This window comes from Ranitomeya variabilis, chromosome 1 (genome assembly GCF_051348905.1).
Source record: "Ranitomeya variabilis isolate aRanVar5 chromosome 1, aRanVar5.hap1, whole genome shotgun sequence".
Lineage (NCBI taxonomy): Eukaryota > Metazoa > Chordata > Amphibia > Anura > Dendrobatidae > Ranitomeya > Ranitomeya variabilis.
In genome coordinates, this window is record NC_135232.1 from 214660231 (window position 1) to 215236946 (window position 576716).

Sequence of the window (576716 nt, forward strand, 5' to 3'; positions counted from 1 at the left end):
CTTTCTTTCCTCACTGTAATTGGATGACTGAACATGAACACAGGTTTCTGGATACACAAAATTAGAACTGACAATGCAATGGAGGTACAGGAGGAAGTGTAAGAAAAACAGTAGGTGAGGATGATGAGGAGGCTCATGACAACAACAAAGTGTAGACTTGTTACCAGAAAGATGATCACGAGGAAAGGAAATAGGACAGCTTTTGCTCATGTTGCTGGTAGGTTTGGTTTCCCTACATGTGCACGTGATGCTGTTTCATGTACTGACAGAGCGATAGAGTTCCTAACAAGCAATGATGTATCCAGCTTAATTTTGGACATCTAGAAACATGTAATAAAAATTCCACACATGAGATGCTCGCACATACTGTAGGACTTACTTCCACCACAATTACCACCAAAGTTTTTAGGCACTGATGAGCATCCTACATCAGCAACAGTCACAACATAAAGTGTTCTAGAGCTGACTGCAGGACAAGCAGATTTTGACCCTTATTCTGTTTTAGGACTCATACTCATCTGCGTTTAAATCGACCAAGTGCAATACGATAAAAAAAATCGCATTTTACATCTACCAATGTTATTCAATGTGTTAGTGCTGATCTAGGAATTTTTTATCAGCTGGAATCTGTATGAGAAAAAAATTGTAGCATGCTGCTAGTGGCCACATATATCGGACATCAATGGGTGCGAGAAAAAAACAGATGGCACACAGACCATAAATATGTCATCTGATTTTTACAAATACATTACCATTCTGTAGCATAGGACATGGCAAATGGTCCTGTTAAAGATGGTAGAATTGTAGTTGCAGAGAAAAAAAACACCATTGCTTACATATGTCATAGTGATGTTATGTGAGAAAAATCACATTGTACTCGCATGATACTTGTCCTACTTTTCTGGATCAACATTGGAGCGATTTTATTTATGCTGAAGAGTGTGAGCCCTTAAAAGGACTCTGTCAGCAAAGAATGACTGTTCAAACCATGGCATGGCCAAACATTTAAGTGCACCTTCCCACCTGTTTGTTTTCTATCACTGACCTTCTCTGGCTCTACGAAGCCAGACTGTCAATCAAAAAAGAAGGGTTGGAGGTGGAGATAGAGGGAAAACAAGCAGGTGGGAAGGTGCACTTAAATGTTTGGCCAAGCCACGGTGCACCAAATGCCGTGAACAGGTGTCATTGACAGATTGGAAATTCCACTCTGAACAACATTAAGTATTATGGCAGCAGAGGACATGGGTGAGTGGTGTTTATTTTTATTTTTTAATTTGTATGGGAGATATTTTAGGTTTAAAAGTCTCCCACTCTTAACAAAAGATGCTTAACCTTAAAAAAAGAGGTCACTATGTAGGTACATGTGCAGAAAGCAATGTGAAGCAACAACCAGGAGTATTGTTTTGCCACCTACAAATGTTAACTATGGCTAATCAAACAGTTGCAAAAGCTTAACTCTATAAAGATAAAAAAACAATAATTTTGTACTGAAAATGATAGTTTGCAAAGTTCCTACACAAAGGTTAATGTATTCAAAACAAATATGTGGCAACAATGTCCAGTATGGCCTCCTGACGACGGCTCTGCCGAAACGTGTTTTGGGGTGGGTGCATGCCCCTCTTGGATCCTTTTTGCCCCTTAACTACATCAAGTGAAGTAACTATTAGGGATAAGCGAACAGCTTTGGATAAGTCCTTATCCAAATAGCTATAGCGCTTACCGAATAGCTGCATTGGTAACCCAGATACCAGGATTGCTCCCGATAATCAGCTGTTTGGCGCTGCAGCTGTATGTGTTGCAGCTGTGTGACCGTCAAAACACATGCATGGAAAGCCCAATAAACAGGCTCTTCATGCATGTGTTGTGACTGTCACACAGCCGCGACACATGTAGCTGTTGCACCAAACAACTGATTATCTGGAGTGCTCCAGTTATTCGCGTTACAGATGCAGCTATTCGGTAAGTGCAATAGCTATTCGGATAAGTGCTTATCCAAAGCTGTTCGCTTATTCCTAGTAACTATACATGTCATATAATGGGAGAGTTGATTTTTACAATTACTATGCTCATTACATGTCATGCATTTGTGTATAGGCTTTATAGGGTGTTGCAATTACTGTTTAAAATGTATTATTGTCCTAATTGTCACCTAAGGTCTTTCAAGCGCTTGAAATACCTTAGAAGACGTCCGCAGCTTCTAAATGGTCGCGTAGCGGTCGCGTGACCGCTACGCGACCAATCACAAAGCCGTGATGTCACCTAAGGTCTTTCAAGCGCTTGAAAGACCTTAGGTGATGTCACGGCTTTGTGATTGGTCGCGTAGCGGTCACGCGACCGCTATGGACCAATCAGAGCGCCGTGACGTCATCTAAGGCCCTTCAAGCGTGCATTCTTAGGTACAACGGCTCCCGGTTACGGCGGTAAAGTCCAGGGGCCGCCGGAGAGGTGAGTATATCCCTATTTTTTATTTTAATTCTTTCTTTTACACATTGATATTAATCCTGATACCGATTCCCGATACCACAAAAGTATCGGATCTCGGTATCAGAATTCTGATACCGCAAGTATCGTCCGATACCCGATACTTGCGGTATCGGAATGCTCAACACTACTCGACACCTAACATTAGTATCCACAGATTGAGACTATCAATACAATTTTCTATCTGTTTCATCAGCACTAAAGTAGTACACCAGAGTCACATTGAGAGTTGTTTTATGCCTATGCAGTGTGCTTTTGTGGCACCCCAAAGACCGGTTGCCACAATGACATTGCCTCCCTCTGAGGGGTGTCATGCCTGGAATAAGGAAGAGGTCCCCATGCCAGGTAATACACAGCATGCATCACAATTCCAGCTCCAGGCCAGAAGGGGGAGCTCTAGACCCGACTTCAGTGGAGCTGCTCTCTCTGGTCAAGAGGAGTCAGTTTTCAGGCTGTTAGGAAGTTAGTCGTAGGAAAGGAGAGAGAGAGAGAGAGAGAGGAACAGAAACAAGGGCTCTGGGGAATTGCAGCTGCACCAGAGCTGACCCCGGAGCAGAGCGCTGACAAGAAGGACGCCAGAGTCCTTGGCTGTAGGGGTGCTGTACGCCCCGAGATACGAATCTGGAGGGCAGAGCATTGCATGCTCCCTGGCCACACGGAATACCCAGAGGAACCTCAGCAGACTAAGAGCCCGGGGCTGCTAGTGAACAGGCAGTGCCCATGATAGGTTTGTGCTGTCTGCCATACAGGTCAAAACCAACACGCAGGAGAGAGCAACATCTAGCTACAGGCTGCAGAGACCCAAAAATAGAACACAGCAGGAAGGCCTCCAACCCCACCTGGCAAGGTGGACCCCCTGAATGCTTCCAGGCTAGCCAGACTCCTGCTGTCATCTGTAACTGGTACACCGGACTGCATGTTCATCCACCAAGAAGTAAAGATAAAGAAAACTGCAGTTTTCTGTGTCCCTTGCTTATTCTCTGCACCCCAATGTTCACCCTCCACCTGAACCGACTGTTATATCTGCCATGGGGCCCCACTCTTCCCGTGGGGAGCTGTACCATCTTTGCTGCGTCACCATCAGCCCCAGTGGACCTGAACAGCAGCATCGGCCATCCCTTGCCGAACACCACGGGTGGCGTCACGAATCAATCCCATATAACTTTTCCCCTTGCGTTTTTATTGCACGCCCAGGGTCAAAGAGTCGGGTCATGACCCCGTGACTTCCCCAAAGAACTGCCCGACAAGATTCGGAGTACCCCACGGCCCTGGTGGGCGTTGCACTCTGAGCAAAAATTCCTCCATCGTCAGCATAACTATCTTCTATACTGGATATGACCCACTCACCCTCCCACCCATGATTAGCTGGGCTAGACTATTTGATATGATTGCTGCAGGGCATGCTCATTGAATCTTCAGCATTGTGTGAAATAGTGTTTGTTTTTTATGATCCTTGTGAATTGAATTGCAGTTTGTTCGAAGTTGCTTGGAATTGCGAATTTCAGGATATTTGACACAAAGTTGATTCTCTGCAAAACAATTCACTCATCTCTACCACCAACCCATGATGGTATTTTATTGTTTCCCTAAGGCCGGCGTCACACTAGCGAGTTTTATGGACGTATGAGCGCAGAAAATACGTCCAGAAAATACGCATTGCACACGGCCCAATGATTCTCTATGGGGCAGCTCCTATCTGCCGTATATTACGCATCTGTAATATACGATATGTTACGGGCATAGAAAATCGCAGCATGCTGCGTTTGTCAGCGTATTGTGCAAAAAATATGCCAATGAAAGTCTGTGGGGGCGAGAAAATTACGGATTACACATGGACCATGCGTGTGACTTGCGAGAAATACGCACCGATGTTCTATAGAAAAGCCGGCAATTCAGTGCAGTGTACAGTAAAATCACACTGACAGAATAGAATAGGTAGAATAAATGTGTACACATATATATATATATACTACAAGTAGTATTCAACCCCCTGCAGATTTAGCAGGTTTAATAAGATGCAAATAAGTTAGAGCCTTCAAACTTCAAACAAAAGCAGGATTTATTAACAGATGCATAAATCTTACAAACCAAAAAGTTTTCTTGCTCAGTTAAATTTTTATAAATTTTAAACATAAAAGTGTGGGTCAATTATTATTCAACCCCTAGGTTTAATATTTTGTGGAATAACCTTTGTTTGCAATTACAGCTAATAATCGTCTTTTATAAGACCTGATCAGGCGGGCACAGGTCTCTGGAGTTATCTTGGCCCACTCCTCCATGCAGATCTTCTCCAAGTTATCTAGGTTCTTTGGGTGTCTCATGTGGACTTTAATCTTGAGCTCCTTCCACAAGTTTTCAATTGGGTTAAGGTCAGGAGACTGACTAGGCCACTGCAACACCTTGATTTTTTGCCTCTTGAACCAGGCCTTGGTTTTCTTGGCTGTGTGCTTTGGGTCGTTGTCTTGTTGGAAGATGAAATGACGACCCATCTTAAGATCCTTGATGGAGGAGCGGAGGTTCTTGGCCAAAATCTCCAGGTAGGCCGTGCTATCCATCTTCCCATGGATGCGGACCAGATGGCCAGGCCCCTTGGCTGAGAAACAGCCCCACAGCATGATGCTGCCACCACCATGCTTGTCTGTAGGGATGGTATTCTTGGGGTCGTATGCAGTGCCATTCAGTCTCCAAACGTCACGTGTGTGGTTGGCACCAAAGATCTCGATCTTGGTCTCATCAGACCAGAGAACCTTGAACCAGTCAGTCTCAGAGTCCTCCAAGTGATCATGAGCAAACTGTAGATGAGCCTTGACATGACGCTTTGAAAGTAAAGGTAACTTACGGGCTCGTCTGGAACGGAGACCATTGCGGTGGAGTATGTTACTTATGGTATTGACTGAAACCAATGTCCCCACTGCCATGAGATCTTCCCGGAGCTCCTTCCTTGTTGTCCTTGGGTTAGCCTTGACTCTTCGGACAAGCCTGGCCTCGGCACGGGAGGAAACTTTCAAAGGCTGTCCAGGCCGTAGAAGGCTAGCAGTAGTTCCATAAGCCTTCCACTTCCGGATGATGCTCCCAACAGTGGAGACAGGTAGGCCCAACTCCTTGGAAAGGGTTTTGTACCCCTTGCCAGCCTTGTGACCCTCCACGATCTTGTCTCTGATGGCCTTGGAATGCTCCTTTGTCTTTCCCATGTTGACCATGTTTGAGTGCTGTTCACAAGTTTGGGGAGAGTCAGAAAAGGCTGGAAAAAGAGATAATTAATCCAAACATGTGAAGCTCATTGTTCTTTGTGCCTGAACTACTTCTTAATACTTTAGGGGAACCAAACAGAATTCTGGTGGGTGGAGGGGTTGAATAATAAATGACCCTCTGAAAAAACTTTTCCCAATTTAAAAAAAAAATAAACAAAGAAATAACATTCTTTTTTGCTGCAGTGCATTTCACACTTCCAGGCTGATCTACAGTCCAAATGTCACAATGCCAAGTTAATTCCAAATGTGTAAACCTGCTAAATCTGCAGGGGGTTGAATACTACTTGTAGGCACTGTATATCAGTGAGACACACATATATATATATATATATATATATATATATATATATATATATATATTTATATTTAATTCAGCGCTAGATAGCAGAAAAGCCGGTAATTCAATTGCCGGCTTTTCCTATCTCCTTCACAAACCCAACAGGATAGGAGACATGGTTTACATACAGTAAACCATCTCATATCCCTTTTTTTATTACATATTCCTCTTTACTAATGTAAGAAGTGTCTTTGTGTCAAATTTGGGGGCTCTAGCTATTAAATTAAAGTGTTAAATCCCGGAATAAATTGGTGTGGCCTCCCGTGCAATTTTGTCCGCCAGAGTGGGAAAGCCAGTGACTGAGGGCAGATATTAATAGCCTAGAGAGGGACCATGGTTATTGCCCCCCCCCCCTGGCTAAAAACATCTGCCCCCAGAAAAGGTACATCTGTAAGATGCGCCTATTCTGGCACTTAGCCTCTCTCTTCCCACTCCCCTGCTCCCCTGTAGTGGTGGGATATGGGGTAATAAAGTGATAATGTCACCTTGCTATTGTAAGGTGACATTAAGCCAGGTTAATAATGGAGAGGCGTCAATTATAACACCAATCTATTATTAATCCAATAGTATGAAATGGTTAATAAAACACACACACAGTATTAAAAAGTATTTAAATGAAATAAAGACACATGGTGTTTTAATATTTTATTATACTCTTAATCCACCTGAAGACCCTTGTCACCTGAAATAAAGTTAAAAAAACAAAACAACAATATTCCATACCTTCCTTCGTTACAGTCTTGTCCCATGCTGTAAATCCATCTGAAGGGGTTAAATCATTTTACACCCAGGAGCTCTGCTAATGCAGCTGTGCTCCTGACTGTAAAACTTGGTGAATGAATGGAATGCAGGGGAATGTACTGTAGTTACCTCGAGTCGCCATGATGCGCCCTCTGGATGAACTCATATGAACTCGAGCATGGGAACTTTTCAGAATATTTTCCCTTGCTCGAGTTCTTTTTTTTTTTTAGCAAAGTTTGGAATTTTTTTTCACCACTTAGATCAAAAATAACCTAGTCATGTTAGGTGTCTATGAACTCGTACTGACCTGGAGAATCATAATAGCAGGTCAGTTTTAGCATTTAGTGAACCTTGCAAAAAAGCCAAACAAAAAACAAGTGTGAGATTGCACTTTTTTTGCAATTTCACCTCACTTGGAATTTTTTTCTCGTTTTCTAGTACATGACATGGTAAAACCAATGATGTCTTTCAAAAGTACATCTTGTGCCGCAAAAAATAAGCCCTAACATGGCCAAATTGACGGAAAAATAAAAAAGTTATTGCTCTGGGAAAGAGGGGAGCGAAAAAGGAACATGGAAAAATGGAAAATCCCAAGGTCATGAAGGGGTTAAGAAAGTGACCTTAACCCATATAGATGATGCTGTCACAATTGCAGTCACATGATGTACTGTAGGACAGGATCAGAGCAGTAATGGAAACAGCAGAAGACCGCAATGGGTAAGTATTTTAAGGCGCACAGTGTACACACATTACTAATGGTTATCAAAGAGGGTAGGGAAAAACAAAACAGTGATACGGTTATTAACCCCTTAGTGACAGAGCCAATTTGGTACTTAATGACCGAGCCAATTTTTACAATTCTGACCAGTGTCACTTTATGAGGTTATAACTCTGGAACGCTTTATCGGATCCCGCTGATTCTGAGATTGTTTTTTCGTGACATGTTGTACTTCAAGTTAGTGGTAACATTTCTTCGATATTACTTGCGATTATTTATGAAAAAAATGGAAATATGGCGAAAATTTTTAAAATTTTGCAATTTTCAAACTTTGTATTTTTATGCCCTTAAATCAGAGAGATATGTCACAAAAAATAGTTAATAAATAACATTTCTCACATGTCTACTTTACATCAGCACAATTTTGGAAACAATTTTTTTTTTTTGTTAGGGAGTTATAAGGGTTAAAAGTTGACCAGCAATTTCTCATTTTTACAACACCATGTTTTTTTTAGGGACCACATCACCTTTGAAGTGATTTTGAGGGGTCTATATGATAGAAAATAACCAAGTGTGACACCATTCTAAAAACTGCACCCCTCAAGCTGCTCAAAACCACATTCAAGAAGTTTATTAACCCTTTACGTACTTCACAGGAACTAAAACAATGTGGAAGAAAAAAATGAACATTTTACTTTTTTTTGCAAACATTTTACTTCAGAACCATTTTTTTTAATTTTCACAAGTGTAAAAACAGAAATTTAACCACAAATTTTGTTGTGCAATTTTTCCTGAGTACGCCGATACCCCATATGTGGAGGTAAACCACTGTTTGGGCGCACCGCAGAGCTTGGAAGTGAAGGAGCACCGTTTGACTGTTTCAATGCAGAATTGGCTGGAATTGAGATCGGACGCCATGTCGCGTTTGGAGAGCCCCTAATGTGCCTAAACAGTGGAAACCCCCCACACGTGACACCATTTTGGAAACTAGACCCCCCAAGGAACTTATCTAGATGTGTGGTGAGCACTTTGAACCCCCAAGTGCTTCACAGAAGTTTATAACGTAGAGCCGTGAAAATAAAAAATCGCATTTGTTTTCACAAAAATGATTTTTTTCGCCCACAAATTCTTATTTTCACAAGGGTAACAGGAGAAATTAGACCACAAAAGTTGTTGTGCAATTTCTCCTGAGTACGTCGATACCCCATATGTGGAGGTAAACCACTGTTTGGGCGCACCGCAGAGCTTGGAAGTGAAGGAGCACCGTTTGACTTTTTCAATGCAGAATTGGCTGGAATTGAGATCGGATGCCATGTCGCGTTTGGAGAGTCCCTGATGTGCCTAAACAGTGGAAACCCCCCACAAGTGATACCATTTTGGAAACTAGACCCCTTAAGGAACTTATCTAGATGTGTGGTGAGCACTTTGAACCCCCAAGTGCTTCACAGAAGTTTATAACGTAGAGCCGTGAAAATAAAAAAATCTCATTTTTTCTACAAAAATAATCTTTTTGCCCCCAAATTTTTATTTTAACAAGGGTAACAGGAAAAATTAGACCACAAAAGTTGTTGTACAATTTCTCCTGAGTACGTCGATACCCCATATATGGGGGTAAACCACTGTTTGGGCGCACCGCAGAGCTTGGAAGAGAAGGAGTGTCGTTTTACTTTTTCAATGTAGAATTGGCTGGAATTGAGATCGGACGCCATGTCACGTTTGGAGAGCCGCTGATGTGCCTAAACAGTAGAGACCCCCACATATGACACCATTTTGGAAACTAGACCCCTTAAGGAACTTATCTAGATGTGTGGTGAGCACTTTAAACCCCCAGGTGCTTCACAGAAGTTTATAACGTAGAGCCGTGAAAATAAAAAAATCGAATTTTTTCTACAAAAATGATCTTTTTGCCTCCAAATTTTTATTTTACCAAGGGTAACAGGAGAAAATGGACCCCAGAAGCTGTTGTACAATTTGTCTTGAGTACGCTGACACCCCATATGTGGGGGTAAACCACTGTTTGGGCGCATGGCTGAGCTCGGAAGCAAAGGAGCGCCATTTGACTTTTCAATGCAAAATTGACTGGAATTGAGATCGGATGCCATGTCGCGTTTGGAGAGCCCCTGATGTGCCTAAACAGCAGAAACCCCCCAAAAGTGACCCCATTTTGGAAACTAGACCCCCCATGGAACTTATCTAGATGTGTAGTGAGAACTTTGAATGCCCAAGTGCATCACAGAAGTTTATAATGCAGAGTCGTAAAAATAAAAAATATATATTTTTTAACAATAAAGATTTTTAGCCCCCAAGTTTTTATTTTCACAAGGGTAACAAGAGAAATTGGACCCCAAAAGTTGTTGTCCAATTTGTCCTGAGTATGCTGGTACCCCATATGTGGGGGTAAACCACTGTTTGGGCGCACGGCAGAGCTCGGAAGGGAAGGAGTGCCATTTTGGAATGCAGACTTTGATAGAATTGTCTGCGGGCGTTATGTTGCCTTTGCAGACCCCTAATGTACCTAAACAGTAGAAACCCCCAACAAGTGACCCCATTTTGGAAAATAGACCCCCCAAGGAACTTATCTAGATATGTGGTGAGAACTTTGAATGCCCAAGTGCTTCACAGAAGTTTATAATGCAGAGTAGTGAAAATAAAAAATATTTTTTTTCCCACAAAAAAGATTTTTTTAGCCCCCAAATTTTTATTTTCACAAGGGTAACAAGAGAAATTGGACCCCAAAAGTTGTTGTCCAATTTGTCCTGAGTATGCTGGTACCCCATATGTGGGGGTAAACCACTGTTTGGGCGCACGGCAGAGCTCGGAAGGGAAGGAGCGCCATTTTGGAATGCAGACTTTGATAGAATTGTCTGCGGGCGTTATGTTGCGTTTGCAGACCCCTAATGTACCTAAACAGTAGAAACCCCCACAAGTGACCAAATTTTGGAAACTAGACCCCCTAAGGAACTTATCTAGATATGTGGTGAGAACTTTGAAAGCTCAAGTGCTTCACAGAAATTTATAATGCAGAGTAGTGAAAATAAAAAAATATATTTTTTTCCAACAAAAAAGATTTTTAGCCCCCAAGTTTTTATTTTCACAAGGGTAACAGGAGAAATTGGACTCCAAAAGTTGTTGTCCAATTTATTCCGAGTATGCTGATGCCCCATATGTGGGGGTAAACCACTGTTTGGGCGCACGGCAGAGCTCAGAAGGGAGGGAGTACCATTTGACTTTTTTAGCGCAAAATTGGCTGTCGTGTTTGGAGACCCCCTGATGTACCTAAACAGTGGAAACCCCCCAATTCTAACTCCAACCCTAACCCCAACACAGCCCTAACCCTAATCTCAACCCAATCCATAATCCTAATCACAACCCTAACGATAATCACAACCCTAACCCCAAAACAGCCCTAATCTCAACCCTAACCATAACCCTAATCAAAACCCTAAATCCAACACACCCCTAACCCTAATCCCAACCCTAACCCTAATCCCAACCCTAATCCCAAACGTAACACTAATCCCAACCCTAATCCAAACCCTAACCCTAATCCCAACTCTAACCCTAACTTTAGCCCCAACCCTAACTTTAGCCCCAACCCTAACCATAACTTTAGCCCCCTTCGTCACAAAAAAAGTTCAATGTAACCTTTTTTTTGTACGTCGCGTCCGCCATTTCCGCGGATGCATGGCCGTAACTCTGCCCCCTCCTCCCCAGGACATAGACTGGGCAGCGGATGCGTTGAAAAACTGCATCCGCTGCCCACGTTGTGCACAATTTTCACAACGTGCGTCGGTACATCGGGCCGACGCATTGCGACCACCCCGTACCGACGCAAGTGTGAAAGAAGCCTAAGGCTACTTTCACACTAGCGTCGTACTCGGCCCATCGCAGTGTGTCGGGCCGACGTACCGAGGCTAGCGTTGTAAGCGCCGCACAACGGGTGCAGCGGATGCTGTTTTTTCAACGCATCCGCTGCCCCATTGTGAGGTGCGGGGAGGCCGGGGCGGAGTTCCGGCCACGCATGCGCGGTCGGAAATGGCGGACACGTCGCACAAAAAAGTTACATGTAGTTTTTTTTGTGTCGACGGTCCGCCGAAGCACGACGCATCCGTCGCACGATGGATGCGACATGTGGCAATCCGTCGCAATGCGTCGCTAATGCAAGCCAATGGAGAAAAAACGCATCCTGCAAGCACTTTTGCAGGATGCGTTTTTTCTCCAACGACGCATTGCGACGGAAGCCAAAAAACGCTAGTGTGAAAGTAGCCTAACCCTAACCCTAGCCCTAACCCTAACCCTAAATTTAGCCCCAACCCTAACCCTAACTCTAACCCTAACCCTAACTCTAACCCTAACCCTAACCCTAACCCTAACTCTAACCCTAACTCTAACCCTAACCCTAACTCTAACCCTAACCCTAACCCTAACCCTAATTTTAGCCCCAACTTGTCTTCTCCTGCCGGCCGGCAGATGGCAGCAGATGGCGGGCGCACTGCGCATGCGCCCGCCATGATGAAAAAGCCGGCTGGCAGGAGAAGACAGAAGAGGACCCAGGGACCCCGGGTGAGTATGATAGGGTCCCCGAATCCCCCTATTTCTCTGTCCTCTGATGTGCGATCACATCAGAGGACAGAGAAATAACTGATCGCTTTTTTTTTTTTTTTGCGGTCGCCGGTAAACTGTTAATTACCGGCGATCGCAAAGCAGGGGTCGGTGCAAACCGACCCCGATCATGTTCTTTGGGGTCTCAGGCTACCCCCGGCAGCCGAGACCCCAAAGAACATCCGGGTGCCGGGCGGCGGGCGCACTGCGCGTGCGCCCGCCATTTTTTCCCGGAAAAAAGATGGCGGCGCCCATGGGGAGACACGAGGAGCACCGGGGGAGGTAGGTAAGTATTGGGGGGCTATTGGGGGCCATCGGGGACCACATTTCTCTGTCCTCCGATGTGCGATCACATCGGAGGACAGAGAAATTAAACGGCAAATCGCGTTTTTTTTTTTTTGTTGCGACCGCCGGTAAACGGTTAATTACCGGCGATCGCAACTCGGGGGTCGGTAAAAACCCCCCGAATCATGTTCTCTGGGGTCTCGGCTACCCTCGGCAACCGAGACCCCAGAGAAAATCTGACTCTGGGGGGCGCTATTCACTTTTTCCACAGCGCCGTTAATTAACGGCGCTGTGGTTTAAGTACCCTTAGCGGCCGCCGTTAAAAGGCGTATCGGCGGTCGTTAAGGGGTTAAAAGTAACTACTAACATGTAAAAAAACATCTTTTCCATATCAGAGGAGTTCTAAGTCATTCAAACTAAATTCCTGCATCTGATTCTATAACATTTACTGTATGTCTTGATTACATTTTTCTGGAATGTTCAGAAAAATATTCCAGTATCATATACAGTAATATGCATGTGATTCTAGTTCATTTTAATTCACAGCATGCCATTTAATGTTTATTTATTTATAACTGCAGAAGTAGAAAATCAACTCTTATGGCATACATATATATTCTTTTTCTTTAGCCAATATTTCATCAAAATTGCACAGAGAACTGGAGGGCTGTCATAATGAAAATGCAAATAGCTAACTGTTTCTGCATATGGATGCCCTGCCGTTTTCGCTAACATAACAGATGGTCTTTGACGTATTTCAAGCCAAAGGATTCGAGGTGACAGAAACAATAATTTTGAGGCAATCATAAACTATCCATTTAATTAACAACCTAAGCAACTTTAGCCTGGTTGGGACTTTAACTAATGTTTAGAATTTTTATTGATTTTTCGATGTCAAATTATTATGGTCAGGGTTTACTTATATTACATATTTTAAATGTGGATTTAAATTATCTTAATACTACAGAATGAGTGTGTTTTATGTTTTCCCAGGAGCTATAAATAATTGTAAATTAGCATTAGAATTAGTATGAAACATGTAACTAACACAAAATAGTAGGACTGAACTTTGTTTTCTTGCAAACACATTTTTTTGCAGCTGTTTGAGCTCTGCTGTACTTCAACCCTGTTTGCCTGTTAGATGGAAGCTGCAGAAGTGTCAGCTGGGCATGTACCCATATGCCAGAAAAAAAAAGTTCCAATATCTGGACCAAAAAAATGGACGAGTGTCATGCGAGCACATTGCGATTTTCACACCCAGCATCCGATTTACATCTATGTGCATTGCGATTGCAATGCGATTTTAACATGAGCTTTTACATACAGCAATTCTCTATGTCATTTACACATCGTTTTCAAATAAAATATTCATCAAAACACACATATAGATAGATAGATATTGTCATTTGTCATTGTCCCACGGTCCAGAGTTTACCACAGTTCAGGCTGTGAGGGAGCGCAGCTTCAGTGACGTCATCGCTATTCACTGAAGCTCCTCTCTCAGCAGCTCATTTACCAGTGGTTTTCAGCCGGGACAGTCGCATCTTGGCACAGTCCAGGTTGAAAACTGTACATCCACCAGATATGGATTAGTGCGTGGGACACAACAACGGACAGGTATGGTATATTATTGGTTTGTTATTTTACTTTTATTACAGGAGATCGAGTGCTTCGGTGGAATTAGGTGTGATTGTAAGTATTATTTATTTCAATTAAAGGATTTTTGACTGGGTGTCTGTGTTTTCTTAACAATTTTAACAATATGGGGTTAGTAATAGGGGCGTCTTATTGACGCCTCTCCATCACTAACCTCGGTGCTTGATGTCACTTGATGGTGACATCATCCTCACAACTATTAGGGTATGTGCACACGTTGCGGATTTTGCTGCAGATCCGCAGTGGTTTTGACGCTGCGGATCCGCAGCAGTTTTCCATGTGGTGTACAGTACAATGTTACCCTATGGAAAACAAAAACCGCAGTGCACATGCTGCGGAAAATTCCGCTCGGAAATGCTGCAGAAAAAAAGAAGTAGCATGTCACTTCTTTCTGCGGATTCCGCAGCGGTTTTCAACCTGGATCAATAGGAAAGTGCAGTTGAAAACCCGCAGAGGAATCCGCAGAAGAAACCACATGAAAATCCGCAGTGAAAACTGCAGTGGTTTTGCACTGCGGATTTTCCAAATCTGCTGCGGAAAAATCCGCAGCAAAATCCGCAGCGTGAGCACATACCCTTACCCCACTTGACACCACTACAGGGCAAGTGGGAAGAGCGAGGCTAAGTGCTGGAATTGGTGCATCTTAGAGATGCTCCTTTTCTGGGGCGGCTGAGTGCTCATGTTTTTAGCCAGGGGGCAATATCCATGGCCCCTTCCTAGGCTATTAATATCAGCCCGCAGCTGTCTGCATAGCCTTTGCTGGTTATTAATTATGGGGGGACCCCACGTCATTTTTTTGAGGGGCTTCCCTATTTTAATAGCCAGTAAAGGCAAGTATACAGCTGTGAGCTGATATTAATAGCCTGGGATGCTCCATAGGAATTACCCCCTACCCAGGCTATAAACATCTGCCCCCAGTTGTTTGCTTTCCCCTTGCTGGTTGCGAAAGTTGCGAGGAAGCCCCTGCCCTTTTTTTCCATAAAATAATCTTTTATTAATTAAATACATGTCCAGTAATTTGCACACACACTGCACTAATTGCATTTGTCACTGACATCTATATATCTACCTATTCTATTTGTATTTACTGCATGTAATCCATCTCGTCTATCCTGCCAGTGTTATTTTACTGTATGCAGCACATGAATTACCGGCTTTTCAAAGGACATTGGTGCGTAAAAAATGGACAGCACTCGCATAGTGCTTTTTTCTCGCATCCATTGACTTACATTGCTGAGTCTCATTCGAGATACGTTGCAAACTGCAGCATGTTGCGATTTTTTCCTCAGTCTGATTTGAGCTGAGAAAAAATCGCACATGATATGTAGCTCATTGAATAACATTGGTCAGACTGCAATCTGATTTTTTTAGATCAAAAGAGCAGAAAGCGGCCATCACACATCACACTGGCAACTCCCCTTTTATTCAATTTAAACAATGAGCTACAGATGCTCATGAAGATAAACCATTACACTGCTCAAAAAATAAAGAGAACACTTAAACACCACAATGTAAGCCCAAGTAAAACAAAAGTGAATTTACCAGGACTAGAAGGATTTGTTCTAGTGAAAAGGGCTTCTGCACATAGGTAACATGATCAGTAGTAGATTGATGGACAGGGCATACAATAAATCAAATATTAAACGTGCTTTCAATCTTGCAAAAAACACTCCACGTCATTGTTTACTGTACATTCATAATAAATAATAATTCTCCTTTTCGCCTTCTGCCTTCACCTTCTGAACAGCATAAAGTGTGCAGCTCAAAAGGATCAGGAACATCATTCAGAAATACATACCGGTTTTCAATCAGGACAATATGCTATTCTCCATTGAAGGTGAGTGTAAGTTTGTGGCCAAACAAGGTCGGTTACTTGGTGACTTCTTGTCAACATGTTTGGTTCACAGCCCTAATGATAGTATGTGCGCACGTTGCGGATTTGCCTTTGTAAAAACCTGCACAGATCCTGCCTCTCTTGGCAGAAAACACAGTTGAAAAGCTGGGTGGTTTTGATGCAGAATTGATGCAGATTTTCATGAGGTTTTCTCTGTGGTTTTGGAAGCTAAATAAAGATATATTATTTAACAAAAAAAAAGAATTATGATGTAATTTCCTTGTCCAACCTCTTCTTTTACATTCCCCATTGAAGACCATAATATCATTACATGCCATGTTCAAATATAATGTTTACACACACAAAACAAATATAAGTGAAAAAATATTATATATACATACATATATATATATATATATATATATATATATATATATATATATATATATATATATATACACACACACATATATATTTACACAGTGCCTTGCAAAAGTATTCGGCCCCCTGGAACTTTTCAACCTTTTCCCACATATGCTTCAAAGATACCAAATGTAAATTTTTGATGAAGAATCAGCAACAAGTGGAAGACAGTTGTGAAGTTGAACGAAATGTATTGGTTATTTTACATTTTTGTGGAAATTCAAAAACTGAAAAGTGGGACGTGCAATATAATTCGGCCTCTTTACGTTCAGTGCAGCAAACTCGCTCCAGAAGTTCATTGTGGATCTCTGAATGATCCAATGTTGTCCTAAATGCCTAAAGATGATAAATATAAGCCACCTGTGTGTAATCAAGTCTCTGTATAAGTGCACCTGCTCTGTGATAGTCTCAGGGTTCTGTTTGAAGCACAGAGAGCATCATGAAGACCAAGGAACACAACAGGCACGTCCGTGATACTGTTGTGGAGAAGTTTAAAGCCGGATTTGGATACAAAATGATTTCCAAAACTTTAAACATCCCAAGGAGCACTGTGCAAGCAGTCACATTGAAATGGAAGGAGCATCATACCACTGCAAATTTACCAAGACCCGGCCATCCCTCTAAACTTTAATCTCAAACAAGGAGAAGACTGATCAGAGATGCAGCCAAGAGTCCCACGATCACTCTGGATGAACTGCAGGGATCAACAGTTGAGGTGGGACAGTCCGTCCATAGGACAACAATCAGTCGCACACTGCACAAATCTGGCCTTCATGGAAGAGTGAAAAGAAGAAAGCCATTTCTCAAAAATATCCATAAAAAGTGTCATTTAAAGTTTGGAACAAGCCTAGGAGACACAGCAAACATGTGGAAGAAGGTGCTCTGGTCTGATGAAACCAAAATCAAACTGTTTTGGCAACAATCCCAATCGATATGTTTGGCGTAAAGGCAACACAGCTCATCCCCCAGAACACACCATCCCCACTGTCAAACATGGTGGTGGCAGCATCATGGTTTGGGCCTGCTTTTCTTCAGCAGGGACAGGGAAGTTAAAACTGATGGGAAGATGGATGGAGCCAAATACAGGACCATTCTTGAAGAAAACCTGTTGGAGTCTGCAAAAGAACTGGGACTGGGACAGAGATTTGTCTTCCAACAAGACAATGATCCCAAACAAAGCAAAATCTACAATGGAATGGTTCACAAATAAACATATCCAGGTGTTAGAATGGCCAAGTCAAAGTCCAGACCTCAATCCAATTGAGAATCTGTGGAAAGACCTGAAAACTGCTGTTCACAAACGATCTCCATCAAACCTCACTGAGCTCGAGCTGTTTGCCAAGGAAGAATGGGCAAGAATTTCAGTCTCTTGATGTACAAAACTGATAGAGACATACCCCAAGCGACTTGCAGCTGTAATTACAGCAAAAGGTGGTGCAACAAAGTATTAAGTGAAAAGGGCTGAATAATATTGCACGCCCCACTTTTCAGCTTTTGAATTTCCACAAAAATTTTAAATAATCAATAAATTTCATTCAACTTCACAATTGTGTTCCACTTGTTGTTGATTCTTCACTCAAAATTTACATTTGGTATCTTTATGTCTGAAGCATGATATGTGGGAAAAGCTTGAAAAGTTCCAGGGGCCGAAAACTTTCGCAAGGCACTGTATAATATATATATATATATATATATACATACACACAGTATATATACAGTATATATATGTATGTCAGCTGGATACCCTCATTAATAAAATGGTACATAAAGAGAAATAAAAGAAGCACACACGTGAAATTTGTGTGAAACGCAATATGTTTATTCTAAAAAAATTGAAAGAATTTTGTGGGCTTCCGCATAATTTCCATAACCAGCAGAGGGAAAGCCGACAGCTGAGGGCTGATGTTAATATTCTGGGAAGGAGCTATTAGCCATAAAGGTTCCCAGGCTATCAATATCAGCTCACAGATGTTTGCTTAGCCTTTACTGGCTAGTTTACAGGGGAACCCCAGAAATAAACTGACATGGGGTCCCCCTATAAAATCGGTTCAGCAAAGGCTAGGCAGACAGCTGAGGGCCGATATAGCCTGGGGAGGGGACATGTATATGGGCACCCCCAGGCAAAAAACATCAACTCTCAGCTGTCCCAGAAATGGTGCGTCTTATAGATGCACCAATTCTGGCACTTAGCCTTGCTCTTCCCACTTAGCCTTGCTCTTCCCACTTGCCCTGCAGTGGTAGCAAGTGAGGTAATATTTGTAGGGTTGATGTCACCAGGGTGTTGTCCGGTGATATCAAGCCTACGGATTAGTAATGAAGAAGTGTCAATAAGACACCTATCCATTACTAATCCTATAGTTACATGGTAAACACACAGCCAGAATAAAGTCCTATATTTGAATAAATAACACTGATTTCTTTATTAATCTTAATTAACCATACTTACTGCATCACCTAAATTCCTGAATCCCTCATCTCCTGCAACAAAAATAAAATAATAAATCAACACAAATACTCCCTGTCCACCGTAGTCCAATTGCCGAGTGTCCCACTATGATCTCACATGTAGAACAGTCACACTGGGAGATGTGATGTGACTGGTCTCCCTGGCCTCCAATAATGCACTGAGAGTTCACCGAAGTGCGTGCTCTCACTTAAAGCACTACCGCTGTGTGAGAATTTTCTCATGCAGTGGTGTCGCAAGTGACAGCATTAACTCCAGTCACCTCTGATGGCGGCGCAGTGATACACTGTGGGAGGATCACCTCCTGACACTGTACCACCGGAAGTCGGGTTGAGTGGTCACATCTCCCGATGTGACTGGTCTACATGCTAAATCGCTGTGGGACACTAGTTATTAAATGGACTACAGTGGAAAGATAAGCATACGTTGGTTTGTTATTTTATTTTTATTGCAGGAGATCGAGGACATCGGGGAATTAGCTGTTTGGTGAGTATGAATGTGCTTTTTTGTTTTACAATTGAACACAGTCGCCGTATGATGGGACTACTATTGTCCCATCATAGGCTCATGCTGTCACTGTTATATGTGATACCAGACATAGCCGGATAGGAGTAGTAGTGCCATCAGACCATGCCAGGCTACACACAAAGACACCTGCAGACAGACACAGACACCCACGGACAGACACGCACATATTCTCCGCACACACACAGTCTCCACCCACACACTCTTCCTCCTTCCTTTCTGCAGCATTTTTGGCATGCAAAACCGCAGCTAATTCACAAACCTTTTTACACTTTTGGTTTAGCTGTGGATTTGACTTCCTCAATGTAAGTCAATGGGTGCAGAAATACTGCAGATCCCCAAAAAGAATTGACCTGCTGTGGAAAATAAAACACTGAGAATCAGTGCGGACTTTTCCACCGCATGAGCAATTCTGTATTCCCATAACCATTGCATGAGCTACCCTTTGCAGATTTGGTGCAAATGCGCACGGGAAAAAACGCAACGTGTGCACATATCATGTACTCCTTGGATTTCTATCACAGGCTTTTTTAAATGTGCTACCAGCAGATGTAACGTTATCTTGCAGATAACAGAAAACACACCTACTTTTCAACACAAGGCAAATGCTATCAAATAAAATCATTCCTTATTGCTGGTGATTGTGTAATTTATTGTATTCAGTGCAACAAGTATCAATTGTACTAAATAGGCTACACCAGACAAAAAGTTTTTAAAAAAGATAGCTGAGCACACTAGCCATATTATTAATAGTGTTGAGCATTCCGATACCGCAAGTATCGGGTATCGGCCGATATTTGCGGTATCGGAATTCCGATACCGAGTTCCGATATTTTCAGTATATCGGATACCGGAATCGGAAATTCCCACAATTCAAAGTGCCCGAATTCAGCCAATGAGGAATGATTAGAAGTGTGGGCACATCCTGTTCTGCATGGTGGGCATGTAAGTACTGGCATGACTGTGATTGGCTGCTGAAATGATGTCATGATGCACTATAAAAGTCGCTGCCGCCATTTAGGGCTCACTCTGCTGTGAATTCAGTTAGGGACAGGACGCTGTGTTCTGACTGAGGGCCAGTTTAGAGATAGCGATTTGCTTCATTGTGCTTTACTCAGGCTAATTTAGCAACCGCTGTGTGAGATCCTTGCTTTTGCCTTGCAACGCTGTTCACAGCTGTCTGCAAGGTCTCTGTGTGTGTGAGTGCAGCTCACTCTGTAGTCTGTCCGCAGCCACAGCTGGTTGTAGTCAGCTCAGAGTGCGTCACTGCCTCATACTGTTCTATCCATTGTCCTTTTTTGCAATAAGTGCAGCCTGCTGCACATTTTTTCAAATATTTCCTATTAGTGGCTTTCCATCCGTATCCAGCAAAATTGTGGAAAAACACTACATAGGATTACATAGAGGAGTTTTTTTGTGGCCTTGCAGTGCCGTTTACGGCTGTCTGCATGGTCTCTGTGTGAGTGCACATCGCTCTGTAGTCTGTCGGCAGCCACAGCTGGTTGTAGTCAGCTCAGGGTGCGTCAGTGCCTCATACCGTTCCATTGTCTGTTTCTCAATTAGTGCAGCCTGCTGCTCATTTTTTCAAATTTATCCTATTAGTGGCTTTCCCTCCGTATCCTGTTAGATTGTGGAAAAACACTATATAGGATTACATAGAGGAGCTTGTTTTGGCCTTGCAGCGCCGTTCACGGCTGTCTGCACGGTCTGTGTGTGAGTGCAGCTCACTCTGTAGTCAGTTCTGCAAAAAAAAAAAAATTAATAAAGTTCACCAAACACACCACTTTACAGTTGTGTAGGCCACATTAGCTCATATTAAAGTCTAGTCCACACTTTAGCAAATTAGTGTTTCTTATACCTGTTAGGAGCTGTTCAGGAATAAGCACACTAAGCTCTTAGTACTTTTCTGCTTATCTTTACCAGTCAACCAAGATGAAGAAGGCAGGGAGTAAGGCACGTGGGCGTGGGCGCGGAGCAGGGAGGTGACATGGGGATTCTGTGCCTGCTGGTGGCACCAGTGACTCATCATCTCACAGTTTCAGCAGGGAACAGTCCTTCATGTGAAGCTTTGTAAGAGATCGCCGTACACCGCTGCTGCGTGAAGAACAAATTGAAGCCGTTGTCGGATGGATGGCAGCTAACGCATCAACTTCAATTAGTGCCACATCCTCTCAGGCACAGAGCACTGGAGAGCACCCATCTGTCTCTTAACCACCTGCCAAATTGCCCAGGCAGTCAGAGAGCCCAGGACAGGAGCCATCTCTACTTCTGTTCTCTGAATCTCTTGGCTTGGAAATAGGGGGCCAGCCAAGCAGCATTGGAGAAATGGAAGAAGAGGCAGTATGCAGTGATGCCCAACAGCTTTGTCTCTCTGACTCTGAAGAGATGGGTGGGCCAGTGCCTCCGGTCACCACACCGCAGTACGCATTTGATGAGGAGACTCAGGTGCCACTTTCTGGTGCGTACTGTGCTGCCGAGACTACCCAGGAGAAGCAGTTGGTGGCAGAGGGTAGTGTAGATGATGAGGTCCTTGACCGATCGTAGCGTGAGGTACAGGAAGGTGGTGGGAGCAGCTCAGAGGAAGAGATTCCCCAAATGGGCCAAAGAGGGAGAGGGAGGGGGAAGACTGCGGTTCCTGTAGCCTCCACTTCGGCACCCACTAGGAGCATGCCTCTTCCAGAAGCCAAAATGGGTGCTACCAAGACTTGCAGTGCCTGGTCCTTTTTTGACACAGTTGCAGATGACATTTGCTTTGTCAAATGCAAGGTGTGTCATCAGAAAGTCAAAAGAGGGAAAAATGTCAGCAACCTCAATACCACAAATATGTGGAAACATGTGCAGACCAAGCACATGGGGGAGTTACAAAAACACACTGAAGACCTAGGCCAACCAACAGCGGCACCTACCACCTCTTCAGCTCGTGTTGTTGCCTCTTCCTCCAGCTCACACACAGCTGGTTCGGCTTCCTCACAGGATCGCCATAGAAGAACCTCTGGCACTGTTATCCAGAGACCCAGTGTAATTCCACCCACAGCACCACGTTCCCAGTCATCCTCACACTCCCAGCCCAGTCTACAGCCATCGGTAGCACAGGCATGGGAGAAAAGGCCGCCATTCTCGGCAAACCACCCCCGAGCACAGGCTCTGAATGCTGGCATTGCAAAACTACTGTCCCTTGAAATGCTGTCATTCAGGCTAGTGGAGACTGACAGCTTCTGTAACTTGATGGCATTGGCAGTCCCACAATACAATGTGCCCAGTCGCTTTTATTTCATCAGGAAAGCCGTCCCTGCCCTGCACAAGCATGTGGAGGGACACAAAAAACACGCACTACTGAACGCCATCAGTAGCAAGGTCCACCTCACCACCGATGCGTGGACCAGTCACCATGGACAGGGGCGATACCTTTCCCTCACTGCCCATTGGGTTAATGTTGTAGAGCTGGGTACAGATCGTGTGAGTGGCACAGGACGTGTTCCGCCAACTCCAAGGATTGGAGGAATCCAGTCTGTACACATTGACTGCTCCTCATACTCGAGTTCCTCAGAATCAGCGCTGCAGGAGCCGTCACAGTCCACCTACACATGGACCCGTGAACGTTTACCTGTTACGACCAATATGAGCACAGCCGTGGCCAAACATCAACAGGCCATATTGAAATTAATTTCTTTGGGAAATCGAAGCCACACAGCGCAGGAGCTCTGGAATGCCATCAAGCAGGAGAGCGACGTGTGGTTTGTGCCAGCGAATCTCCAGCCAGGCATGGTAGTGTGTGACAATATCCGAAATCTGGTGGCAGCTCTGGGCCTAGGCAACCTCACTCACATCCCATGTCTGGCACAGGTGCTCAACTTGGTCGTGCAGAGTTTTTTGAGGGACTATCCGGATCTTGATGCACTGCTGCACAAGGTCCGCCTAGAGTGTGCTCACTTGCGGCGTTCCAGCATGGCAAGATTGCGCATTGCAGCTCTGCAGCGCCGATTCCGCCTTCCATAACATCGCATCATATGTGACCTACCCACCAGGTGGAATTCCACGTTACATATGTTGGAGCAGTTGTGTGAGCAGCAGCCAGCAGTAATGGAGTACCAGCTGCATCAGGCGCAAAGAAATCGCACTCCGCGCCGTTCAGACTTCACAACCACTGAGTGGGCCACTATGAAGGACATCTGCCAGGTTTTGTGTTCCTTCGATGATTCCACGCGGATGGCGAGTGCAGATGATGCACTAGTCAGCATGACTGTCCCCCTTATCTGCCTGCTTCTACAAACACTGCAAGCGCTAAGGGATGATGTTGTGGAAGAGGTGGAGGATGAGGAGTCACCAATTCCATCAGCTTCTGGACAGTCAGCGTTACGTCGTTCCTCACAAAGGCCTAGGCAGGGGACACTTTGTGAGGAGGATGAGGAGGAGTCAATGGAGGAGGAAGACATCGGTCCAGAGGAGGGAGTTACACAATTCTCCAGTAGTCAGTGTGTAGAGCGAGGGTGGGGTGATGCAGAGCAGGCAGAGATCACACCTCAAGCAGGGGACAGCGTTTCTTGGCCAGTTGGCAGTCTGCAGCACATGGTTGATTACATGCTGCAGTGCCTGAGAAACGACCGCCGCATCGCCCACATTCTCAACACGGCTGATTATTGGGTGTACACCCTCCTAGATCCTCGCTACCAGGACAACTTACAATGCCTCATAACACCTTTGAACTGGGAGCGTAAAATGCGGGAGTACCAAGACACACTGGTGAATTCAATCATCTTCTCCAGTCCAAATGAGAGCAGTGCTACTAGTGCTTTACAAAGCAGCTCAGTGCGTCGAGGCAGTGGAGGAAGCTCTGCACAAAGAGGGAGCAGAAGCAGTGACTCAGAACAAGGCAAGACCAGTATGGCCCAACTGTGGCACAGTTTTGTGTGCCCGCCACACATGTCTACCCCATCACAGACGGCTCCAGTCAGCAGGAGGCAACGTTTCCGTCAGATGGTGACAGACTACATGTCTTGCCCTCTTACTGTACTCCCAGACGGCTCTTCCCCCTTCAAATTTTGGGTCTCTAAGCTGGATACATGGCCAGAGCTAAGCCAGTATGCATTGGAGGTGCTGGCTTGCCCTGCTGCTCGTGTATTATTGGAACGCGTCTTTAGTGCCGCAGATGGTGTACTAAAGGAATGTCGCATGCAACTATCCTCCGATAATGTTGACCGGCTTACTTTTCTGAAAATGAACAAGGCCTGGATCTCGCAGGAATTTGCCACTCCTCTTCCAGATTAAATAATTGGTTGGCTACAGTATCCAGGTCTCCTGTTGCGTTCATGTTTCTACCACCTGAACTGTAATCCCTGGGCTCCAACACCGCCAGTTGATGCTCAGAAGTGCCGTCTGCACAGTCAAAACACATGACCCAGTGTTATTGGGTTTCAGTAATGTCAGCTGATCCCCAGCTGTGTAGCCGGCAATGTGTCCTGCGACCGCCACGCTGACACAACTACTGAAATGTAAGGGAACCTGTCCCCCGTCCCCCCAGGTGTTTGTTACTGAAATAGCCACCTTGTGCAGCAGTAATGCTGCACAAGGAAAAGGTAGCTCTTTTAGTTTAGCTCCTTGCACATGCAGAACTTAACACTTATAAAATGTGTCCCCTCATACCATGAAACCATCCCAGAGGTGGGACTTTCCTTCGTAATGGTAATGGGACACAGCACAGCCATCATTCCTACCCCCTTGGTGCCGTGCGCCAGCCTCCTCAGCGTTGTTAGAATCTGTCCCGTACCCTGCGCTGTTATGTTATCCCTTGGCCATGCGCAGTTAGCGCTGCCCATCTTCTGACATCATTTGTTGTCAGGCTGCCCGCGCTGTCCGAGATCCCGCCTCGCAGTCTCTTCTGATTTAATCACACTTTGGGCCTGGGATCCATGGGCATGCGCAGTGCATATCTTAACCTCAGATTCTCACTCATTTCCCTCTGCCTTCTTCAAACTGTGCACCGTCAGCTGATCCCTAATAGCATGCCACGGCCGTGATGCCACACAGTCTGAAGAAGCCGGAAGGAGGGGAGTGAGAGGCGAAGATATGCACTGCGCATGCCCATGATCCCAGGCCCGCAGTGTGATTACATTAGACGACACTGCGAGGTGGGATCTTAGGCAGCGCGGCCGCACAGACGCAGCCAGCCTGACAACAAATGATGTCAGAAGACGGGCAGCGCTAACTGCGCATGGCCAAGGTTGAACATAACAGCACAGGCTATGGGACAGATTCAAACAACGCAGAGGAGGCGGCGCTCTGTGCCAAGGGGGTAGGAATGACGGCTGTGCTGCGTCCCATTTTGAAGGAAAGTCCCACCTCCGGGACGGTTTCACGGTATCAGGGGACACATTTTATAAATGTTTAGTTCTGCGTTTGCAAGGAGCATAATTAAAAGAGCCACCTTTTCCTTTTGCAGCATTAGTGCTGCACAAGGTGGCTCTTTCAGCTACAAATGCCTGGGGGGTTTAAAGGTTCCCTTTCAACTTGCTCCAATTAGGCCTTGGTCTACACTCTGCTTCTCCTGCATTCCCTGGGCTCCAACACCGCCAGTTACTGTCCGGAAGTGCTGTCTGCACAGACAACAGTTGCTCCTCTGTTATTGGGGTTCAGTAACGCCAGCTGCTCCCCTGCTGTGTGGCGGCAATAACTCTAGCCTGCGCCTCTTGCTGTCCCTGGGCTCCAACACCGCCAGTTGCTGTCTGGAAGTGCTATCTGCACAGTCACCAGTTGCTCCTCTGTTATTGGGGTTCAGTAACACAAGCTGCTCCCCTGCTGTGTTGCGGCAATGTGCCTGCGAACGCCACGCTGACACCACAACTGAAATTTAAGGGAGCCTGCCCCCCCCCAGGCATTTGTTACTGAAAGAGCCACCTTGTGCAGAAGTAATGCTGCACAAGGAAAATGTGCCTCTTTTCGTTGTGCTCCTTGCATACGCTGAACCTAACACTTATAAAATGTGTCCCCTGATACCGTGAGACCGTCCTGGAGGTGGGACTTTCCTTCGTAATGGGACACAGTACAGCCGTCATTCCTACCCCCTTGGTGCCATGCGCCGCCTCCTCAGCGTTGTTTGAATCTGTCCCGTACCCTGCACTGTTATGTTATCCCTTGGCCATGCGCAGTTAGCGCTGCCCATCTTCTGACATCATTTGTTGTCAGGCTGCCTGCGCCTATGTGGCCGCGCTGTCTGAGATCCCGCCTCACAGTCTCTTCTGATTTAATCACACTGCGGGCCTGGGATCCATGGGCATGCGCAGTGCATATCTTCACCTCAGGCTCTCACTCATCTCCCTCCGCCTTCTTCAGACTGTGCACCGTCAGCTGATCCCTAATAGCATGCCACGGCCGTGACGCCGCACAGTCTGAAGAAGCCGGAAGGAGGGGAGTGAGAGGCGAAGATATGCACTGCACATGCCCATGGATCCCAGGCCCGCAGTGTGATTACATTAGATGACACTGCGAGGTGGGATCTCGGGCAGCACGGCCGCAAAGGCGCAGACAGCCTGACATCAAATGATGTCAGAAGACAGGCAGTGCTAACTGCGCATGGCCAAGGTTGAACATAACAGCACAGGCTATGGGACAGATTCAAACAACGCAGAGGAGGCGGCGCATGGCGCCAAGGGGGTAGGAATGACGGCTGTGCTGCGTCCCATTACGAAGGAAAGTCCCACCTCCGGGACGGTTTCACGGTATCAGGGGACACATTTTATAAGTGTCTAGTTATGCGTTTGCAAGGAGCATAATTAAAAGAGCCACCTTTTCCTTTTGCAGCATTAGTGCTGCACAAGGTGGCTCTTTCAGCTACAAACACCTGGGGGGGGTTAAAGGTTCCCTTTCAACTTGCTCCAATTAGGCCTCGGCCTACACTCTGCTCCTCCTGCTGTCCCTGGGCTCTAACACCACCAGTTGGTGCTCAGAAGTGCTGGCTGCACAGAGAAAAACACTCGCCACTGTGTCAGTGGGGTTCAGTAACACCAGCTGTTCTCCTGCTGTGTAGCCGGCAACATGTCCTGCAAACGCCACGCAGACACAACAGACAATAAGCTGCCTCCAGTGCAGGCTTCGGCCTACATTCTGCTCCTCCTGCTGTCCCTGGGCTCCAACACTGCTAGTTGGGGCTCTAGGAAGACAATCTTGAATAAGTCGCCCTGGTTCCAGTACCATCAGCTGGTTCTGGGCAGAGCCTTTGGCTTAGGTGCCTCCTTCTGGGTTTCCGAGTTCCACCAACGTCAGGTGGTCCTTGGTAGTGCTTTCTGGCATGGGTACCTCCTGCTTAGTAACCGGGTTCCAGTAATGTCAGCTGGTCCTCAGTAGTTCCATTGGCTCTTGGACCTTCGGCTACCCATCCAGGTTCCAGTACCGTCAGCTGGTTCTCGGCAGTGTCTTTTGCTCTTGTACCTTCTGCTCCCCATCCTGGTTCCAGTACCGTCAGCTGGTTCCGGGCAGAGCCTTTGGCTTAGGTGCCTCCTTCTGGGTATCCGAGTTCCACCAACGTCAGGTGGTCCTTGGTAGTGCTTTCTGGCACGGGTACCTCCTGCTTAGTAACCGAGTTCCAGTAACGTCAGCTGGTCCTCGGTAGTTCCATTGGCTTTTGGACCTTCGGCTACCCATCCGGGTTTCAGTACCGTCAGCTGGTTCTCGGCAGTGTCTTTTGCTCTTGTACCCTCTGCTCCCCATCCTGGTTCCAGTACTATCAGCTGGTTCCGGGCACAACCTTTGGCTTAGGTGCATCCTTCTGGGTATCCAAGTTCCACCAACGTCAGGTGGTCCTTGGTAGTGCTTTCTGGCACGGGTACCTCCTGCTTAGTAACCGGGTTCCAGTAACGTCAGCTGGTCCTCGGTAGTTCCATTGGCTCTTGGACCTTCGGGTAGCCATCCGGGTTCCAGTTCCATCAGCTGGTTCTCGGCATTTTCTCAGCCTTCTTGTACCTTCTGCTACATTTCCAAGGTGAAGACCCTAAAGACAACGACCCTGAAGACCACCCCTAAGATGACGACGACACCAGGGACGACGACCCCGGAGACGACGACCCTGGAGACGACGACCCAGAAGACCGAGAAGCAGAAGAACAAGAAGCTGCAGAACAAAGAGCAGAAGAATATTAAGCATAAGACTAAACATCAGAGCAAAATATATTATCTAAATTATAAGCAGAAGAAGACTAAGAAGTGTATGGGGGTGAGTCCGATCCTCCTCGTGGTGCCCCTGGATAAAGCCTGCTGCTGCAGGCCAAACTGAACGCGGACAAATCCTGTTGTAACTCTTTTGTGACAGGCAGAATGGAAGGTGTAATCTTCAAACTTTTATAGATAACAACTACAGGAATGCCTGTCACAAATAAGCATATGATGAAGTAGAATATGAAGAAGAAGAATAGTTTAATAAAAAGAATATGAAGAATGTAACAAAAAAAATAATAGGAAGAAGGTGAAGAAGAAGTTGATGTCAAAGATGCTGCGGCTGAGGATGATGAAGAAGAAAGTGTCGGAGAAGTAAAAAAGAAGGTGAAGGGCATGAAAGTAGTGCAACATCAATATCTGATAAAATAAAAAAAATCTTAACATAGTCAATATCTTTGTAACTCCGAACGTCTTAAAATAAAATTAAAATTTCTGCTATTCTATTTGATTGGGCTAAACCTCTATGCCTTTAATGTCTCCGCCACCTCCCCAATACATCCTACATTATTCTTAGTTGTTTTCCTTCATGTAGAATGAACCTACAAGGAAAGAAAGGGTTTATTTTAATTCCGATATTTTGGTCTCATTGACTTGCATTGGTATCGGATATCGGTATCGGCAATATCCGATATTTTTTGAATATTAGCCGATCCAATCCGATACCGATACTTTTCGATATCGGAAGGTATCGCTCAACACTAATTATTAACAATAATTCTGGCTATTCTGGTGTGACAAAACATTTCACCACTGTGCATAAAGGTGATGTTTCTTGTTTTTAATTTTTTGGTATCGAAAAGGTAGATCGTCCTGTCCGCGGGGGTGATTGTCAGAAACAGATGACTTTACAAGAAGCCTTCTGAATCCTGCAACTAGACATCAAATACCCCCACAGTATGAATTACAGAAACGACCTCTTCTTTATTTATTAGGATTTCCCTTGTATGTAATATGTTTACTATCTACTAAATTATTTATTTACTGTTTTATATGCATTAGTCTATGGTAGGGTTGAGCGACTTTTCATTTTTTGAGATCGAGTCGGGTTTCACGAAACCCGACTTTCTCAAAAGTTGGATAGAGTGAAATCGGCCGATCTTATTGAAAAGTCGGGGTCGGGGATCGGCCAAAACACGAAACCCAATGCAAGTCAATGGGGAAGCATACTTTTTTTATATTTGCTTCAGCGCGATAATGTTGAAAAGCCGGTAATTCAATTGCCGGCTTTTCATTTCTCCTGCCTAAACTCGACATGATATGAGACATGGTTTACATACAGTAAACCATGTCATATCCCCCTTTTTTTTCCAATTCCACACTACTAATGTTAGTAGTGTGTATGTGCAAAATTTCGGCGCTGTAGCTATTAAATTTAAGGGTTAAATCGCGGAAAAAATTGGCGTGGGCGCCCGCGCAATTTTCTCCGCCAGAGTGGTAAAGCCAGTGACTGAAGGCAGATATTAATAGCCAGGAGAGGATCCATGGTTATTGGCCCCCCCTGGCTAAAAACATCTGCCCCCAGCCACCCCAGAAAAGGCACATCTGGAAGATGCGCCTATTCTGGCACTTGGCCACTCTCTTCCCACTCCCGTGTAGCGGTGGGATATGGGGTAATGAAGGGTTAAGGCCACCTTGCTATTGTAAGGTGACATTAAGCCAGATTAATAATGGAGAGGCGTCAATTATGACACCTATCCATTATTAATCCAATTGTATGAAAGGGTTAAAAAAACACACATTATTAAAAAGTATTTTAATGAAATAAACACACAGGTTGTTGTAATATTTTATTGCTATCTCAATCCACCTGAAGACCCTCACTTGGAAAAATAATAAACCAACAATATACATACCATCCGAGGATCTGTCAGGTCCCATGATGTAAATCCTTCTGAAGGGGTTAAAATATTTTACAGGCAGGAGCTGTGCTAATGCACTCTCTGCTGCCTGTAAACCCCGGCGAATGAATGAAGGTAATGTAGGTCAATGACCTATAGTTACCTTCATTCGCGGTGATGCGCCCTCTGCTGGTTGTCCTCAAATGACCTCGAGCGTGGGAACTTTCCTAGAAAACTCCCAGGCTGCAGTTCATGAGGGTGGTAGGAGGGCTTGAAATCCACAAGTGGGGGTTGCGCTTACAGCCCAACACCGTTCAGGGTGATTTGCATTTGCCAGAGAACACCAAGATTAGTAGATTCAATATTGGTGCCCTGTTCTCTTCACGGATGAGAGCAGGTTCACATTGACCACATGTGACAGATGTTTTGGCAGTGAGTCAGTAATGGTGTGGGGAGGCACTTCTTTAGAGGGCCTCACAGGCCTCCATATGCTATCCAGAGGTACACCAACTGCCATTAGGCAAGAGGATGAGATCCTCAGACCCACTAAAGACCATATGCAGGTGTAGTGGGCCCTGGGTTCCTTCTGATGCATGGCAATGCTAGACCTCATGTTGCTAAAGTGTGTCAGCAGTTCCTGAATGATAAAGGAATTGATGCTATGGTCTGTTCTGCCCATTCCCCAGACTTGAATCCAATCAAGCACATCTGGGACATTGCGTCTTGTTCCATTCATCAACACCACGTCGCACCACAGATTATCCAGAAGATGACTGATGCTTTAATCCAGGCCTGGGAAGAGATCCCTCAGGAGAACATCCACTGCTTTATCAAGGGCATACCCAGACATTGTAGGGAGGACATACAGACACATGAAGCCCCCACACACTACTGAGCATCATTTCTTTGTCTTGAGGCATTTCCACTGAAGTTGGATTAGCCTGTAATTTGATTTTCCACTTTGATTTTGAGTATCATTCCAGATCCAGACCTCCATGGAATATTAATTTTGATTTACAGTGACCATTTTTATGTTTTACTGTTCTCAGCGCATTCCACTATGTAGGGAATAAAGATTTACAACTGGAATATTTAATTCAGTGATATAAAGTATGATATAAAGTATGTGGTATTTTAGTGTTCCCTTTATTTCTTGAGCAGCGTCTGCATTGAATACTTGCAGTAACATGACCGTCCCCTCCCAGCACCAGAGAATCCTGACAGTGCGTGATGTGCATGATGTGAGAATTCAAAAGTCTGCAGTCACAGAGTTACTCTAGACTTTCGTGCAAAACCTGGACAAACTCTTGGAGGATATGTAAATGAAAATTGGAAACAAGATTTTCAATACATATTCATTTATTCAGTTTTGGGTATGAGCTTGATAGGAGTTAAGTCAAGGGAAACTGCAGGTCATGACAACACATTTGGGCTACGGTCACACTTTCAGTGTTTGGTCAGTATTTCACATCAGTATTTGTAAGCCAAAACCAGGAGTAGGTGAAAAATGCAGAAGTGGTGTATGTTTGTATTATACTTTTACATTGATTGTTTCACTCCCGTTGTTGGCTTACAAATATTAAGGTAAAATACTGACCAATACTGCCGTGTGAGCATGGCCTTAGACCATGTTGGTCAAGCTACTGTGAGAGGTCTACAATTGGCCTGGCATTGGCACATTGAAAATCTGCTTTAGGGACACTTTGGGGAAATGATAGTACCACTGATTTAACCATAAATCCATTCTGTACTGCAAGTGAAACTGGACATCAAAAACAAAAGCCTACGATGTCAAAGTGTGATTAGGATTGCTACTTTCAATAGGTGGCACTAGAGTTCTAGTCCTCGTCCTCTCTGAATAGACAATTTGCAAACAGTGTCATGAAATATCAGAAGCTATTTGCATGTATTTGAGCTATGAGTGTTGTCCAGCTACAGATGTTCCATTGACCTCAAGCCATCGCTCTCAAAAGATATCATGGTGCAGATCAAGACGGCATTAGAGACTTTGACAGCACAGACTCTGCAGCATGCACACATGATACACTAAGACGTGATCACAGAGTGGGAGCTACAGGACAGCAGTGCTCTAATTCTGATCTACTATATATTATCACTGGTACCCAAAGATACTGCATGATTTAGAGCAAAGCAAAGAGAACTTGAATTTTTCTACTCACAGCTAAATGAGATCTCAAAGACAGAAAGGACTTGGTATAGAATGTATATTAGAACTTTCTTTACCTCCTGATATGGCTTGCAACTTTCAGCATTTTGTACACAATGGCAGCAGTAGCCAGGGAAATACATGTAGGAGCTAGTGATGAGTGAGTATACTCATTGCTCTGGTTTTCCCCGAGCATGCTCGGGTGATCTTCGAGTATTTGTTAGTGCTCGGAGATTTAGTTTTTGTCAAAGCAGCTCCATGATTTACAGCTGCTAGCCAGGCTGAGTACATGTGGGGGTTGCCTGGTTGCTATGGATTCCCCACATGTATCCATGTCTAGTAGCCGTAAATCATGCAGCTGCATCAACAAAAACTAATTCTCCAAGCAGTTACAAATACTTGGAGACCACCCGAGTGTGCTCTGGAAAACCCGAGCAACGAGTACACTCGCTCATCACTAGTAGGAGCTGAAGAGCCACGTTAGTAATGAGGTGTTTGTGAACACTGCATTGCAATATATTGTTCAGTTTAGAAAAATGGATGTTTCAGTGGCGATTTAATTTGAAAGTTAAAATACATGTGTGATCAATACAAAGGAATTATATGACTTATTCCATCCAAAGACCTTACAAAGGACCAGGGGACATTCAAGATATGTGGAGGAAAGGCAATTTTGGCTGGTAAATAGGAAAGGGTTCTTTATAGTTAGAGTGACCAGACTGTGGCGTACTGATTGCAAGAACTAGTAATGGCAGACACTATCAGAATTTAGAAAAGGGCTAGATATTTTTTCTTAAAATAAAATTCCGTTGTGTTCTATAAATAATTTAGCGATACAAAATATATAGTTGGTGGATAAAGGTTGAACTTGATGAATCTTTGTCTTTTTTCAACCTATGTAACTATATAAATAAACAAATTCAACACATTTACTTGAGTTTTTCTTTATTGGACACATCACATAAGGAAATCAGTGTTATATCTGCATGCAAAGGAAGACAGGTTCTTTTCTAAATTCTTGGTAACATAAGTTAGGTCACTTTTGTGGTAAATTCACATCATGCTCTTTGAAATGCAAACATCAGCATATAAGTGTCTGCGCCATTTCAGTCCATATGTGCATGCGTTATTTACAAAGAAAAAATTATTTCTGCTCAGCTGATGTGTCTGAAAATGGCGCATCCAATCCAGTGACAAAATATACAGGTGAATATGGAGAAATTATCCTAATCTCAGTAAATCAGAAAACACAAATATTAATCAGTAATTGACTGTTTTTCAGACAATTAACACGGCAAACACAAAGTGAAAAGAAACATTAAACCAGGTTATGCTATAAGAAATCCATTTTTCTTCTGGTAATAGTAGTAGTATAATAAATATAAAGGATCATGTCTTACAATCACAATGTATATACCATATAATTATCAGATTATCAGCACGTCTTATCTTCTGCTGTCATAACTTGATATCCGCAAATTGATTCAAAATAAATTGAATTCACTTTGAATTTCGCAAAAAAAAATTCAGATTTACCTGGTCATGTTTCTGAAACTAAAAAGCTTTTTATTTTCTTAGACTGTACAATCCTTTTAAAAAATAATGACTAATAAGAGTTGGTTGTAACATTATAAAAAACATCACAACCGATAGGATTCTGTTACTTCTGTAAAAAATAGATTTAATTGATTGCTATTAGCGTGGCCAGAAATATCTTGTACATTAGGCCTCTTTATGAAAAAGAGCCTTGCTGGCCATAACAGCCAATCAGAGCTCAGCATTCATTTTTAAGACTACTCTGGATAAATAAAAGTTGCTCTGTGATTGGTTAAATTATGATAAATAAGATCTTTTTGCTTTTGATATATAATGTTACATTACTCGTATTTCACTATGTACACATATTACTTTTTACTTATTTTATAGTAATATTGTTTTTACACAAACTGAACCACATCAATAATCTGTCTAGAATGTTATAGGCTGTATTGCTTTATTGCACTGGCTTTAAAACAAATTCCATTATTTTTTGTATAGATTTTATAAAAAATATTACAAATCCAGACAAACAACTTCTTCAGGAGTGATGATTCAGCTGGATGGATCACAAGATACGTTGGTAAGAATATACACTATTGGGCCTCATTTATAAAGTTTCAAAAGCAACTCGAAACTCCTTCCAGCAACCACAAAAAGCTCAACTCTCTTAAATTTCTATATAAAAAAAGAAATTTAAATAAGCTTAGTGGTTGGTTGTTGTGCAACAAGGCCCATTTTTCTGCTACAGAGATTTAGTGCATATAGCCGAATAAGTTATTAAAGCTTTGGTGTGGGAAATACAAAACCTTTATCTAGATAATGTTCTTTGTTCTTATTTCATTGCAATGAATTAAAAAAAAAAATAGAAAAACTCCCAGAGTAACTAGAGTCAAGACAGACAGACATGAGCTTTTTTTCATACTACCACCAATAAGCACCGCAACTATACAGAGGTGTCACTTTACAGGTTAGATTATCAAGTATACTAAGTATACTAGTAAACTTATCCTGTTAGCTAAACAAGAAACATGATATCCTATGGGAAAAAATTCTACAATACATCTACATTGATAAGCATTTGAACCCATGCAAATGGCACCAATGCTCTAGCACTGAAGTTCTTGTGAGAATTAAGATTCTTTAACAACCGCTAAGCAAAAAGTTACCAGGTGTAAGAAGAAAGCAGGGAATAATTACTTGGGTTTTGTGTTGAGACAGTCCTAGAAAATTCAAGACTTTGAGGATTTCATGCAGAGTTGAAAATGGGAACTAGATTGTGGATACCTACTCAAGATTTCTTATTCAGTTCGACTATAAAGAAAAAACATAACTAATCTTCATATAAAAGAAGTTGCCTAAAGGCTGAAAATGGCATACATTTTTATTAAAAACAATTATTTTTATTAAACTTAAATCTCTCACCGTAAAAACCGTTGTCACTGCTGGTTTCGAACAGTTTTGCAGAAGAAACGCCCTATCCATTGTTCATGTGAACACTGCAGCCAGTCACTGATGACAGCAGTGATATTTACATGTACAACATGTGACCTTTTAGCCCAATAATAGGCCACAGTGGTCATATGGTAGACATGACTCATCACTGCAAAACTAGAGAGGACAACCGGCAGTACTGGGGCGGCAAGGGATTTACCCTGTAAGTGAAAACTACTTTAAATTTTTTATCTCTATTATTTTTCTACCCTTAGGCAACTTTTTCAAAATCCCGTGCACTCCCATAAATATTGAAAATTCTCCTAGTGGATTAAGTATAAAGTTAGGTACTTATTAGAGTGTTCAGACCAAGTATCTTACTTATGCGAGCGGAGCAGTATACTGAACCTGAAATTCCATAAAAATAATCTTTCTGTCATTGAGTTCTTAAAGGTGATAAGAGTCAAGGTGACTACATTGAATATCAGTCTAGTAACCGGTTATCAGACAAGGACTAACTGACTTGTCCATTTCCAAAACTAAAAGTCCAAATGGAGTAAAGAAAAGCAAGAAGGTAAAAGTGAATCCGACAATTTCATAGTCACAAATATGAGATCCTCAGTTAATCCACTTTGAATCCAGCTGTCCTTTTCTCAAGCATCATAGATCATTGTAGCACTAAATAAGGCATCTATAGAGTCACCTTGATCAAATCTAAAGTTTAAACAAGTACAATATAGTTCATACTAAATGTCTTGTAGGGACACCCCTGAGCAAAACCGTCAAAATTTTAGTAAAAAGGGTCATATGGCAATAGAAAAAAGAATTGCCATAGAAAAGAGGTGATTTTTTTCATATAGATTTTACTTTGTTCAAGAACATCAGACTCTAAAAAGAAGTGTCTGCCTACCACTGTGTATTCCTATTAATATGTTGTGTGAAAAGGTTAATGAGGGGTTAATATCTTACGGTCTAATGAAAGAAAAAGTTTACTTTCCCTAAATAAATCAGAGGAAACTTCCTATCACTTTATCCAAATTCTATAAATATTTGACAAACTTAATATTTCATATAATTAATTACCAATATTTACTATGTTTTTATTTATTACGTGACTAATATTTTATTGCATTCTTTACTACTGTATGACAAATTATGTGAACCATACCCATGTTTATTGATGCATGAGTTATTGCTAATATGAATTGGCTCGAATATTAAAGGGGATGTCTGGCCTTAGGATACAAATCCGCAGTCACTGACTGCAAACTTGTGAATCTGCACTGCGTGCTGTGATTATTTTCTAGTGCCGGAGGAGGGAGTGGGCTGTCATGTGACCTCAAGTTTGCTATTTGCATACTTCCGTCCACATTCCAACTAGACATGTCCGGCCTTGCTCAATACATTTGCATTGGGTCGCACACATCTAGTCGGCTCGTGATTGAATTTATGCAAATTGCACACTTGCTGTCACCTGACTGCCGCTCACGGCACTGGAGAATCCTCACAGCGTGTAATGTCTATGCGGAGGATTCACAAGTCTGCAATCACATAGAGTGACTGTGGACTTGTATGCTAAAGCCGGACAAACCCTTTTTTTGTGCAAAATATTTAAAGAAGTGTGTTTTTTATTGGGATTATTTGTACAAAGTGTGAAGAAATTAAAAATGCAAAAATATAGGATTACATTATGGGATGAAAACAAAGTATCAAACGGCAGTATGGAAACCACTTGAAATATTATCTTCGTCACCTACATTTAACTTAATGCTCCATAATGAGATGGAATTACATGGCTTGACTGCTTTTCAGCAGAGATGGACGTGTTACTATAGGTATTTTGAACCCTTAGATGGTAGTGCATGTTTTAGTAATAGTCTGAGTATGAGAGAACGCAGGCTTAGTAGTATCGAATTCACCAGTCCTAAAAAAAAATAAAAAATAATAATCTCCTGATCAACTGCCTGGAGATGCTTAGACCTTTTAAATCAAGTTATTGCCAATTAAACCTAAAGTGTAACTGGGCAAAAGGTTTCCCAAAAAGCTTTACTTATTGGAACGTTATAAAGAAGGTTAAGGAGATGCCCCATTGTTCTCTATTCCATTATATGCACCCTATGCCGACTGAGACGACATGACTACAAAGCAGCATTGGCTATAACCTATCAGGTGGCACTGGAAATCCAACTATCAACCACAGCAAGTGACCTCTGTAACCACAGTATTTAGGTAAGGACATTTTTCCTTATTACTAAATTTCACTACAGCCATATTTAACAATAGAAATTAATGTAATATAGAAAACTGCACTTTACATTGGAATATTTAATTTCTATGGTATTCTTCGAGAATAGCACTGTTAGATGAATTTCACTTTTGATTAAAACAGAGGAGCAGGGCATGGATTCCCCTCTTGAAGACCAGAAGTAGAGATTATAAGTCATATCTTTTCTTTTACAATGTTCTAGTTAAATTCATATGGAAAGTAGATGACTTATTGGCAAGTTCAAATACAACTTTAGAGAATACATTTCAAGAAAAGACTTGAAAATTCCTGCATAATAGCATAATTCCATAGAGTTTAGTTTGATTTACTTTGTAATGAACATATCATAAGACATTGAGAGCAGAAAGCATGTGCCCCATATGGAAAATGCTTCTGGGTTATCAATTATTTTCAATAGCATTTATCTTTTTTAGCACCTCCACCAAAAACTTTAATAGCTCTAAGGGCCCTTTCTTCTGTCACTGATTTTTCTTGAATGCAAAAAAACAGTCTGAGTTTCAGAAGTATTTTTCATCAAAGTATTATCAAAGTTTTGGCACAGATTTATCACTTTTCCTTTGATAAAAAATATAATAATGGAGGTTTCTCAACATTCTCATATCAACCAGATGGCATCCCATTACTGTTCGATGTTTTTTCTGGGGGGGGGGGGAGATCACCCAGTCAACAAAAATACATAGATGTGTGAACAGATCCATTGGGCATTATAGGTACAAGTTCTATCTGTGAAAAACGCAGATCTCGCTAGAGAGACTGACATCTGAATGAGCCCTAATGCCGAGGACTTTGGTCCCCAAAGAGCACATGGTCAGTCCACCCCACCATGTCATTGTACATGTACTACAGAATCACCTGGAAAAAAAGAATTATTCATCTTGTGCCACTTATATAAAAAGAGGTTGGTACTGAACTTTTGCAACTATTACAGTTAGGGTTTATGACTACTAGTTCTAGTGAAAAAACAGCAATTCCAAGTGCTGCGGGAGTTCAACCTAAACTAGATAAATGGTTTTTACACAAATTTTTTTGGTACAAACATTTCGTCAGAAGAATACATTATATCATCAATGGAAAATTGTAGAACTTGTATCCGAATATATAGTTGTTTTGTGCTCTGAAATATCATCTTGTCATTATATTACATAATGGGGCACAGGAGACCCCGTCAGGTAAGCAATCACTATTCCTACTACAAGACAAAATGTGCACGGTTAGATATGTAAGATTTGTTTGTACAAAGACATTGTGCCTTATTAAAGATTTGAATAAAAATAAAGTTCCATTTTATACAGTATATGTTTCTTTAGAATTTAACAGCAATGGACTTAAAGGTTTGCCATGTAAGGAGGTAATGTAGCACTGGGCAGAACAACAAACACGGGTATCGTTTCTGTCAGCATTTGCCCCAAGGACATACACAAATGCGGCTTTTTTAAAATTGAATAAAGAATATACTAATAGCAACTATCTTATTTCTATCTCTAAAAGCTATAAGTGTGAATGCTTTGGAAGACAAGACAGAAAAAGTTTACAGTGACTTGGTATTGAGCATAAATGCTTGTGAAATACTGCATCTGTCTCTTAATCGCTTGCTACGTGATTTTCATTCTGTAGAACATGCCAACGTTCAATCTTCTTATCTTTGTTCTTCAGGCACTCATACCAGTGTTTCAAGCGTTCCCCTTTGGCATTGATGCCCAGCTGACAACCACCTGCAGGGAGACATTAAAGAACAGACCTTTCTTTAAAATAGGAATAATATCTTCTCAAATATTTTAGAATGCCAATTCTTACAGCACACATGGAGGTCAGAGTCAGAGACTGTGACCCATTTTTTATTTTTACATTTTTACATTTTATTTTCGATTCTTAAACCTACGATTGCTTAACTACTTATACAGTACACTGCCATACTTGTAATTCATATTTCGGTTTACAGTGCACACCTACCATACACTAACTTGTCAAAAAATATTTTGTAATTAAAACAAACTTTAGTTATTATTTGTATCGGTAATGATAATTTGCAATATAGGTGATAATTTCCATAAACATGATCTTTTTTTATGTACTTATTGTAGTTACTTTTTAAAGTAATTATTCACTTATATATCAATTTTGAAAAGTACTTATACCTACTACATAGTAATTAAGTATTTATTAGGCATTCTTTAAAAGTGAACAGTATCTGCCACACAATCATGATGCATTCATGCTTGGGCAACCAATAATTAACTTGTCTCATCATAGATACTGTATCTAAGCTCCACATCAAATTCAAGTAAGTTGGAGGATTCATTCATTACATTTGATTGGTAATTAAGTTTATATGGCTTACTGCCAGAGCAGTTGTCACTTTTTTTTATCTCCCTAACCCATCCTCACATTAGACAATAAGTAGTTGTTAAAGTTAAAAACTTTAGAATAGTCAACATTCATGAGTCTCCTTGCTCTGGCTGATGGGAAAGATGAAAAGACCTAATTAATTTCACTACAACATAATTGAAACTTTCTTTAGTAGTTTTGGGTCAGCGGTGGACATGGCATTGGTGCACATGGGCCCATTACCATCTCAACAGCAGATGAAATTGTACATTAAAATGAGATATTGGACTGCAAATACCCATGGATTGTTCTTGCCCAGGGGTCTTTTCCTTCTGTGTCGGCCAGTGTTGTGGGTTATCCACCAATAAGTTAGTAGGCATTTTCTTACAGAGCTCAAAGTTTTTTCATACTTCTAGGAAAGGACATATTATCCCATTAATTAAGTCAGCAGTTAGATAGATAAAATGATCAGATTAATCCATGGAAGTGTTCTGCACCAAATTTTCAGCAACCTTGGACACTGCTCACTATTTGGTGTTGTACTAAAATAGGAGGCTCACTAGAAATGTGAACTTACTGAGTTACTAATGGATTAAATTGGGGATAAATTAGGAAGAATTGTTCTAAGAGATATCTAGGAGAGGATTGTGAGAAGCCTGAGAAAACGGACGTGAAAACTATCGCAAGAGTCAAAAATAAGAAGAACAACCTGTCAACATCGTCAGTTTATGCAAGAGTTAGAGAAGGGAGATAAATATAAATGTGTGGTATCTTGCAATTGGCTACTGTATATAATTGTAGACAGCCATTTAGATCCATTGTTGTGCATCATGTTCGATGAAGTATGATTCCATCTAGACTGCACAAACAGACACTTCATGATCTAAAAATTACAGTTTAATGAGCAGTTATTCGAATTGTGCATGTGATGAAAATGTGAGCACAGCCATGTACAAAGTACCCACTTGATAACTTTTGTATGGTATTCTGATTGTCATATAGTCAATGCTACCTGGGTAACATGCAAGTAACTGATTATTATTCAGCATACTTGACCATCTTACCTATGTAATCATTCGATTTTCCGATATCATAGTCCCAGACTGATATATCAAGCTGTTTCTTTGCCAGATCATTGTGTTTTACATCAAAGAAGAATTCCTATTAAGAAGAAATAGAAAAAAAATATGAGAAAAGGTCAGTTTAGCCATCAGTTAGTTACTTTTAATAAATGGTTTAGTGTTCTGCTTTAGACTAAAATAAAATCTATTGCAATTTTTAGCCAGTTTTTTTAAATCCAAATATAGAATGTAGCAACACAAAATTTGAATATAAATTTATAATAAATTAAACAATCATAAAATCAACTAATATATGCTACCCTGATGTATTATACCAATAGAGGAAGCTTACTGAGTACAGACTCTCTTGTGCTGTGTTCACATGTCAGTCTATAATTAGAGGCACATGTTGGTATAAGTGCAATGTGTAGCTGCATGTTCGCACTGTGGACATTTAAAACAAACATGTCAGCAGTATTTTGCTCAACAAACTGCAGACACTGTCAGGTTGGTGCTGTTATGCTGATTAAAATGATACCTTGTTTGATGAAATCCGTCTTGTGGTTGTTGTTCCATCTTTATTTTTAGTTTTCAGTTAATGATATTCTTGTGCTCCGGGGCGGCCTGTGGGGGGGCTTTGTGTAGGGGTCTGCTTACATATTCATCTATATTGTCGTATGACAGGTCACTGATCCACAGGCATCCACAGACCACCCCAAAGCACTAGAACCTCATTAACTGAAAACTACAAATACAGATTAAACAACAACCACAAGACGGATTTCATCAACCCAGGTATCATTTTAATCAGTATAGCAGCACCAACCTGACAGCAGGATGCTTATAAAACTGCAGACACTGACAGGTTCACTTTAACAGATGGAATTTAAGATAAATGTAAAATGAACAAATACCCTGCAATAAGTAAATAAATTAATAGTGCATGTAAATAATGTAGAGTACTTATTTGTCACTATTTTGATAAAAAGAGCATAAAAGCCACCCCACCGCGACGTGTACTCAATCAGGATGGACCCTAACTCTTGTAGGTCACCTCGCTGTGTGTTAGTAGACTTCAAAATAGACGGGGACAGAACAGGACTCAGGCCAGACTGTTTTACACCTGTCCCTAGCAAATTCACAGCTCAAAAAAGGGGGAGCCACACCTCAGTATGTATAAAGTACAAAAAACTAAAGCAAAGCCAAAGAAATGAGCCAAAACACCTTGGTATAAGTGCAATGCGTAGGAGCCACTGGGTGATCATATGGTCACATTGTTTCTGCATAATCAGTGGTAGAATCACTGTACTTCTGCTGCAATGGCTAGTTTATTGGACCCCAGAATAACTTCTTTGCTGCAAAAAATATTGCTTGCCCCATTTAAGATTTGAGAAGAAATGGATGTGGTTTGTTTTACCACCGGAATGATTGTTTGAATCTGACAGCCCAAGTCTGTCTAATAGTATTTCCTGTTAAGGGATACTTTAGCAGTCTACGGTCTTATGGTCACTTCCGATTAGAGATCTTAAACTAATGTTTGTCTATTCAAAAGCGATTGTATCAAACTTCCAAGAACTAAGCACATTTGAAAATGACTGCCTTCAAAACCATATTGTTTGACTTTTCGCTCTCTCTTTATTTAGGGCCATATAGCAAAAGTCAGAAAGGTTCCCTCATAATGAAAAAGGTTTAGGCTATGTGCCCACGTTATGCGAGAGTGTGGAAACCACAAATACGACCAACACAGTCGCGTATATATGAATGACGACTAGTTGACAAAGTCTATAATGGATAGCGGATAATCATAGTGATTGAAACAATGCTGTTTTGTACCATTTTCCTTCTGTATGTGCCCACGTTGCAGAAATGCTGCGGAAATGTCGGCAGCATTTCCGCAACTCCCTGCCTCAGGTAAAATGTGTGTGGAATTCACATGCTCTTTCCCGCAAAACACAAGTGTTTTGCAAGCATTTTTAGCTTGCAGAATGCTTGCGCTTTTACAAGCGATTTGAAGCATCACTTGGAAAACTGATTGACAGGTTGGTCACACTTGTCAAGCATAGTGCTTGACAAGTGGGACCAACTTTTTACTATTGATGCTGCCTATGCAGCATCAATAGTAAAAGATAGAATGTTAAATATTATAAAAAATATGGTTATTCTCACCTTCCGACGGCCCCCGATCTCCTCAGCGGCGCTCCCTGTACATTCCATTCCCAAGGATGCTTTGCGCAAAGGACCTTTGTGATGTCACGGTTGCGTGACCGCTGCGTCATCTCAGGTGATTTGCGCAATGCATCCCTGGGAATGGAAGCTGCCGCGTGCATCGCTGAGAGGCGGGAGGAATCCGGGGCCATCAGAAGGTAAGTATATCCCTATTTTTTTATTTTAGTTCTTTTTTTTTACAGGTATATGGTTCCCAGGGCCTGGAGGAGAGTCTCCTCTCCTCCAGACCCTCGGTACCATCTGCACATGAAGCTCTCACTTTACACATGGTGGGCATAAAGTAAAGTGAGCATTTCAATGCAATCCTATGGCGTCAGAATCGCCGTGATTCGGCAGAAATAATGAATATGCTGCGGATTTTACTGCTATGCAATTCCGAAGCGGGAAAATCCGCAGCATGGGTACAGCAACTGCAGAATCCCATAGTATTGCATGGGAATGCATTTAAGTGTTTTTCAAGCGTTTCCATTGTGGCAAAAACGCGGTGTAAATTCTTAAAAAACGCAACGTGGGCACATAGCCTTACCCTTTCCCATAGTGTTTGTACACACTTCATTGTTTGTAAATACATCAATTTCTAAATGTCATGTCACCTCATTGAATTCTGGATTAAGAGTCTTTTTTTTAATTTGAGTCTTTTGCTTGGACTTCTTGCCTCCGTCAGGTTTTAGCCAACTGTAATAAAAAAAAAAGTTAAAATATTTTTACATGCACTATAATACATTGGAACATGCAGGCCTACATGCAGCATGTGAATGTAATATACAAAAACAAATTTATTTTTTAGTACAAAGACAAAGCTATATAATTTTGTACAAGACTGGCATAAAATTTCTACCCGCACCTTGAAGACAAGTATTTAATGTATCGGTGACAGAGGCCAACATTAAGGAACTTATGATATGGTACATAGTGTTCTAGGGCACATACATTCTTTCCCTACGTGTACCAAAATTCTGTCACTGCAAAACCAAGGGCTCCACTTATCTCACTTAGTGAAATTATCCCAAAGTAAAAAGATTATGGATTCATGTTTTTTTTTTTCTTTTATTTAATCACCTCCACCAATGTGAACAAAAACCTCCTGTAGCTTCAAACCTCCTTAAATGAACACATTCCACAAATACCATCTCATACCTATTCCCATATCTCCTTAATTGGTACTGGTACTTAATTGTACTGACCTAGAAAATCATATTCCAGGTATTTTTTACCGCACAATTGATACTATTGTGGGGTTTCACTCCCTCAGGTAGGCATTAGGTAGAGTTTACACAGGCAATAGGGTTTGGTCCAAATATGTGCAGTTTTATTGCTTTCATAAAATTCAAAACCAAAACAGTGTCTTCTGGGCACAAAGGTTTAACAGCAAATAAACAGTTCATTCAGCAGGTACATATGGTATATGTCAATGCGGGCTCACCTGAACAGATTACAATCCTTTTTCTGTGTATACACAGAAAAGGTACGGTCCAACCAATCTCAGTATCACCTTCAGCCAGAGCTCCAGCAGCTTCCAGCACCAGACAGAAGTGTTCAATTCCACGCACAGTTCACACTGAACAGGCTGCAGCTACCACATGTTTCTCTGCAGCTCCAACACACACAGACTGCTCAGCTTTCCTAGCTGATCCATGGAGACTCTGTTCAGAGAGGAATCGTGGCTCTCCTAGTTACAGCTCACAATTTGGTTGGTTACTCAGAAGCTTCAACACTTGCTTCTGCTCAACATCAAGTAGATTGAAACAAGGTGAAGCCATTTCCTGGTTCTTTGTGAAAGCTAGTCAGGTGCATCTAATCAAGACCGCAGTGCTAGTATTTAACACAGTCCTACCCGACTTTGCTACACTATTAAATGGAAGCCTAAAAAACAATGGTGGTATTTTTTTACCCCATTAGGTCATCTCGCTTACGATTTTTCTTTTAACATTTTTCAGTACATTTTATGGTGAAATGAATGGTGTCTGTGCCAAAATGGGCATAACTGGGGTGGATGGGACGAAGTAATGCCTGCCTGACAGATTCATCAAAAAGTATTGGCATACATGACACCAGAAAGGTTTTTCCAGTCCCTGACTGGAGTCATTTCTGGTGAAGTGTTCAGAGGTATATGCCACTGATCAGATGCACCAAATTAATTTAGTGGTTGGTGTCTCTAAGTGAATTCAGCACATCTTCATTTGTCATAAGACTGGCATAAGAGATGTTATTTCTAATGAATCGGGGCCAAAATATTTTTGAAGCTCTTACACTTGGTTGCCACAGAGTGTGTGCACATGACGAATGACACTACTTCTGGCCATATATGACTTTTATAATCTATTTTCACCAGTATTCAGCTCTGCGAGCTCTCTAATTTTCAATTAATTCCAAGCTTACAGCAAGAGACTAGCTACTACGGAGGTCTCCAATATTTGGCACACAGAAACAGAGTGATTCCTGCACTTTATTCCTTAATTCACACAAAAACAGAAGTAGCAGAGGCATGGATGAAATTATACAGCTTTACGAAGTAGGGTAGATGTGAATCAGCTCAGAGGTGAGTCAAAAGACTTGTTAGACGTCTCAGAATGAGCTTTCTATAACCTTCTACTTGCTTTCTCACTCTATTCCTCACTCCTCATTCCTCCTATATCCAAAATGTATAATATGAGGTGTAACCTTACATCTTACTGTGCTGGCAGTCAGTCATGTCTTGATAAGACAGAGTTGAGCTGGGGTTTTTTTCAGGATAGATTACAAGTTCAGAAGATGAGGGCGGGCATAGAAGTGACTCAAAAGTGGAGAAAGAAGCTGAAATCTCTGATGACATTTATTACAAATTTTCTCATATAGTCCCATCATATTGATTTATGCAGTTTGTTGAGAGTACAGTTACCATTCAACTGCAGATTTTACTCTATTACTGTAGCATTATTGACATATGTTATGTGATTTTCAGCTATAATGCTTTTGATTTGACACAGTAAACAACAGGTTATTGGAAAATATATTTTCAATAAGTTAAATGACACAGTCAGTTACTTACAGTTTAACAAACGGATCAGAGTAGCCATTAGCATCCATTGCTGCCAAGTGAACACAGCGTACAACCCCAATAATCAGCCCTCCTTGTTGAGTGTTGTACATGAGAGAAAGCAGAATCTTTCCCCTGTCTTCTACATCGCCTCCACGATCTGTCTGCAAAATTAGAAGTTGATGAGACGTCTTGCACATACATGCCAAAGTTACATGAAAAAAGGGGACCGTTGGACATTATATTATATAAAAAAAAAACAAAAAAAAAAAACAACTCAATACAATATGACGAACCAAATTAGTTAGATCAGTGTTTCTCAATATCAGCAAAACAAGTTCTGTACTTTCTACTACATTTCTCTGTTAGATCACATACAGTGTAACAAATTTTCAATCAAAATAGTTTTTAAAAATATATTCCTATGGCTAGATATCGCTGTTACGTACTGGTTGTAGTGTGAGCTGTGTTTTTTTTTAATTTATAAACTCTTACTCGGAACATCCATTATTGTAATGTTTCCAATGCTGGAGGTGAAAAATGCACAACATATCTGGCGAACCTCCTGTAGACAGGTAGATGAGCGATTTCCATTATTTTGCAGACAGGACAATAAAAAGGCAAGCAAAGAAGCAACTGTTTCTTACTATTCATTTTGACAGTGACTCAAAAGAACAGCAGAGAGCAGTATAACAGGCATCTAACAAGAGAGGAGACATGGGAGGATTTTACTTATTTGTAAATTAAGCCATTTGAAACTTGTGCTGGATGTAATCTAACAAAGAAAATGTAAATTAAAAGGGGACCTTTGAGTAAATTCATGCTGCACGATTGCAGCCAGGTATGTTTTTCTTTGAAAAGTTTTGGCATTTCAGAGAAGACAAATTTAAAGATCCGGCCTGGAACCCTAGGCAGAGACGAGACTAGTCCAACACTGCCCCAGCCAGCCTCTCTCTACACCACTCTAGTAGTTTAACAAGTTGTTTCCCCATGTGTGCCGTCATCCTGCTAGAAATCTGATAACCAGCTAGTATAGCTCACGTGTAAATTAATTAGAATAGGACGTGTGCATGGTGTGTGACCGTGGTCTCAGCAGCTGTCCCACCTGGGATACAGCAGCATGTTTCTAAGCCTCATGCATCATAGTAACACATTAGCTGGAAAATATAGAAAAGTCAAATACAATTTTATCTGCAATTGTTAAAAACCGAACCGGTCAGGTTATTTATGCTGCCCAAACCACCATGATTGTTGCCAAGATTAATACACTCCGAAACACTCCAGCGTTACTATGAACATCCGACCAGGAGCAGAGGAAGACTAGTCTCTGCGTATGGTCCCCAGCTGGCTCTTCCCAGCATTAAGTGACAGTAATCTCTCACGAGTGTATGTAGGGAGAGTCCTGTCAATCACTTCTAGCAGCACTAGGAAAAGCTGTCTGGGGGCAGAGCCAGACTAGTCTAGACTCTCGCTATGCAGTCTGGCAAGATCTTCAAAGTATACCTTCTCTCTAGTGTTATAGAGAATAATATACTTGGCTGCAAACTTGCAGCAGCCTCTGAATCATGCTGCCCATGGTTTGGGCAGCATATACTGTATCACTAAGCAGATTCCTTTCAACTACAATCAAGTGTCGCTAGGTAGGGGCAATTTTGTATGGATGATTTATCGATAATTATCTATGTTATTGACCAGGTCTGAAAACTAAATTTATTATACTGTAGGGTCATAGTCTGGGGTCTGTTCATTTTTTTTAGTGATGAAAGAATGTGCACTTGCATTTGTGAACTTGTATACAGCTCTGGCAAAAATTAAGAGACCGCCACATCAAAATCCTGTCATGGGCAGCCCAGTCTCCAGACCTGAACCCCATTGAAAACCTCTTGAATGTAATCAAGAGGATGATGGATAGTCACAAGCCATCAACAAAGAAGAACTGCTTAAATTTTTGTGCCAGGAGCAGTGTGAAAGACTGGTGGAAAGCATGCCTAGATGCATGAAAGCTGTTATTACAAATCATGGTTATTCCACAAAATATTGATTTCTGAACTCTTCCTGAGTTAAAAAATTAGTATTGTTGTTTCTAAATGATTATGACCTGAGCTTGTTTTCTTTGCATTATTTGAGGTCTGAAAGCACTGTTTGTTTTTGTCTTTTGTTGTTGTTTTTTTAATTTTGAACATTTTTCTTTGTCAGAAAAAAAATGCTAAATATATCACTTGGAAATTCGGAGACATGTTAGAAGTTTATAGACTAAAAGAACAATTTACATTTTACTCAAAAATATACCTATGAAGAGAAAATTCAGACAAACTGAACATTTTTCAGTGGTCTCTTAATTTTTGCCAGAGCTGTATATTCATCATAATCAATGAATATATGATCAGAAAAAAAATTCCTTACCGAATCTCCCTGACATCAGTAGTCAAAAGTAAGCAAGTAGGGTGTGTGTGTGTGTGTGTGTGTGTGTGTGTGTGTGTGTGTGTGTGTGTGTGTGTGTGTGTGAGAGCGTGTGTGACTGTTACACTTAGTTCTTGCCTGGACCAGCCATTGTGGCACTGACCATGCTGGAGCACAAGGAGGAGGATGAGTTGATCAGTGGAAAATATTCTAGAAAAGTTTTCTTTTCAGTAACCCATTTATTAGCAAACATCCAAATTTATGTGAATTTATTCTATGGTGTGACGAATGGAGAGCACAATTTACCTGATCTGCCAAAGGCACCAAGATGCCTTGTCCTATCCCTGACTAGGAATCTATAAATCTTAAATCTGACCTGACAGGAAGAGATGAATTATAAATTGCTGTTGGCAAGATTTTCCCATGTTGTTCTTGGAGTGTTAAAAATGGCATAGAAAGTGGATGCTAAAATCCTGAATTTTTCTTAGTAGAAAGCAGTGAAGGATCATTATACTATAGCACATTATGCCATTATTTTAACAGATAATTCACTGTGGTGTGCACAATGATTATGTGGATATTCTTATTTTCCTATGTAAACCAAACAGGAAAAAGCAAAGTGATTCCGGAGCGTTGCCACAGAGCAAAGACAAGGGTGTATGTGCTGCTTACAAGCCAAAGGACAGCTGCCAGAATACTCACTGCTCCCCACGCCGGGACAATGCGCGTGGACGGCAATGAGTATACATTGCTCTTTAGTAGCGTGCACAGTGTCAGTCGCAAGCTTCCTTGTTGTGAATTTGGATTCTGGGCTCCCCCGGTGGCCGCTTGTGGAATTGGACTTGTCATCCTCTTTCCTGTTTCACCTGATTCCATCAGTAGTGGGTGTCGCTATTTAAGCTCATTTCTCTGGTGGTTTCTTGCCGGTCAACAATGTTATCTGATGCCTCTCAGTGCTTGTTCCTGCTTCTAGACAACTACTGATAAGTTGGACTTTTGTCCATGTTTTGTTTTGCCTATTTGTTCCAGTTCACAGCTGAAGTTTTGTTACTGTGTCTGGAAAGCTCTCGTTGATCAGGGATTGCTACTCTGGCGTTATGAGTTAATGCCAGAGTTTAAGGTAATCTCTGGATGGTGTTTTGTTAGTGTTTTGCTGCTGACCATGAAAGTATACTATCTGTCTTCTGCTATCTAGTAAGCGGACCTCAAATTTGCTAAGACTATTTTCCTGCTGCGTTTGTTGTTTCATCTGAACTCACCGTCATTATATGTGGGGGGCTACTGTCTTCTTTGGAATATTTCTCTAGAGGTGAGCCAGGTCTTATATTTCCCTCTGCTAGCTATTTAGGTCTTAGGCCAGAGCTGGGCATCTAGCGATAAATAGGAAATGCTACCTGGCTATTTCTAGTTGCGCGGCAGGCTTAGTTCATGGTCAGTATAGTTCCATCTTCCGAGAGCTTGTCCCTCTATAGGCTTGCTATGATCTCTGCCTGCAGAGATCATGACAGTTTGACCGGCCCATAAAGTGTTAAAGACCCAGGTTGAGAAAGGAGAGTTATAAGAAGTCTGCTGGAATTTTTTTTTTTTTTTTTTTTTTTTTTCCTCCAGTCTGCCTTGCTGCAGTCTTTTTTCTCTCTCTCCTCCTAATCTCTGTATGCTCTGTGTGCACCTGACAATAATGGATCTCCAGAGTGTAACTGCGGGTTTGAATAATCTCATCACGAAAGTACAAAATTTACAAGATTTTGTGGTACATGCTCCGGTATCTGAGCCGAGAATTCCTTTGCCGGAGTTCTTCACAGGGAATAGAGCTAGCTTCCAGAATTTCCGAAATAATTGTAAGCTTTATTTGTCCCTGAAGTCTCGTTCAGCTGGAGACCCTGCTCAGCAGGTTAGGATTGTGATTTCCTTGCTCAGGGGTGACCCTCAAGATTGGGCCTTCTCATTGCCAGCAGGGGATCCTGCGTTACGCGATGTGGATGCGTTTTTTCTGGCCTTGGGCTTGCTTTATGAGGAACCTCATTTGGAACTTCAGGCAGAAAAAACTTTGATGGCACTATCTCAGGGGCAAGACGAAGCTGAAGTTTTCTGCCAAAAATTCCGTAAATGGTCTGTGCTTACTCAGTGGAATGAGTGCGCCTTGGCGGCAACTTTCAGAGAAGGTCTCTCTGATGCCGTTAAGGATGTTATGGTGGGGTTCCCTTTGCCTGCAGGTCTGAATGAGTCCATGACAATGGCTATTCAGATTGATAGGCGTCTGCGGGAGCGCAAACCGGTGCACCATCTGGCGGTGTCTATGGAAAAGACGCCAGAGAGTATGCAGTGTGATAGAATTCTGTCCAGGAGCGAGCGACAGAATTTTAGACGGAAGAATGGATTGTGTTTCTTTTGTGGGGATTCTACTCATGTTATATCGGCATGCTCTAGGCGTACAAAGAAGCTTGATAAGTCTGTTTCCATTGGCACCATTCAGTCTAAGTTTATTTTGTCTGTAACCCTGATTTGCTCTTTGTCATCCATTGCCACGGACGCCTATGTTGACTCTGGCGCCGCTCTGAGTCTTATGGATTGGTCCTTTGCCAATCGTTGTGGTTTTGATTTAGAGCCTTTGGAGACTCTTATTCCTCTGAAAGGGATTGACTCCACCCCATTGGCCAATAATAAACCACAATACTGGACACAAGTAACCATGCGTATCAATCCGGATCACCAGGAGATTATTCGTTTCCTGGTGCTGTATAATTTACATGACGATTTGGTACTGGGATTGCCATGGTTGCAGTCTCACAACCCAGTCTTGGACTGGAGAGCAATGTCTGTGTTGAGCTGGGGATGTAAGGGTATTCATGGGGACGTACCTTTGGTTTCTATTTCGTCGTCCATTCCCTCTGAAGTCCCTGAGTTCCTCTCTGATTATCAAGACGTCTTTGACGAACCCAAGCTTGGGTCGTTACCTCCGCACCGTGAGTGCGATTGTGCCATAGATTTGATACCGGGTTGTAAATATCCAAAGGGTCGTTTGTTTAATTTGTCTGTGCCGGAACATGCTGCTATGCGGGAATATATAAAGGAGTCTTTGGAAAAGGGACATATTCGTCCATCTTCTTCTCCCTTGGGAGCTGGGTTTTTCTTTGTCTCAAAAAAAGACGGCTCTTTGAGACCATGTATTGATTATCGGCTTCTGAATAAGATCACTGTTAAGTATCAATACCCATTGCCATTGCTTACTGATTTGTTTGCTCGTATAGAGGGTGCTAAGTGGTTCTCTAAAATTGATCTTCGTGGGGCGTATAATTTGGTGCGGATCAGGCAGGGGGATGAGTGGAAGACCGCATTTAATACGCCCGAGGGCCACTTTGAGTATTTGGTCATGCCTTTTGGTCTTTCTAATGCCCCTTCAGTTTTCCAGTCTTTTATGCATGATATTTTCCGCGATTTTCTGGATAAATTTATGATAATATATCTGGATGATATTCTGATTTTTTCTGATGACTGGGACTCTCATGTCCAGCAGGTCAGGAGAGTTTTTCAGGTTCTGCGGTCTAATTCTTTATGTGTGAAGGGGTCTAAGTGCGTTTTTGGGGTCCAGAAAATTTCCTTTTTGGGGTATATTTTTTCTCCCTCTTCCATTGAGATGGATCCCGTCAAGGTGCAAGCTATTTGTGACTGGACTCAGCCCTCCTCTCTTAAGGGTCTTCAGAGATTTTTGGGCTTTGCCAACTTTTACCGCCGATTTATTGCTGGTTTTTCGGATGTCGTTAAACCACTGACTGATTTGACCAGACAAGGCGCTGATGTTGCTAATTGGTCCCCTCATGCTGTAGAGGCCTTTCAGGAGCTTAAGCGCCGTTTTGCCTCTGCCCCTGTGTTGCGTCAGCCTGATGTGAATCTGCCTTTTCAGGTTGAGGTTGACGCTTCGGAGATCGGAGCTGGGGCAGTGTTGTCGCAGAAAGGTTCCGACTGCTCCGTCATTAGGCCTTGTGCCTTCTTTTCTCGCAAATTTTCGCCCGCAGAGCGGAATTATGATGTTGGGAATCGGGAGCTTTTGGCCATGAAGTGGGCGTTTGAGGAGTGGCGCCATTGGCTCGAGGGGGCTAGGCATCAGGTGGTGGTATTGACTGACCACAAAAATTTGATTTATCTTGAGACTGCCAGACGCCTGAATCCTAGACAGGCGCGCTGGTCTTTATTTTTTTCTCGCTTTAATTTTGTGGTGTCATACCTACCGGGTTCTAAGAATGTTAAGGCAGATGCCCTTTCTAGGAGTTTTGACCCGGACTCTCCTGGTAATTCTGAACCCACAGGTATCCTTAGGGAGGGAGTAATTTTGTCGGCCGTTTCTCCTGATCTGCGGCGGTCCTTGCAAGAGTTTCAGGCGGATAGACCGGATCGTTGTCCGCCTGATAGACTGTTTGTTCCGGATGATTGGACCAGCAGAGTCATCTCTGAGGTACATTCTTCTGCATTGGCAGGTCATCCCGGAATTTTTGGTACCAGGGATTTGGTGGCAAGATCCTTCTGGTGGCCTTCTCTGTCACGAGATGTGCGAGTCTTTGTGCAGTCATGTGACGTTTGTGCTCGGGCCAAGTCTTGTAGTTCTCGGGCTAGCGGACTGCTGTTGCCCTTGCCTATTCCTAAGAGGCCTTGGACACACATCTCGATGGATTTTATTTCAGATCTGCCTGTTTCCCAGAAGATGTCTGTCATCTGGGTGGTCTGTGACCGTTTCTCTAAAATGGTCCATTTGGTTCCTCTGCCCAAGTTGCCTTCTTCTTCTGAGTTGGTTCCTCTGTTTTTTCAGAATGTTGTCCGATTGCACGGTATTCCTGAGAATATTGTTTCTGACAGAGGTACCCAATTTGTGTCTAGATTTTGGCGGGCATTCTGTGCTAGGATGGGCATAGATTTGTCTTTTTCATCTGCTTTTCACCCTCAGACTAATGGCCAGACCGAGCGGACTAATCAGACCCTTGAGACATATCTGAGGTGTTTTGTCTCTGCTGACCAGGATGATTGGGTTGCTTTTTTGCCATTGGCAGAGTTCGCCCTCAATAATCGGGCCAGTTCTTCCACCTTGGTGTCCCCGTTTTTCTGTAATTCGGGGTTTCACCCTCGATTTTCCTCCGGTCAGGTGGAATCCTCGGATTGTCCTGGAGTGGATGCGGTGGTGGAGAGATTGCATCACATCTGGGGACAGGTTATGGACAATTTGAAGTTGTCCCAGGAGAAGACTCAGCGTTTTGCCAACCGTCATCGTCGTGTTGGTTCTCGGCTTTGTGTTGGAGATTTAGTGTGGTTGTCTTCTCGTTTTGTCCCTATGAGGGTCTCTTCTCCTAAGTTTAAACCTCGGTTCATCGGCCCTTATAGAATATTGGAGATTCTTAATCCTGTTTCTTTCCGTTTGGACCTCCCTGCGTCCTTTTCCATTCATAACGTTTTTCATCGGTCGTTATTGCGCAGGTATGAGGTACCTGTTGTACCTTCAGTTGAGCCTCCTGCTCCGGTGTTGGTTGAGGGTGAGTTGGAGTACGTTGTGGAGAAAATTTTGGACTCTCGTGTTTCCAGACGGAAACTCCAGTATCTGGTCAACTGGAAGGGTTACGGCCAGGAGGATAATTCTTGGGTCAATGCATCTGATGTTCATGCTTCTGATCTTGTTCGTGCCTTCCATAGGGCTCATCCTGGTCGCCCTGGTGGATCTGGTGAGGGTTCGGTGCCCCCTCCTTGAGGGGGGGGTACTGTTGTGAATTTGGATTCTGGGCTCCCCCGGTGGCCGCTTGTGGAATTGGACTTGTCATCCTCTTTCCTGTTTCACCTGATTCCATCAGTAGTGGGTGTCGCTATTTAAGCTCATTTCTCTGGTGGTTTCTTGCCGGTCAACAATGTTATCTGATGCCTCTCAGTGCTTGTTCCTGCTTCTAGACAACTACTGATAAGTTGGACTTTTGTCCATGTTTTGTTTTGCCTATTTGTTCCAGTTCACAGCTGAAGTTTTGTTACTGTGTCTGGAAAGCTCTCGTTGATCAGGGATTGCTACTCTGGCGTTATGAGTTAATGCCAGAGTTTAAGGTAATCTCTGGATGGTGTTTTGTTAGTGTTTTGCTGCTGACCATGAAAGTATACTATCTGTCTTCTGCTATCTAGTAAGCGGACCTCAAATTTGCTAAGACTATTTTCCTGCTGCGTTTGTTGTTTCATCTGAACTCACCGTCATTATATGTGGGGGGCTACTGTCTTCTTTGGAATATTTCTCTAGAGGTGAGCCAGGTCTTATATTTCCCTCTGCTAGCTATTTAGGTCTTAGGCCAGAGCTGGGCATCTAGCGATAAATAGGAAATGCTACCTGGCTATTTCTAGTTGCGCGGCAGGCTTAGTTCATGGTCAGTATAGTTCCATCTTCCGAGAGCTTGTCCCTCTATAGGCTTGCTATGATCTCTGCCTGCAGAGATCATGACACTTCCTGCAGCTGCTGGGCTATTACATGTGTCGCTACTAAAGGGAATAATTATTCACTGCATTCCACGCCTATGGGAGTGGAGAGCATTGAATATTCATTCCATTTAGTAGCCGGCAGCTGACACTGTGCACACTACTAAAGAGCAATTAATACTCACTGCCCTCCACACACATAGTCCCGGCGTGGGGAGCTGTGAGTATTCTGAGTATTCCGGCAGACGTCCCTGCCATGCGATGCTCACAAGCATAAAGTAGCTGCTGGCACTGGAACAAGATGCTGTGAGAGAGCGGAGGAAGGTAAGTGTAATGGTTTGGGGTTTTTTTGCTGGGGCCCTGCATACCAGGATAAGGATGGGGCTATGCATACCAGGACGGGGATGGGGACCAATCATACCAGGATAAGGATGGGGCAATGCATACCAGGATGCTATTACACAGAAATGAATATTCACAGCCCTTCATGCCAATGGCCGTGGAATGCAGTGAATATTCTTTTCTCTTTAGCAGTGGGTATGGGAGTAAGCAACAGCCGCTGTCTCCTACCTCCTGTGACCCACTGCTTCACCACTGCCACTCCCCTACCTTCCCACCACAGCAGGTACATGCAGACTATAAGACGCACACCCCATTTTCATTCACATTTTTGGAGGAAAAAAGAGCATCTTATAGTCCGAAAAATACAGTAGTCAGATATGTGTTCTAATATAATAAGTCTTAGATTTATTGTCTTTTGTGTTCTCGTAAAAAATGTCTATACTTACCCCTGAGAAAGACACTCGTGCAGTGTCGATACGCACTCCTTCCCCCAGGCTGCACATAGCACTTTAGTGCCACATGGTGACCTTCAGCTGCCATGGACTCACTTATTGAATACATTGGCGGGTTCTCCATCTGGTAATATCCACATGACTTTTCATTAAGGTTTTTTTTTTTTTCGTGCTGAGGGCCATTCTATATGTTGTTTACCCTTCAATATTTTATTGTGATACTAGGGCTGGCAGCATATCAATTTTTTTTTAAGAGTTCACCTATTGTGGTATAGCATAGACTTAAATGTAATTTGCCTATATTTGATTTATAATCTTAATGCATAATGTTTTGGTTTTGTCAAATGCATTTATTATCTTTGTCATCTTATGATTGTGCTATGTGAGCCTTGTCCAGGGAGTGACCATTATTGGTCCTAAAAGTCCTTTCTTCTGTGCGCATTGGCATTTTTAATAGTTTTTACTCTGTTTGTTCCTTTTTTGGTATCCCATTTAATAAAATATTGTTGTTCAGGTGATCCCTGTCATTATGCATTTTTTTTGTTCTTTTGGTTTTGCATGTACACTCTGTATGCATAGGGGTGACTCCTGATTGATAAAATTCTCTTGACCTGTGGTGCCCGCAAGCCTTTTTTGTTTTCCTTGTTAAAAATGTCTAGCTAAACGATGATTCAAGGCCCCATTTTTTATATTATATCTATGTTTATTCTGCAATTAAGAGGTTGTGTAGTCCTACCCACATACTCTTTATTACAATCACATTCAAGCAGATAAGTCACAAAGGATATTCCAAAATTAAAAACTGAGTAATAATATAAGTCTCTCTGGTTGTCATTTATGTAAATGTTGATCACCCACATCAGCTACATGATGTTTAAGGGTCATATTCCTCTTCAAAATGATCCTTGGATTTAGGGATAGAGCCTTTGACCGGAAGGGGTAATTGAATAATGGACCAATGTTTGGACAATGCAGTTCTGATTGATTTGAAGGACTGGTTGAAGGTTCCTATAAAGATATATTTTAATTTGATATTATCAGGTTAAGATTTGATCTTCTTATCATTTCCCACTGTAATGATGTTGTTTTTGATTGGATTTTTAATTTTGATGTTTTTTAGTAAGGATTTTTTGTGTGATTTAAAGTATTTAAAGAATATTTTAGGGTATCGTTTTTCAAGGAATCTTCTTTTCAATATCCTTGATTCACTTAAAAAAAAATCTGTATGTAGATTACAGTTCTTCCTATTCCTCCAATATTGTCCATATGGAATATCTTTCATCCATTTGGGAAGACAGTGGTCGCTTGAAAATTCAAGATACCTGTTGACATTGACATTTTTGAAGTGTGTCGATGTTACAATATTCCCCTTAATGTCTTGATATTTTGAAGGTTTAAAAATATTTTACTGTGAACATATTGTGAACACAATTTGCAGGAATTCAGAAAGTTTTGGACAGCATTGCCCTAAAAAGGTGATCTCATGTGTAAAAGCCCTGACAAGGCTAAACTTGATAACTATAGCTAATTACCAAGTAAAGAAAAGCTGGACCAGATGGGACTTCACTTTACAATTATAATCAGGGTCAGCTTTTGAGATGTAACAAGGGCAATAGGAAATGGGGCCATGACCGAGCTGCAAAAAAAGATGATCTCAAACATATATTTTAGCATTTTAGAGAAATGACTTTGTTCCATGCTGGAGTCTAAATTAACTCCATTTATTATCTATGCAAAGGTGGCTTGATTGACACCACAATGTGCAATCACAGACATAGGAAATTATGCAGATGGCACTTAAAGCAGATGCTACCATCTGCTGTAGAATGGTAATGGTGTTACAATATCATCCTAGTATAGGCAATGATTTTTGTAACCACAGTGTATGCTATGTTGACAAAAATAATGGCAAAATAACACTACAAAAAATGGCACATGAATATACATCATAACTAGTGTTGAGCGATACCGTCCGATACTTGAAAGTATCGGTATCGGAAAGTATCGGCCGATACCGGCAAAGTATCGGATCCAATCCGATACCGATACCCGATACCAATACAAGTCAATGGGACTCAAGTATCGGACGGTATTCCTGATGGTTCCCAGGGTCTGAAGGAGAGGAAACTCTCCTTCAGGCCCTGGGATCCATATAAATGTGTAAAAGAAAGAATTAAAATAAAAAATATCGCTATACTCACCTGTCCGACGCAGCCTGGACCTCAGCGAGGGAACCGGCAGCGTTGTTTGTTTAAAATTCGCGCTTTTACTTGGTTACGTGAAGTCCCGGCTTGTGATTGGTCAGGGCGGCCATGTTGCCGGGACGCGGACCAATCACAGCAAGCCGTGACGAAATTACGTCACGGCTTGCTGTGATTGGTCCGCATCCCGGCAACATGGCCGCCATTAACCAATCACAAGCCGTGACGTCACGGGAGGCTGGACACGCGCGCTTTTTAAAAAGCGCGCGTGTCCAGCCTCCAGTGACGTCCCGGCTTATGATTGGTCACGGCGCCATGTTGCCGGGACGCGGACCAATCACAGCAAGCCGTGACAAAATTACGTCACGGCTTGCTGTGATTGGTCCGCGTCCCGGCAACATGGCCGCCATTAACCAATCACAAGCCGTGACGTCACGGGAGGCTGGACACGCGCGCTTTTTAAAATGGGCGCGTGTCCAGCCTCCCGTGACGTCCCGGCTTGTGATTGGTTGCGCCGCGGTCAACCAATCACAAGCCGGGAGGCTTGTATAATACATCAGCTGAGAGGTGATACATGGGAATGTGAGACACATCCTGCAAATTCGACCAAACTTATTATGCAATAATTGATGTTTTGACAACATTGGCAGTTTCCCCTTGTTTGGTTTAGTTCATCCTCACTCATTTTGTGCGCCGCGGTCAACCAATCACAAGCCGGGAGGCTGGACACGCGCGCATTTTAAAATTTTAAAATGGGCGCGTGTCCAGCCTCCCGTGACGTCCCGGCTTGTGATTGGTTGCGCCGCGGTCAACCAATCACAAGCCGGGAGGCTGGACACGCGCGCATTTTAAAATTTTAAAATGCACGCGTGTCCAGCCTCCCGGCTTGTGATTGGTTGATTGCGGCGCAACCAATCACAAGCCGGGACGTCACGGGAGGCTGGACACGCGCCCATTTTAAAATGCGCGCGTGTCCAGCCTCCCGTGACGTCACGGCTTGTGATTGGTTGCGTCTCCCATGTGACTGCGACGCAACCAATCACAAAGCCGGGACGTAATTTTAAAATCCTTAAGGACCTGAAATTACGTCACGGCTTGCTGTGATTGGTTGCGTCGCCCATGTGACTGCGACGCAACCAATCACAACGCCGGAACGTAATTTTAAAATCCTGAAGGACCTGAAATTACGTCACGGCTTGCTGTGATTGGTTGCGTCCCGGTCACATGGGCGGCACGCAACCAATCACAAGCCGGGACTCACGTAAAGGAAAGAAAAGCGCGAATTTTAAACAAAGAACGCTGCCGCTTCCCTCGGTAAGGTGCAGGCTGCGTCGGAGAGGTGAGTATAGCAATATTTTTTATTTTAATTCTCTCTTTTACACATTTTTACATTAATGTTGTTTCGATACCGATACCCGATATCACAAAAATATCGGATCTCGGTATCGGAATTCCGATACAGCAAGTATCGGCCGATACCCGATACTTGCAGTATCGGAATGCTCAACACTAATCATAACTGAACTGAAGATTGTCCAAAAAATGTATGTTACATTTAACAAATTGTTAAGAATTCTTCTATTTAATAAATACTGAATAGAAATCTTTATATAAATTAAGAGTAGTGATGATGAGCGAATATACTCGTTACTTGAGATTTCCCGAGTATTTTTTAGTGCTCGGAGATTTAGTTTTTCTTGCTGCAGCTGAATGATTTACACCTGTTAGCCAGCATAAGTACATGTGGGGATTCCCTAGCAACCAGGCAACCCTGGTCCTGGAGGAAGACACATGTGGTGTCGAAACATGTCGTCCATAAGGGATTGAATGTATGCAAAATCTGGAACTTTTTAATGGATAAATAAAAGGTATATTTTACTCTACCATTGGACTGATTGCTGGAGAAAAAAAAAGTTTTTTCTTTACATGTGTGGATTTGTCCCAATCCGTTTTCCGTGCGAACTGTAACCACAGGTTGGATGTATTCCGGTTTCTTGAAATCAGTGTAAGAATGGTTTTCTGACTCCCGATGTTTTTCCTTAACTCATTTGCCACTTTCTTGGGACAAATTTACTCATCTATCACCCTGGTATATTTTTTAAGGTTTTGTCTTTTTTTCTCAGTTGAAGACTAACCTGGAAATTTTTACAGTATTATGTGACTTATCTCTAAGCCTATATTCACATCATGAGCTTTTGGTGAGCTTTTGAAGCTGCAGAATTTCTGCACCTATTATTGAAATTAAGTCACCTGCGATTTTTCATTGCATTTTTGTGTGTGGAATTTTAACATGTGTTTTATCGCACTTTTGACACTACGTTTATTTGTCTCTTGTTGGTGTGTCATGCTTTAAATAAAGCTGCTTTGTTTTTGATACTTCCTGGTATTTGGCTTTGATAAAACTTCATTGATATACTTAGGTGCGGATTATAACTTTTTGTATGTATTTCTGCCACGGAAACGCACTAAAAGTGTATGTGCATTTTTTACCTGCGGATTTTTCACATCTAATGCAAGTTTATGCAGAAAATCCGCACAGAAAAACTCTCACATGCTGTAAGAGAAAAAAAAAAGCACAGTGGGCACCAGATTTCTATAAATCCATCCACATTGCTGGAATTGTAAGATGCAGGGAAAATGTGCAGCATCAAAAATGCTCGAAAAGCTCATAGTGATAATGTAGCCTAAATGGTAGCAACACGAGTAAAAGAGCTATAATTATTATTGAATTCATCCAAAATTCATTAAATATTGTGTTGAATTTTGCCCTGAGGGAGAAAAAAAAAAAAAAAGATATGACAAAGGCTCCGATCTATTATGTTTTTTTTTCCTAAGTGTTTAAAAAATCTATATTGAACTAATTCTTCTTACGGCACAGTTATGGGTACAATAGTTTCAAGACCAAGCAACACATTTCCAGGTAAATACATTTCTCTTAGGCTGGTTTCACATTTGCATCTGTGTGCGCAGTGATTCATCCACACAGATCCGCATGTTTCATGCCTACATATATTTAACCCCTTAGTGACAGAGCTAATTTGGTATTTAATGACCGAGCCAATTTTTACAATTCTGACCACTGTCACTTTATGAGATTATAACTCTGGAATGCTTTAACGGATCCCACTGATTCTGAGATTGTTTTTTCACGACATATTGTAATTGATGATAGTGGTAACATTTCTTTGATATTACTTGCAATTATTTATGAAAAAAATGGAAATATGGAGAACATTTTTAAGATTTAGCAATTTTCAAACTTTGCATTTTTATGCCCTTAAATCAGAGAGATATGTCACATAAAATTGTTAAAAAATAATATTTCCCACGTCTACTTTACATCAGTACAATTTTGGAAACAATTTTTTTTTTTGTTAGGAAGTTATAAGGGTTAAAAGATGACCAGCGATTTCTCATTTTTACAACAAAATTTACAAAACCATTTTTTTTTTTAGGGACCATCTCACATTTAAAGTCACTTTGAGGGGTGCACATGTCAGAAAATACCCAAAATTGACACCATTCTAAAATCTACACGCATCAAGGTGCTCAAAACCACATTCAAGAAGTGTATTAATCCTTTACATGCTTCACAGGAACTGAAACAATGTGGAAGGAAAAAATGAACATTTAACTTTTTTTGCAAACATTTTACTTCAGAACCAAATTTTTTTATTTTCACAAGTGTAAAAAGAGAAAATGAACAACAAAATTTGTTGTGCAATTTCTCCTGAATACGCCGATACCCCATATGTGGGGGTAAACCACTGATTGGGTGCACGGCATGGCTTGGAAGAGAAGGAGCACCGTTTGATTTTTTCAATGCAGAATTGGCTGGAATTGAGATCGGACAACATGTCGCGTTTGGGGAACCCCTGATGTGTCTAAACAGTGGAAACCCCTCACAAATGACACCATTTTGGAAACTAGACCCCTTATGGAACTTATCTAGATGTGTGGTGAGCACTTTGAACCCCCAATGTTTCACAGAAGTTTAACGTAGAGCCGTGAAAATTAAAAAAAATGCTTTTTTTAACTCAAAAATGATCTTTTCGCCCACAAATTCTTATTTTCACAAGGGTAACAGGAGAAATTAGCCCACGAAAGTTGTTGTGCAATTTCTCCTGAGTACATAGATACCCCATATATGGGGTAAACTGCTGTTTGGGCGCACGGCAAAGCTTGGAAGAGAAGGAGTTCCGTTTGACTTTTTCAATGCAGAATTGTCTGGAATTGAGATCGGACACCATGTCGTGTTTGGAGAGCTCTTGATGTGCCTAAACGGTGGAAACCACCCACAATTGATCCCATTTTGGAAACTAGACCCCCCAAGGAACTTATCTAGATGTGTGGTGAGAACTTTGAATGCCCAAGTGCTTCACAGAAGTTTATAATGCAGAGTTGTGAAAATAAAAAAAATATTTTTTTTCCACAAAAATGATTATTTAGCCCCCAATTTTTTATTTTTCCAAGGGTAACAGGAGAAATTGGACCCCAAAATTTGTTGTCCAATTTGTCCTGAGTACGTTGATACCCCATGTGTGGGGGGGACCACTGTTTGGGCACACATCGGGGCTCGTAAGGGAAGTAGTGACGTTTTAAAATGCAGACTGATGGAATGGTCTGCGGGTGTCATGTTGCATTATCAGAGCCCCTGATGTACCTAAATAGTATAAACCCCCATAAGTGACCCCATTTTGGAAACTAGACCCCCCAAGGAACTTATCTAGATATGTGGTGAGCATTTTGAACCCCCAAGTGCTTCACAGAAGTTTGACGCAGAGCCGTGAAAATAAAAAATCATTTTTTTCCACAAAAATGATTTTTTAGCCCCTAATTTTTTTCTATTTTTGCAAGGGTAACAGGAAAAACTGGACCCCAAAAGTTGTTGTCCAATTAGTACTTAGTACACTGATGCCCAATATGTGAGGGTAAATCACTGTTTGGGCGCACGGCAGAGCTCAGAAGGGAGGGAGCACCATTTGACTTTTTGAGCGCAAAATTGGCTGTCACGTTTGGAGACCCCCTGATGTACCTAAACAGTGGAAATCCCCCCAATTTTAACTCCAACACTAACCCCAACACATCCTCAACCCTAATCCCAACCCGATCCATAATCCTAATCACAACCCTAACCCAAAACACCCAAACCCTAATCCCAACCATAACCCTAATCAAAACCCTAAGCCCAACAGACCCCTAATCAAAATCTCAACCCCAACCTCAAACCTAACCCTAATCCCAATACACCCCTAACCCTAATCACAAATGTAACCCTAATGCCAACCCTAACCCTGATGCCAACCCTAACCGTAATCCAAACCCTAATCCCAACTCTAACCCTAAATTTAGCCCCAACCCTAGCCCTAACCCTAACTTTAGCCCCAACCCTAACTTTAGCCCCAACCCTAACCCTAACTTTAGCCCCAACCCTAACTTTAGCCCCAACCCTAACCCTAGCCCTAACCGCAACCCTAACCCCAACCCCAACCCTAATTCAAAAATGGAAATACATACATTTTTATTATTTTATTATTTTTTCCTAACTAAGGATGTGATAAAGGGGTGGTTATTTACTATTTTTTTTATTCTGATCACTGTGATAGGATCTATCATAGTGACCAAAATGAAATGAGAAAGAATCTTCCTCTGCTGTCCGGCAGATCATGGCCGGCGCATTGCGCATGTGCCCACCATTTTCTTACCGGAGGAAGAAGCCGGCGGCCTGGAGAGGAATCGGGAGGACCCAGGGACACCGGTAAGTATGACAGGGTCCCCGATCCCCCTATTTCTCTGTCTTCCGATGTGCGATCACATCAGGGGACAGAGAATGACACGCTGCATTTTTTTTGCGGTCGCTGGTAAACAGTTAATTACCGGTGATGGCAAAACAGGGGTCATGTAAAAACCGACCGCGAACATGTTCTTTGGGGTCTCGGCTACCCCCGGCAGCCGAGACCCCAAAGATCTGCCCTGTGGCGCACTTCGCTTGCACCCGCCATTTTTTTTTCCTGGAAGAAGATGGCGGCGCCCATGGGGAACCACGAGGAGCACCCGGGGAGACGGGTGAGTATCGGGGGGCGATCGGGGACCCCATTTCTCTGTCCTCTGATGTGCGATGACATTGGATTACAGAGAAATTAAATTGCGGCCACCGGTAAATGGTTAATTACCGGCGATTGCAACCTGGGGGTCGGTAAAACTGACCCGAATCATGTTCTCTGGGGTCTCAGCTACCCCCGGCAACCAAGACCCCAGAGAAAATCCAACTCTGGGGGGCGCTATACACTTTTTCCACAGCGCCGTTAATTAACGGCGCTGTGGTTTAAGTACCCTTAACTACCGCTGTTAAAAGGCGTATCAGCAGTCGTTAAGGGGTTAACATGGTGTATGCAAGGACATGCGTTTGCATGCGCTCGCATGCTTTTGCATACACATGCGTTATTTCGTGGTGTGTGGTGGGGTGTGGTGAATGCAACATGTTGCATTTTTGGAGGCGTCAAATATTGCGCAATCATTTGCATGCAGACGATTGTGTCAATAAACACATTACTGTCTATGTGAACGCATTGCTACGCAAGGACATGCGTACGCATGCGTTCAAAATGCAATGTGTACTTGACACTAATCATGTCCAGGAAGCTATGTTACCACCTGCAAATCACTGATGTATAAAAGGGGGTGTGCAGACAGGTAGTCCATTAAGCACAAGACTCTGGGCGGAAGCACAAGACTCTGGGTGGAAGCACAAGACTGGTTGTCTCCTGGTGCTGCCATCTCTCCTGGTGCTGGCGTCTCATGGTGCTGCTGTCCTGGTGAGGAAAACACTGGCTATGTAAGTATAGACTGGTTGTCTCCTGGTGCTGCCATTTCCCCTGGTGCTGCCATCTGTCCTGGTGCCGCTGTATCTGGTGCTGGCATCTGTCCTGTATTGTCATCTGTCCCTGTCTTGTGCTAACTGCTGTACTGTCGGACTACTGCCTGTAATGTAAGTATTGGTGTCCTTTTGGGGGGGCTACATTGTGTTTGGCTCTTATCAAGTTTAATTTTTTTTTTCTGTATTGTTTCACTTGACTGCTGCCTGCTCTTCAACCATGTCCTCAAGTGAAGAAGTGACTGCTTCCCAGGGTGGACATGACCGATTATGTTATCACATTTGCTATACTGATTGGTATGTATTGACTGGCAATAATATACCTGTGTTAAAATCATGCAATTTCTTTACAGGCACCTTCAACTGAGGAAGAGCAGGAGCAGTCGTGTGGAAATGAATCTTCCCAGGGTCATTGGGCTCATGTGTCTCAGGAGGAAAGATGTGGCGTAAGTATTCTTTTCATCAGAGTTTTAATTGATTTTTGTTTCATTTTTACTTAAAATTATTTAGTTTTATTGGATCTATAGGTCCCACAAAGGGAAGATTTCCAACAGGAAATTGAAAACGAGTAACTAATTCACCTTGTGCAAGAGCGAGTACCGTTATGGCACACCCGTGATCTTCAGCACTCCAGCATTGGTGTCATTCGACGACTCTGGGAAGAAGTGGCCAGATCGCTGCTGCATAATTGGGGTCGTGCCATGCCATGTACCAGAAATTATTTTGGTAAGTATTGCAATGTGGTGTGACGCACCAATGAAACTGTAAATGTAAGTGCATTGTTTTACAATTAATTTTTTCCTTTTTTTTTCCTTTTTTTTCCCCTTCACAGTGACGAGAATAAGAGTGCGTTGGCATTTGATGAAGGATCACTTTAACAAGGACATGAGACAGGAGAACCAGGTTAAAAGTGGTGCTGCTCAAAGGATACTCAGAAAATACAAATACCACCGGAACCTTGCATTTCTGAGGCCTGAACTTGCTACGCGAACGTGAGTATCTTTTGTGTTGTCTTACTATTATTTAACCTTTTTTGTGTGTTTTACTAATGTTTTTCTTTCATTTTCACCACAGAACCTGGTGCAGCACCACACAACCTGGATCGTCCTCTGTTGGAGTGGACCTCATCGAGCAGCCAATGAACAGACGCAGTCCCAATCATCCACCAGCGAAGGAACAACCTGACAGGCCTCACAGGTTGAGGAACAGGCAGCCTCCGGTCCATCTGGTTTTCGCCTCTCCCAGCCCTCTGCCGCGGCTTGTGTTGGGTCTTCTCGTCAGCGACAGAGGGCCTGGGAGAGGTCACTCATGCCAGAGTTTATACACTTAAGCTCGGTCTTCCAGGATGGGAATGAGGTGCTTGGTGATAGACTGAAGAGTGGTTTCACCCATGTGAACACACTTCTACAGGATGTCAACATATGCCTTGACCGCCTGGAAGCCGACCTTGAGAGACCGGCGCAACATTTTTCTTCTTCAATAGAGCAGGAAGTGTCGGAAAACCTTAAGCCTCAATTCCAGATCAACGTCATGCAGGCCAGCCAGGCTTCTTACAGCCACGCATTGCAGCAGCAGTCTCAAAGCTACAATCCACAGGCAGGAGGATATTACCAGCAGCTGAACATCTGCTTTCAAACTCCCACAGCACCGAACTATCTACCACCACCACCACCTCAAGTTCACAGATCCACCACACTGCCGACTTCATCATCCCTGCAGCATCCACGAAGCTCCCAAGTTCAGCACCCCTGCAGCCAGCAGCATCCACCACTACTTTCCCAAGTTCAGCACCCCTGCAGCCAGCAGCATCCACCACGCTGCCCAGTCCAGCACCATGCCAGAAGACAGCTACAGAGGCCACCACTCCCACTCGGGCAAGAAAGCAAAGGTCCAAAACTAAAAACATTCCCACCAGGACGAAGACCCGGAGTCAAAAAACCCTGCTAAAATTGGACCCACCACCTCCACCCTCACCTACCAATATGTCTGTGTTGTCAAATGTGTCACTACCTTCCCCTGTGTCCGTCCCTTCCAGTTTGTCTATCCATTCCCATGATTCCACTGTGTTGTCTACTCCCAATGTGCCCAGTCCCATCCATGATCCAATCCTTCAACTTGTTGCCCCTTCCCTTGTAACCCCTTCATCAACTACCACCCAATCCTCACAGCTCCACACCCCCCAAGGTCCACCACATCTCACCCTCAGATAGACCCCGATCCTAAACCCAGTTATTTTTTTTGTTAAATAAACATTTATATTGTTTGCACAATATCTGAGTTTTCTTTGTCTCTTTAAGCGCCATTAGAAAAAGACCACCATTAGACAAACATTGTCACCTATTCCATCACGTGAAGTATTACACAGGTCTCCTGTATGGACTCCCATTGCGACTCAAGCCAAGTGCATAAACTTTTATTCTTGGGAATAAAAGTGAAAAACAGTCTACAATATTAATATATCGTCAGTTTATACCAAATATTTCATGCTTTATACAGCTCTGGTAAAAATTCAGAGACCACCACATCAAAACCCTGTCATGGGCAGCCCAATCTCCATACCTAAACCCCATTGAAAACCTCTGGAATGTAATCAAGAGGATGATGGATAGTCACAAGCCATCAAACAAAGAAGAACTGCTTTAATTTTTGCACCAGAAGCAGTGTGAAAGACTGATGGAAAGCATGCCAAGAAGCATGAAAGCTGTGAGTAAAAATCATGGTGATACCACAAAATATTGATTTCTGAACTCTTCCTGAGTTAAAACATTAGTATTGTTGTTTCAATTTCAATTGTTGTCGACCATTTCTCCTTTTCAGAAAAAAAAATATAAAATTTATTGCTTGGAAACTCGGAGACATGTTGTCAGAAGTTTATAAACTAAAAGAACAATATATATTTTACTCAAAAATATACCTATAAAGAGAAAAATCAGACAAACTGGACATTTTGCAGTGGTTTCTTAATTTTCGTCAGAGCTGTATGTAGCATTTTATTAAATTTGGGGCAATTTAAGTCATTTTCACACCATGTGAAAAGATGCATCTTTAAAAAAAGCATTGATAAGTCCCCCTCGTTGCTTTTTAATGCTGGTCAAAAAAATCTCCGACTAGATATAATTTTTGGACACCATTTGATCATCATTCCGTAAAAACATTAATTTGCTTTTATAAACTTACACTAACAGATGTTTATGAAGTAAGTGATTAGACTGCAATATTGATATACTACAGCAGGGAGAGCTAGTCAACATGGGATGATATTTTTAAGCAACTATATAAAAGGTCCTAAGAAACCAGTTTCCTAGCTTTAGATTTAAGGCACCTACAGGCAGAGTTATAAGAGGTCAAACTAACACGGCCATTCAGTCTGAGTCATATGATGTGACTGTGACCTTCTTCTAACTTATTTGGTACACAGACTTCTAATGATTAATTAAACTGGTACATAATCCAATTTAGTATATTTTAAGCAATAAGAAATGATGGCCCTGCTGACTTTAGCTCCAGGGCTTTTTGTGCTTCTCCTCATTACAGTGTTCACCATTGCTCTTCTCAGTGACTGGAACCAAGCATGATGAGCAATCATTCCTCTGGGTAGGATATAATGTATAACACTGGCTATATTTTTATTCTATCATTATTAATTCATAATGATAACAATAAGATGGTTTATGTTTAAACCAGTACAATATGTTAATACAAAATAAATACATGTACACAACTTACAGAAAGAAACAAAATTGAAAAAAAAAATTACTTTTAAAAAAACAACAATAAAGAAAAGTTTGGAAAGTATGCGTTCATACAGGCTACCAGCAGTTGACTCTAGTGGGGTTTACTGCAGCGGTGCAAAGATCACGGTCAAAGAGGGTGCGACCATCACCAGGCCCATGGAAGAAGGGGGCACAATCAGTAGGTGGGTGGGGTTATTGTGGGCTCATGAATATGGAGGAATACATGGCAGCAAATTTACTAGTTCTTTAGTGATAATCTCCTGCTGATTTAATCATTTTTTATCAAAAATGGCAGCATCATGCTATGGGGGTGTTTTTCAGCTGCAGGGACAGCACGACTGTGCACTGTGTGACTGTGTCATTGAAAGAAGCATGAATTCGGCCAAGTACAGAGATATCCTGGATGAAAACCTCTTCCAGATGGCTCTGGACCTCAGACATGGCCGAAGGTTCACCTTCCAACAAGACAATGACCCTAAAATCACAGCTAAAACAACAAAGCAGTGGCTTCAGAACAACTCTGTGACCATTCTTCTGTGACCATTCTTGACTGGCCCAGCCAGAGCTCTGACCTAAACCCAATTGAGCATCTCTGGAGAGACCTGAAAATGGCTGTCCACCAACGTTCACCATCCAACCTGACGGAACTGGAGAGGATCTGCAAGGAAGAATGGCAGAGGATCCCCAAATCCAGGTATAAAAAACTTGTTGCATAATTCCCAAGAAGACTCATGATTGTACAAGCTCAAAAGGGTCCTTCTGCTCAATACTGAGCAAAGCGTCTGACCGTGTGGTATTTCAGTTTTTCTTTTTTTAATAAATTTGCAAAAATTACTACATTTCTGTTTTTTTTCAGGAGTTTGGACACCTCATTTAAAGATTTTTCTGTATTTTCATGACTATGAAAATTGTACATTCACACTGAAGGCATCAAAACTATGAATTAACACATGTGGAATTATATGCTTAGCAAAAAAGTGTGAAACAACTGAAATTATGTCTTACATTCTAGGTTCTTCAAAGTAGCCACCTTTTGCTTTGATGACTGCTTTGCACACTCTTGAAGCTCATCAAGAGAATGCCAAGAGGTAGTCACCAGGAATGGTCTTCCAACAATCTTGAAGGATTTCCCAGAGATACTTAGCACTTGTTGGCCGTTTTGCCTTCACTCTGTGGTCCAGCTCACCCCAAACCATCTCGATCGGGTTCAGGTCTGGTGACTTTGGAGGCAAGGTCATCTGACATAGCACCCCATCACTCTCCTTCTTGGTCAAATAGCTCTTACACAGCCTGGAGGTGTGTTTTGGGTCATTGTCCTGTTGAAAAAAAAATTATGGTCCAACTAAACGCAAACTGAATGGAATAGCATGCCGCTGCAAGATGCTGTGGTAGCCATGCTGTTTCAGTATGCCTTCAAATTTTGAATAAATCCCCAATAGTGTCACCAGCAAAGCACCCCCACCATCACACCTCCTCCTCCATGCTTCACAGTGGGAACCAGGCTTGTAGAGTCCATCCGTTCACCTTTTCTGCGTCGCACAAACACACGGTGGTTGGAATCAAAGATCTCAAATTAGGACTCATCAGACCAAAGCACAGATTTTCACTGGTCCAATGTCCATTCCTTGTGTTCTTTAGCCCAAACAAGTCTCTTCTGCTTGTTGCCTGTCCTTAGCAGTGGTTTCCCAGCAGCTATTTTACCATGAAGGCCTGCTGCACAAAGTCTCCTCTTAACAGTTGTTGTAGAGATGTGTCTGCTGCTTGAACTCTGTGTGGCATTGACCTGGTCTCTAATCTGAGCTGCTGTTAACCTGCGATTTCTGAGGCTGGTGACTTGGATAAACTTATCTTCAGAAGCAGAGGTGACTCTTGGTCTTCCTTTCCTGGGGCGGTCCTCATGTGAGCCAGTTTCTTTGTAGCGCTTGATGCTTTTTGCCACTGCACTTGGGGACACTTTCAAAGTTTTCCAAATTTTTCGGACTGACTGACCTTCATTTCTTAAATTAATGATGGCCACTAGGGTTGAGCGAAACGGGTCGGCCATTTTCAGAAGTCGCCGACTTTTGGCAAAGTCGGGTTTCATGAAACCCGACCCGACCCCTGTGTGGGGTCGGCCATGAGGTCGGCGATCTTCTGAATCTGGTATCGGAATTCCGATACCGAGTTCCGATATGTTTGCGATATCGGAAATCGGTATCGGAATCCACATTTAAGTGTAAAATAAAGAATTAAAATAAAAAATATTAATATACTCACCTCTCCGGAGGCCCCTGGACATCGCTGCTGGTAACCGGCAGCCTTCTTTGCTTAAAATGAGTGTGTTTACGGCCTTCCATGACGTCAAGGCTTCTGATTGGTCGCGTGCCGCTCATGTGACCGCCACGCAACCAATCACAAGCCGTGACGTAATTCTCAGGTCCTAAATTCCTCATTCTAGGAATTTAGGACCCGAGAATTACGTCACAGCTTGTGATTGGTCGCGTGAGCGGTCACATGGGCGGCCGCGACCAATCACAAGCCGTGACGTCATCTAAGGCCCTTCACGTGCTCATTCTTAAGAAGGAAGGCTGCCGGAAAGAAGCAGGGCGCGTCCGAGGGTGAGTATATACCTAATAGGAATATACTCACCCTCGGCTTCTTTCCGGCAGCCTTCCTTCCTAAGAATGAGCGTGTTCAGGGCCTTAGATGACGTCACGGCTTGTGATTGGTTGCGGCCGCCCATGTGACCACCACGTGACCAATCACAAGCCGTGACGTAATTCTCAGGTCCTAAATTCCTAGAATGAGGAATTTAGGACCTGAGAATTACGTCATGGCTTGTGATTGGTTGTGTGGCGGTCACATGAGCGGCACGCGACCAATCAGAAGCCGTGACGTCATGGAAGGCCCTGAACGTGCTCATTTTAAGCAAAGAAGGCTGCCGGTTACCAGCGGTGATGTCCAGGGGCCTCCGGACGGGTGAGTATATCAATATTTTTTATTTTAATTCTTTATTTTACACATTAATATGGATCCCAGGGCCTGAAGGAGAGTTTCCTCTCCTTCAGACCCTGGGAACCATAGTATCCCATTGCACTGCATTGAGTTTCGTGTTTTGGCCGACCCCGACTTTTTTATAGGATTGGCCGATTTCGCTCGACCCGACTTTTGATAAAGTCGGGTTTCGTGAAACCCGACCCGATCCTATAAAAATAAAAGTCGCTCAACCCTAATGGCCACTCGTTTTTCTTTACTTAGCTGCTTTTTTCTTGCCATAATACAAATTCTAACAGTCTATTCAGTAGGACTATCAGCTGTGTATCCACCAGACACAACTGATGTTCCCAACCCCATTTATAAGGCAAGAAATCCCACTTATTAAACCTGACAGGGCACACCTGTGAAGTGAAAACCATTCCCTGTGACTAACTCTTGAAGCTCATCAAGAGAATGCCAAGAGTGTGCAAAGCAGTCATCAAAGCAAAAGGTTGCTACTTTGAAGAACCTAGAATATAAGACATAATTTCAGTTGTTTTACACTTTTTTGTTAAGTATATAATTGCACGTGTGTTAATTCATAGTTTTGATGCCTTCAGTGTGAATGTACATGGAGCGCCCCCACGTAAGGGCAATGGGGTACTCGGCACTGGGTCCTTCAGTTCAGGGGATGTCATCGTGGCCCTTTGAGGGACGTCCAATAAAGAAAAGAGTTTTTATGGTTTTGGGAAAGGTCTTTAAAGGGGTAGCTAGTGACGCCACCTGTGGTATTCAGTGAGGGTGACCGACGCTGCTTAGGGGTCCGCTGGGGTGATGATATGGCAGCAAGATGGTATACCTTCCCACAGGTGAAGTGTATCCCCAGGGCTTCCCAGAAGTGTAGGTGGTGATGGTGGATGATGTAAGGCGCAGTGAAGAGCTTGGACACAAGTTTGCAGTCTCTTTACCTTTACTGAAGACTTCGGCATCCACAGTCCAGGGCACAAGATAATAAGGTAGGCAGAGTCTGGCCGGTCTGAAGGCAAATCCAGAGTCCCCTTATCCAGGTGGAAATCAGTAGCCTTCCTCTAGCGTCTATGTGTTGTAGTACCTCCCTGCTGAGCTTCTCGGTAAGGTCCTCACGACTGTTGTAGATGTTCTAGATGTTATGTCTTCCTCTCTGTCCCGAAGATGGTATGGATAGGACAAACCCGTATGACTGATGGCCTGAGGCTTTTTACAGGGACCCTAGAGATGCCCCAGCCCCCACAAGTTGCCACCGTGCCTCCTGGGTATATGGTCAGGCAGCCAACGTGGAATTAACTGTCCTGCCAGTCTCTGAAATAAAGCGTAGAGACTATTACTCCCTTGGTATCCTGGCTACCGGCTTCTGGGCCTCAGAAGGAGGCAGCCTTTGAAAGGGCAGAACTCCTTCTGGTTTTCTCTCCTTGTGCTATGACTTCGTTTCTCACCCGCTACAATTCAATTCTCTTCGTCTCCTTCCTTAGGACGCTGCCGCACGTGGGGCAGGTGCAGCTCCGTGGCCTTCTATCTAGGCCTCTGACAGGATCCCACCCTTGTCAGGGACCTCTCTGTCCGCAGCTCTGATGTTCCTCCTTTCCCCCTGTCTGCCTGACAGGAACTGCCTGGGAGAAGCCCAGTCAGCATCTGACTAACTTTCTATCCAGCCCACCAGTTTTACCTAACTGTGAGGAGTGCCCTAGTAGATAGGAGCAAGGCTCCCCCTGGTAGTATGGAGTGTGAAGTGTGGTGTATGGTTTGTGATACCTGGTAGGAAGATCTCCTTTATTGCCATCAGACATAATATCACTCCCCCTGGTGGAAGAATGACATTGCTGCAACGACCAGGACTCTGGGACGCTGCACACAATTTTCATAGTCATGCAAATAGAGAAAAATCTTTATATGAGAATATATATCTTTTTTTTTCCGAGGTAGACCTGTAAAAACTTAATGTGGACATCCGAAACTCACTTAAAAATAAAAAAAAAATTGATAGCGAGAGTAGCGTGATCACCCTTTTGAGGAGGACGAGACAAAAAAAAGACGATCCTGAAGCATATACCCATGTTTGGGTGGGAAGGGGTACATGCAAACAGACCAGAAAAAAAAACAAAACACAGTATTTGAATTTATGTTCTTCTGCGGTGGTGTACAGAAGCCTGGACCAATCCAGCCTGCCATGTACCCACTTCTCAGCACGCGACTTGGGGTTGCGCCTGCAAGGGTTAATCCCCTCTCAGTCCAGCATTCAACCTCTGTCCTATGCTGTAATGGGAGCATAAATCACACCCTGACACAGGCCACACACCCGCTCATACACGCTGCCACCACTCACCAAACACACAGGCGATGAGTCCCGGAAATATTACTACTACTGTCTGCCAATCATAAGGCTCACACACTTTAAGGAAATGGATTGTTTAGAACATGCAGGGTTCAACTTATTAAAGTTTTATGCTTTAATAGAAAAGGTACAGTGCTTACAATAAAAACGATATAAAAGTATGGTAATAAAAAGTGACATACAAAGAGGCAAAACAGTTATAAAAATAAATGGGAGAAAACTTACAGAAATATCTAACTTTGTAGTCTGCTTTCTGCTTCCTGAGGGGGGGGGGCAAATATGGACTGGAATACATCCGCTTGGCTGCCCCTCAATCTGTGAACCACGATTCTTTGTGTACAGGCCTAATTTATAGAGTCACCCTGGAGGTCGGATTTCTAGACCAGCCTCTCAGGTTGATATTATAATTGCTTGTTTTTTCACTGGTCCATGGCCACTCCACCAATGAATATATTTTCTCTGAAATTCTTGGTGCAAGTTCTCACAGATAGATAGTAAATAGAAATTGTCAGGCTGTACTAGGTCCAATTTGGCTTCTGCCTTTGAGGCCTCAGGAGGTGTTAAATGTTTCCAATTCTGTCTTTCAAGGAAGGCCCCCCTGTGGTCTGAGAACAGGAAAACTGCATTTTCTCAGGATAACACATTATCACCTTGGTGAGACCTGCAGCCTTCAGGACAGATGTTAAATTACTGCTAGTTACACATATATACCTATACCTATACATATTTCACTACACAGCCCTTGTTCATTTTGATCAGAGTCAGCGTGTCAGCATTTTCAGTTGACAGGCGGATGCACCTATTAGTTATAATATCACCGGAAGCATTAAAAACCCACACTGACAAAACAGGCAGAGCAGGCCATGACCTCCAAGGCATGGAGAGACCGTTCATGCTACATGTCTAGCTTGGATACCCAATAGTTGTAAGGCACAGAGGAATAACAGGACACTGGTACTGTCAGCAAGGTACTCCAACATTTTCCAAAACTTTTCCCTCCTTGCCAATGTACCTCACACATCGATGCCTGGGAGCTGGGAGAGTCTGAGAAAATGGTCCCAGACCTTTGAGAGTGTTTCCTTGCCTCTGCTGTATCTGGTGTATCTGGTGTGTGTCTCACTAGTCTCCACTCCTTGGTTGCCCAAGGAACTGTGACCTCTGTCGCCAGTGTTGTCAGATGGGAATTTTTTTAAATAATTCTTCAACTAGGGCTTTCTGGTACTGCAACATTTTAATAGACCGTTCCACCATGGGAAGGAAAGATGCAAAGTACTCCTTGTAGTGCAGCCAATTGTTGTGAATTTGCTTTTTGCTCCCTCTAGTGGTTACTAGTTTTTTGACTCTGGTTTTTCTGTCATTCCTTTTATCCGCACCTGGGTCGTTAGTTAGGGGTGTTGCTATATTAGCTCCCTGGACCTTCAGTTCAATGCCTGGCAACGTAGTTATCAGAGCTAGTCTGCTGTGCTCTTGTCTACTGATCCTGGTTCCAGTTATTTCAGCTAAGTCTGCCTTTTGCTTTTTGCTATTTGTTTTGGTTTTGTATTTTTGTCCAGCTTGTTCCTAATCTATATCCTGACCTTTGCTGGAAGCTCTAGGGGGCTGGTGTTCTCCCCCCGGACCGTTAGACGGTTCGGGGGTTCTTGAATTTCCAGTGTGGATTTTGATAGGGTTTTTGTTGACCATATAAGTTACCTTTCTTTATTCTGCTATCAGTAAGCGGGCCTCTCTGTGCTAAACCTGGTTCATTTCTGTGTTTGTCATTTCCTCTTACCTCACCGTCATTATTTGTGGGGTGCTTCTATCCAGCTTTGGGGTCCCCTTCTCTGGAGGCAAGAAAGGTCTTTGTTTTCCTCTACTAGGGGTAGCTAGATTCTCCGGCTGGCGCGTATCATCTAGAATCAACGTAGGAATGATCCCCGGCTACTTCTAGTGTTGGCGTTAGGAGTAGATATATGGTCAACCCAGTTACCACTGCCCTATGAGCTGGATTTTTGTATTCTGCAGACTTCCAAGTTCCTCTGAGACCCTCGCCATTGGGGTCATAACAGTTTGCCAGGCCAGTATTAAATGTTTAATGCATTGCAGAAGAGGGATTATAAGAAAGAAGATTCAGAGTTTTTTTTTTTTTTTCTTTCTTTTTCCCCTTTACCTCAGAGTGGCTATGCTTGCTGCAGACATGAATGTCCAGACCTTGATTACAAGTGTGGACCAGCTGGCTACTCGTGTGCAGGGCATACAAGACTATGTTATCAGGAATCCTAGGTCAGAACCTAAAATACCGATTCCTGAACTGTTTTCCGGAGACAGGTTTAAGTTTAGGAATTTCGTGAATAATTGTAAATTGTTTTTGTCCCTGAGACCCTGTTCATCTGGAGATTCTGCTCAGCAAGTAAAAATTGTTATTTCGTTCTTACGGGGCGACCCTCAGGATTGGGCTTTTTCGCTGGCGCCAGGAGATCCGGCATTGGCTGATCTTGATGCGTTTTTTCTGGCGCTCGGTTTACTTTATGAGGAACCCAATCTTGAGATTCAGGCAGAAAAGGCCTTGCTGGCTATGTCTCAGGGGCAGGACGAGGCTGAAGTGTATTGCCAAAAATTTCGGAAATGGTCCGTGCTGACACATTGGAACGAGTGTGCTCTGGCCGCTAATTTTAGAAATGGCCTTTCTGAAGCCATTAAGAATGTTATGGTGGGTTTTCCCATTCCCACAGGTCTGAATGATACTATGGCACTGGCTATTCAAATTGACCGGCGGTTGCGGGAGCGCAAAACCGCAAATTCCCTCATGGTGTTGTCTGAACAGACACCTAATTCGGTGCGATGTGATAGAAAGACCGCAAATTCCCTCATGGTGTTGTCTGAACAGACACCTGATTTAATGCAATGTGATAGAATCCTGACTAGAAATGAGCGGAAAATTCATAGACGCCGGAATGGCTTGTGCTACTACTGTGGTGATTCTACACATGTTATCTCAGCATGCTCTAAACGTATAGCTAAGGTTGTTAGTCCTGTCACCGTTGGTAATTTGCAACCTAAATTTATTCTGTCTGTAACTTTGATTTGCTCACTGTCATCTTATCCTGTCATGGCGTTTGTAGATTCAGGTGCTGCCCTGAGTCTCATGGATCTCTCATTTGCTAAGCGCTGTGGTTTTACTCTTGAACCATTAGAAAATCCTATTCCTCTTAGGGGTATTGATGCTACACCATTGGCAGCAAATAAACCGCAGTATTGGACACAGGTTACCATGTGCATGACTCCTGAACACCGCGAGGTGATACGTTTCCTGGTTTTACATAAAATGCATGATTTGGTTGTTTTAGGGCTGCCATGGTTACAGACCCATAATCCAGTCCTGGACTGGAAGGCTATGTCAGTCTCAAGTTGGGGCTGTCGTGGTATTCATGGGGATTCCTTGCCTGTGTCTATTGCTTCTTCTACGCCTTCGGAAGTTCCGAAATATTTGTCTGATTATCAGGATGTCTTCAGTGAGTCTGAGTCCAGTGCATTGCCTCCTCATAGGGACTGTGACTGTGCTATAGATTTGATCCCAGGCAGTAAATTTCCTAAGGGAAGACTGTTTAATCTGTCGGTACCTGAACATACCGCTATGCGTTCATATATCAAGGAGTCTCTGGAGAAAGGACATATTCGTCCGTCTTCTTCCCCTCTTGGTGCGGGATTCTTTTTTGTGGCAAAAAAGGACGGATCTTTGAGACCTTGTATTGATTATCGGCTTTTAAATAAGATCACTGTCAAATTTCAGTATCCTTTACCGCTGTTGTCTGACTTGTTTGCCCGGATTAAGGGTGCCAAGTGGTTCACCAAGATAGATCTTCGTGGTGCGTACAACCTTGTGCGCATTAAGCAAGGTGATGAATGGAAAACCGCATTCAATACGCCCGAAGGTCATTTTGAGTACTTGGTGATGCCTTTTGGGCTCTCCAATGCGCCTTCAGTTTTTCAGTCCTTTATGCATGACATTTTCCGGAAGTATCTGGATAAATTTTTGATTGTTTATCTGGATGATATTTTGGTTTTTTCTGATGATTGGGATTCGCATGTGGAGCAGGTCAGGTTGGTCTTTAAAATTTTGCGTGAAAATTCTTTGTTTGTCAAGGGCTCAAAGTGTCTCTTTGGTGTACAGAAGGTTCCCTTTTTGGGGTTCATTTTTTCCCCTTCTGCTGTGGAGATGGACCCAGTCAAGGTCCGAGCTATTCTTGATTGGACTCAGCCCTCGTCAGTTAAGAGTCTTCAGAAGTTCTTGGGCTTCGCTAACTTCTACCGTCGTTTTATCGCTAATTTTTCTAGCATTGTGAAACCTTTGACGGATATGACCAAGAAGGGCTCCGATGTAGCTAACTGGGCTCCTGCTGCCGTGGAGGCTTTCCAGGAGTTGAAACGCCGGTTTACTTCGGCGCCTGTTTTGTGCCAGCCTGACGTCTCACTTCCCTTTCAGGTTGAGGTGGATGCTTCGGAGATTGGGGCAGGGGCCGTTTTGTCGCAGAGAGGCCCTGGTTGCTCTGTTATGAAACCTTGTGCCTTTTTCTCTAGGAAGTTTTCGCCTGCCGAGCGAAATTATGATGTGGGCAATCGGGAGTTGTTGGCCATGAAATGGGCATTTGAGGAGTGGCGTCATTGGCTCGAGGGTGCTAAGCATCGTGTGGTGGTCTTGACTGATCACAAAAATCTGATGTATCTCGAGTCTGCTAAACGCCTTAATCCGAGACAGGCCCGCTGGTCATTGTTTTTCTCCCGCTTTGATTTTGTTGTCTCGTATTTACCAGGTTCAAAGAATGTGAAGGCCGATGCTCTTTCTAGGAGCTTTGTGCCTGATGCTCCTGGAGTCGCTGATCCTGTTGGTATTCTTAAAGATGGAGTTATCTTGTCAGCTATTTCTCCAGATCTGCGACGTGTGTTGCAGAGATTTCAGGCTGATAGGCCTGAGTCTTGTCCACCTGACAGACTGTTTGTCCCGGATAAGTGGACCAGCAGAGTCATTTCCGAGGTTCATTCCTCGGTGTTGGCAGGTCACCCGGGAATTTTTGGCACCAGAGATCTGGTGGCCAGGTCCTTTTGGTGGCCTTCCTTGTCAAGGGATGTGCGGTCATTTGTGCAGTCCTGTGGGACTTGTGCTCGAGCTAAGCCTTGCTGTTCTCGTGCCAGCGGTTTGCTCTTGCCCTTGCCTGTCCCGAAGAGACCTTGGACACATATCTCCATGGATTTCATTTCTGATCTTCCGCTATCTCAGGGCATGTCCGTTATCTGGGTGATATGTGATCGCTTCTCCAAGATGGTCCATTTGGTTCCTTTGCCTAAGCTGCCTTCCTCTTCCGATCTGGTTCCTGTGTTTTTCCAGAACGTGGTTCGTTTGCACGGCATCCCTGAGAATATTGTGTCAGACAGAGGATCCCAGTTCGTTTCCAGGTTCTGGCGATCCTTTTGTAGTAGGATGGGCATTGATTTGTCGTTTTCGTCTGCTTTCCATCCTCAGACTAATGGACAGACGGAGCGAACCAATCAGACTTTGGAGGCTTATTTGAGATGTTTTGTCTCTGCTGATCAGGACGATTGGGTGACATTCTTGCCGTTGGCTGAGTTTGCCCTTAATAATCGGGCTAGTTCCGCCACCTTGGTTTCGCCTTTTTTCTGCAACTCTGGTTTCCATCCTCGCTTTTCTTCGGGTCATGTGGAGCCTTCTGACTGTCCTGGGGTGGATTCTGTGGTGGATAGGTTGCAGCAGATCTGGAATCTTGTGGTGGACAACTTGAAGTTGTCACAGGAGAAGGCTCAGCGCTTTGCCAACCGCCGCCGCGGTGTGGGTCCCCGACTACGCGTTGGGGATTTGGTATGGCTTTCTTCCCGCTTTGTTCCTATGAAGGTCTCCTCTCCCAAATTTAAACCTCGTTTTATTGGGCCTTACAAGATATTGGAAATCCTTAATCCTGTATCTTTTCGTCTGGATCTTCCTGTGTCGTTTGCTATTCACAATGTATTTCATAGGTCCTTGTTGCGGCGGTACATTGTGCCTGTAGTTCCTTCTGCTGAGCCTCCTGCTCCGGTGTTGGTTGAGGGCGAGTTGGAGTACGTGGTAGAGAAGATCTTGGATTCTCGCCTCTCCAGGCGGAGGCTTCAGTACCTGGTCAAGTGGAAGGGCTATGGTCAGGAGGATAATTCCTGGGTGGTCGCCTCTGATGTTCATGCGGCCGATTTAGTTCGTGCCTTTCATGCCGCTCATCCTGATCGCCCTGGTGGTCGTGGTGAGGGTTCGGTGACCCCTCACTAAGGGGGGGTACTGTTGTGAATTTGCTTTTTGCTCCCTCTAGTGGTTACTAGTTTTTTGACTCTGGTTTTTCTGTCATTCCTTTTATCCGCACCTGGGTCGTTAGTTAGGGGTGTTGCTATATTAGCTCCCTGGACCTTCAGTTCAATGCCTGGCAACGTAGTTATCAGAGCTAGTCTGCTGTGCTCTTGTCTACTGATCCTGGTTCCAGTTATTTCAGCTAAGTCTGCCTTTTGCTTTTTGCTATTTGTTTTGGTTTTGTATTTTTGTCCAGCTTGTTCCTAATCTATATCCTGACCTTTGCTGGAAGCTCTAGGGGGCTGGTGTTCTCCCCCCGGACCGTTAGACGGTTCGGGGGTTCTTGAATTTCCAGTGTGGATTTTGATAGGGTTTTTGTTGACCATATAAGTTACCTTTCTTTATTCTGCTATCAGTAAGCGGGCCTCTCTGTGCTAAACCTGGTTCATTTCTGTGTTTGTCATTTCCTCTTACCTCACCGTCATTATTTGTGGGGGGCTTCTATCCAGCTTTGGGGTCCCCTTCTCTGGAGGCAAGAAAGGTCTTTGTTTTCCTCTACTAGGGGTAGCTAGATTCTCCGGCTGGCGCGTGTCATCTAGAATCAACGTAGGAATGATCCCCGGCTACTTCTAGTGTTGGCGTTAGGAGTAGATATATGGTCAACCCAGTTACCACTGCCCTATGAGCTGGATTTTTGTATTCTGCAGACTTCCACGTTCCTCTGAGACCCTCGCCATTGGGGTCATAACAGCCAATAGTGCTTAGTGAGCCAAAAATAGCAACAAAAGGTGTCACCAACAGGAGGGCAAGATATTAACAAAAATAAATAAATAAACACATAGCAAGACCACAATGGGATGAATAGGAAAAAAGGGATCGTACACAAAGGGTTAGTATAAAATAGTTACCAGAGATAAATATAAATAAGTATAAATATATACCCCAGTGTTAGGAACCAAAAAATCCTAAATATGTAAACAATGATGGAAATGGATTCTGGACCATGGGTAAGAATAAAGGTGCATAGTGTAAAGACTTAGGGGGAAAAAAAAAAAAAATAATAATAAACCACAAGCCAAGTCCTAGCTACCCAGGTACATAAAACCCAAATGTACAACTAAATCAATCAATGTGGTCAGCATAAATAAGTATGAATGAATCTTACCAGCACATGTGTGGAGACGCCGCAACCCCTATGCGGCGCAACCAAGTATCGAAGGACAGCCGCAATCATGAGGTTGCGGAAAGGTTCTGTCTCCATAAGCCTAAATGGCAATATTTCCAGGGCATGCAGTCTAGAAATGTGGCTATTTAGCATTGTAGCTTGTGGCCACCTGGCTGCATATTTATAGTTGTGTTCCAAGGACTGGGGAAGGGACAACTGAACGCTGCACTGGGACAAGGTCGTGGACATGGTTTTTGACGGTGGTCACAAATGTGCAATGACAGGTTCAGGGAAGGGAGGCATCTTTGCATATGTCTTGGACACGGGATTGGCGTGACGGTAGAACAGTGGAAGAGGCAGTGGTGTCACCCACAGACACTGTTTCTGGACCATGGCGTTCATCCCAATTAGTAGGGTGCATTGCTTGCATGTGCCTGAGCATGCTGGTGGTGGTCAGGATGGTACCAGTGCTGCCCCTGCTAATGCTAGCATGGCAGGTATAGCAAATTGCCATTTTTGGGTTAACTGGACTGTCTTTAAATAGTGCCAGACTCGTGAACACCTAAAACTTGGTTTGGCAACTTCACCCATGTTGGTGCTCTGAGGATCAGTTCCTCACCTTGTGCCTCTGTCTACCACACTGCTTCTTCCTGTCTGCTGTTGTGCTGTGGATCCCTCCTCCTGTGTGCTGCTGTCCTCGCTCTGCATGTCACCTTCCCAGGTTGGGTCAGTGACTTTATCATCCACCACCTCATTTTCCACTTCCGCACCTTGGTCCTCCTGACTGGCTGACATAACACCATTTGTTAACAAATGTGTCTCATCATCATCCAGCTCTTGTGACAGTAATTGCATTTTTCCACTGTCACCTTCTTGTGAGCGTGGCTGCTCAAATATTTTAGCATTGCTACATGCGATCTCCTCAAGTCCCGGTTGGAACACGCAGGGCGAGAGTCCAGAATCTATAAAAGGAAATGTGATCAGTTTTTCCAAGTGTTAAAGTTTGGGATCACTTGTCTCCGGTACTCAGCATGGTGCAAGGAAGGAGGATCAGGGAGAGCATCATGTGGTCCAGATTGAATCACAGATACTAAGACTGGACCGGGTGGCAGATAGAGTGATGCTGGCAAAGTGACTGGAAGCATTATATGCTATCCATCCAACAACTATATGCTATCCATCCAACAACCTTTTCACACTGGTCTGGCTTCAAGAGTGGTGTTCCGCACACCCCTACACAGTGGGACAGGAAGTAAGATAGACATGATGTGCATGTTTGTTGTTCTCCCGCAGCAGGCACAGTTTCACCTTGCCCACATCCTCAGCCTCTTCATTCACCATCAACATCACATTTACATCCCTGTTCCTTACCATGCGCCTTGCCCATTTTAAATTACATAAGATATATCCCTGTTTAGAAAATGTTGCAGACAGTATTACAATGCCAGCAAAATTTGCTCACTATAGGTGGACGTATAAGACTGTAGTATCAATAAGCAATGCTATTTTGAACCAATTTTTTTTTGTGTGTGTTTTGAGACTCAACTGTTTTAGAATAAATGCTGTATAAAATGTCACTGCTGAAAAAAATTGTGTAACACCCCAGGTTCCTGATTGTTACAGCGGCATTGCTTTTCTCACAGGGAGAGTAATGTCACGCTTGGAAGCAAGGAAGGATCCTTTTATGGGGTTATCAGCACATACAACACTGTTCTGACTCCAGGCCAGTAGGGGGAGCTCTGAACCCAGTTTCAGGGGAGCTTCCCTAGATATGGATATATTCTGGTCTGGAGGAGGAGTTAGGCAGTCTGTCAGAGGGAGAGACAGAGAGAGGAGTTCATGAGAGGAGAGAGAGGAGTGAGGAAGGAGTTCTGGGGCCGTGCAGCCAAGTGAGGTGCTGCAGCTCCTGGGAAGAGCAAAGAGGAAAGCAGAGCAGTCTATAAAGAGAATGAGAGGGGAAGTGGAGCAAAGGAGAGTGAAGAACTGGAGAGAGAAGCTGTGACTGAACTTCCAGCTACAGGTATCTGCGCTCAGCGTGGAGGAAGACCGAGGTTGTGGGGGTAACTCTATGCCCCACAGCAGAAACCGGTGGATGGCTGGACTTCAAGCCACCTGTCCACCATTAACACCCGAGGACACAGTAGCAGATAGAGCCTGGGTTGTGATAGAGATCCTGTAAAAACGCTTGAGTTACCTGTCATACGGGTAGTGTCCTACCAACAAGGGGGACAGAGAGAAAACGTGAGGACCTTGTGTGAGGCCTAAGGCAGCAAGGGACTACAACGCAGCGCTAGAAGGAAGGCTTCCAACCCCACCTGGTAAAAGGGATTCCAGATTCGCTTCCAAGCTGGCCGGCCTTACCTGTACCTGTGATCCAGAACCCTGGACTGTGGCTGCCTGAATTCATCAGTAAAGAGGTAAAGAGACTGCAACCCTGTGTCCTCCATTTCTTTCTACACCACCAACCTCCTGACCCCAACTACATCGGGAGCCCTGGGGATCCAGCTTCACCTGTGGGAAGCCATACCATCTCAGCTGCCATAACATCACCCCAGTGGACCCCTTTTAAGCAGCGTTGGTCACCCCTGACCAAATACCACAGGTGTCGTCACAAACTTGTATTACTTTACAAACCCCTTTAAAAACCTTTCCTTTAACATGGACAGCCAGGGCCATGGACCAGGCCGCCACTGCAGTGACATCCCTTTAAGTACCGGATCCGATACAGAGTACCCCACAGCCATGACGGGCGTTCCAATTGCAGTATTTCAATGCTAGCATAAAGTGCCGACTTCAAATGGATGTATACGACTGCAGTATCAATACAGCAATGTGATTTTTTTAGCAAAGGTTTTTTTGGGGGGTGGGGCTTTTGAGGCCCTAATTAGCACGATAAATGCAGTATAAAATGTCACAGCTAAATAAAAAAGGGCAGTATTACAATGCCAGGCAAATTTGCACCCCCAATTTCTTTTTGGTGGGTTTTGTAGCACAAATGTAGCACGCTAAATGCCATGCAAAATTTCACTGCTCAAAAAACTTGCAGTATTACTATTGCAGGCAAATTTGTACAATTGAGATGAGATGTATTAGACTGCAGTGTCAATATAGCAATGCCATTGAGCTCTAAACAAGTCCGGCTGTATGCTTTTGACACACACAACTGCCGCAGAAAAAATAGTATAATATTTCCCTGCTCGGAACAGTTTGCAGGATTAAGAACAGAAAGAATATTATTAGCCCTGAAAAGAGGTTTTGGTATCAGTTGCAGGCTGCAGAATAAAGGACTTGCAATTCACCTAATCCTGTCCTACATGATCAATTCAGCACAATCTCTCCATACGTGCTGCTAACAGAAATATTTATATGTATTATAATTAGCCTTCACTGTTGTACTTCACAGAAATATAAATATGTTTGAATTTCTAGCTAATACGCATCTACAATTCTGTCCCTCTCTCATCAGCACCGCTCCCTACGCTGCCTGTGCTAGGGGTATAGTGTGCAGAAAATGGAGTCACGGGTCTTATATAGACCTGATGACACTAGGTGGCCAGCCAATCGCAGTAATGCCACAAGCAAGATGGCTACGGCATTACAGTGACTGTCAGGCAATCCCCACATGTTCATTGACTGTATAAAAAGAGCCAAACATGTCAGGCAGAGACTCGAGCATTAAAAAAATATTCGCTGAGTAGTGAGTATCCTGAGCGAGTAACCAGTAGCACGCTAGCTCATCACTAATTGGCATCTCTTTTTTCCTGCTATGGCTGATTGGACCTAGGAATCTGTCTCCTGATAAAACCTGATCACTACTTAGGGGGAAATGCAATGTTTTGTATTTTTGTGCCATATATCATCTATATATTTTGTAGGGATATACTTAGGAATATTTGAAGGTCAGTCCTCGTTGAGTGAGAGCGCAATATTGATACCTATTAGGGTGCCAAACCCTATGTTAAGGAAGATTCTGTAGGGATTTTTAGAGTGTAGACCAGTGTTTCCCAAACCTTGTCCTTACGGACCCCAACACAACATGTTGCACAGGTGATGGAATTATAATTATAGCATCAGAAACAGGTTCTCATCTGTGCAACACTAAGAAAATCCTGAAAACATGTTGTTATGTTGGGGGAAGTGAGGATGAGGTTTTGGAAACACGGTTCTAGACAAATTGTTTGACACCTGTACCCTTTTTCCCTATGCTGAGCACATAGCATGTTTCATAGGTATTTATCATGTGTCCCTTTAAAGCTGAAGTGGAGAATTCTTAAGATTAGGGATGAGCGGACCCGTGGAAATTCGGGTTCGTCCGAACTTTGGTCCAAGTTTGGGTACAGATCTGATACCTGAATCAAACCTTGAGCCTGCATCCGAACCCCATTTAAATCAATTGGAACTCTGGAGCTGGAAAATCTCTCTCTCTCTCCTCTCCAAACAACTGAACTGTAAGGGTATGTGCACACGTTGCGGATTTTGCTGCGGACCCGCAGCGTTTCTGCAGCTGTTGGTCCGCTGCAGTTTCCCATGAGTTTACAGTTCAATGTAAACCTATGGGAAACCGAAAACGCTGTGCATATGCTGCGGTTTACAATCCGCAGCATGTCACTTCTTTGTGCGGAATCGCGGCGATTCTGCACACATAGAAATGCATTGATCTGCTTACTTTCCGCATGTGGCTATGCCCACCATGCGGGAAGTAAGCGGATCATGTGCGGATGGTACCCGGAGTGGAGGAGAGGAGACTCTCTTCCAGGCCCTGGGAACCATATTTGTGTAAAAAAAAAAGAATTAGAATAAAAAATAATGATATACTCACCTTCTGATGGCCCCTGAAGTTCTCCAGCCTCTCAGCGCTGCACGCGGCCGTCCGGTCGCAGGGTTGCTATGCGAGCAAGACCTGCGATGATGTCACGGTCACATGACCGTGACGTCACAAAGGTCCTTCTCGCATAGCATCTTTAGAACCGGACCGCCGCGTGCAGCGCCGAGGAGATAGGGATGTCGGAGGGTGAGTATAACCATTTTTTAATTATTTTTAACATTAGATCTTTTTTACTATTGATGCTGCATATGCAGCATTAATAGTAAAACAATTGCAGGAGTAAACCCGCAGCGGAAACCCAAGACAAACCGCGATAAATCTGCAGGGATAACCGCAGCGGTTTTGCCCTGCAGATTTATCAAATCTGCTACGGGAGAACCCGCAGAGGACCCTTACTACGTGTGCACATAGCCTAAAATGGACTTCCAGGATAAGTCAATATTCGTAGTTCAGTACCGGACACTAGGTGTTTGGCATGAACCATGAACTTTACAGTTTGCGCTCACGCATCCCTACCTAAGATATCAATTTATCAATATTAATAAAAGACTACATTCCTTTTGCCATCCTCATCTTAGAGAAGAGTACATGCCACGTGGGCTTTGATTTTCTCAATGTATTTGAATGTGGTCTGGAGCACAGAGAAAGTATATACAGTATACACTAAATGTGAATGCAAGTTTTGTAAGGAATCCAACAAAATGTCACTTACTTCATCTTCATAAAGAGCCATGCCTCTAACTGATCCTGTAGTTCCAGCACGTTTCATCTGAAATAAAAGCAAAAAAACACATAGTGAGAAATCATAACCGTAAATGTAGAACTTTCAAAAGAGCAGGTCAGAAAACAAGCTAGCAGAAAGAATACCAGAATAGGCCTCCAGGCAATTGGTTCTATGAAATGAGAGCATATTGCATGGAGCAATGTCCATCTGGCCAGAAGTAGAACTACTGACAGCAAGATGTATAGAATACCAGTCTAGTATAATACAGCGTGGGCCATTTATATGGATACACCTAAATAAAATGGGAATGGTGGGTGATATCAACTTCCTGTTTGTGGCACATTAGTATATGAGAGGGGTGAAAACTTTTCAAGATGGGTGATGACCATGGCGGCCATTTTGAAGTCGGTCATTTTGGATCCAACTTTATTTTTTTCCAATGGGAAGAGGGTCATGTGACACAATTTTATGACCACTTATTGTCAATGCAAACTTCTTCTCCCACTCTTGACACACTGATAGCAACACCGCAGAAGAAATGCTAGCACAGGCTTCCAGTATCCGTTGATTCAGATGCTGCACATCTCATATCTTCACAGCATAGACTGTATGCCTATATATAGAATTGCCTTCAGATGACCCCAGCATCTGAAACAACAGATACTGGAAGCATGTGCTAGCATTTCTTCTGCGGTGTTGCTATCAGTGTGTCAAGAGTGGGAGAAGAGGGTTGCATTGACAATCCAACACAATGGGCAGCACTTTGAACACATTTAATAAGTGGTCATAAACTTATAAGTAACTCATGAAACAATAAAGTTACGTTAAAACCAAGCACACCATTGTTTTTCTTGTGAAATTCTCAATAAGTTTGATGTCACATGATCCTCTTCCCATTGGAAAAAAAGTTGGATCCAAAATGGCCAACTTCAAAATGGCCGCCATGGTCACCGCCCATCTTGAAAAGTTTTCCCCCTCCCATATACATACTAATGTGCCACAAATAAGAAGTTGATATCACCAAACATTCCCATTTTATTTAGGTGTAGCCATATACAGGTCCTTCTCAAAAAATTAGCATATATTGTTAAATTTCATTATTTACCATAATGTAATGATTACAATTAAACTTTCATATATTATAGATTCATTATCCACCAACTGAAATTTGTCAGGTCTTTTATTGTTTTAATACTGATGATTTTGGCCTACAACTCCTGATAACCCAAAAAACCTGTCTCAATAAATTAGCATATCAAGAAAAGGTTCTCAAAACGACCTATTACCCTAATCTTCTGAATCAACTAATTAACTCTAAACACATGCAAGATACCTGAGGCTTTTAAAAACTCCCTGCCTGGTTCATTACTCAAAACCCCCATCATGGGTAAGACTAGCGACCTGACAGATGTCAAGAAGGCCATCATTGACACCCTCAAGCAAGAGGGTAAGACCCAGAAAGAAATTTCTCAACAAATAGGCTGTTCCCAGAGTGCTGTATCAAGGCACCTCAATGGTAAGTCTGTTGGAAGGAAACAATGTGGCAGAAAACGCTGTACAACGAGAAGAGGTGACCGGACCCTGAGGAAGAAGTGGACTGAGTCTGGTGTGGAAACATCCAGAGCCACCGTGCACAGGCGTGTGCAGGAAATGGGCTACAGGTGCCGCATTCCCCAGGTAAAGCCACTTTTGAACCATAAACAGCGGCAGAAGCGCCTGACCTGGGCTACAGAGAAGCAGCACTGGACTGTTGCTAAGTGGTCCCAAGTACTTTTTTCTGATGAAAGCAAATTTTGCATGTCATTCGGAAATCAAGGTGCCAGAGTCTGGAGGAAGACTGGGGAGAAGGAAATGCCAAAATGCCTGAAGTGCAGTGTCAAGTACCCACAGTCAGTGATGGTGTGGGGTGCCATGTCAGCTGCTGGTGTTGGTCCACTGTGTTTCATCAAGGGCAGGGTCAATGCAGCTAGCTATCAGGAGATTTTGGAGCACTTCATGCTTCCATCGGCTGAAATGCTTTATGGAGATGAAGATTTCATTTTTCAGCACGACCTGGCACCTGCTCACAGTGCCAAAACCACTGGTAAATGGTTTACGGACCATGGTATTACTGTGCTCAATTGGCCTGCCAACTCTCCTGACCTGAACCCCATAGAGAATCTGTGGGATATTGTGAAGAGAAAGTTGAGAGACGCAAGACCCAACACTCTGGATGAGCTTAAGGCCGCTATTGAAGCATCCTGGGCCTCCATAACATCTCAGCAGTGTCACAGGCTGATTGCCTCCATGCCACGCCGCATTGAAGCAGTCATTTCTGCAAAAGGATTCCCGACCAAGTATTGAGTGCATAACTGAACATTATTATTTGATGGTTTTTTTGTTTGTTATTAAAAAACACTTTTATTTGACTGGCCGGGTGAAATATGCTAATTTATTGAGACAGGTTTTTTGGGTTATCAGGAGTTGTAGGCCAAAATCATCAGTATTAAAACAATAAAAGACCTGACAAATTTCAGTTGGTGGATAATGAATCTATAATATATGAAAGTTTAATTGTAATCATTACATTATGGTAAATAATGAAATTTAACACTATATGCTAATTTTTTGAGAAGGACCTGTAAATGGCCCATCCTGTAGATTAAAATCGAATTGCATCCATTATACATATTTCTCCAATTGTTTTTCTAGCTTATCTTGATTTCTTGTACAGCTACGTTAATCAAACTGTCCTGAGAGCACTTATACTCACAGACTATATTGTTATAAGAGCAGTTTATTGGATTTTGTTGCATGTTTTGATTTACAGTATATGTTTGGCAGAGAGTTTCTCACAATTTCACTGAAATCCACAAAAGATAAGTCATGTGATAAATTTTAAGAATACCTGCACTATTCCTAAAATCCAATCAAGACTTATTATGCTTTATTTATTAGAGAGAAAAATTATCTTTTGAATTTGTCTACTCATCTTCCCATATAGCAACCTCCAAATGCAACTCTGGGGTGACATCTGGTCAAGTTTGGTAAGTATTTTGCATTACTATTTGTATCTAAAAACAAAACTGTAGTGGGTCCAGAACAAGAAAGATAAAATATATTCATAATACTTTTTTCTGCTTATGTTGCACTCATGATTGTGGTTTACAAATATCTCTACAAAAAGGTGATTGAAATACTGATATAAAATACATTAGCATGAAATGGTTCTTCAGCATAATGCATAAAACATCAAAACTAACAGTAAAAATAGCAACAACAACAACAAAACACACCGGAATTACACGTTCCAGGCAAACATTGAAATTCTTTTTCAGATTTGGTTTTAGCTTCTTCAGAGAAAATCTTGTCTCGCCAATAAATTCATTGTGACCAAATTTGTCCTCATCACAAACGGAAATTCTGAAAGTAAAGTGGCAAAATTTGCAAAATATATAGAATTATAGAAGAATGCATAGAGATCAATATTCTAGCATTTAACATGGCAAAATTATCTGCGGTTTAAATCTCAACACTATCTGAGCAATAGCATTTCATGTTGGAAAGGGTATACCTTATCTATCTATATAGTTATACTTGTATATAGATAAATAGAACTATAGATCGATAGATGGATCGATAGAAGGATCGATAGATAGAGGGCCTACACAAGGCCTCATTCACATGTCAGTGTTGCACATACGTGTTCTATCCATTTTCTTTTCATGGAACATGTACCCAATATAGTCTCTGGTGCTATTCATGGCTCATGTGTCTGTGCAAAACTCATGAAAAAATTACCGTTTTTCTCTGGTCTCACGGAAGAAAAGTGTCAATACAAGTCTATGGGTCTATGAAAAACACATACACCACTGGGATTGCATGCATGTGCCATCCATGTGATGTCTGTGTTTAACATTGTAAAGGATAGGGGAAGTTTTGCAATTTATGCATCCATGAAAAAAACTGATGACACACTGATGGTAAAAACAGACACATGTACCAAACACTGATACCCAGCGATCCAAAAATCGGATGACACAGGTACCATTTTTACACGTTCATGTTTAAACACGGATGTGTGAATGAGGCCTTAGTGTGATTTTGGAGTGCAGTACATATATTCCTGTATTCCTCTTAAGTACAACCTATGCTTAGCAGAATCAAAATGGTTAAATTGGAGAAAGCAGGAGACTTATTGAAATGACTTTTCATCAGGCTCTTCATAAATCTCTAATTATTTACTAAGCATACTAATTTGAATGGATTGCTGCCCTCGTTACCAATATAATCAATATCTTTGAAGACCTTGTATCTTGGGGAGCATTAGGGCCAAGCTTAGTAATGTTTCACTGTATTTGTTATAATCAACCATTCGAGAAACCTTACCTAAGTGTCTTCCTCTGTAGTTCTTCATCTGTGATGCCATGATACACCAGAGTCTCATTCCATGCTGGGTTACGAGTATTTCTGAGAGTTTTAGTGCGCAGTTTGTTTGCCTGGAATTAGAAAGGATATATAACTTTTCATTAAACGGTTTTACTTAGATATCAAGTGTTGAACATTGATAACATTTTATGTTATAAACCTAACCAGATGAGCGTTGACTATAGGACTCTCCACTGATATAATGAAATGCGCTATCTCACATATCTATGAACAGCAGATAGTGGACCATATAAGGACTTCCTACAAAAATTACTGAATGATACAAAATAGGGTGCTTCTACACTGGCCAAATATCATGAATCAGCATAGGAATTAGATGGTATAAAGAAGTTGCCAATCACCTGATGAACAAGCAAAACCTTTGCTGAATACAGTTATTTTTAAGCTTGCGTAAAAATCATTCTCAACAGGACATTGTCCTGTATAACCAGAACCTGTACTGCTGAATAGTGATGGGCAGACTCAAGGATGTTCAGGTCCGTCGGGTTTCAGCCGAACATTAGAAAAAAAAAAGGCTTGGTTCGGGTACCAGAACAATACCCGAACTCGAACCCGAACCCCATTCAAATGAATGGGGGGGCTGAACATCCAGCATTTCCTTCCCGTCATCTTTATGACAGTGGCTCTAATCAATAGTAACATTCCACGTTACCGCCAGTCACAGCGCTGTGATTCCCACACTGTCGCACAGATGGCAGCTTGTGAGCCAGCAGCTGTGGTGGCGGTGAAAAGGTTACAGCTGGTCACAGGCACCAGCTGATGTGAGTACTACTCTCATTATCATACGCCTGGTCTTGCTGATAGCAGCAACAGCGGGCATACAATGATCAGTGTATTCACCAGCTGGCACCTGTCCATTTAGGTAATAAATAAATTAAAATAATGACGTGGGTTCCCCTTAATTTTCATAACCATCTTAGGGAAAGTCGATGTCTGGGGGCTGATGTTAAGATTCTGGTAAGGGGCCAATAGCTATAAAGGTTCCCAGGCTATTAATATCAACTCACAGCAGTTTATTTAGCTGGTTATTATATGGGAGACCCTCAAAAATATGATGATGGGTCCCCCTTATAATTAATAACCAGCAAAGGCTAAACAAGAAAGCTGAAGGCTGATTTATTATTAACCTAGTTATGAGCCATGGATATTTGCCCCCTCCCAGACTAAGAACATAATCCCTCAGCTGCCCCAGAAATACCATATCCATTAGATGCGTAATTTCTGGTGCTTAGCCTTGCTTTTCCCACTTGTCCTGGTGTAGTGGCAAGTGGGGTAATAGTACTGGGGTTGATGTAAGCTTTGTAATGTAAGCTGACAGCAAGCCCAGGGGTTAGTAATGGAGAGGCATCTATAAGACACCCCCATTAACCCCATAGTCAAATGTATTAAAGACCGAGTCAAGTGCTTTAATTGAAATAAACCCACAAAGTTGTTTATTTTAAATAAAAACATCCCAACCCTCTTTTACCCATTTATTCAACAAAAATAAAAAAGCAAATTTATACTCACCCTTCTGCTAATAATCCATTAATGGCCTTGAACCACGATGATATGGATTGTTTGGTGAGCAGTCACATCGGTGATGCAGAGCGTGAGAACTGTGACCGGCGGTGATGTCATTAAGGTTACCACCGGTAACTTCAGACACATTCTCATGCTCAGCGTCTACCAGCTGGCATGGTGAAAGGTTGCATCACGGATCGTCATGGGACATGGGCTTAATGGATTATCCGTGGAAAGGTGAGTAACTTTGCTTTTTTACTTTTGTTGAATAAATGGGTAAAAGAGGGGAAGGGAGTTTTTATTTCAATTAAAAGACTTTACTTTGTGTGTGTCTTTATTAAATTTGACTATGGGGTTAGTAATAGAAGTGTGTTATAGTTTCTTCTCCATTACTATCCCCTGGGCTGGATGTCAGCGGCCATAAAACAGCTGACATCAACTCCACAACTATTTTCAAGTGGTAAGAGCGGAGCCTAAGCACCATAGTGGGCGCATCTAATAGATTAATAGATGCTCTTTCTCTGGGGCAGCTGCGGGCTGCTATTTTTAGGCTGTCCCTTTCCCAGTCGGAGAATACCAGCCCCCAGCTGTTTGTTTTATCTTGGCTGCTTATGAAAAATTAGAGGTACCCAATGCCATTCTTTCTTTTCAATTATTAATTTAAAGAATAAAAAGAACAGCATGGGACCCACAGCTGCCTCGTTTGTCTGTGCTTGTTATCAAAATCAGACAATACCCCACTTTTTTTTTTTTTTTACACAGTTTGTGCTAACCAACTACAGTCATGCCAATATTTGACATGGATGTACTTGAGCTGAAAGTGCCCACATAGTAAAGTCTGTTGATTGACAGCCTTTCAACAAGCTTTGTGCTGCCAAACCCAAACAGTAACACAGACTTCCGGGAAAGTCCATGTTCAGGGTTCATGCACAGACACTAAGTGCCCAGTACAGACCACATACTTAACCATTCGGGTTTGCCAATCTCTACTGCTGACAGTGATTCTCTATGCCCACAGAACAATCTATTACTGATCATTCTGTGCATATAGGAAGTGCCATCACTCTGTTTAAACAGGATATCAAATGACTGTAGAGCAGCAAACATTTAGCCAATCAAGGCATGAGTCATTAAGTAAAAACACCCTCTTAAATTTACTGACTGATCTCAAGTTTATAGCACGTCAATGCCATAAGGGTTAATCAATGTAAAATGTACTTAAAGTTCCATATTAATCTAATCTAGTGACGGGCAAACCCGTGAAATTTTCAGTTTCGGACAAACTTCTAAAAAACAGTTTGGTTCAGGTACCAGAATGGTACCCGAATCCGGACCAATTCATATGAATGAGGGGTGCGAACATCTATTTGTACACACTGTCATCTGCTTGACAGTGCAGAAAACACGGGCTCTGGTCAGAGGTAAGATCATTACCTCCGGTCACAGAGCTGCGGTTCCCACGCTATCAGACGACAGAGTGAGCCAGCAGCTGTGACCAGTGGTAAAAAGGTTACTGCCAGTCACAGGCATCAGCTGATGAGAGAGTACTGCTCTCATCAGCCTATGCCTGCTGTTGCTGACAAAAGTGAGAGCAGGTGCTGCTGAGGGGAGTATTGACTAGCTGGTGCCTGTGCTATAATTACATACCATAAATAAATTTAAAAAAATGAAGTGGGGTCTATTTTTGAATTTCTATTTGCCAAATCCGAACAGTTACAAGCACTTCCTTCAGAAGTTTGTGTTCGGAGTTCATGCACGAACACTAGGTATTTGGTACGGACCTAAAACTTAACTGTTCGGGTTTGCGCATCTCTACATGCAACTTTAATATGTTCACCCCTATAACTTCAACAGACATTTTTAAAAGAATGAAGTTTACTAATAGTATTTTTTTGTCCTCCTACATATGCACAATTCTCTCAATCTCATAAAAAAACATGAATACCAGACATTTTTCAGAGTGTGTTTTTTAAAGTGTTGTTCATGTTGATTTTGTAAAAAAAAAACAATCCCCTGAATGCTGTATATGTAAACAAATTAAAAAAAAAAAAAAACTTTCACTAAAATCACTAAAGAATACTGCAAGAAAAATTGATGCAAAAAGCAGTGTGTTCAGTTTGCATACTTTAGATAACATTTTCTAAAATATTAAGATAGTATATTTACCAACTTTTGGTCTCAATTCTCAACATTTGTAGACTACGATACAGGCAATCCTCTGGTAGCAAAATATACAGAATTAGCAGCACAAAAAAAAAGCTTTCTTCTTTTCGTAAAATTGTCCATTTTTAGCCTTTATGTGTGCATATTTCGCATGAACTAAAGAATTTTGAATATACTTAAAAACCAATTTGCCATTCTTACACGGCACAAGGGAAGACCTCCAGTAAAGTGTTGCACTTAGCAGTGGCTATCTATTGGATAATTAAGACATGTTTTGCTACATACACGTGACCTAATAAAATCAAACAAAAAGAATACAGTATCAATGATTTTGTATATTAACATTTTTTCACCTTAAACGTTATGCATGTATACAAATAATGTCTAAGGTAAAAAACTACTGCTATTATCCAAAATATCTTGATTTGTTATCAATGGTCAAATGGAGTCAACTTTCATTTTTGTTCAGTGACATTCGTCCTTTTACCTTGCTGGCCCCCGGCAGAAGATGCAGCTTCACATATGGGTCAGCTAAACCATTTGAGTCCATTGGTTTTAGTCCCTTAAATAAAACACATTAAAACAGTATTAAAAACTTGCACACATGTCCATCCCTTTTTCATGCCATCAGAAGTATTCTATGATAAGAGCTCCCCTTCTGGATGCAACTAACTAGTAACGAGAACACAGGAGGTTTTGTTTATTTTTCACCACAAATCGAAATCTTTCTATCTACAATATCATGTGAGAGCAATTTTTGGGGGTGCGTAATCATACGATTTATTTGCAGATGAGTGGTATGGAAAAAGATCCAACAATTGCACAACTTATTTTTGCATTTTATTTTTATGCATTCTTAGTGAAGTGTCTGCCAATATAATAAAAGCATATTCTGTGAGTCGTCATATTCTGAGACACAACTTTTTAATTTTTCCTTTCTTATCGCTGGAGCTGTCTGATGACTTGTTCCTTACTGGATGAGTTGTAATATTCTGTGGTTGCAATTGTGCAGATAGAACATATTGATTAGCTTTTATTCTTTTGTATAAGAAAAGTGATGACGTAAAGAAAAATGGTTTTTACAATGTTCACCATGTAGCACTAATGGATCTTATACCAAATAATCGCAACGATAAAAAAGCCAGGCCGTCAACAGAATCCAACTATTATTTGGAAAACAACTATTGTGTGAGAAACAGTTTTAAAGGTAGCAATGCTGTCCTCAGTGGGCTAATCTCTCACTACATGGATAGTATCAGTGAATATATGTAATTTCATGACCATTCCACTATTAAGCTTGTTAATTCATATCAGTCCTCCAGATACAGGGGCAGCAATATCAGTTCTCCAGTAAAGGCACTCATGGAAGGACCATATAATGGTAATGAAGCTTGTGCCTACTTGGATATTCCAATTATAAAAACACTGGTGAATGGCTAAACTATAAATATGTCTAATATACTTTCCTTTAAATTAAGTGCCTTTCTGGTCAACAGTTATTGAAATCACACTGGTGACGTTGCATAGAACAGTGTGGGAATCTGGTGACTCAGTAGTCAGCAACTTATTTTAAAGGGAATGTATCACAACATTTTGGTTGGTGCAACAAAACCATTTTCTGTTGGGAAAGATGCAGGCTCAGTTTCTCGACTTGCATCAAAGACATGTATGAAAACACTCGGAATGCCACTCCACTCTTGATACATTTACTGACACTGAGTGGAACCCTTGCTCGGGCACCCGTTTTACATTTTTTGAGTGCCTTATATGTACTATTATTGCATCAAAGACAGGGACCCGACATATGACGTAATATTACATCATATCTCTGGATCGGGTACAGTGCATTTTTAAAGGGAACCAGACAACTCATACAAACTGCTCAGCCCACGGACAGCAAGTATCAGATCCCGGCTACATGACTTCAGCCATATATGTTTAATTCTGAAATGCTGAGGTGTTTCAGAGAAGTATATATCTTAATATCAGCTGGGAACTGAGCAGCATAAGAAACTCGGACAGGTGGGTTTTCTCAGTGGCCTTTCCCTGCCCTCTGCCCCTGGAGTGACAGGTCACACTCTATACACTCATGAGTGGAAGGAGAAGCAGCCGGGCCCATATTTGTCTAATAAGCTTCCCATTGTGTCTCAAGTGGCTATTAATATATATAATCATATATATGTATATATATATATATATATATATATATATATATATATATATATATATATGTATGTATATATATATATATATATATATATATATATATATATATATATAATTTTTAATTTTTTTTAAGAAAGATAGAGATATAAAAAAAAAATATAAAATTTGTTAAAAGCACACGTAACATGAAAACCTAATTTAGACAATAGGTAATTTCCTGATGACAGAGTCCCTTTAACTGAAAGTTGGGCTATTTTATTTACCTGGACAAACCTTTTAGGCCACATTGACAAGTTCAATATTTGGGGAGTTTATTACCTCAGTATCTGTAAGCCAAAACCAGGAGTGGAACGATCAGAGGAAGAGTATAATAGAAACACGTCACCACTTCTGTTTTTATCACCCACTCCTGGTTTTGGCTTACAGATACTGATGTTAAATACTGATCAAATACTAAACGTGTGAGCATGATCTTGAAGTGATTACAAAATCTCTTGAAGCAAACCCAACATGATTTTGTAATGTTACTCCATTTTTGTGATTGCTGTACTCCAATGTGAATGGGAAGTGCACCAAGGCTTTAAAGCGGTAGTAGTTGTGCTGCCTGGGCAACAGAAAACACTACAAATAACTAAACTAAACTAAAAAGTTGAGAAATTAAGGGAATACAATGTTAAAACCTGTTCAATTTTCTAAGTATCTTTAAAGCTTCACTTAAACACTAGCATCTCAGCCAACACCCATATCTCAGTAGTACCACACTGCAAAGTATTCAGGGGAAAATCAATGCAGTTAGCTTTTCCTATTTGTTTTATTTTGCTTCCTAACTGTACATTCCGTTTAAGATTCCACCTTCAAGTATTAAATAAATGCAAGTTAATGTGTTAAATTTGGAGAACAGAATTAATTTTGTAGGTAATACTTGCAGACATTCTTAGCATACATCACAGTATAACATTGTGTCAATGATGGGTGTTCTGAATACCCAGAGTCAGTTGTGTGAAATTGATACTATGCCAAATTAAGGTCTCTAATTTAATCTTAACAGCATACTAAAAATATAATGTGAGAAGTAGAAACATTTTAATTACTTTAGTGTGATTACAAGACAGATTGTTATATTCTAACAGTACACTGTGAAATAGTGTTACAAATAGATACAGAATAAACATATTATAATTAAGTGCACTGAGAAAAATTTTGCAAGAAAAAGTTGTAGCGCCCCCACTGCCGCAGGGCCGAGGGGTACCCGGTACCGGGCCTCTGAGTCTCTGCTCTGGGGTTGTCACGGTGGCTAGACCCGGTCCGTGACCCTGCTGAGGGGCGTACAGTAATAGATGTGGATGGTGGTGGTGGTGCGATGCAGTAAATAACGAGGACACCAGGTTGCAGTCTCTTTACCTCTTTACTGAAGGCTTCTGGGTCCTCAGTCCGGAATATGGTTAGCCGGGCTGCGCAAGTCCGGCCGGTCCGATGGCACCTCCAGAGTTCCCTTTGCAGGTGGAAATCTGTGCCTTCCTTCTAGCGCTGTGTGTTGTGGTCCTCCCCTGCTGAGCTTACGGGACAGTCCCCACAACTGTTGTGTCTGTTTCTCGTGTTCCCTCACAACTCGATTAGATGATCTTCTGCTAATCTTCCGTCCCTCCCAGGTGTTATGGTTGGTACGCACCCATATGACGGGTAGGCTCGGAACTCTTCCGGGACCCTAGAGTCGCCCCTTTCCACAGGTCGCCCCCTATGTCTGCGTAGGTGATTTAAGTGAGACAGCCCGCCTGTGACTGACTGTCCTGCCGTTGGTTCGAAGTATGGCTTAGAGCCCTGTACCTCCTCGGCGTTCCGGCCGCCGGTTGTTTACGCCTCAGTAGGATGTTGCCTCGATCTTACAGCACGACTCCTACTGGTATTCTTCTTCTTGCTTTGATCTCGTTTCTCACTCAGCACAATAAATCTCGCTTCTTGTCCTTTCTTAGGGCACCGCCGCTATGAAGTGCAGGCGCGGTCCCGTAGCTTTCTCTCTGTTTGCCAGGCCTCTGTCAGGATCCCACCCCTGACAGGGACCCTACCGATTCTTTCCCCTGCAACACCCTCTGCCACAAGGTGTTGCCTGGTTCCAACCCAGTCAGCGTTCTCTCTAACTTCCTGCCTGACCCCCAGTGTTACCAGTATGTGAGGAGTGGCCTAATGAATAGTACCCTTAGCTCCCCCTGGAGGCCCGACTGTGAAATGTATTGGTGTATGTGATACCTGGTCAGATGAACTCCTTCAGTGCCATCAGACGTACCATAGCCCCCCTTAGCGGCGGAGCCACAGTACTGCAACGACCAGGACTCTGGGGCGCTGCACTGAACATACTAAAGATGATGGTATAGTGTAATAATAATATTAGCCTTTTTAAGTCAATGGCCACATGTAAAGTTTTGTATTATAAGCAATTAGAATATTTTACTTACAGTATGTCTGAATTCAAGCAGATTATGGGCCGCTCAAATCAAATGAACCATTAGGGCTTTGCTTTACTTTTCTACAGCAGAAGCTGCTTAACCTATTTACCACCGAGGGTGGATTGCATGTTAATGACTGGGCCAATATTTACAATTCTGACCACTGTCCCTTTATGAGGTAAGAACGTTGGAATGCTTCAATGGATCTCGACGATTCTGAGACAGTTTTCTCGTGACATATTGTACTTCATAATAGTGGTAAAATTTTGTTGATATGACTTGGGCTTATTTGTGAAAAAAAAACGGAAATTTGGAGAAAATTTTTAAATTTTTAAATTTTCCAACTTTGAATTTTCATGCCCTTAAATCACAGAGATACAGTGGGTACGGAAAGTATTCATACCCCTTCACATTTTTCACTCTTTGTTTCATTGCAGCCATTTGGTAAATTCAAAAAAGTTCATTTTTTTCTCATTAATGTACACTCTGCACCCCATCTTTACCGAGAAAAACAGAAATGTAGTAATTTTTGCAAACTTTTTAAAAAAGAAAAACTGAAATATCACATGGTCATAAGTAGTCATACCCTTTGCTCAGGATTGAGTAGAGGAACCCTTTTGAGCTAGTACAGCCATGAGTCTTCTTGGAAATGATGCAACAAGTTTTTCACACCTAGATTTGGGGATCCTCTGCCATTCTTCCTTGCAGATCCTCTCCAGTTCCATCAGGTTGGATGATGAACGTTGGTGGACAGCCATTTTCAGGTCTCTCCAGAGATGCTCAATTGGGTTTAGGTCAAGGCTTTTGCTGGGCCAGTCAAGAATGGTTACAGAGTTGTTCTGAAGCCACTCCTTTGTAATTTTAGCTTTGTTTTTAGGGTCATTGTCTTGTTGGAAGGTGAACCTTCACCAAGTCTGAGGTCCAGAGCACTCTGGAAAAGGTTTTCATTCAGGATCTCTCTGTACTAGACCGCATTCATGTTTCCTTCAATGACAACCAGTCGTCTTGTCCCTGCAGCTGAAAAACACCCCCATACCATGATGCTGCCACTGTAAGGAGGAAGACCAGGCCACGGGTGGGTAACTGTACTGAGCGGGTCTGGAACTGTTGGGGCTGCCTCCCTTGTTGCCTGGGGGAAAGAATGAGGAGCTGGACCGACCTCATGACCCGGGTAGGAGGTGCAGCTTAAAAAGCAAAGCGCGTGCAGCCGGGGGCAGTTTGGTGAGAATCAGCAGCAACGCACAGCTGGGTGAGCAGCGTGCTGCATCCTCTGAGCACTGATGCTGCATCGGGCTGTGTTGTTTGGTTCCCGCCGCCTCCAGTGGGACTGCTGCAGAGAGAAGTGCGGTGCGCTCAGTAGCTGCCAGAGACAGAAATGCCATGCGCTCAGTGACTGAGTACCGCATACGTGCAGAGGAGGAAAGGCCAAGTATCGGACAGACTTTTGCAGCCTAACCTGCCACTCGCTTCCCGCCCGTTTACGAATGATGATGAGAGTGCCGCGGCCTTGTTTGTTTCAGACGCATTTGCTTATGGACTAGGGACTCAGCAGAAGGTACTGGAGACCGACTGCTGACACGAGAAGACGGATCATCACTTAAAGGAGTCCATCTGAGGACATCACCCGGCCACTGCCGGTTCTACAACTCCCCTGCGGGATCATCTGCTGCAGAGGACAATACAGGACATGTTTTTTCATTGGACTGCTATTGTTTTACAGTTGCTACCCCTATTATCCTTCCTTTAACCATTAACCTCCCTGCGAGGAGTGTATACTTTGTTTTATTAAATTGTTACAACTTGTTAACCCTTGCTCTGCCTCCTGTTTGTCACTGTATCCCACAACTTGCTTACACCACCACTATGTTTTACTGTTGGGATTATATTGGGCAGGTGATAAACAGTGCCTGGTTTTCTCCACACATACCGCTTAGAATTATCACCAAAAAGGTCTATCTTCATATCTCATCAGACCAGAGAATCTTATTTCTCACAGTCTGGGAGTCCTTCATGTCTTTTTAGCAAATTCTATGCGGGCTTTCATATGTCTTGCACCGAGGAGAGGCTTCCATCTGGCCACTCTGCCATAAAGGCCCGACTAGTGGAGGGCTGCAGTGGTAGTAGACTTTGTAGAACTTTCTCCCATCTCCCTACTGCATCTCTGGAGCTCAGCCACAGTAATCTTTGGAGTTCTTCTTTACTTCTCTCACCAGGCTCTTCTCCCATGATTGTTCAGTTTGGCTGGACGGCCAGGTCTAGGAAGACTTCTGGTGATCCAAATTTCTTCCATTTAAGGATTATGGAGGCCACTGTGCTCTTAGGAACCTTGAGTACTGCAGAAATTCTGTTGTAACCTTGGCCAGATCTGTGCCTTGCCACAATTCTGTATCTGAGCTCTTTGACCAGTTCCTTTGCCTTTCCAAATCAAGTCCTATCAGTTTACTTAAACACAGCTGGACACCAATGAAGGAGCAGAACCATCTCAAGGAGGATCACAAGGTAATGGACAGCATGTGACTTAAAAATGAGTGTCTGAGCAAAGAGCCTGAATACTTATGACCATATGATATTTCAGTTTTTCTTTTTTATTAAAGATCAGAAGGGAAGGAACACCGTTTGACTTTTTCAACGCAAAATTGTCTGGAATTGAGATCGGACACCATGTCGCATTTGGAGAACCCCTGATGTGCCTAAAAAGTGGAAACACCACACAAGTGACACCATTTTGGAAATCAGACCCGCCAAGGAATATATCTAGATGTGTGATGAGCACTTTGAACGCTGATACCCCATATGTAGGGGGATACTACTTTTGAGGCACAGTGCAAAGCTCAGAAGGGAAGAGCTGCCATATTGACGTTCAGATTTTGCTGGAATGGTTTGAGGGTGCTATGTCACATTTGCAAAGCCCCTGAGGTGTCAGAAAAATAGAGACCCCTTATATGTGAACTAATTTTACAAACTATACTCCCCAATGAATTCATCCAGGGGTGCAGTGATCATATTGACACCACATGTGCCTCAGAGAATTTTATACCAATGAGCGGTGAAGAAAGATTTTTTTTTTTTACAAGTTTTTAATTTTTCTAAGGGCTAAGAGGAACATGTTTTCCTGCATGCGCCAATACCCTACATGTAATCAAGAAATATTTTTTAGCACAGTGCAAAGCTCAGAAGGCAAGGAGCACCAGATTTTACTGTTATGGTTTGCAGGTGCCATGACCCACTAGGAGAGCCCACGAGGTGCCAGAACAGCAGAACCCCCCATAAGTGACCCCATTTTATGAACTACACCTCTCAATTAATTCATCTAGGGGTGCAGTGATCATATTGATACCATGGGTGTGTCAAAGAATTTTATACCATTGGGCAGTGAAGACAAAATAACTACACTTTTACCACCAAAATTTTGTATTAGACAAAGATTTTACATTTTCACACAAGAAGTGCGTAAAAATGGCACCTAAATTTGTCCAACAATTTCTACTGAAAGTGGCAATACCCTATATGTGGCTGTACAGTACTACTTAGCCATATGCAGAGACTATGAAGGAATGGAGCGCTATTTGCCTATTCAGGTGAATGGGTCTGTGCATATGTCAGTGTGTTTCCACGGACCGTGTGTCCATGGACAAAACAAGCTGAAATGTCCGTTTTTAATTTCAGCATGGGCCACAAAACGTCCCGCATATGTGCACATGCATAACACACATGGAGGTCATCCGTGTGTTACGCATCGGCACTGGGTTAGAAGCATTACAGTAAGCGCTGTTCACCGGCGCCAGGTGCTGAACACGGCTCTCATCATTCTCTCATGCTATGCTGGCAATTGGCAAAAGCAGAGGAGAATGATGAGACTTACATTTAAGTGAAAAAAGACCGCAGGCGGCGGCTGATGGGACTATTACTCCCATCAGCCTACCCCTGCTAATAACAGTGACAGCAGGAGCAGGGTCTCAGATCCAAAGGCAGAGGGGCTGTCAATCCTCTGCTGGCTTCCGGAATGCTGCGATAGTGTTCGTTCACAGCATTCCCAGGGGTTAAAGTGCAGGGAGCAGTCTGTGATCGCTCCTGACACCTAGTTCTGGGTGTCAGCTGTCAGAATCAGCTGACACCCGGCAGCGATCGCCCACACATCCCCCGTGTGCGCGGGCGATCATGATGACGTAATGATTCATCCCTGGTCAAATAGGCCAAGGTCACATAGACAGATCATTATGTCCATTGTCAGAAAAGCATTACAGCTAATCTGTAAATAGGATTTCAGAAGCCCCCAACACCCTCCCCCACAAGAAAGAACAAAAAAAAGAAAAACATACACACATTTTATATTTACTCATACAGCTCTTTCTAGGACAAGTTCAGCAATACCATTACATAGCAAGTCCGTTCCAGAGTTGCTGAGAAATCAGCATTTGCATTTAGATGCAAATGAGGCTGAAAAGCTACAGTAGATCTGTCACTCCAGCTCTATTCTTTGCTCAACTTTGACTCCTACTGCTGCTTCATTGACAATCTCTTTGCTCTATGACTTCAGGAAGAAGAGTCGTCAATCAAGCAAGTGGAGGCAGCTCTGGGCAGGGAATAGAACTGAAATGACAGAGGCTTCAAATCTACAGTACAATGGTGGCTGAAAGGGTTGGCAACCTCAACAAAATATTTCGCTGCACACCTTTTGGAACAAACAACTGAAATCAATCCTTTTCTATAACCATTAACAAGCTTCTTACAATTCTCAACTAAAATTTTGGCCAAATCTTGTTTTGCAAACTGCTCCAGGTCTCTCATATTTGAAGGGCATCTTCTCCCACCAGCAGTTTTCAGATCTCTCCACAAGTATTTAATGGTATTTAGATCCAGACTCGTTGCTGGCCACTTCAGAACTCTACAGCACTTTGTTTGCATCCAATTCTGGGTGCTTCTAGAAATATGTTTGGGATCATTGTCCTGCTGGAAGACCCATGACCTAGGACGCAAACTCACCTTTCTCACACTGGGCACTACATTGCTACCCAAAAACTGTTGGTAATTTTCAGATTTTATGATGTCTTGCCAGTTAAGAAACCCAATGGCAGAGGTAGCAAAACCACACCAAAACATTTTTGAATCTCCATCATTTTTGACTGTAGGTACTGTACTCTATCACATTTTCAGAATTACGTTCTTTACCAAAAATCTCTATCTTGGTCTCATCTGTTCACAAGATGCTTTCCCAAAAGGATTTTGGCTGATTCATGTACATTTTGGTAAACTGCAGTCTAGCTTTTTTAGGTCTCTGTGTCAGCATTGAGGTCCTCCTGGGTCTTCGGCCATAGTGTTTCATTTTATTCAAATGTCAACTGATAGTTCATGCTGACACTGATGCACCTTGAGCCTGTATGCGAGCTTGAATTTCTTTGAAACTTGATTGGGGCTGCTTATCCACCATCTGAACTATCCTGCGCTGCAACCTTTCATCAATTTTTCTCTGCCTTCCACATTCAGGGGGATTAGCTACAGTGCCAGGGGTTGTAAACATCATGATTATGTTGCGCACCGTGGATCAACATCACTGGAGATGGACTTCTAACCTTTGAGATTGTTGATACTTTTCACCAATTTTGGTTCTCAAGTCCTCAAACAGTTTTCCTCTTTTTTTTCTGTTCTCCATGCTTAGCGTGGTACACCCAGGCACACAGTGCAAAGTGAGTCAGCTTCTCCCCTTTTTTATCTTGTTTCAGGTGTGATTTTCATATTGCCCAACCTGTTACTTGCCACAGGCGAGCCTCAATGAGGATCACATACTTGAAACAAAGTTGTTTATCCACAATTTTGGAAAGGTGCCAACAATTTTGTCTGACCTATTTTTGGGGTTTAGTGTGAAATTATGTCCAATTTCCCTTTTTTCAGTTTTTTTGTGTTGATCCAATATATGAAAAGGATATTAACATGTGTATAGCAAATCATGTGTAATTGCAATAATTTTCTGGAAGAAATACTTAATTTTCTGGAACAATTTCAAGGGTGCCAATACTTTCAGCCAGGACTAGTGTTGAGCGATACCTTCCGATACTCAAAGGTATCGGTATCGGATGGAATCGGCCAATATACAAAAAATATCGGATATCGCCGATACCGATACCCGATACCAATGCAAGTCAATGGGACACAAGTATCGGAAGCTATCCTGGATGGTTCCCAGGGTCTGAAGGAGAGGAAATTCTCCTTCAGGCCCTGGGATCCATATTCATGTAAAAAATAAAGAAGTAAAATAAAAAATATGGATACACTCACCCCTCCGGCGGCCCCTGGACCTTAGCGATGTAACCGGCAGCCTCCGTTCCTAAGAATGAGGAGTGAAGGACCTTCGATGACGTCGCGGCTTGTGATTGGTCACGTGACCGCTTATGTGACCGCTCACGCGACCAATCACAAGCCGCGACGTCATCGCAGGTCCTAAACTCACTGCATTCTTAGGAACGGAGGCTGCCGGTTACATCGCTAAGGTCCAGGGGCCGCCGGAGGGGTGAGTATATCCATATTTTTTATTTTAATTCTTTATTTTTTACATGAATATGGATCCCAGGGCCTGATGGAGAATCTCCTCTCCTCCAGACCCTGGGAACCATACACTGGGAACTTCCAATTCCGATTTCCGATATCACAAAAATATCGGAACTCGGTATCAGAATTCCGATACAGCAAATATTGGCCGATACCCAGTACTTGCGGTATAGAAATGCTCAACACGAGCCAGGACTAAAGCTCTTCAGCTTTATTTCCATATCAATTCAAATGCTGATTTCTCACTAATAGATGGATGGACTGGTATGTAAAAGTATTGCTGGACTTGTCAGTGAAATCTCTAACTGTGAATAGTTTGGGAGGTGAAATCCAGCTGATTCCCTTTAATATGGCAATTCATCTGTATGATTCATATATGAGTTTTCAGTTTGAACATAAGATGTTTGACTCCTTAAGTCAATTTAAAGCAATGCAAAAAAAACAGACCCCATGTTATTAAATATATATTACTATTAATAATGAAATGGCATAAACTGAAAACAGCAAACAGGAATAAAACTTAACTGTGTCCAAAAAAGAAATACCAATCTGGAACTATTGGCCACACTAATGTTCTTTTATAATATCAGTTTGTACATACCAACACAAAGTCGATTATATGATTGCACACTATGCTATGAATATCATTATATACATGACTTCACAATTTAATATAATGGTATAAAAAGGGTTTATAACAATGTAGGTGATAAAGCAGATACAGGTAATGTAATCGGAATACATATTGGTCAATGCCTTAAAATGGACCGATCAACTCCTTTGATTTCTCTTTGTGCCATTCCTCTTTTATTCCTCCTAAAATTTGTTGGTGCAACTTGTTGTATATTTTCATTTTTATGTTAAACCCTATAATTATATATCATGGGCATGGCCAAAGCAAAGGAGCTGGTCCCAATCCATCAGCAGCAGGTATCAGCTTTATTTTTCCACTCAGATTATAGCGACTCAATGGAGCCATAGCATATAGTTTATATTAATGCTGCCTCTACGGTTGAAAAGATTTCTTCTAACTATAGCTGGCGCTGCCTTTAGGGAAACATTTCCCTAGTGGCTACACACCCAATGCTGTATTAGTTACACCTAAATGGCTTTCCTGCATTGATTTATGTATCTTGCTGCGGAATTATAGCAGAGACATTCTGTAATGCCATCTACAAAGATCAAGGCTTCCTATATTCAGATTTGTTAACTTAGATAATAGAATTGATATATATATTTATTAGATGGTGGCCCGATTCTAACGCATCAGGTATTCTAGAATATGCATGTCCACGTAGTATATTGGCCAGCCATGTAGTATATTGCCCAGCCACGTAGTATATTGCCCAGCCACGTAGTATATAGCACAGCCCACGTAGTATATAGGACAGCCCACGTAGTATATAGCACAGCCCACGTAGTATATAGCACAGCCACGTAGTATATTGGCCAACCACGTAGTATATTGCCCAGTCACGTAGTATATTGCCCAGCCACATACTATATTGCCCAGCCACGTACTATATTGCCCAGCCACGTACTATATTGCCCAGCCATGTAGTATATTGCCCAGCCACGTAGTATATTGCCCAGCCACGTAGTATATTGCACAGAGCCACATAGTATACAGACTTAAAATAAAAAATAAACATATACTCACCTTCCGAAGGCCCGTTGAAGTCCTGGCCCTGTGTGCGGTGCACGCGGCAGCTTCCGGTCCCAGGGTTGGTATGAGCGCAGGACCTGTGATGACGTCTTGGTCACATGACCCTGACATCATGGCAGGTCTGTTATGACCCCAGTGGACAGGGTCTCAGAGGAACGTGTCAGTCTGCGAGATTCAAAAATCCAGCTCATAGGGCTGTGGTAACTGGGTTGACCAAATAGCTACTCCTAACGCCAACACTAGAAGTAGCCGGGGATCATGCCTACGGTGATCGCTAGATGACTCGAGCCAGCCGGAGAATCTAACTACCCCTAGGAGAAGAAAACAAAGACCTCTCTTGCCTCCAGAGAAAGGGACCCCAAAGCAAGATACAAGCCCCCCACAAATAATAACGGTGAGGTAAGAGGAAATGACAAACACAGAAATGAACCAGGTTCAGCAAAGAGAGGCCAGCTTACTAATAGCAGAATATAGCAAGATAACTTATCTGGTCAACAAAAAACCCTATAAAAATCCACGCTGGAGATTCAAGAACCCCCGAACCGTCTAACGGTCCGGGGGGAGAACACCAGCCCCCTAGAGCTTCCAGCAAAGGTCAGGATACAGATTGGAACAAGCTGGACAAAAATACCAAACAAAACAAAAGCAAAAAGCAAGGAAGCAGACTTAGCTTGAAATACAGGATCCAGGATCATAGGACAAGAGCACAACAGATTAGCTCTGATTTCAACGATGCCAGGCATTGAACTGAAGGTCCAGGGAGCTTATATAGCAACGCCCCTGAACTAACGGCCCAGGTGAGGATATAGGAAAAGACAGAAGCTCCAGAGTCAAATCACTAATGACCACTAGAGGGAGCAAAAAGCAAAATCACAACACAGGTCCTTCTCGCATACCATCCTTGGCACCGGAACCTGCCGCTTGCATGGAGCAGTCACCGGAGCGTCGCGAGGAGCTGGAAAGGTGGCGGAAGGTGAGTATATAATGATTTTTTATTTTTTTATTACTTTTAACATTAGATCTTTTTGCTAGTGATGCTGCATAGGCAGCATCAATAGTAAAAATTTGGTCACAAAGGGTTAATAGCAGCGTTAATGGAGTGTGTTACACCACGGCATAACGCGGTCCATTAGCGCTGCCATTAACCCTGTGTGAGCGCTGACTGGAGGGGATTATGGAGCGGGCACTGACTGCGGGGAGGAAGGAGCGGCCATTTTGGCGCCGGACTGTGCCCAACGCTGATTTGTCATGGCTGTTTTGCCGCAACCAATCAGCGAGTTGGATTTCCATGACAGATAGAGGCCGCGACCAATAAATATCCGTGACAGACAGACAGACAGAAGGACAGACAGACTGAAGTACCCCTTAGACAATTATATAGTAGACTAGATGGTAGCCCGATTCTAACGCATCGGGTATTCTAGAATATGTATGTAGTTTATTTATGAAGATTTTAGAATAATACATTGAATACACAGGATTCGGCCGGCTGCGTCCAATTAGCGAAGCGTGGTTCAAATCCCGCACCAATTCGCAGCCGGACTGCGCCTGTCGCTGATTGTTCGTGGCCGGCCATGTAGTATATAACAGCCCACATAGTAAATAGCACAGCCACGTAGTATATTGCACAGCCACATAGTATATAGCACAGCCACATAGTATATAGCACAGCCACATAGTATATAGCACAGCCACATAGTATATAGCACAGCCACATCGTATATAGCACAGCCACATCGTATATAGCACAGCCCACGGAGTATATAGCACAGCCCACGGAGTATATAGCACAGCCCACGGAGTGTATAACAGCCCACATAGTGTATAACAGCCCACATAGTGTATAACAGCCCACGTAGCATATAACACAGCTCACGTAGTATATAACAGCCCACGCACGCAGTATATAACACAGCCCACGTAGTGTATAACACAGCCCACATAATGTATAACACAGGCCATGTAGTGTATAACACAGGCCATGTAGTATATTGCAAAGGCCACATAGTATATTGCACAGCCCACATAGCACATTGCACAGTCCATGTAGTACATTGCACAGCCCATGTAGTATATTGCACAGCCCACGTAGTATATTGCACAGCCCACGTAGTACACTGCACAGGCCACGTAGTATATTGCACAGACCACGTAGTATGTTGCACAGCCCACATAGTATATTGCATAGCCCACGTAGTTCATTGCACAGCCCATGTAGAATATTGCCCAGCCCATGTAGTATATTGCACAGCCCTCGTAGCATATTGCACAGCCCACGCAGTATATTGCACAGCCCTCGTAGTATATTGCACAGCCCACGCAGTATATTGCACAGCCCACATAGTACATTGCACAGGCCACGTAGTATATTGCCCAGCCCACGTAGTATATTGCACAGCCCATGTAGTATATTGCACAGCCCTCATAGTATATTGCACAGCCCACGTAGTATATTGCACAGCCCACGTAGTATATTGCACAGCCCACGTAGTATATTGCACAGCCCACGTAGTACACTGCACAGGCCATGTAGTATATTGCAAAGCCCACGTAGTATGTTGCACAGCCCAAGTAGTATATTGCACAGCCCACGTATTATATTGCACAGCCCGGGCAGTATATTGCACAGCCCACGTAGTACATTGCCCAGCCCATGTAGTATATTGCACAGCCCATGTAGTATATTGCACAGCCCACGCAGTATATAGCACAGCCCATGCAGTACATAGCACAGCCCACATAGTATATTGCACAGCCATGTAGTATATTGCATAGCCCACATAGTATATTGCACAGCCACGTAATATATTGCCCAGCCCACGTAGTATATTGCACAGCCATGCAGTATATAGCACAGCCCACATAGTATATTGCACAGCTCGCTCAGTATATAGCAATGTGGGCATCATATCCCTGTTAAAAAAAAAAATAAAATAAAAAATAGTTATATACTCACCTTCCGTTGGCCTCCGGATGCAGGTGAAGCCGTTACCGACGCTCCTGGCGTGCTCCGGTCCCAAGAGTGCATTGCAATCTCGCGAGATGATGATGTAGCAGTCTCGCGAGACCGCTACGTCATCATCTCGCAAGATCGCAATGCATGGAGCGGTCACCGGAGCATCGCGAGGAGCGGGAAAGGCCTGTTCCTGATCCGAGGGGCCGACGGACAGTGAGTATATAACGATTTTTTATTTTTTTAATTATTTTTAACATTAGATCTTTTTACTATTGATGCCGCATAGGCAGCATCAATAGTAAAAAGTTGGTCACACAGGGTTAATAGCAGCAGTAACGGAGTGCGTTACACTGCGGCATAGCGCTGTCCGTTACTGCTGGCATTAACCTTGTGTGAGCGCTGAGTGGAGGGGAGTATGGAGCGGGCACTGACTGCGGGGAGTAAGGAGCGGCCATTTTGCCACCGGACTGTGCCCGTCGCTGATTGGTCATGGCTGTTTTGCCGCGACCAATCAGCGACTTGGGATTTCCGTGACAGAAGGACAGACAGGAACACGGAAGTGACCCTTAGACAATTATATAGTAGATATCTTGATTTATTTAATCATGGATTTATAGGGCAAATTAGTCCCTTTATGGACTAAGTCAACCTGGATTCAGGTGACACAATCGGTTAATTGTTTCCTAAGAAGGTAGATAAAAGTTATAATAATGTCAGGAGAGTTTTCAGATTTTAACATATTTAATATCTAAAATGAATTAGTGAATGCAGCATAGTTGGTTTATACGCTAATATGTTATCCACAGGTTACACTGGCCAAATATACCATCTGGCATGTCCAAAAAATGTGAACTTTTTTTTATTTTTAAGAACAAAAAATAGAAACTTTCTAGTGACTCTACTCCACATAATTCACAACACCAATAACCATAAATATGATTTTTTTTGGCCTAGTATAGAGGGTTCAACATCATTAGTGTCCATATACTTACAGGGTTAGTCCGGTGCTACTTCATTTCGCATTGGGATGTGACTGATATCAGTACAAATTTGGCAAGAATCATGCACCTTTCCTGAATAGACACCGGCCAATTGATACTGCTGACTTGAAAGGTGAATAGTAAAAGTGACATAACGTCTATAGATACATAGATAGTTATCTAACACTTATGCTATTCATTAAAATTGGATAGGTGCGTGATACCTGCCAATTGGCAAGGATCTCCTTAAGTGCAGCATGTGTTGATATCAATGATGTCGCTTAACTCATGACATTGAAGTGAGCAGCACAAAAATAACCCCTTAACTTTCGTTCTCTAAGTACTTACCTTAGCTTTTATGATGGTACACTGAAGAGAGTTATTGGCTTGGTCATATAAAAGACTGAACTCCAAAGCTCCCAATGTAGCTATACAAATGACAAGGAAAATGACTTGTTATTTTGTGCATTTTAAATCACACATGTAATATATATATTATATATACACCCACACACTTCCAGGCCTAGACCAAATGGAAGACTTACAAGACTACTTATCTCCCTCGATCTGGGGCTCCATGCAAGATCTCACCCCATGGGGTCAAAATGATCATAAGAACGGTGAGCAAAAACAGGGAGACCTGTTGAATGACCTGCATAGAGCTGGGGCCACAGTAGCAAAGCCTACCATCAGTAACACACTACGCCACCAGGGACTCAGATCCTGCAGTGCTAGACGTGTCCCCCTGCTTAAGCCAGTACATGTCTGGGCCCATCTGAAGTTTGCTAGAGAGCATTTGGATTTTCCAGAAGAGTAATGGAAGAATGTTATATGGCCTGATGAAACCAAAGTAGAACTGTTTGGTAGAAACAAAACTGAGTTGCATCCAACAATGTGTGCCAACCTTGTGAAGACTTACAGGAAATGTTTGACCTCGGTCATTGCCAACAAAGTATATATATATATAACAAAATATTGAGATGAACTTTTGTTAATGACCAAATACTTATTTTCCACCAAAATTTGCAAAATAAATCTTGCCAAATCAGACAAGGTGATTTTCTGGATTTGTTTTACTCATTTTAACTCTCATAGTTGTGATCTACCTATGATGTCAATTACATGCCTCTCTCATCTTTTTAAGTGGGAGAACTTGCAATAGCTTGCACAACTGGTGGCTGACTAAATACTTTTTTCCACACTGCATATATATACACACACACACACACACACACACACAGTGGGGAAAATAAGTATTTGATACACTGCCGATCTTGCAAGTTTTCCCACCTACAAAGAATGGAGAGTTCTTTAATTTTTATCGTAGGTACACTTCAACTGTGAGAGACAAAATCTAAAAAAAAACCAAACAAATCCACAACGTATGATTTTTAAATAATGAAATTGAAATTTATTGCATGCAATAAGTATATGATAAACTACCAACTAGCAAGAATTCTGGCTCTCACAGACCTGTTAGTTTTTCTTCAAAAGCTTTCCTACTCTGCACTTGAGTCGCACATCTGGGCAGTGTGGTACTCGGTACCGGGTCTTTAAAGGGAAATTGGTAATAATGTCTATTTGTGACGCCACCTGTGGTTCTCGGTCAGTGGGAAAGACGCTGCTTAAAGGGGTCCTCTGGGGTGATTTTGTTGCAGCAAGATGGTTATGCTTGCCACAGGTGAAGCCAGGTCCCCAGGGCTCCCTAAGTATATGGCAAGGAGGGGGTATGCCGGCAAATAAGTGGAGAACACAGTTGTTAAGTCTTTACCTGGTTTACTGGTAGGAGCAGTCCACAGTCCAGGATACCAGGCACGGGTACAGAAGGAGTCCAGGCAGCCTGGAAACAAGTAGTAATCTCCCTTGGCAGGTCAGGTTGGGAGCCTTCCTCTATGCTTTGGGTTTCTGGTACCTTGCTACCTGTGGTTTTCTGGCAAAGTACTCCTTTAGGAGCTGTTCTCTTGGGGTCTTTTACTCTGTGACTCCAGGCTCTAACTGCTGCTTTATCTCAGGTATGGTATGGGCAATTTACATATAGTCCTATTCCCTCCGGCTCTGCTGTGGACCTTACAGATATCCACAACCTTGGGCTTCTGGTGCCCAGTTTCTGTGCTCTGGCTCACAGGAGGCTCAATTGCAGCCACCCCCTGAGCTCTTAATCACTCCTCTCCCTTCACTATCTGCTACAGACTGAACTAACTCCTGCTCCAGACGAGGATGGAAATCAGGGAGGTTCCAATAAAACAGGGTTCTGAGCTCCCCCTTCTGGCCTTGAGTTAGAATATGTTGTGTTTAGGATTTACCTGCCAAAGGGATCCCACTTGTCTCCAGGCATGGCGCTACCCTCCCTGAGAGGAAGGCAGCATCACTCTGGTACCCGAACTCCTGGGGTGCCACACACTCATTACCTGTATTAATTGCACCTGTTTTAACTCATTACCTCTATAAAAGATACCTGTCCACACACAATCAATCACACTCCAGTCTCTTCATCATGGCTAAGACCAAAGAGCTGTCTAAGGATACCAAGGACAAAATTGTAGACCTGCACAAAGCTGGCATGTGCTACAGGACAATAGACAAGCAGCTTGGTTAGAAGGCAACTGTTGCCACAATTATTAGAGAATGGAAGGAACACAAGATGACCATCAATCTTCCTCGCTCTGGGGCTCCATGCAAAATCTCGCCTCATGGAGTAAGGATTATTCTGAGAAAGGTCAGAAATCAGCAAAGAACTACACAGGAGAACCTGGTCAATATCCTGAAGAGAGCTGGAACCATGGTCTCAAACATTACCGTTCGTAACACACTATGTCATTATGTATTACAATCCTGCATAGCACTAAGGTCCTGCCAGCACATGTCCAAGCCCGTTTGAAGTTCACTAATGACCATCTGGATGATCTAGAGGAGGCATTGGAGAAGGTCATGTGGTCAGATGAGACCAAAATAGAACTTTTTGGTACCAACTCCACTCGCCGTATACAACCCCAAGAAAAGCCCCAACCGTGAAGGAAGAATGGTCGAAGAAACATCCTACTTTTGGGGTGTTTTTCTGCAAAGGTGACAGGACAATTGCACAATATTAAAGAGAAGATGAATGGGGTCATGTATCTCGAGATTTTGGCCAACAACCTCCTTCTCTCCAAACTCCAAAGAGCATTGAAGATGCTCTGCTTTTCTATTGTATCAATTACTTATTTCATGAAATAAAATGTAAATAAAATTATGTAAAAATCAAAATTTTGTCTCTCACAGTTGAAATATATATATATATATATATATATATATATATATATATATATATATATATATATATATATATATATATATATATATATATATATATACATACATATATACAGTTAGGTCCATATATATTTGGACAGAGACAACATTTTTCCAGTTTTGGTTATAGACATTACCACAATGAATTTTAGACAAAACAATTCAGATGCAGTTGAAGTTCAGACTTTTAGCTTTCATTTGAGGGTACCCACATTAAAATTGGATGAAGGGTTTAGGAGTTTCAGCTCCTTAACATGTGCCACCCTGTTTTTAAAGGGACCAAAAGTTATTGGACAGATTCAATAATTTTACATAAAATGCTCATTTTTAGTACTTGGTTGAAAACCCTTTGTTGGCAATGACTGCCTGAAGTCTTGAACTCATGGACATCACCAGACGCTGTGTCTCCTCCTTTATGATGCTCTGCCAGGCCTTCACTGTGGTGGTTTTCAGTTGCTGTTTGTTTGTGGGCCTTTCTGTCTGAAGTTTAGTCTTTAACAAGTGAAATGCATGCTCAATTGGGTTGAGATCAGGTGACTGATTTGGCCATTCCAGAATATTCCACTTCTTTGCTTTAATAAACTCCTGGGCTGCTTTGGCTTTATGTTGGGTCATTGTCCATCTGTAGTATGAAACGACGACCAATCAGTTTGGCTGCATTTGGCTGGATCTGAGCACACAGTATGTCTCTGAATACCTCAGAATTCATTCGGCTGCTTCTGTCCTGTATCACATCATCAATAAACACTAGTGACCCAGTGCCACTGGCAGCCATGCATGCCCAAGCCATCATACTGCCTCCGACGTGTTTTACAGATGATGTGGTGTGCTTTGGATCTTGAGCTGCACCACGCCTTCGCCATACTTTTCTCTTTCCATCATTCTGGTAGAGGTTGATCTTGGTTTCATCTGTCCAAAGAATGTTCTTCCAGAACTGTGCTGGCTTTTTTAGATGTTTTTTAGCAAAGTCCTGTCTAGTTTTTTTTATTCTTGATGCTTATGAGTGGCTTGCACCCTGCAGTGAACCCTCTGTATTTACTTTCATGCAGTCTTCTCTTTATGGTAGATTTGGATATTGATACACCTACCTCCTGGAGAGAGTTGTTAACTTGCTTGGCTGTTGTGAAGGGGTTTCTCTTCACCATGGAGATTATTCTGCGATCATCCACCACTGTTGTCTTCTGTGGGCGCCCAGGTCTTTTTGCATTGATGAGTTCACCATCTTTCTCAGGATGTACCAAACTGTAGATTTTGCCACTCCTAATATTGTAGCAATTTCTCGGATGGGTTTTTTCTGTTTTCGCAGCTTAAGGATGGCTTGTTTCACCTGCATGGAGAGCTCCTTTGACCGCATGTTTACTTCATAACAAAACCTTCCAAATGCAAGCACCACACCTCAAATCAACTCCAGGCCTTTAATCTGCTTAATTTAGAATGGCATAACGAAGGGATTGCCCACACCTGTCCATGAAATAGCCTTGGAGTCAATTGTCCAATTACTTATGGTCCCTTTAAAAACAGGGTGGCACATGTTAAGGAGCTGGAATTCCTAAACCCTTCATCCAATTTTAATGTGGATACCCTCAAATGAAAGCTGAAAGTCTGAGCTTCAACTACATCTGAATTGTTTTGTTTAAAATTCATTGTGGTAATGTCTATAACCAAAACTAGAAAAATTTTGTCTCTGTCCAAATATATATGGACCTAACTGTATATATATATATATATATATATATATATATATATATATATATATATATATATATATATATATATATATCTCAGAGAGAGAGGCAGATGGGATTTGGGATTTGCATAAGTTTACACATATGGAAACGGCTTTCAGAAATCTGCTTTTCTTTTATTTCTCAAATGCTACAGAGCTCTTTGTGAATGGAATGAGTGGAAAATGAGCCAAATTCTTTCTGGCCCATTAACAAACAGTTTGTCATCTTCAGCACCTGTTCTCAGGAAGAAGAAGAAAATCAGTGAAACATCTGATTCTTAAAGTAACTCTAGAAAACACTAAGCATGGTATTTCCCTACAAAACACGGATTATGCTGCTCCAGCTATTGTAAAATGTTTGTTTAGCATATGGATTTTCTGCTTTGCTTTTATTACATGGAATGGAAACAGCAGATCATTAGAACTCATTGTTCATCTCTCCAGCAATTTGTTGATCTTTCCATAATGACACTAATTAAATGGAAATAGCACCCCCCAAAAAATGTGAAGAAATTCTAACAATATTGTACATTTATACTGTATATTTCTACAATTATATGTCAAGGAAAAAAAATACTAAAAAAAATAGAACAGAATTTAGTTTAAGATTTCGGTGTCATAACAAACTGGGCCACATAAATAAATTTTTTTTTGCCAGGGCACAGGGTATGAAGTAATACGTGTGGCTTGACAAAAGAGCAGTACTCCATGGAATATATACTGTACTTTATAATATTATGATCATTTTTTTCTAAACATAACACATTGATTATCGGTAATGCCCGTCTTCTCTATAGAACCTCAGAGTGGTTAAACTTTTTAGCTGTTATTAATATGAATCTCTTTGATTAGTATGGTCCATATGTATTTACTTTCATTGTTATTCTTGATCTTCAATATCTCAAACCCTTCCTCAGAACTCACTTGCTTCATCAGAATCATAGCTGTTAGCTTCCTCCTCTTCTTCATCCTGTGGTTGTGTCTGCCGGACAGGAGCCGCTGTGACTGCTGACGGCACAGCAGCAGAATATGATAAAGTTTGACGAAGGGGTCTGTCCTCTCTAACACCTTGTGCTGTGAATCCACTGGGTTTATCTTCCCTAGATGTTGCAGATGGATATGATTGTTCAGGCGGTTGAGAGGCAGTAGGACCACCTATGGAGAGAGTAAAGTGCAGTATATTCATAATCATTATTGTTACCTAGTTGTAAGTCATATGAAAAACTTTAAAAGCACCACTCCAGTGTTTTTTGTATCTTAGCGCTGGAGTGGTGCAACTAATCCAAGTTCCCTGACTCTAGTATTATACTTACCAGCCACCGTCTTCAGTTGTTTCCACCACTCTGGTCCCCTGGTGTCATCTTGTGACCACAACTTTTGCGGTAATGGCCACAAGCTCTCTGGTAAATCTATGAGAGGCTCATTCTGGCTCTCACAGACTTACATTAAGTAGTGACTTCCAGATCACCAAGCAACCCACTTGAGCAATCCGGCAGGTCACAAACCACTGGAAACCGTCACGAGTAGTGATGGGCGAACTCTCCGATGCTCGGGATCGGCGGGTTCACCAGACTTCTTTTGTAAAGTTTGAGTTCGGGGCCAGATATGACACGAACTTGCGTCCAAACCCCGAACTCGGACTTTACATATATGGGATGGGGACGGGGAGCTGTAAAAAAAAAAAAAAGTAGAAAATTAATAATAAATATTATAATTATACTTACCTGTCCAGTGACTCGTCCTCCCATCCCGCTGTCTCCCAACCACATCTGCTTCAAGGGCCACTAATTAACTGCTGGTAGTATTCACTGTACTCGGCAGTCTTTGGCTTTTTCAGGCAGTGTTCTTGTGGTGACGTCACCGCACGAACACTGCCAGAAAAGGCCGAACACTGCCGAGTGCAGATGCTGCCGGGAGATGGCCATGAGCAGTGCCAAAAACAGGTAAATACGGAAGCGGGTAAGTATAAGACTGGAGGCAGGGCACTTAGATTAGTAGCACCACTCCAGCGCTGAAATAAAAAAAATTCTGGAGTACTGCTTTAAGCAATCGAGAGGCTTCTGTAACATCCACCACGTGCTAGCAATAGAATACATTGAAATTAATTATAGAAAAACTCTATTTGAGCGTATTAATGTATTGCGCATTTAAAGAGGAACTTTATTAAAACCGGACACGATGAACTGGACACACCATGTTATAACGGCAACAGAATGGAATAAAATTTTTGGTTTTTTGGAGGGGGGAGTGGTTTTACCTTTGAATTGCAGAGAAATTTGCAATCAAAGTAGTGGCACTTATTGAGTTAACTTTAGTTATGTCCAAGTAGGTGTTAATAGGTACATTTCACTGGGGGTGTACTCCTTCTCTGCATGAGTTGCTATCGGATAACACCCACTTGGCTTAAGAAAAGTTAACTCATTATTATGGCAAATACTTTGATTATTAATGGAGAGGCAAAATTAAAAAAAATATATTTTATTCCGCTCTGCCGCCATTATTGCACCTTGTTTCCAGTTCAACATGTAAAATTTGTTGAAAAATCGTCTTAAAGAGTAACTGTATTTTAAATTTATATTTCAAAATTGAATAATACAAATGAAAATAAGCAACTTTGTAATAGATCTCATCAGAAAAGTCTGCTTCTTTCGCTGCCAGAATTCATCATTCATTAACGAAAGTCTCAATTCTGAGGTAAAATCTGTATTCAGTGAAGACATTACTGAAATAGGAGATAACGGTTGCTATGGATACAATTGCATGTAAATGGAGGAGGGAGGAGCTAGAGACAGCTCCTCCCACTTCCCATCTACATAGAATCTTATGAGCACCAACTGCGCTCTCTCAGTAATGGGAAAGGGTCTTCATTGAATACAGATTTTACCTCAGAATTGAGAATTTCATAATAAATTATGAATTTTGGCAGAAAAAAAAGCAGATTTTTCTGATGAGATCTATTAAAAAGTTGCTTATTTTTAGGTGTTCTAAAATGACGGTTACAGTTTAAGTTTATTGTATATTACATATTTAGCCAATAAATATGGTAACTTTCAGTGCCCTTATTATAATTATACAAAAAGCTAGTTAACATTTCCTATGATGACTGAATGTGCAGAAATAATGAATCAATACCTTGCCCGTCAGGAAATCTGGTGGCTGGAGCTGGCCTTGGTGCTGATCTGCCACTTGCTGGAGGAGCTGTTAATCAAAATATGTAAGCAATTTTAAAGTATGCTTTTTGCCATGTAATCTGAGAGCATATAATGTAGGGACAGAGACCCTGATTCCAGAGAGGTGTCACTTACTGGGCTGCTCGATGCAGTTTTCGTAGAAATTCGGTTCTGCTGTAGATCTAGCAGTGGTCTGAATGCTGAGCTCTCTGTACACTGTACAATGTCAGCAAGCTGCCAATCAGTGGTGGGAGCAGAGTTACAAAGATTAGCTGGACTGGCTTGCACAAGACCTAGTCAACCAGGGATAATCTTCTGCAGATAAAACACTTATTGTATTGAAACTACACCACACAGCCTAATAAGTGACAACCCTGGAATCAGGGTCTCAGGCCCTATATTATGCTTCTTTCAAATTAAATAGCAAAAGTCTGCTGACAAATTCCCTTTAAGATTTGAACTGATGATATTTACATTGCAATTAGCAAGCAAGGATACACATGGAGGAAATATAGTAAAGATATCAAGCAAACCCTTTGCAAATAATCTTTTAGAGCAGGGTCACACATGTTTTGGTTCGAGAGTCATATTTGTCATACTGAAACAATCCCAAGGGCCACACCAAAACTTAAATTTTTACTTTCTGTGACATTTATGATACATCAAAAAGTTATCTATTTATAGAATTGCCTTGTAATGTTTTCATTTCCTGTCCTGTCCAGATGTCACCATATCCCAGAATTCCAAGCGGAGGAAGTAAACCAACCGCCATATTGAGACACCCAAGTGATGGGTGTCTCAATATGGAAACTGCTGCTGGTACCAACCTATTGCACGGTACCACCAGCGGAACACTGTCGCAGCACACACACACACTCTATATGCCGTACACACCTCACACTCTCACACTCCCACAGCCTCTTGCGCGGTACCACCAGTGGAACACAGTCATGACCATGCCGTCGGGATCAGCCGAATGATTCACTGACCGCCGCCATCTTTGTAGAGGAGGAGTGCATAAGCAGTTTTAATGTGACCATTGCTATCTGTCTACACAGAGATGGCGGCGGTCTGATTTACTGCGCCTGTGCAAATTAAGTTCAGGTGCAGAATCATTCGGCTGATCCCGGCGGCAGATTCATGACGTGTCTACAGGCAGAGGAAGCCGGTCACATTAAAGGGGTTTTCCCACAAAAGAAAGATCATTTTAAAAATTGTCTGTGTCTGACAGTGTGCGGAACATACCACATCTCCTGGGCAGGGGAGGAAGCAAAAGACATTACAGCAGGGGATCACAGTGGATTCATTTTGTGAGGTAAAATAATTCACTGACTGTTTTAAAAAAAATATTTTACCTCACAAAATGTATCCACTGCGATCTCCTGCTGTAATGTCAGTATTGTCTTTTGCTCCCCCCCCCCCTGCCCAGGAGCTGTGGTATGCTCTGTACACGGTCAGACACAGACAATTTTTAAAATTAACTTTTGTTCATGGGAAAACCCCTTTAAAAAGCAAATATCAATGCCAACATGGCTCCCCCTAAAAAGTACGCCAATGGCAATGAAAGGAAAGCAGCAAAGGCACAACGTCGAAGACAACAAAGGGCAAATGAGACTCTTGAAGAGCAACAGCATCGCTGGGACAAAAACAATGCATATAAGCGTAGGCGTAAAGCACATGAGTCCCCTGATGCAAAAGTCATTAGATTATCACAGGATGCCATTAGTCAACAACAGTGCTGCATGCCTACCCCCATCATGACATTACCGCCCTCCCGATGCGATAGCATCAGGCCTCCATCTAGTATTACCATAAATGTCTGATAAGCGTAAATTCTACTTACCAACAACTGTAATAGTATGAGTTTTTTGGGGTTTTTTTTAGAAAGGATTTAGAAATAGATTTTGCTCCTAAATCCACATCTAAAACCGCATAAAATACTTCGAATTAGGTGTCCGATCGATTAAAATGGTAAAAAACTCCTATAGAGCACACATTCCTTTTTTTTATTCCATGGCAGCCGCTATTCAGCTGAATCTGCGTGGAAAAAAATTACAAAAAATCTTGGCAATTTTTGTTGTACTATTCGAATAGAGTTTATTCCACCCTCGGATCCTTCAGACGGAACCTGAAAACCCATCTCTTCAGGAAAGTCTACAGCCTGCAATAACCGAGCAGCCGCCTCACCACCGCCAGAGCCGCCGCCGCCTCACCCCTACCTTCTGTCTCTTCCCCACTATCCCATAGAATGTAAGTCCGCAAGGACAGGGTCCTCTCCCCTCTGTACCAGTGTGTCACTGTAAACCTGTTTACTGTAAATGATTTCTATAACTCTGTATGTAACCCCTTTCTCATGTACAGCACCATGGAATTAATGGTGCTATATAAATAAATAATAATAATAATAATAATTCTCACCTGAGTATAATCACACATCTTTACTACTCACATATAATTATCCTGTCGGATAAGCATTTTTGGGGTCTTTATTTTTGGGGTCCATACAGGATGACATTGCAGGCCACATGGGCCCCCCGGTTGTGCGTTCCAATTTTAGAGTGCTTTAACTGATATACTGTAAGTAATCACTCATTAACGCTTCAATATGGGCTATAACTAGAGGGATATTCCAGTTGGAAGCATTGTCCATGCCCAGTAAATATGGTCTTCAGCTCTATGCACTTGACCAGATGAAGCTCATTCATTGACAGACACGTTTTTGTATGATTTCAGTCTGTTATGTGAAGGCAATATATCTGGAGAGTATATACCTTGCTGAGCAGACTGTACACTCTGACTTGCAGGCTGAGCAGGTCTAGCATTTGGGCCCATGTTGGCTCGTCTGGCACCTACGAAAACAAACAGAAAAGTTTTATTGTGGCAGACAAGCACAATTAAACATACCATACATTTCTTGAGCTGTAGTACGCACAAAGCAAATAATATCTTAAGTCAACCACTGATAGATAAAAGCTATTCCTACATGACAGTGCTAATCAAAGGCACAATAAAATAGGGCAGCATTGAATTAATAGTGTATCACCCACAAACGAAAACTTCCATGTGCAAATAAATTTGTTTTTGTTTTGCTTTTGGAACTTAATTTCTTGCTACCAAAATGCTGGTTGCATTGATGGGTGTTATGGTCAACCCTTTAACGTCTTATTTTGACATATACTCAAAATATATCCAAGCTCTCTTTCCATCTTTTTTTTTTCCTGTTCACGTATGGTGTTTGTGGCTCCATATTATGGAGCACCAGGCTTTTGATGTATGAACAGTGACTTACTGTATTACAGAGCACTGCCTTTAAGAAGAACAAATCTATAATAAGTTATGTAACGGAATATACATTTTTTTCATATTTAAAAGGAAAACAAGAAATTTGTTGGTTGACTTTAGTTGAAATCAGAGGTCAGCAGTTACAACAGGGCCCCAAACACTTATATGGATGTAAAGAGTTTGTGAGTCGCCCTGCCAGGGCCGTGGGGTACTCGGTACAGGGTCCTGCGTTTCACAGGGGGATGTCACAGTGGCGACCCGGTCTGTGGCCCTGGGCGCCCATGTAAAAGGGGAAAGGTCTTTAACAGGGAATAAAGTTTATGTTCATGATGCCACCTGTGGTATTCGGTCAGTGGGGACCGACGCTGCTTTAAGGGGTCCACTGGGGTGATGTTATGGCAGCTAGATGGTATAACTTCCCACAGCAGCTACACAGCTCCGTAAACCCTCTTCTGCCTCAGACTGATCCAGTCTGTTTCCTGGCAAGAACTGCTCTGACCTTTCCCTCCTAAACTAGTAATCCTAGTAAATAGGATCAAAAGCTCCCCCTGGTGGCCTGGAGTGTGAATGTGTTGCATGCTTGTGTTACCTGGTTACAGTTATCCCTTCTTGCCTCCAAATGTAACATCACTCTCCCCATGAGGAAAGCAATGCTACTGTGATGACCAGGACCCTAGGGCACCACATTTGTACAGAATCATAATAGCATAGCATGCATGGAGTCTCATTTACATAATCATGACCCAATGTCTTGTATTTCTATTTGGAAGTAATGGCATACCACTAGGAACCTCATAAATCCTTAGTATTTAGGCATCACTCTGCTAATTTAGTGTTTTCTTGTAAGTTTTCTATGACAGAGCAAGGAAATGCAGCATGACCCTATATATTGCTTTTCTGAAGCAGATGTGAACATAGCCTAAGTCAACACATCAAATTACCTGTAAACTTAACTTTAAAGTAAACATACTGAATTTGATCTTAAGAGAGCAAACATTACTGAACACTGGAGCAGTTTCCAGGAACTGTCAAAATGTTGGATTGTCCTTAAATAAAAAATATATCCATTTACATTCATCTGCCTTTAGAATCAGAGTAGATTGCCTAAAGACCCATCACTGTCTGAAGTTGTGGCAAAGTAATGCAGAAAAGAAGAAACATGAATACATTCTTTGTAGGAATGAGCAGATCTTTTGAAAATTGAGTTTAATGGCTCCATCCAATTTTGAAAACATTTTTTATCTTAAAAAAATTAACTAAATAAATAAATAAAAATCAGCATATACTGCAAACAGATAATCACAATGGCCTGGCAATACTGTACTTTTCCTTGCAATAGATACTTTAATGGAATTAAGGACTCAATTTACTGTATCTAGTGTCACGTTAATGAGTAAATCTGATAACAGAAATTACATTTTTAGGTTTTAGGGGGTTTTTTTTACCCACTCCTTGTCCTGTGTGGTAGTGCTGTAGACGAATAATGATCATTGTAATGTTTGTGAGATGTCAGAAGCAATAATCAAACAATTTGATTTTCAGAAGATTATTCTGTGAGCTCCAGGCAGGTTATTAAATAAGACTCCTGTAATCAAGAATGTTATTTCTTCAGATAATCTTCGTTTGTTTTATCTCTCAGCAAGCATTACATTACAGAATTACTTAATTGTATGTGATAGGGATGTATATAGTATGGCATACATAAAATGCAGAGTTTGGTTAGATTTAGTTTACATAGGTGACAAAAAAACCCCACAAAAATTCATACATTTTATTTTAACCTCTGATAACTTAGCTTCTCTTCATCAAGGTCATCTGGTCAATATGTTACACAGGAGTAGACTGACAAATGGCTTGTCTTTAGATCAATCTTATCTATAGCGTTACTAAATATTACACAAGATTTCACAAGATTTCTAGCCCACTAATTAAATAATTTTCTAGCATTTTTTAGTGGTGGACAGGGGTAAGCATGGGCCTTCTGACCAGATTGCAGCTATACAGCGCCATAAGTAGCAAGCTTTGATGCACGGTGTTTTCTGACACATTTCTATCAAAGCTAATATTAAAGAGAATCTGTCATCACAGAATGACTGTTCAAACCAAGTATTGGCACTTGGAACACCCTTGGCAAGCCAAACAGTTCAGTACATCTTCCAAACTACTCGTTTTCCATTTTTCTCTATCCATCTGTGTCTTCATAAAACCAGAGCTGTGAATCAAAATCAAGGGGGTGAAGATAGAGGGAAAACAAGTACGTGGGAAATTGCATTGAATTGTTTGACCCCACCAAGGTTGCACCAAGCACCTGTACTTGTTGTCTCAGACTGACTGTCCAAACCAAGTACAGGCTCTCTGTTAGAGATGGGCGAACCCGAACAGCAAAGTTTGGTATCCATATCGAACACCAACTGTTTGGGCATGGACAACGAACACGGACTTCATCAGGAAGTCAGTGTTACTGTTCGGGTTCAGCTGCTCAAATACCAGGTGTTTGTCATACTGAAAAGAAAAACTCTCACGATGCTAGAGGGGATCTCACCGACATTATGGCACTTCAGCCTGGCTGGGATTGCAGCCTCTGTGACCGGAGGTAACCTCAACGATGTCACCGCCGGTCACTGAGGCTGCACTTGCAGCCGTTCAGTCACCAGTGGTTCTCAGCCTGGATTGTTGCATTTTGGCACCGTCAAGGTTGAAAATTGTTTTTCGCCCAGACACGGATTACGACGTGAAACAGAACGACTGACAGGTGAGGAATATTATTGTTTTTTAGTTTTGTTTAATTACAGGAGAATGAGGGCTTTGGTGGAATAGGCGTTTGGTGAGTATAACTGTGTTTGTTATTTTTAAATAAAAAAGGAAAAGTGTAGTTTGTTTTATTTCTAATAAAGGACTTTATTTTTGCTGTGTCTTTATTTACCATATAACTATAGGATTAGTAATGGATAGGTGACTTATAGACGCCTCTCCATTACTAAGTTTTGTTTTCCATCTATCTTTGCTCTAGCAAGCCACAGCCATCAATCAAAGAAGGGGAGGGGTGGAGATAGAGAAATAAGCAAGTGGGAAGATGCAGTTAATTGTTGGCCATGTCATGATGTACCAAGCGCCTTTACTTGATTTGAAAAGTCATACTGTGTTGACAGAGTATATTTAACTTTTAAGTAGTCTATGTTACAGTTAACTTTCTGTGAGATTGGGCCAGATTAACTAAACTGGTTACATCCAGCTACTGGGTCTCCTAACCGGAGCCAATTGCTTCTTAGGTGGACAGGCCATGTCTTCTGATCAGAGCATTTTCTGCTTTTCAGGGATGTGTGAAACCAGTCTAGCCTTCATCTCCAGTACAGATCAATGAGTCTTGAGTACCCATGATCTTGTATCCAGTTTATTTTTTACTGTTGCTCAACTCACTTTTAGTAGATACTAACTGCATATTGGGTATAGCCCACTAGATGTTTTAGGAATAATCTGAATAATCTGAACCAATTGTCTAGCCATAATAGTATAGCCCTCTTCTGTCACCCAGATTCTTATGCTTGCCAATGTTTTCTTGGGTCCTAATAAATCTTACCGCTTTACGGGTGCCATTGTTATGAGATACTAAATGATATTCACTTGACTTCTCAGTGGTTTAAAGGGAATATGTCAGCAGGTTTTTACTATGTAATCTGAGAGCAGCATAATGAATGAAAAGAGAGCGTGATTACAGGGATGTATCATTTACTGGACTGCTTGGTATAGTTTTGACAGACTCCCTATTCTATCTGCAGTACAGTGGGTACGGAAAGTATTCAGACCCCTTTACATTTTTCACTCTCATTACGGCCATTTGGTAAATTCAAAAAAGTTACATTTTTTTTCTCATTAATATACACTCTGCACCCCATCTTAAAAATGAAATTTAGTAATTTTTGCTAATTTATTATTATTATTACCAAATGGCCTCAATGAAATAGAGTGAAAAATTTAAAGGGATATGAATACTTTCAATACCCACTGTAGATGTAGCAGTGATCAAAATGGTGAGGGTTGTGTGAGCATTTGTATTAGCCCACCCACACCCCTGATTAGCAGCTTCTTGTGTACATTGTCAGCAAGCTGCTAATCAGTGGTGGGGGTGGTGTTGCCGTGTTGCCCAGATTAGATGGACTGCTGTGCAAGTGACACCTAGTCAGGAAGTGTTAATATCTTACTGATAACACACTGATTGAATTGAAACTACAACACAGTCTAATAAGGTATGGTAAGTATTCATACCCCTTTAAATTTTTAACTCTTTCATTGCAGCCATTTGGTAAATTCAAAAAAGTTCTTTTTTTCACATTAATGTACACTCTGCACCCCACTTTGACTGAAAAAAAAAACAAAACAGAAATGTAGAAATTTTTGCAAATTTAATAAAAAGGAAAAACTGAAGTATCACATGGTCATAAGCACTCAGACTAGTGATGAGCAAGTATACACGTTGCTCGGGTTTTCAAGAGCATGCTCGGGTGGTCTCCGAGTATTTATTAGTGTTCGGAGATTTAGTTTTCATCGCCACAGCTGAATGATTTACAGCTACTAGCCAGGCTGAGTGGATATGGGGGTTGCTAGGGAATCCCCACATGTAATCAGGCTGGGTAGTAGCTGTAAATTATTCAGCTGCCGCAATGAAAACCAAATCTCCGAACACAAACAAATACTCGGAGACTATCCAAGCATGCTCGGGAAAACCCAAGCAATGAGTACACTCGCTCATCACTAATTCAGACCCTTTGCTCAAACACTCATTTAAGTCACATGCTGTCCATTTCCTTGTGATCCTCCATGAGATAGTTCTACTCCTTCATTGGAGTCCAGCTGTGTTTAATTAAACTGATAGGACTTTATTTGTAAAGGCACACACCTGTCTATATAAGACCTCACAGCTCACCGTGCATGTCAGAACAAATGAGAATGAGGAGGTCAGACAAACTGGCCAAGGAGCTCAGAAACAGAATTCTGGCAAGGTACAGATCTGGCCATGGTTGCAACAGAATTTGTGCAGTACTCAAGGCTCCTAAGAGCACAGTGGCCTCCATAATCCTTAAATGGAAGAAGTTTGGGACCACCAGAAGTCTTCCTAGACCTGGCCGTCCAGCCAAACTGAGCAATCGTGGGAGAAGAGCTTTGGTGAGAGAGGTAAAGAAGAACCCCAAGATCACTGTGGCTGAGCTACAGAGATGCAGTAAGGAGATGGGAGAAAGTTGCACAAAGTCAACTATCACTGCAGCCCCCCACCAGTCAGGCCTTTATGGCAGAGTGGCCAGATGGAAGCCTCTCCTCAGTGCAAGACATATGAAAGCCCGCATAGAGTTTGCTAAAAAAAAAAAAACATGAAGGACTCCCAGACTATGAGAAATAAGATTCTCTGGTCTGATGAGACGAAGATATACCTTTTTGGTGATAATTCTAAGCGGTATGTGTGGAGAAAACCAGGCACTGCTCATCACCTACCCAATACAATCCCAATAGTGAAACATGGTGGTGGCAGCATCATGCTATGGAGGTGTTTTTAAGTTGCAGGGACAGGATGACTGGTTGTCATTGAAGAAAATGTGAATGCGGCCAAGTAATAATAATAATAATAATAATAATTTTTATTTATATAGCGCCAACATATTCCGCAGCACTTTACAATTAAGCGGGGAAATGTACAACCAATAAATTCAGTACGAGTTAAGACAATTTAAACAGTGACATTAGGAGTGAGGTCCCTGCTCGCAAGCTTACAATCTACAAGAAAATGAGGGGACACAATAGGTGAAAAGTGCTTGTTATTTCAGGTCTGGTAATTATAATACATAGGGATTTTCATACAAAGCTGCATGATCCGGTCATCAGCCCATGTGTTTAAGTGCAATAGTCAAGTATCAAGTGCAGTTAATCGTGTGCATGGAGGGTGTGGAGACAGATGAATAGTAGGGTGCAGATTCAGAGTAATATTTGGAGGGAGGGAACAGGGCAAAGTTAGTTTACTGAGTAGTTGATGTGGTAGGCTTGTTTGAAGAGATGGGTTTTTAAAGCTCGCTTGAATAGGTCGGGGCTAGGTATCAGTCTGATCGTCTGGGGAAGTGCATTCCAGAGAGCTGGCGCAGCACGAGAGAAGTCTTGGAGACGGAGGTGTGAGGTTCGGATTACAGGGGATGTTAGTCTTAGGTCGTTTGTAGAATGGAGGGCACGTGTAGGGCGATAGACAGAGATGAAAGAGGAGATATAAGGCAGTGCAGAACTGTGGAGAGCTTTCTGGGTGAGAGAGATGAGTTTATACTGGACCCTGTAGTGAATAGGTAGCCAGTGTAATGACTGGCACAAGATGGAGGCATCGGTGAAGCGGCTGGACAGAAATATGACTGGCTGCAGCATTCAAGATGGATTGGAGAGGAGAAAGTTTGGTAAGAGGGAGACCGATTAGAAGAGAGTTGCAGTAGTCCAGAAGAGAATGAATAAGAGCGACAGTAAGAGTCTTAGCAGTTTCAACGGTGAGAAAAGGTCGGATTCTGGAGATGTTTTTAAGATGCAGGTGACAAGAGCGAGTGAGTGATCGGATATAGGGAGTAAAGGAAAGTTCAGAGTCGAATATGACCCCAAGACAGCGGGCATGCTGCTTGGGAGTTATGGTTGAACCCTCCAGGGTAATTTCGATGTTGGGTAGAGTGAGGTTAGTAGAAGGGAGAAACACAAGAAGTTCCGTTTTGGAGAGATTTCGTTTCAGGTAGAGGGAGGACATGATGTTAGAGACAGCAGACAGACAATCCTTGGTATTTTGAATTAGGGTAGGGGTGATGTTGGGGAAGAAGTGTATAATTGGGTGTCATTAGCATAGAGATGATACTCTCAAGTACAGAGATATCCTGGGTGAAAACCTCTTCCAGAGTGCTCTGGACCTCAGATTTAGCCGAAGGTTCACCTTCTAACAAGACAATGACCCTAAGCACACAGCTAAAATAACAAAGGAGTGGCTTCAGAACAACTCTGTGACCATTTTTGACTGGCCCAGCCAGAGCCCTGACCTAAACCCAATTGAGCATCTCTGGAGAGACCTGAAAATGGATGTCTGACAACGTTACCCTTCCAACCTGATGGAACTGGAGAGGATCTGCAAGGAAGAATGGCAGAGGATCCCCAAATCCAGGTGTGAAAAACTTGTTGCATCATTCCCAAGACGATTCAAGGCTGTACTAGTTCAAAAGGGTGCTTCTACTCAATACTGAGCAAAGGGTCTGAATACTTATGACTAGTGTTGAGCATTCCGATACTGCAAATATCGGGTATCGGCCGATATTCGCTGTATCGGAATTCCGATACCGAGTTCCGATATTTTTGCGATATCGGAAATCGGAATCGGAAGTTCCTATAGTGAAATTATGCAGTATAATGAAGTGTGGGCGGTGCGTGGGTGGAGACTGCGTGTGTGCGGGCGGTGTCTGTGCATGACCGTGGGGCTCTCTGCGTGTGTGCCGGGGCTCTATGCGGCATGCAGGGTCTCTGTGCAATGTGCGGGGTGTCTCTGTGCGGTGTGTCTTTGTGCGGCGTGCGCGGCATGCAGGGTGTGTCTGTGCGGTGTGCGGGGAGTCTGTGTGGCGTGCGGGGTCTCTGTGCGGCGTTCGGGGTGTCTCTGTGTGGCATGCGGGGTCTCTATGCGGCGTGCGGGGTGTGTGTGCGGCGTGCGGGGTGTCTCTGTGCGGCGTGTCTCTGTGCAGCGTGCGGCGTGTCTCTGTGCGGCGTGCGGGGGGTCTCTGTGGCATGCGGGGGGTCTCTGTGTGGCGTGCGTAGTAACTGTGCGGCGTGCGGAGTCTCTGTGCGGCGTGCGGAGTCTCTGTGCGGCATGCAGGGTCTCTGTGCGGCATGCAGGGTCTGTGCGGCATCTTACAGATGCGCCATTTCTGGGGCGGCTGCGGACTGGTATTTGTAGCCGGGGGGGCCAATATCCATGGCCCCTCTCTAGGCTATGAATATCAGCCCGCAGCTGTCTGCGTAGCCTTTCTGGCTATAAAATATAGGGTGACCCCACGTCATTTTTTGGGGGGGTTCCCCTATTTTAATAGCCAGTAAAGGCTACGCAGACAGCTGCGGGCTGATATTCATAGCAGGCTACAGATGTTGGTCCCCGGCTGTCGGCTTTCCCCCTCTGGCGCAGAAAATTGCGCGGGAGCCCACGCCGTTTTTTTCCGCTTTTTTTTTTTTTATTCAACGCTCATTAGGGCCTCTTTCATACTTGCGTCGGTACGAGTCCGTCGCTATGCGTTGGGCCGATGTACCGATGCACATTGTGAAATTTGTGCACAACGTGGGCAGCGAATGCAGTTTTTCAACGCATCTGCTGCCCATTCTGAAGTCCGGGGAGGAGGGGGCGAAGTTTCTGCCGCGCATGCGCGGTAGAAAATGGCGGGCGTGACGGCCAAAAAAAGTTCATTTGAACGTTTTTTTGTGCCGACGGTCCGCCAAAACATGACGAATCCGTTGCATGACGGACGCGACGTGTGGCCATCCGTCGCTAATACAAGTCTATGGGTAAAAACCGCATCTTGCGAGCAAATTTGCAGGATCCGTTTTTTTCCACCGGATCGTTTTTTTCCGCCAGATCCGTTTTTTTCCACCGGATCGTTTTTTTCCCGCCGGATCTGTTTTTTTCCACCAGATCCGTTTTTTTCTCATAGAGTTGTATTAGCGCCAGATTGCGCCTGATGGCCAAACATTTCATCCATTTTTTGCAGGATCCATCAAAAAAGCTGTTTCCGCCAGATGGAAAACACATACAGAGGAACGGTTTTTCTGTCCGGCGAAAGAACGCACAATGACGGATCCAGCAAAAAACGGATGAAACATGTGGCCATCAGGTGCAATTTGGCGCTAATACAACTCTATGAGAAAAAAGCTGATCCGGCAGAAAAAAACAGATCCGGTGGAAAAAAACGGATCCAGCGGGAAAAAAACGATCCGGTGGAAAAAAACGGATCCTGCAAATGTGCTCGCAGGATGCAATTTTTACCCATAGACTTGTAGTAGCGACGGATCGCGATGGATGGCCACACGTCATGCCCGTTGTGCAACGGATCTGTCATGTTTTGGCAAACCGTCGGCATGAAAAAACGTTCAAGTGAAGGTTTTTTTGTCCGTCACGTCCGCCATTTTCTACCGCGCATGCACGGCAGAAACTCCGCCCCCTCCTCCCCGGACTTCAGAATGGGCAGCGGACGCGTTGAAAAACTGCATCCGCTGCCCACGTCGTGCACAAATTTCACAACGTGCGTCGGTACGTCGGCCCGACGCATAGCGACGGACCCGTACCAACGCAAGTGTGAAAGAGGCTTTAATGAGCATTGAATTTAAAAAAAAAAAATGGAAAAAAACAGCGTGGGCTCCCGCGCAATTTTCTGCGCCAGAAGGGGAAAGCTGATGGGCGGGGACCAATATCTGTAGCCTGCTATGAATATCAGCCCGCAGCTGTCTGTGTAACCTTTACTGGCTATTAAAGTAGGGGGACCCCCCAAAAAAATGACGTGGGGTCCCCCTATATTTTATAGCCAGAAAGGCTACGCAGACAGCTGCGGGCTGATATTCATAGCCTAGAGAGGGGCCATTGTCATGGTTCTCAATGGCAAGAGACCGTAGTAAAGCATACAAAAGGACTAGCTCTTGGAAGATGGGAACTCGAGCTGACTGTGAGCTAAACCTACCGCACAACTAACAGTGGCCGGGTAGCGTGCCTACGTTTTATCCCTAGACGCCCAGCACCAGCCGGAGGACTGACTGACCCTAGCAGAGGAAAATACAGACCTGGCTTACCTCTAGAGAAATTTTCCCCAAAAGGCAGACAGTAGCCCCCACATATATTGTCGGTGATTTTAGAGGAAAATGACATACGAAGTATGAAGATAGGTTTAGCAAATTGAGGTCCGCTTACTAGACAGCAGGAAGACAGAAAAGGGAACTTCACAGTCAGCTGAAAACCCTTTCAAACACCATCCTGAAATTACTTTAAGACTCTAATATCAACTCATGACTAGTGTTGAGCGATACCGTCCGATGCTTGAAAGTATCGGTATCGGAAAGTATCGGCCGATACCGGCAAAGTATCGGATCCAATCCGATACCGATACCCGATACCAATACAAGTCAATGGGACTCAAGTATCGGACAGTATTCCTGATGGTTCCCAGGGTCTGAAGGAGAGGAAACTCTCCTTCAGGCCCTGGGATCCATATAAATGTGTAAAAGAAAGAATTAAAATAAAAAATATCGCTATACTCACCTGTCCGACGCAGCCTGGACCTCAGCGAGGGAACCGGCAGCGTTGTTTGTTTAAAATTCGCGCTTTTACTTGGTTACGTGAAGTCCCGGCTTGTGGTTGGTCAGGGCGGCCATGTTGCCGGGACGCGGACCAATCACAGCAAGCCGTGACGAAATTACGTCACGGCTTGCTGTGATTGGTCCGCGTCCCGGCAACATGGCCGCCATTAACCAATCACAAGCCGTGACGTCACGGGAGGCTGGACACGCGCGCTTTTTAAAAAGCGCGCGTGTCCAGCCTCCAGTGACGTCCCGGCTTATGATTGGTCACGGCGCCATGTTGCCGGGACGTGGACCAATCACAGCAAGCCGTGACGAAATTACGTCACGGCTTGCTGTGATTGGTCCGCGTCCCGGCAACATGGCCGCCATTAACCAATCACAAGCCGTGACGTCACGGGAGGCTGGACCCGTGCGCTTTTTAAAATGGGCGCGTGTCCAGCCTCCCGTGACGTCCCGGCTTGTGATTGGTTGCGCCGCGGTCAACCAATCACAAGCCGGGAGGCTTGTATAATACATCAGCTGAGAGGTGATACATGGGAATGTGAGACACATCCTGCAAATTCGACCAAACTTATTATGCAATAATTGATGTTTTGACAACATTGGCAGTTTCCCCTTGTTTGGTTTAGTTCATCCTCACTCATTTTGTGCGCCGCGGTCAACCAATCACAAGCCGGGAGGCTGGACACGCGCGCATTTTAAAATTTTAAAATGGGCGCGTGTCCAGCCTCCCGTGACGTCCCGGCTTGTGATTGGTTGCGCCGCGGTCAACCAATCACAAGCCGGGAGGCTGGACACACGCGCATTTTAAAATTTTAAAATGCGCGCGTGTCCAGCCTCCCGGCTTGTGATTGGTTGATCGCGGCGCAACCAATCACAAGCCGGGACGTCACGGGAGGCTGGACACGCGCCCATTTTAAAATGCGCGCGTGTCCAGCCTCCCGTGACGTCACGGCTTGTGATTGGTTGCGTCTCCCATGTGACTGCGACGCAACCAATCACAAAGCCGGGACGTAATTTTAAAATCCTTAAGGACCTGAAATTACGTCACGGCTTGCTGTGATTGGTTGCGTCGCCCATGTGACTGCGACGCAACCAATCACAACGCCGGAACGTAATTTTAAAATCCTGAAGGACCTGAAATTACGTCACAGCTTGCTGTGATTGGTTGCGTCCCGGTCACATGGGCGGCACGCAACCAATCACAAGCCGGGACTCACGTAAAGGAAAGAAAAGCGCGAATTTTAAACAAAGAACGCTGCCGCTTCCCTCGGTAAGGTGCAGGCTGCGTCGGAGAGGTGAGTATAGCAATATTTTTTATTTTAATTCTCTCTTTTACACATTTTTACATTAATGTTGTTTCGATACCGATACCCGATATCACAAAAATATCGGATCTCGGTATCAGAATTCCGATACAGCAAGTATCGGCCGATACCCGATACTTGCAGTATCGGAATGCTCAACACTACTCATGACACCAGAGTGGCAATTTCAGCTCACAAGAGCTTCCAGCCTCAGAAATATTCAAAAACAGAGAACTGGAACAAAAATGCAAAACAATCTTAGGACTACAAGTCCAACTTAGCTGATAGTAGTCTAGGAGCAGGAACATGCAACAGAAAGGCTTCTGGTAACATTGTTGGCCGGCATAGAAATGACTGAGGAGCAAGGCTAAATAGAAACTCCGACATCCTGATGGAAACAGGTGAACAGAGGAGATGAAGCACACAAGTTCAGTACCACCAGTAACCACCGGGGGAGCCCAGAAACCAAATTCACAACAGTACCCCCCCCTCAAGGAGGGGGCACCGAACCCTCACCAGAACCACCAGGGCGATCAGGATGAGCCCTATGAAAGGCACGGACCAAATCGGAGGCATGAACATCAGAGGCTGTCACCCAAGAATTATCCTCCTGACCGTAGCCCTTCCACTTGACCAAATACTGAAGTCTCCGTCTGGAAACACGGGAGTCCAAGATCTTCTCGACAACGTACTCCAACTCACCCTCAACCAACACCGGAGCAGGAGGCTCAACGGAAGGCACAACCGGTACCTCATACCTGCGCAACAATGACCGATGGAAGACATTATGAATAGAAAAAGATGCAGGGAGGTCCAAACGAAAGGACACAGGGTTAAGAATCTCCAATATCTTGTACGGGCCGATGAACCGAGGCTTAAACTTAGGAGAAGAAACCTTCATAGGGACAAAACGAGAAGACAACCACACCAAGTCCCCAACACAAAGACGAGGACCAGCACGACGACGGCGGTTGGCAAACTGCTGAGTCCTCTCCTGGGACAACTTCAAATTGTCCACCACATGCCCCCAAATCTGATGCAACCTCTCCACCACAGCATCCACTCCAGGACAATCCGAAGACTCCACCTGGCCGGAAGAGAAACGAGGATGAAACCCCAAATTACAGAAGAAAGGAGAAACCAAGGTGGCAGAACTAGCCCGATTATTGAGGGCAAACTCCGCCAAGGGCAAAAAGGCAACCCAATCATCCTGATCCGCAGACACAAAACACCTCAAATAAGTCTCCAAGGTCTGATTAGTTCGCTCGGTCTGGCCATTAGTCTGAGGATGGAAAGCAGACGAAAAAGACAAATCAATGCCCATCCTAGCACAGAACGCTCGCCAAAATCTAGACACGAATTGGGTTCCCCTGTCAGAAACGATATTCTCCGGAATACCATGCAAGCGAACCACATTTTGAAAAAACAGAGGAACCAGCTCGGATGAGGAAGGCAATTTAGGCAAGGGGACCAAATGGACCATCTTAGAGAAACGGTCACACACCACCCAGATGACAGACATCTTCTGAGAAACAGGGAGATCAGAAATAAAATCCATGGAGATGTGAGTCCAAGGCCTCTTCGGAATAGGCAAAGATAACAACAATCCACTAGCCCGAGAACAACAAGGCTTGGCCCGAGCACAAACATCACAAGACTGCACAAAACCTCGCACATCTCGCGACAGGGAAGGCCACCAGAAGGACCTAGCCACCAAATCCCTGGTACCAAAGATTCCAGGATGACCAGCTAACGCAGAAGAATGGACCTCCGAGATGACTCTACTGGTCCAATCATCCGGAACAAACAGTCTACCAGGCGGGCAACGATCAGGTCTATCCGCCTGAAACTCCTGCAAGACCCGTCGCAAGTCTGGGGAAACAGCAGATAATATCACTCCATCCTTAAGGATACCTGTAGGTTCAGAATTACCAGGGGAATCAGGCTCAAAACTCCTAGAAAGGGCATCCGCCTTCACATTTTTAGAACCCGGTAGGTAAGAAACCACAAAATTAAACCGAGAGAAAAATAACGACCAGCGCGCCTGTCTAGGATTCAGGCGCCTGACAGACTCAAGATAAATCAAATTCTTGTGGTCGGTCAATACCACCACCTGATGTCTAGCCCCCTCAAGCCAATGACGCCACTCCTCAAAAGCCCACTTCATAGCCAAGAGCTCCCGATTACCAATATCATAATTTCGCTCAGCGGGCGAAAATTTACGAGAAAAGAACGCGCAAGGTCTCATCACGGAGCAGTCGGAACTTTTCTGCGACAAAACCGCCCCAGCTCCGATTTCTGAAGCGTCGACCTCAACCTGAAAAGGAAGAGTAACATCAGGCTGACGCAATACAGGGGCGGAAGAAAAGCGGCGCTTAAGCTCCCGAAAGGCCTCCACAGCAGCAGGGGACCAATCAGCAACATCAGCACCCTTCTTAGTCAAATCAGTCAACGGCTTAGCAACATCAGAAAAACCAGTTATAAATCGACGATAAAAATTAGCAAAGCCCAAAAACTTCTGAAGGCTCTTAAGAGAAGAGGGTTGCGTCCAATCACAAATAGCCTGAACCTTGACAGGGTCCATCTCAATGGAAGAGGGGGAAAAAATGTACCCCAAAAACGAAATCTTTTGAACCCCAAAAACACACTTAGAACCCTTTACACACAAGGAATTAGAGCGCAAAACCTGAAAAACCCTCCTGACCTGTTGGACATGAGAGTCCCAGTCATCCGAAAAAATCAAAATATCATCCAGATACACAATCATAAATTTATCCAAATATTCACGGAAAATGTCATGCATAAAAGACTGAAAGACTGAAGGGGCATTTGAAAGACCAAAAGGCATTACTAAATACTCAAAATGGCCCTCAGGCGTATTAAATGCGGTTTTCCACTCATCCCCTTGCTTAATTCGCACTAAATTATACGCCCCACGAAGATCAATCTTAGAGAACCACTTGGCCCCCTTTATTCGAGCAAACAAATCAGTAAGCAGTGGCAAAGGATACTGATATTTAACCGTGATTTTATTCAAAAGCCGATAATCAATACACGGCCTCAAAGAGCCATCTTTTTTAGATACAAAGAAAAAACCGGCTCCTAAGGGAGATGACGAAGGACGAATATGTCCCTTTTCCAAGGACTCCTTAATATATTCCCGCATAGCAGCATGTTCAGGCACAGATAGATTAAATAAACGACCCTTTGGAAACTTACTGCCCGGAATCAGATCTATAGTACAATCGCAATCTCTGTGCGGAGGTAGTGAACCAAGTTTAGGCTCCTCAAAAACGTCACAATAATCAGATAAAAATTCCGGAATCTCAGAGGGAATAGATGACGAAATGGAAACCAAAGGTACGTCCCCATGAGTCCCCTGACATCCCCAGCTTAACACAGACATTGCTTTCCAGTCGAGGACTGGGTTATGAGATTGCAGCCATGGCAATCCAAGCACCAACACATCATGTAGATTATACAACACAAGGAAGCGAATAATCTCCTGGTGATCCGGATTAATACGCATAGTTACTTGTGTCCAGTATTGTGGTTTATTACTAGCCAATGGCGTGGAGTCAATACCCTTCAGAGGTATAGGAACTTCCAGAGGCTCTAAATTAAACCCACAGCATTTGGCAAAGGACCAATCCATAAGACTCAAAGCGGCGCCAGAGTCGACATAGGCGTCCGCGGTAATAGACGATAAAGAGCAAATCAGGGTCACAGATAGAATAAACTTAGACTGTAAAGTGCCAATTGAAACAGACTTATCAACCTTCTTAGTACGTTTAGAGCATGCTGATATAACATGAGTTGAATCACCACAATAGAAGCATAACCCATTTTTTCGCCTAAAATTCTGTCGTTCGCTTCTGGACAGAATTCTATCACATTGCATAATCTCTGGCGCCTTCTCAGTAGACACCGCCAAATGGTGCACAGGTTTGCGCTCCCGCAAACGCCGATCAATCTGAATAGCCATTGTCATGGACTCATTCAGACCTGTAGGCACAGGGAACCCCACCATAACATCTTTAATGGCATCAGAGAGACCCTCTCTGAAATTCGCCGCCAGGGCGCACTCATTCCACTGAGTAAGCACAGACCACTTACGAAATTTTTGGCAGTATATTTCAACCTCATCTTGCCCTTGAGACAGGGCCATCAAGGCTTTTTCAGCCTGAATCTCTAAATGAGGTTCCTCATAAAGCAACCCCAAAGCCAGGAAAAACGCATCCACACTGAGCAACGCAGGATCCCCTGGTGCCAAAGCAAATGCCCAATCCTGAGGGTCGCCCCGGAGCAAGGAAATTACAATCCTGACCTGCTGTGCAGGATCTCCAGCGGAGCGAGATCTCAGAGACAAAAATAATTTACAATTATGTTTGAAATTCTGGAAGCGAGATCTATCCCCGGAGAAAAATTCAGGTAAAGGAATTCTAGGTTCAGATATAGGAGCATGAATTACAAAATCCTGTAAACTTTGAACCTTCATAGCGAGATTATCCAAACCAATAGCTAAACTCTGAGGATCCATTTTAATCAGGTGAAATCAGAACCATTCAAGGATTAGAAGGAGAGAGAGACGAAGGCTGCAGTAAGCAGAGATGCAAGTGAATCAACTAATGAGCAAACTCAGAAAAAAAAAAAAAATTCTCTGCAGACTTCTTTTCTCTCCTTTCTTCTGCCAATTATTTTAACTCTTGGCCGGCCAAACTGTCATGGTTCTCAATGGCAAGAGACCGTAGTAAAGCATACAAAAGGACTAGCTCTTGGAAGATGGGAACTCGAGCTGACTGTGAGCTAAACCTACCGCACAACTAACAGTGGCCGGGTAGCGTGCCTACGTTTTATCCCTAGACGCCCAGCGCCAGCCGGAGGACTGACTGACCCTAGCAGAGGAAAATACAGACCTGGCTTACCTCTAGAGAAATTTTCCCCAAAAGGCAGACAGTAGCCCCCACATATATTGTCGGTGATTTTAGAGGAAAATTACATACGAAGTATGAAGATAGGTTTAGCAAATTGAGGTCCGCTTACTAGACAGCAGGAAGACAGAAAAGGGAACTTCACAGTCAGCTGAAAACCCTTTCAAACACCATCCTGAAATTACTTTAAGACTCTAATATCAACTCATGACACCAGAGTGGCAATTTCAGCTCACAAGAGCTTCCAGCCTCAGAAATATTCAAAAACAGAGAACTGGAACAAAAATGCAAAACAATCTTAGGACTACAAGTCCAACTTAGCTGATAGTAGTCTAGGAGCAGGAACATGCAACAGAAAGGCTTCTGGTAACATTGTTGGCCGGCATAGAAATGACTGAGGAGCAAGGCTAAATAGAAACTCCCACATCCTGATGGAAACAGGTGAACAGAGGAGATGAAGCACACAAGTTCAGTACCACCAGTAACCACCGGGGGAGCCCAGAAACCAAATTCACAACAGGCCATGGATATTGGCCCCCCCGGCTACAAATACCAGTCCGCAGCCGCCCCAGAATTGACGCATCTGTAAGATGCGACAATTCTGGCACTTAGCCCCTCTCTTCCCACTCCCGTGTAGCAGTGGGATATGGGGTAATAAGGGGTTAATGTCACCTTGCTATTGTAAGGTGACATTAAGCCGGGTTAATAACGGAGAGGCATCAATAAGACGCCTATCCATTATTAATCCAATAGTAGGAAAGGGTTAATAAAACACGCACGCATTAGGAAAAAGTATTTTAATATTCTTCATTTAACCATACTTACCATACTTCAGCGCCTGCAAAAAACATAAAATAATAAACCGTATACTACCTGTCCGCCGTAGTCCAATTAATAACGAGTGTCCCACGACGATCTCCCCTATAGAACAGTGACATCGGGTGATGTCACTGCTCTATAGGACCCTCAGTGACACACTGACAGGAGTGTTATGATCTGGTGGCCTAGGAGCAGCATGAGACGTACTCTGGAGAAGGTGGTACCTGTACTGACCGCAGACCCTGAACTTAACACCGCAACTAGAAGTAGCCGTGGAATGTACCTAACACTCCCTAGACATCTCGACACAGCCGGAGGACTAAATACCCCTAGAGATAGAAAAGGGAAAACTATCTTGCCTCAGAGAAAATTCCCAAAGGATAGACAGCCCCCCACAAATATTGACTGTGAGAGGAGAGGGAAATAACATACGCAGACTGAAATCAGGATTTAGCAAAGGAGGCCACTCTAGCTAAATAGAAAGGATAGGACAGAGTACTATGCGGTCAGTATTAAAACACTAAAAAATATCCACCACAGAAAATACATCTGCATCTCCAGAGATACCAGCTTGGCTGAACAAATCCTTAAGCAGACCAAGATGGACAAGACAAAACATGGAAAAGAACTGAACAATAAGGCCCACAGCACGTGGACTGCAAAAAACAAAGCCAGAACTTATCTTTGTTGAAATGAACAGCAAAGCAAGAGAGACCAGGCAGGGATGTGAATCCTCCAGGAACAATGGACAACTGGCACTGACTAAAGGGTCAAGCAAGACTAAATAGCCCTGTCAGACTTGCAATAAGTGGACACACCTGATGAATGCAGCGATCCAAAGACAGCAGCGCTACCACTTATAACCGCAGAGCAGAATTCACAACACAGGAGACAATGGCTCCTGCAGTGCATCACTGAGAGGTTACCTTAGGACAAAGGCTCACTTTATGGCAATTGCTGCCTGGGAAAATTTCTCAGCCAGCAATGCCATAAGTGAGGCTAGGGACTATTTTTTTTACAGCGGCGGAGGAAGTAATGGTGAGTAGGTACTCTATGTTTAATGTACTGTATGTCTATATGTATGTACTGTATGGAGTATGTATGGAGTATTTTTTATTTTCATTCAACACATTAGCCGGATGATGTGACTACTACTGTCCCATCATTGGCTAATGTGTCAATCACTGTCAGTGTAGCAGGCATCGTCCGATGGGACTTGTAGTCACATCGGACAATGCCCGCACTGAGACACCCCGCACGCCGCACAGACACCCCACACGCCACACAGAGACACCCCGGATGCCGCAGAGACCCCGGACGCCGCACAGAGACCCCGCACGCCACACAGAGACACCCCGCACACCGCACAGAGACTTCGCACGCCGCACAGAGACCCCGCACACCGCAGAGACACCCCGCATGCCGCACAGACCCCGCACGCCGCACAGAGACCCCACACACCGCACAGAGACACCGCTCACAGAGACACCGCACAGAGACCCCGCACAGAGACACCCCGCACAGAGACACCCCGCACACCACACAGAGACACCCCGCACGCTGCACAGAGACCCCGCACGCCACACAGAGACCCCGCACGCCACACAGAGACACCCCGCACAGAGACCCCGCATGCCGCAGAGACTCCCCACACGCTGCAGAGACGCCACACAGAGACACCCCGCACGCCGCAAAGAGACCCCGCACGCCGCACAGAGACACCCCGCATGCCGCACAGACACGCCGCACAGACCCCAGAGAGCCCCGGTAAGCCCGCACAGAGCCCCAGCAGGCAGGTACACATCCCTGGCAGGCCCGCACAGACCCCGCCCACACACACAGACACTCACAGTGTCTGCCCACGCACCGCCCACACTCTTCCCCCCTCTGGAAGAGGATGTAGAAGGACATAAAGGGCTTATTTACATTCAGATATTTGTGTCCCATTGACTTGCATTGGTATCGGGTATCGGTATCGGCGATATCCGATATTTTTGGGATATCGGCCAATCCAATCCGATACTTCTGGATATCGGAAAGTATCGCTCAACACTACTTATGACCATGTGATATTTCAGTTTTTTTCTTTTTTAATAAATTTGCAAAAATTACTACATTTTTGTTTTTCTTCAGTCAAGATGGGGTGCAGAATGTACATTAATAAGAAAAAAAAGAACTTTTTGAATTTACCAAATGGCTGCAGTGAAACAAAGAGTGAAACATTAAAAAGGGGTCTGAATACTTTCCGTACCTACTGTATATAGCACAGAGGACATACAGGGAGTTTGCAATATTTCAGTGGGAGGCTAGAGATAGTTAATATTTCTATAAATAGAAAACTTTATAAAGCAACTAAATTATTTCTTTGATGTGTTTTCATAAGAATTTTCCAATTTTCCATAAGCTTTTCCTTGATCTTTAAAACTTGTCTGAAAGTCTGCCAATTAACCTACACAACCTCCTATCGTCTGTGCTGTACAGAATGTCATTCATCAGCTCCCATCACAAAAATGGACTAAGAGGGAACATTGCTGTTTTTTTGAGACAATTCCATTTTTTGTTCTCATAAAATGCCTCAGGGATATATTCAGCATCCTGAGCAGTGCACTCTTATTAATGGACTTTATATACACATGTCATTTCTCCTAGACAGCAGGAAACAAAGCAGTGCATGAGCCTTGCTAGCCATTATTTTATCAAATATACGTAGAGATTATGAGGAAGTGAAATAACTAATATGTCCATTTGTAAAAGTCACATCACACATTGGTTGAATGAGATTTTGCAATGGTTTAGCACCTTGTGGCATGATATGTCTAATAGCAAAAGTGATCAACAGAAACAACGGTTGAGTGCAAAAACTGTAAGAGGACTTGCTATATATACCAAATGTAGATGATTATTTTTGTCTGTGTTTATTTCTTTTGACTGCTGAGTTAGTTATGGGGGTGCCTGACAGTGGTCTCTCCATTACCAACTCATGAGCTTGATGTCAGCGTCAGCTGCTGACATTAACCCCACAATCCCATTACCCGATTGCCACTGTTTCAGAGGCTAAGGCCAGAATTAGCACATCTTACAGATGCACCATTCCTGGGGCAGCTAAGGCCTGGTCTTAATAGGCTGGGCATGGGACAATATCCATGGCCCTTCCCAGACTTCTAATATCAGCCCCCAGCTGTCTGTGATGCCTTCACTAGTTATTAACCCCTTTCTGACATCTGACGTACTATCCCGTCGAGGTGGGGTGGGCCCGTATGACCACCGACGGGATAGTACGTCATACGCGATCGGCCGCGCTCACGGGGGGAGCGCGGCCGATCGCGGCCGGGTGTCAGCTGCATATCGCAGCTGACATCCGGCACTATGTGCCAGGAGCGGTCACGGACCGCCCCCGGCACATTAACCACCGGCACACCGCGATCAAACATGATCGCGGTGTGCCGGCGGTATAGGGAAGCATCGCGCAGGGAGGGGGCTCCCTGCGGGCTTCCCTGAGACCCCCGGAGCAACGCGATGTGATCGCGTTGCTCCGAGGGTCTCCTACCTCCCTCTTCGCCGCAGGTCCCGGATCCAAGATGGCCACGGCATCCGGGTCCTGCAGGGAGGGAGGTGGCTTACCGAGTGCTAAATAAAAAAAAAAAACAATAAAAGTACACATATTTAGTATCGCCACGTCCGTAACGACCCAACCTATAAAACTGCCCCACTAGTTAACCCCTTCAGTAAACACCGTAAGAAAAAAAAAAAAACGAGGCAAAAAACAACGCTTTATTATCATACCGCCAAACAAAAAGTGGAATAACACGCGATCAAAAAGACTGATATAAATAACCATGGTACCGCTGAAAACGTCATCTTGTCCCACAAAAAACGAGCTGCCATACAGCATCATCAGCATAAAAATAAAAAAGTTATAGTCCTGAGAATAAAGCGATACCAAAATAATTATTTTTTCTATAAAATAGTTTTTACCGTATAAAAGCGCCAAAACATAAAAAAATGATATAAATGAGATATCGCTGTAATCGTACTGACCCGACGAATAAAACTGCTTTATCAATTTTACCAAACGCGGAACGGTATAAACGCCTCCCCCAAAAGAAATTCATGAATAGCTGGTTTTTGATCACTCTGCCTCACAAAAATCGGAATAAAAAGCGATCAAAAAATGTCACGTGTCCGAAAATGTTACCAATAAAAACGTCAACTCGTCCTGCTAAAAACAAGATCTCACATGACTCTGTGGACTCAAATATGGAAAAATTATAGCTCTCAAAATGTGGTAACGCAAAAAATATTTTTTGCAATGAAAAGCGTCTTTCAGTGTGTAACGGCTGCCAATCATAAAAATCCGCTAAAAAACCCGCTATAAAAGTAAATCAAACCCCCCTTCATCACCCCCTTAGTTAGGGAAAAATAACAAAATTAAAAAATGTATTTATTTCCATTTTCCCATTAGGGTTAGGGTTAGGGTTAGGGCTAGAGTTAGGACTAGAGTTAGGGCTAGGGTTAGGGTGAGGGCAAGGGTTAGGGCTAGGGTTAGGGTTAGGGCTAGGGTTGGGGCTAGGGTTAGAGCTAGGGTTAGGGTTGGGGCTAGGGTTAGGGCTAGGGTTGGGGCTAGGGTTAGGGTTAGGGCTAGGGTTGGGGCTAGGGTTAGGGCTAGGGTTAAGGCTAGTGTTACAGCTAGTGTTAGGGCTAGTTATAGGGCTAGGGTTGGGGCTAGGGTTGGGGCTACAGTTAGGGTTGGGGCTAAAGATAGGGTTAGGGTTTGGATTACATTTACGGTTGGGAATAGGGTTGGGTGTGTCTGGGTTAGAGGAGTGGTTAGGGTTACTGTTGGGATTAGGGTAAGGGGTGTGTTTGGATTAGGGTTTCAGTTATAATTGGGGGTTTCCACTGGTTAGGCACATCAGGGGCTCTCCAAACGGGACATGGCATCCGATCTGAATTCCAGCCAATTCTGCGTTGAAAAAGGAAAACAGTGCTCCTTCCCTTCAGAGCTCTCCCGTGTGCCCAAACAGGGGTTTACCCCAACATATGGGGTATCAGCACACTCAGGACAAATTGGACATCATCTTTTGGGGTCCAATTTCTCCTGCTACCCTTGGGAAAATACAAAACTGGGGGCCAAAATATAAGTTTTGTGGGAAAAAAAGGATTTTTTATTTTCACGGCTCTGCGTTGTAAACTGTAGTGAAACACTTGGGGGTTCAAAGTTCTCACAACACATCTAGATAAGTTCCTTGGGGGGTCTAGTTTCCAATATGGGGTCACTTGTGGGGGGTTTGTACTGTTCGGGTACATCAGGGGCTCTGCAAATGCAACATGACGCCTGCAGACCAATCCATTTAAGTCTGCATTCCAAATGGCGCTCCTTCCCTTCCAAGCTCTGTCATGCGCCCAAACAGTGGTTCCCCCCCACATATGGGGTATCAGCGTACTCAGGACAAATTGGACAACAACTTTTGGGGTCCAATTTATCCTGATACCCTTGTGAAAATACAAAACTGGGGGCTAAAAAATCATTTTTGTGGAAAAAAAAAAGAATTTTTATTTTCACGGCTCTGCGTTATAAACTGTAGTGAAACACTTGGGGGTTCAAAGCTCTCAAAACACATCTAGATAAGTTCCTTAGGGGGTCTACTTTCCAAAATGGTGTCACTTGTGGGGGTTTTTAATGTTTAGGCACATCAAGGGCTCTCCAAACGCAACATGGCATCCCATCTTAATTCCAGTCAATTTTGCATTGAAAAGTAAAATAGCGCTCCTTCCCTTCCGAGCTCTGCTATGCGCCCAAACAGTGGTTTACCCCCACATATGGGGTATCGTCGTACTCAGGACAAATTGCGCAACAACATTTGTGGTCTAATTTCTTCTCTTACCCTTGGGGAAATAAAAAAATGGGGGCGAAAAGATCATTTTTGTGAAAAAATATGATGATTTTTTATTTTTACGGCTCTGCATTATAAACTTCTGTGAAGCACTTGTTGGGTAAAAGTGCTCACCACACATCTAGATAAGTTCCTTAGGGGGTCTACTTTCCAAAATGGTGTCACTTGTGGGGGGTTTCAATGTTTAGGCACATCATGGGCTCTCCAAATGCAACATGGCGTCCCATCTCAATTCCAGTCAATTTTGCATTGAAAAGTCAAATGGCGCTCCTTCCCTTCCAAGCTCTGCCCTGCGCCCAAACAATGGTTTACACCCACATATGGGGTATCAGCATACTCAGGACAAATTGTACAACAAATTTTGGGGTCTATTTCTCCTGTTACCCTTGGTAAAATAAAACAAATTGAAGCTGAAATAAATTTTGTGTGAAAAAAAGTTAAATGTTCATTTTTATTTAAACATTCCAAAAATTCCTGTGAAACACCTGAAGGGTTAATAAACTTCTTTAAAGTGGTTTTGAGCACCTTGAGGGGTGCAGTTTTTAGAATGGTGTCACACTTGGGTATTTTCTATCATATAGACCCCTCAAAATGACTTCAAATGAGATGTGGTCCCTAAAAAAAAATGGTGTTGTAAAAATGAGAAATTGCTGGTCAACTTTTAACCCTTATAACTCCGTTACAAAAAAAAATTTTGGTTCCAAAATTGTGCTGATGTAAAGTAGACATGTGGGAAATGTTACTTATTAAGTATTTTGCGTGACATATGTCTGTGATCTAAGGGCATAAAAATTCAAAGTTGGAAAATTGCGAAATTATCAAAATTTTCGCCAAATATTCATTTTTTTCACAAATAAACGCAAGTTATATCGAAGAAATTTTACAACTATCATGAAGTACAATATGTCATGAGAAAACATTGTCAGAATCGCCAAGATCTGTTGAAGCGTTCCAGAGTTATAACCTCATAAAGGGACAGTGGTCAGAATTGTAAAAATTGGCCCGGTCATTAACGTGCAAACCACCCTTGGGGTGAAGGGGTTAAAAATAAGAGGGACCCCAAGTCTTTTTTTTAATTTATTTACTGCTCCACTCAGACCTCAGCCTCCTTGTTTAAGATTATATAATTTTTATTCTATACTATTTTAAGTGTTTTCTCATTCATTCATTTTGCAGGGCAATTGTCCTTCTCTTACCCCCGTTTTGCATCCTTTTTCAGCCTCCTTGCCCTTACTACGACCATTTTACAGTATTCAAAGTTCAAGTCTCTATTGACATATATAGGATTATGCTCCTGGGTCAAGTTCTGGCACCAGAACCGAATGCTGAGCTAAAGTTCGATTAAACCCAGACTTCCACAGGTCCACTCATCCGAACTTATTCTATTATGTGGACAGATATTTCTTTATTGAGAATTGTATAAAACAGGCAGACCAGGTCTAGAAACAATTGGAGAGTACAACAAAGTACGAATAATGTTTATCGGAATGCCAACCACACTGTGTGATAATTCCCCCTAATATAGTGATGATACATGTGGGATCTCTCTGCTGATTTGACACCCCCTCTCATGGGGCTCAATCCTTTACCGGACATAACATTTAACCCCTTTACCCCAAGGGTAGTTTGCACGTTAATGACCGGGCCAATTTTTACAATTCTGACCACTGTCCATTTATGAGGATATAACTCTGGAACACTTCATTGGATCTTGATGATTCTGACAAGGTTTTCTCGAGACATAATGTACTTCATGACAGTGGTAAAATTTGTTTGATATTACCTGCATTTATTTGTGAAAAAAATGGAAATTTCGCAATCTTCTAAATTTGAGATTTTATGCCCTGAAATCACAGAGATCTGTCACACAAAATAGTTAATAAGTAACATTTCCCACATGTCTACTTTACATCAGCACAATTTTGGAACCAACTTTTTTTTTTGTTAGGGAGTTATAAGGGTTAAAAGTTGACCAGCAATTTCTCATTTTTACAATATCCTTTTTGTTTTAGGGAACATATCACATTTGAAGTCACTTTAAGGGGTCAGTATGATAGAAAATACCCAAGTGTGACACCATTCTAAAAACTGCACCCCTCAAGGTGCTCAAAACCACATTCAACAAGTTTATTAACCCTTCAGGTGTTTCACAGGAATTTTTGGAATGTTTAGAAAAAATGAGCATTTAACTTTTTTTCACCAAAAATTTACTTCAGCTCCAATTTGTTTTATTTTACCAAGGGTAACAGGAGAAAATGGACTCCAAAAGTTGTTGTACAATTTGTCCTGAGTATGCCGATACCCCATATGTGGGGGTAAACCACTGTTTGGGTGCATGGCAGAGCTCGGAAGGGAAGGAGCACTGTTTGACTTTTCAATGCAAAATTGACTGGAATTGAGATGGGACACCATGTCGCGTTTCGAGAGCCCCTGATGTGCCTAAACAATGAAACCCCCCACAAGTGACACCATTTTGGAAAGTAGACCCCCGAAGGAACTTATCTAGATGTGTTGTGAGAGCTTTGAATCCTCAATTGTTTCACTACAGTTTATAACGCAGAGCCGTGAAAATAATTTTTTTTTTTCACAAAAATTATGTTTTAGCCCCAAGTTTTGTATTTTCCCAAGGGTAACAGGAGAAATTGAACCCCAAAAGTTGTTGTCAATTTGCTCTGAGTACGCCAATACCCCATATGTGGGGGGAACCACCGTTTGGGCGCATGGCAGAGCTCAGAAGGGAAGGAGAACCGTTTGGAATGCAGACTTGGATGGATTGGTCTGCAGGTGTCACATTGCATTTGCAGAGCTCCTGATGTACCTAAACAGTAGAAATCCCCAAGTAACCCAATATTGGAAACTAGACCCCCCAAGGAACTTATCTAGATGTGTTGTGAGATCTTTGAACCCTCAAGTGTTTCACTACAGTTTAACGCAGAGCCGTGAAAATAAAAAAAAAATTCCCACAAAAATGTTTTTTTAGCCCTCAAATTTTTATTTTCCCAAGAGTAACAAGAGAAATTGGACCCCAAAAGTTGTTGTCCAATTTGTCCTGAGTACGCTGTTACCCCATATGTGGGGGTAAACCACTGTTTGGGGGCATGGGAGAGCTCGGAAGTGAAGGAGCACTGTTTTACTTTTTCAACGCAGAATTGGCTGGAATTGAGATCAGACGCCATATCGCGTTTGGAGAGCCCTTGATGTGCTTAAACAGTGGAAGCCCCCAATTCTAACTGAAACCCTAACCCAAACACACCCCTAACCCGAATCCAAACCCTAATCATAACCCCTAAACCAAACATGCCCCTAACCCTAATCCCAACCACACCCCTAACCCCAACACACCCCTAATCCCTACCCTAACCACACCCCTAACTCCAACACGCCCCTAATCCCAACCATAACCTTAACCACACACCTAACTCCAACACACCCCTAACCACAACCGTAAATGTAATCCAAACCCTAAGCCTAACTTTAGTCCCAATGCTAACCCTAACTTTAGCCCTAACCCTAACTTTAGCCCCAACCCTAACTTTAGCCCCAACCCTAACTGTAGCCCTAACCCCAACCCTAGCCCCAACACCAACCCTAGACCCAACCCTAACCCAAGCCCCAACCCTAGCCCCAACCTATACCCAACCCTAACCCTAGCCCCAACCCTAACCCTATCCCCAACCCTAACCCTATCCTCAACCCTAACCCTAACCCCAACCCTAACCCTAGCCCAAACCACAGCCCTAACCTCAGCCCCAACCCTAACCCCAGCCCCAACCCTAACCCCAGCCCCAACCCTAACCCTATCCCCAACCCTAATCCTAGCCCCAAACCTAACCCTAGCCCCAACCCTAACCCTAGCCCCAACCCCAACCCTAGCCCCAACCCTAGCCCCAACCCTAACCCCAGCCCCAACCTTAACCCCAGCCCCAACCTTAACCCCAGCCCCAACCGGAAAATGGAAATAAATACATTTTTAAAAATGTTATCATTTTTCCCTAACTAAGGGGGTGATGAAGGGGGTTTTGATTTATTTTTATAGCGTGTTTTTTAGCTGATTTTTATGATTGGCTGCCGTCACACACTAAAAGACGCTTTTTATTGGGCACACAGGAGAGCTCGGAAGGGAAGGAGCACTGTTTTACTTTTTCAACGCATAATTGGCTGGAATTGAGATCGGACGCCATGTCGTGTTTGGAAAGCCCCTGATGTGCCTAAACAGTGGAAACCCCCAATTCTAACTGAAACCCTAACCCTAGCCCCAACTCTAGCCCTAATCCTAGCCCTTACCCTAGCCCTAACCCTAGCTCTAACCCTAGCCCTAACCCTAGCCCCAACCCTAGATTTTTATTATTTACAGCCGTCACAGACTTAGGCTGGTTTCACACTTGCGTTTTCATCTGCAGCGTTTTAGCGCTAAAAAACGCATGCATTTTTTTTTCTATACTTAACATTAAAAAACGCATGCGTTTTTTAGCATGCGTTTTGACGCGTTTTCGGCAACGCATGCGTTCAGTTGCAGGAATGCAACCTGTAGTAATTTCTAGCGGCGTTTTTTTGCCGCAAAAAAACGCTTGCGTTTATTCGCGGCAAAAAAAGTATTGCTGTCTGTGTAAACGCATGCGTTTTTAAGCACATGCATTTGCTTGCATTAAAAACGCATGCGTTTTTATAGAAAAACACAAGAAAACACAAGAAAAAACAAGAAAACCCTAACCCTAACCCTAAACACAAGAAAAAACAAGAAAACCCTAACCCTAACCCCAAGAAAAAACAAGAAAACCCTAACCCTAACCATAACCCTAGGGTTACTAGGGATCCTAACCCTAACGTTAGGATCCCTAGTAACCCTAGGGATCCTAACCCTAACCCTAGGGATCCTAACCCTAACCCTTAGGGTTAGGGCTAGGATCCTAACCCTTAGGGTTAGGGCTAAGGTTAGGATCCCCAGGGTTAGGGTTAGGGTTAGGGTTAGGATCACTAGGGTTAGGGTTAGGGTTAGAGTTAGGGTTAGGGTTAGGATCCCTAGGGTTAGGGTTAGAGTTAGGGTTAGGGTTAGGATCCCTAGGGTTAGGTTTAGAGTTAGGGTTAGGGTTAGGATCCCTAGGGTTACTAGGGATCTTAACCATAACCCTAACCCTAACCCTAGGGATCCTAACCCTTAGGGTTAGGATCCCTAGGGTTAGGGTTAGTGTTAGGGTTAGGATCCCTAGGGTTACTAGGGATCCTAACCCTAACCCTAGCTATTTCTGTTTATAGTGGGTTTTCTAGTTGATTTTGATGATTGGCAGCTGTCACACACTTCTCAGCATGCGTTTAAAAAACGCAAACGCAGAAAAAAACGCATGTAAACGCGGCAAAACGCCACGTTTCTTTTTGTGCATGCAAAAACGCATGCGTCTAAAAAACGTGGCGTTTTGCCGCGTTTACATGCGTTTTTTCACCACCTGCGTTTTTTAAAAAAACACTGCAGATCAAAACGCAAGTGTGAAACCAGCCTTAGATGATTTTTTTGCAAAAAATAGTTTTTGCGTCTCCACATTTTGAGAGCTATAATTTTTCCATCTTTTGGTCCACAGAGTCATGTGAGGTCTTGTTTTTTGCGGGATGAGTTGTCGTTTTTATTGGTACCATTTTCGGGCATGTGACATTTTTTCATCGCTTTTTATTCTGATTTTTGTGAGGCAGAATGACCAAAAACCAGCTATTCATGAATTTCTTTGGGGGGGGTCGTTTATACCATTCCACGTTTGATAAAATTGCTAAAGCAGTTTTATTCTTCGTGTCATTACTATTACAGCGATACCTCATTTATATTTTTTTATGATTTAGTTATACGATAAAAACTATTTTACATAAAAAATAATTATGTTTGCATCGCTGTTATGACCCCAATGGCGAGGGTCTCAGAGAAATAGGTAAGTCTGCGAAGTACAAAAATCCAGCTCATAGGGCAGTGGTAACTGGGTTGACCATATATCTACTCCTAACTCCAACACTAGAAGTAGCCGGGGAACATGCCTACGTTGGTCGCTAGATGTCTCGCGCCAGCCGGAGAACTAACTACCCCTAGAAGAGGAAAACAAAGACCTCTCTTGCCTCCAGAGAAAGGACCCCAAAAGTAGGATACAAGCCCCCCACAAATAATAACGGTGAGGTAAGAGGAAATGACAAACATAGAAATGAACTAGGTTTAGCAAAGAGAGGCCCGCTTACTAATAGCAGAATGTAGTAAGATAACTTATATGGTCAACAAAAACCCTATCAAACATCCACGCTGGAAATACAAGAACCCCCGAACCGTCTAACGGCCCGGGGGGAGAACACCAGCTCCCTAGAGCTTCCAGCAAGGACAGGATACAGATTAAGTACAAGCTGGACAAAAATGCAAACAAAAACAAATAGCAAAAAGCAAGAAAGCAGACTTAGCTTAATCTAGCAGGAACCAGGATCAGTAGTCAAGAGCACAACAGATTAGCTCTGATTACAACGTTGCCAGGCATTGAACTGAAGGTCCAGGGAGCTTATATAGCAACACCCCTGAACTAACGGCCCAGGTGAGCATACAAGGGATGACTGACATACCCAGAGTCAAATCACTAGTAACCACTAGAGGGAGCCAAAAAACAAATTCACAACACATCGCTTTATTCTGAGGGCTATAACCTTTTAATATTTTTGTTGATGATGCTGTATGGCAGCTCGTTTTTTGTGGGACAAGATGATGTTTTCAGCAGTACCATGGTTATTTATATACGTATTTTTGATCGTGTGTTATTCCACTTTTTGCTCAACGGTATGATAATAAAGCATTGTTTTTTGCCTCTTTTTTTTTACGGTGATCATTGAAGGGGTTAACTAGTGGGACAGTTTTATAGGTCAGTTGTTATGGACACGACGATACTAAATACTAAATATGTGTACTTTTATTGTTTTTTTTTGTTTTTTTAAGATAAAGAAATGTATTTATGGGAACAATATATATATTTTTTCTTTATTTTGGATTTTTTTTTCTTACATGTGTGAATATATATTTTTTTACTTTATAACATTGCCCCAGGGGGATCATCATGTTTTAGTTGCTCCGGGGGTCTCCGGGAAGCACGCAGGGAGCCCCCTCCCTGCGCGATGCTTCCATATGCCGCCGGAACACTGTGATCATCTTTGATCGCAGTGTGCTGGGGGTTAATGTGTCGTGAGTGGTCCGTGATCGCTCCTGGAACATAGTACCAGATGTCAGCTGCGATAGTCAGCTGACACCCGGCCACGATCGGCCGCACTCCCCCCGTGAGCACGGCCGATCGCATATGACGTACTATCCCGTCGAGGGTCAGATAGGCCCAGATGACCTTGATGGGATAGTATGTCTAAGATCAGAGAGGGGTTAAACTGTACAACAGGTGTATGGTACCTGAACTTTCCATGTATTACCGAAGTAAGGTTTACAACATTACACAGAGTATATGTTCATCATTCACCTTTTGCTAGTGGTAAAATATATATATATATATATATATATATATATATATATATATATATATATATATATGCAATGGAAAAATAGAAAAGAATGCGGCAACACTCACCGGACCTGTGATACGGAATTGTCCTTTTTATTGAAGCAGTGTGAACATATTTTCACGGCACGGGGGAGACAACAGCAAGTGAGGTGAGCGGGGAGAGGACGACGGCCGTTATATTTACATGTATGTTTTTAATCAGTATTTTAATTTGCACCTGATGTCGCTCACGCTGATTGGGGTTAGCCACGATGCGAGGGCAGTGTTTCACACTTACCTCCCCGGGCGTCACTTCCTTTCAGTGTGGACCTGTAGAAGCGCCGGTTCCTGGCGTGAAACGGCCGTCGTCCTCTCCCCGCTCACCTCACTTGCTGTTGTCTCCCCCGTGCCGTGAAGATATGTTCACACTGCTTCAATAAAAAGGACAATTCCGTATCACAGGTCCGGTGAGTGTTGCCGCATTCTCTTCTATTTTTCCATTGCATATTATTATCTTTTTTCTGGATGCGAGCACCTCCTGAATACATCAGGCTCTCCATGTGAATATATATATATATATATATATATATATATATATATATATATATATATATATATATATATATATATATATATATATATATATATATATATACACACACACACATACAAAAAAATTTTTTAGATCCGATAGTATACACACATATCTAATAGATAGCCACGGTGTTCTGTGAAAAAAGTAAAAACCCACTATATGTAAAGGAACCAGCCAAAACAACCGAAAACATGGGTTGCCAAATAATACCAAGCAGGAAATAAATAATAAAATGCCTTTATTAGATAAAAGTGGCAGAACTATTATGTAAAAAAGTAATGTGTGCGTATCCGGACGAAGAATATACCATTAACAGATTGCATATAAAAACCAAATAGAAAACAGCAGACCCAATTGAATAATAAGATTTATAGATAAAAATTATATAAAATATTTATCAAGTGCAAAACAAAAAGCAACTGTGTGGTGCAATAATATAACAAAGAAACCAATTAATTTGAAAAAAATAATTATTTGAAAAAATGTGTCATTATAAATAATCAAATAAAAGTGCATGTGCTGATATAAAAAAAAACACAACTAGTGTTTCGGAAAAACTTCCTTCGTTAGGTGGTTAAGTTTGGTATTCTTTGGCAATCCATGTTTTCGGTTGTTTTGGCTGGTTCTTGTGTTATCTTTAGCATATCGGTTATAACTGGGGTGCTTTATTATACAGGTTGGCAGCCAGTCAGATATCGTCAGTACTCTGTGGTACGTTTTAGTTGTTTTAACTCTTCCCTGTCAGCTTTACGCAATTTTTAATACAGAATTCTAGGCAGTTGGAATTGTCTTGCAGTTTTTACAGACCACTTTTGTTTCTGCTGTTCATTTGTACTATAGCTGTGACTTAGTAATAAATAAATGATACAGTTTCCAGCCAATTCTGTGAGTTTCTCATTTAGGCTTTAATAGTATGCTGTAATCTGAAAATGATGCAAAGCTTAAAAATATCCTCTCTCAATCAAAGATCCAAAGCTGTTACCATCAGCTGCTGTTTTCACCCAATAACCTACACAGGTATACAATACTCTTCGGGTATTTATTATCAGTTTGTTTGTACATACAGAGCTCCTGTTATAATATAACTGCATTTTATTCAAAACTAGGTCAATAGACTGGATACAAGAATTACATAATTAAAAAAGAAACTGTTACATTGCACATGGAGTCAAAGAACAACAGATGTCTGGGTTACTTTTTCTAGATAAGTCATAGCTATCTGTGCCAGATGAAGACAATAGCAAAAATTAATTACTTCCATTGGAGACCAGTGAGTCAATGTATTACTTGTAGATTTAGACTATATACTATCTACAAATAATATTAGTGTTAGTACTGTGGTTTTGGATAATGGTCAGTATGGTGGAATTTAGTTACTACATGTGGTCTGGTCATAGCATGGCAATATTTGTCCTTCTTATGTGTTTTTTTATTGGTATCAACAATTTAGAAGTATTACTTAGAAAATAATTTGATGCACTTTCTGTGAGGTTTAAACATCTGATTTTATTTTTAATTGGGGGATTTTTTTGGGGGAGGAGTCATCCAGTAGGTCTTTATATGATCTAGAAAGCTCTAGGGACCCTTGCATCTGAGCAATATGGAACCTATTATGGAGCAGGTAAAGAGGGAACCTAGGTCTATATTTTCCCTTGGGAATGGTAGAGCCAAAGCCTAACCCTTTTACATCTCTAAAGTAGTGCAGCTACATGTTAATCTGTGCTGAACAGTCAATTGGGTGTCTCAAAGAGGTGATGACTAGTGCAGTCTAAATCTCCTCACCAGACTACATGGCATAGATTGGCATTCAGCAAGTGATCTTCATAAAAGTATATTTCCAAAAGGTATGCCACACTAGTGTGGGAATATAAAGGGATGTGCATTATGATGCATATAAGGTGGCATCAGCAGTATAAAGATGGAATACTTGCCACCAAGTTCTATTTATCTGTATTTGATGGGGCAGTATGGTAGATTTTTTATTCACATATGTCCCTGATACTTTCAGAGACATGATAATCTGTGAAGAAAACTCCCACAAGTCAAGGCTGGGAGATGTCAACATGAAGGTCTTACAAGATGGGGAAGGAGGTGTTGCACTGTATGTTAGGAAAATGTATATCTCCACAGAGATCCAAGCTTCAGAGAATGGTAGCTCTGTAGAAACTGGGTAAGAATACAAGGAGACAAGAACAGAAAGGACACTATTGTATGTGTTTAATATAGGCCACCTGGACAGATTGAAGATACGGATGAACTTTTTTACATCAGAAGTCTCTGTTTTAAAAGTAGTACAAGATAGTGATCATGGGAGATTTTAACTATCCAGATATTTGTTGGGAATCTCTCTCATGCAAAAGTACTGGGTCCCGAAAATTCTTATCTTCTCTTGCTGACAACTTTATCTTTCAAAAGGTAGAAGAGAGAACAAGAGGATCTGCAATCTTGGAAGTAAGAGAGTTTGCTAAATGACATTCTCCATGCACAATCAGGAACAATCTCAAAAAGAAGGAAGAATTGGAAGCATTTGAAGAGACCAGGATGGATGTACACAGAGCTTAATCACTTGTTAAAAATAAATATATATTAAATGGAAAGAGGGGGCATATCTAAAGAAGAATATAATGCTGTTTGCAAGGAATGCAGGGCAAGCATTAGAAGAGCTAAAGCCAGCAATGAAGTGAAGGTTGCAAGGGAGACCAAAAGTAAACAAACCAAAGATAGCTATATATATGTGGTCGTGTATCTATACAAATATATAACACCTATAAATATAAAACAGCAACCAAAAATTTTTTGCCTAAAATATAAATTTTATTATAAACATAATAATAACAATATTAAAATGAAGGAAAGGACCACCAAGTGGCAATAGAGTGCAGGTTATCATCAAAGAGTATGTATAATAAATTATATTAGACAATTAATTTCTAGGGTAAACAAAAATCATACCATGGACATATAAACCTCACCATGAAAAAATAAATTAATTAAAGTTGAGGTATATTTCCTTGCACTGTTCTCATTTCATATTATATTACATGTAACAAAATGGAAAATAAAGTGAACGTTGTGCATGTGTCCAAGTTAATACTACAGGTGTACCAGATGAATTATATTGCACTACGTGTTCATAGTTCAGTATAAAGTGCATTTATCGGGTAACTACCCAGTTTAAAGTGAACACTGTGCATAGGTAAAAAATATATAAATAAATAATAAGCCCTCAAATAAATATAATACCATCCCATTCACAATGAATATAAAGTAGGGGAACAAATAGACAAATGGGACCTAATAATTATAAGGTGCACCAAACAATCATATGAAATGTTTCCATGGTCAAACATACCCTGATGATAAACCCGCACGGCCCAACGCGCGTTTTGCTTCAGCTTTGACGAGGGAGACTGAAGGTGAGCCCGTCGCATCGCATTATAAATCCAAAGAGACCAATCAGAAAAAGTGCATCGTGCAAATCGACAAATTGACGGAGAGACTGAATTACCATGCATGGTAACACCGCCGTCATCTACCGGAAACCAGGGACGCATCTCCATGGAGCGCGTCACATGACCGGAGATGACGACAGTTAGAGTCACAAAGCCTAGCGCCTGAATCAAAAACACCGATCACGTGATCGAAAACAAGGGGATGGGTCAGAGCCAGGTAAGTATGTGAATGTGTGATAAAAATACCTCCCCATAAAGGGCAAGTCTATACTGTGAAGTGCACATCATAAGAGTGAACAAAAACACAGTGATATATATGAAAACACCGCCATGTACAGAGCGGAAAAATATATAAGATACACATTATGTATTAATGATTATAAAAAAATAAAAAAATAAAAAATAAAAACATATAAACAAGAAACATGTGTGATGTGAACAGGAGACTGGTCCATATATAACAATTAACGCAGAAGTTCCACAACGGGTGTATGTAGTCCAGAAATTTCATGTCAAGCGGCGAAATAACTTCAGAAGGGATGAAAGAGGGGGCATATCTAAAGAAGAATATAAGGCTGTTTGCAAGGAATGCAGGGCAAGCATTAGAAGAGCTAAAGCCTGCAATGAAGTGAAGGTTGCAAGGGAGACCAAAAGTAGTAAAAAAGGATTTTGGGGGCATGTCAAAAGAAAAAAGTCAAAGATGCTATAGGACTTTTAAATGATGAAAAGGGTGAAGTGGTCAAAAATGATGTTGAAAGGTTTAAACTTTTGATTTCCTATTTTGCATCAGTATTCTCTAAGAGAACAATTGTAACGTCAACTGATCTTCACGGTGCCATCGAAGGAATAAAGGAATCCACACTAATTATAAACAGAGAGATGGTGAGGTAACATTTTGCTAATTTAAATTAATTTATCTCCTGGTCCAGATGAATTGCACCCTAGGGTGCTGGATAAGTTAGCATAAAAAATTGGAGAATCACTAAAAAGAATCTTTAGTTGCAGAGCTGTTTGAGAGATCAGTTTAACATATTGTCTTATCCGAGGAGTATGGCAGGCGATAAAATAAAAATTACACTCACCTTTTATGAGTATCTATAAAGCATGTAATAAAGCACATCAGCTGCAGCAGATCCACGGGTCAGTAAATGACCAAACGATATCAAGGAAAGAAAGGAGAGCTTTGTAGATGATTTCCTTGCTTGCTGGTCAATGATGAGACGTATATCCCAGATTGTCAAATGGATAGTGGTTTATTCTACGCGTTTTAAAGTACAAAAGACTTCTTTATCAGGAAAGACCATAAATATCTAATACTTGTGGTCTTTTGCAATTTGAAACGCATAGAATAAACCACTATCCATTTGATAATCTGGGATATGGTCTCAAAATTTATCAGCAAGGACGGAAGTCATCCACAAACATTTCCTTTCTTTCCTAGAAAGAATCTTTTAAAAATCCTGGAGAACACGGGAAGTACTAAAAGACTGGAGAAGGGCCCTTGTTGTCACGATCTTCAAAAAAGGAAAGAAGATGGAGCCAGGAAGTTACAAGCCAGTGAGCCTTACTTCTCTATCAGGAGTGATCTTTGAGCAAATTAATAAACAACATGTGTACAAGTACTTGGATAAGAATACAGTAATTAACCAGTGCCAGCATGGGTTTGTAGCAAACAAGTCATGCCAGACTAATCTCATTTCCTTCCATGATGGAATCACTGAGTGGGTAGATCAAGGAAATGCAGTAGGTATAGTATATCTTGACTTCAGCAAAGCATTTGATAAAGTATCTTGTACTATCCTTATTGTATTAAAATCACATTTACACTGCAAATTATCCTAATAAAATATACAACAATAAAATATGTTATATATATATATATATATATATATATATATATATATATATATATATATATATATACAGTGCCTACAAGTAGTATTCAACCCCCTGCAGATTTAGCAGGTTTACACATTTGGAATTAACTTGGCATTGTGACATTTGGACTGTAGATCAGCCTGGAAGTGTGAAATGCACTGCAGCAAAAAAGAATGTTATTTCTTTGTTTATTTTTTTTTTTAAATTGGGAAAAGTATTTTCAGAGGGTCATTTATTATTCAACCCCTCAACCCACCAGAATTCTGTTTGATTCCCCTAAACTATTAAGAAGTAGTTCAGGCACAAAGAACAATGAGCTTCACATGTTTGGATTAATTATCTCTTTTTCCAGCCTTTTCTGACTATTTAAGACCCTCCCTAAACTTGTGAACAGCACTCATACATGGTCAACATGGGGAAGACAAAGGAGCATTCCAAGGCCATCAGAGACAAGATCATGGAGGGTCACAAGGCTGGCAAGGGGTACAAAACCCTTTCCAAGGAGTTGGGCCTACCTGTCTCCACTGTTGGGAGCATCATCCGGAAGTGGAAGGCTTATGGAACTACTGTTAGCCTTCCACGGCCTGGACAGCCTTTGAAAGTTTCCTCCCGTGCCAAGGCCAGGCTTGTCCGAAGAGTCAAGGCTAACCCAAGGACAACAAAGAAGGAGCTCCGGGAAGATCTCATGGCAGTGGGGACATTGGTTTCAGTCAATACCATAAGTAACGTACTCCACCGCAATGGTCTCCGTTCCAGACGAGCCCGTAAGGTACCTTTACTTTCAAAGCGTCATGTCAAGGCTCGTCTACAGTTTGCTCATGATCACTTGGAGGACTCTGAGACTGACTGGTTCAAGGTTCTCTGGTCTGATGAGACCAAGATCGAGATCTTTGGTGCCAACCACACACGTGACATTTGGAGACTTGATGGCACTGCATACGACCCCAAGAATACCATCCCTACAGTCAAGCATGGTGGTGGCAGCATCATGCTGTGGGGCTGTTTCTCAGCCAAGGGGCCTGGCCATCTGGTCCGCATCCATGGGAAGATGGATAGCACGGTCTACCTGGAGATTTTGGCCAAGAACCTCCGCTCCTCCATCAAGTATCTTAAGATGGGTCGTCATTTCATCTTCCAACAAGACAACGACCCAAAGCACACAGCCAAGAAAACCAAGGCCTGGTTCAAGAGGCAAAAAATCAAGGTGTTGCAGTGGCCTAGTCAGTCTCCTGACCTTAACCCAATTGAAAACTTGTGGAAGGAGCTCAAGATTAAAGTCCACATGAGACACCCAAAGAACCCAGATAACTTGGAGAAGATCTGCATGGAGGAGTGGGCCAAGATAACTCCAGAGACCTGTGCCGGCCTGATCAGGTCTTATAAAAGACGATTATTAGCTGTAATTGCAAACAAAGGTTATTCCACAAAATATTAAACCTAGGGGTTGAATAATAATTGACCCACACTTTTATGTTTAAAATTTATAAAAATTTAACTGAGCAACAAAACTTTTTGGTTTGTAAGATTTATGCATCTGTTAATAAATCCTGCTCTTGTTTGAAGTTTGAAGGCTCTAACTTATTTGCATCTTATTAAACCTGCTAAATCTGCAGGGGGTTGAATACTACTTGTAGGCACTGTATATATATATATATATATATATATATATATATACACACACATATACAGGGGATGGACAAAATAATGGAAACACCTAACGTTTTGGCATCATAATCTTCGAACATGTGATAAACATGCAAACTGTGACATGCGGTAATGTTTTGTAGTTGATTATTTGTATTATATGATATGTGTATGTAAATTAACTATTTGTTTTGCATAATTGTAAGAACATTGATGAGAACCTGATACCAATGGCAGACCTCTCAGATTTTCAAAGAGGCCAAATTGTTGGTGCTCGTATGGCAGGCACTAGTGTAACAGAAAGTGCCCGAATGCTTGGCGTGTCAAGAGGTACTGTCTCCAAAGTAATGACTGCATTTGAAAGAGAAGGAAAAACGTCCACAGCAAAGCACAGGTCAGGCCAAAAGTCAAAGTTGACAGAGAGACCATCGGACTCTAAAGGGAATTATGAAAGAGAATTGCAAAACCACAGCTGAGCTCAATGAACACCTACAGAACCCAGTTTCCACAAAAACTATTCGTCAGGAGCTGCACAAATCTGGATTCCACGGAAGAGCTGCAATTAGAAAACCGCTGCTCTCAATGACAAATGTTTCCAAGCATTTAGAGTGGTGTAGAAACCTCCAAAATTGGTCCCTTGAGCAGTGGAAACATGTGATATTCTCAGACGAATCATCGTTTACCCTATTTCCGACCTCCGGCTGAGTGTACGTTTGGAGACAGCCGAAAGAAGCATTCCATCCAGACTGCCTTCTCCCAACCGTAAAACATGGCGGAGGTTCTGTGATGATCTGCGGTGCTATTTTGTGGAGATCTGCCGGGCCAATGATATCCCTTCATGGAAGAATTAACAGCCGAGATTATTTAGGCATTTTGGCCGACCAAGTGTATCCAATGGTTCAAGCACTGTTCCCGGAGGGGAACGCCATCTTTCAGGATGATAATGCACCAATTCATACAGCTAGAATCGTTAAAGCATGGCACGAGGAACATTCTAATGAAGTTGAGCATCTCATCTGGTCCCCACAATCCCCAGACCTCAACATTATTGACCGAAACGCGCGTCGGGTTGCGTTATATAGGACGCGGCGACCCTGGAAGGTAATACTCAGGATATATTCCCTTGTTTACACCCCCTCTTTTTTGATAGCACTCTGCACTTTATTTTAATCCTGATATATGATTGATTCGGTTACACTAAATTGTGTTGAGGCACAAGGCACTTTGGCCTATATACAAAACACACTCTTTGTGTATATAGGATTTTTATATTTTTGCACAGTTGCACTTTTTTTACTTGCACCTTTGAGGGATTTATCATATGTAAACAGGGTTGTCATTAAGTTGTATATTGGAGCATATATATAAGTTGGCTCCTAGTCCTATTATGCGCACGTATGCTTGATTAATGTTGTTGCCAGTTTTATATAATAAAGGCATTTTATAATTTATTCCCTGTTTTATGTTTCTCTGTGGATCTATTGTCTGGTTGTTTAGGCTGCTCTACTATCCTTATTGAAAAAGTGACCAAGTATGGGATTAACAAGGCTACGGTTAGGTGGATTCATAACTGGGTCAGTGATTGTACTCAAAGAATGGTAATAAATGGCTTCCAATTGGAAGAGTGTTTCAAATTAGGTACATCAAGGTTCTGTCCTAGCCCCAGTGTATGTTATTCAACATTTTTATAAATGATCTAGATAAGGGAACTGGAGGTAAACTAATCACATTTACAGACAATGCAAAGCTATGAGGGATAGCCAACTCTAGAAAAGACTGCGAAAGGATTCAGAAGGATCTAGATAAGTTTGAACATTAGGCAGCGACTAATAGAATGGTGTTTAACAGGGAGAAATACAAGATTCTACAACTACAAGAAAAATGAAAATTACATCTACAGAATGGGAGGGATAGAAGTCAGCAACAGCACATGTGAAAAAGACTAGAGTATACTAAAAGATCACAGACTGCACGAGTCAATAGTGTGATGCAGCAGCAAAAAAGGCACACATTTCTAGGATGCATTAAGAGAAGCATAGAATCTAGATCTCGTGAAGTAATTATTCCCCTCTTCTCCTCCTTGGTCAGGCCTCATCTGGAATACTATGTCCAGCTCTGGGCACTACATTTTTAAAAAAAGACCTTGAAAAACTGGAACAAGTTCAGAGAAGAGCTACCAGGATGGTGAGCAGACTGCAAAGTATGTCCTACAAGGAACGATTAAAAGATTTAAGAATATATAGCTGGCAAAAAAGAAGGATAAGAGGAGACTTAACAGTGTAGAGGGATCATCATTATTCTCATTTACACATGGAAACACGAGAAGCAATGGAATGAAAATGAAAGGGAGAAGATACAGATTAGATCATAGAAAAAACTTTTTGACAGCAAGGGTGACCAATGAGTGGAACAGCCTGCCATAAGAGGTGGCGAGTTCTCCTTCATTGAAAGTCTTCAAACAAGCTGGACAAACATCTGTCAGAGATGTTTTAGTGAATCCTGTGCTGCACTGAGCAGGGGGTTGGACATAATGACCCTTGAGGTCCTTTCCAACTCTAACATTCTATGATTCTACTGCAGATCTACCCATATTTATTTGAATAGTGGCATATGTGTGCAGCGCCCCTGAGTACTGGTTGTTGCAGTACTGACGCTCCGCCGCTAAGGGGAGTGATGGTACATCTGATGGCACTTAAGGAGTTCACCTGACCAGGTATCACAGTCACACTTTACACTTCACATTCTGGCCACCAGGGGGAGCAAAGGGTTCTATGTATTAGGCCACTCCTCACAATCTGGTAAAACTGGGGGCTGGATAGGAAGTTAGTCAGAAGCTGACTGGGTTGGATCCAGGCAACATCCTGTGGCAGAGGGTGTTGCGGGGGAAGATTCAGGGGGGTCTCTGTCAGGGGTGGGATCCTGACAGTGGCCTAGCGAACAGAACAGAACGTTACGGAGCCATGCCTGCACTCGAATGCGGTGGCATCCTAAGAAAGGAAAAGAAGCGAAGTTTACTGTGGAGAAGTGAGAAACAAGATCGCAGCAAAAAGGAGATAAAGCCAGTAGGAGTCGTGCCGTAAGATCGAGGCAACATCCTACTGAGGGGAGCCGGTGGCCGGAACGCCGAGGAAGTATTAGGCTCCAAGCAATACTTCAAACAGCGGCAGGACAGTTAATTTTAGGTTGGCTGTCTCACCTAAATCACCTAAGCAGACATAGGGGGCAATTGTGGGAGAGGGGCGACGCTAGGGTCCCGGAAGAACTCCAGGCCTACCTGTCATACGGGTGCATCCTATCCATATCATCTGGGGGGATGGAGAAGATCATCAGAATAGATACAAGTTGTGAGAGAAGAACATCAGAAACAGACAACAGTTGTGAGGACTATCCTGTGGTGCTCAGCAGGGAGGTACTACAACACACAGGCGCTAGAAGGTAGGCACTGATTTCCACCTGCAAAGGGAACTCTGGATGTGCCTTCGGACCAGCCGGTCTCAGCCAGCCCTGTTAGCAGTACTCTGGATTGCGGATCCTGAAGCCTTCAGTCAAGAGGTAAAGAGACTGCAACTCTTTGTCCTCGTTATTCATCACGACCTGCACCACGCACCATCATCAAACCTTTCATTGGACGCCCCTTAGCAGGGTCACGGACCGGGTCTAGCCATCGTGACAACCCCAGAACTGAGACAGAGAGGACCGGTACCGAGTACCCCGCGGCCCTGCATCTGGGGGCGCTCCAACTTGGCGTCACGAACAGGATCTACTTAAGCCTGAAGAATCAGGTCATGTGTGCCTTGGAACTGTGTCTGAATTGTGCGTGAACTGTGACTTGTTGCAAAGACTGTGTATTGCCACTTGTCGCCAAAAGTTCCCGCCAAAACCGCCGCCATTGCAGCGCCACAGGGAGCGCAGAAGAAGGGCGTGCCATGGGAGGAGACTATCAAAACGGCGCCAAAAGTGGCGACCGCCCCCTCCGACTACTGTTGCGAGATGACGACCTGCCCAGAAGCAGAGGAGAACCGCCCCCTGATTTGCAATGGTGGGAACGAGAGGAGGAAGAAGCTATGCCCTCAGAAAATGGAGGAGCAGCGTGCATGTGCTGCCGAAGATCCTGGAGCAGGGATGGCGACCAGCGAGTTCCAGAGCGACGGCAAAGTGATCCCGGCCTGTCCTTGTCCACCGGAGATGGACCCAAACCTACCGCAGCTGGAGGATCCGGACCTCCCAGAGCTACAGGCGGCGGAGCCGAGCCAGCCTATCCCGAACATGGAGCCAGCCGATGCGAAGCAATGGAAGTCGGAGCTGTGCCAGGAGGCCACTCTGGAGGAACCGCGGTCCGGGCTGCAGCCGATTCCAGTGTCCTCGTCAACGGAACAGATCGACATCGGTGGAACCACATCAGACGCAGGTATGGAAAGCGTCCCTGCTCGCCTGACCGATCCTGCTCCCGCGACTAGGGTTGAGCGAAACGGATCGGTCATTTTCATAAGTCGCCGACTTTTCGCAAAGTCGGGTTTCATGAAACCCGACCCGATCCCAGCGTGGGATCGGCCATGTGGTACTCGATCTTCGCGCCAAAGTCGCGTTTCATATGACGCTTAAAGCGCCATTTCTCAGCCAATGATGGTGCACGCAGAGTGTGGGCAGCGTGATGACATAGGTCCTGGTCCCCACCATCTTAGAGAAGGGCATGGCAGTGATTGGCTTGCTTTCTGCAGCGTCACAGGGGCTGTAAAGGGGCGTTCCCGCCAACCGCCATGTTACTGCTGCTGATCTGAGCATAGGGAGAGGATGCTGCCGCTTCGTCAGAAGCAGGGATAGCCTTAGGCAGGGTAAATTAACCCCCAAACCGCTTGTGCTGTAGCGATTTCCACTGTCCAACACCACCTTTTCTTTGCAGGGACAGTGGAGGCAAGATTTCTGTGCAACAGCTCTGTAGCTTATAAGGCTCCCTGATCGCTGCGTTGCTGTGTGTACGCCGCTGTGCAAACCAACTGCTTTTTTAAAAGCACAAATCCTGTTGCTCCTTCCTTTCTGCACAGCTATCTTGTTTGTTTGTCCTCATTTTTTGTGTGCAGCAGTCCTTTTTATTGCTGCCTGCCATACTTTTCAGAGATTATTGTAGGGAGATAGTAATTGTAGTACGGTCCCTTTTTTTTTTTTAATATCTTCCAGCCACTTTCAGCCCCTGAAATTGTGTAGTGTAAAACAGTGGGCCTGTATTTTTCTGCACTGTCCCACACCTAAGAAGGGAGATTTATATTGCCAATTAGTACATCTGTGCCAGTGCTGTCTGTGGTATCTGTCATTCATTTTGTGCCACAGGAAATATACTGTGATATAGTGGGCCTGATTTATTCACTTGTCTCCCATATCAAAAAAAATAAATAAATAAATAAAGGGAGAATAATCTTGGCAAATCTGTGGCAGTGCTGTCTGTGGTATCTGTCATCCTTTTTGTGCCACAGAAAATATACTGTGATATAGTGGGCCTGATTTATTCACTTGTCTCCCATATAAAAAAAAAAATTAAATAAAGGGAGAACAATTTAGCCAAATCTGTGCATCTGTGCCAGTGCTGTCTGTGGTATCTGTCAGTCATTTTGTGCCACAGAAAATATACTGTGATATAGTGGGCCTGATTAAATCCTGCATTCTCCCACACATAAAGAGTGAGATTTTTATTGCCAGTGTGTGCATCTGCGTGCGTCAGTCCTGTTCGTGGCATATCTGCCAGCCTCTTTCTGCCAATCAAACTGTGTAGTGTAATCCAGTGGGCCTGATTGTTCCCTGCATTCTCCCACACATAAAGAGTGAGACTTCTATTGCCAGTGTGTGCATCTGCGTGCGTCAGTCCTGTTTGTGGCATATCTGCCAGCCTCTTTCTGCCAATCAAACTGTGTAGTGTAATCCAGTGGGCCTGATTGTTCCCTGCATTCTCCCACACAAAGAGTGAGATTTCTATTGCCAGTGTGTGCATCTGCGTGCGTCAGTCCTGTTCATGGCATATCTGCCAGCCTCTTTCTGCCAATCAAACTGTGTAGTGTAATACAGTGGTCCTCATTTTTTCCAGCTTTCTCCCACACATAAAAAAGGGAGATTTTAATTCACAACAAGTTTACGTACACCTTCTACCTGCTTGTACAGGACCACATAACGGTTGTTAGTTTGGGAAAACCGCTTTTAAAGCTGGAGCAGCAGGAACAAGTTTTGGCTTTCATTGCTGCCTCTGCCTCTAGCTCTTTCGCCTCCTCCTCGGAAAGAGCCAAATGTAAGAGCAGTGCGTCGTCAGTGGATGTTCCTGGTCAGGGACAAAACGCTTCCTTGTGTTCTTCACCCAGAACAACAGAGAAGGATGCGTCAGGCGACACAACAGGTTACTCCATGGAACTATTTACACATACCGTTCCTGGGTTAGAAAGGGAAATTGTTAACAGGCCATGCCCATTACAAGATGAATCGGACATGGAGTGCACAGATGCACAGCCACAGCCAGATTATTATGCTGCTCCTTTGACTCAGATCAGAACATTGCCCTCGCAGTGTACTGATCCAGAATCTGACCCTGATGACACTATTAAGCCCCGTCAGGAACGCTATAGCACCGGCTTACACGGTGACCCAGAGGAAGGCGCCCAGGACATAGAAGAGGAGGTCATAGACGACACAGTTGTTGACCCCGATTGGCAGCCATTGAGGGAACAGGATGCAGGCAGCAGTAGCTCTGAAGCAGAGGAGGAGGAGCCGCAGGAGGCATCAACATCGCAACAGGTTCCATCTGGTAGGCCCGTTTCTGGTCAAAAACATGTGGCAAAACCAAAACCAGTTGTAGGACAGCGTGGCCATCCAGTTAAAGTAGCTCAGTGTGCAATGCCTGAAAAGGTATCCGATAGTAGGAAGAGTGCAGTCTGGTATTTTTTTAACCAAGATCCAAATGATCAGTGCAAAGTCATCTGTAAGAAATGCTCAAGGACCTTCAGCAGAGGTCAGAATGTTAAAGATCTAAATACAAGCTGCATGCATAGACATTTAACCACCATGCACTTGCAAGCCTGGACTAACTACCAAACGTCCCTTAACGTTGTAGCAACCTCTCACAATGAAGCTAGTCAGCAACGCTACATCCCTTCCCTCACTGTAAGCCCACCGTTTACCACACCACCTGCAGTAAATGTGGTGGTTTCGTCGCAAGGCCAAAGCCATCAGGGAATCACCAGGTTCTTGGTAGGAAACACTGTATGTAGGGCAACAGCAAGAACACCATCACCAACACTCTCAGTCTGCCATGTCCACCGGCACCCCCGCTAGTTCCACCCTATGCAGCTCTCCAGTCCAGCTCACCCTACATGAGACTCTCGTTAGGAAAAGGAAGTACTCATCCTCGCATCCGCGTACACGGGGTTTGAACGCCCACATTGCTAGACTAATCTCGTTAGAGATGATGCCCTACTGTTTAGTTGAAACCGAAGCTTTCAAAGCCCTGATGGACTACGCTGTACCACGCTACGAGCTACCCAGTCGACACTTCTTTTCGAGAAAAGCCATCCCAGCCCTCCACCAGCATGTAAAAGACTGCATAGTCCATGCACTCAGGCAATCTGTGAGTAGAAAGGTGCACCTGACAACAGATGCATGGACCAGTAGGCATGGCCAGGGGCGTTACGTCTCCATCACGGCACACTGGGTTAATGTGGTGGATGCAGGGTCCACAAGGGACAGCAATATTGGGACAGTTCTTCCTAGCCCACGGTCTAGGAAACAGTTGGCTGTAGGCATTCATCCCCCCTCCTCCTCCTTGTCCTCCTGCAGAAGCGAGAGCTCGTCCACAGACCACAGTCGCACGACCACTCCATCCGCAGCTGCCACTGTTGCACACGAGGTGTCCCATTATGGAACAGCTAGTGGAAAGCGTCAGCAGGCAGTATTGGCAATGAAGTGTTTGGGCGACAACAGACACACCACGGAAGTTCTGTCCGAGTTCTTGCAGCAAGAAACTCAGTCATGGCTGGGCACTGTACATCTTGAGGCAGGCAAGGCAGTGAGTGATAACTGAAGGAACTTTATGGCTGCCATAGCCCTTTCACAACTGAAACACATTCCTTGCCTGGCTCACACCTTAAACCTGGTGGTGCAGTGCTTTCTGAAAAGTTATCCAGGGTTACCTGACCTGCTCCTGAAAGTGCGCAGACTTTGCTCGCACATCCGCCGTTCGCCCGTACACTCCAGCCGTATGCAGAACCATCAGCGGTCTTTGCAACTTCCCCAGCATCGCCTAATCATCGACGTTGCAACAAGGTGGAACTCCACACTGCACATGCTTCAGAGACTGTGCAAACAGAGGCGTGCTGTTATGTATTTGTGGGAGGATACACATGCACGGGTAGGCAGTTGGATGGCAGACATGGAGTTGTCAGGTGTGCAGTGGTCGAAGCTACAAGACCTGTGTCAAGTCCTTCAGTGTTTTGAGGAATGCACACGGCTGGTTAGTGCAAACAACGCCATAATAAGCATGAGCATCCCCCTAATGCATCTGCTGATGCAAAGTTTGACGCACATAAAGGAGCAGGAGTCTGCAGCCGAGGACGACGGAAGCCTAGATGACAGTCAGCCATTGTCTGCTCAGGGAAGTCAGGCGGGCGAAGAGGAGGAGGACGAGGAGGATAATGGGGATGAGTATTTTTTGGATGGGAAGCTTCTCAGGGGCAACAGAAACTGTTGGCGTTGCAAGGCCGGGTTCTGGTTTTTTGAGGGAGACAAGTGACGTTGATTTGCCCGAAAGTGCTCCTCAACCCAGCACATGCACAGATTTGACAACTGGCACATTGGCACACATGGCGGATTATGCCTTGTGTATCCTCAAAAGGGACCCACGCATTATAAAAATGATGACCGATAACGATTACTGGTTGGCCTGCCTCCTTGATCCTCGCTATAAAGGCAAATTGCAAAATATCATGCCACATGAGAACCTCGAACAAATATTGGCAACCAAACAAGCTACTCTTGTAGACCATTTGATTCAGGCATTCCCAGCACACAGCGCCGGTGATGGTTCTCACACGAGCTGCAGGGGGCAACAGGGCAGAGGTGTTAGAGGTTCACAAATCAGAAGTGGCGTTGGACAGAGGGGTTTTCTGACCAGGTTGTGGAGTGATTTCGCAATGACCGCAGACACGACAGGTACTGCAGCATCAATTCAAAGTGACAGGAGACAACATTTGTCCAGTATGGTTACTAACTATTTTTCCTCCATTATCGATGTTCTCCCTCAACCGTCATTCCTCTTTTATTACTGGGCATCCAAAATAGACACCTGGCCTGAATTGGCCGAATATGCATTGCAGGAGCTTGTTTGCCCAGCAGCTAGTGTGCTATCAGAAAGAGTATTCAGTGCTGCTGGTTCAATACTGACCGAAAAAAGGACTCGTCTGGCGACCCAAAATGTTGATGATCTAACCTTCATTAAAATGAACCACTCATGGATTTCTAATTATTTTGCCCCACCTTTCCCGGCTGACACCTAGCTTTCCTGAAAAAAGGTCTTGCTTTGGGACTGGTGTTACTGACTGTTCCAATCTCGTAATTTGCAGCTGCTGTTTGTCCAGCATATGACATCTTTACACCTCCCTAAATGGCCTAACTCCCCCCACGGGGCCGTGGTCTCGACATTTGGCGCAAGCACCCGTCAGAGTGCCGTTTGTCTGAAGAGGTGGGTGTGCCCACTTTTGGTCGACGGCACTGCCACTGGGTCCGTCATAGTACAATGAAGTGTCTCTGGCGGTGGTGGCGCGCACCCAACGTCAGACACACCGTTGTAACATGAGGGGCCCTGGTCCTGTACCGTCGGCCACGAGAGAGTGCCCCCCCAAGCTCAAACAGTGCTCTACCACTTGCAAAATTATCTCTCACTGCTCCACCACTGTTTAGTCTATGCGCTGAAATCCTTCAATGCCTGGCACTGACAATAACAATTTGTTGACATGTATGATGCTATTTAAAATAGGCAGGGGCCCTGTCCTACTTTAACAGTAAATACTTTGCGCCAAATTACAATGTCTGAAAGTCAGCATAGGAGCCCAACCCTGTACCGAAGTATGCCCCCCCTTTTTTTTGGGGGGGCGAGACATTGACATCTATTTAATTTTTAGGAGTACTTACTGTCTGCAGTCCCTCCTTCGAATTGTCCTCCGCTGAGCACAGCAATGCTGCCTGTGTACCCCTGCCACATAATGGAAGCTGCATAGAGCCTATTTTGTTATTTTAGGCCTTCTACGTCGGTCTGCGGTCCCTCCTTCGAATTGTCCTCCTGAGAGCACAGCAATGCTGCCTGTGTACCCCTGCCACATAATGGAAGCTGCATAGAGCCTATTTTGTTATTTTAGGCCTTCTACGTCTGTCTGCGGTCCCTCCTTCGAATTGTCCTCCGCTGAGCACAGCAATGCTGCCTGTGTACCCCTGCCACATAATGGAAGCTGCATAGAGCCTATTTTGTTATTTTAGGCCTTCTACGTCTGTCTGCGGTCCCTCCTTCGAATTGTCCTCCGCTGAGCACAACAATGCTGCCTGTGTACCCCTGCCACATAATGGAAGCTGCATAGAGCCTATTTTGTTATTTTAGGCCTTCTACGTCTGTCTGCGGTCACTCCTTCGAATTGTCCTCCGCTGAGCACACCAATGCTGCCTGTGTACCCCTGTAGCCTACTTTAAACTACATAGAGCCTACTTTCCATTGTAGGCCTACTACGTGTGTCTGTCTCGGCCAGTCCACTCCTTGCAGTTGTCCTCCACTGAACAAAGCTATGCCGCCTGTGTACTCCTGTTACCAATAGTGAACTGCATTTATCCTACTTACTTATTTGTGCCTAGTAACTGTGTAAGCCTGTCATAACAGTTCTCCTCCACCACAGAACCCAGCTATGCCACATGTGTACTCCTTTTACCAATTTTGAACTTAATATAGCCTTCATTTTTATTTTAGGCCTACTTTGTGTGTCAGAGCCACTAATTACACATGCCCTCCTCCACTGAACCACGCTATGCTGCAAGTGTACTCCACTTACCAATTTTGAACAGCATTTTGCCTAATTACTTATTTAGGCCTACTTATTGTGTCTGTCTCCCATTACAGTTGTCCTCCACTGCACAAAGCTGAGCTTCAATCTTCAGGCTCTCATTAAGTAGTTGTTGTTAATATGTGTGGTTGGGGCCTAGTAACGGTGTCTGGCTCTCAAAGGTGTTCTCCAGGTTTACTTGCCTGAGCTTCAATCTTCAGGCTCTCATTAAGTAGTTGTTGTTAATATGTGTGGTTGGGGCCTACTAACTGTGTCTGCCGCTCCCTGGTGTTGTCCTTCACTGTACAAAGCTGAGCTTCAGTCTTCAGGCTTTCGGCCTATAGTATCAGATATTTAACTGCATTTGGCCTACTTGTCTGGTTGGGCCCTACTAACGGTGTCTGCCGCTCCTGGGTTTTCTCCTGTTTTGTTTTCTTGAGCTTCAATCTTCAGGCTCTCATTAAGTAGTTGTTGTTAATATAACACTGCAGTTGGCCTACTAGTGTGGTTGGGGCCTACTAACGGTGTCTGGCCCTCAAAGGTGTTCTCCAGGTTTACTTGCCTGAGCTTCAATCTTCAGGCCCTCATTAAGTAGTTGTTGTTAATATAACACTGCTGTTGGCCTACTAGTGTGGGTGGGGCCTACTAACGGTGTCTGCCGCTGCTTTCTGTTCTCCACTGTACAGAGCTGAGCTTCAATCTTCAGGCTCTCATTAAGTTGTTGTTTATATAACACTGCAGTTGGCCTACTATTTTGGTTGGGCCTAGTAACAGTGTCTGCCGCACCTTGGTGTTGTCCTGTGTTATTTTACAGAGCTTCAATCTTCAGGCTTTCGGGCTAGATTTGTAATATTAAACTGCATTGGGCCTACTAGTGTGGTTGGGCCCTTAACCCAGGAGCGGCAGACACCGTTTTTTCTCCTGTTTTGTTTTCCTGAGCTTCCATCTTCAGGCTTTCGGCCTTTATTTGTAATATTAAACTGCATTGGGCCTACTACTGTGGTTGGGCCCTTAAAATGGTGTCTGCCGCTCCTGGGTTTTCTACTCCACTGAACAAAGCAATGCCGCCTGGTTAGTCCGGTTACCAATTTTGAACTGCATTTAGCCCACTTTATTATTTGGGCCTTTATCTGTGTTTCATCCTCATCCTGCCCATTGCCCAGCCAGTGCTAGATGAGTCTTGTGGTACATTGACCCAGACCACTACATTCCCCTTGCACGCTACCCAGCCACAATCTGACCCTGCTGAAAGTCAGGTTCCCTTTCCCGCATACTATACCACCTTACACAGGGACAAAGAGGAAGGTGCAGATGAAAGTGCATTTTCCTTCATCAGGTGGGGGGGCATACTCGTTGGCGACGTCACAGGCACAGGGCCCCTCAGAGTATGCAGAAGTGTCGCTGCCGGTGGGTGGCGCCCCCGCTGTGCAAACACACCGCCGTACTTTGAGGGGCCCTGTGCCAGTGCCAATGCCAACGAGTGGGCCCCCCTGCTTGCTCAGGATCACAGCACTTGCAAAGTTGAAATACTTACCTCTCACTGCTCCACCGCCGTGACGTAGTCCACGTTTCCTGGGCCCACTAAAAACTTGAACCAGCCCTACCCCCCACAACTTTAGCCACATGACCCCCAATTTCCAATGCACAACTATTATTATAAAGTTAATTAAGATTGACAAGCTTCAGAAACAAGAATGGATGTTTTTGCCTTTAAAATGGGCACTGTAGGTAGGTGTTTTCCTGGCTCCCACTCACTGCCGACTATGCTTCCCCATTGACTTGCATTGGGTTTCGTGTTTCGGTCGATCCCCGACTTTTCGCGATAATCGACCGATTGCACTCGACTCGACTTTTGAGATAGTCGGGTTTCGCAAAACCCGACTCGACCGCAAAAAAGTAAAAGTCGCTCAACCCTACCCGCGACCGCTCCCCAGCCCGACAATAACCGAGTTTTCACCGCTGAGCTGGTAGTGCTAACCCCAGGTACCATGGAGAAGCTGGTGCCTCCGTTACCAACAACAATGGGGAAACCGCTAGATGTGAGCTCAGAGGGGGTGATTTTCCAGTGGGACACTCCATGGATGGGGCCAGACAGGAGGGCCTCAGCATTGCTGCGCTCACTTGGGAACAGTATAAGCAATGCTTAATTCTACAATGGCAAAACCAAAAAGAGACAGAACCAAATGACCCACCAAAAGTACAAAGACCAAAGACTGAACACAACAGGAGGAACTCGGTAAGGCAGGGGACTGTACTAGCCTTTCACCCGAAGCGGGGTTGTGGCTCTATACAAGAACCGGGACTGCCAACTGAAATCTTCTTTACCAGCTACAATGTGAAAACCCTATTCCGCAATAGATGTGACAATCAGCTACCATGTAAAGGGGACCAGGTGACCTACACTCGCCACCGGAGTGCGCAGGGGTGGTGCGCTCGAGACATCCAACGATGCGAGCCGGCAGTAGCGCCACCTGTTGTCCCGACTACGATGAACCCGGATTTGACCAACGCCACTACTGTCACCACGGTGTGTATTATAGCCGCTACTGAACTTGCAACCACAGCTGACATTCGAATCCAGACACCGGGTGATCTGAACACGTCTGGGAGACCAACCAATGATACCGATCCTGCATCCGCCGAGGACAGAGGACCGCAGCCTTACCGGCCAGAGAGTGTCCGCCACCAGCTGATGCAGTGTAACCTCCTGTAAAGATAAACCTCGGAACTACGAGTATGTAAATAGTTAACTGTTTGTTTTCCTGCTTTTTGCTGCTAATACCCGACTAGGGTTGTTCTTAAAGGGATCCCTTAGTTTACCCGGGATCCCTATTGCTTTTTAATTTTGCTTTTGTTTTCACTTTTGCTTTTGTTCAACAATGTTACAAAGACTGCCAAATCATGGACGGTGAATGGTTCACAAACTGTATTGTAAATAGTTCGCACCTCCTTAAAGGTGCCCTTTACTGGTTTTACAAGAAGGAGAGCTTTGTGAAGAGACTGTCCCTGAGTACAGCAAGGAAGCTCTTGCCTTAACTGGACTTGCCGATAGAGAGAGTCTGCATTACCTCAAAGAGACTTGGTTCCCTCTTAAAGGGAACGTTCACTAGTTGCACTTAAAGTATAATGTTGCCTTAAAGAAAGTAGATGGTAATAATGTTTTGCCTAGAAGTAATATGTAGTTAGCTAGATAGTTATAGAGAATGGTTTAATAATGTTACTAGAGAATGAGGACAGGAAAGTAAACCCGTAGGGGGTTAGATAGTAAGTCCTCCTGAGAGCCATAGAGAGATGGCTCAGTGATCCTGTACTAAGAAAAGAGGCAGTAGGCCTGGGCAGGTAGACAGGCGGTCCTGCATATGAAGAATCAGAGAGTAAGAAGAAAATGTTGCACTTAGAAGAGAAAAAGTTAATTTATATTTTAGAAGTTTTATAGTAAGCCTTTAGTGGTTTCAGCTTATACGCCCTTAAAGGAAAAGTTAAATTATTGTTCAGAATTTGCACTTAGTAGAATACCTGGCTGGGTAATAGAAGTTATTTATAGTATGTTATTTAAAATATTTAGCCATGTTTTGTTTGTAACGTTCAAGAGTCCTCACCTACCATAAAGGGAAGCACTGTTATTATTACTTGTTCATTGCATTTCAAAATTTGTATGTCTTTTGCTGACATGTATTGTTGTTTTCTTCCCAGTCCGGGAGTACTGGATTTAACCGGGGGGGAGTGCAGCGCCCCAGAGTCCTAGTCGTTGCAGTACTGACGCTGTGCCACTAAGGGGAGTGATGGTACATCTGATGGCGCTTAAGGAGTTCACCTGACCAGGTATCACAGTCACACTTTACACTTCACATTCTGGCCACCAGGGGGAGCAAAGGGTTCTATGTATTAGCCCACTCCTCACAATCTGGTAAAACTGGGGGCTGGATAGGAAGTTAGTCAGAAGCTGACTGGGTTGGATCCAGGCAACATCCTGCGGCAGAGGGTGTTGCGGGGGAAGATTCAGGGGGTCTCTGTCAGGGGTGGGATCCTGACAGTGGCCTAGTGAACAGAACAGAACGTTACGGAGCCACGCCTGCACTCGAATGCGGTGGCATCTTAAGAAAGGAAAAGAAGCGAGGTTTACTGTGGAGAAGTGAGAAACGAGATCGCAGCAAAAAGGAGATAAAGCCAGTAGGAGTCGTGCCGTAAGATCGAGGCAATATCCTACTGAGGCGCGTAGCCAGTGGCCGGAAAGCCGAGGAAGTATTAGGCTCCAAGCAATACTTCAAACAGCGGCAGGACAGTTAATTTTAGGTTGGCTGTCTCACCTAAATCACCTAAGCAGACATAGGGGGCAATTGTGGGTGAGTTGTGAGGACTATCCCGTGGTGCTCAGCAGGGAGGTACTACAACACACAGGCGTTAGAAGGTAGGCACTGATTTCCACCTGCAAAGGGAACTCTGGATGTGCCTTCGGACCAGCCGGTCTCAGCCAGCCCTGTTAGCAGTACTCTGGATTGTGGATCCTGAAGCCTTCAGTAAAGAGGTAAAGAGACTGCAACCCTTTGTCCTCGTTATTCATCGCGACCTGCACCACGCACCATCATCAAACCTTTCATTGGACGCCCCTTAGCAGGGTCACGGACCAGGTCTAGCCACCGTGACAACCCCAGAACTGAGACAGAGAGGCCCGATACAGAGTACCCCACGGCCCTGCGTCTGGGGGCGCTCCATGTGCAGTACCTGGCCAGGGCCACTGTGGACTTTATGGAGCCATGCTACACAGCTAGGCAACTGATCACATCTGGTCGCCACTAGCACTGGGATGAACTGATCAGCGGCAATGTGGAGTGTTGCATTCTCACTGATCTGGTATCGATGACCTATCCTCAGGATAGGCAATTAATTTTAAAGCACCGGACAACCCCTTTAAATGAATTAATTTCCAGTTTTACTTAACAAGTTATTCCTCTCTTAGCTTATCATAGTTAGTATGAGAAATATCTTTGCAAGTTGTCACCATTAGAGTAGGAGTTACAGAAACATCTAAGAGTGTCTATGCTACAATGTTTTTCCTCTTAAAATGAATGAAAGTGATGTAAACAATAGTGTAGTACAGCAAGCTACACAGTTAACATAACTCACATTTATGTTGATTCGTTGCAAGTTGATGAGGCATCAATTAACATCCAGAAGATTACTTAGAAATCTACAAACTCTCCTGCAGACACTGCAGATAGCTACGGTATTTTTAATAGAGCACACAAACAGATTCATGTAATATAAATATATATTTTTAATTTGTTCTCCATAACTGTTCTGCATTGCAATGGATCACTATCTTATTAGCAAACTCTGACCCGTGTTTTGAATGTGTATCTGGACTACTTCCCTACTGGACATTTCTCTCTCTGAATGCCTGTCTGCCAAGTACAGAAGTTAAACCATTTATATTACAATTTGTGAGGGAGATTTTATGCTAGAATTACATATAATCATACAAGTAAATCATATTAAAGGTTGGGAGAGATCAATTTAAACGCAATTATAGTGTTTAGTTGCTTCAGAGATAAGACTATATTTTTCATTCTGCTCATTTAAATGCACTAGGCCATTTATATTATTTTTGCGCATTGGAAAATGGATTTTGATAAATGAGGCATAGAAATATGTATATGACTAATGCTGAAACAAGAATATAACATCCTCTTACTATTAGATAAAGTCATATTTAAGAGGAATGACTTTACATCACAGACAGGAGTAAAATAAACGCACAGCAGACAAGGTTATGATGTACCGACATGCCTAGGGACCACACACAGCATGTAAATGATCTCTAATTAGTGCACCAACTGTTCTGGTGAGCAACTTTAATAAGTAAATACTGCAGTGCCTCGCCATTCTGCAAATTATTTATTGACACAGGTACCCAGAATGTAATAATGTCCTCCATAAATAAGTTCAAAGTAAAAGGTACTGTTCTTCAAAAAAATGTTAGAAATTGCTTCTAGGGTTAAAGGGAACTTGTCATAGAAAATAGCGCTATTAATTAAAGATGTGGGGTTAATCTGCAGGTTAATAGCATTCTGGCACTGTGCGGCACCTGCATTGAGAGCCCCGGTGCCGGGATTAAATGAGTTTTGTAACCCCAGCAGCATTTGGCTTACAGTCATAGGGGTGGGCCATCACAGTTTGAATCACTGCTTTGTGTATAGAGAACGTCGGCTGTAACTGCACCACCGGCATTGACTGACAGCAAGTTCAGCATTAGAGACAGTTGTCAGTCAGTGCCGGGGTGCAGTTACAGCCGACATTTTCTATACTCACAGCATCGTTTGAAATCGTGATGGTCTACCCCTATGACTGGAAGCGAACGCTGCCGAGGGAATAAAGTTCACTCCTCCCAGCTTCGGGGCTCTCAATGCAGGTGTCGCACAGTGTCAGAATGCTACTAACTTAAAGATTACCCCAATATCTACAGGTTAATAGCATTATTTTACATGACAGATTACTTTTAATGCTTGTTGTAGTGAGAATAAATTTTTATATTTAGCTTGGAGGATCCTGCAATCAAAGGGTTCACTTTCTGGTGTTCAAAATTTCCAAATAGGTTACCAGCTCTTTCACGTGGTGAAGTTCACATAAGGTGATAGATCATCCTTGGCTTCTCTTTCTTCTCTTTTCTTGTTCTCTTTGTCCACAATGGTGAAGTACTATGGTGATGTAATTAAAATGTAATTTTAAAAATATTCACATGTTTGTATTTACATTTTTTACGGACATCGATGTTTGGTATAAATGATCATTGTCAAGATAAGTTAGCATCAGATCAAGCCAAAGTTAGTGAGTCAGGCTTGAAGTGTTATATATATTTTAAAGCAGTTTTTCATAAACCTATTGCAAGTTGAATAAATATAGACCATTTACAGAATAGAGTTTGAAAAATTATCTGAGTGGCATCCAGAAAACTCAGGCGATTTTCAACTAATTTTCATCCGTATGTCCATTTTTATTTTTTTTTACATACATGTGACATCCATGTGTGATCCGTTTTCATACATCTAGATTAAAAAAATGTACAGTTTCCTAAATTAATAGAAATGTATCCATAAAAATCAGGTGCCACATGGATGTTCTGTGTGGGATAAGATTTTCTTTTTTTGCTACACACCCATAAACTTAAATTGGTGATTCTCATCCGTTATAGACATGAAAGTAGTGTATGCTACAATTTTCTTTTCTTATGGAGAGTCAGACTAAGAAAAAATTGTTCATCTAACAGTCCTTTTGATTAAAATGGGTCAATGTGCTGTCCGTATAAGCTCGTCTGCATGAGCCCTTATTGTAAGCATTTCTAACCTCACTAACTATTGGAATGGTCTTTGGAGTGTACTAGTAACTTGACTCTTTACTGGATTTGTATTTATTGAGCTCCATTGTTCTGTTTTTATTTTTGCAATATTTTTCTATTTCTTAAAAAATATTGTTAAAACGAAGGAAAAAATGTTTTAGCATACTAACTCCTTTTTGTGTTTTTGTGTGTGTGGGTATAGGGTAGTGGTGGTGGGGTGGGGGTTGTAAGCTAATTCGAGTTGCTAATACTAACGGGTAAATCAATTGCTGAGTGTCATGTGGGTAGGTGTGCATCTTCTGACAATTACATTTTCCATTCGAAGTATAACATATTCTACATTATCAAGTGCCATTGTTTTGCCTTATATGATTATTCATTAAAAAACTTACAGGCCTTCATTATAAGTAAAACCAATGGACACATTTACTTACGGCAATTTTACTTTCAATGAGAAGTCATTGGAAATTTGGTATTAAGAACCTCAGTAAAGGATTATTTGTACATAAAAGAACATTAAAGATTTTTTCAGTAGGAAGAGAATATCATACTTCAAACATAAGTAAAACTGACTTGAGAGTCTCAAAGAAAATTAAAATGAAGTAATTTAAAAAATCCACAAGATCAAAAAATATGAGCCATACGATATATGTAAAATTCGATTTTCTTTTTTAGTTCTATATTGTCATGGCACTGTTGTGTCACTAATCTGCAGCACACACACACACAAGGAAAAATAAGTTAAAAAAACACGTTCACTAACCATTATCAATTAAACTATTATATTTTAGAACATGTTCACAATTACCCATCTATGAAAAAAGGCTGGGAAGTGGTTATCCTATCAATACTAACAAGGTGCATGAAAGTCTAACGAGCGAGTATAGAAGTGAGGCATACTCAGGTTTCCTTTGGAATAATACAAGCTGATGTTGATTAATTTATTTTTAGCAAAGTCAGGAGTCAATCTAAAAGGAAGGTATAAAGTATTAAATGAATGAGTTTTCCTTTTTTCCTATTCTTTGAAATTATCTCCTTTGATTGGCACATAAAAGTGCATAAAAAAATTGCATATCAAGTATTTTTAAAAATAAATCTTTCCTTTGATGGAAAAAATAAAGAAAATGCCAAACCTCCAGGACTTCTGTTGCTGTCATTTTCTGCAGTGTTGTAACTGTAGTCCTTTCCATCTTGGTCAGTTCCACCATAATCTCCATCATTTATGGTCATTCGTGACTCGGGTTGCTTACGACTTGGAGGAGGGCAATTTCCCCTGCCGGATTGTGCAGTAGTTGAATCATTGCCTAAAAGGAGATAAATATGATTTAACAATATTTAAAGGGCTTGTTCCAAAGGACACAGTTGATAAAGAGGAAGTGTATTGTGCTGGAGAGGCTGGCACACTCATGTCTTACATAAACTGCCTAATAAAGTTGAGCAAAAAGACTTGCCAGCAGATGTGTCAGTGGTTCATGGTTGTGGGAGCAGAACACCGAGGACCTCCTACTACTTGCGACATCTCTACAACCCCTTGTGATTAGCAGACCCCATAAAATTATTATAATGTCATGAAACACATGCATGAAATTGAAGGGCCTGCTAAACATAAGATTCAGCAGTAATGCTACAGCTTATAGGAGGTTCACAGTGATCTGGTATGGTGGACGTGGACTACCAATTTGGCTGATAAATCAGGCTCCTGAAAATCTTTTTGCTCAGTTCTATTGCTCATTAGTCTGAAAAAAAATGGAGGATAATTGAACAGCTTCTACCAGGTTTCACAGCAGCAGGATATCCAATGGTAAATTTTCACCAGGGCCAAAAAATGAATGTCCTAAGTTGTCTTTCCTCTAAAAATGTGTGACTTCTTGTTCAATAGTCAGGCTACAAAAGAGAATGTAGCCAATACAATTCACAGCTCTTTTTTTAAAGCTAAAAATTTGGTTATGCAGTGAAACAGATGTCTCATCCTCTGGAGAAAAAAGTATGAAAAAAAATTAGTATTCAGCCAGGCAGGCTTACTTTACACAGGAGATGTAATGTGAGCTACCGTAATTCACTTGCATTGTAGTTAATAAGGTATAAATTATATTAACCAATGGTTAATGTTCAAAGGACATTTGAAATTCAGTGGAAATTTCATTTGTCTATTATAGCAGTACTGGGATGTCATATTCAGTTCCTTTAGCGGAAAAATGACACCTACTGTTATACAACTGATCTATCTTTCCTGTGAAGGTGTCTTTCTAGTCTTCCTTTTGCTTTACGTCTCTTTAATAAGATTTAATTGCTCATGGAAGTCAGCTTTACAGCCCACTTAATATGACTTGCTAGGGAATTAACTGAATACTCATTTATTCTGCAACTGAACCCAGGCATCAGTAATATGATTGCAAAATTCTGCAAAGGTTCCTATCCAAAATGGATTTAGAAGGTGAATCAGAGTACTATGGAGGAGGGGCGTGCTTTAAAAAAAAAAAAATCACACATATCCCACCACCTCCCTGCATGGAAATTCTCAGGAAAAATGTGATGAATTACAAGAGCATTAAAAATAGCTAGAGTATGAAAAAGAATTCTAATTGTGTTAAGAAGACTGATTCCTATACAAAAATGTCATGTATTCCTAGGTAATTGATAAAAGTAGGGTTCAATATCTTTCAAATACATCTTAGAAAGCAGAACACCCTTGAACTACTAATGCACATTTATAGGGTATGTTGCAGATGTGGTCACAATACCTAACTAAATAATGTATCAGATAAATTCCGTGACAGAAATCCTACTAAACCAATTTTAGTCAATGGTGTCCATCAAATCCCAGTAGTGTCTGGCATGAAGCTGGCTTCGAGCACTTGCATACATTTTTTTGTTCTACACCTATGATAGAGCAGAACAATGGAACTACCAAAACACACGTATTAAAAGAGCTTTAATTAGGTGCTGTACTCTGCCATCTCTGGCAATCACAGAGAATGAATGACTCAGCAGTTAACATTTAGATAGGAACAAAGGTTCCCTGTTCAAGCAAGTTACATAGTTACATAGTTATTAAGGTTGAAGGAAGACTTTAAGTCCATCTAGCTCAACCCATAGCCTAACCTAACATGCCCTAACATGTTGATCCAGAGGAAGGCAAAAAAAACCCATGTGGCAAAGAGTAAGCTCCACATTGGGGAAAAAAATTCCTTCCCGACTCCACATACGGCAATCAGACTAGTTCCCTGGATCAACGCCCTATCAAGGAATCTAGTGTATATACCCTGTAACATTATACTTTTCAAGAAGGGCATCCAGTCCCCTCATACGGCAGAGAGTTCCATAGTCTCACTGCTCTTACAGTAAAGAATCCGCGTCTGTTATTATGCTTAAACCTTCTTTCCTCCAGACGTAGAGGATGCCCCCTTGTCCCTGTCTCAGGTCTATGATTAAAAAGATCATCAGAAAGGTCTTTGTATTGTCCCCTCATATATTTATACATTAACATAAGATCACCCCTTAGCCTTCGTTTTTCCAAACTAAATAGCCCCAAGTGTAATAACCTATCTTGGTATTGCAGACCTCCCAGTCCTCTAATAACCTTGGTTGCTCTTCTCTGCACCCACTCTAGTTCAGCTATGTCTTTCTTATACACCGGAGACCAGAACTGTGCACAGTATTCTAAGTGTGGTTGAACTAGTGGCTTGTATAGAGGTAAAATTATGTTCTCCTCATGAGCATCTATGCCTCTTTTAATGCATCCCATTATTTTATTTGCCTTTGTAGCAGCTGCCTGACACTGGCCACTGAATATGAGTTTGTCATCCACCCATACACCCAGGTCTTTTTCATTGACGGTTTTGCCCAGAGTTTTAGAATTAAGCACATTGTTATACATCTTATTACTTCTAACCAAGTGCATGATCTTAAATTTATCCCCATTAAAGCTCATTTGCCATTTATCAGCCTAAGCTTCTAGTTTACATAAATCATCCTGTAATATAAAATTGTCCTCCCCTGTATTGGTTACCCTGCAGAGTTTAGTGTCATCTGCAAATATTGAAATTCTACTCTGAATGTCCCCTACAAGGTCATTAATAAATATGTTAAAAAGAAGAGGGCCCAGTACTGACCCCTGTGGTACCCCACTGCTAACCATGACCCAGTCCGAGTGTGCTCCATTAATAACCACCCTTTGTTTCCTATCCCTGAGCCAGCTCTCAACCCACTTACACATATTTTCCCCTATCCCCATTATTCTCATTTTATGTATCAACCTTTTGTGTGGCACTGTATCAAAAGCTTTTGAAAAGTCCATATACACTACATCTACTGGGTTCCCTTGGTCCAGTCCGGAACTTACCTCTTCATAGAAGCTGATCAAATTAGTCTGACATGAACGGTCCCTAGTAAAACCATGTTGATACTGGGTCATGAGCTTATTCCTCTTCAGATACTCCAGTATAGCATCCCTTAGAATGCCCTCCAGGATTTATCCCACAGTAGAAGTTAGCTTACTGGCCTATAATTTCCGAGTTCAGTTTTTGTCCCCTTTTTGAATATTGGCACCACATTTGCTATACGCCAGTCCTGTGGTACAGACCCTGTTATTATGGACTCTTTAAAGATTAAAAATAATGGTCTATCAATGACTGTACTTAATTCCTGCAGTACTCGGGGGTGTATACCATCCGGGCCCGGAGATTTATCAATTTTAGTGATTTTTAGACGCCGCCGTACTTCCTGCTGGATTAAGCAGGAGACACTTAATGGGGATCTTTTGTTATCACTGATCATATTGTCTGCCATGGGATTTTCTTGTGTAAATACTGATGAAAAAAAGTCATTTAGCACATTGGCTTTTTCCTCATCCTCATCCACCATTTCCCCCAGACAATGTCAGTGATTGGACCCACTTTGATTACATCAAGAGATGCTGCAGTACCTCCATAATTAAGACTCTTAAATGAAAACTATGAGGGGTGTTCATTAAAGACTTCCCCTGACCCACTTATTTTTTTCACAGGATGCTGAAACTGCACATGTGTAATGATATAAGTCTCTTTAGGTTTAGAGTCAATTTGCAACTCAGAACTGAAAATGGTTTTGGTTTTACAGGTGCTGAAGTAGTGTGAAGTTTGATAATGTACCCAGTGGAATACAGAGCAGTCATCAAGTTCTTTTACTTGAAAGGCTGCTCACCAAAGGAGATGTTTGATGAGATAAAAAGTTTATGTTAATGATCCCTATTATATGATGTAGTCAAGAACTGGCATTGTCAATTCAAATGTGGTCGGACTTTAGGTGCAAAGAGCTCCACTTCCAGGACGAACCCACTCTGCTACTGATGAACACACCATCCCGCAAGTGGAAGTCGCCATTTTGGAAAATCACCGCATAACCATTTGCCACCTAGCCCAAAATGTAAAGATTAGTGTGGGGTCCTTGGAAAAAATTATCAAAGACCATCTTTACATGCATAAGATATCCGCGGGCTGGGTTTCCCGGCTGCTCACACTGTTCCAGAAGGAGGAACAAGTCGAATTCTCTCAGGCTCTATTGAAGATGTGCAATGGAAACCAGGTGGACTTTTTCAACAAACTGATCACACAGGATGAAAGCTGGGTCCTTAGCTATGATCCTAAGACTAAAGTCCAGTCAATGCAATGGAAGTATCATGACTCACCACCTCCAAAAAAAGCACGTGCTCAACCCTCAGCAGGCAAGGTCATGCTCACAGTATTTTGGGACCAGCACTGAGTAGTATTGATAGATTTCCTAGCAAATGGAACCATGATCACTTGGGCATACTATGCTTCACTGCTACAGAAATTGTAGGAGGCCTTCAAAACCAAGAGGCATGGCATGCTCACCAAAGATGCCCACCTTCTGCAAGACAATGCACCAGTTCACAACTCACATGTTGCCCTCATCCCCCTTATTTATCTGACCTTGAACCATCGGACTTCCACCAGATCCTATTCCTGACTTAATAATGGGTCAGGAGCCAACTCAATTAATAGCGCAATTTACTTCAGAGGACGTGACAGTAATTTATAGAGCAAGGAGAAACGAATATAGTAATTTTATTTATTTTACTCCAAAAGGTAGGCAGTGTTTAAAAAAGTATAACAAGATAATATAAAAGGAGACAAGTATCGGGTATACAGACGATTACAAAAATAAAGGGGATTAAAGATGAAAATAGACTTACAGTTCTTTCATATAATTTCAAAGCAGACCGTGCAGTGCAGGGGAGGGGAAATACATCAAGATGCATTACAGAGCGTCTCTCAGCTAGCTTCCTGGGCATAGGCTAGTGCCCAAAACCAAGGCACTCCCCCTGTGCTGCCCTCAATCGGAGGCTGAATACTCCCCTTTTTCAAAGTTATGAAAAGCCATCTCTAACCATATCTCGGGGTATTAACCTTGTAGAGTGACTATGCACGTATTGCATGTCTGCTCACGAGGTTAGCTTCCATTTAAGTCTAGACATGGGGTAACTGGGTGACCCGGTTAAGTCGTAATCTGTTTCTCCATTTCTGTTAGGTGCTGTGCTTAGAAAACGCATGGGTGTGTAGCCCTATTGTTGCACATCCCAAATATATAACTTTCATATCTCTGACACCACCTGAGGTCAAATTATTCAACATGAATCATTCTCACACAACTCAGAAGAGGCATGGCTGCAAACAAAAGCATTCCTGAGGGAGGGGGGAAAGGAGTATAGGATTACACAGAGCTGACAGACAGTGTGAGGAGGGGAGTCAGAAAGCCCACAGTGGCTGTCTGGGCCGTATGTCACATACACACGCAGGAAGATGCAGCAGAGCTCAGTGTGCGATCGAACAATAAGACATTACATCATATTTCCTGACAGGTGGGAGAAGTGTGTGTCACTAGGTGGCACCTAGGTAGAAAAGGACTAATAACTGAGACAAGCTTCATGGCTTTCAGCCCACAGGAAGTGGGTCAGGGTAAATCTTTAATGAACGCCCCTCGTAACTTTTTACCTATTTGTCATGCATTTAAAGACAAACAAAAGTTTCATATACGTCACATACAGACGTGTTGGGGTGTTTATGTTTATGTTAACGGCTCCATCTGAATATATATATACAGGGCTGGGTGAAGTGTGATTTTGGCTACTATAAAAGTTTGTTGTTGCTGTCATGTTATTGCCAATTGTTTCTAAGCTTAAAATGGAACACACCAAATTCGATATCAGATTAAAGATTAGAAAAAAAAAAGAAAAACAGTTAACAGCAGAAAGTTCATCCAAGTGGAGGTTGTAGCAAAGACATTGTGATATGATGATATATTTATCTATATTATGTATCTATATAACTATAACAAAACACTTATCAGTCATCTGTATAAAGTGTCAGCCTCAAGCCCTGAAAGTACTGTCAGTTAAAATCAATAGCATTTAATGCTTGTCCCTACATACTCAAACTAAATGTGTTCTAAAACCTAACTAAATATTAAATGGGTGAGTCGATGAGATGTTTTTTACTTTAAAGAAGCACACTGAACAAGTCTTTCTAAAATTGTCTGCAGTGTAGTGTAGTGTAAGTGCATTAAAATGTTTAACCATCAGCATCTTCCCCAGTTTCCATTGTCACTCCAGGCCTCTTCTGACTCTTGTGAATTCATTTCCAACCAGCCAGATCACACAAGGGTTTATGTGCGAACCAGAAGTTGCTTATACCAGAGGTCCCCAACCGCCGGTCCGCGGACCAGGACCGGACCGTTGGGGTTTTTCAGCCGGTCCGCGGCGCCGCTGACAGCTAGCTCCGCGGCCCTGCGCCTGGTCAGAGCTCGCACAATTAAATCCCTCATCATCCCCGGCGGCGCCTCGGCTGCAGGGGGTCCACAGCCACAGAGCTCTGTCTGAGCTGTTTCGCCGGCTCCTGGCACTGCACAGCTGCAATAGCAGCAATACTCACCCCCGCCGGCCCTCACCATGGATACACACAATACACTTCCGGGCGACGCTGGGTCATCTCTCCTGTTACTTCCGGTCGGCTCATCATTCTAAGAGCAAGAAGACAGAGAGAGAGCCAGGGCCGGCGTCAGCACCCGGCCAAGTGCCGGGGCCCTGGCGAGACGGGGGGGCCCACTCACGCTGTCTGGGATACAGCGTGCTCAGACTACTCGGTGACCGTCCGCCGTACTGTGTGATGTCAGGTGGAGGAGGAGAGCGCTGAGGCTGGAGACAACAGGAAAAGGGCAGGAGGATCTTGAACACAGTTGGAAACGTGCAGAGAGCTGCACTCGGGAGCGGAGTGTCTGCCCTCAGGCACTGTTCATGATCCTCCTGCCCTTTTCCTGGTGCGTGTCTCCAGCCTCAGCGCTCTCCTCCTCCTGACATCACACAGTCCGGCGGACGGTCACCGCATAGTATGAGCACGCTGTATCCCAGACAGCGTGAGTGGGCCCCCCCCATCTTGCCAGGGCAATGAAGACGGTGCAGAGAGCCGCACTTGGGAGCAGAGTGTCTGCCTGCCGGGTGCAGGATGCGTTTTTTCTCCATTGACTAACATTAGCGACGCATTGCGACGGATTGCCACACGTCGCAACCGTCGCGCGACGGTTGCGCCGTGTTGTGGCAGGCCGTCGGCCGCAAAAAACGTTGCATGTAATGTTTTTTGCTGCGTCGTGTCCGCCATTTCCGACCGCGCATGCGCGGCCGGAACTCCGCCCCCACCTCCCCGCACCTCACAATGGGGCAGCGGATGCGCTGGAAAAATGCATCCGCTGCCCCCATTGTGCGGCGGAGACAACGCTAGCGTCGGTAACCTCGTTATAAATGTCATAATTATATGATAAGTATGCACTAAGCTCCATCCCTCCATAACCCCACCCCCATATGACCAAAGCCCCGCCCCTGCCCCACCCCCACCGGGCCATGGAAAACTGATCTTGCTTAAAGCCGATCCCTGGTGAAAAAAAGGTTGGGGACCTCTGGCTTATACAATGTATCCCTATGGAGCGTCCATATAATGCTCCATAGACTTTCTTTGTAAAAATGAATTCCAGCTGTTCAGAATTCAACATGAGTTAGAAGACGACCAGAACAGCGCTAAAAACAGGGAAGTTGGGATTGGGAAGTATTTTAATGTACCATACTATACACATTTAGAAAGGTTTAATGATTAAAAGTTTTGTCAGGAGTGCTTCTTTAATCATTCAGTTTTTAAATAAATGTTCTGCTAAACCATACTGTAAATGGAATAAATGAGTAGCCTGATTTAGGAAAAATTGCCTATTAGGGCATATGGAAGTCATAGAGGCACTTCCAGAATAGAGAGAAAAAAATCATCTAAATGGGCACCATGCATTATATGCCTGCTTAACCACAATTTACACCAATAAAATCAACTGTTTGTCAGGAGTGTTGGCAACCAGGTCACAGTGATCAGTTCAGGACTGCAATAAGTGCCATAAGGAACATGTTGTCTAGGCGGAGACAACCTCTAAAAGCCCCTGTACACATTTTAACCCCTTCACGCCGCAGCCCTTTTTCGTTTTTGCATTTTTGTTTTTCGCTCCCCTCATTCTCAGAGCCATAACCTTTTTACTTTTCCATCAATATGGCCATGTGAGGGCTTATTTTTGCGGGACGAGTTGTACTTTTGAAATACACCATTGGTTTTACCATGTCTTGTACTAGAAAACGGGAAAAAAATTCCAAGTGTGCAGAAATTGCAAAAAAAATGCAATCCCACACTTGTTTTTTGTTTGGCTTTTTTGCTAGGTTCACTAACTTCTAAAACTGACCTGCCATTTTGATTCTCCAGGTCATTACGAGTTCATAGACACCAGACATGTCTAGGTTATTTTTTTATCCAAGTGGTGAAAAAAAATTCCAAACTTTGTTTAAAAAAAAAACAAAAAAAAACAATTGCACCATTTTCCGATACCCGTAGCGTCTCCATTTTTTGTGATATTGGGTCGGGTGAGGGCTTATTTTTTGTGCGCCAAGCTGGAGTTTTTAATGAAACCACTTTTGTGCAGTTCCGTTCTTTTGATCACCCGTTGTTGCATTTTACTGCAATGTCGCGGCGACCAAAAGAACGCAATTCTGGGTTTTCATATTTCTTTCTCGGTACGTTGTTTAGCGATCAGGTTAATCTTTTTTTTTTTATGGATAGATCGGGCGATTCTGAACACGGCGATACCAAATATGTATATGTTTGATTTTTTTGGATGGGGCAAAAGGGGGTCGACTTAAACTTCTATATTTTTTTATATATATATATATATATATATATATATATATATATATATATATATATTTATTTACAACTTTTTTTTTTCTTTTTTTAACTTTTGCCATGCTTCAATAGCCTCCATGGGAGGCTAGAAGCTGGCATAACTGGATCGGATCAGCTACATAGCAGCAATCATCAGATCGCTGCTATATAGCTGAATTGCAGGCTTGCTATGAGCGCCGACTGTTGTGAATTCTGTTCTCGAACTCCCTCCTGTGGTCATGAACGGTACTTCGGCGAGTTCAGCCCATGGACTCCCTCTGGTGGCTGTGAGTGGAGCTGCTGGTTCTGAGGTTCTGAGGTTCCTTCCTCAGATGACCTCGTTTGGTCCCAGGCTGGCTGCTCTATTTAACTCCACTCAGATCGTTACTTGATGCCAGCTGTCAATATTCTAGTACTGGTTCAGATCTCTCTTGGATCTTTCAGAGGACCTGTCTACTCCAGCGAAGCTAAGTCCCTGCTAGTTTATTTGCTTATCTTTGTTTTCTTGTCCAGCTTGCTATCATGATATTGCCTTGCTAGCTGGAAGCTCTCGGAGGCAGAGTGGCACCTCCGCACCGTGAGTCGGTGCGGGGGTCTTTTTGCACACACTGCGTGGCTTTTTGTAGTGTTTTGTGCTGACCGCAAAGATACCTTTTCTATCCTCAGTCTGTTTAGTGAAGTCTGGCCTCCTTTGCTGAAACCTGTTTCATTCTTATGTTTGTGACTTTCATCTTAACTCACTCATATTTGTGGGGGGCTGCCTTTTCCTTTGGGGAAATTTCTCTGAGGCAAGTTAGGCTTTATTTCCTATCTTAGGGGTAGTTAGCTCTTAGGCTGTGAAGAGGCGTCTAGGCAGAGTTAGGTACGCTCCACGGCTATTTCTAGTGTTGGTGTGATAGGATTAGGCTTGCGGTCAGCAGAGCTCCCACTTCCCAGAGCTCATCCTGTGTGATAGTTTAACTATCAGGTCATTCCGGGTGCTCCTAACCACCAGGTCCATAACAGTCGCCAGAAAAAACGCATCCACATTACGCAATGCAGGATCTCCTGGCGCAAGGGAAAAACTGTTGTGAATTCTGTTCTCGAACTCCCTCCTGTGGTCATGAATGGTACTTCGGCGAGTTCGGCCCATGGACTCCCTCTGGTGGCTGTGAGTGGAGCTGCTGGTTTTGAGGTTCCTTCCTCAGCTGACCTCGTTTGGTCCCAGGCTGGTTGCTCTATTTAACTCCACTCAGATCGTTACTAGATGCCAGCTGTCAATGTTCTAGTACTGGTTCAGGACTTTGACCAGAGCTGAACGGCAAGAACACAGACGTCAGAATGGGCTGCGTTTTTACTGTGGTGACTCCACTCATGCTATCTCTGATTGTCCTAAGTGCACTAAGCGGTTCGCTAGGTCTGCCACCATTGGTACGGTACAGCCTAAATTTCTTTTGTCCATTACTCTGATTTGCTCTTTGTCATCCTATTCTGTTATGGCATTTGTGGATTCAGGCGCTGCCCTGAATTTGATGGACTTGGAGTTTGCCAGGCGCTGTGGTTTTTTCTTGGAGCCCTTGCAGTATCCTATTCCATTGAGAGGAATTGATGCTACGCCTTTGGCCAAGAATAAGCCTCAGTACTGGACTCAATTGACCATGTGCATGGCTCCTGCACATCAGGAGGATATTCGCTTTTTGGTGTTGCATAATCTGCATGATGTGGTCGTTTTGGGTTTGCCATGGCTACAGGTCCATAATCCAGTATTGGATTGGAAATCAATGTCTGTGTCCAGTTGGGGTTGTCAAGGGGTACATGGAGATGTTCCATTGTTGTCAATTTCATCTTCCACTCCTTCTGAAGTCCCTGAGTTTTTGTCGGATTACCGGGATGTATTTGATGAGCCCAAGTCCAGTGCCCTACCTCCTCATAGGGACTGTGATTGTGCTATTAATTTGATTCCTGGTAGTAAGTTTCCTAAGGGTCGACTGTTCAATTTGTCTGTGCCAGAGCATGCCGCTATGCGGAGTTATATAAAGGAGTCCTTGGAGAAAGGGAATATTCGCCCGTCGTCGTCACCATTGGGAGCAGGGTTCTTTTTTGTGGCCAAGAAGGATGTTTCTCTGAGACCTTGTATAGATTACCGCCTTCTTATTAAAATCACGGTCAAATTTCAGTACCCTTTGCCGCTACTGTCTGATTTGTTTGCTCGGATTAAGGGGGCTAGTTGGTTCACCAAGATAGATCTTCGAGGCGCGTATAATCTTGTGCGTATTAAGCAGGGCGATGAATGGAAAACAGCATTTAATACGCCCGAGGGCCATTTTGAGTACCTGGTGATGCCATTCGGGCTTTCTAATGCTCCATCTGTGTTTCAGTCCTTTATGCATGACATCTTCCGAAAGTACCTGGATAGATTCATGATTGTATATTTGGATGATATTTTGGTCTTTTCGGATGATTGGGAGTCTCATGTGAAGCAGGGTAGAATGGTGTTCCAGGTCCTTCGTGCTAATTCCTTGTTTGTGAAAGGGTCTAAATGTCTCTTTGGAGTTCAGAAGGTTTCATTTTTGGGCTTCATTTTTTCCCCTTCTACTATCGAGATGGACCCTGTTAAAGTTCAGGCCATTTATGATTGGACTCAGCCTACTTCTGTGAAGAGCCTTCAGAAATTCCTGGGCTTTGCTAATTTTTACCGTCGCTTCATCCCTAATTTTTCGAGTGTTGTTAAACCATTGACAGATTTGACCAAGAAAGGTGCTGATGTGGTCAATTGGTCCTCTGCGGCCGTTGAGGCTTTTCAGGAGTTGAAGCGTCGTTTTTCTTCTGCCCCTGTGTTGTGTCAGCCAGATGTTTCGCTCCCGTTTCAGGTCGAGGTTGATGCTTCTGAGATTGGAGCAGGGGCTGTGTTATCTCAAAGAAGTTCTGATGGCTCGGTGATGAAACCATGTGCTTTCTTTTCAAGAAAGTTTTCGCCTGCTGAGCGCAATTATGATGTGGGCAATCGAGAGTTGTTGGCTATGAAGTGGGCATTTGAGGAGTGGCGACATTGGCTTGAAGGAGCCAAGCATCGCGTGGTGGTCTTAACGGATCACAAGAATCTGACTTATCTCGAGTCTGCCAAGCGGTTGAATCCTAGACAGGCTCGATGGTCGCTGTTTTTCTCCCGCTTCGATATTGTGGTTTCATACCTTCCGGGTTCTAAGAATGTGAAGGCTGATGCCCTTTCAAGGAGTTTCGTGCCTGATTCTCCGGGAGTTCCTGAGCCGGTTGGTATTCTCAAAGAGGGGGTAATTTTGTCTGCCATCTCTCCTGATTTGCGGTGGGTGCTGCAGGAGTTTCAGGCTGATAGACCTGACCGTTGTCCAGCGGAGAAACTGTTTGTCCCTGATAGATGGACTAGTAGAGTTATCTCTGAGGTTCATTGTTCGGTGTTGGCTGGTCATCCTGGAATCTTTGGTACTAGAGATTTGGTGGCTAGATCCTTTTGGTGGCCGTCCTTGTCACGGGATGTGCGTTCTTTTGTGCAGTCCTGTGGGACTTGTGCTCGGGCTAAGCCCTGCTGTTCTCGTGCCAGTTGGTTGCTTTTGCCCTTGCCGGTCCCGAAAAGGCCCTGGACGCATATTTCCATGGATTTTATTTCAGATCTCCCTATCTCTCAAAGGATGTGGGTCATCTGGGTGGTTTGTGATCGCTTCTCTAAGATAGTCCATTTGGTACCCTTGCCTAAATTGCCTTCCTCCTCTGATTTGGTTCCATTATTTTTCCAGCATGTGGTTCGTTTGCATGGCATTCCGGAGAACATCGTGTCGGACAGAGGTTCCCAGTTTGTTTCAAGGTTTTGGCGGTCCTTTTGTGCTAAGATGGGCATTGATTTGTCTTTTTCTTCAGCTTTCCATCCTCAGACAAACCGAACGAACCAATCAGACTTTGGAGACATATCTGAGATGCTTTGTTTCTGCTGATCAGGATGATTGGGTGTCCTTCTTGCCTTTGGCTGAGTTCGCCCTTAATAATCGGGCCAGCTCGGCTACTTTGGTTTCGCCTTTTTTCTGTAATTCTGGTTTCCATCCTCGTTTTTCTTCAGGGCAGGTTGAGCCTTCGGACTGTCCTGGTGTAGATTCTGTGGTGGACAGGTTACAGCAAATTTGGACTCACGTAGTGGACAATTTGACATTGTCCCAGGAGAAGGCTCAACGTTTCGCTAACCGCCGTCGCTGTGTTGGTCCCCGACTTCGTGTTGGAGATTTGGTATGGTTGTCGTCTCGTTATGTTCCTATGAAGGTTTCTTCTCCTAAGTTTAAGCCTCGTTTCATTGGTCCTTATAAGATTTCTGAGATTTTCAATCCTGTGTCATTTCGTTTAGCCCTTTCAGCTTCTTTTGCCATCCATAATGTGTTCCATAGGTCGTTGTTGCGGAGATATGTGGCGCCTATGGTTCCCTCCGTTGACCCTCCTGCCCCGGTGTTGGTTGAGGGGGAGTTGGAGTATGTGGTGGAGAAGATTTTAGATTCTCATATTTCGAGATGGAAACTTCAGTACCTGGTCGAGTGGAAGGGTTATGGTCAGGAAGATAATTCCTGGGTTGTTGCCTCTGATGTTCATGCTGCCGATCTAGTTCGTGCCTTTCATTTGGCTTGTCCTGATTGGCCTGGGGGCTCTGGTGAGGGTTCGGTGACCCCTCCTCAAGGGGGGGGTACTGTTGTGAATTCTGTTCTCGAACTCCCTCCTGTGGTCATGAATGGTACTTCGGCGAGTTCGGCCCATGGACTCCCTCTGGTGGCTGTGAGTGGAGCTGCTGGTTCTGAGGTTCCTTCCTCAGCTGACCTCGTTTGGTCCCAGGCTGGCTGCTCTATTTAACTCCACTCAGATCGTTACTTGATGCCAGCTGTCAATGTTCTAGTACTGGTTCAGATCTCTCTTGGATCTTTCAGAGGACCTGTCTACTCCAGCGAAGCTAAGTCCCTGCTAGTTAATTTGCTTATCTTTGTTTTCTTGTCCAGCTTGCCATCATGATATTGCCTTGCTAGCTGGAAGTTCTGGGAGGCAGAGTGGCACCTCCGCACCGTGAGTCGGTGCGGGGGTCTTTTTGCACACTCTGCGTGGCTTTTTGTAGTGTTTTGTGCTGACCGCAAAGATACCTTTTCTATCCTCAGTCTGTTTAGTGAAGTCTGGCCTCCTTTGCTGAAACCTGTTTCATTCTTATGTTTGTGAATTTCATCTTAACTCACAGTCAATATTTATGGAGGGGCTGCCTTTTCCTTTGGGGAAATTTCTCTGAGGCAAGTTAGGCTTTATTTCCTATCTTAGGGGTAGTTAGCTCTTAGGCTGTGAAGAGGCGTCTAGGCAGAGTTAGGTACGCTCCACGGCTATTTCTAGTGTTTGTGTGATAGGATTAGACTTGCGGTCAGCAGAGCTCCCACTTCCCAGAGCTCGTCCTGTGTGATAGTTTAACCATCAGGTCATTCCGGGTGCTCCTAACCACCAGGTCCATAACAGCCGACCACAAGGTGGCGCTCACAGCAGGCCGGCATCAGAAACCCTAGAGGTCTCAAGGACCTCTATGGTTACTATCCTGACGCATTGCTGACTCCCGATCATATGACGGGGTCGGCAATGCAAGTGTTTCCGGTAGTGCGGCCAGAAGCATCGGTTAAATGCCGCTGTCAGCGTTTGACAGCACAATTTAACTGGTTAATAGTGGTGGGTGAATCGCGATTTCACCCGCCACTATTGCACGCACATGTCAGCTGTACAAAACAGCTGACATGTCGCGACTTTGATGTGGGCTCACCGCCGGAGACCACATCAAAGGGGGAGACATGACTGCGCCGTACTAGTACGGGGCATGTCGTGAAGGGGTTAATAATGTTGGCCAAATCAGCCAATTTTGACCAGTTTGACAGTCTAATGTGTATGGCAGCCCTGGACAACTGATCATCAGAGAAGATGCCAATCGGGCATGTGTAATTTTGGATTGCCAGTTACTTTGTTCTTCCAAAGAAAAGCCAAACAAAGTCTTTTTTTTACGGCTCACTCACACCACCAAATTTCTGACCCCAGTTAGATACAATAAATCATTGGATCACACTCAGGCCAATGTTAATTTATTGGGTCTCCAACATGTTGGATTTTTTCCTTGGACAGTGTCAGTCTGAGAAAGAAATTGCAGGTTGTTTAAGTTTGACCCGATTGGATCACACTTGGCCATGCAAGTCAATGAGTCTGTGGAAAACATTGGACTTTACTAGGATGACATCTGAGTGCAGTCCGATTTCACAATGGAGAAGATGGAGAAATTTTGTTAGTCATCATCGAAGAGAATTTTATCACACTACGCTGACACTCTGATGAAATTCTGATCAGAGTTTCATCAGAGTGTAATTTGCATAATTGGCCTGATTCTCTTAGATGAGAGAATCTACAGCCATCTGACTCTAGCCTAAAGAAAATTGAAGCTCTCAGCCTAACAAGCGCTCCTGATTATCGGAGAACCGGCTGAGGTGACTGTTGGATGAATAAAGCTTCTGTCGATCATTAGACTGACAGCCGTCTAATATGAATGGCCAGTTTTAGTCTATTCTTTTAATTTTATTCACTAATTTTGAGTTAGACTGGTCAAGAAGAAGGTCCTCTATCGAGTCGATACACATTAGATAAAAATGGACTTATCAAATTTGTTTGGAAGCTCTCTGACTTGGGGGGGATAGATGGATCTGGCCATTGGAATTTCAACAGCTGATTATTTTGTTCAGTGGCGAGATAAGCCACTGCCAGAGTAGTGTGATGTAACTATCTCAGAAAACTCCAAAACTCGCTGCCAAGTCAAGCACTCCTGTGTGTTAATATTTATCGGGACCTTAGGAGCTACCTTAGCTCATCCACTGTCTTTAAAAAGGTTTGCTCACTGCTTACCAGTTCTCCTTAGGCCACGTTCAGTGTTTGATCAGTATTTTACATTAGTATTTGTAAGTAGACATGAGTGAACATGTTCGGAAAACTTTCGCCAATCTCAAATTTGGCACAAACGTAGCAAATTCAGATTCGTGTTCGCTTTCACGTGACGTCACATCACGTCGCGTAGTATAGTGGTGCAGCCACTAGGCGCAATTAGCTACTAAAAAATTGTTTGTGCTAAAATGGTGTTTCAGTGGCAAATCAAAAGGCCAAATTTCCACAAACAAATCATTAGGCCAACTATAGTAGTGCAGCCACGAGGCCCAATTAGCTACTCCAAATCGTTAACGCTAAAACGGTTTCAGTGGCAAATCAGAAGGCTATATTTCCACTTAAAATCATTAGGCATAACAGTGTTGCTCAGACACACTAGCTAAGAAAATAGTGATTGTTAATTTAGGGACAGGTGACTGACCGCTGTGGGCCAAAGGTTGTGACACAGCAGGGTATGAGAGGGGAAGGCTATTTACAACATGAGTGGGAAAAAGCGAGGTTGTGGTGGAAGGGGGAATAGGCTTGGTGTTAGATGTGTATGTGGATTAGGAGTTAATGTGAATGAAAGCTCAACTGAACAAACACCATCTTGTCCTATCCAAAGACCACTGACAACACCTGTTACTGTCCGGCCTACTCGACTTCCTTTCTTTGGCAGATGCACAGTAGTACGCCTTGTAGATGAGGCTCAGAAAGAGCCTGTGCTCCAGTGGATGGCAAGCACTGCATCAATTGGCCTCTCCTCCTCTTCCTCCACCTTAACGTCACACAGTAGAATTCTCAAAGGTGGCACCCCAATCACCCTTGTTTCCCCCAGCATCAAAAATTTCCAAAGGCCCAACTGACTGGGCATCAGAGATCTGCTTAGAAGAATCACAGAATCCAGAGGAAAGCATCTGCACCGATGCCCAAAATTTTTTCATGTTGGATCTGAGGGTGGACGAAGTAGGGTCCGAGCAGAAACCAGACCCTTGTGTAATAATTATATGGATACTACAGAATCTGATAGCATGGGATAAAGCCAGTCTGAGAACAAAGTTGCAGCAAAAGATGTATTTACCCACAAACGAAAATGTAAACAGAACTAACAGATATTTCTGCAATTGTAACGAGAGCCTCAGCTCTATATAGAAAACAGCCAACAGGTAGCAAACAAAACATAGTACAGATATTTCTGCAATTGTAACGAGAGCCTCAGCTCTATATAGAAAATAGCCAATAGGTTAGCAAACAAAACATAGTACAGATAGTACTATAGTAACGAGGTCCTCAGCTCTATATAGAAAATCACAGCAAACTGAGTAGCGGGGCGCGACCGCTAATGTGAACCAGTCCAGCAAGGAAATAATGTGGGAGCAAACAAGACACTTAAACGAGGAAGTCCAATAAGGTTTAGTGCACACAGTATTTAAATGATGATGTCCAGCAACACTTGTTCATACGTGCGCACAGTACTTGCTAGTAGGAGTCCAATAGTTCACAGATGATGCGTCATGTGAATGACGTCCTAGAAAAGAGAGGACGAGGGGAGAAAGAGGGAGAGCGCCATCTAAGCGTAGTAGATAAGTAAATCTTTCTTGTAGCAATAACAGCTTGAATCTTGCTCACCTGGTGTGGTTGTGCAAAGAGGCACAACACTGGGAAAGGTTTGGTACACAAAGGAAACTGGTGTGCTGCCAGTCGCAGCAGTTTCAGGGGCGAGAGGTAGCTGAACGGGGTGAGGCAGACCTGAGTAGTGAGCAGCAGAAGCAGGGAGTTAACCAGCAAGCAGGCAGATGCTCAGGAGCCAGCAGCACAAAATATTCAGGCACAGGTGAACACATGACCAGGACTTAAATAATCAGACAGACAGGAAGTTCCATGACAGGGTGAGATCCAAGCCTCCATCTTGGATCAGGGCAAACAGACACCAGGAAAGTCCGGAATCCTTACACCTTGTCACCAGACGTTAACCACCAAGGGTGGAGGTGATCTTGATGAGACTTAGATACCAGAGGTGCATGCGGACTGTACTGTGGTGTCAGGGCAGGAAGAGGGAGGGCGACTCAGGGTGAAGAGTGTGAGAACAGAGAGGTTGACGATGATGTGGTAGATTCCACTTGGTGTGAACCCAGAGGTATGCAGCTGAGTATCTCAGTAGAGGAGGTGGGGGAGGAGGAAGATGAAGAGGTTATATTGTGGATTCCCACAAAGACACAAAGTGACGCAACCATGACAAGCACTGCATCCTCAGCTCCAACCCTGTCTCTGGCCACCACCGGTCGTGAGTGTACAGTTTGCAGGGGTGGCAAGGGTTGCCTAGACTTGGCCTTTTTGAGAAGGCAAAGTATGACCCAACATGTTAACTGTCAAATTTGCAAGAAGAAAACATACTCAGTACAGGCAAAAATTGCAATAATAATTTGACAACTGCATGCATGAACCTACAATTGTGCAATCAACATGCCTTATTGTGGGAATCTCACTGCGCTAAAATGTGGACTAACAGGCAATGACAACCACCGGCTGTCCAATTAACCCCATCTGCTGCTGCTGCTTCATCCTCCATCACCATTCTAAGTTTTCACACACAGATCTCCGGCCGCAGAAACTACACTTGTTTACCCACCACAGTTTGGGTGAGTGAGAGCCGGTCAGCTATTACCGAAGTAGACATGACTGCTGCTTTTGTGTCACCTAGCACAATGCAACTTTCTCAATCTACCATAGCATCTCCGCCTGCACCTCACTCACAATCCAGCAGTTTGTTCTGTTCTCTGTACTCCACCCTCTCTCAGCAGAGCAGCCAGTTCTCGATCCCGCAGTTATGGTCACGTAAAATAATGTTTTCTCCTACACATGGCAAAGCTAATAGCTTGACCTCAGCCATCTCCAATCTGTTGATCGCAGTCCCCCAGTACCAGTTTTCCTGTCTCCATTACTTCTTTAAGAAAGCTGTGACTGCGCTACATCAGCATGTCGCCGACAACATTACCCAGTCCCAGAAAAAAATCTAATTCTGCCAGGGTGAATTTTACCATTGACACCTGGACGAGCAAACATGGGCAGGGGCTTCACATCTCACTGACTGGGCACTGGGTGACTCTGGTGGCTGTGGGGGCAGGTGATCATGGGGCTGCTCCACAAGTCCTTGAATCCCCCCAAGGCTTGCATGAGAAACCTCTGTATCTAACAGTTCCACCACTGCTTCTGCCTCCTCCACCTCCTCTAGGGCCTCCACCTGTGCCCTCAAACTCTCCCTTAACCAGACATAGGTTCCAACAGTACAGATAGAATCTTCCCCATCTCCCTACTGCACAGTCAAGGCTTACAGCAATCAGGCAGTGTTTAAATTAAGAGTTGTGGACCAGTGTCCAGGCCGAGTTTGAGAAATGGCTGTCTCCACTAAACCTGGAGCCAGGGAAGACCGTGTGGGATAACAGTGCAAACCTGGTGGCAGCCCTATGCTGTGGCAACCTCACACATGTGCCTTGTATGCAGCCCCATATTGCATGCAAGGCTCTATGTGGGGGCTACATTATACTATTTGTGGGGGGCTGCATTATACTTTATGAAAGGAGCTGCATTATACTGTATGAGGGGGCTGCTGTGAACTATATGAGGGGGCTTCAGTATACTCTGAGGAAGGCTGCATTATACTATATCAAGGACCTTAGGGAGTGCATTACATTGTATTGAGGACTATCTGTTCCCATCTTTCTTTCTCAGCCGATGTAAAGAAACTTGGGAACAAGTGTTGAATAACTTCAATATTGTTGATCACGCTCACTTAACGGCCTGAACTCAGCACATGTAAACACAACCAAAATTGTTCTGTGTGATGGTGCAACATGTGAGTATTTGGGGCCCCACTTTAAACTTTTGCCCAGGGCCCCACTTTGTCTAAAACCAGCCCTACCCATACCAGTAGTATATGGGTGCATGTGAAACATCAGATTGCACTTAGATGTCATCCAAGTGCAGTCCGATGTACGCACACAGAGACAATGGAGAAGACTGAGAAATTAAGTTCCCCATCTTCTCTGCACCTGTGCTGAGATTCGCCCATGTGAGAGAATTGGATCACATTCCAATGACACTCAGCTCAAACTCTAACATAGTTTGAGTCAAGAGTCAATAGCATAATTGGCCTGATTTTCTGACATGAGACAACATATGCCAGTATGAGTGAACCCAAATAGTTATAAAGGTTGAATAAAAGCCCCGGGTTCACCAAGTTCAACCTTCCTCCATCAGTTATACATTCTCTATCGCTAGATTATTTATAACCCACAATGCCATTTGTTGTGAGGAAAGCATCCAGTCCTTTTTAAAAAGATGTTACAGAGCCTGCCATTACTACTTCTTGTGATGGAGTAGTCAGACAATGAAAGGCCCTAACTGTAAAGAACCCTTTCTCATTTAACTGCCTTTTCCCCATCCATAATGAATGCCCCCTGGTCCTTTGTAAGGTCTTTAGGAATAAGTCATGTGCTCTCGGGTCTTAGTATTTTGGCTTCAGTAGTTAATTCATGTCGACAGTACTCATCAGTGAGTACTGATGTACTCACTGATGCTGTTGAGCGATACCTTCCGATATCCAGAAGTATCGGTATCGGATTGGATGGGCCGATATTCAAAAAATATCGGATATCGCCGATACCGATACCCGATACCAATGCAAGTCAATGGGACAAAAATATCGGAATTAAAGTAAACCCTTTCGTTCCTTGTAGGTTAATTCTACATGAAGGAAAACAACTAAGAATAATGTAGGATGTATTGGGGGAGGTGGAGGAGACATTAAAGGCATACAGAGACCATGCAGACAGCCGTGAACGATGCTGCAAGGCCCAAAAAAGCTCCTCTATGTAATCCTATATAGTATTTTTCCACAATCTAGCAGGATACGGATGGAAAGCCACTAATAGGATAAATTTGAAAAAATGTGTAGCAGGCTGCACTAATAGTGACGCACCCTGAGCTCACTACAACTGGCTGTGGTTGCAGACAAGACTACAGAGTAAGCTGCACTCACACAGAGACCTTGCAGACAGCCGTGAACAGCGCTGAAGGCAAAAAAAAGGTTCTCACACAGCGGTTGCTAAATTAGCCTGGGTAAAGCACAATGAAGCAAATCGCTATCTCTAAACTGGCCCTCAGTCAGAACAGCAGCGTCCTGTCCCTAACTGAATTCACAGCAGAGTGAGCCCAAAATGGCGGCGGCGACTTTTATACTGCATCATGACATCATTTCAGCAGCCAATCACAGCCATGCCAATAGTTACATGCCTAACATGCAGAAAAGGATGTGCCCACACTTCTAATCATTCCTCATTGGCTGAATTCTGGCTCTTTGAATTATGGGAACTTCCGATTCCGGTATCCGATATACTGAAAGTATCGGAACTCGGTATCGGAATTCCGATACCACGAATATCGGCCGATACCCGATACTTGCGGTATCGGAATGCTCAACACTAATCATCACTTCTGAAGCTAATCAAGGATCCCAGCAGCTGGGCGAGGTAGACACACAGACCACTGAGTTCAGGGATTGACTACAGCAATGTTGTATTTAGTCTTATCTGTTTCCTGCCAAGATCCATGTAAAATATCACATATTTTTCACTGATGTATTGAGAATGAATAAAGAACATTCTATAAATGCATTGTTCAAAAATTGCAACAAAGAAAAAAAAAATCTAAAACTCCAGCTGAAAATGGGTCATTGCTGGGTCACAATCACTAGACAATCACGTTTATCTAAGACAGGACATGGATGCTGTAAAAACGTATCTCCAAAACTAAATGCACTTACTCTGACAAGTCACAAACCTCATCTCCTACTTTGCCTTGCAAATGTTGAATTTGATTAAAAAACATGAATAGAGCCTCTGATTGGCATGGAAATTTCAGAAGCTCATTTCCTCAATTGTTTCTCATTACTGACAAATTATGCACATGAAAACCAAATGTGTCTTACTATCAATAAGTAGCACGGGAAAAAAACATTGCTTTCTAAAATGTAAAGTTTCACAAAGAAGTAACAATCTTCTGCAAAGACATGAGATTTCAAGTGGTTCATTTTCAACTGAAGGCTAATCCTTTGCTAGACCACTGGAAGAATTGCATCTAACCTTGGTTGCCATAGCAATAATCACAACTGGAAGATAATTCTGAATTAATCATCTGCCATACAACAAGTGAGACACATTACCCATAATGTATCTGTCTTCATCTTCAGTTTCTCTTACCGTAGGACTCCTGGTCTGGTTGAGCAGTGATCTCTGCTTGACCTTAAAAACAAACAAGTATAAATTCAGTATACTAGCTGAAAAAAATGAAATACAATGTAATATTGATGCAAATGCAAAATATTTTTAAATTTAATGGGATACACTGATTAAATAAGCAGTTTGGAATATATCAAAATGTTTTCCTGAGCAAGAGAAAAGATTAAGGAGAAACATTTAATGGGCGATTAACACATAGGAATATTCCATTATATCGTTTACAATTATATATATTATACATTCGGCCCTATTCGTTACTCGCACGAATAGTGCAGTATTCGGACTATTCATTACTCGGCAAGTAATTAGGTATTCGCCCTGCATATTCGAGTGACCCGCCAAGCATGTTTGGCGCTTTATTTGCAGTCAATAAACATGCTGGGGTGGCTTGCAAATCTTTAGCGTCGTGTTACTGTGATTGGCTGGCCTTCCAGCATCATAGAGACTATTTAAATGCTGCCGGCTCCATCTTGCGCACATTGCAGCCGGAAACAGCGTAGTTTCAGCATAGTTTCAGCATAGGGGCAATGAAAGGAGTGTAAAGAAAGTGATAGGAGGTTGCAGTGAACGTTATTTATTTCAAAAAGCTTTTTTAAGAGCTGAAGATCATCAAGATTAGTTGTTTGTTAGGTGGGGATTTAGTAGGGAGAGATTAAGGCTATGTGCACACGTTGCAGATTTGCCTGTGGAATTTTCTGCTCAGATTCTTCCTCTCTTGGCAGAAAACGCACGTGTTTTTGATGCATTTTTTATGCGTATTTTCATGAGTTTTTTTCATGCGGATTTGTATGTGTTTTTGTAAGCTAAATAAAGACATTATTTAACAAAAAAAAATTTTGATAGAAATTCCTTGTCCAACCTCTTCTTTTACATACTCTATTGAAGAATAATATTTACACACACAGGTAGATAGATCTATAGATAGATAGCTAAATCAGGGCCGCCATCAGGGCATTACTGCCCTGACTGGTGTATGGGGCCCGGATCGGGCCCCGTCTCATCTGCTTACCAGGCCCCTACCCTACCGCCGCTGCGGCAGTTTAACGCTATTGACTGCGGGTGCGGGCTCGAGCCCTCACATCAATAGTCAACAGTCGCCAGCCAATCAGAGGCTGGCAGCTGATGTGAGCCACAGCGCGCACTTCGCCGGCATCTGACGCTTCACCTGCGTGGAGGGAGGGAGCTTCGCCGCCTGCCACAGGAGCGCAGCCAGGTAAGAACTCATGTTTTTTTTGTTTGTTTGTTTGTTTGTTTGTTTTTTGAGAGCGGCAATCCAGGGGACCCCGGGGCAGATGCTGGACATGTCGGGGGCAGAATGCTGGACACGCCGGGGGCAGAATGCTGGACACGCCGGGGGCAGAAATGCTGGACACGCCGGGGGCAGAAATGCTGGACACGCCGGGGGCAGAAATGCTGGACACGCCGGGGGCAGAAATGCTGGACACGCCGGGGGCAGAAATGCTGGACACGCCGGGGGCAGAAATGCTGGACACGCCGGGGGCAGAAATGCTGGACACGCCGGGGGCAGAAATGCTGGACACGCCGGGGGCAGAAATGCTGGACACGCCGGGGGCAGAAATGCTGGACACGCCGGGGGCAGAAATGCTGGACACGCCGGGGGCAGAAATGCTGGACACGCCAGGGGCAGAATGGTGGAGACACTGAGGGCAGAATGGTGGAGACACTGGGGCACAATGGAGATACTGGGCAGAATGGAGATACGGGGCATGATTGGAGACACGGGGCAGAATGAAAGACATGGGGGCATGATTAGAGACACTGGGGGCAGGATTGGAGACAAATTGTGCAGGATCATGGGGCAGGATGGATACAATGGAGACAGATGGGGCAGGATGGGGAGATCATATGGGGCAGGATGGGGAGATCATATGGGGCAGGATGGGAAGATCATATGGGGCAGGATGGGAAGATCATATAGGGCAGAATGGATACTCATGAGTAGGGTTGAGCGAAACGGATCGGACAAATTGAAAAATCGCCGACTTTCGGCAAAGTCGGGTTTCGTGAAACCCGACCCGATCCCACTGTGGGATCGGCCATGAGGTCGACAATCTTCACGCCAAAGTTGCGTTTCGTATGACGCTTTCAGCGCCATTTCTCAGCCAATGAAGGAGGACGCAGAGTGTGGGCAGCGTGATGACATAGTTCTCGGTCCCCACCATCTTAGAGAAGAGCATGACAATGATTGGCTTGCTTTCTGCAGCATCACAGGGGCTATAAAGGGGCGTGCACGCCGACTGCCATCTTACTTCTGCCGATCTGAGCATAGGGAGAGGTTGCTGCAGCTTCGTCAGAAGCAGGGATATTGTTAGGGAGGAAAGATTAACCCCCAAACCGCTTGTGCTGTAGCGATTTCCACTGTCCAACACCACCTTTTCTTTGCAGGGACAGTGGAGGCTAGATTTTTGTGCTTCAGCTCTGTAGCTTATAAGGCTCCCTGATAGCTGCATTGCTGTTTGTACGCCGCTGTGCAAACCAACTGCTTTTTTAAAAGCAAAAATCCTGTTACTCCTTTCTGCACAGTTTTATTGTTTATTTGTCCACACTTTTGTGTGCAGCAGGCCTTTTTATTGCTGCCATACTTTTCCTGAGATCATTGTAGGGAGATTGTTATTGTAGTATGGTCCCTTTTTTTTTTTTTTTAATATATCTGCCTGCCACGTTCTGCCACTTACATTGTGTAGTGTAATACAGTGGGCCTGGTTTTTTGCAGCAGTCTCCCACCCAAAAAAGGGAGATTTAAATTGCCACTAAGTGGATCTGCGTCAGTTCTGTTTGTCGTATATCTGCCTGCCACGTTCTGCCACTTACATTGTGTAGTATAATACAGCGGGCCTGGTTTTTTCCAGCAGTCTCCCACATAATAAAGGGAGCTTTAAATTGCCCCTAAGTGGATCTGCGTCAGTTCTGTTAGTCGTATATCTGCCTGCCACTTACATTGTGTAGTATAGAAAAGTAGGAGACAAAAAAAGCGCAAATAGGGTTTTATCCTCAGGATTGCTTCTAATCAATTATGAGAGAACTGCTCACCTGGTGGTACACAGTAAAGGCGTGTAGTTTGTCAGCTGCTGCAGATCCACAGGTCGGTGCTGCGACCTCTTAGAGACGTTATAATAGATGAATGTGGATAAAATCCGCGCTGCTGCGACAAATAATGGATCCAGATATAGTTATAAGGTGTTCGGGTGGTTTATTCAACGCGTTTCAAAGCTCATGGCTTCTTCTTCAGGAAGTTTCCACACAGAGATATCCATTATTTGTCGCAGCAGCGCGGATTTTATCCACATTCATCTATTATAACGTTACATTGTGTAGTATAATACAGCGGGCCTGGTTTTTTCCAGCAGTCTCCCACATAATAAAGGGAGATTTAAATTGCCACTAAGTGGATCTGCATCAGTTCTGTTTGTCGTATATCTGCCTGCCACGTTCTGCCACTTACATTGTGTAGAGTAATACAGCGGGCCTGGTTTTTGCAGCAGTCTCCCACACAAAAAAGGGAGATTTAAATTCTCAACAAGTTTATATAAACCTTCTACCTTGTTTTACAGTACCATATAACGGTTGTTAGTTTGGTTACAATTTTCCCAAAAATGAGGAAGTCTGGTGGAAGAGGCTGTGGGCGGTCATTGCCAGCTGGTAATGATGGTGGTGGTGGTGGTGGATAGAGTTGAGCGACTTTTACTTTTTTAGGATCGAGTCGGGTTTCGCGAAACCCGACTTTCTCAAAAGTCAGGTGAAATCGGCCGATTATTGTGAAAAGTCGGGGAGCCGACTGAAACACGAAACCCAATGCAAGTCAATAGGGAAGCAAAGTCGGCAGTGAGTGGAGGACAGGAAAACACCTACAGTGCCCATTGTAGTGCCAAAAGCATCAATTCTTGTTACTTAAGCTTGTCAATCTTAATTTACCTTATAATAATAGTTAGGCATTGAAAACAGGGGGTCATTTGGCTAAAGTTGTGGGGGGTAGGGCTGATTTTCGTGGGCCCAGGAAACGCGGAATACGTCACGGCGGTGGAGCAGGGAGAGGTAAGTATTTCAACTTTGCAAGTGCTGTGATCCTGAGCAAGCAGGGGGGCCCACTAGTTGGCACTGGCACAGGGCCCCTCATAGTACGGGGGTGTGTTTGATGGCGGGCGGCACTTCCCACTGCCAGAGACACTTTTGCGTACTATGAGGGGCCCTGTGCCAGTGCCAACGAGTATGACCCCCACCTGATGAAGGAACCTGCACTTTCATCTGCACCTTCCTCTTTGTCCCTGTGTAAGGTGGTATAGTATGCGGGAAGGGGAACCTGACTTTCAGCAGGGTCAGATTCTGGCTGTGTAGAGTGCAAGGGGAATGTAGTGGTCTGGGTCAATGTACCAGCAGACTCATCTAGCAGTGGCTGAGCAATGGGCAAGTTGAGGAGGAAACAGTTATAGGCCCAAAGAATAAAGTAGGCTACATGCAGTTCAAAATTGGTAACAGGACTAAACAGGCGGCATTGCTTTGTTCAGTGGAGGAAAACTGTAATGAGTGGCAGACACAGTTAGTAGGCCCAAGTAATAAAGTGGGCCAAATGCAGTTCAAAATTGGTAACAGGAGTAAACAGGCGGCACTGCTTTGTTCAGTGGAGTAGAACATCAAGGAGCGGCAGACACTGTTAGTAGGCCCAACCAAACAAGTAGGCCAAATGCATTTTCACATTATACATAGGGCGAAAGCCTGAAAATTGAAGCTCAGATTTGTTCAGTGGAGGAGAACACCAAGGAGCGGCAGACACCGTTAGTAAGCCCAACCAAACAAGTAGGCCAAATGCAGTTCAACATTTTATACAGGCCGAAAGCCTGAAAATTGGAGCTCAGCTTTGTTCAGTGGAGAAGAACACCAAGGAGCAGCAGACACCGTTAGTAAGGGCCCAACTGTTGTGAACTCTGTTTTCGGGCTCCCTCTTGTGGTCACTGGTGGTATGGTGTGACTTTTGCTTTGGGCTCCCCCTGGTGGCTTTGTTTGTTATCCTGCTGGTCTCTGGCTATCAGCTGGTTCGTTATCCTCTGGGAGGTTCCTATATAGCTCTGTTTTACTTCCTCTTGTTGCCGGCTGTCGATGTAATCAGTGCTACTCAGATTCCTTCTGACTACCTTGCTCCCAGTCCATCCAGGACAAAGCTAAGTTTTGTTTGCTTTTTTTTTGATCAGCAGTGTTTATCATGTTTTCTTGTCCAGCTTGCTAAAATGTGATTTCCTCGCTTGCTGGATGCTCTAGTGGACTGAGTTTCTCCCCACACACCATTAGTTGGTGCGTGGGTTCTTGTAATCTCAGGATGGATATTTTGTAAGGGTTTTTTATTGATCGCATAGACCCCTGCTCTATTTTCTGCTTTCTAGTACTAGTGGGCCTCTTTTGCTGAATCTGATTTCATCCCTATGTATGTGCCTTCTTCTTACTTCACCGTTAATATTTGTTGGGGGCTTATATATCTTTGGGGATTATTTCTCTGGTGGCAAGCGAGGTCTTTCTTTCTCTTTAGGGGTAGCTAGTTCCTCAGGCTGGCTCGAGACGTCTAGGAATTTTTTAGGCACGTTCACCGGCTACCTCTAGTTGTTTTGGATAGGTTCAGATTTGCGATCAGTCCAGTTACCATCTCCCTAGAGCTGGTCCTTAGTTTATTCACTTGCTGGTCTATTCGTGATCCTCAGCCACTAAGGATCATAACACCCAACCAAACAAGTAGGCCAAATGCAGTTTCATATTTTCTGCAGGCCGAAAGCCTGAAAATTGAAGCTCAGCTTTGTTCAGTGAAGGAGAACAAGAAGGAGCGGCAGACACCGTTAGTAGGCCCAAACAAACAAGTAGGCAAAATGCAGTTTAATATCTGATGTAGGCCGAAAGCCTGAAAATTGAAGCTCAGCTATATTCAGTGGAGGAGACAAGCAAGGAGCGGCAGACACCATTAGTAGGGCCCAACCAAACAAGTAGGCCAAATAATATCTGATATAGGCTGAAAATTGAAGCTCAGCTTTGTTCAGTGGAGGACAGCTGTATTGAGTGGCGCAGACAGACACAGGTAGTAGGCCTAAAATAAAAAAGTTGGCTCAATGCAGTGTAAAATAGGTTACAGGGGTACACAGGCGGCATTGGTTTGTTCAGTGGAGGACGATTGTAAGGAGTGGCGCAGACAGACTTAGTAGGCCAAAAATAAAAAAGTAGGCTCAATGCAGTTTAAAATAGGTTACAGGGGTACACAGGCAGCATTGGTTTGTTCAGCGGAGGACGATTGTAAGGAGTGGAGCAAACAGACTTAGTAGGCCTAAAATAAAAAAGTAGGCTCTATGCAGTTCAAAACTGGTAACAGGAGTAAACTGGAGGCATAGGTTTGTTCAGTGGAGGACAACTGTAAGGAGTGGATGACACAGTTAGTAGGCCAAAACAATAAAGTGAGGTAAATGTCTGCCAAACAAATTTGCATAAATAAACAGGTGGCATAGCTACGTACAGGGGTGGGCTCCTCTGCTGAGTAGCAGACAGTGGTAGTTGGCGCAAAGTATTAACTGGTCTAAATGGAGGCCAGGGCCCCTGTATATTTTTACTATCATCTATAATTTCAACACATTTTTATTGGCAGTGCTATTGAAGGATTTAACAGCACAGACTACACAGTGGTGGAGCCGGGAGAGGTAAGTTTTGCAAGTGGTAGAGCACTGTTCGACCTGGGGGGGAACACTCTCTCGTGGGCAGCGGTACTGGCACAGGGCCCCTCATATTACGACTGTGTGTCTGACGTTGGTTGTGCACCACCACCATCAGAGACACTTCATTGTACTATGAGGGACCCTGTGCCAGTGCCGTCGCCCAAGAGTGGGCACACCCACCTGTGCAGGCAAACGGCACTCGCACGGGTGCTTGCGTTAGGTGGTGACCACGGCCCTGTGGGGGTAGTCAGCCCATTTATGGAGGTAAAAAAATGGCCTATGGTAGACATTCAGCAGCTGCAAATGGAGGAATTGGAGCAGTCAGTAAGAGGAGTCCAAAAGCAAGACATTTTTCAGGCAAACTACATGTCAGCAGGGGAAGGTGGGGCAAAATAATTAGAAATCCATGATTGGTTCATTTTAATGAAGATCATCAACATTTTCGGTAGCCAGACGAGTCCTTTTTTTGGTCAGTATTGAACCAGCAGCACTGAAGACTCTTTCTGATAGCACACTAGCAGCTGGGCAAGCGAGCTCCTGTAATGCATATTCTGCCAATTCAGGCCAGGTGTCAATTTTAGATGCCCAGTAATCAAAGGGGAATGACGGGTGAGGGAGAACATCGATAAGGGAGGAAAAATAGTTCGTAACCATACTGGACACATGTTGTCTCCTGTCACTTTGAATTGATGCAGCAGTACCTGTCGTGTCTGTGGTCATTGCAAAATCACTCCACAACCTGGTCATAAAACCCCTCTGTCCAATGCCACTTCTGATATGTGCACCTCTAACACCTCTGCCATGTTGCCCCCTGCAGCTCGTGTGAGAACCATCACCGCCGCTGTGTTCTGTGAATGCCTGAACCAAACGGTCTACAAGAGTTGCTTGTTTGGTAGCCAATATTTGCTCAAGGTTCTCATGTGGCATGATATTGTGCAATTTCCCTTTATAGCATGGATCCAGGAGGCAGGCCAACCAGTAATGGTCATCGGTCATCATTTTGATAATGCGTAGGTCCCTTTTTAGGATACGCAAGGCATAATCAGCCATGTGGGCCAATGTTCCAGGTGTCAATTCACTGCTTGTGCTGGGTTGAGGAACACTTTCTGGCAAATCAACATCACTTGTCTACCGCAAAAACCCTGTACCTGACCTTGCAACGCCACCAGTTTCTATTGCCCCCTGAGAAGCTTCCTCCTCCCATAAATATTCATCCCCATCCTCCTCCTCCTCTTCGTCTGCCACCTCGTTCAGGAGAGTTCCCTGAGCAGACAATGGCTGACTGTCATCAAGGCTTACCTCCTCCTCGGCTGCAGACGCCTGCTCCTTAATGTGCGTTAAACTTTGCATCAGCAGACGCATTAGTGGGATGCTCATGCTTATGATGGCATCGTCTGCACTTACCAGCCGTGTGCATTCCTCAAAACACTGAAGGACTTGACAGAGGTCTTGTAGCTTCGACCAATGCACACCTGACAACTCCATGTCTGCCATCCAACTGCCTGCCCGTGTATGTGTATCCTCCCACAAATACATTACAGCATGCCTCTGTTCGCACAGCCTCTGAAGCATGTGCAGTGTGGAGTTCCAACTTGTTGCAATGTCGATAATTAGCCGATGCTGGGGAAGCCTCAACGATCGCTGATGGTTCTGCATACGGTTGGAGTGTACGGGCGACCGGCGGATGTGCGAGCAAAGTCTTCGCACCTTCAGGAGCAGGGCTGGTAACCCCGGATAACTTTTCAGGAAGCACTGCACCACCAGGTTCAAGGTGTGAGCCAGGCAAGGTATGTGTTTCAGTTCTGAAAGGGCTATGGCAGCCATAAAATTCCTTCTGTTATCACTGACTACCTTGCCTGCCTCAAGATGTACACTGCCCAGCCATGACAGTTTCTTGCTGCAAGAACTCAGACAGAACTTCCACGGTGTGTCTGTTGTTGCCCAAACACTTCATTTGCAACACAGCCTGCTGACGCTTACCACTAGCTGTTCCATAATGGGACACCTCGTGTTCAACACTGGCAGCTGCAGATGGAGTGGTCATGTGACTGCACTCTGTGGACGAGCTTTCGCTTCTGCTGGAGGAGGAGGAGGAGGGGTGGCGAACGCCTACAGCCAACTCTTTCCTAGACTGTGGGCTAGACAGAACTGTCCCACTATGGCTGTCCCCTGTGGACCCTGCATCCACCACATTAACCCAGTGTGCTGTGATGGACACGTAACATCCCTGGCCATGCCTACTGTTCCATGCATCTGTTGTGAGGTGCACCTTTCTACTGACTGATTGTCTGAGTGCATGGACAATGCGGTCTTTGGCATGCTGGTGGAGGGCTGGGATGGCTTTTCTCGCAAAGAAGTGTCGACTGGGTAGGTCATAGCGTGGTACTGAATAGGCCATCAGGGCTTTGAAAGCTTCGCTTTCAACCAACCGGTAGGGCATCATCTCTAACGAGATTAGTCTAGCAATGTGGGCGTTCAAACCCTGTGTACGTGGTTGTGAGGATGAGTACTTCCTTTTCTTAACGAGAGTCTCTTGTAGGGTGAGCTGGACTGGAGAGCTGCATATGGTGGAACTAGCGGGGGTGGTGTTGGACATGGCAGATTGAGAGAGGGTTGTTGATGGTATTCTTGATGTTGACCCACATACAGTGTTTCCTACCAAGAACCTGGTGATACACTGACTGCTTTGGCCTTGCGATGATACCTCCGCATTTGCCGCAGGTGGTGTCCTAAATGGTGGGCTTACAGTGATGGAAGCAATGTAGCATTGCTGACTACCTTCATTCTGAGCGGGTGCACCAACGTAATGGGACGTTTGGTAGTTAGTCCAGCCTTGCAAGTGCATGCTGATTAATTGTCTACGCATGCACGTTGTATTTAAATTTTTGACATTCTGCCCTCTGCTAAAGCTCTTTGAGCATTTCTTACAGATAACTTTGCACTGATCATTCGGATCTTGTTTAAAAAATTGCCACACTGCACTCTTCCTACTATCGAATACCTTTTCAGGCATTGCACGCTGTGCTACTTTCACCGGATGGCCACGCTGTCCTAAAACTGGTTTTGTTTTTGACACACATTTTTGGCCGGATACGGGCCTGACAGATGAAAGCTGTTGCGAAGTTGATGCCTGCTGCGGCTCATCCTCCTCTGCTTCTGAGCTACTGCCAGCGGCACCCTGTTCCCCCAATGGCTGCCAATCTGGGTCAACAACTGGGTAATCTATCACCTCCTCTTCAATGTCCTGTGCACCTTCCTCTGTGTCACCGTGTAAGGTGTTCGGGACGGGGCACCATAGTCTCATCAGGGTCAGGTTCTGGCTCAGTACACTGCGAGGGCAATGTTGTGATCTGAGTCAATGGAACAGCATAATAATTTAGCTGTGGCTGTGCATCTGTGCACTCCATGTCCGATTTATCTTGTAAAGGGCTGTGAACTATTTCCCTTTCTAACCCTGGCAAGGTATGTGTAAAAAGCTCCATGGAGTAAACTGTAGTGTCGCCTGCCACATCCTTCACTTTTGCTTTGGGTGAAGGACACAAGGAAGTGACTTGTTCCTGACCGTGAGCATCCACTGATGACTTGCTGCTTTTAAATTTGGAACTTTCGGAAGAGGAGGCGAAAGAGCTAGAGGCTGAGTCAGCAAGGAAAGCCAAAACTTTTTCCTGCTGCTCCGGCTTTAAAAGCGGTTTTCCTACTCCCAGAAAAGGGAGCCTTCGAGGTCTTGTGTAGCCAGACGATGACGCTGGCTCAACAACTCGAGCCTTAGGTGCTATTTTGCTTTTCCCCCACTACCACCAGATGCTCCACCACCACCACTACCACCACCATCTTCATTAGCAGCTGGCAATGACCACCCACGGCCTCTTCCACCAGACTTCCTCATTCTTGGGAAAATGTAACCAAACTAACAACCGTTATATGGTACTGTAAAACAAGGTAGAAGGTGTATGTAAACTTGTTGAGAATTTAAATCTCCCTTTTTATGAGTGGGAGGCTACTGTAAATATCAGGCCAACGGTATTACACTGCACAGTGTACGTGGCAGAAAGGGGCTGGCAGATATACGACAAACAGAACTGATGCAGATGCACTTAGCGGCAATTTAAATCTCCCTTTTTATGTGTGGGAGACTACTGCAAAAATCAGGCCCACTGTATTACACTACACAGTGTACGTGGCAGAAAGGGGCTGGCAGATATACGACAAACAGAACTGATGCAGATGCACTTAGCGGCAATTTAAATCTCCTTTTTATGTGTGGGAGACTACTGCAAAAATCAGGCCCACTGTATTACACTACACAGTGTATGTGGCAGAAAGGGGCTGGCAGATATACGACAAACAGAACTGACGCAGATGCACTTAGCGGCAATTTAAATCTCCCTTTTTATGTGTGGGAGACTATTGCAAAAATCAGGCCCACTGTATTACACTACACAGTGTACGTGGCAGAAAGGGCTGGAAGATATATTTAAAAAAAAAGGGACTGTACTACAATAACAATCTCCCTACAATGATCTCAGGAAAAGTATGGCAGCCAGCAATAAAAAGGACTGCTGCACACAAAAGTGTGGACAAATAAACAATAGAACTGTGCAGAAAGGAGCAACAGGATATTTGCTTTTAAAAAAGCAGTTGGTTTGCACAGCGGCGTACAAACAGCAATGCAGCTATCAGGGAGTCTTATAAGCTACAGAGCTGATGCACAGAAATCTAGGCTCCACTGTCCCTGCAAAGGAAAGGTGGTTGGTGTTGGACAGTGGAAATCGCTACAGCACAAGCGGTTTGGGGGTTAATCTTTCCTCCCTAACAATATCCCTGCTTCTGACGAAGCTCCAGCAACCTCTCCCTATGCTAAGATCGGCAGAAGTAAGATAGCGGTCGGCGTACACGCCCCTTTATAGCCCCTGTGACGCCGCAGAAAGCAAGCCAATCAATGTCATGCCCTTCTCTAAGATGGTGGGGACCGAGACCTATGTCATCACGCTGCCCACACTCTGCGTCCTCCTTCATTGGCTGAGAAATTGCGCTGAAAGCGTCATACGAAACGCGACTTTGGCGCGAAGATCGCCGACAGCATGGCCGATCCCACACTGGGATCGGGTCGGGTTTCACGAAACCCGACTTTGCCGAAAGTCGGCGATTTTTGAAAATGTCCCATCCGTTTCGCTCAACCCTAGTGGTGGAGCATCTGGTGGTAGTGGGAAAAGCAAAATAGCACCTAAGGCTCGAGTTGTTCAGACAGCGTCATCGTCTGGCTACACAAGGCCTCGAAGGCTCCCTTATCTAGGAGTAGGAAAACCGCTTTTAAAGCCGGAGCAGCAGGAACAAGTTTTGGCTTTCATTGCTGACTCAGCCTCTAGCTCTTTCGCCTCCTCTTCCGAAAGATCGAAATATAAAAGCAGCGAGTCGTCAGTGGATGCTCCCGGTCAGGAACAAGTCGCTTCCTTGAGTCCTTCACCCAAAGCAAAAGAGAAGGTTGCGGCAGGCTACACTACAGTTTACTCCATGGAGCTCTTTACACATACCGTGCCAGGGTTAGAAAGGGAAATAGTTAACAGCCCATTACAAGATGAATCGGACATGGAGTGCACAGATGCACAGCCACAGCTAGATTATTATGCTACTCCATTGACTCAGATCACTACATTGCCCTCGCAGTCTACTGAGCCAGAATCTGACCCTGATGAGACTATGGTGCCCCGTCCTGAATGCTATAGCACCTTACACAGTGTCACAGAGGACGGTGCACAGGACATTGAAGAGGAGGTGATAGATGACCCAGTAGTTGACCCAGATTGGCAGCCATTGGGGAACAGGGTGCCGCTGGCAGTAGCTCTGAAGCGGAAGAGGATGATCTGCAGCAGGCATAAACATCGCAACAGCTTTCATCTGGCAGGCCCGTATCAGGCCCAAAACGTGTGTCTAAAACAAAAAGAGTTTTAGGACAGTGTGGCCATCCGTTGAAAGTAGCACAGCATGCAATGCCTGAAAAGGTATGCGATAGTAGGAAGAGTGCAGTGTGGCAATTTTTTAACCAAGGTTTTTAATGATCAGTGCAAAGTTATCTGTAAGAAATGCTCAAAGACCTTTAGCAGGGGGAAGAATCCCCTAAATTTAAATACAACGTGCATGCGTAGACATTTAGCCAGCATGCACTTGCAAGCCTGGACTAACTACCAAACGTCCCATAACGTTGGTGCACCCGCTCAGAATGAAGGTAGTCAGCAACGCTACATTGCTTCCCTCACTGTAATCCCACCATTTAGGACACCACCTGCAGCAAATGTGGAGGTATCGTCGCAAGGCCAAGGCAGTCAGGGAATCACCAGGTTCTTGGTAGGAAACACTGCATGTAGGCCAACATCAACATCAAGAATACCATCAACAACCCTCTCTCAATCTGCCATGTCCACCACCACCCCTGCTAGTTCCACCATATGCAGCTCTCCAGTCCAGCTCACCCTACAAGAGACTCTCGTTAGCAAAAGGAAGTACTCATCCTCTCATCCACGTACACAGGGTTTGAACGCCCACATTGCCAGATTAATCTCGTTAGAGATGATGCCCTACCGGTTGGTTGAAAGCGAAGCTTTCAAAGCCCTGATGGCCTATGCAGTACCACGCTATGACCTACCCAGTCAACACTTCTTTGCGAGAAAAGCCATCCCAGCCCTCCACCAGCATGTCAAAGACCGCATTGTCCATGCACTCAGGCAATCAGTCAGTAGAAAGGTGCACCTCACAACAGATGCATGGACCAGTAGGCATGGCCAGGGACGTTACGTGTCCATCATGGTGCACTGGGTTAATGTGGTGGATGCAGGGTCCACAGGGGACAGTCATAGTGGGACAGTTCTGCCTAGCCCACGGTCTAGGAAACAGTTGGCAGTAGGCGTTCAACACCCCTCCTCCTCCAGAAGCGAAAGGTCATCCACAGAGTGCAGTCGCCCTACCACTCCATTCGCAGCTGCTAGTGTTGCACACAAGGTGTCCCATTATGGAACAGCTAGTGGTAAGCGTCAGCAGGCTGTGTTGGAAATGAAGTGTTCGGGCGACAACAGACACACTGCGGAAGTACTGGCCGAGTACTTGCAGCAACAAACTCAGTCATAGCTGGTCAGTGTACATCTTGAGGCAGGCAAGGTAGTCAGTGATAACGGAAGGAATTTTATGGCTGCCATAGCCCTTTCAGAACTGAAACACATACCTTGCCTGGCTCACACCTCAAACCTGGTGGTGCAGTGCTTCCTGAAAAGTTATCCGGGGTTACCAGCCCTGCTGCTCAAGGTGCGAAGACTTTGCTCGCACATCCGCCGGTCAGCGATCGCTGAAGCTTCCCCAGCACCGCCTAATTATCGACGTTGCAACAATGTGGAACTCCACACTGCACATTCTTCAGAGGCTGTGCGAACAGAGGCATGCTGTAATATATTTGTGGGAGGATACACATACACGGGCAGGCAGTTGGATGGCAGACATGGAGTTGTCAGGTGTGCAGTGGTCGAAGCTACAAGACCTCTGTCAAGTCCTTCAGTGTTTTGAGGAATGCACACGGCTGGTAAGTGCAGACGACGCCATCATAAGCATGAGCATCCCACTAATGCGTCTGCTGATGCAAAGTTTGACGCACATTAAGGAGCAGGCGTCTGCAGCCGAGGAGGAGGTAAGCCTTCATGACAGTCAGCCATTGTCTGCTCAGGGAACTCTCCTGAACGAGGTGGCAGACGAAGAGGAGGAGGAGGATGATGGGGATGAATATTTATGGGAGGATGCTTCTCAGGGGGCAATAGAAACTGGTGGCGTTACAAGGTCAGGTACCTGGTTTTTGCGGGAGACAAGTGATGTTGATTTGCAAGAAAGTGCTCATCACTCAGCCCAGCACAAGCAGTGAATTGACACCTGGAACATTGGCCCACATGGCTGATTATGCCTTGCGTATCCTAAAAAGGGACTCCCGCATTATAAAAATGATGACTGATGATGATTACTGGTTGGCCTGCCTCCTGGATCCACGCTACAAAGGGAAATTACAAAATATCATGCAACATGAGAACCTTGAACAAATATTGGCTATCAAACAAGCAACTCTTGTAGACCGTTTGGTTCAGGCATTCACAGAACACAGCGGCGGTGATGGTTCTCACACGAGCTGCAGGGGGCAACATGGCAGAGGTGTTAGAGGTGCACAAATCAGAAGTGGCGTTGGACAGAGGGGTTTTATGACCAGGTTGTGGAGTGATTTTGCAATGACCACAGACACGACAGGTACTGCTGCATCAATTCAAAGTGACAGGAGACAACATTTGTCCAGTATGGTTACGAACTATTTTTCCTCCCTTATCGATGTTCTCCCTCACCCGTCATTCCCCTTTGATTACTGGGCAATGCATCTAAAATAGACACCTGGCCTGAATTGGCAGAATATGCATTACAGGAGCTCGCTTGCCCAGCTGCTAGTGTGCTATCAGAAAGAGTGTTCAGTGCTGCTGGTTCAATACTGACTGAAAAAGGACTCGTCTGGCTCCCCAAAATGTTGATGATCTAACCTTCATTAAAATGAACCAATCATGGATTTCTTATTATTTTGCCCCACCTTCCCCTGCTGACACGTAGCTTGCCTGAAAAATGTCTTCCTTTTGGCCTCCTCTTACTGACTGCTCCAATTCCTCCATTTGCAGCTGCGGAATGTCCACCATAGGCCATTTTTATACCTCCCTAAATGGGCTGACTCCCCCCACAGGGCTGTGGTCACCACCTAGCGCAAGCACCCGTGCGAGTGCATTTGCCTGGACAGGTGGGTGTGCCCACTCTTGGGCGAAGGCACTGGCACAGGGTCCCTCATAGTACAATGAAGTGTCTCTGATGGTGGTGGTGCACAACCAACGTCAGACACACAGTCGTAATATGAGGGGCCCTGTGCCAGTACCACCGCCCACGAGAGAGTGTTCCCCCAGGTCGAACAGTGCTCTACCACTTGCAATACTTACCTCTCCCTGCTCCACCACAGTGTAGTCTGTGCTGATAAATCCTTCAATGGCACTGCCAATACAAATTTGTTGACATGATAGATGATAGTAAAAATATACAGGGGCCCTGGCCTCCATTTAGACCAGTTAATACTTTGCGCCAACTACCACTGTCTGCTACTCACCAGAGGAGCCCACCCCTGTACATAGCTATGCCACCTGTTTATTTTTGAAAATTGTTTTGGCAGACATTTACCTCACTTTATTATTTTGGCCTACTAACTGTGTCAGACAATCCTTACAGTTGACCTCCACTGAACTATCCAATGCCGCCTGTGTACCCCTGTAAGCAATTTTAAACTGCTTTTGGCCTACTTGTTTGGTTGGGCCTACTAATGGTGTCTGCCTCTCCTTGCTTTTCTCCTCCACTGAACAAAGCTGAGCTTCAATTTTCAGGCTTTCAGCCTATATCAGATATTTAACTGCATTTGACCTACTTGTTTGATTGGGCCTACTAATGGTGTCTGCCGCTCCTTGCTTTTCTCCTCCATTGAACAAAGCTGAGCTTCATATTTCAGGCTTTCAGCCTATATCAGATATTTAACTGCATTTGGCCTACTTGTTTGGTTGGGCCTACTAACGGTGTCTGCCGCTGCTTGTTGTTCTCCTCCACTGAACAAAGCTGAGCTTCAATTTTCAGGCTATATCAGATATTAAACTGCATTTGGCTTACTTGTTTGGTTGGGCCTACTAACGGTGTCTGCCGCTGCTTGGTGTTCTCCACTGAACAAAGCTGAGCTTCAATTTTCAGGCTATATCAGATATTAAACTGCATTTGGCTTACTTGTTTGGTTGGGCCTACTAACGGTGTCTGCCGCTGCTTGTGGTTCTCCTCCACTGAACAAAGCTGAGCCGCAATTTTCATCCTGTTTCGAATATTAAACTGCATTTGGCCTACTTGTTTGGTTGGGCCTACTAACGGTGTCTGCCGCTGCTTGGTGTTCTCCTCCACTGAACAAAGCAGTGCCGCCTGTTTACTCCTGTTACCAATTTTGAACTGCATTTGGCCCACTTTATTACTTGGGCCTACTAACTGTGCCTGCCACTCATTACAGTTGTCCTCCACTGAACAAAGCAATGCCGCCTGTTTAGTCCTGTTACCACATGTGAACTGCATTTAGCCTACTTTATTATTTGGGCCTACTAACTGGGTTTCGCGAAACCCGACTCGATCCTAAAAAAGTAAAGTCGCTCAACTCTACTCATGAGGGCAGGATGCGAGAACATATGGCTGAAGCCAGGAATGAGACACACGGGGCCAGGGTGGGGAATATTATTACCATAGGGGCTAATTAAGGGATATTATTACTACAGTGATGTATTTATTTTATTTTTTGAGTTTACTGTTTTAAATGGGGGGGCGGTCCTGTTACTGTGTAGAGTGATACTATGTTGCCTTTTTTTCTTCATGTGGTGTAATGTAGAAGTTGGGGAAAATTAAGTAATGTGTTCTGCAATCTGAGCTCGAGATAACTTATTTCCTGCAGAGACAAGTCCTGGCTGGAAGCAGTGACGGCAGTCTGTGCTGGATGAAAGTTGAAACATGAAGGACTTCACCAAGAGACGTCACTGGTGAGTCAGTGTATTACCTATACACTGACACTATACACTGTATACTATATACAGAGGTTCTGTGTATAATATCACCAGTGATCACTGTATTACCTGTACACAGACACTGCATACTAAGTACAGATCTCCTGTGTATAATGGCACTTATGGTGATAGTATTGTGTTTTCTTTTGTCACTGATCAGTATTGTAGTATTCAGTCACTATGTTGTGGTAATATGTGGTCTGGACATGGTGTTGCGGTATTTGTCCCTTGTATGTGCCATTTGGTCACTTTGTGGTGGTAATATGTGATCTGGTCATGGTCCGGTGGCATTTGTTCCTTTTATGTGATATTATTCGGTCACTGGTGGTAATATGTGAAAAGTAAAGAAGATGGCTGGCAGCACTCACTTGCTGGGGCGCCCGTTCAAAGTCCAGGGAACCTTCCAGGACAATCAAGTAGCTTCAAACAAAAGGATCACAGCGCTCCATCCGGGTGTAATAGTTTCAAAGAGGTAGCTTTATTATGCCATCAAAGCAATGTTTCGACCTGATAGGTCTTTATCAAGCTTGATAAAGACCTATCAGTTCGAAACGTTGCTTTGATGGCATAATAAAGCTACCTCTTTGAAACTATTACAACCGGATGGAGCGCTGTGATCCTTTTGTTTGGTGGTAATATGTGGTCTGGACATGGTGCGGTGGTATTTGTCCCTTGTATGTGCTATTTGGTCACTATGTGGTAGCAATATGGTGTCTGGTCATGGTGTTGTGGTATTTGTTCCTTGTATGTGATATTATTGGTCATTTAAAAAATTGAAAAATAAATCTAAATATACCTAAATTGTACTGCATATTTTAACAAATATTTAATAGTTTCCAGCAGAGTAGGGCCCAGCCAAAAGTGTCTACCGTGTAATGGTGGCAGCTTAAAAAATCTTTTGGCTGAAACAAAAGCTGCTGGCTATATGTGTGATCTGGTGATGGGAACTGTTAATGTGTGATGGGTGAGAAGTGGAGTTTTTCCAAGAGAGATCGGTGGGACTGTGGACAGTTTGAGGGGTGGAGCGTGGAGGCAGGGCTTCAGTGGAGTCTCAAGGGGGCCCCGAAAAATTTGCCAGTATGGGGCCCCGAAATTTCTAGTGGCAGCCGTGAGCTAGATACATAGATAATACCAAGCCCAATGTTTAGTAATAAACATAATAAAATGGTACATAAAAAGTTAAAGACACACACAAAATCTGAGTTAGGCGGGGGTCACACTTGTGAGAAACTCGCACTAGTCTTGCACCTCAATACCCGGCACTGGCGCCGGCACTCAGACCGGAGCGTTTAGCTGCATAGAAATACATGCAGCCGCACACTCTGGCCAGGTATTGAGGTGGGAGACTAGTGCAAATTTCTCACAAGTGTGACCCCGGCCTTAAACGCAATATCTGTTTAATAAAAAAAAAAATGGTGTGAGCTCCCGCGCAATTTTCCAAACCAGAGACGGAAAGCCAGCGACTGGGGGCCGATGTTTATAGCCTGGAAAGGGGGTAATACTCATGGATCTTTCAAGGCTATTAATATCAGCTCACAGCTGTATATTTAACCTTTACTATTAAAGCTATTAAAGTAGGGGAGCCCCCCCAAAAAATGACGTTGGGTCCCCCTATAATTAATAACCAGAAAAGGCTGGTACATTGCCGGAGGCCCTGTAGAACAGTGACATCTCCTGATGTCATTGTTCTACACTTGAGATCGTCGTGGGACACTCGTTATTAAATGGATTACATCGGAACAGGGAGTATACTGTTGGTTTATTATTTTATTTTTGATACAGGAGAATGAAGGCGTCTAGGACTAGGTGTTTGGCAAGTATGTGTACTATATGTTGTATATTTTTTTGTTACAATTGAACACAGGCATCGTCCAATGGGACTGCTGCCCCATCATTGGCTAATGCTGTCACTGTTATATGTGACAGCAGACATAGCCGGATGGGAGCAGTAGTCTCATAAGACGATGCCTGCCTACACAGACCCACACACACACACACACACACACACACACACACAGATACAAGCAGACCTCTGCAGACACCCACAGATATACACAGACACCCGCAGAGAGACACGCACATCTTCTCTGCCCACACACTCTTCCTCCTCCCTTTCTGCAGTGTTTTTGACATGCAACTCTGCAGCAAAACCACAAACCTTTTAACACCAGCAGTTTTGCTGCAGATTTGACTGACTCAATGGTAGTCAACGGGTGCAGAAACGCTGCAGATCCGCAAAAAGAATTGACATGCTGCAGAAAATAAAAGGCTGCAAATCCGTAAGAATTTTTCCGCAGCATGTGCACACCAGTTCTGTAATTCCCATTGATTAACATTGGTTGTGCACTACATTGTGGATTTGGTGCAATTCTGCGTGTCCAAAAATGGTGCAGATCCACAACAAAATCTGCAACGTGTGCACATAGCCTTAATAGGAGGGAGGGAGGGTGTGTGAAAGGCAGGCACCTGGATATTCTCATCATTGCAAGTACATGCTGCTATTTTCCAATTAACTTACCTAATATTTGTCTAGCAGTTGTGCGATTGGTGCAATCTGGGTAGAGATAATCTTGCGTGACAATTTAGCAGGGGCAGTACTCCACATTTGAAGTATGTCAGCTAGACGATTGAAAAAAAAAATCATAATTTTCTATTGTTTTAAAAAATAGCGTATCTTTATCTGGCAGATGTGCGACTGGCGCAATCCGGGTACAGATGATCTTACGTGACAATTTAGCAGGGGCAATAATCTTCATTACTCACCATTTGGAGTGTGTCCGCAAGACAATTGAAAAAAAAATCATAATTTTCTATTGGTTTAAAAAATAGCTTATCTTTATCTAACAATTGTGCCACTGGCGTAATCTAGGTAGAGATAATCTTATCTGACAATTTAGCAGGAGCAATAATCTTGATTACTCCACTGTTGGAGTGTGTCAGCAAGGGAATCGATAATTAGGAAGTACAAGTTTCACCATTGCACAATGTGCCAAGTTTTCACAAAGTAAAAAACAGTAGCCACGTGGGGTATACATACATTATCACTATACTTGTTGCAGCAGCAGGAGGAGATGGTGATTTCATGAACAAAACGGGTTTGGATGGTACGGATGGATGTTAAGACAACTTCCCAAACAAAACATTTGGGCTGCTTTTACATTACATTGCGGTCATCCGTAGGGCTTACAAAGTCGCCTGAAATCCAGCCCTTGTTCAATTTTAGAAGAGTCAACCTGTCTGCATTTTCCATTGACAGGCATGTGCGCCTATGAGTTATGATTACACCAGCCAAACTAAAAACCAGCTCAGACAACACACTTGCAGTAGGGCATGGTAGCATCTCCAAGGTGTAGAAGGAAATGTCAGGCCAAATGTGGAGCTTGGACAGCCAATAGTTAAAGGGCACTGAAGCATAAGGAAGGACACTGGTATGGTCACTTAAGTAGTCCTTCACCATCTTGGTCTACTTCTCCCTCCTCATCATAGTTACACCCACAGATAGCCTTTACTGATGTGACGATCTCATGAAAATGTGTCAGTTGGTGGACATTTCACCCCCCTGAGTTGCACCTGGTGTGCATGGCCCAACCCTGTAATCCTTGTGGGTGAAAAAAACGGTGCCTCTTTCAGCAGCGTTGTCTGGTGCACAGCCAGTATTTCATGTTGGACAAAATGTGTTTCACGCAAGGGTCTTGGGAAAGGCATCTGGACATGAACTCTGCCATGTGTGGCAGATTACAAAGAGTCAAAAGTTCAGTGTCCTCACCAGGAAGAACACTGACCATCCTCTCCTCACAATGCATAGCCTCCTCCTACTTCTGTTCTTCAGGCCATCTATGCTGGACAGATATGAAGCTGGTATTGGGAGTCCCCCCTATAGCACAGACCAAAAACTTCTGTTCCGCCGCCTCCTCCTGTTCCGCGTCATTGCCCAAAGAGGCTGTGTAGCATCAGCCACTGAAAAATCTTGCTCCATAGCCACCTGCTCAGCATTCAAAGCTCCATCTTTGAGATTCTGCAGTAAACATATTAATAGACAGAGCAGCAGGATGGTTACGCTGACAATAGCATCATCAGCACTCACCATCTTGGTGCAGTACTCAAAGTTTTGAAGCACCTTAGAAATGTAATCGATCCACACCCACTCAGCAGTTGTCACGTGTGGGGGCTGAGTGTTACTCTGATAGGCATTGAGAAGCTGAAATTCAGACACTGCTCTCTGCTGCTCACTAAGTCTTGCCAACATATGAACTGCCTTACTCCTCAACACATTTATCTAACTATCCCTGTGTTGCCCATTCAAAATTAATTTTCTTCATAACTTTTTATCTGGTTCTCACACGCTTTATGCATTTAATAGCCCTCTGTTTCTGTACTTTTACACATACTGGTTGGTAACCGGTTTATGCAGCATTACATGAACACCAGATTTCTTATATTATGGCTGGTCAGAACAATGAAAGCAATTGTTACCATCCACCTTTCATGTCTCCCCTATTTCCTCATAGATTGTAAGCTTGCGAGCAAGACCTCATTCCTCTTGTTATCGGTTTATGTGATTATTGTTATTCTGTAATGTCTTATTGTCTGTACAAGTCCCCTCTAAAATATGAAGTGCTGCAGAATATGTTGACACTATAGAATTAAAATTATTATTTATTATTAAAGGTTGAATTATAGTACATGGGCAGGTCACAAATCAGTCGGTAACGAGGCAAATTAAAGCACTGCTGCAGCAAAGCTAATCCACTGAAAGCCTGAGATGACTTTCGGAAATGAGCGCTGACACACTGTACCTTAGCAAGTAGGTCCAGCAAGTCAGGGTATGTTTTAAAAAAACATTGTACAACCAAGTTCAGCACATGGGCCATGCATGGAACGTGTTCACCAGCTTGCCGAGCTTTAAAGCCTCCACCAAGTTACACCCATTATCAACACAACTAGACCTGGTTGTGAGCTTTATCACCTAAAAAGATGAGCTTTAGCAGAGGACTGATGGGGAGGCTACTTTTGGGGAGGAGCAGGAGGATGAGGAGGGGAGACAGGAACTGTAATAAAAGGAGACTGAAACCTTGATGGAAGTAGGGACCGCTATTCTTGGTGTGAGTAACATGTGTGATGTTCCAGCCTCTGACTGAGTCCCAGACTCCACCGGGTTTAGCCAGTGTGCCATAAGGGAAATGTAGCATTCCTGTCCACAGAAACTTGTCCACGTGTCTGTGGTAAAGTAGACATTCCCTTTGACTGCTTTTCCAGAGCACGGCTGATATTGTGTACCACGTGCTTATGCCGTTGATGGCACACCAGTGTTGGATGCTAATAGAGTACCGTGGTGCTGCCACCACCAAGAGGTCATGGAGAGTCTTTGTCCCTCAAATTGAAACTGCACCATTTCCAGGGCTACCAATCTGGCTATGTGGGTATTTAGCGCTTTGGCCTGTGAGTGGGCAGTCGATATTTCTGCTTTCTGTTAAACGTCTAGGGCAGGGACAAGTGAACGCTGTGCTGGGACAATGAACTGGATGTGGTTGCTGTTGTGTCTGGGAAGCTACAGGTTGTGGGCAGGAGGTATCAGCACCTGCTTCATGGACAGCAGAAAGGCCATAACAGGGGAAGGGGTAGTGGTTTCACCATCAGACACAGATTTTGTACCCAGGTGTTCCACCGATCTACTGAGTTGCTTGGCTGCCATGTGCTTTTGCATGCTGGTGATGCTCTGGTTGGCAGTGTTCTTGCTTCTTAGTTTCGTTTGGTAGATGATGCAAATTACAGTTGTTTTGTTTGAAGGAACTCTGCCAAACAGAGGAACAATGCACCCTTGGTCTGTTGCCTAATTGAGTGTGGGGGGCTCTGTGGAACAGTTGACCAAGTTCTCCCTCTGGTCAAACCACTACCTCTTCTTGCCTGTTTTTGTGCTACTGACCATTCTCTGTCTGCACTATTGTGCTCGCTAGGCATGCCACCGTGCCAGGTTGGATCAGTGGCCTCATCAACCATGTCATATCATAATTTTAGGCTGCCCTGATGGCAACTGTGCATCATGATTATCCTCCACCACTTCAGACATGAATTGACCTTCCCCAATGTGGCTTTCTTCTGGCCGTGGGTGCTCAAATGTTTGGGCATCACTGCACTCATCCTCAAGACCCTCTTTAATGCTGCAAGTTGAGAGGCCTGACAAATTACAAGGGAACATAAACAGTTCCTCAGAGTGGCCAGCGTTGGGGTCATATGTCTCCTGAGACTCTTGATGGTAGGGGAAGGAGGACCAGGTTGAGGATTCAGAGGTCCAACCTCTTGGCTACTGAGACTGGACCATGTATAAGACTTCGTGGTGCTGCTTGTCAACACACTGAAGCCTTTGTCTGCCATCCAACCCACAAGATCCTGGCAATTGTCTGGATTCGTCAGTGGTGTACCGCGCTGACATTTTGACAGGAAGCTATAATGAGATTCAGTCATCTTCTGAGCTGTAACACGGCCTTGGCGGGCAGCATCACATCCACATCCCTTAACGTCACCCTTTCTCATATTGAATGCTTTATGTTCATAAAAAATATCCTGTCTTTATTTATAACAAGTACCCTCAAAGAGGTGTTATGTACAAATTCAATATATCTAGCAAAGTGTGGCAATTTTTTTTTTAAGATATCAGCTTTATTACACACAACAGCAGACTCATGAAAATTAGAGCTAAATAGTCACGTTTGCATATCTCTGCAGGCTTTGTGCTAGTCGCACAACTGCTAGATAAAGATAAGCTATTTCTTAAACCAATAGAAAATGTGTAGGCTTGTGCAGATAAGTCAATGGCACTCCTGTCTCTTTGCTTTGAGGAGGCTGCTTCCAAGAAAAATGAGGCTTGTATATGTTCCTGACATGGGTTTCAGACCTGAAAGACTGACCAAAATACAGGCCCTCACTTGCATACACTTTATTCAGAATTTAATTCTAATGCTTTTGGTGTCTGGTAGAATCCAATTTACTGATATTGATCATGCATCTCCCCCAACTCCTGTATTATTTTCACCTTATAGCAGCTTCACCCACTATGACAATTGTTCCATTGGAATTCGGTGGCAAAAATTTACTTACAAAACGCAGGTTTCACAGCATCTGCTGGCACTCTGCTAATTGTCAGCGAGGGCCGCATGATGACATGGCAGTGAACATGGTGGTGGTGGTGGGCAAAGCCCAAAATTCAAATGGCCATGTTTTAGCTGGCATTGTAAAGTGATGAGGAATATGTATTCCACTATCTGGCTAACTATTTGGCATGAGGGAGGGACCTCCCGAATGTAGGAGTGAGAGCTCTCCAAAATGTATAATATAGGGTCACCTCAGGGTCCTTACCAAACTCATGTTTCACGGCACCTGCTGACACTCTGCTAATTGTCAGCGTGGGATATATAATAACATGGCGGTGGATGTGGTGGTGGTGGTGGTGGTGGTGGTGGCGGGCAAAGCCCAAAATTCAAATGGGCATGTCTTAACTGACATTGAAAAGTAATGGGGAATATGTAGTCCACTATCTGGCTAACTATTTGGTATGAAGTAGGGACCTCCTGAATGTAGGAGTGAGATCTATGCCCAAATGTATGATACAGGGCTACCTGAGGGCCCTTACCAAACTCCGGTTTCACGGTACCTGCTGCCACTCTGCTAATGTACAGTGAGGGCTGCATAATGACATGGCGGTGGACATGTTTGTGGTGGCGGACTATGCCCAAAATTCAAATGGGCATGTCTGAAATGGCATTGCATTATATACATGTACTTATGAAGGAAATAATGTTTCTTAGCATTTTTCCCTTTGAAAAAAATGTTGGTTTGGTTTGGTAGGTCTTTTTAAAAATCCGTAAAACTGGTGCAATAGTCTGACAACATTATTCCCAGATACCATATGTGAGTCAGAAAGGCATGCAGGCATCTTCTCTATGCTGTTCCCATTTAGTTTTAGCACTTTCCCATCCATTTTAGCTTTATCAGGCCCCCAGACCTGTTTGCTGGTTCCAGCAGAAAAATATTGGGCTTTCCCATTGACTTGCATTGGATTCGTTATTTGGTGCGAATACACGGATATTAGAAATTATTCATGCCGATTTTCCCGAATCCGAATATTTCACTATTTGATCATCACCATTTATAATCTTTATACTTATTTATAATTAAAACCTCGTTACTTCATCTTCTAATGAAGCTAAACACATTATTCATGTAGAGAACGATATGTGGCTTGAAAAAGGTGACAAACATGTGACTGCAATGTCAGACTGGGGGGGCAGGGGCCACCCAGTAAGGGCTCATACTCACCTGCGAGAAACTCGGATGAGTCTTGCATGTTAAGGCCGGAGACACACTGGTGCGAGAGACGGCCGAGTCTCGCTGGTTAAAAGCAAGCTGTGGCACCTGCACTCCGAAGAGGAGCGTGCAGCTCCATGTATTGCTATGGAGCCGCACGCTCCGCTCCGGAGTGCAGGTGCCACAGCTTGCTTTTAACCAGCGAGACTCGGCCGTCTCTCGCACCAGTGTGTCTCCGGCCTAATACCCAGCACTGCACCCGGCACTCAGATCGGAGCATGCGGCCGCATAGGAATACATGCAGCCGCACGCTCCAATTCTGAGTGCCGGCAGCAGCGCCAGGTATTGACGTGCGAGACCCATCGGAGTTTCTCGCACTGCACTCCCAAATCCAAATACTCACCTCCTTTCAGAGTTCCACAGTGTACATAAAACAGAGTTAGCATCCACGTTTGACATTCCTGTAGTGAGGAGAACCTGCTTTATTTTTTGGGGTGCGTGTCTCCAGAAACATGAGCTAGGCATAGTGTACTTGGCACAAGGGGCGCAACGATTGCAGTCACAGAGGTAGAGACGGAAAACAGGCCAGTGTGAATGAATGGCCAGCCATCACGAGCGCAAACCTCATCTGGATATGAATCCTCAGATGCACATTTAGCTGAAGTGTATTGTGGTGCAGTGACCCACCAGGGACATATTTATTAGGATGGGTGAGATATATACCAGGATGGGACCCAGGATAAAGGATATATATAGCAGGATGGGGGCTAATTACACTAAGATGGGGCTAGAATGGGGAACATATATATCAGATACACCAGGATGAGGGCATATATACTAGTATAGAGCACAGGATGAGGGGCATACTTTATATACCCGGACGAAGACTTAGATGGGGTCATTACAACATAATGGGGGAGGAGGTGCAACTTATTGTCCTTTTAGGATTTAGAATGCGACAGGGGCCCATACATCTGACCAACATATAAGGGGGCCTAGGTCCAAATTTTGCACCTGGGCCCATTGGTCTCTAGTTAAGGCATTGCTGGGCACTACAATGTACAGGCACTACACTGGCAGATTGGCAATTTTCACTCACATTCACTGTTGCTTGTTTTTGGCAAACACACATGAAGTCAAAATAGGGGTGTAATTTCCTAAATAGGTTCACTTGAAGGGAGATTCTGCTCTTCTGGCATTTAGGGGCTTTGTATATGGAGTCCTCAAACGATTCTACGATAATTTGTTCTCCACGATTAAGGATATAAAAAATTGAAGTTTTAAAATTGTGAAATTTTCACCAAAATACTGATCTTTCACAAATAAAGGCAAAAAATGTTTATTTAAATATACCACTAACAAAGTACAATGTGTCACCAAATAAAACATTGAAGCGTTTCAGAGTTATTACCACATAAAGAGACAATGTTCAGTATTGTAACATTTTGCCTGGTCAGGAAGGTAAAATAGACTTTGGGGAAAAGGGGTTAAAGAAACACTGGCTAATTCATTCATATGAATAGTTTAAGAACTTTCATATTTTCCATAATGTATACACCAAAATATTCATTTAAGTTATCCAACGGTTTTATTACCTCGACTTTGGCCTCGGGGGTAGCGTTTTTGATCTGGAGCTTGAGCTTCTGTTGTGGTTGAGTCATTTGGCGGATTCTGGGTTTTTTGCTTGCTCACTGGCATTGGTTGTGGAAGTACATGTTTTGGAAAGCCTTTAAAGAACCATGCTCCAGATCTTTTCCATACCTGAAGATATTAGGAAAAATATAAATGTGTACTCATTATATTTGGATAAAACTGAAGCCTAGGGAATGGTAATTCATGACGTGTTTCCATTTTTCTGATGTCAGCACACAGTGACAATCCAGTCTGAACCTAAAGTCATACAAGGCTGGCGAAAAGATAAGACACGTAATTCCTCATAATGATAACACACATATGACACATTTATGTTGATATGCCATAAATACTTATTATGGGAATACCATATTATGATTGAGATTTAGACTACAAAAAGCCTAAAGTTATAGCTCTATAGCATTCAAACATAAATTGGTTTTATGCTATGCCCGACATCCCAAGGAAATTATGCTTTAAAGGGAACCGTTCATGTCCAGAAATGCTGTGTACCTGCAGGCTTAGCGATAATATGCTGGGAAATGGCGCTAAAATCATAGAGCACTTCTAGAGCTTTACTTGAGCAGTGACTGCAGGGAGAAAATGAACTTATATTCTCCCTATAGCCACTTGCTTCTGGTCATTGGTGTGGCACAGAGAGCTGGTACAGTCACCACTCACTGCAGAATGAGTGTACAGTAATCACTTCCTGGCACAGTGGTAGGCAGTGTGCTCTGCAGCGTATGTCTAACAGATCCAATGAATGATCAGTTTGTGAACCAAAAAACTTACCTAAAGTATGCAATCTCAGAGTATTTGAGCATATTCTCTAAGGGTATGTTTCCACATTCAGGAAACCTTCAGTATTTGCTGCGGATGGGATGCTGCGTACAGCCGCAGTGTCCAATCCGCAGTATCCAGATGTAACAGCATGGTGGAGGGTATTTTATGAAATCCTGTCTCCACTATGCGTGCAGGGCCACATTCAGTTGCCCTGCGTAACCAGACATGTGGAGCGTCTTTATAGACCGCAGCATGTCTATCTTGCTGAGACGCTCCATATTCGCAAGATAACTTAGGCTGGTTTCACATTTGCGTTTTTTGCCGCTGCGTTTTAGAGCAAAAAAACGCATGCGGTTTTTTTCCTATATTTAACATTAAAAACGCATGCTTTTTTTTGTATGCGTTTTGCCGCGTTTGACAATGCATGGGTCGTTTCTATGCTTGCATTTGGTTGCAGAAATGCAACATGTAGTAATTTCTAGAGGCGTTTTTTTGCCGCAAAAAAATGCATGCGTTTTTTTGCGGCAAAAAAAAGGAATGCTGTCTATGTAAACGCATGCGTTTTTAAGTACATGCGTTTGTGTTGTGAATTCTGCTTTTGGGCTCCCTCCGGTGGTTGTAGGTGGTAATGCAGTTGCCCCTGAGTTGCAGTCCTGGTCAGGTGTATCTGCTGATTGCAGTTCTGACTGGGGTATTTAGGCGTGCAGGATTCATTAGTCCTTGCCAGTTGTCAATTGTTGTTGGGAGGTGTTGGACCTCTGCTTGGTTCCTCCTGCCTTTCTGCCAAATCAGCAAAGATAAGTGTCTGGTTTTTTTTTCCTGTGGCACACATGCTATGTGCTTCACAATTCAGTGCTATTCTTTGTGTTTTCTTGTCCAGCTTAGATTGTCAGTATTTTCTCAGTCTTGTTGGATTCTCTGGAGTGGCAGATATACATTCCATATCTTTTGTTAGATTGTGGAACTTTTTGTATTATCTGCTGTGGATATTTTTGGAAGGGTTTTAATACTGACTGCCTAGTAATCTGTCCTATCCTTTCCTATTTAGCTAGAGTGGCCTCTTTTGCTAAATCCTGTTTTCTTCCTGCGTGTGTCTATTCTCCTACTCACAGTCATTATTCGTGGGGGGCTGCCTATCCTTTGGGGGTCTGCTCTGAGGCAAGGTAGCATTCCTATTTCCATCTATAGGGGTATTTAGTCCTCCGGCTGTGTCGAGGTGTCTAGGGTATGTTAGGCACACCCCACGGCTACTTCTAGTTGCGGTGCTAGTTCAGGATTTGCGGTCAGTACAGGTTCCACCGACTCCAGAGAAAGTTTCATGTGGCTCCAAGGTCACCAGATCATAACAGTACAACTGGCCCGTAATGAGTTAAATGCATCTCAGAAGAAGGGAAGAAAGGTGTTGAGCCATTTTTTTTCTGTAGTCGGTTTTGTCTTTTCTTCCCTCTTTATTTATGGGTGGCTGAGGAATCTTGTGCCAGCATGGATGTTCAGGAATTAGCATCTTGTGTAGACCAGCTTGCTGCTAGGGTACAGGGTATTTCTGATTATATTGTTTAGACTCCTGCTTTAGAGCCGAAGATTCCTACTCCTGATTTGTTTTTTGGCGATAGGTCCAAATTTTTGGGTTTTAAAAACAATTGTAAACTGTTTTTTGCTCTGAGACCGTGATCCTCCGGTGATTCCATTCAGCAGGTTAAAACGGTCATCTCCCTGCTGTGTGGCGATCCACAGGATTGGGCATTTTCCCTGGAATCTGGGAATCCGGCCTTGTTTAATGTAGATTCCTTTTTTCAGGCTTTAGGATTATTATATGATGAACCTAATTCTGTGGATCAAGCAGAGAAAACCTTGTTGGCCCTGTCTCAGGGTCAAGAGGTGGCAGAATTGTATTGTCAGAAATTTAGAAAATGGTCTGTGTTGACTAAATGGAATGATGATGCTTTGGCGGCAATTTTCAGAAAGGGTCTTTCTGAATCCGTTAAAGATGTTATGGTGGGGTTTCCCACGCCTTCCGGTCTGAGTGATTCTATGTCTCTGGCCATTCAGATTGATCGGCGCTTGCGGGAGCGTCAAACTGCGCGCGCTGTGGCGTCGTCCTTAGAGCAAAGTCATTGTGGCGACGCTTCTCATGTCATTTCAGTCTGCCCTAAGCGGACAAAAAGGATCGTTAGTTCATTTACTATCAGTACTGTACAACCTAAATTTCTGTTATCGGTGTCCTTGATCTGCTCATTGTCATCATTTTCTGTCATGGCATTTGTGGATTCTGGCGCCGCCTTGAACTTAATGGATTTTGAGTTTGCCAGGCGTTGTGGTTTTCCCTTGCAGTCTTTGCAGAACCCTATTCCTTTAAGGGGGAATGATGCTACACCTTTGGCTAAAAATAAGCCCCAGTTTTGGACACAGGTGACCATGCACATGGCGCCAGCCCATCAGGAAGATTGTCGATTTCTGGTGTTGCATAATTTGCATGATGTTATCGTGCTGGGTTTCCCATGGTTGCAGGTACATAATCCTGTGTTGGATTGGAAATCTATGTCTGTGACTAGTTGGGGTTGTCAGGGGGGTTCATAATGATGTTCCTTTGATGTCAATCTCCTCTTCTTCCTCTTCTGAAATTCCAGAGTTTTTGTCTGATTTTCAGGATGTATTCGATGAGCCCAAGTCCAGTTCCCTTCCACCGCATAGGGACTGTGATTGTGCGATTGACTTGATTCCAGGCAGTAAGTTTCCTAAGGGCCGACTTTTCAACCTGTCTGTGCCTGAACATACCGCCATGCGGAGTTATGTTAAGGAGTCTTTGGAGAAAGGGCATATTCGGCCATCTTCACCGTTGGGAGCAGGTTTTTGGTTTTGTTGCTAAGAAGGATGGCTCCTTGAGACCTTGTATTGATTATCGCCTCTTGAATAAGATCACGGTCAAGTTTCAATACCCTTTACCTTTGCTTTCTGATTTGTTTGCTAGGATTAAGGGGGCTAGTTGGTTTACGAAGATTGACCTTCGGGGGGCATATAATCTTGTTCGTATTAAGCAGGGTGATGAATGGAAAACTGCGTTTAATACGCCCGAAGGCCATTTTGAATACCTTGTGATGCCATTCGGGCTCACTAACGCTCCATCTGTTTTTCAATCCTTCATGCATGATATCTTCCGGCCTTATATTGATAAATTCTTGATTGTATATTTGGATGATATTTTGATTTTTTCTGATGATTGGAAGTCTCATGTGGAACAGGTCAGGATGGTATTTCAGATCCTTCGTGACAATGCCTTGTTTGTGAAGGGGTCTAAGTGTCTATTTGGGGTGCAGAAGGTTTCGTTTTTGGGCTTTATTTTTTCTCCCTCATCTATGGAGATGGATCCGGTTAAGGTTCAGGCCATTCATGATTGGATTCAACCCACTTCTGTGAAGAGCCTTCAGAAATTTTGGGGTTTTGCAAATTTTTATCGCCGTTTCATTGCTAACTTCTCCAGCGTGGTTAAACCCTTGACTGATTTGACGAAAAAAGGCGCTGATGTGGCGAATTGGTCCTCTGCGGCTGTCTCTGCCTTTCAGGAGCTTAAACGCCGATTTACTTCTGCTCCGGTGTTGCGCCAACCAGATGTTTCTCTTCCGTTTCAGGTTGAGATTGATGCTTCTGAGATTGGGGCAGGGGCCGTTTTGTCTCAGAGGGATTCTGTTGGTTCTTTGATGAAACCGTGTGCCTTCTTCTCCCGCAAGTTTTCGCCTGCTGAACGCAATTATGATGTCGGCAATTGGGAGTTGTTGGCTATGAAGTGGGCGTTTGAGGAGTGGCGACATTGGCTTGAGGGAGCTAAGCACCGTGTTGTGGTCCTGACCGATCATAAGAATTTGATTTACCTCGAGTCTGCCAAACGACTGAGTCCTAGACAGGCTCGATGGTCCTTGTTTTTTTCCCGTTTTGATTTCGTGGTTTTGTATCTTCCGGGTTCTAAGAATATTAAGGCTGATGCCCTTTCTAGGAGTTTTTTGCCTGATTCTCCAGAGGTCCTTGAATCGGTCGGCATTCTGAAAGAAGGGGTGGTCCTTTCTGCCATTTCCCCTGATTTACGGCGGGTTCTTCAGGAATTTGAGGCTGATAGACCTGACCGCTGTCCTGTGGGGAAATTGTTTGTTCCTGACAGATGGACTAGTAGAGTGATTTCTGAGGTTCACTGTTCTGTGTTGGCTGGTCATTCTGGTATTTTTTTTGTACCAGAGATTTGGTTGGTAGGTCCTTTTGGTGGCCTTAGTTGTCACGTGATGTGCGTTCTTTTGTGCAGTCCTGTGGGACTTGTGCGCGGGCCAAGCCTTGTTGTTCCCCGTGCTAGTGGGTTACTTTTGCCATTGCCGGTCCCTGAGAGGCCCTGGACGCATATTTCTATGGATTTTATTTCTGATCTTCCGGTTTCCCAGAGGATGTCGGTTATCTGGGTTGTTTGTGACCGGTTTTCTAAGATGGTTCATTTGGTGCCTTTGCCTAAATTGCCTTCCTCTTCAGAGTTGGTTCCGTTGTTTTTTCAGCATGTGGTTCGTTTGCATGGTATTCCGGAGAATATTGTGTCCGACAGAGGTTCCCAGTTTGTTTCTAGGTTTTGGCGGGCCTTTTGTGCTAGGCTGGGCATTGATTTGTCTTTTTCTTCTGCATTTCATCCTCAGACAAATGGCCAGACCGAGTGAACTAATCAGACTTTGGAGACTTATTTGAGATGCTTTGTGTCTGCCGATCAGGATGATTGGGTGGCCTTTTTGCCATTGGCCGAGTTTGCCCTTAATAATCGGGCTAGTTCGGCTACTTTGGTTTCGCCTTTTTTTGTAATTTTGGTTTTCATCCTTGTTTTTCTTCTGGGCAGGTTGAGCCTTCTGACTGTCCTGGTGTGGATTCTGTGGTTGACAGGTTGCAGCAGATTTGGGCTCATGTGGTGGACAATTTGGTGTTGTCTCAGGAGGAGGCACATCGTTTGGCTAATCGTAGTTGGTGTGTTGGTTCCCGGCTTCGGGTTGGGGATTTGATTTGGTTGTCTTCCCGTCATGTTCCTATGAAGGTCTCTTCCCCTAAGTTTAAGCCTCGGTTTATTGGTCCTTATAGGATTCCTGAGATTATTAATCCGGTGTCTTTTCGATTGGTGCTTCCGGCCTCTTTTGCTATCCATAATGTCTTCCATAGATCTTTATTGCGGAAATATGTGGTGCCCGTTGTTCCCTCTGTTGATCCTCCGGCCCCTGTTTTGGTTGATGGGGAGTTGGAGTATGTGGTTGAGAAGATTTTGGATTCTCGTTTTTCGAGGCAGAGGCTTCAGTACCTTGTCAAAATGGAAGGGTTATGGCCAGGAGGATAATTCTTGGGTTTTTGCTTCTGATGTCCATGCTGCTGATTTGGTTCATGCTTTTCATCTGGCTCGTCCTGATCGGCCTGGGGGCTCTGGTGAGGGTTTGGTGACCCCTCCTCAAGGGGGGGTACTGTTGTGAATTCTGCTTTTGGGCTCCCTCCGGTGGTTGTAGGTGGTAATGCAGTTGCCCCTGAGTTTCAGTCCTGGTCAGGTGTATCTGCTGATTGCAGTTCTGACTGGGGTATTTAGGCGTGCAGGATTCATTAGTCCTTGCCAGTTGTCAATTGTTGTTGGGAGGTGTTGGACCTCTGCTTGGTTCCTCCTGCCTTTCTGCCAAATCAGCAAAGATAAGTGTCTGGTTTTTTTTTCCTGTGGCACACATGCTATGTGCTTCACAATTCAGTGCTATTCTTTGTGTTTTCTTGTCCAGCTTAGATTGTCAGTATTTTCTCAGTCTTGTTGGATTCTCTGGAGTGGCAGATATACATTCCATATCTTTTGTTAGATTGTGGAACTTTTTGTATTATCTGCTGTGGATATTTTTGGAAGGGTTTTAATACTGACTGCCTAGTAATCTGTCCTATCCTTTCCTATTTAGCTAGAGTGGCCTCTTTTGCTAAATCCTGTTTTCTTCCTGCGTGTGTCTATTCTCCTACTCACAGTCATTATTCGTGGGGGGCTGCCTATCCTTTGGGGGTCTGCTCTGAGGCAAGGTAGCATTCCTATTTCCATCTATAGGGGTATTTAGTCCTCCGGCTGTGTCGAGGTGTCTAGGGTATGTTAGGCACACCCCACGGCTACTTCTAGTTGCGGTGCTAGTTCAGGATTTGCGGTCAGTACAGGTTCCACCGACTCCAGAGAAAGTTTCATGTGGCTCCAAGGTCACCAGATCATAACAGTACAACTGGCCCGTAATGAGTTAAATGCATCTCAGAAGAAGGGAAGAAAGGTGTTGAGCCATTTTTTTTCTGTAGTCGGTTTTGTCTTTTCTTCCCTCTTTATTTATGGGTGGCTGAGGAATCTTGTGCCAGCATGGATGTTCAGGAATTAGCATCTTGTGTAGACCAGCTTGCTGCTAGGGTACAGGGTATTTCTGATTATATTGTTTAGACTCCTGCTTTAGAGCCGAAGATTCCTACTCCTGATTTGTTTTTTGGCGATAGGTCCAAATTTTTGGGTTTTAAAAACAATTGTAAACTGTTTTTTGCTCTGAGACCGTGATCCTCCGGTGATTCCATTCAGCAGGTTAAAACGGTCATCTCCCTGCTGTGTGGCGATCCACAGGATTGGGCATTTTCCCTGGAATCTGGGAATCCGGCCTTGTTTAATGTAGATTCCTTTTTTCAGGCTTTAGGATTATTATATGATGAACCTAATTCTGTGGATCAAGCAGAGAAAACCTTGTTGGCCCTGTCTCAGGGTCAAGAGGTGGCAGAATTGTATTGTCAGAAATTTAGAAAATGGTCTGTGTTGACTAAATGGAATGATGATGCTTTGGCGGCAATTTTCAGAAAGGGTCTTTCTGAATCCGTTAAAGATGTTATGGTGGGGTTTCCCACGCCTTCCGGTCTGAGTGATTCTATGTCTCTGGCCATTCAGATTGATCGGCGCTTGCGGGAGCGTCAAACTGCGCGCGCTGTGGCGTCGTCCTTAGAGCAAAGTCATTGTGGCGACGCTTCTCATGTCATTTCAGTCTGCCCTAAGCGGACAAAAAGGATCGTTAGTTCATTTACTATCAGTACTGTACAACCTAAATTTCTGTTATCGGTGTCCTTGATCTGCTCATTGTCATCATTTTCTGTCATGGCATTTGTGGATTCCGGCGCCGCCTTGAACTTAATGGATTTTGAGTTTGCCAGGCGTTGTGGTTTTCCCTTGCAGTCTTTGCAGAACCCTATTCCTTTAAGGGGGAATGATGCTACACCTTTGGCTAAAAATAAGCCCCAGTTTTGGACACAGGTGACCATGCACATGGCGCCAGCCCATCAGGAAGATTGTCGATTTCTGGTGTTGCATAATTTGCATGATGTTATCGTGCTGGGTTTCCCATGGTTGCAGGTACATAATCCTGTGTTGGATTGGAAATCTATGTCTGTGACTAGTTGGGGTTGTCAGGGGGTTCATAATGATGTTCCTTTGATGTCAATCTCCTCTTCTTCCTCTTCTGAAATTCCAGAGTTTTTGTCTGATTTTCAGGATGTATTCGATGAGCCCAAGTCCAGTTCCCTTCCACCGCATAGGGACTGTGATTGTGCGATTGACTTGATTCCAGGCAGTAAGTTTCCTAAGGGCCGACTTTTCAACCTGTCTGTGCCTGAACATACCGCCATGCGGAGTTATGTTAAGGAGTCTTTGGAGAAAGGGCATATTCGGCCATCTTCACCGTTGGGAGCAGGTTTTTGGTTTTGTTGCTAAGAAGGATGGCTCCTTGAGACCTTGTATTGATTATCGCCTCTTGAATAAGATCACGGTCAAGTTTCAATACCCTTTACCTTTGCTTTCCGATTTGTTTGGTAGGATTAAGGGGGCTAGTTGGTTTACGAAGATTGACCTTCGGGGGGCATATAATCTTGTTCGTATTAAGCAGGGTGATGAATGGAAAACTGCGTTTAATACGCCCGAAGGCCATTTTGAATACCTTGTGATGCCATTCGGGCTCACTAACGCTCCATCTGTTTTTCAATCCTTCATGCATGATATCTTCCGGCCTTATATTGATAAATTCTTGATTGTATATTTGGATGATATTTTGATTTTTTCTGATGATTGGAAGTCTCATGTGGAACAGGTCAGGATGGTATTTCAGATCCTTCGTGACAATGCCTTGTTTGTGAAGGGGTCTAAGTGTCTATTTGGGGTGCAGAAGGTTTCTTTTTTGGGCTTTATTTTTTCTCCCTCATCTATGGAGATGGATCCGGTTAAGGTTCAGGCCATTCATGATTGGATTCAACCCACTTCTGTGAAGAGCCTTCAGAAATTTTTGGGTTTTGCAAATTTTTATCGCCGTTTCATTGCTAACTTCTCCAGCGTGGTTAAACCCTTGACTGATTTGACGAAAAAAGGCGCTGATTTGGCGAATTGGTCCTCTGCGGCTGTCTCTGCCTTTCAGGAGCTTAAACGCCGATTTACTTCTGCTCCGGTGTTGCGCCAACCAGATGTTTCTCTTCCGTTTCAGGTTGAGATTGACACTTCTGAGATTGGGGCAGGGGCCGTTTTGCTTCAGAGGAATTCTGATGGTTCCTTGATGAAACCGTGTGCCTTCTTTTCCCGTAAGTTTTTGCCTGCTGAACGCAATTATGATGTCAGCAATCGGGAGTTGTTGGCTATGAAATTGGCGTTTGAGGAATGGAGACATTGGCTTGAGGGAGCCAAGCACCGTATTGTGGTCTTGACCGATCATAAAAATCTGATTTACCTCGAATCTGCCAAACGGATGAATCCTAGACAGGCTCGATGGTCCCTGTTTTTCTCCTGTTTTGATTTTGTGGTTTCGTATCTTCCGGGTTCTAAGAATATTAAGGCTGATGCCCTCTCTAGGAGTTTTTTGCCTGATTCTCCTGAGGTACTTGAGCCGGTCGGCATTCTGAAGGAAGGGGTGGTCCTTTCTGCCATTTCCCCTGATTTGCGACGGGTTCTGCAGGAATTTCAGGCTGACAAACCTGACCGCTGTCCAGTGGGGAAACTGTTTGTTCCTGATAGATGGACTAGTAGAGTGATTTCTGAGGTTCATTGTTCTGTGTTGGCTGGCCATCCTGGTATTTTTGGTACCAGAGATTTGGTTGGTAGGTCCTTTTGGTGGCCTTCTTTGTCGCGTGATGTGCGTTCTTTTGTGCAGTCCTGTGGGACTTGTGCGCGGGCCAAGCCTTGTTGTTCCCATGCTAGTGGGTTGCTTTTGCCGGTCCCCGAGAGGACCTGGACGCATATTTCTATGGATTTTATTTTGGATCTTCCGGTTTCCCAGAGGATGTCAGTTATCTGGGTGGTTTGTGACTGGTTTTCTAAGATGGTTCATTTGGTGCCTTTGCCTAAATTGCCTTCCTCTTCTGATTTGGTTCCGTTGTTTTATCAGCATGTGGTTCGTTTGCATGGTATTCCGGAGAATATTGTGTCTGACAGAGGTTCCTAGTTTGTTTCTAGGTTTTGGTGGGCCTTTTGTGCTAGGCTGGGCATTGATTTGTCTTTTTCTTCCGCATTTCATCCTCAGACAAATGGCCAGACCGAGCGAACTAATCAGACTTTGGAAACTTATTTGAGATGCTTTGTGTCTGCTGATCAGGATGATTGGGTGGCTTTCTTGCCATTGGCCGAGTTTGCCCTTAATAATCGGGCTAGTTCGGCTACCTTGGTTTCGCCCTTCTTTTGTAATTTTGGTTTTCATCCTCGTTTTTCTTCGGGGCAGGTTGAGCCTTCTGATTGTCGTGGTGTGGATTCTGTGGTTGACAGGTTGCAGCAGATTTGGGCTCATGTGGTGGACAATTTGGTGTTGTCTCAGGAGGAGGCTCAGCGTTTTGCTAACCGTCGTCGGTGTGTTGGTTCCCGGCTTCGGGTTGGGGATTTGGTCTGGTTGTCTTCCCGTCATGTTCCTATGAAGGTTTCTTTCCCTAAGTTTAAGCTTCGGTTTATTGGTCCTTATAGGATTTCTGAGATTATCAATCCGGTGTCTTTTCGTTTGGCTTTTCCGGCCTCTTTTGCCATCCATAATGTTTTTCATGAATCTTTATTGCGGAAATATGTGGTGCCCATTGTTCCCTTTGTTGATCCTCCTGCTCCTGTGTTGGTTGATGGGGGAGTTGGAGTATGTGGTTGAGAAGATTTTGGATTCTCGCTTTTTGAGGCGGAGGCTTCAGTACCTTGTCAAATGGAAGGGTTATTGTTATGACCCCAATGGCAGAGGGTCTCAGGAATCAATACCAAGTCTGCAAACACAAAAAAACAGCTCATAGGGCAGTGGTAACTGGGCTGACCATATATCTAATCCTAGCACCACAAATAGAAGTAGCCGGGGAACGTGCCTACGTTGGTTCTAGACGTCTCGCGTCAGCCGGAGAACTAACTAACCCTAGAAGGGAAAAGAAAGACCTTTCTTGCCTCCAGAGAAAAGACCCCAAAAGTTGGATACAAGCCCCCAACAAATAATAACGGTGAGGCAAGAGGAAAAGACAAACATAAGAATGAGTTAGGTATTTAGCAAAGAGAGGCCCACTAGCTAATAGCAGAATATAGTAAGATGACTTATATGGTCAGCAAAAACCGTATTAAAATATCCACGCTGGATATTCAAGAACCCCCGAGCCGTCTAACGGCCGGGGGGAGAACACCAGCCCCCTAGAGCTTCCAGCAAGGTCAGAAATCACATTTAGTACAAGCTGGACAAAAATAGTAGCAAAGCAAGTAACTCAAAAAACAAAGAAGCAAGACTTAGCTTAATTTTGCAAGAGCCAGGACCAGCAGACAGGAGCAACAGAAGGATCTGATTACAACGATGCCAGGCACTGGACTAAGGATCCAGGAAGTTAATATAGCGACACCCCTGGACTAACGACCCAGGTGAGTGCCAAACAGAAAAAAGACAATCCCAGAGTCATACCACTAGTGACCACAAGAGGGAGCCAAAAAGTCCAATTCACAACAGTACCCCCCCTTTAAGGAGGGGTCACCGAACCCTCACCAAGACCACCAGGGCGATCAGGATGAGCAGCGTGAAAGGCACGAACTAAATCGGCCGCATGCACATCAGAGGCAACCACCCAGGAATTATCCTCCTGACCATAGCCCTTCCACTTGACCAGATACTGAAGCCTCCGCCTGGAGAGACGTGAATCCAAGATCTTCTCCACCACGTACTCCAACTCGCCCTCAACCAACACCGGAGCAGGAGGCTCAGCAGAAGGAACCACAGGTACAACGTACCGCCGCAACAAAGACCTATGGAACACGTTGTGAATGGCAAACGACACAGGAAGATCCAAGCGAAAGGACACAGGATTAAGGATTTCCAATATCTTGTAAGGACCGATGAAGCGAGGCTTAAATTTAGGAGAGGAGACCTTCATAGGAACAAATCGAGAAGACAGCCATACCAAATCCCCAACACGAAGTCGGGGACCCACACCGCGGCGGCGGTTGGCAAAACGCTGAGCCTTCTCTTGTGACAACTTCAAGTTGTCCACCACATGATTCCAGATCTGCTGCAACCTATCCACCACAGAATCTACCCCAGGACAGTCAGAAGGCTCCACATGTCCCGAGGAAAAACGAGGATGGAAACCAGAGTTGCAGAAAAATGGCGAAACCAATGTAGCGGAACTAGCCCGATTATTAAGGGCAAACTCAGCCAACGGCAAGAAGGTCACCCAATCATCCTGATCCGCAGAAACAAAACACCTCAAATAAGCCTCCAGAGTCTGATTAGTTCGCTCCGTTTGTCCATTAGTCTGAGGATGAAAGGCAGACGAAAACGACAACTCAATGCCCATCCTAGCACAAAAGGATCGCCAGAACCTGGAAACAAACTGGGATCCTCTGTCAGACACAATATTCTCAGGAATGCCGTGTAAACGAACCACATTCTGAAAGAACACAGGAACCAGATCGGAAGAGGAAGGCAGCTTAGGCAAAGGTACCAAATGGACCATCTTAGAAAAGCGATCACATACCACCCAGATGACAGACATGCCCTGAGACACAGGAAGATCTGAAATGAAATCCATGGAAATGTGTGTCCAAGGCCTCTTTGGGACAGGCAAGGGCAAGAGCAACCCGCTGGCACGCGAACAGCAAGGCTTAGCTCGAGCACAAGTCCCACAGGACTGCAGAAACGACCGCACATCCCGTGACAAGGAAGGCCACCAAAAGGACCTAGCCACCAGATCTCTGGTGCCAAAAATTCCCGGATGCCCTGCCAACACCGAGGAATGAACCTCGGAAATGACTCTGCTGGTCCACTTATCAGGAACAAACAGTCTGTCAGGTGGACAAGAGTCAGGTCTACCAGCCTGAAATCTCTGCAACACACGTCGCAAATCCGGAGAAATGGCTGACAAGATAACTCCCTCTTTAAGAATACCAACTGGTTCTGCGACTCCCGGAGAGTCAGGCACAAAGCTCCTTGAAAGAGCATCAGCCTTCACATTCTTCGAACCTGGTAAATACGAGACCACAAAGTCAAAACGGGAGAAAAACAATGACCAGCGGGCCTGTCTAGGATTCAGGCGTTTAGCAGACTCGAGATACATCAGATTCTTGTGATCAGTCAAGACCACCACACGATGCTTAGCACCCTCGAGCCAATGACGCCACTCCTCAAATGCCCACTTCATGGCCAACAACTCCCGATTGCCAACATCATAATTCCGCTCAGCAGGCGAAAACTTCCTCGAGAAAAAGGCACAAGGTCTCATCACAGAGCAACCAGGGCCTCTCTGCGACAAAACAGCCCCTGCCCCAATCTCAGAAGCATCCACTTCAACCTGAAAGGGAAGTGAGACATCAGGCTGGCACAAAACAGGCGCCGAAGTAAACCGGCGCTTCAACTCCTGGAAAGCCTCCACAGCTGCAGGAGCCCAGTTAGCAACATCAGAACCTTTCTTGGTCATATCCGTCAAAGGTTTAGCAATGCTAGAAAAATTAGCAATAAAACGACGGTAGAAGTTAGCAAAACCCAAGAACTTCTGAAGACTCTTAACTGACGTGGGTTGAGTCCAATCATGAATAGCACGGACCTTGACTGGGTCCATCTCCACCGCAGAAGGGGAAAAAATAAACCCCAAAAAGGGAACCTTCTGTACTCCAAAGAGACACTTTGAGCCCTTAACAAACAAAGCATTCTCACGCAAAACCTGAAACACCATCCTGACCTGCTCTACATGCGAGTCCCAGTCATCAGAAAAAAAACAGAATATCATCCAGATAAACGATCATAAATTTATCCAGATACTTCCGGAAAATATCATGCATAAAGGACTGAAACACTGAAGGAGCATTAGAGAGCCCAAAAGGCATCACCAAGTACTCAAAATGACCTTCGGGCATATTAAACGCGGTTTTCCATTCATCTCCTCGCTTAATGCGCACAAGGTTGTACGCACCACGAAGATCTATCTTGGTGAACCACTTGGCACCTTTAATTCGGGCAAACAAGTCTGACAACAGAGGCAAAGGATACTGAAATTTAACAGTGATTTTATTCAAAAGCCGATAGTCAATACAAGGTCTCAAAGATCCGTCCTTCTTGGCCACAAAAAAAAATCCCGCACCAAGAGGGGAAGAGGAAGGACGGATATGCCCCTTCTCCAGAGATTCCTTGATATACGAACGCATTGCGGTATGCTCAGGTACAGACAGATTAAATAGTCTTCCCTTAGGAAATTTGCTACCTGGAATCAAATCTATGGCACAGTCACAGTCCCTATGAGGAGGCAGTACACTGGACCTGGACTCGCTGAACACATCCTGATAATCAGACAAATACTCAGGAACTTCCGAAGGAGTAGAGGAAGCAATAGACACCGGCGGGGAATCACCATGAATACCCTGACAGCCCCAACTTGACACAGACATTGCCTTCCAATCCAAGACTGGATTATGAGTCTGTAACCATGGCAAACCCAAAACGACCAAATCATGCATTTTATGCAGAACAAGAAAACGAATCACCTCCCGATGTTCAGGAGTCATGCACATGGTTACCTGCGTCCAAAACTGCAGTTTATTTTCCGCCAATGGCGTAGCATCAATACCCCTCAAAGGGATAGGATTAACCAACGGCTCAAGAACAAAACCACAGCGCTTGGCAAATGACAGATCCATAAGACTCAGGGCAGCACCTGAATCCACAAACGCCATAACAGGGTAAGAGGACAATGAGCAAATTAAAGTCACAGACAAAATAAATTTAGGTTGCAAATTACCAATGGCGACAGGACTAACAACCCTTGTTAGGCGTTTAGAGCATGCTGATATAACATGTGTAGAATCACCACAGTAAAAACACAACCCATTCTGACGTCTATGATTTTTCCGCTCATTTCTGGTCTGAATTCTATCACATTGCATCAAATCAGGTGTTTGTTTAGACAACACCACCAGAGGATTAGCGGTTTTGCGCTCCCGCAAACGCCGGTCAATTTGAATAGCCAGCGCCATGGAATCATTCAGACTTGTAGGAATGGAGAAACCCACCATCACATTCTTAATGGCTTCAGAAAGGCCATTTCTGAAGTTTGCGGCCAGAGCACACTCATTCCACTGAGTAAGCACGGACCATTTCCGAAATTTTTGGCAATACACTTCAGCTTCATCCTGGCCCTGAGAAATAGCCAGCAAGGCTTTTTCTGCCTGAACCTCAAGATTGGGTTCCTCGTAAAGCAATCCGAGCACCAGAAAAAACGCATCAATATTTGCCAATGCCGGATCTCCTGGCGCTAGCGAGAAAGCCCAATCCTGAGGGTCGCTCCGTAAAAAAGAGATAACAATTTTAACTTGCTGAACTAAGTCTCCAGATGAACGGGGTCTCAGAGATAGAAACAATTTACAATTATCCCTGAAATTCCTAAACTTAAATCGGTCTCCAGAAAACAGTTCAGGAATAGGTATTTTAGGTTCAGACATAGGGCTACTGGTAACAAAATCTTGTATGCCCTGCACACGAGCAGCAAGCTGGTCCACACTTGTAATCAAGGTCTGGACATTCATGTCTGCAGCAAGCTCAAGCCACTCAGAGGTAAAGGGGAGGAAGAGAGGAAAAAAAAAAATATTCAGAATTTCCTTTCTTATATCCCACTTCTGCAATGCATTAAACATTCAATGTCGGCCTGGCATACTGTTATGACCCCAATGGCAGAGGGTCTCAGGAATCAATACCAAGTCTGCAAACACAAAAAACCAGCTCATAGGGCAGTGGTAACTGGGCTGACCATATATCTAATCCTAGCACCACAAATAGAAGTAGCCGGGGAACGTGCCTACGTTGGTTCTAGACGTCTCGCGCCAGCCGGAGAACTAACTAACCCTAGAAGGGAAAAGAAAGACCTTTCTTGCCTCCAGAGAAAAGACCCCAAAAGTTGGATACAAGCCCCCAACAAATAATAACGGTGAGGCAAGAGGAAAAGACACTAGTGACCACAAGAGGGAGCCAAAAAGTCCAATTCACAACAGGTTATGGCCAGGAGGATAATTCTTGGGTTTTTGCCTCTGATGTCCATGCTGCTGATTTGGTCCGTGCCTTTCATCTGGCTCGTCCTGATCGGCCTTGGGGCTCTGGTGAGGGTTCGGTGACCCCTCTTCAAGGGGGGGGGTACTGTTGTGTATTCTGCTCTTGGGCTCCCTCCGGTGGTTGTTGGTGGTAGTGCAGTTGTCTTGGGGTTGTAATCCGGGCAGGTGTTTCTGCTGATTTCAGCTCTATTAGGTATTTAGGTGTGCAGGATCCATGAGTCTGTGCCAGTTGTCCATTGTACTTGGAGGGATTGCATCTCTCTCTGGCTCCTCATGCCCTGCTGCAAATTCAGCTAAGATAAGTGTCTGTTTTTTTGTCTCTGTGCACACATGCAGTGTGCTTTGCAATTCAGTGCAATTTATTGTGTTTTTGTCCAGCTTAGACTTTGTTTGGATTTTTCAGTCATGCTGGATTCTCAGGAGATGCAGATATACTTTCTATGTCTTTAGTTAGATGTGGAATATTTGTATTATCTGCTGTGGATGTTTTTAGGATTTTAATATTGACCGCTTAGAATTCTGTCCTATTCTTTTCTATTTAGCTAGAAGTGCCTCTTTTGCTAAATCCTGTTTTTCTGCCTGCATGTGTCTTTCCTCTTATACTCACAGTCAATATTTGTGGGGGGCTGCCTATCCTTTGGGGTTCTGCTCTGAGGCAAGATACAATTCCCATTTCCATCTATAGGGGTATTTAGTCCTCCGGCTGTGTCGAGATGTCTAGGACGTGTTAGGTACATCCCACGGCTACTTCTAGTTGCGGTGTTAGATTAGGGTTTGCGGTCAGTACAGGTACCACCTTCTCCTGAGAAAGTCTCTCATGCGGCTCCAAGGTCACCAGATCATAACAGGTAGCATTCCTATTTCCATCTACAGGGGTATTTAGTCCTCTGGCTGTGTCGAGGTGTCTAGGGTATGTTAGGCACACCCCACGGCTACTTCTAGTTGCGGTGTTAGTTCAGGATTTGCGGTCAGTACAGGTTCCACCGACTCCAGAGAAAGTTTCATGCGGCTCCAAGGTCACCAGATCATAACACGTTTGGTTGCGTTTTAAACGCATGCGTTTCAACAGAAAAAAACAAGAATACACACTGAAAAGCCACCCCCCACCATCAAGGTGATAAAGGGATCCAAACCCTAACCTTAACCCTACCCCTAACCCTAACCCTAGGGATCCTAACCCTAACCCTAACCCTAGGGATCCTAACCCTAACCCTAGGGATCCTAACTAGGGTGGAGCGACTTTTCCTTTTTTGAGGTCGAGTCGGGTTTCGCGAAACCCAACTTTCTCAAAAGTCGAGTCGAGTGAAATCGGCCGATCTTCTTGAAAAGTCGGGGTCGGGGGATCGGCCGAAACACAAAACCCAATGCAAGTCATTGGGAAATCTATATATTTTTATATTTACTTCAGCGCGATATAGCAGAAAAGCCGGTAATTTAATTGCCGGCTTTTCATTTCTCCTGCCTAAACCCGACATGATATGAGACATGGTTTACATACAGTAAACCATGACATATCCCCCTTTTTCTTTTCATATTCCACACTACTAATGTTAGTAGTGTGTATGTGCAAAATTCCGGCGCTGTAGCTATTAAATTTAAGGGTTAAATCGCGGAAAAAATTGGCGTGGGCTCCCGCGCAATTTTCTCCGCCAAAGTGGTAAAGCCAGTGACTGAGGGCAGATATTAATAGCCTGGAGAGGGTCCACGGTTATTGGCCCCCCCTGGCTACAAACATCTGCCCCCAGCCACCCCAGAAAAGGCACATCTGGAAGATGCGCCTATTCTGGCACTTGGCCACTCTCTTTTTCACATACACACTACTAACATTAGTAGTGTGGAATATGCAAAAAAAAGGGGGATATGACATGGTTTACAGTATGTAAACCATGTCTCATATCATGTCGGGTTTAGGCAGGAGAAATGAAAAGCCGGCAATTGAATTACCGGCTTTTCTGCTATATCGTGCTGAAGTAAATATATATATATATATATTAGATTGTGGCCCGATTCTAACGCATCGGGTATTCTAGAATATGCATGTCCCCGTAGTATATAGACAATGATGATTCCAGAAGAATTCGCGGCAGACTGTGCCCGTCGCTGATTGGTCGGGGCAACCTTTATGACATAATCGTCGCCATGACATCTACGTCGATACTGTGCCCATCGCTGATTGGTCGAGGCCTGGCAGCCTCGACCAATCAGAGACGTGGGATTTCCATTATGACATCATCGTCGCCATGCTGTGCCCGTCGCTGATTGGTTGAGGCCTGGCGGCCTCGACCAATCAGAAACGCGGGATTTCCAGGACAGACAGACGGAAAAACCCTTAGACAATTATATATATAGATATATGTGTCTCAATGACATATATATATATATATATATATAGATAGATAGAGATATATATATATATATATATATATATATATATATATATATATATATATATATATATATATATATATAGATATATATATACGTATACAGTTAGGTCCATATATGTTTGGACAGAGACATCATTTTTCTAATTTTGGTCATAGACATTACCACAATGAATTTTAAACAAAACAATTCAGATGCAGTTGAAGTTCAGACTTTCAGCTTTCATTTGAGGGTATCCACATTAAAATTGGATGAAGGGTTTAGGAGTTTCAGCTCCTTAACATGTGCCACCCTGTTTTTAAAGGGACCAGAAGTAATTGGACAGATTCAATAATTTTAAATAAAATGTTCATTTTTAGTACTTGGTTGAAAACCCTTTGTTGGCAATGACTGCCTGATGTCTAGAACTCATGGACATCACCAGACGCTGTGTTTCCTCCTTTTTGATGCTCTGCCAGGCCTTCACTGCGGTGGTTTTCAGTTGCTGTTTGTTTGTGGGCCTTTCTGTCTGAAGTTTAGTCTGTAACAAGTGAAACGCATGCTCAATTGGGTTGAGATCAGGTGACTGACTTGGCCATTCAAGAACATTCCACTTCTTTGCTTTAATAAACTCCTGGGTTGCTTTGGCTTTATGTTTTGGGTCATTGTCCATCCGTAGTATGAAACAACGACCAATCAGTTTGGCTGCATTTGGCTGGATCTGAGCACACCGTATGTCTCTGAATACTTCAGAATTAATTTGGCTGCTTCTGTCCTGTGTCACATCATCAATAAACACTAGTGACCCAGTGCCACTGGCAGCCATGCATGCCCAAGCCATCACACTGCCTCCGCCGTGTTTTACAGATGATGTGGTATGCTTTGGATCATGAGCTGGACCAGGCCTTCGTCATACTTTTCTCTTTCCATCATTCTGGTAGAGGTTGATCTTGGTTTCATCTGTCCAAAGAATGTTCTTCCAGAACTGTTCTGGCTTTTTTAGATATTTTTTAGCATAGTCCATTCCTGCCATTTTATTCTTGATGCTTATGAGTGACTTGCACCGTGCAGTGAACCCTCTGTATTTACTTTCATGCAGTCTTCTCTTTATGGTAGATTTGGATATTGATACGCCTACCTCCTGGAGAGTGTTGTTCAATTGGTTGGCTGTTGTGAAGTGGTTTCTCTTCACCATGGAGATTATTCTGCGATCATCCACCACTGTTGTCTTCCGTGGGCGCTCAGGTCTTTTTGCATTTGTGAGTTCACCAGTGCTTTCTTTCTTTCTCAGGATGTACCAAACTGTAGATAAAGTCACTCCTAATATTGTAGCAATTTCTCGGATGGGTTTTTTCTGTTTTCGCAGCTTAAGGATGGCTTGTTTCACCTGCATGGAGAGCTCCTTTGACCGCATGTTTACTTCACAGCACAACCTTCCAAATGCAAGCACCACACCTCAAATAAACTCCAGGCCTTTTATCTGCTTAATTGAGAATGACATAACAAAGGGATTGCCCACACCTGTCCATGAAATAGCCTTGGAGTCAATTGTCCAATTACTTTTGGTCCCTTTAAAAACAGGGTGGCATATGTTAAGGAGCTGAAACTCCTAAACCTTTCATCCAATTTTAATGCGGATACCCTCAAATGAAAGCTGAAAGTCTGAACTTCAACTGCATCTGAATGGTTTTGTATAAAATTCATTGTGGTAATGTCTATAACCAAAATTAGAAAAATGTTGTGTCTGTCCAAATATATATGGACATAACTGTATATATATAAAAAATGAAACCCGACTTTGGAGCGAAGATCGCCGACCACCGACCCGATCGCATAGTGAGATTTTGCCAAAAGTCGGCGACTTTTGAAATTGGCCGATCTGTTTCGCTCAACCCTAATCCTAACCCTAACCCTACCCCTAACCCTAGGGATCCTAACCCTAACCCTAACCCTACCCCTAACCCCAACCCTAGCTATTTCTATTTACAGTGGGTTTTCTAGATGATTTTGATGATTGGCAGCTGTCACACACTTCTCAGCATGCGTTTCAAAAACGCAAACGCAGGAAAAAACGCATGTAAACGCGTCAAAACGCCGCATTTTTTTACCGCATGAGAAAACGCATGCGTCTAAAAAACGCAGCGTTTGCACGCATTTAAATGCGTTTTTTTCACCACCTGCATTTGCGTTTTAAACGCTGCGTTTTTAAACGCAAATGTGAAACTAGCCTTACACAGTCTATGTATATGCAGCGCCCCAGAGTCCTGGTCGTTGCAGTAATGTCGTTCTTCCACCAGGGGGAGTGATATTACGTCTGAGGGCAATAAAGGAGATCTCTTTACCAGGTATCACAAACCACACAACACACTTCACACTCCAGGCCGCCAGGGGGAGCTATGCTCCTATTAGGGCACTCCTCACAATTAGGTAAAACTGGTAGTCTGGACAGGAAGTTAGGCAGACGTGAGCTGGGCTTCACCCAGTGAACTGCTATCTGGGCTCTGCTCAGGTAGTGGGTCCCTGACAGGGGTGGGATCCTGTCAGAGACCTAGACAGAAAACCACGGAGCTGCGCCTGCCCTACATGCGGCAGCATCCTAAGGAAGAGACATTGAAGGGATTTGCATTGCAGAGAGTGAGAAATGAAGTCACAGCAAAAGGAGAGAAAACCTGAAGGAGTTCTGCCCTGTAATAGGCTGCCTCCTTTCTGAGGCGCAGGATCCGGTAGCCGGAATACCGAGTGGTCATCATCTCTAAGCCTGGCTCCAGAGCCCGGCAGGACAGCTAGTTCCATATTAGTTGCCCGACCTTATACCCAGGAGGCACGGTGGCAACTGTGGAGGCCGGGGCGTGATAGAGTCCCTGTAAAAAGCCTCAGGCCATCAGTCATACGGGTTTGTCCTATCCTATCCATCAGGGGGACAGAGAGAAAGAGACATAACATCTAGAACACCAACATCAGTTGTGAGAACCTTACCGAGAAGCTCAGCAGGAAGGGACTACAACACACAGGCGCTAGAGGAAGGCTATTGAGTTCCACCTGGATAAGGGGGACTCTGGATTTGCCTTCAGACCGGCCGGACTCTGCCTACCCTGTGGTCTGTACCCTGGACTGTGGATGCTGAAGCCTTCAGTAAAGGTAAAGAGACTGCTACCTTGTGTCCTCATTATTCACAGCGCCTTACATCATCCACCATCCACCATCTACACTCTGGGAAGCCCTGGGGATACACTTCACCTGTGGGAAGGTATACCATCTAGCTGCCAACACATCACCCCAGCGGACCCCTAAGCAGCGTTGGTCACCCTGACCGAATACCACAGGTGATGTCACGAACATTATCCCTTTAAAGACCTTTCCCCCATTTTACAACGGACGTCCCTAGGGCCACGGACCGGGTCAGCCACCGTGACATTCCCGTTGAGAACTGAAGGACCCGGTACCGAGTACCCCACTGCCCTACTGGGGACGCTCCATATACGATGCGGTGATTCCGGAACACAATGAACACATCTGGAATCACCGCGCGTACAACAGGGGACAGCACTTTGGGCAGAGTGGGGTATCCGCTGCGTCCAAAGCACTGGGATTCTGGATTGTGGAAACATACCCTAAGTGTACAATTCAGGACTTATATATATGCCACTTACCTCACGCTGCTCACTACATATTTTGCAAAGCCAGATAGAATGGGGGCGACTGTTGGTCTGGACTCCACACTTTGTGCAAACATTCTGTTAAAATCAAGTATAATACCCTAAATTAGCATTAGAAGTAGTAGGAAGAGTAGTAGTGACATAAGCTAGATCGTAAAAGCCTATAATAGACAGATATTGCTTTTACGTTTTCTAAACAAATGTAAAAAAAAAAAACATTATTTATTTATCCTTAAATTCTCCAGGGTTCTGTTGCTAATATTTACTCCTGAAAGTGACCCATTAACTCATTATTGGAGCTATACATCTCTGCTTTTATTTCCCCCCACACATTGTACTAGCCATGTTCCTGCTTGTACATGAAATTGAAGAGAACATTCTTTAAGAAACATTGTATAAAATAACTTTCAAAAATATTGAACTTTTGAAAGGGCTTTAAATCGGAAAATCTTATGCTGCTGATTAGAAATAATGATAATGACCTTTTTGCAGTCTTCACAGACAACACACTTTGATCCAGGCAAGCCCAACTGCTCTCCACAAAGAATGCAACGATTAACACCATCACCCGTCACAGTCTTCCTCATATCCTCTAATCGGTCCACCAACCGCCTGAGGAAAAACAAATGCAGTTACTTGACTTTTTCCCTATACAAATCCATGTCTTTTTTCTATTATATCTCTTATGTAATGTCTTACCAACCAAGGTAAGGAAGCAAATAACTTCCATTTTACACTGAAACGGAATGAACAAATTAAGAAGTTATTAAAACCTAATTAATTAAAAGAACTGAAATCAAATGGGTTAAAACTGCGTTGACATCGAAAGAATGATTATGACAATGGAATCCAATAATTGTGGTTTATTGGTCAACACGTTTCAAAGTATCAAACCTCTTCATCAGGACAGGCCACATATCGCAGAGGTTTGCCCTCATGAAGAATTCTTTGAAACGCGTTGACCAATAAACCACAGTTCTTGGATTCCAGTCTGCTCCCCATCCTTCCGACAGCATCGCAGTTTTAACCCATTTGATTCCATTTCTTTTTGCTTCTATTACTGTGGGTCTTCAGCAGCCTATGCCTTTGTAATGGTTATGAGCACACAACCCGACCTGCATTGTGGTTGCCCATATTTTCCCAACACATTATCTGGCTAAGTCTCTAATGCACTTTTTGTCCTTTCAACTCTTTACTTTAAAACCTAATTAATTACATCTCATCTAACCTTTTAGATTTGGATTTTAGTTTAGTTTTATCCACTGTCCATAACAGTAGGCTGCGTGAGGGAAGTACTAGTTCTCCATGAAGCAGAGTATGATGTCTTCGGGTAAGTTCACATACATTTGGAATTTTTGCTGCATTTTTTCATGTGGATAAAATGCAGCATTTTACAGTAGCACAAAATGAACAAGATTTCTAAACCCTTATTCAAATGATGCAAATTTATTTTTCCATTCTTTTAGCTGTGGTGCATTTTTTAAAGATCCACAGTATGTCAATTATTTTAGCGTTTTTTATGTGTTTTTTACCCATTCAATTGAATACATGAAAAAGGCAACAAAATGCATAAATAAATACGTGTATTATGTATCAAAAACATGCATAACGTACTCAGGGGTTTTACTGCCAACGCAATACAATTTTTATACTGAAAAACATGCTGCCAAAAAAGCACTGTGTAAATATACAGTTAGGCCGAGGTCACACCTGCGAGAAATTCGCACGAGTCTCTCACATCAATACCCGGCACTGCCGCCGGCTCTCGGGAACAGAACTGTCAGATGCAAAGAAATACATGCAGCCGCACTCTCCAGTCCCGAATGCTGGCGGCAGTGCCGGGTATTGATGAGAGAGACTCATGCGAGTTTCTCACATTGCACTCGCAAGTGTGACCCCGGCCTTACAGTTAATGTTCCATGGAAAAAGTCTAGGTCCTAATCGAGTATTTTTAACGTGTTCGAAAAAAATGCTTGAGTCACCGCTGACTCATGTCTCACGGCTGTTCCACAGCCTCAACACATGCAGAGATTGCCTAACAAACATCCCTGAATGTGTTGCGGCTGTTGAACAGTTGTGAGATATGCAGAGGCGGAAACTCAAGCATTTTTTTGTTTAAGCATGCCAAAAATACTCGATTAGGACACGATGAGTGCTCACTCATCACTACTTGAGCTTGAGTTATTTTTTTCTGTGAGAGCCAATTAGTAAAAAAAAAAAATCAAAGATCAATCACATAAAACAATCTAATTTTCAGTGTCATGGTGCATCAATACAGACATATACTTCAACTTTCACTGTTACAGAATTCTGTGCACTTAGTACAACGGTTATTCTAAACTCCTCTACCACAAAACAAACTAAATTACGTATCTGTTGGACGTGGCCTTGTTGTTGAGGCTGAGTGCACAAACCACCATCACTAAAAATAGAACAACCATGACTAGATAATTTAGTCACTCCGAAGACAAGCCTCAGGAGATGAAATTAGGAATCCTAGATTCAGGGACGCTTCATGCGCTCTACTTGTGTGGTGACCTATATCCAGCACAGAAAATGGAGTACACAAAAGGAATGAAGCACTGCCTATACTGCGTGTGTTCTCTCCCTGGTGTGTAGCGATACAGCCCGTGTTTGATGTATATTTTATTTATCGTACAAATTGTCTTTTGGGAAAACAGAAAATAAGCACAGAACTAGAATGAATGTACAAACCTGAAAACCTTGGCAAATAAAAAACACCATCTAATTCTACATTTTATTGAATTATAAAATTAATAATTTGAAACAACACTTAGGAAAACCCAATATACGTTGCTCCTATGGCTGCAAAAACCAACAACAGCTAAGATATAGTTAGTCCCAAGTTTAAAGTGAATTTGTCAGCACAATATAGGGTTAAAAAGCCTGATCTCAGGGAGCCATCACTGTTTGGTGTAGTTTCCAAAGAATACCTGTTTTGTCTAAATGTGGATTTAACAGAGCTAGTGCTTCTAACAAAATTAGAATATCAAAAAGCTAATTTCAGTTCTTAAATACATAAAGTGAAACTCATATTATATAGAGTCATTACAAACAGAGTGATCTATTTCAAGTGTTTATTTCTGTTAATGTTGATGGTTATGGCTTACAGCCAATGAAAACCCAAAAGTCATTTTCTCACTAAATTAGAATACTTTATAACGCCAGCTAGAAAAATGATCTTAAAATCCGAAATGTTGGTCTACTGAAATGTATGTTCAGTAAATGCACTCAGTACTTGGTCGGAGCTCCTTTTGCATCAATTATGGCATCAATGCAGCGCGGTAAGGAGGCGATCAGCCTGTAGCACTTTTGAGATGTAATGGAAGCCCAGGTTTCTTCCTGGATGAAAACCTCTTCCAGAGTGCTCTGGACCTCAGACTTGACAAAGGTTCACCTTCCAATAAGACAATGACCCCAAGCACACAGCTAAAATAACAAAGGAGTGGCTTCAGAACAACTCTGTGACCATTCATGACTGGCCCAGCCAGAGCCCTGACCTAAACCCAATTGAGCATCTCTGGAGAGACCTGAAAATGGCTGTCCACCAACATTCACCATCCAACCTGACGGAAGTGGAGAGGATCTGCAAGGAAGAATGGCAGAGGATCCCCAAATCCAGGTGTGAAAAACTCGTTGCATCATTCCCAAGAAGACTCATGGCAGTATTAGCTCAAAGGGTGCTTCTACTCAATACTGATCAAAGGGTCTGAATACTTATGAGCATGTGATAATTCAATTTTTTCTTTTTTAATAAATATGCAAAAATTTCTACATTTCTGTTTTTTTTCAGTCAAAATGGGGGTGCACAGTGTACATTAATGAGAAAAAAAAAAACTTTTTTTAATTTATCAAATGGCTGCAATGAAACAAAGAGTGAAAAATTTAAAGGGGTCTGAATAGTTTCCGTAACTGCAGTAGATCACTATATAATATATGAGTTTCACTTTTTGTATTGAAGAACTGAAATAAATTAACTTAAGGCCTCTTTCACACTAGCGTCGTGCACTACACGTCGCTAGGCGTCGTTTTGCAGAAAAAACGCATCCTGCAAAAGTGCTTGCAGGATGCGTTTTTTCTCCATAGACTTTTATTAGTGACACAGTGCAACGCATTGACACATGTCGCAACCGTCGTCGTGTTGCTTCGGACCGTCGCCACCAAAAAACGTTGCTTGTAACGTTTTTTGGTGCGTCGTCTGCAGCATTTCCAACCGCGCATGCGCAGCCGGAACTCCGCCCCCGCCTCCCCGAACCTCACAATGGGGCAGCGGATGTGTTGAAAAACAGCATCCGCTGCCCCCGTTGTGCAGCGCTTTCACAGCTAGCATCGGTGCGCCGCAACGTCGCATAGCGACATGCAGTGCACGACGCTAATGTGAAAGTAGCCTAATTCTACATTTGTGAGAAGCACCTGTAATTCTTCTGCTCTGTGTATAAGCTGGTCCAGACTCCTGACTGGCAGCTTCCTGTGTACACTGTACATTGTGAACAAGCTACCAATCCGTGTTGGGGGCAGGGATAGACGGATTAGCTGGACTGCTGGTCCTATGAGCTGTAGTCAAATAGTGTTAATCTTCTGATGATAAAGTACTGTTTGCATTGAAACTACAGCATACAGCCTAATAAGTGACACATCCCTGGAATCAAGGTCTTGTGCCCTATAATATGCTATTCTCAGAATAAATAGCAAAATCCAGTAGTCAACTATTTAAAAAATAAAATGGGTAAAATTGAACTTTAGTAGTGATGAGTAAAGATGAGAGAATATTTCAATGTTCAGTTTGCATTCCAATTGCCGATATTGCAATATTTGCAGATTAATTTGTCGAATATTCGCCGAACATAACCTAACCTTTTTTTGACACTGCAAAGGATGAGTCAACTCACGTAATCTGCCAACTTTGAAAAAAAAAAACCTGAGTAGAGGTAAAAAGTGCAACAATTTGACTACTACATGTATGAACCTTCACAAGCGCAATCAACATGCGTTACTCTTGGAATCTCAAAGCACAAAAATGCAGACCAGCAGACCTCAACCATCAGTTACCCCATCAATTGCATCTGCTGCTTCTTCCTCCTCTGATACAGTGCCAACTATTGAGACTCAGGTCTTCGACTGCAGAACCTCGGGTTTTTACACGCTCCAGTCGCTGAGATCCTGCTGTCAGCTGTATCGGATGTGGATATGCCTGCAGTTTTAGACCCACCTCAGAGAACGAGCACACCACAACTTTCGCAATCCACCGTAACATCTCCGCCTGCACCTCTCTCACGGTCCAGCAGTTTGTCCGGTTTACCATACTCTGCCCTCTCTCAGCACTGCAGCCAGCTCGTGGTAGCACAGTTGTGGTCACGTAAAAGATTGTTTCCTCTTACACATGACAAAGCTAAAAGATTGAACTCCACCATCTCCAATCTGTGGCCATGGAAATGCTGCTATTCCACCTGGTAGATACAAATGGTTTCCAAAAGCTGATGGTGGTCGCAGTCCCCAGTACCAATTGCCCAGGCCCTATTACTTTTCAAACAAGACTGTGCCCTCACTATACCAGTATGTCGCAGAAAACATCACCTATTCCTTGACTAAGTCTATGTCTGCCAGGGTGCATGTCACCACAGACACTTGGAGGAGTATGCATGGCCGAGGGCATTACATCTCACTGACTGGGCACTGTGTGATTAGGCTTTTTCACAATTCCGTCGGTGTGGGACCGTCACAAAGTGTCGGCGGGACGTACCGACGGAGGTTGAGAAAATTCTGTGCAATGTGGGCAGCGGACGCAGTGTTTCAATGCATCCGCTGCCCACTGTATAGTCCCAGGGAGGAGGGGGTGGAGGAATTGCAGGACCCGACATACGAAAAAACTTCCCCTTGAACGTTTTTTCGCTACGACGGTCCACCAAATACCGACGCATCCAGTGCATGACATATGGAACGTGTGTCCATACGTCGCCATGCACCAGTAATACAAGTCTATGTGCAAAAAACGCATCCTGCGGGCAACTTTGCAGGATTCATTTTTTGCACAGAACGACGCATTGCAACGGCCCCTAAAAGACAGAAGTGTGAAAGAGGTATTAGCTGTAGTGGAAGACATGTTGGTACCAATTATAATATTTCTACACTCGTGAAATTTATGCCACTTCTGTGGTGTAAGGCCCTCATTTGTTTACATGTGAACACTCCTGGTTGGGTGTCCGTCTGCTGGATTGGGTGTAGTGGAAGACCTGTCAGTCCCTATTATTCTCTTTCTACTGTGGTGAAATTGATGCCACTTTGGTACTGTCTGCCAATAATTTTTGGAAATGTGAACACTCCTGGTTGCTTCTTCATGCATGTTACCTGTAGTAGTAGGCCTCCGACACCATCAGGCCTCCACTTCCTTGGACTCAACTACCCATGTTACGATCCTTAAATTTTTCTGAAAATGGTAGTCTACAAATCTGATATTTGTGCCACGTGAGTGTGGCTCAGCATGAAAGCAGGTAGAGTTGTTGCATGTGGTATCAGCCCTCCCAGCAAAGGAAGCATACACCGATCCCTCACCCACCTCGTTCAGTTGAAAGCTGTAAATGCTGTCCTAGACCCGATAACTCATGCCTGGCTGATTGCTGCAGTGCCATGCTAAAATTTCTACTGCGGGTGAATTGAGGCCACTTTCCTGGTATCTGTCCCTCATTTGATGTGTTTTGGTAGCATTTGTGGCCACTATCAAGTGTTGTGCATGCGTTTGTTTTTGCCTCCCATTGACATGATTGCCACCCCTGCGAGCTGAAGACCCAATGATGCTCCTCCTCTTCCTGCCCTAATAGCATAGAATAGTCTGCGTGAGCCTCAGATATCTCAGTCTCATCAGGATCACCTCCTCCCCGGGGTCAACATCTGATGAGGAGGGTCAGGATGCTGCTCGGACCCTACTTCTTCATGCCCCGAATCCAAGCTAAAAAAATGTTGGGCATCGGTGCAGATTTCCTCCTCTTGAACGCTTTTGAGTACACTTCTGATGATCATGGCATAAAATGTGTGAACAGCTCTTGAGACTCACCCATCTTTGGTTCCGTACAGTCTGTTATGTGATTTGAGAGTTGGGACTTGGGAGGAAGCAAGGGGAATTTGGGTGCTATCTCTGGACTGCACATGCTTTTTCTGGCCTCATCAACAAGGCGTACTGCTGTGCGTCTGCCAAAGAAAGGTAATGGAGTAGCCAGTCCAGTAACAAAAGTTTTCAGATGTCTTTGCATAGAACATAACGTTGTTGGGTCAGTAGTGCTTTCACTAAACTTACCACCTACCCCACATACTGTACACCTTAAACACCAAGCCTAATTCTCCTTCCACCACAGCCTCGCTTTTTTCCAGGTATGTTGCTCAGATAATGTGGTAGGAGCACAGTATTAGCAACAAAATTACATTTTAAACTCTGCACCACCTCTGCAAACAGCTGAATTTCAGTGGCAGTAAATTCAAAGGTGAAATATGTTGTGCTGTATTGTGTTAGTCACAGAAGAAAGGATTGTTTTAGTGTGGAGGAGGCCTGTATGAGAAAGAAGATATGCTACAAACAATTTGAAAGTCAGATGTCCCCTACTGTATGACATTAGGAACACAGGAATTTTTGGGTGGCCTCTGGATCAGGTCTCTATAACACACTAGATGCTACAAAGTATTTAAAAGTTAGGTCCCCCTACTGTATGACGTTTACAAACAGAAAAATATTTTTGGTTATGTGCATGAGATCTGCAAACAGCTTAATTTCAACCCAACAAAATGCCAAAGTGTGATACGGCGGGCTGTCTAAAAAAATTATAATTTTTCATTTGCAAAAAGTTAATGTGCCTTAGGTCTGCAGACAGTTTCACGTCACCACAGCACTAAATGACAATTTGGGATACAGCAGACTATTTCACACTTCGCTAGTGAAAAAATATTATTTAGAATGCTATGCTCGTGCATGGAGCACAATAGAAGCAGTGCACAACACACTTGAAGGACATGTGTCCTGCTGGCTTTGTCTGTGGCCCCCAAAAGAAAAAAGTGCTGGAAGGTAAATTTAACAACCACACTGGACACTAGCTAGCTAAACTATCTGACTGACATACAACAGCCTAGCTAACTAGCCTCTCTGCACTTTTAGGGTATGTGCACACGACAGGATTTCTTGCAGAAATTTCCTGAAGAAAACCGGAAATTTTCTGCAAGAAATCCGCATTTTTTTTTTTGCGTTTTTTTCGTGGTTTTTTTAGCTTTTTTCAAGCGTAATTAGCTTGCAGAATGCTAAAGTTTTTCAAGCGATCTGTAGCATCGCTTGGAAAACTGACTGACAGGTTGGTCACACTTGTCAAACATAGTGTTTGACAAGTGTGACCAACTTTTTACTATAGATGCTGCTTATGCAGCATCTATAGTAAAAGATAGAATGTTTAAAAATAATAAAAAAAATAAAAAAAATTGTTATACTCACCCTCTGCAGACAGCCGATGTCCTCAACGGCGTCCGTTCCTATAGATGGTGTGGTTCAGGACCTTCGATGACGTCGCGGTCACGTGAGCGGTCACATGACTGGTCTTGCGACCAATCACAAGACAGCGACGTCATCGCAGGTCCTGAACCACACCATCTTTAGGAACCGAAGCGGCAGCATGCAGGGAAGACTCCGGGGGCCATCGAAGGTGAGTATATGACTAATTTTAATTCTTTTTTTTTGACCAATTATATGGTGCCCAGTCCGTGGAGGAGAGTCTCCTCTCCTCCACCCTGGGTACCAACCGCATATAATCTGCTTACTTCCCGCATGGTGTGCACAGCCCCGTGCGGGAAGTAAGCAGATCAATGCACTCCTAGGTAAGCGGAATCCCCGCAATTCCGCATTTTTAATGAACATGTTGCTTTTTTTTCCGCGATGCGATTTTTTCACGGAAAAAAATGCAACATTTGCACAAAAAATGCGGAATACACTGTAAATAATAGGAGGCATATGTTAGCGTTTTTTTCGCGTTTTTATAGCGAAAAAATGCAAAAAAAACGCAAAAAATACTGAACGTGTGCACATGGCCTTAGAGTGTCAAAATGGCACTAAAACTAGATGTCCACTCTTTATATGGAGAGGGACATGTGATTTCATCAGCCTATGATACAAGCCATTGTGTCAAGACATTGTGGATATTTCCTGAGCCCTGAATGGCTAGCTGCAATGTGCACACAAATTTAGGAAAAAGTAAATAAATTACTGTTTACAAGTACGCCGGGCCCTGAAGCTCTGCAAAGCCCCTCCCATCATCAAACATACCAAATGCTCATGATACACCATCGTTATCATTGCTAAAGTGCTGAAAATACTTTTGAGGCAGCGCAAATATTTTCCCGCACGTTTTACCAACTGTTACCGATTTTTACCGATTTTATAAAATGTTGCTCTGGTTTCAGATCATGAATTTATATTTGGCAATCATTTTCCGAACAAATTCACTTATCACTAGTGATGAGCGAACATGCTTGGATAAGGGATTTTCAGAGCACACTCGTGTGCTAAGAGTGTCTTTGGCATGCTCAAAAAATATGAGTGCCCACGGCTGCATATCTCGGCTGTTCAACAGACAACACATGCAGGGATTGCCTGTTTTGCAGCTGTTGAACAGCCGAGATATGCAGCCGTGGGCACTCAAACATATTTTTTGAGCATGCGAAAGACACTCTTAGAACACGAGTGTGCTCTGAAAACCCCTTATCCAAGCATGTTCGCTCATCACTAAACTTTAGTAATATATAGAGGCAGTTTTAGACATCATGGTAATAATTGATGTATGATTGTGTGAAAATAAACCTTGATTCAATAATAAGATAAAATACTAGGATTTATTCAGGCTTGACAGTCTTCTAGGATTGTGTTCTCCAAAGATATACATTTTTTCTTGTGTATACAAGTTTTTAGATACAAATTTGACTGAAATTTAAAGTTACCTTTTATCCAGAAGTACCACAGCTTTAGGGACATCCAAAACATAAACGAATGGATACAGTAAGCATTCAGGTAGCCAAACATTATTAACAGAAAATATATTCAGTACAATCTAAAAAGCTGATTTGGGATTTTCTATCCTTGGCTGTGTCTTCTAAATAGTACAAAAGCAGAATTGGCTTTCTTTCAAATACTTAAGACTCTGGGCTGGCTTGTCTGTGCAGCAGTGTCTTCCATCTATACCCAAGACACAATCCATTGATGTCCCAATGCTATAAGGCGGTCTATTTAAAGTATATGATCCCAGGGTAGAAATCCAATTAGGCAAAAGGTGTAATGGCACAGTTTTGCAGGATTATGATACACACCCTTTTTCACAAGAGAGCAACACTATTGTAGAATACTTTATGTAGCGACGAGGTTTGCGGCTTCCTAAATCATTTCATTAAAACCCTTTCAGTTGTTTTTTTTGTTGTGTGTTTCAAATGGATTTGTGTGAATGAAGCCAATTTATTGTGCTATAATACATAATAAAGCTTTCTAACATACTAATTGCTTACTTTTTTCATCTTATAGATCTTTGTGTGCAGTTATTGGAGGTGTTCCTACTTTTATTAAGCAGCAATGAATCTATGCTGAAAATGTTTTGCTTCCAAAGGTCTGAGGATTGTTAGAAGAGAACCCTATACACCTTTTGCATAGAAGCAAGATTCAGTTAAGATTAGTTTTCAGCATGTGTATATTAACCCCTCGCAGACATCGGCATACTGTTACGCCCAATGTCGATATCCCTACCTCTGATGTGGGCTCTGGCGGTGAGCCCACATCTTTCCAGGGACGTCCGCTGTTTTGAACAGCTGACATGTGCCCGCAATAGCCACGGGTGGAATCGCTATCCACCATTGGTTATTAACTAGTTAAATGCCTCTGTCAAACGCTGACAGTGTGCGCTTAAATGGCGCTTCCGTCAATCACATCGGAAATATGCACACCGGTGACCTGCATCACGTGATCGCGGTGTGTCGGCATGACAACCTGAGGTCTCCTGGAGACCTCTATGGTCGTCAATGCAGGATTGCTGTGAGCGCCACCCAGTGGTCGGCACTCATAGCAAGTCAGCAATTCTTTGACAGAGGCGATCTGACTATCGCCTCTATGTAGCAGAGCCAATCGAGTTGTATCAGCTTCTAGTCTCCTATTGAGACTATTGAAACATGACAAAAGTAAAAAAAATATAAAAAAAAGTTCAAATCTCCCCCCTTTTGCCCCATTCAAAACAAAACAATAAAAATAAAATCAAACATATACATATTTGGTATCGCCGCGTTTACAATCACCTGATCTATCAATAAAACAAAGGATTAACCTGATTGCTAAATGGCGTAGCGAGAAAAAAAGTCAAAACGCCAGAATTACATTATTTTGGTCGCCACAATATTGCATTAAAATGAAATAACGGGCTTTCAAAAGATCATATCTGCACCAAAATAGTATCATTAAAAATGTCAGCTTGGCGCACAAAAAATAAGCCTTCAACCAACCCGAGATCACTAATCAAATATTAGGCCTAAGTAGAAAAGGTACTTCCTAATTACAGAATCAATCAAAAAAAGAAACCTCGGAAGCTTAAATACCATTAAAAGTATCAATATTTTATTAATCACAAAACATAAAAAACAAGTCTCATAGTAGCCAGTGGTAATAACAGTAACAGAATGCTACTGTCTGCATATAGGAATATGACTATAAATCAAGTGATGTATACATACATGCCAAGAAAGATTACAACCACAATGCAAAAATTGTTCAAATTATCTGGGTGTAGTCCATATTACAGAGATCCATAAAGGAAAGGGTTAATCCCATACACTACACTGTATAGAAAACATGTTTTCAGTCAAAGGGTTAATCACATAAGATGCATTACACAGCAATCATATTTGCAATCAAAAGGTTAATCCTATAAAGTACAATATGTAGCAGACATGCTTACAATAATGGGAAACCTATCTGATTGAACAAAGCCTTTGGCTTATTGCATCACTAGTACAGCGTGTAACAGTGTGTCACTGATAAGAAATACATATAGTGCATATATATGGCATGAAAGAGAGTACGGACATATTACCTAAGTATGCAGCGCAGTCTGAGAACCCCGACGCGCGTTTCGCGGTATGCTTCGTCCAGGGGGATAGTCAGTGACTATCCCCCTGGACGAAGCATACCGCTAGGATCTAAAACCACGAAATGCAACAAATGGATTTCTCCATAAGCGGGTCATATATCTACACCATGTTCATACTTAAAAGAACCCCCCTGATGTGGTGAGCATCATGAGCATTGTGTTCTTCTATGAGGTTCATACAGCGAGTTATGTATAGAAATGGCCTGTCATAACTCTAAGAAAGGGGAGTATTCAGCCTCTAAGTGAGGTCACCACAGGGGGAGTGTCTTACTTTTGGGCACGGAGATAAGTGAGTGAGACATCAGTCTTCACGACTCGAGTCTTTTGTCCAGGGTCTAGCTGCGAGACAGATCTGTAATGCATCTGGATGTGTGCTCATCCCCCACAGAACATGGTTTGCCTTGAGATGAAATTAGATAATGAACTGTAAGTGTTTTTCAACTTTAATCCCACTTTATTTATAATTGTACTGTACATACAATACTTGTCCACTTTTATAATATATTTTTATACTTCTGTAAACACTGCCTACCTTTTTGGAGTAAAACATATAAAAATTACTAGCTTTGTTTCACCTTGCTTTATAACGTACGGTCACATCCTCTGAAGTGAATTATGCTGCTAATTTGGGTTGGCTCTGGACCCGTTATTAAGAAATCAGAGCTGGTGGCAGCGGATTTGTCCTGTGCATTTGGGAGACTTTGTAGCGATGGATGTAGTTAATAATTATTGTCCCCGCCTGAGTGGGAGTAGTTATATCGCCCTCGCTGCAGAGTGCCCATTAGCCAATACAAAGTAAGGCAGTCTTTCTGGCGATTAATTATCCTAGGTGCAGTATTCTGTTAGACCTGAGGGTAAGGGGGGGCACCAGAGAGCTGCAAGTTCCAAACCAGAACTGGGAAGTGGGATATAGATAAATCCCCTTCAGAAAGGAAATAGAGGCAACCAAACAGCCCCAGTTCATGACAAATTGATGTTGTGAGCGGTGGGGATGATAAGGTATCATCCCTGGGATCCATGACAACTTGTAAATACCTAGTAACTGTAAGGTCATCTTGATGATAATACAAGTATAAGCTGGTTCCAATATATTTAGTCAACACATTTGAAAGATATTTATTTACCTATGATTTTGAAGCATTTTCATTAAAAGGAACTTACTTTTACGACATCATTCCAGGATCATCATCTTCCCTGCTCAAGTTAATTGACAAGTCTCACACATATACAGTATGCACAGTATATAGGGAGAGACCTGTCAATCAACTGGAGTTGGATTAAAGCTGGGGCAACATTGGATTAATGCTCTCCCTGTAGTCCACAGCTGGCTTTTTACAGTAAAATATGACCGGCTGCAATCGCGCACCCAGACTTTGATTCAGACTTTCCGTGGTATGGGCAGCATGAATCTGATGACAGGTCTCCTTTAAATCCTTAAGGTCTGCAGTCAGAAATGCTACATACATCTATTCCATTAAATGCAAGCAATTACAAGCATTTGCACTGGAAGGAATATTTTCATTAAGCATATTATATGCTGCATCAGTCGACTGTCAGGTACAATATGAACAGCACACCAGATTTTCTATTTAATTATTTATACAGCTTAGGAGCAGAATGCCTAGAATAGCTAATAAACAGAAAAGGTCTTGGCAATATAACTAGTCTCGCAGCAATAAGTAAGATGCATAATTACAATGTATACCAACAGAAGGATAAATAGCAAATTATTCAATCATAAGTTGAAACATTTATAGATATACACATGAAAAAGGGGATAGGTTGTAGCGAATTTTCACAACAAGGGCTCATTCAGACATCCACATCTATCGTTCTGAGCACAGAATGCAAGGCATGGACTGGCCATAGGTCTCCCTACCAGAGTATAACAGCTTCATATACTGTATTTCTATGAGGCCATCACACTCGGGTGGGAAGAACGGTAGCCAGTCTGTGCATTGCGGTCCATGCTTGGACCAATTCGCGTGGATGTCTGGATGAGTCCTAATAAGCACAAATAATAAAATAAAAATGTGCTCTTTTGTGCACCAAAGAAACAATTTAATGGAAAAAAAACTTGCCCAATGGAAAAAGTGTTTAGAAGGTTTTTACTTTTAAATGTTGCATTAACGTGTCAAAGGCATAATTATCAAATGGTAAATATTTCACCATACAGGTTAGGCTACATTTACACTGGCATTTGGAGTTTGGTAGAAGGCTCCTTCACAGGCTCAGTCTTCATCACCAAAGAAAAAGCTAAGCATGTTGCTCTATTTTTTTTTTTTTTTATAAAATGAAGGACCTTAAGGGTATGTGCACACGCTGCGGATTTTGCTGCAGATCCGCAGCGGATTGGCCGTTGCAGATTCGCAGCAGTTTTCCATGCGTTTACAGTACCATGTAAACCTATGGAAAACAAAATCAGCAGTGCACATGCTGCAGAATAAAACGCGCGGAAACTTAGCATTGTTTATTCCGCAGCATGTCAATCCTTTGTGCGGATTCCGCAGCGGTTTACACTTGCTCCATAATAGGAATCCGCAGGTGTAAATCCGCAAGTGAAATCCGCACAAAAACTGCAAAAAAATTGCGGTAAACCGGCGGGAATTCCACAGGAAATCCGCAGTGCGGATTACCTGCGGATTTACCAAAATCAGTCTGGAAAAATCTGCAGAGTAATCCGCAGCGTGTGCACATAGCCTAATAGAACCCAAATGGACCAAATAATAATTTGAGTCTGCATAAATAACTTTTCTATTCACCAGAAGGTATGTATCTTGTGCGTTTATTATTTTTCCAAGCGAGGGCCTGGAAATGGATTGAGAGAACAATAAATTATTACAACAACCGCTGTGTTTATTTCATTAAACTACTTTTAAATCATGTGTGTGTGTGTGTTTTTTAACCCTTTCAAACAATTGGATTAATAATGGATAGGTGTCATAATTGACGCCTCTCCATTATTAATCTGGCTTAATGTCACCTTCCAATAGCAAGGTGGCATTAACCCTTCATTACCCCATATCCCACCGCTACAGGGAGTGGGAAGAGAGTGGCCAAGTGCCAGAATAGGCGCATCTTCCAGATTTGCCTTTTCTGGGGTGGCTGGGGGCAGATGTTTGTAGCCAGGCGGGGCCAATAACCATGGACCCTCTCCTGGCTATTAATATCTGCCCTCAGTCACTGGCTTTACCATTCTGGCGGAGAAAATTGCGCGGGAGCCCACGCCAATTTTTTCCGCCATTTAACCCTTTATTTCAGCAGCTACAGTGCTGAAATTTTGCACATACACACTACTAACATTAGTAGTGTGGAATATGCAAAAAAAAAGGGGATATGAGATGGTTTACTCTATGTAAACCATGTCTCATATCATGTCGGGTTTGTGCAGGAGAAATGAAAAGCCGGCAATTGAATTACCGGCTGTTCACAGATATCGCGCTGAATGAAATCTAAATACAAAATATATATATATATATATATGTGTCTCAATGACATATATATATATATATATATATATACTGTATATATGTTTTCCCGAACATTTGAGCACATAAATCCACTAGATGTCGGTTTTGCAAGCCTGCGCGAAAATCTCGCAGTACGGATGCCATACGGATTACATACGGAGGATGCCATGCGCAAAATACGCTGACACACCCTGACTACGGATCAATATTTTGGGAACATTTCTCCGTATTACGGCCGTAGTACGGACGTATAATACGTGGCGTATTGTCTTACGCCAAGTGTGAGGCCGGCCTAATTGCTACAAAAGGAGGATCTACAAAGTACTGACTTTAGGGGGGAGGTAAAGAGTTATGCACACTGAAGTTTTAATTTATTGTTTCCTATTTGTTGCTTGCTTCAAAATAAAAATAAAAATCAAATGTTTACAATTGTAGGTGTATTCTTTACATGAAGTGATGCAAACTTTAAAATAAAATAAAAAAGTTAAATTCCAGGTTGTGAACTATATGAACAGCAGGGTGCGACTAATAAGTTAAAAAATAACTTAATAATTAATTTTCATGAAAATAGTGTTAACCCCTTCACCCCCAAGGGTGGTTTGCACGTTAATGACCGGGCCAATTTTTACAATTCTGACCACTGTCCCTTTAGGAGGTTATAACTCTGGAACGCTTCAACGGATCTTGGCGATTCTGACATTGTTTTCTTGTGACATATTGTACTTCATGATAGTGGTAAAATTTCTTCGATATAACTTGCGTTTATTTGTGAAAAAAACGGAAATTTGGCGAAAATTTTGAAAATTTTGCAATTTTCCAACTTTGAATTTTTATGCCCTTAAATCACAGACATATGTCACGCAAAATACTTAATAAGTAACATTTCCCACATGTCTACTTTACATCAGCACAATTTTGGAACCAAAATTTTTTTTTGTTAGGGAGTTATAAGGGTTAAAAGTTGACCAGAAATTTCTCATTTTTACAACACCATTTTTTTTTAGGGACCACATCTCATTTGAAGTCATTTTGAGGGGTCTGTATGATAGAAAATACCCAAGTGTGACACCATTCTAAAAACTGCACCCCTCAAGGTGCTCAAAACCACAATCAAGAAGTTTATTAACCCTTCAGGTGTTTCACAGGAATTTTTGGAATGTTTAAATAAAAATGAACATTTAATTTTTTTTCACACAAAATTTATTTCAGCTCCAATTTGTTTTATTTTACCAAGGGTAACAGGAGAAAATAGACTGCAAAAGTTGTTGTACAATTTGTCCTGAGTACGCTGATACCCCATATGTGGGTGTAAACCATTGTTTGGGCGCATGGCAGAGCTTGGAAGGGAAGGAGCGCCATTTGACTTTTCAATGCAAAATTGACTGGAATTGAGATGGGACGCCATGTTGCGTTTGGAGAGCCCCTGATGTGCCTAAACATTGAAACCCCCTACAAGTGACACCATTTTGGAAAGTAGACCCCCTAAGGAACTTATCTAGATGTGTGGTGAGCACTTTGACCCACCAAGTGCTTCACAGAAGTTTATAATGCAGAGCCGTAAAAATAAAAAATCATATTTTTTCACAAAAATGATCTTTTCGCCCCCAATTTTTTATTTTCCCAAGGGTAAGAGAAGAAATTGGTCCCCAAAAAATGTTGTGCAATTTGTCCTGAGTACGCAGATACCCCATATGTTGGGGTAAACCACTGTTTGGGCGCATGGCAGAGCTTGGAAGGGAAGGAGCGCCATTTGACTTTTCAATGCAAAATTGACTGGAATTGAGATGGGACGCCATGTTGCGTTTGGAGAGCCCCTGATGTGCCTAAACATTGAAACCCCCTACAAGTGACACCATTTTGGAAAGTAGACCCCCTAAGGAACTTATCTAGATGTGTGGTGAGCACTTTGACCCACCAAGTGCTTCACAGAAGTTTATAATGCAGAGCCGTAAAAATAAAAAATCATATTTTTTCACAAAAATGATCTTTTCGCCCCCAATTTTTTATTTTCCCAAGGGTAAGAGAAGAAATTGGTCCCCAAAAAACGTTGTGCAATTTGTCCTGAGTACGCAGATACCCCATATGTTGGGGTAAACCACTGTTTGGGCGCATGGCAGAGCTTGGAAGGGAAGGAGCGCCATTTGACTTTTCAATGCAAAATTGACTGGAATTGAGATGGGACGCCATGTTGCGTTTGGAGAGCCCCTGATGTGCCTAAACATTGAAACCCCCCACAAATGACACCATTTTGGAAATTAGACCCCCTAAGGAACTTATCTAGATGTGTTTTGAGAGCTTTGCACCCCCAAGTGTTTCACTACAGATTATAACGCAGAGCCGTGAAAATAAAAATTCTTTTTTTTTTTTCACAAAAATGATTTTTTAGCCCCCAGCTTTTGTATTTTTACAAGAGTAACAGAATAAACTGGACCCCAAAAGTTGTTGTCCAATTTGTCCTGAGTACGCTGATACCCCATATATGGAGGGTAACCACTGTTTGGGCGCATGACAGAGCTCGGAAGGGAAGGAGCGCCATTTGGAATGCAGACTTAAATGGATTGGTCTGCAGGCGTCACGTTGCATTTGCAGAGCCCCTGATGTACCCAAACAGTACAAACCCCCCACAAGTGACCCCATATTGGAAACTAGACCTCCCAAGGAACTTATCTAGATGTGTTGTGAGAACTTTGAACCCCCAAGTGTTTCACTACAGTTTGTAACGCAAAGCCGTGAAAATAAAAATTCTTTTTTTTTTCACAAAAATGATTTTTTAGCCCCCAGCTTTGTATTTTTACAAGGGTAACAGAATAAATTGGACCCTAAAAGTTGTTTTCCAATTTGTCCTGAGTACGCTGATACCCCCTATGTGGGGGGTAACCACTGTTTGGGCACATGACAGAGCTCGGAAGGGAAGGAGCGCCATTTGGAATGCAGACTTAAATGGATTGGTCTGCAGGCGTCACGTTGCATTTGCAGAGCCCCTGATGTACCCAAACAGTACAAACCCCCCACAAGTGACCCCATATTGGAAACTAGACCTCCCAAGGAACTTATCTAGATGTGTTGTGAGAACTTTGAACCCCCAAGTGTTTCACTACAGTTTGTAACGCAAAGCCGTGAAAATAAAAATTCTTTTTTTTTTTTCACAAAAATGATTTTTTAGCCCCCAGCTTTGTATTTTTACAAGGGTAACAGAATAAATTGGACCCTACAAGTTGTTGTCCAATTTGTCCTGAGTACGCTGATACCCCCTATGTGGGGGGTAACCACTGTTTGGGCACATGATAGAGCTCGGAAGGGAAGGAGCGCCATTTGGAATGCAGACTTAAATGGATTGGTCTGCAGGCGTCACGTTGCATTTGCAGAGCCCCTGATGTACCCAAACAGTACAAACCCCCCACAAGTGACCCCATATTGGAAACTAGACCTCCCAAGGAACTTATCTAGATGTGTTGTGAGAACTTTGAACCCCCAAGTGTTTCACTACAGTTTGTAACGCAAAGCCGTGAAAATAAAAATTCTTTTTTTTTTTCACAAAAATGATTTTTTAGCCCCCAGCTTTGTATTTTTACAAGGGTAACAGAATAAATTGGACCCTAAAAGTTGTTTTCCAATTTGTCCTGAGTACGCTGATAACCCCTATGTGGGGGGTAACCACTGTTTGGGCACATGACAGAGCTCGGAAGGGAAGGAGCGCCATTTGGAATGCAGACTTAAATGGATTGGTCTGCAGGCGTCACTTTGCATTTGCAGAGCCCCTGATGTACCCAAACAGTACAAACCCCCCACAAGTGACCCCATATTGGAAACTAGACCTCCCAAGGAACTTATCTAGATGTGTTGTGAGAACTTTGAACCCCCAAGTGTTTCACTACAGTTTACAACGCAGAGCCGTGAAAATAAAACATATTTTTTTCCCACAAAAATGATTTTTAGCCCCCCAAATTTTTATTTTCCCAAGGATAACAAGAGAACTTGGACCCCAGAAGTTGTTGTTCAATTTGTCCCGAGTACGCTGATAACCCATATGTTGGGATAAACCCCTTTTTGGACGCACGGGAGAGCTCGGAAGGGAAGGAGCACTGTTTTACTTTTTCAACGCAGAATTGGCTGGAATTGAGATCGGACGCCATGTCGCGTTTGGAGAGCCCCTGATGTGCCTGAACAGTGGAAACTCCCCAATTCTACCTGAAACCCTAACCCAAACACACCCCTAACCCTAATCCCAACGGTAACCCTAACCCTACCCCTAACCTCACCTCTAACCGTTTAATGAACATTTTCTGACAGTCATAAGTGCCACGTATTTAAGTGCCACGTATTTAAGTGCCACATATTTAAGTGCCACGTGTTTCAGTGCCACGTGTTTCAGTGCCACGTGTTTCAGTGCCACGTGTTTCAGTGCCACGATATTTCAGTGCCACGTATTTCAGTGCCACGTACTATAAATACTATAACTATGTGGTTATACGTGGCACTGAAATATCGTGGCACGTAAATACGTGGCACTTAAGTACGTGGCACTTAAGTACGTGGCACTTAAGTACGTGGCACGTAAATACGTGGCACTTAAGTACGTGGCACTTAAGTACGTGGCACTTAAGTACGTGGCACTTAAGTACGTGGCACTTAAGTACGTGGCACTTAAGTACGTGGCACTTAAGTACGTGGCACTTAAGTACGTGGCACTTAAGTACGTGGCACTTATATACGTGGCACTTATATACGTGGCCACTGAAATATCGTGGCCACTGAAATATCGTGGCACTTATATACGTATATAAACGTATATTTTAGTGCCACGTATTTCAGGTTAGGGGTAGGGTTAGGGGTAGGGTTTTTTTTTTTTGTTTGTTTTCTTGTGTTTTTCTATAAAAACGCATGCGTCTAAAAACGCATGCGTTTTACCACGTTTACATGCGTTTTTTCACACATGCGTTTTTTTAAAAAACGCATGCAGATAAAAACGCAAGTGTGAAACCAGCCTAAAAGACGCTTTTTATAGCAAAAAAGTTTTTGCGTCTCCACATTTTGAGACCTATAATTTTTCCACATTTTGGTCCACAGAGTCATGTGAGGTCTTGTTTTTTGTGGGACGAGTTGACGTTTTTATTGGTAACATTTTCGGACACGTGACCATTTTTGATCACTTTTTATTCCGATTTTTGTGAGGCAGAAGGACCAAAAACCAGCTATTCATGAATTTCTTTTGGGAGAGGCGTTTATACCGTTCCGCGTTTGGTAAAATTGATAAAGCAGTTTTATTCGTCGGGTCAGTACGATTACAGCGATATCTCATTTATATAATTTTTTTATGTTTTGGCGCTTTTATACGATAAAAACTATTTTATAGAAAAAATAATTATTTTGGTATCGCTTTATTCTCAGGACTATAACTTTTTTATTTTTTTGCTGATGATGCTGTATGGCGGCTCGTTTTTTGCGGGACAAGATGACGTTTTCAGCGGTACCATGGTTATTTATATCCGTCTTTTTGATCGCGTGTTATTCCACTTTTTGTTCGGCGGTATGGTAATAAAGCGTTGTTTTTTGCCTCGTTTTTTTTTTTTTTTTCTTACGGTGTTTACTGAAGGGGTTAACTAGTGGGGCAGTTTTATAGGTTGGGTCGTTACGGACGCGGCGATACTAAATATGTGTACTTTTATTGTTTTTTTTATTTTATTTAGATAAAGAAATGTATTTATGGGAATAATATTTTATTTTTTTTTTCATTATTTTGGAATATTTTTTTTTTTTTTTTTTACACATTTGGAAAAAATTTTTTTTAACTTTTTTACTTTGCCCCAGGGGGGGACAATACAGATCGGTGATCTGCCAGTTTGCATAGCACTCTGACAGATCACCGATCTGAGGAAAGTGCAGGCTGCTTCACAGTGCCTGCTCTGAGCAGGCGTCTGTGAAGCCACCTCCCTCCCTGCAGGACCCGGATCCGCGGCCATCTTGGATCCGGGTCTGGGAGCTGCAGGGAGGGAGGTAAGACCCTCGCAGCAACGCGATCACATCGCGTTGCTGCGGGGGGCTCAGGGAAGCCCGCAGGGAGCCCCCTCCCTGCGCGATGCTTCCCTGCACCGCCGGCACATCGCGATCATGTTTGATCGCGGTGTGCCGGGGGTTAATGTGCCGGGGGCGGTCCGTGACCGCTCCTGGCACATAGTGCCGGATGTCAGCTGTGATAATCAGCTGACACCCGGCCGCGATCGGCGGCGCTCCCCCCGTGAGCGCCGCTGATCGCGTATGACGTACTATCCCGTCGGCGGTCATACGGGCCCACCCCACCTCGACGGGATAGTACGTCAGATGTCAGGAAGGGGTTAAATACACATAAACCAAAAACTCACAAATAACACTCAGCGACAGGCTGACACAAAAAAAAAACTAATCCACAATATATCCCTGTACAAAGACAGACCAAGGAGTGGATTCACAAAGAGGACAATATGCTCTGTGAACTAGTAAAGAAAAAAACAAACTCAAAAACAGACCAGTAATTTGTCCAATCAATTAATAAAGGAACGGTCTCACTTCATATTCTTTTGTTCCTCAAATCCTTCAGGGACCACAAATTCTGATATCCTAAACGTGAAGGAGGCACTTTTTTCTCCATACAATACCCCACAATAAAGATCAGTTTGGATCCTTTATATCGCGGCCCCAATAAGCTTTACTTCCCTTTTATTGTGGGGTATTGTATGGAGAAAAAAGTGCCTCCTTCACGTTTAGGATATCAGAATTTGTGGTCCCTGAAGGATTTGAGGAACAAAAGAATATGAGGTGAGACCGTTCCTTTATTAATTGATTGGACAAATTACTGGTCTGTTTCTGAGTTTGCTTGCTTTTTTCTTTACTAGTTCACAGACCATATTGTCCTCTCTTTGTGAATCCACTCCTTGGTCTGACCTTGTACAGGGATATATTGTGGATTAGCTTTTTTGGTGTCAGCCTGTCGCTGAGTGTTATTTGTGAGTTTTTTGTTTTTTATGTGCATTTAACACTATTTTAATCCAAATTAATTATTAAAAGTTATTTTTTAACTTATTAGTAGCAGCTTGCTGTTCATATCGTTTTACTAGATTGGTGGTCATAGCTTTCTACAATATTTTTTCAGGTTGTGAACTAGCAAAACATGAACAATGCCAAGGGAGGGGTGGGGATGTGAGTGAATACTTTTGCAAGCTACTGTGTATACATAGCTCCAACCATGTAGGAAATGAATTTCAGATAATAGTGAAAAACTCTATTGCTTTCTTCCGAAGTACAGGATGGGCCATTTATATGGATACACCTAAATAAAATGGGAATGGTTGGTGATATCATCTTCCTGTTTGTGGCACATTAGTATATGGGAGGGGGAAAACTTTTCAAGATGGGTGGTGAACATGGCGGCCATTTTGAAGTTGGCCATTTTGGATCCAACTTTTTTTTTTTCAATGGGAAGAGGGTCATGTGACATCAAACTTATTGAAAATTTCACAAGAAAAACAATGGTGTGCTTGGTTTTAATGTAACTTTATTCTTTCATGAGTTAATTTTCAAGTTTATGAGCACTTATAAAATGAGTTCAAAGTGCTGCCCATTGTGTTGGATTGTCAATGCAAGCCTCTTCTCCCACTCTTGACATACTGATGGCAACACCGCAGAAAAAATGCTAGCACAGGCTTCCTGTATCCATTGTTTCAGATGCTGCACATCTCATATCTTCACAGCATAGACAATTGTCTTCAGATGACCCCAAAGATAAAAGTCTAAGGGGGTCAGATCGGACCTTGGCAGCCATTTCAACTGGCCCATGATGACCAATCCACTTTCCAGGAAACTGTTCATGTAGGAATGCTCGGAACTGACACCCAAGATGGTGCACCACCACATTATGAGATATGCAGCATCTGAAGCAATGGATACTGGAAGCCTGTGCTAGCATTTATTCTGTGGTGTTGCTATCAGTGTGTCAAGAGTGGGAGAAGAGGGTTGCATTGACAATCCAACACAATGGGCAGCACTTTTAACGAATTTTATAAATGGTCATAAACTTGTAAATAATTTCCCATTGAAATAAATAAAGTTGGATCTAAAATGGCTGACTTTAAAATGGCCGCCATGGTCACCGCCCATCTTGAAAAGTTTTCCCTCTCCCATACACTAATGTGCCACAAACAGGAAGTTGATATCACCAGCCATTCCCATTTTATTTAGGTGTATGCATATAAATGGCCTGCCCTGTATAATTACAAGGTCACTATGGAATGACAAAGTATTTTTTGCACAAAAATTTGCAAAACCAAATGAAGAGCCAAAAACTATTGAAATATGGTAAAATGTATAAAACTCATAAGAAAAAAAAACATAATGGTCATGAAAAAAAGAGAATGTAAAAATAGGAATATAGTCCAAAAAATAAGATTCAGTATATAAGCTATGTTAACATTTGCAGATCTGTGTCAGCTGACCACTCAATGTAGAACTATAGAATCCTAGAATATGTCGGCAATATTTTTGATTTTACAATTGCTTTAAATAAGCTTTTATGAATGACTAAAGGTATGTGCACACGTTCAGGAATTGGCAGCGCTTTGGATGCAGCAGACATCCGCTGTGCACAAATCGCTGCTGTCTATTGAATGCAAGTGAACCCGAATGTGTTCACTGAACTGTGCAGATTCACGACATCCAATACATTGCACAGGTGAAATTTATCTTGCTGAGGCTCAAGTCTGATCAAGATAAATAGACATGCTGTGGTCTGGAAAGACGTGCCACATGTCCGTCTCTGCGGATGACCCGCGGGCGTCTGTGGACGCATAGTGGGCATGGGATTTATTGCAATCCTATCCACTATGCTGTAGCATCTGGATGCAATGGGTGGGATGCTGCACATGTACGCAGCAGCCAACCCGCGGAGCTTACAGGTAGTGTGCACCTACCCTAAAACTGGAAGCAAAACAATACTGTCAGGTCTCTGTTCTGACATTTGCGTAGGTGTTTCACAGACTTCTAATCTATTGGTCTGAGATAACATTGACTGTTATAGATGATAAAACAAAAATAGCTTGTATTAATGTAGCATACCGAGGAGGCATGCAAGGGTCTCTCAGAGACCAATTTATAACTGGAAATTTCCTGTTCCCTAGAGGAGCACACTTCCTCCTGTACAGGGCGTCTGGGAATACGTAATACAACATGCTCTAGAAAAGATAAACCTATATAAAGTAGTTCTTCCAGCAGATGATCATATTCTGCTAAAAGTCATACAGAAACGCTTTCTCGTTAATATTTTAAGCGGAAACTCACAAACTGGCCACAGAGTATTACCTAAACAATCACAAGATTAAGCTCATTTAGCCATATGGGGATAGTAAATCCTCTCTTACATATTTGTCAATTTGAGGTGAAAACTGAATGATCTTGTCCCAAAGGTGTATAAATTATAGTAAATTATGAGGCTGTTGATGAATTTCATGCCACAGTTGCACGCTATGCCTGTCTCAACATGTCAACTTTCATGAACATATTCATTGTAAAAATGTATGAAAATAATGAGTGTTCAGATTATTAAACTCTTTATGAAAGTCATAAGGATGGACTGATCACTCAAGTGCTAAGTTGACAGGAGTGTATAAACCATCCTCAGAGTTTCATCCAGAAATAACATGCAATTTTCATCTGAATTGTCATCCATGTGCAATCCAATTTTATATATCAGCAGTTATTAAAATTTGCAAGATTAAATACTGTTTCCTTTGTTATTAATGGCAACCCATCATAAAAGTTTGGATGCTATTGGATCCAATTTTCTATCCTCACCTATAGACTGAACCGAGTCTCATTCGACATACATAAACTAATTTTTTACGAGGCAGATTTGATCCATAAAAAAACACATGCGATTAGCCCAATTGTATATCATTGGTCTGAGTGCTGTAAAAAAATAACCAAAATTAACCTCCTGAACAGTGATGTGAACCAGTGATGTCCTCAGATAGCCACTTGACTGTGGTGCAGGTTGGCCGGAAGAAAGGTCAGGAAGCTAGGTCAGAACCAGGAGGTACAAGAAGGAAGATATTTCACAACAACTTCTTACAGTTTGTGTGTTGAATGAGGTTGGGCAACAAATGTCATGTTGGATGGTTTCCTGACAACTGCAATGTCCAGAACATTGTGGCTGCCCTACATTTGGGCACAGTAATACATGATCCATGCATCGTGTATATAATACAGGACAGATATATATCTTGGTACCGTGTTAGCCAGTAGATAGAAAAATATTTAGAATTGAGAGTCCTCAGTGGTTGATACCATCTTTTCAGTTAGCCATTAAAAGTTAACAAATTGCAAGCTTTCGAGACTACACAGGTCTCTTCATCAGGCAAAGACTAAAAGAAATTCTGAAGAATCACATATTTATGCACAACATAGCATAGAAAGAAAAAAAAAGAAAAAGAAAAAACCATGGATAAGATAGGTGACATGAAGCAGAATTACCATGAGTGATAAACAGTTCTGTCCATAAATATTGGGCCAGTTCTTAGATAAGGAATGTTTTAATGTCCTCCGATTGGGGTTGATTCTGTTGTGATGACCCCACATGGTCTGAGGGGCAAGTTCCTTAGTTGATGTAAAAAGACAAATCCACGCGACACATTCATTTCTGCAGTGAGACTGTCAAAGGTCATCATCAGTTTATATTCCCAGACTCTTCTGTCTCTCTTAGATTTGAAGCTACCTTTTAACACAAGTAATTTCATGTCCATAATGTTATGATTTGGGAGACAAAAATGTATTGCCACAGGTAGATCCATTCTTTTTTCTCTTATTGTGTGGCGGTGAGAATTCATTCTTGTTCTAAGCTTTTGCCCTGTCTCCCCCACATACAGACCCTCAGTTGGACATTTAGTACAAATAATTAAGTACACCACATTAGAAGTGTCGCAGCTGAAAGTACCTGGTATCTTGTAGTCCTGATGTGAATTGGGGATCTTTATCTTGTCCGTCTGTTATTATAAATCCCCAATTCACATCAGGACTACAAGATACCAGGTACTTTCAGCTGCGACACTTCTAATGTGGTGTACCTAATCATTTGTACTAAATGTCCAACTGGGGGTCTGTGTGTGGGGGAGACAGGGCAAAAGCTTAGAACAAGAATGAATTCTCACCGCCACAAAATAAGAGAAAAAAGAATGGATCTACCTGTGGCAATACATTTTTGTCTCCCAAATCATAACATTATGGACATGAAATTACTTGTGTTAAAAGGTAGCTTCAAATCTAAGAGAGACAGGAGAGTCTGGGAATATAAACTGATGATGACCTTTGACAGTCTCACTGCAGGAATGAATGTGTCGCATGGATTTATATCTTTTTACATCAACTAAGGAACTTGCCCCTCAGACCATGTGGGGTCATCACAACAGAACCAACCCCAATCAGAGGACAATAAAAAACATTCCTTATCTAAGAACTGGCCCAATATTTATGGACATAACTGTTTATCACTCATGGTAATTCTGCTTCATGTCACCTATCTTATCCATGGTTTTTTCCTTTTTTTTTTTCCTTTCTGTGCTATGTTGTGCATAAATATGTGATTCTTCAGAATTTCTTTTAGTCTTTGCCTGATGAAGAGACCTGTGTGGTCTTGAAAGCTTGCAATTTGTTACCATCTTTTCAGTTAGCCATTAAAAGTTATCAACCACTGAGGACTCTCAATTCTAAATATTTTTCGTGTATATAAAAAAATGTATTGCGCAAATTAAAAAACAATGTCTGGTTAAAGAAATGGGTGCCTAGGAGAGCATTTGGGCATTTTAACTGTCCTTATGAGGCAATGGGCATCCTCCAGGCTTTGCTTAAACAATAGTATGCCTGAGCACCACCTGATTTGCAAAGTTGCAACATGATGGAATTCAACACTGCATATGTTGGAATGTCTACACAAGCAGCATAACTCAGATACTGATAATATTATACACCAAGTCAGTTGGAGTTCAGGTTACTTTGAAATTTGCACTTGGCAGCTGATGCGTGTTGCTTTCCGAGATCCTTTGAACAGACTACTAAATTTGTCAGTATGGACAGATATGGCATCAATGACTATTCTCATATTTCCATTAGTAAAAATACTCACAAAGATGCAACAATGAATGAAGGAAGAACAGCAATATTTTCATGTTCATCCCACCCACCCCCCAGTGTGGCTTTTGTGGACCTTCGATGACAAGGTCACATGCAGCAGGGTAAGAAATAGGAGTAACAGCATGTGAATGAGGAGGTGCATATCTAGTCATCACAGGCAGAGAACCATGCTCACAATCAGTGTGATATTGATGGCGATAAAAATGCTGGCTATGATGAACAACTGTCACTGAGAGGTGCAAAAAGGGAACGAACAGAGACCTCAGTCACGCTGGTGAACATGGCAAGCTACATGTGGTAATTATTCTGGCTTCTGAAAGGAGTCAAAATTAGCATATTAGCAGAGTAAGCTGTGTACTATGGTTTTCATTTTTTACCAAGCAGATGCCTGTTGACTGCATGCTTGACCTGGAGTCTCATCTTTGCTTCCCACAGAGTCAACACTCTCCCACCTGTGTAAGCACTAAAGCTACAACTGCCAGCAGACTGGAAAAGTGTCAAGAATTTGCCAAGTTTGGTATAGGCACAGGCTTTTTTAGCCTCCAGTCTACTGTCAGAGGTTATTCAGAATGGTAGGTGTCTGCCACATTCAGGCAGACCGGACTGTCCTACAGAAGTGTGGAAAATCTTACATTTGTGAAAATAAAATCAGGCATTGATCAATACATATTTTCATTCACCTACATTAGATGCCAATGCTTAACCAACCATTGTGTCTGCCTATTATGTTCTATGCTCTTTTGCTACTTCAGTTCATATGATGCTATGCAGTCAGTCATCTCCTTACTGCCTTTCCATCATGTTATTTTAATACTCTGTTGCTGCTGCTGGGGCTGCCAGTACTGGCCATACAAAGCTGCACGTGTTCTGCTTTTTCCTCATGTTGTATACTGTGCTATTGCTGCCACCACTGCTGCTAGGCAGCTGCACAAACAGGTACTTCTCACAAAATTAGAATATCATCAAAAAGTTAATTTATTTCAGTTCTTGAATACAAAAAGTGAAACGCATTATATATAGAGTCATTACAAACAGAGTGAACTATTTCAAATGATTATTTCTGTTAATTTTGATGATTATGGCTTACAGCCAATGTAAAGCCAAAAGTCATTATCTCAGTCAATTAAAATACTTTATAACACCAGCTTGAAAAATGATTTTAAAATTCGAAATGTTGGCCTAATGAAATATATATGTTCAGTAAATGCACTCAATACTTGGTCGCTGCTCCTTTTGCATCAATTACTGCATCAATGCGGCATGGCATGGAGCCAATCAGCCTGTGGCACTGCTGAGGTATTATGGAAGCCCAGGTTGCTTTGGTGGCAGCCTTCAGCTCATCTGCGTTGTTGGGTCTGGTGTCTCATCTTCTTGACAATACCCCATAGATTCTCTATAGGGTTAAGGTCAAGAGGTCAGGCGAGTTTGCTGGCCAATCAAGCACAGTGATACGATTGTTTTAAAATCAGGTATTGGTACTTTTGGCAGTGTGGACAGGTGCCAAGTCCTGCTGGAGAATTAAACTTCCATCTCCAAAAAGCTTGTAGGCAGAGGGAAGCATGAAGTACTGCGCTGACTTTGGTCTTGATAGAACACAGTGGACCTACACCAGCAGATGACATGGCTCCCCATCACTGATTGTGGAAACTTCACACTAGACCTCAAGCAGGTTGGATTGAGTGCCTCTCCACTCTTCCTCCAGACTCTGAGACCTTGATTTCCAAAATGAAATGCAAAATTTACTTTCATCTGAAAACAATACCTTGGACCACGGAGCAACAGTCCAGTTATTTTTCTCCTTGGCCCAGGCAAGACGCTTTTGACGCTGTCTATTTGTCTTGAGTGGCTTGACACAAGGAATGCAACACTTGTAACCCATGTCCTGGATATGTCTGTGTGTGGTGGCTCTTGAAGCAATGACTCCAGCAGCAATCCACTCCTTGTGTATCTCCCCCAAATTTTTGAATTGCTTTTTCTTAACAATCCTTTCAAGGCTGCGGTTATCCCGGTTGGTTGTGCACCTTTTTCTACCACACTTTTTCCTTCCATTCAAATTTCCAATAATATGCTTGGATACAGCACTCTGAACTTCCAGCTTCTTTAGCAATGACCTTTTGTGGCGTAGTCTCCTTGTGGAGTGTGTCAATGACTGCCTTCTGGACACCTGTCATGTCAGCAGTCATCCCCTATGATTGTGGAGCCCACTCAAATAGACTAAGGGACCTTTTTAAATGCTTAGGAAGCCTTTGCAGGTGTTTTTTGTTAATTATTCTAATTAACTGAGATAATGACTTTTGGGTTTTCATTTACTGTAAGCGATAATCATCAACATTAACAGGAATAAACACTTGAAATAGATCACTCTGTTTGTAATGACTCTACATAATTTATTCCAGATCTTGAATACAAAAAGTGAAACTCACTTTTTGATGATATTCTAATTTTGTGAGAAGCACCTGTATCTTGTCTGTCCATCATGTTCTATAGTTATGCTGCACTGCTTTTGGAATCCTCACATTGTACATGATCTACTAAATAATTGTCTAAGGGTCACTTCCGTCTGTCTGTCCTTCTGTCTGTCTGTCACGGATATTCATTGGTCGCGGCCTCTGTCTGTCATGGAAATCCAAGTCACTGATTGGTCACGGCAAAACGGCCCGCTCCATACTCCCCTCCAGTCAGCGCTCACACAGGGTTAATGGCAGTGGTAACAGACTGTGTTATGCCGTGGGTAACACACTCCGTTACCGCTGCTATTAACCCTGTGTGTCCCCAACTTTTTACTATTGATGCTGCCTATGCAATGTAATGTTTAAAATAATAAAAAAAACAAAACCTGCTATTCTCACCCTCCGTAGTCCGCCGAGCCACACGCGGCTGCCGCCATCTTCCGTTCCCAGAGATGCATTGCAAAATTACCCAGAAGACTTAGCGGTCTGGGAACATCCTTACATCCTAGGAACGGAAGATGGCGGCAGCCGCACGCACATCGCCAGAGCTTCGGTGGATCCTGGTGGGTGAGTATATAACTTTTTTATTTTAATTATTTTTTTTTTAACAGGGATATGGTGCCCACACTGCTAAATACATGGGCTGTGTGATATACTGCTGGGGCTGTGCTATATACTACATGGGCAGTGTGATATACTGCGTGGGCTGTGTGATATACTGCGTGGGCTGTGTGATATACTGCGGGGGCTGTGTGATATACTGCGGGGGCTGTGCGATATACTACATGGGCAGTGTTATATACTACGTGGGCTGTGTGATATACTGTATGGGCTGTGCTATATACTACATGAGCAGAGTTATATACTAAATGGGCTGTGTGATATACTGCATGGGCTGTGCTATATACTACGTGCCCTGTGTTATATACTGTGTGGCCTGTGTTATATACTGCGTGGCTGCTATATACTGCGTGGGCTGTGTTATATAGTACATGGGCTGTGTTATATAGTGCGTGGCCTGTATTAACGCATTGGGTATTCTAGAATATGTATGTATGTATATAGCAGCCACATAGTATATAGCACAGGCCACGTACTATTTGTCTGCTATATACTACATGCCTCCTATATACTATGTGGCCTGTGCTGTATACACTATGTGGCTGCTATATACATGCATACATACATACATACATATTCTAGAATACCGGATGCGTTAGAATCGGGCCACCATCTAGTAAATAATAAGTAACTTTAAACTTTTTGACAGCTTGTCAAAGCAAAATTGCTTTTTTACTTTCCAGACAACAAATCCGTTGCTTTTCCCAAAGAGGGATTATTTTTGGATGACTTGTTAAAATGTTATGGTTTCTTTAATTTCTAAACAAACCTGTTTCTCACTCAAGAAAAGGGAACATTTTTGGATAGTTTGTTTAGATCAATCTACAAGGAACACACTGTCTTTGTGCACTAGTCAAAAAGATTTACAATTTTTGCAAGAAAAATGAATTGCTGGCAATACAATTTTCAAGTTTGTTGTCATGGTGAAATAAGCTTTTGCTTTTTCATCTCTTTGTTTCACTCACAGAAATACAAGTTTTCTTTCAATATGTTTGTGATCTGCCAAAAAAATCTTATCCTGCAGACAGCTGCTTAAACCTCTTGTCTCCACAGTCAATTTTCATTTTTGTACTTTTGTTTTTTTAACTCTCCTTCTTCCAAAAGCCATACCATTTTTATTTTTCTGTATACATAGCTGCATGATGGCTTGTTTTTTTATTGCAAGACCAGTTTGAATTACGGTACATACATTTTACCATAAAATGTACTGAAAATAAAGACAAAAATTCAAAGTGGGATGAAAAGGTGTAAAAATGCAATTCTATCACTGCTTTTTGGTTTTGGATTTATGGTGTTCTTCATATGGTAAAATGACCTGACGTTATTGATTCTCTAGGGCAGTATGATTATGTCAATACCAAACTTGCATCATTTTTTGTATGTTGGGGTTTGGGGTTGTGTAGAGATTTCACTAGACCATTGACTGTTTTTTACTTTTGTCAATGGACCATAAGGGTTTTTTGCATTGAATGCACACAATGTTTTGATCTTTTTCTTTTTTCTTTTTTTTATAAGGGAGGAGTAACACCATTCTGGAGTTTAATTTTTTTCTCTTTACAGAATCTGACATATTGGTTGATTAACTTTATATTTTTCTAGACCAGAGTTTTACGGCTGCAATGACACAAAACATGTTTGGATTTTTTTTTTAGTTTTTCTATTTCTATTTGAAAAAGATGGAAAAGGGGAAGAAGATTAAAATTTTTAGATTTTTTACTTTTTTTTTTTTAGTTACCTCAAGGGACTTACATTGGTTGATCATCACTAATATAGTACTCTGCAATACCTCATTAAAAATCGTAGTCTCCTATTAAGTTCAGAATGTTGCTAGGCTTCACAGGGATACCATGATGCCAGTAATAGGGGCCCTTCAGCAAGTCCCCAGCAGCTAAATGTGAATGCACATATCAATTTTCCTTACTTGTGCAGTCAATACACGAGATCTAAATTTAACACATTCTGTTTTGGCTTTGTTCGTTTTTTTTTTTTTTTTTAACATGTTTCTTTATTCCTTGTTTCCATGTGTGCTCCTTTGTTGTTTTTCTGCCTTCAGTCTGAATTTACAATGAACACATTCCAATAACAAGGAAAAAACATTGCATGAATCAGTGAGTCCATACTCTAGATTAGTTTCTCAGATAAGATAGAGTAAAATATAACGATTACTATTGCATTCTCTATACCAGCATAAAACTACAATTCGTCGGGAAGTTTTAGTTTCCAAACACTAGAGAACAGCATGATGGGGTTAATGAGTATATAGTAAAGCAAGTAAATTAGCTTGCAGAGAATCATTCCTGGTTTTAAGGTTGACCATCCTAGTTTTGCGCAGTACCCTGGTAGGAAATCATGCTCAGATGTGGTCTGCAGATGTAGACAACGCAGCGCCATGTAGCAGTCACTAAAGAGTGTGATGGAGTGGGGGTGTTCTACATCTGGCAGATGCAGTTGGTAATGTCTGATCATTGGGAGTGTTGGGTGTCAGACACCCAAAAACTTGACATTGAGTACTTATGCTAGTGAAATGTCATCAATATAAAGCTAACAGAAAACACATTTAACCATCTCCATATGGTTCAAAAAAGTATTATGATGGAAAGTCAGCACAGGAATAGGACAGTCATAATAGCTATTTGTTACTCTGTCAAAATAAGAAAGCTGCCTAGGGTGTTTGAGAAATTGTGTCTAATGTGATGGAAAAAGTAATAGATTGTGACTGATGAGCAATGAGTGATGAGGACTGATCAGCAAATTATAAGTGACAAACTGAGTGATTAGTGATGATTGCAAAATGATGATTTTAATACTGAATAGCAGGGGGCAGGAGTGGAGTTAGCAGCAGGAAAGATGAGTTGTGAATGATCATCACTCTGTCACTTGGAACTATCTTCTTGGCATTGTAAGCACAAGCAAAGACCGGTGAAGTCATTGAATGCAAAAGAACATTATACAGTATGTAAATATATGCAAAGTATTTACAGTATGTGACACTTCTAATGACATCAACAACTAGGGACTACTAAAGGTAAATCTTCACTTGGGCTATCTGGATATCAAATGAAAAGGCAAAATCTTTATTATATAAACATTATTCATGATTTTGATTGATTTTGAGTGTTTTTCAACTATTTTAGACTACTTTACACAAATTCCAAACTTATCTATGTACAGCATCGACTCAGTGATTTAAATTCAGGATGTGGCAGTTAAGGCTACTTTCACACTTCTGTCTTTATAAAGACGTTGCAATGAGTCGTTCTGTGCAAAAAACGCATCCTGCAAAGTTGCCAGCAGGATGCGTTTTTTGCACATAGACTTGTATTACCGACGCATCGCGACATATGGACACACATTCCATACGTCGTGCACTGGATGCGTCGGTAATTGGCGGACCGTCATCACAAAAAAAGTTCAATGTAACGTTTTTTTGTGCGACGGGTCCGCCATTTCCGACCGCGCATGCACGGCCGGAATTCTGCCCTCTCCTCCCCGGAACTCATAATGGGCAGCAGATGTGTCTGAAAACTGCATCCGCTGCCCATGTTGTGCAATATTTGCACAATGTCCATCGGTACGTCGGGCCGACGGTTTGCGACGGCCCCCATAATGACGGAAGTGTGAAAGTAGCCTTACACATCAGTATCTTTAGCATATAATTGCACACAATTTAGATTTGAAATCTGTATTTATAAGAAAAGCTCCATGAAACATTAAGAACCATTCATAGTTTATTTTCATATTTTAAGCTGAGCACTCCTAATTACCGCTGCTCTACCGATTATGGAACAGTTTTTAATTTTCTTCCGTGCCTCTCTATGCCAAAGTTATGCCCTCTGCTAATAATGGTGCAAATTCTCCCTTCAACTAAGTAAGTGTATATCACAGATCGTCTGTGTGGGAACTTTTGATTGCCCAGCATCAGAGAAGAAATAGAAATTGTCTACAGAGAAGGTCGATGATATACACCCAGTTTGTTGAAGGGAAAATTTGCAGTTATTAACAGGGGGTATAACTTTGGGGGAAAAAAATAGTGTATGAAAGAAAAAAATTACTGTTCCAGAATAAATGAAGCAGCACCAATTTGAAGTGGTACTCTGTTTAAATGAAAAATCCCACTGAAAGGTTTTGTTTAAAATAGGTAAGGACATTTTCTATAGGTAAGGACAGGGTTGGACTGGCCCACCGGAGAATTGGAGGATTCTTGGGTGGGCCCAGGCACTGACACCTGCTGGCATATTTGCCAGCAGCTGCCTAGGGCCCCCACTGCTCCAGGGGCCCCCAGCCAGTGGAGTGTCACTAATAGCGGCACACCCAGCTGCTATGGGGCCCCTGAGTCAAGGGGGGCCCTTCTGGTGCCAGAGAGCAGCAGATGGACAGGAGCCTGTCCCCGCTGCTAAAGAGAAATGAATATTCACGCTTCCCCATGCCACCATGAGCGTGGAGAGGCGTGAATACCATTTCACCTTAATGGTGGGCAGCGTTAGCCGCAGGCTGAGGCTAACACTGCCCGCCGCTGCTGCTGAATGGGGGCCCCGGAGGTGGGCACCTAAAGGGTGGCGATCCTTGATTGCGATCCCTGCAGCTTTGGACCAGAGCAGAGCTGCAGGGATCCACGCCATCCTCCTTCCTGCCCAGCACTTCCTGTCTGAATCAGCGTGGCTGGATGGTGTCATCATTCAGCGCGGCTGTTTCAGACAAAGTTGCCAGGATGTGCTGCGGCTGCTGGGAACATGCGGAGAGGTGAGTGGGTGCTGTGTGTGTGTGTTTGCGCGCGCGAGTGTGCCTGCATGTGTGCGGCTGTGTGTGTGTGCCTGTGTGTGTGTGCCTGCGTGTGTAAGACTGTGTGTGTGTGTGTGTGTGTGTGTGTGCGCGTCTCTGCCTCCATTTGTGCAGCTGTGTGTGTGTGGGGGGAGGCAATGATGATGGTGGTGGGGCAATGATGGTGGTGGTGGGGCAATGATGATGGTGCTGGAGGCCATGATGATGGTGCTGAAGGCCATGATGATGGTGGTGGAGGCCATGATGATGGTGGTGGAGGCCATGATGATGGTGGTGGAGGCAAGGATGATGGTGGTGGAGGAAAGGATGATTGTGCTGGAGGCAAGGATGATGTGCTGGAGGCAAGGATGATGTGCTGGAGGTAAGGATGATGTGCTGGAGGCAAGGATGATGGTGCTGGAGGCAAGGATGATGGTGCTGGAGGCAAGGATGATGGTGCTGGAGGCAAGGATGATGGTGGTGGGGGCAATGATGATGGTGGTGGGGGCAATGATGATGGTGCTGGAGGCCATGATGATGGTGGGGCAATGAGGATGGTGCTGGAAGCCATGATGATGTTGGTGGGGCAATGATGATGGTGCTGGAGGCAATGATGATGGTGGTTGAGGCAAGGATGATGTGCTGGAGGCAAGGATGATGGTGCTGGAGGCCATGATGATGGTGGTGGGGCAATGATAATGGTGGTGGGGCAATGATGATGTTGGTGGGGGCAATGATGATGGTGCTGGAGGCAATGATGATGGTGGTGGAGGCCATGATGATGGTGCTGGAGGCAAGGATGATGGTGGTGGAGGCAAGGATGATTGTGCTGGAGGCAAGGATGATGTGCTGGAGGCAAGGATGATGTGCTGGAGGCAAGGATGATGGTGCTGGAGGCAAGGATGATGTGCTGGAGGCAAGGATGATGGTGCTGGAGGCAAGGATGATGGTGCTGGAGGCAAGGATGATGGTGGTGGGGGCAATGATGATGGTGCTGGAGGCCATGATGATGGTGGGGCAATGATGATGGTGCTGGAAGCCATGATGATGTTGGTGGGGCAATGATGATGGTGCTGGAGGCAATGATGATGGTGGTTGAGGCAAGGATGATGTGCTGGAGGCAAGGATGATGGTGCTGGAGGCCATGATGATGGTGGTGGGGCAATGATAATGGTGGTGGGGCAATGATGATGTTGGTGGGGGCAATGATGATGGTGCTGGAGGCAATGATGATGGTGGTGGGGGCAATGATGATGGTGGTGGGGGCAATAATGGTGCTGGAGGCCATGATGATGGTGGTGGGGCAATGATGATGGTGCTGGAGGCCATGATGATGGTGGGGCAATGATGATGGTGGTGGGGGCAATCATGATGGTGCTGCAGGCAATGATGATGGTGGTAGGGGCAATGATGATGGTGGTGGGGGCAATAATGGTGCTGGAGGCCATGATGATGGTGGTGGGGCAATGATGATGGTGCAGGAGGCAATGATGATGGTGGTGGGGCAATGATGATGATGGTGGTGGGGGCAATGATAATGGTGGTGGGGACAATGATGATGGTGCTGGAGGCCATGTTGATGGTGGTGGGGCAATGATGATGGCGGTAGGGCAATGATGATGATGGTGGTGGGGGAACCAATGATGATGGTGATGGGGCCCAATAATGATGGTGGGGAAGAAAGCAATGATGGTTGTGGTGTAAAGGACAAAGATGGTAGTGGTGGAAAGGACAATGGTAGTGGGGAAGGAGGCAATGATTGAGGTGGTAATGAGTGCAATGGTGAAGGGGAGAACAATGATGATGGTGGAGGGGGCTGCATTATACCCTTTCAGGGGGGCTGCATTATACCCTATGAGGGGGCTACATTATAATTCTGTTGGGGCTGCATTATTTTCTGAGGGGCTACTTCATGCTAATATGAGGGGAGCTGCATTATGCCCTATGAGGGGCTACAGTATATTCTATGGAGGGCTGCCTTATGAGGCGTTGGCATTATACTCTGAGGAGGCTACATTATATTCTGTGGAAGGGCTGTATTATATTATATGTGGGGGCTGCATTATTCTCCCAGGTGGCTACATCATACTATATGAGGGGAGCGGCATTATGCCCTATGAGGGAGCTACAGTATATTCTATGGGGGGTTGCATTATTCTCTGAGGGGCTACATTATATTCTGTGGAGGGGCTGCATTATGCCATATGAGGGAGCTACATTATATTCTATGGGGGGCTGCATTATACTTTATGAGGGGGTTGCATTATATTTTGTGGGGTGCTGTATTATACCCTATGAGGGGGGCTGCATTATATTCCATGAGGGAGGCTACATTATACTCTATGAGGGATCTGCATTATATTCTGTGGGAGGCTACATTATATTCTATGAGGGGGGCTACTTTATATTCTATGAGGGGGCTACCCCAACCCCTGCTACATAATTAAGACATGTACTACCTTATATTATGCCCTGATAGTAGCGTGTTTTACCACACAATTGATGGTCTTGAATGTATTTCTATGTAGCTACATAGTGGGCCCCAAGAATGATTTTCTCTGGTGGGCCCAAGGTGCTCCAGTCCGACGCTTGGTAAGAACCTGATGTAGTGATATCAGTATGAAGAAAATAACACTATGGTGAAAACGATTGACACCTACTAGTACAGACACAATGCATTTACATTGGTCAATTATCTTGAATGAGATGTTCCAGCTAATTTGCAGATAATCAGCCAGTATAAACGGGATGCCAATCAGCCAATGAATCAGCAAACCGCTCATTCGTAGGGTGAAATTATCTTTTGGTATGCTTAAAAATCATCATTCTTGGTAGCACATCTTGTGTAAACAGGACATATGCTGCAGATAACAATGATATTCAATGCGTACAGAACCATCTAATAATGTTCGTTCTTCTCACTTGGAAAGTCAGCCATTTAAACCAGACCAACTGACAAACATGTAGCCAATAATAACATACGATTAACATAGCCATTTAAGCCAGACCAACTGACAAACATGTAGCCAATAATAACATATGATTAACATAGTATAGTATGATGTTACTATATAACCACCGAGTATGGACAAGTCATATTTCTTTACTTTTATTCATTTTACTTACATCGCACAATCATATTCGACAGCGCTTTATAGACATTATCATTACGGTCTCCATTCGGACTCCCAATCTAAATTCTTTATCATTATGTCTATCGAGTGTGGGAGGATATCAGTGGGAATAAAAGCAGTTTGAATTCTTTATAACATATACTATGACCAAACAGCTTACAGTTATAGAAACCCTTGCATTTTTCTCACGGTGCTAGGGGAGACCTCACCTAGGTAACCACAGATCAGCCCAGCAGGGAATGCAACCTCAGTGACCTGAGGTCACCGCCGGTTACTGAGGCTGCACTCGCAGTTCACTCACCAGTGGTTCTCAGCCTGAACGGTCACATCTTGGCACCATCCAGGTTGAAAACGATTTATCCCCAGACATGGATTATGACGTGGGACACAACGACAGATAGGTGAGAGATATTGTTGTTTTTTATTTTTGTTTTAGTAGAGAAGACGAGGGCTTCTTGTTATTCTTAAATAAAAAAAGTAAATGTGTGTTTTGCTTTATTTTTAAAAAAGGACTTTATTCTGGCTGTGTCTTTATTTACCATACATCCATAGGATTAGTAATGTATTGGCATCTTATAGACGCCTCTCCATTACTAATCCATGGGCTTGATGAAAGTTGAATAAAATGATGCCTTGATAGCTGCGATTCGATGTCTTATTCCAGAGAAATCTATGTTTTTTTAAGGGGTCGTGCCAGAAACAAAAGTATATTTTAATCAATAGATCATGGAATAAAAATAAGTTCCACAACTGGAGGGGTTTAAAAAAAATGTTCTTGTCCCGAGAAACTTATAAAAGTGCCCCAGAGTAATATCTGTGCCTGTGACAGTGCAAAAACAGGTCAGATACACTACAGATACTGGCAAAGTGAGGAAGCAAATGGCGATACAGATATTACATTACTTTTTGTGAGTAAAACATTTATTTGGCTGTTTTTAAACAATATTTTAGCAGAAAGAAAGAATTGGCTGCGATCCCCTGCTGTAATACTTGTATAGTCGTTTGCTTCCTCACCAGGCTAGTAGCTGTAGTTTATCTGACCTGCTCTTGCAGACACAGCCCGGGCACATTTATAATTTTATCTTGAGACAAGAACATTTATTTTAAAACACATTCAAGTGCGGAAATTATTTTTATTCCGAGATCTGTAGATTAAAATACAGTGGGAGAAATCGTAGAACCATACGGGGGGACCCAGTGAATGACCTGCATAGAGCTGGGACCACCGTAACAAAGGCTACCATCAGTAACACTGCGCCGCCAGGGACTCAGATCCTGCAGTGCCTTGTGTCCCCCTGCTTAAACCAGTACATGTACTGGCCCATCTTAAGTTTGCTAGAGAGCATTTAGATTATCCAGAAGAGTATTGGGAGAATATCAAATGGTCTGATGAAACCAAAGTAGAACTGTTTGGTAGAAACAAAACTCCTCATGTTTGGAGGAGACAGAATGCTGAGTTGCATCCAAAGAACACCATACCTACTGAGAAGCATGGGAGTGGCAATATCATGCTTTGGGGCTGTTTCTCTGCAAAGGGACCAGGACGACTCGTCCATGTACATGAAAGAATGAATGGAGCCATGTATTGAGATTTTGGGTGCAAATCTCCTTCGGTCAGCAAGGGCATTGAAGATGAAATGTGGATGGGTCTTTCAGCATGACAATAATCCCAAGCACACCACCAGGGCAACGAAGGAGTGGCTTTGTAAGAAGCATATAAGGTCCTGGAGTGGCCTAGCCAGTCTCCAGATCTCTAACCCCATAGAAAACCTTTGGAGGGAGTTTAAAGTCCTTGTTGCCCAGTGACAGGTCCAAAACATCACTGCTCTAGAGGAGATCTGCATGGAGGAATGGGCCAACATAACACCAACAGTGTGAGCCAACCTTGTGAAGACTTTGTGACCTCCGTCATTGCCAAAAAAAGATATATAACAAAATATTGAGATGAAGTTTTGTTAATTACCAAGTACTTATTGTCCAACATAATTTGCAAAATAAATCTTGCCAAGTCAGACAAGGTGATTTTCCCCTTACTAAATACTTTTTTCCCCCACTGTATACTTTTGTTCATGACACAATCCCTTTAACCCCGTTACCCCACAAGCATGTTTTCACCTTCACGACCAAGCCAAATTTTACAATTCTGACCAGTGTCACTTAATGTGGCAATAAATCTAGAACGCTTCATAGGATCTCACAGATTCTGAGACTTGTTTTGTGACATATTGCACTTCATGACAGTGGTAAAATGTCTTCAACATCACTTGTGTTTACTTGTCAAAAAAAAACCTGAAAATGTGGTTAAAATTTAGCAATTTTCTAACTTTTCAAGTAATTCACTATGAACAGTTGGATCAAAATGACTACTGAGTTCTTAAGAGATATGTATTCCTAGTTATAGACCTCTAAAAAAAAAAATAAAAAAAATTATTACACTCTAATTTCGCCTCTGGGTGAGATTTCACAAAGCCAAAGCCTTTGTGTATCACTATATGTCCAGCTTGTTAACAGTTTAGAAGAAACATTCTACCTAATGCACTCTTAGTTAACAATTTGTATCATATCGTGTAAAAGCTGATGCACAATATATACATATACAGCTCTGGCAAAAATTAAGAGACCACTGCAAAATGTTCAGTTTGTCTGATTTTTCTCTTTATAGGTATATTTTTGAGTAAAATGTAAATTGCTCATTTATAATGTTTTAACTCAAGAAGAGTTCCATGACAGACAGAGGCCGCGACCAATGAATATCCGTGACAGACAGAAGGACAGACAGAAAGACGGAAGTACCCCTTAGACAATTATATAGTAGATTTTATATATATATACACACACACATATACACACACACACACACACACAGTACAGATGAAAAGTTTGGACACCTTCTCATTTAAAGATTTTTCTCTATTTTCAGGAGTTTGAAAATTGTACATTATACAAATGTACAACACTGAAGGCATCAAAACTATGAATTAACACATGTGGAATTATATACTTAACAAAAAAGTGTGAAACAACTGAAATTACACATACATATACACACATATACATACATACATATACACTTTATATATATTATGCACTGCTCAAAAAAATAAAGGTAACACTTAAACGACAGAAGTTTGATTTACTAGGAGTTATATTCTGTGAAATCAAACTGTCCACTTAGGAACCAACACTGACAATCAATTTCTCATGCTGTTGTGCAAATGGAATAGACAATAGATGGAAATGACTGGCAATTATCAAAACACTCAATAAAGGAATGGTTCTGCAGGTGGGGACCACAGACCACGTCTCAGTACCAATCCTTTCTGGCTGATGTTTGGTCCCTTTTGAACGTTGGTTGTGCTTTCACACTCGTGGTAGCATGAGACGGACTCTACAACCCACACAAGTCGCTCAGGTAGTGCAGCTCATCCAGGATGGCACATTAATGCAAGATGTGGCAATAAGGTTTGCTGTGTCTGTCAGCGTAGTGTCCAGAGGCGCTACCAGGAGACAGGCCAGTACACCAGAAGACAAAGCCATGGAGGGGGCTGCAGGACCGCTACCTCAGCCTTTGTGCAAGGAGAAACAGGAGGAGCCCTGCCAGAGCCCTGCAAAATGACATCCAGCAAGCCACAAATATGCATGTATCTGCACAAACGGTTAGAAACTGACTCCATGAGGATGATCTGAGTGCCCGACATCCACAGATGGGGGTTGTGCTCACAGCCCAACACTGTGCAGGAAACTTGGCATTTGCCACAGAACACCAGGATTGGCAAATTCGCCACTGGCGCCCTGTGCTCTTCACAGATGAAAGCAGGTTCACACTGAGCACATGTGACAGACGTGACAGAGTCTGAAGACACCGTGGAGAGTGATCTGCTACCTGCAACATCCTTCAGCATGACCGGTTTCGCATTGGGTCAGTAATGGTGTGGGGTGGCATTTCTTTGGAGGGCCGCACAGCCCTCCATTTGCTTGCCAGAGGTAGCCTGACTGTCATTAGGTGCCGAAAGAAGATCCTCAGACCCCTTGTGAGACCATATGCTGGTGCGGTTGGCCCTGGGTTCCTCCTAATGCAGGACAATGCCAGACCTCATGTGGCTGGAGTGTTTCAGCAGTTCTTGTAAAATGAAGGCATTGAAGCTATGGACTGGCCTACCCATTCTCCAGACCTGAATCCGATTGAACACATCTGGGACATCATGTCTCATACCATCCACCAATGCCACGTTGCACCATAGACTGTCCAGGAGTTGGCAGATGCTTTAGTCCAGGTCTGGGAGGAGGTTCCTCAGGAGATCATCCGCCGCCTCATCAGGAGCATGCCCAGGCATTGTAGGGAGGTCATACAGGCACGTGGAGGCCACACACACTACAGAGCATCATTTTCTTGTCTTGAGGCATTTCCACTGAAGTTGGATCAGTTGTTGTAACTTCATTTTCCACTTTGATTTTGAGCATCATTCCAACTCCAGACCTCTGTGGGATATTAGTTGTGATTTACATTGAGAATTTTTTTGTTTTCTTGTTCTCAACGCATTCCACTATGTAATCAATAAAGAATTACAGCTGGACTATTTCATTCAGTGATATCTAGGATATGGGATTTTTGTGTTCCCTTTATTTTTTTGAGCAGTGTAATATATATTTATATTATGTCACGATGGGGGCAGGCTTTGCAGCATTGAGAATCTCTCCCCCCATGTGCTCACCCACCTATCCACTCTCTCCTTCCCATGTGCTGACTTCTCCCATCTGTGCTCTCTTTGCCCTGTCTACCCCATGTGCTATCCCCCTTGTCTGCTGTCTCTCTCCTTCCTGTGCTGTATTCTCCCCTCAAAGACAATACTGACATTACAGCAGAATATTGCAGAGGATATATTTTGTGAGGTAAAATATTGTTTAAAAACAGTGAAATATTTTACCTGACAAAAGAAATCCTTTGTGATCCCCTGCTGTAATGTCAGTATTGTCTTTTGCTTCCTCCCCTGCCCAGGAGATGTGTTATGCTCTGTACACGGTCAGACACAGTCAATTTTAAAAAAATGAACTTTCTTTCATGGGAAAACCCCTTTAATGTGACCGACTTCCTCTGCTTGTAGTCACGTCGCGCATCTACTGCCGTGATCAACCGAATGATTCACTGCGCCTGCTCGGAATTTGCGCAGGCACTCAGACCACTGCCATCTTTGTGCAGACAGATAGCGTTAGTCACATTAAAACTGCACATGGGCTCCTCCTGCACAAAGATGGCAGCGGTCAGTGAATCATTCAGCTGATCCTGGCGTCGGCGTGTTCGCGATGGTGTTCCGCTGGTGGTAAGGTGCAAGAGCTGCGTATGGCGTATACACTGTGTGTGTGTGTGTGTGTGTGTGTGTGTGCACGCGCGCGCGTGTGTGGTGCATACGTAGTATACAGTGTGTGTGTGTGTGCGCGCACGCATGTGTGTGTGTGGTGCATACGCTGTATACAGTGTGTGTGGTGCATACGGCATATACAGTGTGTGTGTGTGTGTGTGTGTGTGTGTGTGTGTGTGTGTGTGTGTGTGTGGTGCGACGGTGTTCCGCTTGTGGTACCGCGCAAGAGGCTGGTACCACCAGCAGTTTCCATATTGACACACCCATCACTTGGGTGTCCCAATATGGAGGTCGGTGAACTTCCGCCGCTTAGAATTCTGGGATCTGGACTCATTTACAAGGCAAGGCTGAAGAACAGAACATTACAGTTGGGTTGCTTCAATATGAAGTATTTGGGCTTTTTTTTTAATTTTTTTTTTTTATTGTGGAATAGTTGGGAATCCAAAAGTGGCTTAAATGAAACCTGTAATTTTAATGAATTCTTATGGTGAGAAACATGCTAAACCAATAAACCCACACTTGTACCTCTGTGTACCTTTTCGATTTCTCTGTCTGCTACTTGTGGACAATTCTTACATAGACTACGGCATTTTAGGAGGTTGTAATTGGTGAATTATTTATCTTGAGGTGTAAGTGTATTATCGGCATTCTGTGTTTTTGTACTAAACGGTTAAGAATATTACTAGTTCATGATTGACAAGATGATGTGGTTACATGGTCACAGCTATTCAATTTACCCTGTGACTACAGTGCGCATGCTTGAGGAAGGAGAATGCCTGAGAAAATGTCGAAACACGACTCCACACTTATGTGCCTCTTCCAAACATCTGGATGCCTCGTTTAATAAGAGTTGGGCATGCTTAAAGATTGACTCATTTTTGGGTTCAACACCGTCTGTCTTGTAAATATAGATTGCAATATACGCATTTTAGAAACAAAATAAAAAGTTCATCTTTAAATATTTCCCTGCGACTTGTTTATATCAATAGAAGCTTTTGTATAAGGCATTATCCAGCCTAAAGCCTTCCCTTGCCAAAAACAAACCCATAATACACCTGTTTGCTCATTTTTTTCTTTGTAGCAAAAATAGCAATTTTTATTAATACACAGAAAAAGAAATTTAAGCAAAAGTAAAAACTTACAAAGTTAAATCACAAGCACAATTGATGATTCTATAGATAAGGATAGATAGAAAGATAGATAGTAAATTAAATATTCTATTGTGTGAGGGCAGATATTTGTCCATTTTATGCAATGGATGGGCTATCACCCTACCTATCATTAATTTTAGAATGCATTGTTTGCCTTAGTTGTCATGAAATAATTGGATCTGTCTGTATGATTGGAAAGTCACAGCAGCTATATAATTTCAATTTATTCTGCTTGTCAAAAAGATAAGTAACAAATGCCTTCACAATTATGCTCACACAGACCAGTCCTGATATAAAAAGGTTAAAATCTACATATGTATCAACCCAGTACAATATATTCCTAGCAGCTAGACAGAGAATATGTGCGCCTTGACAATTTTCATAGCCTAGACAGAAGTTTCCTTTTTCTAGGGTTTGCTTTCCAGCCACAAAACCTAATTTTTACCTTAAAGTGTACTTGTCATTTCACACTTTTCAGATGAAGCCGTTGTGTGGGTGCACAAAGAATATCACTTTTATTTTACTTCTATTGTGCATTTTCCTCTCTGTAGGCTACAGCCATAATTTTCAGTTTTCTTTGACCTAATGGGTGGAAACTAGCTGCTACAATGAATTCTATACATAGTACATAAAGAGATCAATTTCTGCTCTTGTCTTTCTATAATATAAGACACATAGAAAAAAAAAAGCAGCATCACAGTCATACAGCAGTACTGAGCTCTGTGGCAGTGAATCCAGCACTGAGGTAAAATATATTTGCTGAATGCAACACCACTATCTCCTCATTGTTTCTGCCTGGTTTCACTGTGCTGGGTGCTCTCCACTTTTCTTCTCCCCATTAATAGGAGTTGTAAACTGATACTTCAATGAGCTAGTTTTAAATCATGAAAAAAAAGAGAAAATGTGTCAGCGTTCCCTCCCGTCAGCCAGCAATTACAGGAAGAATAGTTGAAGTTGAAAAATTTAACTCTCGGATTCTTAGTCATAATATTCGAAACCTGTAAGGACTCAGATGTCTAATATAGACCTCTCGTCTAATCTTTTTATGAAATATACACTAATGAATACACACTAAAGAAGGTTCTCTCCCACCTTAAAAGCAAATCTGACTACTAGCTCACAGAACAATTCAAGACAATTTGAGCTGCTTTTCAGAGTGGATGATGAGTACAGTAAGCAAAATTACCAGAAAAATGGTCAATATGCAAATTGCCTCTTCAGAGAAAAAGAGGACTTGAACTCTATAGCGCCACCTATTGGAAGTAGCGATCCTACAAGTCACAATCAACCCTTTAACGAGTCGTGCAATATGACTTAGGATAAAAGCCAAAACAGTATCTCAATTCGCAGTCACAGTGTTTCGGGCTGTTGCCCCTCATCAGTGCGAAGCATGAGAACTGATTTGGCTAGGTGAGAGGCTCTGGTCTGAGGTCTAAGGGGTAAGGTTTCTCCTTGTGGAGAGTGACATACCAGCTCTTGCTTGTCAAGGTAAGGAGGCTTATTCGCCATGCAATGCTCCTTTGGGAAATTTAATATGCAAATTGTCTCTTCAGCATTGCACGGCGAATAAGCCTCCTTACCTTGGCAAGCCAGAGCTGGTATGTCACTCTCCACAAGGAGAAACCTTACCCCTTAGACCTCAGAATAATGGTTCACACCAAATTGAGAAAGAAGCACATTTCTCCGAAGTGATGTGTTATAAAGTTTTTATATTCATCTCTACTAATAATTTATAAAAAGTATGTTGAAGTGACAGTGACCATTTATGCTTTGTTTGGTTCTCTTTAAGTTAGTTTACTAGACTTCTAATTAAGAATGTTACAAAAAAATAAGCATACACCTTTACATTTTCATGAATATCTGAAGTATGCAGCAATGCCATCAGATTCCTACCAAAATAGATGGAATATTCTAACAACACGCCATCATTTTTTGTGATGGAAATAACCCTTTCATCTTTGACCATCTGCATATGCATTTATGCCAATCATGTACTTGTATTTGATTTCAGATAATCTGATGTAGCAATAAAGTTATTGCAATGTCTTAAAGTAGTTGTCCACTACCAGGACAACATCTTCTTGATCTAAATGTTTGGCCCTGATAAATTAAAAAAAGCTTATACTCCCCCTTCAAGCCAGCGCTGTTCCAGCTGTGTTGGCACTTGCATTCCCAGGTATCCCATGTAGTTGTTGTAACACGTGAGCCTGGTACCCAATCAGTTCTGGCGTCACTGTCTCCACCTTCATACGAATTGAACATGAAGAGGAAGTCTGAGATCAGCTGCATCCCAGACTACTACTTCATGTTCATGTTCAATTCGTACAAAGGCAGGGACAATGATGCCAACGCAGATTGGGGGCCAGGCTCACATGTCACAACAACCGCACAGGAGACCGAGCAATGAGAGTGCCAACACCACTGAAACGGCATTTAGATCAAGAAGGGGTTGTCCTAGCAGTGGACAACCACTAAAATATTCAGATCCCACATTAGTCTTGTCAGAATAGGTGGTCGAAAAATGACTACTGTCCTCCTATGCAAGCAATGCTAGAAACTTTTAGAAGAATAACAGTTTATATAACATATATATTTGCTTCTTTTGTAAAAAACAGTGCTCCAGTGAATTTTAACCCTTGAAGTCTTTAGCAGATTACAAATCGTCTGTTTCCAGCAGTTTAGGAACTTACTAGAATTCTGTAAGTTATCACAACCTTAACACAAGCAATTCTGATTAGAAGTAAAATGTACTAGAACTACCTTTCATACAATTTTACAATTCATTTTTTTAAATGCTTCTAAACAAGAGGCCTAGGTACTGGGAAAAAAAAAACATAGCACCCATGCAATAGCTGTTCTCACCCAATTCGTTCTTGCTCCATCTCTTCCATTTTGGAAGCTCTTGCTATAACTCTGTTGATAATTTCTTTCTCTTCATCAGTTAAATCTTCATGTTTTCTTTGACGATCACCCTGATTAGCTTGGTGTACAGACCAGTTGGCATCATGTCTACAAAGACAAACAGAATATTTACAAGTCAATATATATTGCAGTGCCTCATGCTTTTACATGAAGAAAACTACATGTAAGAAATACAAACTAAAAGTTTCAATAAAATAATGATTTTCAAAAAAAAGCAAAATTCATAGAAACTTTTTGTGGTTTGTTCAATTGATGTCTATTGGAGATGAAAAAATGAATTTCATTCAAATCAAATACATGTTGAATTTTTAGGAATTTGATGAACCTGGTAAAGTGGAACAGTGTGAAATTTGTTTAGCATGAATCGAAAAAATTGTCCAGAGAAGGATCACCTCAAAAGTGAACAAGCTTGCTTCCCCTTAAGGCTATGCAACTTTCATATCACTTAGTATAGCACATCCAATCATGAGAGACAATGATAACCTGTATAAAAGCAGAAGCAGGAAATGCAGCAGCCCTTTTGTGTTGAATCCGAGTAGTGAGAAGACATCACAGCTCTGCAGCTTATGTACACAGACAGTGAGAGAAAACTAATACACTGCAGAAACTGTACAAATAGTGCATGACTACACAGCAGTGAAGATTAGTGTGTGAAGAAAAGAGAATAGTACATATTTAATTGATAGGGAATGAAAGAGAGTCACTGTTTCTTTTAGGTAGGGCAAGGGCGTGATTAATAGATGGCAGCTACTACTTGCTTGTTCAGCATAGATATAGTGCTGCTGCAATTCAATCACATACTTTTTTCAGAGCATTGGAGGCTTTGAAATACTTTCGACTCGTTGCAAATCGATTCACTGCTAAATGAATTTCCTAGTAAAATTTATCAAAGCTAGAAAAGCTAGCAAATTAAAATTTTAAAAGATTTATTCATCACTAATGTCTCCACTACTTTTATTGCTCTCTGTACCGTTAAAGGTTTCAAAAATCTTCGGTCTTTTGTAAGAAACCATGATAAAATGACCACTTTGGATAATGTAACTCTGTATTTAATACTCAGTTACAAAAGGAAAGTATCTAAAATAAAAAACTAAAATAAATTCTATTTATATAAAGATTGAACTTCAGGGGGTTTCCAGTTGCTTAAAATTAAAAATGGTGTGTCTTTTGTAAAATAAAGTAACACTCAACATATGGAGAAAATGTATTAAAATCTTCTGGAGCTAGGCTGCTGCTCTTCTACTCATCGAGTCTGCACAATAGGCATTCCCATTTCTTTCCTGGTCAGCTCACTACCACCATTTGTACATGCTCGGATTCTCAGACTTTTATTGTCAGTGAAGCCTATAAGTCTATGAGAAGTTGAGCATGCATTGTAACAAGCAGCATTCACTTTGCATGGCCAGTACTGTCCTCAGACTTCTATGAACTTCATTGGCTTCAACAGAAATCAGAATGGTCAAAGAGGATCAGACTACGCAAATCGTCATAGACCAATTCATTGTATTTGTTTTTACACATGCAATGGGTAGCATATGACTGCCAACTAGTAACTATAAATTTTACAAGAAAATCAGGAGCACTTGCACTTTAGAATTACCCCAGGCAGATATTTTGTATATTATACACTGATTATTCATGTGTGATTTGATATGTACTAATATATTATACATTTTCTTATCAATAATACCTACAGTTGCCATGATCTCAACTCTAGTCAATCCTCCAAATGCTTTTATAGTACCTTGTATTGAATAAAGCAAAGGTATAACAATATTTTTCAACCTGACCTGAAACATTAGCTTGCCCTCATCATCTATTATTTCCACTCCATAAGTTAGATCTACAAGCATGAAAATGGTTGTTGACATTTGAAAAAAAGAAAATCTAGATGATTATGTGCAATAATGCATTTCTTTATCCAAGCCAGGCCTTATCTGCTTATTTATATTTAATCGCTTCAATTACAGACAATTATTGTCCCACCTATGACCTTACTTGGATTCAGTCCATTCTGCTGTATAACTCTATCAATATACTTGTCCAAAGGTACAAAGCAATTATAGCAATACAGAATAACATTGATCTTATGTACAATAGCAGGAGCAGTAGAAAAAAAAAGCTTTATTTATAGTCGCTGCTGCTAAAGGCACAAAGGTTGCATACGACCAAAATTAGAGAGCTCGAATGACATTGTGACTACAATTATATGGCTTTAAAATCGTGGAGTGTGTTACATGTTCCCTCAGCTTGACTAAAGAAAATCAATGAATAGAAAGGAAAAAAGGACATCACATTTTATTAGCAGATGTATACTTCCCAAGTTCGTATAAGAGAAAGAGGGACACATACTGTACTAGAGCAATTTTTATTTTATGCTAAAGTAGAACCCTAGCCTAAGTACTTCATCTTTGACCACATAGAAACATTGCTGAAAGTGAAGCCCATACACGTTCCAACACATTATGGTATCCTTTTCTTAGCCTCCCACACATAATATGATGCCTCACACACAGTGTGAAGCCCACACAGAGTATGACATCCTGCCAAACCTGCCACACACCATATGATGCCTCCATATCCACTCCACACAGTATGATGCCCCTACATCCACTACACACACAGTATGATATCCCACAGAAACCAACACACAATATGAAGTCCCTAAAGCCCCTCGCAGTGCCTCCGCACACTTTTATGATGCCTCCTTCAGTGCCTCCAACACAGAATGATGCCCCCTCAGCCCCCACACACAGTATGAGGCATCACAGCCACCAGAGTCCACTTCACACACCATTATGTCCCCACAGCCTCCCATAAATTATGTCTCCACAAGCAAACAGTATGATGCTCCCAGTGTCCACTTCACACTGTATAATGCCCCCACACAAGCACTTCATTTGTCTGTGTGTTCTTCTCTGCTGCCAGTCCTGTGATCTGAGAATGTTATGTGATATGAAGGTCCTTGCAAATCCTTCAGTCTTTAGAAAGACAGAACAGTTGGATAGAGATCAGATTTTCTCCTGCTTCCTCATTATATTCATCTGTATCTGTGTTCACAAGGCACAAATACATTTGAAATCCTGACATACCCCCAACCTTTCAGAACAGCTACCTAAATTTGGCCTGTTCTACCAAAGCTATGTCTATGAGGTGAGCTTCATTTTTGCTTGCACTTTATGGGTTTATCCTGGAGCCCCAATGCCAAAGGTCTGGAAAATGTCCATGGGAACTAGACTTTGAGCACTGAGTTGGTGTGGCCTGACTTTTCTGAGCCTTGGATTTAGTAGGAACGCTAGTCACCAATCCCTCCAATGCTGATATTTAACACTGTAGTGAGAGCTTAGCTGTCTTGAGGTTTGTGAGTAGGCCACAAATGTTTAATGTTGTTCTGAAGTAAACTGAGTAAAAGGAGAGGTTAAATCAAATAATAAAGCTGGAAAGACAGAAAGCACAAATAGTATCTTATCTGATAAAAAGAAAATGAAATAAAATATTGTAGGCACGCTCACCTGATCAGATTGTGACAGTCACAAACAACCCCTATAAAAGCATGTAAAGGCTGCTGCCAAACCACCAATAAAAGGTCATGCAGTAAATGAGGAATATGAGGGGTTCCAGAGTCTGCACTGCTCAAGGTTCAAAGGTGTAGTCACACACAAGGTTAAAGCACGAATGCAGTTTATTGTGTCAATGCGTTTCAAGGATTCCAAACCTCTTCATCAGGACCAAACCATTGTGGTTTGGTCCTAATGAAGAGGTTTGGAAAGCTCTTGCAGACTGAAGTTGATTAAACTAAACACTTTCTAAAACCCCAAACATGATCTTACAGTGTAAGAATTCAAACTTTTATGTGTCCTACAATATTAGTTATTAAAAGGGAACCTGTCACCAGTAAAAACTCTACAAACCTGCAGATATGTGCTCAATGTGCTGCAGTGTTACTAACCTGTCCGGCGCATGCACATAGCCGAACGCTGTGAGGAGAAAATTAACTATTTCCCCCAACAGCATTCAGTTTCAGTCAGGAGAGCAGCGCTGGTGCGGATTCAGTCTTCGCTCTGATGATACAGAGCAGCTGCTGTAACTGCGCCCTCGACCCTAACCGGCACTGGCTCTGGATTGTGGCTGTCAGTGCCGGGCCGCGGTTCCAGATTTTGCTCTGTATTCTCTGAGCAATGACTGAATTTGTGTTGGTGCCGCTCCTGTGACTGAAACCGAATGCTACTGAGGAAAATAAAGTTAACTTTCACCCCGCGGCATTTAAATATGTGCAGGCACCATGCAGGTTAGTAACACTATTAACCTGCAGACTAAGCCCATATCTGCATTTTAATAGTGTTTTTGCTGGTGACAGGTTCCCTTTACGGTAACAAACTACAGAAGGCATCCTCTCACATTGATCAAGAATATACTGTATGTGCAACGTGTGCAGCTTTATAGGAATCTAGTAGTTAGATGGTGCCATACATACACAAAAGCATATATGAAACAAAGCTGGATTTTTATAGCCCATAATTATTATTACTGGTGGATTATTTGAGAGGTAGAAAACATTGCCTCTGGTCTAAACTACTAAGAGCTTAAGCCCTTTATAGTGGTCTAGCACATAGCTGTCTCCTGTCTACTTCTATATGTCTGTTGCTTTCCTTTACTGATGTCAAACATAGTAACATAGTAACATAGTTATTAAGGTTGAAGGAAGAAAGTCCATCTAGTTCAACCCATAGCCTAACCTAACATGCCCTAACGTGTTGATCCAGAGGAAGGCAAAAAAAAAACATGTGGCAAAGAGTAAGCTCCACACTGGGGAAAAAAATTCCTTCCCGACTCCAGATACGGCAATCAGACTAGTTCCCTGGATCAACGCCCTAACAAGGAATCTAGTGTATATACCCTGTAACATTATACTTTTCCAGAAAGGTATCCAGTCCCCTCTTAAATTTTAGTAATGAATCACTCATTACAATATCATACGGCAGAGAGTTCCATATTCTCACTGCTCTTACAGTAAAGAACCCGCGTCTGTTATTATGCTTAAACCTTCTTTCCTCCAGACGTAGAGGATGCCACCTTGTCCCTGTCTCAGGTCTATGATTAAAAAGATCATCAGAAAGGTCTTTGTACTGTCCCCTCATATATTTATACATTAAAATAAGATCACCCCTTAGTCTTCGTTTTTCCAAACTAAACAGCTCCAAGTGTAATAACCTATCTTGGTATTGCAGACCCCCCAGTCCTCTAATAACCTGCATCGCTCTTCTCTGCACCCGCTGTAGTTCAGCTATGTCTTTTTTATACACCGGAGACCAGAACTGTGCACAGTATTCTAAGTGTGGTCGAACTAGTGAATTGTATAGTGGTAAAATTATGTTCTCCTCATGAGCATCTATGCCTTTTTTAATGCATCCCATTATTTTATTTGCCTTTGTAGCAGCTGCCTGACACTGGCCACTAAATGTGAGTTTGTCATCCACCCATACTCCCAGGTCTTTTTCATTGACGGTTTTAGAATTAAGCACATAGTTATTCATCTTATTACTTCTACCCAAGTGCGTGACCTTACATTTATCCCCATTAAAGCTCATTTGCCATTTATCAGCCCAAGCTTCTTGAAATCAATTATTTGGGCAGGTTTTTATCCAAATTACATTTATAATTTACTTCTAGATTTAGAGCTACATTGATTATTAAAGTAATAAGCGGAGCAAAAATCATTGAATTCCATATTTAATGATAGAAAAAAATCAAGTTTACAAAAAATTCCCCCCCAAAATAATATTTATCCAAAAAGTGTATGATTTTCCAGCAGACATGCATACGATGCACATGAATTTTATCTGTAATTATCACAATTAGCCTTCCTGTTCATAAAACAGAATGAAATGTTGCCACAGAACTTCCCTGTTGTATTAGTAGGCAATTACAAGATCTGGGTTATCATTATTTGCTCTGCCTCATTACTTGCACAAGAAAAAACATCTGTGTCATGTCATCAAAACTGCCATTCCCTTCTTCATTCCTTACCTATTTCTAGACATTGTGACCCAATCATTGAGTGGTATTCTTCAAAGATCTTTTAGAAATGCAAACAAATACGAGCGACGCACAATACATGCTAAAATGTAGCCAATAATACATTAGGTGGAGTATTTTAGAATATGAATAGTAATTTGTGAATGACTCAAGTCCCTTCATTCTAATTTTACATTACTAAAGGGGTTGTACCAGCAGAGACATTTTTTCACATTTCCAAAATGCAATAAATGTCCAAAATATGCATGTCCAGCAGAAGGGACCCGATGCTTTCACAGAAGCAGGGTTGGCACATGCAAAGCTCTTTCTATTTCTATGGAATGCTGAAAATTGCCGCAGTGCATTGGGACCTTTAATCAGAAGGGGGTTCTTGGTTTCAGCAATAAAGTTTATTTATTGTATAATAAGTTAATGGGCCCAATTCTTCAAAGCTTTTATTCCAGAATTCTGGGGTAAAAAGCTTTCAAAACTTGCAATGTTTTGGCGCAATGCAAGGCTTTGCTAAAATTTGGGGACGTTTGGCATTCTCACACCATTGTCGCTCAAAATTGGAGGAGCTGGTGCAGGATAGGCATGGCAACCCCGACTCCTCAAATTTATAATGAGAGGGTAGTGTTAACTACTCCATAAATATTACTGTAGTCCCAGACCTCTTAATTAGTCAGTAGTGTCTTACTCAAGAATGCCCTAAAACAGAGGTGTCAAACTGCATTCCTCAAGGGCCACCAACAGGTCATGTTTTCAGGATTTCCTTAGCATTCCACAAGGTGCTGGAATCATTCTGTGCAGGTGATTAAATTATCACCTGTGCAATACAAGGAAATCCTGAAAACTTGACCTGTTGGCGGCCCTCGAGGAATGCAGTTTGACACCTCTGCCCTAAAACACATGAAAACTGCTGGTCTTGATGAAATAGGGCAACTGTTTCTTTTCAAGGTTTAAAAGTCCGTTCTTCTCATAACTAGTGTTGAGCATTCCGATACCGCAAGTATCGGGTATCGGCCGATATTTGCGGTTTCGGAATTTCCGATACCGAGATCCGATACTTTTGTTGTATCGGGAATCGGTATCGGGATCGATATAATGTGTAAAATAAAGAATTAAAATAAAAAATATTGATATACTCACCTCTCCGTCGCAGCCTGCACCTTACCGAGGGAACCGGCAGCCTTCTTTGCTTAAAATGCGCGCGTTTACTGCCTTCCGTGACGTCACGGCTTCTGATTGGTCGCGTGCCGTCCATGTGACCGCGACGCGACCAATCACAACAAGCCGTGACGTAATTTTCAGGTCCTGAATGCCTAATTCTAGGCATTCAGGACCTGAAAATTACGTCACGGCTTGCGATTGGGCGCGTGCCGCCCATGTGACCGCGACGCGACCAATCACAAGCCGTGACGTAATTTTCAGGTCCTGAATGCCTAATTCTAGGCATTCAGGACCTGAAAATTACGTCACGGCTTGTTGTGATTGGTCGCGTCGCGGTCACATGGGCGGCACGCGACCAATCAGAAGCCGTGATGTCACGGAAGGCAGTAAACGCGCGCATTTTAAGCAAAGAAGGCTGCAGGTTCCTTCGCTAAGGTGCAGGCTGCGTCGGAGAGGTGAGTATATCAATATTTTTTATTTTAATTCTTTATTTTACACATTAATATGGATCCCAGGGCCTGAAGGAGAGTTTCCTCTCCTTCAGACCCTGGGAACCATCAGGGATACCGTCCGATACTTGAGTCCCATTGACATGTATTGGTATCGGGTATCGGTATCGGATTAGATCCGATACTTTGCCGGTATCGGCCGATACTTTCCGATACCGATACTTTCAAGTATCGGACGGTATCGCTCAACACTACTCATAACGGATGCATAGATGCTTAGCTTCTTCTAATAAAAAAACAAGTTCTCATAATTCTACTGTAATAAACCTGGCACCTGGGATATCACCAAACGGTACAGAAATCCAATATTATCAGTTTCAGTGTTGGAATTAAAATATGCAAATTTCCTCTTCAGAGAGTGAGAGAACTAGAACTCAAGTGCCGCCAATGTACGTAGCAATCCTAAAACTCAATATGGAACCTTTAATGAGCCTTGCCATATGACTAAGAATAAAAGCCAAAACCAGAATCTCAGTTTGCAGACATGTTGTTTTGGGGTGTTGCCCCTCTTTAGTGCCAAGTATGAAATCGGACTTGGCTATATGAGATTCTTCTGACTGGGGTCTAAGGGGTTACGTTTCTTTTTGTAGAGAGCGAAATGCCAGCGTTGGACTTAGAATTTGGGCTATTGCACATTTTCTGTTCGTAATGTTTCTGCCTCGAATTGAGGTTTATTGTACTGTGTCCAGCAGTTATTAGATATATGAAACTGAAATAGCTGTTGCAAAAAAAACAATTTTTATAAAACATTAAGCTTAAGATTAATAGGGGTGCCCAAACTTTTTCATATAACTGTATGTCACATTTTTGCCTGTGTGTATTTGCTCAGCCAAAATAATTGCATTATATGATATTTTACACTGAAATGTGTAGCTCATTTAGTAAGTCAAATTCTGTAAGTAGGTCTGGGAATAGTTTTCAGGTGCACATTTTATGCCTCAACTTCCCATCCAAGCAAGCATGTGCTTTCAGTGGGGAGAGAAGAATGAGCCACTGAAAACCACCAGCTTATTTCTCCTGAGAACAAGGACAGTATTCGTAATTTAACATCAGTCCTGCTTTTGGCTGACATCACCCAGCTTCAAAAAATTAGATGGCCCCAATACAGAAAAAGTCAGCTGGTTCTTTAAAAATCCATGGGCTTGAACAGTTTTATTCTAAAGAGTATGGGCAATGGATATGAACGTGTCTTGTGTTCATTTATCAGAGCCATATGTCAAAGACAAGAGGCTGAGTCTTTTACTCCACATTTCGTAGTGGAAGTACTGACACAACAGAACAGCCTCCAATCAGGTGTATCTTTAAAAGCAAACATGCTGGGAGGCAATTATTGCTTTATAATGAAATACACAAGCTTTGTCCTAACACGTGTACATGTATAATTAGCTTTCCACATAAACTATATCACTACAATGGACTCATAAAAATTCATGGTTCAATAGAAGCTCCTCTAGCAATCCATAATAAGGATATTAATTGGCTATCAACACAATGAAACACTGAATTAATGTAGGAGATCTATTAGAGATTATTGTAATGCATATATTATCTTGAGTAGCATTTTGATCACTGACTCTTTTCATGACGCTGTGTGTTTCTGTACCGACATCTCATCTAATAATTACATTTGAAGCAAATGGCTGATCTAAATGCTGAAATGTTGGGGCTTGTAATTCCTAAGATCCAGAGGCTGCTCTTGCCTCTTTCCATCAGACTCACATGTATGGTTTTAACATGCTGGCGGCAAAGTTACTGTACATAGAATTGCATTTTATTATTTATTTCTGACAACATACCGTATTTTTCGGATTCTAAGACACACTTCCCCCAAAAAAAAAAATTGGGGGGGAAAATGGGGGTGTGTCTTATAATGCAGATATACCTTATCGGCGTGCCGCTGCTGGTGTCCCAGTGGTGGTGCTGCACTGTGTCCCGATGGCGGTGCTGTGCTGTGTCCCTGGTGCTGCCAAGATCTCGATCTGCGCATGCGCCGCCTCCCTGTGGCCATTTTCCTGGAGTTCACCGCCGCACAGGAAACCATGGAGGGACTTGCGGGGGGCTCTGGCCTTTCAAAAATGTTGGCAGAGCCCCCTGCAACACTAGCGACACAGTGCAGCATTGCCACTATGGACAGTGGACACAGCACAGAACCGCCACTGGGGACAAAGCACAGCACCGCCACCGGGAAACCCGCAGCGGCGTGCCGCACTTTGGAACACCCATTCATCCCAGCCTGCAGCAACGCTCCACTTTTGCCTCCTCCACCAGTGACTCTGGGACCCCCCGCCTCATTGCAGCCACCACCCCCGGTAAGCAATAAGATGCATGGATTATAAGAAGCGCCACCATTTTATTTAAAAAAATATTTTCCTATTTTTCTCATGAAAATTTGGTCTACGTTTTCTAATCCAGAGAGTTTTATAATCCGAAAAATACGGTATGTGGTATCCCACAAAGTGGCTATTTCTATGGGATACCGGATATATAGTGTGTTTTCATATAAATGCTGTGAATTTTTATGTGGACTGCGCATTTTAAATACATTGTGAGAACTAATGACATGCAGCACAAAAAAGGGTTAATCTTCTCCTCACAGGCTTGATCAGGTGACCCAGCTCTGAATTAATATGCAGAAGGTTCTGGAAAAACGCCTCAGGGCAGTCAGCCAATGACTGCAGCTCTACAGTCACATAAAAGGAGGAGGAGCCAAGTCCTGTGAGATAGTTTTAAAGGGAACCTATCACCCCGTTTTTTTCGGTATGAGATAAAAATACTGTTAAATATGGCCTGAGCTGTGCATTACAATAGTGTAGTTTGTGGACCCCGATTCTCCACCTATGCTGCCGAAATACGTTACCAAAGTAGTCATTTTCGCCTGTCAATCAGGCTGGTCAGGTCGGATGGGCGTGGCTTCTTCCCCCAGATATTGCGTAGTTTTCCGTTGGTGGCGTAGTGGTGTGCGCATGTCCAACGTCCCCAATCCTGCACGGGGGGGTGAAAATAGCAGCGATGTCCGTTATTCCATTGGTGGTCGGTGGGCGCGGCCATCTTCCTTTGGCCGCGCGTGCGCAGAAGCGGCGCTCTGCTGGCCGCGGCTTCAGGAAAATGGCCGCCGCGATCTCCATCTGCGCACGCGCGGCATCCCGCGGCCATTTTCCTGAAGCCGCGGCCAGCAGAGCGCCGCTTCTGCGCACGCGCGGCCAAAGGAAGATGGCCGCGCCCACCGACCACCAATGGAATAACGGACATCGCTGCTATTTTCACCCCCCCGTGCAGGATTGGGGACCTTGGACATGCGCACACCACTACGCCACCAACGGAAAACTACGCAATATCTGGGGGAAGAAGCCACGCCCATCCGACCTGACCAGCCTGATTGACAGGTGAAAATGACTACTTTGGTAACGTATTTCGGCAGCATAGGTGGGGAATCGGGGTCCACAAACTACACTATTGTAATGCACAGCTCAGGCCCTATTTAACAGTATTTTTATCTCATACCGAAAAAAACGGGGTGATAGGTTCCCTTTAAATTTGAAGTGGCAGTTGGTGGTCGGACATCATGAGAAGAGGAAGCCATTTTGTAGGTGAAGGAGTTACCTACCTTCTCCCTGCATGCTTTGCTTAAAAAGTGTACTGACACGATAAGGGGAGTTCATATTCTTCATATGAGGAAGACTACCATTGTACCTCAAGGAGGAAGAATTACCCCAGGGCAGAAACAGAGCACAGTGCTGACGAAGAAATAATAAAACCAGAAGTTACTAAGATCTGCCTGTCTGCAGGTACACAGCCAACAACCATGAGTGTAATCCTGTACTTCAGCCTGCCAAACAGTGCAAATAGGGACGGGGTCCTGGAGGTGGAGCGCTCATATCATGAATATTACAGACTCGTAACTATGAGTCCTTTCTATTCTTTGATCTTTACTAATAGGCACACAGCAAAATATCTTTTTTACCATTTTGGCAAACTTCGTCCTGGTAAAATTATGACCTTTAAAACGTTAGCTTATATAGGAGACAAATCACTTTATAAAAAGTTCAGTTAGTAGTCATTGCTCTATGTGGGTTAAGAAAATATTTCTTACCCATTCCACGAACAACATTGGCTTAAACTTCACTTTTGACAGTGGGTAAGATCAATCCACCGATTACGCTACAGTGGATATTAAACTTATACACACCCCTCTTAAAATGCCAGGTTTTTATCGTATTAAAAATGTCATGCCAAGAAAAATAATTTCAGAACTTCTTTCACCTTTAAAGGTCACCCAAAATCTGTAGAAATCCATAGAGAAACTAACAAATAATTTTTGAGGGGAGTGGGGAAATAAAAACAACAAAACTAAAGTAGTGTGGCTACATATGCGTGAACACCCTCTTATAATTAATGCTGTGATTATGATCACAATTAGCCAATCTCATACATACTAGTCAGTACACAGGTGCCATCATTTACAGGGATTATGATTAATTCTCTATAACAGTTTAGCTGTTCTAGTAGGAATTTCCTGACATTTTCTTAGTTTCATTTCACATCAAAAGCCATGGTCTATAAACAGCTTACAACACAGCAAAGGTATCTCATTATTGAAAAATATCTGTCACCAGAAGGGTACAAAAAATCATCTAGAAGTGGCTAAAATTTACCACAGCAGTGACATTACCTGGGCATCCCTCAAAAAATTATGAAAAGGCAAAAATAAATTTGATCCAGGAAGCTGCCAAGAGGCCTACAGCAACATTAAAGGAGCTGCAGGGATTTATGACATATTCTGGTTGTATATTGCATGCGAGTCATGTGGTCTGTGGTGTAGAGTGGCAAAACTGAAATATTTTCTTTCAAAGAAAAACATCTAAGCCCAGCTTTATTTTGACAAAACCTACATCAGCCTGCAACATGTTTTCCCACATGATTTTGGCAGACTTGACGAGACCAAGGTTGAACTTTTTGGCCATAATTCCAAAAGATGTTTGGTGCTAAACCAGCATGGAGCATCACCAAATAACACTATACCCACTGTGAAGCTTGATAGTGGCTGCATTATGCCTTGGAGCTATCTTTTGCAGATTAAACTGGAGCTTTAGTTAAGGAGAAGGGAATTCTGAACAGTTCTAAATATCAGTCAATTTTACAATGAAATCTTCAGACATCTGATAAAAAGCTTAAGATTAAGAGGAATTTCACCTTTCACCATGACAATGACCATAAGCATATCTCCAAAATAACAAAATAATTGCTTCACCAAAAGAAGGTCACAGTTTTGAAATGGCCAAGCTAGAGTCTAGACCTGAATTCAATTGAAAATCTGTGGGTTGACCTGAAAAAGGGCTGTCCACAGTAGATGCCCTCCCAACCTGACATATTTGTAGCTCTCCTTTAAGATTAGTATGATTTTTTTTTACATGACAAAATTCTGGGATTTTAACAGGGGTGTGTAGTTTTTTGTACTGTACATGTATGGAGCTACTATATTAGACAGCACCTAAAGTAACATTTTTCGGACTATAAGACACTTTTTTTCTCCCAAATTTTGGACTAAAGTGTGTGTGGTTGGGTGCGTCTTATAGTCCTGGTGTACCTTATTTTATAGTCTGGCTGTGGATAGGGGTGACTGTGGGGGCCGGCAGCAGCGGGTCACAGGAGGCAGCTGCGGCTGCTGCAGCTAACACTGTGCCCGCTGTTAAAGAAAATAAATATTCACTACTCCCCACAACCATTATCCCTCCAACCTCTATGCACTGAAGCCAATGCCAAAAGATGGGAGGGACTATAGGCATGGGGAGCAGTGAAAATGCATTCCATTTAATAGTGGTCACACGTTTAGCCACAGTTGCCTGCTTAATGCAGTGCCCGGGCTAACGTGTGCCAGCTATTAAACAAAATTAATATTCACTGCTTTCCAACACCCTTGAGAGTGGAGAGCAGTGAATGGTCATTCATTCTCTTTAATAGTGGGCACAAGTGATCGCCCAGCCGCTGCAGTGTAAGGGTGCACAGCAGTGACGCCATGTGCCTTTACATGCTGAAATCAGTTTTGCTGGCATCAAGGCGAGTATAATCTTTTTTTGTATTTGTACACCATGATGGGGGCCATGGATATCAGGATGGGGGCATGGTGGCCAAGGATACCAGGAGGGGACATGGTGGCCATGGATACCAGGATAGGGCCATGGTGACCATGGATACCAGGATAGAGCCACATATACCAGGATGGGGATTATATAATGGACAGCCATTTTCAGGGTCTCTCCAGAGATGCTCAATTGGGTTTAGGTCAGGGCTCTGGCTGGGCCAGTCAAGAATGGTCACAGAGTTGTTATGAAGCCACTCCTTTGTTATTTTAGCTGTGTGCTTAGGGTCATTGTCTTGTTGGAAGGTGAACCTTCAGCCAAGTCTGAGGTCCAGAGCACTCTGGAAGAGGTTTTCATCTGAGATATCTCTGTACTTGGCCGCATTCAGGTTTCCTTCAATGACAACCAGTCATCCTGTCCCTGCAGCTGAAAATCACCCCCATAGCATGTTGCTGCCACCACCATGTTTCACTGTTTGGAATAAATTGGGCAGGTGACGAGGAGTGCCTGGTTTTCTCCACATATACCGCTTACAATTATTACCAAAAAGGTCTCATCTCATGAGACCAGAGAATCTTGCTTCTCATAGTCTGGGAGTCCTTCATGTGTTTTTTTTTAGCAAACCTTATGTGGGCTTTCATATGTCTTGCACTGAGGAGAGGCTTCTGTCAGGCCACTGACAGAAAGGCCCGACTGGTGGAGGGCTGCAGTGATAGTTGACTTTGTGGAACTTTCTCCCATCTCCATACTGCATCTCTGGAGCTCAGCCACAGTGGTCTTGGGGTTCATCTTTACCTCTCTCACCAAGGCTCTTCTCCCACGATTGCTAAGTTTGCCTGGACGGCCAGGTGTGTGCCAGATGTGTAACCTCCTATAGCAGTGTCAGCAGCAGACCCCCCCCCCCCCCCTCTGTAGCAGGGTAGTATCACCACATTTCTTGCTTTAAATTTTTTATTTAGTTCTTATTTCTCCTCTAAAACCTAGGTGCGTCTTATGGTCCGGTGCCTCTTATAGTCCAAAAACTATGGTAATTGTGATGCTATTTTTCTTGTGGAAAAAAATTTAAATGTTTCTAGCCCTGGGTTGTGTAGACTTTTTATATCCACTGTAAATGTAAGCACTATCCATGCTTTACCATCTTCAATTGCATAGTTTGTTTGAGATTGTGCCCATTTTAATGGTATGGTGATTTCTTGGCTTTTAGTAGTAGAACCCTATATGGTCACGTAATGTTATGGCCCATTCACTTCAAGTTATCATAGCATGTTCATCTGTAAATAAAGTATGTAAGAACTCAAATATGGTTATTTGAGTTACTGACACCTACTATCTGGGTAATTCCCACGCTTAAAGGATTAGTTATTTGTATTGTAAGAAGTTACTCTAACAAAGTCCCAAATCTACTAATGATGTTACTTATAATAACAGAATAAGTTGTTTTTCTTTCAATTTTAGGATTGTCTGAAAATTCGAAGATGAAGCCTACATTTTGAAGGCCGTATCCCGTTAACGTTTTAGTACACAGAAAAAAAAAAACTCTAAAAAGTTGATTCTCGTGCAATTAACCATTTTTGCTCAAAAATTTTGAAGTCACAGATTATGCCAAATAGTGTGGTTTAAAGAATAGTGAGGAAGGATGTAATTGTGAAAAAATTAGTAAACATCAGGTGTGAAAATTAGGGACCCTAATGTACCAAATGTGGCCCATAAACCATATTCTTATAGCAACTGAACTAGAATATTTAAATTAATCTGCAGCACTGAGTATAGAGAACTTCACAGTGATGTTACATTTATGACTCCCGCCTTGAAGCCACATTAAGCATTCATGTGATTGTACAAGAATGTTATTTCAAACCTGATTATTGTTGTACTGTATATTAGCATTATAATTCCTGCATTGAAATCCTGAACAAACATTGCAACAGTGTATTATCTCCAATTATTGGAACATATTTGAATGCAGCTTTCTGTAATTCTGCATAATTTAATTGTACAACATTTTTCTCATCCATGATGAATCCTAACGTTAGAGCTCGGAGAAATAAAAAGCTTTGGTTCATTGCACATAAAACATACATAAACCAGTTAGTGGAAAGTGATTTGGAAACTCTCATCCCCTTTCCAACACCACTTAACACACAGGAATATAAAAGGCTACCTTCTAGATAGTCCAATGGACTAAACAAAACTCATTGGTAATAATTTTTACGGAAATGTCTGGGTGGTCATCAGCAAGATAAGGATCGTTTTCATGATACAGCAAATGGTGCAGTTGTGCTAGACACTATTCTCTACGGCTCCCATTACTTAATTAATATTTTCTTTTTAATTTCAATGGATAAATTCAGCCTGCCATCGTTTCCACTCTGCCATAATACACAATACTTGTTGGTATATGTGTATGCCTTCAAAGTATATGGTGCCTAAAAAAATGCAAGGTAAGTAGAAAAACTCATGCTACATTGTTTTAAACTTGGATGAACGTGGGCAATTTATTTTTACTCCCATTTTCAAATGCTGAAGGACATATAAATAGTCTAGAATTGGGCCTAAAACTGTGCTAAAACAGCCCTAGTGCATCTTTTATAGTGGCATTTAAGGAGTACAGTTGAGCGAATTTTTCAAAATTTGGCTCCGATTACGATTGGCGGGGAATATTGTTTTTGCAATATTAGCCAAACATCATTGGAGTCAATGATAGTTGAAATGATCGAATACGTTCGGATCCGAACATCAAACATAAATTTGGCACGAATAGGGTGCCAATATGGCAAGAATATGGCAAATACAGATTCGGCGAATCAGAATATATTTGCTCAACTCTAGTAAGGAGCAAGAAATATAAAATCCCCATTTATTAGAGACCATGGATGGTATTTATGCAGCCCTATATAGGTAGAAACCCTTATTACAGTATGGTGTTGCCCAATTATCTAGAAGCTATAGTTTTCATAAAATCATAATTGAAAATTTGCAGCTTGAAAAGATTGTTTAAAAGAATCAATCCTCCCATCAAAGTTTTTATCCTCTTAATATATTGCAATCATCATATTATATAGCACTACGTACTTACAATTGGTCATTTTGCCTTTCTACCCAGTTAATTCCGTTTTCCATTAGGTCTATGATGTCACCTGATTGTAAACACACTAGCTTAAATTCTTCTAAGCTCTATGTAGAAACAGGAGCGCACCTAACTGTGTTTGTTATTTTTAAATACAAAAAAAGTAAAAGTAACACTGTGCGTCTGGTTATTTCTAATAAAGGACTTTTTTCTGGATGTGTGTTTATTTACATTTTGACTATGGTGTTATTAATTGGGGCATCTTACAGATGTCACCTGACGATACAAAGGTGACATCAACCCCACAACCATTACCCCACTTGCCACCGCCACAGGGCAAGTGGAAAGAGACGGGCAAAGTGCGAGAATTGGCGCATCTAATAAATGCGCCTTTTATGAGGTGGCTGCTTGCTGCTATTTTTAGGTTGTGGAGGACGCAATATCCATGGTCCCTTCTCAGCCTGAGAATACCAGCCCCCAGCTGTCTGCTTTAGTTTGGCTGGTTGTCAAAAATGGGGTGGACCCCAAGCCATTTTTTAAAATTTAAATAATTTAAAAAAAAATACTTGGAACCCCCTCCATTGTTGATAATCAGCCAAGATAACGCTGCCAGCTGCCAGTTTTGCCTAGTTGGTTATCAAAGATAGATGGAAACCCACAAATTTTTTATCATGATCAGATCAGCTGCAAAAGTTGCGGGCTCATCACTGGAGCCCGCATCAAACGGGGGAGGCATCCAATGACGGACTCTGCGTGTCATTGGACGTTGAGGAGCTAAAGCACAGGTACTGGCTGATGAATACTACCATCAGCCATACCTGCTCTAGCTGTTATCAGCAGCAGCATGCATACACGTATGGGAGCAGTAGTCCCATCAGCTGATGCCTGTGACCAGAGGTAAACTTTTTACCTCTGATCACAGCTGCGGGCTCATACAGTCATCTGATCAGATCAGACCTGCCGGTGTTTCTCACACTGTCATGCAGATGACAGCATGGGAAACAGTTCAGTAAATTTGTGCAGTGTAATGTGTATGAAATTTGCTTATTTTAAGTAAAAATTCTCCGGAATTCGAATCTGCAAGGTTTGTGCTGAATTTGAGATTGGTGAACGTTTTCAGAACAAATGTCACTCATCTCTAATGCAGACACCATTATGCACTTTGTGCCTGTTAAAGTGACAGTAACCATAATGCATTGGGTGCGACAGTTGTTGCTCAACTGGTTTACTATTTGGTCTCTCCTTTCTTCAACTCCCTTCACTCCTGGGAAACTTTCTATTTTTTCCTCCCCTTCTTCCAAGGGCCACGACTTTTTAATTTTTCTATCCACATAGCCGCATGAGAGACTGGTTTCGGTGATATGAATTATACTTTTGAAAAAAATCATTTTATCATGTGATGCACAGGAATGTGGGAAAAAGTTCCAATTGCGTAAAAATTGCAAAAAAAAAAAAAAAAAAGGCCATTTCATCATTTCTTTTCTTTTTTTTTAATCTATCAAGTTCACTATGCAGTAAAACTGACCTGGTAATATGATTCTCCTGGTCAGTACGAATAAACAGATACCAAACATATATTTTTTCATTATTTAACCCCTTTACCCCTAGGGTGGTTTGCATGTTAATGACCAGGACAATTTTTACAATTCTGACCACTGTTCCTTTATGAGGTTATAACTCTGGAACGCTTCAATGGATCCCGTTGATTCTGACATTTGTTTTCTTGTGACATATTGTACTTCATGACAGTGGTAAAATTTCTTCGATATAACATGCGTTTATTTGTGAAAAAAAATGGAAATTTGGCAAAAATTTTGAAAATTTCGCATTTTCTAAAATTGATTTTCCATGCCCTTAAATCACACAGATATATGTCACACAAAATACTAAGTAACATTTCCACATGTCTACTTTACATCAGCACAATTTTGGAACCAAAATTTTTTTTTGTTAGGGTGTTAGAAGGGTTAAAAGTTGACCAGCGATTTCTCATTTTAACAACACCATTTTTCCTTTAGGGACCACATCTCATTTGAAGTCACTTTGAGGGGTCTATATGATAGAAAATACCCAAAAGTGACACCATTCTAAAAACTGCACCCCACAAGGTGCGCAAAACCACATTCAAGAAGTTTATTAACCCTTCAGGTGCTTCACAGGAATTATTGGAATGTTTTTTGTTTTTAAATGAACATTTAACTTTTTTTCACAAAAAAATTACTTCAGATTCAATTTTTTTTCATTTTCCCAAAAGTAACAGGAGAAATTAGACCCCAAAAGTTATTGTTCAATTTGTGCGGAGTATGCCGATACCCCATATGTGGGGGGAACCACTGTTTGGGCTCACAGCATAGCTCAGAAGGGAAGGAGCGCAATTTGACTTTTTGAACCCAGAATTGGCTGGAATTGAGATCAGACGCCATGTCATGTTTGGAAAGCCCCTGATGTGCCCAAACAGTGGAAACCCCCAATTCTAACTCCAACCCTAATCCTAACACACTAACACACCCTAACCCTAAACCCAACCCTAACCCCAGCCATAACCGTAATCCTAACTTTAGCCCCAACCCTAATGCGAAAAAGGAAATAAATACTTTTTTTATTTTATTATTTTTCCCTAAGTAAAGGGGTGATAAAGTGGGGGTTTCAGTTACTATTTATAGTGGGTTTTTATAGCGGGTATTTATGCTTGGCAGCTGTCACACACTAAAAGAAGCTTTTTATTGCAAAAAATAGTTGTTGCATCACCACATTTTGAGAGCTATAATTTTTCCATATTTTGGCCCACAGAGTCATGTGAGGTCTTGTTTTTTGCAGGCCGAGTTGACGTTTTTATTGGTACCATTTTCGGGCACATGACTTTTTTGATCGCTTTTTATTCTGATTTTTGTGAGGCAGAATGAACAAAAACAAGCAATTCGCAAATTTCTTTGGGGGGGGGGGTGTTTACTGTATACCATTCCGCGAGTGGTAAAATTGATAAAGCAGTTTTATGCTTTGGGTTAGTACGATAACAGCGATACCTCATTTATATCATTTTTTATGTTTTGGCGCTTTTATACAATAAAAACTATTGTATATAAAAAAAATTATTATTTTTGCACCGCTTTATTCTGACAGCTATAAAACTTTCCACATTTTTCCGGTGATGGAGCTGTATAGTGGCTTGTTTTTTGCGGGACAAGATGACGTTTTCAGCTTTACCATGTTTATTTATATATGTCTTTTTAATTGCGTGTTATTCCACTTTGCTTGGCAGTATGATGATTAAGCATGTTTTTTTGCCTTGGTGTTTTTTTTGTTTGTTTTGTTTTTAATGGTGTTCACTAGTGATGAGCGAACGTGCTCACCATTACTCGGTACTCGCCCGAGTATCACTATACTCGGTGTACTCGACGAGCACCGAGTATTTCCGGGATTATTCGGCGGAAGCTCGGGTCTCCGCCCTGCAATTCTGGCGCTCTTTAGAGCACCAATTACAGTGCAGGGATTGTCAGCCATGCACTGTAATGCCGCAGCCATCTTTGTTGTGGTATTACAGTGATTGGCTGGCCGTACAGTGTCATCAGGTCTATAAGAGACCTGGCGACTCCGGGCTTGCCGCATTCTGCTCTGGACTTAGCGAGTGTAGGGAGAGCTTCTGCTGAGATAGGGTCAGAATTGTGCTTTCAATAGTTAGTGTAGGTCTGCAACTGTTCAGTCCACAACTACTGAGAAGCAGTCCTTTTTAGGGCTAGTTCGGGGGTCCAGAGATTGCAGCGCTAGGTAGGCAGGGGAGTCTATGTGCACATATCCACATCAGTGCAAGCCTGCAGGCACTGTATGTGAATACATAGCTCTCACTGCATATCTCCAAAAGCTCCATTACTGTCTGCTGCGGATTTAATATATACCTAGCTGCAGTTTTCTGTGGCTTTTTTTTCTTCACCTGATACCTGCTCCTTTTATTCTAAAGCAATCCATAGCCCCCTTATTTTAACATTTATTTGCTTGTTCCAGCTGCCTATTACAGCCAGGTTATTGTAATCTAAGAACGTGTAAATCTACCTTTTTTTTTAGTCCCAGACACCAGATGTGAGTGCGCCTAAAATGTATTTATTTTTTTTTTATTTGTCATAGGCTCATAGCCAACTTGTTGACACAATTTAGTTGTGCCCCAAAAAAATCAAGTCCACATTTAAATCAGTCTGTTATCTGATGCTGACAGCTGGTGTATCGGTGGTGGAAAAATTGTAGCTTCGCAAGCATAAAAGTTCTGTCTGATAGCCTTTTTCCACTGTTTAAAAAAAAATGTTACAGTTTAATGTCAGGCTGAAACCTGTTGTATCTGTGGTGGAAAAATCATAGCTTTGAAGGCATTCTGATCAGATATAATTTTGTTCCAAATTAATACATTTGTGTTGAGCTTTTGAAATAGTTCAGTAGTCCATTTAAAATGGGCAAGGCAAGGAAGGGGAAGTGGATGTGATGCAGATGGTGCATGCAGAGGACGAGGCAGTGACCAAGCTGAAAGTGTCCCAGTTTCTAGAGGACCGCAGCACACCACTATTGAAGCCAAAGCAGTGTGAAACGGTTTTTGGTTGGATAGCGGCTAATGCTTCCAGTCACTTAGCCACCACCACCACGTCTTCCACATGGTCAAGTCTGAGTAGCCGTGAGTGTGGACCGGATATTCCTCACCCTGATCCTCCTTCCTCCCACCATGCCGAGTGCCCTGAGACAACTGATCCCACACTTGGACAATCCGAAGTGCTGTTCAGTTTTCCCTTCCAAGATTCCGTACTCTCGGCCAGTCAACTTGAAGTGGGGCCAGATGAGATCGCATCTAGCGATGCTGAAAGCTTTGACCAGCCACGGTCACACAAAGTCGATGGTGGGAAAGTGTCACAAGAAGTGGATGATGATGAGACACAATTGCCAGAAAGTCAGGAGGAGAAGCAGGGTGCGGATGTGGAAGACGAGGTGGTGGATGACAGTGACTGACCCAACCTGGCAGAAGGATATGCAGAGCGAGGACAGCAGCACACATGGGGAAGGAGGCATATCACCCCAACAGGCAGGAATAAGCAGTGTGGTGGCCACAGACCGAAGGCATGCATCCGTTCCCCATAACACCAACATGAGGGAAGTTGCCATTTCAACTGTTAGATCTTTCTGAGTCTGGGGTCATCTGCAGAGTCTTTAAAAAATAACCAAACAAGCCATTTGCAGTACCTGCCATGCCCGCATCAGCAGGGGTAGCAAAACTACCAGCCTGACAACCACACAGCATGATCAGGCACATGGCAGCAAAGCACCCGACTTTATGGGCCGAGCCCCAGGCTCCAGAAACACTGTCTGCAGGTGACACCACTGCTTCTTCCACTGTTTTGCATAGAAGCTAATCCCCAGTACACCGTGAATGTGAAGATGCCTCTAGCCCTGCACATGTTGTTGCCCACAGTCAAGCAGCACCATCATCAAGACCGTCCACTTCCTTGTCCCAGCACAGCCTTCAGTTGTCTATACCCCAGTCATTGGAACACAAGCAGAAATACCCAGCCAACGCCCCACAGGCCACAATACTAAATTCTAACATTTCTCTTCTACTTTCACTCGAAATGTTGCCTTTTAGGCTTGTTGAGAAGGAAGCTTTCTGCAACCTGATGGTGGCAGCCATCCCAAGGTACTCAGTCCCCAGTTGCCACTATTTCTCCTGGTGTGCCATACAGACATTACACCAGCATGTGTCCCACAACATTACCCGTGCCCTCAACAATGCTGTTACTGGGAAAGCCCACCTAACCACGGACATGTGGACAAGTGCTTGTGGGAAGGGACAGTACATCTCACTGACAGCACACTGGGTTAACATAGTGGAAGGCGGGACCCAGTCAGACCTTGGGATGGAACACATCCTCCCCACGCCGAGGATTGCGGGCCCTACGTCAATCAGGGTTGCCCTCACAGCCTACAGATCCTGCACCTCCTCCTCCTCTTCAGGCTCCATCTCTGAAATCAACACATCAGTCAGAAGCTGGAAGCACTGCAGCACTGCTTCAGCCAAGCTGGAACAGGCTGTGCTGAAGCTAATCTGCATAGGTGACAAACCGCACAATGCAGAAGAGTTGTGGACAGCGCTGAAAGAGCAGTCAGATATTTAGATGACACCGCTGAACCTACAGCCAGGCATGGTCATGTGTGACAATGGCCAGAACCTAGTGGCGGGTCTGAGGCAAGGTGAGCTCACACACGTACCTTGCCTGGCCCATGTGCTTAACCTCATGGTTCAACATTTTCTGAAAAGCTACCTGATCTGCTAGAGAAAGTATGCCGTCTGTCTGCCCATTTTAGAAAGTCAGCTACAGCTTCAGCCGCCCTTGCCGTACTTCAGCGTTTGCAGCTTCTGGCTCATTGACTGGTGTGTGATATCCCCACGAGTTGGAACTCTATGCTGCATATGTTGGAAAGGATTTGTGAGCAGAAGAGGGCAGTTGTTGACTACCAACATCAACAAGGCCGTCGATATTCAGTTCAGACTCCACACATAAGACCTCAGGAGTGCACCTAGATGTCAGACATATGTACCATCCTACAAAACTTTGAGGACTGCACTAAGATGGTGAGTAGCGATGACGCCATAATTAGCGTCATCATCCCGCTTCTCAGCATTGTGAAAACTTCTCTGCTCACAATTAAAGAGGATGCATTACAGGCAGAGCACGAGGACATGGAGCAAGGAACCATACAGGGTAATTACACTCAGCCCAGCCTCATGTCTTCCCAACGTGGATTGGTAGGCAATGAGGAGGAGGAAGAACAGGAGCTACTTTCTTGCGCTATAGATGGTACTACAAGCACAGCTGTCATACCGTCTGCTCAGCGGGGATGGCCTGAGGACAACGAGGAGGTTGATGAGGATGAGGAGAAGGAGGACAACATGGTCAGTCGTCCTGTTGGTGAGGACATGGAAGTCTTGCCTGTTAGCAGTCTGGCTTGCATGGCTGACTTTACATTGTGCTGCGTTTCACATGACCCTCATATTATAAAAATTTTTGGTGACTCATTACTGGTCAGTGACACTTCTAGACCCATGCTACAAGGAGAACTTTCAATCTCTTCTGCCAGAGGCAGAGAGGTTTACTAAAATCTTGCAGTACCAGAGGGCCCTTGTAGCGGAACTTCCCATGTGAGAACACTGGCAGCAGCCGTCAGTTTGTTGTACAACCAAGGAGTCCAAACGAGAGAGACAAAAGTGCAATCCAGCTCAGGCAGGGAAACACTGATATGTATGTATGTATGTATGTATATATATACACTCACCGGCCACTTTATTAGGTACACCATGCTAGTAACGGGTTGGACCCCCTTTTGCCTTCAGAACTGCCTCAATTCTTCGTGGCATAGATTCAACAAGGTGCTGGAAGCATTCCTCAGAGATTTTGGTCCATATTGACATGATGGCATCACACAGTTGCCGCAGATTTGTTGGCTGCACATCCCAAAGATGCTCCATACAAGGCAGGATGGATCCATGCTTTCATGTTGTTTACGCCAAATTCTGACCCTACCATCCGAATGTCGCAGCAGAAATCGAGACTCATCAGACCAAGCAACGTTTTTCCAATCTTCTACTGTCCAATTTCGATGAGCTTGTACAAATTGTAGCCTCAGTTTCCTGTTCTTAGCTGAAAGGAGTGGTACCCGGTGTGGTCTTCTGCTGCTGTAGCCCATCTGCCTCAAAGTTCGACGCACTGTGCGTTCAGAGATGCTCTTAGGCCTACCTTGGTTGTAACGGGTGGCGATTTGAGTCACTGTTGCCTTTCTATCAGCTCGAACCAGTCTGCCCATTCTCCTCTGACCTCTGGCATCAACAAGGCATTTCCGCCCACAGAACTGCCGCTCACTGGATTTTTTTTCTTTTTCGGACCATTCTCTGTAAACCCTAGAGATGGTTGTGCGTGAAAATCCCAGTAGATCAGCAGTTTATGAAATACTCAGACCAGCTCTTCTGGCACCAACAACCATGCCACGTTCAAAGGCACTCAAATCACCTTTCTTCCCCATACTGATGCTCGGTTTGAACTGCAGGAGATTGTCTTGACCATGTCTACATGCCTAAATGCACTGAGTTGCCGCCATGTGATTGGCTGATTAGAAATTAAGTGTTAACAAGAAGTTGGACAGGTGTACCTAATAAAGTGGCCAGTGAGTGTATGTGTATATATATATATATATATATATATATATATATATATACCTATACCTATACTATGTGTAGACATTAATTTTATTTGTTCTATTCAAACATGTCGGTGTGATTTTACTGTACACTGCGCTGAATTGCCAGCTTTTCTATAAAACACTGGTGCGTATTTCTCGCAAGTCACACTGATGGTCTGTGTGTAATCGATTTTTTCTCACCCCCATAGACTTTCATTGGCAATTCTCGGCTGAGATATGCTGACAAACGCAGCATGCTGCGATTTCACTCGGATCCTGAATACGACTGAGAAAACAACGGATAATAGGAGCTGCCCCGTAGATTAACATTGAGCTGAGTGCTATGCGATTTTTTATCGCATTGCACTCGGCTGTATTACGGTCTAGTGTGACTTTGGCCTTATCCTCATCCTCATCATCCACAACCAGTACAACACCAAGGTGAACGTATTCTGTGATGCAAAAGTCACTCAATTTTTGTGCAAATGTGTTTTTCAGATGCCCATTTCTAATTACAAACCAAAATAAACTCCCCCAGAGGGAACTGTCATCAAAATGAGATGTTCGTACATTTTTCCCCCATTTACTCATATATTCCAGCTCTGCACCATCCTTTTTTGACCCAGTTTATACCTCTACAATATGAAAATATTGAAATACATATTATATATATATATATATATATATATATATATATATATATTTATTTATTTTATATCCCTGCCTCTGAGCTATTGCTAGGGACAAACATCTCGTTGGACACAATCTGGCATCATATATATGAACCTGTGTTTGCCCCTCCCTTTTATTATTTACTTTCATCGGTGGATTCACATTTTTTTTTTTTATTATTTCAGTATGATTTATCTTTATGTCTCCTCATTCTACACCACTAGATCACCAGGCGTAACGTCTGTGCCGCTACAGGCAGTATAGTATTTTTTTTAAAAATGTATCCCCCTTAAGGAAATGTTTGTGAGTCCATGCACTTAGTGTATGCTCATTACTAGGGTTGAGCGACTTTCATTTTTTTAAGATCGAGTCGGGTTTTGCGAAACTCGACTTTGTCCAGAGTCGAGTCGAGTGCAGTCGGCCGATTATCGCTAAAAGTCGGGGATCGACCGAAACACGAAACCCAATGCAAGTCAATGGGGAAGCATAGTCGCCAGTGAGTGGAGGCCAGGAAAACACCTACAGTGCCCATTTTAATGCCAAAAACATCCATTCTTGTTTCTGAAGCTTGTCAATCTTAATTAACTTTATAATAATAGTTGGGCATTGGAAATTGGGGGTCATTTGGCAAAAGTTGTGGGGGGTAGGGCTGGTTCAAGGTTTTAGTGGGCCCAGGAAACGTGGACTACGTCACGGCGGTGGAGCAGTGAGAGGTAAGCATGTCAAGTTTGCAAGTGCTGTGATCCTAAGCAAGCAGGGGGGGCCCACTCGTTGGCATTGGCACTGGCACAGGGTCCCTCAAAGTACAGCGGTGTGTTTGCACGGCGGGGGAGCCTCCCACCAGCAGCGACACTTTTGCGTACTCTGAGGGGCCCTGTGCCAGTGACGTCGCCAACGAGTATGCCCCCCCACCTGATGAAGGAACCTGCACTTTCATCTGCACCATCCTCTTTGTCCCTGTGTAAGGTGGTATAACATGCGGGAAGGGGAACCTTACTTTCAGCAGGGTCAGATTCTGGCTGTGTAGAGTGCAAGGGGAATGTAGTGGTCTAGGTCAATGTACCAGCAGACTCATCTAGCAGTGGCTGGGCAATGGGCAGGATGAGGAGGAAACAGATATAGGGCCAAAGAATAAAGTAGGCTAAATGCAGTTCAAAATTGGTAACAGGACTAAACAGGCGGCATTGCTTTGTTCAGTGGAGTAGCAAACCCAGGAGCAGCAGACACTGTTTTAAGGGCCCAACCACACTAGTAGGCCAAATGCAGTTTAATATCTGCTACTATAGGGCAAAAGCCTAAAGACTGAAGCTCAGCTTTACACAGTGGAGGACAACACCAGGGAGCGGCAGACACCGTTATTAGGCCCCAACCACCAATTTTTTGAAAAAAAAGCACTTAATGAGAGCCAGAAGGTTGAAGCTCAGATTTATTCACTTGAGGACGACACTAGGGAGTGGCAGACACCGTTAGTAGTCCCCAACCACCAATTTTTTGAAAAACAGCACTTAATGAGAGCCAGAAGGTTGAAGATCAGATTTATACAGTTGAGGACAACACCAGGGAGCGGCAGACACCGTTAGTAGGCCGTAACCACCAATTTTTGTTTAAAAAAGCACTTAATGACAGCCAGAAGGTTGAAGCTCAGCTTTATACAGTTGAGGACAACACCAGGGAGCGGCAGACACCGTTAGTAGGCCGTAACCAAAGTTGAAGGCCAAATGCAGTTTAATATCTGATACTATAGGCCGAAAGCCTAAAGACTGAAGCTCAGCTTTATTCAGTTGAGGACAACACCAGGGAGCGGCAGACACCGTTAGTAGGCCGTAACCACCAATTTTTTTTAAAAACAGCACTTAATGAGAGCCAGAAGGTTGAAGCTCAGATTTATTCACTTGAGGATGACACCAGGGAGCGGCAGACACCGTTAGTAGTCCCTAACCACCAAGTTTTTTAAAAAACAGCACTTAATGAGAGCCAGAAGGTTGAAGCTCAGATTTAGACAGTGGAGGACAATTTGAATTAGGGACTGCAGACAGACTTAGTAGGCTGTCCCCTGTGGACCATGCATCCACCACATTAACCCATTGTGCCGTAATGGACACGTAACCTTCCGTGGCCATGCCTACAGGTCCATGCGTCTGTTGTCAGGTGCACCTTTGTACTCACAGATTGCCAGAGTGCATGGACAATGCGGTCTTTTACATGCTGGTGGAGGGTTGGGATGGCTTTTCTCGCAAAAGAAGTGTCGACTGGTTGGCTTGTAGCGTGGTACAGCGTAGTCCATCATGGCTTTATTAATATTAAATAAAATATATAAATAGGCTCAATGCAGTTTTAAATCGGTTATATGTATACACAGGCAGCATTGTGGTCAGCGGAGGAGGAGGATTGCAAGGAGGGACTGCAGACAGGCGTACTAGGCCTAAAATAACTTAAAATAGGCTCAAGGCAGTTTTAAATAGGTTACATGGATACACAGGCAGCATTGTGGTCAGTGGATGAGGATTGCAAGGAGGGACCGCAGACAGGCTAATGAAGGCCTAAAATAACAAAAAATAGGCTCAAGGCAGTTTTAAATCGGTTACATTGATACACAGGCAGCATTGTGGTCAGTGGATGAGGATTGCAAGGAGGGACCGCAGACAGGCTAACGAAGGCCTAAAATAACAAAAAATAGGCTCAAGGCAGTTTAAAATCGGTTACATGGATACACAGGCAGCATTGTGGTCAGTGGATGAGGATTGCAAGGAGGGACCGCAGACAGGCTAACGAAGGCCTAAAATAACAAAAAATAGGCTCAAGGCAGTTTTAAATCGGTTACATGGATACACAGGCAGCATTGTGGTCAGCGGAGGAGGATTGCAAGGAGTGTCTGACACAGTTAGTACTGTCACAAAAAATAAATAGATGTTAATGTCTCGCAAAACAACAACAACAAAAAAAAAAAAGTGTGGCATACTTAGGTGCAGGGGTGGGCTCATCTGCTGAGTTTCTGACAAAGTAATTTGGCAGTAAGTATTTACTGGTGTCAATATAGGACACTGACCCAGACTACTTTAACTAGCATCATGGATGTCAACAAATTGGTATTGTCAGTGCCAGGCATTGAATGATGTCAGTGCAGCGCCCCAGAGTCTATGGGGACTATCCCGTAAGCACAGCAGGGGAGGACCACAACACACAGCGCTAGAAGGAAGGCACAGATTTCCACCTGCAAATGGAACTCTGGAGGTGCCATCGGACCGGCCGGACTTGCACAGCCCGGCTAACCGTATTCCGGACTCAGGACCCAGAAGCCTTCAGTAAAGAGGTAAAGAGACTGCAACCTGGTGTCCTCGTTATTTACTGCACCGCACCACCACCACCATCCACATCTATTACTGTACGCCCCTCAGCAGGGTCACGGACCGGGTCTAGCCACCGTGACAACCCCAGAGCAGAGACTCAGAGGCCCGGTACGGGGTACCCCTCGGCCCTGCGGCAGTGGGGGCGCTACAACTTGGCGTCACGAACAGGATCTACTTAAGCCTGAAGAATCAGGTCATGTGTGCCTTGGAACTGTGATTTATTATACTTGGACTGTGACTTGTTGCAAAGACTGTGCCGCGCCACTTGCCGCCAAAATTCGCCATTACAGCGCTGAGGAGAGCGCAGGAGAAGAAGAGAGGCGTGGAGTGGGCGTGAACAAGCTGGAGAGCGCGAAAGACAATGGCCGCCCAGTCTAAATATTTCTGCACGGTGAGGACGTGTCCGTCAGCAGCCGAGATCCGCCTCCTAATCCTCAAAGGAGGGCGGAGACAACAAAAACGAAACCGCCCACGAAGGAGAGAGCGGGAAAAGGATCAGGAAGCGACCCACGTGGAGGACGCCATGGCCAGCAGCTCGGAACCCGAATGTGGGGTGGAAGCAGAAGTCTCCCCCAACTACCCGGACGAGTACCGCAGCCAATTCTCCACGGACAGTGCTGATCTGTTGCAGGCTGAGATGGGAGGCCTGATCCACCAGCTCCTTCAGTTAAACGTGGATGCCCAGGCTCCGCACCAGTTGGCGCCGGAAGGAGGTCCTCTGACATCAGATCCTGTACCACTACCGGAGTTGTTGCTGAGGCCCTCGCCGACACAGCCAGCGGAACCTGCCGCGGAGGAGGAACCTGCATCGGCTGGTGAGTCCGTCGACCCTGTCCCGCCAGCAGAGGACTTGTTAATAGGCCCCGTTGCGGCACCCCCTCTCCCTGGGACCCATAGACTCCAACGCCTGTTACCATGGGAGGAGGCAACGGGCATGGAACACCGCCTGAAGGCCCCGATCGCGCCAACCACCCTGTTGTGTGAGACCCGTGCGGAGTGCACGGTATGCCGCTGGGTGAACCCAGGATCCGACCTCATGGGGTTCCCCGGGGTGAAGACACGGGAAGGAGAGATGGTGCAGGCCCTGAGCTGGGAGGAATACCAGGCCCAGCTGGAACAGCAGTGGGAGGAGAAGGAAAAGGCATACCAGGCTGGGCTGGAGGCCTACCATCAGAAAGACCTGGCAGTCAAGGACCGGGCCCGCAAGGACCCCACAAGGACCCCACCGCTCACCAGGCCCCACGCAGGCAGGGCATCATCACCACCTTCAAGCTCCGCGGAGGCTGGGGCTTCATTAAAGAGCCGGGCCTGTATGCGGAGGTGTTTGTAAACCGGAGGGATGTTGAGTCACACCTCAGAGAGGGCCACCCAGGCTGGGATCTCTACCCGGGGGACGGGGTTAGTTACACCAGACACTTTGGGGAAAAGGGGTGGTTTGCCCTGAACGTCCACAAGAGGCAGAACCCTGTGACGCCCCCGACTAAGGTACCAGTGAAGCTAACCCCTGTAGCAAAGGTGCCCCCTTGTGGCCAGCCCATGATCACCACCAGGACCACCGAGGTCACTCCAACGTGCACTATGGTCAAGACCACAACGTGCAGCATCGTCACTTCAACCACCATCGTGGCCAAGGAGGCGCCTCCTCAGGTGGGTGGTGCTTCTGCTGCTCCAGCACTGAAGACAGTGGGTACACAAACCCCCAGATGGGACAGTACTCCACCTTACGCAGTGCCAGGCGGCGGGCAATATCCTAAGGGGTTGCCTCCGCTGGTGCTGCCCCCTGATTGGTTTAAGTAAATATCTGAACGCTTTGCCACTGTGAATAGTTCATTGTTTTTCTCTGCTATTTTGCTGCTAAAACCCGTAGGGGTTAGTAGTGAGTCCTCCTAGGAGCCATACAGAGATGGCTCAGTGATGTTAACCTGAAAGAAAAATGACATGTTCTATACTGTGTATAGTAATGGAAGGACAGTAGGCTCGGGCGGAAAGGAGCGGTCCTGTAACAGAAAGGAGAGGCAGTAGGTCTGGAGCAGTTAGGACAGGCGGTCCTGCAGATTTAAAGAAGGAGAATGCATAAAAGTTAATTAGCCTTATATGTGATATAAGAAGGTCTTTAGTGGATTTAGCGAGTACGTCCTTAAAGGCAAAGTTGGATTAGTGTTCAAAATGTTGCACTTAGTAGAATACCCGGTTGGGTAAGAAAAGTTATTTATAGTAAAGTTATTTATAAAGTATTTAACCATGTTTGTAACGTTCAAGTGTCCTCACCTCCCATAAAGGGAAGCTCTGTTAAAAAGTTGACTTGTACTTGCATTTTCAAAATTGTATGTCTTTTTGCTGACATGTATTGTTGTTTTCTTCCCAGTCCAGGAGTACTGGATTTAACCGGGGGGAGTGCAGCGCCCCAGAGTCCTGGTCGTTGCAGTACTCTGGCTCCGCAGCTAAGGGGGGCTATGGTACATCTGATGGCACTGAAGGAGTTCATCTGACCAGGTATCACAGACACCAATACATTTCACAGTCTGGCCTCCAGGGGGAGCTAAGGGTACTATTCATTAGGCCACTCCTCACAGTCTGGTAAAACTGGGGGTTAGGCAGGAAGTTAGAGAGAACGCTGACTGGGTTGGAACCAGGCAACACCTTGTGGCAGAAGGTGTTGTAGGGGAAGATTCGGTAGGGTCCCTGTCAGGGGTGGGATCCTGACAGAGGCCTGGCAAACAGAGAGAAAGCTACGGGACCGCGCCTGCACTTCATAGCGGCGGTGCCCTAAGAAAGGACAAGAAGCGAGATTTATTGTGCTGAGTGAGAAATGAGATCAACCCAACAGGGAGAATACCAGTAGGAGTCGTGCTGTTAGACTGAGGCAACATCCTACTGAGGCGTAAATAACTGGTGGCCGGAACGCCGAGGAAGTACAGGGCTCTAAGCATTACTTCAAACCAACGGCAGGACAGAGAGCTATAGGCTGGCTGTCTCACCTACATCACCTACGCAGACATAGGGGGAAACTTGTGGAGAGGGGCGACTCTAGGGTCCCGGAAGAGCTCCGAGCCTTCCCGTCATACGGGTGCATCCTACCATAAGATTTGGGGGACGAGAAGAAGAAGAACATCAGAATCGAGTTGTGAGGGAACACGAGAAACAGACACAACAGTTGTGGGGACTATCCCGTAAGCACAGCAGGGGAGGTGTCATGGTTCCCAATGGCAGGGAAACATCAGAACACAAAAATAACGGACGAGCTCTGGGAGATGGAATCTTGAGCTGACCGTGAGCTAAATCTACCACACAACTAATAATAGCCAGGGAGCATACCTACGACTTCCTAGATGCCACGCGCCAGCCGGAGGACTAACTACGCCTGGTAGAGGAAGGAACAGACCTGGCTTACCTCTAGGGAAATACCCCAAAAGATGATAGCAGCCCCCCACATGTAATAACGGTGAGTTAAGAGGAAAAGACATACACAGTATGAAAGTAGATTTAGCAAAGAGAGGTCCACTTACTAGATAGCAGAAGGATACAAAAGAGGACTTCACGGTCAACTGAAAACCCTTTCAAAAACCATCCTGAAATTACTTTAAGACTCCTGTGTCAACTCATGACACAGGAGTGGCAATTTCAGCCCGCAAGAGCTTCCAGCTACAGAGAATAACAAAAACTGCAAACTGGACAAAAGATACAAAACAAAAGGACAAAGTCCACTGAGCTGATCAGCAGACTAGTAGCAGGAACATGCAACCGAAGGCTCTGGTTACAATGATGACCGGCAAGGAAATGACTGGAGAGCAAGGCTAAATAGGAAACTCCCAAACACTGATGGAAGCAGGTGAACAGAAACAGCAAAGTGCAAACAAGTCACCAGTACCACCAGCAACCACCAGGGGAGCCCAAAAAGCAGATACACAACAGTACCCTCCCCTTAAGGAGGGGGCACCGAACCCTCACAAGAACCGCCAGGGCGATCTGGATGAGCCCTATGAAAGGCACGAACCAAATCCGAGGCATGAACATCAGAGGCAGTTACCCAAGAATTATCTTCCTGACCATAGCCCTTCCGTTTAACCAGATATTGAAGTCTCTGTCTAGAAATACGGGAGTCCAAGATCTTCTCTACCACGTACTCCAATTCACCCTCCACCAGCACAGGAGCAGGAGGTTCAGTAGAAGGAACCACCGGTACCTCATATCTCCGCAACAACGACCGATGGAACACATTATGGATAGCGAAAGATGCCGGGAGGTCCAAACGAAAGGAAACAGGGTTAAGAATCTCCAAAATCCTATAAGGACCGATGAACCGAGGCTTAAATTTAGGAGAAGAAACCCTCATAGGGACAAAACGGGAAGACAACCACACCAAGTCCCCAACACGAAGGTGAGGACCAACACGACGACGGCGGTTAGCAAACTGCTGAGTCCTCTCCTGGGACAATTCCAAATTATCCACCACTTGTCCCCAAATCCGATGCAACCGGTCCACTACCGCATCCACTCCAGGACAATCCGAAGATTCAACCTGACCAGATGAAAAACGCGGATGAAACCCTGAATTGCAAAAGAAAGGAGAAACCAAAGTGGCAGAACTAGCCCGATTATTAAGCGCAAACTCTGCCAACGGCAGAAAGGCAACCCAATCATCCTGATCCGCAGACACAAAACACCTCAAATAAGTCTCCAAAGTTTGATTAGTTCGCTCCGTCTGGCCATTGGTCTGAGGATGGAATGCAGACGAAAAAGACAAATCAATGCCCAACCTGGCACAGACTGCCCGCCAAAATCTAGACACGAACTGGGTACCCCTGTCAGAAACGATGTTTTCCAGAATACCATGCAAGCGAACCACATTTTGAAAAAACAGAGGGACCAACTCAGATGAGGAAGGCAACTTAGGCAATGGCACCAAATGAACCATTTTAGAAAAATGGTCACACACCACCCAGATGACAGACATCTTCTGAGAAACAGGGAGATCCGAGATAAAGTCCATAGAGATGTGCGTCCAAGGCCTCTTCGGAATAGGCAAGGGCAACAATAACCCACTAGCCCTAGAACAACAAGGCTTGGCCCGAGCACACACATCGCAAGACTGCACAAAAACACGCACATCTCGAGACAGAGAAGGCCACCAGAAGGATCTAGCCACCAAATCTCTGGTGCCAAAAATTCCCGGATGACCTGCCAGAGTAGAAGAATGGACTTCCGAGATGACTCTACTGGTCCAATCGTCAGGAACAAACAGTCTACCAGACGGACAACGATCAGGTCTATCCGCCTGAAATTCTTGCAAAGCACGTCGCAGATCTGGGGAGACAGCAGACAAAACTACCCCATCCTTAAGGACACCAGCAGGTTCAGAATTCCCAGGAGAGTCAGGCTCAAAACTCCTAGAAAGAGCATCTGCCTTCACATTCCTAGAACCCGGTAAGTACGAGACCACAAAATTAAACCGAGAAAAGAACAACGACCAACGTGCCTGTCTAGGATTCAGGCGCCTGGCAGACTCTAAATAAATCAGATTCTTGTGATCAGTCAAAACTACCACCTGATGTCTGGCACCCTCAAGCCAATGACGCCACTCCTCAAATGCCCACTTCATGGCCAAAAGCTCCCGATTACCAACATCATAGTTTCGCTCGGCGGCCGAAAATTTTCGAGAAAAGAATGCGCAAGGTCTCAGCACCGAGCAGTCGGAACTTTTCTGCGACAAGACCGCCCCCGCTCCGATCTCGGAAGCATCAACCTCAACCTGAAAGGGAAGAGAAACATCAGGCTGGCGCAACACAGGGGCAGACAAAAAGCGGCGCTTAAGCTCCCTAAAGGCCTCCACAGCAGCAGGGGACCAATTGACAACATCAGCACCCTTCTTAGTCAAATCCGTCAGAGGTTTAGCAACGCCAGAAAAACCAGCTATAAATCGACGATAAAAATTAGCAAAGCCCAAGAATTTCTGAAGACTCTTCAGAGAAGTAGGCTGCGTCCAGTCATAAATAGCCCGAACCTTGACAGGGTCCATCTCAATAGAAGAAGGGGAAAAAATGTACCCCAAAAAGGAAATTTTTTGAACCCCAAAACCACACTTTGAACCCTTTACACACAAAGAATTCTCCCGCAAAACCTGAAAAACCCTCCTGACCTGCTGAACATGAGACTCCCAGTCATCAGAAAAAATCAAAATATCATCCAAATACACAATCATAAATTTATCCAAATATTCACGGAAAATATCATGCATTAAGGACTGAAAGACCGAAGGTGCATTAGAAAGGCCGAAAGGCATTACTAAATACTCAAAATGGCCCTCAGGCGTATTAAATGCGGTTTTCCACTCATCCCCCTGCTTAATTCGCACCAAATTATACGCCCCACGAAGATCAATCTTAGAGAACCACTTAGCCCCCCTTATGCGAGCAAACAAATCAGTCAGCAAAGGCAACGGATACTGATATTTGACTGTAATTTTATTCAGGAGTCGATAATCAATACAAGGCCTCAGAGAGCCATCCTTTTTAGAGACAAAGAAAAAACCGGCTCCTAAAGGTGATGACGAAGGACGAATATGTCCCTTTTCCAGGGACTCCTTAATATACTCGCGCATAGCAGCATGTTCAGGTACAGATAGGTTAAACAAACGACCCTTTGGAAATTTACTGCCAGGAATCAGATCTATGGCGCAATCACAATCTCTGTGGGGAGGGAGTGAACCAATTTTAGGCTCTTCAAAAATATCACGATAATCGGACAAAAATGCCGGAATCTCAGAGGGAATAGATGACGAAATGGACACCAAAGGTATGTCCCCATGAACCCCCCGACATCCCCAGCTTAACACAGACATAGCTTTCCAGTCAAGGACTGGGTTATGTGATTGTAACCATGGTAATCCAAGCACCAAAACATCATGTAAATTGTACAACACAAGGAAGCGAATCACCTCCTGATGGTCTGGAGTCATACGCATAGTCACTTGCGTCCAGAATTGTGGTTTATTACAAGCCAAAGGTGTAGAATCAATACCCTTCAGAGGTATAGGGACTTCCAGAGGCTCTAAATCAAACCCACAGCGCCTGGCAAAGGACCAGTCCATAAGACTCAGAGCGGCGCCAGAGTCCACATAGGCATCCACGGTAATAACTGATAATGAACAAATCAAGGTTACAGACAAAATAAATTTGGACTGCAAAGTGCCAATTGAAATAGACTTGTCAACCTTCCTAGTACGCTTGGAGCATGCTGATATAACATGAGCAGAATCACCACAATAAAAGCATAACCCATTTTTACGCCTATAATTCTGCCGCTCGCTTCTGGACATAATTCTGTCACATTGCATTTTCTCTGGCGTCTCATCAGAAGATACCGCCAAATGGTGCACGGGTTTGCGCTCCCGCAAACGCCGATCAATCTGAATAGCCATTGTCATGGACTCATTCAGACCTGTAGGCGCAGGGAACCCGACCATAACATCTTTAACGGCATCAGAAAGGCCCTCTCTGAAATTTGCTGCTAGGGCGCACTCATTCCACTGAGTAAGTACAGACCATTTACGAAATTTTTGGCAGTATATCTCAGCTTCATCTTGCCCTTGAGAAAGGGCTATCAAAGCTTTTTCAGCTTGAATCTCCAAATTAGGTTCCTCATAAAGCAACCCTAAAGCCAGAAAAAACGCATCCACATTGAGCAACGCAGGATCCCCTGGTGCCAATGAAAATGCCCAATTTTGAGGGTCACATTGCAGCAAAGAGATTACAATCTTAACCTGCTGGACAGGATCTCCTGAGGAGTGAGGTCTGAGAGAAAGGAATAATTTACAATTATATTTGAAATTCAGAAACCGAGATCTATCTCCAGAAAACACCTCTGGTGTAGGGATTTTAGGTTCAGAAATAGGAGCATGAATAACAAAATCTTGTAAATTTTGCACCTTCGTAGCAAGATTATTTAAACCTGCAGCCAAACTCTGAGGGTCCATCTTTAAACAGGTGAGCTCAGAGCCATTCAAGGATTATAAGGAGAGAAAGGCAAAGGCTGTAATTAGAGCTGAAATACAACTGATCCAACTATGGAGCAAGCATAGGGGAAAAAAAAAAAAAAAAAATTTACAGACTTCTTTTTTCTCTCCTTTCTTCTGCCAATAAGTTTAACACAGGCCGGTCATACTGTCATGGTTCCCAATGGCAGGGAAACATCAGAACACAAAAATAACGGACGAGCTCTGGGAGATGGAATCTTGAGCTGACCGTGAGCTAAATCTACCACACAACTAATAATAGCCAGGGAGCATACCTACGACTTCCTAGATGCCACGCGCCAGCCGGAGGACTAACTACGCCTGGTAGAGGAAGGAACAGACCTGGCTTACCTCTAGGGAAATACCCCAAAAGATGATAGCAGCCCCCCACATGTAATAACGGTGAGTTAAGAGGAAAAGACATACACAGTATGAAAGTAGATTTAGCAAAGAGAGGTCCACTTACTAGATAGCAGAAGGATACAAAAGAGGACTTCACGGTCAACTGAAAACCCTTTCAAAAACCATCCTGAAATTACTTTAAGACTCCTGTGTCAACTCATGACACAGGAGTGGCAATTTCAGCCCGCAAGAGCTTCCAGCTACAGAGAATAACAAAAACTGCAAACTGGACAAAAGATACAAAACAAAAGGACAAAGTCCACTTAGCTGATCAGCAGACTAGTAGCAGGAACATGCAACCGAAGGCTCTGGTTACAATGATGACCGGCAAGGAAATGACTGGAGAGCAAGGCTAAATAGGAAACTCCCAAACACTGATGGAAGCAGGTGAACAGAAACAGCAAAGTGCAAACAAGTCACCAGTACCACCAGCAACCACCAGGGGAGCCTAAAAAGCAGATACACAACAGGGAGGACCACAACACATAGCGCTAGAAGGAAGACACAGATTTCCACCTGCGAAGGGAACTCTGGAGGTGCCATCGGACCGGCCGGACTTGCGCAGCCCGGCTAACCGTATTCCGGACTGAGGACCCAGAAGCCTTCAGTAAAGAGGTAAAGAGACTGCAACCTGGTGTCCTCGTTATTTACTGCACCGCACCACCACCACCATCCACATCTATTACTGTACGCCCCTCAGCAGGGTCACGGACCGGGTCTAGCCACCGTGACAACCCCAGAGCAGAGACTCAGAGGCCCGGTACCGGGTACCCCTCGGCCCTGCGGCAGTGGGGGCACTATAACTGCGCATAGACTAAACATTGGTGGAGCTGTGCGCGATAATTTTGCACGGGGTAGAGCAGTTTGAGCTGGGGGGGAACTCTCTTGTGGCCGGCGGTACCGTCCCAGGGCCCCTCATGTTACAACAGTGTGTCTGACGTTGGGTGCGCGCCACCACCGCCAGAGACACTTTATTGTACTATGAGGGACCCAGTGGCAGTGCCGTCGACCAAAAGCGGGCACACCCACCTCTTCAGACAAACGGCACTCTAACGGGTGCTTGCGAAAAGTGGCGAGACCACTGCCCCGTGGGGGGAGTTTTCCCATTGAGGGAGGTGTAAACATGTCGTATGCTGGCCAAACAGCTGCTGCAAATTAAGAGATTGGAACACTCAGTAAGACCAGTCCACAAGCAAGACCTTTTTATAGGAAAGCTAGGTGTCAGCCGGGAAAGGTGGGGCAAAATAATTTGAAATCCAGGAGTGGTTCATTTTAATGAAGGTGAGATCATCCACATTTTGGGTAGCCAGACGAGTCCTTTTTTCGGTTAATATTGAACCAGCAGCACTGAATACTCTTTCTGATAGCACACTAGCTGCTGGGCAAGCAAGCTCCTGCAATGCATATTCTGCCAATTCAGGCCAGGTGTCTAATTTGGATGCCCAGTAATCAAATGGGAATGACGGTTGAGGGAGAACATCGATAAGGGATGAAAAATAGTTAGTAACCATACTGGACAAATGTTGTCTCTTGTCACTTTGAATAGATGCTGCAGTACCTGTCCTGTCTGCGGTCATTGCGAAATCACTCCACAACCTGGTCAGAAAACCCCTCTATCCAACGCCACTTCTGATCTGTGCACCTCTAACACCTCTGCCCTGTAGCCCCCTGCAGCTCGTGTGAGAACCATCACTGGCGCTGTGTGCTGGGAATGCCTGAATCAAACGGTCTACAAGAGTTGCTTGTTTGGTTGCTAATATTTGTTCGAGGTTCTCATGTGGCATAATATTTTGCAATTTGCCTTTATAGCGAGGGTCAAGGATGCAGGCCAACCAGTAATCGTCATCGCTCATCATTTTAATAATGCGTGGGTCCCTTTTGAGGATACGTAAGGCATAATCCGCCATGTGGGCCAAAGTTCCAGTTGTCAAATCTGCGGTTGTGCTGGTTTGAGGGGCAGTTACAGGCAAATCTACGTCACTTGTCTCCCTTAAAAAAACAGAACCCGGCCTTGCAACGCCACTAATTTCTGTTGGCCCAGGAGAAGCTTCCTCATTAAAAAAGTACTCATCCACATCATCCTCCTCGTCCTCCTCCTCCTCTTCGCCCGCTACCGCGTCCTCTACACGGCCCTGACCAGACAATGGCTGACTGTCATCAAGGCTTTCCTCTTCCTCGGCTGCAGACGCCTGCTCCTTTATGTGCGTCAAACTTTGCATCAGCAGACGCATTAGGGGGATGCTCATGCTTATTATGGCGTTGTCTGCACTAACCAGCCGTGTGCATTCCTCAAAACACTGAAGGACTTGACACAGGTCTGGTAGCTTCGACCACTGCACACCTGACAACTCCATGTCTGCCATCCAACTGCCTGCCCGTGTATAATCCCACAAATACATAACAGCACGCCTCTGTTCGCACAGTCTCTTAAGCATGTGCAGTGTGGAGTTCCACCTTGTTGCAACGTCGATGATTAGGCGATGCTGGGGAAGGTTCAAAGACCGCTGATAGTTCTGCATACGGCTGGAGTGTACGGGCGAACGGCGGATATGCGAGCAAAGTCTGCGCACTTTAAGGAGCAGGTCGGGTAACCCCGGATAACTTTTCAGGAAGCACTGCACCACCAGGTTCAAGGTGTGAGCCAGGCAAGGAATGTGTTTCAGTTGGGAAAGGGCTATCGCAGCCATGAAATTCCTTCCGTTATCACTCTCTACCTTGCCTGCCTCAAGATGTACAGTGCCCAGCCATGACTGAGTTTCTTTCTGCAAGAACTCGGACAGAACTTCCGCGGTGTGTCTGTTGTCGCCCAAACACTTCATTGCCAATACAGCCTGCTGACGCTTGCCACTAGCTGTCCCATAATGGCACACCTGGTGTGCAACAGTGGCAGCTGCGGATGGAGTGGCTGTGTGACTGCGGTCTGTGGACGAGCTCTCGCTTCTGCAGGAGGACGAGGAAGAGGAGGAGGGGGGGCGAACGCCTACAGCCAACTCTTTCCTTGACCGTGGGCTAGGCAGAACTGTCCCAATATTGCTGTCCCCTGTGGACCCTGCATCCACCACATTCACCCAGTGTGCCGTGATGGACACGTAACGTCCCTGGCCATGCCTACTGGTCCATGCATCTGTTGTCAGGTGCACCTTTGTAGTCACAGACTGCCTGAGTGCATGGACGATGCGGTCTTTAACATGCTGTTGGAGGGCTGGGATGGCTTTTCTAGAAAAGAAGTGTCGACTGGGTAGCTCGTAGCGTGGTACAGCGTAGTCCATCAGCGCTTTGAAAGCTTTGCTTTCAACTAACTGGTAGGGCATCATCTCTAATGAGATTAGTCTAGCAATGTGGGCGTTCAAACCCTGTGTACGCGGATTCGAGGATGAGTACTTCCTTTTCCTAACAAGAGTCTCATGTAGGGTGAGCTGGACTGGAGAGCTGGAGATCGTGGAACTAGCGGTGGTGCCGGTGGACATGGACATAAGTGAGAGAGGGTTGGAGATGGTATTCTTGATGGTGCCCTACATGCAGTGTTTCCTACTGCAAACCTGGTGATTCCCTGACTGCTTTGACCTGGCGACGAAAGCTGCACTGATACTGCAGGTGGTGCAGGAAATGGTGGGTTTACAGTGAGGGAAGGGATGTAGCGTTGCTGACTAGCTTCATTGGCCGAGGGTGCTGCAACCTTTAGGGACGTTTGGTAGTTAGTCCAGGCTTGCAAATGCATGGTGGATAAATGTCTATGCATGCAACTTGTATTTAGACTTTTAAGATTCTGACCTCTGCTTAAGGTAGTTGAACATTTTTGACAGATGACTTTGCGCTGATCATTTGGATGTTGTTTAAAAAAATGCCAGACTGCACTCTTTCTACTATTGGATACCTTTTCAGGCATTGCAGACTGAGCTTCTTTAACCGGATGGCCACGCTGTCCTCCAACTGGTTTTGGCACGCGTTTTTGGCCAGATACGGGCCCGGCAGATGGAACCTGTTGTGATGTTGATGCCTGCTGTGGCTCCTCCTCCTCCGCTTCAGAACTACTGCCGCCTGCACCCTGTTCCCCCAATGGCTGCCAATCGGGGTCAACAACTGGGTCATCTATGACCTCCTCTTCTATGTCGTGTGCAACTTCGTCTGTGTCACCGTGTAAGCCGGTGGTATAGCGTTCATGACGGGGCACCATAGTCTCCGCTGGGTTTGATTCTGCCTCAGTACACTGCGAGGGCAATGTTCTGCTCTGAGTCAAAGGAACAGCATAGTAATCTGGCTGTGGATCTGTGCGCTCCATGTCCGATTCAACTTCTAATGGGCATGGCCTGTTAACTGTTTCACTGTCTAACCCAGGAACGGTATGTGTAAAGAGCTCCATGGAGTAACCTGTTGTGTCGACTGACGCATCCTTCTCTGTTGTTCTGGGTGAAGGACACAAGGAAGCGACTTGTTCCTGACCGGGAGCATCCACTGACAATGCACTGCTCTGACATTTGGCACTTTCCGAGGAGGAGGCGAAAGAGCTAGAGGCAGAGTCAGCAATGAAAGCCAATACTTGTTCCTCCTGCTCCGGCTTCAAAAGTGGTTTTCCTACTCCCAGAAAAGAGAGCGTTCGAGGCCTTGTGTAGCCAGACAACGAACCTGGCTCAACAACTCGAGACTTAGGTGCTGTACTGCTTTTACCACGACCACCTGATGCTCCACCACCACTACCATCATTACCAGCTGACAATGACCGCCCACGGCCACGACCTCTTCCACTAGACTTCCTCATTGTTTGCAAAACGTAACCAAAGTAACGGTATTTGTTACTGTAAAACAACTTATAAGGTGAACTCAAACTTCTGTTGGATTTATATATACCTTTATAGGTGCCTGACACTGAAAGGAAAATCAGGCCCAATGTTACACACTAGGTTTTCTGTGCCCCAATAATTTGAGACAGACGGCACACACAGGCCCAGCACTCAAGCAGAAATGCCAATCTTAATCTCCCACTATTTTATTTTTTTTTCTGGGACAATAAAAAAAAAAAAAAAAAATACTACACACTAGGTTTTCTGTGGCACACAATGAGAGACAGATGCCACACACAGGACTGGCACAGAGGCAGACTTGCCAATCTTTATCTCCCAGACTCCCACTATTAATTTTTTTTTTTTTTTTACAGGGAGAATTTACCCCCCCAAAAAAAATGGCCCAGTATTACACAGTGGTTTTCGGTGGCACACAATGAGACAGATGCCACACACAGCAATGGCACAGAGGCAGACTTGCCAATCTTTAGCTCCCACTATTAATTTTTTTTTTTTACAGGGAGAATTTACCCCCCCCCCCCCAAAAAAAAATGGCCCAGTATTACACAGTGGTTTTCGGTGGCACACAATGAGACAGATGCCACACACAGCACTGGCTCAGAGGCAGACTTGCCAATCTTTATCTCCCTGCAGTAATCTCAGAAAAGTATGGCAGGCAGCTATTAAAAGGACTGCTGCACACAAAAGTGTGGACAAACAAACAAGATAGCTGTGCAGAAAGGAAGGAACAACAGGATTTGTGCTTTGAAAAAAGCAGTTGGTTTGCACAGCGGCGTACACACACAGCAACGCAGCTATCAGGGAGCCTTCTAGGGCAGCCCAATGAGCTACAGCGCTGAGGAAAAAAAAATGTAGCTTCCACTGTCCTGCAAACAAAAGGTGGTGTTGGACAGTGGAAATCGCTACAGCACAAGTGGTTTGGGGGTGAATGTACCCTGCCTAACACTGTCTATCCCTGCTTCTGACGAAGAGGCACCTCTCCCTACGCTCAGATCAGCAGCAGTAAGATGGCGGTCGGCGGGAACGCCCCTTTATAGCCCCTGTGACGCGGCAGAAAGCAAGCAAATCACTGCAATGCCCTTCTCTAAGATGGTGGGGACTGAGATCTATGTCATCACGCTGCCCACACTCTGCGTCCACCTTCATTGGCTGAGAAATGGCGCTTTTAGCGTCATTGAAACGCGACTTTGGCGCGAAAGTCGCGTACCACATGGCCGACCCCACACAGGGATCGGGTCGGGTTTCATGAGACACCGACTTTGCCAAAAGTCGGCGACTTATGAAAATGAACGATCCGTTTCGCTCAACCCTACTCATTACAAGTCTAGGAGACCCACTCCTTTGTAATGGGACAGTTTTTTTTATGAGGCCCTCCTCCATGTTTCTTCCAAAGGGGATTGGGGTGCGTGCAAATTTTGGTCAAGGCGGAACTTGCATTCAATGCATAAGGAAACAGTATGGCAGGACCAACTGAAGAATGTGAAGTGGGTTTTACTGTGGCCATCCAGTACTTGGGTTCAAAGGCTTATTGGGGTGCATATGACTTGATAGCAGGGCAGTCCCTGCAATCAATGCAACATTTTTCAGGAAGCCCTCCTGTACCTCTTGTGAAAGGGGTATTTTTAATGAAACCAATTTTATATTTTGATCACCTCTTATTCTATTTTATTGCAGTGGCGTGGCAGTGAAAAAAAAACACAACCCTGGCGTTTTTTTTTTTCTCGTTATGCCATTTACCGATCGGATTAATTTACTTTATATTTTAAAAGATCAGACTTTTCTGATTGCAGCAATACCAAATATCTGGGGGGTTTTTTGTTTGCTTTATTTTTTAAGGGGAAAAAGCAGGGTGACTTGAAACTGTGATCATCTGATTGCTTCCACTATGCATAGCAGTGCATCTGGCTGTCATAACACATTGGCACCCCGTGATCATGTCGCGGGCGTGCCGGTGGGCACGTGCATTAAATGCCACTGTCAGAGATTGATAGCATCATTTAACAGGTTAAATCAGCTCTCATCGGACAGGAAAGATGTGGGTTTTGGCGTAGAGCCTGCATAAAAATCATGGACTTGACAAATGATGTAAATGTGCGTTATATGAAAGGGTTAGATAAAACCATTAGTGTGTGATCTGCACCACTGACAATTTTAGAATGTAGGCATCGTTGCTTTCTTGTGCTTTAAAGAAAACCAAGAGCCAGGAATGATGCTCATCCAAGAAACCCTTAGTGCGCATACATATTAAAAAGTGTACTTACCAACTGGCACACTTTTCTAATTACAACTATGATACATAACCCATTCTGGGCATACGTTGGTACTTCCACTAGAACATAAAATGCCACAGTCCACCACGACCAATACAAACAAAACATAAACAAAAGTTCATTTTAATGAACAAATCTTGGATTAATAATAACTTCCATAGTTGGATGTGTTTAAATAAAATGTTCCTGTGCTGAGATAATCTTATAAATGTGCCCCTGCTGTGTACTGTCTAATGGCTGTGTCTGACCGTACAGGGACATGGTCTGATCATACCACAACTCCTGGGCAGGGGAGGAAGAAAAAGAGAATACAGACATAAGAGCATGGGAGACCAAATTATTATCTTTCTTTGAAATATTTTTATTTTTTTTAAACAGGCAGGGAAATGTTTTACCTCACAAAAAGAATCAGCAGTGACCCCCTGCTGTCCTGACCGTATACTCTTTGGTTCCTCCCCTGCCCAGGAGCTGTGGTAAGATCAGACCCTGCACGGTCAGACACAGCCATTACACAGTACACAGCAGGGGCACATTTATAAAATTATCTCAGCACAGGAACATTTTATTTAAACACATCTAATTGTGGAACTTATTATTATTCCAAGATCTATTGATTAAAAGCAGCTTTTGTTCTTGGGAGATCTCCCTAATCAGCAACTTCGTTTAGGACATGGAAACGTCCTATAAACTCTGTTACCCTTTATTCCCATTTATCTGCTAAATATTATTAGAAAGTAGGAAGCCTGTAATGCTTTAATAAGTTTTCCTTACATGAACAGAAAATCCAAAGATCATCTTTTATGACGGAAAAAACTATGTGCTAGTGGAATTCAATACTCTTTAATGTTTCATTTTTTAAAAGATGCATATATGGCAGGGTGACGGTGAATTTTGCAGAGTCAAGCAATTAGCCTCACGTTAACTGGGTTACATCTCTTATAAAGTGCAAATAATTTGATGTATCATTTTTCTATAAAACAGTAACCAAGAAAAATAACACTCCCAAATAGAAGGAAAACATAAGCAGATCTTAGGCTGAAGGGTAGTATCTGGTAGTGTAACTTAGAATCATCCACTTGTTTCTGGGAGAAAAGCAGACCTTTTATGTAATCCTAGGCAATCCATTTTAGAGAAAAAAAGAAAAAAGGAAACAAATTAAACGGAACGGTCCTGACTCGGTTTAAAACAAGTAAAATTGGATATGAGAGAATAAAAAAAATTATATGAAAAAAGAGGGAATAGTGATGTAGAAGAAAATAAAGCCCTAAATACAGTCAATGATGACATTAAATAGAATAAGAAAATGCCATCCATAGAAAATATTATAACTTAAAGGGAATCAATCACAGGGGTTATCACTACCCCATCTAAGAGGATCGTGAATTTGGGGACAAAGACCTGGATTCCAGTGATGTGTCACTTACTGGACTATGTGTTGTATTTTTTTTTATAAAATCAGTTTTCTCTTCTGCAGATCTAACAGTTCTTGGAATGCTGAGCTCTGTATAACCCCGCCTACACCACTGATTGGCTGCTTTCTGCCTTTGCAGAGTTTACGCAGAAAACTGCAAATTAGTGGCAAGAGTGGAGTTATATGGAGCTCATGAATGGAGAACTACAGTTGTGGCCAAAAGTATTGACACCCCTGCAATTCTGTCAGATAATACTCAGTTTCTTCCTGAAAATGATTGCAAACAAATTCTTTGGTATTATTATCTTCATTTAATTTGTCTTAAATGAAAAAACACAAAAGAGAATGAAGCAAAAAGCAAAACATTGATCATTTCACACAAAACTCCAAAAATGGGCCAGACAAAAGAATTGGCACCCTCAGCCCAATACTTGTATGCACAACCTTTAGCCAAAATAACTGCGACCAACCGCTTCCGGTAACCATCAATGAGTTTCTTACAATGCTCTGCTGGAATTTTAGACCATTCTTCTTTGCCAAACTGCTCCAGGTCCCTGATATTTGAAGGGTGCCTTCTCCAAGCTGCCATTTTTAGATCTCTCCACAGGTGTTCTATGGGATTCAGGTCTGGACTCATTGCTGGCCACCTTAGAAGTCTCCAGTGCTTTCTCTCAAACCATTTTCTAGTGCTTTTTGAAGTGTTTTAGGTTATTGTCCTGCTGGAAGACCCATGACCTCTGAGGGAGACCCAGCTTTCTCACACTGGGCCCTACATTATGCTGCAAAAATTTTTGGTAGTCTGCAGACTTCATAATGCCATGCACACGGTCAAGCAGTCCAGTGCCAGAGGCAGCAAAGCAACCCCAAAACATCAGGGAACCTCCACCATGTTTGACTGTAGGGACTGTGTTCTTTTCTTTGAATGCCTGTTTTTTTCTCCTGTAAACCCTGTTGATGCCTTTGCCCAAAAAGCTCTACTTTTGTCTCATCTGACCAGAGAACATTCTTCCAAAACATTTTAGGCTTTTTCAGGTAAGTTTTGGCAAACTCCAGCCTGGCTTTTTTATGTCTCGGGGTAAGAAGTGGGGTCTTCCTGGGTCTCCTACCATACAGTCCCTTTTCATTCAGATGCCGACGGATAGTACGGGTTGACACTGTTGTACCCTCAGACTGCAGGGCAGCTTGAACTTGTTTGGATGTTAGTCGAGGATCTTTATCCAACATCCGCACAATCTTGTGTTGAAATCTCTTGTCAATTTTTCTTTTCCGTCCACATCTAGGGAGGTTAGCCACAGTGCCATGGGCTTTAAACTTCTTGATGACACTGCGCACGGTAGACACAGGAACATTCAGGTCTTTGGAGATGGACTTGTAGCCTTGAGATTGCTCATGCTTCCTCATAATTTGGTTTCTCAAGTCCTCAGACAGTTCTTTGGTCTTCTTTCTTTTCTCCATGCTCAATGTGGTACACACAAGGACACAGGACAGAGGTTGAGTCAACTTTAATCCATGTCAACTGGCTGCAAGTGTGATTTAGTTATTGCCAACACCTGTTAGGTGCCACAGGTAAGTTACAGGTGCTGTTAATTACACAAATTAGAGAAGCATCACATGATTTTTCGAACAGTGCCAATACTTTTGTCCACCCCCTTTTTTATGTTTGGAGTGGAATTATATCCAATTTGGCTTTAGGACAATTCTTTTTGTGTTTTTTCATTTAAGACAAATTAAATGAAGATAATAATACCAGTTAATTTGTGTTTGCAATCATTTTCAGGAAGAAACTGAGTATTATCTGACAGAATTGCAGGGGAGTCAATACTTTTGGCCACAATTGTACATGGCAGCAGGTTCACTGGTCTCTAGATAAAATGTCCCGTTGATAAACCAGTGATTTTATCAAACAATAAGAGATTCAAATATTTACCACTGGCGCCAACTGTAATCACAATACACTTCACCTGCTGCAGAGAATTCTCCCTGACCACAATAGGGTTAAAATGATATACAACAGAAAGATAATAGCGCAAAGTAACAAGGAGAAAATTCAAAATGACACCTATGCACTGATATAGAACCAATAAAAGAAGCCAGATATGACCTTACTGAGGATATTCACATGGATATCATTCATCCACTGGTTGCATTATCGGTTGTCCAAATGCCCAATAGAAGGAAAGTAGTCATATATACATAGTGTCCACTCTGGTTATACACTCCATAATATGCTTGACTCGCTAAATGCTTCTTAAGAAAGTGCCGCGGCTAATATATTAATGTCCATACTCTACATGATGGAGACAAATAGAACTATAGGATTTTGCAGTGTGCTGGAATTAGCTGCACCTTGTCGCCAATCACAGTGACATCACCATCAGCATTCAAAGTTCCTCGTGGAGAGCAGGCATTGAGACAGTAGCTGCAGGCCGGGACACGAAGCTTTTACAGTCAATCATATTGTGGATGGTGTAACCAGAGTAGATACATCGGCTTTCATTCTATTGGACAGCTGATGCAACCAGTGGATGCATCCATGTGAATATCCTCAGTAAGGCCGGAGTCACACTACCGTATAATACGGACGAGTACTATGCAATTTAAAAAAAAAAAAAAAAAAAAAAAAAAAAAATCGCATAGCACTGGGAACAATGTTAATCTATGGGGCAGCTCCTATCAGTTTTTTCGCAGCCGTATTATACGTTGCGAGAGAAAGTTGCAGCATGCTACGATTTGCACCGTATATCGGCTGAGAATCGCCAATGAAAGTCTATGGGTGCGAGAAACACTCTTACAGATGTGCCTTTTCCGGGGTGGCTGGGGGCAGATGTTTTTAGCTGGGGGGCAATAACCATGGTCCCTCTCTGGGCTATTGATATCTGCCCTCAGTTACTGGCTTTCCCCCTCTGGCGGAGAAAGTTGTGCGGGAGCCCACGCCAGTTTTTTCTGTGAATTAACCCTTTAACACCTACAGCTCCCACATTTTACACAGACACACACTACTAACATTATTAGGGAGGGATATATAAAAATAACGGATATGCAGTGGTTTACTGTATGTAAACCATGTCTCATATCCTGTCGGGTTCGATAATGATTTAGCAAAAGCTATTGAATTACCAGCTTTTCTGCTATCTAGCTCTGTCTGAAATTATATATACACACCATGTTCCAAATTATGCAAATTATATTTTTGTCGTATTTTCCTAAATGGTCAGTGCAAATGACAGTCAGTCTAATAAAAGTTATCACCCGTTAGAGTATACATCGAATTTTATTGAAGAAACCTCCCAATGATAACAGTAAAATCTCCAAAATGAATAAAAACTCAAAATGCACTGGTCCAAATTATTAGGCACAGTAGTATTTCTAAACATTTGATATGTTTTAAAGAACTGAAAATGCTCATTTGTGGAATTTGCAGCATTAGGAGGTCACATTCAATGAACAAAAAAGCTATTTAACTCCAAAACATTCTAACAGGCCAAGTTACTTGTGAGTTTTTGGAGAGTTTCTGCTTGTATTTCTTTGCATGAAGTCAGAATAGCCTCCCAGAGCTCCTGTTTTGATGTGAATGGCCTCCCACCCTCACAGATCTTTTGCTTGATGATACTCCAAAGGTTCTCTATAGGGTTGAGGTCAGGGGAAGATGGTGGCCACACCATGAGTTTATCTCCTTTTATGCCCATAGCAGCCAATGACTACAAGGTATTCTTTGCAGCATGAGATGGTGCATGGTCATGCATGAAGATGATTTTGCTCCTGAAGGCACGTTTCTGCTTTTTAGACCATGGAAGAAAGTTGTCAGTCAGAAACTATAAACTTTGCAGAGGTCATATTCACATCTTCAGGAACCTTAACCTCTTTCTGACCTCGGACGGGATAGTATGTCCGAGGTCAGAAGCCCCGCTTTGATGCGGGCTCCGGCGGTGAGCCCGCATCAAAGCCGGGACATGTCAGCTGTTTTGAACAGCTGACATGTGCCCGTAATAGGCGCGGGCAGAATCGCGATCTGCCCGCGCCTATTAACTAGTTAAATGCCGCTGTCAAACGCAGACAGCGGCATTTAACTACAGCTTCCGGCCGGGTGGCCGGAAATGAGCGCATCGCTGATCCACGTCAGATGATCGGAGGTCGGCGATACTTCTCCATTGTAACCATAGAGGTCCTTGAGACCTCTATGGTTACTGATCGCCGGTAGCTGTGAGCGCCACCCTGTGGTCGGCGCTCACAGCACACCTGCAATTCTGCTGCATAGCAGCGAACATCAGATCGCTGCTATGTAGCAGAGGCGATCGGGTTGTGCCTGCTTCTAGCCTCCTATGGAGGCTATTGAAGCATGGTAAAAGTAAAAAAAAAAGTTAAAAAAATGTGGAAAAAAAAATATATATATATAAAAGTTTAAATCACCCCCCTTTCGCCCCATTCAAAATAAATCAATAAAAAAAAAAATCAAATCTACACATATTTGGTATCGCTGCGTTCAGATTCGCCCAATCTATCAATAAAAAAAAGCATTAACCTGATCGCTAAACAGTGTAGCGAGAAAAAAATTTGAAACACCAGAATTATGTTTTTTTGGTCGCCGCGACATTGCATTAAAATGCAATAACGGGCGATCAAAAGAACGTATCTGCACCGAAATGGCGCCATTTTTTTTTTTAGCAAAGTTTGGAATTTTTTTTCACCACGGAAATAAAAAAGAACCTAGTCATGTTAGGTGTCTATGAACTCGTACTGACCTGGAGAATCATAATAGCAGGTCAGTTTTAGCATTTATTGAACCTAGCAAAAAAGCCAAACAAAAAACAAGTGTGAGATTGCACTTTTTTTGCAATTTCACCGCACTTGGAATTTTTTTCCCGTTTTCTAGTTTACGACATGCTAAAACCAATGATGTTGTTCAAAAGTACAACTCGTCCCGCAAAAAATAAGCCCTCACATTGCCATATGGACGGAGAAATAAAAAAGTTATGGCTCTGGGAAGGAGGGGAGCGAAAAATGAACACAGAAAAACAGAAAATCCCAAGGTCATGAAGGGGTTAAAAGGCCCTACTAGCCATTTCCCCATAATTCCGGCCAAAACATGACTCTTCTACTTCCTTGCTGATGTTGCAGCCTTGTTGGGACATGGTGGCCATCCACCAATCATCCACTACTCCATCCATCTGGACCATCCAGGGTTGCTCGACACTCATCAGTAAACAAAACTGTTTGCAAATTAGTCTTCATGTATGTCTGGGCTCACTGCAACCATTTCTGCTTGTGAACACTGTTTAGGGGTGGCCGAATAGTAGGTTTATGCACCACAGCAAGCCTTTGAAGTATCCTACACCTTGAGGTTCGAGGGACTCCAGACGCACCAGCAGCTTCAAATAATGGTTTGCTGCTTTCTAATGGTATTTTGGCAGCTGCTCTCTTAATCTAATGAATTTGTCTGGCAGAAACCTTCCTCATTATGCCTTTATCTGCATGAACTCTGTATGTGCTCTGTTTCAGTCACAAATCTCTTCACAGTATGATGATCACTTAAGTTTTGTGAAATATCTAATGTATTCATACCTTGTCCAAGGCATTGCACTATTTAACGCTTTTCAGCAGCTGAGAGATCCTTTTTGTTTCCCATATTGCTTGAAACTTGTGGCCTGCTTAATAATGTGGAACATCGTTTTTAAGTAGTTTTCTTTTAAATTAGAATCACCTGGAAAACTAAATATCACATGTGTTTAAGATTGATTTCAGTGATCCATTGAGCCCTGAGACACAATACCATCCATGAGTTTATTTGAAAAACAAAACAATTAAATCTTTATGACACTTAAATCCAATTTGCATAATAATTTATAATATATATTTTCATGAATATTTCAGCCCATGAATCCATTATTTGTCCATTTTGCAAGCCAGTGAGAAAATCTCGCCATACGGATGTCACACGGATGGTTAGATGTGAGAAAAGTCGCATCCTCGCACTGCAGACGGATGACATACAGATCACTGTTCAGAGAACATTTCTGAGATTCTCGTCCGTGTAAAACGGACCGATATTTTATATGTTGTGTGTGACTCCAGCCTTAGGCTGTTTGTGGCTTATTATAGCGCCATTTATTCCATGGCGCTTTACATGTGAAAAGGGGTGTATATAACAAAAAAAGTACAATCGAAGCAAAACGATTCACCGACTGGTACAAGAGGAGAGATGACCCTGCCCGCGAGGGCTCACATTCTCCATTATTGGTTACATGTTACTTCATAGTTGTAAGTTTGAATTTTTGCCTTGTCACTTTGTGCAATTAGCATTCTTATTGAATCGTCTAGTATTTGATTTTATCAAACCTGTACATACACTTTTTTGTAGTGATTTTAATCAAAACTACAGCAAGTAGCTCAGTAATTGATACATCATTGTAATCATGGTTTTTGGTCTCTACATTATGGTACTCTTAGATTAAGTGGAAAAAACCTGCTGACATATTCGCTGAGAAACATCCTCATCTGTTCACATTTCTACTATTCTCAATTTCATCCGGCGTTTGTGATAGCAAATACTAAATACAAAAGGTCTGCTGCATTATTCTTGCTTTTATAACTCATTGGGATCTCGCAAGATTCATTAGGTAAAAAGGTGCAATCATGAAGCTGTTATGGCTCTGTTAAAGCGTAACGTCGTTTTAATTTTTATTTCTTAAATCAGTAGTACACATGAAAATAAGCAACTTCATAATAAGGTTTATCAGACAAGTTTGCTTCTTTCTCTGCCAGAATTGATCAGTCATTATCAAAATTCTGAATTCTGAGGTAAAAATCTCTATTCAGTAGTGATGAGTAGGGTTGAGCGAAACGGGTCGGCCATTTTCAGAAGTCGCCGACTTTTGGCAAAGTCGGGTTTCATGAAACCCGACCCGACCCCTGAGTGGGGTCGGCCATGAGGTCGGCGATCTTCTGAATCTGTATCGGAATTCCGATACCGAGTTCCGATATGTTTGCGATATCGGGAATCGGTATCGGAATCCATATTTAAGTGTTAAATAAAGAATCAAAATAAAAAATATTGATATACTCACCCTCGGACGCGCCCTGGTACTAACCTGCAGGCTTCCTTCCTAAGAATGAGCGCGTGAATGACCTGCGGTGACGTCGCGGCTTGTGATTGGTCGCGAGCGGTCACATGGACAAGCCGCAACGTCATCTAAGGTCCTTCACGCGCTCATTCTTAGGAAGGAAGGCTGGCGGAAAGAAGCAGGGCGCGTCCGAGGGTGAGTATATACCTAATAGGAATACAGGCAATAATACATGGCTACAGTTTAACCGTGTATGGCAGGCAATACCTGCATCTTTCTTTATGCACACAACATGCCGGGCATGGATCTGAGCATCGCATCCAGGCACCAGCAATACTTGGTTGAGACCCATCTCCTATCTCAGTAATGGGGAAAGTCTCTTCACTGAATACAGATTTTTACCTCAGAATTGAGAATTTTGATAATGACTGATCAATTCTGGGAGAGAAAGAAGCAAATGTGTCTGATAAGCTACATTATAAATTTGCTTATTTTCATGTGTACAATTGATTTATGAAATAAAAATTAAAACGATGGTTAGTCTTTAACATTAAGCGATGAGGAAAAGGTGAGCACAGATCTGGATCTTGTATTTGAAATTCATTATATATAAATTGAAAATATTTCAGATTTCATTATTCCGATACATAAGGGGTTCAACAGGTAATAATTTAATGTGAATAATGCGATATTCAAAGTTACAACGTAAAGGCTTTTACGAGTATATCCTACAAATAGACTTAGAAATGTAAAGAACTACAAAAAAAAAAAAAAAAATACTTACTGTCCTTTTTCACTGTGAGCACAAGAGAAGGAAAATAAGAATACATTAAAACAATGCCATTTACATTCCTCAATCATAAAAAATAATTTTATTTAAAAAAAAAGGCAATTTAAATTTCTGATCCAAAACATTACTTATTGCATCTTATTCTTTAACTCATAATGTGCTCTGACACCCATGTTGTAACGAATGATATTTAGTTTAAGGAGTCATTCAAACTTCCGCTTTTCATTTACATGTCCTATCCATGTTTTCCATAGAAAGAACATGTTCCTATAATAGTCTATGGGGTTATTCATATGTCTGTCTTTGTGGACACAATGTACACTAAAATAAATGAAAAAAATAGACATAACCATTTTTGATCGGAATCAAAGATCAAAACTCACCAATAGCACTTAGAAGTAGAGATGGGCGAACCCGAACAGTAAAGTTCAGCATCCGTACAGAACACCTACTGCTCGGGCACGGACACCGAACACCAGGAAGTCCTTGTTACTGTTCGGGTTCAGCTGCCCAAACATTGGGTGGTTGTTGCGCTGTCATGTGCATGACAGTACGGCAAACATCGCCTCTGATCAGCGGTGAAATCATCCACACCGATCAGAGAGCCACGGTTCCCACGCTGTCAAAAGACAGCGTGAGCACTCAGCTGCGATGGGAGGTATAAAGTTTACCTCCAGTCACTGGTATCAGTTGAAGGGACAACTGCTCCCATCATTCGAAACCTGCGGCTGCTAATAACAGCGAGAACAGGAGCGGCAGATGAGAGTATGTTAGTATGTTAGGGCATGTTAGGCTATGGGTTGAACTAGATGGACTTAAAGTCTTCCTTCAACCTTAATAACTATGTAATAACTATGTATTCATCAGCGGCTCCTGCGCTGTAAATAAATAATTTTAAAAAACCTGGCGTGGGTTCCCCCTATTTTTGATAACCAACCAGGCAAAACTCACAGCAGGGGGCTGCAACCCTCAGCTGTCAGCTTCAGCATGGCTAATTATCAAGAACAGAGGGGTCCCCATGCCGTATTTTTAATTATTTAAATAAATTTAAATAAATAATTTAAAAAAAGGCATGAGGTCCCCCCATTTTTTCAACCAACCTTGCTAAAGCAGACAGCTGGGAGCTGGCATTCTCAGGCTAGTAAGGGGTCATGGATATTGCCCCCTCAGCTGCCCAGTAAAGGCACACCTATTAGATGCACCAATTCTGGTGCTTTGGCCGGCTCTTTCCACTTGCCCTGTAGCGCTGGCAGGTGGGGTGATAGTTGGGGGGGTATTGATGTCAGGTTAGTAATGGAGATGCGTCATTAGGAAACCCCATTACTAATCCCATAGTCACATTGTAAGAAAACACAGACACCAAGAAAAGTCCTTTAATTGAAAGAATGACACCAACTCCTTTAATAATTTCAATTAAAACATACTGACGACCTTGCCTAATTCCACTGAAGCCCTTGTTCTCCTGTAATAAACCAAAAATAAAAAAACAATATATGATACATGTCCCATGCCGTAATCCATGTCTGTGGGATAATTAGTTTTCAACCTGGATGGTGCAAAGATGCAACCATCCAGGCTGAGGACCACTGGTGAATGAACAGCTGTGAGAACAGCCTCAGTGACATCACTGAGGCGCCGTTCCCAGCCGGGATGAGCTGCAGTGATCTCAGTGAGTAAATAGCCAGGATCTCACTAACAAGCCACTTATCTAGCTACATAGGCTATGTTTCCAAAAGTATTTAAAAATTAGCATGACCAATAAGATTTACCTCACATGTCAAATGATCAATTGGGAACATATGCAAATTTAATCAGACAAATTATAGTATAGGGTCATTATCCATCTTATCGTTCACATGGCATAAGAATCAAATTTTAGGATCTGCTTTAAATAAACTTTGCATACCCTTACTGTTAGGTACAATAAACACTTCCAAAACCTACCCAGCCTGGAGCATTTACAAAGCATATGCCCAATGGGCATTCACCGTGTCACACCTCGAGCAATTTGAGGTAGATCGGACCCCTCCATTATAAAGGAATTACAGCATCTTCTGTGCTTCACAAAAAGATAATTTGATATTTCATTCCAAGATAATATTGGACCCCCAGTGAGATCAGCCATAGGATCACACACTGTGTGGGAAAATCTATCATGTTCTTGGTGTCTGCCAGTAGCCACATGTTGGACAGGCCAAAGTCCCTACCAGTGAAGCTCTTCTGATAATTCCAGCATGACCTATCAGCCAGTGATGGTCTCTCCTCTGTGTGCAGGACACCAGGGACATCTGGCAGCTAAATTGTGATTTGAAAGTCCAAGGGACAGAACAAAGCAGCATATAATAAACAGTATGAACAGCTGGAGGTCACTAAGGCATGTATATTCACATGCTCTCTCAGGCCACGTCTGCACCGTCACTCATGACAGCTTTGATAGCAATTATCTTAGATGTATCTATTAGTAGAATAGTTTCAATAGTTTCAATTGAATGTTTTCATGGACTTCATCTCCAAAAGATTTGATCTGCATTCATGGCACCATCAGTGATGTCCCATCTATAGCACCTGAAAACTAAAGCAAATCACTTGGATCATCAGCTTTATATCCTATATATGGGCATGCCCACTGAGCACAGAGATTGGCTGCAGTGGTCTTATGCAGCTGACATGATGTCTCCACTGCAACAATGTCGACAAAGACAAACAGAGCAGCAGAAAACCAGTGGTTCAGCAATTTAGATTGAGAGCTCCACTGAGGACAGGTACTAATTTGCCTATAAAATATATAGGAACTATATAACAAATTATAATCTAATATATAAAAGTAAACATATTAATGCTTGCTACTTAAATTGCTAATATGAGAGACAGTCCATCTAAAAAATACCTGCCTTATACAAAATGTACATAGTGTAAATGGAGACATGCAGAAGTAAGCTTTCATGGTTTAACACAAAGAAAGATCACAAAATTGAAAAAGATCATGATAAATGGTTCTCTATAAAAAATGATCAGTGTCAGAGATTATATTAAGTAAATGGGGCGTTTTTGCGAACTAATTAAATATGATAAATATGAACCATTTAAAATTAAAGCAATTTATTAATTTCTGACAACAGACAATAAAGTTGGAGCAGTTAAATGAATTAAGATTTCTACAAGCAGAGGAAACCATTCAACTCAAACTGGAGTGATTTATCAAGTCATAAATATTGGCATAAAACTGATATCTTAATGAAATGCTAATTGCCTGCCTGTAATTAATAACGCCTGATGATGAATAATAAGCAGATACTTCACATGGCATTCCTTGTTTGATAAAATATGCACATTTTATGGATTTCTTTTTTTATAAAAAAAAAAAGTAAATGAGTAAATTAGTTTATTCCCAAGAAATGTGTTAAGCACTTAATTAGATCAGTCCATTTTATAGCTAAATTGCATTAAATGTCTTACAATTGCAGAACCAAAACCATTTATGATGATGGAACAGAGATGTAGTTTTAGATTATTTGCTTGGCACTAATTCTAATTTATAAAATATTCTATAACGGCATTTACAGAAAAATGACAGGAAAGGTATGTGCCATCAGATTGTCATTCTTTTTCAGTGCTCACTTCTAATAAGCTAACAAACAGCCTGTTCACCGAAATAGGGAAAAATATGGTCACATTAACATTGTGATTCAAAATTGATTTAATATATAGAATTTGTTTTATGTATTGATTCATTATGCTTACCTATTGTAACGTGGCTGTTGAACACCTAGTGGTTAGAAGATAAACTTGGAATAATGCTTTAGTACATATAGGACTAAAAGGGATTAATTGGCCATGACAGACTGATTGTGAGCAGCAGTTTGGAGAAACGACTGCTCAACATATCTCCACCGCTTTGTAAATTTAGAGCACTTTATCTAACACAAGGCTGTGTATATTGAGGTGTGCAGATCTCCTTGATTGAGTGCCTTTGCTAAATGACTAAGAAGCTGGACTCTAAACCAGGCAGGCTAACCAGCACTATTCCATGGACTTTATGTTTTATTTTGTGCCGGACAAGAGCTGTATTTGAGTTTTCTGTTGTGTGGTTTATGAGGATTGAAATAAACCAGCCAGAGATTGAACAGAAACAGTTCCTGTGATGCCTCAGATCACTACTAAGTGAGTAGCATTGCTGCACTATATAAATCTCATTACCTTACTGAATGTTTAGATGTATGCAAGATCAAATGTACAAAATTCCAGGAGGAAAGAAATGTCAGAAATTTTAACTCCTCTAAAACATTAAAATTAATGTGTAGCCCTTTAAAATATAAACCAGTTGATCACTTTATGACTCCAAAGTGCTTCTTCAGCAACAAGAAATTGCGTTTTTAAAGGTCAGTCTCGAAGTACATTGAGGTATGACGATGCCTTTACAGCTTCTTGGCCTCCGCTGTGTTCCTGAGCAGGCATGACCCTCCTAAGTCCGAGAATTAGTGGCCAAGGTACAAGAGCAAATGATCTGTCAGTCTGCCAGGAGATGGTGCTGCTAGTTTTGTAATACAGCAGAAGCTAAGAAGCTGTAAGTGCATCATCACACCTCAGTGCACTTCCAGAGTGCAATGAAGCGCCACTTTAGAGTCAAAGGATTCTATTTGTCTATTTTTTAAAGGTCAACAGAATTATATTAATGGTTTGGAGAATAAAAGTTTAACAGGTCTCCATTAAATTAAAAATATTTCCAAACCAAAAAGCCCCTTGATTTTCAGCATTAATTTCATGTACAAATGCTTAATATTTATTTAATTTAATAATATGTGAATCTAATCATGTATTACATGAAGATACCCACCATCCTTTAGCCATTGCTTGCCTCGGTCCTTCTCTAGCAGACATACACTAGACATTCTCTTTACCCTGCCCATCCCTGGAATTCCTCTTAATATATGTCTTTTATACAAGAAAATATATTTTAGGAACAAAATGTGGCTCGTGTAATTTTTTCATTTATTTATTTTACAAGACCTAATTGTGTTTTTCTAATTCCGTAAAAAGGGGTTTTATGGGGAAAAAAGATTCTGAAATTGTTTGCATACATGTATCTCCGATGTCCTAACAGGCTATTACAAGAGGGAGCCTTGTGAACCTTATAGTTATAAAAAGGATATCTCCATGATGAGGCCAGCAGCGTTGAAATCAAGCTTGACTGCTGCACTTGGAATTAACAGCTAGGATTTCATTGTGCTGGAATTGATATGCTATCTGAGATCACTATGCTGGGTTTCTTGCTCTACATGTAGGCCGTTTATATACAGTATATTGTAGGATATACATTCATATTCTTTTAGCTGGATTGACCAGCGCAATCATGGTTCTCAGCTCTAGTACCTGTGGGGAGGGGGAATCCCAAGTGTGAGACCATCTACTGTATGGCAACCATGTGACAACCCCTTAAATGCCAAGAATAATATTACAGATATACTGTGTAAATGCATACATAAAGTAGGAATATAGTGTGGTACACACTGCTTTGTTTATATTGTGTTTTTTTGTGCAGAATATCCACTGCGTTTCACTAATGAGCTGCAAGTGCAGTGGGGTGTATGCTGCACTTACAGCTCTCATGCTTCTTTGCCTTTTCCCCACCTACAGCCTGCCTCCTGTCTGACAGGTCACTGAAACATGAGAGACAGGAGGCAGGCGGGGAAAAGGCAGAGAAGCAGGAGAGCTGTAAGTGCAGAACACACCCCTACTGCAATTAGTACAAATGTAATCAGCATTAAAGCGCCTTTATATTTATGCCATTAGTTAGGGGGTATAAAATCCCGATGACAGGTTCTTCAAGTGCAGAATCCCAGCATCTCTGCATTAAAAATTTCTGCTTTAAATCTGAACCAAAACCACATTTTAATAAAAAGGGAAAATGCATTAAGAAAATGCAATAATCAGAGCAAATTGCTGTTGTGTATTTTAGTTCAGACACCTGTAGAAAAGCAGTAGTTTTGCATGGAAACATGGCCTCATTCATTGCTCAGGATTTGATTTATGAGAACATATGATATATTTGTTTTCTGATTCGTATTGATCAACTCATTTATTATTAATTGCATTCATTATTATTTATGTATTCAGGCATACATAGATTTCACGATCTGTACTAAAGAGCTGAGAGAGAATAAACTCTTTCCACTTGCACGATCTTATTTAGTGTTATATTTAAAAAAAATATATTTATTTATATTGATAAAAATATTTCAAAAATGTTGGTCAGACTATTATTCTATCTTTCAGGATTATTAGGTAAAGCCAAATATGTAATTGTTATTTCATATTAGTTTGCATTTTACTTCTGTTTTTGTTGTTTTTTTATATTGATCAAGACATATAATCAAATTGCTCGTTAACCATCATCTAAATTCATTATTTCTAATTCTTATCTAAATAATTAATGGAATCCAGAGAAAAATCAAATGGAACACTTACTTGGATCGATGACCCATTTGTCTGTCATTGGGACACGTCCAACGGTTAGAAGAGTTTCCAATCACTGTGTCTGTCATTGTTCCTTAATACCTGTTCAATAATAAAGAATAATATGGTCAAAATAATACATGCAAACAATCAACGGAAAGTTTTGTTGGTAAAAGAGGAGTTTCTTCTGCAAATAGTAAAAGATCACAACTGCATGTCATGTGTAACAAAAAATGTTAAAGTGAAATGCATACAATAAAATACACACTAATTAATAAAACAGCACAGAACTGCAATTTTCACACATTTTTAAGTTCAAGTTTCAGTGCTGATAATTATATCTCAGTGCTGAGAAATACTACTATAGTACTAAGATTTCAGACACAAAAGTTAAGCTATTAGTTCTGAGCTTTAATAAAGCAAAAAAGTCTCCAACTTCTGTACATTCACATGTTTCACGGATATTGAACAACACTGGTATACATACAGTACAGACCAAAAGTTTGGACACACCTCATTTAAAGATTTTTCTGTATTTTCATGACTATGAAATTTATACATTCACACTGAAGGCATCAAAACTATGAATTAACACATGTGGAATTATATACTTAACAAAAAAGTGTGAAACAACTGAAATTATGTCTTATATTCTAGGTTCTTCAAAGTAGCCACCTTTTGCTTTGATGACTGCTTTGTACACTCTTGGCATTCTCTTGATGAGCTTCAAGAGGTAGTCACCGGGAACGGTTTTCACTTCACAGGTGTGCCCTGTCTGGTTTATAAGGTTTCTTGCCTTATAAATGGGGTTGGGACCATCAGTTGTGTTGTGCAGAAGTCTGGTGGATACACAGCTGATAGTCCTACTGAATAGACTGTTAGAATTTGTATTATGGCAAGGAAAAAGCAGCTAAGTAAAGAAAAACGAGTGGCCATCATTACTTTAAGAAATGAAGGTCAGTCAGTCCGAAAAATTGGGAAAACTTTAAAAGTGTCCCCAAGTGCAGTGGAAATCTGTGCTTTGGTCTGATGAGTCCAAATTTTAGATCTTTGGTTCCAACCACCGTGTCTTTGTGCGATGCAGAAAAGGTGAACGGATGGACTCTACATGCCTGGTTCCCACCGTGAAGCATGGAGGAAGAGGTGTGATGGTGTGGGGGTGCTTTGCTGGTGACTCTGTTGGGGATTTATTCAAAATTGAAGGCATACTGAACCAGCATGGCTACCACAGCATGTTGCAGCGGCATGCTATTCCATCCGGTTTGCATTTAGTTGGACCATCATTTATTTTTCAACAGGACAATAACCCCAAACACACCTCCAGGCTGTGTAAGGGCTATTTGACCAAGAAGAAGAGTGATGGGGTGGTACGCCAGATTACCTGGCCTCCACAGTCACCAGACCTGAACCCAATTGAGATGGTTTGGGGTGAGATGGACCGCAGAGTGAAGGCAAAAGGGCCAACAAGTGCTAAGCATCTCTGGGAACTCCTTCAAGATTGTTGGAAGACCATTCCTGATGACTACCTCTTAAAGCTCATTAAGAGAATGCCAAGAGTGTGCAAAGCAGTCATCAAAGCAAAAGGTGGTTACTTTGAAGAACCTAGAATATAAGACATATTTTCAGTTGTTTCACACTTTTTTGTTAAGTATATAATTCCACATCTGTTAATTCATAGTTTTGATGCCTTCAGTGTGAATGTACAATTTTCATAGTCATGAAAATACAGAAAAATCTTTAAATGAGAAGGTGTGTCCAAACTTTTGGTCTGTTCTGTATAACAAGTGACAAGATGCTCCTTTGCAGTCATTCCTTTCCATACATTAAAGGGACTCTGTCACCTGAATTTGGAGGGAACAATTTTCAGCCATAGGGGCGGGGTTTTCGGGTGTTTGATTCACCCTTTCCTTACCCGCGAGCTGCATGCTGGCTGCAATATTGGATTGAAGTTCATTCTCTGTCCTCCATAGTACACGCCTGCGTAAGGCAAGATTGCCTTGTGCAGGCATGTACTACGGAGGACAGAGAATGAACTTCAATCCAATATTGCAGCCAGCATGCAGCCAGCGGGTAAGGAAAGGGTGAATCAAACACCCGAAAACCCCGCCCCTATGGCTGAAAATTGTTCCCTCCAAATTCAGGTGACAGAGTCCCTTTAAACCGAAAAAACCAAACTACAATATATCGGAATCCTAGAAAAATAGATAAACCAAAGAGAAAGAACAAGGATCCCTAAAATTTAACTTTTATTAAGACAGTTAAAAAAGACTCTTTATCAAGATAGTTTAAAAGAGGTAAGAAGGCATTCAATGTACCTATACCACCCTATATCACACTATAATGAGTCCTGCCTGACAGTGGAGGTTGGCACCCTAATTTTCTGTGGTAGGTGCCCCCACTCCTCGACGGCTCACCCTTTTTCTCCCTAGTAAATACCTACAATCAAGGAAAAACTGGTGAACCCTAATGTACAGTGCCTATGATACAACTGCCTGACAGTGGAGGTAGACACCCTAATTTGCTGCGGTAGGTGCCCCCACTCAATGGTGGCCGACCTTAGGGTCCCTCACAATCCCTACAAATATAGGATAAACAAAAGATAGTGTCCCAAATACATCACTGATACCCGTAGAAAAAAGAAAAAAAAATTGAAAAATAACCAGAAAAAAAATCAGTAAAACAAAAACAAATAGTGTAAATTCAATTCAGAACAATAACACCCAGAGGGAGTAATGCAAAGCACAATGACTAAATCCACAAATATCTTTACGGGTAAATAGAGTAAAGGACTATACATACATCCAAATAAACCACTAATACCCGTTTAGAAAAACGAAAACCAATGAGAAAATTAAACAAAAAACATAAATAAAACAAAAACAAATAATATGGATCTTATTACTAAGAACTCTTACCCCCTAGGGGTAATGTACAGTCAAATGACTTAACCCACAGGGATAAACGGGTAACCAGAGTGTAACAATATATGTTAGTCCAAATGAATATAATATATATATATATTATATATATATTATATATATATATATATATATATATATATATATATATATATATATATATATATATATATATATATATATATATATATATATATATATATATACACACAGTCATATGAAAAAGTTTGGGCACCCCTATTAATCTTAAGCTTAATTTTTGCAACAGCTACTTCAGTTTCATATATCTAATAACTGTTGGACACAGTAATGTTTCTGCCTTGAAATGAGGTTTATTGTACTAACAGAAAATGTGCAATCTGTATTCAAACAAAATTTGACAGGTGCATAAGTATGGGCACCCTTATCATTTTCTTGTTTTAAATACTCCTACCTACTTTTTACTGACTTACTAAAGCACTTTTTTTGGTTTTGTAACCTCATTGAGCTTTGAACTTCATAGCTAGGTGTATGCAATCATGAGAAAAGCTACTTAAAGTGGCCACTTGCAAGTTGTTCTCCTGTTTGAATCTCCTCCGAAGAGTGGCATCATGGGCTCCTCAAAACAACTGTCAAATGATCTGAAAACAAAGATTATTCAACATAGTTGTTCAGGGGAAGGATACAAAAAGCTGTCTCAGAGATTTAACCTGTCAATTTCCACTGTGAGGAACATAGTAAGGAAATGGAAGAACACAGGTACAGTTCTTGTTAAGGCCAGAAGTGGCAGGCCAAGAAAAACATCAGAAAGGCAGAGAAGAAGAATGGTGAGATCAGTCAAGGACAATCCTCAGGCCACCTCCAGAGATCTGCAGCATCAACTTGCTGCAGATGGTGTCACTGTGCATCGGTCAACTATACAATGCACTTTGCACAAGGAGAAGCTGTATGGGAGAGTGATGCGAAAGAAGCCGTTTCTGCAAGCACGCCACAAACAGAGTCAGCTGAGGTATGCAAAAGAACATTTGGAGAAGCAAATTTCTTTTTGGAAGAAGGTCCTGTGGACTCATGAAACCAAGATTGAGTTGTTTGGTAATACAAAAAGGCGTTATGCATGGCGGCAAAAAAACACAGTGTGTTGTATAGTTGACCGATGCACAGTGACACCATCTGCAGCAAGTTGATGCTGCAGCTCTCTGGAGATGGTCTGAGGATTGTCCTTGACTGATCTCACCATTCTTCTTCTCTGCCTTTCTGATGTTTTTCTTGGCCTGCCACTTCTGGCCTTAACAAGAACTGTACCTGTGTTCTTCCATTTCCTTACTATGTTCCTCACAGTGGAAATTGACAGGTTAAATCTGAGACAGCTTTTTGTATCCTTCCCCTGAACAACTATGTTGAATAATCTTTGTTTTCAGATCATTTGACAGTTGTTTTGAGGAGCCCATGATGCCACTCTTCAGAGGAAATTCAAACAGGAGAACAACTTGCAAGTGGCCACTTTAAGTAGCTTTTCTCATGATTGCATACACCTAGCTATGAAGTTCAAAACTCAATGAGGTTACAAAACCAAAAAAAGTGCTTTAGTAAGTCAGTAAAAAGTAGGTAGGAGTATTTAAAACAAGAAAATGATAAGGGTGCCCATACTTATGCACCTGCCAAATTTAGTTTGAATGCAGATTGCACATTTTCTGTTAGTACATTAAACCTCATTTCAAGGCAGAAACATTACTGTGTCCAACAGTTATTAGATATATGAAACTGAAATAGCTGTTGCAAAATAAACCATTTTTATAAAACATTAAGCTTAAGATTAATAGGGGTGCCCAAACTTTTTCATATGACTGTATACACACACACACACACACAGCACCAGAGTGCCCTTAAAGGTACAGATATAGAACATTGAATATTTTTTATATGCACTCCTCTATCTGCTGAAAAAGTCTCATCTTGTCTTGCCATATAGTGCTAAATATGAGGAAAATAGTCACTCAGACAAAAATAATTATATATATGCACTTATAGACTTCCTGTGATCTAGTAATCAACAGACTAGTGACCGGCATCTCTTCTGCCATAACAAGATGTAGACAAAAGTTGTCATAAGAGAATCTTCCAGGTAGCAGGGACATAATAACAACCACTTATACGTAACAATTTAAAGGAGAGCTCCCCAATATGTATATAGTAAGGGTTAAAGGACTCAATCGTCCTGCTCGCGCAGATAGACAAGATCAAATGCCACAAATATACTTATCTACTTGCTGAGATCTCCCATCATGTTAGTCCCGCTACTCCCCGAAGTTCAGATGGTTAAGTACAGATGAACGTGATCAGCATCTGTTTAACAGTCCCCAGACAGTGCCCGACGCGTTTCCCCCCCATTGGGAATAACGGGGGTTCATCATGGGTTAAACAGCCACACAGAGGATAAAGGAGCTGTAAAGATAAGAACCACTCACCATGTTCCCCTTTATATAATGGAGCCGCGGTCTGACAGCATCGGCATCTCCTCCACATGGAGTGTGCCGGAAATAACGTCATAAAGCCGCTTGAGGCGCACGGAGCCTGCCATCGCACAGAGCGGCGAACCGGAAATGACAATGCAATGCCCGGAAATGCAAAGACTGGAGACGCAGCTCCATACGGCTACAAGAAAATGGCTGATAGAACAGCGCATGTGCATTGCAACCAAATAGCACTCTGTGGCCACACAATGCCATTACAGGCAGCAACAGCAATGCAAAGGGGTAGGCTCACAATCGTGAGTTCATTATGAGAAACTTGCGTGAGTCTCATGCCTCAATACCTGGCACTGCCACCGGCACTCGGGACCAGAATGTGCAGCTGCATAGAAATACATGCAGCCGCACACTCCGGTCCCAAGTGCCGGCGGCAGTGCCGGGACTTGATGCGCGAGTTTCTCGCATTCAACTCGCAAGTGTGACTCCATCCTTAGACAAAAAAAAACCAAGACAATCATACCAAGAAAGTAACCCAAAATATGTAATTGTTACATCTCACTGCTGTAGAGTTTTTCTATAGAAACAAGTTTTTTTTCCCCGTCAATGGTCCATTCATCATGGCATGTAATACTACAGAGATATTGTCCTTTAAAATCATGGTTTCTATACTCTTAAAAGGGACAAAAGCAGCAGCAGAAAGAGTTCCTAAAGGTCCGTAAAATGGACTAGTGGAAACTGGTTTCCATACAAGGTCTGTGAATTTGACAATTTTCTAAGCATGAGACAGATTGTTGCATATTTTCCGCTTTTGTTGCAAAACATCTATAAAAATTGTGTATTTTTTTCACCAAATATATTTAGGGTCTGTTCCATTATAGGGCATGGCTTTCCTTAAATTGTGATGTACGGTATTTGGTCTTGAGTGGAAACAGAGAAGACTTCTCTATACTGGACAAGTGTGGACCTTAATATCAGCTTAATTAGGAGCCACCATATAGATAAGTTGTCATTACTATCTTTTTCCTGGTATGGGTCGCGATAGTGCTTGAGCTGGAGGGCACTGTTAGTGAGGAACAATAAATGTGATCGGAAGTTATTGGGCAGCTGTTTAGGAATTAAGCACTGAATACTGTATAATGTTGGGAACATCCAAAAAAGTGACTATGGTGTGACCGATTTATATTAGAGTTATTTAAATTACTGAAGTACCTGTAATTTTATACACTCAATTTCATATAGCCACTAGCATTTAATGACTTATTATAAAGCATTAATATAAGCCAGAAACAATTCGTTGGGAAAATAAGGACAAAATGATCGCGGGTTTAAGGGTATGTGCACACATTGAATATTTGATGCAGAAATTTCTGTATCATTTCTGCATCTCTTTGGTAGGAAAAAATGCATTTTTTCCTTGAATTTTTGTTGCAGATCTTTCCCCACTCATTACTATGGGTGAAGTCTGCTGCCAAACCGCTGAAAGAATTGACATGCTGCAGATTTAAATCTGCACCAAATCCGCAAGTCATAAATAAGCAACGTGTGCATGAGACTTCAGGATTCTCATTCACTTTGATGGAATCAGGAAATCCTTCAGGTTTTGTGACACATCTGTACTGAAAAAAAACGCATAAAAATCATACAGTTACTAATCACTTAATTGTCAATCTAAATTCTGTATATCTCCATCATTGGTTGTTTCATTATCAAATAGTTATGTAAAAATAGAAAAATAATGTTGACACATCTGTGATGCTTTCATTTTAATATCAGCCTATATCAAAACACTAAACTTCCCTGGATACGGTTTTCCCTGTTTCATGCTTCTACTCTGCTAAATAATTAACATGTAATATAAAATAATGATTTATTTCCCCTTTTAATAGCTACCGGTACTTTTAGATAAATTAATTCATAGTTCATTTTCTACGGTTTGCTGTTGATTAGTTTTGTAGTTTGTCTGTATACCCAATATCTTATTGCCATATCTCATAGGAGTTGTGCCCTACAATACAATCCCTAATGGCAAGTTGATGACTATATTGTGTCTTTTTTAGGCTAAGGAAATATTCCAAGTGCCTTTTCTCCTCCTAGTACACTTTGGATGCACCTATAGGCTAAGCTTTTCTGATACTGTAGCAATTTCAGGCTTAGCAACCTAATATACCCTTTGGGCTTCCTATAATGTTAAACTGGTTTAATGAAACAAATTAATGATAAACATACACAGATTTTGTTAATTTTAGTAAACTCCTCAACTATAGTAATGAAGAAACATCATGTTAGCTGTTGAGGCCACAACAGATGAATCCTGTTCCATATAATGGTTTAACCCCTTGGGCGATGCTTGGAGTTTTCCATTACTAGAAATCTAATACAACATTCTACACACACACTGACACAGCCATCGATTTTCAATGGCCTTTTGATTGGTTATGTCAGATTTCTAGTAGCAGAAATCTTTAAATAGAGCTAAAGTGATTTATGCACTCGATAGATCAGTGGTGGGCTAAGACCACAGACAGGTCTCATTTATCGATGACACAAGATTAATTATTTGACTGTATTTTCCCTTTATTATGAATACACACTTTGTACAGATTTGTTTTAACTTTGACATCAATGGCTACTTTTTTCTGTAGATAAGAAAAATAAAATCCTAATTAGAGTCATTAGAGTTGAATGTTGAAACAACACGTACAAACTTCAAAAGCGACAAATACATCTATATCTGAATTAACCCCCTACTATTTCTGCATCTGTTGCTAGGTGGTTTTGCATGTTCATTGAGAACAACATAGAGCGACACAAACGCAGTTCGGTTAAGTGATTGCTAGGACCTATCCTGCTGTCCTGGAAAGGAGCTTGTAGGTTAGTAGTGAATATTTTTAATCTAATTAGCTACTTGATGTGATCTTTCGATGGGGACACACCATTTAAACCTTCTGCAGCTTCCTTGGCAGTCTTGCCAGTTATAAGTTGTTCTTACCCGGCTCTGTTTTGTTTAGTCCTATATCCTGAACCTCCTGGTGTTTTGTTCCTGAATCTTAACTAATTTTTCTGAATAGCCCACTATCTCGCAATTCTGTAACTGACTGACCTCTTGGTTTACACTTGGCATAATGAAAATTCTCAGCCATACCACGGACGTAACACAGGGGGCCCTGTGCAAGTCCAGATCCCTGTATATGGGTTAAAGGATCCCCTAGGAATTGCTAAATGGAGTGGTTCAGGCAAAACCTTTCCATGGAAACCCTATTAAGAAGTGTAAGGCTTCAACCTACATTGCACAGCTAAACGTATACAAGAAAACCTTAAAAGGATTGCCTACCACTAGGACACCCCCTTCATGATCAAACTGTTTTCCACCATAAAATAATAAAGCCTCTGCTCATCTTCCATGCTGGCACGGATCCTGCGGTGTCGGCACTCAGTCACCCAGGGCTCCCAAGTGGTTGTTGTGACACTGGTACCCAATCAGTGTTGGCGTCACTGTCTCCACCTTCAGACAAATCGAACATGAAGAGGAAGTCCAGGCTGCAGCTGATCTCAAACCTGCTTAATTCTGTAGGAGGTGGGGACATTGACCCGGTGTCACATGAACCGCAAAAGGAGCGCCAGTAGATGGAGTGCCAACACCATTGGAACTGCTCCAACTGAGTAGGAGAGTGTAGGCTTTATTATTTTATTGGGGCCAAGCAAGGGGTATGAGAAGAAATTGACCAAGTAGTGGACAACTTATTTTTTTTTTTTGCTAATGTAATGAACAAAATAAAAGGAACTACCCTATTCCCACTGTGCCAGAGAATTTACTGATGTATATACAGTTAGGTCCATAAATATACTGTATTTTGACAGTAACTGAATCTTCATGATTCCTGCTCTGCATGCCACTATTTTGGAATTTAAAATTAAACAAATTAAAAAGGGGTTGTTAAAAAATATTCTGTGAAACATTAAGGAATTGCAACAATTTTTCCACAAAGCCTCATCATGTCATGGGCTCAAAATTGACTGGGCAAATTAACTATCAAATAAAAAAGGTTTTTTTTTATACGTTTGTAGAGAATCCTTTGCAGGCAATGATCGCCTGAAGTCTGGTAGCTATAGACGTCACCAAATGATGGATTTCCTCCTGTTTTATGCTTCATCAGGCCTTTACTGCAACTGACTTCAGTTGTTGCTTGTTTGTGGCTCATTCTTCCTTAAGTTTTACCTTAAGCATGTGAAATGTATACTCACTCAATGGGGTTGAGATCTGATTGACACTGCCATTGCAGAATACTCTACTTCTTTGCCTTAAACTCCCGAGTTACTTTCGCAGTATATTTCGGGCCATTGTCCCATCTGCACTGTGAAGCTGGGTCCAATCAACTTTGCTGCATTTGGTTGAATGAGAGCAGAAATTATACTCCTGCACACCTCAGAATTCATCCTGTTGCTTCTGTCTTCAGGCACATCAATAAACACTAGTGACCCAGTTCCATTGAAAGACATGCATGCCCATGTCATCACACTGGCTCCAATTTTTTTTTTTTTTTTAACAGGAGATGTGATGTGTTTTGGATCATGAGCCGTTCCAAGCCTTCTCCACACTTTCTTCATCCCATCATTCTGGTACAGGTTGATCTTAGTTTCACCTGTCCAAAGAACACTTTTCCAGAGAACACTTTTCCAGAACTGGACTGGCTTCTTTGGATGCTTTTTGGCACAGTCCAATCTGGCCATTCTATTTTTAAGGCTGATTAATGGTTTGTACCTTGTGGTGACATTCTGTATTTGTGAACATGAATACTTCTCTTTATGGTGGACTTATATACTGAAACACCTACTTCCTGGAAAGAGTTTATCACTTGGCTGGATATTGTGAAGGAGTTTTTCTTCACTATAAAAAAAAATTATGCGATCGTCCACCACTGTTGTCGACCGTGGATATCCAGGCCCTTTTGAGTTTCCAAGCTCACCAGCGTGCTTTTTTTTTTTGCAAACTGTTGGTTTGGCAACTCCTAACATTTCTCCTAGCTCTCTGATGGATTTAATTTAAATGCAAATGCCACACCTGGAATCAGATCCAGACCTTTTACCTATTTAATTGATGATAATTCATAAAGGAATAGCCTATGCAGCTTATTAAAAGCTTTTGAGATAATGGTCTAATTACTTTTGGTCCCTTGAAAAGGAGACAGCTAAATATTCAAGGGCTCCAAGTCCTAAACCCTTATTGCAATTAGGATGCCAATAACCTCAAATTAAAGCTGGAAATCTGCACTTTAGGCCCATAATAATTTTATAACTGTATCTTGAATATATTTTGATAGCTAAAAATGCCACAACTTGCGTCACTGTCCAAGTATTTCTGATCCTAACCATAGATATGATCAATTATTCAACACCAATTAAAAATTTGGTTTGTTAGCAAACAAACTTTCTGCTGTTTGCACTAAATAAATTAATCAAAAAATTAAATTATATAGTAAGTGGTTTCTCTAAACTTAACACAAACTTCCACTTTTAATGACTACTACAGTCTCACAATTATTCAAGATCATGAATAGAATCCCTCATAAGGCCATGTTCCCAGACAGTATAAACCAGGGGTGGACATACTGTTGGTGCAACCTGTGCAGCCACACAAGAGTGCAGGAGGTAAGGGAGCAATTTTCACCTACAAACCACCAAGCAGCTTCTGACACACACACATACACATTTTTGGACTGCAAATGCCCCACATAATGTTTTTGCACAGGGAACCTCTTCTGTTTGCATCCATTCCAGATGGGAAAGCTGCATTTAAAAAAAATAAAAATAAAAATCGACTGCATTTAACAGTTGAAGCAAAGTGTTTATTTCATAAAAATGAATGCCAACTGTGCATTTATTTGTGCATATTTCCCTTTTAAGCTTCTGGGGGGGGGGGAGCCTGAAAAAAACGTGGAAAAAAAAAAGATGCAGTTCTTAAGTATAGAAACACAGCTGTTCTGCATTAAAAAAAAACACACCAAAAGATGCATAAGATCTGCACTAAAAACACAAATAGGCTGAAGATGCAGCAAAGAAAAAGCAAAAAATGCAAATAAGAGTAGATTGCACCTTTCTCTCTCTCTCTCTCTGTGTCAGTGTTTGGTCTTTACAATTGGGATTTGCTCATCTCTAATCAAATACTTGGACTGACTAGGAGTTTGCAAGACTGACATTTCATTGCATTTTTAAATGTGGCCAAGAGAGTATCACAAAAAAAAAAATACAGCAAAGGCTATATATATATATATATATATATATATAATATATATATATACACATATACATACATATACACACACACACACTAGATGGTGGCCCGATTCTAACGTATCGGGTATTCTAGAATATGCATGTCCACGTAGTATATTGCCCAGCCACGTAGTATATTGCCCAGCCGCGTAGTATATTGCCAAGTCACATAGTATATTGCCAAGTCACATAGTATATTGCCCAGCAACGTAGTATATTGCCCAGCAACGTAGTATATTGCTCAGCACCGTAGTATATTGCCCAGTCACGTAGTATATTGCCCAGTCACGTAGTATATTGCCCAGTCACGTAGTATATTGCCCAGTCACATAGTATATTGCACAGCGACATAGTATATTGGCCAGTTACGCAGTATATTGCCCAGTCACATAGTATATTGCCCAGTCATGCAGTATATTGCCCAGTCATGTAGTATATTGCTCAGCGCCGTAGTATATTGCCCAGCGACGTAGTATATTGCCCAGTGACGTAGTATACAGCAGAGCCACGTAGTATATTGCCCAGCCACGTTTGTCACAGGTTAAAAAATAAACATATACTCACCTTTCTGAGGGCCCCTTGTAGTCCACTGCAGCTTCCGGTCCCAGGGTTGGTCTGAGCGCAGGACCTGTGATGACGTCGCGGTCACATGACCGTGACGTCATGTCAGGTCCTTTCCGCGCAGGACTTGTGATGACGTCGCGATAACATGACCGTTACGTCATGGCAGGTCCTTCTGCCATACCATCTTTGCCACCGCAACCTGCAACGGAAGATGGCGGGCGGCGCGAGCGGCTCAGCGGACTACAGAGGGTGAGTATAGCAGGTTTTTTTTTTTTATTTATTATTTTTCACATTACATTTTGTACTATTGATGCCGCATAGGCAGCGTCAATAGTACAAAGTTGGGGACACACAGGGTTAATAGCGGCGGTAACGGAGTGCGTTACCCGTGGCATAACGCGGTCCGTTACTGCCAGCATTAACCCTGTGTGAGCGGTGACCGGAGGGGTTTATGTGGGCGCCGGGCAGTGAATGCGGGGAGTAAGGAGCGGCCATTTTTTTCCGGACTGTGCGCGTCGCTGATTGGTCGCGGCAGCCATGACAGGCAGCTGGCGAGACCAATCAGCGAACGAATAACTGCGACAGACAGACAGACAGAAGGACAGGACAGACGGAAGTACCCTTAGACAATTATATAGTAGATACATACACACACACATTTACATACATCCATACACACCAGGATTAATTTACTTCAGTTCTTCAATACAAAAAGTGAAACTCATATATAGCAATTACAAACACAGTGATCTATTTCAAGTGCCAATAGGGGGAATTTGACATCTAGCTGTTTATACTGTAGAGGACACGGTGGCCCGCACTCACCAGCTGGGGCCTTGTTGATAAAGGAGAATGATGCTGCACCATCTACTCACCAGTTTAGTGGAGAGAAGCTCCTGCTACACTCAGTAGGTGCCCACATCTGTACTGTAATGTAGTGTAATAGTGTAATGTGGGAGCTAGCAACCATAAGGAGGTGGCATGCTTAGTGGTTACTGTACTTAGCGGTTCTCGCTGCCCAAGCACTGGGGGCTGTAAAGTGCACGCCTTTTGAATCAGTGGCTCCTGTGTCAAGCAGAGGATCTGCATTTAGTTCATACATCAAAGTGACATCGTAACATAGTTAGCAAGGCCTAAAAAAGACATTTGTCCATCCAGTTCAGCCTATATTCCGTCAGAATAAATCCCCAGATCTACGCCCTTCTAAAGAACCTAATAACTGTAAGATACAATATTGTTACGCTGCTGGAAGACATCCAGGCCTCTCTTGAACCCCTCGACTGAGTTCGCCATCACCACCTCCTCAGGCAAGCAATTCCAGACTCTCGCTGCCCTAACAGTAAAGAATCCTCTTCTATGTTGGTGGAAAAACCTTCTCTCCTCCAGACACACAGAATGCCCCTTGTGACTGTCACCTTTCTTGGTATGAACAGATCCTCAGAGAGATATTTGTATTGTCCCCTTATATACTTATACATGGTTATTAAATTGTCCCTCAGTCGTCTTTTTTCTAGACTAAATAATCCTATCTTTGCTAATCTCTCTGGGTATTGTGCATGGGGAGAAGTGTGGAGAAGGTGGTTGCAGCATCCAATGGCACTGCACCGTGTGCTGCTACACGGATTTGGCTAGCGGAGTAACATACAAAAGGTACCTCTACATTGATTTGTCCATTAGAAGTTTCTGATGCCTTTGCATTACTACCATTATTTATTGCCAATCCCACTAACTCCGTTACATGAGCATAGATATATTGCAGTCGTTGTCCTGGGACAAGAACTCTGTCCTTAAGTGGATGCATTTTCTATTACAGTCACCGCCCTGGGATGGGATATCTACTAGTCTAAGCATATTAGTCACCTTTACTGATAAAGAAGCTGGTTTGATATACCGCCTGTGCTCTACATCTCCATAATTAAACAATATCTGACTGCAGTGATTGAGGCTTCTTAACGATATGTAAATCTGTTTTCACATGACAGGAGTTTTTACTTTAATCTACTTCAGCATGTTTCCCTTTTCGCTGATCCCTGCTGTGTAACGCAGCCCACTTTGTATACGTGAGAAGTGTATGATCAGCAGAACTACTTGGCATCCATAGAACATTGAAAATCACATCCAAATTACAGCAGCCAAGAAATTGCAGCAATTATGACTACTGCATCTCTTTCTCAGTATTTCTAATACAGCATTAGCCATATGTTAGCATTAAGAAAATTAGCTTATGAGCTGTTGGCTGGTAGGGCTTAACACAAAAAATGATATTCACAGTTATAAGCATATGCAAATGAATGGCTTTACCACAACTGCAGAAAAAGCAGCCTATTAGGGTTGCTTCAGTATATCTACTGTTTCCAGACCGTTCTCTTTTACTAAAATGCTAGTTTATTTTGGCTTAGCGCATCATCCTAACTTCCTAAGTAATCCCATGATTTATTTGCATTCCTAATATAATTAATATTACTAAAGCCTATGAGAGCTGTGCAACAAAATAGAAATGTCCACGTTTTCACTTAAAAAGAGTAAGCATGGTTTAACTTTATCAATAAATAAATAGTACATGTGAAAATAGGAAACTTTGCAATCTCTCTGATCAGAGAAATCTGCTACTTTTGTTTCCTGGATTGTTTTTTCATACTCAAAATTCTCAATTCATTAGTTAAACCAGTCTTCATTAAATCCAGATTTGCCCATTACTGATTTAGGAGCTGAAGCACATCATTTTCTATGGAGAACTGTAACTGTTTCAGTAGAACTTGCAGCAGAATGTCTGTCTGTCTGTCGCTCCTCCTTCCTATTCTATAGAATTTTAAAAGCACCAACTACCACTTCCAATCTCAGGAATGGGAAAATCTGTCTTCAGTGAATAAAAGTTTCACAGATTTTTCCCATATATTAGAAATGAAAGATGAACCTAGGAGGCAAAATCAGCTAATTTCTCTGGTAAGAAAGTTAAAGTTGCTTGTTTTCACTTGTACTATTGATTTCTGAAATAAAAAGTTGAAATGATGGATACTAAATGTTGTTTAAAAAGTATCATTTAAATTTAAAGAAGATATTCAATTACAGTCCAGTGATTCCATTATTATACAGAACAGTTAAGGGAACACTAAATTAGATATAAATAATAACAGTAAGCAGAATATTAAATCTCATAGCATTTGTAGTCTGCAGGATTTCCAGCATTTTTGTGAAATAAACAGACCCACAGAAATCCGGTAGTATGATAAAAATGCAGCAGAGAGTACAGGGGTCATGTCCTCTGCAGCAGAGGCCCCCAACCTTTCTAACCTTGAAAGCCAAATTCAGCTATGAAACTGGGTCATGAGCCACATTCAGCTCCTGCCCCACTCACAATGGTGATACCCAGAGCCTCTGTCACCGAAATAATGACAACCAAAGCTTTTCCACTGAAATCACATCAAGGCAGTATGCCAAGCCAGGGTTGCCTATCTCACCCCTATTCAGATCTGCTCTTCTGTGCAGGGCTACACACAAGTCACCATCTAGAGATCTACTCTTTACTGTTAGCTACACCTAGTAATAAGCCACACATCGTGGGCCCACGAGCCACATGTGGTTCTCAAGCTACAGGTTGGTGACCTCTGTCCTAGAGGCTTGTGAATGGTTGATGGGCGAGTATAGAAAAGGCAAAGCCAAACTAGGTTTACTGCGGGCAGATAAAGTTGCACATGGTAATAGGACACCTTTACTGTTTATGAGACAGGCATTACTATACCCTCCGTATACCTATGTATCTGAAAGAAAATTAATTGACATTAACATTTAGGAGGTTCTCTACCCTATAAGCATTACTAGAGGAGAATATGTCCATAATGCAGTGGATGTAAAGGGCAACCACAAATGCATACAAAGTGCCATGATGCCACTAGCCATCACAAGGGCAGCATGATGGCTCAGTGGTTAGCACTGCAGTCTTGAAGCGCTGAGGTTCTGAATTCAAATCTCACCATGGACAACATCTGCAATTCGTCCGCATGTTCTCCATGTGTCTGCATGGGTTTCCTGTGGGGACTCCGGTTTCCTATTACACACCAGAGACCTACTGATAGGGAATCCCAATGGGGACAAGAATGATGATATATGTAGAGCGCTGTAGAATTAATGGCGCTATGTAAGTGAGTATAATAAATACTGAGAGACATATACTGTTCAATGTTATTTGTATATATTAATGTTCCGGATTTGATGTAATGTAGAACACTTAAAGAGTATATAGATGGGTTATGAAAAACATAATTTGGTTTCACATTTGGATTATGTACTTTCGATAGAATGGTGCCAAAGGTATATTTAGCAGGAGTTTTATCCATGGTCGATTATGAGCTGCTACTATCCTCATAGAATTCAGAGATGTAGGCAACACTTCCACTCCTCCAGAGAAATTGCTAAAAGGGATGACATATTTGGAGCCGGATAAATAACAAATACCCTATATAGCCCAAGGAACAGTTAGAAAGCAGAAAATATTAGGGAATAGTGGAACATAATGTTTATTTCTATAGAGCCAATATATCCCACAGAACTTTACATTTTAGAGGGGACTTGTAGACAATAAAGACATTACAGCATAACACAACTCAGACACCAAGAGGAATTAGGTCCCGGCTCGAAAGCTTACAATCTATGAGGAAATAGGGGAGACAAAAGGTAAAATGGTAAAAAGGGTGTATGGTATGGTCCATCCATCCATAGAATGAAAAGGGTATTCACATAATGTTGCATGAACCGGTCATCAGAATAAATAAATGTATATATCTACACATCCCTTAAATAAAAAAATAAAACATGGGAGTCAAACACCTGTATATTTATATGCACATGAAGCATGCCATATACTACCAATGTCCACAAATTAGTAATGTACTGTATGTAGAACAGTAAATAAACACTTTCACATATCAAACTGAATCAGAGATTGATATGACATCAATGAACGCCAAACATAACTGAAAAAGGGAAGTTTGTAATAGTGGCACCATTACATTAATTCAGAGAAAAGCATGAGAACATTCTTATATTTTATTACTATAGGTCACATTTTCATGTAGATAGCACAAATAGAAGATAGTGTTGTGCTGTAGGTATTGTAAGGGATATATAATATTTTGCACAGCGTGCTCATGTTCTTATTAGAAAGCCTTGTTCCGCAGGGTGCTTGGCAAAGTAGCAAAAAATGGTTAGGGAACACAGAGACTGCTGTGACTGTAATGTACAAAGTGGCACCGGACTGCCGGCTTCATTACCCTTCTCCTAGGGAGCAGTGTTTCACCAAAATATCCTGTTAAAGAGGACCTGTCCTGACATGTCTGTATTCCTCCAAATCTTTTCTTAGAACTCTGCATTGTGCCTTTACTCTGTCACCTCTACGTGAAATTTAGGGATAAATTGATTACTCGCTGTTAATAGTTGAGGGTTTATCCCCTAATAATTCCTGAGAAATCCGATTAGAAGAGATGTTATTCTCCGCATATTGAATGTCCCTTATTATTCTCTAATAAACATAAGATGCAAAAAATAAAAAAATGTTTATTTATACACCCCTTAGGGTATGTGTCCACATTCAGGAAACGCTGAGTTTTTGACGCAGCGTTGAGCAGCATGCATAAAAAAACGCAGCGTCCAGATGTTACAGCATAGTGGAGGGGATTTCTTGAAATCCCGTCTCCACTATGCAGTAAAAGACGCATGCGGCACACTCGAGAAAACGCACATACAGAACGTCTTTTAAGAACGCAGCATGTCCTTACATTGCAGAAAAAACTCAAGGACAACGCAGGTGACCTGCCAGTGACCTCAGGTGCAGATTTGGTCAGGATTTTACCTGCATAAAATCCTGACCAAATCCTGAAGCAATCCTGAACGAGGACACATACCCTTTTAGGCTGGGGTCACACATGGCGTAAGACAATACGCCACGTATTATACGTCCGTACTACGGCCGTAATACGGAGAAATGTTCCCAAAATAGTGATCCGTAGTCAGGGTGTGTCAGCGTATTTTGCGCATGGCATCCTCCGTATGTAATCCGTATGGCATCCGTACTGCGAGATTTTCGCGCAGGCTTGCAAAACCGACATCTAATGGATTTATGTGCTCAAATGTTCGGGAAAACATATATACAGTATATATATATATATATATATATATATATATATATATATATATATATATATATATGTCATTGAGACACATATATATATTCTGTATTTATATTTACTTCAGCGCGATATCTGTGAACAGCCGGTAATTCAATTGCCGGCTTTTCATTTCTCCTGCACAAACCCGACAGGATATGACACATGGTTTACATACAGTAAACCATCTCATATCCCCTTTTTTTTTGCATATTCCACACTACTAATGTTAGTAGTGTGTATGTGCAAAATTTCAGCGCTGTAGCTGCTGAAATAAAGGGTTAAATGGCGGAAAAAATTGGCGTGGGCTCCCGCGCAATTTTCTCCGCCAGAATGGTAAAGCCAGTGACTGAGGGCAGATATTAATAGCCAGGAGAGGGTCCATGGTTATTGGCCCCCCCCCCGTGGCTAAAAACATCTGCCCCCAGCCACCCCAGAAAAGGCACATCTGGAAGATGCGCCTATTCTGGCACTTGGCCACTCTCTTCCCACTCCCTGTAGCGGTGGGATACCTTGTCTGAAGGCAGTATAAGAAGATGTGAAGTAGAACGGAAGGGCCAAAGAGGTAAGCGGCGTGATGAGTTGTATTTTCTTTTTTTAAAAACTGATGGCCTTTTTCTATCCATGATGCAGTAAACTACAAAATAGCCGCATTTCGGAGAATATGAATTTTTAGAATATGTGAATAGAATACAATTCCACTCGAAGTTAGTTAGTTGTCAATTTTTGGATTACTTTTTTGGAGAAAATACTTGTAAAAACAAGAAAATGCAGTTCTAAAACGTTCTCAGAAAACATGATCCACATTTGGGTTTAATTCAACACAGACATGCCAGGGAAGCGGATGGGTCCTGTTCAGATTGTATTGTATCCCTATTCAACAGCATGCAAGAACTTCCAGCCACCACTTGTAACAGGCTGCAGTCAATCAGCTGAGGTTTGTTTATTTAAAAAAAAAAATCTGCTGAACAGATGAGTATTTTTATTTGGGGTTGTGGCTCACATGGTTCTCTGGGACCATGCCTTTAAGCTGCTCAGCATTATTACCCTGTGAAAGCACTGCCCACTTAGTAAAAATTTTAAAAATTAAATATAAAGGGCCTTGTTTCTGGATTCATATGGCAAATTTAAAAAAAACAAACAAACAAAAACAGCATAATTTGTGGAGCAGAGAGAATAAAATAAGCACAAAAACTGGTCACGTTTTACCTGATAATAGGGTCTCTAAACCAAACAACATGCTGAATCTGATAAGAATACACAATATGATGTACTCATAAAAGCAGTTTGATACAATTCTATCATACCTCAGTTTCAGTTTTATGGAGCAATAATGCCCATTTTTTTCACACATTATATATTTTTACCAGCAACAGATTATTATTATAAAAGTGATGCAATAAAGACAAGCAGCAATTTTTATGTTATTAAAAATCCTTCTTGTGAATTAAAAGGGTTGTTTGATTTTATTGTTTAACCCCTTCATGGCCCAGCCTATTTTGACCTTAATGACCTGGCCGTTTTTTGCAATTCTGACCAGTGTCCTTTTATGAGGTAATAACTCAGGAACGCTTCAACGGATCCTAGCGGTTCTGAGACTGTCACGAAAAAACATATTGGGCTTCATGTTAGTGGTATATTTAGGTCGATAATTTTTGCGTTTCTTTGTGAAAAAAATGCTAATTTGGCTAAAATTTTGAAAATTTTGCAATTTTCAAATTTTTAATTTTTATTCTGTTAAACAAGAGAGTTATGTGACACAAAATAGTTAATAAATAACATTACCCACATGTCTACTTTACATCAGCACAATTTTGGAAACAAATTTTTTTTTTGCTAGGAAGTTATAAGGGTTAAAATTTGACCAGCAATTTCTCATTTTCACAACGAAATTTACAAAACCATTTTTTTTTAGGGACCACCTCACATTTGAAGTCAGTTTGAGGGGTCTATATGGCTGAAAATACCCAAAAGCGACACCATTCTAAAAACTGCACCCCTCAAGGTGCTCAAAACCACATTCAAGAAGTTTATTAACCCTTCAGGTGTTTCACAGCAGCAGAAGCAACATGGAAGGAAAAAATGAACATTTAACTTTTTAGTCACAAAAATGATCTTTTAGCAACAATTTTTTTATTTTCCCAAGGGTAAAAAGAAACTGGACTGCAAAAGTTATTGTACAATTTGTCCTGAGTACGCTGATACCCAGGGGCGTAACAACAGTCCTGCGGGCCCCGGTGCGAACTTTTGAATGGGGCCCCCCCCCCCCCCCCCCCCAAAAAAAAAAAAAATGATATACAGACACACGCATACAATGTTAAACTAAGAAGTAAATATCTATTGCAAAAAAAACACCCCCCCCCTAGCTGACCAATAGCACTATGCAGGGCACCCCCCCCCAGCTAAACGATAATGGCACCGGCTCCTGCCGCCCGGACATACCTGGGCCCGGCGATCGGCATCGCCAGGCAGCCCGGGACCTGGGAAGAGCATGGCGCACCCACATGTCGCACCCCCCACATGTCCCACATGTTGCTGCACGTACCTTCACCGCTCGAAGTCCCCCAGGCAGCGCGCGCGCGCCTGGCAGCCCCGCGAAAAGGAGGAGGAGGAGCCGAGGAACGTGACGCCGCACGGCCTGCCCCCACAGTCAGGGCCGTATTTAGAGTTTCTGCTGCCCTAGTCCATACTGTATAATGACCGCACATGATGCTCCATACACTGTATAATGACCGCACATGATGCTCCACACTGTATAATGACCGCACATGATGCTCCATACTGTATAATGACCGCACATGATGCTCCATACTGTATAATGACCGCACATGATGCTCCATACTGTATAATGACCGCACATGATGCTCCACACTGTATAATGACCGCACATGATGCTCCATACTGTATAATGACCGCACATGATGCTCCACACTGTATAATGACCGCACATGATGCTCCATACTGTGTAATGACCGCACATGATGCTCCATACTGTATAATGACCGCACATGATGCTCCACACTGTATAATGACCGCACATGATGCTCCATACTGTATAATGACCGCACATGATGCTCCATACTGTATAATGACCGCACATGATGCTCCATACTGTATAATGACCGCACATGATGCTCCATACTGTATATTGGCCACAAATGATGCTCCATACTGTATAATGACCCCACATGATGCTCCATACTGTATAATGACCCCATATGATGCTCAATAGTGTATAATGACCCCCTCCCATCTTGTATGCATGGCTCATATCCCCCCGCGTATGCATGGCTCATAATTCCCCCCCCCCCGTATGCATGGCTCATATCCCCATATGCATGGCTCATTTCCCCCCCACCTCCTGTATGCATGGCTCATAATTCCCCCCCTGTATGCATGGCTCATATCCACCCCCCCCCCCCCACGCCCCCTGTATGCATGGCTCATATCCCCCCCACCTCTTGTATGCATGACTCATATTCCCCCTATGCATGGCTCATCACTCCCCACTACCCCCCCCCATGCATGGCTCATCACTCTCCCCCCCCATGCATGGCTCATCACTCCACCACCCCCCTCCGCTCCCCGCTCCTTCTCCCATGGCACGGGCGGCTTACCGTCCTCCTTCAATCCCCCCTGTCCTCTGTCCCTCATACTCACCTGTCAGCTGACAGTCTCACACCAAGCGGGCGCGCCGACGGCGACATCCCTCCGGCTCTCTGTCCCGACTCCCGGCGCACAGGCGCAGGCTCGCAGCTCCTGCTTCCTGCGTGAGCGGTCACGTGATACCGCTCTCATTAAGGCTCATGAATATGCGCATATTCATGAGCCTTAATGAGCGGTACCACATGACCGCTCACTCAGGACGCGCTACAGCTGAGCTAAGCTGAGCTTAGCTGAGACCAGGCATGAGTGACCGGCCGCTCAGCCTGCAATTCATCCTGGCGGCGGCCCGGTAAGCTGCGCCCACGGCGGACTACCGAGGTCGCAGAGGTCGCGGCGGCACCGGGCCCTCTTTTGGGCCCGGGCCCTGGTGCAGCCGCGACCTCTGCGACCCCGGTAGTTCCGCCCCTGCTGATACCCCATATGTGGGGGGAACCACTGTTTGGGCGCACAACAGGGCTCGGAAGGGAAGGAGCGCCATTTGACTTTTTCAATGAAAAATTGGCTCTAATCTTTAGCGGACACCATGTCGCGTTTGGAGAGCCCCTGTGTGCCTAAACGTTGGAGCTCCCCCACATGTGACCCCATTTTGGAAACTAGACCTCCCATGGAACTAATCTAGATGTGCGGTGACCACTTTAAACCCCAAAGTGCTTCTGGAAACTAGACCACCCAAGGAGCTTATCTAGATGCATAGTGAGCACTTTGACCCCCCAGGTGCTTCACAAATTGATCCGTAAAAATGAAAAAGTACTTTTTTTTCACAAAAAATTTATTTTATCCTCAAGTTTTTAATTTCCACATGGGCAACAGGATCAAATGGATCCTAAAATGTGTTGGGCAATTTCTCCTGAGTACACAAATACCTCATATGTGGTAACAAACCACTGTTTGTGCACACAGCAAGGCTCGGAAGGGAAGGAGCGCCATTTTACTTTTGAATGAAAAATTAGCTCCAATCGCTAGCGGACACCATGTCGCGTTTGGAGAGCCCCTGTGTGCCTAAACGTTGGAGCTCCCCCACATGTGACCCCATTTTGGAAACTAGACCTCCCATGGAACTAATCTAGATGTGCGGTGACCACTTTAAACCCCAAAGTGCTTCACAGAAGTTTATAACGCAGAGCTGTGAAAATAAAATATAATTTTTCTTTCCTCAAAAATTTTTTAGCCCTCAATTTTTTATTTTCACAAGAGTAACAGGAGAAATTGGACCCCAAAAGTTGTTGTCCAGTTTGTCCTGAGTACACTAGTACCCCATATGTGGGGGTAAACCACTGCTTTGGCACACGTCGAGGCTCGGAAGTGAAGTAGTGACTTTTGAAATGCAGACTTTGATGGAATGGTGTGCAGGCGTCACGTTGCGTTTGCAGAGCCCCTGATGTGCCTAAACAGTAGAAACCCCCCACAAAATGACCCCATTTTGGAAACTAGACCCCCCAAGGAACTTATCTAGATATGTGGTGAGCACTTTGACCCCCAAAGTGCTTCACAAAAGTTTACAACGCAGAGCCGTGAAAATAAAAAAAAAATTTTTCATTCCTCTAAAATTATGTTTTAGCAAGCAATTTTTTATTTCTGCAAGGGTAACAGGAGAAATTGGACCCCAATAATTGTTGCCCAGTTTGTCCTGAGTATGCTGTTACCCCATATGTGGGGGTAAACCACTGATTGGGTGCACGTCGGGGCTCGGAAAGGAGGGAGAACCATTTGCCTTTTTGAACGCAAGATTGGCTGGAATCAATGGTGGCGCCATGTTGTGTTTGGAGACTCCTGATATGCCTAAAAAGTGGAAGCCCCTCAATTCTAACTCCAACACTCACCCCAACACACCCCTAATCCCAACACTAGCCATGACCCTAATCGCAACCCTAACCCCATCACACCCCTAACCCCAACCCTAACCCCGACACACCCATAACCCTAATCCCAACCCTAACCCTAATCCTAACACCAACCCTAACCCTAATCCCAACCCTAACCACAACCCTAACCCCAACACACCCCTAACTCTAACCATAACCCTAGCCACAGGCCTAATCTTAACCCTATTTCCAATCCTAGCCCTAATTCCAACCCTAACTCTAATTCCAACCCTAACCCTAAGGCTATGTGCCCATGTTGCGGATTCGTGTGAGATTTTTCTGCACCATTTTTGAAAAATCCGCAGGTAAAAGGCACTGCGTTTTACCTGCTGATTTACCGCGGATTTCCAGTGTTTTTGTGCGGATTTCAGCTGCGGATTCCTATTGAAGAACAGATGTAAAACGCTGCGGAATCCGCACAAAGAATTGACATGCTGCGGAAAATACAACACAGCGTTTCCGCTCGGTATTTTCCGCACCATGGGCACAGCGGATTTGGTTTTCCATAGGTTTACATGGTACTGTAAACCTGATGGAAAACTGCTACGAATCCGCAGCGGCCAATCCGCTACGGATCCGCAGCCAAATCCACACCGTGTGCACATAGCCTAATTCTAAAACTAACCCTAGTTCTAACCCTAACCCTAGCCCTAACCCTAGCCCTAATGCTAACCCTAGCCCTAACCCTAACCCTAGTGCAGAAAACAAAAAACAATATTTTCTTTATTTTATTATTGTCCCTACCTATGGGGATGATAAAGGGGGGGTTCATTTACTATTTTTTTTGTTTTATCACAGTGATCAAAATGTACCTGGAACGAATCTGCCGGCCGATTCGGCGGGCGCACTGCGCATGCGCCCACCATTTTGGAAGATGGCAGCGCTAATGGAGAAGACGGACGGACTCCGTGAGGCTCAGTAAGTATGAGGGGGGGTGGATCGGAGCACAGGGGGGTGGATCGGAGCACGGGGGGAGTGGGCAGGAGGACGGGGAGAGGACAGGTGGATGGAGGGGACTACGGGACAGAACGGAGGACTGGGGAGGCGATTGGTGGCTGTGGGGGGGGCACATCAGGGTTTCCAGCCATGGCCGATGATATTGCAGCATCGGCCATGGCTGGATTGTAATATTTCACCACTTTTTATAGGTGAAATATTACGAATTGCTCTGATTGACTGTTGCACTTTCAACAGCCAATCAGAGCGATCGTAGCCACGAGGGGGTGAAGCCACCCCCCCTGGGCTGAAGTACCACTCCCCAAGTCCCTGCAGAATGGGTGAAATTGGAGTTAACCCTTTCACCCGATCTGCAGGGACGCGATCCCTCCATGACGCCACAGAGGCGTCACAGGTCGGATTGGCACCGACTTTCATGACGCCTACGTGGCTTCACAGGTCGGGAAGTGGTTAATGCTCATTGCCTAGGTTACAGACCATTGCTGCAGTCTAGCAGTGTGTCAGAGCATGCACAGTGTTTGTACAAGATTTTTCTCAATAAAGCACTCATCTAAAAACTGAATGGATCACTGGAGTGCACAATGTGGTCAGCTAGTGTGTCACCGTGCTCTACCGATGGTGTACGGTTTGGTCCAACTATGCCGCTGGATGGCACTGCCTGTGGCAAACAAGAAGCTGGGAGGCGGCTAAAATTACACATGCAGTTTGTTGCATATTAATACAATACAGAAAAAGTGCATCAAAACCTGCACGATTCATCCAAGCCTAAGAAAAGATCAATCCAATCTTGTAAATACGGAAACTATCCCGAGCAGGGTCATCCTAATAAAGACACAAGGCAAAAAATAGTATATGTATTAAAGTATATTACGTGCTACATTACTACATGTTACTGTGAAAAAAACAAGAATGGTTGCAAAATGTTAGAAGTGGATGTTTGCAGCTGCGGCTCCCTCATTAACACTAAAAAGTAGGGATGGTTTCACATTGTAATTGGAATGTACTGGAGTGCAAACAAGAGCCACTGCGATAGCTTGCCTTACTGATCACAATCAATATGACAGAATGACAGAAGAACCCATGTCACGCCTCATGAAATCCATAGGATTTGTCCAATGCACACAATCCTCAATTAGAAACAAATCCATTGCATACAATGCAACATCATCTATTTCAATGTAATGTTACTTAGCTGATGTCCATTGTTTTCTTGTTCCAAGTCCTCCATTTACATCTGGAGGTGTCCTAGATCTAATCCATAGTGCTTCTTTAGAGTATGTAATGTGAGCTCCATGGTAGCGAATGCCTTCCTCAAATATTACTTAGCACACGAAAGCAGAAAGGCTATTTATACCCATTAATGGAACTGGAAGATGTTTAACTCTTCTCATCCTGATTAGCTTTCGTATGGTTCAAAATGAGCGTCGATCTCGGCATGTTTAGCTCCATTTACATGGAGCGATCGGCGCCGTATGTGGCGGTAAAATCACTAGTGCGGTCGTTCATTCACATACACTTTCATGTGTGGTTATTGAAATAGGCTTACCACACTCACAGGCATCTGGAAAAGCTACAGGCAATTCCACACGTAAAACTACCTGTTTAATATTCACACTATTTCATCGGATCTGTACAAAGACAACACATTAAGGCAAAATAGATAATGGAGCTGATTACCAGTGTGTTCATAGACTGATTACCAGGCTTATATTCTTCCAGTATACAGTATAATTGAATGAACGCATGAGAGCCACTCGTCTATCTCATGTTGATGCCAATAGCTTTGTCATACTGTTTTAATAATTGTATTTCAGTTAATTAAAAATGATATCAATGTTAAAATGCTGACATTCTCATTCCTTGCAGGTATTTGTCTCCATAGCAGATCACCGAGTTGCAATTATAAAAGCTCAGGCCATTAATTAAATAACAGACCGTGAGGCACCAATCGGCCCAGAATGTCCTGAACTAAACTGGACAGCCTCATTAGGCCAAGGTCACGCCAGCATTTATCCTCTCATGTGAGATAATTGGGCCGATTATGCCAATTACACTCTGATCAGAGTTTGATAACAGTGTGATCTGATTTTCTCTGATGAGAAGACGGAAAAAAATAAAAATTTCAGTCTTCTCCATTCTGTAAGTGTGCGGAATTCTGATTGCGCTCAGGTGACATCCGAGTGCAGTCTGATGTTTTCCTCTGACTCATTGGCTTGCATGGCCCAGTGCGATCCGATAATCGGAACCAACTCAGGCACGCTGAAATTTTTTCAAAAAGTTCAAATCATCCCCCCCTTTTGCCCCAAAAAACAACAAAAAACACAAAACATTTATTTGATATCGCTGAGTTCGTAAAGGTCTGATCTATCAAAATCTAAAATAAATTAATCTGATCGGTACACGACATAAAAAAAAAAGAAAAAACAAACAAACAGAACTGTGTATTTTTAGCCACCGCAAAATTGCAAAAAGAGGTGATCAAAACATTGCATCTACCCCAAAATGGCATCAGTAAAAACATCTGCTTAGGGCACAAAAAAATATGCTCTCATACAGCCCCATATCCCGAAACATGAATATGTTGCGGGACTTGAGAAATGGTGACACAAGGAAAATTATTATAATTTTTTTTTTTTTACATTTCTGATTTTTTTTTTGGACCATTTTAAAAAAGAAAAAAAAAAAAAACCTATACATGTTTGGTATCTGAACACTCATACTGACCTGGAGTGTTACATTTCCAATTTAGTTTAACCGTATAGTGAACATACTAAATTAAAAAAAAAAAAAAAGCATTTTTGGGATTGCATTTTTTTTTTTTTTTTTTTTGCAATTTCACCATACTTGGAATTTTTTCCCCCTTTCCAGTGCATCACTTGATAAAATGATGTAATTAAAAAGTATAACTCATCCAGCAAAAAACAAGTCCTCATACGGGTATGTGGACAGAAAAGCATAACTGCTCTGGTGTGAAGGGGTTAAATTCTGTGGTAAAATACGGTGCTGAAGTCTACACACTTAGGGTATGTGCACACGTTCCGGATTATTCGTGGATTTTTCGAATTTTTTGCGCATTTTTTCGGCGGCAAAAACGCTTAAAAAACGCATGCATTAAGCATACCATCATTTTTAATGGCTTCCGCAATTTTTGTGCACATGCTGCATTTTTTTTCCCGCAAAAAAAAAACCGCATGTGGAAAAATATGCAGCATGTTCATTAAAGGGAACATGTCACCTGAATTTGGCGAGACCGGTTTTTGGTCATATGGGCGGAGTTTTCGGGTGTTTGATTCACCCTTTCCTTACCCGCTGGCAGCATGCTGGCCACAATATTGGATTGAAGTTCATTCTCTGTCCTCCGTAGTACATGCCTGCACAAGGCAATCTTGTCTTGCGCAGTATGCTTTGCCCAACTGCAGGCAAAGCCGAAAAGCATTAGTGCACATGCGCACTATGTCCCAGAAGTATTTAGCTGTGTTCCGGGACATAGTGCGCCTAATGCTTTTTGGCTTTGCCCGCAGTTGGACAAAGCATACTGGGCGTGCGCAAGGCAAGATTGCATTGCGCAGGCGTGTACTACGGAGGACAGAGAATGAACTTCAATCCAATATTGCGGCCAGCATGCAGCCAGCGGGTAAGGAAAGGGTGAATCAAACACCCAAAAACTCCGCCCATATGACCGAAAACCGGTCCCGCCAATTTCAGATGACAGGTTCCCTTTAATTTTGCGGATTTTAAGCGGATTCCCCAGTATATTATTGCATTGGGAACCTCCGGAAAAAAAACGCGAAAAATCCGCACAAAAAAAAACAGGCAAAATACGTGATAAAAACAAGACAAAAACCTCAGGATTTTCTCAGGAAATTTCTGCATACTTTCCGGACGTGTGCACACAGCCATAGCATTTTAGACATTTAGGAGCTTACTAAGGGTCAATTGAGTTTTTCCTCAAACTCCTGCTCTATAAACCTTAAACTATTTAAGTACTGGACAACTTTTTTTTTTTCCTTTGTCTTTTCCTCCTCTTCAAGCAAGAGCCATTATTTATTTTTCCCATCTACAAAGCCATGTGAGAGCTTTTTTTTTTGCATGACAAATTGTAGTTTTGCTTGACACCACTTTAGCAAGTTCGATGAAATGGTGAAAAAAAAAAAAACAATCTGACAATATGAATCTTTAATATAAATATGTAAAACTGTAGTTTCTTATTTTAGTGGTTCTGAAAATTCTGAACTTTGTAAAAGGAACAAAAAACCACTGCTCTGCTAGCAATCCGCATCTTTCTGATGAAGGTCGGTATACAGGACCGAAACGTTAACATTTTTTGGATTTACAATCTGTAATATTGGATTGCATGAATAAACAAACATTTCCTTCTTTCACTTCATCCACCTGAGTGTCAAGTTTTCATCTATCTATCTATCTATCTATCTATCTATCTATCTATCTATCTATCCTTAGGATAGATCATCAATAGAAGATTGTAAGGTTACTTGTGAGCATAGCATTTTCTATCTCACCACAATTTTTATGAATTTGTGGTTGGAAGAATATCTTAACGATGAAGAGGATATAGTAGAAATCTCATAACAAATGCATTTTCCATAGGCCAGTTGAGATTTTACTCCAGATTAGGTTTAAAGAGGTTGTCCACTACTTTTTCAGCGATGACCTATCCTTAGGATAGGCCATCAATGTCTGATCAGTCAGGATCCAACACCGGGCACCCCCGCCGATCAGCTGATCTCAGTGTCGGCAGCTGGAACTGCTCAGGTGCGGAGCTGCTTCACCTTCTGATATTGGGTGCAGAAGAACGATGCACATCTGCCTCCTATCTGCCACTGTCAGAAGATGGAGCAGCTCCACAATTGAGAATTTCAGATTAGCCTCCGACACTGAGAACAGCTGATCAGCAGCGGTGCTGGGTGCCGGACCCTGACCAATCAGACATTGATGATCTATCCAAAGGATAGGCCATCAATGATAAAGTAGTGGACAATCTCTTTAAATAGATAGGTTTAAACACCAGAATATGAGCTGAGCTGCAGTAACTGGGAACAGCCACTAATTAGTTGCAGCATATGTGCCGTTTGGCTCCAGTACTGTACACGCCTGCCTATGGCAAAACCAGCTAATATTCCTGGGGGTGCCAGACCTCAGACCCCAATAATACTATGGAAAGGCCATTAATATAGTATTGTTGATATACATTCTGCTAATGCAACTCAACCATTGTATTGTAGCTAAAAGATGAACTTCAAATGCAAAACATCTGACCATGAGAAGAAAATTGACCTGAATATCATCATTGCCCAACTACTAAGGCAAGCATTCGTTTATGCCTTTCCACTGTTAATTTATATTTGCCATTTGTCATCACATTAAACTCAACTTAATTTGCTCTTCGGCTATGGAAATATATTTATAGCGTTCTCATGATGAGATTTATGGATGCTACAGTAGCTGTGATGTTACGTTATCTAAAAGCTTATTTGGCTTTTGTTGGTGACCTCTGGGTATATTCCTTAGCCTTTGTCTGAGATTGCACAGGGGATTTTGTTACATCAACAGAGTAGTTTGCGAAATCTCTGCTATCGTCATGTCCTAAGGGAAAGGTTATGCCATTACTTGTGAGCATAACATTTTCTCTCTCACCAGAATTTTTATGCAGTTGTGGTTGGAAGAATATCTTAAGGGTGCAGCTCGCTGCAGAGGATATCATAGTAGAAATCTCATAACAATCGCATTTTCCATGAGCCAGTTGAGATTCTACCCCAGATTAAGTTTAAATATCAGGGCTTGATAAAAATAGAGATAACGTGACAGGACAGAACATTGATTAGAATCCTTTGTGCCACGTTTAAGTGGAAATATAAGCAGGTATATTAGGGTATATGCACACGCTGCGGATTATGCTGCAGATTCGCAGCAGTTTTCCATGAGTTTACAGTACTATGTAAACCTACGGAAAACAAAATCCGCGGTGCACATGCTGCGGAAAAATCACGCGGAAACGTAGCGTTGTTTATTCCGCAGCATGTCAATTCTTTGTGCGGATTCCGCAGCGGTTTACACCTGATCCATAATAGGAATCCGCAAGTGTAAAACCACAGGTGGAATCCGCACAAAAACAGCGGTAAATCCGCGGTTATTCGCGCGATTAATTTGCGGATTTACCAAAATCAGTGTGGAAAAATCCCCACAAAAGATTCCGCAACGTGTGCACATACCCTTACACCTCTGCCCGGCCTTTTCACCAAACAGAAGAATTTAGTACCCAAATCATTAGGGATGGGGTTTAAGTTATTCACTGGCTGACATTTCTTGCACCAAATTGATCAAAATGGTGCACTTGACTCATGAATTTAGAAAAAAGTCAAAAACTGTCTTTTTACTATATTTAACCATTTTTGCCACTTTTCAGACTAAAAAGTTGCAAGTTTTACAAAATGTCGCAACATTTTTAAACAGGTTTTGTGTGTGTACATAAAATGACTGAGAAGGAAGGAAGACTTTTTAAAAAGTCGCAAATTATGAATCTGGAAGAAAACGTCTGGAAATCTTCAACACCACCAACAGTGGCAAACTTAATAAAAAAAAAAAAAACAGAAAAAGACAACAACACATGCAATAGACTTAAAGCACCACTCCAGCATAGTTATTTTATTTCGCCATGAAAGTGGCAACACTAATCCATGTTCCTTACCCTTAGGCTACTTTCACACTTGCGTTTTTAGCAATCCGTCGTTTTGGGCAAAAAACGGATCCTGCAAATGTGCCCGCAGGATGCGTTTTTTGCCCATAGACTTTATTGCCAATGGATCGTAACGTATGGCCATATGTCGCGTCCGTCGTGCACTGGATGCGTTGAGTTTTGGCGGACCGTCCGCATGAAAAAAACGTTCAGGTGAACTTTTTTTTGTCTGTCGCGTCCGCCATTTTCTACCGCGCATGCGTGGTCGGAACTCCGCCCCCTCCTCACCAGACTTTAGAATGGGCAGCGGATGCGTTGAAAAACTGCATCCGCTGCCCACGTCGTGGCACATTTTCACAACGTGCGTCGGTACGTCTGCCCGACGCTTAGCGACGGACCCCTACCGATGCTAGTGTGAAAGTAGCCTTCGTAATATACTTACTAGCCTCCATCTTCTCTTCTCACTGTTGCTCAGGTCCCGCACCGCCATCTTGTGATTGCATCTTCTGATTAACCGGAAGTCAGAGGTAAGGGTCACAAGTAGTGATGAGCAGTGGTGGATTATAATGGGGTCAATCTGGGCGGTAGCCCAGGGCCCAGAGGTGTGGGGGGGCCCTGGGCTACTGCTCAGATTGACCTCAGCAGCCATCAGGGCATTACTGCCCTGACTGGCGTATGGGCCTGGTGGGCAGAGGGGGCCTGCATCGGGCCCTGTCTCATCTGCTCACCGGGCCCCCCTACAGGCACTGCGGCAGTAAGGCTATTGATATGTGGGTGCGGGCCCGCACGTCAATAGTTAACAGCCACCAGCCAATCGGAGGCTGGCAGCTGACGTGTGCCGCAGCGTGCACGTCGCCGGCATCTGATGTCATTGCGCGCTTCATCTGAGTGGAGGGAGGAAGCTTCACCCGCCGGCCGTCGCACGAACGTGGCTAGGTAAGTAAGAACTCGTGTTTTTCTTTTTTTGTTTGTTTGGTTTTTTTTTAAAGGCGATCCCGGGGCAAAATGCTGGAGACACTGGGGGCAGAGATGCTGGACACACTGGGGGCAGAGATGCTGGACACACTGGGGGCAGAGATGCTGGACACACTGGGGGCAGAGATGCTGGACACACTGGGGGCAGAGATGCTGGAGACATGGGCAGAATGTAGATACGGGGCATGATTGGAGACACGGGGCAGAATGAAAGACATGGGGCAGGATTGGAGACAGATCGTGCCGGATCATGGGGCCGGATGGATATGATGGAGACTGATGGGGCAGGATGGGGAGATCATATGGGGCAGAATGGATACTCATGAGGGCAAGATGGAAGAACATATTGCTGGAGCCAGGAATGAGATACACGGGGCCAGGATGGGGGATATTATTATTACCATAGGGGCAAATTAAGGAATATTATTACTGCAGTGATGTATTTTATTTTTTGAGGACACTGTTTTAAATGGGGGGGGGGGGTCCTGTTACTGTGTAGAGTGATACTATGTCGCCCTTTTTTCTTCATGTGGTGTAATGTAGAAGTTGGGAAAAATTAAGTAATGTGTTCTGCATGCGGAGCTCGAGATAACTGTTATTTCCTGCAGAGACAAGTCCTGGCTGAATGAAGTGATGGCGGTCTGTGCTGGATGAAAGATGAAGGACTTCACCTAGAGACGTCACCGGTGAGTCAGTGTTACTTATACACTGTATACTATATACTGAACTGAAGGGTAAATTGACTAGATCAATGGATGTTTGACAGGTTATAGTTTCACACAGTAACTATTTTTCTGGAATAATCTGGTTCAGGTATATGATGATCCCGTCGCATGACCCCATTGCATGACCCCGTCACATGACCGGGGGACCCACAGTGTCTGAACAGCCCGGGGCTCTGGCTACCCCTAGTCCACCCCCAGTGATGAGCAAACATGTTTGGATAACATCTTATCTGAGCATGTTGGGGTGTTATCAGAGTATCTTGGGCATGCTCGTATATTATGTTCTCGTCCCCGTGACTGCTTAATTTGTGGCTGTTAGACAGCTCCAACACATGCAGGGATTGCCTCTTTGTTAGGGAATCCCCATGTATTTAAGCTGTCTAACAGCCGTGAATCATGCAGCCACATGGACGTGAACATAATACACGAGCACGCCCAAGATACTCAGATAACACTCAAGTGTGCTCGGATAGGACGTTATCTGAGCTCATTCGCCTATCACTAGTCATTAGCGCTTTATGTACGTCTATTAATTAGTGATGAGAGTATAGTTCATTGCTCGAGTTTTCTAGAGCACACTCGGGTGGTCTCTGAGTAATTGTGAGTGCTTGGAGATTTATATTTTGTTGACGCAGCTGCATGATTTATGGCCGTTAGCCAGCCTAAGTACATGTGGGGGTTGCTTGGTTGTTAGGGAATCCCCACATGTGTTCAGGCTGTCTAGCAGCTGTAAATCATGCAGCTGCATCAACAAAATATAAATCTCCGAGCACTCACACAAATACTCGGAGACCACCCAAGCATGCTCTGGAAAACTCGAGCATCGAGTATACTCGCCCATCACTACTATTCTTGTTCTAGTCTACAAGTCTTGTTCTAGTTTTAACAAGTGTAGTCTTGTTCTGACTCTCAAAGACTGACATTGAGAAGTGACCTCCTGTTCCCTCAGCAAACACTGGAGCAATCCAGCAAGTCATAACCTGCAGAAGACTACCGGAGTAACGCTTCTAAGAGAAAAACGGAGGCAGGCAAGTATAATACTACTATTATTAAATTTACTGTCCCAGCAAAGTAAATAAGCTTTCTGAAATCTCAAACGTGCTGTTAACTTTTTCCTTGCAGATTTGAAGCATTTTTATGCAGCGTGTTTCACCCCTTCCAATGTCTGGGGGGGGAAAAAAAAAAAAAAAGTAAAAAATATAAGCAAAAATGTGTTTTTATGCAGCATTTTTCCAGTTTTGAAGTAGAAATGCTTAACGTGTGCACATACATTTACAGTTTTCTTGATAAATTAGCAATCCAAGATCAGCCTATCAGCTTTGCAGCATGTACAGGCTCATGGGAAGCCTAGATAAAGCAATGTAACAGGCATGTTTAGATGGGCTGAAATTTAGCCCCATTTACTGTGGCCTGTTTGCACAAGTCGACAAATACTAATGGGAATAGAATTCTAATTTACACAGATCTATACTAAATCACTTATTGCACATAGTTGGCCTAGTCCTAGGCAGTGTGCATGCTGTTTACAAGGGACAATGCACTTCCGGGAATGATGATCTTTTAATCTGTGCAAAATTTCGCTCAATGAACAAATTTGCTCATTCATCGGATGATTGGCAGCCTATTTATACAAGAAGATAATCGTGAAACAAGCATTTTTAAACAGTGATTATTTATGATTATATTTCGATGTAAATGCCCCTTAAAGCACCAATCCACCACTTCTGATTGACCAGAAGTCAGAGGTAATGGTCACAAATTCTCAAAGCAAGTCTATGAGCAACTCATTCGGGCCTCACTCTGGCTCTCAGACTTCTACAGGTGTCCCATTGACCTTACGCCACCATTCTTATTGGTTATCATGGTGCAGAACAAGACTGCAATGTAGACTGGATGGAGGTCTATCCTCTCAAACAAAAAGTCCTGCTTTTACCTTGGATGCTCTGATAGCTAGATTTGATCTATTTTTCCTGCAGGTACGTCACCCATCTTTTCAAATTCTGCGATGACTCTTAAAGGCCCCGTCTCACACAGCGACGCTGCAGCGATACAGACAACGATGCTGATCGCTGCAGCGTCGCTGTGTGGTCGCTGTGTGGTCGCTGGGGAGCTGTCACACAGACAGCTCTCTCCAGCGACCAACGATCAGGGGAACGACTTCGGCATCGTTGAAACTGTCTTCAACGATGCCGAAGTCCCCCTGCAGCACCCGGGTAACCAGGGTAAACATCGGGTTACTAAGCGCAGGGCCGCGCTTAGTAACCCGATGTTTACCCTGGTTACCAGCGTAAATGTAAAAAAAAACAAACAGTACATACTCACCATCTGTTGCCCGTCAGGTCCCTTGCCGTCTGCTTCCTGCTCTGACTGAGCCGCCGTACAGTGAGAGCAGAGCGCAGCGGTGACGTCACTGCTGTGCTCTCACTTTACGGCGGCTCAGTCAGAGCAGGAAGCAGACGGCAAGGGACCTGACGGCCAACAGATGGTGAGTATGTACTGTTTGTTTTTTTTTACATTTACGCTGGTAACCAGGGTAAACATCGGGTTACTAAGCGCGGCCCTGCGCTTAGTAACCCGATGTTTACCCTGGTTACCAGTGAAGACATCGCTGGATCGGTGTCACACACACCGATTCAGCGATGTCAGCGGGACCTCAACGACCAAAAAAAGGTCCAGGCCATTCTGACACGACCAGCGATCTCGCAGCAGGGGCCTGATCGCTGGTACGTGTCACACATAGCGAGATCGCTACTGAGGTCGCTGTTGCGTCACAAAACTTGTGACTCAGCAGCGATCTCGCTAGCGATCTCGCTATGTGAGACGGGGCCTTAACTCTTGCATGTATTTACTCGGTATGTTTTTAAACTGACCACTGCACTACCTCCCCCCCACACACACACACACTTTTCTTTCTGACCTCTTGTTTACTCCTTTTGTGATATATCTTGCATCTGGCTCAGTTTCAATTATCTGATGAGCACAGGCCTCTGCTTCACATCTGAATGCATTTATTACTAAATATATTGTGAGCAGTACATAGTCTGCCTAGGCAACACTTAAGTGTACTGCAATGAATTAGACGAGAATTGAATCAGAAGGGAACTGAAGGTAATTGGATGCATAGTCATAGTAAACAATGTTTATGTTTGTTTTTACTCTCACCCCTATAGTCATCCACTTCCTACTAAGCCCCCTAATCCCTAAGCCCAGTAATGAACTGGTCATCTCTCCCTCCATCTTCCCCATCCATCACACCTCCTCCTCAGAACTGTTCCACAACATAAAATCCTGTCTCCAAACACAGACTGCCCACTCATGCCCTCTAACAATTTCTCTGCTTCCCCTCACTGACAGTTATATATCTTTCCAAATCCTGGTCCTCCTCACCACATCCACACAGTCATTTCTACCTCCCATCCACAATCAATCACAAATTTCTGCAACCTTTTCTAACCTTATAACCACTTGCCTAGCCTCTACTTCCCGAGTCTCTCTAGCAGGAACTCTATGGAACACTTGCTCTGTCTGCAACAAATGTTCCTACATCCATTATCTTCTCATTAACAACAATCTTGCCCTTCTCTGCATCACCGAAACCTTGCTCACCACCCCCCCTCCCGACACAGTCTCTTCAGCTGCACATTCTTATGGTGCATTCCTCCTTTCCCACACACACACACACACACACACACACACACACACACACACACACACACACACACACACACCCCACCTCCCCAGCAGCAAGCATGGTGGAGGAGTTGGTTTTCTACTGTCAGATAACTGCTCCTTTACCCTGAGGTGGGCTTCCGGGGTTGCTGAGCTTAGATGGATAAGATCCCATTCCAGCAAGCACTTCATCACATTTAAACGGTCCCTCAATACTTTCAAGTCCACACTCACAACCTTAAACAGCTATTAAAACACTTTCAATTATCTCCTCTTTTCCCCAGCACCTCATCCCTCTCTTCTCAGCTGAAGACTTTGCCTCAGTCTTCAAGCAAAAGATTGATAATATCAGACAAAGCTTTGGCCTAAGGTCCCCTCACCATAACTACTCAGCCATGCTTCTCCAAAACCAGCTTCTCCGCCTTTTCAGAAGATCTACTCTCCAGTTCACATCTTACCACCTGTGCACTTGTCCCGATCCCATCCCGCCTCATCCCGCCTCATCCCAAACCTCATCACAGTCTTCAACCTGTCACTATCAACTGATGTCTTCCCCTTATGTTTCAAATATGCCTCGATCACATCCATCCTCAAAAAGCCCTCACTTGACTCATCTATCTATTGCCCCATATCACTCATCATCTGGCTCAAAACTACTGGAATGACACATCCATTTTGAACTGTCCTCCCATCTCTCATTCCACACACTCTTCGACCACTTAGAATCTGGTTTCCAAAACCATAATTCCACTTAAACTGATCTGACTTAAGTTACCAATGACTTACTAACTGCCAAATCCAAACGACACTACTATTTCCTCCCGCTCCTGGACATGTCCTCTGCCTTCAACACATGGGACCATTCCCTCTTGCTACAGATTCTCCAATCTTTTGGCATCACAGACTTAGCCTTGTCTTGGATCTTCTCATATCAAACAGACAGGACATTCAAATGTCTCCCACTCATACACCACCTCCTCATCTGACACCTATCTGTCGGTGTTCCCCAAGGTTCAGTTTTAGGACCCCTGCTCTTCTCCATGTACACCTTCAGCCTGGGACAACTCAGTCCTAAGGCTTTCAGTATCACCTCTAAACTGATGACATACAGATCTACCTTTATGGACTGATAATCACCTCCTTACTAACCAGAATACCACAATATATGTCTGCTATTTCATTTTTCTTCTCTGTTAGAATTCTAAAACAGAATTCATCATCTTTCCCACATCTCACTCAACCCTCCTCCCCTCCCAACAGACCTATCCATCAAAGTCAATGGTTGCTCATTCTCCCAAGTCCTGCAAATTCACTGCCTTGTGTAAAGGTACCGTCACACTAAACGATATCGCTAGCGATCCGTGACGTTGCAGCGTCCTCGCTAGCGATATCGTTTAGTTTGACACGCAGCAGCGATCAGGATCCTGCTGTGATGTCGCTGGTCGCTGAATAAAGTCCAGAACTTTATTTGGTCGTCCGATCGCCGTGTATCGTTGTGTTTGACACCAAAAGCAACGATACCAGCGATGTTTTACACTGGTAACCAGGGTAAACATCGGGTTACTAAGCGCAGGGCCGCGCTTAGTAACCCGATGTTTACCCTGGTTACCAGCGTAAAAGTAAAAAAAACAAACAGTACATGCTCACCTGCACGTCCCCCAGCGTCTGCTTCCTGCTCTGACTGAGATCCGGCCCTAAAGTGAAAGTGAAAGCACAGCGGTGACGTCACCGCTCTGCTGTTAGGGCCGGAGCTCAGTCAGTGTCAGGAAGCAGATGCTGGGGGACGCGCAGGTGAGCATGTACTGTTTGTTTTTTTTACTTTTACGCTGGTAACCAGGGTAAACATCGGGTTACTAAGCGCGGCCCTGCGCTTAGCAACCCGATGTTTACCCTGGTTACCCGGGGACCTCGGCATCGTTGGTCGCTGGAGAGCGGTCTGTGTGACAGCTCTCCAGCGATCAAACAGCGACGCTGCAGCGATCGGCATCGTTGTCGCTATCGCTGCAGCGTCGCTTAATGTGACGGTACCTTAACCTTCGACTCTTATCTCTACTTCAAACCACTTATCAGAGCCCTTTCCATTTCCTTCCAACGCAAAAATATTTCCTGGATCCACACATTCCTTACCAAGAATCTGCAGAAACACTAGTGCATGCCCTCATCTCCTGCATAGACTACTGCAACCTCCAGTTTTGTGGCCTCCCCTCTAACACTCTCACACCCTTCCAATCTTAAACTCCACTCCCTGACTAATCGATCTATCCCCCACTATTCCCCGGCCTCTCCTCTCTATCATGCTCTTCACTGTCTCCCCATTGCCCAGAGACTCCAGTTCAAAACACTTGTATTCCATGGCTAATCTTCCGGTACTTACCTACATGCAACCTCCAATCCTCACAAGATCTCCTTCATTTCCTTCTTATCTCCTCTTCCTACAATCGCATACAAGATGTATGCCATGCATCCCCCTACTCTGGGACTCTGTACCCCAACATAATCAGTCTCTCTCTTCCGACAAGCATACAAACTGCAGTAACCCTTGTTCTACCACACTGCTGCATGACCAGCTCTACCCTCACCTACTATATCCTCACTCATCCCTTGTAGATTGTGAGCCCTCGCAAGCAGGGTCCTCTCTCCTCTTGTACCAGTTGGTGACTCATTTTGTTCAAGACTATTGTACTTGTTTTTTATTATGTATACACCTTTTCACATGTAAAGCGCCATGGAATAAATGGCACTTTAATAATACATAATAAGTCTGGCGATTACATGGGAAATGCCATACAGAGGCCTTAATGAGGGAATGACACTAGTCCTACTTCTGGGATTATGCTGTAGAGGTGCAAAATATTGGTAGCCGAATTCCTCTACTAGTCATTCCTGGGACACCAACAAATGAGCATAGTATTGATTTGGTTGTGTAAACAGTGGAATAGCCATTTCTCCAAAATATCACAGAAGCTATTTTTACAACATGACAACACCAAGTCGAATACTGTTCCCGCTCTTGTGATTTGTGTGCTTTCAGCATGGCAGAACATAAATCAGACAACCATTAATAACATCAGTGAGATATTTTCAAAATGTTTTCACTTTTTCATCATTTACATATTAGTAACATGTCTATTGATCCTGCGATTCCTGTAATTTCATGACTTTTCCTTCTCATTTCAGTTTCCATGTTGAGGAGTGTGTATACACCCTTGACTGTTTACAATTTTGAATTAATCTTACACCTCATTCACACGTCCGTGAAAAATTTGTACTAGTATCATGAGTGTTTTGGATCAGTGTACAGGCAATGTGCCATTTTTAATATCAGTGTGTCATCAGTGTTTTTCATGGGTGGATAAATAAATTACCAAGCTTCTCCTATAGTTTGCAATGTTAATTACACACAGCACTCTAAAGGTACACTGAAAAATTTGTACAACATACAGATGTCATCTCTTTCACATAGACTTGTATTGGCACTTTTCATTAGTGATACCGGAAAAAAAACTGACATTTCTTAGCGAGTTTTGCACAAACAACCAGGTCTAGGAAATACAAAAAAGCAAACAAAAACAAAACAAGGACATGTGACCAGCACCATAGATTGTAACGGGTATGTTTTTTATCTGTGAAAAACATGGCTATAACATACATGTGCATCACGGATGTCTGAATAAGGCCGGCCTCACACTGGGCGTAAGACAATACGCCACGTATTATACGTCCGTACTACGGCCGTAATACGGAGAAATGTTCCCAAAATATTGATCCGTAGTCAGGGTGTGTCAGCGTATTTTGCGCATGGCATCCTCCGTATGTAATCCGTATGGCATCCGTACTGCGAGATTTTCGCGCAGGCTTGCAAAACCGACATCTAATGGATTTATGTGCTCAAATGTTCGGGAAAACATATATACAGTATATATATATATATATATATATATATATATATATATATATATATATATATATGTCATTGAGACACATATATATATATATTCTGTATTTAGATTTCATTCAGCGCGATATGTGTTAAAAGCCGGTAATTCAATTGCCGGCTTCTCATTTCTCCTGCACAAACCCGACATGATATGAGACATGGTTTACATACAGTAAACCATCTCATATCCCCATTTTTTTTGCATATTCCACACTACTAATGTTAGTAGTGTGTATGTGCAAAATTTCAGCGCTGTAGCTGCTGAAATAAAGGGTTAAATTGCGGAAAAAATTGGCGTGGGCTCCCGCGCAATTTTCTCCGCCAGAGTGGTAAAGCCAGTGACTGAGGGCAGATATTAATAGCCAGGAGAGGGTCCATGGTTATTGGCCCCCCGTGGCTAAAAACATCTGCCCCCAGCCACCCCAGAAAAGGCACATCTGGAAGATGCGCCTATTCTGGCACTTGGCCACTCTCTTCCCACTCCCTGTAGCGGTGGGATATGGGGTAATGAAGGGTTAATGCCACCTTGCTATTGGAAGGTGACATTAAGCCAGATTAATAATGGAGAGGCGTCAATTATGTCACCTATCCATTATTAATCCAATTGTTGGAAAGGGTTAAAAAACACACACACACATGATTTAAAAGTAGTTTAATGAAATAAACACAGCGGTTGTTGTAATAATTTATTGTTCTCTCAATCCATCAGGAACACCCTCCCTTGGAAAAATAATAAACGCACAAGATACATACCTTCTGGTGAACCGTCCCGTCCCACGAGGTAATCCATCTGAAGGGGTTAACTAATATTACAGGCAGGAGCCCTGCTAAATGCAGCTGTGCTCCGTGCCTGTAATCCCCGGCGAATGAATGAAATGTAGGTCAATGACCTACATTTCCTTCAGTCGCGGTGATGCGCCCCCTGGTGGATGTCCTCATATGACCTGGAGCGTGGGAAAAAGTTCCCAGGCTGCAGTTCATGAGAATATCCACCAGAGGGCGCCTCACCGCGACTCAATGTAAGTACAGATCCTGCTTTCCTTTCAGCACCCGGGGATTACAGGCACCAGCGAGTGGTTTATTGCAGCTCGTGCCTGTAATATTAGTTAACCCCTTCAGATGGATTACCTCGTTGGACGTGATCTGACATCAGAAGGTATGTATCTTGTGCGTTTATTATTTTGCCAAGCGAGGGTGTTCCTGATGGATTGCGAGAACAATAAATTATTACAACAACCGCTGTGTTTATTTCATTAAAATCCTTTTTAATCATGTGTGTGTGTGTGTGTTTTTTAACCCTTTCCTACAATTGGATTAATAATGGATAGGTGTCATAATTGACGCCTCTCCATTATTAATCTGGCTTAATGTCACCTTCCAATAGCAAGGTGGCATTAACCCTTCATTACCCCATATCCCACCGCTACAGGGAGTGGGAAGAGAGTGGCCAAGTGCCAGAATAGGCGCATCTTCCAGATGTGCCTTTTCTGGGGTGGCTGGGGGCAGATGTTTGTAGCCACGGGGGGGCCAATAACCATGGACCCTCTCCTGGCTATTAATATCTGCCCTCAGTCACTGGCTTTACCACTCTGGCGGAGAAAATTGCGCGGGAGCCCACGCCAATTTTTTCCGCCATTTAACCCTTTATTTTAGCAGCTACAGCGCACAAATTTTGCACATACACACTACTAACATTAGTAGTGTGGAATATGCAAAAAAAATGGGGATATGAGATGGTTTACTGTATGTAAACCATGTCTCATATCCTGTCGGGTTTGTGAAGGAGAAGGAAAAAGCCGGCAATTGAATTACCGACTTTTCACTAACACCGCTGCGTATTTCTTGCAGGTCACACTGCTGGTCCGTGTGGAATCCGTATTTTTCTCGCCCCCATAGACTTTCATTGGCGTATTATTTGCGCAATACGCTGACAAACGCAGCATGCTGCGATTTTGTACGGCCGTAGAAAGCCGTATAATACTGAACCGTAATATACGGCTGATAGGAGCAGCCCCATTGAGAATAATTGTGCCGTATGTAATGCGAGTTTTACGGACGTAGTTTCTGCGCTCTTACGTCCGTAAAACTCGCCAGTGTGACGCCGGCCTAAGGCCGTAAAATGTAGAGAGTGTTTTAAAGAAACAGGTACATGGGCTTCATAAATGTGGCTTTCAGTTTCATTACCAAGTTTGTCTATGTGTTAATGGAAGAAACATCAATTTGACCCAATATCCACAGAATGTTGAGGTTTCACAATAAGATAGAAAACTATCACAAACTGGAAAAATGTGATTTCTGAGGTTTGGTACATACTATTTACAGAACAAAGGAAACACATGCATTTTCCTATAGCAGTGGTGCTTGACTGAACATACTGCTTTGAAAACATCGATGTTCCCAAGATCCAGGACTGAAAAAATAAGTCCATTATTGGCCTGACCTTGGTCATTTGCCAATAAACTGAATAGCATATCCTCACTAATAAGATCACATCATAAGAATAATACTGTGTCACTGTATAACAAAGGCCACATGATTCCATCATTGAAAACTAGAAAATTATTTCTCTCAAAGCTACTGAAACTGCGCACCATATTTCACTATCATGAGGATGCATCAAAGCACTTTATTTATCAGGACATGGATTATTTGCTGTTGCAGTATTGATTGAAATCCTGTACAGCGTTTGGCGTTTGCATCGTTTCTTATCAGTCAGCATAGTTTGTCCTTACAAGTGTCTGCATTTACATTCCGATGCATTGTCAGTGTAATATGAGCAGGTCTGGGCTTGTAGACATCCTAGAATAAGTGCCTGCGACAGAAACTACACAAGTCATAATAAAAACGACTATAAACATCAATGCAGTAGACAGACTATACTATACTAAGAATGAATAGAAGATCAGAAGAACAATTTATACTTGTGCACATTAATGATTGCAATTTGTCATTACTAACATTATGATATGTATTAATTAGAATTCACAATAGTGAAAAAAACACAAATATATCAATAAATTAATGACTTAAGGCTAAGTGCACAAGTTGCGGAATTGACGCAGAAATATATCGCATGCGGAATTGGCATACGTATTCCTGCTAAACACTAGCTTTTTGCAAGCGTAATTAGCTTGCAGAATGCTAGCGTTTTCCAAGCGATCTGTAGCATCTCTTGGAAAAATGATTGACAGGTTGGTCACACTTGAAACAGTGTTTCACAAGTGTGACCAACTTTTTACTATTCATGCTGTCTATGCAGCATCAATAGTAAAAAGATCTAATGTTAAAAATAATTTAAAAAATTAAAAAACGGTTATTCTCACCTTCTGACGTCACCCGGTCTCCTCAACGGTGCACGCGGCAGCTGGGATGCTGTGTGCACAGGACCTGGGATGATGTCACGGTCACCTGACCGCGACGTCATCCCAGATCCTTCACACACAGCATCCCTGGGAATGGAAGCCACCGCGTGCACCGCTGAGAGGCGGGAGGACTCCAGGGGCCATCGGAAGGTGAGTATATCACTATATTTTATGTTAATTTTTTTTTTTTTACCAATTATATGGTGCCCAGTCCGTGGAGGAAGAGTCTCCTCTCCTCCACCCTGGGTACCATCTGCACATGATCCGCTTACTTCCCACATGGTGGGCATAGCCCCATGCGGGAAGTAAGCAGATCAATGCATTCCTATGTGTGCGGAATCCCCGCGATTCCGCAAATTAATGAACATGCTGCGTTTTTTTCCAGAATGCGTTTCCGCTCAGGAAATCAACGCAGCATGTGCATACAAAATGTGGATTGCATTCTTTTAATAGAATGCTTAATGTAAACGATTTTTTCGCGGTTTCATAGCGAAAAAACTTGAACGTGTGCACACAGCCTAAGGGTATGTGTCCACGTTCAGGAAACGCTGCGTTTTTGATGCAGCATTGAGCCGCAGCGTCAAAAACGCAGCGCCCAGATGTTACAGCATAGTGGAGGGGATTTAATGAAATCCCGTCTCCACTGTGCATTAAAAAACGCATGCGTTTTTCCTGCAAAAACGCACATGCCGTGCGTTTTTTCAGAACGCAGCATGTTGCTACAATGAGCAGAACACGCAGGAACACCGCAGGTGACCTGCCAGTGACCTCAGGTGCATTTTTGGTCAGGATTTTACCTGCATAAAATCCTGACCAAAGCCTGAAGCAAACCTGACCGTGGACACATACCCTTAGGGTATTGTCACACATGGTGTGCTTGCAGCATTTTTTCTGTGGCAAAAACTCGTTTTACAGTGCCAGCATAGTGAATGAGAGAAGTAGTAAAAAATCTCATGCACATACTTGTTTTTTTTTCCCCCTTGTATTTTTTTTTTTTCTTTTTGCTGAAGGTCATTTTTCTTTAATCTAAAGCATGTCAATTCTTTCAGTGTTTTCACCTATTCTAAATAATGTAAAAAACACAATTTAGAACCCCTTAAAAAACACACTTTTTGCTGCAGCAAAAATGTTGCATAAAATGAACAGGGGAAAAAAAAAGCTGAAAAAACATGTATATTTGAATGAGTGAAAAAATGCTGCAAAAACGCTCAAAGAATTGACATGCTGCAGATTTGCAACATCTTTTTGATTGTTCAAATCCACAAAGAAACTAAGCAACTGTGCCGTACTGTAAAGAGCAGCGATTTTTCCTTTATATGGGAGATAAGTAGAATATCTTTACAGTTTGAGTCTTTTTTCTAATTAGTCTGACTCATGTATAGTCATGTGCATTGTGTAGACTAAATGGTGCATACTGTATATTAGAGGAACTTTATTATCATCTGTGTATTTTTTTTCTCAGCTGTATTTTGAAGAAAACAAATTTTTAAGAAATCACTTGGAAATCGGCACAGTGTAATAAAAAAAAAAACGCATACCATACGGACCATCAGAATAGCATTACATTACAAATCTGTAGCATAGGCAATTGTAAGTGGTCCTGAAAATAATATGTGCAGAGTAAAAAAAAAAAAAAAAAAAAGAAGGATTGTGCACACACTGCATAAGGACAGCATATGGATGACAAGTGAGAGAAAAATCATCCCATTCTCTTGGATGAGAAGTGGACCGATTTACATACAAGTGTGAGTGAACCTTTAGGGTATGTGCACACGTATTTTTGAGCTCTGCGGATTTTTCCACAGCGGATTTCATAAATCCGCGGGTAAAAGGCACTGCGTTTTAACTGCGGATTTACCAGGGATTTTATGCGGATTTTGTGCGGATTCCACCTGCCAATTCCTATTGTGGAGCAGGTGTAAACCACTGCAGAATCCGCACAAAGAATTGACATGCTGCGGAATGTAAACCGTAGCGTTTCCGTGCGTTTTTTTTCCGCAGCATGGGCACTGCGGATTGCATTTTCCATAGGTTTACATTGTACTATAAACGAATGGAAAGCTGCTGTGGACCCTCAGCAGCGGATCCGCAGCAAAATCCGCAACGTGTGCACATAGCCTTAGGGTCACGTTTATACATTCAGTATTTGGTCAGTATTTTACATCAGCATTTGTAAGTCAATACCAGGAGTAGGTGAAAAATGCACAAGTGGTGACTAGAGATGAGCAAACCTTCTAGGGTTCGGCTATGTTCGCTGAACTTCCCGATGTTCGTCGCACAAAGCCAAACACCATTCAATGGGAGGCAAAACCAAATGCATTGACAACACCTTCAGTGAGGTCCAAAAGCTGCCAAAACAGCTTAAATTAGCTGCAATCCTCAGCTGTCAGCATTGGCAAAGCTGGTTATCAAGAATAAAGGGGTCCCACACTGTTTTGATGTAACCGGACAATGAAAAGGTAACATCAACCCTACAAATATAAACCTCACTTGCCACCACCACATGGCAAATGGGAAGAATCAGGCAAAGCCCCAGAACTGGCGCATTTAATAGATGTGCCCTTTCTGGGGTGGTCGTAGACTGCTATTTTTAGGCTGAAGGGGGAATACCCATGACCACTTTCAAGCCTGAGAATACCAGCCCCCAGCTGTCTGCTTTAGCTTGGATGGTTTTCAACAATGGGGTGAACTCCACGCCGTATTAATTATTTATTTAAATAATTTTAAAAATACAGCGTGGGGACCCTTCTATTCTTGATAACAAACCTTGCTGAATCTGATAGCTAAGGGTTGCAGCCCACAGCTGTCTGTTTTGCCTGTCTGGTTATTTAAAAAAAACAAAACAAAAAAAAAAAAAAAAAACAGGGGAGCCCCACGTTATTTTAAAAAAAAAATGTATTTATTACGCAGGCGGCGGCTGATGAATACTTCCATCAGCAGCCGCCTGCTCTCACGGTTAAAATTTGAATACAACTATCAACTTTGTCTCCTGATCTCAGTGCAATCAGGTGACAGTTATGTGAGCTGTCTTCAGCACCTGGTGCCGTGGAACAGTGAGAACAGTACCTCTCATTCCCAGGCCAGGGACGTGTCACACGGTTATATGTATGTCATCAATATGCACACGTTTGGGACATTTTGCAGCCCGTGCTGCTAACGGAAACATTGACGTCTGGGAGAGCCCTTAGTGAACCCTATCAATTACCAAACTTTGGCCGAATTTTTAAGATTTTTAGGAAAAATGCTCAGGAATCCAAACACGAATCCAAATGTGCAACCTTCGTGCAGATTTTGAGATTGACGAACATTTTCCGAACAAGTTCGTTCAACTCTAGTGGTCACAGTGTTTATATTACACTTTTCCTCTGATTGTTCCACTCCTGGATTTGGTTTACAAATACTGAGTGTGATGCAGCGGTAGCACCGTACGCAGTGAAACAGCAGTGACCCAAGCAAGTTCAAAACAAACGTTCCTTTAATGTGTTACTTCACACAGTCCATTAGAATACATTGTACATGGCTATAGTTTGCAGACCCTAAACAGGCCAGACTTCCCTTTGTCCAGTTGCCCTGGGCGACCGCACTCCGGGACCAAGTCTCTTTACTCACGCAGTGCACAGCATGCTGTATCCTCCGGATCATAGCCAGGGAAACAAGAGACTGTCCAAGATGCAGGGTGTCAGTCCCTTTGGTTCCTCTTGCCCCTGTGTTGCCTCACACAGGGGCCACTTTCCAGACCAACACTGACATGCCTCCCCTATCCTACAGGGCTTTTAATCAGTTACTGCTTCACCATTCTAATCACAGCTACACCCGTGACCGCAATACCCCTCGTGGCCTCACTATGCCTCCGTGCACATTCTAGAGAGCACCAACAGCGCCCCATAGCTGAAACAGGGGTCACTGCCTCACATGATGTAAACTACTGACCGAATACTGAATGTGTTGTCTCGTTTTCTTAACCACATAAGGAACTGTGAATTTTTCAATTTTGTTCTTTAATTTATTCCTCCGCTTCTTCAAAGAGCCATAAGTTTTTGATTTTTCCATTGACATAGCCATCTTAGAGTTTGCTTTTTACAGGAGGAGTTGTGGTTTTGGATTACACAGTAAACATTTACCATACAATAAAATGAGAAAATTGAAAACCATTCTCTAGGTCTGTAAGATTATGGTGATACCAAGCATGTCCAGTTTTTATTTATTTATTTTTTAAAATTATTTTAGTTGTTAAAAACAAAAATCATAAGTCTGTAAACAGAAAAAAAAAAGGTTTGTGTTGCAGATTTCTAAAACCCATAACATTTTTATTTTTCTGTCTATAGAGCTTTTTTGTGTCCTGAGAAGTTTTGTTTTTCTATCATTTTTAGGAACATATGACATTTTGATTGCTTTTCTTGTTTGATTTGTGTGGGAAAGCAACCAATTATAAATCTGGCGTTCTGATATGCTTTTTTCCTTTTCAACATTTAATGTACAGTTTAAACGAGTTTTTGATAAATGAGACATCTTTGGACAAGATAGCATTGATTGACTACAGCACTAATCAGGTTAACAACCAGAGGTGGAACCTGAAAAGGGCAGACTTTGTTTCACTGTCTCAATTGCAAAGTGCATACATGCTGTCACGTGACCATCTGCATTCACGGACAACAATAAAGAATCCTGACCAATGTGCAATGCACACGCTGTAAGAAATCAAACGTCTGCAGTGGAGATAAGTGAGCTTGTTCTGAAAACGTTTGCCAATCTCAAAGTCGACATAAACCTTGCACATTCCTATTCGTGTTTGGATTCTCAAACATTTTCCTCAAAATTACCAAAATTTGGCCAAATTTGGTAGATCAAGTTTTTACTAATACTTTATTTTAGGACTTTAGCTAGGATAGTGGTGTTACATGACGAGCAGGAGGGGACGTGTTTGATGAGGGGAGGGGATAGGGAGAGAGAGTAGGGGCAAGCTATTTTTTAAATTTTTTTAATTAACTTAATGTGTGGAGATTCCGGCAGCCAATCAGGTGGTGCAAAAACCATCCACAATATCCAGACACAAGTGCTTCTGTTAGGGTATGTTTCCACTGTCAGGATGGCCGGCGGTATCGCCGCAGCGGCGATGCCGCTCGGCGCTAAGCCCCACCCCCTTTCTGGGACGCGATCATGCCGGATGTGTTAACTCTTCACATCCGGGATCATCGCTCTCTCCCATAGCGCCCTGTGATATGCCTTGCGGGGACGCTGCGTCCCCGCAAGGTGTACGGACATGCTGCGATCTGAAAAGACGCGCAGCATGTCCGGAGTCGCAGGGCCGCCGCGTGCGGGTTTCCACGCATAGTGGAGACGGGATTTCATAAAATCCCCTCCACTATGCTGGAACATCTGGACGCTGCTTGTTTGACGCTGCAGCTCTGCGCAGCGTCAAACAAGCAGCGTTTCCTGACCGTGGAAACATACCCTTACTGGCTGCTGAAGTCATGTCTCTCTCCATATAAAAAAGTGAACATGTTTTTTTAGCTGAGAAGCGGCTCCTGCTGCAAGTAGTCAGATAATTAGCTGGGCAGTGTATTGTCAGCTATTAACCCCTTCATGACCTTGGGATTTTTCGTTTTTCAGTGTTCGTTTTTCACTCCCCTCCTTCCCAGAGCCATAATTTTTTTATTTTTCCATCAATTTTGCCATGTGAGGGCTTATTTTTTGCGGGACAAGTTGTACTTTTGAATGACATCATTGGTTTTAGCATGTCGTGTACTAGAAAACGGGAAAAAAATTCCAAGTGCAGTGAAATTGCAAAAAAAGTGCAGTCCCACACTTGTTTTTTGGTTGGCTTTTTTTGCTAGGTTCACTAAATGCTAAAACTGAACTGCCATTATGATTCTCCAGGTCACTACGAGTTCATAGACACCTAACATGACTAGGTCATTTTTTACCTAAGTGGTGAAAAAAAATTCCAAACTTTGCTAAAAAAAAAAAAAAAAATTGCACCATTTTCCTATACTCGTAGCGTCTCCATTTTTCATGATCTGGGGTCAGTTGAGGGCTTATTTTTTGTGTGCTGAGCAGGCGTTTTTAATAATAGCATTTTGGTGCAGATACGTTCTTTTGATCGCCCGTTATTGCATTTTAATGCAATGTCATGGCGACCAAAAAAAGTAATTCTGGCGTTTCGAATTTTCTCGCTACGCTGTTTTGCGATCAGGTTAATGCTTTTTTTTATTGATAGATCGGGCGATTCTGAACGCGGCGATACCAAATATGTGTAGGTTTGATTTTTTTTTTTATTGATTTATTTTGATTGGGGCAAAAGGGGGGTGATTTAAACTTTTATATTTTTTTAATTTTTTTCACATCCATGGGAGGCTAGAAGCAGGCACAGCACGATCGGCTCTGCTACATCTGCTGTTCGCTGCTATGTAGCAGAAAATCAGGTGTGCTGTGAGCGCCGACCACAAGGTGGCGCCCACAGCTACCGGGGATCTGTAACCATAGAGGTCTCAAGGACCTCTATGGTTACAATACTGAAGCCGGTGCCGTCATTTCCGAACCCCCGGCCGGATGCGGTAGTTAAATGCCGCTGTCTGCGTTTGACAGCGGCATTTAACTAGTTAATAGGTGCGGGCAGATCGCGATTCTGCCTGCGCCTATTGCGGGCACATGTCAGCTGTTTAAAACAGCTGACATGTCCAGGCTTTGATGCGGGCTCACCGCCGGAGCCCGCATCAAAGAGGGGCTTCTGACCTCGGACGTTTTATCCCATCCGAGGTCAGAAAGGGGTTAAGCTGGATAGGATCCTGTGTCACATTGACCTTCCAGCATCTAAATCATATGTGCTAATAGTGCAGTTCAGCCAGATTTTCACATTTCAGAATCTAAAATAGTTTGTGCTAATAGTGTGGTCCAGCCAGGAGTCCACATGTCACAATCTAAATCCTTTCTGCTAAGAGTGTGGGCCAGACACCAGGCCACATATCTGAGTCTATATCCTTTCTACTAATAGCGTGGTCAGACACCAGCCCACATTTCTGAATCAGAATCCTTTCTGCTAATAGTGTGGTCCAGACACACTATCTCAGCAAATAAATTCTGATTGTTAATTTAGTGAAAGGCGACTGACAGTTCTGGGCCTAGGGTTGGGGAAACAGCTGGTTAAAAGAGGGGAAAGGTACATCCAAAATGTTGAAAAAGCGAGGTCGTGGTGAAAGGGGGAATAGGCTTGGTGTTCAAGGTGTACGTTGTGTAACGTTGCGCTTACTATGTGTCTTGGGGAGGACACTCGCTTGACCGCGATAGTCAGGCACACAGGAACAATCTTTCGCTTAAAACAGTCTGTGTAGTTTATTTTCTCCATAAACCAAAGAAACGTGACAAAAAGGCAAACAGTCTTACATCAGACAGACGAGTCCTCAACGTCCATTTTAGAGCTCTGCTCTCTCAGGTCTGTGGGCACACAGGCTTTGCCATGTCCAGCACGCAGGCTCTACAGCCTAAACACGGTCTCTGTGTGCTGTTCAGGACGTCTGTCCCCACTTGGAACCATCCAACACACAGTCCACTCTGCAGTGTCCAGCCAGGACACATGGAAGTCTGTCCACACTCACAGACTCCCAAGCACTCACTCCCGTGTGTCAAACACACCTCCATTAGGTAGCCTGTAACCACACCCACAGTTGAGGTAACATCACATGCACTGGTCACATGACCATGACATCATGGCAGGTCCTCAAAGTCCTGCAGGGAAAAGGGTACAGTGAGCGCCCCAACTCAGAGGTGAGGTATATGGGTAGCCAGACCCTCCCATCTTTCATAGCTACCCGCAACATGGACCCAGGTGCACTAAACAACATCTTTAGTGCTCATGTGCACTGAAGACAAAATACTCCGGGTTGCATCGCAGGCAGCATCCATCCCTGTGACACATACCTCCCATTAACCGCGTGACCACCAGTCACACCACATATTCCCCCTCTCTGCCTAAAGCCGTGGGGATTGGCACTTACTATTTCCCGACCAGAGACCCTTCTCGGTTGTCCCTGACAGTCAAGTCATGGCCTACTACTGAACCCTTTCGTAGGCATTCATCATCCATCTCCGTCATGTCCTTTCAAAAAGAGGACCCCTTGTCAGACCACCCACATCCCCCACAGTCAGTATGTAGGCATAATTCCCTTGTACCCATACATCCTGTGTGGTCTGACTGTCATTTTGTTCGCTACAGGGTCTCCTACTTAGGTCACCAAGCCCTAAACTGAGGCATTACTGCTTCTACCTCTTCCATCAGGCCACCTTCTGTTATCTTTCTGCTGGCCATTTCTCCCATGGGTGTCCCCATGTCCTCTATTAGCTCCAGCTTGAGGTTTTTCAGTCTTATGCGAACCTCTTAGCTTCTCTATACTGCGAGTTGAAGGTGGCGGCACTCTGTTTGCCATTTCCTGCAGTTCTATATTGATCTGCTCCCTCTCACGTCTTAGCTGCTCAACTTCTTTTAGGTATGCCACACGATACCCCAGGTGCATACAGATATTCTCAAGACTCTCCAAGAACCCGACAAGGAATGGAACCATCCCATCTTCACCCATAACCTGGGCCTTGTCATCAGCTGGAATCCTCAGTCTCTTCACACCGGATCTATTTACAATCTCCTGCACCACTCGCCCAAGCCTTCCAATGACTTTCCTCACCAAATTTCTGGGTTCCAGAATGATGTCTTCCACCAAGCCGAGCCGATTTTGAGCTTCTCGCTAGCTCACATTCTTCAATGTGATCATTTTTTTTGTGCAGAGGCATTGTAGATGCATCTCTCTCAGGACAGCCACCCGCTTCTCTGTGACTTCCCTAGTCGACAGTATGACCAGTTGGTGAGGCTCAGGCACCCAGTGCACCCTACATGCTTCGACCGCCTTTTTAAAAGCCTCATGCACCCCCTCACTGGCACACGCTTCTTGCATGTCTTCGGGTACGTCTATTACACACTTGAAAACCGAAGTCTCACCTTCTTGGCCATATTGTTGGACCTACTCGTCCTTTGTACGGCTATCTGTGTGGCACTGCCCCTGCTGGATTTCTTCCTCCATGGAGGCCCCTTCTTTGGTCAGCCTCTCTAGCTCATTCTCCTTCATTGCGATGAGATCGGGAGAGCTCAACAGTTTGATTTCCCGGTCATCCCTGGGTTTCTGGAGCTGGGGATTAGTCTCCTTTATCTTGAGCTCTGCCAGGCAGCGACGCTCATCCTCTCTCTGGAGAAGCTCCTGTTGATGCTTCTCTTGGGCCTCTCTGAGCACCTCCATATCTTTCAATATGGCATTGTTCATGGTTTGACATGCTGACAATTGACCTCTGAGCTCAGAGACTTCCTTCTCCAGCTTATCCACTCTGTGCTCAATTGCCTGTCTCAGGACCCTTTCTCGCTCGACTGTTTCTCTAAGCAGCTCTATCTCATGGTCCTGCTCTCTTTTGGCCTAAACATGTCACACTTCCAATTCTTTAATTAAATTTACAGATGGGCTCTCTTGCTCACCCATACTCTGCCTCTTTAGAGTTCCACCTGTTCCTGCATCCACCTCCATGGTCTCTGCGGGGCTCTCTGTCACTTCACTCTTAGGTACCTCTTGACTCTTGGTAACTTATAAGATCTCCATCTCTTCAGCATCAGGTACTCTGGAGCCTTCATCATACTGAGCCACTTCACCCTTTCCGGACATTGCAGATGTGGGTCTACTACAGGTCTGTTTTAATTCCAGCCCTACCTCTGTGCTGGTATTTGTCAGAGATAAAGTGACCTCCTTTTCAAGGACAGTAAATTGATCTGTACCTGACCCTGACTCTTCCTCATCATCTCTCTTCTCAGAGGGTGTAGCCTGTCCCACCTTTCCACGGCCCCTGCGATGAGATGAAGATGTGTCATTTTTACTCGGCTCCCCCTTACTGCACTCTTTTTCCCTTGCGCTCGAGTCACAGTCTGAATAGGAGTCACCCGCTCTCACTCTGTCATCCTGGAACAGCAAGTCCCCACTTAAACAGGTGTTGGACCCCTTTTCTCGAGCTACCCCATTTCCCACGGTCATACTTTTGGTCACCCCAACTAAGTCCCCGAGTTGGTCAGACCCACACTTTCTTCCGGTCACGCGAAACTCTGGACTATCGACCTTAGGTGTTGCTATCTTCTTTTTACACACCACCCGGAAGCACTACAGCCGCCTGTTGTGGTGGGGCTCCCTTAGGGTCATTCCGGCTCCCCTATGAGCAATCAGACACTCCCCTTTCCTCCCACAAGTCCCAAAACATTTAAAAGTCTTTACCTATTACTACAGGGAAAGGCAAGTCTGAGACTACAGGGACATCATGGCTGTGAATAATAGTGGGCATCTCAATGATTACCCTGGACACCGGATAATCCCTAGTGACCCCATGAACGCAGTGGACTTCCATCTTCCTTCCGAGAATCAGAGAGCCAGGGAGTGTGGTGCTCACCAGCGTCACCAGGCTCTCCGAGTCCAGAAGTCCAGTCATGCAATCTCCATTGACTTCTACAGAACAGCTCTGTGACATCTTCTCAGATGGAAAGTCAGTACAACATCCTGGACATGCGCTGTTTGAACACTGAACCCAGCAGCAGTCCATCGACGCATTCGCCGCTGCCCCTTTTAGGGCCCCCACCCCTATTTGGATCACTGCCCCCTTTTTGGCCTCCACCCCGTTTTGTGTCACCACCCCCTTTTGGGCCATTTTCTCCTTTAGGGCCACCACCCCCTTTAGGGATTCTACCCCCTTATGGGCAACTACCCTCTTTCGGGATGCAGCCCCTTTTTGGCCAACCATAATTTGGGGTCACAGCTCCGTTTTAGTAACACCACCCCACTCTGGGGTACACCCCGTGGACTTCTTCACGGTACTCTCAGGCCCCAACAGTACCACAGCACACTTAGGTCTTTTCTGGGCTATTGCTCTTTAAGAGTTTGTGTGACCTGGTTCACACTGTCCTCTAACAATACCTCACCATCTCCTGCTGGTACTGCGACAGCTCTTGTTGCAGTGACAATCCACTGGCACCTTCGGCTGCTGATCACGAGCGGCTGCTGCTGCAACTGCAGCTCCAGCTGCTGCAGAACATCTTGCTGCAACTGCTCTGCATGGCTATGCAAACCTCCAGACGACTCTACTTTGAGGATGTTGACCACCTTCCTAACCCCGCCGAGTTACCGCCAGATGCCGAGTTACCGCCAGATGCCTTCAGTCTCCGTGCCCCTGCCGAGCAACAGCAAGTTGATCACAGAAGAAAAAGGAAAAAAAAAATCATGGACCCGCCGGTCCACAGCAAACACCTGCACATATGCTTTATAGGAAAAAAAAACAAAAAACAAAAAAAAAAAAAACAGTCTCTCACTGACCACGGTCAGCATAACACGGACTCCTGTCCGTTACCTTACACACGTTCCCAGATCCCTCTTCTCCTCAGAGGTATCCCACAAACAGTTCTCACTGACCCCGGCCAGTATTACATACGGTTGTCAGACCGTTCACACCTCAGGCTCAGACCAGCCAGCAACATGTGCTTCTTGGACCCTTGTCCGCATTCTCTACCAATTGCAATGTTGCGCTTACTATGTGTCTTGGGGGACAATCGCTTGACCGCGATAGTCAGGCACACATGAACAATCTTTCACTTACTGTAAAAACAGTCTGACTGGTTTACTTTCTCTATAAACCAAAGCAATGTGACAAAAAGGCAAGCAGTCTTACATTAGACAGACGAGTCCTCAATGTCCATAGTAGAGCTCCGCTCTCTCAGGTCTGTGGGCACACAGGCTGTGCCATGTCCAGCACGCAGGCTCTACAGCCTAAACAAGGTCTCTGTGTGCTGTTCAGGACATCTGTCCCCACTTGGAACTGTCCAACACACAGTCCACTCTGCAGTGTCCAGCCAGGACACAAGGAAGTCTGTCCACACTCGCAGACTCCCAAACACTCACTCACGTGTGTCAAACACACCTCCATTAGGTAGCCTGTAACCACACCCACAGGTGAGGTAACATCACATGCACAGGTCACATGATCATGACATCACTGCAGGTCCTCAAACTCCTGCAGGGAAAAGGGTACAGTGAGCGCCCCCACTCAGAGGCGAGGTATATGGGTAGCCAGCCCCTCCCATCTTTCATAGCTACCCGCAACCCGGACCCAGGTGCACTAAATGACATCTTTAGTGCTCACGTGCACTAAAGGCAAAATACTCCGGGGTGCATCGCAGGGAGCATCTATCCCTGTGACACATACAGTACCTTCCATTAACCACTCAACCACCAGTCACACTACAGTTGGTTAAGTGGTAATGTTACTGAAAGCTTTACTGAACAAACACCATCTAGTCCTATTCAAAGACAAGTGACAAAATCGGTTACTGGATGGGTTACTCAACGCCCTCTTTGGCAGCTGCATAGCAGTACGCCTTGTAGATGAAGGCCAGAGAGAGCATGTGCTCCATTAGATGGCAAGTGCTGCATCAAGTGGCCTCTCCACCACCTCAACATCGCAACCAACACAATCTCCAGAGGTGGCACCCCAATTAGCTTTGTTTCCCCCCTCATAACTCTCCAACTGCGGAGAACCACAGATGGGTTTTCAATGTAGAGCTATTCACACATTCTATTCCATGGGCATCATAGGTCTGATCCAAATATTTACAGAATAAAGGGGAGGAACACATCTGCACTTTATGCCCAAATTTTTTCTCAGTTGAATCCAGGGCCAGACGAAGTAGGGTCCGAGCAGAATCCAGACCCTCGTCACCAGACATTAACCCCCGGGCAGAGGTGATCCTATTGAGACTCAGATACCACTTGGTGTGAACTCAGAGGAATGCAGCCGAGTAGCTCACCAAAGGAGGTGGAAGAGGAGAATGACAAGGAGGTTAAGTGGCGGCTTGGCACATAGACATGGATTGATGCAAACATGACAAGCACTGCTTCCACAGCACACAATTCTGGCTGTTGTCAACAGCGGTCGTGGGTCTGCAGTTCACAGGGGCAGCAAGGGTTGCCTAGCCTGGGCCTTTTAGGAGACCTCAAAGGATGACCCAAATTCACATTATCTGCCAACTTTGCAAATAAAGCTTCAGTAGAGGCAAAAATTTTAATAATTTGACGACTACATGCATGAGCAATCAACATACCCTAGTCTGGGAATCTCACTGCGCTAAAATGCCGACTAGTGGGCCTCACCAATGACCGACTTTCCCATCAACTGCATCTGCTGCTGCTTTTTCCTCCATCACCATTGCAAGTATTCTCATACAGGTCTCCAGCCACAGAACCTCAACTTGTTTTACCCCTATAGTCAGGGTGAGTTAGAGCCAGTTACAGTCCAGCTGTTTGCTGTTCTTAAGAGGTGGAGTACAGTGAACACAGACAGCCCTCAGTCCCGCAGTTGTGATCACGTAAAAAAAGTTTCTTCCTGCACTTGCCAAAAGGCAAGTGTCACGATTGGACTGGCGAGTAAACTGGGACCAGGGGCCCCTTTCTTGGCCCTAGTTCTAGGGAGCGCCCCAGTCCCCCAGTAACCATTGCCCAGTTGCCATTACTTTTCTAAGAAGTCTGTGTGTGCATGTTGCAGACAACATCATCCATTCCTTTAAAAAAAAAAAAAAACGTCTGACAGGGTGCATTTCACCACTGACAGCAGTACTATCAAACATGGAAAAGGGCGCTGCAGCTCGCTGCCTGGACACTTTGTGACTCTGGTGGCTGTGGGGGCAGGTGGGGATGGGTTTGCTCCACAAGTCTTGGAATTCCCAAGGCTTGCAGGGCCCTTGGGGATGGAGAACTAAACCACTACACACCAGAGGATGGAGAACTAAACTACTACTGCTTCTGCCTCCTTCACCTCCTCTAGGGCCTACACCTGCAACCCCAACCTCTCCCTTAATGAGACATGCTTTCCAACAGTGCAGAGAGGATCCCCCCACCTGCGTACTGCACATCCAGGGCTATCCGTGATCGGGCAGTGTTTACATTAATATGCCTCAGAGATCGCAGTCACACAGGTTAAGAGTTGTGGACAGCTATCCAGGCAGAGTTTGAGCAATGGCTGTCTCTACTGAACCTGGAGCCAGGGAAGGCCATGTGCAATAACGTTGCGAACCTGGTGGTGTCCCTACACTGGAGCAACCTCACACACGTACCAGGCATGGTTCATATCCTCAACCTGGTGGTAGAGCCATTTCTCCATCACTATTCCAGCCTGGATGCGCTGCTGCAGAAAGCAGTCACTGTGTGCTCACTTCTGCCCGGTCACACCCCACAGGTCATCGACTTGCATCGCTACAGAGGTCTTTCAACCTACCGGTTAACCGTTTGATATGTGATATGCTGACACTGTGGAATTCCACTCTGCACATATTGCAGCAACTGTGGCAGCAGCGATGAGCCCTGTGGCAGCATCGATGAGCCTTGTTGCAGTATGTCATTTTGCATAGCCTGGGCTTACGCAGTACAGACGTGGTGAAAATCATGCTTGCGGAGTAGGCACAGATGAAAGACCTCTGCACCTTTCTGCACAGTTTTGAAATGGACAAGATGGTTAGCACTGACGAAGCCGTCATCACCATCACTATTCCGGTCATCTACATGCTGGCGTACACTTTGAAAAGTCTGCGTGAGGAAGTGGTGGTCCCAGTGGAAGAGGTGGAAGCAGAGGAGGATGTGTTAGGGATAACAGTATCTCTAGGTTTTGGACTGTCATCACACAGGTGGGAGCCATGATTGGGAGGATTACAGCGATTGAGGGGGGCTCAAGGTGCCAGACAAACTGTTAGTGAAGGATGGTGCAAGAGTATATGGAGCTTAAGGTCAATGCCATCAGCAAGGGTTTGGACAGTTTTGCATTTTTATCTGCAAGAATGTAAGAGTGGCCTGAGCTCACCTGTCACGCCTTGGAGGTATTGTCATGACCGGGATTCTCTCAGAACGTGTCTTGAGAGCTGCAGGTGGTGTTCTGACAGATAAGCACATCCAGCTGTCCCTTGAAAGTGTAGACCGCCTAACTTTAATCAAGATGAACAAGTCACTAATCTTCAATGACTTTTGCACTCCAGTCGTAGAGTGGGCAGACTAAGCGATGGTGTAGTTTTTAATGTGCTGGATTGATCTTGCGGTATTGCAGTCTGTAGCAACTTTGTCATGGCTTCTGTGCCTGCTGTTGATGTCACAAACAATTTTTTGAAATGTGGAGAGTCGACTCCAAGTTGGGTCTCCATCTGGTGGGTTGCCTGTAGTAGAAGGGGTGTCAGCCCCATTATACTATTTCTACTCTGGGGAAATTGATGCCACTTTAGTGGTGTGTGGTAATAATGTTTTGAAATGTTTGGACTCCGTGTGTGTTGCCTGTAGCAGAAGGGCTCCCAGACCGGCAGGCCTGCACATGCATTCAGTCAACTACCTGTGTTACTATCCTTAAATGTTTCTAACAATAGTAGTTTACGAAGCAGATATTTGTGCCACCAGAGTGTTGCTGAGCAGAAAAGCAGTTTTAACTGTTGCATGAGGTATTAGGGCTCCCAGCACAACATGCTTACACAGATCCGTCACCCACCTTGCTTTAATTTAAACTTAAATTCAATGCTGTAAATGCTGGCCAAGACCCAGATACCTCATACCTGGCCTATGGTTGACTGCTGCTGTGCTATTCTAAAATTTCTACTGTGGGTCAATTGCTGCCCCTTTTCCTGGTGTCTGCCCCTAAGGCCAGTATGTATTTCTATGCAGCTGAATGCTCTAGTCCAGAGTGCCAGCAGCAGTGCTGGGTATTGATGCGAGAGACTCACGCGAGTTTCTTGCATTGCACTCGCAAGTGTGACACCGGCCTAATTGTTTTGAAATGTTTTAACTCTACGTTAGGTCTCCATCATGTATGTTGCCTGAATTTTGGAGTGCTCTCAGAGCACCAAGCCTGCACGTGTCACTCATCCAAATGTTACTGATCAATATTTCAGCTAAAAATGCTGGTCCAAGCCCTGTCCCATGCATCCATGCTGAGCAAATATACTATCTGCATTCTGGGTCAATTGATGCCACTTTTGTGTCTGCCCCTAATTTGAGCTGCTTTGGCAGCTTTTTGGCCCCCATGAAGGTGTTGTTTATGCGTTTGGTTTTGCCTCCCATTGAATTCAGTGGGGTTCGGATATTTTCAGCGAACATCGAGACTTTTGCTGATCAGAACCTTGAACAGTTCGCTCATCTCCAGTGTGACTGCAGACTTTCATCAGAAAACCCAACAACCCTTTAATAGCTAAATTCACAAGATGAGAATTTTTGATTTGAAGATTTTCTGCACCTATTAGCTAAATTAAATTATGCGTTTTTTTATCATTGGTCTATTGTTTGCATCTATTTTACATGTGTTTTATTGCATTTTTGCTGCTTTTTTTGTCTTATTGGTAGATAATGTTTTAGCCCCTCTACAACATGCCATGTACATGTACAGCACAAGTCAGGAGATGTTGTACGAAGCGGGCTCATAGGGCGAGCTAGCCCCTATACTTGGCAGTATGTGGCTGTGTGTTACAGGAAGGACCTGTCTCTAAAAATCACGGGTGATGTGAAGCAATTGTAAAGCCGTGGCATTAACAATGAGCTGGCATTGGAGTGCTGCATCATTGTATGAGCCCATTGGTGTGCCGATGACATTATTGCGGATTGCCGATAGGTTGCTATAACAGTTGGGGACCTGTTGAAAACTTCCATGCTTGCTTTAGGAGCTCAGTTTAACCCCTTCCCGACCTTTGACGCCACGAAGGCGTCATGAAAACCCGTGCCAATCCGACCCATGACACCTATGTGGCGTCATGGAATGATCGCGTCCCTGCAGATCGGGTGAAAGGGTTAACTCCAATTTCACCCGATCTGCAGGGACAGGGGGAGTGGTACTTCAGCCCAGGGGGGGTGGCTTCACCCCCCCGTGGCTACGATCGCTCTGATTGGCTGTTAAAAGTGAAACTGCCAATCAGAGCGATTTGTAATATTTCACCTAAAAAACTGGTGAAATATTACAATCCAGCCATGGCCGATGCTGCAATATCATCGGCCATGGCTGGAAAACCTAATCTGTCCCCCCCCACACCCACCGATCTCCTCCCCAGTCCTCCGTTATGTGGTCCGCCCCCCTAAGTCGTCCTGTCCGCTCCCCCGTCCTCCTGCCCGCTCCCCCCGTGCTCCGATGCCACCCCCCCATCCTCTGATCCACCCCCCATGCTCAGATCCCCCCCCTCATACTTAGCGAGCCTCCGGGCGTCCGTCCGTCTTCTCCATGGGCGCCGCCATCTTCCAAAATGGCGAGCGCATGCGCAGTGCGTCCGCCGAATCTGCCGGCCGGCAAATTCGTTCCAGGTATATTTTGATCACTGCGATATAACCTATCACAGTGATCAAAATAAAAAAAAAATAGTAAATGACCCCCCCTTTATCACCCCCATAGGTAGGGACAATAATAAAAAAAAGAAAATTTTTTTTTTTCTTTTTCCACTAGGGTTAGGGTTAGAACTAGGGTTAGGGTTAGGGGTAGGGTTAGGGTTAGGGTTAGGGCATTTGCACACAGTGCGGATTTGGCTGCGGATCCGCAGCGGATTGGCCGCGGATCCGCAGCGGATTGGCCGCGGATCCGCAGCGGATTGGCCGCGGATCCGCAGCGGATTGGCCGCGGATCCGCAGCGGACCGGCTGCTGCAAATTCGTAGCAGTTTTCCATCAGGTTTACAGTACCATGTACACCTATGGAAAACCAAATCCGCTGTGCCCATGGTGCGGAAAATACCGTGCGGAAACGCTGTGTTGTATTTTCCACAGCATGTCAATTTTGTGCGGATTCCGCAGCGTTTTACACCTGTTCCTCAATAGGAATCCGCAGGTGAAATCCGCACAAAAAAACACTGTAAATCCGCTGTAAATCCGCAGGTAAAACGCAGTGCCTTTTACCTGCGGATTTTTCAAAAATGGTGCGGAAAAATCTCACACGAATCCGCAACGTGGGCACATAGCCTTAGGGTTAGGGTTGGAATTAGATTTAGGGTTGGAATTAGGGCTAGGGTTGGAAATAGGGTTAAGATTAGGCTTGTGGTTAGGGTTACGGATAGGGTTAGGGGTGTGTTGGGTTACAGTTGTGGTTAGGGTTGGGATTAGGGTAAGGGTTGGGATTAGGGTTAGGATTAGGGTTAGGGTTGGGATTAGGGTTACAGATGTGTTGGGGTTAGGGTTGTGGTTAGGGGTGTGTTGGGGTTAGTGTTGAAGTTAGAATTGAGGGGTTTCCACTGTTTAGGCACATCAGGGGTCTCAAAAACGCAACATGGCGCCACCATTGATTCCAGCCAATCTTGCGTTCAAAAAGTCAAATGGTGCTCCCTCCCTTCCAAGCCCCGACGTGCGCCCAAACAGTGGTTTACCCCCACATATGGGGTACAAGCGTACTCAGGACAAACTGGGCAACAACTATTGGGGTCCAATTTCTCCTGTTACCCTTGCGAAAATAAAAAATGACTTGCTAAAACATAATTTTTGAGGAAAGAACAATTATTTTTTATTTTCACGGTTCTGCGTTATAAACTTCTGTGAAGCACTTGGGGTTTGAAAGTGCTCACCACACATCTAAATAAGTTCCTTGGGGGGTCTAGTTTCCAAAATGGGGTCACTTGTGGGGTGTTTCTACTGTTTAGGCACATCAGGGGCTCTGCAAACGTAACATGATGCCCGCAGACCATTCCATCAAAGTCTGCATTCCAAATCGTCACTACTTCCCTTCCGAGCCCCGGCATGTGCCCAAACAGTGGTTTACCCCCACATATGGGGTATCAGCGTACTCAGGAGAAACTGGACAACAAATTTTGGGGTCCAATTTCTCCTGTTACTCTTGGGAAAATAAAAAATTGTGGGCTAAAAAATCATTTTTGAGAAAAGAAAAATTATTTTTTATTTTCATGGCTCTGCGTTATAAACTTCTGTGAAGCACTTGGGTGTTCAAAGTGCTCACCACACATCTAGATTAGTTCCATGGGAGGTCTAGTTTCCAAAATGGGGTCAATTGTGTGGGAGCTCCAATGTTTAGGCACACAGGGGCTCTCCAAACGCTACATGGTGTCCGCTAATGATTGAAGCTAATTTTCCATTCAAAAAGCCAAATGGCGTGCCTTCCCTTCCGAGCCCTGCCATACGCCCAAACAGTAGTTTATCATCATAGTCAGGACAAACTGGACAACAACATTTGGGGTCCAATTTCTCCTATTACCCTTGGGAAAATAAAAAATTCCGGGCTAAAAATCATTTTTGAGGAAAGAAAAATAATTTTTTATTTTCATGGCTCTGCGTTATAAACTTCTGTGAAGCACATGGGGGTTTAAAGTGCTCACTATGCTTCTAGATAAGTTCCTTGGGGTGTCTAGTTTCCAAAATGGGGTCACTTGTGGGGGAGCTCCAATGTTTAGGCACACGGGGGCTCTCCAAACGCGACATGGTGTCCGCTAAAGATTGGAGCCAATTTTTCATTCAAAAAGTCAAATGGCGCTCCTTCCCTTCCGAGCCCTGCCGTGCGCCCAAACAGTGGTTTACCCACACATATGAGGTATCAACGTACTCAGGACAAATTGCACAATAACGTTCGTGGTCCAGTTTCTCCTTTTACCCTTGGGAAAATAACAAAATTGTTGCTAAAATATAATTTTTGTGACTAAAAAGTTAAATGTTTATTTTTTCCTTCCATGTTGCTTCTGCTGCTGTGAAACACCTGAAGGGTTAATAAACTTCTTGAATGTGGTTTTGAGCACCTTGAGGGGTGCAGTTTTTAGAATGGTGTCACTTTTGGGTATTTTCTGCCATATAGAACCCTCAAACTGACTTCAAATGTGAGGTGGTCCCTAAAAAAAATGGTTTTGTAAATTTTGTTGTAAAAATGAGAAATCACTGGTCAAATTTTAACCCTTATAACTTCCTAGCAAAAAAAAAATTTTCAAAATTTTCGCCAAATTTCCGTTTTTTTCACAAATAAACTCAGAAATTATCGACCTAAATTTACCACTAACATGAAGCCCAATATGTCATGAAAAAACAATCTCAGAATCGCTAGGATCCGTTGAAGCGTTCCTGAGTTATTACCTCATAAATGGACACTGGTCAGAATTGCAAAAAATGGCCAGGTCATTAAGGTCAAAATAGGCTGGGTCATGAAGGGGTTAAACCCTACCTGTTGCCAGGCTTCAAAGGAGACAGTGATTTTTACTATATATTTTCTGTACATAACTCAAGCCACCAAAAAATAAATAAAAAATACATGTGGTATCGCAGTGTTCAGAAAAGTCTGATCTATCAAAATGATAAAATTGACCAGATTCTTAAAACGACTGAAAAAGATTAAATAATGCCAAAAAAATTTTTTGGGTTGCTGCAATACCAAAAAAAAATGCTCCAACAATATATCAAAATTTCAGATCTATCCCAAAATGGTATAAATAAAGTTGTTTTGACCCACAAAGAAAAAGTCATCACACAACTCCATAGACTGAAAAATGGAAATGTTACAAGTCTCGTAAAATGGCAACAAAACCCCCCAAATTTATTTGAAAAGTCTGACTTTTCACCACTAAAATAGTGAAAAAAAAAAACCTGGATGTTTGGCATCACCATAATTGTACTGATGATCAGAATAATATTGCAAGGTAATTTTCACAACACAATGTAAACCCTGAAAACAATTCCCGAAAAACAAGTCAGAGTTGCATTTTTCCCCCCCAATTTCTAACCATTTGGAATATTTTTCCCCGTTTTGCAGTATTTTATGTGGTAACCTGAATGCTGTTATTCATAAGTACAACTCGTCCTGCAACAAACAAGCCCTCATACGTCTATGTGGACTGAAAACTAAAGTTATGGCTCTGGGAAGAAGGGGTGTAAAAAACAAACGAAAAAAACAATAATTGGCCACGGTGTGAAGTAACTCCTTTGTTTTTATGCTTCTTGGCATTCAAATTTGCCAAACTTTATTGATACAGTCATGTGTGAAACATACAAAAAATGCATATGGATTTTCATGAGTCTGTTACATGTTCTAGATAAGGTTTTTAATTGCTGCACCGCAGTTCAAACACAGGAAAAAAAAAAAAAGTGAATTAAATTTTCCAAATCTGATTCATTTTGCTGGTACTGTAAAACGCTGTGTTTTATATGCACAGAAAATGCATTGAAAAAAAAAAAAGTGATACAACAGTGTGTGGAAATACATTAATACTCTGTGTGCCTGCAGGGATTATTGACATGTTGCGAATTTCAAAAGTGCACCGCAGGTCAGTTTACATAGCATATTGAAAAAAAAAGTGCAGTGGATATGAGCTTTCTAAAATCCCATCCACTTTCCTGAAACTGTTAGAGGCTGTTCTTTTGTTTTTTTGCACAACAAAAATATGCAGTGTCAAAAAACTCATCGTTGGGAACTAACCTAAGGCTTTGACAAATCATTGAGAAGCCAGAAATATTGATTACAATACTCACAAATGTACTCTTGTAAATATGCAACGATTTCTACAATAAATATGCAACGATTTCTACAATAACATTGTCAGCTCAGTATCTACTTAAGGCCAGTTTCACACGTCAGTGATTCCGGTACGTGAGGTGACAGTTTCCTCACGTACCGGAGACACTGACTCACGTAGACACATTAAAATCAATGTGTCTCTGCACATGTCAGCATGTTTTCGCGGACCGTGTGTCCGTTTGAAAAACACGGAGACATGTCAGTGTTCGTGGGATCACACGGACCCATTAAAGTCAATGCATCCGTGTAAAACACGTACCGCACACGAATGCTGTCCATGTGCAGTCCGTGTGCCATGCAGGAGACAGCGCTACAGTAAGCGCTGTCCCCCCAACGTGGTGCTGAAGCCGCCATTCATATCTTCTCTCCAGCAGCGTTCGCTGGAGAGAAGATATGAAAAATCCTTTTTTTTTTTCTTTTTCTCATGTTTAAAATAAAGATCCCTGTCCCCTCCCCCCTCCCACCCCCTGTGCGCCCGCCCGCTGTTAATAAAATACTCACCCGGCTCCCTCGCTGCATCCTCTCCGCCGGCTTCTCCTGTATGAGCGGTCACGTGGTGCCGCCCATTACAGTGATGAATATGCAGCTCCACCTCCCATAGGGGTGGAGCCGCATATTCATGACTGTAATGGACGGCACCACGTGACCGCTCATACAGGAGAAGGTGCGGCGCGGAGAAGACGCTTCGAGGGAGCCGGGTGAGTATTTTATTAACAGCGGGCGGCGCACAGGGGGTGGGGACAGGGATCTTTATTTTAAACACGAAAAAAAAAAAAGGATTTTTCATATCTTCTCTCCAGCGAACGCTGCTGGAGAGAAGATATGAATGGCGGCTTCAGCACCAGATGCAGGGGACAGAGCTTATCTCTAGCGCTGTCTCCTGCACGGCCCGTGTGGTACCCAGTCGGCACACGGCTGCCGCACGTGTGCCACAGGTGTGCCACACGGATGGCCTACGTGAGCTCACGGACATGGATAACTCCGGTACCGATTTTTCCGGTACCGGAATTATCTGGACGTGTGGGACAGGCCTAAGGGGGTTATATATGCTCAGAATAGCCCTTTCATGAAGCACTGATTGCACATTCATCTACTGGAAGATGAAAGAAGGGCAACTGCACTTGGCTTTCTTCATTCAAGCCTATGGGAGTTAGGAAAGTGCTGAGCTACCACCACTTGTGAAGCATAGGTTTCATAGCCGGTAGCCACTTTATTAGTATGCAAGATGTTATTCCATCTTTAGCATATGTGCACACAGCGTCTTTTAGACTACGGCAAATCCACCAATTTTTCAGAAATATTCCAACGCGTTTTTCATAAAGTGTCTTTCTTGGTGTTTTTATATTCTTCTTTTTGCTGCACAGACTTTTTTAGCTGTAATTTAAACTTTACATAGCAAGCGCCTTTCAATTGAAAACCACACAAAAGAATGAGCATGCTTCCTTTAGCAGTTTCCTGACTTTCAAAGCCTGAAGAGGTTAAAGGGCCACTGTCACCCCCCTCCAGCCGTTATAAACTAAAAGAGCCACCTTGTGCAGCAGTAATGCTAACAAGGTGGCTCTTTTAGTTTTTGATTCAGTTATTTCCTCAATAAAGTGTTTTAAAGTTTGTACAAAATAACCTGTCCTTAGACCTGGAGGCGGTCCGAAGCTTCCTCGGTGAATCTCCCAACGGCCGTCACTCTTCTCTTCTGGGGATGTGGTCGCCGACCCCTGAGCACTGTTTCTCCTTAAATCCGGCGCCTGCGCTGTGCGTGCCTGCCTGGGGCAGGCGCAGTCTTCATTGTCTGTCATAGGTCAGATGCAGGGTGCCTGACTGCGCCTGTGCGGGCAGTGCGGCAACCCTGTTGCTGAATCCCCGCCCCGCACTGTGTTATTCATTATGCACAGTGCGGGGCTGGGGTTCCCTGGGCATGCGTACTGCGCTGTTCAGACGCTCCCCCAGCTCAGACGCTCCCCCAGCTCCCCCGCCTTCCAGCGTTATTTGTGGCTGCTTCGTTCCAAACGCTGGCAAGGAAACATGTATATTACGGCAACGCTGGAAGGCGGGGGAGCGTCTGAACAGCGCAGTGTGCATGCCCAGGAACCCCAGCCCCGCACTGTGCATAATGAATAACACAGTGCGGGGCGGGGATTCAGCAACAGGGTTGCCGCACTGCCCGCACAGGCGCAGTCAGGCACCCTGGATCTGAGCTATGAAAGACAATGAAGACTGCGCCTGCCCCAGGCAGGCACGCACAGCGCAGGCGCCGGATTTAAGAAGAAACAGCGCTCAGGGGGCGGCGACCACATCCCCAGAAGAGAAGAGTGACGGCCGTTGGGAGATTCACCGAGGAAGCTTCGGACCGCCTCCAGGTCTAAGGACAGGTTATTTTGTACAAATTTTAAAACGCTTTATTGAGGGAATAACTGAATCAAAAACTAAAAGAGCCACCTTGTTAGAATGCAGCATTACTGCTGCACAAGGTGGCTCTTTTAGTTTATAACGGCTGGAGGGGGGTGACAGTGGCCCTTTAAAATAAGCTATAAAAAAACAAAAACATGTACAGCAAGTAGTGTTGAGCGATACCGTCCGATACTTGAAAGTATCGGTATCGGAAAGTATCGGCCGATACCGGCAAAGTATCGGATCTAATCCGATACCGATACCCGATACCAATACAAGTCAATGGGACTCATGTATCGGACGGTATTCCTGATGGTTCCCAGGGTCTGAAGGAGAGGAAACTCTCCTTCAGGCCCTGGGATCCATATTAATGTGTAAAAGAAAGAATTAAAATAAAAAATATTGCTATACTCACCTCTCCGACGCAGCCTGGACCTCACCGAGGAAACCGGCAGCGTTCTTTGCTTAAAATGCGCGCGTTTACTTCCTTCCGTGACATCACGGCTTGTGATTGGTCGCGTGCCGCCCATGTGGCCGCGACGCGACCAATCACAGCAAGCCGTGACGTAATTTTCAGGTCCTCAATGCCTAATTCTAGGCATTCAAGATTTTAAAATTACGTTCCGGCTTGTGATTGGTCGCGTCGCGGTCACATAGGCGACGCGACCAATCACAAGCCGTGACGTCACGTGAGGCAGGAAACGCGCGCATTTTAAAATTACGTCACGGCTTGTGATTGGTTGCGTGCCGCCCATGTGACCGCGACGCGACCAATCACAGCAAGCCGTGACGTAATTTCAGGTCCTGAATGCAGAATTAGGCATACAGGACCTGAAATTACGTCACGGCTTGCTGTGATTGGTCGCGTCGCGGTCACATGGGCGGCACGCAACCAATCACAAGCCGTGACGTAATTTTAAAATGCGCGCGTTTCCTGCCTCCCGTGACGTCACGGCTTGTGATTGGTCGCGTCGCCTATGTGACCGCGACGCGACCAATCACAAGCCGGAACGTAATTTTAAAATCTTGAATGCCTAGAATTAGGCATTGAGGACCTGAAAATTACGTCACGGCTTGCTGTGATTGGTCGCGTCGCGGCCACATGGGCGGCACGCGACCAATCACAAGCCGTGACGTCACGGAAGGCAGTAAACGCGCGCATTTTAAGCAAAGAACGCTGCCGGTTCCCTCGGTGAGGTCCAGGCTGCGTCGGAGAGGTGAGTATAGCAATATTTTTTATTTTAAATTCTTTCTTTTACACATTAATGTTGTTTCGATACCGATTCCCGATACCACAAAAGTATCGGATCTCGGTATCGGAATTCCGATACCCGCAAGTATCGGCCGATACCCGATACTTGCGGTATCGGAATGCTCAACACTAACAGCAAGTCATTTTAACATTGCTGTGCATTCGGTTCATTCTTAATAGTACGTTATTACTTTTTAGGCTAATTCACATAACCGTATTTTCGGTTTGAGTGTTGCCCGTGGAAATAAACAAACAGCACTTGGAGCAATATTATTCAATAGGGCAATGCAGATGAGAGATTTTTTTTTTCTTTCACAGACCAAATCTGTGAGAAAAAAAAAAAAAAAAATGCAGCAAGTACCGGTACTAGTTTATTCCATAAATCGGAGGAGTCTCACCCATTCAAGGGCGGCTCCTCATAGCCTATGGGTGAGTTTAAAAAAATAAATGAATAAAAAAAAAAAAAAAAAAATGGAGCCATAGTATTGCATCCGATTTTTACAGATACATTGCAATTCTAAAACATATGAAACTGTAAATGGTCTTCCAAATAATTAAAGCAAATTGCATATGGAATGCACACGCATGACCAGTGAGAAAAATAAATCTTCCTACTTTTCTGGCAAAAGCCTGAACAATTTTTTATACGTTCATGTGACTCTTCCTTTTCTGCTAAGTTTCAGGTGGAATCCACCTAAAAAAGTTGTATCCACATACCTATTTTAAGAAAAAGCATTAAGCTACTTACAGGTAGCGGCATTTTTCGGAGGCCCATGACAGCACTACGAGAGAGGGGATCCGCCCTTCAGGAACAGGAAACCTACAGAGATACAAAAGGGCGGCACCTCTCCCTATGCATCAGTTGTATATTAGAGCCTGAGAGGACTACCGCGGTTAGTAGCACACAAATATTATTTACAGTTTATATACAAAACTAATCCAATACAAATACCACACGTGAGATCTATATATATCTCATTATATACATTATAGGAAGTGCAACCCCCACGTGAATAGGGAGGGAACTAAGGGTGCTGTCATGGGCCTCCGAAAAATGCCGCTACCTGTAAGTAGCTTAATGCTTTATTCGGACTCCCATGACAGCACTACGAGAGAATTACAGAGATGTAAAACTACCTTAGGGAGGGACTATAGCTTGCAGCACCCTTAACCCGAAGGTGAGATCAGAGGAGCACCCCAAGTCCAACCGATAGTGCTTGAAAAAGGTGGAAGGGGACGACCACGTAGCTGCCTTACATATCTGGTCGATTGATACTCCAGATCTTTCCGCCCAGGATGTAGCCATGGCCCTGGTGGAATGCGCCCTCAGATTCTGCGGAGCCGGACCTCCACCTGCAGTATAAGCCAGAGAGATAGCCTCCCTAATCCACTTCGCTAGTGTGAACTTCGAAACTCTAAGCCCTTTCCTAGGACCTTGGAAGGATAAAAATAACGCATCCTCTCTCTTCCAAGCGTTAGTGACTGTGATGTATTCTAACAGGCATCTCCTAACATCTAATGTATGGAGTAGTTCTTCTTTAGCGTTAGAGGGGTTAGGGAGAAATGATGGTAACACTATCTCCTGTGATCTGTGAAAATGTGAGGCGACTTTTGGCAAATAGGCGGGGTCCGGTTTTAGGACTACTCTGTCCTGTAAAAACTCTGTATATGGGGAGAGTCTAGAGAGTGCTTGAATGTCCCCTACTCTACGAGCAGATGTTATCGCTACCAAGAACGCTGTCTTGAGGGACAATAATTTAATTGAAGCAGAATGTAAGGGCTCAAACGGTTCTCTAGTCAAGGCTGACAGGACTAGGTTGAGATCCCAAGGTACCGACCTGTTCTTGTGTATAGGTCTAGCTCTACTAGAAGCTTTTATAAACCTTGATACCCAATAGTTATTAGCAACGTTACAAGAAAACAGGGCCCCCAGGGCTGAGACTTGTACTTTTAGTGTACTTGTGGATAGGTTTAGCTCTAACCCTTTCTGCAGGAATTCTAAAATTTGGTTAATTGGTAACCCTTCTTCAATTCTGAAATCTGAAGAGGCCAAGAACTTCCTCCAGGTTCTAGAGTAGATCTTTGTTGTTATATTTTTTCTACTCTTCATAAGGGTATCAATTAAGTTTGGGGAAAAACCTCTGTTTTTTAATAATGACCTCTCAAACACCATGCCGTCAAATGGAGCCCCTTCACCTGCGGATGGGTGATCGGACCTTGATGGAGTAAATTGGGAATGTCCGGAAGTACCCAGGGGTCTTCCACCGACATGGTCCTGAGCCACGCGAACCAAGCTCTCTTGGGCCAGAAAGGGGCGACCAGTATGACCCTTGCTCGGTCCTCCCTTATTTTCCTGACCACAAGAGGTAATAGGCCCAGCGGGGGAAACGCATAAGCCAAACGGAAGTCCCATTTGATCAGGAAGGCGTCCACTGCCAACGGATTCTCCCTGGGATTCAGAGAACAGAATTTTTTTGTTTTTCTGTTGTCCCTGGTGGCAAACAGGTCCACGTCTGGATGACCCCACATGTGGACGATTTGACCGAAGATGTCTCTGTTCAGGGACCATTCCCCTTGTTTTAAGGTGTTGCGGCTTAGAAAGTCCGCTTTTATGTTTTCTTTCCCTTTTAAATGTAGAGCAGTTAAAGATAGTAAACTGCTCTGCTGTCTGGAGAAGGCGGTCTGCTACTTCCATCAGAGATTCGGAGTGTGTACCACCCTGGTGGTTTACGTAGGCTACTGCCACCTGGTTGTCGGAGAGGATCTTGACATGGTGACCCTGTAGATACACGAGGAGTTTTTTAACTGCTAGTTCAATAGCCATTAACTCTCTCTGATTGGAGGAAGCTGATGTTTGAGGGTCCCATAGCCCTTGAACTACGATGTCACCCATGTGCGCCCCCCATCCCGTAGGGCTGGCGTCAGTTGTTATTACACGAGTCACATGTGTCACCCAGGGAACTCCTGCCGACAGATTGCCTTCCACTAGCCACCATCTGAGAGATGTAAGTACTACTGGACTTAACGTCACCTGACCCTGCAAGGACCCCTGTAAGGCTCTATCATTGTCCAGAACCTCAAACTGTAAAGGTCTGGTATGGAATTGGGCCCAACGGACGGCAGGAATGCACGAAGTTAGGGATCCTAACAGTGACATAGCCTGTCTAAGGGTCATGGATGGTTTATTAATCGCCTTCAACACCTGTTGTTGAATGTGGAGTAATTTATCAGGCGGCAGACAGCATTGTTGGGTCTCTGAATTTAATAACAGTCCGAGGAATCTCTGAATTTTTAGGGGCTGTAAACGGGATTTGTCATAATTTATAATCCAGCCCAGATGTTCTAGTTTGGCTATGGCTGTCTTTGCTTGTGAAAGGCAATGACCTGCTGAATTCCCCACAATAAGGAAATCATCCAGATAAGGTATTATGAGGATATCGGATTCTCGCAAATATGCCATAACCTCAGCGACTACCTTGGTAAATACCCTAGGAGCTGCAGAAATGCCGAAGGGAAGGGCTCGATATTGAAAATGACGAACAATTCCCTCTATAGACACCGCCACCCTCAGGAACCTCTGGAAGTTCTCATGGATAGGAACATGATAGTATGCGTCCTTAAGATCTACAACTACCATAAAGCAGTGTTTGAACAACATCTTTATTGTAGTACTGATAGACTCCATTTTGAAGGTTTTATTAACCAGGAATTCATTAAGAGATTTAAGATTAATGATGGTCCTAAATGACTTATCTGGTTTTTGAATCAGAAATAGAGGAGAGTAGAACCCTCTTCCTCTTTCTGAATCTGGGATCTCAATCAGCACCTTTTTAAGACATAAATTGGTGACTTCAGCTTCCAAAGCCGTTTGTTCAATAGAGGAGGAACGTAAGGGGGTTAATTTGAACTTATCCCGAGGCCAATGGTCAAACTCCAGTCTCAGACCGTCTGATATAATGCCTCGGACCCAGTCACTATTAGTGATGTCAGACCATGCGGAAGAGAAGGCTGCCAATCTCCCTCCCACAGGGATTGCTAGTCATTGGTCTGACTTTTTACGTTCTTTTGAGGAACGGCGGAACATATAGCCTGTACCTCTCTTGCGTCTATCCTCCCATCTGAAATTATCTCTCGAGGGTGAGGACGCGCGTTTCCTTCCGCGACCAAACTTCCTTCTGTTGAAGGGGCGACGGTAAGATGCTGATGGCAGATTAGGGAACTTCTTCTTATCATCACCTGCTTTTTCAAGCAAGTCATCCAGAGTTGGTCCGAAGAGATATTCCCCTTTACATGGGATAGCGCAGAGCTTGGATCTTGATTGGATGTCACCAGACCAACATTTTAACCATAAGGCTCTACGAGCCGCGTTGGAAAGACCTGCTGCTCTGGCCGCCATTTTGACGGAATCCAGTGAAGCGTCCGACAGGAAGGCCGCAGCATCTTGAATCACTGGGAGCGCATTCAGGATTGTATTCCTGGATGCACCTTCCTTAAGTTGTGACTCTAACTGATCCAGCCAGACCATTAAGGATCTGCCTGTACACGTTGCGGCCACCGCTGGTCTCAGAGATCCGGCCGCCATCTCCCAGGTACCTTTAAGGAAGGTGTCCGCCTTCCTATCAAGCGGATCTTTAAGGGTCCCCATATCCTCAAAGGGTAATGAGGCTTTTTTGGACGCTTTCGCCACCGCCGCATCTAGCTTAGGGGCCTTGTCCCAGGTATCAACGGCTGCATCCTCAAAGGGATACCTGCGTTTTAAAGCTGGTGGTAACGAGCCTTTTTTCTCCGGTTTCTTCCACTCACGGAGAATTAGATCTTGAACTTTATCTATCACCGGAAAGGATCTGCGCTTCTTATGGTCTAATCCGCTGAACATTATTTCCTGCCTGGAAGGTTGTGTTTTAGGCTCTTCCAGGCCCATGGTACCCCTGACCGATTTAACTAATTTGTCCACTCGGTCCAGCGGTAGACAAAACCGGCCAGAGTCCTCTTCCGATGACGAGGGAATAGAGCCATAGGAACCTTCCTCTTTTTCTTCCTCCGAAGATTCAGAGATTAAGGGAGTTTTAGGTTTTGAACTTCCCGCCTGGGATAGAGACCGCAGGGATTCCCTTACTTCCATACGGATCATCTCTTTTAAGTTAGCCGTATTTGCAGATTCTTCCGCTACCTAGGGGAGGACAATAAGGTGATACCATCTATCCGACCTGATGTCCCTTAACCCCTACCACACCTGTAGACCTCACCGTCTGTTGTATACAGGGGGCACATAATTTTTTAGGGTAAGAATCTGGTAAAGGGATTCCACACAGGGCGCACTCCTTATGTTTCGTCTTTGCACTTCTCTTCCCCTAGAATGACAAAGTATAAGGGGGCCCGTGTCACTGAGTGAACATTCACGTAGATCACTTACCAGTGTACGCCAATCAAGGTACCGGAACACGAGGGGGTTCTTTCCCAGTCGAAGCTCTCGATCCCTGCTTGGACGAGCTTTTGCGGCTGGACTGGTCACTCCTGACATGCTCCTTCTCCAAGGGCTTCTGTCGCACCTCCAGTAGCTGAGGCTGCTCACCACCACTCTCCATGATGGAAGTGTGACCAAAAGCAGGGCTCTAAATCTGACACCTGCTTAAATCCCCCTGGGTTCCGGTCAGCAGACTGCCTGGCGTCATCCCATTGGTTTCTGCTGACCAGACCGCAGCTGGGAGGTCAGCGGTAGCTAGTGGGGAATCCGGTGTCCAGGATTGATGGGCGCCGCCATCTTGGATAGACTGCGCATGCGCAGCCATCCAGTAACCCGGAAGCGCCTGCCGACTCCGCCCCCGGCGTCACAGCATTCCGGAAACGCTCCTGAGAGCGGTGCAGGACGCCGGAGATGTGCGACAGCGCTCCGGTCGGCGCCGCTTTCCCGTCACCGCTACCCCACTCCACCACTGCACCGCCGCATCGCTGCAAGAACCAAGGGGGGCATATACTTACCAACGCCGGCATAGAATGGAGATCAGGCAATCCTCCGGACCCTGCTCCCTGCTGCCATACGCCACCGACGTGCAGTCCAGCCAGGACCACCGTGGCGCCTCCAGGGACATCCGCACCGGCCGAGGTAGGAGACCCCCCCGCTACCAGATTCGGCCGGCCGGCCTGGGATCCACTACGGAGAATTTCATCTGTAGGATCCTGTCCCTCCAGGAACAGGAAACCAACTGATGCATAGGGAGAGGTGCCGCCCTTTTGTATCTCTGTAGGTTTCCTGTTCCTGAAGGGCGGATCCCCTCTCTCGTAGTGCTGTCATGGGAGTCCGAATAAAAAAACATTTTATTTCAAGCACTCTTCACTTGTAAGTAACACTTCATTGATGCAATATTTCTAGAATTTTTAAAGATCTATTAAGTCAATAAGAAAAAAAAAAAAAAAGTGTCAAAACCACTGTAGAGGCGCTAGAAGAGGCATAAACTAAAAGGCATTGGGAAATTCATCAAAGCTTTTACACCACTTTTGCCCAGTTGCGCAAAAAATCTGCAACTTTTGGTTTTTGCATACCACTTTGGATCAAATGTGCCAAAATGGGCAGAGCTGGGGTGAATACAGGGTTTGATTGATCACACCTGCCCAATTCATGAAAAGTGATGGCATATCTTTTTTTTTTTTTCAAACAACTGATATGCTATTCCAATCTCTGAATGGCATGGCGTACAGAGGTGCACACCACTCAGAAGAGGCGCGAAATGTATTAAGTGACGTGCTCCTCTGATTTTTTTAGTCTAAACCTCTTCCACTCCATCAAGACTGGCATAACACAAGCGAGCTCTATACCAATCTTGATAAAATCAGCCCCATTGTATATAGTGCTTTTTATGCGGCATTTTAGTCACTGATTATTATTTTGACAGGTTTACAGTAAAAGCTATTAATGTATTCATATTGATAATGTATTCTGATCTGTAAACTAGTGTTTTATTATTATCTTATATTTTCCGCTCTTATATTTTATGGTTTTCCTACATGTCCAGGAAAAATCTTAGCTCTATGATTTTTGAGTTGTCCACAAAAGCTTAGGCTTCCAGCTGAGTTTTTAGAAGGTCTCTTATGGGTTAAACTATTGAACAGTTTTCTAGGTTTCCAAAGCTAACAGCTCTCTTTTTTAATCAATATTCTTTCCCGTAATCCAGCCCCTGACACTGCACTAAATCTCCAGACATCCCCAGTCACAGTCTGATATAAGGGGAATATTGCGATTGTTCAACCTCTTGGCAATTCTTGTCTTGCAGTCTGACAGAATTCCAAGTGCTGCGGCTGGACTGGCAATTACATTTTCAATTTACTGTCAATTAGGATCCCCTGGTTACTTTTTTCTCCTACAATATAAGGTTCGCAGATATCTCCTGCTACCTTGCTGTAATGCCCATCAGTTTGAATTACCCAGCTGCAATGGATTTGGCATGGCTCTATTGTAATATGAAGCCTTTGTTAAATCACATGATAATGCACATGAATTGCACCAACATGTATATAGCATAAAAGCAATATTGTATTTGCAAAGATTATTCACCATGCCATCAAATCATGGGTTTACAGTTGCAATCAGAATTATTAAAAGCCCTTTGCAAATTTATTTTTTAGCAGTATTTGAAAACTTTCTTCTGGTTGCAATAAACCAAAACAAATTAAATGTCTTAACACAACTAATAGGACAAGTGGTTTCCAAATTCACAAGGGCTTTTCATACTTTGGTATGCGCAGTCTAAGGATTTTTTAGGAGTTCAAAAACCATATCTCCTTCAAGCCAAAACCACTTCAAGAAAATCTACTTTTTAGAGAAGGTATTGGAGTTTCTTTTCCTGAAGCTATTGGAGGGTGGAGGGAAGCACAGCCAAATCCCGCATCAACACGCTAGACCCCACACTTGGACTCCCACCACTATAGGTAAATCTACCTTTGTCTTTTCACTATCTATATTTTGCATTATGCTGCAGTACAGGTTGTTTTGACTTCTGTTAATAACACTATATGGGCACTTGTACCCGTAGACATTTCATCTCTAGTTCAAAGCAAAATTACTTGGCACAACGAATTTAGTTTAAAATTTGTGTACAATGGCTCTTTACATGGTACATAAGTTGTGTCCATATACAAAATGGACATAGTCTAGCTAAAATCATGTGGGCATTTATGTCAATATAGTATATGCTGTGATTGGCGTGCCTTCCCTCACACGAAAGGCACCTTGTTGATATTTGTTATGCTGCTTACATGTGTGGTTTTTTTAGGATAATGTGTAATAAAATTTTGCAACATTTTTGCATGGTTTTTAGTGGTTGTTATTGTGTGTCCCTGGCAATTTGACAACGCTGGGTCACACTGTTGAATCCTATATGTTTTGAAATAACCACAACTCTATTTGGACATTTTTGTTTGATAAACTTTTTAGGGACGGTATTGGAGTTTTTCTTTTCCTGAAGCGATTTTGAAGAATTTTGGAAGAGGTTTATTTTCCTGAAGAAACTTTTTTGCTGCTTTTAAAATTTGCCAGTGCCTAGTTTGGAGAGATTTCCTTTAGAGAGAAATGCACTCTTTTTTGGCACTAGATGGTTTTTAAAATGTCTATAGAGAAAGGGGAAAAAAGAGGACTTGAAGCAGCTTTTGAGTAAGGTTTTGGAGAGAATCTACCTAGAAAAAAATCCTCAAAAAACTCTGAACACACCTAGTAAAGCCCAAGACAAAAGAAAAAAGTAAGCTGCACAGCCTGTGTATGCAGACCGAAGGTCAACAGCGGTAAGTGGTGACAAGCTGAATGAAATCTAGGAGGTGCTCGCATAAGAAATAGAAGCAATCCAGAAGATCAAAAACAGAAAAAGAGAAAAATGCGGCAGCACTCACCCAATTGTGGTCCAGTTCTTTATTTAGAACATGAGTAAATACAGCTTTTCGGTCCGAGGGAGTGCAGTTGGATGGGAGGTGAGCAGGTGAATGACGACAGCTGTTTCGCGCTGATCCAAGCGCTTCTACAGGTCTTCACACCTAGTAAAGCACCTGTTTGGCGGTTTTGACTTGCTGCAAATATGATGCACAGTCAGGCACCATCTTCTGTCAGCATTCCTGACGGTTCATTCCTAATGGGCAATATTTTTGTGTATATACTGTAACCACTTTCTTCAATTCCCAGCAAAGATTTGCTATGGGGTTAAAACAGTTACAGCCACTCCTGAATATTCCGGGATGACTTCTGAAACCAAGCTTTGGTGGGCTTAGAGATATGTTTGGTATCATTCTTCTGGTAGAGAGACCAATGAAGCCAAAGCTATCTTCCCAATGAAAAAGGCAGTTTTCCTATGATTTCATGATATTTGATTGAATCAATCTTGCCCTCGCCATGCTGCAGGCTTCCAGTGCCAGAAAAAGCAAAGCATCATCAGGCCACTTAGGCAGGATGTTCTTTTCAGTGTATGCTTCACACTTTCTTCTAGAGACATATTGCTTATACATAGGCCTCACATGATCTAGTTTTGTTTCATTGTGTCACAGAATAGACTCTCCAAACTTCTGGGACTTATTTATATGGTGTTCAGTATATTGGCAGTGACTTTTTTGAGCTTTTGGTTTAGTAGAGGCGTTTGTTCAACCTCTAAGTCATGGATACCATCAGCGTTTAGCGTGTGCCTAAAACCTCAGTGGCTACTGCCACTAAACCTTGTTGCAGGTCTTTTGAAGTCACTTGAGGGTTTTTGACCAACTGCCTCTTCAGGAATTTGGTAGCAGCCGTTGAACATTGTTGGTCCAACAGCCATCTAATGTGTATGGGTCTTTTAACCATTGTTCTAACACATGTAACAAGAGTCACAGTCAACAAACCCATAGCCAGTACAGGCATTTGGGGTGTTTTATCTCAAGCATACCTAATGTAAAACATTTAAGCCTTGTTTAGTTACATTAGGTGTTCTTTAAATAACACCTGGTTTGCAAATGTGACTCTTGAGGGACTCTGTTCAGGGGATGGAAGGCTTCTGAGACTTCAATAAATGATTTTAAAAGTGGCCTTTTGTGTTGAATTTGGAGATACCACTTTTTATATTATTTGTTTTGAGCTCCTTAAAGGGAACCTGTCACCAGTTTTGGCTGATATAAGTTACGGCCATCACCTTTCAAGGCTGATATACAGCATTCTACAATGCTGTATATCTGCCCACAACCCCACCTGTAAGAGAAGAAAAATAACATATTATACTCACCTGTGGGGCGGTCCGGTCCAAGGGGTATCGCTCTTCTTGGTCCGGCGCCTCCAATCTTCTTGCGATGCCATCCTCCTGCTTGCTTCGTGTGGATGAGGTGTCCCTGCATCATCCATACAGTCTCCTCGGCACCGCGCTCCTGCGCAGGCATACTTCTCTGCCCTGTTGAGGGCAGAGCAAAGTACTACAGTGTGCAGGCTCCGGGAAAGGTCAAAGAGCACGTGCAACATGGATGTCTAAATGAGGCCCAACTCTGGGGACAACCTGCAGATAAAAACAACACTCAGGAGATAGGTGCTTTCACTGCCAGGATCTGTGCGTCAAATGAGTGTTCTGATATTAATGCAGCTGAAGGCAGGTAAATAGATTAGAGAAAAAAAAGTAGGGGTTTGGAAGCCACTTAATTTTTGACAATAATGAAAACAAATCCCCTATTAAAGTTTCACATCATGCTGAAAATTATTTTATTAAAAATGCTTCGTTAATCTTTAAAAGGTGGTAATTTCTTTGTGCTCCAGTTGTCACTGTGGATTTTAGCAGGAGAAAAAAAAGTCCCAGCCAGAAGAAAGAAATATGGACAAACCTAATTGAAAGCTGAAGTGGTTCCATTTATGAATACCTTGAGACTGAAAATTATCTTGATTTATTTCATCTTAACAAGAAGAAAAACAAAACAGAAAAACATATGGATACATGAAAGTATTTCAATGCCCACTGGAAAAAGTTCCCCAATTTAAGGAGCTTTCAGGAAGGTGCAGATAGTGGACACCCCTGATGAATACTTTTGAAGACCAAGGTCTATTATGTCACAGTTACCTTATAATATTATTAAGACAATGATTTAACAGCAATATTATCGGGGAAAGAACTTAATAAAAATGTTTAATTGCCCTTTATCCCCCAAACCATGTACTGCAGTGTCCCCACCCACACTGTCAAAACTCTACCCATTTTATTGGTTAGCTGTAGGGGAGAGGCATTTCATCCGCTAGTGGGCGGGATCGCAGGTGTGGCATTATCATCTTAAATATGTGTTCACTTAATGTGAACACACTTAAGAGGGATCCAAAAAACTGGTACTTTTTGGCGAGCAGAGCCAAGTGATCCAGATTATAGAGGGACTGCCCATCACTACAGAGAGTTTGAAGCAGAGAGGCTCATACAAAAATTCCCAGACAGACTGAATACAAGGTACAGATCTTTGCTGAGCAGCAATTGAAAGCAACTTCCACGAAGCATGAACTTGGCATTGAAACAGCACTACAGTATAGGGTTTGAGAACGAAAGCAGAAAAATAAGTAAATGAAGCATAATACAAAAAAAAAAAATCGTAACTTTACAGTGCCTGGGGGATCATTAAATAAAAAAAATACAGAATAGACAAGCACTGATATTAATGAACAAGTATGTTTCTTAATTTCATTCACATCTGGTGTAGAGTATCATTATGAGTAACTAACATTTATGCAATTATCTGTACTTTTGTTTCTCTTTCTGTAATAATAATTCAAACAGTTTTAAGTAACAAAAATATATATGCAATTAAGGACATGCCATGGGCATTTCTAGGAACAAGTTGAATGAATTGATGTCAGACTGAAATATGTTTCAAAAGGAAAGGATTAATTAAGCGAGCTTGAAGTATTTAACAGCCTAGTCCTATCTTGTAAAGTGACGGCATATTGCTTTGTGGTAGATGGGGGTTTGATCTCTGGATTCCCCATTGATCCATATCACCCTTTTTCCCTGCACAAATCTGCTTTAGAACTACAGCAGAGCCCAATTCAAGTTACTAAAGGCCATGGTGCGGTTCTCTGCACAGATTGTGGTGACCTCATAACCAATATAGTGACCTTATATTGGCCGCTAAAGGACTTTATGCCTCATTGTCATAAAAACACATTCATTTGGAATATTGTCTGCACGGAAAGTCATGCAGTCACAGGTTGAGGGGGGGGGGCAGACTCTACGAGACATCCAGGCACCAAATGGCAAGATAAATCTTTCTTTAACCATTCCATCATGCTAATTATGCTAATATGCATAGCACTTAATGATCACTGAATATTTTTATATTAAGAGATAAATAGATCTGAAAAGAAAAAAAAGAAGCTGTCAGAAAAGAAAATTAAACAATTTTTTAAAAAATCAGCACGAGTTTAAAAAGAAAAAAAAAAAAAATCCTGGACATTCGAGTGGTTGACCGACTTCCCCAGAACAAAAAATTATGAAAAGACAGGACATGTGTTAATAAAATAAATTAAGCTATACTCACCATCTTTAAGCCCCATCACTCTAAGGTGGGACAGCTAAGTGTTTACTGGAAATGGAATTTTAGGGGGAAATTTGGCAAAGTTGAAGAGCTCAATTTTTCAAAAGATTGGCTCATCTCTACTGCCAAGATCTGTGATTTACCCGCAATTCAAATGATTGAGAGTATGGCTTCTTTGATTATTTTGTAAAATGCCCTGTGTTATTAAAATTTGGGGACGTCAGATAACCCCATTAAGTCACAAAACGTGAGATATTAAAGGATGAAATTAAAACCAAATAAAATACAATTACATTTTAGTAATAACTATAATGCAATATTGAACAGCTTACTTTTATAAATCTGCAAAAACCCATTAATGTTGTAGATGTTTAGAAGCTTAGAGGTCTATTGGAAAGGCCCAGTGTTAAAATAATTCTCACTAGTTTAAGCAGAAATGCTAAAAGCATTCACACGTACACAAGCTACTTCATATATGATCAATACATTAGAAACGAATGTAGCGCACAAACTCATTGTTTTCTGAATGGGAAATGAGGGCAGTCAAGATAAAAAGCCTGCAATGAAGAAGTAGTGTTTTTCCAATGGGGCATGGCTGATGATGGTGTATCTACTCTGATTAATCACCTACAAAATAATAATGATTTTGTGTTTAGATTATTTATCTGCTGCTTCACGAGCCAGACTCCCAAGAGTGAACATTACAATACATTTGCACCACCGGTTTTAATCAGTATACCGCACAGTGCATGGAGCAAGGCATAGGCTTTATTAGAATACATTAAAAGAAGGATAAAATATTGCCTTAAGGCAGAACATTTCATAAGAAAATATTAAATTAATAGCTGTGAAAATTAAAAAGGTGGAAAGTGACGTCTATACTGTACATGACCTTATTGATGTCTATAAGAGAGATTACGTTAATCCTGGCAAAGGCATTTGATATCTGAAAAAATTCGCCTAGTCACGTGGATTTTTCCGGTAAATTAAATTTGTGAAGAAGTTATTTTCTGCAAATTTAATGTCCCTTATTCTGCTCTACAGTCTTCCTAGACCTCAGAGTATAAAAAACATAAGATTTAAATAATAAAAAAATAAATCCTTATACACCTTACCGCTCACCTCTGCAGTCCCTCTGCTCCTCAACATCACCTGTCTTGGTCCTCATCGGTCTGATCGCTTCCTCATACACAAAATTCCCGGACCTCTTATGCTATAACAGAATTTTTGACTCTGATGTATGTGTAAGGGTGCGATAGGGACGATCATACACCTCTCCCACTGAAGAGATTATATGGTTTTATTGTGCATAAAACCACTAAGGAGCGCAGTTAATGTATAATGTTCCTTATGTATAACATATAGGGTTAAGTATAGGACACAGGTATAGATAGAGCAATGGGAAAGTGCAGTGGTGGGCAGGGCACTATAGAATTAGGAAGTAGATAGGTACAGGTTAATAAACAGTTATGTGTTCTTGAGCAGCTCCTAGATGGGAGGGGCAGCGTCAGATAATCGGTGGGACACTTGCAGATTACAGGCAGTTTGAGGGAGAGTGTGAATTGAGATGGAGAAATAGCAAAAGTGGAAAAGTCAGGGGGGCACAAGGAGCACGAGATGTTAAGCAGCAAGAGAACATCAGCCATTAACTCGTGGCGTACAATCCTGGAAAGTCTGGGACTAGTGGTCCAACTAGGGTACTTAGAAGTGTGCCTCATTATCTAACTAGAAAAGGAAGTTGGATGGAGGGGGGGGGAATAAATAAAAAAAATAAAAAAAATTATATATATATATATATATATATATATATATATATATATATATATATATATATATATATATATATATATATATATATATATATATATATATAGCATAAGAGAGTTAAGACGGGACCCATGGAAGCTGCAGATCCAGACAAGCTATCCCATGGGCTAGGATAGCCAGACCAGGAAGGGACAGCTCAGGACAGGCAAACAGACATCAGATCGTGCTGTGTTATGGACTTTGAAAACGGAGAAGTTTATGCCCAATACGGTGCATCTCAGTATGATGAAAATGTGGATGGTTAAGTAAAGTTCTTTACCATTTGATGTCCCCCTAATGTGTGTGCGGTGGTTCCTGAAGCTGAGTAACCAGAGGCCTGTGATCAAACCGTGAGTGTACTGAACCACACATGGAATTCGGAACACTGTTTATTTGTAGGGTGCCAGGGTGTGGGAACACTGCAGCCCCTTGCCCATGACTACTGCCCTGTGCTCCTTACATGTGGGGAGGGTTCTCTGCATGTGCTTGTCACGATGTACGCAGCAACATTACATCATGATATCATCAAAGCCTGAAGTCCCAGTCTAGCATGAGAGGCTGGGAATTTCATTGTGAGCAGCAGCGAAAAGAAAATGCAGTGAGCATCAGATAGGTGATGTTGAGGTTTGGAAGGACGAGAATGAAGTAAGAGGTAAGGAAATTATAAAGATTTAATTTTGATGGCCTTTTACGGTTTTGAAAAAAGGAAACATTGGCTACCATTCTTCTGAATCTATGCAGAAGTGAATAACAAAAAAATAAATAAAAATAAAAATCAGTGTTTTGGCAACTGTGTATATTTGAAAAAATGGAGTACAATGCAATTCCACACAAATATATTCATTCAACTTTTCTGCTTGTATGAGCTTGCAAGACCTCTCCAGCCATAAATTAGGTTCAGCGCCACAAATTGTGTAAAATAGTTAAATAGTACCTTAGCGATACTGTTTCCCTTTCACAATTCTTGCTCCATCTGGACAGATATATAACAGCAGCCACTGACCGCTAGAGATGGGGGAGTTGATTTGTAGGATTCTGGTCCATCAGCCAGTTATCAGTAGTCTGTGACTACTGGATGGGAGGCCTGTGAATTTCCTTACCTCCTAGTTCTTTGTTGATAAGCCAAGCTGGCAAGCCAGGAGGTAAGGAGATTCCCAGGTGTCCCGTCCAGTAGTCACAGATTACTGACCTTTCTGACGCGGGACTTGCCATCCGACGCACGCATGCGCCAATAGTACCGCTACTATTGGCTGAGATTTAGCACTTGATTGGTCACGTGCACAGCAACCAATTATATTTGAAGGTCCTTGTGACTGCTCTAATCACTTCCCCTTGAGAAAGCAAATACCGGAAGAAGCGAAACACGCTTCGGGGGTCTTTGTTCCTGAATCCAACCCAGTGTTTGCTGTCCTGAATTGGTAAGCGCTGCCTGTTACACTTGACTAAATGCTGTGGGGTGCTCTTACCCTCTAGCACAAAAATATCCTACTACTTACAGTTCTTTGCCACTATGCACATTGTCTTTATGGGCAGCTCACAACGGGGGATGCCTACTAATTAACCATCCTTATGCACACTATTGATTACTGACTTTTTGTTTTGTTTATTGTATGCACACTATCTTTATATATTGTAAACATAATAAAATACTATTGCTTTTAATTAACCTAGACGCTCATTTGTTCTCCTTCTTTGGCAAATATTAGACTAGTCAGGCAGGCTGGTCCCCAGCGGCTTCTCCATGCCCGCTGACCTGGAATGGCAGGTCTCATGCAGAGGTTTTGAATTTGTCACATTACCTATGAATTCCATGAAGCTTCAGAAACTGTGTGCCTCTACACAGTACCCAAACACTAGCCTCTGCTACAAGAGCACTCTAAGGCTAGTTTCACACTAGTGTCGTATTCGGCCCATCGCAGTGCGTCGGGCCGACGTACCGACGCTAGCAGTGAATGCGCCGCACAACGGGGGCAGCGGATGCTGTTTTTCCATGCATCCGCTGCCCCATTGTGAGGTGCGGGGAGGTGGGGGCGGAGCTCCGGCCGCGCATGTAACATGTAACGTTTTTTGCAGCCGACGGTCCGCCACAACACGGCGCAACCGTCACACGACGGTTGCGACGTGTGGCAAAGCGTCGCAATGCGACGCTAATGCAAATCAATGGTGAAAAAACACATCCTGCCCGCACTTTTGCAGGATGCGTTTTTTCAACCAAACGACGCATAGCGACGTGCAGTGCACGACGCTAGTGTGAAAGAGGCCTAAGGCCTACAGTAGGTTCAGTCAAAATACATTTCAGCCACAGCGAGTTATTGCATTTTTTTTTTTTATATACTTTTCAGCATTCATAAGGCTTCCTCAAACATTCACAACTGTTAGCATTAATCTCCAAAAGGTATTTTTTTTATCATGATGCCCCTAACAAAAAAAAAGTAAAATGTAAACCTTATGAAATCCACAACCAATTATCTATGCAAATAGGATTAAAGTTTTTGAATGTCCCCAACCTATAGCTTGAGAGCCTCATGTGGCTCTTTGGCCCATGATGTGTGGCTCGCGGCTTACTGCCAGCTTGGTACGCTATCACAAGGTGTATCAAACAGCTATTAAAGGGAATCTGTCACCCCAAAATTTGCCTATAACCTAAGGCCAACGGCATCAGGGGCTTATCTACAGCAGGCGCCGGTCCTCTCTGACCTTTTCCGGCGCCTGCGCACTGCAGTACTTTGCTCTGCCCTCAACAGGGCAGACAAAGTGTGCCTGCGCAGGAGCCACGACAGGAAGCAAAGAAGAGGACATAATCGTATGAAGATGGGAGGAGCTGAACCCGGACCATGATGCCCATCGGACCAAACCGCACTGGGACAGCGCCTGGGTGAGTATAATCTAACTTGTTTTTCTTATCTTTCAGGTTACATCGGGGGCTTATCTACAGCATTACAGAATGCTGTAGATAAGCGCCTGATGCCGGTGGCCTTAGGTTATAGGCGAATTTTGGGGTGACAGATTCCCTTTAAGAGTAGATCTCTAGATGGTCACTTTTGTAAGTGGCCCTGCACAGAAGAGCAGATTTGAATGGGGATAAGATTAGAAACCCTGGAGCTTGACATACTGCCTTGGTGTGATTTCAGTGGAAAAGCTTTGGCTGTCATTATACAGGCAATTGGGGGCTCTGGGTATCACTACTGTGACTGAGGCAGGAGCTGAATGTGGCTCTGAAGGTCAGAAACGAAAGGGACCTCTGGCCCAGACAAAGTCCTGACCTCAATTAAGGATGTCACGAGTTGACAAAAATGCAACAAGAGGAAGCATATGGAACACATCACCATATCTGGTCAGATAGTTAAAGCACCTTTTCTATTAACTATAAAATTATACCTATTTAACTTGTATCTGGAATATAAAGGGTTAAAATGATCCTGACTACCTAGTGTTTCTAATAAATTGTGTCAGCTGTATATTTTAACAGCTTTCTGAGTTTTCTAAAAAGCACTCTAAGGAATTGATGTTGGGAAAAAGTGCTGTTATGGCATTTCTTGGCTGGAGCAAACATGCATTTAAAGTACAAGTCCATTAATTATACAGTTTCACTTAAAAGAAGAGTTTGCACATCCCTTGTCTACAGTGGAACACTCTGAAAATGACAGTCACGACGCCTTCCCAAGTAAAATTACTTTTAATACAGAGAACAGTCCTTGTTTTGTTGGATTGCATTTAATACAATTATGCTGCATGGCCAAGGCCACCTGCTCTTACTGGCCTATGCTAGAACACACAGCTAGACCAGACTGTAAAGCTTGATGCTGTATTCACATCATTTTAGGCTATTGTGAATGGCTCTGATGGGGCTTATGCCTGAAGCCCTGGAAAATGGGATTCAGATGTTTGCATCAATGGGACCATTGACTTAACCCCTTCATCACCTGCGCCGTACAAAAAAAATAAATAATAAAACACCTCTTATTTGTGTGAATGTTTTACCAATCAAGTCGCTTTTAAAAGACCAACCTAATTGAAGTATACGATCCTGCTTATTAATGCATGGTGCATGTCATATTGATGTAAATTCAAGTGTGAATACATTCTGTGCACCCATCTGTTTTATCATTTAAGCCCTGTACACAAAACAAATATCCAGGGCTGCATTCCAGTTTTCTCAGAATCACACCATTCTAATCAGACTGGAGACAATCGAGATTGGATCAACCTGACTAAATGATTTTTCTAGTTTAATTAAATGGCATAAGCATGAAAAGATAAGACTAAATGAAAATTGCAACCTAAAAAAAAAAAAAAAGACCTGCCATTACATCATCACATTTTATGCTCTTTTATTGGAAAGACATTGTCAGGCTTTGACAGGTACTACACTAAATTTTTTATTATGTCAGCATAATTTTGATTATATTAATAATTGATAAGGATTTTTACTTTTACATGACTGTATCTCACAAGAATTTCCACATCAGAAACTGTTAATGTCATTCAATTCTGATGCCGCGCATCTATGACATGGTGGTCTGTGCTGCACGAGAGTCTACTCTATTTAGACAGGAAAACAGATCGGTGACATCACTGAACTAATAAATAACTTCATGACAACAGAACAAAGCGAACATATTTCAGAGAACATTCAGGGGAATTAAACGTAGGAACTTTCATTGTACTTTTAAGTCCAGGAATTTCATTTGTTTTCGTTGACCATTCTGTGTTTTTATGGCTAGATTAATGCAGCCGGCAACACCATTCCTGACACCCAAAAATGTGGAACCCTATGTGACTGCGCAATGTAAGGGTTCAAATGACTTCAGTAGCAGAGTGACTGCAGTCTTGTAATGAATGACACAAAACCCCTTTAAATGGAGTCCAACATTTACATGTATCCACTAGAAAGCAAACCTGGCTTAGCCGACATTGTTGCAATAGTCAAAGGCGTCTTAAGGGTCTGTTTACACGTACCCACTGGCGGCATTAGAGGACCACCAATCAGTTGTTTAATAGCCTATTTAAACAGGGAGACCACAGTAAACCATTCATGCTGAGCAATCTAATAGATCGCTCAGTGTGTATAGGCTGTAGACTAAGGTTGCAAGGGCCGGGCCCTCTCACCTCTATACCTGTTGGTCATTGTTAGTTTGTTCACCGTGATTTATATTTGTATCCTGTATGTAACCCCTTCTCATGTACAGAACCATGGAATCAATGTTGCTTTAACAATTAATAATAATAGGTTGACATTCGCCTTGGCAGCACATGTCCTGTTTACACAAGATGATGCACCTCTGAGAACAATGATCTTGACCTGAAAACAGAAGATCATATCACTGATTAATGAGTAAAATGCTCATTAATCGAGAAATTGGCAGCCTGTTTAAACTGAAACATCCACTCAGTTCTTAGGAATCTTTCAGTGTAACTGTAGCTTAACTCTCCACCATAAGAACAAGAAAGAGAAGGACTTAACAGTTTGGATTAAAATACTTTTTATATGGCTGGAAAGAGCTGTTTGGCATTGATTTTCAACACTTTCCCAGGTGAAAATATATGAACACTCAACAAAACAAGAAGTACATGGGCGTGTAAGGGGGGGGGGGGGAAGAGTCATGAGAGATACCTTTCATCCAAGCAAGAACTTGATAGACAGCCATATAAATGTATGAGCAAGAAAATTATGCCAGGATATAGAAATTTAATAGAGTATTATAATTTGGGCTACTTGGATAGAACTACAGCCCTCTAAAACACTAGAGCCAACATAGATGTAAATAACTAAAAATGTAATTTAGTCTTTCAATTCAACTAGGCTAAAGTAAAAAGGATAAAAATTAAATTTAATGCATATTTTGTGCCTTTCCAAGATGAAAACCACAGCAAAGCAATAAGAACATAAAGGATTGTCTCAGTTTTGCCAGAAAACATCTTGATGATTCCCAAAACTTTTGGGAGAATAGTCTGACTGACAAAAAAGGAACATCATACCATCAGTAAAATATGGTGGTGGTAGTGTGATGGTCTAAGGCTGTGTTGGTGCTTCAGGACCTGGAAGACTTGCTGTGGTAAATGGAACCATGAATTCTGCTGTCTACCAAAAAATCCTGAAGGAGAATGTGCAGCCATCTGTGTTATGGTTCTCAATGGCAAGAGAACATAGCCCAGCAAACATACGAACTAGCTCTTGGAAGGATGGAAACTAAACTGACCATGAACTAAACCTGCCGCACAACTAACAGTAGCCGGGTAGCGTAGCCTGCGTTTTATCCCTAGACGCCCAGCGCCGGCCGGAGGACTAACTAATCCTGGCAGAGGAAAATATAGTCCTGGCTCACCTCTAGAGAAATTTCCCCGAAAGGCAGACAGAGGCCCCCACAAATATTGGCGGTGATAATAGATGAAATGACAAACGTAGTATGAAAACAGGTTTAGCAAAATTGAGGTCCGCTTACTAGATAGCAGGAAGACAGAAAGGGCACTTTCATGGTCAGCTGAAAACCCTATCAAAATACCATCCTGAAATTACTTTAAGACTCTAGTATTAACTCATAACATCAGAGTGGCAATTTCAGATCACAAGAGCTTTCCAGACACAGAAACGAAACTACAGCTGTGAACTGGAAGAAAATGCAAAAACAAACAAGGACTAAGTCCAACTTAGCTGGGAGTTGTCTAGCAGCAGGAACATGCACAGAAAGGCTTCTGATTACAATGTTGACCGGCATGGAAGTGACAGAGGAGCAAGGCTAAATAGCGACTCCCACATCCTGATGGAAACAGGTGAACAGAGAGGATGATGCACACCAGTTCAATTCCACCAGTGGCCACCGGGGGAGCCCAAAATCCAATTTCACAACAGTACCCCCCCCTCAAGGAGGGGGCACCGAACCCTCACCAGACCCACCAGGGCGATCAGGATGAGCCCTATGAAAGGCACGGACCAAATCGGAGGCATGAACATCAGAGGCAGTCACCCAAGAATTATCCTCCTGACCGTATCCCTTCCATTTGACCAGATACTGGAGTTTCCGTCTGGAAACACGGGAGTCCAAGATTTTTTCCACAACGTACTCCAACTCGCCCTCAACCAACACCGGAGCAGGAGGCTCAACGGAAGGCACAACCGGTACCTCATACCTGCGCAATAATGACCGATGAAAAACATTATGAATAGAAAAAGATGCAGGGAGGTCCAAACGGAAGGACACAGGGTTAAGAATCTCCAATATCTTGTACAGGCCGATGAACCGAGGCTTAAACTTGGGAGAAGAAACCCTCATAGGGACAAAACGAGAAGACAACCACACCAAGTCCCCAACACAAAGCCGAGGACCAACCCGACGCCGGCGGTTGGCAAAAAGCTGAGTCTTCTCCTGGGACAACTTCAAATTGTCCACTACCTGCCCCCAAATCTGATGCAACCTCTCCACCACAGCATCCACTCCAGGACAATCCGAAGATTCCACCTGACCAGAAGAAAATCGAGGATGAAACCCCGAATTACAGAAAAAGGGAGACACCAAGGTGGCAGAGCTGGCCCGATTATTGAGGGCAAACTCCGCTAAAGGCAAAAAAGCAACCCAATCATCCTGATCTGCAGACACAAAACACCTCAAATATGTCTCCAAGGTCTGATTCGTCCGCTCGGTCTGGCCATTAGTCTGAGGATGGAAAGCAGACGAAAAAGACAAATCTATGCCCATCCTAGCACAGAATGCTCGCCAAAATCTAGACACGAATTGGGTACCTCTGTCAGAAACGATATTCTCCGGAATACCATGCAAACGGACCACATTTTGAAAAAACAGAGGAACCAACTCGGAAGAAGAAGGCAACTTAGGCAGGGGAACCAAATGGACCATCTTAGAGAAACGATCACACACCACCCAGATGACAGACATCTTCTGAGAAACAGGAAGATCCGAAATAAAATCCATCGAGATGTGCGTCCAGGGCCTCTTCGGGATAGGCAAGGGCAACAACAATCCACTAGCCCGAGAACAACAAGGCTTGGCCCGAGCACAAACGTCACAAGACTGCACGAAGTCTCGCACATCTCGAGACAGGGAAGGCCACCAGAAGGACCTTGCCACCAAATCCCTGGTACCAAAGATTCCAGGATGACCTGCCAACGCAGAAGAATGAACCTCAGAAATGACTCTACTGGTCCAATCATCAGGAACAAACAGTCTACCAGGTGGGCAACGATCAGGTCTATCCGCCTGAAACTCCTGCAAGGCCCGCCGCAGGTCTGGAGAAACGGCAGACAATATCACTCCATCCTTAAGGATACCTGTAGGTTCAGAATTACCAGGGGAGTCAGGCTCAAAACTCCTAGAAAGGGCATCCGCCTTAACATTCTTAGAACCCGGCAGGTAGGACACCACAAAATTAAACCGAGAGAAAAACAACGACCAGCGCGCCTGTCTAGGATTCAGGCGTCTGGCGGACTCAAGATAAATTAGATTTTTGTGGTCAGTCAATACCACCACCTGATGTCTAGCCCCCTCAAGCCAATGACGCCACTCCTCAAAAGCCCACTTCATGGCCAAAAGCTCCCGATTCCCAACATCATAATTCCGCTCGGCGGGCGAAAATTTACGCGAGAAAAAAGCACAAGGTCTCATCACGGAGCAATCGGAACTTCTCTGCGACAAAACCGCCCCAGCTCCGATTTCAGAAGCGTCGACCTCAACCTGAAAAGGAAGAGCAACATCAGGCTGACGCAACACAGGGGCGGAAGAAAAGCGGCGCTTAAGCTCCCGAAAGGCCTCCACAGCAGCAGGGGACCAATCAGCAACATCAGCACCCTTCTTAGTCAAATCAGTCAATGGTTTAACAACATCAGAAAAACCAGCAATAAATCGACGATAAAAGTTAGCAAAGCCCAAAAATTTCTGAAGACTCTTAAGAGAAGAGGGTTGCGTCCAATCACAAATAGCCTGAACCTTGACAGGATCCATCTCGATGGAAGAGGGGGAAAAAATATATCCCAAAAAGGAAATCTTTTGAACCCCAAAAACGCACTTAGAACCCTTCACACACAAGGAATTAGACCGCAAAACCTGAAAAACCCTCCTGACCTGCTGGACATGAGAGTCCCAGTCATCCGAAAAAATCAAAATATCATCCAGATACACAATCATAAATTTATCCAAATAATCACGGAAAATGTCATGCATAAAGGACTGAAAGACTGAAGGGGCATTTGAAAGACCAAAAGGCATCACCAAATACTCAAAGTGGCCCTCGGGCGTATTAAATGCGGTTTTCCACTCATCCCCCTGCTTAATTCGCACCAAATTATACGCCCCACGAAGATCTATCTTAGAGAACCACTTGGCCCCCTTTATGCGAGCAAACAAATCAGTCAGCAGTGGCAACGGATATTGATATTTAACCGTGATTTTATTCAAAAGCCGATAATCAATGCACGGCCTCAAAGAGCCATCTTTCTTAGCCACAAAGAAAAAACCGGCTCCTAAGGGAGATGACGAAGGACGAATATGTCCCTTTTCCAAGGACTCCTTTATATATTCTCGCATAGCAGCATGTTCAGGCACAGACAGATTAAATAAACGACCCTTAGGGTATTTACTACCCGGAATCAAATCTATGGCACAATCGCACTCCCGGTGCGGAGGTAATGAACCAAGCTTAGGTTCTTCAAAAACGTCACGATATTCAGTCAAGAATTCAGGAATCTCAGAGGGAATAGATGATAAAATGGAAACCACAGGTACGTCCCCATGCGTCCCCTTACATCCCCAGCTTAACACAGACATAGCTTTCCAGTCAAGGACTGGGTTATGAGATTGCAGCCATGGCAATCCAAGCACCAACACATCATGTAGGTTATACAGCACAAGAAAGCGAATAATCTCCTGGTGATCCGGATTAATCCGCATAGTTACTTGTGTCCAGTATTGTGGTTTATTGCTAGCCAATGGGGTGGAGTCAATCCCCTTCAGGGGTATAGGAGTTTCAAGAGGCTCCAAATCATACCCACAGCGTTTGGCAAAGGACCAATCCATAAGACTCAAAGCGGCACCAGAGTCGACATAGGCATCCGCGGTAATAGATGATAAAGAACAAATCAGGGTCACAGATAGAATAAACTTAGACTGTAAAGTGCCAATTGAAACAGACTTATCAAGCTTCTTAGTACGCTTAGAGCATGCTGATATAACATGAGTTGAATCACCGCAATAGAAGCACAACCCATTTTTTCGTCTAAAATTCTGCCGTTCACTTCTGGACAGAACTCTATCACATTGCATATTCTCTGGCGTCTTCTCAGTAGACACCGCCAAATGGTGCACAGGTTTGCGCTCCCGCAGACGCCTATCGATCTGGATAGCCATTGTCATGGACTCATTCAGACCCGCAGGCACAGGGAACCCCACCATAACATCCTTAATGGCATCAGAGAGACCCTCTCTGAAATTCGCCGCCAGGGCGCACTCATTCCACTGAGTAAGCACAGCCCATTTACGGAATTTCTGACAGTATATTTCAGCTTCGTCTTGCCCCTGAGATAGGGACATCAAGGCCTTTTCCGCCTGAAGTTCTAACTGAGGTTCCTCATAAAGCAACCCCAAGGCCAGAAAAAACGCATCCACATTGAGCAACGCAGGATCCCCTGGAGCCAACGCAAAAGCCCAATCCTGAGGGTCGCCCCGGAGCAAAGAAATCACAATCCTGACCTGCTGAGCAGGATCTCCAGCAGAGCGAGATTTCAGGGACAAAAACAACTTGCAATTATTCTTGAAATTTTGAAAGCAAGATCTATTCCCCGAGAAAAATTCAGGCAAAGGAATTCTAGGTTCAGATATAGGAACATGAACAACAAAATCTTGTAAGTTTTGAACTTTCGTGGTGAGATTATTCAAACCTGCAGCTAAACTCTGAATATCCATTTTAAACAGGTGAACACAGAGCCATTCCAGGATTAGAAGGAGAGAGAGAGAGAAAGGCTGCAATATAGGCAGACTTGCAAGAGATTCAATTACAAGCACACTCAGAACTGAGAGAAAAAAAAATAAAAATCTTCAGCAGACTTCTCTTTTCTCTCCTTTCTCTGTCAATTAATTTAACCCTTTTGTGGCTGGTCAAACTGTTATGGTTCTCAATGGCAAGAGAACATAGCCCAGCAAACATACGAACTAGCTCTTGGAAGGATGGAAACTAAACTGACCATGAACTAAACCTGCCGCACAACTAACAGTAGCCGGGTAGCGTAGCCTGCGTTTTATCCCTAGACGCCCAGCGCCGGCCGGAGGACTAACTAATCCTGGCAGAGGAAAATATAGTCCTGGCTCACCTCTAGAGAAATTTCCCCAAAAGGCAGACAGAGGCCCCCACAAATATTGGCGGTGATTATAGATGAAATGACAAACGTAGTATGAAAACAGGTTTAGCAAAATTGAGGTCCGCTTACTAGATAGCAGGAAGACAGAAAGGGCACTTTCATGGTCAGCTGAAAACCCTATCAAAATACCATCCTGAAATTACTTTAAGACTCTAGTATTAACTCATAACATCAGAGTGGCAATTTCAGATCACAAGAGCTTTCCAGACACAGAAACGAAACTACAGCTGTGAACTGGAAGAAAATGCAAAAACAAACAAGGACTAAGTCCAACTTAGCTGGGAGTTGTCTAGCAGCAGGAACATGCACAGAAAGGCTTCTGATTACAATGTTGACCGGCATGGAAGTGACAGAGGAGCAAGGCTAAATAGCGACTCCCACATCCTGATGGAAACAGGTGAACAGAGAGGATGATGCACACCAGTTCAATTCCACCAGTGGCCACCGGGGGAGCCCAAAATCCAATTTCACAACACATCTGTTCATGACCTCAAGCTGAAGCGCTCTTGGGTTGTGTAGCACGGCAATGATCCAAAACACACCAGAAAGTCCACCTCTGAATTGCTTAAGAAAAACAAAATTAAGAGTGCCCTAATCAAAGTCCTGACCTTAATCCGATTGCGATGCTGTGGCATGACCTTAAAAAGGCGGAGCATGTTCGGAAACCCTTCAATGTGGCTGAATTACAACAATTCTGCAAAGATAAGTAACATGTTAGGGCATGTTAGGTTAGGCTATGGGTTGAACTAGATGGACTTAAAGTCTTCCTTCAACCTTAATAACTATGATACTATGATAAGTAGGCCAAAATTCCTCCAAAGTGTTGTAAAAGACTCATTGCCAATTATCGCAAACACTTGATTGCAGTTGTTGCTGCTAAGGGTGGCCCAACCAGTTAAAAATGGGTTTAAAGGGCAATCACTTTTTCACACATGGCCCTGTATCTCTTTCCCTTAATAATTAAGACTGCAATTTGTGTTTACTGTGTCATCTTTGTCAAATATTTAAATTTGTTTGGTGATCTGAAACATTTAAGTGTGGCAAACAAGTAAAAGAATAGGAAATCATGAAGGGGCGAAGACTTTCACACAGCTTTATTTAATTTGCATCTGTTTTAAAGTCTATGCATTCACCTGTTTGTTTGTTTTTTTATGTTCGTCATGATGGCAGGTTTTGGGGTTTCCAAATGTTTTCTGCCAATTCATCAACTGTGATTTTTTTTTTTTTAAAGTTGCAAAAACTTTGTACAAATATACCATCACTGGAGTGATTTTATCTACATCTGAAATTTAGCAAAATGTTGGCAACGTTTAAGTGGAAGATGCGACTTGAGCTAAAAAACAAAACAAAATAAAAATTTTAAAAAATAAAAATCACAAAAAAAAAGGGTTAAATACAAAGAAACCTGCATTTTTTTATTTTGCGCAACGTTTATGAGCCACGAGTGCCATTATGAAGAATTTGTCGTAAAAAATTTCTATCAATGCCATAAGACAAGAGAAAAATGTAACTTAAAAAAAGTGCATATAATGCAACTCAAAAGTAGATTATTTATATTAAGTTTTCATACCGGTCAAAACCATTGTTTCTATAAATCAGTCAGAATATTCTAATTTTGGACTACCATTGAGCAGACTTTACTTGTTATTACTTGTCATATAAACCAGCTGATAAACCAGTCTATGGCAATTTGATGTATAGTATGTATGGTTATATTACAGTCAACAAAAGTAATGTACCACATTTACAAGCTGCACACGATAACCTATACTCAGATGACATGTATTCTAGGAAGACCCAATGCCTCCTAAGCCCAGCCGGAGCTATGCTACCACACAGCTCACTGATACAGATATGCCCTGTAGTGGAGCAGGGAGACTGTCTCCCTGCACTACCGCTCTCCATTCTGTAGACCACAGGACACTTTAACCTGTGATCTACAGAACAGCAAAGGCGCTGACGCATGCACAGGACGTCAAAGTCAAGAGAATTAGGCCAATAATGCAAATGACACTTGGCACTCACTCTGTCAGAGTTTGAGCAGAATGTCAGTGCACGGATTCTCTCACATGACAGAATTGCAGCACAGGTGCGGAGGAGATGGCGCAACATCTGAGTGCAGTCCGATGTTTCCCCATCCCCATTTCACACGCACCTATAGACTTGTATGGGCGAGTGGAATCTGATTCTCGGGTGTAATTTTAAGGGTGTGTTGGGGTCAAGCCATGCCCTGCATCCCTTCCTAGTAAAACTGGTATGTTTCAAGTGTAAGATGCCTTATTATGTAATGATGTATGTGTAATGTGTACTTATGCATCTTTATGGACTAGGGATAGAGTTAAGGTACCGTCACACTCAGCGACGCTGCGGCGATATAGACAACGAGCCGACCTAAACTAGATCGCTGGAGCGTCGCTGTTTTGGTCGCTGTAGAGACGTCAAACACAGCAACTCCAGAACGATGCAGGAGCGATCCAGTGACGTAACGGCAACTCACTGATCGTTCTCGCTGATTGATAGCTCCATGTCTGTCATTGCTGGCGTCGTTGCTTTTGATGTCAAACATGACGATACACGCCGACCTAGCGACGAAATAAAGTTCTGGACTTCTAGCTCTGACCAGCGATATAACAGCGGGATCCAGATCGCTGCTGCGTGTCAAACACAACGAGATCGCTATCCAGGACGCTGCAACGTCACGGATCATTGTCGTTCTCATTGCAAAGTTGCTGAGTGTGACGGTACCTTTAGGGAATTACAGTATAAGTGTAGGATTTAGTTAGAGCAATAGTAACAGGTAGTATAGGGTTTAGTACAGTGGGGGCACTGTAGATTAGGAGATTAGATAAGGTTAGGATAAGAACTGGTTAAGGAAATAGGGGATTTCCAAGTTAGGAGGGGCCACAGTGGTGATAGTTGAGACATTTCCTGGTTTTAGTCAGAGAGTTGGATGGAGAACAGTAAGGTTGCTTCAGGAACAAGTTTACTAAGAAGAGTCCAGCAGTTCAGTGCCTCAGGGCTGGAAGTCATACAAGTACAAGGAAACAGGAGCAGCATGAGAGCGTCAGCAACTAGGTACAGTGGGAAATCCAGAAACGTCTGATACCTACGGTCTGGAAAAGGTTTGGAAGAGCCATCCTTTATTTTGCCCTTGGAGGGGAAAAAAGGCAGGGACCCCCTGGGAAAGAACTAGTCTGGCTAGTCAGGAAGCTACGGTACCAGATGGTATGTTACCTGAACAAAGATTGCCAGGGACAGCACAGAGGAAAGGATCTATAATCAGTGAGAATTACTGTGCTATGTCAGTGACTGAACTTGCTGAGTAAATGTGTTTTGTTAAAAATGGACTCGGAATTTGTCAGTGGGTGATATCTGGAATTGGGACCGTGCAACCTGAGGAGAAATTCCAAACTGAAATAGAGACATTGTTTTCTTTGCGGGGTGCCGGAGTGTTCCGGAACAGCAGCCCCTCGCCGTGACTACCACCCTGGCCACCTCACACACTTTCTGCATGCTGTGATTGTATACTCATACCAAATCGGCATGAGAAAATTCACTGATCTCCACTGCCTCATAGTATAACATTGGTCGGAGAGCAACACGATTTGTAATCTGATTGCACTCTTCTGATTGATATGTTCGTGTGAGGAAACTCATATAGGGGCACTGTCAAAGGAGCAACATGTGGACACCGTTTTGTAGGCCATTTGCACAGGGTATTAATATTTTCTACAGGGCATTTTTTTACCATCTACAAGGCACAAAAGGAGGCATTATTACTATCCGAGGGGCCCAGTGGTGGAGATTACTATGTGCAGCAGTAAGAGGAGCTCTGTTATTGTGCCAAACAGCAGGAGCAGTAATACATACACATATGACAGCAGCGGCTCAGTATTGGGGTATCAGCAGAATGAGGAGTTTGTGCAGGTTGGAAATACATGGGGACTGTGCTGGAAAATTGAGAAGTCAGATGTGTCTATGTTGCAATCTCTGTAGGCGAGTCATTGCCGGAAGAGGTTACCATGTTAGTCGGGGCCAAATGGAAAAGATGTGAAAAATCTGTTACATGTTCTGCAGGACTCGTCTCTACCACTATATGTCACCATATGGCAGTAATATCAGTGTGCCACAATAGTTGTAAATGGGGTTACCGGTTAGGGGCCCACTCAGGTGTTTTGCCCCCCTGAGATAAAGCCCTAGCTCTGTCTCTGAAACAATCCCTAAGACATAAAATTATTGTTAGCTATTACTTGGCAATTGCTTTCTTTTTTCCCCCTCTACATAATTGTAATATTTCTCACTACAGGTTGTCACTAACATTTGGATAAGTTACATCTCTAATTTAAAGTAATTTAAGTATACAGACAACCTAGGATTATTCAGTATCGAACTGCATTGTGAAATTGGAGATTTAGAATAAATGACTATTGATTTTACGTAATGTCACCATATATCAATCCAAAACACAACAGACTACAATGGAAATACACAAAAGACAGAGCAGAATTCATGCAAATCATTTTATGCATATACTGTACATAGCATATTTTGGAAAGTTGCTGCGCATTAGGCTTAATGTAATTCGTCACCAGGTTTTCCCGAATATAAAGTACGGCCACCACCTTGTAGGGCCTCTAATACATTATTCTACTAAGCTGTATGTGAGTCCCATATCCCTTGGGCATAGCAGGAAAAATACATTCGATAATTCCACCAAACATAGCGGTCCATTCCGATGGCGCTGTTGGTCTTGCCTCTGCTCCTCCTCTCACACCAGTGTCCTCCAGTGTCCTACATCTTCCAGTTTCCCCCAAACAGGGGTACTGCTCTGCCATGCTGAGGACAGAGCAAAGTAATGTAATGTACATATGCTGGGAGAGGCCAAAGAGCGCCGATCACCCAGAAGTAAAACCAGTGCGTGCGCATTACAGTACTTTGCTTTGCTCTGAGCAGGGCAAGACAAAGTACACCTGCGCAGGAATGCAGTTGGGGGGACACTGGAAAACTAGTATAGGACAAGTGATCCACATGAAGCAGGGCAGGAGGCCTGCAATTGCAACCAGAGAGGAGGGGACTTCTAAACAAGACCAGCGATGACCATTGGACCGGGACACACCGTATGTGGTGGACAATAAAAGGTAGTGTTTTGTTATGCAAAGGGAATTGGGGACTCATACAGCTTACTAGAATACTGTAAAATACTGATTACATATTTCTATGTAATCTGAGGACAGCATGAGGTAGGGGTTAAAACACAGATTTTTATAATGTGTCTCATGTCAGGCTGTGTGCCGTTTACTTATAATGAAGCTTTTATCACCTGGTGATGATCCTTGCCTAGACTGCTGCAGCTCGTGCATGCTAGTCCAACTCTGCCCCCTCCTGTGTAAACCATCTCCCTGTCAATAGGCTGTGTACACGGAGAGTGTGGTGTGGGTGGGGTCAGCTTTCTGAGCTCTGCTTCATCCTACATCTAAAAACTCTGTCAGAACAGCTACACCCAGTAAACTAACTTCTATGATTCTATTCCGCCTGAGATAGTTTAGTGAATCCTGCATTGAGCAGGGGGTTGGACACCATAACCCTGGAGGTCCCTTCCAACTGTAATATTATATGATTCTAAGTGATACATTGTTGGAATCAGCTTCTCTTTGCCTACATCATGCTACTCCCAAATAAGGTAACAAAAACCTGCCGATATATTCCTTTTAATACTAATATAAGGCTACAAGAGTGGCTCATATTAAAGTATTTGGAGTGATACATTTCTGGGAAGCGTTCTATGTCTCCAGTGAGGATTATTCTGAAATTAACCATATAGCTTTGCTTAATTCGGAATCCTTTATTTGTTGAAGTAGTAACTGTCATTTTATTTTAATTTTCCCCATAAACAAACAGTACGTGAAAACGAGAAACTTTGTAATATATCTTATTAGAGAAATCTGCTTCTTTCTCCTCCTGGACTGAACTTTAATTTTCAAAATTCTCAATTCCCAGGGAATATCTGAACACATATGTCCCTCTTACAGAGAGGAAATGGAAGTTGGTGCTCATATTTCTATGGAGATTTGTAACTGTATTCAGGAGAACTTGCAGCAGTCCGTTCCTGCCTTTAGCTCCCCCCTCCATGGAATTTTAAAAGCTCCAACTGTCATTCTCTCTCAGTAATGGGAAAATGCGTCTTCACTGAAAACAGATTTTACCCTTTAAGAGTGAAAGATCAATCCAGAAGGCAAAAGAAGCAAATTTCTCTGAAAAGATAAATTACAAAGTTGTTTTTTTTTTCAGGTGTACAATTGATATATGAAAAAAATTAAAGGGAATCGGTCATGTGAAAAAACGCTATTAACCTGCTGATATCGGGCTAATCTGCCGGTTAATAGCATTCTGAACCTGCTTGACATCAGCACTTAGGGTCCTGCTCCTGGGAGAAAATGAACTATATTCTGTTGGCAGCATTCAGTTATGCGGGTGGCGCAGGTGCGGGTTCAGTCACCGCTCTGTATATAGTGAGCAGCAGCTGTAACCGTGCACCCAACACTGACTGACAGCATTAGAGCCGGTTGTCAGTCAGAGCCGGGGTTGCGGTTACAGCCGCCGATCTCTACGCACAGCCGTGTCTAATTTTGAGCCTGGTGTCAGTCAAAGCCAGTCACTGAAACACAGAATGGTGACTGAAACCGTGTCAGTGCCACCCGCATGATGAAGTCAAATGCTGCTGGGAAGAATGAAGTTAATTTCCTCCCGGCAGCAGGACTCTAAATGCTGATGCCGTATGCTGCCAGAATTAACTATTATCCTGCAGATTAGCCCATATCTACAGGTTAATAGTGTTTTTTTCCATGACAGGTTGCCCTTAAAATGACAGATAATCTTGTATAGTTTTATTTTAATGCAATATATACACACATTGTAATTAAGACCATTCAACACAAACTGAAGAATGTGTGACCTAAAGCCGAAATTATGTCGCCAGAGGAAGACTGCTCCTCTGCCATGCAGGCAACAGAGGCCTTCCTTTATGGAGCACACTACTACGGTTTTCCCTCACGCAGTGGGGGTCGCTTGCATTTCCTGCTTGCTCAGTGCAAACAATGGACATGTCCAGCACTTGCTGCATCCGCACAGTCAGTGCTGAGACTGATGAGCTCTTTCATGCAGACACAAAAAAAGGAAAATTAGAAGAGAACACATTGAATCTTCCTATCGGCATACAATCAGATGGTGAGCACTTGGCCCTCAAGAAATGAAGCAACAACTGGGGAATAATACTAAATGACTCCTGTCTTCTTCTATTATTCAGCCTCCGCCTATTGGAAAAATTAACCCTTTCATAAAGATATATTTCGGCATGATGGCTTTCTAAGATACCAAATGCTCTTCTGTTACATCTACATGACTGGCCAGCTAATAAGGGAATTAATTGCAAGTTTGATTAATAAGATTCATTATTTGTTATGGTCACTTTGCATACTGAGAAGAAAATTTAGTTGCTAGTTTACACTAATATGAATTTAAAGATGGCATTTAATGTCTCCCACTATTAATGTGCCAATATTATCTTGATTGGGCCATATAACATATTGATAGTGAGCGGTAAATGCCAAGATGATTTGCCATGCAAACAATTTTAGGTTTACAGTCTGCAAAAGGTAAAAGTACGATATGTTACTCTATGGCAAATTGGCTTGGCCTTTTGTAGCAACATATGAAGTCACCTATAAAATGACTGCCAATCTTCTGTCACCACAGGCTACTGGGCTGGTTGATTTTAGACCTTTTTAAAGTAATGTAAAATTGCAATATGAAAATAGAAAATCCTGGCAACAATGTACAGAGATCCATCTCGCTTTAAATGTGGGATGGAGAAAGGGGAATTGGATTATATGCTATGGAATCGCTTAGCGATTAGGTTGTTACAACTATAGATAATATTTATAGAATCAATATACCCCTGGATCCAAATACTTGTGATCTAGAATGAGATTATTTCTAGCATCCATCAAAAGAAAAACAAAAATAGTGGGATTAAAGCTTCTATATTGTGCTAAGAAAATAATTAATTAGCAATTGAGAAAAGAGTTTAAGATGTTATAGGAATGCTGAGGGGAGAGGTTAGGGGTGGATAAAATAATAATCCATGACAAAAATGTCCTTAGGATAAAGGAGCTGAGAATGTACTAACCAGTGATTATGATCTAGATCAGTGGCCCCAACCTTTCGGTCTTTGAAAGCCACATTCAGTTCTGAAATAGGGTTGCCAGGTGCATCCAGCTCCCGAATTACTCACGGTAGTGAAAACCAGAGCCCCCATTACTTGTATAATGGTGGCCACCAAGTCTTTTCCTACAGAAAACACCTACCTTGATCCAGGGGTTCCCACAATACTCTCATTCAGTATTCTCACATCAAGCAGTTCCACCACACTGTCGCATCCAACTTCAAGCATCTCCTTTGACAGGTAGTATCCTCATGTCTCCAGCTTACCATACTCAAATTATCTCAAAACTCCGAAGTCCAGTATCTGTGCATCCAGATCTGCTCTTCTGTGAGGGTTACTCTCCATCTGGAGACACGCCCTTCATAGCTCTATGCTAGACCTGGTGCTAGGACACTAAACCAGCAGATAGCCGTGAACCATACATCATGGGTCCGTGACCAAAATGTGCCTACATAGCCACAGGTGGGGGACCCCTGCTATAGGCACAGTTAGGGCCAGATTCATCATTTGACTTTTTTTGGTCACCTTCTTTGTCTTGTGGTGATCTTTATTCTGTCTTGATTAACATTTATATTGAATTCTTCAAAATGGGCCAAAAAAAAAAAATGCCCATTTCTTCTTTATCTAATGGCTTCTTGGAGCAAAAAGTGACATACTCCATTAAAATAGCACATGCAGCTCTAACTTGTTTTTGGGGGGTGGTAAGCGACGTATACTTGTGCAAAAACGTTGCACTTTAAAAAAAAAAAAAAAAAAAAAAAGTTGAAATTGATGAAACAGACATACAGAAAATGAAAACTACTCCCATAAAGACGAACATTAATTTGTGCCTTTTTAAGTCTATTTTAAGAAAAATATTATATATATTTTTGCTTGCTGGAAGATATGCATCTCTTACAATAATATTCAATCCAAAAGGTTACGTCAAAGACAACGTTTCCAATCCATTTAGTTTTGTATAACCTTTGAAAAATCAAGTCATTAAGGGTCTGTACATGATGGCATGCAGTTAACATGGCAGTCATAGTCAGGCTCCTAATTACCTCATTTTTCAAAAGATAGGTCCATGAGCAAATGAATGGATTTCGAACCCCTAACCATGCAATATAGGTATAGTAATCTGCAGTTCACACATGATGGGGAAATCAATTTATTTTGTAACATTTACAGCATTTATGAAATTAACAATGTTGTCCCAAAGTCTTATCAATCATGTAAAAACATAAATTACACCATTAGGATCAACAATAGCTGCAACCTAAAGCCTCTTAGACTAACATTCCATAACATCAAATTACAAAAGTTATAGCAAATCCTAGACACTCTTTGCAAGCACTGATGTAAAACAAATATGTATCGGAAGGTTTTGTGTATGAAGTGTTCTTTTGCAGACTCCTATTGGATATTTTAGTAGGCCAATCCAAAACTTTAATTTGAATTTTTAATTTTGTTTCTTAGCCATTAAGAAGGTTGGAACTCATGGTTCCTTTTATAAGGCAATAGAACAGTAGGAATGATATACAGTGTAACACTAGGTAATGAAAAATAGTAAAACAAAAATAAATAAAACTCCACTAAACACATTTTTACATTAAACTTTTGCATAACAAGTCAAAAGACTCCCAAATCTATTGAATCTGACTGGATGACTGGGGTATAATAAACATCTTAGATAGACTCTCAAATAAATACAAATTATAGAGCGAAAATAGGGAGCATATATAACATTTCCCGAAAGCATCTTCCATACATGCCAAAACCAATGTGGGCAGTAATGGCTAATAAGACATCTTGGGTGTCCTTTCATCTGTGATAAGTGTATAGAACAGTGGTCTGGTTATATGGTCACAGTATACGAGTTAGGAGTCCACAAATCACCACTTTTCATTAATCTGTTCATAAAACAGAATCCAAACATTGGGATTGATTTAGTATTTGGTTTTTCATTCCCGAATATGTTAGACATATGTTAGTATTGATTTTCTTCTTGCTACCTGCTCAGAAATACCATTCATCTTATCTTTCAAGAATCTCATGAGAAGGCTTGGCACGCTGTCCTTTGTGGGGATGAGGGTCACACTATTGGGATATTAATTTTTGGAATTATATATGGCTCTAGGGGAGAGTTATTCTTATTTTCAGGAACTTTGGAAGGTTTTTCACTACTGAGAAGGTTTCTCAATGTTTCAAAGATTGCCGACTGCCGATCATATTGTCTCCCTGGGATTATCTACTGCCAGACATATCTGACAATGGCTCTTTCAGAAAACACAGGAGCGCTTGGCCAAACAAAAGCTCCCATGCATTTGAGAGGTGGCAGCTGGCCAAACGATTGGCCAAACCATTGTTTGGCCAACAGCCATCTAGTGTGTATGATAGCCTTAAGAATTATGTCAAATTTTAGGAGTTGTCTGGTTATAACTATTTGTGGTGCACCTAGTTATTAAGGTAAATGGGACAAGTATTTTTAACATGTGGTATGGTGTTTAGAGAATGCTTCTCATCATATAAATGTAGTTTTATGTAAAAAAAAACAAAAACTATTTTATGTGTTTATTATCATTCTCATTATGTAAAGCAAGTGGTCTAGAGGCACATGGAGACTATGAGAGCCATCACTGAAATAATTGTCAAGGAAATAAACCTAGCAAATCTACTAGCATATCACACTACTTTTTCTTTTTAGTTATTTTTAATTAAAAATGGAAAAGTGTGTCTTGTTTTTATTTCAAATAAAGGACTTTATACTTGCTGTGTGTATATTTCAAATATGAACTATAGGATTAGTAATGGAGAGGCATCTTCTAGATGCCTCTCCATTACCAAGCCGTGGGCTTGATGTCACCCTTGTATTGTTTGGCTGGTGACATCAACCCCACAAATATGAACCCCACTTGCCACCGTCACAAGGCAAGTGGGAAGAGCCGGGCAAAGGGCATGAATTGGCGCATCTAATAGATACACCTTTTCTGGGGGCAGCAGGCTGCTATTTTTAGACTGGGGGGCCCAACATCCATGTCCCCTTACCAGCCTGAGAATACCAGCCCCCAGCTGTCTGCTTTAGCAAGGCTGGCTGTCAAAAATGGGGGGGACCCCACACCAATTTTTTTTTTTAAGTATTTACGTAAATGACTAAAAAAGCAGCATGGGGACCGCTCCATTCTTGAAAACCAACCTTGCTAAAGCTGACAGCTGAGTGCTGCAGACCACAGCTGTCAGTCTTGCCTGGCTGGTTATTTTTATTTATTTAGAGTGCAGCTGCTGGGTGATGAATACTTCCATCAGCCACCGCCTGCTCTCGCTGTTATCAGTTGAACTGATTGAATGGAGGCAAACTCTGTACCTTTGATCACAGCTGCAGGCTGTCATTTTATAACATGGCAACCGTGACTCTCTGACTGGCAGTAATGATTTCTAGTCCTGAAGGTCACAGTGACAGCTGCGGGGTCACACCAACATCTGACAGCGTGTCCCTACAGTGCTCTGAGTGACAGTAATGATCTTACAGCGATTAGAACTGCTGGTAAGATCACAGCATAAGTGGAAATTCGATCACTGACCAACTTTTGGGGAAAATGCTCGGGATTCCAAACATGAATCCGACTGTGCAACATTCGTACCGACTTGAAGATTGGAAAACTTTTTTCCGAACAAGTTTGCTCATCTCTAGTAGAGAATAAGACTGAAAAAGGTTTCCTGGTTTCTTAGGGATTGAAGAAACCCATTCCCCCCCCCCCCCCCCATCTTAAAGTTTTAAGCATTAATGTAAAAAAAAAAAAAATACACCGATTTCATGAAAAAGGTATAAAAAGAGAAAAACATGGTAATACAAAAATAGGCAAACAATTATAAAGTAAAAACCTAAATGTTTGCATCTAAAGTTGTTGTACAGTTTCCTTGAGGAAACATATTCCCACATATGAGAACACATTCCCATTGTTTAACCTATCTACTATATAATTGTCTAAGGGTACTTCCGTCTGTCCTTCTGTCTGTCACCGTTATTCGTTCGCTGATTGGTCTCGGCAGCTGCCTGTCATGGCTGCCGCGACCAATCAGCGATGCGCACAGTCCAAAAAAAAAATTGCCGCTTACTCCCCGCACTCACTGCCGGCGCCCGCATACACCGCTCACACAGGGTTAATGCCGGCGGTAACGGACCGCGTTATGCCGCGGGTAACGCACTCCGTTACCGCTGCTATTAACCCTGTGTGTCCCCAACTTTGTACTATTGACGCTGCCCATGCGGCATCAATAGTACAAAATGTAATGTTAAAAATAATAAATTAAAAAAAAAAACCTGCTATACTCACCCTCCGCCGCCTTTCTCGCTCCTCGCCACGCTCCCCGGACCGCTCCATTACAAGCGTCAGCTTGCGGTGCGGTCCCGTCCCAGGGCTGGTGTGCGGCAAGGACCTGCCGTGACGTCACAGTCATGTGACCGCGACGTCTTCATAGGTCCTGCTCCCACCAGCCCTGGCACTTGCAATGGAACTCGGCTTCAGGAAAATGGCCGCCGCGATCTCGATCTGCGCACGCGCAGCATCCAGCGGCCATTTTCCTGAAGCCGACCACTACCATCTGCACAGGATCCCAGGAAGAGAAGAGGCAGGACGCAGAGGAGCAGCGACAAGAATGGTGAGTATGATACACTACAAGGGCCCCTTGGATCGTTAGGTGAGTATGTTTATTTTTTTATTTTTTGGCCCTATACGTGCCTCGGTAATATACTACGTCACTGGGCAATATCCTACGTGGCTCTGCTGTATACTACAAGGCTGGGCAATATACTACGTGGCTGGGCAATATACTCCGTGGCTGGGCAATATACTACGTGGCTGGGCAATATAGTACAAGGCTGGGCAATATACTACAAAGCTGTGCAATATACTATGTAGCTGCGCAATATCCTACGTCGCTGTGCTGTATACTATGTAGCTGGGCAATATACTACATCGCTGGGCAATATACTACGTGACTGGGCAATATACTACGTAATTGGGCAATATAGTACGTGGACATGCATACTCTAGAATACCCGATGCGTTAGAATCGGGCCACCATCTAGTATTCTATATGCCTGGTCCTGGGCTCTAGTTTCCTGGATACCCTATATTGCATTATGAAAATTGCAATGCTGTGACTGGATTGTGGGCAAATAAGAAAGGGAGTACATTGCATATTAAATATCTAGTTTGTTTTTTTCAACCTCCCCCTCCCTTTAGCAAATTAAAGATGTCCAGCTTGCAGGGCCGGACTGGCCATCGGGCACTTCTGGCAAATGCCAGAATGGCCGGTGCCAGGAGTGGCCTGCTGCTGCTGCTGCTGCTGCTATCAGTGGCGCCAGGGCCGACTCCTCCCGCCAGCGCAGACTCGCCCCACAATCGCTCTCCCCGCATTCAACTATACCGGCGTCTATGATGCCGATACAGTTGAATACAATGATGGAGGAGAGAGCGTCCGCTGTCGCTGCCTCTCCCATCATTCCCCGCTCTGCCTCACGCTGACACTGCGGGTGCGTGATGATGTCATATCATCGCGCACCTGCTGCGTGGCCGGGCAGACTGCAGCTGCAGAGACCGGAGCCAGGAGCAGTGCTGGGTGTCATGATCTCTGCAGGCAGAGATCATAGCAAGCCTATAGAGGGACAAGCTCTCGGAAGATGGAACTATACTGACCATGAACTAAGCCTGCCGCGCAACTAGAAATAGCCAGGTAGCATTTCCTATTTATCGCTAGATGCCCAGCTCTGGCCTAAGACCTAAATAGCTAGCAGAGGGAAATATAAGACCTGGCTCACCTCTAGAGAAATATTCCAAAGAAGACAGTAGCCCCCCACATATAATGACGGTGAGTTCAGATGAAACAACAAACGCAGCAGGAAAATAGTCTTAGCAAATTTGAGGTCCGCTTACTAGATAGCAGAAGACAGATAGTATACTTTCATGGTCAGCAGAAAAACACTAACAAAACACCATCCAGAGATTACCTTAAACTCTGGCATTAACTCATAACGCCAGAGTAGCAATCCCTGATCAACGAGAGCTTTCCAGACACAGTAACAAAACTTCAGCTGTGAACTGGAACAAATAGGCAAAACAAAACATGGACAAAAGTCCAACTTATCTAGTAGTTGTCTAGAAGCAGGAACAAGCACTGAGAGGCATCAGATAACATTGTTGACCGGCAAGAAACCACCAGAGAAATGAGCTTAAATAGCGACACCCACTACTGATGGAACCAGGTGAAACAGGAAAGAGGATGACAAGTCCAATTCCACAAGCGGCCACCGGGGGAGCCCAGAATCAAAATTCACAACAGTACCCCCCCCTCAAGGAGGGGGCACCGAACCCTCACCAGATCCACCAGGGCGACCAGGATGAGCCCTATGGAAGGCACGAACAAGATCAGAAGCATGAACATCAGATGCATTGACCCAAGAATTATCCTCCTGGCCGTAACCCTTCCAGTTGACCAGATACTGGAGTCTCCGTCTGGAAACACGAGAGTCCAAAATTTTCTCCACAACGTACTCCAACTCACCCTCAACCAACACCGGAGCAGGAGGCTCAACTGAAGGTACAACAGGTACCTCATACCTGCGCAATAACGACCGATGAAAAACGTTATGAATGGAAAAGGACGCAGGGAGGTCCAAACGGAAAGAAACAGGATTAAGAATCTCCAATATTCTATAAGGGCCGATGAACCGAGGTTTAAACTTAGGAGAAGAGACCCTCATAGGGACAAAACGAGAAGACAACCACACCAAATCTCCAACACAAAGCCGAGAACCAACACGACGATGACGGTTGGCAAAACGCTGAGTCTTCTCCTGGGACAACTTCAAATTGTCCATAACCTGCCCCCAGATGTGATGCAATCTCTCCACCACCGCATCCACTCCAGGACAATCCGAGGATTCCACCTGACCGGAGGAAAATCGAGGGTGAAACCCCGAATTACAGAAAAACGGGGACACCAAGGTGGAAGAGCTGGCCCGATTATTGAGGGCGAACTCTGCCAATGGCAAAAAAGCAACCCAATCATCCTGGTCAGCAGAGACAAAACACCTCAGATATGTCTCAAGGGTCTGATTAGTCCGCTCGGTCTGGCCATTAGTCTGAGGGTGAAAAGCAGATGAAAAAGACAAATCTATGCCCATCCTAGCACAGAATGCCCGCCAAAATCTAGACACAAATTGAGTACCTCTGTCAGAAACAATATTCTCAGGAATACCGTGCAATCGGACAACATTCTGAAAAAACAGAGGAACCAACTCAGAAGAAGAAGGCAACTTGGGCAGAGGAACCAAATGGACCATTTTAGAGAAACGGTCACAGACCACCCAGATGACAGACATCTTCTGGGAAACAGGCAGATCTGAAATAAAATCCATCGAGATGTGTGTCCAAGGCCTCTTAGGAATAGGCAAGGGCAACAGCAGTCCGCTAGCCCGAGAACTACAAGACTTGGCCCGAGCACAAACGTCACATGACTGCACAAAGACTCGCACATCTCGTGACAGGGAAGGCCACCAGAAGGATCTTGCCACCAAATCCCTGGTACCAAAAATTCCGGGATGACCTGCCAATGCAGAAGAATGTACCTCAGAGATGACTCTGCTGGTCCAATCATCCGGAACAAACAGTCTATCGGGCGGACAACGATCCGGTCTATCCGCCTGAAACTCTTGCAAGGACCGCCGCAGATCAGGAGAAACGGCCGACAAAATTACTCCCTCCCTAAGGATACCTGTGGGTTCAGAATTACCAGGAGAGTCCGGGTCAAAACTCCTAGAAAGGGCATCTGCCTTAACATTCTTAGAACCCGGTAGGTATGACACCACAAAATTAAAGCGAGAAAAAAATAAAGACCAGCGCGCCTGTCTAGGATTCAGGCGTCTGGCAGTCTCAAGATAAATCAAATTTTTGTGGTCAGTCAATACCACCACCTGATGCCTAGCCCCCTCGAGCCAATGGCGCCACTCCTCAAACGCCCACTTCATGGCCAAAAGCTCCCGATTCCCAACATCATAATTCCGCTCTGCGGGCGAAAATTTGCGAGAAAAGAAGGCACAATGCCTAATGACGGAGCAGTCGGAACCTTTCTGCGACAACACTGCCCCAGCTCCGATCTCCGAAGCGTCAACCTCAACCTGAAAAGGCAGATTCACATCAGGCTGACGCAACACAGGGGCAGAGGCAAAACGGCGCTTAAGCTCCTGAAAGGCCTCTACAGCATGAGGGGACCAATTAGCAACATCAGCGCCTTGTCTGGTCAAATCAGTCAGTGGTTTAACGACATCCGAAAAACCAGCAATAAATCGGCGGTAAAAGTTGGCAAAGCCCAAAAATCTCTGAAGACCCTTAAGAGAGGAGGGCTGAGTCCAGTCACAAATAGCTTGCACCTTGACGGGATCCATCTCAATGGAAGAGGGAGAAAAAATATACCCCAAAAAGGAAATTTTCTGGACCCCAAAAACGCACTTAGACCCCTTCACACATAAAGAATTAGACCGCAGAACCTGAAAAACTCTCCTGACCTGCTGGACATGAGAGTCCCAGTCATCAGAAAAAATCAGAATATCATCCAGATATATTATCATAAATTTATCCAGAAAATCGCGGAAAATATCATGCATAAAAGACTGGAAAACTGAAGGGGCATTAGAAAGACCAAAAGGCATGACCAAATACTCAAAGTGGCCCTCGGGCGTATTAAATGCGGTCTTCCACTCATCCCCCTGCCTGATCCGCACCAAATTATACGCCCCACGAAGATCAATTTTAGAGAACCACTTAGCACCCTCTATACGAGCAAACAAATCAGTAAGCAATGGCAATGGGTATTGATACTTAACAGTGATCTTATTCAGAAGCCGATAATCAATACATGGTCTCAAAGAGCCGTCTTTTTTTGAGACAAAGAAAAACCCAGCTCCCAAGGGAGAAGAAGATGGACGAATATGTCCCTTTTCCAAAGACTCCTTTATATATTCCCGCATAGCAGCATGTTCCGGCACAGACAGATTAAACAAACGACCCTTTGGATATTTACAACCCGGTATCAAATCTATGGCACAATCGCACTCACGGTGCGGAGGTAACGACCCAAGCTTGGGTTCGTCAAAGACGTCTTGATAATCAGAGAGGAACTCAGGGACTTCAGAGGGAATGGACGACGAAATAGAAACCAAAGGTAAGTCCCCATGAATACCCTTACATCCCCAGCTCAACACAGACATTGCTCTCCAGTCCAAGACTGGGTTGTGAGACTGCAACCATGGCAATCCCAGTACCAAATCGTCATGTAAATTATACAGCACCAGGAAACGAATAATCTCCTGGTGATCCGGATTGATACGCATGGTTACTTGTGTCCAGTATTGTGGTTTATTATTAGCCAATGGGGTGGAGTCAATCCCCTTCAGAGGAATAAGAGTCTCCAAAGGCTCTAAATCAAAACCACAACGATTGGCAAAGGACCAATCCATAAGACTCAGAGCGGCGCCAGAGTCAACATAGGCGTCCGTGGCAATGGATGACAAAGAGCAAATCAGGGTTACAGACAAAATAAACTTAGACTGAATGGTGCCAATGGAAACAGACTTATCAAGCTTCTTTGTACGCCTAGAGCATGCTGATATAACATGAGTAGAATCCCCACAATAGAAACACAATCCATTCTTCCGTCTAAAATTCTGTCGCTCGCTCCTGGACAGAATTCTATCACACTGCATACTTTCTGGCGTCTTTTCCATAGACACCGCCAGATGGTGCACCGGTTTGCGCTCCCGCAGACGCCTATCAATCTGAATAGCCATTGTCATGGACTCATTCAGACCTGCAGGCACAGGGAACCCCACCATAACATCCTTAACGGCATCAGAGAGACCTTCTCTGAAAGTTGCCGCCAAGGCGCACTCATTCCACTGAGTAAGCACAGACCATTTACGGAATTTTTGGCAGAAAACTTCAGCTTCGTCTTGCCCCTGAGATAGTGCCATCAAAGTTTTTTCTGCCTGAAGTTCCAAATGAGGTTCCTCATAAAGCAAGCCCAAGGCCAGAAAAAACGCATCCACATCGCGTAACGCAGGATCCCCTGCTGGCAATGAGAAGGCCCAATCTTGAGGGTCACCCCTGAGCAAGGAAATCACAATCCTAACCTGCTGAGCAGGGTCTCCAGCTGAACGAGACTTCAGGGACAAATAAAGCTTACAATTATTTCGGAAATTCTGGAAGCTAGCTCTATTCCCTGTGAAGAACTCCGGCAAAGGAATTCTCGGCTCAGATACCGGAGCATGTACCACAAAATCTTGTAAATTTTGTACTTTCGTGATGAGATTATTCAAACCCGCAGTTACACTCTGGAGATCCATGATTGTCAGGTGCACACAGAGCCATACAGAGATTAGGAGGAGAGAGAGAAAAAAGACTGCAGCAAGGCAGACTGGAGGAAAAAAAAAAAAAAAATTCCAGCAGACTTCTTATAACTCTCCTTTCTCAACCTGGGTCTTTAACACTTTATTGGCCGGTCAAACTGTCATGATCTCTGCAGGCAGAGATCATAGCAAGCCTATAGAGGGACAAGCTCTCGGAAGATGGAACTATACTGACCATGAACTAAGCCTGCCGCGCAACTAGAAATAGCCAGGTAGCATTTCCTATTTATCGCTAGATGCCCAGCTCTGGCCTAAGACCTAAATAGCTAGCAGAGGGAAATATAAGACCTGGCTCACCTCTAGAGAAATATTCCAAAGAAGACAGTAGCCCCCCACATATAATGACGGTGAGTTCAGATGAAACAACAAACGCAGCAGGAAAATAGTCTTAGCAAATTTGAGGTCCGCTTACTAGATAGCAGAAGACAGATAGTATACTTTCATGGTCAGCAGAAAAACACTAACAAAACACCATCCAGAGATTACCTTAAACTCTGGCATTAACTCATAACGCCAGAGTAGCAATCCCTGATCAACGAGAGCTTTCCAGACACAGTAACAAAACTTCAGCTGTGAACTGGAACAAATAGGCAAAACAAAACATGGACAAAAGTCCAACTTATCTAGTAGTTGTCTAGAAGCAGGAACAAGCACTGAGAGGCATCAGATAACATTGTTGACCGGCAAGAAACCACCAGAGAAATGAGCTTAAATAGCGACACCCACTACTGATGGAACCAGGTGAAACAGGAAAGAGGATGACAAGTCCAATTCCACAAGCGGCCACCGGGGGAGCCCAGAATCAAAATTCACAACAGCTGGGCATGAGGAGAGGTGAGGAGAGTGGGTTTTTTTTAATATATCAGTGAGTGATAACTTGATATCTGTGGGGGCTGTATTACATTCTATGGGGGGCTGTGCTGTATTACATTCTATGGGGGGCTGTGCTGTATTACATTCTATGGGGGGCTGGCTGCATTACATTCTATGGGGGGCTGGCTGCATTACATTCTATGGGGGGCTGGCTGCATTACATTGCTGTATTACATTCTATTTGGGGCTTTATTACATTCTGTCGGGTCTTTGCTGTATTACATTCTATGGGGTCTGTGCTGTATTATATTTAATGGGGGCTGGTGTTATGATCCTAAGTGGTTGAGGATCACAAAATACTCCAGCTAAGTAACAAAACATAGGACAAGCTCTAGGGAGGTGGTAAACTGGACTGACCGCAAATCTGAACCTATCCAACACACTAGAGGTAGCCGGTGAACGTGACTAAAATCCTAGACGTCTCAAGCCAGCCTGAGGAACTAACTACCCCTAGAGAGAAAGAAAGACCTCTCTTGCCTCCAGAGAAATAATCCCCAAAGATATAGAAGCCCCCAACAAATAATAACGGTGAGGTAAGAGGAAGGCACATACACAGGGGTGAAAGCAGATTCAGCAAATGAGGCCCACTAATACTGGATAGCAGAAAATAGAAAAGGGGTCTGTGCGGTCAGTAAAAAAACCCTTACAAAATATCCACACTGAGATTTCAAGAACCCCCGCACCAACTAATGGTGTGGGGGGAGAAACTCAGTCCCCTAGAGCAACCAGCAAGCGAGGAAATCACATTTTAGCAAGCTGGACAAGAAACATGATGAATGCTGGTAATCAAAAAAATAAACAAACAAAAACTTAGCTTGTCTTGGAGAGACTGGGAGCAAGGTAGTCACAAGGAATCTGAAGAGCACTGAATACATTGAGAGCAGGCAAGGAACTGAGTATCCAGGTGAGCTAAATAGGAAACCAACCAAGGATAACGAACCAGCTGATGCTGCCAACCTGCAGAAAGACAACACTACACAGTACCACTTGTGACCACTAGAGGGAGCCCAAAAATAGAGTTCACAACAGGCTGGCTGCAATACATTCTATTAGGGGCTGGCTGCATTACATTCTATGGGGGCTGGGCAGTATTACATTCTATGGGGGCTACATTATATTCCATGGGAGGTTGAATTATATTCTGTGGGGAGGTGGGCTGTATTACATTTCATGGGGTGCTGTATTACATTCTATAGGGGCTACATTATATTCTATGGGGGGCTGTATTATATTCTATGAGGGGTGATTGCATCAAACTCTATGAGGGGGCTACAATATATTCTATAGGGAGCTGCATTATACTTTATGAGGAGGGCTGCATTGTATTCTATGGAGGGGCTACATTATATTCTATGATGGGCTGCATTATGCTCTATGAGGGGGCTACCATATATATGCAGGGGCTGCATTATACTATATGAGGGGGCTGCATTATATTCTCTGGGGGGTTACATTATACTCAGGAGCTACAATATATTCTGTGGGGTGGCTGCATTATACTCTGGAGTGGCATCATTATACGGTATCGAGGACTATGAGGAATACATTATACTATATGAAGAACTATGGGGTGCATTATACTATGGGAAGTAAATTGTACTACATGGATGACAATGGCGGTGCATTATACTATATGGAGCACTATGAGGAGTGTATTATACTATTTGGAGGACTGTGGCAGTACATTATACTATATGGAGGACTGAGGAGTGTATTATACTATATGGAGAACTGAGGAGTGTATTATACTATATGGAGGACTGAGGAGTGTATTATACTATATGGAGGACTGTGGTGCACATTATAATATATGGAGGACTATGGGGTGTATTATACTAAACAAGCAAAATGCTGCCTATTCATCGAGTGATTGGATTGTTTATGTGGGAACAGAAATCCTTGTTCTCAGCAGCACATCGCTGGTGTAAACTGTAGATGTGCTGCTGATAACATGATACTGTATGGGGACAGATTGATCTAATTTTGATTGTCTCAATCATTCTTTCTCAGTTGGTGTAAAGAGGCCGGGAAACAAGCAAACGACTTCAGTATTGTCGATCACACTCGTTTAGCGGCCTGAGATCAGTGCATGTAAATACAGCAGAAAAGCTTCACAGGGAGATGAGGCAAGGATGATGACAGTTGTAGTAAACACCCGATGCATGGGAACAGCGCTAACTCTACTGCTTTTCCCAGCCACCAAAGCATTTAATTCTGGTATGTGTAATGATTTTTTGGGTTGATGTCAGCTGCGTAATGTCAGCTTCTATCAATCTCTGGTGTAAGTAATGGAGAGGTGTCTATCAGACACCCCCACTACTAGCCCAGACCGGGCGAGACCCAGCGACTCTGAAGAACGTTGACGGTAGTAGCAATACCGCTCTTCACAGTCGCCGAGCTCAGCCCAAGACCCGGAATATCTGAAGAGCGGTGACGTTACTGATGTTACCGCTTTTCAGAGTCACCGGGTCTCATGCTGCGCAGCGGAACCAAAATTGGCTGTAGGCAAAGTTTATAGAGCATCAGAATGAGGTTCCATAGCCTTTGGTCGTCTCATCCCTTCATTATCCACGAGATCCAGTTATATAGGTAAAGTAGCGGCTTTTCTTGGTACTGCAACTAAAAGCAATAAATAGGACTGAGCTGTAATGCTGGATACAGCTGTAATTATATGTTATATAGTCGTGTTACACTCCACTCACTTCTTGTAACCTACAAGTGTACAAAGATATTATACAGTCACCATATGACAAGTGGGCCTGTGTAACTTCAAATGCCAGGGCTGAATTTTAGTCCCAGTCCGGCCCCGCCAGCTTGTCTACAAAAGGACCATCTGCCAAACCTTTAAAGCTCTGGCTCACCAGGCCAAGGTGTTAGGAACAGTCCCCATCTTCTTCTCTCTATACTCTCTATTAGACAAACCATCATCAGATTTTGTTTCCAGTACCATCTATATGCTGATGACACCCAATTATACAAATCACCCCACCATAATGCAAAACACCATGGATTGTCTGTTCATTATCTCTAACGTTATGTCCTCCCTCAATCTGAAACAATCTCTCCAAAACTGAAATTCTTGTTTCTCCTCTCTCTGCTAACCTATCTATAACAGATACTGCAGTTTAATTGGTTGGTTCAACCATAACTCCTAACGATCACATCTGACACAGTAGTTTCCTCTGTCCCCAATTGCCAATCACTCTCTTGCTCATACCAATGCACCTTAAAAACATCTCCAAAGTCTAAACCATTTCTCACCTTTGAAACTGCAAAAACCTCTTAGGCTGTGTGCACACGTTGCTGATTTTTTGCGTTGGTTTCGCAATAAAAATGCTATAAAACCAGCATACAATATGCATCCCATTATTTAGAATGAATTCCGCAATTTTTGTGCACATTATGCGTTTTTCCGCGAAAAAAATGCATTGGGGTAAAAAACGCAGCATGTTCATTAATTTTGCGGATTTCCCACTATAAAATGCATTGGGAAATGCACCAAAAATGCGGCAAAAACGCGCAAAAAACGCATGCAGATTTCTTGCAGAAAATTTCAGGTTTTTCTCAGGAATTTTCTGAACGAAATCCTGAACGTGTGCACATAGCCTTACAGTTGCTCATTCATTCTCATCTGGACTACTGCAACACTCTACTAATCAGTCTCCCTTACTCTCCTCTCCAATCCATACTGCGCAGCCAGGGTCTTCTTTCTGTCCAGCTGCTACAGCAATGCCTCCACTCTGTGCCAGTCATTGAGCCGATTGTTTATTCACTTGAGAATATAATAAAACTTATCATTCTCACCCACAAAGCTCTGCACCACAATATCTCTTCCCTCAAATTTGCCTTTCAACCTATCCACGCTCTCTGTTCTGCAGCTGATCTCAGACTAGCATCCTACATAAACCGAACCTCCCATCTCCATGATTTCTCTCGTCCTTCATCAGTGATCACTTTTCCACAGGTCACTTTTGGCTCTCAGATTTTATCCAGTGCAGACTGGAATGAAGAGTCACTACCGATGTCAGTTTAGAGCTTGTCTAGATCTCAGATCCAGTAAGCTTGATGGAGGCTTCAAACAAAACATCATTGGAAGTGGAGGAATTTTGATGACAGGAATTGAACTGAGTAGGAGCGATATCGGGGCACTGGTACATATTTTTTAATGCATGTAAATGTACCTTCACATTATGGATAATGGGGGCTGCTGTTTTTAGTATGTGACAATGTTTTTAATGTAATTTGGCCATTTTCTATTGAAGTGCACTTTCAAAAGGGTATTCTTATGTTATTAAATAGCTTTAGATAGTGAGACAGCATAAAATTAAGCAAGTTTTCCATTTTCTAGCTGCTGTCATTCTCCTTCTATAAAAAGCTTTTATCTAATATATTGTACAGCTGGGTTCAATGGACCTCAGTCACCAGTGCCTGGCTGAGTGTGCCCACATTACAAGAGATTAGTTAACTCCTGAGATCCCACCACTTCCCTCTAGCCAATTTGATTTATTTACACTTTAAATGATCACCTCCCCATTCCTCCCTCTCAGCTCCTGAGCGGATATAAATCTTGCAGAATCAAGAGCCGGAACAAACCACTGATAGTTAAATGTGTTACAGCAGAACTTGTGCTGCGCTTTATAGCTCTACTAATACTACAATCCTGCCACTCACATGTTCAGTATTTGGTCAGTATTTTACACTGGTATTTGTAAGCCAAAATCAGGAGTGGGTTAAAAAAAATGCAGAAGTGATACACATGCTTCTATTATACTTTTCCGCTGATTGTTCCACTCCTGATTTTGGCTTACAAATACTTATGTGAAATACTGACCAAATACTGAAAGTGGCCAAAAGGAATAGTTCCTCCCCCCCGAAGTCAGGAAATAAGGTGACAGCAGTACTGTGAGCTACTCAAGACAACTTGAGAATAGCCCTATAAAGAACACTACCCCCAATTTATTTATAATTGTAATGAGATGGGTAATAAACTATCTCTGCATAAGAAACAATGGACATCCTCCATCAAGTTCCTTCTCTCTCTCTGGTGGGCAGTAAGGGCCATCACGTCATACTGCATTTCCTTGCAGCAGCCTCTGGAGGGAAAATGTATAACCATTGGAATTTCCATCAGAAAAATCTGATTTCCAGGGATAGGAGTAGAGCTACTTCCATTTGAAAAAGAATTGTCATCATGAGACATCCTTTCTAAGGCTCAAGGGAATATACAGTAACAGATAAACATGCTGCTTCCTTCCAAAACGGTGGCACACCTGTCCTCAGGTTATTAGTGGTATTGCAGTTCAACCCTATTCACTTTAAATGGAGCAGAACTGCAATATCAGACACAACCCTTTGGCAAGTGTGGCCAAATTCCTGGAAGAAAGGAGCCATGTTTTTTTCTAATTCTGTATAACCATTTAGTGCATAAAGAATACACATTCATACCAGTCTCGTCAAACTAATCATTCTGTATTTAGTCTTTCTCTGCAGGTATAAATGCCTTAAAACTTTCGATTCTGAAATGCGTCTTCAGTTAGCCTCAAACACATTATAAAGTCATCGGGTCCCACCACCTCTCATCCAATCTATATGGGCAGATATTTTATAGAAAACTCATTCAGAATCTAGACCTTTTTTGATCTAATAATCATTTTTAGCCATGACACTATAACTAAGTTGATCTGAAGACGAAACATGTAACCAACAAAAGAATGGTACCTGCTTTATGACGACTACATGTTAGTTTTACACTAGAGAAGACATACTGAAAATGGATGAAACACTGTTAAAGCTAAGGTTTAGTATCACTAACTTGGTGTCACCTGAGAAGCATTGGTGCCATCACTGAAGTTGTTAAGGCAATAACGGGAATCGATAGACACAAAGGGTCAAGTTATCTGTAACCCCAAGTAGCTCATACTGCAGTTAATTGACATGTATGGAAGAGCTAACACAACTTTCACCAAACAGCAAAGTGATAAATGTAACTGATGAAGACATTTATGTTTTTCTTTTTTATTTCAAGATGGATAATAACCATCATCATAGATCAGCCATCGCTGAACCTTAATTTGTTACCTACATTATAGAATACATAAAGATTGCATTATGCGTCGTGAGTCGCGACAAGTATTTTATTAGTGGTTTCCCTTCCATGAATTCAATGAGATTTTTCTTTACCACACCCTGCACTTAATTCCAGTGTTGAATGGAAAATCATTAGCCCATGGTGGTGGAGTCCATTATATCCATCCATGGTGCATTTCATTTCCAGTTCCCTTATGCTATACTGAATAGGAAACATACAGTACATCCAGCAGTTTTTCACCCAGGATGAAGGCTGGTTGGAAATCTAAAATGGCTTAGATCAAGTCAGTAAGACCTTCTGTCATAATGCATTTCTAAGGTTTATCTTGAATCCCTTCATAAGGATTCTGAATGCCATGTGTACATAGTCTTACATTGCAGATTCCCCCCCCCCCCCCCAAGCCAACACTGGTTTATTGATTTCAAACAGATTTACACTACAGGGAATTTGAAGTGAGGGGGAAAAAAAAAAAACAACTCTGAGGCAACCTAAAGGGTTAATGCTAACAGCTCATTTTTGCTCACAAAAATCAATTCTATTCTGCATAATAATTTACATGCAGAAGCAAAGTATTGTATCTCATTTAACAAGTTTAGAGAGCAAACATTACATGGATAAAACAGCAGGAAAAATAAACCGTACATGTGAAAAAATAATAAAGGAAACAAAAATTATCAAGAGGAGTCAATTGCAGAAGGCAACATTTTCTTTTAAATAGCTTGCAATCTACTGGAGTAGAAAGCATCCGCCGATATATTTTTGTCCAAGTTTAACTACTGCATTCAACCAGCACATGAGAGGTTAAAAGACTGTGCTCAGTCCTACTAAGCTGTTTTAACCCTTGCGGTGCAACGTGAATGCATCTGCAATGGAGGGGGGTTAAACTCTTCATGTTCCTAGACAAAGGCACTGATGAACCCCTGCACAATGCTCTGCAGCACACATCTGCAAACTTGGTGCCGCATTTTAACAGACCCATTTTGCAGCAAGTACTGCCGCCTTGTATTACTGGTGCAATCTATAAAGAAGCTCCCCCACCATCTCTACCTGCCTGAATGACATCTCCTGGAAGCAAGAAATTAGTGGTTTCCTCCCATAAATTGCTAGTAGTACAATGATTCTAGGAATTCCCATTGCAATCAATAAAGACCCAAATAGAAGCTGCCTAAGTTCACAGAACCGGCTGGTTACATTACCCCCTTCCAGCAGTGTCCCTGACATCATTATATAATATAGGATACAAGTTCAGCACCATGCAGTGAATGTCTCAGTGGGCACAGCATTGTATTGTGGCAGGGAGAATGCAATCCTATTATCCGATTCTCATTAATGAGACACCATGCAGAACACAGAGCACCATGAAAATACAGGCCAGAAGATTTCCATGCAGATTGCCTTTACCTTTCCGTTTGTGCAGAACAGCGGTGGAAATTGTAGACCCAATCCCTCTTCCAGTAGAGAATGGTGTATGGAATATTGCCTCAGCTGCTGCAGTAGTCTTGTTTGAGTTGCCTGGAAGGTAAAAGACAAAGCAAGAGTAGAGAGAGGTAAAAGAAAGTGCTACACTACATTTCCGCAGCTGACAGGTCTATGGGAAAGAAAGCAAATGCTCCTGTTGGATCCCTTGCTGGGCAGGCAATGTATGCGCACTCTCCTGGGCTGGGAATACTGGGAGAATCAATACACCTCATCAGCCAGAAGCTGTTCACTGCAGAACACGCCTGGTTATGCTATGAATGAATCTCCTACAACATGGCAAGGGAGTGCTCTGCACACACCATTCATGGGTTTCACAGCTCAGCCTTCCAGATCACTCATCTCATCATATATAAAATGTGTGCTGCAAGCGTCAAATCCGCCTTCATTTATGCATCCTATCCTCCAGCCTCATTATATCATTAATTCATTATCAACATGACATAGGAATAATAATTTGCAGATGTAGCATTTTTTTTTCTTTAAGTAGAGGAAGCGGCTTTATTCTGAGCTTGTCCTTATCTACATGACATTAGCCTTACCATTATTTAAGTAGTGATATACTTCATTATAACAGCTCATTACCTCCTGCCTACAATGCCTGCTCAAGTGTGCGAGACCGGATGCGATGGACATGGCCGCCACATGCTACCGCATTTAGTGGGTGACATTTTCAAATATCTTATCTATGGGAACAATGCGGAGAGCCACACATATCAGTTTATAGCCCGTTATGGAGTTTGCCTTGATGTTTTCATCAGACGCATAGCGATAAATGAACCGATGCCATAAAATATTTGTTCCCCCCCTCTCTCCCACATACTGAAGACTCTAGTAAGACAAACACAATTTAGTTTTATAACCAATGCCAATACAATGCATCTATAGTGACCATAAAAACTAAAGACTGAGAGATAGGGGAAATTTACCTAGTGAAATGCTTCACTATTAGTGATGAGCGAGTGTGCTCGTTACTCGAGATTTTCGAGCATGCTCGGGTGTTCTCCAAGTATCTTGGGCGTGCTCGTAGATTATGTTTGTGTCACCGCAGCTGCATGATTTGCGGCTGCTAGACAGCCTGAATACATATGGGGATTCCCTAACAAACAGGCAATCCCTGCCTGTGTTCAAGTTGTCTAACAGCCACAAATCATGCAGCTGCAGGGACACAAACATAATCTACGAGCATGCCCAAGATACTTGGAGAACACCCGAGTATGCTCAGTAATCTCAAGTAACGAGCACACTCGCTCATCACTACTCAATATGATGGGTTTACATGGCTGTGCTTGTCTCACATGTTTGTTAGTCCATGATCAGAGGCATACAGTCCATAGCAGTAGTCAACATGGCAGCTCAAGTTAGTTTACACTACGGATGTATTTCACAGCAGGTACAAAAAAAAATTCAAAATCTCATGCCCTTTGCTGGCATTGAAAAAAACTGCAGATTTTCAGCAAACGAATATGAAGCTGAGAATTTGCTACATTTTTGCACTGTGGGAACTTAGCCTTATGCTGGGTTCACACAAGCATATACAAACATTTTCAGTTTTACATCCAGAAACAGCTGAAGATTTTTCATCTATATTTACGTTTGTATGAAATACATATGTTCATTTTGTCCATCTGTATGGCATCTGTTTTTTACATGAACAATGAAATAAAGAATAAAGAAAAAATGCAGTTGTGATCCTGTATGTGATCCGTTTTTTACTCACTCATTGCCTTATAATGTGCTAGCCTAATCAATGTAGTGCTTACTTCAATTTTAACATGCAGGCCATCGGTCTATATGTAAAAACATTCATGTGGAGAAGATGGAGAAATATTTTGATTAGAGTGTGATTAGCATAATCGACTCGATTCTCTCCTTGGGCCACATTTACATTTAGGGCCCACACAAGCGTATATATTGGTCGACTGCAAAGTTAGAAAACATCGCCTTGCACTCTGACCAATGTTAGTAAAGGAGTGAGTGCTCATCTGTAAGTTTTCCTCAGATTTAATTGGACTGAGGAAAAAATAACAGCATGTTGTGAGTGGATGCTAAAATCGGATTGCACTCACCAATGCAAGTGAATGGGTGTCAGAAAATAATTGCGCAGCACACGGACCATGTGTGTGAAGTCCAATTTTTACACAAACATCTCAAAGGAAACCCGACATTTCATCAGCCAAGTACAGTAAATTCACAGCCCGAACTGTCAGAATAGATAGATGGATAAATAGATAGATAGATAGACAGATAGATAGAATAGATGTACTGTATGTCTTGTAGAAATTTAATGTCACAAACCCCCTACATATAACACTGGTCTACAAAAAAAAAAAAAAAAAAAAAAAATTTTGGCATGGACTTTAAGAACAATTTTAGGCTAATTTGAGGGTGCTGAATTCAAATCTGATCTTATAATTTCTCTCACATCACGTTTTTGCGCTATAGGTATATAGCCCATTTTCAAGAATTCCATGATAAATATAAGTAGTATATGAAAAGTGCCGGTTTATACGGTTCACTAAGGTAAATTTAGTTTTCATTTAGTCTCCCAATAAATGTGAGAATATCTTTGTTTTCTTTGAACATGCATAATTCCCATTTGTTATGATAACACCCTTGTTTTCTGTTCTACTGGGACAGTAGAGCTACAGCAGAGCATTGGGTGAAAACTCAATGGCCTCAGCGACAGAGTTTGGCATCTGGCGATAATTATGTCATCCATGATCCTCTAGCGGATAGGAAGGACATTGTCTTTCCTCCCTTACACATAAAACGTGGATTGATGAAGCAGTTCATCAAAGCTCTCAATCACAGTGGAGAATGCTTTAACTATATATGTTCAACTTTTCCTGGTCTTAGTGAAGAGAAGAAAAAGGCTGGAATATTTGATGGACCTCAAATAAGAACACTTATGAGAGACCCAAATTTTATCACATCAATGAATGAGACAGAAGAAAGAGCTTGGAATGCATTTTGTAATGTGGTGCAGAATTTTCTAGGGAATAAGAAAGCAGACAACTATGAAGAGATTGTGGAAGAGCTACTAATGAGTCAGCGAAATCTTGGATGTAGAATGAGTATCAAGATTCACTACTTACACAGCCATTTGGACTTTTTTTCCCAGAGAACCTTGGGGATGTGTTATGGTTACCCCAATGACCAGGGGAATAAAAATACAAAACGGACTAGCTCTCGGGTGATGGAAACTAAGGTCGACCGTGACCTGAACCTGACCCAACACTTACAGTAGCCGGGGGATGTACCTACGATGCCCTAGACACCACGCGCCAGCCGGAGATCTAACTACCCCTATAAGAGGAATATACAGGCCTGCCTTACCTCCAGTGAGGAACTCCAAAAGATGATAGTAGGCCCCCACAGATATTGACGGTGAGTTCAGAGGAAATGACATACGTAGGATGAACAGCAGATTTAGCACAGTGAGGTCCGCTTACTAGATAGCAGAAGGACAGGAAAGTGTTACTTCACGGTCGACCTAAAAATCACTATTCAAAAACACCATCCAGAAATTACTTTAAACTCCAGTGACAACTCATGCCACTGGAGTAGTAATTTTCTGTCCACAAGAGCTTCCAGCACTGAAGAGTCACATTGCAGATAGCTGGACAAAAATAGCAAAAACAAGAAACAAAATTCAACTTAGCTGAACTGGAACTTGAGGCAGGTGAATGCAACAGAATGCTACTAGCACATTGTTGGCCGGCATATGACTAACAGCCAAGCAGCCTTAAATAGGAAACTCCCCTAGAGGGTGGCGACAGGTAATCAGAGATGGAGGAAGGCACATAAGAGGCACTACCATAACAGACCACCGGGGGAGCCCACAAACCGAATTCACAACAGTACCCCCCCCTTAAGGAGGGGGCACCGAACCCTCACCAGAACCACCAGGGCGATCTGGATGAGCACTATGAAATGCACGAACCAAATCAGGAGCATGAACATCGGATGCTGTCACCCAAGAATTATCCTCCTGGCCATAACCTTTCCACTTAACCAGATACTGAAGTTTCCGTCTGGAAACACGGGAGTCCAAGATCTTTTCCACCACATACTCCAATTCACCCTCAACCAACACAGGAGCAGGTGGATCAGCAGAAGGAACAACCGGTACCTCATACCTCCGCAATAATGACCGATGGAAAACATTATGGATATTAAAAGATGCTGGGAGGTCCAAACGAAAGGACACAGGATTAAGAACCTCCAGAATCCTATAAGGGCCGATAAACCGAGGCTTAAACTTAGGAGACGAGACCTTCATAGGAACAAATCGAGAAGACAGCCACACCAGGTCCCCAACACAAAGACGAGGACCAATACGCCGATGACGATTAGTGAACTGTTGAGTCTTCTCCTGGGACAACTTCAGATTGTCCACAACCTGTCCCCAAATCCGATGCATCCTATCAACCACAGCATCCACTCCAGGACAATCCGAAGACTCCAATTGACCGGACGAAAACCGAGGGTGAAACCCTGAATTACAAAAAAATGGAGAAACCAAAGTGGCAGAACTGGCCCGATTGTTAAGGGCAAACTCTGCCAATGGCAAAAAGTCAAGCCAATCATCCTGATCAGCGGACACAAAACACCTCAAGTAAGTCTCCAAGGTCTGATTAGTACGCTCAGTCTGGCCATTAGTCTGAGGATGGAATGCAGACGAAAAAGACAAATCGATACCCATCCTGGCACAGAACGTCCGCCAAAATCTAGACACAAACTGAGTACCCCTGTCAGACACTATATTCTCAGGAATACCATGCAAACGCACCACATTCTGAAAAAATAGAGGAACCAACTCAGAGGAGGAGGGCAATTTGGGTAAAGGTACCAAATGAACCATCTTGGAAAAACGGTCACAAATCACCCAGATGACAGACATCCTACGAGAAACCGGAAGGTCAGAAATAAAGTCCATAGAGATGTGCGTCCAAGGCCTCTTAGGAATAGGCAAGGGCAACAACAACCCACTGGCCCTAGAACAGCAGGGCTTGGCCCGAGCACAAACATCACAAGACTGCACAAACATGCGCACATCTCGAGACAAAGAAGGCCACCAGAAGGACCTAGACACCAAATCCCTGGTGCCAAAAATTCCAGGATGACCTGTCAACGCGGAAGAATGAACCTCCGAGATAACTCTACTGGTCCAATCATCAGGGACAAACAGTCTACCAGGCGGACAGCGATCAGGCCTATCCACCTGAAACTCCTGCAAAGAACGCCGCAGGTCTGGGGAGACAGCTGACAATATCACCCCATCCTTCAGGATGCCGGTAGGTTCGGAATCACCAGGCGAGTCAGGCTCAAAACTCCTAGAGAGGGCATCCGCCTTCACATTCTTGGACCCAGGCAGATATGACACCACAAAGTTAAATCGGGAGAAAAACAACGACCAGCGCGCCTGTCTAGGATTCAGACGCCTGGCCGACTCAAGATAAATTAGATTCTTGTGGTCAGTGAGGACCACCACCTGGTGTCTAGCACCCTCAAGCCAATGACGCCACTCCTCAAACGCCCACTTCATGGCCAGAAGTTCCCGATTTCCCACATCATAATTTCGCTCAGCGGGCGAAAACTTTCGGGAGAAAAACGCACATGGTCTCATTACTGAGCAGTCAGGATCTTTCTGCGACAAAACTGCACCTGCTCCGATCTCCGAAGCATCCACCTCAACCTGGAACGGAAGTAACACATCAGGTTGGCGCAACACAGGAGCGGAAGAAAAGCGGCGCTTAAGCTCTTGAAAGGCCTCCACAGCCGCAGAGGACCAATTAGCAACATCAGCACCCTTTTTGGTCAAATCAGTCAAAGGTTTAGCAATGGCAGAAAAACCCGCTATAAATCGGCGATAGAAATTAGCAAAACCCAAGAACTTTTGCAGACTCTTCAAAGAAGTAGGTTGCATCCAATCACAAATGGCCTGGACCTTGACAGGGTCCATCTCCATAGATGAAGGGGAAAAAATATATCCCAAAAAGGAAATTCTCTGAACTCCAAAACTACACTTTGAGCCCTTTACAAAAAGAGAATTAGCTCGCAAAACCTGAAAAACTCTCCTGACCTGTTGAACGTGAGATTCCCAGTCCTCCGAAAAAACAAGAATATCATCCAAATACACAATCATAAACTTATCCAGATATTCACGGAAAATATCGTGCATAAAGGACTGAAAAACGGAAGGGGCATTTGCGAGACCGAAAGGCATTACCAAATACTCAAAATGGCCTTCAGGCGTATTAAATGCGGTCTTCCACTCATCCCCCTGCTTAATCCGCACCAAATTATACGCACCACGTAGATCGATCTTAGTGAACCACTTAGCCCCCTTTATACGAGCAAACAGATCAGTCAGTAAAGGTAACGGGTACTGGTATTTAACTGTAATCTTATTCAAAAGTCGATAGTCGATACAAGGTCTCAATGAACCATCCTTTTTACCTACAAAGAAAAATCCTGCCCCTAGTGGAGACAACGAGGGGCGAATATGACCCTTTTCCAAGGATTCTCTGATATACTCCCGCATAGCAGTATGTTCGGGCACAGACAAATTAAACAAGCGACCCTTAGGAAACTTACTACCGGGGATCAATTCAATAGCGCAGTCGCACTCTCTGTGAGGAGGGAGAGAATCAACTTTAGGCTCTTGAAAGACATCATAAAAATCTGACAGAAATGCTGGGATCTCAGAGGGAGTAGATGAAGAAATAGGAACCAAAGGTGCATCCCCATGAATACCCCGACATCCCCAGCTCAACACAGACATAGATTTCCAGTCCAAGACGGGATTATGAATCTGTAACCATGGTAATCCAAGCACTAAGACATCATGTAGGTTATATAATACAAGGAAACGAATAATCTCCTGATGGTCTGGGGTAAGACGCATAGTCACTTGTGTCCAATATTGTGGTTTATTGCTAGCCAAAGGTGTAGAATCAATACCCTTCAGGGGAATAGAAACTTCCAATGGCTCCAAATCAAACCCACAACGCTTGGCAAAGGACCAATCCATGAGACTCAGAGCGGCGCCAGAATCCACATAAGCATTCACAGTAACAGATGATAAGGTACAAATCAATGTCACGGACAAAAGAAATTTTGACTGCAAGGTACCTGTAGAAAAAGATTTATCAACCTTTTTATCAACCTTATTTATACGTTTAGAGCATGCTGATATAACATGAGCTGGATCTCCACAGTAGAAGCACAATCCATTTTTGCGCCTGTAATTTTGACGTTCGCCTCTAGACAAAACACGATCGCATTGCATATGCTCTAATGCCTTTTCAGAGGTCACCGCCAAATGGTGCACAGGTCTTTGCTCAGAAGACACCGCCATATGGTGCACAGGTTTTTGCTCAGAAGATACCGCCATATGGTGCACAGATTTTTCCTCAGAAGACCCCGCCATATGGTGCACAGATTTGCGCTCCCGCAAACGCCGATCAATCTGGATAGCCAATTTCATGGCATCATTCAGACCTGCAGGCACAGGGAACCCCACCATGACATCCTTCACGGCATCAGAGAGACCTTCTCTGAAATTAGCTGCTAAAGCGCACTCATTCCATCTAGTAAGCACCGACCATTTACGGAATTTCTGGCAGTATATCTCAGCTTCATCTTGCCCTTGGGAAAGAGCTATCAAGGCTTTCTCAGCCAAAATCTCCAAATTAGGCTCTTCATAAAGCAACCCCAAAGCCTGAAAAAACGCATCTACATTTAACAACGCAGGATCCCCTGGCGATAATGCAAATGCCCAACTTTGTGGGTCGCCGCGCAATAGAGAGATAACAATTTTAACTTGTTGAGTATGATCACCAGCAGAGTGAGATCTCAGAGACAAAAACAATTTGCAATTTTCTCTGAAACTCAAAAACCGGGATCTGTCTCCGGTAAAGTATTCAGGCAGAGGAATCTTAGGTTCAGACATTGGAGCACGTATAACAAAATCTTGTAGGTTCTGTACTTTTGTCGCAAGGTTATTCAAACCTGCAACTAAACTCTGTGGATCCATATTCAAATGGGTGTAACCCAAGCATTCAGAGGTTAAGAGAGGAGAAAAAAAAAAAAGGCTGAAGACTGCAGTTTAAGCAAGGAATACAAATGATCAAACTAAGGTGCACTTTCAAACAAAAAAAAAAAAAAAACCTTTTCGCCTCCTTCCTGCTTTAGTGCATATTTTAACACATAGATTTTTTACAGGCCGGCCAAACTGTTATGGTTACCCCAATGACCAGGGGAATAAAAATACAAAACGGACTAGCTCTCGGGTGATGGAAACTAAGGTCGACCGTGACCTGAACCTGACCCAACACTTACAGTAGCCGGGGGATGTACCTACGATGCCCTAGACACCACGCGCCAGCCGGAGATCTAACTACCCCTATAAGAGGAATATACAGGCCTGCCTTACCTCCAGTGAGGAACCCCAAAAGATGATAGTAGGCCCCCACAGATATTGACGGTGAGTTCAGAGGAAATGACATACGTAGGATGAACAGCAGATTTAGCACAGTGAGGTCCGCTTACTAGATAGCAGAAGGACAGGAAAGTGTTACTTCACGGTCGACCTAAAAATCACTATTCAAAAACACCATCCAGAAATTACTTTAAACTCCAGTGACAACTCATGCCACTGGAGTAGTAATTTTCTGTCCACAAGAGCTTCCAGCACTGAAGAGTCACATTGCAGATAGCTGGACAAAAATAGCAAAAACAAGAAACAAAATTCAACTTAGCTGAACTGGAACTTGAGGCAGGTGAATGCAACAGAATGCTACTAGCACATTGTTGGCCGGCATATGACTAACAGCCAAGCAGCCTTAAATAGGAAACTCCCCTAGAGGGTGGCGACAGGTAATCAGAGATGGAGGAAGGCACATAAGAGGCACTACCATAACAGACCACCGGGGGAGCCCACAAACCGAATTCACAACAGGGATGTGAGCGAGGAACAAGGGGAGCATTTTCATCAGGACATTAAAACAATGGAAGAACGGTATCAAGGTCGGTGCGACTCACATATGATGGTTGACTATTGCTGGAGCTTGATGAGAGACAACCCAGAAGCTGTACATCACAAATCAGCCAAGAAAAGAAAGTTCAAATAACTGCCATTTGTCATTTATCTGTGTTCCATATATATGTGTTTTTATATTTTGTAGTTTAATTCTGTAAGTATATTTGATTTGCTGTACATAGACTTTGTAATCTTTGCTATTCCCTGATTAAAAATATTCAATGTAGTATCAAAAATCATGTGTTTTTATCATAAAACATTAGATAGGAGTAATTTTCTTCAAAAAGTGAAAATATCTCGAAATCCTGATGTGATAGCCAAAAACGGAGTTCATATTCATAATCAGCAGCCAAAATTGACTTAAAATATGTTTTAAAACCTTTTTCCATAAAAATTGCGTTGACCAGTGTAATAAATTAGTACCCTTTAGTGCCTTTCATGTGGCACTAAAGTGTGTATAGCCTTATTAAATAAATAAAAATTTAAAAAAAATGATGTGGGGTTCCCCCTACTTTTAATAACCAGGTAAGGGAAAGCAGACGGCTGAGGTCTTATATTAACCATGCACCTTCTCAGCCTATTAATATCAACTCACAGCTGTCTTCTTTGTCTTTACTGGCTATAAAAATGGGGGGAGCCCTAAAAAATGATGTGGTTTCCCCCTGTAGAAATCACAGGAACTTGGGATGCAGTGATGGAAGGGAGGCAGAGCAAGGGTTCACAAGTTTATTTACAGGGGAATACTCCACGCAGGGAGGTAAAGAGTTAAACAGCATGAATGGCAAAGTGAAGTACAATAGTACAAATAATGACACTTCGGTAGCAAGCTTATCAGGTCCTAACACTGCAGCTCCTGCTGCGAACTCAATAGCGCCGGCAACGGCAGGCGCAGTGCCTTTTCCAGGATGGTACTGTAGTCGTTGGTCTGTCTTATGGTGGCAGTAGTCGGTCTCCAGCGCCTTCCACTGCCCCTTGTCCATATACTGATGTGGCTAACAAAAGTATGGGTCACAGTCCTATGCGAGCCCAACGTGTCTCCTTAACTATCTTAACTGGGGTAGTCAGGTAACAAGGGTAAGGACAACTATTCTCTGCCCACGTCAGGGCGCAAATGTCAGTTCTGTGTGTGGTCTCTCTTGGGGCAGCGCATGTGCTGCACTCACGGTCAAGTAGTGTACAGCACCTGGTTCTCTCTGGTGGTCACTGGACACACACACCGCAAGTCCCACTCTCCCAGGTCCCCCCAGTAGGCGGTGGGTGATGCTGATCTGCTTAGTGCTGGTGCTCCAGGCCAGAGCACTACTCTCTGTGGCTGCTGCAACACCCATCTCGGCTCTGTTCCGTATACACAGCTTTACCCAGCTCTGCTCTGCACGGCTCTCACTCTCCAGGTTGCTGCTGAGCACACTACTCCCTTCAATGCAGCAGTCCCCATCCTTCAGGTCTGCTGCAACACTTTCTGGAGGGGGAAGCAGAGCACACTCCTCACTGCTCTGTACTGGCCCCACACTGCCCTGCTTCATGTGCTTTTTCCCTCTTTTCTTCCACCCCCTCTGACAGCAGGATAGCCCCTCCTCTCTAGAGCTTCCCCCAGGCAACAGGGGGAGGTCCGCCTCACTCTGGCTTCTCCCTGGGAACAGTGGATGCAGCCTGCTGCCTGGTCGACCCCCTTACATTCCCCCTCTCTTTTAGCTTGCCATTCCATGGGCGAGAAATCTTCGTACTCAATTATGCTCTTCTGAGGGCTGATAGATGCCCACAATTTTATCAACCACACCTGCCTCTCTGGCTCCATCTTCTGCCAATAAGGCTCCCTACCGGTACTCCAAACTTTGGGTAGAGTGGCAGATAACGGCAGTTCATGCGGGTTCCATGGAGCAGCAATCTCCGGGGTCTGTTCCTCTTCTGAGTCAACATATGGTGGGTCGGGAGATTCCCCCTCTTCATCATCCATAGCTGCCGAGGCAATGTCTCAGGACCTTCTTCCTCTTCACAGTCCACTACTTCTGGCAGGGGTACCTCAGGGGCATCTTGCAATTCTTCCATTGGATCAGGGTCCCTTGAGCTGGCGGACGGTGAACTTTCCACTTCAGAGGACGAGATTAGTGGCTCTTCCTTCCCATAAACGGGAACTGTAGGAACGGGCGTCTCAGAAATACTTGTCACCTTCTCTCCTCTGTCAGGAGCTTGTGGTGGGCAAGGTAGCGATTTATTCTGGTGGACCACTAGGGCAGACAACCCTTCTTCTCCTTCGGGTCGAATCTCTACAGACGGGACCTTCAGATCCAGGTTGAAGTTCCACCAGACTCATCTCCACACACAGACATCTCACCATGGACAGTCAACACCCTTTCTATCTCTTTTCGACATCCGTAGTCTTGGCTCTGTCTGGCTCTAGGTGCGGCTCCTCTAACCATACCATTTCTCCCAGGGGCGGCATTCTCTCGAATTATTAGTACCTTTGAAAGGGTAAGGGGTTCTCTGCCATCGTCGGTCTCCGGTAGGGCAATTTCTGGACAGGTGTCCCATTCTTCCGCATGTCTAGCACTCACTTCTGCTCCTGTCTGGTAGGCACTTCATTCTGGATCATCGGACTCTGCGGGAAGCGTATACCATCTGTGAATGATCTTCACCCCATGACCTGGAAGCAAATTTCGGAGTGACTGCTGGGGTACTTCTGATGCTCCGCACCTCCCCTCTAAATCCTTCTATCCTTCGCCATGAATTACCTCAGGGTATGACACTGGGCTCCAAGACAGCAGCAAGGACTTTCTTCAGGCCTTCGACTTCTTCCCATATTCTTTGCATTCCTTGCTTTAATTCGTCGGACTACTTTGGCTCTGCCTTGATTGGGTGAATACTCTGCAACACCGGACCATCCCTGTCAAGGCTGCAACCCCCTGATCCTGCTCACGTATACGCACTTCGCTCCCCGCTTCAGTAAACGTCATGCGCGGGTTTGTCCGCAAACGCTCCCACAAAGCCTGGTTTAACAGCACGTCTTGCAAGACTGTTACAAACTGGTTTCACAACACTAGTGTTACCTCGGCTCCCGTTGCTCTGCCTTCTGCCGCCGAGTCGCTTGCTCTCCTCGCTGCGTCCTCTGTTATGATCCTTAATGGCTGAGGATCACAAATAGACCAGCAAGTGGTTTGGGCTCCTCAAATACATCCTGGTAGTCTGACAAAAACGTAGGGACTTCAGAAGGAGTGGACGAAGCAATTGACACCACAGGAACGTCACCATGAATTCCCTGACAACCCCAACTTGACACAGACATAGCTTTCCAATCCAGGACTGGATTATGAGTCTGCAACCATGGTAGACCCAACACGACGACATCATGCAAATTATGCAATACAAGAAAGCGAATCACCTCCTGATGAACAGGAGTCATGCACATGGTCACTTGTGTCCAGTACTGAGGTCTATTCGTAGCCAATGGTGTAGAGTCAATTCCCCTTAGTGGAATAGGGAATTTTAAAGGCTCCAAATCAAAACCACAGCGCCTGGCAAATGACCAATCCATCAGACTCAGGGCAGCACCTGAATCTACAAAGGTATTAACCGGGTAAGATGACAGGGAACAAATCAGGGTAACAGACAAAATGAACTTAGGCTGTAAAGTACCAATGGTGACAGATTTATCAACCTTTTTTTTTGTGCTTAGAGCATGCTGAGATAACATGAGCTGAGTCGCCACAGTAAAAGCACAACCCATTTTGCCGTCTATAATTTTGCCGTTCACTTCTGGTCAGAATTCTGTCACATTGCATAGATTCAGGTGTCTGTTCAGAAGACACCACCAAATGGTGCACAGGTTTGCGCTCCCGCAACCGCCGATCAATCTGAATGGCCAGAGTCATTGACTCATTCAGACCTGCAGGCGTAGGGAACCCCACCATGACATTCTTAATGGCTTCAGAAAGACCTTCTCTGAAATTAGCAGCCAGGGCACACTCATTCCACTGAGTAAGCACCGACCATTTCCGAAATTTCTGGCAGTACACCTCTGCATCATCTTGCCCCTGCGAGAGGGCCAATAACGCTTTCTCAGCCTGGTTCTCAAGATTAGGTTCCTCATAGAGCAATCCAAGGGCCAGAAAAAACGCATCTACACTAAGCAATGCAGGATCCCCTGGCGCCAATGCGAAGGCCCAATCTTGTGGGTCACCACGCAAAAAGGAAATGATAATCTTATCTTGCTGAACGGCATCACCAGAGGAACGAGGTTTCAAAGAAAGAAACAACTTACAATTGTTCTTAAAACTCAGGAACGTAGATCTATCTCCAGAAAACAACTCTGGAATAGGTATTCTAGGCTCAGACATAGGACTGTGAACAACAAAATCCTGAATACTTTGAACCCTAGCAGCAAGATGATCCAGACTGGAAGCCAAGCTCTGGACATCCATGTCAGCAGCTGAACTCAGAGCCACACCAAGATTAAGAGGAGGAGAGAAGCTAGCACAGCAGCTAGACACACGGCAACAACAAGAAAAAAAAAAAAATTTCTCAAGGCTTCTTTTCTCCTGCTTCTGCCATGCAATTAACACTTTGTAGGCCGGTTGTACTGTTATGATCCTTAATGGCTGAGGATCACAAATAGACCAGCAAGTGAATAAACTAAGGACGAGCTCTAGGGAGATGGTAACTGGACTGATCGCAAATCTGAACCTATCCAAAACAACTAGAGGTAGCCGGTGAACGTGCCTAAAAAATTCCTAGACGTCTCGAGCCAGCCTGAGGAACTAGCTACCCCTAAAGAGAAAGAAAGACCTCGCTTGCCTCCAGAGAAATAATCCCCAAAGATATAGAAGCCCCCAACAAATATTAACGGTGAAGTAAGAAGAAGGCACATACATAGGGATGAAATCAGATTCAGCAAAAGAGGCCCACTAGTACTAGAAAGCAGAAAATAGAGCAGGGGTCTATGCGATCAATAAAAAACCCTTACAAAATATCCATCCTGAGATTTCAAGAACCCACACACCAACTAACGGTGTGTGGGGAGAAACTCAGCCCACTAGAGCAACCAGCAAACGAGGGAATTACATTTTAGCAAGCTGGAACAGAAAACATGAAAAACACTGCTGATAAAAAAATGAGCAAACAAAACTTAGCTTGAGCTGGATGGACTGGGAGCAAGGTAGTCAGAAGGAATCTGAGTAGCACTGAATACATCGACAGCCGGCAACAAGTGGAAGTAAAACAGAGCTATATAGGAACCTCCCAGAGGATAGCGAACCAGCTGATAGCCAGAGACCAGCAGGATAACAGACAAAGCCACCAGGGGGAGCCCAAAGCAAAAGTCACACCATACCACCAGTGACCACAAGAGGGAGCCTGAACACAGAGTTCACAACAGTCCTCTTCACTCCGGGGCTCGGTGCTGGCATCCCGGCGTGCGTCCTGTCCTCGCTCGGGTGCGCGGTCCTGTGGGTTGCGCAGGCGCAGTAGGGTCTGACCGTGCACGCTCCCCCTTCCTCTTCTCTTCCTGCTTGACCTGACCCGGCAGTACTTCCCGGCCTATCGGTGTCCGGCGTCAGGCATTTCAGGTCCTCCTTCCTTAGTGGAGGCGCCTGATTATCGTGTTTCCTGCCATAGTTAGGTCGCATAGTTTCTCCTGTGCTACTTCTGCCTTTTTGCCGTTTAACCCCTTGTTCTCCTTTTGTCTTTCTGCAGTTCCTGCTCCCGTGTTCCTCCATTCCTGTGTCCTCCGTTCCCCAGTCCAGTTTTCTTCTCCTTTCCTGTGTCCCTCCTCAGTTCCTGTTCCCGTGTTCCTCCGTTCTAGTTACCTCCGTTCCGCAGTCCGGTTCTCATCTCCTCTTCTGTGTCTTCTCTCAGGTTTCTTTTCCTACCAGTCCCCAGCATCCATTCCTCTCTCCCTGGTTTTCCCTCCGTTCTTTGCCTCTTGTTATTTCCCCTCGGTTCTCCCCTTTTTCCGTTCTTTGAGCCGATCCATGGTCCTGGCCTCCGTGGTTCTTGAGGTCCCCGTGCTTGCCTCCTAACAGTCCCTGTACAGGGGTTGGTCCCACTCTGGAGTGCTCGCTCGGGGGAGGTTCAGTTCCATGGTCCAGTGGGTCCACTCCTTGTACCCATTACCTTTGGCGTAACAGCATAATCAGGCCATGGACCCCGCTGGGGCCTCTGCCCAAAAAGAGTTGGTATTCTTACGAGAAAACCAGACTCGAATCATGTCTTTTATGAAGATGATGGATTCCCGGTTGTCTGATTTACAAACCGCAGATCCCGGGAATACCGCTCAGTTGGCCAGTCTCCAGCAAGAGCTGGTTCAGCAGCGTGATACGCAGGCACACATCCTGTCCTATATGGCTTCCATAGATGGTCGCTTGCTTTCCTTACAGTCAGATTCTTCGCAAGGTTCTTCCCGGTCTCCAGAATCTTCCACAGCGCCATCTCCACGTTTGGGTAAACCGCCTCGCTATAGCGGCGATCCTAAACTGTGTCGGGGTTTCCTCAACCAGTGTCGTTTACACTTCGAGTTGCTGCCCCAGCAGTACTCTACCGACCGGGCTAAAGTTGCTTTTATTGTGTCTCATTTAGAGGGAGAGGCTCTTTCCTGGGTAAATCCCCTCTGGGAATGGGACGACCCTATAGTGACCAGTATTGCCACCTTTTTGGACACTTTCAGGAGGGTTTTTGATGAGCTCGGAAGGCTTGCTTCCACGACTGAGGCTCTTTTTAACCTTCATCAGGGTTCCCTCTCTGTGGGGCAATATGCCATACACTTTCGTACCCTGTCATCAGAACTTGGGTGGAATAACGAGGCGCTGGTGGGTACTTTTTGGCGTGGTTTGTCGGTTAAGATTAAAGATGAACTCGCAGGGAGGGATACTCCCACAACCTTGGAGGAGCTCATTTCTCTTGCTACACGCATAGATTTGTGCTTCCAAGAGCGTTCTAGAGAGGCGGCTAGGGAGAAGAGGCCTATGCGTTCTTCCTCTTCTTCTGTTCAGTATCCTCTCACTCTTCGGTCTCCGGTCTCCAGTAGTGCAGCACCTGAACCCATGCAGGTAGATCGGGTCAAGTTGGCGGACCAACGCAGAAAAGAGAGGCTGGCACAAGGTCTCTGCTTGTACTGTGGTGGCACATCTCATTTCCTGCGCTCATGTCCAGAGAGGCCGGGAAACGCCTCCACTTAGGACAGGTAAGAGAGGCCTTCCTAAGTGTGTGTGAACCCTCTCCACCTCTTACTCTTTCTGTTCTTATAATTCAGGGTCAGAGACGTGGCTCGGAACTAGCTTATTTGGATACGGGTGCGGCAGGTAACTTTATTTGGCTTAAGGAGGTGAAGAAATACCAGATTCCAGTGGTCGCCCTGAGATGTCCACGAATGATTGCTTCCGTAGATGGCAAGCTTCCGCAGGAGTCCATCTCTATGGTTACCGAGGAAGTAACTCTTCAAGTGGGAGCTCTGCACCAAGAGAAGATTGCTCTCTACGTTTTGCCCAACTTGTCTCATCCTCTTCTGCTCGGTCTTCCTTGGCTTCGTACTCATGAACCTGTCCTGGATTGGCATTCTGGTGAGATTCTTCGGTGGGGACATCCATGCCAAGAGAGATGCTTAGCTTCTGTCCGCCCTGTTACGGTTTCTCAGCCCTCCTCTGGCCCTGAGGGCTTGCCTTCGGCCTATTGGTCTTACTCTGATGTTTTCGACAAGAAAGAGGCTGAGACTCTTCCTCCTCATCGGCCTTATGACTGCCCTGTCGAATTCCGTCCTGGGACCATGCCACCCAGAGGTCGGATCTATCCTTTATCTCCCGCTGAGACGTCTGCCATGTCCGAGTACATCCAAGAAAACCTCGCTAAGGGTTTTATAAGAAAATCTTCCTCGCCTGCTGGTGCCGGTTTTTTCTTTGTAAAAAAGAAAGACGGCTCCTTACGTCCCTGCATTGACTACCGGGGTCTGAATGACATTACGGTAAAGAATAAATACCCGTTGCCTTTAATTCTGGAGCTCTTTGATCGCCTGAGAGGGGAGCGGATTTTCTCGAAGCTGGATCTACGTGGAGCCTACAATCTTGTGCGTATTCGCTCTGGGGATGAGTGGAAGACTGCTTTTAACACCCGTGATGAACATTACAAGTATCTTGTCATGCCCTTTGGGCTGTGTAACGCTCCCGCAGTTTTTCAGGAGTTTGTCAATTACATCTTTCGGGATATGCTTTACTCCTGCGTTGTGATCTACCTAGACGATATCCTCATTTTCTCACTGGATCTGTCTTCTCACAGAAGGAGCGTTCGTCTTGTCTTGCAGCGTCTCCGGGAGAATCGCCTTTATGCGAAGATGGAGAAGTGTCTCTTTGAGCGTTCATCTTTGCCTTTCTTAGGATATATTGTCTCCGAGAATGGGCTGGAGATGGATCCAGAGAAGTTATCTGCTATTCTCCAATGGCCTCGTCCGGCAGGGGTGAAAGCTATCCAACGCTTCCCCGGTTTTGCTAATTACTACCGACAGTTTATTTCGCATTTTTCGTCCATCATCAAGCCTATCTCCAATCTCACTCAGAAGGGATCCAGTTCTATTGTGTGGTCTCCTGAGGCCAAAGAGGCTTTTTCGACTCTAATGCAGGCTTTTTCTTCCGCACCTGTATTGCATCGGCCTGAAGCTAACAAGCCGTTCGTCCTGGAAGTGGACGCTTCTTCCACCGAAGCTGGCGCAGTGTTATCTCAAAGGTCCTCTTCAGGTCATTTGGTTTCCTGCGGGTTCTTTTCTAAAGCTTTCTCTCCTGCGGAGTGCAACTATTCTATTGGGGATAGAGAGTTGCTAGCCGTCAAGATGGCCTTAGAGGAGTGACGCCATTTGCTGGAGGGAGCTGTTCATCTGTTTATTATTTTCACTGACCACAAGAATCTGGCCTACATCCAGTCAGCCCGGAGGCTCAACCCTCGACAGGCCAGGTGGTCTCTATTCTTCGCTCGCTTTGATTTCGAGTTACATTTTCGTCCTGGTCTGAAGAACGTCAAAGCAGATGCCTTATCTCGATCCCTTCAACCTCAAGATTTTGAGGAGGATCTCTCTCACATCATTAATCCGGTCAAGGTCATCTCTGTGGCTCCCGTGAGCTTGATTTCTCTGCCGCCTGGCAAGACCTTTGTTCCTGAGACCAAAAGGACGCTAGTGTTGCGCTGGGGTCATTCCTCCAAAATCTCTGGTCATGTCGGGGTTAAGAAGACTTTTGAACTCATCTCTCGGTTTTACTGGTGGCCCTCTCTCCGCCAAGATGTGGCTGACTTCTCTGCTTCCTGTCCCTCTTGCGCCAAGGCAAAGGTTCCCAGATGATTGCCTTCTGGACTTCTGCTTCCTTTACCTGTTCCTTCAGCTCCTTGGCAACACATCGCCTTGGATTTCATCACGGATTTGCCTAGTTCTTCCGGTTTCACTACCATTCTGGTAGTGGTAGACCGCTTCTCCAAAATGCCACACTTTGTTCCGTTACAGCAACTACCTTCTGCTCAAGAATTGGCTAAAGTCTTTGTCCAGCATGTTTTCCGACTTCATGGATTTCCCTCACACATGGTGTCGGATCGAGGTGTGCAGTTTAATTCTCGATTCTGGAGGTCTCTGTGTGGTCTTCTGGAGGTCAAGTTGGATTTTTCCTCCGCATATCATCCTCAAACCAACGGTCAAGTGGAACGTGTCATTCAGGTGTTGGTATCCTATCTTCGCCATTTCACTAATGCACATCACGATAATTGGTCAAGTCTTCTTCCTTGGGCTGAGTTCACCTATAATAACCACCCTAGTGAGTCCTCTGGCAAGTCTCCGTTTTTTGTGGTCTTTGGTATGCATCCCAGGGTTCCTTTGCCTGTCTCTACCTCCATCGGTGTTCCTGCAGCTGACTCTGAGACTACGGAATTCTCCAAGATCTGGCTAGAGACTAAGGAGGCCTTGGTGAGGACGGGTGAACGCATGAAGAGACATGCTGACAAGAGGCGCTTGGATGCTCCATCGTTTCTTCCTGGCGAAAAGGTTTGGCTGTCTTCAAAATACATTAGATTGAAGAATCCTTCTTACAAGCTTGGACCTCGTTATATCGGCCCTTTCGAAGTCCTCCGGCGCATCAACAATGTTGCCTACAAGCACAGGTTGCCTGTCTCGCTCCGTATTCCTAATGTCTTCCACGTCTCTCTCCTGAAGCCGGTCATTCTTAATCGTTTTCATTCTGTCCCTTGCTCTTCTCCTCCTCCAGTTTCTGCAGATAACATTTTTGAGGTAGAGATTATCTTAGCATCCAAAAGAGTCAGGGGCAAGACATTCTTTTTGGTTGATTGGAAGGGCTTCGGTCCTGAGGAGAGGTCTTGGGAACCCAGGGAGAACATTAATGCTTCTCGCATTCTTAAGACGTTTTTATCTAAAAACAGAGGGGGAGGGTGTAAGAGAGGGGGTACTGTTACCTCGGCTCCCATTGCTCCGCCTTCTGCCACTGAGTCTCTTGCTCTCCTCGCTGCGTCCTCTTTACTCCGGGGCTCGGTGCTGGCATCCCGGCGTGCATCCTGTCCTCGCTCGGGTGCGCGGTCCTGTGGGTTGCGCAGGCGCAGTAGGGTCTGACCGTGCACGCTACCCCTTCCTCTTCTCTTCCTGCTTGACCTGGCCCGGCAGTACTTCCTGGCCTATCGGTGTCCGGCGTCAGGCATTTCAGGTCCTCCTTCCTTAGTGGAGGCGCCTGATTATCGTGTTTCCTGCCATAGTTAGGTCGCATAGTTTCTCCTGTGCTACTCCTGCCTTTTTGCCGTTTAACCCCTTGTTCTCCTTTTGGCTTTCCGCAGTTCCTGCTCCCGTGTTCCTCCGTTCCTGTGTCTTCCGTTCCCCAGTCCAGTTTTCATCTCCTCTTCTGTGTCCCTCCTCTGTTCCTGTTCCCGTGTTCCTCCGTTCTAGTTACCTCCGTTCCGCAGTCCGGTTCTCATCTCCTCTTCTGTGTCTTCTCTCAAGTTTCTTTTCCTACCAGTCCCCAGCATCCATTCCTCTCTCCCTGGTTTTCCCTCCGTTCTTTGCCTCTTGTTATTTTCCCTCGGTTCTCCCCTTTTTCCGTTCTTTGAGCCAATCCATGGTCCTGGCCTCCGTGGTTCTTGAGGTCCCCGTGCTTGCCTCCTAACAGTCCCTGTACAGGGGTTGGTCCCACTCTGGAGTGCTCGCTCGGGGGAGGTTCGGTTCCACGGTCAAGTGGGTCCACTCCTTGTACCCATTACCTTCGGCGTAACAACTAGGTTAAGGGGTCCTACACCTGCGCTGTCTTTCTTAGTAATGGCAGTGTGGATTTCCTGTAGCGCGTTCGTATACTGCGTCGCTGTCTCTCCCTCTCTCTAAACCAGACTCATGCGCAACTCCCCTACGTCCGTGGGGTCACTATGTGTCTCCTCCAGTATCCGCAGTACTTTTTCAAAGGTGTCCCAGGCCTGAGGGGGTCTGAGCATCACAGAGTCCTGGGCTTCACAATCCAAGGCCATCATGGCCACCTCCGCCTCCAATGCCGGGGTCATGGAGTGCATTCTCATCATCCCCCTGACCCATTCCATCCAGCTTCACAACATGGTGTTACTCCCAGTAAACTTTGTGAGGTTGCTCGATACTGCCCTCAGCGGTATACTGGCCCTTGGGGCACCCTTGACCGCTTGGTCTGCCACCCCTGCAACCATAGACTGCATCTTGCCGACTACGCTAAGTGTAGAAATTGCACTAACTCGGGATGCAGTGACATACAGGAGGCAGAGCAAGGGTTGACAGGTTTATTTACAGAGGAATACTCCGCGCAGGGAGGCAAAGAGTTAAACAGTATGAATGGCAAAGTGAAGTACAACGGTGCAAATAACGACGCTTTGGTAGCAAGCGTATCAGGAAGTCCTAAGACTGCTGCTCCTGCTGCAAACTCAATAGTGCCGGCAACGGCGGGCACAGTGCCCTTTTCAGGATGGTACTGTAGTCGTTGGTCCATCTTCTGGCAGCAGTGGTCGGTCTCCAGCACCTTTCACGGCCCCTTGTCCATATACTGATGTGGCTAACAAAAGTACGGGCCACAGTTCTGTACAAGCCAAACGTGGCTCCTTAACTATTTTAACTGGGGTAGTCAGGTAACAAGGGTTAGGACAACTATTTTCTGCCCACGTCAGGGCACAAGTGTCAGTCCTGTGTGTGGTCTGTCTTCGGGCAGCGCATGTGCAGTACTCACGGTCACATAGTGTATGGCACCTGGTTCTCTCTGGCAGTCACTGGACACACACCCCACGTCTGGCTCTCCCTGGTCCCCGTGGTTGGCGACGGGTGACACTGATCTGCTAGGCGCTGGTGCTAACCGTCAGAGCACCACTCTCTCTGGCTGCTGCAACACCCGGCTTGGCTCTGTTCTGTATACACAGCTCTACCCGGCTCTGCTCTGCACAGCTCTGCTCTGCACGGCTCTCACTCTCCAGGTTGCTGCTGAGCACACTACTCTCTTCAATGCAGCAGTCCCCATCCTTCAGGCCTGCTACAACACTCTCTGGAGGACGAAGCAGAGCACGCTCCTCACTGCTCTGCGCTGGCCCCACACTGTTCTGCTTCCGATTCCTTTTCCTTCTTTTCTCCCCCCCTCTGACAGCAGGAAACCCCTCCTCTCTAGAGCTGCCCCCAGGCAACAGGGGAAGGTCTGCCTCACTCAGGCTTTCCCCTGGGAATAGTGGATGCAGCCTCTCCAGTTCCGGACCCAGCATGCAGGTACCCGCTGCCTCGTTGATGCCCTTACACCCTCAAGATAGAAAGATAGAAAAGGGTAGATAGCTAGCTAGATAGGTATCAGTGAGATATATAATAAGCGAGTTACGTGTGTAACTTATTGGACATGTATTAAGCTAATAAATAAATGAAACAAATGACATGGGGTCCCCCCAATTTTTGATAGCCAGTAAAGGTAAAGCAGACAGCTGTGAGATGATATTATCAGGCTGGGAAGGTTCATGATTATTGTGCAATTCCCTGTCTAAAAATACTAGCCCTCAGCCACCATAGAAGTGGCACATCAGTTTAGATACCCCAAGTTCTGGCACTTTGCCTCAGCTCTTCCTTATTGCACTGGTGAGTTGGCAATCAGGGTAATGGTAGTTGGGGATGATTTCAGCAGCTTGTCAAAAATCGCAGCTAGTATCAAACCCTGATGTTAGTAATGGGGCGATGTCTATCAGACACCCCCATTACTAATCCAGTAATTACAAAAAACGCACAAAATATAGTGCTCATCAGAGGTCATCAGAATCGTTGAGTCTCACAGAGGGTAGCGTGACTCAGCGACTCTGATGAGCATTATCATTACTGGCATCACTGCTGTTCAGAGCCACCTGGTCTCATAGAGCGCAGGGTGACCTGGTGATGCTGATGAGCGGTGACATCAGTACCCATCGACTGTAAATAGCAGTAACGTTACTGCTATTCACAGTCACCAGGTGTCTGATCCAGTGAAAGCTGGACTACTTCGGACCTGCATGGGAACAATTTTTTTAATAAATTGGTGAGCGAGGGACAGTGTTTTGTTCTTATTTCTCTGTTTCTATATTTTTTAGGTTTTCATTTGTGGACTATGTCAGATTCAGTGGACTACGTTGGATTTCCAGGACTATGGTGGACCTGCATAGTTTTTTTTTTTTTTAAATTGGTGAACCAGGTAAAGGGTGAGGGAGAGTTTATTCAAATAAAGTATTTTTTTTGCATTACTGCATTAGTAAAGGGGGGTGTCTGACACCTCTCCATTACTAACCCCAGGTCTTGATGCTACCTTTGATTTTTGACAAATCCCAGCTGACATCAATCCCAACTAGCATTGCCCCAATTGCCAACACTTTAGGGCAACAGGAAGAGCAAGGTAAAGCTCCAGAATTGGAGCTTATAATGTGATGCGCAGCTGCAGGCTGGTATCTTTAGTCTGGGAAGGGTCCAATAGCCATGGACCTTCCCATGCTGATAATATCAGCTCACAGCTGTCTGCTTTACCTTTACTGGTTATCAAAAATGGGATGGACCCCAAGTTGTTTTTTTATTTACTTATTTATTTAATTAACTTAATACATGTACAGTAAACTACACACACAAGCCAATAATTATATACCTCACGGACAACTATCTATCTTCAATGGACCTCATATCTAACAAACTATCTCTATCTTTGCACAGCTTCAACACCTAAACATCTGTCATTTCCATTCTGCATTCTATTCCGGTAAGTGTCACAGAGTCGGCACATGGATGTCACACTTTATGTCATCCTTGTGCGGGCCGTATTGACATCCGTGTTGCTGAAAAAAACAGACATGTCTAAGTGTGGGTGACACGGACACGATTCGTGTGAACACACGGACATGTGAGCAGCTCCATAGATTGCAATGGCTATGCGTGTGTCAGTGTCTCTGGAATGTGTGAAAAATTATACTGTATGAGCCGGAAACACTGACATGTGAAGGGGGCCTAAGTCAGGGTGCTGTCCATGTGTAGTCCGTCACACACAGAATGCAAACTCTTCTGATACACAGCTATGGAGGGTCATGTTCTTCTTTCGTTTTGGTATTGAAGCAGCACACGCCCCAAATGAAAACTATCTACCTACCTAACTACCTCTTGAAGCTCATCAAGAGAATGCCAAGAGTGTGCAAAGCAGTCATCAAAGCAAAAGGTGGCTACTTTGAAGAACCTAGAATATAAGACATAATTTCAGTTGTTTCACACTTTTTTGTTAAGTATATAATTCCCCATGTGTTAATTCATAGTTTTGATGCTTTCAGTGTGAATGCACAATTTTCATTGTCATGAAAATACAGAAAAATCTTTATATGAGAAGGTGTGTCCAAACTTTTGGTCTGTATTGTAGAAGGTTGGGCATGCTTTCTTTGGACTTAGTCCTTTATTTTTTGGACATTCACTGCGACTTTTTGCACTTTACTGTGACGTTTTGCACCTTTACTGCACTATGCATCTTGTATGCTTCTGTAATCTACTCAGGGGGTACATGACCCATTTTTATCAACCTGCCCAGCCTGTATGATATCAGTGTATCCGTTGTCCTTGTGTGGTTTCACACATTAGCCCTCCTTGTGCCTTGTCTCTGATTAGCTGTTTTTAATATATTGTGTGTTATGTCATGTTATATGTTGTAAATTGCATAATAAATTACATTTATTTTTTCACAATTTGGATGTGTACTCCGTGGTTCTATGTAGGAGTTATTACATTGCGTGTGCAGTTCAACATGAAAAATTTGGTTAAAAATCTCTTTAATAGGGATGAGCGAATGTGTTCGGTTGTACTCGGTTATCACTCGAGTTTCATGGTGCTCGATTGTACTTGTTACTCGGCGAGTATTGTTCGGTGCTCTATGTAAAACTCGAATCCCCGCTTCGCAAGTTTGGTGCTTGTTACACTGTCAATAAGCATGAAGGGTTTGCCTGTGTATGACAATAATGACATAGCCATATTGGTTGTGGCATTACCGTGAACGGCTGGCCGTGTGACACCATCAGGGGTTATAAAAAAACAAACACCACCCGCCATGGCACACTGATGTCATTGCAAAGCTCTGTGACACTTCATATTTTAGGGAGAGAGTCATTGTTTAGGCCTGTGTGTGCACAGTATAACAAATCAGTAACCTGTAGTTTTGATACTGGTGCTGAGGCTGAACAATCATGCAATCAGCCCTTCTAAAGGCTAATTGTTTGCTTTCCTGTTTGTATCACATACATTCTGCATTTAGCAAGAAAAAAGAAGAAGTGACCAATAAAGTCCCAGTAAAGGAAATGGTGATTACAAATAAAACTTTATTGAAACCAGGTAGTAACAGGAATGAGAATAATGATAAAAATATATATATTTTTTTAAATTGCATATAAAAACTGGGATGCAGACTCAGGATAGTAAGGTCGTCCTGGAAGGAGAACCAGAGAGGCTATCACAATGTAATCATGATCAACATAGGAATAAGCGCAATAAAGTGAATAGCCAAATAAGAACATTACATATAAATACTATAGGGATAAATAAAGTGCAGGTGCAATCGAAGAGACTGAAGAGAGGTCCATATGCTGTGAGTACAGAGGTAGAAAAATAGATGTAAGTGAGACAGTGCTCATAATGTGCTATGGAACTATTATAATAAATCACCTAACAGTGTAAGCCATGAGATGGTCAAATAATAGTAACAATAGACTAACACAGGCAGAGGAGCTCCTTCATCTGAGTTGCATCCACCCCGACAAGCGTTTTGGCTTACGCCTTCGTCAGGCCAGGGGGGGTGGGATTTGTAGAAGCGATTATGTCCAAATAGTGAACTCCTGTCCTAAGATACCTCTCTCTATATAAGTATATCTAAAGATTCAAATCAGTCCCAAAACAGTATATAACCAGTATATAACCACAGGCAAACCTTTGCCACAAAGTATATTGAAGCCATCTCCTTCATGAATAAGACAGATAAATTATTCTAGGGATTATCTGCGGGCTAGTGATCTAGCATACCTTTCCTTCAGACATCCTTATTCAGTTGTCCCTTCTTTTGTGCAGAGATTGGCACCCTAGCTTGTACACAAAATGGCGCCCCTGCTCAACGGTGGCTCATCCTCACTTTCTCTAAATGCTTTCCCTTCAGCTGTCTATCAGATCTAAAACCAGGATGGAAGTGTGGGAGAATTAGAGGAGAGGGAAGGGACAACACAAACGTGGAGTATAGCAGACAAGAGCAGGGTGTTTTACACAAGAAAATATCAGCAGAAAGTACCAAAGTGCATATAAGGGAAAATCATCCTCCATGTGGTATTGCACTATTCCCTTTACTTTAAGATTGTCAGTAACCGAGGTCCCTAGTTCGCATCTCGGTTCTGGAGAGAGCTTTGTCAGCTGCTCAGTATTTAGCCCAATCTCTCCTCTGCATACCATACTGAGGCGAATGGGCTGGTGGAGAGGGCCAACCAGACTTTGATCACATACTTACCTGCCAGGCATGATGACTGGTCGTCTTTGCTGCCTTTGGCAGAGTTTGCCCTAAATAATGCTGTCTCCAACGTTACGGATCAGACGCCGTTTCTCTTAAACTGCGGTCAGCATCTGCGTGTCCCCGTGCCCATGCCCTTCTCGTCTTTGGACTCTAGGATGGTGGAATGGGCAGTGGAGGCTCATGACATCTGGGATAGCACGCAGGATGCCATCAAGGTTTCCAAGGAGAGAATGAGGGTCTCTGCCGACACGCATCATTGTCCTGCTCCGATCTTTGCCCCTGGCGATTTAATGTGGCTGTCAGCTCGTTACATCAAGCTGAAAATAGAGTCCACTAAATTTGCTCCTTGCTATCTGGGTCCTTTCAAGGTCCTTGAACAGGTAAATCCTGTAGTATATAGCCTTCCACTACATATGAACATTACGGACACCTTCCATGTCTCTTTGTTAAAGCCCTTATATATGTCATATATATATGACAGTCTACTGGGACTCTGGCTAGGAGTTAGGACACATCCTCTGATGATTTTGAAGTTAATGCCATAATGGGTCCAAGGTGGTGCATGGTAAAAAAATGTTTTGGGTGGACTGGAAGGGTCATGGGCCAGAGGATAGGACCTGGGAACCATTGGAGCACATCCGTGCCCCCCAGCTTATTGCAGCTTTCGAGCGTGGTGAACGTCGCCGGTGAGGGGAAAATAGCAGGGGAGTAATGTTAGGTGCCGGGATTCTTCCTCTGCACAGGGTAGACCCCAAGCCTTGCCTGCATCTGCGGTCTCCCAGTCTGCTTTTGGACATAATCGCTTCTACAAAACCCACCCCCCTATCTCTTCTTCTCCTATTTCCCTTTAACCCTTTAATCACACCCCCTGTTATATGCTATTTGGTTGGATTTTGATAATCATGTGGTATTTATCTGGCTGATTAATTAGGGGGTGTTAGGTGCTGGGATTCTTCCTCTGCACAGGGTAGATCCCAAGCCTTGCCTGCACCTGTGGTCTCCCATTCTGCTTTGACCACTGTGGGTGCTGCTGAGCATACGCGTCAGTCCCAGCGCCTTCCTCAGGCTCGTGCTATTCGTCTGGTTATTGCTGGCTCCTCAGCCAAGCCTATGGTAACCAGTGATAGTCAGCGGCAAGCGAACACTCTGGAGACTAAGTCCAGAAATCACCCTACTGAGCATGCTTGTGATGTCACGACGTCTCATTGGTGGTCGGTCGTTAGCTGCTCTGGTGATGTGGCAGCTCCGGATTGTCCATGGGCAAGGTCCTGTCCGGTTGGACTTGACCTGTACATATAAAAGGTTCTCAGAGGCGCACGCCGGTGCGCTAGTATCAATCTAATCTCATGTGTGAGTGTACTTTGCAACGGTGTGGTCTGTGTCAGCATGTGCTCAGGGTCGGCTGATAGCCGTTAGAATTCCGACACCAACGGAGAGAAATTTGTTCGTATGGATTCAGAGCTGGTGTATAGACACTAGAATTCTGGCACCTCCGGAGAGGAGTTGTTTGAGTGCTGTTACTGACTGTCCAACCACACTTGCTACCAGCTCCTTTGGTGGGCTTTGATCCTCTGTGAAGTTAACAGGGATCATATCTGCCCGGAGGACCCCGGGTTGCGATTGCACTTTCTCATTAAATCTATTTAGTGCAATCCGCCAACCCTAACAGGGGGTAACAGGGTTACACTTACGTTTATTAACATCTCTGCACCAATTCGGCATATTTTGGCATGAAATACGCAGATGCAAAAACATGCATTTTTTATGCGTTTTTGCCTGCTTTTTTTATTGATTCTTCACCAAATCTTCAAATCAAAAATACTCAATGTGATCATGACACTTCATGTTATTCATTCACTTTGCTGGCATCAGGTTTTGATTCAGGATTTGTTACAAATCTGCACAGAAAAAATGCAGCAAAAACGCACCAAATCTGAAATGTGTGCACACAGCCTAAATTTTTGAGGGTTCTATAACAAAGAAATGTACCCAACTATATGTAATACCCTATAGATGAGCAATATAATAATGATATATTTTTAACAAGTTTTTTGAGGGTTATATACCAACAAAATGTACCCAAGAAGATGTAATACCTCATGGGTAATCAATACGATACCAATAAATTTGGAACACTTTTTTAGGCTTTTTTAGCATCGAAATATACACAAGAGGATGTAATACCCTATGGATGAGCAATATTATACCAATAAATTTTGAACAATTTTTTTGAGGGTTATATACCAACGAAATGTACTCAATACTACAGAATAGTCCATAGGAGAGCATTATAATACCGATAATTTTTGAACAACTTTTTAAGACCTTTATAGCAATTAAATGTACCCAGGAAGATGTAATACCCTATGGGAGATTAATATGATACCAATAAATTTAGAACAAGTTTTGGGAGACTTATATTACAGTAACATGTACCCAAGAAGATGTTATACCCTATGGGTGAGCCATATGATACTGATAAATTTGGATCACGTTTTTTGAGTGTTGTATACCAAAGAAATGTATGCTAGACCACAGAATAGTCTATGTGTGATCAATGTAATAACAATAACATTTGGAACAAGTTTTTTGATGGTTATATACCAACAAAATGTACCCGAGAACACGTAATACTGTATGGCTGAGAAATGTAACCCAGCAAAATTCTTTTACTTTTTTGTGTGTTATATATCACTAAAATGTACCCAAAACAGAATATTGTAATGGTAAGAAATGTGAAGAAAAGAGCAAATTTTTAAATGCTTTTTTCTACTGTTATATACTACCAAAATGTGACAGAAAGATACTGCATGGATGAGTAATCTAATTCTGGACTATTTTTCTACTCTTTTTGCAAATTTTACCACCATACTGCAACAATAACCATGTAAAACTGTGTGGATGAGTCATTGAATCCATAAAAATTTTTTAACAAAAATATTTTGAATGTGTAGTAGATGTACTTATACAGTTATAAAGGCTTTGCTGAAAGTGCAAAGCCAGACAAAAATTATGAGGAGGGTCATCGTTAGACTCCTGAAAGGCAACAACTGTCATACCTCATTAAAATATTGAATATTACAAACACTTTGTGCTGCTGTCATCTGCTGGTGTGGAAAAGTGTGGGATAATTCAAGCTTTGTTCATTTTTTGAGAGTGAAACTGTCTGCATTCTCTATTGACAGGCGAAAGTCCCTGTTTGCTGTGATCCCAAGGCGGCACTAAAAACCTGCTCAGACAAGTATGTGTGTTAGCTTGCCAAGCTTCACAGCTGCAACTAGGTTATGCCCATTATCTTACATGACCATGCCAGGTTGGAGGTTCAGCGGCGAAAAAACAAAAGATTTGTATGGCCTGTTATTACTTTAAGTAACTCTGCCGTGGTGTGCGGTTTTTCTCCTAGACAAATTAGCTTCTGGCTAAAGTGGACTACGTGCTCTGGGATACAACATTGGAGATGGAGGATGAGGAGGAGCAGGAGGACATGCACATGAACTGCTCTAGGAGTTGGAGGAAACCCAGATACAAGTAGGGCCAGCATTCCTTGGTGTCAGGAGCACATGAGCTGTGCCAAGGTGTAACTTGGCCCCAACCTCCACAATATTCACCCAGTGAGCTGTCAGGGAAATGTAGCGACCCTGGCCACAAGCGGTTGTCCATGTGTCAGTTGTTAAGTGGAAAATTCCAGTAAGTGCATTGGTAAGGGAATGGGTGATGTTCCTGGACACATGCTGGTACAAGATGGGGACGCCACACTGGAAGAAAAAGTGGCAACTGGGGGCTGAATACCGAGGGATGACTACCGCCATGAGTTGACAAAAATCTCTGTATAGCAGCCTAAATGGCAACATTTCCATGTCAAGAAGCCTGGAAATGTGCCCGTTTAGCATTTGGGTCTGTGGGTGGCTTGGAACTTTCTTTTTTATTCTAAGGCCAGGGGTAGGGACAGTTGAACACTAGGCTGGAAGTGCCTGATGATGGTAAATCAGAATGTGCAAGGATAGGTGCAGGACAGGGGATTTCAAAGCACCTAGCCCAGAGGAAGAGGAAGTGGTGTCACCGGATGGCACCATTCATAGATGCAGGCATTCGGCCCACTGAGTAGGGTGTTTAGATGACATGTGGTAGTTAGCTGGTGATGGTCAGATTCTTAGTGCTCACGCCCCTCTGATCTTTGCATGGCACAGGTTGCAAATGGTGATTTTATATGTCTCATAACTCTCTGTTCAACCTACTGCCTCTTCCTGTCTGTTTCGGTGCTGTCGATCTTCCCAGGTTGAGTCGGTGATCTTCCCATATTGGGTCAGTGACTTCATCATCGGCCACCTTGTCTTCCACTACTGCACCCTGATCCTCCTGACTTTGTGACTTAACAACAACAAGATTTAGCGGCAACTGTGTCTCATCATCTTCCTCCTTACCCCCAAATTTGCCATTCCCCATCATCATGTTTTTGTGGCCATAGCTGCTCTAAACACTAAACAGCATGTCCTCCTGTTCCTCTTGGATCATGCAAGTTGAGAGTTTACAATCAAGAAATGATAGTGTAAAGATCTCCTCAGAGTGTCCTAGTGTGGGATCACTAATCTCCTGGAACTCAACTTGGTGGGGGGAAGTGATCCAAACTTGAGACTGGACCATGTGGAAGACTGTGTGGTGCTGTGATTCAATCAACCACCTGTTCGCACTGCTCTTGCTTTAAAAGTGGTGTACCGTGCCTCCCTGAAAAGTGGGACAGGAACCTATGATTCGTGGATAGGCATGTTTCTTGTGCTACAGCAACAGCATCGTAGCACCTGCCCCACGTCCTCTGCATCTGCATGCACCATCGTCAGCACTTCCACTTCCACGTCACTTAATGCACGCCTTACACATTTTGTAATCACTAGGTGTCTTGAAGCCAAGTTTATTTTCAATAAAATAAAAAAATGGTCACTTGCAGCAATCAAAGTGGTTTTTGTTAGTTTACTCCACCGTAATGTAACAGAAAGAACGTGAAAGTATATGGATGATCCATGGATCAAATTCAATCTAGAGAAATGATTCAATGCTTTTTCTCCATTTGGAGATCACAGAAAAGTTCACAGACCAGCGTAACACTGTATGGTTCGGAAATGAAAGCCTACAACATTTTTAAAAGCTTTTGTTCACTTTTAGAGATCATAGAAATATTCACAGGTCAAGTAACACTGTAGGTCTGAGACAAGGAAGACTACAAAAAATGTTAAAGGTTTTTAGCAGTTCACAGACCAGCGTAACAATGTATGGTTTGGAAATGAAAGACTACAACATTTTTTAAAAGCTATTTTGTAATTTTACATGTCACAGAAATATTCAAAGACAAAGTAACACTGTATGTCTGAGAAATGGAGGCCTACAAAATTTTTAAAAGCTTTTGCTCACTGAGATCACATAAATTTATACACTATTGAAAAGTGTAGAGATGACAGAAATTTACTCCACACAACAGAAAAGTGTATAGCAGAGAAATATAGCACAGGAAAATGTTTCAACGATTTTTGTGTATGTTATATAAAGCACATAATACTTCATGGAACAAAATACATTCAATTTTTTCAGCACCCACAACAAAAAAAACTGCAGTTATTTATTTGCCAATAGACTACACAGGCCTAATCCCTGTCTACAGACTGGATTCTGTAACTCTTCCTGCTCCTGGTACTCTCTCTCCCTTCCTAGGATAAGTGCAGATTATATGTGCTTCAAACGATTAGTCCTTAGAAGGGCTGTTAGTATGATGGCTCAGCTTCAGCACTAGTATCAACTACAGACCTCTGATTCATTATGCTGTGCGCACGGGCCTTGACAAGCACTCTCTCCCACCAATATGAAGTGTCACAGAGCTATGCAATCACATCAGTGTGCCAAACCAGGGGGCGCCTCTCCTTTTATAACCTCTGATGATGTCACACGAACAGCCAATTACAGTAATGCCACAAACAAGATAGCTATGGCATTACAGTGACTCACAGGCAATCCCTGCATACTTATTGGCTGCGTAACAGGCGTCAAAATTGAGGGGTGGAGATTCGAGTTTTACATTGAGCACTGCCCATTACTCGCCGAGTAACGAGCACATCCGAGTGCAGCGCCCCAGAGTCCTGGTCGTTGCAGTAATGTCATTCTTCCACCAGGGGGAGTGATATTACGTCTGAAGGCAATAAAGGAGTTCTTCTTTCCAGGTATCACAAACCATACACCACACTTCACACTCCAATCCACCAGGGGGAGCTACGCTCCTATCTAGTAGGGCACTCCTCACAGAAGGGTAAAACTGGTGGACTGGATAGGAAGTTAGTCAGATGCTGCCTGGGCTTGACCCAGTGAGTTCCTGTCAGGCAGACAGAGGGAAAAGGAGGAACATCGGTGCTGCAGACAGAGGGTCCCTGACAGGGGCGGGATCCTGTCAGAGGCCGAGCAAGATAGAAAGACACAGAGCTGCGCCTGCCCCACGTGCGGCAGCATCCTAAGAAAGGACATGAAGAGAATTGTGTTGTAGAGGCTGAGAAACGAAGTCATAGCACAAGGAGATAACACCAGAAGGAGTTCTGCTCTGTAAAGGCTGCCTCCTTCTGAGGCGCGTAGCCGGTGGCCGGAACACCAAGGGAGCAACCGTCTCTAAGCCTTGCTCCAGAGACCGGCAGGACAGTCAATTCCAAGTTGGCTGCCCGACCTTAGTACCTAAGAAGACACGGTGGCAACTTGTGGGGGTCGGGGCGTCTCTAGGGTCCCTATAAACAAGCCTCAGGCCATCAGTCATACGGGTTTGTCCTATCCATATCATCTGGGGGACAGAGAGGAAGAAATAACGTTTAGAACATCTACAAGAGTTGTGAGGACCTTACCGAGAAGCTCAGCAGGGAGGTACTACAACACACAGGCGCTAGTGGAAGGCTACTGACTTCCACCTGGATAAGGGGACTCTGGATTTGCCTTCAGACCGGCTGGACTCTGCTTACCCTGTGATCCGGTGCCCTGGACTGAGGACACTGAAGCCTTCAGTAAAGGTAAAGAGACTGCAACCTTGTGTCCTCGTTATTCACTGCGCCTCACACCATTCACCATCTACACTCTGGGAAGCCCTGGGGATACACTTCACTTGTGGGAAGGTATACCATCAAGCTGCCATAACATCACCCCAGAGGACGAACACTTCCCTTTAAAGACCTTTCCCAAAACTATAAAAACTCCTTTCTTTATTGGACGTCCCTCAATGGGCCACGGACCGGGTCGGGCCACCGTGACATCCCCCGAACCGAAGGACCCGGTGCCGAGTACCCCATTGCCCTTGCGTGGGGGGCGATCCACGAGCACCGTGATGAGCACGTTTGCTCATCCCTAGAATGTGACCATCAAAAATATTTTTCAAATATTTATTGGTATTATAATGCTCACTCACACAGTATAGAACAGGGGTGTCAAACTGCATTCCTCGAGGGCCTCAAACTATGAGTGTTTTCAAGATTTCTTTAGCATTCCACAAGGTGCTGGAATCATTCTGTGCAGGTGATTAAATTATCACGTGTGCAATACAAGGAAATCCTGAAAACATGACCTGTTTGCGGCCCTCGAGGAATGCAGTTTGACACCTCTGGTATAGAATGTTCTTGGGTGCATTTTGTTGATATATAACCCTCAAAAAACTTGTTCAAACATTTATCGGTATTATATTGCTCATCCATAGCATTTTACATGTTCTTGGGACTATTTATTCAAACAACTCAGGGATCAGTGGGATAGGGTATTTATTTTTTACCGTCATCTGGTTGAGACACCTATAGTCTATACAGGGTCAGAGTGATCCGTCTTTATTTTAATGAAGAAAAACCTGGCCCCCGCAAGAGAGGAGGACTTCTGAATGAGCCCCCTGGCCAAATTCTCCTGAATGTAGTCTGACATAGCTTGAGTCTTAGCTGGTGACAGAGGGTAAATTCAGCCTCTAGGGGGTGTAGATCCAGGAATCAAGTCGATAGGACAGTCATACGGCCTGTGGGGCGGCAAAGTCTCTGCTTCCTTTTTGTCAAATACATAAGCAAAGAACCAATAGGCAGATGGCAAACTGTTGAAGACGGGGCCTTAGCTGAATGTACTGGAACCAGACACTTCTCATGACAGGAATGTCCCCAGTGGAATACCTCTCCAGTTCTCCAGTCCAACGTAGGTTCGTGCTATCATAGCCTTAGTAGGCCTCAGAGAAAGGTGTGAGACATGTGGAAAAGAACATAGAAGACGATCCTCTCAGTATCAAGCATCCCAATATGGACCTCAAGCGGCTCAGTAGCCAGACGAACCATGTCCCGAAGAGTTCTCCCATCGACAGATGTTATTACCAGGAGGTTCTGGAGTGGATGAACTGGGATTTGGAACCGAACCACTACAGCCTGGAGGATAAAATTTCTGGCTGCCCGGGAATCCAAATATGCTGACTCAATAAACTGGGATTCACTGGTTGTCATGGCAACAGTAAGGGTCAGGGGTAGAGAGATGTCTTTTCCATCTATGAAGTCCTCTCCTACCAACCCTAGATGTTGGAGCTTCTCTGGCTTCACCGGACAGACTCGAATTGAGTGACCCATGTCTCCACAATACAGGCACTGGCCTTTAGCGCTGCGATCCCTCTGTTGCTGTCTGGCAAGGGCAAGGAGGTTGATCTGTAAGGGTTTAGGTGAGTCCTCGACAGGGAAGGGCGAAGGAACAAGCAGCCTTTGAAAAGACAGAGCCAGGCACTGTGGTCCTCTTTCATGTGCCACCTCACAGGCACATTCATGGAAACGAAGATCTATACGGATGGTGAGGGAGATCAGGTTGTCGAAGGTAGTTGGTAGGTCTTGAGCGACTAGCTCATCCTTAATGTCTCCAGAAAGCCCTTCCCAGAATGGCGCCACCAAAGCTTCGTAATTTCATGAAAGTTCGGACACCAAAGTGCGGAAGCACACCGCATATTATCCCACAGATGAGTTGGACTGATGTAAATAGAGAAGAGCGGAAGCTGAAGAGGTTGTTCTTCTGGGTTCATTGAATGCCTTGTGAAAAGCCTCCAAGAATGCAGGCAAATTGGAGATGATCGGGTCCTCTCTCTCCCATAATGGGTTCAACCACTCCAGGGCCTCACCTCCAAGGGGCGACGTAAGGAATGCCACCTTTGCTCAGTCCAACTTGAAGTGGTGAGGAAGGAGTTCAAAATGTAACTGGCACTGATTGATGAACTCACGGCAGAGTTTTGGATTACTGTCAAAGCGTGGTGGGGCTGTGAGTCAGGGGCCTGGAACTCAAACTAAGCATACTCTGGAGAGATGTTTAAGGCCTCCAACTTGGTAGTCAGGGACTGCAACTGCATGGACAGCTCCTCCTGCACGTCTTTCTTTCGGCAGAGCTCTTGGTACATGGTCCAAATGGGCAGGATCCGGGGTCCAGCGGGGTCCATGGCCTGAGCAAACTGTCACGGACGTGGTTTGTGGAACTACTGTGCCACAGACCGCGTAGAGCCTGGAGGGGTGTGAGTAAGTGAGCACCGAACTGTTCACTAGAGCCTCTGATGGTGAGGTTAGGCTTGGCTCCCAATCAACACCAGGTGCCACTCCAGGACAGACAAATGAACGCGCAGCCGTTGGACCCAGTAGGACCGACTGGATGGTGCAGAAGGCAGCGTTTTAATCAGATTGCAGCAGGCAGAGTTTGTATCAGAGTGCAGCAGGCAGGATCTGCACCAGAGTGCAGCAGGCAGGATCTGCACCAGAGTGCAGCAGGCAGGATCTGCACCAGATTGCAGCTGGCAGGACCTGCACCAGATTGCTGCTGGCAGGACGTGCACCAGATTGCAGCAGGCAGGATCTGCACCAGAGTGCAGCAGGCAGGATATGCACCAGAGTGCAGCAGGCAGGATATGCAGCAGAGTGCAGCAGGAACTGGTATGCAACCTTACGCAACTTAGACTGCAGAAAAGGAAGGTTGCTCAGGCACCTCCCCAGTAAGGCGGGAGCAATGTATACATAATGCCCCACAGCCATTGGCTGGGGAGGAAATAGCAAGTGCACGTGCTGGCCCTTAAAGAGGGCGAGAGCGCGCTCCCTAAGGACATGCCTGGGAGCCCGGCTGGAAGATCTGCATGCAGAGCATGGGGATGGAAGGAACCGACCGCAGAGCGGGTGATTGAAGTGACACGCCGGAGACCCTGCCTGTCAGAGCAGGGATCGGGCGTGGTGCTAACTGTGCTCCTCAGACCTTGTGGGGGCATCAAAACCCCTGACCAGACCTCAATCACAGGACAATAAAACCTTCAAACTCCTTATCTATGAACAGTTCCAATTGTTATGGTAACAACTGTTAATCCTTCTCCCATAATGATAGTTCTGCTTCACATCACTTGTCTTATCTATTGCATTATTTCTATGTCCTGTTCTGTATAAATATGTGACCAGAATTTGTGTTACTCTATGCCTGATGAAGAGACATGAGTAGTCTCGAAAGCTTGCAATTTGTTACCATCTTTTCAGTTAGCCATTAAAAGGTATCAACCACTGAGGACTCTCAAATCTAAATATTTTTCTATCTACTTGCTAACACGATACTAAGATATATATATCTTTCCTGTATTCTAATTAAGGATTTAGACTTTTATACACAGTGCACATTGGTCTGCTATGTAGCTGAGCATAGACGCAACCAGAAATAAGAGATAATTTGTATTAGATGAGGGACGTTTCATAGTTTCAGATTCCCGCAGATTAGCATTCTACAGCTCTGTTGCTGTATTATTAACCCTGCTGTCTCACAACCCTGTATTCGTAAAATATTTTATTCTATGATTTAGCTGACATCAATAGCAGACAGTACAACTTATATTTTCACTTCGTGCTGAGGTTTTGTACACAAACTGCTTTTCTGAACCTTAAGCTGCAATTATGTTTGACAATTGAACACACATTTAAATAAGGCCATGCTGCATGAGTCACTCATTTTCATTCAGTTTCCTGCTGTCTCTACTAGTTTCTGAGAACCCTACATAGGCAAACTGGGAAAAACTTAACCATATCAAAGGTAAAGCTTTTTAATTGCGTTTCTTGAATGTCTGAGTAACAAGTTAAGGTACCTTCACACTAAACGACGCTGCAGCGATATCGACAACGATGCCGATCGCTGCAGCATCGCTGTTTGGTCGCTGGAGAGCTGTCACACAGACAGCTCTCCAGCGACCAACGATGCCGAGGTCCCCGGGTAACCAGGGTAAACATCGGGTTACTAAGCACAGGGCCGCGCTTAGTAACCCGATGTTTACCCTGGTTACCATTGTAAATGTAAAAAAAACAAACAGTACATACTCACCTTCTGCTGTCTGTCACACGTCCCTCGCCGTCTGCTTCCCGCACTGACTGTGAGTGCCGGCCGGAAAGCAGGGCACAGCGGTGACGTCACTGCTGTGCTCTGCTTTCACTTTACGGCCGGCGCTCACAGTCAGTGCGGGAAGCAGACGGCCAGGGACCTGACGGACATCAGAAGGCGAGTATGTACTGTTTTTTTTTTTTTACATTTACAATGGTAACCAGGGTAAACATTGGGTTACTAAGCGTGGCCCTGCGCTTAGTAATCCGATATTTACCCTGGTTACCATTGTAAAACATTGCTGGCATCGTTGCTTTTGCTGTCAAACACGCCGATCTGACGACCAAATAAAGTTCTGGACTTTCAGCAACGACCAGCGATATCACAGCAGGATCCAGATCGCTGCTGCGTGTCAAACACAACGATATCGCTATCCAGGACGCTGCAACGTCACGGATCGCCGTCGTTATCGCTGCAAAGTCGTTTAGTGTGAAGGTACCTTTAAACTCAGCTGATAAACTTTATGCATTATTTGTAGTTCAGCAGTGCTAGAACAACGATGAGCAGAATAGCAGAGTTGCAGCAGCAGAGTGAAACCAATTCAATGTAAAGTGAATGAGAGCGGTAGCCATGACCTAGCTGCTGCCTCATTACGCCATGGCGTTTTTCAAGAAAATCGTGTCCCAGTCCTAATGTGCGGCCCAGTAAGTGGTGAATCACACTCACGTGTAGGCCAAGGGTTCCCCGATACTTCCAGGTCTCCATCTTCCGAAGCTGCCGTACATAACTGAGAAGACACGCCATTCGTATTAACCAACAAAAGTGTACTGGACAGTACAAGTTCATCAGATTGTAGCACGCAGTATGGGGCACAACACTTCTTGTTCCTTGTTTCCTTGACACAGCATGTTTCCTTACACAGTCCATTTCCAGCATTACTATCTGTTCCTCCTAGACTATCCCTAAGTTGGCTATTCTTGCCTGCCCCAGGAATTTTCCTGTCCAGTCCCGCAGTGCACTTGGTATCTGTTACCTTCCCTTCTCTTGGTTCCATGTCCAACATCCCACGTACGCCAGGGCATAAGGCACTCCTATCAGTACCTATGCCGAGCCCTAAGCTTTGGACACTGCAGGAATTTCCACAAGGGATTCTAGTTAGACCTCCCACTGCCATGAACGATAGCTTTTCGCTGCTGCCAGCATCCCACTGCACTTGTACTTGACCTTGGTTACTGTACTAACTATCCGGAAGTAGTTTGCTTTATAATAGCACTAGCCCCATCCCATTGTGGGCTAGTCCCAAATGTTAATATGTCCTCAGCTAACTAGAGTTACTATCTTCTACCAGTATACACTAAGCCTATTGCCATTCTCTTACATCCTAATCTATATCTTATCCTATGCTGTACACTACCATAACAAAGTATACATGTTACACTTATGTATTACCTCTACATTACTAATGCTCTATACATTGTCACATAATAATACATAACACAATATGTACAAAAGACATGTAACACTATATACATAACTCGATTGGTGACTTCAAGGGTAGGAACTCGTTAGTACACTCCACCACTCTTACAGCAAAAAGGTGAGTTTCCAGTGGTGATACAGTGTAACTTTGCTGTGATAGCAAAGTGGACCCAAGGCAAAAGAGCTGATTTTGCAGTGGTAGTACAATCTAGCAGAACTGAGAAAGCAGAGTTGTATTTGTATATGTGCATTAATAACAACTAACTGAAAACTCAGGCAGTGATCTCCTGTTGGGTTTAAGTGACTCAGACAGATGGAGTCACAAAAGCACCGCTGCATCACGATGTTAGAAGTAAAGAAGTGACTATCCACTACAAGAGAGTGGATAAAATGCTCACCACTGGGTTAGTAGCATGTATACTATACCTCCCAACATTCATAAAAGAGAACGATGGACAAACTATAATGTGCACAAAAAGTTTGACCATGCCCTTAGCCACACGCCCTAGCAACCACCATTCATCATTTCTTTCTACCATGGCAGGAGGTGATGTCAGAGGGGGCATAATGGCAGTGAGTGACATTCAGCAGACCGACCAGGACACTTGGTGTACATCCAAAATTCGGGACTAGCCCACTGTATCCTGGACAGTTGGACCTATGGATTTATTTTTTGCACCTTCATTTATAGTTGTAGCAGCCAGAACGTTTAATTTTTACATAAGCTTCACTATATGAAGTCTTGATTTTTTGCGAGACTAACTGTATTTTTTTAATTACCATTTTACCAAACTCGTCTGTAAGGTTGTGCTCACATGTAGTGTAAATATTGCATTTTTTCTGCTGCATTTTTTTGCGCAGAAAATCTGCTGCACTTAACTGTACAAGCAAAGTGGAAATGATTTTATGAAAACACATGCCAAATGTACATCTAAAAACACTGTTGAACTGTGCTTTCTTTAGTGTGTTTTTTATCTATAGACTTCCATGGGGAGTCTGAAAAACGCATGTAAAATTATCAGCGGCAAATATGAGAAGAGAATTAAAGTTTTTCTGTAGCATCAAAATGTTAATTAAAATCTGCACTCAATAATCAGCAAAAATGCAATAATCAGAGTTTTTTTATTGTATAGTGCAGTCTGTAGACCTGCCAAAAAATATAGCATTTATATTATGTGTGAAAACAGCATCAATATTACATTTCTATTACATTTTTTATGGGTTTGAGAAAAAAAATCAATCACGTTATCTTTTTACAACATTTATTGATCACCTTAAATAATTTGTTTACTGGGTTGTTATGATTACAGGGATACCAAAGATGTCGGTGTTATTTGATTTGTTATATTTATTTTCTTTGAAGTGTATTAAAATGTCAAAAATGTCATTATTGTAATTGTTTACATAAAAAGAAAAAAATGTTTAATTTTATTTTCCCTCTAGAATACAGGTACATAGAAATGCATTTGTATATAGAGATGTAGTCCCGTATACTAGTTCAAAGTGACTGTAATGAAAAATACCAGTTGCAGTCAAGAAAAAATTCTTCCAGATTTGGAATTGCAGCCGGTGGCTCATTGCTTCAGCTGCTGAATGCCATAGAAGAGGTTGAGTGTTTGAATCATGGGGAAAAAACACAACTCATGAAAATGTAAGAATGAGGTAAATTAATGCATGTACATGCAGAACACTAACAGATTCTGGTTCCGTCCTTGATGTTGGAAGAGGAGGATCTACTAACCAAAGAACTTTTCAGTAATACAAGCAAAAAAGGAAAAACCTGCACCAAGTGATTTCCATAAAAATTCAAATTTTGTCTTTTATTTAATCCATTGTTTGTAACAAGTTAAAAACTCACTACGATGTTCCGCAGCCAGCAGAAACATCACTGACATATTCTGTTGCTGAATGTTAATATATAGATAAATAACTGTGCAAAAATATCTTTGCCATTCAATAAATCTTACAAGTGAATAATATGCTCTTTCATACAATGGAAGATGTCTTCATTCTTCTAACACAACATCTTTTCTGCCTCCAATATAAATTCACAAAGAAGAACTTCTGTCATCTAAATGCCACACCGTGCATTGTTTGAATCCACTGATATCTGTAAAAATGACTATGATGAATTCTATACTTAAAATGCTTTTGGCAACATTCAACAACATACGTCACTGACAATGCAAGAAAATCCAAAGGGAAGTAAAACACTTGAGAAAATTATTTCCAAGCTTATCATCTGTTTTTCTATTACTACAATTTTTTAAGACCCAATTTGTATGGACTCATCTAGAAAAAGTAATATAAAAAAGTTTCCAATTTCAATACCTGTTTTTTCCTACATTTGATTAACATTTTGTTACTGTACTACCAATTGCAGTATTAGGTCGGTGTCCCACTTGCAACCGCAATGCGAGAAACTTGTGCGAGTCTCTCACCTCAATAGCCGGCACTGCCGCCGGCACTCGGGACCGGAGTGTGCGGCTGCATGTTGTCATGTTCCAGGTCAGGGTTTGCTTCTTGCTTTTTTTTCCCTGGCCTGGTTACGGTGGGGTTAACCTTTCCTGCCTTTCTTTGGTTCGTGGGTGGCTATTTATTGTTGACATTTCTGGTAGCATTTGTCAATGACAGTTCCAGTCTCTGGCTTGAGCAACTGATCCATATACCCTAGTGATCCTTCTGCCTCTACAGTGTATGACTCGGTTTGAATTCTGAACCCTGCCTCCTATTTTCCGTCTTTGTTACTACATTTCCTGTCTGGCTTTGACTCTTTAGCTCGTACCCTGACTACATCTTCTGTCTCACGTTTTGGATCCGGTGCTCCCGTCTGGTTCCGATTTCTGGCTTGTCTCTGACCACGTGCATTCTTTAATAGCATAATCATACATCATCTGGGAAACAACTGAACTCAGGCTCCCAGTGCTGCAGGTCTGGATAAGGTGCCACCAAGCCACCATGCTCGATTTGATTAATGAGTAGAATCATTAAGGTTCTAGATGTGGATCAAGATGGATGGGACTAATAAATGTAGACATGTAATCACTAGGGTTGAGCGAAACGGATCGTACATTTTCAACAGTTGCCGACTTTCTGCAAAGTCGGGTTTCATGAAACCCGACCCGATCCCACTGTGGGATCGGCCATGTGATCTTCACTCCAAAGTCGCGTTTCATATGACGCTTTCCCCGCCATTTTTTCAGCCAATGAAGGAGTGTGGGCAGCGTGATGACATAGGTTCCGGCTTGCTTTGTACGGCGTCACAGGGGGTAAAACCGCCATCTTAACGTTTGGGATATAGCGATTTGCACAGTGAAACGGAGGAGGAGGAGGAAAAAAAATCCCCATTGACCTGCATTGGGTTTCATGTTTCGGTTGGCCCCCGACTTTTCACAATAATTGGCCGATTTCACACGATCCAACTCGAGACAGTCGGGTTTCACGAGACCCGACTCGATCCTAAAAAAGCAAAAGTCGCTCAACCCTAGTAATCACTAGGGAAAAAGAGGACATGAATCATGGAAAGAGACAACTTATCTTGTATTCACATTTTTCCGTTTGGGTCCTTCCCACCTTGGCTTCATTTCTCATGAAACCATTCACCTTGATAAGTTAGTCTCATTCTCCTATGAGGGCAACTCATCAAACATTTTACCATTTAATAACCTTCCTATTATTCTAAGCAAAATTTACCATCACTCTTTTCATAGTCAAACTAGTCAACTTGTCCTGCAATTTTCCATTGGCACTTTATCTTTTCCAAGCAAAACCCTGACTTGACCTCTGACACTGACATGCTCTTTTGATTCATTTTTAAAGGTCATCTACTAATCATATGTCAAATCTTTTTACACTGTTTAATAACTAGAGTGTGGGCTGTCTTCTGATGCATCCAAGGAAGAGCAGACATATGTTTTCTATAAAATTATTTGTATTATCAATAAGACAGATAAAAAAAAAAACACACAAAAACTGCAGTCCAAAATTACATGTTTGTTAGGTTAGAAATTAAAGGTCATGACCTTATTAGATTTTGTCCTCAAGACTACACTTTCCTTTAATGCAAATTTGTAAAAAAATCTCTTCTTTGCAATTATGTGTGTCTTGTTTGTGCACCCTTTGTCAGTTTATTTTATGATGATAAGTATCAGCCGGTAGATGTTATTAGTGCCATTTTTGTCTTGTGGTTAAATTATACTGCGGCTAATAGCACAGCTGGTGAGATTTCCCTGAAGACTCATTTTAATGCCTGGAATAGTCACTGTTAACAAAACATGCAACTATGACATGCTGTCAGGTTAATCTGGCACAAACTCTGGGTTTCAGGTGGTGCCAATAGAGGAACTTTGTTTCACATTATTATTATTATTATTATTGGCATGAACTTGTAAACATCAATACTAAATACTTCCAAAGACAATCTCATTTATGAATTGCAACAAATAACCACTTCAGCAGTGCAAATGGAAAAAATACAATTCTGTATGTGTAAAAGTATCATTTTTTTATCAGAATATCTTCCTTTTTCATAAAGTTTTGGCTTGCTTTTCCACTCATCTACTGTATTTCGTTTACTCAATTTTAGTCATTCTGTTCGAAATGTACTGTCTGTTGAAAAACAATATATAAAAACTCATTACTGCTTTGGGGTTATTTTTATTATTGAACAACTACTGTTATCGGTAAATCCAAAAGGTTAATAAACTTGAAACCTGAATATTTAAAGAAGTAAAGTGAGTTTGTGTCTTTCTTAGGAGAGTATCTAAGTGTTCAAAATTATTGGGCATTTATTAGTGTGCAGAATGATTATACAACTAAATGATAAATGTAAATTTCCCCATCTCAAGTATTTTCATGTGTTAGGCTGAAGTCACACGAGCGTCAAAAAAATCGGTCCGCTGTTCATCCAGAAAAGTAAGACAAGTGTTATATGAGTACAATGTGATTTTTCTCAACTGTCATCTGTTTGACATCCGTATGACATGCGTTTTTAACATCATCTTTTACATACTGTAATTATGTAATTTAAAGGTAGTTTTCAAACTAATAAATAAATCTTATGTTCAGCTATAGAATAGATAAATACAATAGATAGATAGATAGATAGATAGTTAGATACAGTAAATAGATAGATAGATAGATAGATAGATAGATAGATAGATAGATAGATAGATAGATAGATAGATACCGTGGATAGATAGATAGATACCGCATATACTCGTGTATAAGCCGAGTTTTTCAGCACTTTTTTTGTGCTGTGAACACATCCCTTCGCTTATACACGAGTCATTGTCCCAGAAAGACGGTGGGGGAGGGGGAGCAGTGGGTCACAGAGGCAAGAGCCGGCAGCTGCTGCTAAAGCCTGTGCCCGCTGCAAAAGAGAAATGAATATTCACTGCACTGGCAGTGAATATTCATTTCTCTTATAGCTCGCACAGATACAATCGCAGCAGCCGGTTTCCAGCACACATCCTACTCACCTTCTTATGATGCCATCTATTTTGTGAAGTGCACCAGTCCCTCCTGCAGCAAAACAACCCCACAACATGATGCTGCCACCCCCGTGTTTCACAGTTAGGATGGTGTTCTTAGGCTTCCAAGCTTCTCCCTTTTTCCTCCAAACATAACGATGGCCATTATGCCCAAATAGTTCAATTTTATTTCATCAGACCACAGGACATGTCTCCAGAAATTGAGGTCTTTGTTCCTGTGTGCATTTGCAAACATTAATCGTGCATTTTTATGTTTCTTTCGGAGCAAAGGTTTCATCCTGGCGGACTGGCCTTTCAGCCCGTGTTAATGTAGGGGATGTAAATATGTTTTTGCTCCCTTCTCCTCCCCAACCCCTTTCTAGTGTAAACAATGTATATGTTATTAACTAGCTGTTTCCAGCCAGCTAACGCTCGGCACGCTCATTGCTATCTAATTAATGCTGCTGGTGATTAAACTAAAGTAAATAATGACAACATTCAATAGCGCTTTCGCAGGAGGAAAATTAACTTAAAATTAAATTAATAACAATAATATCTCTCTCTGTCCTTATCAATCTGCTCAGGTGTTCATTGTTGATAACCAATCCTACGATTTAGTCAATATTGTTGTTGTCGATCAGCTACTGCATCGTTGTCCGGATTTTCCTGCGGCCTGTGAGATGGACCTGGCGACTCTTCTTGGCTCATTTTGTTTGGGAGAATGCGGATGCAATTAAATGTACGTTTACCTTGGCTGAAGTGGTTGAATTACATAGAAAGGAAGCGCTGCATGTGGTAATGTGGGGGGGTGGGGGCAGGATTGTGTGTGGTGATGTGGTGGGGGCGGAGCTGCTGAGCAGGGGGTGGGATTAGCGAGTAATCACGATGCCTCTTATATATATAGATGTGTTCGTACACAGTGGTACTGCTACACATAAATTGTATTACCACCGTGTACAACAGCATTGCTATACCGACTGTATATTGTTCTGTATATGTTTTGTACACTTTGTGTTAGGGAAAATTTGTCCCCGGGCCCAGTAATGATCGGGGCGTAGTGTCCATAGTTGGCCATTAGAGGGGGGGCACTGTAGCATATAGTTAGAGTAGGAGGGGCAGGGTGGCAAAAGAAAAGCTAGGCTTCCTGGTTTTAGTCAGTCAGGGCTTGGGCACCCGTGCAGCTCACTGAGCTGCCTGGCCAGGAGTCACTGTGCCCCACAATGTTAAAAGAGATGTGCCCAGCATAGAACAGTTTGCACAGGAAGGTTCCTCTAGGAGGAAGAATGCGGCAGTGTTGAGGATGCAGCTAAAGGAATCTGTCCCCATAGAGAAAGTTTGTTCAGCTTGGCAGCACAAGCAAGATGTGGCTGGTCTTTGCCTGGGCGGCAGTTCTTAGAACTGGGGCAAAGCGGTGTAGGACTCCCCCATGTGAGGCAAGAATTATGGATGGAATCGATTCTGCAGGACCAGAAGATACGGTCTGACTCGGGGCTGAATATGTAGAAGGGGCAGAGCAAGGACAGAGAAGAAGGTACCGACTATGATACCCGAAGTGCCTGTATTTGAGCAAGTTGTGCTGAGTAAACAAGTTCATATTGAAGTTAAGCCGGAGTGTGTCTCCTTTATTTCGGAACTGTCTATGAAGAATACATCCCCGTACCGGGCGAGTCCAGATGGCACAGAGAGTCAGCACAGAGGTACCGCAGCAGAGAAATGTGAACTTATGCAAGAGGGGGTCAAGGGTTGTTGTCGGCCATGGTTACCTCCCTGGCTCCCCCTTCCTACATTAATACAGTACTCGTTTCATTATGGATATTGATACAATCTTAAAGGGAATCTGTCACCTCATTTTTCGAATATAAACTGTCGCCACCGCCATTAGGGGCTAACCTACAGCATTCTGTAATGCTGTAGATAAGTCCCCGATGTAGCCTGAAAGAAAAACAAGTTAGATTATACTCACCCAGGGGCGGTCGCGGTTCAGTTCGGGTCCGATGGGAGTCACAAGTCCAGGTCCGGTGCCTCCCATCTTCATGCGATGACGTCCTCTTCCATGCTTCTGTCCCAGCTCCTGCGCAGGCGCATTGATTTGCCGTTGAGCGCAGCGTAAAGTACTGCAGTGCGCAGGCGCCAGGTCTCTCTGACCTTTCCCGGTGCCTGCGCACTGCAGTACTTTTCTCTGCCCTCAACAGGGCAGAGAATTACTCCTGCACAGGAGCCGCGACAGAAGCAAGGAAGAGGAAGTCATTGCATGAAGATGGGAGGCGCCGGACCTGAGATGCCCATCGGACCCGGACCGCAACGGACCGCCCTTGGGTGAGTATAATCTAACTTGTTTTTCTTATCTTTCAGGTTACGTCGGGGGCTTATCTACAGCATTACAGAATCACAAAGCCCCTAATGATGGTGGCCGCAGCTTATATGCGAAAAATGAGGTGACAGATTCCTCTTAATAGCTTCCGTTATCATTTTCAAAAGGACTCTTGCTTTTGTCCTTGGGTTGATCTGCACATGTCAGAGTAAAGCACGTTCTTCCAGTCTCAGCGGTGGACACCGCAGACCTTCATATGGCATGACTTCACATGGCTTTATCTCTATCCAGATGACTGAGGAACGTCATTTGTTGACCGAAACGTGTCTTATTTTCTATGGATTTTTTTCATTCAATAAATTTCTTTTGAATACACCTGTATAAGTGTCTCTACGTTACAGAATTGTTTAGAGGCAAAGTAATCTAAGTGTATGTAAACTTTTGACTTTGCAGTAAGTAATACAAATACCTTAAGGGTATGTGCACACGTTGCGGATTCTCTGCGGATCCGCGGCGTTTTTTGCAGTGCAGAAACGCTGAAGATCCGCAATTGATTTACAGTACAATGTAAATCAATGAGAAAAAAAAATGCTGTGCACACGTTGCGGAAAATCCGCTGCGGAAACGCTGCGGTTTAAAAGAAGTAGCATGTCACTTCTTTTTTGTGAATCTGCAGCGTTTTTGTACCCCTTCCATTATAGAAAACCGCAGGGGTAAAAAACGCAGCAAATCCGCAAGAAAACCGCAGCAAAAACGCACAAAAAAACGCAGGTGCGTTTTCTGCCAGGAGAGGCAGAATCCGCACCAGAAATTCCTAAGCCTAATCCGCAACGTGTGCACATAGCCTAAAACATTCTCTCTCGCTAATTATTTTGGCATTTGGCAAATATTAATAATTATGGTAATCCTAATTGAGCTAAAATGAAGTTTATTTTTATTTCATGTCAGATATTGAGAAAAACTTGCAAATGTGTATTTTTATATAGTGTATGTAAACTTCTAGTTTCAACTGTAGATTAGATAGATAGATAGATAGATAGATAGATAGATAGATAGATAGATAGATAGATAGATAGATAGATAGATAGATAGATACAATAGCTATATGACTGGTAGATACTAAAGGGTGTTTACCCTTATTTAACCTATTAAATAAATAAATAATTTTAAAAAATGACATTGTGGTTCCCCCTATTTTTGATAACCAGACAAGGTAAAACAGCTGTGGGCTTATATTATTAGGCTAAGAAGGTCCCTGGTTATTTTGCCCTTCCCTTCTAAATATAGCCCTCAATCGCCCCAGAATTGGTGCACCTGTGATCGACACTTCCCCTCGGCTCTTCCCGATTGACCTGGTATGGTGGCAATAGGGGTAAAGGTTTAAGAGTTGATGTCAGCCTTGTAATATCAGTTGCTGTCAAGCCCTGGAGTTAGTAATTGAGATGCATCTATCAGACACCCCATTACTAACCCAATAAATGAAAAGAAAAAAGCACACACAAAAATTTTATTTAAAAAAGCACTCCCCCAAACCTCCTTAACCAATTTATTAAAAATAAAAAAAACTTGAAGTTTCAACATTGTCCCCTGAATCTGAAGCTAGTTTAAAAATGGGAACCTGAAAAACATAAAAAGGAGAGGTAAAGAAATAAAAACAAGAAACACTCCCTCATTCACCAATTTATTAATAAACAAAATTCCCACAGCTTCAACCTAATCCATGGCAATCCAACAATGTCCAGAGATTCATTACTGTAGCCTATGGAGCATTGTTCTGAGAAGGACACTTCATAGGTTACTCCCTGTAATGTCTCACGCTTCAATATGTCAGTAACTCAGTAGCTTCTTCGCACATGAGACTTTACTGGGAGTAACCTATTAAGCATTGTTCTCTGAACAATGCTCCATAGGTTACAGTAGAGGTTCAAAGTTGCCAGCTCTCTCTGGAACCGGAGGTTCTGAGCAACGCTGACATCAGTAAGTAACTATACCGCTCACAAATCCGTACATTCCTCAACCAAGAATCTGCAAAAACCCTAGTCCATGCTCTCTGTTGTGAATTCCGCTCTTGGGCTCCCTCCGGTGGTTGTAAGTAGCACTTTTGTGAATTCTGCTCTTGGGATCCCTCCTGTGGTTTTGAGTGGTATAGCTGCTTTTTGGATTTAGCATCAGCAGCTGCTTCCACTGATTGTCTTTCTGGCTCGGCTATTTTAGTCTGGCCTTATCCCTCAATCAATGCCAGTTGTCAATTGTTCCTGCCTGGAGTCACTGCTCTTTTCGATTTCCCTGACACTCTGTCCAGTTCAGCAGTTAAGTCCTTGCTTGTCCTTTTGCAGTCCACTTGTTGTGGACTTTATTGTTCAGCACATTCTTAGTTTTGCTCATTTGTCCAGCTTATCAGTATGGATCTATTCAGCTAAGCTGGAAGCTCTGGGCTGCAGATTTTGCCCTCCACACCTTTAGTCAGGTGTGGAGATTTTTGCATATCTCTGCGGTGGACTTTTTCTAGTTTTTATTACTGACCGCACAGTGTTCTTTCCTGTACTATCTATCTAGCTAGAAGTGGCCTCCTTTGCTAAATCTTGTTTCATACTACGTATGTCATTTCCTTCTCCTCTCACTGTCATTATTTGTGGGGGGCTGTCCTATCCTTTGGGGATTTTCTCTGAGGCAAGATAGCTTTCCTATTTCTACCTTTAGGGGTAGCTAGTTCTCTGGCTGTGACGAGGTGTCCAGGGAGTGACAGGAACATCCCACGGCTACTGCTAGTGTTGTGTTAAGATCAGGAACTGCGGTCTGTATAGTTACCACCTGCTCAGAGCTAGTCGCATGTCGCTCCTAAATTACCAGTCCATAACAGCTCTCATCATCTCATCTACTGCAACCTCCTGCTCTGTGGCCTCCCCTCTAACACTCTTGCACCCCTCCAATCTATTCTAAACTCTGCTGCCCGACTAATCCACCTGTCCCCCCACTATTCCCCGTCCTCTCCCCTCTGTCAATCCCTTCACTGGCTCCCCATTGCCCAGAGACTCCACTACAAAACCCTAACCATGACATACAAAGCCATCCACAACCTGTCTCCTCCATACATCTGTGACCTCGTCTCCTGGTACTTACCTACACGCAACCTCCGATCCTCACAAGATCTCCTTCTCTACTCCCCTCTTATCTCCTCCTCCCACAATCGTATACAAGATTTCTCTCGCGTATCACCTCTACTCTGGAACCCTCTATCACAACACATCAGACTCTCGCCTACCATCGAAACCTTCAAAAAGAGCCTGAAGACCCACCTCTTCCGACAAGCCTACAACCTGCAGTAACCACCGATCGACCAAACCGCTGCATGACCAGCTCTATCCTCACCTACTGTATTCTCACCCATCCCTTGGAGATTGTGAGCCTTCGCGGGCAGGGTCCTCTCTCCTCCTGTACCAGTTATGACTTGTATTGTTTAAGATTATTGTACTTGTTTTTATTATGTAAACCCCTCCTCACATGTAAAGCGCCATGGAATAAATGGCGCTATAACAATAAATAATAATAATAATAATAATAATAATAATAATAATCAGTGTATCATAAAGGACATGAATGGCAATAAAAAGGCCCAAGTTCTTGGGCCAAGTCATCACTGGTTGAGCCCTACTTAGTTATGTTAAGTCACAAAATCTTTCAGCAATTTAAAAGTCTAAAACATTATCGCATAATTCAGATATACTTTCACATTACATTACATCAACTTTTCTTAGAGAGTGGAAAAGAAAACAAGAATCTGATTTAAGAAAACACACTTTTTTTAATAAGGACAAAAAAAAAACAAAGGCATACTTATGTCATACACCAAAACATCTACAAATTTAAACACACATTAATTAAAGAAAAGCACAATAAAAGGTGAGACCAAACAACAACCCAAAATTAAAAATTATAATAAGAAGGGGGGGAACTGTAATCAGGGCTAGGACTAGGTGTTGGAAAAGGTAGGGGAGCAGTAAGAGGAGTGGAGACATAGGGGGATAGTGAAGGAAGTGGACTAAAGGGTGGTAAGTCCCAGATATTCCTGTGGCCTTGTCTTGTGTATTTTGCCTGTCATGCCAAGAAGTCAAGGGTGATTGGGGCAGGAGGCATGGTTACATAGTTACATAGGTTGAAAAAAGACCTAGGTCAATCAAGTTCAACCTGTCTCTCCACCAATTGTACATTTTGTCACTAATTTAACTATAACCAGCAATGTTATGTATATCAAGGAATTCATCCTGCCCTTTTTTAAAAGCTGTTATAGAGTCCGCCATTACTACCTCTTGTGGTAGGGCATTCCACAGTCTGACTGCTCTAACTGTAAAGAATCCTTTAGTGTTTAGCTGCCGGAATCTCCTTTCTTCCACCCGTAGTAAGTGCCCCATAGTCCTCAGTATGGTCTTTGGAAGGAACAAGTCATGTGCTCGTGTTTTGTACTGGCCACACATATATATACATGTAAATGAGATTTCCTCTGCGGCGTCTTTTTTCTTTGCTAAACAAGCCCAACTTTTCCAACCTTTCATCATATGAGAGACCTTCCATCCCTTGTAATAATCTAGTTGTCTGTCTTTGAACTGATTCTAACTTCTGAATATCCTTTTTAAAATGTGGAGCCCAAAACTGGATCCCATATTCTAGATGTGGCCTCCCCAGTGATTTATAAAGTGGTAATAATATGTTGGGATAGTGGGATTTTCTCTCTCTTTTTATACATCCTAAAATCTTGTTTGCTTTTGCAGCTGCTGTATCACGACTCATTTTTGGAGTCATGACAGCTCTGGTTCTACTTTAATTTAAACGTGGTTTTTACTTTTGGCCAGCAAGGATTAATGTCAGTTTTAATGTGTTGCTGGTCAGTTTATCTGGGTGGTGACCATTCCCACCATCCTTTAAATTATTAACTGACGCATCAGCTGACTGTTGGTGATGGAGTTATTCTAGGTAGACCCGCCGTGGAGTTTGCAGCTCTCTGGTGTCAGTGCTGAATCTGCTACTTCTGTGGAGTTCGGGGTCCTGTTTCCGTATGCTCTCCGGGATCGAGCTTGGCAGTGGAGCCTGGAGCTAAGTTACTTGTTTTCTTACCTTGTCTGTCATGTGCTTGTCACTATCCTCTGTGTTTGTACCATCTGCAGAGGTGAGGCTAGCATCCTTGCGGCCAGTGCACTAGCCAGGGTATTGTGAGGTGACAGCTAGGGTCCAGGCATGTGACGGTAGGGGGAAAAACTCGCATAGGGTGTTAGGAGGGCTTAAGGATAGGCACAGGTTGTTGTTTAGGAGGTGTCCTATCCCTCATTCCCTATTGTTAGGGCCTTCCTCTCCCTTTTTCCATCCTGTTGTGTGTGTGTTGTGCCGTCCGCCAGACTTTCCCAGCCCGCGCGTGACATGCTGCTTGACATTGAGTACTGCTGCTCAGCTTACTTGTAACGAGAATACCCAAGTCCTTCTCCTGATCTGTAGTCCCGAGTATACTCCCATTTAATGTATATGCAGCAATAGGATTACTCCGTGCATTACTTTACCTTTATCTACATTAAATCTCATTTGCCAAGTGTTTGCCATTCAGTCATCTTATTCAGATCATTTTGCAATATTGTAATGTCAAGGTCAGATTTTAATATCCTAAATAGTTTGGTGTCGTCAGCAAAGACTTACACTTTACTGTCAATCCCATCTACAAGGTCATTAGTAAAGAGGTTAAAAAGAATCAGTCCTAGTACAGATCCCTGTGATATCCCACTGCTGACTATATCCGATTTAGTGAACATACCATTTATGACAACTGCATATAGTTTCCCCCAGTCCTTGCTTCTGTAGCTTCATTATAAGGCTGTTATGTGGAACAGTATCAAATGCCTTTGCAGATGAATCACATCAACTGCATTACCAACATCCAGATTTGAACTTACCTCCTCATAGAAACCCAACATGTTAGTTAGACACAACTTATTCTTCATGAATCCATGCTGCTTGTCAATTATTACATTATTATCTACAATATATTTCTGCAGGTCATCCCTTATAATACCCTCAAAAATGTAGCACACTACTGATGTCAGGCTTACTAAACGGTAGTTGTCTGGATCCACCTTCGTGCCTTTCTTAAATATTGGTAACATGTGAGCCATCCTCCAATCCTGTGGCACCACCCCTTTTACAAGAGAGTCTAAGAACATGAGATACAGTGGTCTGTCAATTATTGAGCTCAATTCCCTCAGTATCTGTGAATGTTTGATTGAAAATTACATTGAAACTTACCATGTTATGGTCACTGCTTCCCAAATGCTCCCTGACCAGTAGATCTGAAATTGTATCTGCTTTATTTGACAGAACCAGATCCAGCAGATTACCTCCCCTGGTTGGTTCATCAACCAGCTGAAAGAGGTAATTGTGCTGAACTGTGGATAAGAAATTGTAGCTTTTAGCACAAGCAGAAGATTCTATGTCCCATTGAATGTCTGGATAGTTAAAATCCCCCATTATAAGAACAAAATCACTGTTTGCTGCCTTTTTAATTTGTTGCAGCATTTCATCCTCTGCCTGTTAAAGTGAACATGTCACCACCAAAATCGATGGTGAGGTAAGCTCACCGGCATGAGGGGCTTATCTACAGCATTCTGTAATGCTGTAGATAAGCCGCCGATGTTACCTGAAAGAGGAGAAAAAGACATTAGATTATACTCACCCTGGGGCGGTCCCGCTCCGATGGGCGTCTCAGGTCCGGTACAGCGCCTCCCATCTTCATTAAATGATGTCCTCTTCTGTTCTTCACGCCGCTGCTTCGGCGCAGGCGTACTTTGTCTGCCCTGTTAGCAACGTTCCATTACTGCCATCCCCATGTTCATTTACCCATAGTGACTCTACATTGCAGTAACTCCCCCCAATGTCTTCATTGAATACAGGTTTTAATGTGGATTTTATGAAGACGCACACCCTGTCCATCTTTTTTATGGTGTGATAGGGTTGATAGCTGTCATGATGGTGGCAGTGGAGATGGCTGCTGAGATGGTGGCACTGGAGGCTGAGGTAGCTGTCATGTTGGTGGCAGTGGAGGTGGCTGCCGAGATGGTGGTACTGGAGGTTGAGGTGGCTGGCGTGATGATGGCAGTGGAGGTGGCTGCCAAAATGCTGGCACTGGATGTTGAGGTGGTCTGCGTGTTGGTGGCACTGGATATTGAGGTGGCTGGATGGTTTTTGTTGGCTTCAGAAAGTTGCCACCTTTTGAGGTACTCAAAAATGGCCATTGGGGAATTTGGAGGCATGGTCGCATTCAACACACGTTGCAGGGTGCAGGGTGGCCCTAGTCCACAGCCGGCAAGAAAATTGAAGAAGCTGGAAATAACAGGCCAGGCTGAGAGAAAAATCCTCCTCTCCATCATCACTGACAGGTATCCTAGCTTTGTGTCTGCCACTGATGGTGGCTCTCACCTTTGGTGGTGGCGTCGCTGGGTTATTGATGCATGGGGGGAGGTGTGCTGGTGCTTTCTGCAGGCTCCTCTTCTTCCTGGCCCCCAGCTCCTGCCTCCACTTCCGATTCCTCTCCGGCCTCCAGCACTTGCGAACTTGAGATATTTTGTGTTTTTTGTCCATTCAGATCTGCAAGGTCAGGGATGACAGATGCAAAAGTTTTTTTCAGTCTGCTAAATTATAATCATAACATTGCAACCAATCTGAAAAAGCTAGGCACTTACCGACAAGATCTGTGACTGGGGCCAAAAACTGTACCATGTTATAGTAGAGGTATGACATTTTTTAAGAGCCTCACCAACACTTCTGCTGCGCTGTTGTTGAACTGGTCCTGAAAGCTCCTCCATCGTCTTGACACAACATCTCCTTTAAAAAAGTGGAAGAGATTATTTACAATTTATATAGGTAAAGGACATTGTTTTCAACAACGTGTAATCTGTATTATAAGATCACTGCTAGTATGTGGGTTATTTTTCTTTATGGGGGTTTGTGTTTATTACAGCTTACAAATTTAGCTTGTTTGCTAACGATATTTTGAAAAATTTTGGAGGGGCACATAATGTTTTGCCTTCAATATTTTGGTGTGTTTGTTATTCACTACAAAATAGAACATATTCAGACTAGTGATGAGCGAATAAACTCGGTACTCGAGATTTCCCGAGCATGCTCGGGTGTCCTCCGAGTATTTGTAAGTACTCGGAGATTTAGTTTACAGTGCCGCAGCAGAATGATTTACATCTGTTAGCCAGCATAAGTACATGTGGGGATTCCCTAGCAACCAGGCAACCCCCCATGTACTTATGTTGGCTAGTAGCTGTAAATCATTCTGCTGCGGCACTGAAAACTAAATCTCCGAGCACTTACAAATACTCTGAGGACACCTGAGCGTGCTCGGGAAATCTCGAGTACTGAGTATATTCGCTCATCACTAATTCAGACAATCCTAGAGCACCATTTATATTTGCCGTACTTATATCATCTTGAACCTGCTGGGAGCTGGCTTCAAATTTAGGATATAGTTGGCAACAAATATACTTCCACGCTGCCTGCCCATGACTCTGGGCCCCAAAGCCATCATCCCAGCTGTCCCACAATTCTGGCCTCTGCTGAACCAGAACTAGCATCATTTCTACATTCATGCTGTGAGAAATGTTGTTGGCTTCCATTGAGGCGTGTTTTTTTTTTTCCATAAACATCACTTGTCCCATTTGATGAACTCCCTGTGCTAGGCTGATGTAATTTCCTGGATCTTTGGACATAGGCGCGTATAATACGGACACTATACAGATGTCATACGCATGGTCCATGTGCCGCCCGTCTTTTTTCTCGCACTTAGTGACTTATGGGGGTTTTGCTTTCCTGGCACCCAAAAGGCTCTTCTAGTGGGTCCTGGCACCTGAAAACTACTGTATAACAGTCAAATCTGCACTACCATATTGTGCTGCTTCCCTTCTGAGCTTTCCACTGAAAAGTAGTTCTTGATTACATGTAAGGTTTTTCGCACTCTGGAGAAATTACACATCAAACCATGTAGTCCATTTTTTCCTGTTAGCACTTATAAAGATTAAAAATTTGGGGTTAAAACAACATTTTTGCGGTAAAAAATGTAATTATTCTTTTTTCACTGCACAATGGTATAAAATTCTGTGAGGCACATATGGTGTCAATGTGATCACTGCACCATAGATTAATTTATTGAGAGGTGAAGTTTGCAAAATGAGGTCAGTAATGGGAGGCTCCTTTAACCCCTTAGTGACAGAGCCAATTGGTACTTAATGACCAAGCCAATTTTTATAATTCTGACTACTGTCACTTTGTGAGGTTACAGCTCTGGAACGCTTCAACGTGTCCCACTTATTCTTAGGGTAAGTTCACACAGGGTGTTTTTGCTGCATTTTTTTGCTGCTTTTTTTTATGCTAATTTTGAGCCGCTTTTTACAGTACCAGTAAAGCCTATGAGACTTCAGAAATCTCATGCACACAAATTGGTTTTTGTTTGATCAATATTTTGTGCTTTGCTACATTTTTTGGACATAGAGCATGTCACTTCTTTCAGCGTTTTTGCTGCATTTTTTCACCTGTTAACTTGAATGGGTGTTGAAAAAAATGCAGCAAAAACGCAGGTATCATTATTTGCTGCATTTTTGCTGCTGAAAATCCAAGGACATTAGCATGGACAAGGAGAAAAAAAACGCAGCAAAAAACGCACTAAATACGCACCAAAAATGCACCAAAAATGCACCTAAACCTGCGTTTATGACGCAGCTTCTTTCCTGTCAAGAAGATCAGGTTTTGCTGCAGAAAAAAGCAGCAAAAATGCCCTGTGTGAACTTGCCCTTATTCTGTATTTTCATGACATATTGTATTTCATGTTGGTGGTAAAATTTCTTCGAGATAACTTTCATTTATTTATTAAAAAAAATGGAAATTTAGAAAAGTTTGCAATTTTCAAACTTTTAATTTTTGTACTCTTAAATCAGAGAGTGGTGTCACACAAAAGAGTTAATAAATAACATTTCTCACATGTCAACTCTACATCATCACAATTTTTGGAAACATAATTTTTTGTTAGAATGTTGTAAGGATTAAAAGTTGACTAGCGATTTTTCATTTTTCCAACAAAATTCACAAAACCATTTTTTATAGGGACCACCTCACATTTGAAGTAAGTTTGGGGGGTCAGTATAACAGAAAGTACCCAAAAGTGACACCATTCTAAAAACTGCACCACTCAAGGCGAGCAAAACCACATTCAAGAAGTTTATTAACCCTTCAGGTGCTTCACGAGAACTAAAGCAATGTGGAAGGAAAAAATTAACATTTTACTTTTTTCACAAATTTACTTTGGAACAAATTTTTTTATTTTCACAAGGGTATCAGGAGAAAATCAAACACAAAATTTGTTGTGCAATTTCTCCTGAGTACACCAATTCCCCGTATGTGTAGGAAAGCCACTGTTTGGGTGCATGCAGGGCTCAGAAGGGAGGGAGCAAGGTTAGACTTTCTGAATGCAAAATTGGCTGGAATCAATGGTGGGCGCCATGTCACATTTAGAGATCCCGTCCCCCTGATGTACCTAAACAGTGGAAACCCCACATTTCTAACTCCAACCCTAACCTCAACACGCCCCTAACACTAATCCCAACCCCAACTGCAATCCTAACCCAACACACCCCTAACCCTAATCTCAACCCTAACCACAACCATAACCCTAGTCCAACCCTAACCCTAGCCCCAACCCTAACACTAGCCCAACCCTATCGCTAGCCCAAACCTAACCCTAGCTCAAACCTCAACCCTAACCCTAGCCCCAACCCTAACACTAGCCAAACCCTAAGTCTAGCCCAACCCTAGCTCTAGCCCCAACCCTATCTCTAGCCCCAACCCTAACCCTAATGGGAAAATGGAAATAAATACATTTTATTTATTTTATTATTATTATTATTATTATAGAATTTGCTGGATTTCTTTTGGGGGTACGGGAGCCATAGCACTTTTCCAGAGCCTTTGCGCCACCAGCAATGTGGAAACCCCATGTATTTAAAATTGTACAGATGACGTACTTGAGTGGGGACTTTCTTTTTAGTTGATTGTGTTGAAGCTTTTACTGAGAACATTTTACATAATTTTGGATCACGTTTATTCTGCAATCTACTTATATCGAGTTTCCATCTAAATCTCTGAGTGACGTGATTCAGATGGAACCCTCGAGGGATCTATTCACTATAATGAGACAGCAGAGTTACTCTGGACTCTATCTGGCCTCTGGCCTTCTTTTCAGAGGTGCACAAAACTAAGAGCAACTGCGCTTTTATGCACACCTAAAAAGACAGACACCATTGAAACATAGAACAGCTTCATTATAGAGAATCTTCCACTGCGGGTTGTATCTGAATCACGTATTTCAGAGATTTACAATGTGTGCCGAGCCTTACTACTTTGGGAGGCAGAATGAATAAATCATCAGCAGGTCAAGAATTGGTTATGTTTATTTTTTACGCTGTTTCTTGTGCAGTATAAGTGTTTAGATTACTTTATTCTTTGGGTCAGTGTGACTAAAAACCAGATTTATATCGGTGTTTTATCTTTGGCTGCTGTAACACACAAAAAAATGCTTTTTATTGCATAAACAAGTTTTTTAATCTCTCAAAAACTTTTTGCATAGCTCTCAAAATATGGCGATGCAAAATCAAGTTTTTGCATTGCCATCATTTGACAGCTATAATTTTCCTATATATTGGTCGATGGAGTCATTTGAGGGCTTGTTTTTTGCAGGACGAGTTGGTATTTTTATTGGTATCATTTTGGTTACCAAATATTTTCTGATTGCCTTTTGTTCCAATTTTTGGGAGAAAGAATAAAAAAAATCCAGCAATTCAGGAGTTGTTTTTTGTTTTTGTTTTTTTATGCTGTTCCAGCTATACCACATTTATATAATTGTTTTCATGTTTTGGCGCTTTTACACAGTAAAACTATTTTATAGAAAAAATAAATGTTTTTGTATCGCTTTAGTCTGATAGCTTTAACTTTTTTAATTTTCCACTGACAGAGCTGTATGGTGGCTTGTTTTTTGCGGGACAAGATGTTGTTTTCAACATTACCATTTTTATTTCTATTCAACTTTTTGATTGCAAAAACAAAATTGCAACCCTGCACCAGGCTGGGAAGACTGAATCTGCAATAGTCAAGCAGCTTGGTGTGATTAACTCAACTGTGGGAGCAATAATAAGAAAATGGAAGACATACAAGACCACTGATAATCTCCCTCGATCTGGGGCAAGATTTCACACCGTGGGGTCAAAATGATCACATTAATGATCATTAACGGTGAGCAAAAATCCCAGAACCACATGGAAGAACCTAGTGAATGAGCTGGGACCACCGTAAGAAAGGCTACCATCATTAACACACTATGCCACCAGGGACTCAGATCCTGCAGTGCCGGACATGTCCCCCTGCTTAAGCCAATACATGTCCGGGCCCATCTGAAGCTTGCTAGAGAGCATTTTGATTATCCAGAAGAGTTTGGGAGAATGGCATATGGTCTGATTAAAACAAAGTAGAACTGTTTGGTAGAAACAAAACTCATCGTGTTTGGAGGAGACAGAATGCTGAGTTGCATCCAAAGAACACCATACCTTCTGTGAAGCATGAGGGTGGCAACATCATGCTTTGGGGCTGTTTTTCTGCAAAGGGACCAAGACGACTAATCCATGTACATGAAAGAATGAATGGGCATGCATCATGAGATTTTGAGTGCAAACCTCCTTCCATCAGCATGGGCACTGAAGATGAAACGTGGATGTGTCTTTTAGCATGATAATGATCCCAAGCACTCCACCAGGGCAATGAAGGTGTGGCTTCGTAAAAAGCATATGAAGGTCCTGGAGTGGCCTAGCCAGTCTTCAGATCTCAACCCCATAGAAAACATTTGGAGGGAGTTGAAAGTCCTTGTTGCCCAGCGACAGGCCCAAAACATCACTGCTCTAGAGGCGATCTGCATGGAGGAATGGGTCAACATACCACCAACAGTATGCCAACCTTGTGAAGACTTACAGAAAAAGTTTGACCACTGTCATTGCCAACAAAGGATACATAACAAAATATTGAGATGAACTTTTGTTAATGAGCAAATACTTATTTTCCACCATAATTTGCAAAATAAATCTTGCCAAATCAGACAAGGTGGTTTTCTGGATTTGTTTTCTCATTTTGACTCTCATAGTTGTAGTCTACCTATGATGTCAATTACAGGCCCCGCTCATCTTTTTAAGTGGGAGAACTTACACAATTGGTGGCTGACTAAATCCTTTTTTCCCCACTGTATGTGTAGTTTTTTATTTTTTTTTCAAGAATATGTATTTATTGGTACAATATTTTTCTCATTTTTTTGTTCTTTATTTTGTGATTTTTTTTTTTTGTAAAACATTTTTACAATTTTTGGTTTTGCGGTCTAGGAGACATGGGACGCTGTGCCTCCCAGTTGTCAGGCAATGCAGAACGCTGCCTTGCCTGGTGTTAGCCAATTATGGGAATTTGTGAACCCTGCTATTCAGGTGAGGAGGTAGTGGCTTCTTTGACATGACTTGAAGGAATGCATCACCTGATTGTCTGAGTGTTATCCTTGGATTTGGACTGGCTATATAAGACCTACTACTAATCCAGTTCAGTGCTGTTTATTCCCTTGCATAGGTGTGTAAGGGGATGAGAAGAAGACTCCGAGTCAAGAAGAGATAAATTATTTAGTAATGTATATTAACATTTTATTGCTGTGTAAATATATATACAACTGCATTTTATCCATATGGCCAGTTTGTATTTCAGTTTTCCTGGAGGGTTTTACCTCAAGGCCGTCCCCGAGGATTGGGGAGGGCTGTCCATAGGAGAACCATTGAAAAGTGTTAGGGATATAGTTTAGCAGCAGTTATGGTGAGATAAAGTTAACAGGTTGGGAATAGCCCACATGTACGGGAGGGGTTAGACCAGATAAAAAGGGGAAGCACTTCCTGGAGAGGTAGAGGAGTAGGATGTTTCTTACAGTGTGAGGTGCTACACTTCATGGTCATCTGATGCATAGGTGGCAAAGTGTCCTGTCAGCCTCAAGTCTACCAAACAGCATGAGGACACATCTGAAGTTTTGCACAGATTCCTGGTTGATCCAGGGTCTTGGGCCAATAAAAGGCTCTTTCTCCCCTAAGTGGAACAGGTCGGTGGGTCACAGAGAGATGGAAAGATAGTGAGCCTCATGGACTCTTTAATGACAGATAGGAAGCCCCTGGAACCAACAGAGTCTGTTGAGGCGGCGACCGGTCGTGCAGAGCGGAGGCAAGAAATGATAGTATACTGGGAAAAAGGGAACACCAATTGGAGGGGAGTCTGTCTCATTCTATATGCTGCAGTCGTATGTATCCAAATTACACAGTAAAGCTAAACCAGTTGAACTAGACCAAATGTCTCCTGTTATATGTGCAGCTGTATCAGGTCCCAAGAACAGAGAGGTAATAAGAACAAGTGAGTACAGAACGAATCCCACATCCCACAGCACAACACACTCATGACAGTTTCTTGTTTAGTAGAGAGGTTACAGAGTGAAGAGAAGACAATACCTGCCCACAGCCTTGGCCTTGGCCCGCCTTAAAGTGTATGGTAAGTGCTTTCTGGTTGAGCTTTGGTTGCTTCTCAATAGTTTCTAATATTCATTATTGGTCCTTTTTTATTCGCTGTTTTCTCTGGATTTCACTTTGGTTTTCATTTTGGGTTTTTTGCTAGCTTTTGACTTTCTCTTGTACCTGACTCCACAACGTTTGTGTCACCAGACGCCAGCTATCCTGTGACAGCAGTCTGGGTCGGGCTCTGTGAAGCCCCCTCCTCTTTGAGAGTGGGTGAAGAATATCCCAGCCTTTAAATACTTGCCTAGGAGGGGTGGCTTGCGCAAAGTGTGTCTGTGACTGCGCTTTTGCTGGTCTGATGCGAGTCACTAAAGAGTATTCCTGATCAAAACATAATAAATAGCCTTTTAAAAAAAAAAATGGACCCGGTCAGGCAGCTTGCAAGGTCTCTCCTATGATTGGGGGCACCCCTGTAGAACCTAAGGTTCTCCTTCCTGATTATTTTCATGACCACCCACTGTAGATAAACGTCGGTGCTTGCTGGGCTTTGTGCAGCACGAAGTTTGTCTATGGTTGGTGGTCTTGCAGTGCTCAGGACCCACAGGATCCTGCAAGCTCTGCGACTCTGGTGCAGAGTGATAGCTCTGACAGGTAACATCATTGACACCTGATTGGATCAGGTTCCAAAGATGTTAACCTGTTGCTATCTTCTAGATGCTGCAATCAATAGCGATTGCGGCATTTAGAAGATAGTGAGATGAAGAGGACTGCTTTAATCATCTCTCTGGCGCCCCCATGATGAGATGTGATTACATCACGGAAGAGCAGAGGGATATTATGGCAGCGCGAGGTCACATGATGACCTCCGTGTCTGCCAGCTATGGTGGTCTCTTAAACTCAGCCTGAGTCTAACAGGCGATCTGACAGTGTAAAGCTGACTGGTCTCATGCATTGCAATACATGTGTATTGCAATGTATGAGAACAGTGATCAGAAAAATATAAATTCCCATAAAAAAATTGAAGTCCCATACAGGAAAAAAGTAAAAAGAAAGTGATTTTAAAAAAAAAAAACTATTTAAAAAATCAGAAAATAAATGTAAAAAAAAGAAAAAACATTAAACCAATAAATATGTATACTTCTGAAAAAAACAAAAAAGTACACATATTTGGTAACGCCGCATCCTGAATGACCTGGTAAACTGACACACTGATTAACCACTTCAGTGTACACCATAAAAAATGTAAAAAAATAAAAACCAGGGCAAAAAACTATGTTTTTTCATCATACAGCTGAACAAAAAGTGGAATGAAATGCAATTAAAATGTCAAATGGAAATAAAAATGGTATAGCTGTCCTGCAAAAAATAAAGAAATACAAAAACAATTCTTTTTTCTATAAAATAGTTTAATGCTACGTTCACATTAGCGTTGTGCAGCGCAGTGTCGGGCGCAGCTGCGGCGACGCATGCGTAATGCGCCCCTATATGTAACATGGGGGCGCATGGACATGCGTTGTCTTGCATTTTTTGACGCTTGCGTCTTTTTTGACGCAAGCGTCAGGGCACAGAGGATGCAGCAAGTTGCATTTTTTTTGCGTCCAAAAACACAACGCATGCGTCACAAAACGCAGCGTTTTGCATGCGTTGTGTATGCGTTGTGGGTTGCGCCACCGACGCTGCGCTGCACAACGCAAATGTGAACGTAGCATTATTTGTGTAAAATCGGCAAAAATAAAAAAATGATATGAACGTGGTATCACTGTACTTGTACTGACCCCGATAATGGAGCTGCTTTATCAATTTTACCACATGGTTGAAAGGAATTTAAAAAAACTCAAAAAACAATCGCTGATTTTTGTTCATTCTGGCTCCCAAAAATCTGAATAGAAAGCAATCAAAAAATGTTAAAAAAAAACAAAAAAAACATCTTTTAGCATGTGACAGCAGCCAAACATATAAATCTGGTATCACTGTACCCAAAGAATAAAGTCATGTAATCACCACGTTACGGATTCATGTGTGAATTTTTCCGCACCGTTTTTGAAAAATCCACGGAGTTACCGCAGATTTCGTGCGGATTTCACCTGCGGTTTTACAACTGTGGATTCCTATTCAGGAGCAGGTGTAAACCGCTGCAGAATACGCACAAAGAATTGACATGCTGTGGAAAATACAACACAGAGTTTCGCAATGGTATTTTCCGCACCATGGGCACAGCGAATTTGGTTTTCCATAGGTTTACATGGTACTGTAAACCTGATGGAAAACTGCTGCGAATCCACAGCGGCCAATCCGCAACGTGTGCACATAGCCTTATACCACATGAGGAAAGGTGTAAAAAAATAAAACCAATTCTTCACCTGCTGCTGATTTGTTCATCATCGTAATTATACTAACGTGGAAAATCATGTTCACATGTCTTTTTTTACTACACAATGAGCACTGTAAAATAAAATCCCCCCAAAACAATCCAGCATATTGTATGGTAAAAAGAAGGTAATTCAAAACTCATTCTGCAAAACACGAGCCCTTTAGTATTGCGCTCACGTGCTCGCTACTCGACTTTGCATCGGGTGCTCGGGTATGCACCCAGTATCGCGGGTGCTCGATTGACATGCTCGAGTTCTGCCTCACATGGTTCACGACTGTTAGACTGGCAACAAAAACATGCAGGGATTACCTGCCATACACAGGCAATCCCCGCATGTATTTTGGTTGTTTAACAGATGTGAAACATGCGGGCCAGGTTTTCGAGTATGTCACTCAAGCACCCGCGATACTCGAGCACTTGCACTCAACAACAAAGACCTTCTATGGCCATGTTAATGGAAAAGAAAATTATAACATCTTGAAGAAGGAGAGGAGAAAATAAAGGTGCAAAATTTAAAACTGGCCACTAGGGAAGGGGTTAAACATCGAGTTAAACGAGATTTGGAAATATAAAGTATTCTCTATAGAAATAGTGCTACTTATGTCCATGGCCTCTGAACCCTAGTTGAGTGAGTAGACATGAGCTACAATACCCGACACAGCCTATAGACAAGAATTACACAGTCTGGGAAGAAATACAATTCTTAAATCCTAGACAAAACTTTGAACAGGGGATCTTCCATGTGTTTTTTCAAAATAACTTTGCCTCATTTAAAACTGTCTTAAAGAATAAAATGGGAAAGCAAACACGAGTTCCACTTATCTTTCTATTTGAGGTTTTCTTTTTATTCTAGCTTTATGTTAAGCAGGCTGCATGTTATTTTTTTGTACGTTAACAATTTAACGGATTTAATTAAAATGTATAGTAGATGATTCTCAGGGTATTTTCTATTCAATTCACCTCCTTCCAAAGCCGGGAGCACATGACTGATATAAATGAAATTGTTATCTCTCTTGAAAATGTAATTTTACCAGAGTAGTTGGAAAGCAAAAGGAAAATTGGTTATTTGTGATAAAGAAAGATATTGAACATATTTTTGCATTGGAATCTCAAACAAAGGCTTCTCTTAAGAGTTTATAACACAATACGTATTGCCGTTTCTTTCTTGTTGAAAACTCTAGTAGGAATTGTATAAGACTTAAAATAAATTACAAAGCTTCAACACAAGCATAACGCAGTAAATTAGATGGCACATTCTTCACATTTAATCTATTACTGAGCTGAGTTTTGTCTAGAAAATGATTATAATAACAGGATTTTCCCTATACTGAAAAGTCCTGCAACTTTAACAAAAGTTTTGGTTTTGATATGTAAGTAATGCTTTTAATTAATTTCTGATAAGTATACTAAATATTAACCGGATGTTCTAGGACAAAAATCTCTTTGATAGGCCATTAATTTGTGATGAATGCGGGACCGACCCTACATCAGCAGAAGGAAGGGTCCTCCTTAGCTCTCCCTGAAGTTTTGGTTGTATTTTTTTATACAGCTTCTTGTGCTGCTGATTGTTTGGTCCTAGGTGTTAAACACCCACTGAATGCATTTTGATGGCCTGTGCTAAAATTAGGCCATCAATTTTTTTTTAAAGGATAATAGTTATAAAAAGACTGTATTTAAGAAAAACACCATAGCATCTAGACTTACTCTTCTACTATGGTGGCACCAAAAAATGTATGTTGTAAACCCTGACAGAGCCACATTGCCAGATACAGATGTCACCAATGGGACGCAAATATATCTCGGAAACAAGGCCTCTGTCAGTGAAGAGGTGGCTGGATTTCCCATTCAGTTGTATGGGAATTCTGACCATCTCTCCACTGAAAGCAGAAGTTAGGTGTTAGATAGATTTGGGTCCCAATAGTTGCTATACATTTCCTGTGAATATGCCATAAGTGTACAAATTGCTAACGCCACTTTAACCTGTTCACAACCTTTGACATACCCATACATCATGGTTGGTTGGATAGATAGTGGTTCCTCACTTTTGACGTATGGGTACTTCATGTCGATCACGTGGAGCACAGGAGCTGTGCCCATGCAAAGGCTTCCGGGAGCTTGGCATATCTTATAGCCAAGACACAGCTGCCACTGCGAGGAGTGGTGCCTGCACTGCCAGGCGCCATTTAACCCCTTAAATGCCACCATCAATATCAATCGCAGAATTTAGAAAGTAAAAGCCTGACAGTTGCCATGGCAACCTGATGTCGCTATGATGACCCTCGTTATTGCCAGCTTCATGGTCTAAGATGCCTCTATCAGTGCAGCACTGACAGGCATAATGCATTGCAATGCATAACACCAGCGATCAGAGTGATAAAAGTTAAAGTCCCATAAAGGGACTAAGTAAAAAAAACAAACATTTTTTTAAAGTTAACAAATTTGAAAGCTATTTTTTTTGTAAACCAGAAAGTAAAGAACAAGAAAAATTGAGAAAAAAATCAGTAAATATACTGACTACATATGTATGTAAAAAAAAAATAAACTAAAAAACGACACATATTTGGTATTGCTGATTATTATGGGGTCTGGCTAGTTTCGGTTATGTATCAGTTTTCAGACCAGAAGACAGAGTTCTGCATGCTGTGTTTTTTCTTTTATTCTAAAAAAGTACACATGATGGAAACCAGCAAGACCCTATTAGGCCACATGCACACGTTGCAGAAAATGGTGCGGATTTTTCCAGTCTGATTTTGGTAAATCCGCAGGTAATCCACACTGCGGATTTCCTGCGGAATTACCACGGATTTACTGCGATTTGTTTGCGGATTTTGTGCGGATTCCACCTGCGGTTTTACACCTGCGGATTCCTATTATGGAGTAGGTATAAACCGCTGCGGAATCCGCACAAAGAATTAACATGCTGCAGAATAAACAACGCTACGTTTCCGCACGGTTTCTTCCGCAGCATGTGCACTGCGGATTTTGTTTTCCATAGGTTTAGATGGTACTGTAAACTCAGGGAAAACTGCTGCAGATCCGAAGCAAAATTCGCAACGTGTGCACATACCCTAATAATCAACAGAGAACCTCTGCTTCCTTTCCATTAGTTATGATAGTGATCTATTTTTGACACTATTTTATTTGTCTGTTACTAAAAACAAAATAGTCTAACCTAGTTATTAAAATGGAAGTTTAAACATAGCCTCATCTTGGTGATGTTTGGACAGCAATCATTTCTTAAACACACTGTAAGGGTACACTGAAATACAATAAGATAGACTATTATTTTGATTATTAGAATAATCGAATAATCTTTGATGAAATGTAACAAGGTGGCACGGGGTGGCAGCCATGGGCGAGTCAACTAAGCAAGTCAGTGAGCATCGTGGCACCTTGCTCATGAAAAGTCAAATACAGTTCCTTGTACAGCATGTGTAGCATGCACTACAGCCCACTCTCAACCTCTGTCAAATTCCTTTTGGCTGCTATCATGTAGGCTCTGCAAATCACTTCAGAGAAGAGGTCTTTTTCCAACAGTTGAACTTTAATAAACAGCAAAGCATCCATCAAATCCGCAGCACAGTTCACACAGAGTGGCATCTCCTCATTCTCCCTGTCCTTCCGACAGACCTGATACTTCCTGACAAACTCTTCCATTTCCTGCACTTACGTTGTTCCACACGTGCTCTGGCCCACCAGTTCTACTCATGTCCAAGGTCCGGCTTCCTTAGGAAGAGGTGCTAGGATAGCTCTCTCAGCTCCACTTGCCCCGGTCATAAACCCCGAATCCTCCTTGAGTTGACCCCTGGTCATTGGTGGCCAGCCACACTGGTCCCTATTCTGGGACTCCCTCCAGCCATAGCAGCTCCATTCTGCCAGCTGCATAGATCCTGTATTTTACAGGCATCCCTCTGTGCTGCCTGTAACTAACTAACACTCTTATCTATCCTTTGCTCCATTTCTACTGTGCCCCCTCTATTCTTATTCCCTTATACTAATGTATCTCTAAACTGAAGCACAATACAACACATTACAGTACATGACAAATACATTACAGTGCACATTAATAAACAGCAGGAAACCACACATTACATTAGCATTGCTAAGGGTACTGTCACACAGTGCCATTTTGATCGCTACGACGGCACGATCCGTGACGTCGCAGCGATCGTATGATTATCGCTCCAGCGTCGTAGACTGCAGTCACACGTTGCAATCACGCCGCTGGAGCGATGCCGAAGTCCCCGGGTAACCAGGGTAAACATCGGGTTACTAAGCGCAGGGCCGCGCTTAGTAACCCGATGTTTACCCTGGTTACCAGCGTAAACGTAAAAAAAACAAACAGTACATACTCACATTCCGGTGTCTGTCCCCCGGCGTTCTGCTTCTCTCCACTGTGTAAGCACAGCGGCCGGAAAGCAGAGCGGTGACGTCAGACGTCACCGCTGTGCTTGCTTTCCGGCCGGCAGGCGCTCACAGTGCAGAGAAGCTGAGACGCCGGAGGACAGACACCGGAATGTGAGTATGTACTGTTTTTTTTTTTTTACTTTTACGCTGGTAACCACGGTAAACATCGGGTTACTAAGCGCGGCCCTGCGCTTAGTTACCCGATGTTTACCCTGGTTACAAGCGAACACATCGCTGGATCGCTGTCACACACAACGATCCAGCGATGTCAGCGGGAGATCCAGCGACGAAAGAAAGTTCCATACGATCTGCTACGACGTACGATTCTCAGCAGGGTCCCTGATCGCTGCTGCGTGTCAGACACAGCGATATCGTATGGATATCGCTGGAACGCCACGGATCGTACCGTCGTAGCGATCAAAGTGTGACTGTGTGACGGTACCCTAAAACATCAGAGTGCCGCATTAGACACATGTATAAGAGTATAATAATGAATCCCATATAGAATGCATACAGGACAAAGAAGAGATCCCAACCGTTATGATAAAAAGCAAATTTTATTGATCATACTTAAAAACCATATATAAAAAACAATGATAAAAAAAGCAAAATGCCGCATAGAGGACACTAGAGCACACTACTGTAAATATGAGCTCCAAAAGGGGTCATATAGGATACAATAAATGCTGTAAATTACCAAAGCCATGTAGTAACAATATCGATAATTATTGTTACTACATGGCTCCGCATTTACTGATATAATGACTGTATATAATATGGGAGCTTTATTAGTATGAATATACCGTATTTTTTGCTTTGTAAGACGCACGTTATTTCCCCCAAATTTGGGGGGGGAAATGGGGGTGCGTCTTACAAAGCGGATATACCGCTTACCATTACAGGCTGGGATGAGGGGGTGTCCGCCGCCGGCATTTTGCTTTTTTATAATTGCTTTTCATATATGGTTTTTAAGTATGATCAATAAAATGTGCTTTTTATCATAACAGTTGGGATCTCTTCCTTGTCCTGTATGCATTCTATATGGGATTTGTAATTATATTATTGTGAAGTGCCCTAAGCATAACAGGACATATGTTGATATGTATAAGAGTCCAAAGGCGGGGAGGTACATGACGTACCAAGTCACCCGCTTACAGAAATATACTATTTACAAGGGAGTAACTAAAGTAGATGCAGGGGTTCAAGCTGCACCTCAGCTCTGGAGCCCAGAGTGATGAAGACAGATCCATACGACCCATATGAAAAGATCGATACTAATAAAATTCATGAAAAAAAAGTCCTCAGAACAGGATTACAGATACAGTAACTGGGACTAAACTTCAAAGATAAACCATTGAATCATAAACCCTTTGCAAGACCGTGAAAGACGAAGCAGGGTGAAATGCATGTTGGCTTGATGGACACAAACCTTTCTTTGTAACAGTCTGCTATTCTCTAACCTTTCTAACTGTGATATCTATGCATATATTTATGCTATGCATTTATACTTGAACATTTACTTTGCCTTAACATAGGTCCCTCCCTATAACTAGGGTTATGTGAATAGTGTTTGCACTTCCAGTATGCTTCCATCCTCACTGTTGTAATATGCATGCACAGGTCTACTCAGGTCAGTGAGGCGACTTGTGCAATAGTATATATTTTTTATCTTACTCTACATATTCTCAATAAAGTTGACACTTTTTTACCACTTTTTTATCAAATCGGTTTCTATTTTATAGTAATTTTTTTCTATTGTCTGTAGAAGATTATGGAAGCAGCCATCCATCCTGAGGTATTTTAACTCAGAACCAAGATTTGATTTACATCAGGTGCCTATATTCATAAAATTAAGTAAAGAAATAACCTACTGATGCCTAGAGACAGTGATATGGACATGCTCTGGTGGCAGCTTATCTCAGGGAGCAACAATAGACCACTGGTCCGAAACCGGACATGCTAGTTCCTTAACTTCCCAACAATTTTCTGTCCGGTTTGCGCAACGTTATTCTAATGTGTATAGAGGGCTTTAGTGTCAAAACAGATTTTAGCTCTTTCATTGTAATGGGGTCCACTGATGATGATGAGATGTCCATGGAGCAAAAGTTGAAAAGACCTCTATAAAACAAGTGCTGGCCTATTGTGAGCGTTCAGTGGCTTGTGTAGAAACTGAAATCTGAACTTAATTTTTCTCATCAATTAAAAACAAGTAAAATAAGTCTTATTCTCAGGATGTGTAAAATCCAGTAGCGTAGCTACCAGGGAGAGGGGTGGTCACCCTGTGCCCCTCACTTGCTGCGACCATCACTTTTAACTGTATGGGTGTGGTGTGTACAGCCCGCCGATACATTTAAACTCTACAGTGGAGCAGAGAAACATAATCTTCAGAAAGGGAATGGCACTAGGTGCGCATGAATCACAGCACGAAAACTTTCAATCACAATACTCCATATGGGTGCAGTCAGCGTGGAGCAACTGGATTTATGGTGCTCAGCTATGCTCAAGTGTTGCAATATGACATTTCACAGAGTTAGTTTTTAGAAAATAGCGGCACTCACCAGTTTGCTGATCCAAAGTGTTTAATCCATGTGCAGATTAATACAAACACATCTTGGAAAGTGCGGAGGGTACGGGGAGTGCAGAGGGACGACGGCCGTTTCGTGCGATTAGCACTTCTACGGGTCCAGTCCTGGACCCGTAGAAGTGCTAATCACACAAAACGGCCGTTGGACAGCTGCGTTTATCTGTATTATTGGTGAAACCTGGCTCCTTTCATATGGGGGTATCAAAATGTCAAAGTGTGGTGAATAAATCTGGACAGACTGCCGATGTAAAACAATAGAGGCTTGATAGACAGGAAGCCAAATACGTCCATCCACAAATGCAAAGTAGATCACAAGAGTGAGGTAAATAGTAATCCAAATGGGGGGGATCTCTAAAGCAGTAACGCAAGACTGTGTTCAGCAGGATTTCAACTAAGTCTGTCCTTGGAGATGAAGTCTATCACTGGCGTACACTGATGTGTGACCATGAAGCCCCACAATTGGGGTTGTCACCCTTTCTGGATTACATATAGTATAATCAACCTCTTCTATGGGCCCCATGTACTATAATGTTCCCCTTTCTGTCCTCCATGTAGAAGAATATCTACCTCTTTGGCCCCATGTAGTACTTTTTGCATGAATTGGTCCCCATTTAGTTTAATGTCCCTTTCTCTGGACCTTATTTTGTATAATGTCTCTGCAGCGCCCCCACTGCCGCAGGGCCGAGGGGTACCCGGCACTGGGCCTCTGAGTCTCTGCTCTGGGGGTTGTCACGGTGGCTAGGCCCAGTCCGTGACCCTGCTGAGGGGCGCCCAAATAATAGGGTGTGGATGGTGGTGGTAGTGCGGTGCAGTGCCGGTCACAGTAAATAACGAGGACACCAGGTTGCAGTCTCTTTACCTCTTTACTGAAGGCTTCAGGATCCTCAGTCCGGAATACGGTCAACCAGGCTGCGCAAGTCCGGCCGGTCCGATGGCACCTCCAGAGTTCCCTTTGCAGGTGGAAATCTGTGCCTACCTTCTAGCGCTTGTGTGTTGTGGTCCTCCCCTGCTGTGCTTACGGGATAGTCCCCACAACTGTTGTGTCTGTTTCTCGTGTTCCCTCACAACTGGATTCTGATGTTCTTCTTCGTCCCCCAGATGATATGGCTAGGACGCACCCGTATGACGGGTAGGCTCGGAGCTCTTCCTGGACCCTAGTGTCGCCCTTCTCCTAGTGTGACCCGCCTATAGCTGACTGTCCTGCCGTAGGTTTGAAGTATTGCTTGGAGCCTGATACTTCCTCGGCGTTCCGGCCACCGGCTACGCGCCTCAGTAGGATGTTGCCTCGATCTTACAGCACGACTCCCACTGGTATTTCTCCTTGTTGCGTTGATCTCGTTTCTCACTCAGCACAATATACCTCGCTTCTTGTCCTTTCTTAGGGTACCGCCGCGATCAGGTGCAGGCGCGGTCCCGTAACGTTCTCTCTGTTCGCTAGGCCTCTGTCAGGATCCCACCCCTGGCAGGGACCCCTCTGAGTCTCTCCCCGCAACACCCCCTGCCACAGGGTGTTGCCTGTTCGATTCCCAGTCAGCTTTCTGATCTAACTTCCTATCCAACCCCCAGTTTTACCAGACTGTGAGGAGTGGCCTAATGCATAGTGCCCTTAGCTCCCCCTGGAGGCCAGACTGTGAAATGTATTGGTGTCTGTGATACCTGGTCAGATGAACTCCTTCAGTGCCATCAGACGTACCATAGCCCCCCATAGTGGCAGAGCATCAGTACTGCAACGACCAGGACTCTGGGGCGCTGCACTCCCCCCCGATTAAATCCAGTACTCCTGGACTGGGAAGAAAACAACAATACATGTCAGCAAAAAGACATACAATTTTGAAAATGCAGATAACAATAAGTATACTTGAACAGAGCTTCCCTTTATGGGAGGTGAGGACACTTGAACGTTACAAACATGGTTAAATACTGTGAATAACTTACTATAAATAACTTGTCTTACCCAACCGGGTATTCTACTTAGTGCAAATTTCTGAACAATAATTTAACATTGCCTTTAAGGACGTACACGCTGAATCCACTAAAGACCTTCTTATAAAACATTATAAGGCTAATCAACTTTTCTGCATTCTCCTTCTTTACATCTGCAGGACCGCCTGTCCTATCCGCTCCAGGCCTACTGCCTCTCCTTTCTGTTACAGGACCGCCCCTTTCCGCCCGGGCCTACTGCCTTTCTACTACTATACACGGTATAGAACTTATCATCCATCTTTCAGTTCAGGATTACTGAGCCAGCTCTGTATGGCTCCTAGGAGGACTCACTGACTAACCCCGTACGGGTTCACTTTCTGTCCTCATTCTTCTATCAACATCATTAAACATTTCTCACAATCAACTAGTTAGCTACATTTAACTTCTTCTTTCAAGACATTATTGCCATTTAACCATCCTAAGGCAACACTGTTCATAAGTGCAATATGTGAACATCCCCTTTAAGAGGGGACCAAGTCTCTATGAGGTAGTGCAACTTCTCAAGCTGCAAGTCTGTTCGCAGTAAGGACTCCAGTGCTGATTCCAAGACCAGTGTCTTCGCAAAGAGTCCTTTCTTTTATAAAACCAGTAGAGGGCACCCTTAAGAAGGTGCAAACTATTTACAAGGAGTTTGTAATCATGCAGTGTCCATGATCCAGCAGTTCTTTCAACAATGATAAAACAGAAAACAAAAACAAAAAGCAGAAGAAGGGATCCCGGGTAAACAAAGGGATCCCTTTAAGAATAACCCTAGTCGGGTTTAAAGCAGCAAAGAGCAGGGAAACAAACAGTTAACTATTTACATATCCATGGCATTGAGGTTTACTCTCGCTCTGGCGGACGTAGCTCCGCATAGACCTCGCTCGGCAAGGTGATCGGCGAGATTGGGGCCTTTAAGAAGTGCTCCATACCCGTGGCCCGATCCCAGCGTGTAAAGCGCCGGAGTCCATAGGTCCCAGGGAGAGGGGGTACCGCAACGGGGCCTATCAGCAAGTCCTCTGCTGGCGAGGCAGGGTCGTTCTTCATACCTGCTTCAGATGCGGTCCCTCTGGTGCCGATCTGCTCCGTCTCCGCTGGGATCTGGAACGATGGTTGCAGGGCCTTGCGCTGCGGCGTTGTCATCTCCGTTGGCAGCATCTCGCTTTCCGGCAGGGCCTTGCTTTCTGGCTTCGGAGCGCTGGAACTTCTTTCTTGCTCCGGACCAGACGAGGCTGCCGACAGACGTCTGGTGAGGCTCCCGATGAAGGTCTTCTTCCACCCGGCCTCAGTGCTCAGCTGCGTCCGCAGGAGTTGGTCGCTGAGCTCATCCACTCCGGCCTGCAGGAAGTCAGTATCAACGGTGGAGGCCTGGTCACGGTTTCCCTCCGGGTAGCTGGGGGAGTCCTCTGCTCCGACCCCACGCTCCGGTTCTGGGCAGCTCGCCATGGCGTCATCCATGTCGCTGACTTCTTCTTCCTCGTCCTTTTCCCGCTCTCTCCTTCGTGGGCGGTTTCGTTTTCTTTGCCTCTGCCCACCATTGAGGATCAGGAGGCGGATCTCGGCTGCTGACAGACACGTCCTCAAGGGGCCGAAATATTTAGACTGGGCGGCCATTGTCTTTTGCGCTCTTCAGCTTGTTCACGCCCACTTCCACGCCCTTCTTCTTCTCCTGCGCTCCTCGTGGCGCTGTAATGGCGGCGGCTTTGGCGGGAATCGGCAATGCACAGTCTTTGCAATAAGTCACAGTTCAAGCACAATAAATCACAGTTCCAAGGCACACATGACCTGATTCTTCAGGCTTAAGTAGATCCTGTTCGTGACGCCAAGTTTTGCAGCGCCCCCACTGCCGCAGGGCCGAGGGGTACCCGGCACCGGGCCTCTGAGTCTCTGCTCTGGGGGTTGTCACGGTGGCTAGGCCCGGTCCGTGACCCTGCTGAGGGGCGCCCAAATAATAGGGTGTGGATGGTGGTGGTAGTGCGGTGCAGTGCCGGTCACAGTAAATAACGAGGACACCAGGTTGCAGTCTCTTTACCTCTTTACTGAAGGCTTCAGGATCCTCAGTCCGGAATACGGTCAACCAGGCTGCGCAAGTCTGGCCGGTCCGATGGCACCTCCAGAGTTCCCTTTGCAGGTGGAAATCTGTGCCTACCTTCTAGCGCTTGTGTGTTGTGGTCCTCCCCTGCTGTGCTTACGGGATAGTCCCCACAACTGTTGTGTCTGTTTCTTGTGTTCCCTCACAACTGGATTCTGATGTTCTTCTTCGTCCCCCAGATGATATGGCTAGGACGCACCCGTATGACGGGTAGGCTCGGAGCTCTTCCTGGACCCTAGTGTCGCCCTTCTCCTAGTGTGCCCCCCATGTCTTCATAGGTGATTGGTGTGAGACAGCCCGCCTATAGCTGACTGTCCTGCCATAGGTTTGAAGTATTGCTTGGAGCCTGATACTTCCTCGGCGTTCCGGCCACCGGCTACACGCCTCAGTAGGATGTTGCCTCGATCTTACAGCACGACTCCCACTGGTATTTCTCCTTGTTGCGTTGATCTCGTTTCTCACTCAGCACAATATACCTCGCTTCTTGTCCTTTCTTAGGGTACCGCCGCTATCAGGTGCAGGCGCGGTCCCGTAACATTCTCTCTGTTCGCTAGGCCTCTGTCAGGATCCCACCCCTGGCAGGGACCCCTCTGAGTCTCTCCCCGCAACACCCCCTGCCACAGGGTGTTGCCTGTTCGATTCCCAGTCAGCTTTCTGATCTAACTTCCTATCCAACCCCCAGTTTTACCAGACTGTGAGGAGTGGCCTAATGCATAGTGCCCTTAGCTCCCCCTGGAGGCCAGACTGTGAAATGTATTGGTGTCTGTGATACCTGGTCAGATGAACTCCTTCAGTGCCATCAGACGTACCATAGCCCCCCATAGCGGCAGAGCATCAGTACTGCAACGACCAGGACTCTGGGGCGCTGCATCTCTCTCTAGCCCCATATAGTATAATAACCTCCTCTCTGGCCTCCAAGAATAATGTGACAATTTTTGGCCCTCAGATAGTAAAATGTCCCCCTTTGGGGACCCTATTTAATACAATGTCCTCCTCTCACCATACTTCTCGGGTCCCTATTTTGTATAATGTTTCTCACACTGGTCCCTATTTTGTGTAATGACCCATTCTTGGCCCCCATTTTGTATAATGTCCCCCTCTGTAGCATTTTAGGAAATTATAAAAAAATAATCCCTATTCTATTCTCCTATCCCCTATTCTACAACTATAGGCTCACTCTTCCTGCCCCATTGTACTTTGCAAGAGGCACAATACAGTGACGTCAGAGCTATCAGAGGCTGGTAGCATGTGCGGCTATTCCGAGGCTGGGAGCTGGTAGTTCTCTGCTCTTATCAACTGTAAATGTATCTGAAGATTTACATTCAGTTGAAGCTAGAGGTGGCTCCAGCCAGGTGCCCTATACCCCTGGCCTGGCCCGATTGTGGTCATTATGCCCTGCTGGGCCAGTCTAAGCCTGTGTACATCTCCTGAATTGTTACTCTACTCAAGGACTTGAGTACATTTCTAGCGCAATTTATCCCACTTTAGTGGTGCAAATTATCATGAATTAGTCTGGAGTGTTTGGTTTTGCCATGTCCCACCCCAGCTCCACCCACATTTCAAAAGTGACTATTTTATGACATTTCAAGGTGTTTAATATCTGAATTCTGGCAAAAACATCTTGATGTATTGGTTCAATAGTCCATTTTATAAAAACTGTTTAGTGTTTCTGCTGCAGTCTCTTCGGTAAGGAAAGCAGAAGCCTTGGTATAATGACTGTCTCAGCGTATTTGTCCCATTTGCTTGAATATTTTACATGATTAATGTGCATTATTGTCCCATGCTATGAAGGAGAGGAGTAGAGTGGAATGCAATTGAACATAAAGAGGGGGATAGAGTGGAATGCAGCTGAACATTTCCATTCAGTTTCTGAGGCAGAGAATCAGGAACATTAACACAGCAAAAGTCAGTGACAGACTCCAACTGTGCCACAATACAATTGTCTGGCTGCAGAATAACAATTTGTAAATAAACAGCCATTTAGGAATGGATCATAGGTGTCAACAGACCTTAAAGAGAATCTGTCACTAGGTTTTTGCTACCTCATCTGAGAGCTGCATGGTGTAGAGCCGAGACTCTGATTCCAATTATGGATCACTTACTGAGCTGCTTCCTCTCATTTTGATAAAATCATTATTTTATCTGCTGCATATCTATCAGTTCTCTGAATTCTGAGCTCTGTATAACCCTATTGTAATGCTGCTGCAGTGCAGTATAGTGCAACCTCCACCAGGGGATGCTGGTGAGGGAAGAGAGGTTACAGGCACAGCGTAACAGCACTGAGCAGCAGCAAAGCGCCACCAAGTGGCAAAAGAGTGGCCAGATGGGCCGAGTCAGAAACAGTCAGGACAAGAAGAACCAGAGGTCACAGCAATACACGTGGTCAAATACAAGCCAGAAGCCAGAGCCAGATGGGAGCAGAGATAACAGGGATAAGAGACAGTCAAGCAGGTCAGAGGACAAGCCCAGTCTCATACCAATAGGTTCAAGCACAGGGAGCGAACACTAAGACAAGTGGGAGGCAGGAAAGGGAAGTTACGGGAACAGAGTAAATGGGCAGAGGACAAAAACACAGAATCAAGGGGTCAGCTGCTCTAGCCTGGGAGCATGAACTATTACTGACATTGGTGTGCAGGCCACAGCAGAATGAAATAGCCACACCGAACCCAAAATGAGGCAGAGAAGGTTAACCCCTGCATGACCAGACCAGGGAGAAAACAACAAGAAACAAACCCCGCCCCGGATCATGAAGCCCATCCTTACCACTGATTGACAGATTTCTATGTACACTGCATAGGCCCAAAGCTGGTAATCAGTGGTGGTTGTGGGAGTTATATAGCATTCATGAATTATGGAGGACTACATGACAACAGGTTTACTAGTCATCTAGTAATAATCTCCTATTGATAAAATAGTGATTTTATCAAATCTACAGCAAGTGGTACCAGTAAGTTATATGCAGCGCCCCAGAGTCCTGGTCGTTGCAGTACTGACGCTCCGCCACTAAGGGGAGTGATGGTACGTCTGATGGCACTAAAGGAGTTCACCTGACCAGGTATCACAGTCACACATTACACTTCACACTCTGGCCACCAGGGGGAGCAAAGGGTTCTATGTATTAGGCCACTCCTCACAATCTGGTAAAACTGGGGGCTGGATAGGAAGTTAGCCAGAAGCTGACTGGGTTGGATCCAGGCAACATCCTGTGGCAGAGGGTGTTGCAGGGGAAGATTCAGGGGGGTCCCTGTCAGGGGTGGGATCCTGACAGAGGCCTAGCGAAAAGGACAGAACATTACGGAACCGCGCCTGCACCTGATTGCGGCGGTATCTTAAGGAAGGATAAGAAGCGAGGTTTATTGTGGAGAAGTGAGAAACGAGATTGCAGCAAAAAGGAGATAAACCAGTAGGAGTCGTGCCTTAAGATCGTGGCAACATCCTACTGAGGCGTGTAGCCGGTGGCCGGAACGCCAAGGAAGTATTGGGCTCCAAGCATTACTTCAAACAGCGGCAGGGCAGTTGACTTTAGGTTGGCTGTCTCACCTAAATCACCTAAGCAGACATAGGGGGCAATTGTGGGAGAGGGGCGACGCTAGGGTCCCGGAAGAACTCCAGGCCTACCCGTCATACGGGTGCGTCCTAGCCATATCATCTGGGGGACAGAGAAGAACATCAGAACAGATACAAGTTGTGAGAAAGAACATCAGAAACAGACACAACAGTTGTGAGGACTATCCCGTGGTGCTCAGCAGGGAGGTACTACAACACACAGGCGCTAGAAGGTAGGCACTGATTTCCACCTGCAAAGGGAACTCTGGATGTGCCTTCGGACCGGCCGGTCTCAGCAAGCCCTGTTAGCAGTGCTCTGGATTGCGGATCCTGAAGCCTTCAGTAAAGAGGTAAAGAGACTGGAACCCTGTGTCCTCGTTATTCATCGTGACCTGCACTATGCACCCTCAACACACCTTTCATTGGACGCCCCTTAGCAGGGTCACGGACCGAGTCTACCCACCGTGACAACCCCAGGACCGAGACTGAGAGGCCCGGTACCGAGTACCCCGCGGCCCTGCGTCTGGGGGCGCTCCATATACATCACTGGAATCCGGGTATCTGCCCCTTCATCACGCTGCTCTCAAATTAGGTGGTAAAAACCTAGGGACAGATTCCCTTTAAAGAGCAGATTGAAAATGCTACTGACCTTTAGAACCCTTAGCACCTGCTATAGCTACACACATGGGACCAAGCCACCACAGAACACTATTAGTCTTTATTGATAATATGACCCAGGAAAGTAAACGTGGCCATGATATGTAGAATAAAAAAAACCTTATGGCACTTTTGAAGGCCATGTAGGAAGCACATTTAGTCAGCCATATAGTGAGTCTGCTAATTTTTCTATCAAAGAGCATTTCAAAGATGTTTTATTGGGGCCTAACATCTTCATTTGTCTGAATATGTTAGGACTCTCGCAATCAGTATTCATTACAGTGATTTCTGTTTTCATCTCTTTCGCCTTGATGCTTTACACATCCATAAAGATCCCTGTGACATAATGCTAATAACTAGTGAAGGGTTTTTGGAGGTCTCAGAAGAGAAAAAATTGAATCTACTGTAGCCTTTGTTCTTCATTTATTAAAGCTATATTCAGGAGTTTTTTAATTCCCATAGCATAACTTTGGCTATCAGTGCTATCTAATTGCTGGGGAGTTTTGCCATGATCATTAACAATGCGTACCCCGTGGACTGGAGAGTGGCTGGAAGCCCCACCACCTCTCACAGGGTCTACTATAAGTTTCCCTGGGAAACTGGTGCTAAGTAGTGATGGACGAACCCCCCAAAGTTCGGGATCGGCGGGTTCGCCCTAGTTTTTTGTAAAGTTCGAGTTCGGGGCCAGAGATGACACGAACTTGCGTCCGAACCCCGAACTTGGACTTTACATACATGGGATGGGGAGGGGGAGCTGTAAAAAAAGGCAGAAAATGAATAATAAACATTATAATTATACTTACCTGTCCAGCAACGCATCCTCCCGTCCCGCTGTCTCTCGGCCGCATCTGCTTCCGGGGTCGCTCATTAACTCCCGGCAGTAGTCACTGCACTCGGCAGTCTTCGGCAATGTGACGTCACCACACCAACACTGCCAGAAAAGGCCGAAGACTGCCGTGCCGAGTGTAGTGAATACCGGCAGAAGGTAATGTCGGCCCTGGAAGCAGGTGCGGCCGGGAGACAGTGGGAAGGGAGGACACGTCGATGGACAGGTAAGTATAATTACAATGTTTATTATTAATTTTCTGCTTTTTTTTACAGCCCCGAACTGGACCCGAACTGTAACAGGGGTTTCCCATGGAACCCTTTACAGTTTGGGTTCACCCATCCCTAGTGCTAAATAATTCATAGACAACCTGCTTCTGTCTCAGGGTTATATGAGGAACACGCATTTCTACTATCTATTAAAAGTCATCCATCAAAACAAACTATTGAAAAAGTAAGTTAAAAATGAAAAACTAAAATCTTGAGGTGATTTCATTCACCAGCCCCTGGATATTTGGGGAACACATCTATTAGTTGAAGAGAAAATAAAAAAAACAAGGTGGCAAAATGAACTTATTCATTGTATAAAATATGTGTAAAATAGCCATTGCTGGCAATTCGTGAGAAGCATATCATGAAATATTCTAATTCGATAGGTTCATTTGCTGCATTTAGGCACTTGCTCTATGATTTTTCCAGATATACCTGTGTAAATTCATGTATTACAATAAAGAGATGTACAACTAGTGGTGACTGACCATGTGGTTGCTATTAGAGATGAGCGGTGTTCGAGTCAAACTGTTCGCCAATTTCAAATTCGAGCTGTTTTGGGCGGTGTTCGAGTCGTTCATCGAACTCGAACAATTTGCCTAAAATTCGGCTGTTCGAGTTTCTGTTCGATAACTGTTCATTCACCAAAAGCCTAACTTGATTTGCACATTAAAACTGTTTATCATTGTTAATAGACTGTTTCAGTGTACAGGTCCTTCTCAAAAAATTAGCATATAGTGTTAAATTTCATTATTTACCATAATGTAATGATTACAATTAAACTTTCATATATTATAGATTCATTATCCACCAACTGAAATTTGTCAGGTCTTTTATTGTTTTAATACTGATGATTTTGGCATACAACTCCTGATAACCCAAAAAACCTGTCTCAATAAATTAGCATATCAAGAAAAGGTTCTCTAAACGACCTATTACCCTAATCTTCTGAATCAACTAATTAACTCTAAACACATGCAAAAGATACCTGAGGCTTTTAAAAACTCCCTGCCTGGTTCATTACTCAAAACCCCCATCATGGGTAAGACTAGCGACCTGACAGATGTCAAGAAGGCCATCATTGACACCCTCAAGCAAGAGGGTAAGACCCAGAAAGAAATTTCTCAACAAACAGGCTGTTCCCAGAGTGCTGTATCAAGGCACCTCAATGGTAAGTCTGTTGGAAGGAAACAATGTGGCAGAAAACGCTGTACAATGAGAAGAGGTGACCGGACCCTGAGGAAGATTGTGGAGAAGGACCGATTCCAGACCTTGGGGAACCTGAGGAAGCAGTGGACTGAGTCTGGTGTGGAAACATCCAGAGCCACCGTGCACAGGCGTGGGCAGGAAATGGGCTACAGGTGCCGCATTCCCCAGGTAAAGCCACTTAAAAGCAGCACTGGACTGTTGCTAAGTGGTCCCAAGTACTTTTTTCTGATGAAAGCAAATTTTGCATGTCATTCGGAAATCAAGGTGCCAGAGTCTGGAGGAAGACTGGGGAGAAGGAAATGCCAAAATGCCTGAAGTCCAGTGTCAAGTACCCACAGTCAGTAATGGTGTGGGGTGCCATGTCAGCTGCTGGTGTTGGTCCACTGTGTTTCATCAAGGGCAGGGTCAATGCAGCTAGCTATCAGGAGATTTTGGAGCACTTCATGCTTCCATCGGCTGAAATGCTTTATGGAGATGAAGATTTCATTTTTCAGCACGACCTGGCACCTGCTCACAGTGCCAAAACCACTGGTAAATGGTTTACTGACCATGGTATTACTGTGCTCAATTGGCCTGCCAACTCTCCTGACCTGAACCCCATAGAGAATCTGTGGGATATTGTGAAGAGAAAGTTGAGAGACGCAAGACCCAACACTCTGGATGAGCTTAAGGCCGCTATTGAAGCATCCTGGTCCTCCATAACATCTCAGCAGTGTCACAGGCTGATTGCCTCCATGCCACGCCGCATTGAAGCAGTCATTTCTGCCAAAGGATTCCCGACCAAGTATTGAGTGCATAACTGAACATTATTATTTGATGGTTTTTTTGTTTGTTATTAAAAAACACTTTTATTTGATTGGACGGGTGAAATATGCTAATTTATTGAGACAGGTTTTTTGGGTTATCAGGAGTTGTATGCCAAAATCATCAGTATTAAAACAATAAAAGACCTGACAAATTTCAGTTGGTGGATAATGAATCTATAATATATGAAAGTTTAATTGTAATCATTACATTATGGTAAATAATGAAATTTAACACTATATGCTAATTTTTTGAGAAGGACCTGTATAGTGGGCGGGGGGGGGGATAGATCTGTGCTGAAATAATGCCGATCGCCTTTTTTTTTTTTTTCACCGCATTTACAGTGGGGCGGTGCAGTCTCTCAGCCTATCAGCAGTGCACACACACACAGAGCAATGTGCATATGATGCACACAAGCAAGGGCATGTGTCATTGGCTGTGTATGTCACAAGTCCTTGCCCTATGAGAACCAGCCATTTGCCCCGTCGCCACCATTTCTCACTGCTGCAGCTTAGTGTTAGACGGCACCGCTGCTGCTGTGGGCGCTATACAGACAAAGAGTCCTTTTTGGTGAGCAAATTTTCTGAGAGATAGGTTTAGGGAGTCAGGACTAGTTGTAATATCAACCCTTTTCAGGGTAGGTTACAGCAGTTCATAGCACTTTTTGCCAGGCAAGTCTGTGCCAGTGCTGTGCAAGTGTAAAGGCCCCGTCTCACACAGCGACGCTGCAGCGATACAGACAACGATGCTGATCGCTGCAGCGTCGCTGTGTGGTCGCTGTGTGGTCGCTGGGGAGCTGTCACACAGACAGCTCTCTCCAGCGACCAACGATCAGGGGAACGACTTCGGCATCGTTGAAACTGTCTTCAACGATGCCGAAGTCCCCCTGCAGCACCCAGGTAACCAGGGTAAACATCGGGTTACTAAGCGCAGGGCCGCGCTTAGTAACCCGATGTTTACCCTGGTTACCAAAAAAACAAACACTACATACTCACCATCTGTTGCCCATCAGGTCCCTTGGCGTCTGCTTCCTGCTCTGACTGAGCCGCCGTACAGTGAGAGCAGAGCACAGCGGTGACGTCACTGCTGTGCTCTCACTTTACGGCGGCTCAGTCAGAGCAGGAAGCAGATGCCAAGGGACCTGACGGGCAACAGATGGTGAGTATGTACTGTTTGGTTTTTTTTACATTTACGCTGGTAACCAGGGTAAACATCGGGTTACTAAGCGCGGCCCTGCGCTTAGTAACCCGATGTTTACCCTGGTTACCAGTGAAGACATCGCTGGATCGGTGTCACACACACCGATTCAGCGATGTCAGCGGGACCTCAACGACCAAAAAAAGGTCCAGGCCATTCCGACACGACCAGCGATCTCGCAGCAGGGGCCTGATCGCTGGTACGTGTCACACATAGCGAGATCGCTACTGAGGTCGCTGTTGCGTCACAAAACTAGTGACTCAGCAGCGATCTCGCTAGCGATCTCGCTATGTGAGACGGGGGCTTTAGTCACAGCATTTGGTGTAATCTAGCTCAGCCAATCCTTTTGGGCAAGTAGCATTGTCTGATAGTCATCTGAGTAGCCCACCTGTGAAGCTAGCTACACCGCCTGTATCTATTTACTGCATCTAACCCAGTAAATTGTTTTGTGCCTAGGAGCAGTGTCTGCACGTCAGCGGAGAAGCCCACCTGTGAAGCTAACTACACCGCCTGTGTATCTAAATTTTTACTGCATCTAACCCAGTAAATTGTTTTGGGCCTAGGAGCAGTGTCTGCACATTAGCGGAGTAGCCCACCTCTGAAGCTAACTACACCGCCTGTGTATCTAAATTTTTACTGCATCTAACCCAGTAAATTGTTTTGGACCTAGGAGCAGTGTTGAGCGATACCGTCCGATACTTGAAAGTATCGGTATCGGAAAGTATCGGCCGATACCGGCAAAGTATCGGATCTAATCCGATACCGATACCCGATACCAATACAAGTCAATGGGACTCAAGTATCGGACTGTATCCCTGATGGTTCCCAGGGTCTGAAGGAGAGGAAACTCTCCTTCAGGCCCTGGGATCCATATTAATGTGTAAAATAAAGAATTAAAATAAAAAATATTGCTATACTCACCTCTCCGACGCAGCCTGGACCCCACCGAGGGAACCGGCAGCGTTCTTTGCTTAAAATGCGCGCGTTTACTTCCTTCCGTGACGTCACGGCTTGTGATTGGTCATGTGCCGCCCATGTGGCCGCGACGCGACCAATCACAGCAAGCCGTGACGTAATTTTCAGGTCCTCAATGCCTAATTCTAGGCATTCAGGATTTTAAAATTACGTTCCGGCTTGTGATTGGTCGCGTCGCGGTCACATGGGCGACACGACCAATCACAAGCCGTGACGTCACGGGAGGCAGGAAACGCGCGCATTTTAAAATTACGTCACGGCTTGTGATTTGTTGCGTGCCGCCCATGTGACCGCGATGCGACCAATCACAGCAAGCCGTGACGTAATTTTCAGGTCCTGAATGCAGAATTAGGTGTCTGCACGTCAGCGGAGTAGCCCGCCTGTGAAGCTAACTACACCGCCTGTGTATCTAAATTTTTACTGCATCTAACCCAGTAAATAGTTTTGGGCCTAGGAGCAGTGTCTACACATCAGCAGAGTAGCCCGCCTGTGAAGCTAGCTACACCGCCTGTGTATCTAAATTTTAACTGCATCTAAACCAGTAAATCTTTTTGGGCTTAGTAGCAGTGTCTGCACATCAGCGGAGTTGCCCGCCTGTGAAGCTAACTACACCGCCTGTGTATCTAAATTTTTACTGCATCTAGCCCAGTAAATCTTTTTGGGCTTAGTAGCAGTGTCTGCACGTCAGCGGAGTAGCCCGCTTGTGAAGCTAGCTACACCGCCTGTGTATCTAAATTTTTACTGCATCTAACCCAGTAAATTGTTTTGGGCCTGGGAGCAGTGTCTGCACGCCAGCGGAGTAGCCCACCTGTGAAGCTAACTACACCGCCTGTATATCTAAATTTTTACTGCATCTAACCCAGTAAATTGTTTTGGGCCTAGGAGCAGTGTCTGCACTTCGGCGGAGTTGCCCACCTGTGAAGCTAACTACACCGCCTGTGTATCTAAATTTTTACTGTATCTAACCCAGTAAATCTTTTTGGGCCTAGTACCACAGTTTGGCCACTGACCTCTGCTCGGTTTTCATCCATCGTCTTTTGTGCCAACAACTACAGATACAGAGTAGCCAATTAGTTAACACGTTTCTGACATTAGACGTACTATCCCGTCGAGGTGGGGTGGGCCCATAAGCCCACCGATGGAATAGTACGTCATAGCGATCGGCCACGCTCTCGGGGGGAGCGCGGACGATCGCGGCCGGGTATCAGCTAACTATCGCAGCTGACATCCGGCACTGTGTGCCAGGAGTGGTCACGGACCGCCCCCGGCACATTAACCCCCGACACACTGCGATCAAACATGATAGCAGTGTTCGGGCGGTATAGGGAAGCATCGCGCAGGGAGGGGGCTCCCTGCGTGCTTCCCTGAGACCCTCGAAGCAGCATGATGTGATCGCGTTGCTCTGAGGGTCTCCTACCCTCTTCTCCCTGCAGGCTCCGGATCCAAAATGGCCGTGGGGCTGCATCCGGGTCCTGCAGGGAGGTGACTTCCAAGCGCCTGCTCAGAGCAGGTGCCGGGAAGCCTCCCTGCTGTGAACGTCAGATCAGTCTCTTTACTGTGATGTCCCCCCCAGGGGCAAAGGAAAAAGGTAAAAAAAAAAAAAAAATGTGTAAAAAAAATAAAAAATAAAAATTCTAAATAAATATATATATATATATATATATATATATATATATATATATATATATATATATATATATATATATATAGTTCCAATAAATACATTCCTTTATCTAAATTAAAAAAAAAAACAATAAAAGTACACATATTTAGTATCGCCGCGTCCGTAACAACCCGACCTGTAAAACTGTCCCACTAGTTAACCTCTTCAGTGCACACCGTAAAAAAAAATTAAAAAAACGAGGCAAAAAGCAACCCTTTATTAACATACTGCCGAACAAAAAGTGGAATAACACGCGATCAAAAAGACAGATATAAATATCCATGGTAGAACTGAAAACGGCATCTTGTCCCGCAAAAAACGAGCCGCCATACAGCATCATCAGTGACAAAATAAAAAAGTTATAGTCCTCAGAATTAAGCGATGCAAAAATAATTATTTTTTCTATAAAATAGTTTTTATCGTATAAAAGTAGCAAAACATAAAAAAAATCTAAATGAGGTATCGCTGTAATCGTACTGACCCGAAGAATAAAACTGCTTTATCTATTTTACCAAACGCGGAAAGGTATAAACGCCCCCCCCCCCCCCAAAAGAAATTCATGAATAGCTGGTTTTTGGTCATACTGCCTCACAAAAATCGGAATAAAAAGCAATCAAAAAATGTCATGTGCCCAAAAATATTACCAATAAAAATATCAACTCGTCCAGCAAAAAACAAGACCTCACTTGACTCTGTGAACCAAAATATGGAAAAATTATAGCTCTCAAAATGTGGTAACGCCAAAAAATATTTTATACAATAAAAAGCGTCTTTTAGTGTGTGACAGCTGCCAATCATAAAAATCCGCTATAAAAGTAAATTAAACCCCCTTCATCACCCCCTTAGTTAGGGAAGAATAAAAAAAATAAAAAAATGTATTTATTTCCATTTTCCCATTAGGGTTAGGGCTAGGGTTAGGGTTAGGGTTAGAGTTAGGGCTAGGGTTAGGGCTAGGGTTAGGGCTAGGGTTAGGGTTAGAGCTGGGGCTAGGGTTGGGGCTAGGGTTGGGGCTAGGGTTAGGGTTAGGGTTGGGGCTATGGTTAGGGTTGGGGCATGGGTTAGGGTTTGGATTACATTTACAGTTGGGATTGGGGTTAGGGTTATGGTTGGGATTAGGGTAAGGGGTGTGTTGGAGTTAGCGGTGTGGTTAGGGTTGGGGTTAGGGCTGTGGTAGGGATTAGGGGGGTTTTTGGGTTAGGGTTTCAGTTAGAATTGGGGGATTCCATTGTTTAGGCACATCAGAGCTCGCCAAACGCGACATGGTGTCCGATCTCAATTCCAGCCAATTCTGCGTTGAAAAACTAAAACAGTGCTCCTTCCCTTCCGAGCTCTCCCGTGAGCCCAAACAGGGGTTTACCCCAACATATGGGGTATGAGCGTACTCAGGACAAATTGAAAAACAACTTCTGGGGTCCAATTTCTCTTGTTACCCTTGGGAAAATAAACATTTGGGGGGGCTAAAAAAACATTTTTGTCGGACAAAAATTATTTTTATTTTCACGGCTCTGCGTTTTAAACTGTAGTAAAATACTTGGGGGTTCAAAGTTCTCACAACACATCTAGATAAGTTCCTTGGGGGTCTAGGTTCCAATATGGGGTCACTTGTGGGGGGGTTCTACTGTTTAGGTACATCAGGGGCTCTGCAAATGCAACGTGACGCCTGCAGACCAATCCATCTAAGTCTGCATTCCAAATGGCGCTCCTTCCCTTCCAAGCTCTGCCATGCACCCAAACGGTAGTTCCCCCCCACATATAGGGTTTCAGCATACTCAGCAAAAATTGGACAACAATGTTTGGGGACCAATTTCTCCTGTTACCCTTGGAAAATACAAAACTGGGTGTTAAAGATAATTTTCGTGGAAAAAAAATAATTTTTTATTTTCACGGCTCTGCGTTATTAACTGTAGTGAAACACTTGGGGGTTCAAAGTTCTCACAACACATTTAGATAAGTTCCTTGGGGGGTGTAGTTTCCAATATGGGGTCACTTGTGGTTTTTTTTACTGTTTAGGTACATTAGGGGCTCTGCAAACACAATGTGACGCCTGCAGACCATTCCATCTAAGTCTGCATTCCAAATGGTGCTCCTTCCCTTCTGAGCTCTGCCATGTGCCCAAACGGTGGTTACCCCCCACACATGGTGTATCAGCATACTCAGGACAAATTGCACAACAACCTTTTTGGGTCCAATTTCTCCTGTTACCCTTGTGAAAATACAAAACTAGGGGCTAAAATTAATTATTGTGGAAAAGAAAAATAATTTTTATTTTCACGGCTCTGCGTTATAAACTGTAGTGAAACATTTGGGGGTTCAAAGCTCTCTGTCAGGACGCTGAACATTTTTTACCATATGAGCATTACTGCCCTTTTCCAAGATGGTGTCTTTGGTCTCATGTGCACTGTGTCTTCCTGCTATAAAACTGCACCCCAGCCTTCAGTCTGTGCTAGAGTAATCTGCCTTGCATCCAGCTCCTGACCTCTGATTACTCCCTGGCTATATACCTGCTCCTGTGAACCTGTGTGGTGATCCTGCTACTCTGCTCTGAGTTCCTGCTGCATATACCAGTTTCCAGTAATCCTCCTTCATCTGCTGCTCGTGTTTACTTCCATCTCATTTGCTGGACATGTAAGCTGTTTCTGCTCTGCAAAAACCTGAGACTATTAACCAGGCCTCCCTGGTTGAGCTAAGATATGATTTGAACTGCCTTATAAGCTTATCTATCTGTGTTTGGACTAAGACAAGGATTTATTCGTGTCAAGTATCCTCAAGAATAACTGTGCTTCATAGACTTTCTGCTTGATTGCATTTTCCTCTGAAGTTTCCTATAGACTGCTAAGCTGCGTTTAATATTTACACCAAGTGTTGTGGACTTGAGTTTCTCTCTGCACCTGTTTGAATCACCGTGTGATAATACCGACTTTACCACTTATAAAACTGTGTCCTCTAGTTGTCTTGTTTCACGCAGAGTCTCCTAAATTATCCCCTATAATTATTACAGGATACTCTAGCCATAAAAAAAAAGGAGACTGCTGGAACAATGACTGCAGAGAGCAGATTAGAGCAGGTGTTTTCCATAATTAGATCACTGCAGAAAGATGTGGAAGGTCTGCAAAAGAAGTTTGGAAGCTTTGAACACAATCAACAAGTGTTTGGACAAACTTTGCAGGACTTAAGCAACTGCATGGCAGCCCAGGAAAACAAACTTGCTGGCATAGAGTCCCAGTATGAACGGTCTTTTCAGGACATAAGCACGCAAATAGCTGCACAAGTGACTTTACCCTCTAGGCAACCGCCACCAGCTAGCCCACCTAAGTTGCCCCCATTCAGATTTAATGGTGATCGCGACAAATTTTGTGGCTTTGTGAATCAATGTATGCTATATTTTGATGTGCATGCTGACCGTTTTCCTACTGATAGATCCAAAGTATTGTGTGTAATAATGCTACTGACCTCACGAGCGCTCGCCTGGACGAATCCGAAGATTGAGTCTCCTGACCCACGGTTAAATAACTTGGATGATTTCTTGGCCGCTATGGCATTAATGTTTGATGACCCTAATCGCCGTGCAACCGCTGAATCTGCTTTGTTGTCTTTACGCCAGGCTAAACGTTCTTTGCTAACAAAAGAGAGACAAGGCCCTATCGCAGGGGATCACCATAATACAGATGAGGCAGAAATGTATAAACACAACTTTATTAAGTGACACATAAAAAGGACCTTTTTATGTGTCACTTAATAAAGTTGTGTTTATACATTTCTGCCTCATCTGTATTATGGTGATCCCCTGCGATAGGGCCTTGTCTCTCTTTTGTTAGCAAAGCTTATCTCTTTCTAGGCCCTGGTGGTATCCCATATACCGTGGTGCCCCCATTTTGTCTTATTTAAACAGAGGCTAAACGTTCTGTTATTGAGTATGCCACTGAATTCAGGAGATTAGCGGTAGATACCAATTGGGACAGTTGTGCACAATTGCCTATTTTTAAAGGGGTCTGTCTAGTATTATAAAAGATGAACTAGCTCGCTCTGAGTCACCACAAGAGCTAGAGACATTTATACAGCATTGTGAGCGCATAGACATTTGCCTTACTGAGCGTAGGCAGGAGAAATTTGCTGCATATAACCGTATTTCTAACTTTTCCCTTCCTTCCAAAGAGCCTGCAGGTAAAACCTCTCGGGAGGTGGAGGAGATGCCCATGCAAATTGATTCTGTTCAGAGGCGTGAGATCAATGAGCGCTGGGAGCATCGCCTTCCTGAAAGTCTATGTTTCTACTGCGGCCAGTCTGACCACTTCTTGATCAATTGTCCTAAGTGTCCTAGACAGCCTAACAAGGTGCTAGCAGCAGTAGGGGAGTATGACAACTGTGATGATGAATCTGACATCTCTGAATGTAGCCTGCCTTTAAACGCTGTATTCCATTCACTTTCTATGACTTCATCCCCCAAGGAGCTGAAAGAGAAGAACTCTCACTGTTCTCTCCCTATTAAGATCCTGTGTTCAGGACAGTGGATTTCCAGTGCAGCTATGATTGACTCAGGTGCAGGTGGCAATTTCATGGATATCGCATTTGCCAAGGAACATGGTATTGAAATTCAGCAAAGAGCCTCTCCAATTACCATGGAAACAGTGAATGGGTCACCTTTAATCTCTGGGCCTGTGGATCAGGAGACCGTACCCCTTGAAATTTTGTTGGAGCCTAATCATCAGGAGCAACTTTTTTTCTTGCTAATTTCTTCTCATTTTCCTGTGATTTTCGGCATTCCTTGGTTGCATTCTCAGAACCCAATTATCAACTGGGAAACCAAAGAGATTATCTTTCCAACAAGGAGCAACTCAGCGTTAACAGAAGCTGTCCCTGAGTCCACGGCTACGGAACCACATGTACAGGTATTTTCTTTACCTCCAGCATATAAAGAGTTCTCTGGCATCTGTGACAAGAAGAATGCAGATCAGCTTCCTCCACACAGGCATTATGACTGTCCCATTGAGCTGCTTCCTGGGGCAGCTATTCCTTTTGGTAACTTATACCCTTTGGTGGCACCTGAGCTTCAAGCCTTAAAGGAGTATATTGATGAAAATCTGGCCAAAGGCTTCATATGTCCTTCTTCCTCACCAGCAGGGGCACCTATATTTTTTGTAAAAAAGAAGGATGGGACCCTGAGACCCTGTGTTGACTATGGGGAACTCAATAAGGTAACCGTACGAAACCGTTACCCTTTGCCTCTGATTCCCGAATTACTGGAAAGAGTCTGCCAAGCTAAGGTGTTCTCTAAACTGGATCTTCGTGGGGCTTATAATTTGGTGCGTATTCATCCAGGGGATGAGTGGAAGACAGAATTCCGATGCCGGTATGGACACTGTCATGAATCCCAATGGCTAGGGATAGCACAAGACAAGCAAAGTACAAATAAATTACGGACGAGCTCTAGGGTGATGGAACCTGGGCTGACCGCTGCCCTACGCCTGACAAACGCAACTAGAGATAGCCAGGGAGCGTGCCTACGTTGGTTCTAGACGCCACGCACCAGCCTAAGAGCTAACTAGCACTGCAGAGAAAATAAAGACCTCACTTGCCTCCAGCGGAATGAACCCCAAAAGATATAGTTGCCCCCCACATGTATTGACGGTGAAATGAGAGGAAGGCACACACATAGAGATGATATATATAGTTTTAGCAAATTGAGGCCCGCTGTAAACTAGAAAGCAGAACGATACAAAAGGGGACTGAGCGGTCAGCAAAAAACCCTAATCAAAAAAACCATCCTGAGATTACAAGAACCCATGTGCCAACTCATGGCACATGGGGAGAACCTCAGTCCACTAGAGCTACCAGCTAGCATAGAGACATAATAAGCAAGCTGGACAAAAAAACAAACAACTGAAAATCAGCACTTAGCTTATCCTGAAAGATCTGGGAGCAGGTAGGCAGGAACCAAACAGAGCACATCTGAATACATTGATAGCCGGCAAGGGAAATGACAGAAAGGCCAGGTAAAATAGGAAACACCCAGCCACTGATGGACAGGTGGAAACCAAAGGCCGCAACCCACCAAAGTCACCCAGTACCAGCAGTAACCACCAGAGGGAGCCCACAAACAGAATCCACAACAGTACCCCCCCCTTGAGGAGGGGTCACCAAACCCTCACGAGAACCCCCAGGGCGATCAGGGTGAGCTCTATGGAAGGCGCGGACCAAATCAGTCGCATGAACATCGGAGGCGACCACCCAGGAATTATCCTCCTGACCATAACCCTTCCACTTAACCAAATACTGGAGTTTGCGTCTGGAAACACGAGAATCCAAGATCTTCTCAACAACATACTCCAATTCTCCCTCCACCAGCACCGGAGCAGGAGGCTCAACCGAAGGAACAACGGGCACCTCATACCTCCGCAACAACGACCGATGGAACACATTATGAATAGCAAACGATGCTGGGAGATCCAAACGAAAAGATACAGGGTTAAGAATCTCCGAGATCCTATAAGGACCGATGAACCGAGGCTTGAACTTAGGAGAAGAGACCTTCATAGGGACAAAACGAGAAGACAACCACACCAAATCCCCAACAAGAAGTCGGGGACCCACGCGGCGACGGCGATTAGCAAACTGCTGAGTCTTCTCCTGAGATAACTTCAAATTGTCCACCACCTGATTCCAAATCTGATGTAGCCTGTCCACCACCACGTCCACTCCAGGACAATCCGAAGGCTCCACCTGACCAGAGGAAAAACGAGGATGAAACCCCGAATTACAAAAAAAAGGAGAGACCAACGTGGCCGAACTAGCCCGATTATTAAGAGCAAATTCGGCCAGTGGCAAAAAAGCAACCCAGTCATCTTGATCAGCAGAAACAAAACACCTCAAATAAGTTTCCAAGGTCTGATTAGTTCGCTCCGTCTGGCCATTCGTCTGAGGATGGAATGCAGACGAGAAAGACAAATCAATGCCCATCTTGGCACAAAACGTCCGCCAAAATCTAGACACAAACTGGGATCCCCTGTCAGAAACGATATTCTCCGGAATCCCATGCAAAGGAACCACGTTCTGAAAAAATAAAGGGACCAACTCAG

At 43.4% G+C, this 576716-nt stretch overlaps 1 protein-coding gene across 4 annotated transcripts; it reads right to left on the reverse strand.

The window, feature by feature from the left end:
- Window positions 1–33454: 33454 nt before the first annotated feature.
- On the reverse strand, window positions 33455–484277 carry RPH3A (rabphilin 3A). 4 transcript variants are annotated; one of them, XM_077292446.1, is made up of 22 exons: window positions 484164–484277; window positions 483787–483897; window positions 361711–361800; window positions 355240–355251; window positions 301386–301532; window positions 253751–253880; window positions 253263–253346; window positions 230882–231047; window positions 203621–203662; window positions 181350–181520; window positions 122986–123063; window positions 120177–120242; window positions 117969–118199; window positions 112379–112458; window positions 95766–95840; window positions 91553–91662; window positions 90460–90586; window positions 87173–87229; window positions 46424–46575; window positions 43989–44070; window positions 41173–41269; window positions 33455–39495 (listed from the first exon to the last, which is right to left on the reverse strand). In XM_077292446.1, the coding sequence occupies exons 3-22, from the start codon at window positions 361785–361787 to the stop codon at window positions 39365–39367; spliced, it is 2115 nt and encodes a 704-aa protein (XP_077148561.1). In that variant the 5' UTR covers window positions 361788–361800; window positions 483787–483897; window positions 484164–484277; the 3' UTR covers window positions 33455–39364. The 4 variants fall into 4 exon arrangements, with proteins under 4 accessions (XP_077148561.1, XP_077148571.1, XP_077148560.1 ...); XM_077292456.1 differs by lacking the exon at window positions 355240–355251; XM_077292445.1 differs by lacking the exon at window positions 484164–484277 and having other exon boundaries at window positions 483787–484064.
- Window positions 484278–576716: the final 92439 nt, after the last annotated feature.

What these genes read in the sequence shown, in the direction of transcription:
- RPH3A (XM_077292446.1), bottom strand. Translation starts at nt 361,787, where the DNA reads ATGACAGACACAGTGATTGGAAACTCTTCTAACCGTTGGACGTGTCCC. An exon ending in CTATGATTCTGATGAAGCAA is followed by an intron (nt 112,459 to 117,968) that starts GTGAGTTCTGAG and finishes TCATTTGTATAG; the next exon opens with CTACATTGGGAGCTTTGGAG. An exon ending in AAAATCGAATGATTACATAG is followed by an intron (nt 39,496 to 41,172) that starts GTAAGATGGTCA and finishes GTCTCCCTGCAG; the next exon opens with GTGGTTGTCAGCTGGGCATC.